This window comes from Schistocerca piceifrons, chromosome 4 (assembly GCF_021461385.2).
Source record: "Schistocerca piceifrons isolate TAMUIC-IGC-003096 chromosome 4, iqSchPice1.1, whole genome shotgun sequence".
Taxonomy (NCBI): domain Eukaryota; kingdom Metazoa; phylum Arthropoda; class Insecta; order Orthoptera; family Acrididae; genus Schistocerca; species Schistocerca piceifrons.
This window is the reverse complement of record NC_060141.1, coordinates 480434144-481010859: the sequence shown is the minus strand read 5'-3', so window position 1 is coordinate 481010859 and position 576716 is coordinate 480434144. Positions and strand designations below refer to the sequence as shown.

The following is a 576716-nucleotide window of genomic DNA, read 5'->3' as shown; positions in this document are numbered from 1 at the left end:
TGCAGTTATCGCTGGCGATGGCGATTTTTCCCAGAACCACTTTGGCTGGCAGACGTGAAAAAACCGAAACACCTGCACCTTGTATCTTGTATACCCGAATGTTCTATCACTGCAGCATCAGTGCAAACTCCAGTCCCATTCACCGTAGCAGTAGAAGTACCTCTAATTCTGTTATCATCCACGAGTGTATGAAATACACTAAACACACATACAGTTTTAACTATATTTTGTATTTTGATGACGCTGGGTTTCGTTGATGGACGCAGCAGCAGGTGCTACCCGATATTGGGCGGCAACAATTCAACAATATCTTTTCATTGTGGCGTTAATAAAAAGAAGGTGCTATCAGGGTTTCTTTTCAGTTTATACCTTGACTGATGCATTATACCGACATGGAAGTGGGGAAGTGGAAGATTGGACAGATGGGCCAGGATTCACAATGGGCTTTTTGACTCTCCTATTCACTCACTGGGGAAATACTGAACGGTTTCATAAATGTAAGTTAGCAGTATTTACTGAGGCAAGTAAAACAAAACGAGAACGAAATATCACTGAAATGAATAAAGCTTCATCCTCTCTCTCTCTCTCTTTCTCCGCGTGGGATAGCCGCGTGGTCTAGGGCGTCTTGTCACAGTCCGCGCGGCTCTCCCGTCGGAGGTTCGAGTCCTCCCTCGGGCATAGGTGTATGTGTCGTCCTTAGTGTAAGTTAGTTTAAGTTACATTAAGCAGTATGTAAGCTTATGGACTGATGACCTCAGTAGTTTGGACCCATAAGACCTTACCACAAATTTCCAAAAAATTCTCTCTCTCTCTCTCTCACTCACTCCATTTTTGTGTCGTTCTTCTTGTATGCAAGTGATAACTCACTGTCTAGTCACTTGCCAGATTTCCTTGGTATTCATTAGTATTATGGGTGAGTGGAGGGAGAGAAAGAGAAAGATAGGAATAGTTTCCGGAACAACAACCTACTGTTAGGGATGACAAGTTGCGTGCAGAGTACTGCAACAAAAACTATACACACACAATTCCCTTTCATGTCCAGTTAGTGACAAAGTACGTGCCACTTGTTCCCTGGTGCATCTGGGCTATGTTTACGCAGGCGCCTGCTTGCGTGCCCCAGACTGCACGCGTCAGCTTTTGCCGCGAACTGCGTGCAGCGTGCTCCGGCGCCAGAGTGCCAGCTTGCGTGACACAGGCTACTAGACGCGGCGGCTGCCACTGTAATTTGCCAGCAGGTTGGCGCCGAAGGCAAAGCCGCTGTACTTGGCAGCGGTTGACGTCATTTGGCCTTTCCGAGGAATCGGAAGTGTCTCCCTTTGGAGTGGAAACCTCTACAGGTAGCTTGTACCTAAAACTACATTCAGTCAGGTACAGACACTTACATTTCGTAGCGGATATGATCCATTGTAATAACCTTCAGTCTTATTGCTTGCGGAGGAAAAATGCTCCTATCGTAGTACAGAAAAGGTGAGTATGCTCCTGTTTCAAAGACTCTGAATGCAAAGTGGGGTACCGGCTGCCTCATTCTATCTTCCTCAGCACTGTTAAAATTTTCCCCAGAAATTCTGGCGTGCAACTTACCTGTCACTCCCAAAAACTCCTTTAACCGTAATTTGCTCAAACTCACTAGTCCATCACTGTAAATCGCTGATACCCATCCGCTCCTACTTACTCATATTCACTCTCTCATTCAGCCTATCTCGTCGTCATTATGTTTTTGTATCTCTCTATCATTGTCTCCTGCCTCACAGTCACTATCGTCTTCGTTCTGCCCAACTACTACATTCTCCTCTCACTACCACTTCTTGCTTTCTTTTACTACTTCTGTCTCAGTCATTGTTTCTTACTGCTGCTGTCTCTTCTCACTGCCACTATATCTCTCTTCCACCTTGTCATTGACGTACACTCTGTCTCTCATTGTCAGTAACTCTCACCCATTTCCACTTTCTTCTTCACTTTATTCCTCTCCCACACGCACTGTCTCCTAGCACTGTTCTCTCACGGTCCACTACGTTTCACAGCCACAGTCCCTCTCTCCTTGTCTGCCATGACCTCCTTCGCCCATTATCAAAACCACTACCAGCTAGTATTTATTACTTTCTCACCCCTTTCTCACTGCCATTGTTTCCTTCTTTCTTTGTACAAAGAAAGCGCATGCCAACATTATTGGGAAATTTTTTAAAGGTGCTCAGGAAGGTAAAATGCAGCTTGTACCCCACCTTGCATTCAGAGTCTTTTAAAAGGAGCGTATCCGTCTTTTCCGCTGGTTCCCTTCTTTTCCCTGCCACAGCAGGATATGTCACGTATGTCAAAAACTTTTTGGGTCATTTAATATTTTGTTAGTTTACTTAGGTGAATCTGAAATAACGTAGAAATCATTTTACACCTCAGACCGGATTTCACGTGCACAAAAAATTAGCATGTGCTTCAGTACTACAACATAGTGTACCCAGAATCCTTTTGATGATAACATAGACACTTTACAGTATAATTCTGTGCGTTTTTGTGTGTCCTTGTTAAGGTAGCTTTGGACCTCTGTTCAGTCAAAGATATTACTAAGATTTTCAAGGATGTTCAAGATGGGGATCTTATGAATGTAATATACAAATTTCAGCCATTTGCAGTGCTTATCCCTCTTGGATTCCTTGGCTCAATTTTGGTACGAAACAAATAGCAAAATAAATTTGGAGGCGTTTTCTAAGGAATCGCTGATGAACTAACAGTGCCTCCATGAGCCCCTTAAGGTCCACTGTAGACTGTATCAAATGCCCATTTGCCTAAGCAGAAGGAAGTGTGTATGATTCATAATTTGGATATTCACTGCAGGATAGTGCCACTAAGAAGATCCTTCTGTTGGGTATGCAAATGACCCCGAGTCCTCAGATATCCAAAACACTTGACCCTACATTTCTATCACCAACAGAAGCAGAGACTGAGCATCAGAAGAATCTCGAGTTCAAGAGCGGCGTTTGGGAGCAGTTAGGTAACACATACAGTCTCACAGCAGTACATTCTCAGATGCCTAGTTAATTTGGTAGTGTGTTTTACGAACATTAATTGTGTGGCCAACAGCCACTGTAGTAAGAGTGAATTTTTCCCATCATTGGAAATTGTGTAACTTGTTTGGTAGACCTCTCTGTGAGGTCCAGCATATTCTTCCATGGAGGAGGTCTAGGTGCTGGCATTGTTCTCCTATCCGAGAGTAGTTTAGTGTTCAGAAGTTGTTTTAAATATTCGCTGAGAGATCCTACTAAACTTTCTGGACTGCCATAGCTATTAGAAGGTTTCCCATAACATCTGCAAAAGCCTCACTGATCACAACAATGTAATATTACTTCTGACAGAAAGTCTTTCAGCGGGTCTGCGACCATGTTTGGCTCAAAAATGCACTCTTGCCTTGGTTGCTGTATTTTCTTTATTGTTGTTCCTGATACGATATAAATAATAGTAATCTGAAGCCTCACTCAAATGCAACACCAGCGTATTGCATTTAGCAGATGGAGGGCAGAATCATTGGCTTGGGTTGTTTGGGGAAGGAGACCAGGCAGAGAGGTCATCGGTCTCATCGGATTAGGGAAGGACGGAGAAGGAAGTCGGCCATGCCCTTTCAAAGGAACCATCCCGGCATTTGCCTGAAGGGATTTAGGCAAATCACGGAAAACCTAAATCAGGATGGCCGGACGCGGGATTGAACCGTCGTCCTCCCGAATGCGAGTCCAGTGTCTAAACACTCCGCCACCTTGCTCAGTCAGAATCACTGGCAATGTCTCCAACTGAAGCAAGACCCAATCAGTGTATTCATACTGATGACTGCTTGTAGGCTCTGTGCATTGAAGATACATGCTGGAAAAGCCAACCAGTCAAGATATACTGCTGATTATCCAGAACTTAGGATATCATGGAAGTTGGCTGTGGATTCTGTGGGGATATAACACTACCAGTACTATCCTGTCCTTGTTTATTGGACTCCGTGCCTTAAGTCCTCAATACCTACCAATATTACACCCTGCTTCTAAAATACTGCAGAACACTTCACATAGATGGCACTGATTTATTTATCCTGCACAGACTGCCATATGGAAAGTAATATATGTATAAGGTCTCTGGCACAAAGAGCATATTTTTCAAAAACTTCCACATTTAAAAACAAGATTTTAGTTTTGATGTATCTCCTAATTAATTATTTACCTATACACTTGATTGAAATTTTCATTTATTTAAAGATACACAAATTTTTTAAAAATTATTCCTTTATAATTTAAAACTAAACAATGGCTAATGCTTGGAATGAATTTGAATTTGATGGCAATATTTTTAATAAACCAAAAGATGAAAGTGTCAAATTTGAAATTAGCAAGAAAAGTTTTATTTAATTATAGAACATTTGTGAAGTGGAGAACATAATGAAGCTATTGATCGTTTAAAAGGACTTTATTCTGAAGAACATTGTGTTTGGACACTTTGTGATGATGAGAAAAATAGATGTAGATACTTTAGAATAATTTAAAAAATCTAATATTCTATTTTTTATAACTGTAAAAGAAACAGTCACTTATCATTATGAAAAATATAGATATTTTGAAAGAAATTAGAAAGTCAAACTCTGTTTTATTTATTACTGCAAGAAATAGAGCAGATTATTACTATTAAGAAACATATATAGAGGGGAGTTGTGAATTTTAGAAGTTACCAAAAGTATTATTTTAAAATATTTTTCAAGTGATAACCAAAATAAAAATATACTTCTTTTTAATTTTCAGTTAAAATTCTATGTTGTGGACCACACGTTAAATTTATTTTACCATGCATAATTATACATGCAAAGCTAACATTTGGTATACTTTCAATAAAAAACGCACAAAACTTCATTGTCGTGTTTTGAATGGTTAAAACTTTCATTTTCGAGACATGTTTACTACGTAAATAGGATAATTTCCATAAAATGAAATGGATTTACATTTACTCCATTGTTTAATGGTGTTACTCTTTTAAAAACCTCTAAAACTAGCACAAGCTTTTAAAAAATTGTTTCGTCGATTAATATTCCATATTTACTGAGAAAAATTTCGTTTCTTCGTTTTTCTACATAGATATCTTGTAATTTAACATGATCGAATAAAGAAGAATCGTTTAACTAGATATTTTTTTATTAAATTGGAAAAACCAAGAAAATAATGTAAGGTATTTCAAATACATCAGAGTTACAATCATCAATAATATCTAGCTCTAGATTTCTTTTTTGATTTAATCCAGAATTTTCAGTTGTTTGTAGTTCAAAAAAAGATTTTGGAATTCTTAGATTTTTCAATCTTTCCTGTTGTAATTCAAGTGAATATTCTGTTTCATATTTAACAACAGGGAACTAATTTCCATACTTTTTACAACAGTTTTACTGTCTTTTAGTGCTGGATTATAATCATTATTAATAGTCCATCAAAAAATAAAATTTACTTCACCTTTTCTTGAATTCCAATTGACAACTACTATTACATCTCGTTCCAAATTATTTCATTAAAAATCCACCAAATAATTCTTACGGGTAAAGTACTTCATTTTGTTTGTTTTTAATTTTGTCATTGGTAACAATAAAGTGTTCCATAGTTAATTCACTTGACAGAGATGAAGTTAATCAGATCAGAGTCGATGAAGAATTAAATGGATGATATACTGTTGATATAATATTGTTCCTTCTTTTAATTGTAATAACAGCAGACAATTATTATACATAATTATAGATTTGTTTAATACTTGATTTACCATCCTATGCTAAAAGATCTGTTCATTCAGTGAGAATAAAATCAAATGTTATATAAAGTTATGAATAATTTGCATGACTCCAACCCTCAACAATATTAATATCAATTTCTGTTTTGTTGTTAGGAAGACTTAAAATATTTTTTTGTTTGCTCATTAACAGTAAATGAGTATAACTGATAACTCTCGATTTTATTCATGACTTATTAATCAAAAATTTGTTAATTTATTTAAAAAATTTGTGTTAGACTGGCACAATTCAAGTCAATCATATTAACATTTTCATCAGTATTAGTAATTACTGAAATTTTGAATAGTATCTAAAATTGTGATATTTATAGGACAGTTTGGTTCATAAAGTATTGGTCCCACAAATTCAGCATTTGGTTCAACTGAAGAAATAATATTAGTTCCTCCATGAAACTGATCATTATGGTTAACAAACATTCTATCAGCTAACTTAAAATTAATATTTATTAATTCAAAAGGAATCATGTTAGGAACATTATTAGCAATTCTTTAATGAAAGACAATAATTTGATTATTAAATTCTAAAATTTTACCAATAAAATCTTTATTCATAAATAATGTAACATCAATTTCAATAACAGCTCTATATAAAATTTTATCTCTTTAATGAGTATATTAGGTTTTTTCTGAATGAATAAATTTTTCTATCTTTTGCAAACTATATTGACCAACAAAATTTCCATCGTTTCTTCGTCTGTTTATATTTTATTATTGTTTATGTAAGATTTGGAGTTAGAAAATTTCTTTAAAAACCAAGTAGTGAAACATTATTGTATGCTTCTCTTATTGGAAAAGTTAATCTTTTTTAAGAACAGATGAATTATCACCCAAATGAAATAATCTATTTATTTGAATTAGTAAAATTTCCATTAAATTATGACAGATTGGGAACCAAAAATAAGAATTACAGAAAATAAAATAAAAACTGAAACACTAAACTTTCACCAAATTCTATTTGATGGTTAATAATAGGATCAACAGGTTGTGGAAAAACTACACTGATAATTGGTATTTATATTCGGGAATGAGAATAGTTAAATTGTGCGTTAATTCTAAACATCTAGATCAGCCAAAATATTAACAACTCAAGTGTCAAAATTGAAGTTAAAATTAATGAAAAAATGGCCACTTTTATTGGAAAAAATTATGAAATTATTTTATTTGATGAATATGAAAATAATTCAGTTCGAGTTTCTAATGATATCATTCTTGAAAATCAAGTTACAGTGAAAGAATATTTTACTAAATGTAGACACAGAAGAACAAATTGTTTTTATTTAAGTCAATGATATTCAACATACCAAAGCAATTAGTTAGATACATTCCAAATTTTTAAGATATTTTCAGGCAGATGATATAAATTTAAATCATAATTATCATGAACTTAGAGAAATAAGTAGTAAATTTTGGAATAAATATGAATTTGGTTTTATAACAATATATATGTAAAGATAAATTAATAGCAGTATATATAGAGAAAAGATTAAGAACTTCTTAAATGTAGAATGTAAATGGTGAACATAAATGTTAAACATAAATGATGAACTTATTTGTTGTGTGTAAACATTGGAAATAAACAACATACACACAAACTGAACAACACAGCAAAAACATTAACGATAAATGTAAAAACAAATCGATAATTTCTCTTATCCTTAATAAATGCTTTCAATATATGACCTAGAGGTTGATAAAGAAGCTAAACGCAATAGAAAAGCAAAAGAAAGACCTAAAGAACAGTTTAAATTAAGGAAAAAACAACCATGTGCAGAATTTGAGAAATTTCGAAAAGAAGATCAACCAGTTACAGATGCAATGGAACATGTTAAACAAGGAATCGAAGACTTAGGTGATAATGTGTTAAAACCAATTGAAGAAACTAGAGAAGTTGGGAAATAAATGGTTCCTTGCGATTCATATTATTTAGATAAAGATAATAATAATAGAATAATTATACATCAAGTGAATCAGAATGTTAAAATTATGAATCATAGTTAAGACATTGTTATTGAATTAAGAACTGTTGGTGCTTTTAAATATATTAGTAAATTTTCATTTGAATTCAATAGGAGAAAAAGTATACGAAGGTACTAGTCTTTTAACTAAAAATCAGATTACAGTGAATGATATGGGACAAAAGTTCGATGATGTTAATTTATTAAATTAAGTTAGGCTTTTATTCAACTGTAATACTGTAGTATCTGATAATAATCCAAATAAAATAAAATCAAGTAAAGGAAATAAATATAGTAATCTAATAAAATCAATTGTTCAAAACTATTTTCCTAGTTTTTCAACAGGAAATCTTAACAAATCATCCCAAAACGTTTCTGACAGTTAAATTAAAAAATATACAGGACAAATAATGGAATATAATTGGATGAATGATGTTTGTGGTTTAATTGGCAGATTAAGAGGAATTAACTGGAAATAATATCATAATGGAAAATCTGGTATAATTCAAATGTTAACAAATAAATTTATTGAATTTATAGTTAATGATCTGAAGGAATTCTTTGTTTAATTAGATTTTTGAATAATTTGTCACATGTATTGACAAGTGGAAAATACACAAAAGGATTAGTTAATATATTCAATAATAGACTACCTTTCAAATTACATATTCCTGGCTAAAGCTATTGTTGTCCTGGAAGAAAACAACACGAATGTTTAGCTAGAGTTGATAAAAGAATTAATCCATTGGATGAAGTATGTGAAAAATGGAATATCCCTAACAGAGATGATAAAAATTATGAAAAAGGACATGAAGCAGATAAAGAACATCAAAAGAAAAAAATACATTCTAACAATACTTCAGTTGGTGAAAAATTAGCAGCAGAGGAACTTAGAGAAATAATGCATTGGAAGAGAAAACTAAGAATCAGTTTAAATGTTGATGATGGAGGATGGGATTTATAAAATAATTCTTTATTGATTTTTCATCTATAAAATGAAAAACTTTAGTACTGACTATACTAAACTTTCAAATGGTAAAATAAAACCAAAATATATTAAAGTTAAATAAAATAATGAAGAAATAAATATTATTCAAATGGTAAAATAAAACCAAAATCTATTAAAGTTAAATAGAATAATGAAGAAATAAATAGTATTTATTAAGTTTTCACTGATGCGCAAAATGTAAAAAAAGAACAAACTGCTAGATATTTACTTCTTACACCTCATTCATCTTTTGTACAACAAATTGGTGAATATTAATGAAAAAAGGATAAAACATGAAGCTGGATTTTTAACCATTTTACTTGTATCATTACACGCAACTGGTTCATTATCTGTTGATGTTGCAGCAATACCAAAATCAGTTCATGATAAACAAAAAAGATAAAAAATTAGAAGAACAAAAAAGACATAATCTAGTAATGGAAAATAAAGCAAAAATTTGAAAAAAAAGAAATTTCAAAGAAATCAGCTTGCCACAATTTCAAAAGAAATTACATTTTTTCATCAAAACTTTTTCTCATTGTTTTATGTAGTTAATTAACAGTTTCTTCACGAATATTTAATCCATTACACTTCTTTTAACAATGTTTTTTAGTTTTGCAAATTGAGCAAACAGCTACAATTCTCTGTTTTCCATTTTTAGTTGTTACTCCTTGAGGATTATTTGTTTCAATAAACATTTTACACTTCAAAGAGCAGACATGATTGAGTTTGTCCATTTACATAGATGAAAATAATTACTTTATAAAGTATTTCGCAAGCAGGTAATTCATCAATCATAGATATACCACAAAAGTATTTAATTTTTAATAGTTTAACAAATTCTTGTATGATAAAATTAGATAAAGGATTATGTGTAGAAGCAGAAAGTAGAATAAGGTGACGAAGTGGGTAATGTGAACTCAGTATTTCTCTGGTGTATTCATGGATAGCAGCAGCTCTCCATGCAGTTTCAGAGACTCAGCCATAAGTTATGAAGTTCAATGAATGGGATTTCCTGACTGATGGTTTAGCAGGTAGCAGTAACAATGTTATGTTTTGTTTATGTGTATTTGTAATTTCGGAATTCGCACTACAAGGAATTAGTTGTGTGTTGTAAGCCTTTTACACTCTTTCACAAAACCATGCTCAAAATGCAACTCATCATATAAAGATCAATGTATGGCATATTTAGTCAGCGATAAACTAGGGTAATAATAATCGAATTCAAAAAGTAAAGGGTGGCTTGGGATAAGATAACGAATGGCAGGTGGGTCACAATATGAAAAGTTTGCTAGTTCATCATCTTACCTGACACATTTTGGGGAATCCACTTGTTATTAATAGCCTTTGTCATTATTTAACAATTGAGTTTCAAACCGAATTTAAGATCCTTTTTTTTAATTTTATATCCTAATGTGTGGTGGTTCAACTGTTAATATTTCTGGAAAATTAAAAAGTATTTCAAAGATAAATAAAGGATATAGATATTTATTAAATGTTACAGACGTATACTTCAAATTTCCTTAAAGATAAAAAAATTTGCCTAATAATACAAGAAGGTAAAAATGTAGCTGATTTTTTGAAAAATTATTTGAGTTGAGAAAACCAAAAAATTACCAACAGATAATGGTAAAAATTTAATAATAAATAAATTCAGGAATTAATAAAAAAATTAATATTAATCATTATTCAACTATTAGTGAATTCACACCATCTATATTGAACAACTGAATAGAACATTACAACAAAAAGTGTGGAAAAATTTGATTTACAAGGAAATTGTACAGGTTATGATTTACATAAGAATCATGTTGATGAATACATTAACACCAAACATTCAACAATAAAACTGGGATCAAAGGATGAAAACAAAGAAAACAAAACAATCTTACTGGGAACTGTTTATGTAACAAATCTGTTAGATACTAATACTTCACATAAAATTAGTGACAAAGTAAGAATAAATGAACTAAAAGGAATGTTCGAGAAAGGATACACAGCAAATTGGTCAAACAGAAATTTTTTAAATTAAAGATGTTTATCATTCTACAATCACACATAAATTGAAAGATTGAAATGGAGAAAAGACGAAAGGAAATTCTTATGAATAAGAACTATTGAAAACGAATTTTCTAGATGTTTATCTTGCTGAAAAATGTTAAATAAGAACAGTAATAATGTATATGTTAAAAGTTTAGGATTGGATAATTTACATTATAGTTGGGTTTTTAACAATAAAATTGTTTCGTAAGATTTTTATGTATAAATGGGGAGTCTGAAAGCTACAGCAAAATGTGTAAGAATTCAATTTTTGCCAGTTACTTGTATTTAGTGAATGAAATTTATGGAAGTATAGTTGTTGATTGTATTAAAAAAGGACATCTGTTCTACTAATTAAAGAAAACATTTAATTTCAAGGTATTATAATATACTGGAAAAAATTATAAGAGAATTTTACTATAAATTAGATTCAGAATATATGCTAAGATGTCATGAAAGATCAAAATATTATTCGAGAATTTCCAGATACAGTATACTTGGAACATACACTGAAGCACCAAATAAACTGGTATAGGCATACGTATTCAAATATATACATATGTAAGCAGGTGGAGTAGGAGCTGTGGTGGAAAACAGTTATATGAGACAACAAGTGTCTGGTGCAGTTGTCAGATCAATTACTGCTGCTACAATGGCAGGTTATCAAGATTTAAGTGAATTTGAACGTGGTATTACGTTCACTGCACAAATGATGGTTGACACAATCTCCAAGCCAGCGATGAAGTGGGGATTTCCCTGTATGACCATTTCACAAGTGTACCATGAGTATAAAGAATCAAGTAAAACATCAAATCTCTGACATTGCTGTGGCTGGAAAAAGATCTTGTAAGAACGGGACCAATGACAACCGAAGAAATTTGTTCAATGTGGTAGAAGTTCACTCCTTCCACAAATGGCTGCAGATTTCAATGCTGGTCCATCGGCAAGTTTTGACATGCGAACCATTCGATTAAACATCATCCATATGGGCTCTCAGAGCCGAAGGATATGAGACAACCTCATGAATCCTTCGTCCCTGTGTGTCAGCAGGGTCTGTTGAAATTGGTGGAGGCTCAGTAATGGTGTGTGGCATGTGCAGTTGAAATGATATGGGGCCTCTGATACATCTATATACTCCTCTGACCAGTAACACCTCTGACCAGTGACATGTATGTAAGCACCCTGTATGTAAGCACCATTATCCATTCCATTGTGCATTCCAATGGACTTTGGTAGTTCCAGTGGGACAATGCGACAACCCACACATCCAGAGTCGCTACAGTGTGGTTCCAGAACACTCTTCTGTGTTTAAACACTCCTGCTGGCCACCAAACTCCCATGACATGAACGTTATTAAGCGTATCCCGGATCCCTTGTAAAGTGCTGTTCAGAAGAGATTTCCACCCCCTGGTACTCTTACGGATTTATGGACGGCTGTGCAGGATTCACGGTGTCAGTTCCATCCAGCACTACTTCAGACATTAGTCAAGTCCATGCCACATTGTGTTGTGGCACTTCCGCTTCCTTGCAGAGGCCCTACGCGATGTTAGGCAGGTTACCAGTTTCTTTGGCTCTTCAATGTATATCGTTATATCAGAAATAGTCTAAATATTTTCTGAGAGAATTTCAAGACAAAATCAATTAGCAAACCATTTCTACACTCCTGGAAATGGAAAAAAGAACACATTGACACCGGTGTGTCAGACCCACCATACTTGCTCCGGACACTGCGAGAGGGCTGTACAAGCAATGATCACACGCACGGCACAGCGGACACACCAGGAACCGCGGTGTTGGCCGTCGAATGGCGCTAGCTGCGCAGCATTTGTGCACCGCCGCCGTCAGTGTCAGCCAGTTTGCCGTGGCATACGGAGCTCCATCGCAGTCTTTAACACTGGTAGCATGCCGCGACAGCGTGGACGTGAACCGTATGTGCAGTTGACGGACTTTGAGTGAGGGCGTATAGTGGGCATGCGGGAGGCCGGGTGGACGTACCGCCGAATTGCTCAACACGTGGGGCGTGAGGTCTCCACAGTACATCGATGTTGTCGCCAGTGGTCGGCGGAAGGTGCACGTGCCCGTCGACCTGGGACCGGACCGCAGCGACGCACGGATGCACGCCAAGACCGTAGGTTCCTACGCAGTGCCGTAGGGGACCGCACCGCCACTTCCCAGCAAATTAGGGACACTGTTGCTCCTGGGGTATCGGCGAGGACCATTCGCAACCGTCTCCATGAAGCTGGGCTACGGTCCCGCACACCGTTAGGCCGTCTTCTGCTCACGCCCCAACATCGTGCAGCCCGCCTCCAGTGGTGTCGCGACAGGCGTGAATGGAGGGACGAATGGAGACGTGTCGTCTTCAGCGATGAGAGTCGCTTCTGCCTTGGTGCCAATGATGGTCGTATGCGTGTTTGGCGCCGTGCAGGTGAGCGCCACAATCAGGACTGCATACGACCGAGGCACACAGGACCAACACCCGGCATCATGGTGTGGGGAGCGATCTCCTACACTGACCGTACCCTACTGGTGATCGTCGAGGGGACACTGAATAGTGCACGGTACATCCAAACCGTCATCGAACCCATCGTTCTACCATTCCTAGACCGGCAAGGGAACTTGCTGTTCCAACAGGACAATGCACGTCCGCATGTATCCCGTGCCACCCAACTTGCTCTAGAAGGTGTAAGTCAACTACCCTGGCCAGCAAGATCTCCGGATCTGTCCCCCATTGAGCATGTTTGGGACTGGATGAAGCGTCGTCTCACGCGGTCTGCACGTCCAGCACGAACGCTGGTCCAACTGAGGCGCCAGGTGGAAATGGCATGGCAAGCCGTTCCACAGGACTACATCCAGCATCTCTACGATCGTCTCCATGGGAGAATAGCAGCCTGCATTGCTGCGAAAGGTGGATATACACTGTACTAGTGCCGACATTGTGCATGCTCTGTTGCCTGTGTCTATGTGCCTGTGGTTCTGTCAGTGTGATCATGTGATGTATCTGACCCCAGGAATGTGTCAATAAAGTTTCCCCTTCCCGGGACAATGAATTCACGGTGTTCTTATTTCAATTTCCAGGAGTGTATTTACCAAATATTTACTGAGGATTTTATAAGAGAATTTCAAGATAAAATAGATTGGACTATTACATCATAAGTGAAAAATTACCAGAAGATTTTGTTACAGAATTTCAAGACAAAATGGACTGGAAATGTGTACTAAGAAATCATGAAATACAAAAGTCGTTCAAAAAGTTTTGCACAGTCGTCTCTAATTTTTTAATTTTTTGCAGGAGGAGAATGAAATTTTTTTTAAACATACTTGGAACATTTAGCTATAAGTTGGTATATAAAAGTATTTTCTTTTATTTACAGATGAGCCATAATGGACCGCGAAGTAGATGTCAGGTTGCGACTGTGGTCAGTGATAGAGTTCCTCTTCAAGACCGGTGATGACTCTGCCCCTGTTTATGTGAAGGACACAATGAATCGCAGCAGTCTCCAGTGGTGGTTGCAGAGGTTTAAAGAAGGTGATTTCTGTGTACTCAACAATCCATCTTGCATTAGACCATCGATGGCAGTAAGTGATGCAAATAAGGAGACCATTGATCAAATGATCCAAAAGGACAGATGTGTGACGACCTGACAACTCACTGAAATGACTCATTTGTCATTGGGTAGTGTGGTATCACTAGTACAGTCAATCACAAAAAAATCTGTACACATTGGGTGCCTAGATTATTGACAAGAGAAATGAAAACGATAAGGAAGAATGTGTGCAAGGGTCTCATGAAGACCTTTACTGATGAGTGGAAACTGTGTTTTGATGGCGTCATTACCCAGGATGAAACATGGTTGCTTTTGTCCAAACCTAAGAGGAAAACTGAATCCATCGAGTGATGTCATCCAGATTCCACTCAGAAAAAGAAACCAAGATTTTCACGAACAGCAGTGTTGTTCTCATTGACTTTTTGGAACCTAGCTCCACAATTAACTGAGATCATAACTGTATGTCACTGGACAAGCTGTGACGGCTTACAGACCATATTTTCAGGGTCAGCTCATCAGACTACACCATGACAATGCCAAGCCCCATACAGCCGTTATGGCACAGGAGAAAATTAGGAAAATGGGTTGGAAAATTGTACCTCACCCTCCCTACAGTCAGGAGTTAGCTCCATCTGATTTTTACCTCTTTGGTCGTCTGAAAGCCCACCTGCTTGGTAAAACATTTGATAGTGGGAAAGACATTGTTTTCTGTGTCATGTGATGGTGTAGAAGTCAATAACCAGAATTTCACCAAAGTGCATTTACATCATGGGAAGAACGTTGGGCCAGATGTGTTACAGCTAATGGAGGCTACATTGAGTAGCTCAAATCTCTCTGAGCACTATGGGACTTAACATCTGTGGTCATCAGTCCCCTAGAACTTAGAACTAACTAAACCTAACTAACATAAGGACATCACACACATCAATGCCCGAGGCAGGATTCGAACCTGCAACCATAGCAGTCATGCGGTTCCAGACTGAGCGCCAAGAACCGCTAGACCACCGCAGCTGGGGACATTGAGTAGTCTCAACATATAGCTGATGTTCCAAGTACGTTCACAAAAAATTTCATCGTCCTCTTGCAAAAAATGAAAAACATTAGAGACGAGTGTGCAAAACATTTTTAACTCCCTTTGCATATGAAAATATTATTAAGGAATTTCAACATGAAATGGTTTGGGTGTTATATTATATAGTCAGAAATTATAAGAATGTTTTATTACATAATTTCAAGATAAATTAGATTGTGATGATATTTCAATTTTTCAAAAAATATCTTAACATTTTATTAGATAATATCAAGACAAAGTTGACTGGGGTGGAATATCACGAAATCAGAAGTTATCTGAATGTTTTATTAGAGAATTTAAAGATAAAATTAAATGGAAATACGTTCAAAAATGTCAAAATACACCGGAATCATTTTTACAAAAATTCTTTAAACTTTTTCAAACACTGCAAGAATCTAAAGGTAATGACTGTTCTATATGTTTGAGAAATTTGTGAAACCAAACAGTAATCATATTTTTCATAAAGAATGTGTTGATGAATCCTCAAAAGAAAAAATAACTTGTCCAAAGTATAAAAAATTGTTGAAAAATATATAATGAATTTTGATTAGGAAAAATATTTTTATATAAAATTTCTAAAATTCTAAACGCTATAGCAAAGTAACTAAGAAATAAAAGATATTCTAAATTTAGTAAATAAACTTACTGATCTTATTAGCAGTAAATGGAAATTTAAGTTTTGTACAATTCTTCTAAACTCAAATTTAGAACAATTGTATCAATTATATTTAAAATTCTGTACTATCATCGCTGACAATATTAGAAAGGAGAATGCAGTTTATGAAAAATATTGGAGAGATATATCAAAAAATCAAGAATGATCAGAAGATTATATAAGAGAATTTCAAGATAAAGCTAACTCTAAAATGTTTCAATATATCAGGAGTTGTCAGCGGATTTTATGACAGAATTTTAAGACGAAACAGATTGGGCCATTGCATCATATAGTCAAAAGTTATCCAAAACAGTTTTAAGAGAATTTCAAAGCAAAATCAATTGGGCTATTGTATTATATAGTCCAAAATATTCAGAAGATAATACTAGAGAATTTAAAGATAAATTAATTGGGGTGAAGTTCAATGTATCAAGAATCAACAAAAGGTTTTACTCATGAATTTCAAGGTAAAAGTAATTGGATCACTATATTCCATTTTCAAAAATTATCTGAGGGTTTTATGAGAGAATTTAAGGATAAAGTAGATCGATAAGAATGAAATTGCGTTATAAAATTAAAGTTATTGTATATAATATTTGTTATGCTAATTGTTTTATTAAAAAAGAACAAAATGAAAAAGATTTAATAATGGAATTACCTGCAAATTTTAAATTTTAATTAATGGAACCAATTGGTTTTAATGCATTTTGTTCATTAGCTCTGTATAAGAATCGTTATTAATGTTATTTTAAATTTGATCATGGAAACTGTACTTGTTATTTTCTAAGAAATGCTTGTTAGATTAATTAAATCAGCATACAATTGCTCTTGTGAATAATTATCCAAAATATTGAAATACTTTTGCTGACGAGGAATATTAAATGTTTCTTTCATTCTTTGATATATACTTCTGGAATTAACTGTTTCTTAAAAATATGAACTTCTATTTCTGAAAATGTTTTTAAAAATTTTTAAACTGTGTTTGAGTAACAAATAAACATAAATATAATTCATCATAAACCGAATCTTGATATTTTTCTGCGTGTTTCATTTTTGACTTCATAATAAGGAATACAAGCGTGGTTCATCTATAAAATTCTTATTTGAATATGGGGGTACGTTCAAGCTACACTTATTTTCTGTATATTTTTTCTGCATTTAACTTATAATATTATCTTTCAAAACATCTCTCAAATTAACATATTTCATAATATCACATGTATCTTTTGCCTCAAACCATGGATTATTTTCTTCATGAATAAATCTAAATACTAGTTTATCAATATTTATCTAAGTTTGCTATATTTAAGGTCTAAAAATGCATCCAATTATACGTAATATGATTTACTAACTTTTTACTTCTTGAATTCTAATGAATTTTTCTTTATAAATGGAAATTGAAAATAAAATGATTTGTCCATTATACAAACAATGAAGACAAATTCATAAGGGAAAAAAATTATAAATAAGAATATGACTTCAAAAATGGGTTCTATTAGTTGTACAAACAAGAAACAAAAAGAATATACAGAAAATAAATATGAATATATAAAACACCATATCAGTAAATGTAATAAAAAACCATTTACATATGAAAATTGTAAGAGAAGAATTAAAAATGCTTCTAAATGTATTCATTGATGAAGTGACTCAAAGAAACAGAAAAGCCTTTCGATTATCGATACATTGAATTTCTTAGTGGACGTGTTTGGAAAATATATATGAAAACATACCAAAAACTATAACATAAAAATATTAAAAACTGATGAGATCGATTTAATTTTTGTTTTTGAATATTTTTAATGTTTCAAACATCATTTATATACATTACACATTTTTGTATAATTTTAATATTTCAATTTTTATCTTTTAATTTTTTCAGTTTTTATATTTTATAGTTTTGAGTGTTTAGATTTAATCCCTTATTTTTATAAATTGCATTTGGTATAGTATAAATTCCAACTTGTAATATAATACAGTTATCATCAGCAGAACGTAAAACAATTAAATTACATTAACTGAATGTAATTCAAGTTTAAATGATCTATTTAAATTCATTTTTCTATAGTGTTTTATTTTGTCATTTAAACTTTTTTATAATCATCAAAATTAATTCCAGTTTTTCAGCAGATTTTTTAACTTCTTCAGATTTGTTATATTGTTCATTTTCTATTTTATAAGCATACATTTTCGATCTTAAGCTAACATGTTCTAACATACTTTTTCAGAATTTTCACCTTTCACTTTATCTAAAACTTTATCATCGCTTATGTCACATTCGTTCATCATGGACTTCACATCTATATAAAAATCTTCTGTTCCTGTATTGTAAATAACAGAATCAGTATCCAGGCAGCAGCAACCAGCTGTGACAGAAGCAGCAACAGAGAAGCAACTGATTTTGTGACTTACGAGGAGCAAATTGTAAAATTTTATCTGTTTGCCTTGATAGTTTAATTTTTGTGCTTTGAGTTAATTTAGTATCTAATAGATACATTTCTAGCGTTTTCTTTTGTGTTCGAAAGTAAACTGGTCTTGTGACATACTACACATTGGTAATTTGGGGCAATTTATTTACTCTCACCTGAGTGCTTCAATGGTTCCGTTTTGGAATCTATGTGTATTAATCAAATTAATTAGACACAGTTCTAGCCTTTTTGTCAGCATCTATAGTAGAGTTCTGCAGCTTGTGTTGACAGTCCGTTTGTCTGGGTAGTGTAGTGTTAAACGGACAGGAGCTGTCATTGTTGTGTGTGGATGTAACCCCAGTGGATGATACTTCGCTTGCAGCTCCAAGCTGTGAAGCCTTTGCTTGCACAGCAGTGGATGAGCACCACTGTTGTGTGCTGGCCATAGGGATCCAACAGATGACCAGCAAGTCCGAGTCCTCCGATCAGTTTGCACCAGTGGCCAGCCCAGTTACTGCTTGCACTGATGTTAATCCCCTACCAGTGGTCGAGTGGAAGGCGGACTCTAGGCGTGGCAGGCAGAGAAAGACTTCCCAGGGGGCCGCACATAAATCCTCTCCGTTTAGTTTGACAAACAGGTTCCAGGTGCTGTCTGTGGCTGACACCGTCTCACAGCCAGATGCAGTTGTCTGTCCTGTTTCAGAGGAAACCTCTCAGCCTCCACAGTCCAGACAATCACATAGGGTGGGACTATCAGTAGTAGGCAGCTTCAATATTAGGCATGTTACAGAGACCCTTAGGAACATCATTGTTAAGAAGGGGAAGAAAGCCAATCTGCAGTCTGTGAGCATACCTGGTGGAGCAACTCTAGATGTGGAACAGGTCCTTCTGGATGCCATGAAGGGCACTGGGTGCAGCCAACTGCACGTGGTGCCTTACATCAGTGCTAGTGATGTGTGTCACTTTGGATCAGAAGAGGTTCTCTCTTGTTTTGGGTGGCTAACAGAAGTGGTAATGACGGTTAGTCTTGCTTGCGAGATGAAAGCAGAGTTCACTATTTGCAGCATAGTCGACAGGACAGATTGTGCACCTCTGGTATAGAACTGAGTGTTGGGTCTAAATCAGAGGCTCAGGGAGTTCTGCAACAGTGTAGGCTGCAGATTCTCGACTTGCGCCATATGGTGGTTGGGTTTCAGGTTCTGCTGAATAGGTCAAGAGTCCATCACATGCAGGCAGCGGCTACATGGTGGCTTGCAGGGGCTGTGTGGCGTGGACTGCGCGGTTTTCTTTTTTTTAGAGGGTCTTGCGAAAACCCACAAAGGGTTACAGTCACAAAGGGTGCAGCCCAAACACAGGAAGAAAGTAGATCAAGGAACCATCAATATGACTGTTATGAATTGTGGTAGCTGTGTTGGGAAAGTATCACAGCGCCAAGTGCTAATGGCAAGCACTGATGCTCAAGTCTTTACAAGTACTGAAACATGGCTAAAGCTGGAGATAAGTTCAGCCAAAATTATTGTGAAGAACCTAACGGTATTCCAAAAGGATGGCCTAAACACAATGGTCATTGCCATGCTTGTTGCTGTTAGAAGTATTTTCGCCTGTCAGAAATTTGAAGTAGACAGTTCCTGTGAGCTAGTATGGGCAATCAAAATAAAACAGTAATGGGGTCTTTTTACCAGCATCCTAATTCATATGATACAATTGCGAAAGGTTTAAAGAAAACTTGAGTTTAATTTCAAAGATGTACACATCTCATACAATGATAGTAGGGGATGACTTTCATGTACTCTCAATATATTAGTGTAAATATAAGTTTAATACCAGAGGTATGCATAAAACATAATCCGAAACTGTACTAAATGCATTTTCTGAAAATTATTTCAAGCAGTTAGTTCATGACCTCATGCAAATAGTAAATGGTTCTGAAAACACACATGAACCCTTAGCAACAAATAATCCTGAACTAATAACAATTATTGAAACAGATACAGGGTTAGTGAACACAGAGTTGTAGTGAGATTGAATATTGTATCCCCTAAATCCTCCAAAAATGAACCCACTTAAATTTACAGAGTACCTGTGTAGATCTAGATGTACACAAATCACATAAATCAATATTTTCAGCATATTTTCATTTCATTGCGTTATAATGAAAATCTTACATTTTTTATTTTTAAAATATTTAAAATACCCATTCCAATGTTAATTGTTTTATTGAATTTTGCTATTGTTTCTCATAGGCCTGTAACCAGATTTTCGGAAAATTCAGTAGTGTATTCATAATTCGGTTTTGAAATATATTTTGCAAGTGTTTTTAACCTTTTATTATTTCAATACTTTTTCTATTTTAATATTTTCCATCATTTATACCAAAAACAATGCTATTCATTAGTTTTTAAACATCTTTTTCAAATTTGTTAGCTGCGTTTTTCTCATACCTGTTGTTAGAAAAATATATTTTTTCAACCAATATGATTGTTCAGGTGATGATATTCTATAAAATTTGAAACCAAGATTTAAACAGTGTTTGAGATTTTTATAGTTAAAACATTTTTTATTTTTATTAAATGTTGTTAATAATTTATTTCCTGCTTCTGGTGTTAACAGTAAGTCTATATGTAAATCATGTACATTTTTGATACTTTAGATTGACTTCCAACATATAATCATATTAATTATAATCTGGTATTTTCAGTTTTTTCAGAATTACAATATTTTTTAACTAACAATTCAAAATTATTAAATGCCCACCCTTAAAAAATTATCTGCAACTTAGTATTAAATACAATTGGATTCATTTCTGGTTCAAAATAGTTTGTATATTTATTATCATTTAATAACTTGTGATATTCCTTCTATAATTCCTATTCTAGAAATAAAACTGTATCATAATAGTTAATTACATCTAATTCAATTTTTGTTATCAAAAGATAAGCCAGGAGCAGTAAAATACCATGCTGGATCGAGTTTATACAATTTAATACATATATCACTAAAACTTTCAAACACTTCTGCTGGTATTAAAACATCAGATTTATTATATAATTTTGAACATTCTTATAAATTTTTAGTATTGAATTTTATCCAAACCAATTTTAGTTGATTATAATCTTCATATATTTGAATAAGCCAAATTTAGAATATAAATATTCTATGTTAAGTAACTTGTTTCTTTAAACATTCCTTCACAATACATATTTTCATCAGGATAAACTCCTTTTTTAACCACGAAATATAATTGTTCACCATTAAAATATGTTGATGTTTCTCTAAATTGTTCTTTTGTAAGGGTACAAGATATTTTATCAATACTTGGAGCCATAAATTTAAAGAGCCCGAAAACTATTAATGTTAATCCACCCTCAACCATTTTACTGAAATAAATATATTTCTGTTCATTAACTGGAATAGCATTTATATCGTGATTACTGTTTCCCAATTCCTTAACGAAAAATGAACAGCATAATTTGCTATATCATGAACAAAAACTGGAATTTATTTAGGATTTTGATAATTAAGATTAGAACCTTCATGTGGAGGTCCCTGTTAATTCTTGTTAATGACAGTAATCTCTTACTTTTTCTTATTTAGTAAACTGTTTTTCAGAAAGAAAATACATTATCAGAATTTTTCAAATTTATTTAATCTTCATTTGTCATTGGAATATGTCTATCATATGTTTCTTAAATTTCTCTAGATTCTTGTTTTATAGATTTCAGTTATGTTTTGCTGAATCTTTACAGATTTTTTTATGATCATCATCAGAATATTCAATGTAATAATTAAATGAAGATGGTAAATGTTTTTGATATTTATTAGTTTAAACTTTTTCAGGTTTGGTTTGACAAATGCTAAGAGCTTTTAAAAGAGAACTGAAGTCTGCAAAAGCTATTCGTAATGAATATCTATAATATTCAAATTTAATGTTTTCACCTTCCAGAGGCACATCTATTTTTATTTCTTTATGTGGAATCGCTTTTGTGATTGTCTAATTTTTATTGTGAATAAATAAATGATAAAGTATCTCTCACAAGGATAAATTTTTCCATTGTGTTTACTTTTTTGTGAGCTAATTTTTGTCCTTGAATAATGTGACTCACTTTCTTTTCGAATTAAAAGAAGATTTACATGTTTTTCTTTTTCTTTTCTGCATGGGAAAGATTATATACAATAGAATTTTCGCCGTTGGCTTAAGCATTAATAGAAATATTCGACTGCCTTTCAAATTTTGGAATACCTGTTAACTCAACAGCAAAAATAATTTTTTCTTCCTTCTCAAAAATTTCGTATATTTCTTTTCCATCATTTTTATATTTATTCTTTCCCTATCACACTCTATTAGAAGTAAAGCTGATATTATTGGAAAAAAAACATTTTTATCTATGTTTTTTACATTAATTACACCTTTTTTAACTTTAATTTCTTTTGGTAGATCGATATAAGAAGAACCAAAAATTGTTTTGAGTCTAAAAACACTCAGTTCTAAACTGTTTACATAATAGAACTACAACTAGATTTTTTCCTTTCTTTTCCTCCATTTCAGCTAATAGTTGGATGTTGATTTTTGGTTATAATCTTCAAAATTAATTGTTCTTAACAACACTTTGTTACTTATTTTAAAATTAAATTCCTTCATTTTGTCTTGATTTTTAAAATTACAACAAAATTTTGTGTTAGCTTTAATCTCTCTTTTTTGTAATAAAATATTCTTTGATTTGGTGATAGCAATGAACAATATTATCACTATTGATAATTTCTAAAGTCAGTATTCCTGATTTAAACGCAGGAGTTATTCTGTTAATGCATTAGTTGATTTAAAAAAATCACCACCTACAAAATTGTAACGTGACAAATTTTTCTGATAATTATTTTCTTTGATTTCTTGATATTTATCTACCAGGAGCTTTTGAAAATAATTCTCATTATTGATATTAATATTCCCCTCAGATGTATTGATAAGATCGATTGTTCTTTATTAAGTTTAAATTATTTTTTAATTTTTGCTTTTAAAGATTTTTTAGAGTTCTTCAAAGAATTTTGTATTCAATTCGTTATCACTATTACTTATGATGTTAATGGTATCTGGAATAAGATCCATTTATTTTTCTTAATTAGTTTTAAATAATTCTTTAAATTACTTGTTTTATTCTTTGATTGAAGTTATTTTCTATTTTTTATATTTTAGTCCTCTCTTCTTCATTTCTTTCATATTAAAATATTTAATAAATTCCAAGAGATCACGTCTAGCTTCATTTGAATAACGATTTTCTTTCCAATAATTTTTTGAATCTGTGATTCTTTATTATATTTTTTCTAAGTTTTCAAATAGCTCAGCTTTGAAGTACATTTTTTATTTTTATTTTCTAAAAAAAATGTTTTTAAAAATTTAAACTTTTGTGTATGAAATGAACCTTTGAGTTGTTAAATGAAAATTTCAGTTATTGCTATAGATAGATGAGATTTGGCAGAACTTATTTATACAGAGAAAATTTATTAGAATTTTTATTTCTTAAATAAATGAGAATTTCGTTTGTGGTTACAGGCAAAAACAATATGAAGAACTAGTCTATAAAGAAAAAAAAAAGTTTAAGATTTCTTTTATTTTTAAATGAATGAATATAGAATAGAGCAACCTATGTTATTTGACAACCTGTCGACACTTTCCTGCTGTAGCTGCAACCTTGCACTGCTCTCTTGTCACCTACTGCACAGTGTCTGTTTTGTGGTTCTGTTACCTGCTGCAACTTTCAAAGTATGTACGAAAAACACAATTTCACATTCATACATGATAATCTTCCAGACTTAATAAATAACACTTATATGGTGGATGCAGTTTAGTCCATTTGAGTCCTCCACAAGATGTGAAAGAATTAAACTGTTGAACTTTAGACTGTTCCATCTGAAATATACACACATGTAAAGTCAGGTGAACAAACTTGTATATTGGTTTATTGATGTGATTATGACGATTCCATGTAATTTGCGATCATCAGCACTGAGCTTATTTCAGCACTAGAAGCAAAGCTGGATGTATCAACCTTTACACGGCTTTCCTTGTAGTGCTGAAGGAAGTCTAGTGTTGATGAACAACGAAAAATACATTGAATAGTCACTATCACATCACTAAGACAAATACACATTTATATGCCTGACTTTACCCAGACTTATATTCCACACCAAACTGCCTAGAGTTCAACAGTTAAATTCTTTCAATACCTGTGGATATTCCACCAAGACTATGCAGTATCCAAGGTCCTATACGTCTTCACTGAGTCAATATTATTGTTAAAACTTTGATCTGAGCTTCGGCTTCTTCCTAAATTTTCTCGAGTTATCACTTTCACAATACCTTCCTCACTACCATTACAGAGGAGGAGATGAAATGAAACTTCACGGGTTGAGAGATTATGTGATGATCTTGATTGTATGAGCACACTGATCATTATGACATTGCACATCTGTGGTCAGAATTCATGCAATGATTCGGTTGCAAAGAGCGTCATAAAGCTATTGTATTATCTTCTGAGGCAAGTTAGCCCACAAATGTTGTAACCCATCCTTGATATCCTCGATACTGGCACTCTGACGGATTAGCCGTCCGAGCTGGTCCAACACATGTTCTATTGGAGACAGATATTGGGATTTTGCTGGTCATGCGATGCCTCAGTATCACACAGACAGTTCGCCCTACATGGCGAGCTCTGTTCAGTTGAAAAATGGCTCCATGATAAAATAGCATGTGTATCCAGGATGTGGCTACAAACCTTGACCTGAAGTCATACACGATGGCTCCCCACGTCATGATGCTAGGAGTAGCACTGACGTGGCTCTCCAAAATGTTGGACGGACTGGCCCTTTCCCCAAGTAGTGGTCATTCTCGCCGACGATGGTCATCCAGGATTATGCAGGAGCGTGATTCATCTCTGGATGCGCAGCAATTTATCAGCAGTCAATGCTTCAGTGCCATGACGTTACTCCAAACGCAACCCTATGCTTCGTTATGTTTACGGCAGTCTATGCAGCGGACGATGATTCCCTAGTCCAGCTTCTGATAGTCTCCGACCAATGGTATGGCATGAGACAGAATACTGGAGGGAATCCGTTACTTGTTCTTGGATGGCAGACACAGATGTAAAATGGTTACGATGCGCTTGATGCGCAATACGAAGTTCCTTTCTTGTGGTAGTCAGACTTTGTTGACCGATCCTTGCCCTCACATTCGCAGGAAGTCCAACTTTGGACCTAGAAAATATTTGGACAACCCATAAACCTCGATATGCACGATTAGATCAGCCAGCCGAATGCAGACTCACAATTAGACCCCTCTGTAACCCTGTCACTTTCTGTTTCGCCGCAACTCCGCGTCTTTACGCCTTTCACAATAATTACTCAATATCTGAAACTTTTCAAGCCCCTTATATATCCTACAAAATCCGGCAATAACACTAAACGAGAACGAATCCGCCTGTCACTGAGATTTTGCACCTTAAATAATTTACATTCTCGACGATGGTGCGTACGTATACGAAGTTACATTCACATCAGACCATGTCTTCTGGGTGCGTCGCTTTTTTTGTCAGACTATGTACATCACTTTAGTGTCTTATTATGACTACTCAGGCTTTCTCTGGCTTCAGAATTTCTAAATTATTAACTGGAGGTTTGCTATTTTATGTGGTAGCAAGGGAAGGTACAGAAAACAGTTAGTGGAGAATATGAGCTCTGTACTCAGAATGAGAGGGAAGAAACATTAATTGAGTTTGGCAATGAATTAGATCTAAGAATAGGGGAGACACTGTTCAAAATCATAACAGAACGAAGTATACCTGGAAAGCGACTGGAGACACAGGAAGGTTCCAGATAGATTACATCGGCCAGACAGATCATCCAGAAATCAGATATTAGAAAGCAAGGTATATCATGGAGCAGTAATGATATACTGAAGTATTGCCGAATGGTGAGAATTTTTTGAAGTTCTCTGTGGCAGCAAATACTGTGATAACTAAAATCATAGTAGGCTGCTCAGCCGAAGGGGAATGGGTATCTATAAAAAGAGCAATCACTTTTATTGGATAGAGAAAAATAGATATAAGGGAAGTAACTGCCACGAAACCATGGATAACGCCAGAAGTGAGTTGATAGGCGAAATGACAAGGAAGAAAATACGATGTAAGTACAGAAATTTTCAGAGAAATTTGTGAATCCGAAATATTCGTCTGGCCAACGAAATAAATAGAAAGTTCAGGAAAGCATAGTCGAAGTGGCTGCAGGAAAAATGTGGAGAACACAAAAAAGCAATGGCCATCAGAAGGGCTGATTCAGCGTAAAGAAAAGTCAAAACAACTTCCAGCGAAACAAAAAGCAAGGATGTCAACATTAAGAGTGAAGTGGAGATTACACTGTCAAATGCGACGGGAGACCGGATAGGTGGAAGGAATACACTGTAGGCCTGTACGAGGGTGAGGACGACGTGACACAAGAAATGGCAATCGACGCGGGAGAAATGTGGGATCTTGTATAACAGTCAGAATTTGGCAGGGCTCTGGGGTACTTGAGACCGAACACGGCAAAAGGGATACATAGCATTCCTTCGAAGACACTGAGGTCATTGCGGGAAGTGCATTCACAAAATCCCGGCGATGGTAGTCTAAGAGAATATAAGAACAACTGCCGCGAATTAGTTTAACAGTTCATACATCCAAGTATCTAATTTATAATATGAATAAGAATGAAAGAGACAACTGCGGATCTATTGGATGACATTCTGTTTGGCTTTTGGAAAGATAAGGAAACCAGAGCAGCGATAGGGGCTGCGACTGACTTAGAAAAATCAAGACGAATTCTTAGTACCGTGTGATAATAATTAAACTTTCCCTACGAGTACCAGACTTGGTAGCATTAATGTCAAGGAGATGGGAAACACAAATAATGCAGAATCAGTTCAATTGAAATACGTTTAATGTTCTCCTACGGTGTATCATACCGTTACATACCGGTACCGTAACTGCTACAACAGAGGCTCAATATGGCGCCCATCAGTGTCCAGGAGAGTCTGAAAGCATAGGACCGCATTCTCCACAGCACAGAACGAAGCATGTCCGTAGGTATGTTGGCTACCTGTCTAGATGTGCTGCGCTTCAGCACATGTGTGAATGTTCCACTGGTAAACCCTGTCGATTTGGTAGGCTCACAACCAAAAAACAAGGAGTTAGATCAGGAGATCGCACTGGCCAAGCATGTGGAAACGGTCGGCTCATAATTCGATCGTTTTCAAATGTGTTTCGGAGAAGCAGGTGAACTTCGCCAGCGATGTGCGGTGGGGCGCCATCTTCATGAAAACTGTTGAGTTCAATACGTATCTCTCCAATAGGGCTGGTATAACATGCTGGTGAAGCATATCGCAGTAACGCTGGCTGGTCAGGTGTGTGAGACTACGAATCACGATGACTGATCACGGCACCTGGTGGACATAGTTGGAACTGGGCGGTGGAAATCATGCACCTCATACTCTGAACATTGATGCCATCTAGTTAGGTAGTCGCACAGTAATTAGTTTCAGTGTTATAACGTGTTGAATAGGGAAAGTTTAATTATAACCATCCCATATTTGTCGACCTGGAAAAAGCATTTGAAACCGCAAAATAGTGCTAAATATTCGAAATTCTGAGAAAAATAGGAGTAAGCTAAATGGAAAGACACATTACATGCAGTAAGTACAAGCACCAAGAAGGACCAATAGGAATGGGACTGAGAACTACGTGCTCGGATTAAAAACGGTGTAAGAGGGGAATATAGTGTTTTGCCCCTACTGTTTTGTATGGAAGCCGCAGTGAGAGGTAAAAAGCAACGTTCAAGAGCAGGGTGAAAGATATCGGTGATAAAATTCGCCTTGGACTTTGTTATTCCCAGTGAAAGTGAAGAGAAATTACAACAATCGTTAAATGAGATGAACAGTCGAATGAGTACAGAATATGGTTTGAGAGTAAACCGAAATAAGACAAAACTAATGAGGGGTAGCAGAAATGAGATTAACGGTGAACGAACTGGGGATCACAAAGTGGTCGAAATGAAGAAATTCTGTACCTTGGAAGCAAAACAACAAGTGAAGAACAAGCAAGGATGACGTACAAAGCAGATTAGTACAGGCATTCTTGTCCTAGAGAAGTCTGCTGATACCGTACAGAGGCCTGCATTTGAGGAAGATGTTTCGGAGAATGTATTTTTGGAGCACAACATATCATACACTGCGGAAGAAAGAGAGAGGTAGAGAACTTAGGAGTTTGAGACATGACGCCATAGAGCGATTTACAAAATTAGATGGACTGATAAGACAACCAATGAGGACCATCTCTGGAGTCTCTGTGACGGAAGGAACATATGAAAAAACCGTGTCAAGTAGAAGGGACAGGAATGTGTGACATGGTTCAAATGGCTCCGAGCACTATGGGACTCAACATCCGTGGTCATCAGTCCCCTAGAACTTAGAACTACTTAAACCTAATTAACATAAGGACATCACATACATCCATGCCCGAGGCAGGATTCGAACCTGAGACCGTAGCAGTCGCGCGGTTCCGGACTGAGCGCCTAGAATCGCTAGACCACCGCGGCCGGCAATGTGTGACATGTTCAAGAAATCAGTGAATAGCTTCCATAGAACTAGAGAGAGCTGTAAAGGGTAAAAACTGTATGGGAAAATAGGATTTGGAATATATCTAACAAATAACTACGGGCGTAGGGTGTAAGTGCTACTGTGAGATGAAGCGGTTGGCACAAGATATATTCAGAAGTATGGTGATTCCAAGAAAAAAATAAATCCTATAGAGTACGGCAGGTACGAACAGGTTAGGTGAATCAAATAGATCGATTCCTCGCAGAATAGTTTCGCAGAAGTGTGGTGAGCTCTCTACGGAGTTTCGAGCCTCTTTATAGACAGCAGGTCACTGTCAGCCATGGATGAAAACTAACCATTCTGACATTTTGTTAAGGAAATACGCTTTACATATATACAATATGGCCATTAAAATTGCTACACCAAGAAGAAATGCAGATGATAAACGGGTATTCATTGCACAAATATATTACACTAGAACTGATATGTGATTACATTTTCACACAATTTGAATGCATAGATCCTGAGAAATCAGTACCCATAACAAGAACCTCTGGCCGTAATAACGGCCTTGATACGCCTGGGCATTGAGTCAAACAGAGCTTGGATGGCGTGTACAGGTATAGCTGCCTATGCAGCTTCAACACGATACCACAGTTCATCAAGAGTAGTGACTGGCGCATTGTGACGAGCCAGTTGCTCGGCCATCGTTGACCAGACGTTTTATATTGGTGAGAGATCTGGAGAATCTGCTGGCCAGGGCAGCAGTCGAACATTTTCTGTATCCAGAAAGACACGTACAGGACCTGCAACATGCGGTCGTGCATTATCCTGCTGAAACGTAGGGTTTCGCAGGGATCGAATGAAGGGTAGAGCCACGGGTCGTAACACATCTGAAATGTAACGTCCAATCTACATCTACATCTACATTTATACTCCGCAAGCCACCCAACGGTGTGTGGCGGAGGGCACTTTACGTGCCACGGTCATTACCTCCCTTTTCTGTTGCAGTCGCGTATGGTTCGCGGGAAGAACGACTGTCTGAAAGCCTCCGTACGCGCTCGAATCTCTCTAATTTTACATTCGTGATCTCCTCGGGAGGTTTAAGTAGGGGGAAGCAATATATTCGATACCTCATCCAGAAACGCACCCTCTCGAAACCTGGCGAGCAAGCTACACCGCGATGCAGAGCGCCTCTCTTGCAGAGTCTGCCACTTGAGTTTGCTAAACATCTCCGTAACGCTATCACGGTTACCAAATAACCCTGTGACGAAACGCGCCGCTCTTCTTTGGATCTTCTGTTCAAAGTGCCGTCAATGCGAACAAGAGGTGACCGAGACGTGTAACCAATGGCACCCCATACCATTACGCCGGGTGATACGCCAGTATGGCGATGACGAATACACGCTTGGAATGTGCGTTCACCGCGATGTCGCCAAACACCGATGCGACCATCATGATGCTGTAAACAGAACCTGGATTCATCCGACAAAATGACGTTTTGCCATTCGTGTACCCAGGTTCGTCGTTGAGTACACCATCGCAGGCCCTCCTGTCTGTGATGCGGCGTCAAGCGTAACCGCAGCCATGGTCTCCGAGCTGATAGTCCATGCTGTTGCAAACGTCGTCGAACTGTTCGTGCAGATGATTGTTGTCTTGCATACGTCCCCATCTGTTGACTCAGATCGAGACGTGGCTGTACGATCCGTTACAGTCATGCGAATAAGATGCCTGTCATCTCGACTGCTACTGATAGGAGGCCGTTGGGATCCAGTATGGCGTTCCGTGTTACGCTCCTGAACCCATCGATCCCATATTCTGCTAACAGTCATTGGATCTCGACCAACGCGAGCAGCAATGTCGCGATACAATAAACCGCAATGGTGATAGGCTACAATCCGACCTTTGTCAAAGTCGGAAACGTTATGGTACGCATTTCCTCTCCTTACACAAGGCAGCTCAACAATGTTTCACCAGGCATCGCCGGTCAACTGCTATTTGTGTATTAGAAATCGGTTGGAAACTTTCCTCATGTCAGCACGTTGTATGTGTCGGCACCGGCGCCAACCTTGTGTGAATGCTCTGAAAAGCTAATCAATTGCAAATCACAGCATCTTCTTCCTGTCGGTTAAATTTCGCGTCTGTAGCACGTCATCTTCGTGGTGTAGCAATTTTAATGACCAGTAGTGTATGTAAGTATTTCGCAAGCCACCGTACTGTGTTTGGCGCATGGTGCTTTGTGTACTGCCTGCTCCCCCTTTCCTTGTTCCAATCACGAATGGCAGGGAAGAACGATTGCTGGTGAGCCTTCGTGTGATCTCGAATCTCACTGATTTTATCTTCGTCGTTTTTTATCGAGGGATATACGTAGGATTAAGCGAAATATTGTTTGACTCGTCTACGAACCTAAGTTCTCGGCACAGTAACATCGGAACATACCATAATGCAGAACGACTCTCCTGCAGCGGCTGCCAATGGAGTTGGCTTAACATCTTCGTGATGCTTTCCCGGTCACTAAATGAACCTGTAACGAAACGTGCTGCACTTCTATGGATCTTATTTCCTCTACTTATCTACCCCACACTTACAATCAATATTGAAGTATTGGTTGAATGTTTTGTAACCTATCCCTTTCTTAATGGACTACGTTTCTTGTGGATTCCCCCACTTCAAACCGCTCCGTCCACATGCTGTTAGGTGTTCTAGGGACGTAACTGCAATCGTGTAATCCGTACAAGTTATAAGACTGAAAGTACCTATGTATGTGTTTATGTTCCATACCTCCTCCTAAACTACTGGACCGATTTGAATCAAACTTGGCACACATATTTCTTACTGTCTGGAAAGAATCACTGTGGGGATAAGAACCACCAACCTATTAGAGGGGGGGGGAGGGGAGAGGAGGAAAATAATGTAGCTGACGACCTGCACATAATAACGAAAGGGGAAAAGTTTATCGGTTATTACATTTTCGCTGTTCATACAATACAATTGCTACATGAAGCATGGGGTTTTAATTTGTTACTTATTTACTACTAATTGTTTTTGTTATATAGTTTGCAGACAATATTCACATGTACCACTGAATGCACAACAAAATGAAATCATTGTATGACTCTTCTTAGTTCATGAGATATTACGTCACAAACACCGAGTGCATCAAAAACAAGACGCTTCAATTTATTACTTTGTTGCTACTAACTCTGTTCTCAACACTTTTCGCCGACAGTATCCACACATGCTGATGCATGAGAAACTGCCGCATCATGTGTGGTGTTTTAATTACTTTTTTTACTACAAACTCTATTCACAACACTTTTCGGAGCAGTAGGTCCATACTGGGTGCATGGGAAAAGTAAAGAGACTGATAACACTGCGAGCGATGTGGCAAATCTGTGTTACTTACGTAGACCACAGTGTACACTTGACAGCAAAAAAAGTGGGTCACTGCCGAATACAACCAACATAACGTAGCTGTGTTGCAGGTCCTCTAAATACCAAAACCCCATGGGGTACAGTCGTTTGACTATACACAATGGGTACCGCAAGAGACTACTAGAGACTAAAGGTTTTATGGCAGTCAGTCTCAGCGTCAACTAACATCTTCATACAAAACATATTAGAAAACGCGTTCTTAGCGATGAGACACCCCATAACACTCATAAACTTACCTTAATTGCAACAAGTGACATTCAAAATGTTCTGAGAGAACGGATTATTTTACATATATTGTACAGTAATCCTTAGCAAAATTAAATACTTGAGACAATATATGGATTTACAAAGCTGTACGGCAATTGGAAAAATGTTTTTCGCTCTGGAAAAGGTTTTCCATCCACGTGCTGAACGTCGCTCAACGGTGAGTGGTTCTGGAAACCGGATATTGGACGAACCAGTAAAAAAACGTTATTAACGGCAACAAGCACTCTACAGAAATCTCAACATTAACAGCGAATCACCAGTAATATCATTGTTCTCGCAACACGTCAACAGCTACATGTACACAAATTTTAACTTTCAATGACTTGACCAACGTCGTCGTTCTGGACCTGGATTCAAACCCAGCACCTATAGTCATTGCTAACTAAGCTAAGCTTTGTTTGTGCCTTATTGAGGTCCGATCACTAGGCATAAAGAGACGTGATGTATAGACGTTTGAATCAGTATCAGTTATCAATTCAGATCTTGAAAATAAATGACGAAAATGTTTGTACTGAACTGGGAATCCTGTCATAACAGTTGCCTTCCTGGGAAATACCCCCAGCGACGTTTAATATGGTGTCATTCACAAGGAACAAGGTACGCTCATGTTTAAAATTGAAATGCCATCATGTGAAGCTTGGTACAGGAATGCGAATCCAGCACCTAATCGAATTGTTAAGGAAGTACGTAAAATCAGAAGTTAATTTAAAATGTTTTCACCACTAGCGAGATGTTGGAACCCAGCATCTAGCGCCGTCGTTTTCTAGCGAGGAACAGCCGATAAATAGCTATTGTTGGTTCACCAGTAGCGAAATGTGCGCATGTTTAGTTAGACATCAGGCGACGAAAAGTTTTGTGTTGAATGGAATTCAAACACCGCACACGTGGTCATGAGAACACTTTAACTAGCAAATTCTTTTCCAATAATAGCTAGGAGTGGCATGTTTATACTTTCAATGATGTGATGGAAAATACTCTGCTGGTTAGAAGTTGAACCCACAACATATTGTCGTTGGTGGTCACAACGAACACAACGTCAAACCCAAATCCGTTTTCACCAGTAGGATGGAGAGGAATGTTTGAACTTGAAAAGATGTAAGGAAACGTTTGATTTGGTAATGTTGTGATAAAAAGCTCATCATGTGGCTCAGTTCCAAATAAAGTAAGAGCCTTGTGAACTTACATGCCCATTGGTTCATTAAATGAAACACGTTTTCTAGTTTACGACGGCTTGCTGGTGACAGAGTCTCTGCCTTCCGGGGTTTCTCCATCTGTCACAGCTCAATCGAATGCCGCTCTGCCCCAATCCGCAGCGAAGGGATGTCATCTTTACTGCGGATATTGAACTACGGAGCTTACTGGCGTTCTGCACTTGGCGTTACTAGGGGGTGAAGGAGAGTTACTTGTGTGTGTTAAAAATCTACGCCCGACGTGAGATGTGAACCTACACGTTTTACACATCAATGCAAGATTAATCCATCAGACCACAGAACCCCCAGCCAAGCACATAATTATGAATTGCAGAGTATTCATTTAAATGTAGATGCAGATGTCAAGGGACGGGTAACAGGAAGGAGGGCGGGATCTGGGAATGGATAGAAGTGCAGAAGTGCAAAATATAAGCGTGAAATGCTTGCAAAGTATTGCTTACTTAGATGTGTGCCACAGTCGTTTTATCATAGGACCGAGCGATAAAGAAGGACTGTTTTCAGAACAAAGAATGGGTTGTAGGGAAGGGGAAATCAAAGAATACGGTTTCATGGGTGTTGAGAGGAATGATAGAGAGTAAAGACAGCAGCAATTAAAAGAGATAATGTAGCGTCAATGTAAACTGCTAGATTTGTTTATAAAGTTCTGGGGGAATAGAAGGGCAATTGTGGCGATAGTGTTAGAGAGAGAGAGAGAGAGAGAGAGAGAGAGAGAGAGAGAGAGAGAGAGAGAGAGAGAGAAAGAGAGAGAGAGAGAATAGAGGAGATATTAACAACGAGTAAACACAATATGAAATCGTTTGTGTATTGTGTGGAGGACGGATGGAGAGGAATAGAGAAATGTATTTGAAATAAAAACTACTGTGACCGAGTCCATCTACGGTGATTAGTTTGTAAGTATCTAGAGAGGGTATAAATGAAATCAAAATAGAATATTTAACAAACTGTATATTCAAAAGAAACCAACTTGAATTAAAAAGGCAACTCATAGGAAAACTAACGCATATCGTATCATTTCTGTTGCCACGCGATCTTCCACTTGCTCCCAGTGAGGAAAAATGACGGAAAAGAAGACATAACAAAACATTTTAAGGACTCTAATATTTTATGCAGAATCCTTCATTATTTTGTACTTCTACCATGCGTCTTGGCATAGAATGTATAAACCGTCGGACGTAACAGCCTGAAGAAGCAACTTCCTCCCAGGCTTCCAGGACGCAGTCCCAAAGAGCGTCCGCAGTAGTTGGTTGGCTTCGTGGCCAGTTCTCTCTTAATGTCCTGGCGACCTCAGCCCTCATTTTTTTCATGGGGTTCATACAGCCGCCCGTGGCGGCCAGTCCATGGCGTTGACGCCAATCGTGGAGAGCCGCTGCTGAACAAATGCAGACTTGTGAAGGGGAGAATGGTCCTCTTGCAATGTGACGTCCCCTTCTGCGTACAGCATTTGCACTGACGGAAGCATCACATTTTCCAATATATGGGCATACTGCACGTTGTCCAGAGTTCCTTGTATCCTGTGAAGAATTCCCGCCCCTGTCGCAGAAATCCAACCCCAGCAGGTAACAGATAGCCGGCCACTTCTTCTAATCGTGGTTACATATTCGCGTCGATGGCGAGTCTCTTGTGGCCTGTAAACGATTCGTGGACCGTCGTTACTGGTGGAAAACACGTAATCATCAGTGAAAATGACGTTGTCCCACGACGCCCTCAGATGGAGCTCCGCAAATGTTAGCCGGTATGAAACGTTGTCTTCGCTGAGATCTTGTTTCACGGTGGATCGTCGTGCATGCAGTCCAGCGTCCCTCAGCCTTCGACGAATCGTGTCACTGGAGCCGGGGAAGTTGGTCTCCCGCCGCAACTGCTTCGCGTTCAGAAAAGGATTTTCTCTGCTCCTAGACACTAGGTCCCTGTCTTCCTGCCGTGAGATCACTCTGTTCCTGCCTGAGCCAGGAGCCCTGTTGGTGGTGCCTCTTTCAAGGCAGATCCTCCACCATCTCGTCGCAGTGTTATGTGGTACGCCATACCGTCTGCCAGCTTCTCTGATGGAACATCCTCCTTCTTGAATGGGAGCGACGACTCTATCTCGAATAGACCTCTCCCAGTGAACCATTACGGAAGACAGCCTGATGTGTATTTCTGCTTGCCGCTCTTATATTGATGCCAGGAGAGGAAGTAAACATATTTACGTCAAACGGAGAGGCAGAGGCATGCGGCGCAGCCGTGCTGGCTCGTCCCGGGCTGTTGGCCTACCAACGCCACCGCCAGCTCGCTCACTTCCGTCTCGCCTCGGCCAGCCTGGCTGGCCCGTAGCTCGCGAGCCGCGGCTAGTACAGACTCGGGCCGCAAGGCCACGATCACCCCTTGAAGGATCAAAAATTACACCCAACCTACCCAAGTCTGTAGTATAAACTAATGCAGCTACAGCTATTATGCTGTAACATGTGCGGGCACACCTACAGTTGACGATTCATTCAAATATTTGACGAACAATACGTTCAAAAATACATTCATTTTAAACATAGCTACCACGAAATATTTCACCTAGCTAGCAATAGCATAACGCAGGAAACTATTCTTTCTTGTAAGCGCTCTGCATTAGATGTAGTCTTAAGAAAACGTGTATTCAATCACGACAACTAAGCGGAACGTAAAAGTAAACATGTTTGGCGGCAGCTTCTCCAAATAATAGTATATACTTAGTATATAATACACGTTTTGTGCACTTATAACAAGTACTCATTGTCTCTGAAACAATACGTGCTGCACGACGGAAATTACTTTCTGCTGAGGCACTTCATTTACATCTCAATGATACACGACTACTAGAGAACATTGATCTTTACGGCAGTCAATCCACTTGTAAATTAACACCATGATATCGCAGATATTAGGCAACACGTTACTAGGGATGAGAAAGCCCTTAAGGTTTGCAACTAAACATTCTACTCGTAGCTACTGCTGAATAAGAATTTGATTATTAACGTGTCTTCATAACCATTTGTGCTTATATCTATGTTCGCCTTCTTCTCTCCTTTGCTGTTTTTAAATGTCTTCTATTGTTTTGTTCTATGTCTTTCGGCTGAAGAGCAGCGCATATGCTGCTGCCAGCCCGCCCCGATGGGGAATTGAAATACAATAAAGAAAAAAAAAAGCCATTTGTGCGGCGTTCGACTCTCAGTATGCATAGGCGTTTTCGTCGCCTTATTTCTTGTTAAACGTGCGCACATCTCGCTAATGGTGGACCAACATTGGACATTTCTCGTCTGTTCCTGGTCAGACAACGACGGCGGTAGGCGCCGGGATCGAATCTCGTTCAGGAAATACAACTTCAGTCGTCATTTAAGGTTCCAGCCTCACTACTTGTGACAACCTGTTATATCTATATTCTGATTTTACGTACTTATTCAACATTCCGATTAGGTGCCGGGTTGGCATCCTTATCACCAGCAATACATGATGGCATTTCAATTTTAAACATGTGCATCATTTGTTCCTTGACAATGCAACAATATACAACGTCTTTCGAGGTTAATTACCAAGAAGGTAATTGTCATGTAAGGGTTCCTGGTTTCGTACAAATATTATCGTCATTTACGTTCAAACTGAGACTTGATAACTGATACTGGTGCAAACGTCAATATTTGACATCTCTTTGTGCCTAGTGATCGAGTCTCGATAAGGCACAAAGCTTTGCTTGGTTAACAATGGCTTTACGTTGTGAGGTTGCATCCGGATCCAGAACGAAGGCGTTGGTCATGTGATTTAAAGTACAACTTTGTGTACAAGTAACAGTTGATGAGTAAAGTGAACAATGATATTACTTGTGATTCGCTGTTAAAGTTGGGATTTCCGTAGAGTGCTTGCCGCCGATAATCACGTTTTCTCTTAACTGCTTAGTATTACAGAAAGTTGATGCGAAACCACTCGACGTTGAACGTTGAACGACGTTCAGCATGTGTTGGGTAAACCTTCTAGACAGCAAAGAGCTTGTTTCCAATTGCCACACACTTTATAAATTCATATACTGTCTCAAATATTTAATTGTGCCTAAGGACTGGTTCAAATGGCTCTGAGCACCATGGGACGTAACATCTGAGGTCATCAATCCCCTAGAACTTAGAACTACTTAAACCTAACTAACCTAAAGACATCACACACACCCATGTCCGAGGCAGGATTCGAACCTGCGACCGTAGCAGTCGCGCTGTTCCGGACTGAAGCGCCTAGAACCGCTCGGCCACCGCGGCCGGCGCCTAACGATTACTGAACGATTTATGTGACAAAATTAGTTGTTCCATAACGTTTGAAATGTCAGTTATTGTAATTAAGTTTAGTTTACAATCGTTAAGGACTGTCTGATCTCTTCTGTACTATCGTGGTGTTACTTTACATCTGTACAGACTGTCATAAAGACCGGTGTTCTCTAGTAGTCTCTAACGGTACCCATTGTGTATCTTACAACGACTGTACTGTGGAGGGTTGAAACGATGTGCAACACAGATATGCTATGTTGGTTGCATACATTCAGGTGCAGCTCTTTTTTCTTTTTTTTTTTTTTTTTTCATCAGTCTACTGACTGGTTTGATGCGGCCCGCCACGAATTCCTTTCCTGTGCTAACCTCTTCATCTCAGAGTAGCACTTGCAACCTACGTCCTCAATTATTTGCTTGACTTATTCAAATCTCTGTCTTTCTCTACAGTTTTTGCCCTCTACAGCTCCCTCTAGTACCATGGAAGTCATTCCCTCATGTCTTAGCCGATGTCCTATCATCCTGTCCCTTCTCCTTATCAGTGTTTTCCACATATTCCTTTCCTCTCCGATTCTGTGTAGAACCTCCTCATTCCTTACCTTATCAGTCCACCAATTTTCAACATTCGTCTATAGTACCACATCTCAAATGCTTCGATTCTCTTCTGTTCCGGTTTTCCCACAGTCCGTGTTTCACTACCATACAATGCTGTACTCCAGACGTACATCCTCAGCCTACACGTTGGAATTCAGGCGTGACCCACTTTTTTTGCTGTCGAGTGTACATTCTTTCCAGATGCTCAATCTGAGTGTTAGCTCTGTACAGCCATTACTTCATTTTTGAGAGCGCCATCAGTGCAGTTGTGTTTTTGTTGTGTATTACTAAAGCAGAACAATGGCCTTTACAACAACGTTATGCTGTCAAGATTTGTGTTAAACTTGGGCAGTCCGAGAATGTGACCTTTGAAAATCTGAAGCAAGCCTATGAGGAACAATCCTTATAAAGAGCACAAGGTTTCCACTGGCACAAAATGTTTTTGGAGGGGTAGGTGAACCTCGCTGGGGAGGGGGGGGGGGGGGGACCTGCAACTTCAAAAACCTACTAAAACATCGAACGTGTGCGTGCTCTTGTGAGATCAGACCGACGTTTACCAGTAAGGATAACGGGTAATATGTTAAACACTTTCACCGTACATCAAATTTTCACCAAAGTGTTGCACATGCGAAAGGTCTGTGCCAAAACGACGGCGAGAAACTTCACAAATGAGCAGAAAGAGAATAGAAGAAGGCGTGCGTTTATCTTGTTGAAAGGACTGTCAATGGCCAAGAATGTTTCAGTCTTTCGTCAAGTGATCACAGGAGATCAATCCTGGACTCTTAAGTACGGTAAAGTGAGTAATGTCACACTGAGACACCTCCAAGATCGAAAAAAGCTCTAATCAGCAAATCAAAGATAAGAAAAGCCGATTTGCTTTTTTGACAGTAAGGGTATGGTGGATAAAGAATTGCCAGCAAGCGTTTCATAAAGAGTGAATCGAGTGAGACCAGACATTGCAGACAAGTGGATGCTGCGTCGTGACAACGCCCCATGTCATACGGCCACTTCCATCACGGAATGTCTGATCTCGAAAGACATCCCTGTATTCCACAGCCCCCAAGTTCAACTCATATGAGTCCTGGTGACTTTTTATGTTTCCAGAAATTGAAAAATGTTTTAAAAGAGCGTCATTTTGGGACTCTGTAGAACATTCCAAAGAATATGACCGACACGTTAAAGGCACTAGCAGGTGAAGCTTCTCAGCGCTGCCAGCAAGACTGAGGTCAACTATTCCGCCGGTATACAGCTGCCTAAGGGAAGCATTTCAATGGGAAAACATTGTTGTTTGGAAAACATAAAAAACATTAAAAAATCAGTCTCATTACTTTTCTCACACACTCGTGTACCATTGAATGCATTTGAAGAAGTATAACATTCTACAGCACATAGTTCTGGAGAAACGACGTCATAAACACTGAGCTGTGTAAAAATGAAATTTCGTTGGACATACAAGTCAAATATGTGTAGAAATACCCGAGAAATATGTTAAATCTGGTTTACAGGTGCGTATGTGAGCAATGTCACTATTAAAAGGCTAATACTAAACCTCTGTAACTATTTCAGGCAAATTTGGTATATATGTTAGTTACTGTCTGGAAAGAAATACTGCAGGTGCAAGAACCACCAGCCTCCTACTGGGGCGAGTGTGATAACGTGGAGACAGAAGGTAAGACGAGGCGATGCACAGACAGCGAGGGGGAAGAAGGAGATAGCACTGATAGGAGGAGGAGGAGATGGGAAGCAGAAGGGAGAGGAGGAGGTGGACAGAGAGAGGAAAGAGGATGAGATGGAGAGAGGGAGAAAGAGACAGGGAGGAAGAAATGGGAGGACGAGATGAGCAGACAGAAGGGAAAGAGGGAATGGACAGCGAGAGGAGGAGGAGGAGATTCACAAAGAGAGGTGGAGGAGGAGATGAAATTATGGAGGGAGGAGGGGAAGGAAAGAAGGGTAAGAAGCAGGGTACTTCTGAGCTTTGCGCACTGAGTACAGAGTGTCTGTTTGTTTGTCAATTTTCTGTATCATTCACGGAGGACGAACAACGAAGAATCTGGAAAATCCAGTTCCACATACACAAATTTATAATGTTTCCCGACAGGGGACGGATTATACTGGACAGACTGTCCTGTCCTATTTGCAAACTGCCGCTAGATGGCCCTTGGTGTGGCAAGTGACTTACGGGAACATTTAACTGCGAGTACTCATGAACCTTTTGTCGTGGTTATTCAAAACACCTACATTTCTACCAAAGTATCTACAATCACTTTTCTTGCTGGTGTACAGTATTGTTACCTTTTCTCAACTGGGATGACATTTACACAAACTCAAGTCAGTGGTGGCTGGTAACCACTAAGTCGGAGACTTCTTTGGTTCTAGTATCGTGAACTTTCTACTGGAAACGTTTACGCCATTAATTCTGATATATCCTGTGTATTTGGAAAAGTAATAGCCGTGTGACATCCCCTTGAGGCACACTCCAAGTTACTTTTACGTCTGGAGGCTTCTCTCCATTCAGAATGACATGCCGTGTTCTGCTTGCTAGAAATTCTTCGATCCACTCACCCAGTCGGTCTCATATTACACATGCTCCTATTTTCTTCATTAGGCATCAGTGCGGTATCGAATGCCTTCCGGAATTCAAGGAACACGGTATCTACCTGGGCAACTGTATCTGCTGCCTGCTGGTTCCCGTCGACGAACAGAGCGAGCTGGCGGTCTCCAGAAATGTCGTAATATGCGAGCATAAAATACGTTCCAAAATTCTACAACATACCAAAGTTATAGATACTGGCATATAGGTTCGTGCACTTGTTCAGATATTGCTTGCCGGCTGGAGTGGCCGAGCGGATCTAGGCGCTACAGTTTGGAACCGCGCGACCACTACGGTCGCAGGTTCGAATCCTGCCTCAGGCATGGATGTGTGAGATGTCCTTAGGTTAGTTAGGTTTAAGTAGTTCTAAGTTCTATGGGATTCATGACCTCAAATGTTAAGTCCCATAGTGCTCAGAGCCATTTTATTTGAATATATTGCTTATTGGACATTAATATACATGCGAAAGAGTATTAAAGGATCATTTAATCGAAACCCGTAATTGCCTTTTATTGTGATACCAAGTTTTAAATCTGGGTAAAGGTGTTTTCAACTCTATGGTTTGGCAAAGCTTCAAACAGATACGTGTCGACACACGCGGAAAAGAGACTAGATCTCAAACGTTCATTTAAGATGTGCGGCGGGTTAAGATGTCACATTGGCACCAAATTTCGCTACAATTCTGCCCAGCGCCTCCGTGGACGTGTCACAGGTTGCAGGGGTCGTCGCACCCCTGTCTTAGCCACATTATACCCCTTCTTTTTACGCCTCTGTGATAGAGGTTGGAGCCGCAACGCTCACCACTGAAATCATCCGATTTTCTTACGGTTGCCGAGGAAAAGATTTCACACACGCTGCAGGTCACAATCGACACGAAAAGGCCTCAGGGGGTGGCATAAAGGACGCCAGGTTAACCACCCGTTTCCCTGTGGCGCTCATTCCCCAAATTCCGCGGTCGAAAATGACAGTTGCCAGATAAGCAGCAGCAAGGTGATCTTGTAAGCCTTTGTAACTGCTGACAACCTCGAATGTTTCTACTCCTCTCTAAGTCATTGTGCGCCTGCATCCTCTTTGAACGTGTTCATACACACTTTTGGCCACAATTTTTGCTCTAGTGTACAGGTTGGAACGACTAGGGACCCTTCAAAACCATTCGACGAAATTTGAACGTGACCCGAAGCATCAAAAAACATTTATGCTGTTTCAACCATCCTGTTTTCTGCTCTCCTGTAGCTAGATCATGCTGGAGAGTAAAATTGACATGTGCATGAACACAATGGCGAAGGTTTGTAATCTATCCCCTCCTTCCTACTTCCATGTATGGTCCACATTACACAAAGCCTTTTATGAAGATTTGAGAGGAAAGACGAGTACAATAAACTTTCTAGTTTACTTAGCTTCTCTATATGTTGAGTTAGCTTCAGTTCTTTTTGTCTAGGGCTCTGATTTTTGAAGCTGAAATATGTCACATCAAGCCCTCACCGTTGGTTTGAACTAAATAGTCGGCCAGTGTGGCCGAGCGGTTCTAGGCGCAACAGTCTGGAACCGAGCGACCGCTACGGTCACAGGTTCGAATCCTGCCTCGGGCATGGATGTGCGTGATGTCCTTAGGTTAGTTAGGTTTAAGTAATTCTAAGTTCTAGGGGACTGATGACCTCTGATGTTGAGTCCCATAGTGCTCAGAGCCATTTGAACTATTTTTTGAACTAAATATATCTCAAGATTGTTTTTGCAGAATTTTTATGTAAATATTTTGTCTCACATTCTAATATCTCATAAATTATTGTGATTTTTCAAATTAATAGAGCGGAAATTACATTGTTCGCACAAAAATACAAAAATACGTCCGATCACTTCAGAGGCATGCCTGTTAAGGAAATAACAATATTCCAAAGGGTTTACAATTTTTCTTAACAAATGAATTTATAATACTATTCGATACATTATTAATTTCGATTATCATTTCATAAATGAAACCAGAAATAAACATCGTGAACAGTATAGGATTGCGTAATTAATGACAGAAATTTCAAGTGTGCCAATAAGTCGTAATTTCAAATGTTTCTAAAAAAAATTGAACTGTTCATTGATGAACAGTGGTCGGCTCGCGTTAGTGCTGTTTTTCTTTTGGCCATTTTGTCACCATCGAGTGGCGTGTTATTCCTCCCTCAGTTACTATATGAACGAGCTACTCACTTGCCTCCGTCAGTGTCAGCAGCAGCGTTTATCGATACTCATACTGCTGTAACTTCTTTGGTGTGGCAGTTATATTTCCGTGTCATGGTGTGTGGAGCAGTTGGTCGGTTGCGACGGAGCAGCGAGGAAGTCTGTGCGGCGTATGACCAGGCTGGGGCCGCTGGCGACGTGCACGCGCTGTCGGAGTTGTGTGGCACTAGCTGCGAGAACTGCTAAGTTCGTCGCCCACCGCCACTCTAGAGTTGAGTAATCAGGGAGCCTGTCATGAAAGCACAACCGTTGTGACATCTCTTCGTTGATTGCTGGTTGTTGCATCCTGGGCTGTCCCCGCAAGCAGCAACGTGATGATGTGTTGGAGTCGGTAAATTTTGCAGCCGCCTCCCTGTGTGGTGTTTAATCTTTGAAATTATTATTATTTATTAGTGAAGTGCACCAGCGGTATCTTCTGCCTTGTGGCCGTTAACGTTCTGGTTACCTGCCCCGGTCGTTAGCGTAGTTCTGCGGCAGTGTGTTTTCCTCACCGTGTTGATGCTGTCCGGCACGGCGTGTAGTTCGACAGCTTGGTGTTGTTCTCTTTTTCTCTTTGAGTGTTTATTGTGCCTTGACTGTGTTTATACGCCAATTATTATTAAGACATAATCCTGCTGCGATCCTCGTCTTCACTGATACATTTGGTTGTCGTGCTGTTGGTCGGGTGGAAGGGAATTGATTAGGCGGTTGGTTGGTTCGTCAGCCGTCCGTAGGTCGTGCTGCAAGTTTAGTGTTACGCTGGGCTGCCAGTCTCACCCAAACTGTGGTTAGAGTTTCCTCCCCAGGCCAACCCTTGGAACACTTCTGAGCACCACTGTTTGTGGTTTGTGATTATCATTTTATTTGGTCGCAGGTACTGTGCCAGGCTTTCAACCACGTATTAATATTGTCTGTTTTATGTTTAGTATACGGCCTTTAGCCTAATTTCATAATAACTTTAAGTTTAGGCCTTCAGCCGTGTTTCGTTGAAAATTCTTGTTGCTCTGTATGTAGGTCTTCAGCCGTGTTTGGTTCAGAATCTGTGGCTTTAATATGTAAATCCTTGTCTGTATGGTTTCTCTAGAATTCTTGAAACGACCTTCAGCCGTCCTCTGTAAATGTTTGTCTTAAGGTTGTATTTAATTATTCTTGAGTAATTGTTTGGACCTTCAGCCGACAAGATACTTCAAGTTTTCTTAAGATGTTCTTCTGCTGTACTGTGTAAAAGCTTATCTTTAAAGTCTCTCTTTTCTTCTTCTTTCGTTTCACCCTCTTTGGGGTACGCTGGATCAATCATTTCTTTGTGCGTCGTTCTTTTCTTAGGGCCCAGTATTTCTTCATTCTTTCTGATCTTCTTCTCCTCTCTTCTTCCGAGATGAAGGATTTGGACTTTTGTGTGGATTTGTCTTGGAACCTTATGTTTTCATCTTTAGTAATTAATTTAGCAGTTCGATCAATAAGTGAATTTTCTGAAATATTTAATTCCACTAGGTCTTTCTCAGTTTCTTTAAACCAGTTGGGCTTCGTTTTTCGGTTACGGAAGAAGTCAAAGATTTGTGTAGTTAATCTGTTGGAATTCATTCTGAGATGATGACCATAAAAATTTATTCTCCTTTTTCGCATAGAATCTGAAAGTTTTTCAATTTTCTTGTAGAGAGTTTCGTTTTTTATGTATATAATCTTATTGTCTTGAAATTTTGGCCCAATAATTTTTCTTAAAATTTTTCTTTCCTTTACCTCAAGTTTCTCCATTTGGCCTTTGAAATTCATGTTAAGTGTTCCTGCTGCATACAGTGCTTCTGGCTTAATCACTGTCTTGTAATGTGTAATTTTGGACCCCAATGAAAGGGATTTTTTGTTGTATGTATTTTTTGTTAGTTGGAAGGCCAATTCAAGTTTATTTTTTCTGGATTCCATTGCTTTGCTTTCCCCAGCATTCCAAGTAATCCATTCTCCGAGGTATTTGAATTCTTTTACTATTTCAATCTCCTGTTCTTGAACTTTGAGGTATTTACATGAGTGCTTGATGTTTGTCAATATCTTAGTTTTTTCAGAGGAGATGTAAAGACCAATTTTAGCTGCTTGTTTCTGTAGTTCAAGGATTTGCTCCCGTCCTTCTTCCATTGTTTCAGCAAATAGGACAATATCATCTGCAAAAGCAATGCACTTTACTTTAAGGTTCTTCTTTTTGCAACCCAGTCTTATACCACTCTTAATATTTGTGTTACATTCTCTGACTACTTTCTCAAGCGCACAATTGAACAGCAACGGTGAGAGCCCATCGCCTTGTCGCACTCCCGTTTTTATTTCAAAGGGTTCCGATAGTTCGCCCATAAATTTAACTTTCGAAAATGTATTTGTAAGGGTCGCTTTTATAATATTAGTTGTTTTCTTATCCAAACCCATTTCTTCCAGGACTGATAACAGAGATTCTCTATCAATCGAATGATATGCTTTTTTGAAATCAATGAAGGAGATTACGTATGTCTTTGCCCTTGATTTTTGGTATGCCATAATGTTTTTGAGGTTTAGTATTTGTTCCGAGCATGATCTACCCTTTCTAAAACCTCCCTGGTATTCCCCGATTTGCGGATCCAATTGCGGCTCTGCCCTGTTCAAAAGTCTCTCTTTTATTATGAAAAGAAAATTTTTTTAATTGGGCTTTCAGCCGAAGTATTAACTTAAATTTTCCTTAATATGGCCTATAGCCGGAATTTGTAAATGCTTGGCTTTTAAAGAATTTCCTTAGCAGATCTGAAATACTGTAATTTTACTTAAGTAAGTCCTAAATCCTGGTGTTTTAAAAGCAATCATTTAAACTTATTGTGGAGAAGTTACTTGGGCCCTCAGCCGTGAATTGATCTTTGTTGTTTTAAAGAGAAAACTGTGCATTGGTTTGAGGAATAAAGTTGCATGTGTTCTTGTATAACTAACAATAATTGACCTTGACCTCATTCCACAACCTGATCCGCTCTGTCCTGCGAAACCAGATTTCAGTTCACAACTGGTATGTACCGAGTATATCATCGAAACTAAAATATTTTATGAAGTAATTCCATTTCATAAATTTTAGCTTGAAATGTAACATACTGTGTATAAAATAGCAATTCATATAATACTGATCTGTCCAAAACGAAAAATAATGCTGGTATTGGTGCCATCCGTGCAACAACTTGGTTGAGCACGTTACAAAAGCACCTTCAAAAATATTGACACAGCCTGGCTGTTGCTCTAACGCCTGAAGGCTATGCGACCACTTTGACACCGCTTTGGTGCGGTTTGCCTATCTTCAGACGTTTACCTTAATTTTGTAGCGCTGTTTAGTAGCGGAAATACACACTACTAGCCATTAAAATTCCTACACCACTAAGATGGCGTACTATAGACGCGAAATTTAACCGGCCGGAAGATGATGCTGTGATATTCAAATGATTAGCTTTTCAGAGCGTTCGCACAAGGTTGGCGCCGGTGGCGACAGCTACAACGTGCTGACATGAGGAACGTTTCCAACCGATTTCTCATACACAAACAGCAGTTGACCTGCGTTGCCCGGTGAAACGTTGTTGTGATGCCTCGTGTTAGGAGGAGAAATGCGTACCATCACTTTGATGAAGGTGGGATTGTAGCCTATCGCGATTGCGGTTTATCGTATCTTGACATAGCTGCTCGCGTTGGTCGAGATCCAATGACTGTTAGCAGAATGTGGAATCGATGGATTCAGGAGGGTAATACGGAACGCCGTGCTGGATTCCAACGGCCTCGTATCACTAGCAGTCGAGATGACAGGCATCTTATCCGCATGAATGTAACGGATCGTACAGCCACGTCTCGATCCCTGAGTCAACAGATGGGGACGTCTGCAAGACAACAACCATCTGCACGAACAGTTCGACGACGTTTGCAGCAGCATGGACTATCAGCTCGGAGACCATGGCTGCGATTACCCTTGACGCTGCATCAAAGACAGGAGCGCCTGCGATGGTGTGCTCAACGACGAATCTGAGTGCACGAATGGCAAAACGTCATTTTGTCGGATGAATTCCGGTTCTGTTTACAGCATCATGATGGTCGTATCCGTGTTTGGCGACATCGCGGTGAACGCACATTGGAAGCGTGAATTCGTCATCGCCATACTGGCGTACCACCCTGCGTGATGGTATGGGGTGCAATTGGTTACACGTCTCGGTCACCTCTTATTCACACTGACAGGCATTTTGAACAGTGGACGTTACATTTCAGATGTGTTACGACCCGTGGCTCTACCCTTCATTCGATCCCTGCGAAACCCTACATTTCAGCAGGATAATGCACGACTGCATGTCGCAGGTCCTGTACGGGCCATTCTGGACACAGAAAATGTTCGACTGCTGCCCTGGCCAGCGCATTCTCCAGATCTCTCACGATTTGAAAACGTCTGATCAATGGTGGCCGAGCAACTGGCTGGTCACAATACGCCAGTCACTACTCTTGATGAACTGTGGTATCGTGCTGAAGCTGCATGGGCAGCTGTACCTGTACACGCCAACCAAGCTCTGTTTGACTCAATGCCCAGGCGTATCAAGGCCGTTATTACGGTCAGAGGTTGTTGTTCTCGGTACTGATTTCTCAGGGTCTATGCACCCAAATTGTTTGAAAATGTAATCACATTTCAGTTCTAGTATAATATATTTGTCCAATGAATACCCGTTTATCATCTGCATTTCTTCTTGGTGTAGCAATTTTAATGGCAAGTGGTGTAGAAATGGACAAGGACATCACTGTAGTTGCAGAAATATAGGAATGGACCAGTGCTAGAGAGGGAAGTTTGGTAATTCAGTAATTTGCCTTTTTTTACACTGTGGAGTTTCAAGTGCTCGCGCTCGCAGAACTGCAAAGTGCAGTGACGCCGGCGCCGTCAGCAGGGCAACCCGCGGGCAGCGCAGAAAAGCCTCCGCGGGCGGAGCGGTGCTCGCCGGCTCCCCGTTCCCCAGGACCGCTAATGACGAGCGCTGCCTGCAGCCGCGCTAATTAACGCCTCTGGCGGCGCGTGTTATTGCTTAGCGGCCGAGCCGCGGCGGCCCCTCGCTAGGGCCCTCGTGCAGTGAGCACCCCGCCCGCCCCCCGGCGCCTGCTTGTTCTGCAAAGAAACAACGGGAGGGGCTCTCGGTTCGCACTGCGTCGTTGGCGGCATCTCGAGAGCGGCCCGACGTAATGCCTGAACTGACCAGCTGCGGGTAGCTCCTACACAGCGTATCTACCGGCTACATTTGAAACAGGAGTCACTGTGACTTGACGAAAAATTACAGTTTCTAGTTATAAGTTAGTAAACGCATCAAGACAAAGTATTTTATTTACAAGGAGCCCTTACGACAGTAGGATTTTTGTATATATTTATTTTGTATACAGGGTCTTACAAAAAGGTACGGCCAAACTTTCAGGAAACATTCCTCACACACAAATAAAGAAAAGATGTTATGTGGACATGTGTCCGGAAGCGCTTAATTTCCATGTTAGAGCTCATTTTAGTTTCGTCAGTATGCACTGTACTTCCCCGATTCACCGCCAGTTGGCCCAATTGAAGGAAGGTAATGTTGACTTCGGTGCTTGTGTTGACTTGCGACTCATTGCTCTACAGTACTAGCATCAAGTACATCAGTACGTAGCATCAACAGGTTAGTGTTCATCACGAACGTGTTTTGCAGTCAGTGCAATGTTTACAAATGCGGAATTGGCAGATGCCCATTTGATGTATGGATTAGCACGGGGCAACAACCGTGGCGCGGTACGCTTGTATCGAGACAGATTTCCAGAACGAAGGTGTCCCGACAGGAAGACGTTCGAAGCAATTGATCGGCGTCTTAGGGAGCACGGAACATTCCAGCCTATTACTCGAGACTGGGGAAGACCTAGAACGACGAGGACACGTGCAATGGACGAGGCAATTCTTCGTGCAGTTGACGATAACCCTAATGTCAGCGTCAGAGAAGTTGCTGCTGTTCAAGGTAACTTTGACCACGTCACTGTATGGAGAGTGCTACGGGAGAACCAGTTGTGCAGGCACTATCAGCAGCTGATTGGCCTTCACGGGTTCACTTCTGCGAATGCTTCATCCGACAATGTGTCAATCCTCATTTCAGTGTAAATGTTCTCTTTACGGAGGAGGCTTCATTCCAACGTGATCAAATTGTAAATTTTCTTAATCAACATTGTGGGCTGACGAGAATCCGCACGCAATTTTGCAATCACGTCATCAACACAGGTTTTCCGTGAACGTTTGGGCAGGCATTTTTGGTGATGTCTTGATTGGGCCCCATGTTCTTCCACCTACGCTCAATGGAGCACGTTATCATGATTTCATACGGGATACTCTACCTGTGATGCTAGAACATGTGCCTTCACAAGTACGACACAACATGTGGTTCATGCACGATGGAGCTCCTGTACGTTTCAGTCGAAGTGTTCGTACGCTTCTCCGCAACAGATTCGGTGACCGGTGGATTGGTAGAGGCGGACCAATTCCATGGCCTCCACGCTCTCCTGACCTCAAGCCTCTTGATCTTCATTTATGGGGGCATTTGAAAGCTCTTTTCTACGCAACCCCGGTACCAAATGTAGACTCTTCGTGCTCGTATTGTGGACGAATGTGATACAATGCTCCATTCTCCAGGGCTGCACCAGAGCATCAGGGATTCTATGCGACGGAGAGTGGATGCATGCTCGCTAACGGAGGACATTTTGAACATTTCCTGTAACAAAGTGTTTGAAGTCACGTCGGTACGTTCTGTTGCTGTGTTTGCATTCCATGATTAATGTGATTTGAAGAGAAGTAATGAAATGAGCTCTAACATGGAAAGCAAGCGTTTCCGGGCACATGTTCACATAACATATTTTCTTTCTTTGTGTGTGAGGTATGTTTCCTGAAAGTTTGGCCGTACGTTTTTGTAACACCCTGTGTATTTATGTTTGTGGTACTCGAAGTTCACAACTCAAATGTCAGTTAGCCAAAGCAGTGCAATGCAAAGTCAAACATTCTCGACAAAATCGACCTTGAAGTTTTATGAACGTCTAAAAATACTCGGCTCTAATGGCTAATAATGGACTGAGAGTAAACCGAAGAAAGATGGAAGTTGAGAAGTAGCAGAAATGAGTATACCGAGAAATTAATATAAGAATTATTTTTCATGAAGTAGATCCTTCCTAGACAACAAAATATTCCCTGACGGACGGTGCAAGCAGGTCATAAAAAGCAGACTAGCACTGAAACTTCCTGGCAGATTAAAACTGTGTGCCGGACCGAGACTCGAACTCGAGACCTTCGCCTTTCGCGGTCAAGTGCTCTACCATCTGAGTTACCCTATCACGACTCACGCCCCGTCCTCACAGCTCTACTTCTGCCATTACCTCGTCTCCTACCTTCCAAACTTTGCAGAAGCTCTCCTGAGAACCTTGCAGAACTAGCACTCCTGAAAGAAAGGATATTGCGGAGACATGGCTGAAGAAGGGGCGTGAGTCGTGCTTGGGTAGCTCAGATGGTAGAGCACTTGCCCGCGAAAGGCAAAGGTCCCGAGTTCTAGTCTCGGTCCGGCACACAGTTTTAATCTGCCACGAAGTTTCAAATGGTTGAAATGGTTCTGAGCACTATGGGACTTAACTTCTAGGTCATCGGTCCCCTAGAACTTAGAACTACTTAAACCTAACTAACCTTAGGACATCACACATGTCTATGCCCGAGGCAGGATTCGAATCTGCGACCGTAGTGGTCGCGCCGTTCCAGACTGTAGCGCCTAGAACGGCTCGGCCACCATGGCCGGCCAGGAAGTTTCATATCAGCGCACACTCCGCTGCAGAGTGAAAATTTCATTCCCGACTAGCACTGGCAGAAAGGGCATCCGTGACAAAGAGGAGTCTGCTAGTATCAAGTATAGCCATTAATTTGAGGAAGAAATGTCCTACAATATACGTTTGGAGCCCAGCAGTGTATGTCAGGAAACATGTACTGCGGGAAAACCGGAACAGAATGGAATCGAGGCTTTTGAAATGTGGTGTTACAAAAGAGTGTTCAAAAGGTAAGGAATGAGGAGATTCCGCACAGTATCGGAGAGAAAAGGAATGTATGGGAAAAACTTACAAGAAGGAGGGACAGGATAATAGATCTGCTAAGACATCAGACTTCCATGGTATTAGAGGGAGGTGTCTACGGTAAAAACTGTAGAAGAAGCAGAGATTCGAATAAATTTAGCAAATAACTGAGGACGTAGGTTGCAAGTGCTACTCTGATGATGAGGTGGCCACAGGAGAAGAATTCGTTGCGGGTGGCATCAAACGATTCAGAAGAATGATGACTCCCCGCCCCAAAACAAAAAAAGAAGTAGAAAAGAAAATAAAGAGAGCTCGATCTCGACGGGACGTTCACCCTCAATGTACTTCCTTTCCGTCTAAAAAAAGTGTTCTAAAGTCATGTAGTGCTTTCGGCAGGCTGCGTGACTCTGAGGTACAGTGCACGAGGCGTGGGCTCGCTTTCCGGCAACGGCAGATTCTTTAAAACAAGTGCACATTCCACGAACATTTCCGTGAAGCGTAAAATACGAAAGGACGAAAGAAGTTTAATTTGTAATGTTTTTAATTTAAACAGTCTTTACCAACAATATTTAAGAATTTATATTTGCATTGAGAACTGGAATTTTTGTGTGCGAGATGTGACTAGAAATAAGAGGACATTAATTTTTCATAAAAATGATTATTACATAACTGTTAACTAGCATATATTTGAAGAATTTAATATTTGAATGATGTAAGTATTCGAACTGCCCTTGACCTTGCAGCGGTGGTAACACCGGTTCCCATCAGCTCAGCTCATCAAAGTTAAGCGCTGTCGTTCTTGGCACATGAATGGGCAACGCCCGGGTCTAATCCAGCGTTCTTGGCAAGCGGGATGCACTTAGCCCTTATGATGCTAGTAGAGAAGCGGCGGCTCCGGTCGCGAAAGCTGACAACGATCGGGACAGTGGTGTGCTGACCACATGGGCCTCTCCATATCTGCATCCCGTAACGCCTATCGGCTGATAATTACATGGCGGTCGGTCAGTACCGTCGGACTTTCCCGACTTGTTCGGATGGACAGGGAGAGGTATTAGAGCTGAGTGGAAAAACAACAAAAAAAGTAATGACCGGAACTAGAAACTAACCTTCGATCTAGCGGTTACCAGTCTCAAGCGCTGCTGATGTTTTCAATCTTCGTCTTTTTTATTCGTCACGAAAATACTCATAGAAGCCACACCTTTGTTTAAACATTTACATCGGCTAGGTATCGAATCCAGGACCTCACAGGGAGACAACATTCAGCCACAGAGTCCCGCTGCCCGTCGAAAGCAAATTACCTTAATTCAGTGCAGGGGTTCCCAGATGGTGGTAAGCGTACTACATGCACTACTCGAAGACATTCCAGATAGTACGCGTACAAGTAAACCAGACACATTGTGACATAAGTAAAATAGTAAAATTACTCACTTTGCAGTTATGTAATAAAAATGATAGAAAAATCGATAAAATAGCATCTGTATAATGTTAAAGAAAATGAATGTACTGCAGAATGTTTCTTTCGGACCGTACGCGTACGTCGGATTGTACCGTCGCCGCCCCTCTCTTTATTAATCGTCGCTGTCTTGGTCAGAAACAATTGATCTTGTTTTGATGTTGACAGTAGCGTGTTGATGTCTTGTCGGTGGAGCCATCAGGGGTGGCCGAGCGGTTCTAGGCGCCTCAATCCGGAACCGCGCAACTGCTACTGCTACGGTCGCAGGTTCGAATCCTGCCTCGGGCATGGATGTGTGTGATGTCCTCAGGTTATATAGGTTTAAGTAGTTCTAAGTTCTAGGGGACTGATGAGCACAGGCGCTACCGCGAGAACTTCAGGAATGTCCTGCAGATTCCACTGCAGACAGCGATCGCCAGAGTCGTCCCCTGCCTGTGACCCTCAGCACCGCCACCAGCCACCTCACCACACTCACCACAAGAAGAACGTGTGCAGTGATAGTGGATAAGTGCAACACAAAAGATAAAGTGCTTTCTCCTCTCGCCTCAAATAGTGAAGTATAGTAGTACAAAGCGTTTCTTCTTAGTGAAATCAGTGTTACAAAGTGCTTCTCACCAAACATCTGTCACGCTCGCAGTCAAATCAGTGTCAAAAGTATGCCCAGTAGTACTACCAGCTTTTTTATTTTTTTTTTCATTATTGTACTATATTGTCTAGGATATAAGAATTAGTGGAAAGTGCCAACTACTCATAATTTGCTTTACTATGTGCCCTATAAAATTTATATTGTTTACTCACACTTTCCTCTCTGCTCCTTGTATATAATATGACATAATTTTTCTTTCTTCTTCAGTTTTATGTATAATCTGCAGTATGTGTAAAAACGTTTTCTTCCACTTCTCCATCTATCATGCTCATGTTTTCCCTCATACTGTCCCACCTAACAGTGCAAACTAGAGGAAGAGATCAAACCAGAATGCACAATGTGCCTGTGGCATCACAAGTGCATGACATACAGAAACTTGAACTCCAATGTGTCGATGCTACATATAAATTATTATGCCTGTCCTGCAATGTGTTAAAAAAAAAGGATGACAAATGCCCATCTAAAAGGGTTCAAGGAACAAAAAATAAGAGAAAAACGATAAAGGAAAGAATATAAAAACGAAAACCTATAAAATGACAGTAATGTTAAGCAACACTAGGAATGTAATAGGTTAATAGAATAAAATGTTTTTTGAATGTAGCGTTGTTAATATATTTAAATAAATATAGATGGTTACAAAAAAATGACCTCAGAAGTTAAGTCCCATAGTTCCCAGAGCCATTTGAATTTTTTCTTGTCGGTGATCATTCTAAACTTTTAGAGCCGCTGTGGAACTACTGCCGATTTATGTGGCGAACCAATGTGTAGCACTGACATTCTCATCATGCAGTGAACTATTTATTGTTTTTACTATCGGTTCGTTGGCCGTTACGCTAAGTAGCGTCATGATACGAAGAAATCTTGAGTATGGCACCAGAGTGCGCATATTACAAGGCGCATACTCTCCACTCCCTTCCCTAGCACGGGGATTTGTTACAAAATGATCACAATATAGAGGAACCCCAAAATTTCAGAAAAGTCAAGTGGTATGAAGTGAAAATAAGTCTGGGAAACCCTGTTTTAGGGCATTAAATAAGCTCATAGAACTTCTCGAGAATTTTGTAAAGTTGCATCAGTCTACTTTGGACGATTGATATTTGAATTCTGAACGTCATGTGATGTAAATATTTTTTAAAAAATCAAAAATGCGATTACCGTGTGGTTTCCTTATCAGACAGTAAATGTTAATGTCGTAAAACTGTGCTCAGAGGAAGACTTCAAAGGGGTTATTTAGCCTCCTGCTTGGAAAGATGTTCCTTTCTAGCAAACAACGGCACATTTCAGTCGCGATTAACTGTGAGTGTTCTGTCTCAAGTGTGTCTACAAATTCTGTCATATTGGTAATGGAACAGGCAACTATGGGTTAAAATACGAGATAATTATAAGTCTAGAGCCTGAACCGCCAACTTTCGTCACTGTTAACCGGCTTCGGTTATTTAATCATTATCAGGCATCAGAGTGCCGCCAGCATGGTTTGGAGGTGCCTCCTTCCAAGCAATGTGTACCTACCTAGGTACTAAAATACCTTCAAACCATTTTGGCAGCACACTAATGGTCTGATGATGGTTAAATAAACTAAACCTGTTACCAATGAATAAAATTGAAAATTGTGTCTCTAGACTTTTAAATACCTCCTATTAACTGTATGCGACCAGTGTACATTACTATGACGAGTTTGTTTGCAATTTAATGTCATATTTTCACAAGGCTTGACATGGTCAAGAATGTGGAAAGGGAATCTTCATTTTCAATCTAAACTTTATTTTTCTAAATCAAGATTTTATAAAACTATATGACAGCTTTTGATTGCGCTAGTAATTATCTTTATATCTAAAATAGACAGAAACCTATATTTATCATAAAAAGTTATTCCTGCTTACAATATTTACAATACAACAAAGAAACGAATGAGAGAGAACATCCTACAGACTATCGTTAAAGACTGCAACGCTTCACATTTTTTACCGTCAAGTACTGAGTCATTGAAAGTACTGTGCCTTCTGTGGTGCTCCTACCTCTACATCTACATCCATACTCCGCAAGCCACCTGACGGTGTGTGGCGGAGGGTACCTTGAATACCTCTATCGGTTCTCCCTTCTATTCCAGTCTCGTATTGTTCGTGGAAAGAAAGATTGTCGGTACGCCTCTGTGTGGGCTCTAATCTCTCTGATTTTATCCTCATGGTCTCTTCGCGAGATATACATTGGAGGGAGCAATATACTACTTGACTGCTTGGTAAAGGTATGTTCTCGAAACTTCAACAAAAGCCCGTACCGAGCTACTGAGCGTCTCTCCTGCAGAGTCTTCCACTGGAGTTTATTTATCATCTCCGTAACGCTTTCGCAATTACTAAATGATCCTGTAACGAAGCGCGCTGCTCTCCGTTGGATCTTCTCTATCTCTTCTATCAACCCCATATGGTACGGATCCCACACCGGTGAACAGTATTCAAGCAGTGGGCGAACAAGTGTACTGTAACCTACTTCCTTTGTTTTCGGACTGCATTTCCTTAGGATTCTTCCAATGAATCTCAGTCTGGCATCTGCTTTACCGACGATTAATTTTATACGGTCATTACATTTTAAATCACTCCTAATGCCTATTCCCAGATGATTTATGGAATTATCTGCTTCCAGTTGCTGATCTGCTATATTGTAGCTAAATGATAAAGGATCTTTCCTTCTGTGTATTCGAAGCACATCACACTTGTCTACATTGAGATTCAACTGTCATTCCCTGCGCCATGCGTCAATTCGTTGCAGCTCCTCCTGCATTTCAGTACAATTTTCCATTTTTACAACCTCTCGATATGCTACAGCATCATCCGCAAAAAGCCTCAGTGAACTTCTGATGTTATCCACAAGGTCATTTATATAACGGGTGATCAAAAAGTCAGTATAAATTTGAAAACTGAATAAATCACGGAATAATGAGGAGATAGAGAGGTACAAATTGACACACGCTTGGAATGACATGGAGTTTTGTTGGATCCAAAAAAATACAAAAGTTCAAAAAATATACGACAGATGGGGCTTCATCTGATAAGAATAGCAATAATTAGCATAACAAAGTAAAACAAAGCAACGATGATGTTCTTTACAGGAAATACTCAATATGTCCACCATCATTCCTCAGCAATAGCTGTAGTCGAGGAATAATGTTGTTAACAGCACTGTAAATCGAGTCCGGAGTTATGGTGAGGCATTGGCGTCGGATGTTGTCATTCAGCATCCCTAGAGATGTCAGTCGATCACGGTACACTTACGACTTCAGGTAACCCCAAAGCCAATAATCGCACAGGCTGAGGGCTGGGGACCTGGGAGACCAAGCATGACGAAAGTGGCGGCTGAGCACACGATCATCACCAAACGACGCGCGCAAGAGATCTTTCACGCGTCTAGCAATATGTGGTGGTCCTAATAAACCCCCATGTCATTCCAAGCACGTCTGTCAATTTTTACCTCTCTATCTACATTATTCCGTGGTTTATTAAGTTTTCAAATTTATACTGACTTTTTGATCAACAGATATATTGTGAATAGCTACGGTCCTACGACACTCCCCTGAGGCACTCCTGAATCACTCTTACTTCGGAAGACTTCTCTCCACTGAGAATGACATGCTGCGTTCTGTTATCTAGCAACTCTTCAATTCAGTCACACAATTGGTTTGATATTCCATATGCTCTTACTTTGTTCATTACAGGACTGTGGTGAACTGTATCAAACGCCTTGCGGAAGTCAAGATAAATGGCATGTACCTGGGAACCCGTGTCTATGACCCTCTGAATCTCGCGGAGTTAAAGGCGCTACAGTTTGGAACCGCGCGACCGCTACGGTCGCAGGTTCGAATCCTGCCTCGGGCATGGATGTGTGTGATGTCCTTAGGTTAGTTAGGTTTCAGTAGTTCTAAGTTCTAGGGGACTGATGACCTTCGAAGTTAAGTCCCATAGTGCTCAGAGCCATTTGAACCATTTTTAGTCTCGTGGACGAATAGCGCGAGCTGGATTTCACACGATCGTCTTTTTCGAAACCCATGCTGATTCCTACAGAGTAGATTTCTAGTCTCCAGAAAAGTCATTATGCACGAACACATTACGTGTTCCAAAACTCTACAACCGATCGACGTTAGAGATATAGGTCTATAGTTCTGCACATCTGTTCGACGTCCCTTCTTGAAAACGGGGATGACCTGTGCCCTTTTCTAATCTTTTGGAACGCTACGCTCTTCTAGAGACCTATGGTATACCGCTGCAAGAAAGGGGGCAAGTTCTTTAGTGTACTCTGTGTAAAATCGAACTGGTGTCCCATCAGGTCCAGCGGCCTTTCCTCTTTTGAGCGATTTTAATTGTTTTTCTATCCCTCTGTCATCTATTTCGATATCTACCATTTTGTCATCTGTGCAACAGTCTAGAGAAGGAACTACAGTGCAGTCTTCTTCTGTGAAACATCTTTGGAAAAGGCATTTAGTGTTCCTTTTAAGGTAAAGACAAATGTACATTTGTTAGAGAGCACCAGTGTAAGTGCATAACATAATCAAATTTATCATATTGAAGGTAAGCCAAACAGCATAACTAGAGAGGACTCTAGACTGAACTCCTTCTGAACAGGTCTTGAGAGCCCAACGCTACTGACCGACCACCGTGTCGTCCTCAGCCAATAGGCGTCACTGGGTGCGGATAGGAAGGGGCATGTGGTCAGCACGTCACCCTCCCGGTCGTTGTCAGTTTTCGTTACCGGATCCGCTGCTTCCCATTAAAGTAGCTCATCAACGGGCCTCACAAGGGCTGAGTGCACCCCGATTGCCAACGGCGCTCGGCGGACTGGACCGTCACCTGTCCAAGTACGATCCAAACCCGACAGCGCTTAAATTCTGTGATCTGACGGGAACCGGTGTTACGATGGCGGCAGGGCCGTTGACGTACACTAGAGAGAAGAAGTAAATTAATTATTTAGGTAGAAAGCTTCTTAGTATGACACATTTTAAAACGAACTACAAAGCATAACGTAATTTTTGCTAGGCCCCTACAGGTTCTTAATTCCATTCAGTTAGGCCTGAAAATTTGTACTTGTGAATTTTTAATACTTATGACAATACTCATAACATTTAAAACTGAAAACTTGGAGTGCATTCAATACTTAACTGATGCAGGGAGAGTTCATCTAACTCACTGACATTTTTACTGCACTGGTGGTTTGAACTGTTGTGATATTTTTCTCAACGACAGTTACTCTCTGCGCTCCTTACTATTATTGGTTGCATGATCCCCATAGTTTTGTTTTAAATTTTACAAGTATTGCCATAGCTGTAAAAAAATTCACCAGGGCCAGATTTTTAGGATTATCTGTATGGGGTTAAGGATCTTTGCAGGGCTACAAGAAATTATTGTATACTTTTTACTCCGTTGTAAATACGTATACAGGGGTGCCATGTGGAAGTAGCCTCTCTGTCTTCTCATCTTCATGGGAGGAAATAAGCGTTAGAATCAGTATTGTTTCTGGATATCATTTTAAAATCGGACGTCAAAGTATCAGATCAGTATAACACCGCTTCAAAAATATTAAAATACTAATTCTGAATGAAATCGTATTAAATAGAACGTGGAAGTACTACACACGACACTTAAAGAAAGATTGCTCGATGTACTAGAGGAAATTGAAACCTTTAAGCGAAAAGTGCTCTCCAGGCAAAATTTGAAATGAACAGCGCTCACAACCATGATTACCAGAATAATGAAGAAGCACAACATAAAAACCGTACTCCGAGCAATGGTTAAAATAAAGAGCATGCTTGGATCAGTCAGAGACCATCCTGACCTCTGCAGCATCAGTTGCGACTGTGGCACACAGCACAGTGGCTGGACACAGTGATACAGCATCTTGCAGCGCTGTTCAGAAAATGCGACGAGCGTTCACGTCTACCAAACGTACAAGCCTGCTGTGGCGCAGCAGTGAACCTCTCACTGAACAGAAAAAGCTGCTGTCCAACATCACTGGATTCAGGGGTACGATTAACTGGAACACGGGATGTTACGTTACCTAAAATACGTCAAGTACGCGGCAGAGGCACCAGATGGAACAGAATAGACTCTCACGACCAGGATGATGCCAGCCAGATCTTCCTTCCCCCTCCCTCCCCCACCCCCACCTACCGGAGAGCAGCTCTTCGCGTCGTCTTTTTCGGAGGCGTGTAACTGGCCCATTCATTGGGCTCTTGACAGAGGAGTCTGTGGCCCAGCGGCTATAAATAAATGAATTGCTTGTGAACCCGACACCTCACCTGAAGATGACGAGTAAGAAACTCGTCGAAACGTTGCTATAATGCAGTGCCATGACTCGGCTGAAAACCTGAGAAGATTTCATTAAAGAAGCAGAAAAGTCTACTAGCAAATGCGACAATTCCACAGAGGGAGGATCTGGCCTATCGAAAGTGTGGTTTATTGTCCCGCGGTATTACTGCTTGCTGTGATGGAGAGCCCATGACCATCATACAAATATTACACTGACGAGTTTAGGACTACAACGCCAAGCAGGATCTCTGCGGTGCCTTCCGAATAATGCCCGAGAAGACATACTGGTCGCTCGGCCGTCCAGGACCTGTGAAACGGGCTCCTTTGCAGCAAGACAATACCAACAAGGACAAAGCGACGACCTCTGGAACACAGTGACCATTGTGAGGCTTCCACTGATGCGGAAGTACAGAGAACCGTACCGACATTGTTGCACCCGCCATCAATACTGGACAAGGGGTTATAGAACATCATCTTTTTAGGTGTCACCGTTTTGAAAATAAGATTGCTGTTTAAGTATCTATATGTGGAGAATCCGTGGAGTGGTCCAGCAACTGGCATGATGGCTACTGTAAATCCATCGCTATCACATTCGACTCGCATAGCCAGTAATTAGTAGGCAGCCTGTATATTTTTGACGTATTAAAGTCGGTGGCTGACGTTATTATAGCAAGAAATGAAAGAACGCAAATTTTCGATGCTGTCCTGGCCTATTTCGATATGGAGAATGTTCGACACTTGGCCACGTCCAGATCTCGTTACTACTGAAAAAAGACGGCCATGGAATGCCAAGAGACTGGCGCGCCACCACACGCTAAGCATTGAAATTAATGAACATTGGCATAGAGCTGAAGCAGCATGGAATGATGTATCTGATGTACCTGATCGCTCACTCAAGTGCCGAGTGGCTATAATTAAACTGACAGTGTTATGAGTGATGTAGTGCGGGTTGTGTGCATCGCAGGATGCTGAAACCGTAGTTAGCATAGAATGATGTACCCGTATCAGTCACTCTTGTACCAGGTGGTTGAAATTAAACTGAAGGCGTTCCGAGTGATGTAGTGCGGCATGTATGCATCGCAGGAGGATGTAACATTGTAGGTGTGTTTATTAATCGGTGCCCTCTTGGAGTACGCTGAAAAAACAGTAGTTCTACTTTCTGCCACCAGGTCAAAACATGACGCTGTAAGCAGTCAGCATGTGATGTGTGTGTGTGTGTGTGTGTGTGTGTGTGTGTGTGTGTGTGTGTGTGTGTGTGCAGGAAAAGGGGAGGAACGTTGAAACACAAGATAACGGTGATTCTGGCGCGTTTATGGGGATATTGTAACGAGTTATAACATTTGTTCAGTATTATGTCCCCACTCAGTAAAATGCTGCATCCGTAATGTGGCATAGTAGACAGTTGCTCGCAGAATACCCGATGTAATCAGAGCGATACGTCGTTGTGTGCTGTACTTCAGACCATGAAGACCCCGGATACGTCTTTGACAGATACCTCTACAACCAGAAGGCACATGAAAGCAGGTCGGGGGATGTAGAAGGCCATACATCTTGAAATAGCCTAGAGATAATGCAGTAGTTAAAGAAGGTATCTTGAAGCAAAACTTTCACCTGGCAAGTGACAGTGTCCCTCTTGCGAAGCTGGAATCACGTGTTGCACAAGGAGGGCCTTACAACGTGCAGATGTGACTAAACACCTAACAAGCCCGCGAGGCTCCTCGAAGAGAAACGGACCAAGAATGAAGGTGCTTGTGAAACCGCGCTGTCACATAAGCTGACTGCAGTGGATATTCGTCGTGCAACACATGTGGTCTAGTAGAACCACATATACAATAGTTCTGTTCGTTCATGGCACCGTACAGAGTAAAATGTGCCTCGTTCATCCAACGAATATTCCGGCCGCATGTCATCCATTTCCATGCGTGCCGAAAAACTAAGGGCAGAGTTACGGCGTTGTAGAGTAGCTTGGGGCTTCATTTGTCATCAGCTGTCATTGGAATGGGCTGCCTCCCTCTCCCTGTTGCACCAGCTAATTCACCTGCGTCTTCATATTTCTTAATCATATTCTTTAGCCAATTTGACATGGGGGCCTCTTCGCATCTGCTGCTGACGGCAACATTCCCACAATGAAGCGCTGCTATTGTTCTCGTTCTGACGAAATAACTTTACCAACAGTGCATGGTCTTTCTTCCCAATACTCCGCAAGCCCACTGATTAAGGAACGACGTTTCAGTATCCTTTGATGTACACAGCCCGCACTGCAGCACTCGGAACACCGCACCAAATTTCGAACCTTTTACACCCCTAATAAATAACCTATGAATTACGAGTTGTTTCTCCATACTGTATGCACACAACAATTAAAATTTCGTTGTTTATTCCATCCTGGTGTTGCAGTTTTATTTTCTAGCAGTGTTCATGTAGCAGTAAATGTGGTGGGTCCAGCGTTTGTCGGGTCGTGTTCGTTGCAGTCATGCCTTAAGTCGGTGCTTTGCCACTCCGAAGGGGATTTGGCGTCCAAACCGTGTCTGTCGGTATGCTACTCGCAACAACCCTACCTATCAGGGTCAGCTGGATGTCCTGATTACTATTACAGCCACATGGGCCGCTGTACAATAGTCGATCAGTATAGATCACACCCATGGATTAAAAAGGCGCAGGTCATGCCACTCTCTGAGTGATCTTAGGACGTACACACAGATGTCTCTAGACATATCTCACTGATGTAAATTTTCTGTAGTCGTATGGTAAAAAAAAAAGTGCTGAAATTGTCCAGATATTTGTAAATAGCAGAACCATGGCTAATGTCTTGTTTCTTGGCTTCCGAAACTCCTGTGGCACAGTTGCGTAACGTTGCCTAGCAAACAAAACACTACCTCGCGATATATCAGTTAAGGTATGCTATAGGACTGAAGAATTCCTAGTAATATGCAGTTCGATGTTCTCATTAGGAAGTTATCTATAAAAGAGAAAGCAACATCCAGCATACCTCACTTAAATACGAAAGGCACACTAAGAACAAGTCATTAGAGAATTGTTACAAAATGTTTTAAGATATTCAGCGTCTTTGTCGCTAAGACTGCCAGCAAATACTTATAATAACGATAGAAAAGAAATGCGTGCAGAATGATTGCACAACAGGCAATCAGTCATTATCATCAATTAAAAATTGCGATGATTCACATCTAGGTGTAAGGCACCCCAAATAGACCGCTTACAGAACCCTCATTATGACTGGTTTTTCGTCTCGCACTTTGAACAAATTTGTCATGGTAGGTACTAATCATATTCTCTTTGAATCCATGTTTTTTATAATTAGGTTAATAACTTCTCATACATACCTGAACAACATATTTTCTCTAAAATTTCCATTAAATTATTTGTGTTTACCTGACACTCGAACCTTGTACGAGTAATAACACTCGCTCGTTTAACATTTACCGACCATTTGTCTTTACAAGTAGATGCACAACCACGATTTAAGAAGTATATAGCTCCCATATGACTGTCCAGCCAGTCAACTATGGAATACAGCGAGTTGTCTAAAGTGAAGCTGCGTAACTCTGAAGTCGATAGCACATTGAATATGCAAACATCAAAAATAAAGACAGCTCATTGGAGCGTGGAAAACATGTTATTAATTAACTCTATTTGGCAAAAAAGACCACGCCCACACAAGAAACCTTCACGGACGTATACGAGGCCTATTCAGAAAGCAAGGTCCGATCGGTCGCAAAATGGAAACCATTGTGAAAATCAAAAATTTCTTTATTTTCAACAGTTAGCTACACCTTCCAGTTACTTCTCTACACAGTCACCGCTCCGATTTAGACATTTGTCGTGGCGTTGTACCAACTTTCCAATAGCCCCATCATAGAAGGAAGCCGCTGCCAATTCTCTACACTGGTCTACATCTCGATGTCTGTGCCAGAACGTTGTCTTCATAGTTAGCGGTTCATGTGAACAGAGATGAAACTAAGGGAAAGTCAATTACGGGCTCTGTTGTGGATGATCAAACATTTCCCACCGAAAACGGTGCAGGTGCATTTTCATTGCCCCTTCAGTGTGCGGCCGAGAATTGTCACGCAGAAGGAAACGCGTGACAGTTATGTTATGGGGGCTGCAGGACATCAGGCTAAATCTCACACCTGCCCTCATTCTTGGTGGGAGACATTACTGTTCTAAGCACCTTTACGTGCTCACTCTTCGCTCAGAACTGAAAAGGGCGACTTGATGCTATCGAAGGGCATATTAGACACACTGCCCAACACATCTGTGCAAAGCTTCATCGAATTTTCTCTGTGGTTTCCTTTTCGCGACCCATCGGACCTTACTTTCCGGATAGCCCGCGTATATTTCTGCTATGTCACATTAAAGCAGTATTGATAGTGATGGACCCGCGTTTCCGAAAAACTCTCTATTTTGGTAACAAACTTGATTTTTAATGGTTTGAGCGCACACCCCTCGAAGTTTATTTCGAAGAATGATCCACTAGAACTTTTGGGCGAAAAGATATAGTTTCTTTTGTATGGGAGGCGGACACAAGTATGTGCGAAATTAATTTGGACCCTACTCTATTTCCACCGTTCATTTATTTTATTGATTCTTCGCAGTTCTAACGTTATTCTTCCGTATTCCATGAATTCTACATCTATGTTGTCCAAGCTTGCCATTTTCCTATCTCTCACTTACTTTAATGCTTCTTAGGCTTCAATAGCATTTTATCTGCTGTGTATAACGTATTACTACCACCATCAAAATTTATTGCAGTCTATATGTATTGATTGCTTTAATGTTCTATATTTCTGTAGACTAACTTCTTATTTTACAGTTTATAGTTCTTTGTTGGACTTTACCAGACTTCCTCATATATTGTAAATATCTGAGTGTCTCATTTACAAGTTCACACCAGTGGACCTAAGCAATGTGGCATCTCAAGCTGCCTAACGTTTCTTTTTCACGATTATGTTTTTAAGGCCACCTTCCTAAACTAATTCAATTTGACAGAAATGTGCTTATTACCTTCAGCACATTGGAGTAGATGAGCGAGATTCACAGTGAAATTTCTCAAATATACTAAAGTCCTGTGATTATACCCAGCCAAATCACGTCGAGAGAGTGGCCCATATCATCAAGAAGTCCTTCCTCAACATAAACGAGGGACAGAAGTGGTATTCTGGTTCAAATGGTTCAAATGGCTCTGAGCACTATGGGACTTAACATCCATGGTCATCAGTCCCCTAGAACTTAGAACTACTTAAACCTAACTAACCTAAGGACATCACACAACACCCAGTCATCACGAGGCAGAGAGAAAATCCCTGACCCCGCCGGGAATCGAACCCGGGAACCCGGGCGTGGGAAGCGAGAACGCTACCGCACGACCGTGGTATTCTATTGAGAAAACAAAAATGCAGTGGCCAACGAGACCCAGAAGACATCAACTGCGTCACGATGTGCCACCCATCGCATGCAATGAGGCGGAGAAACGTTTGTCAGAGGTGAGATGCTGCAGTGAGGTTTCAGTGGTTCCAACCTCCTTACAGGGATACTTTATTCCCAGATACAGAGGCGAAAAGCCATTAGTAAGCCTCTGGCCTCTGAAACGGAAGCTACCCTCTGTTGTGTGCATTCCATATTTGGCAAGGGTGCACCACTGTGTGGTGCCTGAAATACAGCAACGTTACTACACCAGATTTCTTAAGAGTTGTAGTTGTATACTAATACGTGGGGACTTGCATTTCCATTGTTGCTGACGAAACAAAATGTGTCGACTATACGTAAAATCTTTGCATGGTCTCCAGTGGCTATCAAAACGCTCTGGGAGGGGGAGGGGGGGAGGGGTGGTATGCCTCATAATTAATGCAAATGGAAGCTCTTTTCAAAATGTTATATATTTCTTGTATTCCTCTTTTTTGAAAGACTTAATAACTTGTCGATGCATTTCAGTTACCAAATGGCCAAGTTCGCCAACTGAAATAATGATGCTAACCAACTTCTATCATATATCCTTAACAAACATCGTAATAGAAAAGGTTTGAGGAACTACCAATAAGATAGCCCAAGCAAAATCTGATATTTCATGGGACATTTGTAAGAAACATATTTTTCTATGACAGTTTGTTGTTATCATAAACACAGCAACTCTCACAGTCTTGTTCACCAGCATTTCATTCTGCTCCAAGTCAGCAGTGTAAAAGACAAGTGATACATAGAGTTACATGCCTTTTGGTTCTTATTTTTTTTTTTTTTTAAAAGTAAGAAAAACAAAAAAATAAGGAAAAAATGTAAGAAGTTACGTATGTGGAACAGAAAAAAAACGTGAAAATCTTAGTCCCGAGATGATTATCAAATATCTCCATAGTTTTCCTGCTGTAGAAAAACTTCTGTTTACTAAGGTTTTACACTATTTGGAGACAGATTGTAAACTTCCGTGCAGGTAATCTCTCAGTATTACATTAATTCTGTAGCTATCTTATTTCAACGTGTCAGGTGATCGGGTTTGAGATCACATCAAAAGTTGGAATACTCTCCTCGTCAGGACACGAATGCAGGGCCTTTAGCCACAAAGTGAGAGTCGAGAAATAGTTGGGAAGATTCAGGTCTCGTCCGCTGAAAAGTACTGTAGATACTAGAATACTCACTCTGCAGCGGAGGTAGGAGACGAGGTACTGGCAGAAGTAAGGCTGTGAGGACGGGACGTGAGTCGTGCTTGGGTAGCTCAGTTGGTAGAACACTTGCCCGCAAAAGGCAAAGGTCTCGAGTCCCAGTCTCGGTCCGGCACACAGTTTTAATCTGCCAGGAAGTTTCACTGTAGATTCTAAGTTTAAAAGGAAATGATAGTAACCATAGCGTGGGACACAGATCCTACGAAACGTTTATGCTGCGCGCGCACTTTTGAAGTGTGATTCTACTTTCCCTATTCAACATAAAAAGAGCACCAACTGCTACAGTAATTTATTAAGGCAGGATCTCGAATTTCAGTCTACACTTTACGATATTTCACTTCGGTGCCTTCATGGTCAACGAGCATTTGAACTGATGACAGCCGAAAACTTTGCAGACGTTTTAACAGTTCGGTAGGTAAGAACTTCCTTTGAAACGCAACAAACTCTTTCCTCATAACACACTTCAGTTGATTATGTTCAGCTTTTGTTTTTGTATCCCCATTTGTGTTAGCAGTTTTATCACCAAAGTTTCCACTTGTTTCTAAGTTGCTGTTATTTTGCTGTCATGAAATTTTGTTTCAACGAATCATGTGACTATCTCTGCCATAACATCTGAAGTTGAAGGAACTCGCGTTGTTGCGTTTCGTAGGTATGACCTTGTCCCATTATATCAGGCTCCAGGAGTGGTCCACAAAATGCACACATGCTTCACCGTAAATATCGCAGTTCCAGACATCGACTGTCACACAGAAATGAAAATTGCGGATATAGAAATAAGTGAATGAGGAATTAAAAACTAGCTTAAATCGTTGGAAAGCGAAAGGCCTCGGGGATATATGGAGTGCTTGTCAGATTCTATACTGAATATGGTGAAGAACGTTTTCCACTTTCTAACAGTAGTTTATTGTAGGTCTCTTGAACAAGCATGCGTGTCAGTGCCTGAAATAAAGCCCAGGTTGTTCCCATCTACAAAAAGGGTTGCACAGGAGTGTAGACCTTTTCCTCTGATCTCAGTGTTTTATAGAATAATTACTTCATAACTGCCATAACTTTCAGGGGACAGGACAAATTCAGCGTAACATCGACCCTATGAAATTCAAATAATTGCAGTATCCTGTTGAACGTTGATTGGCAACACTCGCGCTGTACAGATAGGAGAGTAGATGCTCCTTTAATTTTGATTTTAAGCGATAAAAGCTGCTCTTGAAGTAACTGACAAATGTAAGTTTAATTTTAGCTTATTTTCTGCTGTAGAAACCTAAAAACCTGCGTGTTTCAAATAATTGTCAGACTAAGTTAACAAATGGCTCTGAGCACTATGGGACTTAACATCTGTGGTCATCAGTCCCCTAGAACTTAGAACTACTTAAACCTAACTAACCTAAGGACATCAAACACATTCATGCCCCATGCAGGATTCGAACCTGCGACCGTAGCCGTCACGCGGTTCCAGACTGAAGCGCCTAGAACCGCACGGCCACACCGGCCGGCACTAAGTTAACAAACATTGTTATCAAGGACAACTAAGCTGATTACTGTAGTACAGTAGTAACGATCGCCAGTATTTTTACAAAGAGTATTTACCAATATTTTATTTTATTTGTTTAGAGGATAAGTAATTGTTACTTCATTTTAGTTTCTGTTCTCTTTGTTTTTCCTTATCAAACGCAATGTCATGTAATTTCAGCTTCTGTTGTGGTACAAGTTAAATCAAGTACGGAAAAAATCATATTTTGCTGAAAATAACTTAGTAATTTAATATTTAGGTGTCTATGTGGGGTTCATAAACAACATACATGCATTTCTGTCATACATTAAATATCGTAATTTTTTGTCGAACTACTAACCCTTTGAAATTTGTTCAAGCATAGTAAATCTCGTTACAATGATCAAGTGGCAGAACTGTCACAGAGCACTGACAAATGGTGGCGAATGTGAAGGCTGCCAACCTTCTTTGTTCCATGCTGGATGCTGCGAAAAAATGTGTTTCGAAGGAGATGTGGCTGGTCTTTGGCACTGTAGTGGTTGTGCGTATCACTCCACGAGTATGGAGGAAAAGCAACTGAACTTAAAACGAAAGCTGATGAGGGAGCAGCATAGGCTGAAGAGCTGAAAGCTATTGGTACCAGCACTGATGTGTAACTTAGATGACTGGACTGCTCAGATACTTGCCAAATCTGACAAGACGGTCAGGAATCGCTGCAAGTCTGCTAGGTTTAATCCATACCTCAGCAGCCTGAGTGCTCTGCATACTGCCGGAAAAACGGCCGAAGGCGATTAGGAACCTTAAGAAGACAGCGGAAAATGCGTTTTATAATTTGTAAGAGTCAAAAGATTAGAAGTACTAAAACGTGCTTCTGCTAGGGAATAGTCATGGGAGAAGAATGTCAGGCCGGCCGGAGTGGCCGTGCGGTTCTAGGCGCTGCAGTCTGGAACCGAGCGACCGCTACGGTCGCAGGTTCGAATCCTGCCTCGGGCATGGATGTGTGTGCTGTCCTTAGGTTAGTTCGGTTTAATTAGTTCTAAGTTCTAGGCGACTGATGACCTCAGCAGTTAAGTCGCACAGTGCTCAGAGCCATTTTTTGAGAAGAATGTCAGAACTTGTGCATCACTCTCTTTGTAATGAATATCAAATAACTAGTATTTTTAAGTTGCCTGCAGAGAGCAACGTGAAATGAATCTGAGGAAATATATTGGTAAAGAATATCATGTAGTGGTTTTGTCAGTCCACATTATAGTGGTGCCGTCAGTCCACTTTGGCATAAATTGTGCAACAGATTAACTTCAGATTATGTGTAAGGAACAAATCAGAATTACTCCGTTATGAGAGCACCGTACCCAAGTCATGAAAGTGCCTGCACACTTTTGAAATTACAGCCATTTATATGAGGTACCACCGCATCTGTCGTTCTACTTCTGACAGAAGTAAAGAAGTGAGGGTGGATCGTCAGTCACGCTTGGCTAGCTCATTCGATAGAGCGACTGCTGGCGAAATGCAAAAGTCACAGGTTCGAGACCTGGCTTGCCAGAAAGTTTCAAATCAGCATACACACCGTTGCAACATTTCTTGTATGGAAGAATGTTTGTGTGAATAATAAAAGAGATAGCTCTGGGTTATTAATTGAAGCCTACATTATAACCAATAGAACCGTTCATCAAAATCAAATATTATATGTGAGAACGTTAACATCGCCCATTGCAGGATCGGATCATGGACTGATGACGTGTAAACTGAATCTGGAACACAGACCGAAAAACGAAAAAATTAAGAGGCTGACTGACGAAAGGATTAAAATTGTAGTCACAAAGGATGAGAGTACTAAGATGATGCATCAGAATAGACTGAAGGAGAAAATCCTTAGTAATCTATGTCTAGGCGAGCAAGAATTATTTATTCACGAGAAGAAACTTTTCTAAAATATACAGCCAGTCAACGTCAAGACGATTGTATGGAGTATCATTCGAAATAGAGTAACTCGGAAGTTCGAAAAATAAAGAGGGATTATTGGAAGCGATATACAAAAGTATGGCTTGAGTCCTTTATAGGTCACAAAAGAAAAGTATGGTGGATGCTTCGAAAGCAAAAGAAGGATATTAATTAATACATTCAGATACAGAATGTAATCATAATTCAGTGGGAAAATTATTTTAAATTGCAGTATAAGGACATAACAAATGAGGAAATTGAAATTAGATGCCAAAGCACAGAAAATGACAACAAAATAGACTTCTCAAGCAAGGAAATCTAAGCTGCAATAAAAAATTTCAAAACAGAAAATCTTCTAATTATGGAGAGCAAGTATTATATCAACAGCTTAGTACTTTATTTGACAGTGTTATGAAGGAAGTTAGAACAACAAGAGGATTCAAAGAATTACAATTCCGGAGCAAAACAAACTGGAATTACCCTGCTTGGTACCACCTTCAAACTTTTAATACCAGGAATTCGAGACAGAATACAGGATGACGTAGAAATAGCAGAAGAAGAGCAAGGATTCAGGAAAAAACAGGAAACCATACATGCTATTTTCGCTCTAAGGCAGATTATGGAGGAATCTATAGAGTTTAGTGAATCACTCTTTCTATGATTTGTCAGAAGCCTTTGATAGGCTTAGAAAAAAACTAGATATCTGGAACCTTAATCGACAAGAGAATTATAATGGACACAGTACAAATCACAGAAGACATGTATACTGGTAATAAAACGAGAACTAAAACACAGGAAGGATTAAAAGATGCAATTATAACAGATGAAGGAATTAGACAAGGAGACTCATTAAGCCTATTCCTCTGCAACTTAATGATGAACCAAGTCACTGACACAGTAAGAATGGAACGAGGGTATAAGTATATGGTGTAGTATTTGAAGAAGTGATGAGCTTTAAATATCTAAGGACTTTTATCATCAGCTATGAAGACTTATGCACGAAAACGAAAAACCAAATCGTGAATGTGTTACTGGTAGCCGTATGCTGCAAAATTCTGTATGAGGAAAAAAATTGTGACAACTCAGGGGAAAATAAAAGAAATATAAAGAATGGGTGTGTCCTATTATGACATATGTAGAAGACACTAAAGCGGAAACGAAAATGATAAAATAAAAGGTAACGACAAATGAGGGTACTAAGACAGATCCAAGGAGTAACCATGTTAGGCAAGGGAACAAATGTATCAATAAAAGATTTGTGTGCAATCGTTACAGCGCGGAATCACTGTAAAAAACATGTTTGAGAAGGCGCACGCTGAACTGCAGTTCGGGCGGGCCTTGGTGCTCATTTACTATTTGTGCTAGGAACAACGTGGTAAAATGTTTTTGGTTTAGCCCTGACCAGCGGCTATTAGTGTAGTCATTCGAACATGTGTCTCAGCGTAGCTACGTTACAGTAAATCAAGCAACGTTTGAAAGATGAACTGGTGTTGTTGCCCAGGCAAATTGTGCGAATCGATTAATTTCGTTTGAAAAATATGTTAGTTGGCTGAAATTAATGCTAAGCTAACAGCACCATTTGTAAGTGCACCGTTATGATTTTATGTGCATCCACGTGCATAAAAACACGTTTTTCTTCGAGGTTTTTGAAGCACACTAGTTCTATGTTCCAGACTTGTGCGAGTCGGTTCAAATTTCGTAAGAAGGTAGATAAATACATTTAATTAATGGTCGTCCTGTTTTTTTGTGAAAGCGTTATCCGTTGCCACGATATAAGCAACATGTTTCGAAAGACAATAAAATCATGTACCGGATCAGTAGTCGCCCGAGTTCCAGTTACCAACCTATGGCGGTCTACTGTCAAAATTATGGTAGAGTAAAAGGCGAATGTGTTCTGGACAGAGTAAGGGACTGAAAAGAAGGGAACTAGCTATTCGACTTATGTGGCAACTTCGAAGACATTTAAATCAAAACACCTTGACTTATTCGCACTTTTTTACGAGTTAACACTACTTCCACAGCGCAGTGAGCTCTCTTAGTTGCAAAGTGTTGATACACCTGCATCTAGCAATTTATAGGCTGCAGTCCCTCATCCTGTACTAAATCATTCGCGAGCCGTAGTAAACACTATATAATATCGCATGGCTGAAGAGCATATATGTAATAACTAAAAAAGTTTATATGTTGGGATGCAATCTCTGGGGATGGATTTGTTTCTGGGGGAGATGACGATGCACTATATTACATGACGTGGGTACTAATACTAACAGTAAAAAAGCGCAAATATGTCAAGATCTTTTGATTTGAATTTCCATCACATTTCCAGATAAGTTAGAAAGCTAGTTCCCTTCTTTTACATCCTTAACTCTTCCCAGGACATACTCGCCTTTCTTGTGCTACAACAGCATTTTTCATTCTGATACAAAATATAAATAAATGGATGAAGTGAGGGAAAAGAAACTGAGAGACTCCTGTAGGATGCATGAACTAGTTCACATTTGTAAAGGTGGACTACAGCAAGGGAAAAGCCAGAATGACCACCCAAGAGAATGGGACAGTACATCCACGGAATGGGGCCGACAAACAAAGGAAATCCTATCGTCAGCAGAAGAAGAAGACAATAACTTTAAGAAGTATGTCACATAATTATCTGGAAACGGGCGTACAGGCCTCATTTTTGGGCATACAACTAAACATTATTGATCTTATTGAGGTACAGCTGTCAGTACTTGTATACTGATATGTATCGCATCAAAATCAAGTAAATTTATGAAACATTAGAATAATTAATGCTCTACAGAATTCTTGAATAATAATCAATGAACTGCATTCCGTTTGTCCCGCTTCTGTGTAAAAATGCATGCTACATACTTTCATATAGTCTCATCCACCTATGTTTCCATGCAAGGCATAATTAGGATCTGGAAGGGGGAAGAGAGGAGAAAATAAAGCACACAATTTGTTATAACACTCAAAAGTGTTGAAAAAACTTTTATTAATAACCGAACACATTAAGGCTACCACATTGTTACCCACTACCTAAAATGTACGAGGGTCCCTCAATAAATAATGCCCCAAATTGAACACAGCTATTAATACACACGGAAACTAGATTCATTTACGTGGCACAAATTTGATGCTTCTTCTGCCCGTGCACAAACTTTCGAATCCAACAATTCCGACAGATGGCAGAGACGTAGATAACCATCAAAGTGGTGTCTACCCAAGCCGCAAGTTAGAAGCAAATGTGCTGTAATTGAATTCTTGGTTGCGAATAAAGAAACCGTGGTAAACACCCGCAAACGTTTGCGTGCAGCGTATGCTAATGATGTAGTTGATAGGAGTACTGTTGGGCGTTGGGTAAAGAAAGTTAAAGCGTCAGGAAGTGCAGAAACTGAACTCCATGATCGGTCACGTTTGGGACGTCCTACCACAGCCAAGGGCGCAGCTCCAATACGGTGAATCCCGCGGATGACATTGTTCGTGCAGAACAGCGCAGTGTTCTACAACTATCGGAAGTGCATGTGCAATGACAGACTCCTGCATACTCGAAAGTGTGGTCAAGAATGACTCCGTGAACACTCACAACAGACCACAGATTCAAAGAAAACCCATTTAATCTTTCCGGTTGCAGCGGTTTGAGGTCAATGGAGAGGCCTTTCTGTCACACTACTGGTGATGAAACTTGCTTGTGTCACTTTGAGACGGAAACAAAATGTAGTTACTGAAGTGACGTCACACACAATAACCAAAATACAAGAAATTTGATATAGCTTCCTCAACTGGCAAAGTCGTAATGACAGTCTTCTGCGATAGTGATGCTGTGATTCTCCTGGACCAGTTGTCAAAAGGGCCTAGCATCAATTCAGAGACGCACGTGAAACATCAAGGATGAAGAAACTTAAAAATAGTTTCTGTCATGTATCCGAAGGAAATCTTGCTCCACCACGTCATCGCTCGTCTGTACACGCCTCAGAAGGCGAGAACATCCCCAAAGGGGATGGATAGCACAGCTCCTTGGCTCTAAAGTAGTACATGTAGAAGAAATATTGTTTCATATTGTCACCAAATTTCAGTCACATCGTTAAATGAAGGCTCAATGCTTCTGGAAGCTTTAATAAACCAGAGCTTTTGTATTTTCACTTGCAAGGTGGCGGATGAAGAATTAGTGTTGGAATTTCACGACAAAGAGCTCTGAGCTCACTTGCTGCTGGGTTGTATGCATTACATCGACTAGCGTTCTTCAAACATGCTGAACCCATATATCTCTCTGCGCATAATTTCACCCCCATAAGGTGTCTGTTACATGGAGAAATTTGCCGGAACGACCGGTAAATTTCTTCACTTACCCCGAGTCGCATTTTCGACTGTGTCGGAGGGAAACTGGTGAAGTTAGGACTCTAAATTATTGATGGTGCGACGTGCAGCGCTGCAATTAAGAGCTGCGTCGCTTGGAGTGTTTGTTTCAATTATTTCAGAAGTTAGTTTCTAGAGTTTCCATTGCAGTGACGTAGCTCAAGAACTTCACAAGTCAACAGCACCAAAGTCTGTCTGTAAAATACGGTCACTAATCACAGAATTTATAGTGACCAATACATCTACACAGGTTACTTTGATGTGGGGGACAGTTTTGTCCCTTGGAGTATTGTTTAGTGATCTGCGTGTAGAACTGCATCTGTAACTGAAATTTTATGCATGTTCTCATACCAGTTTCAAATGATAGCATTCGCGTTTCGTGTGCAGCAACCTTAAATGACCAGATTTACTGCTTCAAATTAAGCTTATTTCTAGATGTGAAAAAATTTTCCAACTTACAACATGGTCATGTCCCTAGGAACAAAGATTGTACGGAAATTTAAAAGCGTTTCAGTTGAGAAAATCTTGTTTCACTGAGTTGTCAGTCTTTACATTATTACTGTAACACTCACCAGCAATCAATAATTCAAATCAAATTAAGTAGAAATACTATAGAAAACCACTCACAAGTTAAATATGTTATTCGCCAAACCAGATTTTAGGATGAACTAGTTTCGCCTGGGTCAAGTTCGTTCATCCTGTTGCTGATAAGATAAAATTGTTTAGCCTAGGTCGAATCGGTTTATCCTAGTTAGAATTTAATGCTTTAGGATAAACTGGTACGTCCTAGTCTGAACTAATTTCACCTAGATTGTATCTTCTATAAACTTTTCAAAGTAAACTGAATAAAGGAATAGAAATAAATAGTCAATAATCAGTAATTTCACTTCCATCACTAGATCAACTTACATATATCGATCCACAGAAATCACATTATCTGCAATTTACTTATATACTTATTTTTTCAAGATTTACTTTGGTGGCATTTAGAATTGCAGAGTATTTCGTTTTTCTAACAACTGCATTTCATTGTTGTACATTTTTCGTGCAACTGCATTTCAGAAGCCTTGCCGTGATCCAACAGAATGTTTTGTAGCTGCAGTCCTTAAAGGTATTTCAATATGCTGGTTCATATCTCACAAACCTAAAAGCTTTTGAATGCAGACGTCAAAATCAGTTATAAAAAAATAAAAAAAAGAAGTTAAAATAAATACTTTTTAATATTTTATTACAATAAATTATGGAAAATTTTCTTAAAATTATACCTGCAATAATTTTTTTGAAATATGCCCTATTTGATGCCAGCTTTGTAAAGGCCCTCATGAGTCTTTTGAAGTATTAATCCAATTAAGTTTCGAAGGTCATCTCTGCCTTTGCCTACATCGGTAATAGGTATTGCTACATTGGCAATTTTTATAGCATTTTGAATGTCGTTTGTGTTAATTTTCACAATGTTATCATCATCACTGTCTTCATACTGTTCAGTATTGATGTCATCTTCGATTGCCTTCTTTAGGTCATCTTCATCCTGAATATCATTTATGATTTCTTGAGCCAACGAGGAAGTGGAAAGTCCTACTCTAGGTTCGATTCCGAATAATGCTTTGCCAGGTCATTGTTTTATGCCAGAGTGGTAAGCTCGATTATTCATGAATTGGACGTACCTTAATCCTTCCGACGACTTCGTCGAATTGTTGTCCTTTAACCAAGAACTTAACTTATTTTCAATGTCTTGGTTGGCACGTTCAACAGGACCCTGACTTTGGCTGTGCCTTGGTTTTCCAAGCACAATTTTGAGTTCTGACCAAAATTTTGCGAGTTCACTTATAACATTATTGACAAAGTCTCTGCCATTATCAGATTGAAGAATGCACGGCACCCCTACAGTTAGGAATATGTCAATCAAATGATAGGCCACTTCTTTACCCCTCTTTGATGGTAACGCACGAAGGAGAACAAATTTTATGGGGTAGTCTTGGTAAACTAGAATTAATTTTAAATTCCCGTCTGGTTGTGTTTGGAAGTCAATCAAATCGACTCGGCATCTTCTATTAATTTCCGAATGGAGAATTGGCTTTGAAACTAGCCCCTCACGCAGGAGGATCGAGTCCACCCTCAGGCATGGATGTGTGTGTTGTTCTTAGGATAACTTACATAAGGTTAGTTTAAGTAGTCTGTAAGTCTAGAGACTGATAACCTCAGCAGTTTGGTCAATTAGGAATTTACACATATCTGAACATTTTTGACGTCCACCATGCCGCCATGTTAACTATCATTAACATTTGCTCCCAGGGGAAATGTTTCGACCGAAAATACCAGGTTGCGTCATTCACAGGAGCTTACTGCTCTTCCTGATTACTGTCTAATTCAATGGCATTTCAATCGCAGGTGGACTTGTTCAAGCAAAATTCGTTTGAAATGCATGCATTTTGATTGCAGCTTTACTTTTGGAGTAGTCGTTTTATTTATTTCGTCTTACATTTAAAATATTTATTAAAACAATGAGACTAGTAGGTCTTATGCAACCAAACAATTTAATTTAAAAAATGTTTACATAAAAGTAAAAAGCATGTGAAATAGCAAACACAGGATACGTGTGACATACCCCATCACACGAAAAAGTTTCGAGACTCGTTTAATAAAAAATAGAGGAACGTTAATATGGTAGTTTTAGTGCTTCATGTGTTCTACATAGTATCCCAACACTTGAGTACAAAGCACAAAACAGTCATACAACCACGGGAAACTGCCACAAAAGCTCTTCTTTGGGATGTTATTCGACTCCTGTGTTATTGCATTTCGATCAAGTCATGGCAGGCTCCCATGCGTCATTGTTTCTCTTTGAGAGTCAAGGTTTGCAGATCAAAGTTTACACACATTTTTCCTCCAAACAATCTGGGGAATATGATACTGAAGTGCCTGGGTTGTTAAGAACGATGCAATGTTTCTTTGGACATTCATCGTTTTTCTTAACAACACAGGCACTGCAGTATCTTATTTATCCTCAAACTAGTCTGCGAGTTTCAATTAAAATGCTCTCCCCTGAATGGGAATTACATAATGTCGACGAATGCAGGCTGTGACGTATGAACTAACACATATGGAAGTTTGGACTCATCGTGAGTCGTACACACATTGCCAAATCAGTTGCGGCGACCGCTCGCATAAAGTGGGAAACCTGGTTTCGAGCCCTGGTTCGACATTTACATATGATGGTTGCGCGAATTCATTACTGCGAATGCATTTCGTGTATTCGAGACAGTGTCTTAAACACCTGATTAAAGGATATTGCTGCACTTCGATTTGTGACACAAAAACGTTCATACGTTTCTGTCACATGGCTACTACTTAACAATACCTGCTCACAACCAACTGCTCAATTGCACATGTGTTGCTTGCAGGTGTTAGTTCAAGCCGACAACAGTTACAGGGTGAGAGTTCATTGGTTTGTTCAGAAGGAAAAAAAAATTTGAATTTTTGCCGCCGAAATAATTTCAATACTTTGGAAGAATATTCATGAGAACAACTGTATGAAGATATGAATAATCTAGCAATTTTGGCTATGACATAAAACTAAATTTCCAAGTACTTTTTTCACAATCAAAGTAACATTAATAAGAATTCTCTGTTCATCGAAACAACAAGTTTTTAAAAACATTTAAAAGCTTCAGATTACATTTTAAATCTTCAAATGATTCTGACATCAGACTGTTTTCGTTAACCATTACTTGACTATTAAAATAAAGTCAAATCTCAATTAATGAAACAATAAGCATAATAAAAAGTATATTTAATACAAAACATTTTTAAAGTTTAGTTGAATAACTCCATTTATATATAAAACTTGATATTAATATTATTAAAAATACAAATTCCTCCAATTCGAAGGTGTTGTAAAAAAGGTATAAAATTACATTACTTTTAGTTAGCCAACTAATGTGTGAATTATCACAATCTAACCATTTAACATAAACTTTATTACCTTTCTTATTTAAAACTTTTTCATGAAGATAAACATCTGGAAAATTCGTTAAATGATTCATGCTCTTAAAAATTTCCTTTTATTTGTCTGCCATTTAAATCTTTCAATTTATATGTGATAGGATCAGAATTAATGAAATCCTTAATTTCGAAAATTTTTGTTGTCCAATTTGCTGTATATCCTTCTTCAAAGTTCCTGTCAATGTACTTACTCATACTTCATCACCAATTTTGTACTTAGGTTAAGTATCGAACAAATTTGATCCATTAGCAGTTTTCAATTTGATTTTTTTTAGTATCTTTTTGGTCGCATTTTTATGGTTAATGTTTTGTGTGAAGAGCAAATTTCTTCCATATTTTTTCAATACTCTATTAAATCATTCTACAACAGTCACTCTTAATTCACTTTAAAGTTGAATAACGATCAATGTTATTTTTTATTAATTATTGAAATTATTTATTATAAAATTCTTTATCACTATCTGTTTGCAAATTGTTTTGTTATCCAGACTCGAATACTTTTTTGAGACAGCCAACTATATTTACACCAATTTATTTGAAATTGCACAAGCAAATTTTGAAAATACATCCATAACAATTAATAAATATTTATATCCATAATTTCCTTTCGAAGTTCTGTTTAACTTTTCCAGAATCTGTTTTCTCCAAATCGGATTGCTACAAACCATCAGTTCCAACTGAAATTACATTTTCCTTTTAAAAATTATTTGTAAAGAGTTTATGTAAATCTTTAACAATTTGTTCACAAAATTTTTAGGCGAACGTCTATAAAAATTTTTCGTAGAATTTCCTCTTTTTAGTTTTACATTTGAACAAATTCCCTCTATTTTTTGTTTTCTTTTTCTGGACCATTAATGTATTGGTAAAGGGTTACAATAAACTGTTTCTGTTTCAAGCCATAAATGTGATTATCATTCTTCATTTATAATGAGTAAATAGTAATTAAACTACTTCCCCAAATATAATTATCTTTACATGAACTGTAACAGTTTTAATAGAAACTTCTAATGTTGCATTTAGAAAATGAGATTTATGAACTATATTTGTTACTCAAATTTTAGAATTTGTTTCATAAAGTTTGTAAACAAAACCCACCAAAACATGAAAATCATTAAATGTTAAATCTTTGTTTATGTTTTCACCAATATCAAGAAGTAGTTTCCAGGCTGTACATATTTTATTGATCTCCAGTCATAAATTTAAATTTAATAATTTGATTATCATATAACTTATAAGGAATATTTCAATTCAGTTAAATATGGAGTAAATTCAATTCCAGAAAAAAATTGATTCCATTTTCGTAAAATATTAGTTAGTTCTTGTTGATTAATGAATTTATTCACCTGTGTTAAAATAGCTGTATATTGAGGTGTTGTAGCAACATTTCTGAAAACATTCTGCAAATATGTTTGTTAACTACATCTTTCACATCAATTCTATCATGTACATTCACAATTCTTCTATCTTTGAGAGCAATGTAACCTCTAGTCCCCGTAAATATCCATTTGACTCTTTTCTGTATTTATTTTAGTAATTAATTAATTTTTTTATATATTGAAGATAGAAAATTTTAGATTCATAAGTGATAATTTTTTTGTTCTAATGATTGAAAATATTTTACTTTTCTAAATCATTACTAAGTTTGTTTCCAAAACTGTACATTTCTTAAATTTCAAATACCATTAAACTTATATTTCATACATAGTAATGTCAAAACAAATAAAATAAATGACCACAAATTAATTAATCGAAATTTCGATTCTCTCGATTTTGTAATACAAATATTTTTTCCCAAATAGACAACTAGTTGTTTTGGAATATTTCCACCATATCCATCAAATACATATTGTAAATCTTCATTTTTATAATAAGAAATTCAGTGAGTACCAAAATGATCAGAAGTATCTAAATTTACTCCTCCACATTCTAAATTATTGGTTCCTCAGGCAATTCATCGATCATAAGAAAGCTACAAAAATGATAAATTTTTTGTTGTTTAACTAATTCTTCAATATCAAAATTAGGTTAAGGTTTTTGATTACCTCTTTGAAATTTTTTCACTCCTTTGTTTTTCTTTTCTATTTAAAAATTATGTCATTTCTGTTATTGTAACTCCTTATCCTCTTTCCTATTTATAACAGTATTTGTAATTACTGTAGTTATACTAGCAAGTTAACCAATTCTTGCTAAATAAGGTAATACAGCTGGTAAGTGTGGTAAAGGTCCTCCAACATGTTTTGTTTCTTTTCTGTGTGTTAAATATTCAACAACAATTTTTAAAACAGAAATAGTTAATGAAACAAGTAAATATCAACCAGTCTAATTCTCTTTCTTTCTGTTCTGAACATTATTCAAAAATGGTTCAATAATATTTAATAGATCATTACTGTGTTTAAGTGTAACTGGTTTTGGTTTATTTTGGCAACTAGGTAACAAAGTATGTTACAAAGTATGTTACAAAGTATGTTACAAAGTATGTTACAAAGTATGGTAAAGTTCATTCATATAGATCAAAAAATTGTTTATAAACCCTATCCATTTTTATCAAACCACAGGCATAAGTATGCTGCAGCTGGTTCAACATTTAAACTCATTCCTAATTTTCGATTAGAATAGATTATTCCTCTAATGGCAGTTGGAGCTACTTTTTCTCCTAATGAAACATCACTTGCATAATTTTTTCTTTCACAGCTAATTAAGTTATTTTTGGTTTTATGTCTTTTTCTGATTCTTTATTATCTCTATAAGAAATACCATGTTCTTTATATGCTTCATCTAGTGGATTAATTCCTTCATCTCATCTACCTAATCTATCTTCTAACCTGTTACCCAGATAACAGAATCAATAGCCTGGAAGATAGTTCTCAAACAGTAATTTGTTTATCAAAGTGATTCCTAATCCTTTTCCACATTTTCCACTTATCCAAAATGTGTGTGGTAAATTATTTAAAAATCTAATAAAATAAGTAATTCCTTTTGGATCATTAATAATAAAGTCACTAAATTTATTTCTTAACATTTGAGTAATTAAAACTTTTTCATTATGATTATTCTTATTCCTGGTATTTTCATCATGAATTACTATGAATCTATCAAATAAATCTCTAACATTATTCAAACAAACATATTCAATTCGATTTTCTGAATATATTTCAACTTCAACTTTGCCAACTGTTTAAAATGAATCACTGAGGTTACTCTCTGAAAAACTAGGGAGATATTGATTGAGATTTGTTTTACTCAAATTATTGTATTAATTTCCTCTATGTGGTTTTATTTTTTTGTATTACTTCCATTATATACAGCATTTGAGTCGAATAAAATTCTTGTATAATTTAGAAAATCAAGGGAATAAAATTCTGTTTCCATATCATCCACTATTATTTGTTCTCTAATTAAAAGTTTCATTAATCCATCTGTTAGTTCATATTCTTTTTCACCATTTTTAATTTATCACCACTGAATTGTACAGGTAACTTAACAACAAATTTAAATCGTCCAACAGGTCTACATTCAAAAATAATATCTGCACTATGATTAACAAATTCTGACATTCTTTCACTTATATTTAATTTTGCTGTCATTTTTTAAATTTTTGCATTTCATAAGTCTCTAACAAATTATTTATTTCTGATTCCCTTAATGTATAACCTCTTTCATCACTTTCGTAATACTTAATTGTTGGAATGTCAATAAATTTCCTCTAAATAATGTTGATTATAAGGAAATATTTGTTTTTCAACTTCTCTGTTTTTTCCAATTGCTTTAAAACATTTTCACCTAATCCTTCAAGTCTTTGGTTAACTTAATCAATTGTATCAGTATCTGGTTGATCATCTTTTTTAAATTTTTCATAGTCTATTCTGTTTTTTTACCCATGTCTCAAACTGTTATTTTTATTGTTTTTTATTTTTTAAATCGTTTAGTTTTTTTAATTTCTGAATTGTACTTTGCAAGTATTTATTAAGAATAAAACATAGTATAGTTATGTTTAATGTTTATGTTTATTGATTACATTCACTGTTTTCTGTTTAACATTTATATTAACACTTATGTTTAAGGTTTACATTTAACATTAATGTTAGATGTTTACTCTTAACTCTTTTATATAAATGTATTCATGTTCAAAAGCTTTATATAGTTAACATTTAAAAAATTTGTACATGAATATAAATGTAACCTTTGGGTACACCTCATTTCATTACGTTTTTTATGTTAAATGTTAAAAAAATTCTTTTCTCTTTATTTGCCTTTATTAATTGTCCTTGTCATATCTGTTGTTATAAAACCGAATATATCTATATTCCAAAATTTGCTACATAATTCTTTAAATACATAAATCTTTATATCAACATCAACAGTCATGATAAATATGATTTAAATTTGTTTCATCCAATCTTAAGATGATACAAAAATTAAAATGATCTAACTAATTTTGTTGCAAATTTTGGAAAATATTTCACTTAAATAGATACACTCTATTCTTCTATGTCTCCCAATAGTAAAATATTCTCTAGGTATAACTTTCTTTACAAGAATAAATTCATCAAAATCTACAAGTGAATTACTTTCTATTCATCTAATAGAATAATTTCATCATTATTTTCCAGGAAACTAACTATTTTTTATTAATTTCATTACGTTTGTTTTGATCTTTCATAAATTCATGATACATTGGTTGATCTAAACTTTCTGAATAAACATATAAATGATTAGTCTTTTCCAATTAAACCATCCAGTTGCTAAATCATAATTATTAATAATTAATGTTGTTTTTCCGCAACTACTTGCTCCTGTAACTGCACATCGAATTGAAATTGGTAACAATTTGCAATGTTTTTTAATTGCTTTTCTGGAATTCTTATTTTTTGTTCCCATTCCAGCGTATATTTTCATAATTTTTCTTAATATAAATAAGTTGATTATTTCAATTTAGTAATAATTTTTTTCATCTGAGAGAACAATGAACTGTTCAAATAAGAGAAAAGAATAGAACGTTTCACTAGTTGGTTTTTTCAACTTTTTTAACTCCAAATATTACATAAAATATGATAAATTTGATTTTGTTGTAGAAACTATAGAAATATTGTTTGAAAAATTAAAAAAATTTAATTCTATTGAAAAATCCAAATATTCATATAAAAGCAGATAAAATTTTGAATGGAATTGTTATCAAAAGTGATAAAAAATTATAGTTTTATAAAAGAATATGACAAGTTTTTTTATGATTTAATAATCAAATTACTGAACCTAAAAACTGTTGACAAAGATGTTCGTAAAATCATTTGATTTAATTAACTTAAATTTTAATTTGGCTAATGGAATATTTGTTAAACATAATGATGTTTTTCTTAGAGAAACTAATATTATTGCTTGATTTAAACCTAATGCTTAATTTTTAGACCAAAAATTTCTGCTACAGATCATCCTATAAATATTCCAATTTTTTATTCAAATCAAAATTTAGATATAACCATAACTGATGAAAATTATATTTTAATTGTGTAACAGTTGTTTTAGATATGATTTAATAAATTTATCCTTAATAAATCATGAAACAAAACCTTTCATATTAATGACAAAATAAAAAATAATTTAAATCTTCCTAACAAGGACACAGAAATTGATATTAATATTTGTGATGGTTGGATTCCTCCAAATTTTCACAATTGTATTTGGCTTTTTGTGTTACTCTCAGAGATGGAACTGATTTTTCTGTATATATATATATATATATATATATATATATATATATATATATCAAACATTAAATTAATTGATAATTATGTTTAAAATGATTTTATTATATCTGAAAAGGAAATAGAACAGCCAATTATTTCTTTTTCAATTCTTATTCGTATAACCGCTTCCGTTTCACATGTTGTGGGGTGGCGGGTCGAATAATTGTATAAATGTTCCTATTATTTATTTAATGCTGTTGTTTGCCCTTCTCAACACTGGCTCTCTAACTACAATATGGGCAACCAGAAAGTGATTAGCAAAAAGTGAAGCCTGTAATTAGAATTCCTAGTGCCCACTGCATCTGAGAAATACATTTATAGCTACAGCTTATAGCTCTGAGGAATTAGGAGATTGTCTGGGATTCATAATCAAAAACCATTCTCTCTAAAATGTTCACTATATTCTGAAAGTCACAGACCAAAAAGAATCCACACAATCCAACTACCAGAGCAGTTCAAGGTCTAAGCGCTGATGCAACTATAACTGTTCAAATTAAATGTTTAAGTGAATGCTCGCCATAATTTGATGATAATGTTCAGCAAACGCCACGCTAATAAAGGTAGAATGTCTGTCCTGCGGCGGCACGTGAAAATACGACATATGCAAACTAAAGATAGACCATTATAGTCATCCCAAAATTAACACTTCACTCGAAAACGATTTCATTGTTACACGTATCCCGAGTAACTTAATACTGCATCCGAGGCTGTTTATATCAATGATACCGATGTGACCCGACTCCCAGCACAGGTGGTGCACTAATCAGCGTCTGGAGAGAACTGGGATCTTTTTTCCTCACACAGCGTTCTTACATATAAAGCCTTAGTGTGGACGGCTAAGGGAATGCCTGATCAAATCTGCTCTCTCGACTAGCCCCTGGGCTAGTAATGCATCACTTTAAGTTATAGAATAAATCATTGCTTCCTTTGCTGATGGCCGATGAAGCTCTCAATTTAAATGTGCAATCAGCACACAGGTAAGTAACCATAATAAAAGTCTGACGTGGCTAAGTCAAATATTTTGGGCGAGATAATTAATTTAATTACACTACACACAGTAGACGAGCTCTGAACTTGCCCTTTGGAGATACGCTATCGCTATAGTTTTATAATTATTCAGTTGAAACTTCTCACATCTTTGTGATTATAGCGGATCTCCCTTCTACTTAAATTTAAACATCCTAGCTTTATTTATTCGCCTACTTAATCCATCTTGCTTCCTTAATTTCTAAGACAAAAACCAGAAAACCATGTATTTCAACTAAAATTTTAATTTGTGAGATCCAGAATATTGTTTCTACTAAATTATTATGCAAAAGGAATTTAAATATAATTTTTTAAGTTTCTAGCTCTTGTCTGTTGCACCAATGATTTTTACAGAAAAACATCCAAATTTCGAAAATGGTTAAAGTTATTGAACTGACATCCAACACATATTGATTTAGTATTACTCCTGACGTGCTAGAAACGTTTCAGGTTATTTACTTGACTTTTAAAGTACTGCGCAACATTTATGACGTCTGAGCTAGTTACAGCAGACTGGGCTGGCACACAATGGAAAGACTGATGTGAATTTTGTAAGGCATGAGTATGCTGCTTCCCTACATCACCCTCTACTTAATTTTTTTAAAGTAAATGAAAAAAAATTAATTACAAAAAGGGAAGCAAGAGTACAGCTTAACTCCCTACAAAAAATTAAAATTTAAACGTAAACATACAGAAATATTAAAAGAAAACTTATTACCTACTTCAATTATTGAAATTGCTGGCATATTCACTGCCTCTTAAGCAACATTATCACTCAAAATTGAAGCAAAATCAATGAAACACTTTGGCATACATATTGCCTTAGACAGACAAACACACAAAAATATGTAAAATTATGAAAATCTTAAATCCATTAAATTGTCTGTAAATATTTTTACACACACAAATTCAAAGAAAATAACACAGTTATTCATGATAGATAAACAGATAATTATATCTTAGTGGTCTTTTCTAAACCTGAAAGAAAGTTTCACAAATCATGACAATTTCATTTTTACACACGTGGTTGTAGCCGCTTTGGCTGGCGTTCTACACTTCCATTCACAAGGGCAGAGAAGGGGAAGTTGCTATGGTGTGTGTCCTTCACATTCACTCTAAATTGCATGGGGAAAGGGGAGAGATCACTGTGAGTTGTGTCGAAGTCACTCCACGCTTTCACGCAGCTACCAGGCTGCCATTATCTGGTTTGTCCTGTAGAACAAACAAAAAGAGTGCCTCAGACTCTGTTCACTTAATATCTAAGCGTGGGTCACAATGAAATGGGGATATATAATTTTATCTTTCAATATGTTACTGGAACAAAGTTACTCTCATGGTTACTTAACTGTCATAAAATCGGTAAACAAATGGCTCAAAACGCTGTTAGTCACGTACTAGAGAAAATTTATGCGCAAGGCATACAATCATAAATCCTATTTAATCTCTATTTATTATTTCTGGGCCGGAACACTGAACCAGTGCTCGGTACATTACTGACAAATCTGTATTTTATTTAGTTAACTGACTCATCTTCGATTACCTTATTCTTAGAGATAGTATGAGTATATTTAATTAGCAGTTGTCTTCTCAGCCTCTTTGCACATGTGAGTAATGTGGTAATAGTATAGTTCTGAGTGTTCAAAACACATTACGTTTAGTTGACTACTAAATCCACTTATTGGTCCTCTGCTGCTGTGTCAGTTCCACATCTGCAATTATGTACTTACTTCATCGAAGTGTATTTATCCTGAGCTATAAATAATGTTTCACGTCTGCCATTATGTTACTCAATTATATTGCTAGTGTATGTACTTATTTAACACTCACTCTATTAACGTTTAACCCATAGGATAGCACATTTATTTCACATCTATAGTGTATTGCAGCTGATCAGATTGCTCACGTTGCAATCCATTTCCACTTGATTGAATGCTGAAACCACAGGTAGCCTCTCTCGACCTACCACTAAAGTGCATTAAGAAATTATGGCCGAGCGTAACGCTAAATTCCTTAAACCTATAGGACAACATGAGCTGCTCTGTCTCATCTAACATAAGGGTACCTATGGTCACATTCACGCCTTCAACTCATAACCTCAATACGTGTAGGTGTGTCCTGTCACACACTACACCAAATAACGGCCAGCTCCAACCCTATAGATACTTCAGGGACGTGTACTTCACGTTTCAACCACAAACACTACTCAATTCTATTGCACTGCCATTCCTTGCTACACAAGGTGAGTTCATTGCTACAAATTATCTATTTTTCACAACACTAAGCACTCTCTCTTACTATTTATTAGTTAGCTCTAATGCATACACTAGGTCTCAGTGCCACTTCAGATCCTGCTTATAAACGAACTTGTATATCTTTTTTCATTATTATTGTGAGACCATTTCCAATAAAACAACACTTTGTACTTATAATATTACCAGGGTTCTATACATACTTGTTACTCAAATACCTTTTTTATCTTAATTACATCATTCTTCTCTGTTGTTTATGTCACTGTTAGGTTTGCCACATTAGGTATTTTCTTCACTAATCGGTGGATAGAATGGTTACAGAACTCATGGCTTGATAGCCATGACGGAAAATTTTTGTATTGCAAAGAAGAAGTCGTAAATTTGGCGGATAAGAAAGATGAAGATAGAGTGAGACCTGAAATGGGAAAGAAGATCTCACACAGCTGGGACTGCACAGCTGCCACACTGTGTAGAGGTTACAAAACAACCTCCTCCCTACAGAATTCATTGGTTTCAGAAAATTTTTGTATTGGAAAGAAGGGGTCAAAATTTTAGGTGGATAGGAAAGCTGAAGTGAGAGTGAGACCTGAAAAGGAAAGAAGATCTCACACAGCTGGGACTGCACAGCTGCCACACTGTGTAGAGGTTACAGAACAACCAACTCCCTACAGAATTCTTACACTACCTATGAACTTCTTTTAGTCGATCACGTTCCTGAGACCTAATAGCTTTTTACTCTTAGGGTACTCTAGCCTATATGCATTGGCATGTGGTTTTCCTATGATCCTGAATGGTCCTTGGTATACGAACATGAATTTCATTGTTTCTGCATTTATTTTCTTTGATTTTTCCTTGGTTTTGACAAGGACTAACTGACCTATTTCAAAACTGGTGGGTACAGCTTTTGCGTCATGACGCTTCTTCCTTTCCAATGCTCTTTTTCTTATATTTGCCCTAGCCTTTAACTTCTTCTCATCTGTGGATATTTGCGTTAGAATAGGGAATTCTACCATATATGCAATCACATTGTGCGGTTCTTGGCCAAACATCAATTCGCAAGGCGCAGAACCAGTTGCATCATGCCTTAAGTTGTTAATTACATTCTCAAAATACTTCATGTGCTCTGCCCAACTTGAGTGTTTCCGAGCACAATAAGTCCTGCAAAGCCTATTCAGTTCTCTCATAATACGTTCACTCATATTTCCTTGGGGAAAATACCCAGATATTTTCAAATGTTTCACTCCGGCCTTATCCAGACATTCTTTAAATCTATCAGAAATATATTGAGGCCCATTGTCTGACAGCAAACTCTTCGGAAAGCCAACGTTCATGAAGAAATCTTTTTGCAACTTTTCTACCAACGTTTTTGCATTTGCTCTTTTAATTGGGTATAGCTTAACATATTTACTAAATCCATCCACAACAACAAAAACATGGGTGCACCCACCTCTCGAAGCAGGAAGAGAGCCAAACAAATCACAAGCCAGTAATTCTTGAGTTTCAGTTGGCTCTACTGAATGCATATACCCTTGTATTCTGGTGTTAGCAGCACGGACTTTCTGGCACACTACACAAGATGCTAGACACTTCGCAACACGGCGGTACATGTTGTCAAACACAACCTTCTCTTTTAATTTTGCAATGCACTTCTTTTCACCATAGTGCCCATACCTCAAGTGTACATAGTCGATTAGTAAGTCTACATGTTGTGAGGGAAAGCACAGCTTCCACTCTGAAACTCCTACATTTTTCCTTCTAAACAGAATACCTTTATGCAGACAATAGTATTGCGAAACCTTAGGGTAGTTCGCATTTCCTAAATAGCTCTTCACTAATTTCAGCTGGTCATCTGCATTCTGCTCACGACTCAAGTTCTTAATCACCCTCTTAAATGCACTTTCTTCATTTACTTCGTGCAACGCAAATATTCGTATTTCACTTAGGTCTGTTGCTGTAATTCCCGCGTCATCACAGAGCTCCGCACTTCTAGATAACCCATCAGCTACCAAATTATCTTTCCCTTGAATATATCTAACCTCGAGGTCAAACTGCTGGAGATACAATGACCATCTTACCAAACGAGAATTCCTCAACTTACAGGTCTTTAAAAAGGTCAACGCCTTATGGTCACTGTAAACAATTATCTTGTGACCTAATAGATACTGCTCAAATTTCTGTACCGCAAATACAATTGCCAATGCTTCCAGTTCTGAGATGCCATAATTTCTCTCTGCTGCCTGTAAAGATCGACTTGCGAAAGCTATAGTCTTGTGCACTTCTTGTTCGTTCTCTATTTCTACTTGGAATATCTACACAGCTATACCATAGCCACTAGCATCAACAGACATACAGAATGGTTTTTCAAAATCAGGATGATGTAAAATAGGACTATTAATTAAAGATTGTTTAAGCACCTCGAACGCCTGTTGGCATTCTGCTGTCCAAACCCAAGGGGTATTCTTTTTCAGCAGGAGGTGAAGACAGGGTGCATTAAAAGCCTGATCACTAACAAAACGCCTATAGAAGCCGAAAAGACCGAACATCGATCTCAACTACTTCTTGTTTCTGGGAGCCTCAAATTTTTCAATGACTGCTAGCTTGCCTGGGTCAGGCAGAATACCTTTTCCACTTATCATATATCCCAAGAAACCTATTTCCTCTTTAACGTACTCTGTCTTTTCAATCTTTAGTTTCATTAGTTTCATGCCATCTCTCTCAATAGCCTCTAACACTTCCTCTAATAAAATTATGCGTTCTTCCTAGGTAGGAGTTGCTATTAACAGATCATCTACGTAGACTGTTACTTTATTACTTAAGGCTGGTCCTAAAACATGGCACATCACACGTACGAAGGCACAAACAGAGATATTAAGTCCGAAAGGTACCACACGGTATTGGTAACAAACTCCATCGTACAAGAAAGCTGTGTACTTCCTTGAACTTTCCGCCAGTGGCAAGTTCCAATATCCACAGGTGATGTCCATAGAAGTTAAGAATTTTCTTCCCGGAACTTTTGCAATAACTCGTCCATGTTCTGCGGTCTATCACTTTCCCTAACCACTATTTCATTCAACCAACGAGCGTCCAAGACCAATCTGACACTCTCGTCTCTTTTTGGTACAACAACAAGAGGATTATTGTACTCACTGACCGCTTTTTCAATCACACCCCACTCTAGCATTCTCTGTATCTCCTTTCGAACCGCCTCCTTCCTAGCTACATGTATTTGGTATGGCTTCCTGAAAAACACTTGGTCAGGTTTCACTTTCAATTGACTTTCATAACCTTTGACCACGCCAGGTCGATTTGAAAATACCTTATGATGCCTTTTTAAAACCTGTCTCAGTTCTTCCTTCTGCTTAGCTTCTATCTTGTCCAAAATAATTGCTTCTTCTTCTGTGTTTAGCTTACTTTCACTAAGATTAACACCTTCGTCCCAATATCTCCTATTTTTCAGAACTCGTATAGGCAGCTCCCAAGTTTCATCATTAGTTACTACATGTTTATCAATAAAAGGTACCGTAATTACTCCGCTTATCGGCAAGACCATTTTTAACTGGCTTCTTTCGAAGTCAACAACACTCTGATATTTTGACAAGAAATCTATGCCAATTAAAACCTCAATACTGAGATTGTTTACATTCAAGCATGGATGATCAATTAAATTACCATTAATATCAAAGGGCAGTAAAGCTTCTTGCTTTACCGTTTCTGACACCTTACCAGTAGCACCAATTATTCTTAGTCCTGATACCCTCATTACGGAAAGCTTGTCTTTACCAAGTAATGCATCAAAGAAGGACTGAGATATCGAACTCACCTGACTTCCACTAAGAGACAACGTACATTGATACCCAACATATTCACTATTATTATAGGATGGCTTATTCTAGATTGTACAGGTGGTTCCTCAAACTCATCCAATAGTTCCTTTTGGATTTGTCTCCAACTAAAGTGATCGACATCTGTCTTCATTACATTCAGGTCAAAGTGTGAGGGGTTTCCTGATTTACATTTTCAGCTGCCTTTTCCAGTCGGTCTGTTAATTTTAAATCGAAACACCGCACGACTTCATTACATTTACTTTGCTGAACATGACCCAAATTACTGTAGTCTGAGCGATTCTTCACCTCCAGACCGGGCATAACACTAGTTACAGCTAAACCACTTTCACTATTATCGTCGGGTTCCTCCTCCAGTGACAACTGGTCACAGCTACTGGGTTCATCGACCACCAACAGCCTATCCTCTACATTCTCACTTACCTCCTGTCCCAGCTCTATTAGTACAGTATCAACATCCCGCACAGGCACTTTAGATAAGAGCACATCATCCTCATCGTAAATATAAGCACGAATTTCTTCTGCTTCTTCACCTGACAATTCAGTATTTTGTAGCTCTTCTCTACCGTTACACTGCTGCGACTTCTCTTTCTCTTCCCACTAAATATAAATTTTTAAGAATGAGATTTTCACTCTGCAGCGGAGTGTGAGCTGATATGAAACTTCCTGGCAGATTAAAACTTTGTGCCCGACCGAGACTCGATCTCAGGACCTTTGCCTTTCGCTCTACCATCTGAGCTACCCAAGCACGACTCACTGCCCGTCCTCACAGCTTCACTTCTGCCAGTATCTCGTCTCCTACCTTCCAGACTTTACAGAAGCTCTCCTGCGAACCTTGCAGAACTAGCACTCCTAAAAGAAAGGATATTGTGGAGACATGGGTTAGCCACAGCCTGGGGGAAGTTTCCAGAATAAGATTTTCGCTCTGCAGTTTCATATCAGCGCACACTCCGCTAGAATCATGGGATTTGTCAAGAATTGAGGTTTCACTGTACAAGTGAGAGAAAAAAATCAGGTATTGTTGAACTGCGATTATATCACATCAAAATATATATTTTTGCGAATTGAAACTATATTGCATTCATCATGCGTAAAAATTTGAATAGAAAAATATTCCTGCATCCAAACATAAAATCTAAACTATATTCATGTTTAGTAAGTAAACAAAAATTTTTATTAAATCTCCTCTGTGCACAAGCATAAACTGAACTGCCCAGCACACTTTCTTTTGTACGTTCAGGCTAGTCTCAGGAACTAATGTACAGATTTTGATATGGTCTTAGAATACTCAGAAGAGATATCTTGCGAGTATCGATATCGATAATAGAGCGAAAGGCAAAGGTCCCGAGTTCGAGTCTCGGTCGGGCACACAGTTTTAATCTCCCAGGAAGTTCCATAAATTTTTAAGTTTCTAGCTCTTTTCTGCTGCACCAATGATTTTTACAGAAAAACATCCAAATTTCGAAAATGGTTAAAGTTATTGAACTGACATCCAACACATATTGATTTAGTATTGCTCCTGACATGCTAGAAACGTTTCAGGTTATTTACTCGATTTTTAAAGTATTGCACAACATTTATGACGTCAGAGCTAGTTACAGCGGACTGGGCTGGCACACAATGGAAAGACTGATGTGAATTTTATAAGGCATGAGTATGCTGCTTCCCTACAATGTATTAAACATGGAAGTACATTTTCTTAAGAATGGAAGAAATAAAATAAAATAAAATGAAGTTGTTTATCTATTAGAATTATTTATTGGACTTTTTGAAGATTATGTGGAAAGTATGTTTGAAGGTGATTTAATAGTAATCTTTACTTCGAGTTCGAGAAAAGATGTAGAAGATTCTATTTGTCATCAGAGTACAAAAAATGATTATTCTACACATCCATATGGAGACAAAATCGTAATAGAAGGCGTGGAAATTCGTGTTCCTGTTGTTACATGTGAACCAGATTTTTTACTTGTGTTAGAACAAGAAAGACCTTAAAATCCAAAAATTCCAATTTCTTTTTTGAACTTCAAACAATGGCATTTGCTGTTTTATAGGGAAAGAGAAATTTCAGTTAGATATTACTAATTATTATAATTCTACAGAATTCTTTTTATTGTTTTCCAAAGTAATGAAAAAATAACCAATTACTTTATTCTTCTTTATTCGATCATAGTACATTACAAAATATCTATGATAAAAATGGAAGAATTATCGAATGTTAAACCACCAAATGACTTCTTAAAAGCTTATCATTCTTTTAGAGATTTTAAGAGAATAACTCAATTAAAAAACGATGTAAATATAAGTCCATTCAAGTTTATTCAAAATTATCAAATTAATGTAATTAATATGCCTAGAACAATGAAAGTTTTAACTACTCAAAAAACTGCAGTGAAATTATGTACATTTCTTAATGAAATATCTCAAATGATACAACTGCTTATGTTATTATGTACAGGAAAAAGATTTAAACTTATGATTCACAACATAGAATGCTAACTGAAAATTTCTAATTGTATAAATGAATGAAGAATTTGAAAAAAGTAAAGAACTTTTAACTTCATGTTTGCATTTCCTTTGAAATATTTTCAGAAAACTAAACAGTTAAAACTTTCTCCAAATGTTTTCCGAACATTAAAAACTTAAAACAACATAAATCTTATATTATTTCAAAAGCTGAAATTTTTTCAACTAAATTTGGTGATAAATTTTTATTACTTTTAGAAGAGAAATACAAAATTATTCATCCAGACTATTATGCTAAAATCCTTACAAATGATGATGAATTAGGTGAAATTGCAATTTGTTTATCATTGTAAAAAAATGGCTCTGAGCACTGTGGGCCTTAACATCTGAGGTCATCAGTCCCCTAGAACTTAGAACTATTTAAACCTAACTAACCTAAGGATATCACACACATCTATGCCCGAGGCAGGATTCGAACCTGCGACCGTAGCAGTCTCGCGGTTCCAGACTGAAGCGCCTAGAACCTCATGGCCACACCGGCCGGCCATTTCTAAGGCTTCAGTCTTCTTACGTCTACAGTTCCTCCAGCAGGAATTGTTGAGGAAAACATAGGAAAAGAGAATTTTTATTTTGTCACACACACTCCTTCTACCGAGTTCAGGAATGCTAGTACTAATAGACAAAGGCTGGTGCGCTGAGAGGAGTTTGCAACTGCACAGAAAAGAACGAGACAGCACTGCCGCTGAGCTGGCGGGAGTGACCTTTTTCTGCAGAAGGGACAGAGAGCTGTCTGCCCCCCTTCCACGTGACTAGCGCAGGAATTTCAAATATTTGTTGATTGCTGTATGTCGTTCGCTTCGCGTCGCAATAACGTCTGCCCCCCGTCGGCTACAGCCCGCCCGGGCCTGTGCCTCAGCCCGCCGCTACCTGACCTGAAGACGCCGCAGGCGGTGCGCTGTCGTTATCCTGAGAGCACGTAATAGAATTACTGCAGCGGGCGCGCGGTGCCCGCTCTGACACCGGGGCGCCCTGCCGCCGGCCAATGAGATGTGAAACTTAAGACGGCATAAACAGCTAATTTCGCTAATGGCCCGCCTCTTGCACCCCCATCCCGCTTTCCACCACTCAGGTTTCCCCACCTATCCACGGCAACCGTTGCCTCCCTGCCCCACGGACGCCGCATCGGGGTTAGCAGGAACTTCTCTGCCTGCTGAATACTCCAGCTTATTAAAAAGTACGTATAGCCAGACTTTCTAAAGTTACGAAGACACTCGTCTTTTGATACACTCGCAAGCAGCGAGTTCTTTTCTCGAAAAAAAATCTGTACCGCGATGAATGATGTCGGAACACAGTTAATTTCGACTTAAAAATCCCCTTCTAGACCTTTCATTGCCCCTTCCTCCTAACTTTTATAACACTGGGGAAAGAAGTAACTGGAAAACAGTTTCTTTACATCGCTAATTCCATTTAAATAATTCACTGTTCCCGAGCACCAGTTCCATCACTTAGACTGTCTGTTGCAGTTATGCGACTGATCAACGGTTTACTTACTCTTTTGCTTACTTGATTTTGAATGCAAGTAACTGTGACTGTAGAAACTCTATATAAATACCACATGCACTCACAAAATAACATTTCAATCCTTTCCATTTGAGATGCATATTTTCTTATAGAGTCAACATGTGTCTGTGGAAATCTTTTTTAATCTGGTGTCAACATACCACGTATACTAGAACAAAATTACGTTATTGCTACGAATAGTAGCATTAATTGCCACGATATTAGCATGAAGAAATTACATACATACAAAAAATAATGTAAATTGGATTTCAGCTACTTTGCATGTGAGATATTTGTCATTAAAGAAATGGACAGCCAACGAGCTGTACTTCGTAAAGATGCTAAGCATCACAGCGCGAGAGTAAAAAGATGAAATACTTTTTTGATGTGCACCTACACCAAAACGCGCATCCAGCGTTTAAATACTCTAAATAAACGCTATGATCCGCTGGGCGCAGATATTTAAAATCATTGCCGCAGCGCTTCATAACAAGAAGCTGCGAAACAGAAAAAACAACAATCTATCTTTTGTTAAGAAATATTCTAGAGACTTCATTATCCCTTGTACTTTTGGTCGCCGACATGTTAAGACATACTAAATAGCATTGCTACAAGTTGTATTTTTATTTTCTGTAAAAACTATGTGAAACGACGAACAAACATTTCGGTAATTCGGGTGTGGATACAAGGTACTTACGCACACGCAAGGACATTTAATTTTAAGAAGGAACGGACTGACAAAGCAGCGATTATTGGACTGCGCCATTTACAAAAGAAATATCAGATGTAAGTCACGCATTTATTGTGTATTTGTCAATGTGTAGAAGTTTAAAGCCAATATTCAAAATATATTAATATTTTACGATGCAGTAATTTTCTTCTTATTCCTTTCTTTCCCTAACCAGAAATGATGTTCAAATTGTATATGAGCTTTGTTATAGGTTCGCTCTTTGTCGCGGTGTCTTGATTGTATTTGGGAGACCACTAATGTATTCAACTTACGACCTGTTAATCTTTCTCTTACGAAATTCCACTAATTTTCTTTCATTTCCATTTTTATATTCAAATAGGTCCCTTAGGTATTTTCATCGAAGATTCTGATTGCGTGAAGGCAATCCGGGTCAAAAGGTCAATTATTCGCGTAATCAATCCGAACGTCTCTTGAACACAATTGAGAACCAGTTTTAGTGGAAAATCATAATTTGTTTGATTAATTATGCTATTTTCAAGACATTCCAGAAACCTTACAAATCCATCAGCTTCTGTACTCTGAGAAACTAGAACAAGGCACTTGCTTTTCTTCTGGTAACCGCTACATTGTTGAGTGTTAATTAAGTAAATAAATTAGTGAAATCAAAGTGAACTAAGAAAGTAGAATATAAATGGAAAACTTGGTTTAGTTTAGAGAGTTACATACTGGCATTCAGCGGGCAGAACAGAAGAAACAATGACCGTGGAGTCAGCGAGTTCCACATAAGCGGGCGCTGTCGATTCAGCCGTCAGGGCATCGCCCGACCGGCTCACGTGTTTCTAAGTTGTCGCATGAGCAAAGGCCCTCGCCTACATTCCAAGAGCCAATGACCGACGTTAAGAAGATTCTTCGAGAAGCCTTTCAACGTGACGGAAGAAGCAATGACCGGCTCACGTGTTTCTCAGTCGTCACATGCGATCAGAGGCCTCCGCCTACATTCCAAGAGCCAACGACCCAGGTCAAGAAGATTCTTCGAGAAGCTTTTCAACGTGACAGAAGAGGCAATGGCCGTGAAGTCGTTCACCCCCAGTGAACTGAAGTGAATAAATACGCGAGACGCGGTGGGCCCGACAGATGAAGACAGATGAAGACAGGCGGAGACGAAGACGAGAGACGAAGGAAGAAAAGAAGAGTAGCAGTAGTTTTCAGTCAGTTTCGGTGCTGAAGACCGTCATGCAAGAAGAGACTGCATCATGCACAGACGCACCAAGTCCGCCGCTGTAATGGAATAGCGAGCAGCAGCCGCGGCGCCAGAAGACAGAAGTTAAAAGGTATTGGAAGTCTGGTTTTTACATACCCGGGTGACTCGTGAGGACGGGAAGGAGACGGCCTCACATCAGTAGTTACCTGTGAGCTGGGATGAAGACCTGACAGCCGAAGACTGGCAAGCGGGAGTCCGTGGTTCGAGTTCGGGACACTGGCCTTGCCCCGCCGCGCCGCTCCGCTGGTCGACGCACAACACACGCGGCCGCTTAGAGAAGAGAAACACTGGGACGCCACATTCAAGGTATCACCATTGGATGCACGACGTCGCTCGCAATAATTAAACGGGCCACCTCGCGCTGCGCGTCTCCGGTCAGCTGGGCGAGACGGCGACACGAGATTCACACCGCTACGCGTAATCAGACGCCGCCGCCGCCGCCGCCGCCGCCGCTGTCGCAGCAGAAGGCTACGCAAACGACACGGCTGCCGCTCTCCGAACCAGAACGTCCTAGTAAGATACAGTTGTACGAAACTTTCAATAAAAGTTATCTTATGTAAAAATGATGTTTCATTCGACCTCATACCCGAGCCAAGGAAGAACCCACCCTGCCCACATGTTGTTAAGAGAGAAAAGTTAATTTATTTAATATTTTCACCCTGACAGAATGCTTTAGAATGCTCATCCTGACAATTGACAGCATCAAAAGAGAAAACACAGTTACATTGAGTGACAGAAGTGTCACATTTAGTAACACAATTGTTACATTTAGTGTCATAAGCCGTCATAGTTGTTACATTTGGTGTCAGAGAAAAAACCCTTGGCTCAATATGAGGTGTGAATGCCAGTCACTAAAGGTCCACAGTTAGTTTTTTTTAATGTGTGAAGGGATAGAGGTTTGCATAGCAGTCGTAATATTTTCTTTATTTAGAAGTGTACTTTCTCTCATAATTTTAAGGGTTTGTCGAAAATATTTAAACATCTTTTTTATTCAGTGTGGTAAGATTGTATAACTAACAGTTTGTAAAATGATGACACGAAATCGTACAAAGTCAGAGTCAGCACCACAAGCGGTTTCTACTGAGGAAGCTATTCAGAGCTTAGTTAATCAAATAGCTCAGCTTAAAAATGATAATACTGCATTATTTAAACAGTTGAGTGAGGTTAGGCAAACCAGTTCAATCCCTCCCACCCTAGATTCCTCAGCAGCAGCCTTAGTAAATCCTTTTTCAGGTAAACCTGGCGAGGACATAACAGCCTTTTTTGATGATTTAGTAGCAGCTGCAAAGTTAGGATCATGGTCAGATGAACAGCTCTTACAAATGACAAAGTTAAGATTGACAGGAGAGGCTAAAGCACACGTCTTATACCATGAAGAATTACGGAATGCTCCAACATTTGAGGAATTGAAGAAAGGATTACTTAAACGTTTTCAAAAACAGAACAGCTGTAGATTTTATAGGGAACAGTTAAACACTATCACTCAAAGGCAAAACGAGTCGTTAGAAAGCTTTGTAGATAGGATTAGAAAAGTTAATATTAACACCTATCAATTGACAACTAGTGATGAAGCAAATAAATTTATTTTACAAGAGGCAGAAAATAGAGCTCTGGATACATTTTTACGTGGGTTACCTCCTGAAACGTCCCGTCGTGTCAGGGCAGAGTTTCCTAAAAATTTAGCAGAAGCTGTATCTGTGGCGACAGCTTTTGAAGAAATTGACATTGCCGCCAGATACAAGGAGAAGCGAAATATATTTTCAGCAGGAGTACGATGTTTTAGGTGCGATCGACAGGGACATATAGCAAAAAATTGCAGACAACCTCAATGCACTAATTGTCAAAGAACAGGTCACACATTCAAGGAATGCAGGTCTAAGAAAGTTTTTGGAAATAGAAATCAGTTAAACTCAAACGGGAATGTCGGAGCCGCCGCCAGGCGTTCCCAATAAAATTTCATGCCATTAAGGCGAATGTGAAGGCGGAATGCTGGTTATCTGCTACCATACAGGATAAAGAGGCAAAGATACTGGTGGATACAGGCGCAAACGTATCAATAGTAAGTAATGAATGTATGGGAGAAAAGAAATATGACCCTCCAAGGTATAGATTGAGTGGAGTAGGAGGAGGTACAGTGAAGTCATTAGGATGTACATCATTGATTTTCTATATTCACGGTGTACAATTTCAGGAAGATGTAGAAGTGGTAACAAAGGTAACTGACGGGTACGACGCGATCCTAGGGTTGGATTTCCTGAATAAACATCACGCTAAAATCGACCTCAGACAGCAAACTGTAGAACTTAGCGGAATAGTGTTTCAGCTAGGTGACACCGCTGCAAAGGGCCCTCTGCCGCAAGATTTCCCTAACCGGAAGGCGAAATCAACTATACTGCGTGCAACGTCCTTGAAGGTTGATTCGCGGGATCAGATACCATCTGGCTCAGGAAAACTTCTCTGGATGACCGTTGACCACGAAGTACCTACAGATACAGTGTGTCTAATAGAGCCATTAGAGGAAAATGAGGAATTAGATGTATCACATTGTTTTGTACGTAGGAGTGTTGTACGGGTTCAAGACGTTGAGGGAGAAAGAAAAGTACCGGTACATATTGACAATTTCGGAGTGGAGGACAAAGAGTTGCATAAGGGAATATTAGTAGCTACAGTCAGTACTTTTGAAGAAGAAGATTTCATTTGGTCAGATATTAATGATGGTCAGAAACCAGACGCCTATAAAACCGCATTGCGCCAGAAGATTGAGCATTTGAAAGGAAAGGATAGAGACACGATAGAAGCAGTTTTAGTTGAGTTCCAAGATTTATTTAATGCAGAAGGTCCATTGCCAGCAACAGACATCACACAGCATAGGATCCCAACAGGAAATAGCCCCCCAGTTTATAGGAAGCCTTATAGAGTTGCGCATCACTTACAGCCAGTGCTGGATGAATTTATAGAACAGCATCTAAAAGATGGAATTATAGAATATTCTGATTCGCCTTATAATTCAAATATCGTAATTATTCCAAAGAAGTCTCCCGACGGTACGAAACGATATAGATTTTGTTGTGACTACAGACACCTTAACAAACAAACTATCTCAGATGTTTATCCTCTTCCGAACATTACAGATATCATTGACAGTTTGGGTAACAGTAAATACTTTTCAACAATCGATCTACGTAGCGGATATCATCAATTGGAAGTTGCACCTGAAGATAGGCATAAAACAGCATTTTCTACCCCTGGAGGCCACTGGCAATTTAAAAGAATGCCTTTCGGGTTGAAAAATGCACCAGCAACTTTTCAAAGACTACTCGATGGAGTATTGCGAGGACTCAAAACTCAGTAATGTTGTGTATATCTAGACGATATTATTGTATTCTCCAGAGACATTAATGAACATGCTGTGCGTCTTCGTAATGTTTTTCAGAGACTTAGAAAAGCTAAATTAACATTAAATATGGAAAAATGTACTTTTGCATTGACAGAGGTTACATACCTAGGGCATGTCATTAGTGAAAAAGGAATTAAAACAGATCCCCGATTAATTTCGGCAGTTAAGGACTTCCCAACACCACAACGCGTTAAGGAAGTACAAAGTTTCATTGGTCTCGCATCGTATTACCGAAAATATGTTCAAAATTTTGCTGAAATTGCCCGACCCTTAACCCAATTGTTGAAAAAGGGTGCAAAATTTCATTGGTCTGAAGATTGTGAATCTGCATTTCAAACCCTTAAAGATAAGTTAACACACAGTCCTGTATTAGCCTACCCAGATTACAATAAAGAATTTATTTTATCCTGTGACGCAAGTGGTCATTCAGTAGGAGTTGTTTTGAGTCAGAATATTAATGGCACGGAACACCCCATAGCCTATGCTTCGAGACAACTAACAACGGCAGAAAGAAATTATTCCACAACGGAGAAAGAATTGTTAAGTGTTATTTATGGTATCAAATACTTTAAATGCTACTTGTATGGTAGAAAATTCAAGGTCATTACAGACCACGCAGCTTTAAAATGGTTGCTTGGATTAAAGGATCCATCTAGTCGTCTTACCCGTTGGGCCCTATGTCTTTCCGAAATGGATTTCGAAGTTATCCATAAACCAGGCAAAAAACACACGAATGCAGATTGCTTAAGTCGGAAAATAGCACTTTTGGAAGCAACAGGCCGAGATACTGAGGACTGGAGAAAGGCACAAGATGAGGATACAGAATGTAAAAAATACGCAACTCAAAAACAATTTTGCTTTGAAGATGGTGTATTATGCCGTAAAACAAAACTTGGACCGCGAATTGTTGTTCCCCAACACCTTAGACAAGAAATAATGGCTGAGGCCCACGATCATATCCTTGCAGGACACGGTGGACAGCGGACAACCGAAAGACGTGTAGCAGAGCGATTTTGGTGGCAAACCAGAAAGCAGGATGTTGCGCAGTACGTTCGTAATTGCATTGCGTGCGCACAACGAGCTGAACTTTCTCGTTCAAAAATACCCTTACAGAGGCTCCCCGAGGCTTCATGTCCATTTCAAATCTGCGGAGTCGATCTCTACGGGCCATTTCATAAAACACCTGCTGGTAATAAGTATGTCCTTACAATTATAGATCACTTTTCACGCTATCTAGCTATGGTGAGTCTCCCAGATCAGCAAGCAAATACAGTTGCCCAAGCTTTAGTTAACAACTGGATACTTAAATTTGGAGTACCTGAAGCTATTATCACAGATCAGGGATCTAATTTTATGTCTGAATTAATGAAACAGCTATGCCACTTATTAAAAATACGCAAATTACGCACAACTCCGTTACACCCTCAGTGCAACGGGCGCACAGAAAGAGTTCATCGGACAATTGGCAAGATGCTTAGTTATTATATTAACGAACAACATTCTAATTGGGATACGTATTTACCAATAATCGTGTCGGTATACAACGCCAAAACGCATGAAGCAACTGGCATGTCACCTTATGAAGTGGTCTATGGGAAAAAAATGCCGTCCCCTTTTGATGTAATCAGGCAGAAAAACGGAAAAGTCGGAGAAACAGTAAGAGATTTCAGTCGAATGATGAAGGAGGTATGGAAAAAGGTTCAAAAATCTAATACAAAGGCTTTGGAACGACAGGAAAGATTAGGTAATACCCAAGCTAAATATCCAAATTACAAAATCGGTCAGTGGGTTATGCTTTCAACTCCTTACATAGCTAAAGGAAAAACGAAGAAATTTGTAACAAACTACAGAGGTCCTTATCAAATTATTGAGATCACGTCACCAGTCAACGTTAAATTGCAACTGCCCACCCGAACTACCATTGTCCATGCAAGTCGTTTAAAACCTTTTAAGGGCGCTCCAGATGTAATTCCTTCAACAATAGTGTCTGCTTTTCCGAAGGGTGGAGGAAGTTCCCGTAAAGGAAAAAGAGTGGCCACGCCAGCACAACATACAGACATGGCACCATACAATCTTCGTTCAAGGGTGCGAATGTCCTAGTTGAATCTTAGTAGACTGTAGTATACATATGTAAATAATTAATAAATTATAATGGTTTATTTAAAAAAAAAAGTTGAACATAGAAAAACGTAGATCTTGTAGTTAACAATGTATTCCTTCTGTTCTTTGTTTTTGTTTTTACTAGGTTTGTAGGTTCATAACCATGTTGTTTGCTTTTTTCAGAAAACGCCATGCAAGCATTTCCTACATAAAACCTATCCTACCTCAATGACTCCCTTGACAGTTCCCTTCTGAAGTCATAAACTCACAGCAAGGCAAAATTGATGCCAATGTTATGATGCAAAAGGTCTTAAAATTAAAAGGTGAACGCAAAACTAAAATTATAATGCTAGGAACGGGTATATCTGGAACCTTTGTGTTGGTGTTTCTGCTTTGTACCGTTTTCCTGTTATTTGAGACGAAAAAATAAGCCAAATAATAATATACCACTTCATCAAATCCCTGTTAACTGGATACCACACTCTTAACTGGTGTACTTCAGCAGTTACTTTTGAGCATTAGTGTATTAATTTTGTTTATTGTACTTCATTCTTTATTAAACAGTCTCTTGTTAAAATAAACAATACTGTAGAATAGATATTCTTGCATTAGTATAGGGTAGATTAAACAGCTGTTGCTATCTAATTTTCTAAGTGCAAAATCTGTTTTTAGTTTATTCATTGTCATCAAGATTTGTTACACTTATTACAACCATTTATGTAAGAACTATGTGATTCATGACCGTACAGTGCTTTTGTAAAGTGATAAAGTATTTTCCACGTACTTAATGTGAAGCGTGTGCAATCTTCTAAGTCGAGAGTTTTCAGTGCTTGTGCTTTTTCCGTGTGAAGAGTGGAGGAATATTGAGTGGTAAATTCGAGGGCGAATTTCTCCGAAGGGTGGAGGAATGTTGAGTGTTAATTAAGTAAATAAATTAGTGAAATCAAAGTGAACTAAGAAAGTAGAATATAAATGGAAAACTTGGTTTAGTTTAGAGAGTTACATACTGGCATTCAGCGGGCAGAACAGAAGAAACAATGACCGTGGAGTCAGCGAGTTCCACATAAGCGGGCGCTGTCGATTCAGCCGTCAGGGCATCGCCCGACCGGCTCACGTGTTTCTAAGTTGTCGCATGAGCAAAGGCCTCCGCCTACATTCCAAGAGCCAACGACCCAGGTCAAGAAGATTCTTCGAGAAGCTTTTCAACGTGACAGAAGAGGCAATGGCCGTGAAGTCGTTCACCCCCAGTGAACTGAAGTGAATAAATACGCGAGACGCGGTGGGCCCGACAGATGAAGACAGATGAAGACAGGCGGAGACGAAGACGAGAGACGAAGGAAGAAAAGAAGAGTAGCAGTAGTTTTCAGTCAGTTTCGGTGCTGAAGACCGTCATGCAAGAAGAGACTGCATCATGCACAGACGCACCAAGTCCGCCGCTGTAATGGAATAGCGAGCAGCAGCCGCGGCGCCAGAAGACAGAAGTTAAAAGGTATTGGAAGTCTGGTTTTTACATACCCGGGTGACTCGTGAGGACGGGAAGGAGACGGCCTCACATCAGTAGTTACCTGTGAGCTGGGATGAAGACCTGACAGCCGAAGACTGGCAAGCGGGAGTCCGTGGTTCGAGTTCGGGACACTGGCCTTGCCCCGCCGCGCCGCTCCGCTGGTCGACGCACAACACACGCGGCCGCTTAGAGAAGAGAAACACTGGGACGCCACATTCAAGGTATCACCATTGGATGCACGACGTCGCTCGCAATAATTAAACGGGCCACCTCGCGCTGCGCGTCTCCGGTCAGCTGGGCGAGACGGCGACACGAGATTCACACCGCTACGCGTAATCAGACGCCGCCGCCGCCGCCGCCGCCGCCGCTGTCGCAGCAGAAGGCTACGCAAACGACACGGCTGCCGCTCTCCGAACCAGAACGTCCTAGTAAGATACAGTTGTACGAAACTTTCAATAAAAGTTATCTTATGTAAAAATGATGTTTCATTCGACCTCATACCCGAGCCAAGGAAGAACCCACCCTGCCCACATGTTGTTAAGAGAGAAAAGTTAATTTATTTAATATTTTCACCCTGACAGAATGCTTTAGAATGCTCATCCTGACAATTTACAGCATCAAAAGAGAAAACACAGTTACATTGAGTGACAGAAGTGTCACATTTAGTAACACAATTGTTACATTTAGTGTCATAAGCCGTCATAGTTGTTACAACATGAACGTCTTTAATTGGAGAGACTTCATGTAACAACAGTACGTGTTTGCCAAATTCGCACTATAATATTATCTCCTAAACGACAGAAATGGAATCTGATATCCAATGCTCTGACTAGCAAGCTAAGCTAACCATTACTTCTCTGACCATGTTAAGTGTAGATCGACACACACCAATTGAATGTATGTCAGGCCAGCTGTCATCCTATGTATTTTCAGCCATGCATTAAATCGCTCCATAGTACTTTTCTTCCGTAGTCCATCAGTATTCAAACTGTTACCCATATCAGCTTCAATTATCGAACCCTAATTTTAACGAATTTTCTGTTCTCCATATTACATGACTGTGTTGTAGAAGTGATAGCGATGTCAAAATACCGAAGCGTCTGTCGCTGTAACGACGCATCTTGAGGCTGCAGCAAGAACTTACCTAGCTATCTGGAAGTTTTGTTTAAAAATATGAAAGTACCGCCACTGCAAAAGGCATTTTATTTTGTCTTTGCCTGAAATATAGTGAAAATGAAACGGAGTTCGAGGCCGTAGTGCTTAACTGAACATGTATAAAGATTTGAATCAATATCAGATGAGTGAGAAATAAGATTGTAAGAATCCCAGATTATTGAAAAAGAAACATACATTCCTCAGAAAATGAACACAAAGGCTCGTATTTCACATACAAGTGCCCTTTTCATGTTCTCACAAATACTGAAGACAAGAAGAACAGCACCGTACTTGAGTTAATGCTCATGATATTCGACGAATGGAAAAGCAATGACGTAATAAACTTACAAGCGGAGTGACTGAATACAAATTGAATATTGATTCCCACTTATTCTACCGGAACTGTGGACTCTGGTAAAGAAATAATATGGTCCGTGTTGAATATGACTGCAAGATATCTCGAATAAATACATCTCATGTTCCACGAAAAAACACTACGCATATGCAGCGCAGGCGAGCAACCATCTCACCATAATCCAGAAAGGAGTCTCTTCGAGGTGCCCATTTCTCTATCACATAACAAATCGTCTATACTAAACCGATCGGCATGTCATCGTAGCACCAACTGGAAGAACAGTGTTGCTTTGTCCACTGTCATGCTGCTTTTGCTAAGCGATTCCACTTGTCAAACATTTCTATTGACTGGCTCAACTCAGAGTTTAGGCGACTTGATTAATACATGAGTTGCAGTCCCCATCCAGAAACATGTTTAGCAGATGGATAAGTTAATAAGGTTTTATGAGATGCATTCTTTGAGATATACGAGTGCTCATCGCTGCCTAAATAAATTATGGCATGCAAGGTGTCTAAATACTGACAACTTCCAAGTTATATTACAGAATGTATTGTTTTTTCGTGTTCTGACCATGAGTAAGCATCTTTGACGTTAAATGACTTGCTTCTTCCATACCGACAAAATACATTTACTCGCTAATCATTCATGCATATGAAAGAAAAAAGTATCATAGTAGTACAAGGTGGTTATATTTAAACTTTCTCTGTTTAACAGGTTCTAACACGTAAACTAATTACCGTACGAATACCAAACTTTGTAGCATTAATGTCAATTACGTGGGGAAGAGAAATAATGCAGAATCAATTCAATTGAAACACTTTTAATGTGCTGCTGCGGTCCACCATACCATTGCATACCGGTAACATTACTGCTACAAAAGGGGCTCAATACGCCATCCGTCAGTGTCCAGAAGTGTCTGAAAGCGCAAGGTTGCGTTCTGCACACCAGAACAAAGCATATCCGTACGTGTGCTAGCTATCTACCTCTCTTGACATGATGAGCTTCAGGTCAGTACATGTGTAGCGTGATGCACCCCGTCCTTCAGATAGCCACTTCTCCAGAAATCACAGGGAGTGCGATCAGATGATCGTGCCGCTCAAGGATTTGGAAACGATCGGCTGATACATCGATCGTTTCCAAATGTGTTTCGGAGAAGCAGGTGAACTTGACGAGCGATGTGCGGTGGGGCCCCATCTTGCATGAAAACTATTGAATACAAGGCATCTCCCTCCTGTAGGCGGGTATGGCATGCTAGCGAAGCATATCGCAGTAATGCTGGCCAGTCACACTGCACATCTTTGGTCCTTGAGCGCCAACCTGTTCAAAAAAGAATGGACCAATGATGAACGTAGGTGTGAAGCCACACCATACCGTGACACGTTTACGATACAGACGAACTTCATGCACACTGACTGGAGGGGAAGATAGCCGCTCCCGGCAATTCTATATGTTCACATCACCAGTCGGAGAAAAATGAGCTTCGTCTGTCCATAGGATGGTCCAGGGCCAGACCTCGTCAACTTCAATCATTGTGAGAAAATGGAGATCGAAGTCAATACGTAGTTGTGCGTTCTGTGGTGCAAGCTGCTGTATGATATGGATCTTTTACGGGTACCATTTGAGATTGGTACTAAGCACCTTCCGTACTGTGGACCAGGGGATGTTCGACTATCGTGACGCAGCACGCGCACCGCCTGACGATCGGGAATTACACGGAGATTTGTCTGCCATAGCAACAGCGATTTCTTCAACCACCTGTGGTGCGACCGGTCGTCGGCCTCTTCCCGGAGCGACGCCCAGTTCTCCAGTTTGTTCCAACTTCTTCATCATGCCCCGTACAGCAGGTGGAGAAAGAGGACCCATACGTACTCCTTTCAGCCGGCGATATTCGCGAAGTTCAGCTGCAGCATTACTGTTGTTTTGTTAATAGAGCTTCACCAATAATGCCCTGCTCCTTTTGTCCAAGTTCATGTTGACACGTCAAGAAGTGCACTGCGACTGGTCCAGTGTGTGAGACTACGAATCACGATGACCGATCACGTCACCTGGTGGCCATAGTTGGAACTGAACGATGGCAGCGAGACGTATGAAAATCATGCACCTCATGCTCCGAACATGATTGCTATCAAGTTTGGTACTCGTTGGGAAATTAGTTCCCGCGATATAACGTGTTAAACAGGGAACGTTTAAATATAACCGCCCGGTATTTGGTGACAGTGAATATTACGGAGGAATTAATGTGTTATTCATGTCTCACTTTTTTGTCGTTTCCACACAGCTCCGATTTATGCAAGCATTCATATGACAATGGTAGGCGTGTATCTGTACAATGACACTCTTCTGAGCCGGCCGGTGTGGCCATGCGATTCTAGGCGCTTCAGTCTGGAACCGCTTGACCGCTACGGTCGCAGGTTCGAATCCTGCATGGATGTGTGTGATGTTAGTTAGGTTTAAGTAGTTCTAAGTTCTAGGGGACTGATGGCCTGAGATGTTAAGTCCCATAGTGCTCAGAGCCATTTGAACACTCTTCTGAAACGACGAGTTTAGTGATTCATTTAATACGCAGCTGGGGGAATGCTTTCACCATTGCATCACTAAAAAGGAGTGCACGAATTTAGGTGGCTTCCAGGTCCTGTGCAAAAGGTTTGTTGATAATTGCCCATTCGATCTAAGGCCCTTGCCAGTTTCACCCAGTTGATCAAACCGAACGAGGTGACACGAATGTAACACGCAGGACTGGGAAGATGGCGCAGTTCGGATTCCCATACAACCATCCATACTCAGGTTTTCCGTTATTTCCCGTAAACCTCTTAAGGTGATGGCATGACCGATTTCCCATCCTCCCCTGTCCCAGCTTGTGTTCCGTCTCTTACACTTCGTCGGTGACGGACTATAAATCCTTCTTCCTTCCTTATTAGCCGGTCGCTGTGGCCGAGCGGTTTTAGTCACTTCAGTCTGGAACCGCGCTGCTGCTACGATCGCAGGTCCGAATCATGTCTCGGGCATGGATGTGTGTGATGTCCTTAGGTTAGTTAGGTTTAAGTAGTTCTAAGTCTAGGGGACTGATGACCTCAGATGTTAAGTCCCGTAGTGCTTAGAGCCATGTGAACATGAACCTTCCTTATGTTATATTAAAATTGATTTCAACAATAGTTACTGTTCAATTCATGCTGTTTGCGGCAGTGAGTGTAATGAAATGGTTGAAAGAATGCCTAATCTCTCCATCTTGCTGCTTGTCGTCTTTTTCCATTTACAACCGTGCGGGAAAGGGTGTCCTCTTTTCGTCTCAAGAAAACGAGGTACAACATAAATTTTCCATCTGCTAATAATAGTTTTTGGTATCCCCAAGGCGGAGCCATACCATTAATGAATCATCATTTACCGATGATGATGAGCAAACTGTCACTCAGGCCAGTGTTCGATCTTCCTTTAAGCTGTTCATGCTGTTTGAAAGTTGCTCCGAGCGCAATGGTCATAAAATAGCTGAAGTGTACATCTGAGAAAACTGCTTCCGTCGTTAAGTGCTGATGCAAAAGAATGGACCTCAAAATGGAATGAGAAAACTCGATTTGCAGAGATGACGACCATACAGTCAGTCCTTCATAAATCTTGGCTTAAGGGTCTTTGATCAAAAATCAGGCTGCGGCTCGTCCTGTATGAACAAAGATTTGTTTCATAACGAGCACTGCACTTCCGCTTCACGACTGTGACCTAAGACAGATCCCAGACTTTCAGTATATATTAGCATAGTTAAAAATATTGCACAGGAAGTAGCTTAATTTTTTTCATGGAGCACCCCAGCGGGATAAAAGGAGTGAGTCGTGAGGAAATTCTTCAGTTTGGGCTTCAAAGTGAGAGGATTATTGTTATTTTAATTTCTTGTGGCAGCTTATTGAAAATGAACACAGCAGACTAATGCACGCCTTTCTGCAAAAGAGTGAAGGATGCCGATTAGATTTCTACCTAGTTTTAACTGAGTGAATGTTATTTCTTGGGAATAAGCTCACATTGTTAACAACAAACGGCTCTAAAGAAAATATCTTTTGAGAAGCCAATGTCAAAATTCTCAGACTCCTGAAGAGTGGATGACAAGAGGTTCATGAACTTACACCATATATTGCTCGAACTGTCCGTTTCTGAGCCAAAAGTACTCTTTGCGAATACGAAGAAAGTTATCCCAGAATATAATGCTCTGTGTCATAAGCGAATGGAAATGAGCAGAGGAGATTAAGTTTCGTTTTTTATTATCACCTATTGCAGATACTGTTCTAAAGGTAAACATGGCAGTATTCAATTTCTAAACAAGATCTTAAACATGGGCTCTCCATGACAGTTTATCGTCTATCTGAGCACATAGGAATTTGGATTGCTCAGACACACTAATCTTGTGTTTATTTAAATAGCAGAAAAGGTTAGTGCTTTGTCACTTGTCCACTGTTTATCCTAAGTGGATACTGTAGAAAACCATCATACCGCAGATACTCAGTGGCCCTCTCTCTCGTGTTTTTAGGGTTGCATACCTCAGTCAGTGAAAACGGACCACTTATAGGATGGCTTTATTGTCAGCTTCTCTCTCCGCCTGTTAACCCCTTTCCCGCAGGAACGGGTAGGCATGTGAAGTTGAAATTTATGTCACATATTAAGCTCTATGCTCACTTGGCGGCATAAATAATTTTATATTCCAAATTCATGTAATAAAAATATATGGCCATTTGCGTCACATTTTGATACTCCTAGCTATCACGTTTGTCTCACTAAATTTTATTTCGTGATCACCGTCTCTGAAAACGTGTTCCGCTAGAGCTGATTTGTCAATTTGTCCCAATCTACAGTTCCTTTTGTGTTCCGTTAGACGGGTATTAAGACTCCTCTTAGTTGTTCCAATATATTATTTTTTATTATAATTTATATTGGAACAAGTAAAAGGAGTGTTAATACCCGCCTAAAGGAATACAAAAGGAACTGTAGATTGGGACAAATTGACAAATCAGCTGTAGCGGAACACGTTTTCAGAGACGGTGATCACGAAATAAAATTTACTGAGACAAACGTGATAGCTAGGACCTCACATTATTATGTATAGATAAGCTATAGAGATCTACAAGCACGGAAATAATTTTAATAGAAAAGAAGAAGGATTAAAACTAGACAAGATATGGCGGTCGACTTTGTACCAACGAAGTGACAATCGATTACCTGTAATCGAGAGAGATGGCACTAGCCAGAGGTAGTTTTAAAGTCGAAAACGCGTGACAAGTGGTGACGCCATCTAAGCGCTCTATATAAGCGGGACCACCAGCGCCTAGCAGCCAGTCGCCGACTCACCTCAGAAGATGTTGCCCGCAATAAGCAACGAAACGTCAGGGAGGAGAAGAAGTTTTATATATGGACCACGGCAATTCAGCCCGGAAGTTTTAATTAATGAAGACGCCGGCCGTGAAAGCTTACATGTTATGATCATGTTAGAACGTGTAATGTTCTACTTGCTACACAATTCCTGTCGCACCATTCTGAAAAAGAATTCAGCTGTGTTGCGGCTCGCGTTGGTGCCATTGGTAGGTTGGCCTCGTGTAATAGGGATAGTGTCGTCTCGTTTTCTTCTACTGTTTACTGGCGCCACTACGTTTGCTAGCGTTGCCTGCCAGCGAGTGGCAGCAGCAGCGGTTATCGATATCTAGTTCGGTGGTACTCTCTTTTAAGGAACGTCAAGTGTTTTCCGGGAAGGGAGTGTGTTAGGGAGTTCGGTTGGGACGGAGCAGCAGTGAGGTCCGGCAGCACGGGGACATGGCAGGACCACTTGCAGCGTGTGGGCATGGCCGGATCGAGGGGCTGTAGTTGCGAGGCTACGACCTCATTGTCCACCGGACCCAGGTCGTTTGAGTTGAGTGAACATTAGCCCAGTAGTAAAACTCCACTATTTTGAGATCACGCCATTTTTTCACGCTTTGCTGCTCGCAGGGTCGCTGACACGAAGACAACTAGTGGAGTGTTTGGAGATGGCTAAATCAATTAACCCTCCTCCGCTTCTTATTATTAATCATTGAATTTCTTGTGTTTATTGCTGAAGTTCAACGAGCGGTATTTTTCTGCCTAGTAGCCCCTAACGCCCCAGTTACCTGCCCTGGATGTTAGCGTATTTTCGAGGCAGTGTACCTTTCCTCACCTTGCCGCTGCTGGCCGGAAAGGCGTGTAGTTGATTAGCCTCCTTGATTGTGGTCCGGATGTATTGTTTCTGTTGGACTGCTTTGGCCGTAGTGGTTCCTTCTGCTTCTGGATGTTCTAAACGCCAGATTCTGAAGACGCAGTACTGTCCGCCGGTTGGGCCTTGCCTGGTTTATTCCATCGCTGTATTGGTTATCAGACGATAGGTAGATTTTGTACGAGTGCTGGTCTGCGTTTAAACTGTCACTAGTTTGAGTTGCCATCCGGTTAAGTGAATACAACTCTTGGCTGCCTGGCTCATCGGTTACGAAGTTGAGCGACTTTACCAGGCTGATCCTTGTCATGATTGTTTAAAAAAAATATTTTAATTTTGAGTTATTACTATTGGGGTCTTCAGCAGACAAATAAGTTGAATTTCTGGTCAATAAGGCCCTCAGCCGTGAGTGCAACTTGCTTAAGAATTATTTTGTTGGACATTGTGTCTCAACAGTCAATTTTGATAACCGTTCCTTATTGTCAACCTTATTTGCAATTGGTTCCAAATAAAGTGTACGTGATTAAAAAAAAAACTGAACAACCATCGGTACCTGAGAAAGGACCCGTCCACACCAAATCCTGCCTTCCCTAAGTCTCGTGTTTCAAGAATGCTGTTCACTGCTTTCGTCACGTTTACGCTCAGAGGTGCCACGCGAGTTAATCGTTTTTATCCCTTTTGCATATGGCTACAGCAGAATCAGAGTAGTGAAACACATACAGGGTGAATCAGAAAGGTTCAAATGGCTCTGAGTACTATGGGACTTAACTTCTGAGGCTCAGTCCCCTAGAACTTAGAACTACTTAAACCTAACTAAACTGAGGACATCACACACATCCATGCCTGAGGCAGGATTCGAACCTGCGACCGTAGCGGTCGCGCGGTTCCAGACTGTAGCGACTAGAACCGCTCGGCCACCCCGGCCGGCCAGAACCAGAATCCCACTAAGAAATTTTCAGACGCTGTTCAGGGATACCGTCTGAGTATTTTGGTATAAGGCATCTACGGCCCCAACAGCTTGTTACAGAGTAATAATTATATAAATGCTTGCTGCATCGGGACGTCATGCGGAATCAGCGGCGACTAGTGAAATGTGTCCCGGACCGGGATTCAGACTCAGACGTATCCGAAAGAATAGACACCACGTATCTGTATAATTGATTCGCCTCGATGGACAATGAATCCAACACCTTCAGTGCGGATGCACAATTACGTTCGATCTCCTGCGAGAATCTCAAAGTAGCGGGCATGGAGTACATGAACGAGGACTGAAGATAGTGGCGCTGGGTGGAAGTGTGGATCGGTCGAGAGCGGTGCCGAGGTAGTCCTCGCAGTAGCGATAAGCACTGTGTCCGGATGGCGCTGTGGTTAATGCACTGCTTAATAAGCAGTAGTCCTCCGGTTCGAATCCCGGCCCGCCACTCATTTTCACTCGTCGCCGCTGATTCCGCGTGACGTCCCGATGCAGCTGACATCACACAGTTCCTTCTTTTTCTTTCTCACCCCTTCACCTTCAGTTTACATAAAATGTAATTATAATTTTGCTACCGCAATCACCCTTGTTTCCGTGAAAATGTCTTCACAGCAGCGAAGAGGCCTGTAATATGCAATAATCAAAACGTACAGCACACAACATAGATTAACCCAAAAATTCTCAAAAATAGTGTGATGTGATTACCACCTGTACGGAAACAGCTCAACTTTGCATCGTTGTGCCGGTCTTCCGTTGCATTCCATGTATCCTCTCACGAGGAACATTTAGGCGAATTCTTCGTCAGTAAATCTGTCCATAGTACTGTCGTGTATTACTGCTATCGCACGACTAATACTGCCGGAAAACAAAACCATAGACAAAAACGAGCATTACTACTGTGAAAAGCCAAAGAAACTGGTACACCTGCCAGATATCGTGGAGGGCCCCCGCGAGCACGCAGAAGTGCCGCAACACGACCTGGCATGGACTCGACTAATGTCTAAAGTAGCTGGAGGGAATTAACACTATGAATCCTGTAGGGCTATCCATAAATCCGTAAGAGTAAGAGGGGGTCGAGATTTCTTCTGATCAACACGTTGTGAGACTTCCCAGTTATGCTCAATAATGTTCATGCCTCGGGACTTTGCTCCTGGAGCCACTCTGTAGCAATTCTGGACGAATGGGGTGTCGCATTGTCCTGCTGCACTTACTAAGTCCCGTGGAATGCACAAAGGACATGAATAGATGCAGGTGGTCAGACAGCTTGCTTAGTACGCGTCACCGGTCAGAGTCGTATCTAGACGTCACGTCACGTTGAACTATTCTCTTCAGTCGTCGTTGGTCCCGTTCTTGCAGGATCTTTTCCCGGCCGCAGCGATGTCGGAGCTTTGATGTTTTACCGGATTCCTGACATTCACGGCACAGTCGTGAAATGTTCGTACCGGGAAATCCCCACTTCATCGCTACCTCGGAGATGCAGTGTCCCATCCCTCATGCGCCGACCACGTTCAAACTCAGTTAAATCTTGATAACCTGCCATTGTAGCAGCAGTAAGCGATCTAACAACTGCGCCAGACGCTTGTTAAGTTATATAGGCGCTGCCGACCGCAGCGCCGTATTCTGCTTTTTTACATATGTCTGTATTTCAATGCGCATGCCTATACCAGTTTCTTCGGCGCTTCATTGTAAAAGGAAACTTAAGAGCTGTGAGGTAATTAATGTGCCGATGGGAACAAGACACACAGCAAATACCTTCTACAGTTGAACTGTTGTGCACTAAGCTAACCGGGTAAAGAAACCAAACGAGGTGCAATAGCTCTATAATAAGCCGGAGAACGTTGGTCCCTTACACGAAAATACTCAGGACGTATCCCTCAGCAACCTCTGAAAGTGTTTCGGTGTCGGTGTATGGCTCGCTTCTAATATCATCGCTTTAAACGGCAATCTGCATAACAGTTCCACTAATCAGGTTTTTTTATTTAATTAAGTTGCTAGGTAGCTCACGTATCAGTTCACCTACAAGTATTCCCGTTTTATTCGATTCACAAATCCCGCTACTTACAACGTTATGAGTGAAATGTAGTATACTGTTGAATAACGAACTGAAAAGCTTTTCATTTGCCTAGTTACCGAAGAAACATCATAAATTCACTGAGCGTTTGTGCTGGACCCTTTCAGGTGAAAATATCGTCTCGTGTTTGAATATACATCTTTATTAAAGAGTTTACAGTGTAAGAAAATTATGCTTACAATAACTGTAGCTTTTGGTGTAGAAAAACCAACATAAATCTTCTGATTAATGAATATCACGAACTAGTGTCGCCAGAGTATTATGGTTCAAATGGATCTGAGCACTATGGGACTTAACATCTGAAGTCATCAGTCTCGTAGGCTTAGAACTACTTAAATCTAACTAATCTAAGGAAATCACACACATCCATGCCCGAGACAGGATTCGAACCTGGGACCGCAGCAGCAGCGCGGTTCCGGACTGAAGCGCCTAGAACCGCTCGGCCACAGCGGCCGGAAAGAATATTGTGCTGCCACTAATTTAATTCATGTTTTATTTTCTATACATCAAGAACTTCATGGCAACGATCCTCATAATCATCTCAAGTTACTCGTGTATTCATGGTCTCGTGATCAAAGCTAAATAAATGTGACATGTGAGTAAATAATGGGTCAAGCGCGAAAAAGGAAAATTTGAGTTACTGGTGAAATTCCGCTGTAAATTCCAAGACCTATAACATATTCTGATACAATGGCAGAAAAGCGGGAAACAGTGTTTACAGCTGTCCAAAAATGGTACTCCTGTCAAGACGAACACCGGTGTTTAAATAACTAGTCATGCGCCAACTCTCTGTAAGTATCCTGGCGTGCACTTGCCCAAATTGCTAACAGCCCTGTGGTTTGTTGGGAAGAATAGGGCACTGCTAAAGTAATTATTACATGCGAATAATAGATAATATTGCAAAATAGAAAGGAAAACTGTCCCAGAACGGAGGAAGAGAGGTGTAGGAAGTGCTCAAAATGAAAGTAAGGAACTAAGCAGCGAAAGAAAGGAATATACTTTAAAAAACAGTGTTGTGGTTCTAACTAAAGACGCTTCCAAGACCAGGTACACCTTAACTGTCATTTCTACAGGTATTAAAAGGATTGGCAGCAATGTAAATCATGTTTTTAATCCAGTATTGAAACGAATTTCGTATCGACAAAAATCGTCTTTCTGATTATGAAGTTATAGTTAACTACTAGCATACAATCATTTACTTACCTAATTGAAAAGACTTACTTTACGGAAGCTAAACAGAAGTTTTTTAGCGAAAGGACGCTCTATTATGTCTTGCGATCGTAATTTTTCTCATATTGAGAAACTATAGAAGCTAACTCTGTGTGAAGTACCGAAGGATTTACTTAGCCCCGTCAGTGAATCTACGCCCACAACACTATTCACGGTGACTGTTAGAGATTTTTATGATTTTAAGTCAGCTGCTGAAAAAAAATACGAATTTCACCACTATACATACTGCAGAAGCACAGAAGATCAGGCTGACTCCTGAACGGCTAGAGGTACTGAAAGTTCGGCCAACTCTTAACGCAATTAAAGAGTTCTCAGAACATTGTATCTTGAATAGGAACGTGAAACTTTCTGATGTTCAACAGGTGCAGCTGGACACACTACACTGTGAACCTAGGATGTCTGCAGAAAAGAGATGGGATTTAGCTAAGATGATGTAAAAGAGGAGAATGAGTAGTTTTAGAAGAACCTTGTGAAATGAGTTAAAATGGGTATGATGGCACCTGTATCGTTATTTATGTTAAAGCCATTGTATACAGAACTTTTCATTTTCTTCAGATTTTGTAACATTTTGTTCTTAAACATACTTACGTAGAACAAAAACACATTCATGGCGTGAAACCAGCATAGTTTTTATGTTTGTGTCAAAATCCCCAAATTTTTCACCGCTTTTGTATAACTGCTGTAGTACTTTGTTGACTATCTCTAAGTCAGATTTTTGGTGCTTGACCCAGTATTTACTTACATGCCACAATTCCAGATGAATCACTCTTAACGAATAAAAGTAGGTCACTTACACAATATGCAGCACTGGAACCCACACTGAACATCTGCATCCTTCATCAAATGCATATGGTGCAAACTAATAGGCGGCGTTGTTTTGTGCTCGTTTTGGACGGATGACCGTATGTAAATTTTCTAGAGTAAGTAATAACTATTATTTCAAAAGCCTAGAATTTTTTTGATTCTCGCAAGACGGCTGCCAAGAACTATACTCAAGAAGAGTACAAGAAGTATTAGATCGAAATTACAGTGGGTACTGCATCCGAAGTTAGAGTACAAATCTTATATCTAAAAAGAGTAAGAATCTTTAAAGAGAAAGTATTGTAATGTATGAGAACTCGCGAAAAATGTGTCAGAACGGATAAAAAAAGACTCAGGGACATTAACTAAGAAATACTATTCCTTTACAGGTTAAAGATTAATAAATGTATTGATGTTGAACGTTAAACATTCAGAATGTGTACTAGACCAATACCTGGTACTGTAAATTATGAATATTTATAAACAAATAGAAAAATGAAAATTTTAATGTACGTAATTTTTTTCTTGTGGAGCTCGAATATGAAGATAAAAATAAGGGTATATACACACATCAAAAAAAGTTTTGCATGACCCCGGTTCCCAGAACTCCTGAAGATAGATGTTGACTGTGGATATTGTATCACAGACACAGTCCATTTGACGGTTCAGATATGTCACTAAACCCACCCAAAGGTGCAAATAAGCATGCATGAGCAGCGCACATTAGACGGAGGGGGTCTGACAGCCGATCAGTTCTAGTCATTCCACCAGGAAGGAGGTACACGGCACGTGTTGTCTGTAGTTCACCAAGCCTTGACGGTCAATACCGCGGTTCGATCGCGTCAGCATTGTTACTTTGTCCCAGGAACCGCTCTCAACAAGAGAAGTGTCCAGGCGACTCGGAGTGAACCAAAGCGATGTCGTTGGGACATTGAGGAGATATAGAGAGACTGAAACTATCGATGACATGCCTCGCTCAGACGGCCCAATGGCTACTACGTCAATGGAAGACCGCTCCCTACGGATTATGGCTCAGAGGAACCCTGACAGCAGCGCCACCATGTCGAATAATGCTTTTTGTACAACCACAGGACGTCGTGTTACGACTAAAACTGTGCGAAATAGACTGCGTGATGCGCAACTTCACTCCCGACGTCCATGTGGAGGTCCATCTTTGCAACCACGACACCATGAACCGCAGTACAGATGGGCCCAACAACATGCCGAATGGACCGCTCTGGTTTAGCATCACGTTCTTTTCACCGATGAGTGTCACATATGCCTTCAACCAGACAATCGTCGGGGACGTGTTTGAAGGCAACCTGGTCAGGCGGAACGCCTTAGACACAGTGTTCAGCGAGTGCACCAAGGTGGAGGTTCCCTGCTGTTTTCGAGTGGCGATATGTGGGGCGGACGTACTCTGCTGGTGGTCATGGAAGGCTCCAGAACGGCTGTACGATAGGTGAATTCCATCCTCCGACCGAAAGTGCAACCATATCGGTAGCATATTGGCGAGGCATTCGTCTTCATGGACGAAAATTCGCGCCCCCATCGACACATATTGTGAATGACATCCTTCAGGATAACGACATCGCTCGACTAAAGTGGCCAACATGTTCTCCAGACATGAAACCTATCGAACATACCTGGAATTGATTGAAAGGGGCTGTTTATGTAGGACGTGACCCACCAACCACTCTGAGGGATCCACGCCGAATAGCCGTTGAGGAGTGGGACAATCCGGACCAACAGTGCTTTGACGAACTTGTGGATTTTATGCCACGGCGAATAAAGGCATGCATCAATGCACGAGGACGTGCTACTGGCATCAGAGGTACTGGTGTGTACAGAAATCTGGAGCACCACCTTTGAAGATCTTGCTGTATGGTGGTACAACACGCAATGTGTGGGTTTCGTGAGCAATAAAAACGGCGGAAATGATGTTTATGTTGATTTGTATTCTAGTTTTCTGTACAGGTTCCGGAACTCTCGGAACCGAGGTGATACAAAACATTTTTGATGTGTTTATTTTAACAAATCAAATACCATGTTCATCTCAAAGTGTATTGTGCTGTCCTGTAGACCCCTCTCTTTCAAGTGAATGTCATCTTCATCGATATGGGTTCTCGGAGCCAATGGCTCACTCGTCTACCCTTCGCATGGTACAAAGCTTTACTCGTCGCCTGGGCACGTCAACACCGACAATGGACTGTTGATGACTGGAAACGTGTTGTCTGTTCAGACGAGTCCATTTCAACTTGTAACAAGCGGACGGACGTGTACGGGTATGGAGACAACCTCATGAATTCATGAACCCTGCGTGTCAGCAGAGGACTGTTGAAGCTGGTGGAGGTTCTACATCGGTGCAGGATGTGTGCAGTTGGAGTGATGTGAGACCCCTCGTACCTCTAGATACGACTCTGACGGGTGTCACGTACTAATCATGCTGTCTGATCACCTGCATCCATTCATGTCCATTGTGCATTCCGACGGACTCGGTCAATTCCAGCAGAATAATGCGACACCCCACACGTCTAGAACTGCTACAGAGTGGCTCTTCTGAGTTTAAACACTTCCTCACTACAAAACTCCCCTGACATGAACATTATTGAGCATATCTGGGACGCATTGCAACGTGCTCTTCAGAAGAGATCTCCGCCCCCTTGTACTCTTACGGATTTATGGAGAACCCTGCAGGATTCATGGTGTCAGTTCCTTTCAGCACTACTTCAGACATTAGTCGAGTCCATGCCACGTCGTGTTGCAACACTTCTGCGTTCTCACTGGGGCCCTATACGATGTTAGGTAGGTGTACCATTTTCTTTGGTTCTTCAGTGTAGTTCCCCTTGTCATCCCACGCCAAGGCTATTCTGTTATGTTCCGAGTACCCGCAGACAATATTTTGCTTGGGTACGGAAATTAGTGCATAACAATGTGCGATTGAAATGAGGCGGCAATGGGAAACGTATTACAAAGATGAAGTGCGTAGGACAGTACGATTCTTGTGGACATAACATCAAAACACCCATATTCGCTGTGAAATACTGGCGGTACATGGACCAAATGCAACGCCGCTTCCATCCGCAGTGAAATGATGCTAACTGTGAATTTTAAAACTTCAGTGGCTCACTTGAGAACGACCAGCAGGAGCCCAGGTGAAATATCGTGGGATGCGTTGAACGACCACCGGCTGCCAGCCCGAAATTTGTTTGAATAATTATTTGACTAAAGCCGCACTGACGTAGTTGAAGCTGGTCGGAAATACAGTTATGACACCGTGCGGTTTCCATCTCTTCTACAGGCCGAAAGAACATCTGAGGAAAAGAGATTTCCCAACAGAAAGAACGTTCACACAGCGGTACTCGGGTGGCTCCGTGACCAACGAACGGATTTCTATAGTAGATTAATCGAGCGATTGGTAGAACGTTCCGAATGTTGTTTACAGTGACTTGGGGACTATGTTGAAAAACAGTTATATATTTGCGTCACTCCAAAGTGTAGTTTACCATTCCTTTAAAGTTAGTTGACCTGCCATAATGAAGTGCAACTTTCTTCTTGAAGTCCCCACGTAATCTATAACACCACCGCAGTTGCCGATAAGAAGTACTTTAGTTTCGACTACCGATTCGTTCATTGAATAACCTCATGTAAGATGTATGTAGTTCCTTGGGGAATTGTTAGACAGGAAAACAGTTTCAGTAGCATATCATTTTACGCCAAGACTGATGGGAGAATACTAACTAGTACACTATAACAATTGCTCTCGTGCCTAGTAGCACTGTGCGTCCAATTCAGTTATCAGCTACGGGCATGAAATACTGTTAACCACTTGCTTGTCGACATGAACGATGTAGATCTTGCTCATTTCGGCTTTCGTTTTTCTCCTGTGCTGCCACGGAGGTAGGGTCTTGCGTGAAGGTATTGATAGCTACGCTAGTATAATGCAAAAAGTGCACCAAATTATTCATCATACAGAACAACGTAGTCTCAAAACAGCCTTAAGCCTGTGATCAGTTGTGGGATATCCCGTTAAAATGAATTCCAAGGAGGCATGCAATAATTCAGCAGCACATAGTTTTGCTAGCTCATGTGTACCTCTTTCACTGATTACGGAACGTTACATACCGTTCCAGTAATTTGCAGTCCGCGTTACACGCTCAAGTTGCAGCGAAGCTGAATGTGGAAATCGTTCGTCCCCGGTAAACCAAAAATGGCTTTACATCGCCGAATCAATTCATCATGTTGTGAATCGCTGCTTTCCCCTCATCTTGCTTCACACTTGCCAACAGGTGTTTCAAATCTCCAGTTAAGTTCCCATACTGAATTGATGTATTTGGCTGAATAGCAACGTATTTTAGCTCTTTCTCAGAAGAGCATTAGCCTAAAATTGACGGAAACAGGAATACTGGGAATTTCAGAGACTTGACAATAGTTCCCTGTAGTACAGTAAACGTCCTCAAATAATGGGTCTGCAATGACGTTATTGGCGATTCAAGAAATAATCGATTTAGCTTGACTTTGTCTCATCAGAAACATTCAGTTTCTTTTAATTTGCGTTGAAACACTTATTTTATATTTTAATATCTGTCATGTTGCTGGCCTAGAGCACCAGTGACGACATTAAATTTAATTACAGGGGTTACCAATGTATGCATTCTCTCTTCTCTCTGCAGTTAAGTCTTGCATTACTGGAAAGGACCGCAGACGAACACTTTACCCTTCTTGTCCTTTAAAATATTGAGGAAGTGACTGTCGAGATCTTTCAGTATCCAAGGGTGACTCACTACAATGGTTTCTTTTCTTTCTCCCTCTTTCCATATTTCACCAGATAATAATATACATCACCTTCGCGTCAGACTACGCCACTTGACTAGCGAAGTATTTGGTGCATAACCCCATTTCTGTATTTCCCCGAAGAGCATGCCATTTCATACTGCGAGAGCTATTCGGAAAGTAAGGAACGACAGGTCGCGAAATAGAAACCACAGTGAAAATCAAAACTGTACTATTTGCAACAGTTAGCTACAACTTCCAGCTACTTATCTCCATACTCACCGAACCGACTTAGACGTTTGTCGTAGCTATGTACCAACTTTCAAATACCTTCGTTATAGAAGTCAGCCGCCAGTGATTTCCGCCAATTCTCTACGCTGGCCTATAGCACGTTGTCTGTGCCAAAATGTTGTCTTCATAGCCAGCGGTCATGTGAGCAGAGATGAAACTCAGTGGGAGACAATTACGGGCTGTATTGTGGGTAATCAAACATTTTCAGTTGAAATCGATACAGGAGTATCTTCATTGCCGCTGCAGAAGGCGGCGGAGAATTGTTTTGAAGAATAAAACGTACGCCCGCTATGTAACGTTGGCTGCATAGCTTCAGGCGAAATTTCTCACCTGGCCCTCATACTTGGCGGGAGACACTATTGTTCTAGGTATCTTTATGTGCTCCCTGTGTGCTCAGAACTAAAAAAACGACATAACGCGATCGACGGGCATACTAGAGACACTGCCCATCACGCCTGTGCAAAACTTCATCGGATTTTCACTGTGGTTTCCATTTCGCGACCGATCGTTCCTTACTTTGCGAATAACTCTCGTATTTGTGCGCATGTATTCTCGGCACATGAAATCATCGTGTCACTGTGCTTGACGACTGAGCATTGTGCAGTACAGAACGCGACCCATAACACTCATTTGTCGTTGCGGTCAAAAGAACGGCCCACAACAAAGTACGAACAGATTGAATTCGGGAACGGATCGAACGAACGTCAGAATCACTTGGCTGCCGAAGTTAATAACTTCCATTTAGTGAATATGACCACAGGAATGGGCGTTCGACCAAACAAAACAAAGCCGCATACAGGACTGTGGTCTCTTTAATTATAAGCGATACATTCATGTCAGGAAGACACCCAACATCCGTAAAATCCTCCGCCATGGTTTTACTTTCTTTTTCCATTGCAGCACATCAGGTATTACTATATCAAACTTTTTAAAGTTACGTTGCTTGTGGCGTTAAGACACTTTCATACGATTTGTCGACCTATAAAAATCGTTTGACAATATAAAGTTGTGGGACATGTTGAAAATTCACAGAAATTTAGTTTAACGTAACAGTGAAGCAAAGGAAAGACGCAGCACGCAGGAAAACCACGAGGGAACAGTAAGAGTGGAAGAACAACACGGAAGTGCTGGCATTTAATATTTAATTTAAGGATGAATCCTTCCTCCTCCAGTGTTCGTCCTATATGTACAAGAAGCACTGAAAGAAATAAAAGAACCAGAAGTTAGATTTAATTTCTTGGTGAACTGATACCTCTCACAAGATTCACTGTGGCGAATTTGAAAGTAAAAGTCTGTCTATCGACTTGACAGAAAATCCTAAAAGTTTCGGTCTTCTGTTAAATCAGTAAACGGATCGAAGCCCCTTGTGCAGACGCTGTGCGACCATAGTGGCGATGAAACGGAGGACAACACAGAAAAAGCCGAAATACTAAACATCTTTTTCCAAAACTATTTCAAAGAGGAAGAAAGCGCTGCAGTGACTCCTTGAAGTCGTCACACGAACGACGAAATGGTTGATATCGAAAACAGTGACCATGGGATAGACAAACAGGAGATGGAATGCTACTGGACATGACGCGCGCCAGTACTATTCTAGGCGGAGTATGTGAAAGAACTAGCCCCTCTTCTAGCAGCAGTATACTGCAGGTCTTCGTAAGAGCGAAGCTTCCCTCATGATTGCAGAAAAGCACAGGTTACTCACGTTTTCAATAAGCGTCGTTGCTCAGACGCTCAAAACTACTGGCCTATATCTCTGTGTGGGTCAGTTGCAGAAGTTTGTTTTATGTTCTCGTATTATGACATTTCTGAAGATCGAAAATCTGCTCTGCAGTAACCAACATGGCTTCCGAAAGTAATGATCGTGTGAAACCTAGCTCCTGATACCCAGGTCCCTCTGTTCGTGCATGAGACCCAGAAGGCGGTAGATACCGGCGCCCAGGTAGATGCCGTTTTCCTTGACTTCCGTAAGGCATTCGATAGGGTTCCAGGCTGCTGTCTAATGAACAAAATATGAGCGTTCGGAACATCAGACTAACTGTGTGACTGAAATGGAGAGTTTCTGGTTCAGGGAACAATATATTTCATTTTCAATCTTCAGATGCAAAAGAAGCTTCCGGCGTACCCCAAGAGAGAGCGTACCGCAGAATTATAGGTCCATTACTTTTCACAGTATGTGCGAGGTGTGATTGGAAAGTCTTAAGAATGGATCCGCTAATGCCTACTGGTTTGGCGGTCAGGTACACGAAGGGTGGGGAGTGAGTCATTGCCTTGTCCTTGAACGCCCTCTCACAGGAAACTGAGTTTACTAATTTCAGTTCGTTGTGGCAGCTGGTAGAGTGCGGGTCTGTTAGGGCTTATTGCTGGAGTCAGTCTGAGTGAAAATGGACGTAAAAATCGGAGGAAAGAGTTTGTATGAAATTTGGTTGTAAAACCGGGAAATCAGCTTCTAAGACTTACGAACTATTAAAAACAGCTTTTGGAGATAGTTATAAGAACCACTCAAATGTTTTTGTCTGGTTCAACAGATTTAAAAATGGCCGCGAATCATTTGAAGATGAAACACGAATGAAAATGTTGCGAAAGTTCGCGACTTAGTGTGTTCTGATCGTAGACTTACAATTAGGGAAATGGCTCAATGAACTTAATTTAAGTTTCTATGCAGATCAGTCAATTTTAACTGAAGATCTGAACATGTGTCGACTATCCGCAAAATTCATTCCAAAACTGTTGTCGAGCGAGCAGAGACAGTACCAACTTCAAGTGTGGCAAGAACTGATTTATCGGACTAAAAATGACCCAGATTCCTTACATAGGGTAATTACAGGTGACGAATCGTGGGTACATGGATGCGATCCTGAAACCTAAGTGCAGTCTTCGCAGTTGAAGACTCCAGGTTTACCACGACTGAAAAAAGCACGGAAAGTCGGTTGAAGGTGAAGACAATGTAGGTACCTTTTTCCATTCTAGCTGTATTGTGCATCATGAATTTACCCCTGGAGGACAGACAATTAACCAGGAATACTAAAAATGTGTCCTTGAGCGTTTGTGCGAAAAGGTGCCGAAGAAAGGGCCTGCATTGTGGTAAGACAGGAGTTGGGTGCTACACCATGAGAATGCTCCGGCTCATCGTGCCTTCTCCATCGTTGAATTTTTGACCAAATTCAAAATTCCTGCGCTTCGGCAATCGCCATTTCGTCCGCCCCCGGTAGCTGAGTGGTCAGCGCGACGGAATGTCAATCGTAAGGGACCGGGTTCGATTTCCGACTGGGTCGGTGATTTTCTAAGCTCAGGGTCTGGGTGTTGTGTTGTCCTAATCATCATCATTTCATCCCCATCGACAAGCAAGTCGGTGAAGTGGCGCCAGATCGAAAGAACTGCACCCGGCGAACGGTGTAACCAACGGGAGGTCCCAGTCACCGCCATATTCCCCTGATTTGGCCCATGCGGACTTCTATCTGTTCCCTAAACTGAAATTTTCACTGAAAGGGAAGCGATTTGACTCAATTGAAGACGTCCAGGCAAATACGGAGAACATCCTTAACACACTTCAGGAAAAAAAAATTCCAGCAATGTTTCCAAAAGTGGAAACATCTTTGGAGTCGGTGTGTTCTGTCAGAAGTGGACTATTTTGAAGGAGATGCATCACACTAGCATCTAAGTACCACCATTGTACAATTACAAGCCCATTCTTAAAACTTTCCAATCACACCTCGTATAAAAGACGTAGTGGGCTACGTCGTAACTTCCATGAGGTTTTTCCCAGAAGATGCTGTAGTGCACAGAGAAGCCGCAACGCTGTAAAACTGCAGCGAAATGCAGTAAGACCTCCAGAAGACCGACGCTTGTTACAAGCAGTGGCAATTGTCCCTGAACATAAATGGATGTAATGTATTGCGTATACATAGACAGAAAGTCCATTAGTATATGATTAAACAGTAGCAGAACAATTACTGGAAACAGTGATTTCCGTAAAATATCTGGGAGAATGCTTACGGGTCCATTAAAGTGGAAAGACCACATAGAACTAATCGCAGGAAAGTCTGACGCCAGTCTGAGATTCACTACAAGAATCCTCGGGAAATGTAGTCCGTCAGCAGAGGAGGTATGTTACAGAGCACTCGTTCGACCAGTACTTGAATGCTGCTTGTTAGTATGGCATCAGTACCAGACGGGACTGACAGTGGAAATAGAGAAGATCCAAAGAAATTACCGAGTCTCATTTAGTAACCTCGAAAGCGTCGCAGAGATGATCAACCAACTCCAGAAGCAGACGCTGCAAGGGAGGGGTTCTGCATCACGGTATGATTTAGTGTTAAACTTCCGAGAGCGTGTGGTCCAAGAAGAGTAAAAACTGGAACACTTCCTCCTACGTATATCTCGCGGAAAGGCCATGAAGACAAAATCAGAGAGATTCGAGCCTACAGGGAAGCTTATCGACAATCTTTCTTCTCGCAAACTACTCGCGACTGGGACAGGAAGGGGAAGTGAGAGTGGTACACAAACTATCCTCCGTTATACATTGCAAGGTGGCTTGCGGAGTATAGATATAGATGAACTATCCGCTTTTAAAACGAGGATTAATGACAGTTCTTCGTGAATAGAATGGCCGCTCTTGAGAGTAAACCAAAGAAAGGCGGAAGTGTTAAGCAGCAGCAGACGTGGTTACCAATAAAAATAAAATTGAAAATGGGGACTACGCACTAGATGAAGTGACGGGGCCACGTTACTTTCAAAGATAAAAATGTATCAAGAACGAAGCAATGCGGACGTAAGAAGCAGGTGAGTACTTGCTAAGATAACATTCCTCGCCAAAAGAAGCCTACTAGTATGAAACATAGGCCTTAATGTGAGAAACAAATATCTGAGAATCAACTTGTGGAGAAGTAAAGAATAGACTGCGGGAAAACCGGGAAAGAAGAGAATCGCAGCGTCTGAGATGTGGCGTTACCGAAGGATACTAATAATTAAGTGTATTGTTGAAATCAATAATGAAGTTTCCACAGAATCGGCGATGAGAGGAGCATGTGGAAAACACTATCTGGAGAATGTGACAGGATGATACGGCCTGAGTTAAGGCATCCGGTTTCAATGGAAGGAGCAAGGAAGGGTAAAAATTTTAGGAGAAGACAGAAACTGTAGTACATACAACAGATAATAGAGGACACTGGTGTAAGTGCTGCTCTGAGATTATGAGTTTAGCATGTAAGAGTGCATAGTAGCTGGCCGCACGGAAACAGAGGATTGGTGACATCCTCCCACATCGTCTCCTCCCTCTCCCGCAAAAAAAAAACAACCATCCCGTAATAAAATGAACAAATATCATAATGTATTGGCGGGTGGAGTTACCACCGGGTACTTCAAGAAGCCTTCATGAGATGGCGGCTGTTACGTTTAGTAATCTGTATTGTGTTAGGCATGACTTCACAATGCCATGTATTATCATGCTCAAAAGTATCCGAAAAACCTGAATTGCGTTTCGCCCGATTTTTGCTCTCTTTCCTGTACTGCCGTTTGACTATACAAAACTGTTACTGTAAGGGGCCAGAAGAGATAGCTGCTCTGCATGGCTTTCAATCCAGATATACCACGATATTGCAGATATCAGAAAACAGGGTATTTGAGATGACACAGCCATTACGCTATTACAGTAAATGACATCTCAAAAAGCACCTTTCAGTTTAAAATATTACGACGATAATTTTTGTACTGGACTCAGATCTGGGACTCCAATCACGCATGCTGTTAACTAACCACGGAAGATCTTAAGTATGGTCTCAATCACAAGCAAGAAAATGTGAGCACATTTTAACCTGAAATAAAATGGCATAAAACTTTTTGTTGGACGCAGATTCGAACGCTGTGCCTAGTCGGGTAGTTAACCAAACACAATCAAATTTCAGAAATCGTAATTTTTCACCAGTAGCGATATGATTGAATCAACCGAAAAGGGGAAATAGTTTTACTTTGCGGGGATTCGAACACAGAATCCATCGTCGTTGACTTCTAGTAATGAACACAGGTAAAAAAGTTTTATTTCACCAGCAACGAGATGTACACATACCTGAATTGGAAATGACACGACAAAAAGTTCTATGCTGACTGGAAGTCAGATCCTACACATATCATCGTTGTTGACTACACACGAAGGGACGTTGACAATCGAATTCTCTTTTACCATTTACTAGGAGTGGCATGTTTGGACCTGAAATGATATGACGAAACGTTCTGTGTCCGACTGGGAATCCAAACCAGTACCCATCGATATCGTTGAAAGCACACGAGAGGCGTCACGGATCTTAATTATTTGTCACCTGTTGTTTGGTGGGGTACGCTACAGCTTGAAACGACATGTTGGAAGCTTTTGTGCCAGACCAGGATTCGAAACCAGACATACGGCCTTCGTAGAGACTTTTACGACTTTGGAATCATGGGGAATCAATGAAAAGTTGGTAATGTATCATCTCAAAGAGGTCTAACTTTGCTGAAAGGGAGATTTGAGTCTGAATCCCAGTCCAGCCCCAATACTGTATTTTCCACATGTAAGACCCTTACAATGAGACATAAGTGCTCTGTGACCTCACGCGACGATTGGCTCATTAAAAGAAACTCTCGCGCAAGAAGCTTACTGGCGACATAGTTTCAGCCTTGCGTGATTTCCGCCTCTGTCATGGTCCACCATACACCGACACACCACCAGTAGTTAGCAAAGGGACGTCGTGCTTAATACAGATTGGGAGCAACGGTTCAACACTATATTGCTCAACTGACATTACCAGAGGTGCAGAGGCGTGTTAAAAATGGTTGCCTCATGCGAGACTTGTATCATACGTAGCTACAATCTTCCCAAGAGACCACCAACCTACACAGAACACTGGTACATGTTCATGTCGTGAAAAAGGGTGCTCTACTCTGCAAGACAATTCTCATTGCCTCGAGTTTGGTTACATCCTATCCGATACATTCATTTCCTTGTTTGTTCGTATCGATATTCGCTACCAGGCTTGGCTAACCAATGCGTGCTTTCGAACTGATTTTATAATGACTGAAATAAAATCATATATCAGCCAGCCGCACGAACTGGCAACACGGTAGGATGGGGAAATTTCTGCAGGAAGTGTTGCTTTCCACTCGCGATTCTGTGATGATGCATATAGTTATGGGCTACTCATAAATAAGACGGTGTAAACGTGGCATAAGTGCCAGATATCGACCACACTATGTATGATCCTTACATTCTTAAACGGCATTTCGTCTTTTATTATTACGTAGGTAAGGGCTTAGTGACATTTCCTCATGCAGCATATTATGTGAAGCACACTGATGTATGTAACCCACCAGGTTAAAGTTCACCTAAAACAACGACCAAGTGGAAGTAGGACTCGCTATTTAAGGATTACGTTAAAAATTAACTTATATTTACACATAATAATAATAATAATAATAATAATAATAACGGTAATGTTCGTCCAGATTGTTCCACTTCTCAAGGCCAATTCGGCGTAGATCCCTCAGAGTAATTGGTGGATCACCTCGTCCATAAACAGCCCTTTTCAATCTATCCCAGGTGTGTTTGATAGGGTTCATGTCTGGAGAACATGCTGGCCACTTTAGTCGAGCGATGTCTTTGTCATGAAGGAAGTTATTCACAAGACTTGCACAATGGTGGTGCGAATTGTCGTCCTTGACGACGAATGTCATGCCAATATGCTGTTGCTATGGTTGCACTATCGATCGGAGAATGGCATTCACGTACTGTATAGCCGTTAAGGTGCCTTCGATGACCACCAGCGGCGTACGTCAGACCCACATGATGCCACATTAGGGAACCTCCACCTTGCTACATTCGCTGGACAGTGTGACTAACACGTTCAGCTTGACTGGGTTGCCTCCAAACACGTCTCCGACGATTGTTTGGTTGAAGGCATATGTGACACTCATCGGTGAAGAGAGCGTGATACCAATCCCGAGCGGCCCATTGTGTTGTTGTGCCCATCCCGTACCGCGCTGCATGGTGTCGTTGTTGCAAAAATGGACCTCGCCTTGGACGTCGGGAGTGAAGTTGCGCATCATGCAGCCTATTATGCACAGTTAGAGTAGTAACACGACGTCCTGCGGCTGCACGAAAAGCATTATTCAACATGGTGGCGTTGCTGTCAGGATTCCTCCGAGCCATAATCCGTAGGTAGCGGTCATCCTCTGCAGTAGTAGCCCTTGGGCGACCTGAGCGAGGCATGCCATCGACAGCTCCTGTCTTTCTGTATCTCCTCCGCGTCCGAACAACATCGCTTTGGTTCGCTCCGAGACGCCTGGACACTTCCCTTATTGAGAGTCCTTCCTGGCACAAAGTAACAATGCGGACGCGATCGAACCGCGGTACTGACCGTCTAGGCATGGTTGATCTACAGGCAACATGAGCCCGTCTAATAGGCGCTGCTCATGCATGGTTGCTTATGTCTTTGGTCGGGTGTAGTGATATCTCTGAACAGTCAAAGGGACAGTTTCTGTGATACAATATCCACAGTCAACGTCTATCTTCGCGAGTTCTGGGAACCGAGGTGATGAAAAACTTTTCTTGTTGTGTGTATTTGATCCCATTAAGGTAATTCCGTGTAACTAATCTAACATTTGGCGTTACTAATTCTCTCTATTGATGAAGATTACCGTACTGAATGCGCAAGTCTCACAGCTCTGGCTTTGTAGTTAAGCGGTAACGTGACTTTTTCTCTACGTTCTAGTCTGGCTAGAGGTTTAAACATCTTGTCGGCTTTTTACTTCTTGTCTTGCCGAGCTGTAAGCTTCCAGATCGAAAACCATTAAGGAAATCTTAACTTCACCATCTTAAGTCTTATAGCAATTTCAATTTAGTGCCCTCTAGATACAAAGGTCAAAGATTTTAAATATTTTGACCTTGCACTCTTTGTTTAACTTATATTTCTTGCTTATACCGACTCTCATCTTAATTTTTTTCTACACAATTCAATTGATATTGAATACTTTGATAACTGGGCTATTTTTAAGTCTACTTTCATTGTGAATTTAAGCACATAGGACTTCATGAAGACATACAATAGGGTGTCAAAAGTGCGTAATATCTTGTTAATGCGTCATGTTTTGGACAGTCTCGTATTACAGATATTATTTGTTTCATTAAATTAGACTTTAGTCATAATGGTACCCTATGTAAGTTCTAATTCATTTGTTTATATAGAGAGCATGATTTTATGGCGTTTTTCGTTTGTTTATGGAATATAACAGAGAAACATAAAAGAGAAATTAGTCATCAACAATGTATGAACTCCCATCAACCAAAACAGTCTGACGATGGTCAGGCAGATTTTGTATTCCTCGCCTGTAGAGAAGTTAAATGAGCTAGGGATTGCTTTCCAGCGAAACTCCTGGATAGTTTCTTTCGTGAAATCAGCAGAGTGTATATGACCGTGCTCGTAAAATTGCAACGCTAACTATAGTTTCCTTGACGCTTTTCGTACGTTGCAACCACAAGGCGCCTCAGTTGTTGAAAACAGGTCACAACTGCGAGGGACACGTCCATGGGATGCAGTTTTCAACATCATATGCTTAAAGGAACATTTTGAGAACTCACACTAGCGTCTACTCCGGATACTTTTTGTTATGCCTAAACATTTCTTGTTTATGAAGTTAATGCATAGTGGTTCAAATTCTTTGAAATTACGGATTTCCCCCGTTTCAGTGTTTCCCCACGTGTATCTGTGTTCCGTTCCTGGATTACCACAATTTTTCTATCCTGTCCTTTCAGGATGTAGCATGCGCTGACCAAACTACAGTTGACAGATTATTACGATTGTAACGCCCCTCAACAATAAATGTACTGGTTTCCACTCCCAGTCAGACACAGAACGTTTCGTCACAACATTTCAGATTCAAACAAGCCACTTCTAGTTACTTGTGAAAATGAATTCGATGCCCAACGTCTCCTCATGTATAGTTAACAACGAGGACGTGTGCAGGGTTCAACTCCCAGTCAGCATAGAACTTTCTGTCACGTTATTTCCAGTTTATATTTCTGCGCAGCTCGCTACTGGTGACAGAAACCTATTTCTAACTCTTTTCGTGACTAGAAGTCAACGACGATAGGTGCTGGGCTCGAATCTGGGAAGGCAAAACGTTCCCATCTCATCGTCTGTAACAGTTGTCTCGTTACTGGTGAAGTATTACTATTTGTAGATTATGTCCTGGGATCAGTCTTCGTCAAACCCAAAACTCTACACCATGTCATTTTAAGTTAAAATGTGCACATACTTTGTTACTTGTGATGAAACTGTATTTAAGAACTTTCAGGGTTAGCTAACAGAGTGCTTGACTGCAGTTAAGATCCCAGTCCAGTATGAAAATGTTCGTCATATAATTTCAAGTTGAAAGTTACTTTTTGAAATTTCATTTATTATAATAAATTTGAGCTTACAAGCACAATGTCTGTGTCATATCTCATAATCTGTTAGCTCATTTTGCTTTATCGTGCTATTAATTTGCACCTGAAGAGATAGTCATACAGAGCAACTATTTTACGAAGCCTCTTGTAGTAAGCATTTTGTATAGTCAAACGACTGTACCGAAAAGAGAGCAGCAGACCTGCAAAACAGTTACGTTAAGTGGAATGCACACAAATCAGGCGAAATGTAATTCATGTATTTCGGACAATTTTGAGCATGATATTACATGGAATGCACCTACAGCATCAGGAGGTCTGAACTGTTTTCTTCTGCAAATCATAACTGAATATTAAAGTTTGAATAAAGACTACAACAAACTTTCCTAACTGTCACGGAAAAGCTATGTCAATGGAACTTAAAGCTTAGGGACTTCGTTGTAAGAAAGAGATTGACACACTACAATAAAATAGTTCTCACTACACTGTTACCTTTCAATAAACTCTCTACACCAAGATAAATATATATCATTTAAAGTAATTAATATAAGTAACAAAACCATTTTTTTGAATCATCAGTCTTCTGAAGGGGTTGATGCGGCCAGCCACAAACTCATCTCCTGTGCATAACTTTTCACCTCTGAGCAACACTTGCAACCTACGACCTCAATTACTTGCTGGATGTATCCTAATCTCTGTCTTTCTGTACCGTTTTCACTCTCTACAGCTCCCTCTAATACTATGGAAGTTATTCCCTGATGTCTTAACGGATGTGCTGTCCTTCTACAAAACCAATATTTAACTTTAAAACCGCCTCTTCCGCGTTATACAAACTGCCTCTGCCGCATTATATAACCGTAAAAGAATATTAATTAGTACTATCGTATCTCACGTAATTTTAGAATGTAGACATCACGAACATAGAACAGAAAGTAATTTACTTCCTTAAAAATCAAACATTTTCGAGGAATTAACACAAAGGCTTGCAGCTGAGCGCTAAGCACAAACTGCGTTATTATCATCTTATTGTATCACCCTTCCTCTTCAGAATGATGTGTCAAAGTCACACTCTCACACTAAAAAAAGGTCATTCAGCTGATTACACAACAGCCACTTAAAAACTTTTTAAGCTCGACAGTTGTTACGATAGAAATTTGACCAATAAAAGTAATGACACACGTCATTTCTAGAAATTATAAAAATTAAGTCATACCGAGGCACATGAAACTTCCATATTTAAGGATTTTATTTTCACACATCGTTACACACACTTGCAAGAAATTCATTTAGGCAGATTTCCTCAATTCTGTTTACTTACTGAGGACAACGTATAGGAAAGAATTGTTTCTCACTGTGTGATCCTTACTCCAATGTATGCTGTTTACGTTTGTCTTCATCAGCATGACATTATTGAGCAGTAAGGCAGGAATATATTCCCGGAAACTTATTTTAAACCTTCTTCCTATTTTCTCGACATAGACTGATGAACAGCTATAGTAGTTTAATTCACATTTTTTTATCTTCTAAGGACTTTAGTGTGCTATGGTGTTTCTACGTCGGTTTCATTTTGAGGAAAAGTCTATCAAAGATGACATGTTCGTAATCGTCAATATGGGACTGTGGTATAGTTTTACCGATTTCTTTGACGTAAAAATTGCTTTTGTTCATTCGGTGAAGCATAGTCTGTGATATTCGCTATTTTTGACTTTATTAAAACAGCAAATACGAGTAGTTAATACTTTCAGCCAGAAGGCAAATACTTGTTTATAAATAATGATTAATGTATAATAAGGCGTCGCATAGCGACGGTGGAATTTTCTAATGATGTAATTCGTCGTCTTTGGGCGGCAATAAAAACAGAAAAATATGGATAGATATGCGATCCTTCACTATTTTGTTCGAGGGAGAACAAATGAAGCCTTGAGCGCTAAGAAGACTTGTACTGTTTTTCTGAAGTAAGACGGACGCAGATTTGTGGCAGTCTGATCTAATTTTTACTAAATGTATAAAAACGTGTATGTCTGAGTTGAGTGAAGTGTAAAGAACTGTTATAACTTACCGTGACGACGCACGAGCGACTCAAAGAAGACAATGGCTATATAAAAGAGCGCTAAAGGACATGATACGGACATAAAAATCTACCGTCATTGTTGTATTAAGCTTAAGACACCAAGATCAGCAGTCTAATGTGCGTGTTACATTGATAAAAAGAAAACTGTTTTATCGTCTTCTTGCATCAGCTTTAATATTGAATTTCTCTTTTGTGTGATGTTACAGTTGTTTTTGTGCCCTTAAGAACTTTCTGGTCCCTTAGGAAATTGTTTTGTCATAACAATAACTTCACAACCGGATATGATCGTATCTACGATCATGAAGTAATTAGAAAGACGATAACGCAATTTCTTATTCAACAGCACGCTAGTTGTGACTGCCTCAAGCCACGCGAAACTGCAAGTAAAAACTATTCACATCTCATAATGCAATATTTTATGACAATGGTCAATCCATGATTCTTACGCCAATTGTGATTGATAAAACAGTTAGTTAAATCTCAATTTCCAACTTTCCATTGAATAGCAACATCACTTCTATTTTGTAACATCACACTTGGCGCCCGAACAGGGACTTGACCAAAAATTAGTTCAAATTCTTGGAAAATTTTCTATGTGCTTGTGTTAATGAATGTTCTGTCGTTTCATGTACACATCGTATCTCTGTGAGAATAACGGTCAATAACGCAGTTTAATTACCGAGAGAAAAGAAAAGAAAAGAAAAGAGACGTGAATTTGCTGAGACAACATAGCGGTATTCAAGCCATCAAAAAGTAAGTCAGAATTTTGCATACGCAGTGTAGTGCTTCAGTAGCAACGTTGCTTTTCCAAGTCGATCCACATCCTTTCTATCTCCTTCCCGCTATAGAAAATCTGCTTTATTTTATCTTTCAAAGTAAAATTCTTCGTAGTCTGATAATAGAAATTATTTCTCCCCATTGTTAGTATACCTGTATTGCATTTTCAACATGGTGGATAGTGTGCGCAATTTGCAGTGAAGAGCATCTTCATTCATTTGTCTGAAACGGTTAGGTTCCATCTTGTCTTCTTGCCAGATAGAATTTCATTTGTTGCTCACGCGAGAGTGGTGCTCTTAGCGGACTCACCACGTCACTGACAAACGACGAAAGCCTTACGTAGCACGTGATTTACTAACGAAAATGGCAGATAGTAAACAGAGACAGGTGACAACAGGAGACGGGAGTGAAGACGTTAATAGTATTCCATACCCTTTACGATCGCGAACGGTAGGTTCCCGTGTGGAAACTGAACTAACCATGTCTGTAACAGGGGAAAGTGACCCTAAAGTCCAAATTCTTCCCGCTGCAGCTACAAATGACCTCGGTGCGTTAATGGAAATGCTGAAACAACAGTTTGACGCAGTAAATGAGACTATAAAAACACAAAATGAGACTGTTAACGCCCGATTAGATGCTGTAAGCGAATCAGTAAAAACACAAAATGAGACTGTTAACGCCCGATTAGATGCTGTAAGCGAATCAGTAAAAACACAAAATGAGACTATAAAAACACAAAATGAGACTGTTAACGCCCGATTAGATGCTGTAAGCGAATCATTAAAAACAGAGCTAGGCACAATCAAAACAGATCTGCATAAAGAAATTACGGCTGAATTAAATACCCATTTGGGTGAGTTGCAAACTAAGATCAGTGATCAAATTCAGAAAATGCAGAAACAGGTGAAAAGTGAAATAGCTGAAGTATCTGGAACATTAAACACAAAAATTCAGGCAGCTACCAAAGAAATAAACTCAGTTAGAATTGCAGTATCTGACATTGAAGGTGTAGTGGAGGATCTGTCGAGGCAGATAGACTCAATCAATATTGAAGAACAGGTTAAGAGCACCGTGAAAGTACACACGGAGGCATTGTCGGAACACTACGGTGAATGGATAAAGGGTAAAGATATTTTTATCGAAAAGAAGGTCAGGGAGGAGCTTAGGGAGACTGTCAAGGATGTAACTTATGAAATCTTAGCTGCTCCTGGTAAGTCTGGAGACACAGTGGTTTCTGAATTGGGACAGATTCGGAGGACACTTACACGGGATCTTCCCGAGTGGAAGCAGCAAGTAGTGGACGAAGTCAGAATGCTGAGAAACTGTGTAGAAAATCCGCACACGCATACGCAAACTATAGGGAACAACTCTTTAGACGGTGACGAATGTCAGTCAACTCCTTATTGTTCACCGCCTGATTACATGCAAAACAACAGTCCTGTTGAGTCCCGAGTAGGGAAAATAAATGATCCGCCCACAATTGTGAGTTTAATGCAAGAGGAAAGTGTGATTAAGCATCGCACTTTTCCTGTTTTTCATCCGCAGAAGCGAGAAATACACCCCATCGTGTTCCTAAAGAATTTTTCCGGCATATTTCCCAGGAGCTGGACAGACAGACAGCGTATTCAGTTCGTCACTGGCTTTATTTCTGGTGATGCAGCATTATGGGGAACGGAAATGGTAGACACGTGTAGGAATTATGAAGAGTTTGAGAAAATGTTCTTGGCAAAATTTTGGAGTAATGGGGTACAGCAAAGATTAAGGAAGGAGGTGTATGGTGCGGAAATTTTCAATGAGAAGCATGGAAGTCTCCGGCGATACTTTGAGAAGTATCTAGCAAAAATTAAATTCTGGGATTCTCCGATTTCTTCCAAGGACGTAATTATGATTCTCAAAAGCAAACTCCCTGTGTCTATTAGAGAGAAATTAGTAAATGTGTCCGAAGAAGACACGGATGTATTCCTTTCTGTGCTGGATTCCTTAGATTTAATTAGCGAGGATGTGCGCTCCAAGGTTGGCAGCGGCAAATTCTTCCCTGGCAGCCAGCAGAATGCATCGCACGCGGACAACAATGCGCCCAAGGAGAGAGCGAGCTACTGCGACCGCTGTTGCCAACCTGCCAGCGGTTATCAAAACGCAAACGGCAATAACTTTAAACGGAAGCAGAAAACCAATTACAGTAATCAGCAGAGATACCACCCAATTTACAACCACCAGGTACAACATCAGTACGGAAACCCACCCTTTAATTCTGCGCCTGAGCAGCATGGAAATTCTCCACAAACTAGTGGTAATTTTTCAAATGGACCAGTGTACAATCAAAGTTATAGGTCGAAATATAGCAAGTGGCATGGGCAAGGCGGAGGCCACCCAGCACAACATAAGAACAACTATTCACAGGATAGAGGACCGCGGAACAATTTTCAAATGGCACCAAATGCGAACTTTCCTTCACAAGGAAATGGTTTTGCCGGCAACCAAAAGATCGGGCGACATCAGCCTTCTCAAGTATTCTATTCACAAGTGAATGCACCCAGTGGATTTTACCCCTTTACACCGGCATTTGTACCACATAACCAGCACCAATATGAAACGGAACAAACACTTAAGGCTATGAATGACAAACAGGTTAAACATCCTGCGGAAAATTAGAGGCAGCACCTTTCAGCCTCCTAGAGGTCGCTGCCGGTTCCAGTGGGGGTACTAACGAATACTCTGATTCTGAGTATGTTAATGCGATACGGTACGACCATGAGACCAACTTACGAGATGACCTTGCACCTGACCTAGAAGCTCAAGACATTAATGACATTTATGATGAACAGGTCCAGGCTTCGATTAAGATTTCTATTACTAACATTCCTGTCACAGCCATTGTTGATACAGGAGCAAACATCAATGTGATGTCATCATGTCTTTTCAGACAGGTGTCTTCTGTTTCAAAAGTTTTATCATTGCCGATTCAGGGCTGCTCCATATCGGGAGCGATTGGTCCATTGAAACAGAGAGTTAGTTTACAGACACAGCCTCAACTGCAGATAGAATCTGTTTTGGTTTCCTGCCTCTTGCGTACTGGAAATTTCCTTGTGTGAACTGTTAATGATAAGTATTGTGTTGAACAGCGCACTGACTACATGGTAACGGCTACTACATGTCATCTTTAAGTATTAAATGCTATGTATGGAAAAATTGTTTATAGTGATGGACATTGAACTGATATTTCTTCAACAAGCTGAAGCAGGAAACTGGGGTTGCACCAAGAATTTCAATTTAATTTTAAGTTAGTATTAAAAAAAAAAAAGTGCTTGCGAGGCGATTGCCCGGAGCTATATAAATATGTAAAGGTGAGAAATGGAGAAGGATGCGTAAATAAGCACTTCTCTCAAGGTACAAGAATATTTATAGATTTATTTTTAGTAATGTAAGTACTTGAAGTTCTGTAGTAAAAGCCCAAATTACCTGCTTAAAAAAAAAGGTACATGGTCAAACAGTCCAGACAGTGGACAGGAGTAGAAGAAATAGCTTAAAGTTCAGTTAAAGCGTGCTGTTAAATGGAAAAAAACAAGTGGTAACCCGCATGTGTTCACGCAAGGAGACAAAAAGCTGTAGTAAACTAAGTAAGGTGAAATACAGTACAAATGGAGGCAAACCATGAAGCATCAATAATGTAGCGTAAGTACTCCACGAGGCCATTAATTGCTATGAAAGTAAACTATTTCCCTGTGATCTGAGCCCAATGTAAAGAGTATATGAGGAATGTTAGCTGACGAATTGATTTCAGTAGAATCAAGTTACTAAATAACCACACAGCAAGCCCCCTGTATCATAAATAAGTCCAAGTAAAGATCTTCAGAAGATTTGTAGTGTAATCTAGCGACCATTCAATACCCTAATTGAAGGCTAATCTAAAGAACAAGCAATGCAGTGATATTTAAACTTAATATTGACTATAACGTGAGTAAGACGTAGAAGTAGCAAAGCATGCTGTAAGGAAGGAGGTTGAAGTTTATATATGTGCCTATGTTTATTAAGATAATTTTATTTACATGCAGATTTTATTGCAAAAATGTCTCCTAAGACACTCCTCTTATGAAATCCATTTTCCTTCTGCCCGTTCCTTTTGATCCTGGTTCATTAACCCAGACCAAGGGTCGACTTGTAAAAGGCACGTGTGCTTCGAAGCAAAGCAGTGCTTATGAGAAATGAGACACGTAGCGTGATGAACTTCGCTAGCTTTGGTAATGTTTGTTATGGACCGGTTGCGTAAACCCAGTGAACTGTCGGTAATTCCATTCATGCAAAAAAAAAAAAAAAAAATAGTAGACACGCGTTACCCTATTTTTTTTTAACAGAGAACGATTGCTGAGTACATGAAGCGAAGAGGGAGACCTATTGTTATCCAGTCTGCCCTCAAATATAAAAAAAAAAAAAAAAAAAAAAAAAAATTGGCAAGCACAAAAAAAAAAAAAAAAAAGATTCAGCGTTAAATGCGTACTCGTTATGTAGTAGATATGCTGCGTGGCAGTAAAAAATGATCTTGGGTGCACTAAAGAATAAATGCAACGAGTGTTGCGAAGCCTGTAGTTCTCATAATGAGGAGATGAGCCCTTAAGAGAAAGTTGAAAGAATATTTTTAGGTTCACTAGTGAAAGTAAACCTTGAGATATAAAGAGTCCATTCATAAAGCAGTTGTTCACTGGACTTAACAAAAGGAGTGACCATTAATTGTAAATATTAGCTCGTAAGTGATCTTTTGTAAATAGTAGAATATAAGTCTTTCTGTACCAATGGAGGAAACCTGCAAAATTAATTGTTTTGTAAATGAACTCCATCGGCGAAGGAACTAAGCACGAATGCTGTGTGAAGATGCACACTAAAGTGCGACGTGCATAATAAAAGTAACTGTTCACTGTATACTAGTGGTAGTGTTGTACTGCAAGTGTAAAAAAAGAAGTCAAGGCTACGACAACAGGTGCAACGCAAAGTTCAGTGTTGTTCTAAGTGCAGCGACAGCTAAAACATTCGTCGTCACTTACCTGTGAGCCTCATGGGAGGCAGTTGACAGAGAAGTATGGAGGCAGCTTCAGTGTCCGGCTCCTCCGATGGAAAACGCGCGCGAGGTGTGTGTATCGATGCACTCGCGTGTTACTAAGTTCACAAAAAAAAAGGAGCAATCGACGACCAGCAGCTCTGTTACAGCCTGAGCGCGAACGGATACTGAGTATTGGAGCTCACGCAACACTGTGCAGCCGCTGTGAGTGGCTGACGTGTGGGTGACGAAACAATCCAAACTTTAAACTGCTAACCGCCATGACTTCCATCGTACATACTGGAGGAAAGACATTTGTACACTTGTGTGACTACATCTTCATACGTAAATTAAGCAATTTTCTTGAGCTGAAGTTAAGATGAGTAAGAAGTAGATTGTTAGATTACTCAGACCTTAAAGCCATTAATACCGGCACTCCTGAACACTGCTAAAATGAATTATAATCCTGTCTCTTGATGGACAAAGAAAATGAATGTGCACTATAGGAAGACCCTAAACTCCAGACCAGTCCCGATCCTTAATAAATGTATCCAGTAGCTTGTAAGTCATACTAATAATTTTCCACTTCTTCTGTTTCATATTGTAAATAAAAACCCGGGAAGCCACTTGAATTCCTGGCACCACAGTGGAAAGGACAGATGTACTGCATGATGAACGCCGTAGACAGCTAACACAGAAAGTGAAAGCATCACGAAGTGTAGTGCTACGTTATTAAACTGTAATTGAACCACAAGGAGTCAACAGATGCTCGAACATTGTCCACTCTAGTTTAGTGAAAATAAGCACTCACTGTACTCATGTATTAGTTGTTAAGCTCAAGAGAAAGTAATTCCTGAATTCTATCCCCTGAAGTGCGAAATGAACGTTCACTTATTGTTATAAGCAAATATGGACCAAACTTAAATATGCACATAAATGTTAGTCTTGGTATTATGGAATGAAGTGACTGATGAACAAAGAATGAAAAACTTTATTTTGAAAAATGATAAATATCTGATATATGTTTATAAATGTAATTTCAATTTAAGTACATAGTACGCCAGTAACATTATGTAAATGTCACACAAAAAATCACGAATATCTCATGAGGACATGAGGATCGAGGTAATCCTTCGGCATTCCCTCTCTCCTCATGGGAGGCAATGTGATATTCGCTATTTTTGACTTTATTAAAACAGCAAATACGAGTAGTTAATACTTTCAGCCAGAAGGCAAATACTTGTTTATAAATAATGATTAATGTATAATAAGGCGTCGCATAGCGACGGTGGAATTTTCTAATGATGTAATTCGTCGTCTTTGGGCGGCAATAAAAACAGAAAAATATGGATAGATATGCGATCCTTCACTATTTTGTTCGAGGGAGAACAAATGAAGCCTTGAGCGCTAAGAAGACTTGTACTGTTTTTCTGAAGTAAGACGGACGCAGATTTGTGGCAGTCTGATCTAATTTTTACTAAATGTATAAAAACGTGTATGTCTGAGTTGAGTGAAGTGTAAAGAACTGTTATAACTTACCGTGACGACGCACGAGCGACTCAAAGAAGACAATGGCTATATAAAAGAGCGCTAAATGGACATGATACGGACATAAAAATCTACCGTCATTGTTGTATTAAGCTTAAGACACCAAGATCAGCAGTCTAATGTGCGTGTTACATTGATAAAAAGAAAACTGTTTTATCGTCTTCTTGCATCAGCTTTAATATTGAATTTCTCTTTTGTGTGATGTTACAGTTGTTTTTGTGCCCTTAAGAACTTTCTGGTCCCTTAGGAAATTGTTTTGTCATAACAATAACTTCACAACCGGATATGATCGTATCTACGATCATGAAGTAATTAGAAAGACGATAACGCAATTTCTTATTCAACAGCACGCTAGTTGTGACTGCCTCAAGCCACGCGAAACTGCAAGTAAAAACTATTCACATCTCATAATGCAATATTTTATGACAATGGTCAATCCATGATTCTTACGCCAATTGTGATTGATAAAACAGTTAGTTAAATCTCAATTTCCAACTTTCCATTGAATAGCAACATCACTTCTATTTTGTAACATCACAAGTCCCATATAAACTTACGTTGTTAAAGCTCATTCGACGTTACTAATATTATGAATGACTATTAATTTCATCAATTACCATACTAGTATTCTCCTCCGATGTAAGACAGTGAACAAAACTTTAACTGAACAAATTCCTTTTTTCCCGATTACTAACATCGATGAGAATGATCGATCAGCCACGATCATCTAAATGAACAATAAATTGTCACACACCAAAAAGGAGAGGGATTCTTAATTTACATAACAATTTTGCCATGTTGAATGAATCGTATAGATTTTATTTCAACATCGGATACGAAATAAACATTTATTATAACTGCTGAAATACCTAACCAGGATACATAACGCAATAACAGACGGATAGTACACATACTACTGTGAGAAATTCCGCCCGGTGCGAAGCGTAAGAAGTGTTCTGTTGAGGGATCCACAGGTTTATTTTCCTACCGCAGCGATACGATCTTATGTTTTCACCTGAGAAAGCCATAATATATTCACCGGTCGATGATCGCTATTCGCATCGACGACTGCTTGACACGCTCTGTTTCTCACGTAAATTACGCGACAATAAAATACCAGGGCTGCTACTTACGAACTGGAAAAATATTCACAGTTCACTACTCTATCGTGTCCCTGTAACCAACCGGAGTTAACTACTAGAGTACTCCCGTAAAGAAAATCCCTGTGGTTTTTATATCTGAAGAAGAAAGAGTAGAAGGCTGCTGATAGAGAGCCGAAGAGTTCAAACCCCACTCAAGTCATCCCAGCTTTTGCGCTTTTAGCCACATATTCCTGCGAAGCAGTTGTTTCACTTGTAGCTTTAGAAACCAGCTAAAATACTGAGGTTCGGAAAGTTAGTTGGCACTAACACGAGTGCCTTTTCCATAGAAGTAAATATTAAACAATGTCAATATGGAAATTATTACTTTTTAGTGTGATATCTAGGGGAAAACGTATTAGGTGTAAAACGAGTTAGGTGTAAAACTCCGATAAAAAAGGAAAACACCATACCCAGAGATAACAGAATTGAAAACCCACCTATCATGTTTGCATGTAATGTGACTATCCTCTTCTTCCTAAACTAACTCTGAAAGGGACTATCTACACGGGTGGTCGCCAGGAGTTTCTTTGACTAGTAAACGCCCTTAGTCGCACGTTTGAATCCAGCCATTGTTTAAATTTAGAACAAAAATAATCATCAATGGTGGCCGAAAATTTCCATTATAAGGAGTCACACTCGTTCTGTCCACGGCCTTGTCAAAGTCGGCGAAGGAACGAACAGTGTTTCAGGGCAACCAGTTGCGCTTGGGCGGGAAACTGTCCCTAAAAGGCAGGAGAATCAGAAACGATCGATGGCAAGGGGATGCAGAAGGTAAAGGAAGCCACTGCATGAAGAAATACACTAGAACCTCCTTACTTTAACGTCGGATGGTAACTTTCCTCGCTTAGTTCCACCAACCCATTTCTACTGCTTGTTTACCCACAGGCGCCGTGGCTACAGTCAAGACTGGACTTGTCGATAATCATAGTCTGCGATATGGATTAATAGACATTTGGCCGTTGCTAGGGGAGGTAGTTCAATAACTTTAAGTACGAAATAACTTGCTTTTAATTCAATTTACTTTGAAGCGACAAGGAATCTGGTATAGGCGTGCGTATTTATATACAGCGATATGTAAACGCCTACATAAAACATCAAGTGTCTGGCGCAGTTGTTAGATCGGTTACCACCTCTACAATGGCAGGTTATCAAGATTTAAGTGAGTTTCAACGTGGCGTTATAGTGGGCGCGTTAGCCATGGAACACAGCATCTCCGAGGTAGCCATGAAGTGGCCATTTTCCCGTACGACCATTTCCCGAGTGTACCGTGAATATCAGGAATCTGGTAAAACATCAAATCTCAGACATCACTACGGCCGGAAAAAGATCCTGCAAGAACAGGACCAACGCTTACTGAAGAGAAACGTTCACACGCCAAGAGTGCAATGCTTCCGCAGACTGCTGCAGATTTCAGTGCTGGGCCATCAATAAGTGTCAGCATGCGAACCATTCAACGAAACATCATTGATATGGGCTTTCGGAGCCGAAGGCTCACTCGTGTACCCTTGATGACTGGACGACACAAAGCTTTACACCTCACCTGGATCCGTCAACACTGACACTAGACTGTCGATTACTGGGAACGTGTTGCCAAGTCGGACGAGTCTCGTGTCAAATTGTATCGACCGGATGGATGTGTAAAGGTGTGGCGACAACCGCTTGAATCCATGGACACTGCATGTCAGCAGGGGACTGTTCAAGCTGGTGGACGCTCTGTAATGGTGTGGGGAGGGTGCAGTTGGAGTGATATGGGAGCCCTGATACGTCTAGGTACGACTCTGACAGACGAAACGTACGTAAGCAACCTGTCTGATAACCTGCATCCATTCATGTCCACTGTGCATTCCGACGGACTTGGGCAATCCCAGCAGGACAATGCGACACCCCACACGTCCAGAATTGCTACAAAGTGACTCCAGGAACACTCTTATGAGTTTAAACACTTCCACTGGTCACCAAACTCTCCAGACATGAACATTACTGAGCATATCTGGGATGCCTTGCAACGTGCTGTTCTCTCCACTCTTGTACTCTTACGGATTTATGGACAGCTCTGCAGGATTCACAGTGTAAATTCCATCCAGCACTACTTCAGGCATTAGTCGAGTCCATGCGATGTCACGTCGTGTTGCGGCACTTCTGCGTGCTCACGGGTGCCCTACTCGATATTAGGCAGGTGCACCAGTTTCTTTGGCTCCTCAGAATATAAGAGTTCTTGTGAAAGCTTGTGTTCTATAAACTGCTGACAGTGTGCTTCTTAGATATTAACGTGTGTAAAACTAAATTATGACACCACCTAAATTAAACACGTGACGCTCTCTTTACAACCTGACGTTGGGTCCAGTAAAGTAAATGAGTAGATCAGTACAGCTGACGTGGATTGCACAACGGGACTCAAACAGCTGACGAGAATGAGGAAGATGATGACAACAACGAAGACAATGAATCTAAGGCTCGAGTACCACACAAACGCTGAAAACGCATTTTCTGTAGCCTGTTCTAAAGATGGTATAGCAACGTAAGCACGAGAAACATCGTACAATCAGCTTAAAATCTCGTCCATCAATGATGTTGACAGGGATATGAATGGAATATGGTTCAAACAGATCTGAGCGCTATGGGACTCAGCTTCTGAGGTCATCGGTCCCCTAGAACTTAGAACTACTTAAACCTAACTAACCTAAGGACATCACACACATCCATGCCCGAGGCAGGATTCGAACCTGTGACCATAGCGGTAGCGTGCTTCCAGACTGTAGCGCCTAGAACCGCTCGGCCATCCCGGCCGGCAGAATGGAAGAGAAAATCTAGCATCTGTTAGATGACGATCAGTTGGGCTTTCGGGAAGATAAAGCCACCAGAGAGACAGGTCTTTTGTTGTACCTGATAATGGAAGCAAAACTTCAGAAAAATCAAGACAGACTCATACTACCGTATTTGCCGACCTATAAAAGCTTTCGACAATGTAAAGTGGTGCAAAATGTTCTAGACACTGATAAAAATAGAAGAAAACTATAGGCAAAGACTGATAATATTCAATATGTAAGTCATAAAGAAGGAACAATAAGAACGGACAACCAAGGACGAAGTGCCCATGTTAAAAAGCGTGTCGGATACGTGGGAGGGCCACGAGAAAAATCATACTATGAGTCGGAGCATGGATGACAGAACTTCGAATGTGGTAGTGTAACGTCCCACCGGTTAGTGAGTAGTTAAAAATGGTTTAAATGCCTGTGAATATCTTGCCTTCGGTGTCACTCTACGACTGTATACATGAGCTAAAATATGCTTGTTCAATAAATACAAGATGCCATAATGGATTTCACTGCAATAATGTAAGCCACAACTGAAGTAAAGTAAGTACATAGATTTATTCACTGCAAAACCACTATCTTATGAGCTCATGATCAATCTTCGGTGTAATAAGCCTCGGTGTTACTACTACAGCTAACTGATGGTAGCACATACTACACTGGCGATATTAATTAGTCCAGATGTAGTAATTTGATAGAAATGCATGTGTGTGATCCACTGCTTTGTTCAACACTAATATCAACAAAGTACGAATATAAAGTCACGTATCATTCTGCCTTTTGCGATATTAAATAAAACTGTTTAACACTCCGAAATAACGCCACTGCACTGTTCTAATGTGCTGTTTTAGACAATGTCCAACACACGAGTTGCTCTATTATAAATCCAAACCTGAATCATGCACCAAGAACGTATCTCAAGTGTACGCACAGGTCTGCCCTCTAGTGTGTCCAACACTCATCTGCCCTAACAATATTCGACGCCAAGTGTTTGTACTCTTCCTTCAATGTACTACTGGCTATAATCATGCAAAACATAATTTATAATATGAAATAGTTTAACACTCTATAATATTCCCTACTTCGCTGACATTTTCTAAACACATAAAAACATATTATTATTGAAATTACAGAAACAAGCATTCTAACAATGCTAAACGATCAATTATGTTAATTAGGATCGAAATTTATTTCCTAGCATTTACAGACGATGAGAACGAAATATATTATTCTTTTATCTAAACATTTTGCATATATTAATTTCCTGAATCTGATTTTGATTGTTTATGGTTCAAAGGGTATTGTAACTACTATTTTTTGGTATTGTTATTATTCTTCTAAAAGCCTTTATCCTATTATCGTAAAGTAATTGAATTTAATTGTAGCTACAGATATGAGTTTTGATCTAGTAATACATAATGCAGGGGTGGTAACCGTAAGCATGGACTGTACTAAACAGTACAATGGTTTCAAAAATATATTGTAAAAATTATCAGCTACCGATCAGATACAACAGCCGATGTTATTCTGCCTAATGAACATTATAGGTTGAGAGTAATACGTTCCTATACTGAGAGTGTTTTCGTTTTGAATCAAATTTTGGAAGAACAGGAGGGAATAAAATTTGTAAATTCGCATTGTGTTCATAGTTCCGAAAATGTTTTTTACTGTATAAATAGTTAAAAGTTACGGAGTATAATGATGCTTTTCATCAGAACTGTCAGACGCCTGCCCGAAATACAAAACACCAAGTAAAATCAGAGATGTACCAATCCCAGATCCTAAAAACAAATCGAGACCTGTACCTATATCTACACTACTACGTAAAGACAAGTCGTTGTTGAACAATGTTCGGAAACTTTTTGACCGATTTACTTCAAAATTTTATGCGATAGTCTCACAAAGATTCAGACACACATAGGCTATATTTTTTAACAACAATTTAAAAGCCGAATGCGAGAAAGAAAATGTCTGTTGTACTGTGGGAATGTGCTGTTTCGTTTTCTTTGTCGCAGTTAGTTTTAACTGTGGTAGCAAGGCATTTAAACTATTAGACAAATCGCATCTCTCATAACTATATAGTCTCTCCTTACATATAGTTTTACACAAAAACTGTATACGCAACAGTTTGCCGTTTTATTTTCTTCCTCGCAGTCGCTTTTACCAGAAGATTAAAGCTGTCTAAAATACTTCCATAGAAGCTACTATCCTCAAAGATCCAGCAGCTGGGGTAATCTCTCTCAAAATTCGTATACCAACGATCGCAATCGATTTACTCATTCATTTTAAGTGACTTCAGGTTCCGATAAAGGTTTCCTTTGCAACAACAACAAGCTCAGAGAGGGGGGGGGGGGGCTGGGGGAGGGATGGGGGAGAGAAGATGGACAGGAAGAGGGATGGAGTATAGGAAATGGGCATAGAGAGGGGAAGGAGGATAGGGGTAGTGGGGACGAGGTGATGGATAGAGAGAGAAGGAAAGAGCAGATTAGGACGTGTAACCAATGCCCATACCTATTTACAAAGTGTGGAGCATTGTTGAGTTCACTACGTATTTTTTACGCAGGAACATTATTTAAAGAATGGAGTGATAAAGTAAAGAAGGGCACGAAACTCAATCGAAATATTTGTACTAAAGCTGCATTGTTTGCTAAAGATCACACTTTTATTTATGAAAGTGAATACGACCTTCATCGAGTGTATAAGATGAAAATACCAAATTTAAAGACGAAAAGTTTGATTTATAAATGACGGCATGCTATCAGATCCAAGATAATCATTGATCATTAATCAGCTGACCAGATGTGATCTTTCAACTTCCTAGGATACCACATAAGCACCACGAAGCTTTTACATAAATATTAGGGAGGGAGACAAATAATCTAATACGATCAGTATGGCATCCTACACTTGTAAATTTTCTGCATTTAATTTTGTCTGGAAAGTATTGAAGAGCTGAGTCTATAACACGGTATAGGAGAGTATCAGTTTTACAGAAAACAGGAATGCATAACCTTACGAACGTGACTGGGATGTCCTGCCTCAGCCAGTTGGCTGCAGTACAGGCCGCTCATCGGCATACGCGTGCAATTTCCGTGCTGTGCCGCTCTGCCTGCGATGCGCTTTAGGACCGATATTGGCACCTTCCTCTACGCCACTGCAGGCACTCGCGTGGAGCACTGGGTGTAGTGCCGACCCTGAGTCATGGTCCTCTCAGTGCAGTACTATCCAGTGTTGGTGTGACGATACGGGTTTGTCACCTGTCGCTAAGTGACAATATATACAATAATCAATTTATTCTTGTAAACTTTCTGAATGGAATAACAGGGCCGGTGAATTCTGGAATTTTAGCTCGTGTTTTTCCCAGTTGTTGGACTGTGACGAGACATGCCACCTGCAAGTTTTAGGCGTTGGGTAGACAATGGTGGAAATCCAGAAGGTATCCCACCAGTGGCTCCTACAGTCATTGGTATCCCAAGTAACCCCTTTGGGTATCTCTTAAGACAGAGTACTTCAAAAGCGCGTTTCAAAATACTGTGAGCCACGAGAACACCCACGAGATTTCAACGAAAGCATACAGGTTGTCCTAAAAGAGGAGGCAGAGAACAGAAGCAATTCTATGTCATCGTAAACAGTGTGTGAAGTGAGCTGCATTTACACATACAGGCATTGTTCTGCCAATCCTAAGACAAGAGCCAGTACACTGTCGACTTTTAGTCTGTTGCCAGACAAACAGTAAGTGCTGGAGGAGAAAATTCTGCAGCCTTTCAGTGTATGCACCAAGAGAGTGGTAGATTTTCAGTCCTCAATATGGCAAAATTTCCAACTTCCTGCCCACATGCGGTAAATTTAAGAAGTGTGTGAGTACGGTGGGTAGCCGATTTTGGGGCGAACACAAGGCCGCGGTTCATGTCTCGTCATTGGAGAGTCGCTGTTCAGTGCTCTGCGTCCGCCTGGAGGTCCTTAAGCTGCTTTGGAGTGTCCAAAAATAAATAAATAAAAAAGTTCAAATTTGTGTGAAATCCTATGGGGTTTAACTTCTAAGGTCATCAGTCCCTAAGCTTACACACTACTTAACCTAAATTATCCTAAGGACAAACACACACCCATGCCCGAGGGAGGACTTGAACCTCCGCCGGGACCAGCCGCACAGTCCGTGACTGCAGCGCCTTAGACCGTTGGAGTGTCACATTTAGCATTTGCATTGTCTATCAAATGCATAGCTCACAGTTCGTGGGTCCGTTTCGCAATTCGTGATTGTTTTTTATCAGTATTTCTCTATCCTGCTGGAATCAAAAGTGGCAGGCAGCTTGCAGACATGACTACTGAACCCCGGTCGACTCGCACATGGTACAAGGACAACAAGACACGCAAACATTTCACTGTGAGCATCTCGTGCACTGTTTCCTCTGCAGCGTTCAGTCGCTGTGTAATTCCAGCTAGCACCGAATACCCAGATACTAGCCAAGTATTGTACTGGGTGTTCAAAAAGTCAGTATAAATTTGAAAACTGAATAAATTACGGAATAATGTAGATAGAGAGGTGCAAATTGACACACATGCTTGGAATGACTTGGGGTTTTACTAGAACCAAAAAATAAAAACATTCAAAAAATGTCCGACAGATGGCGCTTCATCTGATCGGAATAGCAATAATTAGCATAACAAAGTAAGATGATGTTCTTTACAGGAAATACTCAATATGTCCACCATCATTCCTCAACAATAGCTGTAGTCGAGGAATAATGTTGTGAACAGCACTGTAAAGCATGTCCGGAGTTATGGTCAGGCATTGGCGTCGGATGTTGCCTTTCAGCATCCCTAGAGACGTCGGTCGATCACGATACACTAGCGGCTTCAGGTAACCCCAAAGCCAATAATCGCACGGACTGAGGTCTGGGGACCTGGGAGGCCAAGCATGACGAAAGCGGTGGCTGAGCACACGATCATCACCAAACGACGCGCACAAGAGATCTTTCACGCGTCTAGCAATATGGGGCGGAGCGCCATCCTGCACAAACATCGTACGTTCCAGCAGGTGTTTATCAGCCAGGCTGGGGATGATGCGATTCTGTAACATATCAGCGTACCTCTCACCCGTCACGGTAGCAGTGTCTGTCGGACATTTTGTGAACCTTTTTTTTTTTTGGTTCTAATAAAACCCCATGTCTTTCCAAGCATGTGTGTCAATTTTTACCTCTCTATCTACATTATTCTGTGGTTTATTGTTTCAAATTTATACTGACTTTTTGATCACCCGGTATTTTTGAAGCGGTATCAATTCCTCTGAATCGACGGATCGAGAAGAAGCATCTAGACTGGCACCTCTATCGTGAAACAACTTTATCTGTTCTCTTCGCTTAGGAGGTTCAGTTCAAGAGAAAGTATTATTCCCCGAACTATAGGTCATCTGATAATTTTCGGCACTTTCAGAAAGTGACTTTCGGCCGCAGATAAGCAACGTTTCATCACTATCACAGTTCCTTCGTTGCCAAGTGCAAGTGACAGACTGACTCGAGCAATACCGTTGGGTCGCATATATGATATATCCTCCAGTCTGGCGCCGGAAAAATCCCAAAAATGTGTTTACTGTCCTTGTTGCTATTCAAAATAATCTCCAGAAATTTTTTCCTCAAATTGAGGCCGATGTTTGAAAATAGCAGGCTTCCTTTGGCAGTAATACCTTCAAGCCAGTGCTAATCTGTTCTTTCTTAAGTCCTCCTTGACTCGTCCATCATACCAGGGCTGCAGAATTTCTTCACTTCGTGAACTCCAATTATGATGATAAGTTTCTCACTAACGTAATTTTTGCTGCTCTTCATTTCTTTCGCCTTTCTTAGGTTTACTCTCAAACCATACTCTCCGCACATTAGACAGTTCATTCCATTCAGTATAAGTTTCATAACTTTCGCTCAGTAGACCAGTGCCATCAGCGAAGTTTCGTGAAACTTGCTGGCAAAGGTTAAAGGGAGCTGCCTTTGGACGAAAATGAGCAGCGCGGATGTTCGATAATACTAGTAATCATCATGTAGGTGTATGACTGTGCCAATCAAGGTTTTCACAGCTGTATTCAGATGAATGTTAACTTTCTCATCAAGGTCGTTGAGGAGCCAAACTGGCGCGTTATATTCAGCAGCCTAGTACACCAACGCAAGAGACTCCGCGAAGAACTGGTGTATTTTCTCTCCGTATAATGCCTACCACCTTTCTCACGGGGTTGACTCGTGTTTGTACCTTCATAGCTGAGCCGAGCCAGGACTATCAATAGCCGTGTCACGCCTTAAATGACATCTCTTCTTAAGGGAAGTTGAAATGGTCTGAGGTATGGGGCAGAGGCGGTGGCTCTCAATTGGTTCTTAGCGGGCTTGGAGGAGTTCAGAGGCAGATCAGGGTACGGCGTGTCTACTGAGTTGGCTGTGCGGAGCCGGCAGATGCGCCTCCGGAGTCTGTTACTGAGTCGAGACGTGAGTGCCGCGCCTTGGGTACCCGAGGAAGGCCACCTCCATCGGGATCGGATTACTCGCACTTTCCCAGTGGAGTTTTCAGCAGTCTTCCGCCATGGCTTCTTGCTGTTAACTGTGCCTTACTAGCGCCTGTGTCCGTTACTGCCTTTGCATGGTTCTGCCCAGACTTGAGTGTCTGAGCATCGTCACAGCCTCTGATTATTTGGTGAGTGCATTTTAACACACTGCTTGATGACGTGCAAGCTGCTTAACCTTCTCAAAATTTTGGGGAGCACGGGATATTAGTCTGTCCGTCAATCTACTGCCGTTTCGAGTGGTTTTAATGCCGGGTTATATTGTCCACCTTTACTCGATATTATCTTGTGTTGTCTTGAAGCTATCGAAGCCTGGCATTCGGCTCAGCCTCTCGATTGAAAAGCCTGCGTAGTATGGTCTTGAGGGGCGTTTAAACAGTAAACGGTACTTATGTTCATAAGTTTTCCTCTTTGATTAAGTTGGATCTGGTAATTTCTGAATTGTTTTCTCTCAATGGGACTCAGTTGACATTTTGCCCCAATATGTTATGTTCATTAACGATATCTGATATACTACTTCCCCTGTGTGTTGTGGATCGAAAGGCCATTGTCATTTGGGGGCAAAGTGTTTGGTTCTTTAGGCCAAAAGTTAAGCAAATTTTAAAAGGTCTATTGTCTTGTGCCACCTATCTTAAGCTGTAGTCGTGTAGTTTAAACGAGTCAACCTCGTGAGGAAGCTGGTAGGTAGCATACGGCGAACAAATACATCAATTTCTCGTTGAGTCCCTTGCGTTGGTATACTATGCAGCTGACAGTTTGCAGTTCAACACTCTTGGGAACTAAAGAAGTCGTATGCGCTTGTAATCAATGAGCTTTGTATTTCTTACAGTTCCTTTGGCCTTTTGTATTAAGGTGCAAGTGCTTCAAAGGATATTTTGCTGTGTGTTCTAGAAGAGGGGGTTTCCAGTTCCTCCAGGTTGCCCGTGTCGTATGGCGTATAGAAATTTTCCAGACTCGTCAGAGTGGTACCTCCAGTCCAGAGCATTTCCTTATTTGTAACATTAACCTCTTATTTTGGCGCTGTGATTCAACCTGTCATGTTTATTCTAAATTTTGTGGTGAATTAATTTCATCACGTCGACTGATATTTCGAAAGGTTGCAAAATTTCTGTTTAATTGCAGAATTTTAAAAGGTTACGAAATTTCTGTTTAATTGGTGGGATTTTTAAAAACTTACGATATTTCTGTTTGACTTGACTTTATTTTACTTTTTTTTAAGAGGAGAAAAAAAGGGCACAAAGGAAGCTAGTCACTTGCTTCGGCTTTAAACTGCTTTCTTAACTGGTTAATATTAATATTCCGACTTTGCTTAATCATTTTCTTAATTGAATCAACTATAAGGTAATAAGAAAATTGTGATGCTATTAGTATATATTTGTATATGTAATTGTTACTAATGATGTTTAATTCCTTAGGGCCCGATCCTTCCATGCAAATTAACCAAAACCCAAGAAACGCCTTACGGTAACTATATCGGGGAGGTTTTAACGTCTTGCCAGCGTTTTGTCTAATGTGATTTCAAGATATTATATGTGACTATGCCACGAGTGCCAAACCATGGGTTGCTCTTTGCTGATGCTAGACGATTAGAAAAGTAGAAAAGACGTAGTTCTGTTTTAGAAACATTATATCTAAGTAGTCATGCCTTTAAATATTCATAAAGTTGAGTTAGGATGTTTGTTATCTATTCTTCACATACGGGAAGATCTCCACTCTGATATGGAACTGCAAGGTCAAAGTTCAGCAGGGTCCGCTGCGTAGAGATCCAATAGCACTGGTGCCAGAACAGAGATTTGAGGCAAGCCACCATTGAGTACGCACTATTTACTCTTCTTTACTCAACTTCTTTCTTAATAGGTTACCTACAAGGCACTGTTTTCAAAATTTTCAGTATTAGGCCGTCGCACCACATCGTGTCAGAAGCTGCTGAAAAGTCAACGAAGACTAATCTAGTCTTGAGATTCTTTTGATTGTCTGTTTCTATGTGAATACAATTACATCTACATCTTCCCTGTACTCCGAAAGCATGGTGCATGGCGAAGGGTATCCTGTGCCACTATCAGTCATTTGCTTTCCTGTTCAACTCACAAATAGAGCGAGGAAAAAACGAGTACCTTTATGCCTCCGTATGAGCCCCAATCTCTCGTTCCTTATCTTCATAGTTCTTAACCACAGTGTATGTTGGCGGCAATAGAATCGTTCGGCAATCAGCTTCACATACCGGTTCTCTAAACTTTCTCAATAGTTTTCCTCGAAAAGGACGTCTCCTTCTCTCCAGGAATTCCCATTTGCGTTCCCAGAGCATCTCTGTAATACTTACGTGTTGTTCGAACCTACCGGTAACAAATATAGCAGCCCGCCTGGGAATTATGTCGATTTCTTCCTTCATTCGGTCTTGGTACAGATCCCAAATACTCGAGTAATACTCAAGAATTGATCGCGTCAGCGTCCTATACGTAGTCTTCTTTACAAGTGAACCATTCTTTCCTAAAATCCTCCCAATAAACCGAAGTTCACGATTCTCCAGACCTACCACAGTTCTCACCTGCTCGTTCCATGTCATATCGCTTTGCAGCGTTATGCCCAGGTATTTAAATGACGTGACTTTGTTAAGCAGGACACTAGTAATACTGTATCCGAACATCACAGGTTTGATCTTAGTACTCATCTGCATCAATTCGTAAGCTGGCACAATAAATGAAGGGCAATTTCGCACCTTACGTAGGAGTTTTATACATTGTAACAGAAAGGTGAATATGACACGTAACTTACTTCAGCGGTAATGAGCAGATTTGCCTATAAGTATGTAATGCAAAAGGGATGAAACTCAATCGATGGTACTAACACACCACTCCTATATAACGCATGTCAATGAGCAGAAGGTGAAACAATCAGCGAGAGGAAACGTTTTGTGTGGAAGCAGGCGCGGGCAGAAGCAGAGGCCGCACCTCTCCAGCGACAGGAGACAGTGACCATACTGGTGAAGCATAGTGGAGAGCAAGTGATGGGACACCACAAGTAGGACAGAAAGAAGCTTTAGAAAACCGCGTTTCGTAATTTCTGAATGGATACGAACGAAACCAGTGATGAAGTTGATCAATTGAACAGTGAGTGGTACGTTTGTGGTGTACGCATGTAACTTTTAGGCATCTGGGGTGGGCCCCAAACGTCCGAATGGCGGAAACGTACTTTGAAGGAGTAAAGTGCCGAGATTTCGACGCTGTTTAATGGTAGGGCCCTTGCGATTGGCAGAAAGAGTTTCCACAAAATAAGAGGAACGCTCCTATTGGTCAAAAAGAAGCTGTGATGTGGAGAAGGAAAGGACCCAAGTGGAGACACAGTTCTGCAACGAAAAACACAAGAGCGAAATTTTCGGGGACTCTTCTCTGAACTGGGGTCAAGTTCAGAATGGGGTGCATAGCGCTCTGTATGACGCAGAGGAGAAATTTGTGTGAACACTGCGTTCTCTGCGGCTGACATTCAGCTAGATATTAGCTGTAGCGTCGTTGAGCTCCAACTGTGGAGAAACAAAGCAGCCAGTCAGTTAACTGTTCTTGCAAGGACTGAGAGGGCATTTTAATATGCATGCTACTCCAGCCATATGCGTGCATATCGCCATATTCCAAGACTGGGGACTAGTACATGATTTCTCGCATAATGAGAAACATAGGGAGAATTTCTACTGGAAAAATCAGCAAAGGCTTAATTAGTTTTTATGGGAATTTCAGAGGATTAGAGCAGCTATACTGACGACAGATCATCGCAGCTAAGGTAAATACAGCGAGCAGTGGTGTAAACTTGTTGGTTCACCAGCTTGCGTCCACCCTAAACTCGAGCGACCTTGGATAACCTTTTGCTCAACTTGTCACAAAACTAACCATCCTCCATAGACTTGATTGTCATCCTAAATAGTACCGAACTTTGAATTGGAATCGGATGATTTATTGTAGTACTGGCCAACATCAGGACGTAGTCGTAAGAATACTTTTGTAAAGAAACTTCTAGTTAAAATTTACCATTGTTGTGTTTAGGATTCTTTCACTTTCTGAGGACAAGATGCATGCGTTTGACAACTGTCATAACATTGTAATATTGTAAACTGTGTAAATGTATGTATTTCTGTGATTAGATTGCAGCATTAAACCAAAAATATTTACAGCCTACACAGTTGTTGTTCTGTCCTCAAAACCTTACAGAATGGCGACCCTGCTATGATGGCAATCGGTCTGCCGGGATGGCAATTAGTCAAATTAAAAAGGGAAATTAAAATTTTTGAATTGAAAAAAAAAATCTTTTTTGTTTTGTTGTTTTTGTGACGAGGTTACCCAATGTATGTGTAAGTGTAGTGGTCAGAATATAGTAAATGTGTGATCGAAAGTGTAGAAAAGTTGCATTAATAAATAAGATAATGTTTATGTTGGTGTGAAAGAAGCTTGTGCATGACCTTGATGGCACGCGCGAAGTTATTCATGACGTTTTTGAGTTGGTTTGAAATTCTACAAACAGTGAACTGCGTTGCTAATGATGTGTACATAGTCTCAGAAAGTGTCATGATATTTTGGAAACGTGTAAGATCATATAACTTGATGTTGACTAGAGCTCAGGCTCGCGCACTTCGAGAATGACAGAGGTTAGTTAGAGAATCTGAGACGGCAGAAGAACGGAAATTATCGCTGATATGTCAAACTGAAGATTTTACCAGGATGGAGATAGATGTACAACAAACAGTATCGAGTACGAGTCACGGAACTGAACATAGTGATAGTGCAGAGGCAATGGGGTTAGTTATGCGATTGGTATCAGTCTGAGAATGCACAAAAACAAACAAATGACAGATCTAGTGGGTCAGAAGTAGAATCAGAGGACGAGCAACTTCAGTACGTTGAACCAAATACAGTAATTCTCAATCATACGGGACGGTTTCTAACAGAAAGAATGTGTGTAAGTGCGTCCGCACTATGTACAGAAGTCGGTGAGACGCAACGTGAAAGGCTCTAACGGCAAGATTTACATCAAATAGTGACAGGTGACGATGGCGAAGGGTCAGAAAGTGTGTTCGCTATATTGTAGCAACTCACTACTGTCGCAAAGCAGACAAATGCAGGGTTAGCAGACTTAAAACTTGAAACAAATGCGGGGTTAGCAGATTTTAAAACTGAAACAAATACAAGTTTAGCAGATTTAAAAACAGACAGATGCTGGCTTAAATAGTCTCAAATTTGAAACCTATCCTGGATTCAAAAAAGTCTGCGAAGATCACCAAAAACTACGGACGGAAGTTAATGAACAGTTTACGGAGAGAGGCGAGAGACTGGCACGAGCTTATACAATCGTTAATGGCTGTCCAGAAAAAGGTGCGTTCTGACGTTGACCAGGTGCAGGATGCAGTGTCTAATGCTAATCAAAGAGTTGATATTTTAGCACGTAAGACGTCTGGTAAGGCGCAACAATTCGCGGAAGAACTCAATGTCAGAAAACGTGTCACGAGCAGCATTAAAAAGATTCGACACGCGCATTGAAAACATAGTCTCGAAAACTCAGAAAGAGTAAGACCACCTTCGTACAGAATTGAAGCAGTGTATCGAGAATCGTACAGAAAGTAGTAGTGAGGCAACGGAATCGGTAGTATCACCCGACATAGTGATGGACAGAAATCCAGAAGTAAACAAGTCAGTTGGTTCAAATGGCTCTGAGCACTATGGGACTTAACTTCTGAGGTCATCAGTCCCCTAGAACTTACAACTACTTAAACCTAACTAACCAAAAGACATCACACACATCCATGGCCGAGGCAGGATTCGAACCTGCGACCTATCGGTTGTGCGGTTACAGACTGTAGCGCCTAGAACCGCTCGGCCAAAACAAGTCAGTTGTGCAATCTTCCGTACCAGTAGCGGAAACACAAAAAATGTCATGAGATTCCAGTTGTACATCAACAAGAGGCTGCGTCAGTGATTACACAAAGTAAACAGAAGCAAATGGGAAAAGAACGGTTAACACAGGTGAGCGAAGCAGGTAATGTGCGGTCACAACAGACAATGGAACGAGAAATGGTAAACCGGCGCATTCCAACAGAGCGGCAGCCGACCCTCCGAACGTGCGTGAGTGAGGCGAGAACAGAGCAAGTTGCGACGATACGTGTACCAATTTCTCAATTTCTACGTTACAGGACAACAGGTTATAGACCGCAAATCACTATGAATTAAATGGGAAGACAAAACACTGATCCAGTAACGGGGAATTTAAACGAATCTTTCAGTCCGATACATGAGGAATGGTATGGTTTAGGTAACTCCACATCACTACGTAGATACGATGCTAGATGGGACGTAAATCTGTCATCTCAGGACCCAAATACGGTAGAACGAATACAAGAAAACATGAGACAGTTGAAGGGAACAGATAATGTTGTGAAAACACAAACGCCGTATAGTGGAATAGAAAAGTTTGACAATGATCACTTTTTGACCGTCAAAAAATTCCAACATTACAAACAAATCGAGAACGGCTTACACCTACGCACGTTCGTAAATCAATTCCAGATCGGTTTACCGGAGCATTGGCAACTTAGACATAAACTTGACTTCATTTGAGGGCACATGGACGGCGCAATAGCGGAAACCATGCAAAGAGTAGCTGCAAACTGTCAGTCGTATGAGCAATTTAAATCCGCATCCTTGGAGCGATACTGGCCCACGGAAACCCAAAATAGAATAAAGTATGAATTGTTACAGTAAGCGTTATTCGAAAATTCAGGAGAAAAGAAACCAGTTAGATTTTTTGAAGAAATGACAAAAAAGAATCAGTGTTTAGGTAATCCATACAGTGATGAGGAATTGATACGTAGTTGCACAATGAAGTTACCGTTACGTTTTCAGCAGTCATTGGTTGGTAGTGCAGGAGTTAATATACAAGCATCCAAAGGGATGTTAAGAGAACTTGAATTCATCTTCAGTGAAGATGACGCGAAGAAACAACGTACATTGAGAGAAAACAGTGGTAGGGGGGATAATAGCAACCGATTAGGCTCTACTAATAATTATAATATCAATAATAACGTAGGAAAATCTAATTGTTTTGAAAAGATTGGTAATCGCCCAGCGGATGACAATAATAACTATGGTTTTGGAAACTCACAGAGGTCGAATAATAAATATGGTTTTGGTGGGCCACGGAATTACAATAGTGGATTTTGTCCTAGAAATTGCAATGGTATCTACGATCCGAGATATAATCACCGTGCAAATGAGGCAGGAAGGTTTAGAGGTTTTAAACAACAAAATTCAAGTTACTCAGGTGTAAATGGGATGGCCAGAACGCAGAAAGGTTGGGAAAATCAAGCTTTAGCAGGACGAAACACGCGAAATGAACTGGTACAGGAAATCGAGTTGCGGCCACTAAACCCAGGTAAAAGACAGAATTGACGAGATGAACAGTACGAAGACCAGTCACAAATGATTCAATCGCAGAATGAAGTTAATTATATAATTAAACATGTAAATAGACTTAGTTGACTTAGTTTTGATCAGCAAGATTCTGAAATAGGTTTAGGGGGTAACCGGATACAAACACCAGCATGCTAGGATTCAGTTGACTGGGAATCGACCGATGATGAGGAACAGGAGTTATTAATGGTGAATGTAGACGGTAGTATAAAAACTGATGATAACCAAATTGTAAAAGATGTAGCACATTTATACGAAACCGCGTATAGTGTGCCAAGAGGATAAAATACCATTGATAACACCAATAGTGATACCTAAGGCAGATGACATATAGAGGACAGGAAAATCATTGGTTTTGCACCATGTGAATCATTTGAAATTGTGTAAAGGGTAAACAAAAGAAAAAAGTGTAACTCCACACGAGAATTTAGTTGTAATATATTTCCAGAAATCAGAGTATGACAGATAACATATTGCACATAGATAAAACTTTTAACTTGTACTTATCTCAGTTAAATAAATAAAAAAATTTCGTAGGAAGGTAAAAGGATATTATGAAGAAAAGACAAGAAAGTAATAACTAAATTAACTCTTCTGCAAACGAAATGTGCTCTGGAGAAAGAGTAGAAAGCAAGGAGAAAGAGAGAGATCAGCATGTGGATAGTTGGACGAAATAGTAGTAGGTCCTCTCTTAAAGAGGTTTGTAAAGGAGAACTAAGTTGATTTGTGTGGACGAGAGGAAGTAAAGAAGTAGGAAGGAAATAAAGAGTGAGCTAAGAAGCAGATAGTCGAGGACGGTGAACAAATAATTGAGGAGATATTTTGGGAAAATACGTGAAGCATAGATTATTTGTGGAAGGTATCACAAACTGATACTGAAATAAAGATATGAGGGAAATAAATTTAAGAAGTAGTTAGGAGGTAATAAGTAGGAAAGAGAATTGAATTATTAAGCTAAGCAAGAAACATGTTATTTCGTGGAAGGAGGTAAACAGTAGGAAGTAAGATTAACCCAGAAAATATTTCAACAAGGAAGAGTATGATGGGGAAAGGAAGGAACATAAATGTTTACTATCGAGAAGGAGAAAGGGATATTTGCTACTGATAAAACAAATTTTTAGGCTTTAAAACAATGAACTAGAACAATAGAGAACATTTTTGAAAAGGAAAGGAAGAGAGGAGAGATGTATTATATATTCTGAAGTTCTGTTACAGCCAACGCCAAAAATAAGAGATTGCAGAGAAAAGACGTGGGAGTCGGAGGCAAGGTGCGAAGTTTTCAAAAATAATATGAAGTACTTGTAGTCGGAATAATAAAATGAGGCGGTGGAAGGAATTCCTAACTTACTAACCGTCATCACCATCAATTTCACTCTTACTATCCATCGTGATGAAGATGAGGAAACTATGGCCTGTATATTATGAAAATCAAGTAGAATGGGGAGAAGAGATGAATAAATAAAAACAGTGATAAGAAAAGCATTTTTATAGAGTAAATTATAACTATTGTAAAGTTTATTAAAATTTTTAATGTTTGTAAAGTTGTAGCGTAATTTAAGGGTGTGGGATTTATAATACAATAGGTAATGATAGCATGTGAAATAGAGAATAGGTGAGGATGTAAGAGAAGTAAGATAATCAAATCAAGGACAGACATTTTATTAGATATGACGTCAGCAGACAAGGTGCAGCATCATTGCGGTCATATCGACGGCAGGACTGAGGAGAGCGGTTAGGCGTGGGTGGAAGGGACACTGAGTGTGAGTGACTAGTACGTCACCTTACGAGATGACGGAAGAAGAGGCCTTGTTGGAAGCAACGGCCCGTTGAGGGTAACACCTCTGGGGAAAAATCTGGAGTGGTACAACGCATCCTGTATGCACTCAACATGTATCCTGACGTGAGCTTTATTCATACGAAAGCCACATGCAAAAGCGTTATAACAATGGTTTTGCGAAAGTGTTAGATACTTGGCACTTCTATCGAGAACTGTTTAAAGCAGCATATACAGAGATGATGGATGTCCAGCGAACCGGAACAGAGGCGGACATATTACAGCAAGGAGAAGTGGGTGTTTAAATTCACCACAGGAAGACGAAGAGACGCGTTTCTGCAACTCAACCTGCGGAGTAGCTGCACCTGTTATCAGACCGTATGAAATTCAACAACTGCGAAACAACCCCCGAATACTCATGGGACGAAGCAAGAAAACGATGGAAGGCTGTCCAATCTATCTAGATGAACAACCGAATACAATAAAAGAATACACGAAAATTTCAACGAAGACGTCATAAGAACAGATTAAGCGATAAGGAGATTAAGCTGGTCTTCAGTACCAATTCCCAGTCCAGAGAAGAACGAAGACAAGTGAGAAGACAGCGGGATACACCAAGAACAGAAGATGCCACATAGAAGATTTGGAAGAAGGAAGAGCCTGGACCAGAAGAGATCAAGAAACCTTTTTCAAATCTCTTCCCATACAAGACCATTATCGCATTTAACTAACAACTAGAATCCATTTTAATTGTTCTAGCAGTACAAATATCCGATATTCCTATGGCAAATTGCAACATCTCATATGTCAGACCAAGAAATGGCAGATGACTACTCTTATGAATACCTAGAGACGAATAGACCAACGGTGAACCGACATCAAGATTCGACGAATAAAGAAGAAAAGTTTTATGCCGCCCAAAACGGATCACCAATACAACGTCACCATGAGCACATGAAAAATGGAACAAAGGCAACCACGCATTCACAACACGCTCAGACCATCAGCAACCTTTCTCTCTGCCGACAGTCATTCCATGCACAGCAGAAACGAGGCGAGGTGCATGCCAATCGCCATTCCATCCTCAACGGAGACACAGCGAAGCACAAGGCCTACCGTCATTCCATGTTCGACAGAGGCACTTGCAAACACATGAAAAAAGGGACGATTTCAATGAATCATGTTAAACACGTAGGAGAAAGAGCTGCCTGTAACAGACTACTATCCGAAAAAAAGGGATAATTTTTATGACTGTGTTAAAAAATTGAATTTGAAGACTTTTACGTGTTAGCAATGGATATTTATTAACAATGTTTTTAAAAATTTAATCTTGACATATCAATACTATTTCCTTGTATTTCATATTTTTCAACAGGTTTAAATTAAGAAAACCTAATATTAACATTTCTTGGGAGGTTAAGTTTCAAATGTGTGATATGTTTATCAAAAATAGAGGCTATATAAATATGAATTTGTTTAGGTGTTCCATGATGTCAGTCTAAATTTTGTAAAGTAACTAGTAGGATTAAAAATTTAATATGTTTGTAAAAGTCAAATTTGAAAATTTTTGTAAAGTTATAATGCATAGATTTAAGATTTTTGGGGAATACAAACATGTTTATGAATAGGATTATGCCTGTAAAGGCATGAGAATGATTCGGTTCAGCTTGATATATATCATAAAGCTTTATTTTAAGAAATGAAACTTTCTTAGATTATTATTAATATGAAAGCTGGAGACGAAGTAAAAAATATTGAAAAAGGAGAGGATAATGTTAAATGAAGGTTTCCTCGACTTCAATACATATCCATCACCATTTAACATAAATTAGTCAATCAAGAAACAGATCAGTCTCAAAGATAAAATTTTTAGGATGATACAAATTTATTGATAAGCTCAAATTGTTTGAATTAAAATAAAAATAAAAATGTAGATAACTATATTGAAAGAAAAGGACCTTAGATTAATTAAATTTTGAAATAAAAAATAACGTAACTTAAGAGTTCAAATCCGTAAACATGAAATCAAGTACAATATAAAATAGAACAAAGACTAGATCGAACTACTGTTTAAGGTATAGAAAAAATTATAATAGGAGATTGCTCACTAGATATTTCAATTGCTACAGTCAGCAGTTGCAAACAATTTTGCACTGACTTCAATCAATTTCTCAACCACTGATTGACCCAGCATAAAATTCAACATGGAAGGAGGAGGATATGTAAAGTGGCTGAATAAATGCAGGTAAATTTCGCACCTTACATAAGAGCTTTATACATTGTAATGGGTAGGTGAATATGACACCTAATTTACTTTGGTGGAAATGAGCAGATTCGCCCATAAGTATGTAATGCAAAAGGGATGGCACTCAATCAACAGTATTAACACACTTTACAATGCATGTCAATGAGCAGAAGGTGAAACAAGCAGCAAGAGGAAACATTTTGTGTGGAAGCAGGCACGGGCTGAAGCAGAGGCCGCAGCATGGGAGAGACCATGAAAACCTCTTAGGGGGCGCCCTGTGGCAGGAGTCGGTGACTGGAGAGGTGACGCATACTGGAGAGCAAGTAATGGGCCACCAGAAGTAGGACAGAAAGAATCTTTAGAAAACTGTGTTTCGAAATCCCAAACAGATACAAAGAAAATCAGTGATGCATTGATCACGTGTCCAGTGAGTGGAACACATGTGATGTATGCATGTATCTTTTAGGCATCTGGAGCGGGCACAAAACGTCCGATTGCCGGAAACGAACTACGAAGGAATAACGTGCAGAGATTTCGATGCAGTTTAATGGTAGGGCCCTTGCCATTGGCAGAGAGAGTTTCCGTAAAGTAAGAGGAACGCTCATTTTGGTCGGAGAAAAAGCTGTGACGTGGAGAACAAAAAAAACCCAGGTGGGGAGACAGTTCAGCTACGAGAAAGACAAGAGCAAAATTTTCGGGGACTGTTCTCTGAACTGGCGTCAAGCGCAGACTGGGGCGCATAACGCTCTGTAAGACTCAGAGGAGAAATTTGTGTGAACGCTGCGTTCACTGCGGCTGACATTCAGGTAGATATGAACTGTAGCGTCGTTGTGCTCCAACTGTGGAGAAACGAACCAGTCAGTTAGTTAATTGTTCTTGCAAGGACTGAGAGGGCATTTTAATATGCACACTGCTCCAGCCATGCACGTGCTTATCACCATATTCCAAGACTAGGGATGAGTACATGTTTTCTTGCAAAACGAGAAACATAGGGAGTGTTTCTGCTTGAAAAATCAGAAAAGGCTTAATTAGCTTTTATAGGAATTTCAGAGGACGAGAGCAGCCATGCAGATGACAGCTCATCGCAACTAAGGTAAATACCACGAGCAGAGGTGTAAAGTTGTTGGTTCACCAGCTTGCGTCCACTGTAAACTCGAGTGATCTTGGGTAATCTTTTGCTCAACTTGTCACAAAACTAACCATCCTCCGTAGACTACTGAACTTTGAACCAGAATCGGAAGATTTATCATAGTACTGGCCAACATCAGGACGTAGACATAAGAACAATGTTGTCTAGTTGAAATTTACCATTGTTGTGTTTAGGATTACTTCACTTTCTGAGGACGAGATACGTTCGTCTGACAACTGTCGTAACATTGTCACATTGTAAATTGTGTAAATGCGTATATTTCTGTGATAAGATTGCAACATTAAACTAAACAATATTTACAGCGTACACAGTTGCTGTTCTGTGTCGAAACCTTACAAACTTACATTTCTCCATGTTTAGAGATATCTTTCATTCATCACACCAACTCGAAAGTTTATCTAAGTCATCTTGTATCTTCCTACAGTCACTCAACTTCGGTACCTTACCCTTACCGTGCACCACAGCATTTTCAGCAAACTACCACAGATTGCTGCCCAGCCTGTCCGCCAAATCACATATACACTCCTGGAAATTGAAATAAGAACACCGTGAATTCATTGTCCCAGGAAGGGGAAACTTTATTGACACATTCCTGGGGTCAGATACATCACATGATCACACTGACAGAACCACAGGCACATAGACACAGGCAACAGAGCATGCACAATGTCGGCACTAGTACAGTGTATATCCACCTTTCGCAGCAATGCAGGCTGCTATTCTCCCATGGAGACGATCGTAGAGATGCTGGATGTAGTCCTGTGGAACGGCTTGCCATGCCATTTCCAACTGGCGCCTCAGTTGGACCAGCGTTCGTGCTGGACGTGCAGACCGTGTGAGACGACGCTTCATCCAGTCCCAAACATGCTCAATGGGGGACAGATCCGGAGATCTTGCTGGCCAGGGTAGTTGACTTACACCTTCTAGAGCACGTTGGGTGGCACGGGATACATGCGGACGTGCATTGTCCTGTTGGAACAGCAAGTTCCCTTGCCGGTCTAGGAATGGTAGAACGATGGGTTCGATGACGGTTTGGATGTACCGTGCACTATTCAGTGTCCCCTCGACGATCACCAGTGGTGTACGGCCAGTGTAGGAGATCGCTCCCCACACCATGATGCCGGGTGTTGGCCCTGTGTGCCTCGGTCGTATGCAGTACTGATTGTGGCGCTCACTTGCACGGCGCCAAACACGCATACGACCATCATTGGCACCAAGGCAGAAGCGACTCTCATCGCTGAAGACGACACGTCTCCATTCGTCCCTCCATTCACGCCTGTCGCTACACCACTGGAGGCGGGCTGCACGATGTTGGGACGTGAGCGGAAGACGGCCTAACGGTGTGCGGGACCGTAGCCCAGCTTCATGGAGACGGTTGCGAATGGTCCTCGCCGATACCCCAGGAGCAACAGTGTCCCTAATTTGCTGGGAAGTGGCGGTGCGGTCCCCTACGGCACTGCGTAGGATCCTGCGGTCTTGGCGTGCATCCGTGCGTCGCTGCGGTCCGGTCCCAGGTCGACGGGCACGTGCACCTTCCGCCGACCACTGGCGACAACATCGATGTACTGTGGAGACCTCACGCCCCACGTGTTGAGCAATTCGGCGGTACGTCCACCCGGCCTCCCGCATGCCCACTATACGCCCTCGCTCAAAGTCCGTCAACTGCACATACGGTTCACGTCCACGCTGTCGCGGCATGCTACCAGTGTTAAAGACTGCGATGGAGCTCCGTATGCCACGGCAAACTGGCTGACACTGACGGCGGCGGTGCACAAATGCTGCGCAGCTAGCGCCATTCGACGGCCAACACCGCGGTTCCTGGTGTGTCCGCTGTGCCGTGCGTGTGATCATTGCTTGTACAGCCCTCTCGCAGTGTCCGGAGCAAGTATGGTGGGTCTGACACACCGGTGTCAATGTGTTCTTTTTTCCATTTCCAGGAGTGTATATGTATAGAGAGAGAGAGAGAGAGAGAGAGAGAGAGAGAGAGAGAGAGAACAACAGCGGTCCTATCACACTTGCCTCTAGCACACCTGATGATATCCTTGTCTCTGATGAACACTCGCCGTCGAAGACAACATACTGAGTTCTATTATTTAAGAAGTCTTCGAGCCACTCGCATATCTATGAATATATGCTCGTACCCCGTTAACAGCCTGCAATGGGGCCCGTGTCAAATGCTTTCCAGAAACCTAGAAGTATGGAATCAGCCTGTTGCCCTCTTTTGTGGCGGTGTTCGTAGCGACAAACAATTCGCGGTAGAATCGGCTTACGAAGTCACCGCCACACTTTTAATAGCGGGCCGACCGGTCCACTGGAACAGTGAACAGAAAGATGAAAACCCAAACACTCTGATTAAATAGAAGTCGGTACTTATCTTTATTTACGAAGATACAGATAGTAGGGAACTCCGTGTCTACAGAATCTGTCTAGTTCGAGTCGGAGCGGCTAGGTCAGCGTCGGCAGACAACAAACAACAACTCTGCTGCGATGAACACACAACTGACTAGCAAGTACACAATTCGGTGGCGAGTATACAACTGAGTGGCGAATACAGAACTGTCCTAGCGCTCGCGACTCCAGCGCTTAAGAAGCCAGAAGCCAGCGGTGGCGCGCGCAGACTTGCGGCGATTTCCTGTCTCGCTGGCGCTGCTTATGCGGACGGCGTCCGGACTTTGATGCTGCCAACCTTTTGGCAGCGGGCTCGGTTGGCGTTACTGGCTAGGATATAACACCCTCCATTAATAGTTCGCAGTATATCATGTGAGAAAAGGGCAAGCTTAGTTTCACATGAGCGATGCTTTCTAAAACCGTAATGATCCGTGGACATAAGCTTCTCAGTCTCAAGGAAGTTTATTTCATTCGAACTGAGAATATGTTCAAGGATTTTGCAGTAAAAAGAAGTTAAGGATATTGATGTATAATTTTGCGGATCCGTTCTCTTGCCCTCTTTGTATACTGGAGTCACCTGCGCTTTTTCCCAGTCGCTTGGGACTTTGTGCTGGGCGAGAGATACATGATAAATACAAGTTAGGTAAGGGTCCAAAGCTGTAAAGCACTTCTCGTAAAATCTAACTGGGATTCCATCCGGACTTGTTGATTTACTTACTTTCAAATATTTCAGCTGTTTCTCTACGCCAGGGATGCTTATTATTATGTCGTCCATACGGGAGTCTCTCCGATGATCAAATGACTGTATGTTTGTACGATTCCCCGGTGTGAACGATTTCTTGAACGTGAAATTTAAAACCTCGGCTTTCGTGTTGCTATCTTCAACTACCACACCAGACTGTTCAACAAGGGACTGAATAGAAGCCTTAGACCCGCTTATCGATTTTGCATAAGACCAGAATTTTCTCGGGTTCTCTGCCAGATCTTTTGCTAAGGTGTGACGTTGGTAGTTGTTGTATGCTTCGCGCATAGATCTTTTTACAGATGCGCAAATCCCTGCTAACCTTCGCTTGTCGTCATTTGTGCGTTCCCTTTTGAACTGAGAGTGCAACAGCCTCTGCTTCCTCAGCATCCTCAGATTTTCGTTATTAAACGGTGGTGAGTGTTTATCCACTTATTAGGTTCATAACAGGCCCGGATAGCACTTGCCACAGAAGCTTCTGCGGGGTTTAAATCCTGCTTCTTCAGGCGGTATCACAGAATCAATTATGACAGTGAACTTCTGGTTGTGTATCGGCAATTTACTCCGTAACTGCAACAAATGATCCGAAAATAGGCAGCTGGCCCGAGACCAGTTTTCTGAAAATAAAAGCTATTTTCAGACCGAAATTATACATTTTTGTGCGAATAAATACCGCTGACACTACCTACTAACGAACACGTCTAGGTATGCTCTTGTATTCGGTCTAACATCATTCTTTCCTAGAGTATGTAAGCATAGCAGACAAGAAACGTTGGACGAAAGTGTTCCGGAGCTGCTCCTTCTTTCCACTCCTTTTTGACGGCAATAAATTTAAGCTTTCCTTTAAGAGAAACCTCCCCAAAATCTTGGTCAGAACCGGGGAACTTTAGATTCTTCTGGCAGCATTCGTTTTTGTAGATGGGCTGCAGTACTACCTAGTCTCTGAAGCTGCTTTTTGATCGGAAACAACCTCTTCCACAAGTATTTTATTTAGTATTAGGGGTGTCATACGATCATAGAAGAATTCACAGCGAACATGCACCATTCTGAGCAGTACGGTGGCTCTGTAGCTATTTGGTATGTTATGTGGTTTACATGATTAAATTATGACGACTATTTTAGCTTTCTTGAGGAAATGAAGAATGTTTACAGATGACATCATTAATAATCAGTGAGAGGGAGAGAGAGAGACATTTATGGGCCATTGATGGAGTGTATTTCCATGTAGGGAAAGGCTTTTATTGTCTGGACAGAAACGTAGCCGACCTGTTTTACTTAAAATTATGTACGGATAAATATACACAAAACACATAAAGGACTACGATGAATCCGCAGGATAATAACGGGACGGAAACGAACCCCACAAGGCTTAGTAATGCGCCTCATGAAAAATTAATGAGCTATTTTGCAGCTGATTCGTACAGAAAATTATTATTAGCAGCGAAAGCAAGCAATTACCGATGGAGAGTAAAATTACAAAGCAAAATGAGAGTGTGTGCTGTTATGTCAAAAAGACAGGTCATTTACGAAAAACTGTAATAGGCTGTCATCTGATGCTGACGTCAGAGGATGGCGGAACTGATCGTAGCTTGTTCTTCTGCAACTTCTGTCTTATCGTGGGAAGATACGCTAATGGTGGGTGATAACCTATTAAAGATTTAGAGGCTATTGTAATTATAATTCCTTAGCCGAGTGCTCTTGCTGTAACTAAGTAACCAGTTGCCATAAGGCGACGTAGGTCGAGAGTTCCGTCAGTCATCTGAATTATCTAAAACATCCGTGCATATTTTCGTCATTCGTGGTGTAAGCGTGGAAGAGGCCCGAAATTTTCCTAGAAAATGGTGTAAAACCGTCTAAGGACGTCGCTAGACTAACGGCAGTAATATTGGGACTCGGGTTCAGTACTGATACGCTTCAGCCCACAGTCTCGCATGGCTACTCTAGCAGGACCATGGCAATGATTAGAGAGATCTACATACCTTACCGGTCTGTTTACTGACTACTTATTACAGCATACCGATGCTGAGTTAGGCAGCGTATCAGAAAAGGCAACGCCCGTTTCACACTTTTAAATGTATAAAAATAGCGACTATTGAAAAGAAAACTGAAACGTTACCAAGAGATAACTGTAGGAAACGTCTGGAGTAAGATGGCAGAGAACGCTATGAAAATCGTGGAACGGATTATATATAGTACCGATAGTTGAAGTTACTTTCCTTGAATCGCGTTCATAAACATCAAAATAGACATAAAAATGTCTGGCTTCGGCCCTATACACAGGCAGATATTTCAAAGAAATTTTGTATAACCAAGATCGCGATCTAAATTATTTTTTATTGATCAGTTTCGACAGGGAAGACTGTATTTTTCAGCTCTTTAATTTTTTTTCTTTTTTTTTTTTTGTACTTCTTGTTGCAGTTTGTATTCAATACTCATGCCTTGTTAACATTTTAGTCAAGAGTATACTACACAATGCACACATGACTGCCAAAAATAAAATTACAAACAAGTTTGTCACAAGTAAAAATATGCACAATTAAAATGCAACTTGTGAAGCTTGACACGTCTAGATGTGCAGCAGTTCTTTGATACTTTTCAGTTCAATATGTGGTCAAAGCGTACATTTATCCCAGTGTTTACATTTACAGGACATTTGAACTACATCTTAGACGTAAATGTAAACGTAGGCTTCCGCGGCCGTTGTCACAGTCAACAAATTTCTTGTGGGTTTGACGACGCAGTGTCAACTATAAAATTCTGACGTTTCGGCGAGTGTTGCAAGACGCCTTTTCAGGGTGTACTGTTAACTGCTCTTAGTCCTTTCTTACTCGAAATACACTGAGGCGATATAAGTCACGAAATAACGGTATGCACATTTACAGAGGTCGGTGGTAACAAGTGCACACTGTATAAAGGGCAGTGCGTTGGCAGAACTGTACTCGGGTCATTCATGTGAAAAGGTATCTGACGTGATTAAATCCGCACGACGGGAATTAACAGATTTCGAAAACAGATGCTAGTTAGAGCCAGACGCATGGGACATATTATTTCAGAAATAGTTAGGGAATTCCGTATTCCGAGATCCACAACGCCAAGAGTATGCCGAGAATACCAAATTTCAGGCATTACCTCTCACGGGCAACGCAGTGGCCGAAGGCCTTCACTTAACGAGGGAGAGCAGCAGTGGTTGCGTTGTGTCGTCACAATTAATAGACTGCAACACTGCCTGAAGTAACTCCAGACATCAATGTAATACATACGACGATCGTACCCATTAGGACAGTACGGCGAAATGTGGCGTTAATAGACTGTGGCAGCAGGCGACCGACGCGACTGCCTTTGCTAACAGCACGACATCGCCCGCAGCGCCTTTCCTGGGTTCGTTACATCATCAGTTGGACCTTACACAGTTGGAAAGCCGCGGCCTGACCAGGTGAGTCGCGATTTCAGTTGATAAGAGTGAAAGTTAACCCAGCATGGGATGCCACAATGAAAGTTAACACATGATGCTGACTATATAAAATGATTGAGAATTTGTAAAATTTACTAACAACATTTATTTTTTATAAGAAAAACAGACGTAGATTCTAGTTATTGAGTAAATACAGTAAACAACTAATAGTTGGGTTAGAAGAACGATGGACAAGGATCACGGGTGGCAGAAGTGGGTCAAGCACTATGGCCCTAAAAATGTGGATAACGAAATCTGAATTGATCTGATGCTGAGCCGATTTTGACTGATAATCTACAGAAGTCTACATAGGTGCAGCTGAGAGCAAGTGATGACTAAGATCTGTACGCCCTGGCAAGGCTGGAGCAGCAATACGTTACCCTGTTTGATTCGTGCAGCGATGTAACTTGCAACTGGCGAGATGTGTGCGGCAGAGGCGAGGCGAAAGGCAGCATCTGTGAATCGATCGCGGCCACGAAATAAATGCAAAAATCTCACGGTCTAGCGATGAGGCAGACGGACCGCAATTCACTCTCTACCAGAGCCCTGACATTACGGTAGATTTCCGTGTGTGACACATCCGTTCGCTTGTCGTACGAAGGACCGATTTGGCTCATTTATACGAGAGAGCTCACAAGGTTACCAAACGTAAAGACTGATAAACCAAAAGCGAATAAGTGTGCCCTCCGAAAACGAGTAGTCTGAGATGTTTGAAGTCACATTCTCAGTACAGTAGAAACTTCACCACAGGCTCTCCAGTCTAACTACTTGCAAGTGAAGTCAGTCTCAGGACAGGTCCGAAGCACAAACCACACATGCCATAGCTTCACCAGAAGATGCTTACGCACCAGAGTCCAGAACCCGAGTGACTCGCACCTCCCCAGATAAAAAAAAAAATCCATTATTTCGCAAAGTGCACTATCGACACTGCCTTCACCCCCTCTTGACCCAATCACAGGGCTTTAGAGGCGCTAAATCTCCCCTCCTATGCAACAGTACAAATTCTCTGAAAAAAAAAAGGAACCGCCAATAACTGGCTTTTTTAAGTTTTCGCTGAGGGAGAAGATGCTTTTCTCCGAAGTCACATCGCTTCCCACGGCAACGAATGAACATATATAATCTTAAAGATCTTTATCTAAATCGCCTGTGCTTGGAGCAATTTAGTCCTAGCCCAAGATTATATTTCTAAACGTTTCTCAGATGCTGGAGTTTCTTATACAACCGACGCGGCCAATGGAAGTGAGTCACAGGCCTATTTGCAATATCGGCGAACACGAAAACTTGTGAATTTTTGTTACACGTGGCTGTGCACACAATGCCCAGTTGACGACTCCACTGTGTAGATGCGTCCCTGCAGCCCGTTTCCCAAGCCCAGCCTTCAGCTGGCGCGAATGCACGTGTAGCGGCATTGTCCTGTCTCGACTAGGGGCTGCTCTGTCTGCCCTGTACGGCTGTAGGTCTGTCCGGCAAGATGAGTGATGGGCTCACCGCCAATTGCTTTCAACTTCTAACATGCCGATTCTACAAACTAAGAACCATAAAAATACCTCATACTTTTAGCGCCCTACCAGGCTCCATCAATTCTGCTGAGGCCATTGACTTTGTAGAGTCTAGCTCAAGGTGCGTAAGGATGTAATAAAATCTTGAATAATTTTCGGTATATGAAAAACAGGTGATAGAGTAACTTGCCCACTCTCAAGAGCTCTGGAAGACATAAAATCATACGAGGCAGAAGGAATAGATACCAACCCATCGGAACTTCTAAAATTATTGGTGAAAGTGGAAAAAATTTTTGTTCACATTGGTGTCTGAATGTATGTGACCGGCGATATACTATCTGACATTCTGGAAAACATCATCCACACGTTTCCCAAGATTGCAAGAGCCGACAAGTGTAACAATTATAGCACAATCAGCTGAACAGTTCTTGCATCCAAGTTGATGACAAGAATAATATACTGAAGAATGGAAAATAAAATTGAGGAAGTGTTAGATGACGATCAGTGTAGCTTTAGGAAAGATAAAGGCACTGGAGAAGCAACTCTAATCTTGGGATCGGTAATGGAAGAAAAATCAAGACACATTCATAACACTTGTTGATGTGAAGAAAGTGTTCGACAGCGTAAAATGGGGAAGATGTTCGAAATCCTGAGAAAAATGAGGGTCATATACAATGTGTACAAGAACCAAGAGGGGACAATAAAAGTGGAAAACCAAGAATGAAGCGCTCGGATTAAAAAGGATGTAAGAAAGGTATGTAGTCTTTCCACCTGGTTCTTCAATACCCAGTTCTTCAATACATACGATGAAGAAGCAAGACGGGAATAAAAGAAAGTTTTAAGGGTGGAACTGAAAATCTAGGTGAAAGGAAATCAGTATTAAGATTGGCTGATGACATTGTTATACTCGGTGAAAGTTAAGAAGAATTACAGAATCTGTTGAATGAAATGAATTGTCTAATGAGTACAAAAGACGGATTGAGAGTAAATCAAAGGAAGACGAAAGCAATTAGAAGAAGCAGAAATGACAACAGCGAGAAACTTAACACCATAATTGGTATCAGGAAGTAGATGAAGTTAAGGAATTCTGGTACCTAGGTAGCAAAATAACACTTGACGAACGGAGCAAGGAGGACAAAAAAAGTAGACTAATACTGGGAAAAAGGGCATTCTTGGCCAAGAGAAGTCTAGTAATTTCAAACATAGCTCTTAATTTGAGGAAGTAATTTCCGAGCATGCACGTTACGCTCACAGTATTGTGTGTGAGTCATAGACGATGTGAAAACCAGGACAGAAGAGAATAGATGAGGAGATACGGAAGAATATTGAAAATTATGTTGACTGATAAGATAAGGAATGAAGAGGTTCTCCAAAAAATCGTCGAGGGAAGGAATAAGCGGCAAACACTGCAAAGAAAGAGGGACACGGCGACAGGACAAGTGTTAGGACATTGGAGAGACAAGAGGGAGCTGTAGAGGGCAAAAACTGTAGAGGAAGACAGAGACTGGAAAACATCCAGCAAATAATTGAGGACATAGGTTGCAAGTACTACACTCAGAGGAGAGGTTGGCACAGGAGAGTAATTCGGGGTGGGCCGTGTCAAAGCATTCAGAAGACTAATGACTGAAAGAAAGAAAAAGTTGGTGATAGTGTTGTCGTGTGGCGCAGATCAATGAAGCAATGAACCCAAGTTGTCAACAAGACACTGTGCAATCTGTTTAGCTCTCCATAATGGTGTGGGCTGTGTTTACATGCAGCAGGTTGGGTCCTCCAGTCCAAATGATCCGATCAGTAACTGGAAATGTTTATGTTCTCGATAATTCAAGCTAATGATATGGCCACCCATATCACCCTGTCGAACATCTATGGGATATAATCAAGAGGTCAGTTAGCGCACAAAATCCTGAACCAGTAACACTTTCTCAATCGTGGAAGGCTATGGAGGCAGTATGGCTTAATGTTTCTGCCAGGGACTTCGAACGATTTGTTGAGTGCACGCCACGTCGAGATGATGCAATACGTCGGGAAAAGGAGATACGACACGATATTAGTAGGTATCCCATGAAGTCTACTGCCTTAGTGTACATAGTACACAGCCAGACAGTTTTGATGCTGAGCGGTAGTTGGTCAATTTATGAAGGCGAACACGACTGACGAGTGGAACGCGTAGAATAAAGAAAAGTTGAATTCGATTTGTGGCTACTAAACAATTTCATATTAAGCTTTGCCTATTTGTTTCCTGTTCACTGTTAGTATAAGGTAAATTTTTAGGGGTTAGGATGCAACATAATTACCGAAATGAAAAGATTATCGGTAAAGTGGCAGGACTGTCGAAATGTGTCAAACCGAAGTTAAGGGTGATAAACGTTACGACAGCAGAACTTGGTTCAAATGGCTCTGAGCACTATGGGACTTAACAGCTGTGGTCATCAGTCCCCTAGAACTTAGAACTACTTAAACTTAACTAACCTAAGGACATCACACACATCCATGCCCGAGGCACGATTCGAACCTGCGACCGTAGCAGTCGCGCGGATCCGGACTGCGCGCCTAGAACCGCGAGACCATCGCGGCCGGCGACAGCAGAACTCTTTTTAATTCTTGCATCACTGTATAAGTGACATATCTGCGTCAGTTTTGTGTCCATAAACCTCTGTTTACCTTTACAGTTCCACTGTGAAATAAAATTAAGTATTTTTTCAATTATTTATTGATCTGTTTTTATGAGTACTCTGCACTATTAAATTATGTGGAGATCAAATTTCATTTTATGTTCGTAAATGAAGGCTAAACATCGCAACTTAACTGAGTAAATTTGTAGCAACTATTGAACATATTGTGCCATTTAAAACGAGTTTTAGTCTTGCTACACCCTGGACGGCTGGTAACCTTTTTGCATACTGAAGAGACTAGCCATAGAAGTGCAGAATGACTTAGATATTACGTCCAATTGTGTCCCGAATAACAGCTCCTTTTATATACGCCGATGAGACAAAACATTATGACTACTATCCACAGCGAGATACAATGACGAGAAAAAACTACAACACTACAACACCAAAAAACGATTAATGTAGAGTAACGAAATAACTGGACTCTATTTGTCTAGGTGAAATAATTATGTGAGAGTGAGACAAGCCATTCCAAATGTGAAATGCTGGTTCATTAGTAACCAGTGTAGCTGCCAGAATATTTAATGCAAGCATTCAAATATCCATGCATTGTGTCGTACAGGTGCCAGATATAAGTTTGTGGGATGTAGTTTCATGCCTATTGCGCTTTGTCGGTCAATACAAGGATGATTATTGCTGGTTCGGAAGAGCCGCGCCCGGCACGTGTTGATGCCGTTTGTTCTTTGGCATTTTTGTTGCAGTCGAGAGGCATCTTATTTCTCCCTGAGTTACTACCATAACAAGTTGCTGACTTGCCCCCATCAGTGGCAGCAGCAGCAGCGCTTATTGATACTAGTACGGCTGTACCAACTTTGGTTTTACCGCTATATTTCCGTGTTGTGATGTGTGTGGCAGTCAGTCGGTTGGGACAGAGCAGCAAGGAATCCTCCACGGCGTGAAGTCTGGTTGGGACTGCTGGCAGCATGCACACACCGTCAGATTGTGAGGCACTAGCTGCGAGAACTACAAAGTTCATTGCCCACCAAACCTGGACACTGAAGTTGAGTGATCAGTGAACCTGTTATAAAACCTCAACTGTTGTGACATCTCTTCGTTCACTGCTGACTGTTGTTTCCTTCGCCGTTCTGGCTAGCAGCAACATATGGTGTGTTGGAGTCGGAGAAATTTTGCAGCCATCTTCCTGTATGGTCTTTAACTATTAAATTGGTTGTTACTAATCAGTGAGGTGCACCAGCGGTATTTTCTGCCTAGTGGCCATTAACGCCCCAGTTACCTGCCCTGGTCGTTAGCATACTTTTCCAGCAGTATGTTTTCCTCCCTGTGTTGATGCTGTCCGGCACGGCAATTAGTTCGACAGCCATTTAGTTGTTTGTTCATTTTTTTTAGAGTGGTTACTGAGCCTTGGCTGTTCTTGGACGCCAATTTGGAAGATGTAATGCTGTTGGTATCTTCGTCCTCGGCTCATATTTTCCGTTGTCATACCGTTGGTCGGGCAGAAGGGAATTGATTAGGTTGTTGGTCAGTACTTCAGCCGTCCCTGGGTTTGGTTGCCATCCGATTATTTAACCTTACTCTTGGCTGCCTGTCTCACCCCACCTTACGTTTGAGCTACCTCCTCAGGCCGACTCTTGGAACACTTCTGAGCACCGCTGTTCTGTTGGTTTTAGATTGTGATTTTCATTTTAGTCTGATGTACTGTGCGTGGCCTTCAGCCGTCTATTAATTTAGTTTATTTTAATTTTAAATAAGGCCTTCAACCGACTTAAATTAAAAATTTCAAGATTGAATTGTTTAATAACTAAAATTTTGAAAGTTTGTTCTATCTGAAATTCTTGTTATCAAGGCTCTAAGCCCTGAACAATTCAGTGTCTAGTGTGTGGCCTTCAGCCAAGCTTTTATGTGAAATATTTTTAAGATAAGGCCTTCAGCCATCTGAAACTAAAATTTTGAAAATTAATTTACTTAAAACTATTTTTTTAAAAATTTGATCCATGTGAAAATCTTGTTATCCAGGCCCTAAGACCTGAGGTGTTCAATGGCTTGTGTGTGGCCTTCATCCGAGTATTTATGTGAAGTATTTTTTTTTTAATAAGGCCTTCACCTACGTGTATTCTTTAAAGCAATTTTTTGTATCTTGGATTCAGGCCTTCAGCCGTTCTTGTTTTTGGTAATTAAGTGGAAAATAAAAGTTTGTGTGTTCTGTGCAACTAAATGTAACTGATTATGGCCCCCTCCACAACCATAACCTGATCCGCTCTATTCTGCAAAACCAGATTTCATGGGGATTACTCTGGAGTTGTCGTCCGATAATATCCTTTACGTGCTCCATAGGAGACAGATCTGGTGATCGAGCAGGCCAAGGCAACATGTCGAAATTCTGTAGTGTGTTGGGTTGCAATGGCGGTATATAGGCGAACGTTACCCTGTTTGAAAACGTCCCCTGCAATGTTGTTCATGAATGATAGCATAACTGGTCGAATCACCAAACTGACATACAGTTTGGCACTCAGGGCACGTGGGATAGCCAAGAGGGTGCTCCTGCTGTCATACGAAATCGCACCCCAGATAATAACTCCAGGTGTAGTTCCACTGGTGGCAGACAGGTTGGTGGCTGCCACTCATCTGGGCACCCTGTAACCAACACATGGCCTCTACTGACACCGAGACAGAACCGGCTTTCATGAGCAAACTGAACTGACCTCAGTGCGTCCTCCAATGAACTCTCACTTGACACCACTGAAGTCGCAAATGGCGGTGGTTTGGGCTGTCTGCTTTCGACCGCACCTTCTCGTGACCACCGCTGCCAGCAATCTTATTCAGCGGCTAAATTCCTACCAAGTCTTTCTACAATACTATGGAAAGTACATCCAGCTTCTCGTAGTCCTAATACACGACCTGATTTAGACTCAGTGAACTGTTGGTAATGGTGTCTTCATCGTGTCAAAGGCGTTGGTGATTAACGTCATCTCAGTGCGTCCATTGTAAGAGGTTAGTAACCTTCACAACCGTTACAGCGTGTATTTAAAGCAAACCCGATTTGCATCTTCATAGCCGCGCTACTAGCGCCATCCTTACGCGACTGGCACGAAATTTGATTAGACGCCATGTTGCAGATGTAGAGACACGCGAACCAACATTCGTTTATGTCGCACAGCTCCATCTTGTTGATGTTTTTTTCCATCGATGTAAAACGTCATCTTGTGGTGTTTCGGACACGTGACGAGGTAAAGAAAAATCATAAGCTCACCAGAGACGAGCAAGAAGTCATTCTAGAAACGACAAGGCCGTAAATGGTGAAAATCACTGACAAACGACTTTGGCAATGACAATATTTTTAAGACCTGGCGCCTGAGGACGAGTATCTCGGAAACGGGGAATTTGTCGGCTGTGGCGCTTATCTTGAAAGTTATCAAAGGATGACGGAACCCCGAGTAGGCGACAAAATGTTGGAGGTCCACACCTTATCACAGACCATGGAGGTCGGAAGCTTACCGCTCTGTCAAGCAGGATTGGCAGCGATCTACGATAGGTATGACGACAGGCTACAATGCTAATAGAGGCCCAAGGGCTTGGGGGTTCACCGTCCAGTACACATTGTTGAGCATGGGACTCACCAACAGAGGACTCCAACGTGGTGGTTTGCTGACCCTACGGAGCAGTGAATTACGTTTGGTCCGTGGAGCAATAGAACGTGTCGCATATACAGAGTGTTCGGAAATTCCCTTTACAAACTTCTAGGACTTCTAAAGGGTGTATTTTGAATAAGAGCCTATGTCCGGAAATGTACTGTTTCTGTGCTACAGCCGTTTGAAAACATGTTTGTTAGGTAGGTATACAAGAGGGTAGTCATGGTGGAGGATGGTTAAGTCGGATCGACCGATGTCATCTGACGTCTATCCTATCTCTCCGGCCTAGTTCGAGCCTCAATCACGTGTCTGTGAGTGTTAAGGCAACATGGTTGAGTACACATTTGTAGAATACACCGACATGAGCTTTCAGACTGGCGAAGCTCACGGTAATGGAAGAGCTGCTCGTCTCCTTTATCAAGATGGTTATCGACAACGTCCGACTCTAAAGCGTACCCTCTTCGCCACAGTTAAGCAACGGCCACACCGCCAGCAGGCTTGGCTGTGGTGCCACAAAGAGACGCCGCACAGCCGAAATGGGAGAGGCCGTACTGCATCACACTGAAGAGAACCCGTCAAAGACTACAGGGATAATTTCTTTCGCTGTTAATAAGTGGAATTGTAAAAGAAGTGATGTACTGGTTCACGCCTAACCAATTACTCCTAAAATTGGCCGCGTTACTAGCATGTTTTCAAACGTTTGTAGCACGGAAAAGGCGTTCCTGGACATAGGTACCAGTTCAAAATCCTTTACAACTCATGGAAATTTGCAATAGGAATTTCCAAGCATCCTGTATATTGGATAGACATAATGTGGGGTACGGGTATTATTTCAACAGCTTCATAATTTATTTAACAGTACCATGGAGGAAGGCAGAATACCAAAGAATGGAAAGAAACCATTACAGTTCCAATGTACAAAAAAGGAGAAAAAGAAGTATTAGATTATTGGCAGCGAATTTCCCTGCTTCATATCATCTTAAAACTGTTGACATCAGTAATTATAGGCAAATGCAAAATTATGTAGAAATAGTAGAACAGATTTTGGAGAAATCCATAGAGCTTAATAATCCAGCCTACCTGCATTTCGTTGAGTTGTCAAATGCCTTTTTAGAATTAGAAAAAAAGGGTATAATTCAGACCATAATCGACAAGAGAGTACCAACGGGTTTAGCGAAAAGTCGCAGAAGATATACATACAAGTAATAAAATGAGAATTAAAACACACGAAGGATTCACAGATGAAATTATACTAGGTGAAGGAATTAGGCAAGTAGGTTCATTAATTTTCCCGCCCCCTTTACAATTTCATAATGGACAGCATCACTGACAACATAAGAAAGAATCCGGTTACAAAATGTCACATAGGGTGATAAATATTTTATATGATGCTGACGATGCTGCACTGATAGTAAATAATGAGGGTGATTTGCCAAGAATTTAATGAACTGTGGGCGAAGCCCAATCAACAAGGACTTACATGCATTGAGAATGGCTAGCTTCTAGCCGAAATCTAGATCTGCATAATACAATTTAAAAAGGACGACTGATTGCTGCAATCTATAATTTACAAGTCAATATAACAGTCGCTGAGTGCAACCGCTTTTCGAATGGAAGGTAACCTCCAGAATGAGATTTTCACTCTGCAGCGGAGTGTGCGCTGATATGAAATTTCCTGGAAGATTAAAACTGTGTGCCCGACCGAGACTCGAACTCGGGACCTTTGCCTTTCGCGGGCAAGTGCTCTACCATCTTTTTTTTCCCACCATCAGCAGCATTTTTTTTTTTTTTGGGAACACAAGAGAAAGAAAACAAATAGGGTGCAGATAGAGAGCTACGTGTGAAAAGGATAAACATGTGTAAGGAGAAAAAAAACTTAGAAGAGGAGGAGAAAAGAGAACTGAAATAAAATAGGAATACTTTCCGCGCCATACTCCACTTTGGCGCGCCACCATCTGAGCTACCGAAGCACGACTCACGCCCGGTCCTCACAGCTTTACTTCTGCCAGTATCTCGTCTCCTACCTTCCAAACTTTACAGAAGCTCTCCTGCGGACCTTGCAGAACTAACACTCCTGAAAGAAAGGATACTGCGGAGACATGGCTTAGCCACAGCCTGGGGGATGTTTCCAGAATGAGATTTTCACTCTGCAGCGGAGTGTGCGCTGATATGAAACTTCCTGGCAGATTAAAACTGTGTCCCGAGTTCGAGTCTCGGTCGGGCACACAGTTTTAATCTGCCAGGAAGGTAACCTGATAATTTGCAAAGGCCACTTCACGAGTTTAATAAAACAGCTGATAAACATAATAAGGAAATCTCATCTAAAAAATCTAAGAGTATGGTAATATCAAAAGCACTTGTACAACGTAAATTATAAGTAAATCGTGTTTCAATTGAACAAGTGATGAGCTTTAATTATTTGGGGAATGCTATCATCAGCTTTGAAGACTTAACAATGGAAGTGAAAACTCAAGGGACGGAGGTAGCAAGGGTAGCCGATTGCTGCAGAATATTGGGTATGGGGAAACTACTTTATGACACCTGGGAGACAATAAAAATACATAAAACAATTGTGCGTTCTGTCTCGCAGCAGAAACTAGATCAGAAACGAAAAACATCAAAGAAAAGTTAATAGCAGTGGAAATGAAGCTACTAAGACAGATCCAAAGAACACCCACGTTCCATAAAAAAAATATGAAAGTGTCGATAAGGGCACAGTGTAGAATGCGGGATATAAATAAATGGAGTAGCACACTGGACTCGCATTCGGGAGGACGACGGTTCAATCCCGCGTCCGGCCATCCTGATTTAGGTTTTCCGTGATTTCCCTAAATCGCACCAGGCAAATGCTGGGATGGTTCCTTTGAAAGGGCACGGTCGACTTCCTTCCTCATCCTTCCCTAATCCGATGAGACCGATGACCTCGATGTTTGGTCTCTTTCCCCAAACAATCCAAATCCAATCCAAATAAATGGATGAAGACAAGAGAAAAAAATTTGAGGGATCAAATGGTTCAAATGGCTGTGAGCACTATGGGACATCTGAGGTCATCAGTCCCCTAGAACTTAGAACTACTTAAACCTAACTAACCTAAGGACATCACACATATCCATGTCCGAGGCAGGATTCGAACCCGTGACCGTAGCGGTCGCGCGGATCCAGACTGAAGCACCTACAACCGCTCGGCCATATCGGCCGGCCATTTGAGAGATCATGTGGGAAAGATGGACCTCACAAGACTAGCTACAATATGTAAACATGGACGACAGCAAGGGAAACGATTATCCAGACGACCACACAAGAGGTGGGATAGCTGATGGGCCAGTACATCCATAGAACGAGGTAGACACACAGGGGCAACCTTAGGCAGCAGAAAAAGCAGCTCGGTTGGATGAATCATGTTCCCTACTGCACCAGCACATTTGTCGTGTCTGGATTCGCGGTCAGCCAAACGGTTGCTCGAAAAATGCACCGCTCCACGGACGCTGTACGGCAGTTTTATGCTATGGGAGACTTCACAATGGCTTCCATGAATCTGTGGTACTAATTGAAGTTACCATGAAACAGTTATCATGGTATCTATGATTAACACCACAGATATGGCCGAAGTGAACATTACTGCACACCACCTGCATGTCTTGATGTTTTTTTTTCCGACGGCGATGGAATGTTCATGCAGTTAACTGTTCCTGTCACAAGACAACATTCGTGCTGCAGTTTTTTGAAGAGCGTGACAGTGAATTCACGTTGATGGCTTGGCCACCAAATTCATCAAATCAAAACTCGATGAAAAACATTTGGGACGTTGTCGTGCTCCAGTTCTGCTCTCGCGAATCACTCACCCGCTGTTTACGGGAATTGCGTGACTGTGCGTAGACATACGGTGTCGAATGCCTCCAGAAGCCTATCAAACACTTGTTTCATCCATGTCAGGCAAAATCACTGCTGTATCAAAATGTTAACCTAAATGGTATTAATCAGGTGGTCGCAAAGGTTTGGTTGATCAGTGTGTGTGTGTGTGTGTGTGTGTGTGTGTGTGTGTGTGTGTGTGTGTGGGTACAAATGGAAATATAGAGAATTCTACCCTTTCCTATAAATTACAAGGAGTAAGGCAAAGAAGGGACTCTTAATTTGACGCACACCTGAAACAAGGCTGCAGAAGGCGTGAAGGTGTTAGATACTTTCTGGGGAGTGACTGGGTGGTGGGGAAGTGGGGTGAGGTGGGGGGGGGGGTGAGAGACTGCAGCACAATCTAAAGGAAATCGCAGTCAAGACGCCAACGCGATTATATCTAGAGTATTTTTCCAGCTTTTGGTGTTCCTTTAGTGTGGCTGCGTGTCTCAGTGTGTTTCCACACACCTTCAGGTTCTAGGATTCAGCCCTCGATCTAGAATTTTTTTCTGTTACTTGTCGCTTCTTTCACATCTCACAATTATTTTCAGTGGAAATATGACGTGTTGCAATGTGATTTATAGTTCATGTTAACAATTACCTCCCCCCCCCCCCCCCATAATCGACTGGATAAGGCAGTTCAAAGGCCAAGGGAAGGCAAGAGCATACCGTCTTCAACAGATACATGGCAACTTGGTATTCATATCAGCCTTCAGACTGAGAAAAGCTTTATATTTTAGATTCCGTATAAAACTTCGTGATTGCAAACGTCTTTTGCTTTTACTCACATTTCGCTCCATTATCAAATTGGTTACTCCTTGCTCCTTGATGCCTAAGGACGTATCCAGTCACCTTCTTTTAATCAAATTGCGCCATAAATTTCTTTCCTCTCTGATTCAGTACCTCATATTAGGCATCTGAACTATCCACCTAATCCTTAACATTCCCCTTAGCAACACTTTTGAAGTCCTTCTATTTTCCCCTGTTCTAAGTTGTCTTTTGCCCACGTTTCTTTACCATACAACGCTATACTCTAGACAAATACTTCCAGAAAACACTGAAGCATAGCGTCTTATTTCGCGCCTATTTAAGTCGGGCGGTAGCTTCATACATCGGTCGTCGTTCTAGATGCAGCAGTTTCTAGTAGTTACGGCTGTGGACGAAAGGTGTCAGCATCTTATGGACTACAAATCATACGTAGTCAAAACAGCATATTTTGGAAACAAATATGTTTCATTACTAGTGTGAATGAGGGTGTGAGTACAAAGTAATATAATAAATGAATACTGTCAAGTCTATTAACTATGTATAAGTTACTGTGAGAACTGTATGTAAACAGCATGTGTGAGTCACATGCACAGGGGATATTTGTAAAGTGCAACAAGAGCGTTTATGGGACTGGGGAAACAAGAAACATTTCACGATAATTCAGTTATTTAAAGAACGAATTATTTTGATATCTGTGCGTTTTAGAAATTTATTGTTTTAATAAGTTGCTCATAAAAGCTATTATGCTGTGATTGGTTCTTAGTACAAGACGTATGACGGGGTGTAATGTTCCTCAGTTAGTGAGGCGGGGGAACTTCCGCACGTGTTTTGTAGGCTAAGGTATTGCTTCGTATAGTCTATAGGCAGTTCGGAACTCAGCCTTCATCATATCCGGACGCATGTAATAGGAGCTGTGAATAGTTATAACAATTTTGTGGAATAATGATTCAAACTTGACCGTGGAGCGCCGCAGAGTGAGAAAGATGGACTCGTGAAATTCTGGTTTTTATTTGTAATCTGTGACTTTATGCAAGTCGGGACCAAGAACTGATCACTCAAAGGGATCGAGTACTAGGGTATTTGAGCAATCATTCTGTCAGAGACAGTCCGTTTTGTTATGTTCTCTGTAATGGATTTGGTTCAGTACCATAAGGTGTCTATTACGAGTGAGTGTGATTGCGTGTGAATGGCGAAACTGTAACTCCCGATTAACACGGACTTTTTCGTGTTTTGTATAAAAGGAGTAACAATTTGTCGAAGTTTTTACTCAAAAGCTATTTATCCTCCAATAGCTCAGTTAACCTGATACTAGAATGCGTTTGATGCAACCTGTAAAAAAGTGGTAGTGTGGCTAGTTTTCGCTACAGCTTTTTCCAGCCGACGAACATTACTCGTTTTGTAAAAGGAAAGGTGTCTGGACTGGACTGCAGAAGAAGAAACCACCGCAAGGTGAGTGGAACTGTTTTCTGTAGCAGCAACAAAATAACCGCGCCGTCGCAACGGTTTCTAAAATATACGTTTATATTCGATGTTAACAAATTATCCCATATATGCTTTTCTTGCTTTTGCCGGTCTTGTTTTTATCTTTTTTGCTTAGGCCATTTTCAGTTACTTAGCTGCCCTAATAGCTAACGTCATGTACAGTTTTTAGTGTCTCGTTTCCTAATCTAATTCCCTCAGTAGAATCTAACTGATTTCTGCTACAGTCCTTTATCATTGTCAGATTTTTGTTGATGTTCATGATTACCTGTTTTCAAAACGCTGTCCATTTACTTCAACTGATCTCTCAAGTCTCTTACCGTTTCTGATAAAATTACAATATTATCGCAAGGTTTTTAATCTCTTCTTCCTGAACAGTAAATTCCCTTTCAAAATTTCTCCTTGGTTTCATTCACAGATGGTTCAGTGCGCAGATTACGTAACATCTGGGACAGACCGTCTCAATCGTTTCTCAACTACCAGTTCACATTCATCTCCTACGTCTCGTACCGTAATCTGGCTCCTATACAGGTTGTGGATAACTTACCGCTCTGTGTTTTATCCTTCCTACCCTCGGTATTTCAAAGAGCTGTTTCAGTCGAAGTTGTCAAACGCGCTTTCTAACTCTACAAATTATGTAAATTTATGTTTGACTTTCCTCCACCTTTCTTTCAAGAGAAGTCGTAGGGTGTTCCTGTATTGCTCCGGAGCGCTAACTTATCTTCCCTGAGCTTATATCAGAATTTTCATTCTTTTATAAATAATGCATAACATTGTTTCGCAACTGTGATTTACGAGGGGCGTTCAATAACTGATGCACGACATTTTTTCTAGGTTGAAGAAATGCGGAATTTGTTGTAGGACATTGTGGAATATTCACGTGTCAGTCCGTATAGTTTCATGATCTTCCGATAGGTGGCTGTACTATATGTAGACTTCAAAATGAAGTCTGCAACGGAGAGTAGAGAATTGTCTCTGAGTTTCTTTTGGCGGAAAACTAGAGCATCGCAGATATTCGTAGGCACTTCCAGAATGTCTGCGGAGATCTGGCAGTGAACAAAAGCATGGTGAGTCGTTGGGCGAGGCGCCTGTAATCACTGCAACAACGTCGCGCAGACCTGCCCGATCTACCGCGTTCCGTCCAGTTGAACATAGCCATGGCTCCTGTAATATTGGAACGTACGGACACTCTCATTCGAGGTGATCGCATCACAAAAACCTCGCTGCTCAATTGGACGTCTCTGTTGGTAGTGCTGACAGACTCGTCCACGAGTTGGGGTACTCAAGGGTGTATTCTCGCTGGTTTCCCCGACGCCTGACACAAGTTTGACAATATGGAGGATTCACTACTGAGGAAACAGTAAGTGGATGATGGGGAGGTTATTGATGCAGCAAGACGCTGGCTGTGACGTTGACCAGTAGAGTGGTACCATGCGGGCATATAGCACCTCCCAATAAGGTGGCATAAGGCAGATTAAGTTGAGAAATAAGGTTTTGTAGTCAAAAGAGAGAGGAATAATAAGGTGCATTGGAATTCTTAACAAAACCGACCAGGTTTCCGAAAAAAGAAATTTATTACTTATTGATCGTCCCTCGTTTTAAACTGGTGGTGCGATAATATTTTCACCTGTCTGCACCTAGCTTCTTTGGAAATACTGCTCTGTAGTGCTAAATTGGTGAAATTTTTTTCGATTTTTCTTTGCTAATTTTCCTTACGTTTCCCTGTTCCTCCCACTAATTCTCCACTGGAGCGCTGTTTTCTTTATCATACACAGTGCACACACCGACACGGCAGCTAACCGCCAAGTTGGGGCGTCAGCCGTCCATCGTGGGAACTCTGCAGCGACTGTGCCTTTGGCGCATTGTTCTGGCGCCATACGTGGTGATGTATGATCTCAACCGAAAGCGCAATAATTCAAACTCGGCGCCGGATGCTCGTCCGCGCATCGTGCTATATTTAACCAGGACGTTAATGATCTGCCGGGATGAACGCGCTGTCCAGTGGGTCACGGCAGCCGGTCGATTAATAACTCTGCGGAAAGAATGTCGGAAGGTACTGGGAACTGGCCGAGATTACGCGGTGCGCACGCTCTGCCTCGCAGCGTGCAGCAACGGGAAACCAGACAGCAGTCTCATTTTTCTTTCAGACTCTGAGAAACCGCTCATGTTTTTCCTCTATAAGAGAAGCATTCCTAGAGTATCTTTGTATAGTGAGTTCAGGTAACTTTCAAAGACAGCATCACAATTGCATAATTGCCACTTGCTAAGAATTTCCTTACAAGATAAAGAAAAAAGTAAGAAATTAGAATAATTACACGATTTGCCAATTAGGAAAACCGCGTCTAATATGGGCCACTTTCGCGAATATTGGTATAAAACTTTTGTTGATGGCTGGAACTGGGTTATAAATGCATTAAATATTAATGAGATTTGTTTTGGTGTATTAAGTTGATGCGTGACGTTTTTGTAACCTTTTTTGTTTCCCATGTTGGTATTCCGGTTGCTACGGGTTTATTGATCGATTGTCATTTTTTCTGTTTAGTTCACTGTTGTTATTTGAATTTACATATTGTTATTTTTTCATTTGGAGATGGTTAATGGAGCTGTGTAAACTAGAAAATGTAGCCCCAAGTGCAGAAGTCGCATCATTTTTGACGTATTCTTCTGTTTCAGTTCAATAGAGAGGCGACATCCGTGGAGAGAGCCAGAAACATTTGCGCCGCGTATAGAGATAACGCCACTGAACAGAGCACGGCAAGGAAATCGTTTTTTCGTTTTAAGGAGAATGTTTTTGACTTTAGTGACTTCCACGTTCAGGAAGACCTTTGGGGTTTGATGAAGATAGTTTAAACGCATTAATCTACAATGATCCACCTCAGTGTACTCGAAAATTGACATGTGGGGTGAACTCTGATCATTCCACCATCGTGTAACATTTGCTTGCAATGGGAACCTGCAAAAATCGAGAGTGTGGTGACCGTAAAAATTAGCGCGTGGCCATACGAGCATCTCTGCTTGCTGATCATCAATTGGCTCGAGAACAACGCTGACCATTCCTGTCCTGAAACTTCCTGGCAGATTAAAACTGTGTGCCGGTCCGAGACTCGAAATCGGGAGACGAGGTACTGGCAGAAGTAAAGCTGTGAGGACTAGCCGTGAGTCGTGCTTGGGTAGCTCAATTGGTAGAGCACTTGTCCGCCAAAGGCAATGGTCCCGAGTTCGAGTCTCGGTCCGGCACACAATTTTAATCTTACAGGAAGTATCGTATCAGCGCACACTCCGCTGCAGAGTGAAAATCTCGTTCTGGAAACATTCCTATCCTGTATCGCTACTGGTGACGACAAATTGTGTATTTATACTAACATAAGGAAAAGGAAGGTATGGCGGAGCCCAAACAAAGTACCAACTCCCCATACAAAGACCTGCCCGCGTCCACAAAAGATGATGTTATGCATTTAGCGGAACAGCGAGAGTGTGGTTTACTAGGAACTGCTTCCCCGAGGTGTGACCGTTACTGCTGACATTCACTGTCAACAACTGAAACGTCTTGCAGACGCTGTCCAAGAACAACGACCAGGAAGACTGCGTGAAGTGATGATACTCCACAGTAACGCCCGGCTGCCTTCTCCTAAATAGCCAAGAACCATGTACAAGAGTTGGGTTTTGGAGTCACCCTGCACCCATCTTATTAATTTGGTCTTTTACCCTCAGACTTTCATTTTTCCGCTCTCTGTCAAACAAGCTTCATGGAACTTCCTTTGTTCGCAGCTCGTGGTCGTGCGGTAGCGTTCTCGCTTCCCGCTCCCGGGTTCCTGGGTTCGATTCCCGGCGGGGTCAGGGATTTTCTCTGCCTCGTGATGATTGTCTGTTGTGTGATCTACTTAGGTTAGTTAGGTTTAAGTAGTTCTAAGTTCTAGGGGACTGATGACCGTAGCTGTTAAGTCCCGTAGTGCTCAGAGCCATTTTTTGAACTTGAAAATGCGCTCCCAACATGGCTCTACGAATTTTCGAACCCACGCGATTTCTACAGTTTCGGAATCGATAAGTTACCCCAGCGTTGACAGACTGTTGCAAATATTGAAGGAAAATATATTACTGACCACTAAAGTCTCTGTTAGGAGTATCTGTTTCGTTTATTAAACTTGTGGAAAGACGGTAAACAGAAAGAAATGACGATAATACATCCATGTCAGGCATTTCCCATCACGTTATATAACAGATTGCAGAATATCAATCTCAGATTCCACAAGACCACCCAACACATTAAATTCAAGGGGGCCTGTAAAATAAACAATGTAATTCCGAGTTATATTAATGTAAAGGTCAGAAACAACTCTTTGGTAGCACAATGAACGAAATCATTTGCAGAAACGAGTTGGTTAAAAAACAAAATCAAATTGCTTTATACTAAAAAATTCATACTTAATGGGATGTTATCAGCATTTATTAACAACCCAAAATGATGATCAACGTAATATAAAAAACTGAACAAATCAGAAGAATAACACTGCAACATATACCGAACAAACCCAAATAAAAATCAGAACACTCACTAACTAAAACAACCAGGAAGAAAACCGAAAAAAAAATGTTTAAATGTGTGTGAAATCTTATGGGACTTTACTGCTAAGGTCATCAGTCCCTAAGCTTACACACTACTTAACCTAAATTATCCTAAGAACAAACACACATTCACACCCATGCCCGAGGGAGGACTCGAACTTCCGCCGAGACCAGCCGCACAGTCCATGACTGCAGCGCCTAGACCGCTCAGCTAATCCCGCGTGGCAAGAAAAACCATGACAAAGTGCAAAACACTCAGCACCACAAATGTCACCCAAAATTAATAAATCTCACAGATACAGAAATAACAGAGAAAGAAAAACAGCTGTTAGAGAAAGGGCTCACACACGACATCAGTGCAGAAATAGATTACCACTAAATAGATAACTTGATTGTAGAAACAGAAAACATGCTAACAGAGGAAGAGAAACAAAAAAATAACACTATAAATATTGGGCTAACACGAGAACTACTGAAGAAATAAATAAATAATATATTCATCATGTCAAAGAAAGAGCAAAACGGTAAACTTCAAACAGAAGAAACACCACTAAGAAATTAAAAGAAAAACTACAAGCTGACAACATAACAATCGCAAGGGGAACAGCATAGTACTAATTAATAAACAACAATATATAGAAGAACCTAAACATTTCATCCCCTCTATCACAAAACTGAAGCCGGCCAGAGTGATCGAACGGTTCTAGGCGCTACAGTCTGGAACCGCGCGACTGCTACGGTCGCAGGTTCGAATCCTGCCTCGGGCATGGATGTGTGCGACGTCCTTAGATTAGTTAAGTTTAAGTAGTTCTAAGTTCTAGGGGACTGATGACTTCAGATGTTAAGTTCCATAGTGCTCAGAGCCATTTGAACCATTTTGAACAAAACTGAAATCTGATCCAACACGACGCTTCCTGACACACAAAAAACAACCTCTAAGAAGGTTGGGTTGATTTGTTTGGGGGAGGAGACCAGACAATGAGGTCATCGGTCTCATCGGGTTAGGGAAGGACGAAGAAGGAAGTCGGCCGTGCCCTTTCAAAGGAACCACCCCGGAATTTACCTGGAGCGATTTAGGAAAATCACGAAAAACCTAAATCGGTATGGCCGGACGCGGGATTGAACCGTCGTCCTCCCGAATGCAAGTCCATTGTGCTAGCCACAGCGCCAACTCGCTCGATCAAGCTCTAAGACCTTTGACACAAACTCACAGATACACAAAAGCAAAACATCACACAGAAGAACCCAAAGGACCAACGCTCAGAAGCTAACCCAAGGTACACAAACCCCACACTCCACTGTGGCCCATTATTAATTTCGGGAATACACCATCATACCATGTGGCAAAACACATGAACAAAATTATAACGAAACATTATGAAATGAAAAACACAAATGAACTCATAACACAAATAAAAGTTTTACACATCCCACAAACAGCATCACTCATCTCTTTCGACATAGAGAGCATGTACACCTCAATACCCATTGCAAACACAATAAAACTAATTGAAGAAATCTTAATGACAGACAACAAACCACCTGCAGACAATATTAATGGAAAAATTTTAAACATGGCTGAAGCCGCACTGTTGAAAATCTTCACGGTAAATGATAGCAGGCAAACTGTTGCAGAATAAAGAGTTATTGAAATCCTTGACCACGGTTCGGTATATCTAAATATACCTTCATCAGAAGCGAAAATACAGCTGAACAGAAAAACACCTTCATTAACTTAGCAACATAACTGAGATAAAAAAATTTAAAAAAGAACACTTATAGCTTTAAGTAACCATGAAAGTTACCAAAGTATTACAAGCACAAAAACTTTTAGTCACGTACTAAAATCACATCCTGCAATGGAGATGCATAAAACAATCGTGCCAAAGGCGTCGTCAGTAGTTACAACTAAAATATCACCTCCATCTATATACCATAATTACAATGCGATGGTCTATGCGAACACGGCATACTATCGGTACTTAGCCTGTGAACTAGCGTGAAGAGGGTGTGGAAACACTAGGGCAGACAATATCGCCGAGAGAGTGCACTTGTCGTATGCTCGAGACACTCGCGCACATTAAAACACCGGGATATATACTCATGAGCATCAAAATTTTAAAGGTTGTTCTCTTTTGAACCGTCTATCATAATAAATAAAACACATCAGAACCAGTTAAAACATCGGCATACAATAGAAAATATGAACACCAATTTGCCTGTGTCCTAGTGTCAAACAGATGAAGGTTACGCTAAGGAACATATCCCACGAGAGAGGGCACAAGTGTGTTATACGCAGAATCTCGCGCAAATTAAAGGCTAGGATACATACTAGCAAAAACGAACAAAATGTAGTAAAAGGAGACCATCTGTCTTCATGAATAAAAAAACATAACAGAATCATTTAAACCACACACACACACACACACACACATCGTAAACCGCGAACAACAATCTTCAAAAATGCCGGCCCTGTGACATGTTACACAGATTAAATAACATCCCACCCACCAAAGAAAAACCCCCCCTCCAGGACACCCCTTGCAATATGCCGATGACAACGCATTCCTCGCCCTCACTCCTACCCTCCAACAGTCCCAACGCCTTCTCCAGAATCACCTTGACCTTCTTGCCGCATGATGTAACCAGTGGCTCCTGACAATCAATCCTTCCAAGACCCAGGCAATCATCGTAGGTCGTACCACTCGCTCCTTCTGGCTCCTGGTTTTCTCCCTTACCATCTGCGCCCGTCCTGTCCGCCTATCCCCCACTCTCACCTACCTCGGCCTCACCATTGACCGTCACCTCACCTGGATCCTTCATCTCTGGTCCATCCAATCCAAAGCCCACAACTGCCTCCGACTCCTCAAACTCCTCTCTGGCTGGACATGGGGGTTGCACCCCTCTACCGTCCTCCACACCTACAAATCCTTAATCCGTCCCATCCTCTGTCATGCCAGTCCTGCCTGGATATCTGCCCCCCCCCCCAAATTCTGTAAGTCCCTCCAGATCCTTGAGTGTCATGCACTCCTCTTTGCCTTCTGTATATGCCTCCTGTCCCCCATGCGGACCCTCTATGACCTCATGCCTTTCCCCCATCTGCTTTTATTCCTCGAACATATCCGCATACTCTACACCTCCCGCTGCCTTGATCCCTCTCACCCCCTGGTTGCTCCTCTCCTCTCCCGTCCCCACCCCCTGCCTGGCCATCACTGTTGCGTCCCCCCTACCTTCCATCTCTACACCCTTCATCGCCTTTCCCAAGGTGGCTTTCATCAACTCCCCCTCCTGGATGATGCCCTCTCTCCCTACATCTATTAACTCTGATCCTCACCCCCCCCTCCTTTCCTCCGTCCTTTCCTCCGTCCTTTCCTCTGTCCTTTCCTCCGTCCTTTCCCTGGGCTCCCTCTTCCTCCCCTTCCATCCTGTTTTCTCCCCGCCAAACCTCTCCCTACCTCCTATCTCCCCCCCCCCAAGTCCTTTTGTATTCCCCTCCTCTGCCTTCCCCACGCCCTGTCATGTCTGCCCAGCACCCCCCAACCCATCTTATGGGTCTTCATCCTCCATCGGCTCCTTTCGCCCCTCCCACCCTTCGGTTTTCTTCTCCTTTCCCCCATTTTTTTTTACTTTTCCATCATTTGTCCAGTTTCCCCCCCCCCCACCTGCTCTCTGCTGTGGTATGTCACATTAGCCAACTTTTTAGTGCAGTGTTCCAGTGGATGTTCAGTGTTGTTCGTCTTTCTAGTGTTGTGAACAGAAACCATGCTGTCGCTGGGTGTGACTTTTGTCTTTTGCGAACAGAAACCAGACTGTCGCGGTGTTTTTTTTTTAATTGTCTGTCTATTATTTTACCTGTCTGCTTCGTATATATTTTATTAACTTCATCACCCCTTTGTTCTATGTTTTAAGTTCCACAATTTTTTATCCCTTTTACTATTTAAGTCTCCTTTTTTATCCCCTGTTTTTATTATTTATTTTCTTCATCTTATTCAAACAAAGTCTGTAGGCTGCAGAGAGCCATACTAAGCTGCTGACAGCCCGCCCCCTTCGTGGGGAATCGAAATTCAATAAAAGAAAAAAGAAACAAAGAAAACTATGAAAAAGAGTTACAAACAATACAACTCATAGCCACAAACAATAGTTAAACACCCATATAGTACAAAAACTCAACCAAAAAATTAAAACACGTAAAACAAGTAAAGCAGAGAACACAAACACCGAAGAACGACACAGACACCTCCAGACACTTCATCACACACGGAAACACAAAAGAATAACACTCAGAACAGACAAAAAATGGTGCACTCATACTTACAAACACACAAAATAGCAAATATACTAAAGAAACAGGGGTAACCCGTAGCTTACAGACCAAGAAACACACTCCAATCACATTTACAAACAGACAAACCAGATAAATAGACACAAACACAAACACACACACGCCATATCCACTCACGCACACACACACACACACACACACACACATACACACACACACCTTCCTAAAGAAACCACTTGCTTCATTGCAGTCTCAGACCACTCCAAACGCCCAACCGACACTCACTGGGAGACTTCTTCTTAAACATTCGTACCATGCCCTAAAAACAAAAGTAAGATTTACTTATATGGCACACACCACCCGACATTGGTATGGAAACCGGATTGAAACTTCCTGTGTCGGACCGAGACTCAACTCGGGACCTTTGCCTTCAAAAATGGTTCAAATGGCTCTGAGCACTATAGGACTCAACTGCTGTGGTCATTAGTCCCCTAGAACTTAGAACTACTTAAACCTAACTAACCTAAGGACATCACACACACCCATGCCCGAGGCAGGATTCGAACCTGCGACCGTAGCAGCAGCGCGGCTCCGGACTGGAGCGCCTAGAACCGCACGGCCACCCCGGCTGGCAACCTTTGCCTTCCGCAGACAATGTCGACTCTAGTGCCGTGGCCAGCTACGCTAGGTTTCTCGCTTGAGGATCTGTGGTGCGAACGTCAAGATCGAGGTGGTCCATGGATTCTTGACTGGGTTTAAATCCAGGGAGTTTGGTGGCCAGGGGAGGAAGGTAAACTCGTCTTGATGCTCGTCGAACCAAACACGTAAACGGCGAGCTGTATGACATGTTGCATTGTCCTGTTGGTAGAAGCGATTGTACAGAGCATGTAGGGGTGGACATGGTCCCCAAGGACATATGCACACTCTTATTGATTCATTGTGCTTTCCACATTTTCCGCACTACTGACGATGGATGATGTCTGTACAAGATGTTGATTCATACATCTATCATTTTAGTGATGATTATTTTATATTACAACTAATTCTTACAAGAACTTATTGTACTGGATATTTTCATTTGTAGCGTTTTTTGTGCAATGGTTTCCTGTCTATTCCCGATTAAGGTACTACGTATGTATTGCCCTCTATAACACATGCAGTGCTTCAGTTTTACCGTATCACTGTCCATTAATTTTACTATTTTAATAGGTTTCATTCTATTAGCGACAATTCTGGCTTTGTTGATGCAATTGTGGCGATGGCCATCACGATGTTGTGACAATTACCTTGTAAGACGTCATGGTCTCCTGACCTTCATTGCTTACATATTCCGCCCTCACAGTCATATTTCGCACATCAAGACGCTTCATTCGAACCCAAACTCGATAAGTTAAAGTCAATGTTGTACGAATTCATGTAAACCATATGCAAATAACTAATAAATCGCAAATGCGCACCGAGGTTGAAATACTCAAGGCTGGCGTACACACACACATTCAAGACACGACGGTCGCAGGGGCTTTTAGTTCGGTAGACACCAATCACATGCCAGGGGGCCGGTCCCTTCTGAGGACGACTCAGCCTATCTACGTCGGCCGGTGACCGCCCATAGAGCAGACAGTGTTTGCCCGAGTGAAAGGAAGAATGACCCCGTGTTCGGCTTAAAAGCAAATTCCGCTACATTGTGTGGGAGCGCCCAGCCTACGCATTCTTTACAAATATAGTACACAGTTTCAGAGATTTTCACAGGGAGACAGCAAACGCCAAACGCCGAAGCTACAGATTTCCGGATTGGTCACCTTAAACGAAACGTCATTCTCCCGTTTTAGAAGAGCAATGCTGATTGGCAGACGATATTCCTGACGCCTTGAGCTGAAGGAGTAATGGAAGAGACCAAAAGATATACCCCTTCACGTCTGGCGTGGAGAGGGTCCATTCCGTTGTCGCTCTTGGAGCGAGAACACGTAACGAGAACGTGCACGCTTGTACGTGTACTCAAAGAGCGAAGAACAAGTCTCTCTTCAGTACTTCACTGGGAGAGCATCTCTGTCTAGAGCGAATCAGAGTGCGACTCTATATTGAGTCCTTGCGATTAAGTGTTGTTCACTGTGTTGGCCGCCACACTTATTGTGCGATGTGTACCGGTGTACCATGCCAATAGTTAGATTAGAGGCGAATAGGAGTCCTTGACTTCATCAAGGCGTAGGGAGAGTTTGATTGGCGAAGGTCAATCCAGATAGAACGACAGTTATCTTATTTGTCAGCAGCGAGCGGCGCAGACAGCAGGCATCGCAGCTTACGATATTGTGTGCTACAGCTCTTGCGAGCCCCATATTTCCTCCACAACAGTACACTTCACTGCATTTCACATGTGACAGCCTCAACCATACCTAGCAACATTCTAACGGATAATTATTCAAGTTGAGTAGGCGCGGCTCTCAGCCATTCTGCCAAGTCAATAACAATCTTAAACTTTGTATAGAAATTTCATTAGCGAATCCTATCCTTAAGAGGTAACTTCACATTCCGAAAAGAACCCGGAATAACTTGTTCAGTTCATAACTAAAAGTGCCATTGTGATTTCTCAGAATTTTTGCAAAATAAATAGTAATTTTCGTTAGTTTCATGTTTTTCTTACACTAACTACCACTACTCCAGTACCCAAGTATCCCACGAGTTACGTGAGGAATTTTGTGAAATTCCTTACAGCGAACGACTGCAGAAGATATTTATTGCTGAAAGTTTTTTAGGCATTTCTCTTTAGAACGTTAGGAGCGTCTGTCTGACTTCTGTAGTAGTGTGGGTGTGGAAATTGCATCTCGCAGGAGCCACAGGTTAAAGGGTAAATCTCGGATTAGTCCGTTGCGCAGAATGACAGAATAGCACCCATACGCTCACAACCTTTCATTTTTATATAGTATTTTCATTAAGATGGTTCTTGACCATGACGTATAGTTCTCTGGTTCATGCCAGAAAACTCATAATATCGAATAATTGTTTGTAGTAGTATAGCGGAATTTAAATTTATATAATTCGACGCCATGATTACTTTTATTTATTTACTTCACTTTTATTTATTTATGTGCCATAGTAGGGCAGTAACATCTATTGCCAACTGCCAGGTGTTTTTTCATGTTTTACTTAGCTCCTCAATGAATCTAGTGATACTGGTTGCATGCCGTCAGTGTGTTACTTTGTTTATACATTTTCGATAACCTCTTCTGGCCTGTATGAGCTATTTGATAATGATAATTGTCTACTAAATTTCAGATAACAGATCCTCTTTTCTCTCTCTCGCTATTAACTAGTATATTAACTGAGGGTGTTAGTTTGCTAAAGTAATACGCTTTGGCATTTACACGCGCTACAACACAAGTATGTGTAGTGTGGGCATATTAATGGTGATACGTAACCAATAGTGAATACTGTAATATTCACCTTCGAATAATTTTTCTTATGTGTGACGGTTCCTGATTGAGTGCTTCTTGCGGATGCGATTATATACGTCATTCCTTCTTGTAACCCAACCTTGTCTGAACGTCTTCTTCGTTAGCCCTCCTTCGCTTAACATAACTTCCAAACATAACCGCATTGTGGCTCCACTAACACGGGACAGTGTCTATAGACAATGTTCCTTCGTACTACCGCAATTTTACTGGTGATTATTTTACATTACGACTGATCCTTAAGAGAACTTCTTATATTCGACATTTTCTTTGGGTATTATTTATGTAATGTGTTCCCTCTTGTTCACAAGTAAGTACTCTGTATACGTTGTCCTCTACAACAGATACGTAGTTTCCATTTCATCTTACCGTAGTCCATTAAGTTTGCAACTGTAAGACAGTCTGATCCCGTTACCGACATTTTGGGAGTCACGGTAGTTGTGGCGATAACAACAGTATTTGACTCAGTCTGGAAATCCCTTTGGTACTAGGTTATTTTAACAGCCATCATACACTGTGGGTCTGCATAAATGGCAATGCAATGGGAAAGTACCAGCGGATGTACCAGAATCGGCAAACGCTATAGAACTAAATGATGATTCACCAACGCGAATAGTCCGGTCAAATGAAGTCCCGACGGCAGCACAGTAAAGCCTAGCATCTCCTGCACAGTCTACCGGCACAACATGGAAAGTGATACCGGATACTTCAGTTACGAATCACTTGCCAGTTCAAATTTTAATACAAGCACAATCTAGGGAGAAATAGATAAGAAAAAGCAGGAGACATGTCCACGACATCCATTGTCTGAATTTGAACCCTGTTGTTCAAGGGTGACACAATGGCAAGAGTTTTCTGCATAAAAAAGACAGCAATGCGTCCTCTGCTTTTACTTAGAGCTTTCTCTATTGAATAGAGGAGTGCCAGAACACCTCGAAAATTGTGGAATGTTAAGGACGTCACTCGTACTGATTACTACCTTTTATTCCGGACATGGATGGCATGCAGTCGACTAAAAATGCGAGTGGAGGATTTATGTCACAAAGGGGGGGGGGGGGGGGGGCGCTATACTGAAGAAGACTGTGGTGAATCGGTAAGCCCAGTCGTCTCTTGGTGCGCAACATCTTGATAGTATACTGTGAAATCTTTTTCCTGAAAATGACCCTGGCCGTTCAGGCAGCCGAATATTACAAATTAAACATCGTTGTCCGTAAGTGTAATTTCTTGTGCTATGTTTTCCATCTTTGTTCAGTACTTGGGTAATTATGTAAAAAAGTTATCAATTTTACGTCAATATTCGCATTGTGAGCTTTCTCACAACAGCAGCATAAATAGTACTAATTGGTATTCTGATTTTGTGACAGGTCTCACCATTGGCTGTTTTCCATATTTTGTGCGACTTTCGAGAGTAAATTTTTCAGCTGTCATATGAGACGTAATTGTAACAGCTAAAGTGGGTGAGAGAGCAAGGGGAAGTGTATTGCCTGACGTACAGAGGTCATTTCCATCCGCAAGCATGATGTAGATCGGAATGCAAACAGATGGAACGAACTTCTCCTCTGGAGCCACGACAGTATCTACAAGCACGCGTAGCGGTTACGTGCACCGTACTTGTTACAATCTGTCGTAGGTGAAAATATCTATCAGCTATGAGTACTGGCAATTCCTATGCAAAAAGCTCTCTTAATTTTTAAAATTAATTGGTTTACTAACTGCGGACTGAAATAATAACACGCTATTTGCACAAATTAGTGACCTAAGGCTGCCTAACGCTTCAGGAAGGTATTATTTCTTAACGTGTGTGTTTCGTAGAGCTGTAGATTATCTTGTATCACGTTGCATTCAGTAATAGAGATGTGATCGATTTTATACTATTTTTACAACTGCACGTTAGAAAGTGAGTTTCTCAATAGAAGGAATGTGATTTTATTTTTTTGTGTTTCAGGTCTACGAATGCTGACGGGGATACTTGACCCGCATATAGTACTATTTAAAGGCGGCTTCAGGAATTGATCCTCACACATTTTTTGTTTCTGAACGTGCTAGGTTACGTCCCTGCTGAGGTTCAATGTGGCTTCCAGACAGAGGATTACGCAATATTTAAAATGTATCCCATCCTTCAGCTGTAAGTTATGAGTGTCTGTTTTACTTCTGGAGGACACCTGTGGAGCGATATGCGTTACGTCTCAAGGACAGTTTTATGTACAGAATAATGTGAGTAAACTGAGAAAATCAGGGGCTGCCTGTAAACTTCCTTGATATTTCAAATAACCTTCCTTGGCATGATGAGCAGAAAACAAAGGGTTTGTAAAGGTTTTCAAATATAGCTATCAGTCACACATTTTGCTGCCAAGTAAATTATTTATTTAGCGACATGTTCCGAGGTGATACCTCATTATCAGGCTATTAGCATTACAAAAACATTTAACTCGTTTTTATACAGATACCGAAGTTTCTTTATATTACTGCGATCATCCTGTGGAGAGAGATAAGGATAACTTAGGAAGAGGCTATGTCACTTTGTGTTTGGTCTTATGTTGATATGAAAATTTTATAATGCAATCACTCACTTCGTTCTTGTGGCGTGATACTTTTCTTGTGATATGTTGAGGAATCGCTATTTCCACCCCGCTTTTGGACATCCTCACCATTGTTCACAGACTTCACAACGTTGACTTTGAAGCACGATATACAAAAAGAATCAGTAGTGTAGAAAACCAGATGGCAATCAAAACAAGGCAAGTTTAGATTTGACTATCGATATGTCGATCCTGGTGTTGTCAGCAACAATATTTTCTGTATGTCTTGCTGTTGTATCACTGATGTTGGTTGGCGTAATATATTACAAAATGAGCGTCTCTGACAGTTTCAAAATGCAAACGACGGTATAAATACGTATTAGTTTCAGAATGTCCGCCGCTCGTGGTCTTGCGGTAGCGTTCTCGCTTCCCGCGCAGGGGGTTCCGGGTTCGATTCCCGGCGGGGTCAGGGATTTTTCTCTGCCTCGAGAAAACTGGGTGTTGTGTGTATTTCATCATCATTTCACTCTCATTTACTCGCAAGTCGCCTTAGTGGCGTTAAAGAACTTGTGGAGCGGCGGCCGCACCGCCCCGTGAGGGGTCTCTCGGCCACCAATGCCATATGCTCATTATTATTATTATTTTCAGAATTACAAAGATATTCTGGGATATATACATATTAATGTCACGTACTACTTAATGTTTTAAGAGTACTGGGATGAAATTCGTAAATGGTGACGAAATCCAAAAGAGCCGTGGAAATAGCAATGCCTCAACACACCACAAAAAAACTGCCGCATCACAAGAACAAAGTGAGTGATTGTTTTATAAAATTTACATGTAAACAGAAGACCAATACACCAAACGACATCACCTCTTACTACGTTATCCTTCTCTTTCTACACGGGATAGACCAATACACCAAACGACATCACCTCTTACTACGTTATCCTTCTCTTTCTACACGGGATGATCACACCAGTCTATAAAGAGGCTTTAATATCTGTATAAACAATTGTTAAATGTTTTTGTAATGCCAATATAGCCTGGATGATATGTCACCTCGAAACATGTTCCTAAATAAATAACGTAGTTGTAACAACTTTTGTGACTGGTTGCGGTATTTGAAAACCTTTTCATGTTTGGGAAACAGTCACGGTCGATTAATAGTTAATATGGCTTCAAATTAAGAAAAGTTTTACTAGTGCACGTGTTGTCGAAGATGGACTCCGTAGTCTACCACTCAGAAAAAAGTTTGGTGGAACTATAATGAGTTTCATTTTGTGTGATTATCTACCAAAGTCAATTCCAGTAAAACAATGATGGCTTTTAAGTCGAAATAAATGACTATTTCCTGGATAGAAACTACTGTGACAGACGGAGAACCAAAGTCCGATCTGAATTTCATACAGTTTCAAACAATGAAGCACAAATCTTAACAAGCGAAATTACATTCGCTATTAAAAAATCTCTTCATTATTTTTACCAATAGCGATTAGATGCTTGACGCTGAAACAGTTTCACAAAAATACTGCTAAGTTCATTTACAGAAATGAACGTCTGTTCGCCCAAAAAGAAAAATAGAGACACCTAAATAAGAAAACTAACTTAATAAAAACAGTCGCAGACACTATCAACAGGTATATGGTAAGTGCAAACCATAGAGTCGGGACAAGCGTTAGTGCTACCTTCGGCTGGAAGTGAAATTAATGAAATTGTAAAGTTTCAGACCGATTGGATAAATGTCAGTATTTCAAAATCAGTATTTGTTAGAAACATGACGACGCAATTGCCGCTTGTGATGTTTCATGTGTTTCACTTCGTTTGACTGGTACATTACAGGCCGAGTTCTTTCGAAGTTCCTCATGTGCCAATACATTTTGTTGATGATTCACGTTGTGTGTCTTCCAACCACTGATTTATTAGAAAGATCGCTTTTGGCCCTTCTTATGGAAAGGCCGTATTCATTACTTCATCTGCAATTTGCTGTTAACGGTTTGCGCCTTTTCCCTACGTAGAGACGTTCCACAACACTGATAGCTACCGTTAGCAAGTACAATAGCGTATGGCTCTGAGCACTATGGGACTTAACATCTAAGGTCATCAGTCACAATAACGTATGGTTCAGTACTTGGCACAAACTTTGTCGACCAGATGCCATTTGGCAACACGTGTACCGGCTAGTTTATTCACTGATTTTCGCCAAGAACGGTAGTAGCACTTTCAGGCTAACTCACAACCAAAATTCTGTGGCAGTTATCAGGAAGGAAACCCAGGACTTACGATTCAGTAACGGATTACGACGTTACATAACGTATCCAACGTATCTACCAGTTTGTGGTTACCATTGTGGCCTAACGTGCAATCACGCATTTTAATGTTTCGTACTGGACGAACAGTCTACATAGCAACGGCGGTGCCATTATAGTCGGCTTTTCTAGGCTACTCTAAAATGCTGGCACTGTCAATGCAGCAAACGTATCCAGATAAGCGTAATGCACTTTTTTTATGTTTTGCTACAGTCTCAAGAAATACCGCTTTATCATGTTGTCAGAAACATTCATCTTGCTCTGCAGTTCCTTTAAGCGTTCTCCAACGCCGTAATTCATTCAGCACGTTGACAACGTCATCAGTCAACAACTGCCTCACGTTCGATCCACAATCGACGAAATTTTATTTTGGATCAAGCCTATAGTCAGAACAGTCGAAAAATGCTCTCCTATTCGAGAAACATGTACTCTTTTCTTGTAGCGTTCTCTAGTCTCGGGTATAATTACGTGCAGTTCCATTAATAAAAGCTACTAGTTGTTTGTTTATGTAAATATCAGCAATATGGGCCTCGTTTCGTATTCTTTTGTCGATAGTAATCTTCTTGTTTTATCTGCAATATACGACTATAGGAGGAACCGTGGCGGAAAGGGATACTTAAAGGTTAAACAATTTTCGTAAAATGCAGGAGCAGCAAAAAAGAAACACTCCTTAAAGATATAAAAACCGCTTTATAGTATAAGCTAAAGTACCACACTTGAAGGCCACTGAAGACTGTGTGTTACGTATTTCTTTTTTACATTTATTCAAAGAAAGGCTTGTTCCCCGTTTGCCCCGCTCAAGGGGAAGAAAGGGTTAAGGCAATTTTCTGTGAAATTATTCCGTAAACTTTGTAATTATTAGGAGTATCATCTTACAACTAAGACAAAGTTGGTTAATGAGCGATTTATACTAATGAATACAGGACCATCAAAAAGGGTTAACAATAAGAAAATATTTGCATTTATTTTTAATACTTAATATAACGTTGCTGTTAGGGTCACTTTATTGAATCCCACTGCTCGTGCAAAACCTGCATTTTCTAGCTCGCGGATAGACAACATAGAATGTTTGGTAATAAATCCCATTTAAAGCGCATCTTTCCACGTCTGTGACAGTAACAAGTTTTCGTTATTGATTTTAGTTGTAATCTGTCCACTACTTGTATGTCATGTCCCATATTTTGCTGCAGATTTGAAGATCGTCGTTGCTGACCGAAACTGGTGATCATTGACGTAAATAAAAAGAATTTATCCTACACTTCCTGGATCACTGTTTTCATCAGCGACCACAACTTCTGAAATCCTGTATAAATCAGTCTTCGTCAAATATTTCGGGTAAGCCATTTCTTTCTGTTATCTGACAGGTTAATGAGGTGACAATGAGATTTTTCATCGCTGGACTAAAAAGCCTACTTTCCACTGACTTCAGCTACACTACCATCTAGTGTTTGTGACCTTCAGTGAATACATTTTTAAATTTGCCATCTGATTTGCTGTTTCGATTGATTTAATATCCAACTGCTGTCTATCAGTCTCTCTAGTGTAAGTTCACACCATCTGATAAAGCAAGAGAAATATGGTTTGAAACGCAGTTGCATCAAAATGTGACCAGGCAGAACTGGACACTATCCCATTCTGCCCCGTCCCGTTCCGCCCCAAGAGCACATTTCTGGTTAACAACTTTTGTGGAGCGTAACGTTTGATGGATTTAACCGTATTGTGTAACTAACGTATAGCGAATGGCAATCTCTTTAAGACTACCTGTCATATAAGAGCGCACAATTAAGAAATCACAGCTTATCTTGCTTTACATTCATCAAAAGTTATAAAAACACAACTGAAAACGTGAAGGATGATTGTTAACTTGTAAGTCGCTCTGCAAACCAAGTCAAAATAGCTGTCGCGTCTTCCATTTCGTTCAGAGATATAATTACATGTGGCTAAAATGGGTTGTAGCACTCTTCAGACTAGAAGACAGTCAATGCTGCTCTCCTCCGCTATCCCATTCTGCCCCGAGATCCTCTCCGAGGTTATCAAATTACGCCACATCTCGATAAAACACTTAAAATATCGAACAAAATTACTAATATCATCAGTGCTTCGTTGCACCTACTTCTTTATTTCGTACCACAGGTAAAAGTACATGATTCACCAAAACCTGAACACAGAGAAGTCTCTCTTCTTTTTGGGAAACTAACATTTCTGGTAACATTTTGAACGGATCATTGTTAGCCAATATCAGTACCGGGTTTATAACACTGAGAGGTTACCACCACATTGCTAGCTATGGCATAACCACCTATGGCGAGCTAACATACACTCACAAGCGACAACATCGGCAAGCCCCTGCACATTAGCAACGTTGACTGGATATGCCAGCTGCTTTCACAGACGACCAACAGGCTACTGCAGGGAAGCCGCAAGCTGGCACACTAACGCACAAACAAACCACCAACGCTACTCTGCAATGTGAATTCGATATACGAGCTATCGGACACTAACTGATGAACCCAACTCTTACAGGTATTTTTGTGCTTTCAACATTGCAGTCCAGTCAGCAATCGTGGTAATTTAATATATAAGAAACTATCAGCCTCAACTGCGGTAATGAAACCAACCTTTACCTAGGTTTCAGCCAAAATAATTGAGCATTCCTCAGAAGATATGCCTGAATCTATAATTTGTCTAAGAGGGCATGGCCTAGAAATAAAACTAAAACAGCCTCAATTATTTTGGTTGAAACCTAGATAAAGGTTGGTTTCATTACCGCAATCGAGGCTGATAGTTTCTTATATCTTACAGGTGTGCTGATTCGGGCCAAGAAGTCAACGCCGGTACCCAGACGCAACCACCGAGTAATAACGCCGCACAACGTCAAAGGTATCTGACTAACAAAACCTACCGTTGCATGACCTGTCGCAGGTAGCAAGCAATCCGCTACTGCTCTTATCCAACTATCGCAGAGTTTCTTTTTTTTTTCACTGGCTCTTGCCTTAGCACTTTTTTTTCCTCTGTCCTTCAAATCCCTACCCTTCGTTCAACTTTCGACCAAATCTGCCTCCAGGTGAGCACGTCTTAATGGTTAATCATAACCAACCGTACGCAAACATCGCAGTACTCACATCTAGCGAGATCTCACTTAGTGAAAACCAACCAATAGGTAGAGCTGGCAGTGGACCTTTTGTGTTGGCCCTCAAGCCGGTGTGAGTGTCGAGGGGCTACAACCTAAGTTAAAAAATAAATAAAAATTAAAAAATTAAAAAAAAATCCATAGCCGCATTCTCTGAAGGATTCAGCAGTTCGAATTTACCTTGAAGAAACGTGATAAAGTAGACAGTCGTATGGAAACATGATGAAAGGTGGCTACACTGAGTCACAGCGCCAGAGATTGTGCCAAAGAGTATTATTCAGCCGCTTCCACTGGGGCAGTAGTAGTTCAGAGGTTGCCGTGGGCAGTACTTGTTGAGAGGATGTCGATAGCAGTACAAGTTGAGGGCATGTCGTGTGCAGTTGTTCTGTTGGGCGAGACAGCAGATGCTGTTCGATTGGGGATGTTGCAATGATCACAGTGTATTTTTCGTCAATATATATGAAGGTAATAAAAAAATTTTTATTTCAAATTTCCTAAATAACAATGCCTCTTGGTCACAGGTTCAGTCGACAAAACATCTGGCTTGTGTTCATGCATTAGACTGAAATCTGGTTTCTATGTGTAATTATAGTATTTCTGGTTTTTTAATTACTTCATTGTAAATGGTGTTTAACATATCTTGTCGTATTGAGGAAGAACCGTGCCAGATATGCGTACATTGAATCACACTTCCACGCACAGAGCAGTTACACTTGTGCTTTGTTGTTTCGTAGCTTTTATAGTTGCTGAGGACTTAATTAATCAATTGTGTTAACGGAATTTCCTTTCATTCTTCATTGTTATTCTATGCAGTCAGATTGCGTACTAGTACTACTCAGGGACCAACCGGTTACGGGACTTCGTAACCGGATATACAGCTACTAAAATTAATGCATTATATTTAAGCCCCCACCCACGTGCCGATTGCTGCTTCGGATCGTCCCTTGGAATTCTTTTGATAGTAAAAATAGCAGACAGTAGTATTGTTGTAGTATAAGGGTTTGACAATTTTGTGCAATTGTGAAGGCTTTAATTGTTCGTTAATCGTTCTTGTCGGGAAGCATTTCGTGTGGATAGTATTGGTGGTGATAAAGTGTTATATTGTGTGTAATTTTCGTATAGTGACGAGTTTTGTATGTTTTGTAAATGATTACGTGATCGATGAAAAAGGCAAAAATGATGGATAGTCAGAATGACGAAATTGTTAACATGGCGAACTCGCCAACACAGGAGAACAGTGTGATGAATAATGAAGTAGAAAACAATTTAATAAGCCGGGAAAACAGTCCGGAACCAGTTCAAAATTTTTCACAATAAAAAAATTTTCAGAATACGAGATAAACGACAGAACATTCTGGAATAGTATCGAACACAGATAGCTTTACAGCTATGACGAAGGAAGTTAGTTTTACGGGAAATGTTAGGAGCGAAAAGAATTTCGATCCAGTTAATATGGAGCAGTTGATGAGTGCAATATTAAATTTGGGATCACAGTTAGGATCTGAATTAAAAACAGAGATGGGAACTTTGGCAACACGGTTAGACTCACAAATAGGAACAATTAAAACTGATATGGGAACAATGGAAACACGATTAGACTCACGAAAAACATGAAAGATGAATTAAAGAAAGAAATTAGAGAAGAAGTACAACTGATTTTGAATTCTCACAATAATAGATTAATTTCAATAGAAATTAGACAAAAGGAACAGGATAGAGAACAGGAAGAAAGAGATCGCGTGATAGTACAAAAATTTTCAGAAATTTACAACGTGCACACGGTAAGAAAGAAATATTTGAAACAATTGAGGAATCCATACCAAATGAAAGAATAAACAACCTAACACAACAATATGAACAGTTAACTAATAAATGTGTCAATACTGAAACCCGAGTCGCGACACTTACGGAAGACGTAAATAAACAGAAAGAACAAATAGGTGACTTATCGGAAAGAGTTGAGGAGATTTCAGATAAATTGACAAATCTTAGTTTAAATGGGGACAGAGATTCAGATGATACAGCTCCATTGTCATTTGCAGAAACAGAAGAGTACCAGAATATAAATAAACATGTAGAAAATCAGGGAAAATTTAATGAACGCGTTAAAAGGGAATTTGAGGAGTTATGAAAGCAAGTAAAACAAATTGAAAGCGAAATCGTAAGAATAGACAGGAGAAGAAATTTGGAATCACCGATAGCAGCGGGTTTTGAAGAAAATAATTTATTTCATTTACGAGATGCAACAAGAGAGCGCCAGGCACGCGAACTTGGCAATAATCGACATTCGGACTGGGACAGATGCGGTAGGTCTTTGTCGCCACGAGGCAAAAACTTTGACCATAAACACTTTTTAACTGTTCGGAAATTTAAGATCTTTCGCAATTCTAAGAATGACATACATCCATGTTCATGGTTGGATCAATTTATGTACTCACTTCCACCAAATTGGCCACTAAGTCACATACTGGAATTTATGTGCGGCTATTTAAGTCCTCAGGGGATTCGCTACACTAAGTAAGTATGTGCCGTAGCGTGCACAGGGCCCCGAGCTGTGGTGGTGCTATTTCCCTTTTAGTTTTCTGCACCGCTGCCTACTGTTTTACTGTTCTTTGAATCTATCAAAACAACTCTTCAACTATCAATCTATCTAGAGAGTCGGTAAAGAATAACCGGATATGACTATTTTACCCAAAAGTGATTTCGGAAATTACCGTTTGGACTTACCGTGTCTTCAGCAGCATTCATTCGTAGTTTAAACGAAATTTTACCTGTTTATCTTCGTAACAATATTACTTCATATGTTGACGATATTCTTACTGCTAAACGTTCTTGGAGTGAGTATAACAAAATTTTGGATTCATTATTACGTATTTTTGCAAGAGTTGGCATTACAGTGAACTTGGAAAAATCTGAATTTGGTCGTTCTCAGGTGAAATTTCTTGGTCATATTATTTCTACAGAAGGTATTCTTCCTGATCCAGAGAAACTAGACGCTATTCGTAATTATGCTGTTCCTACTACAAAACGTGATGTTCGTAGTTTCCTTGGTGTCTGTAATTTTCTTAGACGTTTTGTTAGATTGGACAATTTGGCCACACCTCGTTTATGTGAACTATCTGGAAAGAATTCTAATTGGTGTTGGGATGAGGAAGCTCAATCAGAATTTGAACAACTTCGTGATGCTTTAGTTGCTGCTCCACTTCTTTCACATCCGGATTTATCTAAAGATTTTTGTTTGGCGATGGACTCATCATACAAAGGCGTAGGTGCACAGTTATTTCAAGAGACAGAAGAAAACGGCGTTATATTACAGAAAACTATTGCATTTGGAAGTCGTGTTCTCTCTAAATCAGAAAAGAATTATTCGATTACGGAACTTGAAGCCTTGGCTGTTGTTTGGGCTTTCACAAAATTTCGCATATTTTTGTATGGCAGACATACTAAGGTTTACACCGATCATCGAACTCTGCAATTTCTTATGTCAACAAAATTAACACATGGAAGATTGTCACGATGGGCGCTGTATCTACAGGAATTTGATTTTAGTATTGTTCACATACAGGGTTCTTCAAATATTATTGCTGATGCTGTATCACGTGCACCTATGGGTTTGAAACAAAGTGCTGAGGAGGACTGCAAAGAAAACAATTATTGTTTGATGTATATTAAAGGTGTTGCGTTTGAAAATTTTATTTCATCTTCGCTCCAGGACATCGCTAAGGAGCCAAACAATGATCCAATCTGGAAGAACATTAAGGAGAAGTGAAGGAGAAAGGAAAGCGTAGCGATTAGACAGTGTTATTTAGTTCGCAATGATATTCTTTTTAAACGAAAATCGGTCGACAACTCTGTTTGGTTAGTTTGTATTCCTGATGAGTGGGTCAATAAATTGATTTGGTACACACATTTCAGTTATACACACTTTGGTCCCAGAAAATGCTTTCATAAATTACGAGAAAATTGCTACTTCAGTAATATGGAAAAACGTATTCGATCTGTTCTTGCCAAATGCAAATTATGTCAAAAGACTAAGCCGCCAGCTATTTCTCACAGAGTACCGTTGTTTCCTGTCATTCCAGCAAAATTAAAGGAGATGGCTGCAGTCGTCGATTTGTTCGGTCCAGTGGTTCGTTCTACTAACGGTTTTGCGTACATTTTAGTAGCAGTGGAATTGACATCAAAATATGTGTGTTTTACACCTTTACGCAAAGCAACAGCTCGTTCAGTATCTAACGCTTTCATCAAACATTTTCTTAAAGAAGTGGGTCATGTTGATAAGGTTATATCAGATAATGGATCACAGTTTCACTCTAAAATTTGGCTTCATACTCTACGGCGTCGTAAGATTAAACCAATTTTCATTTCACTTTTTCACCTTCAATCTAACGCTTCAGAGAGACAGATGAAGGAAATCAATAAATTGTGTCGACTTTATTGTCATCAGAATCACAGAACGTGGGATCAGTATCTTCATATTTTTAAAAACATTCTGAATGAACTCCTTAATGATTCAACTTCTTTACCGCCTATATTGATATTAAAAAATACAGCACCGACAAATCGCATTTCTGAAATCGTTCCTTTTCCGCCTTCACGGAAACTGCGGCATTCTGAAGTTGTCAACCTGGCTCTACAAAATATTGCATCTGCGGCTGCTAGAAGTGAGAAATCATCTAAACGTCCTGGTCGTTTAAAAACCTTGTCAGTTGGTCAAAAGGTGTTAATTAAGTCTCACCGTTTGTCTCCCAAAGGAAAAGACTTGTGTCGCAAATTTTTTCTGCTTTATAACGGTCCATATAGAGTTCGCAAAATTATTCATGATAACACTGTCGAAGTAGAAACTCTTAAATCTCGGCGCCCTAAGGGAATACATCATATATCGAACGTTAAAATTTTTATGGAATGACATACTTTTGAGAAACTAACAGTTATACGTAAACACGCAGAGAATACAAGGATACCGCGCCGTGCTCTGGCGGCGGCACATAATGCAACAGTCAAGTCTGCGCGCCGCACAAGGCAGCCGTGGATCGTAAACAATTACTTCCTACGTCACGCGTAGCTGCAGCTGATCGAGCGCTCAGTGCGAATGCACTGACAGCCGTAAACAAATACACAGTCTAATTTCTCTGATTAAATTCAGTATAAAGTTATAGTGACTTGATAAATTATATTATTAACGTTCAGTTTTTTTCAGGATAAAGTTGTATAAAATATTTAAGAACTTCAGGTAAATTCTGTGTGTGTCCGACGTTAAGAGGACTTGCTATCGAGAAAATTTCAGGAAGAATGTAATTTCAAAGAAGAAAGTAGTAAACTAAGAAGGTAACTACACTCCTGGAAATGGAAAAAAGAACACATTGACACCGGTGTGTCAGACCCACCATACTTGCTCCGGACACTGCGAGAGTTCTGTACAAGCAATGATCACACGCACGGCACAGCGGACACACCAGGAACCGCGGTGTTGGCCGTCGAATGGCGCTAGCTGCGCAGCATTTGTGCACCGCCGCCGTCAGTCTCAGCCAGTTTGCCATGGCATACGGAGCTCCATCGCAGTCTTTAACACTGGTAGCATGCCGCGACAGCGTGGACGTGAACCGTATGTGCAGTTGACGGACTTTGAGCGAGGGCGTATAGTGGGAATGCGGGAGGCCGGGTGGACGTACCGCCGAATTGCTCAACACGTGGGGCGTGAGGTCTCCACAGTACATCGATGTTGTCGCCAGTGGTCGGCGGACGGTGCACGTGCCCGTCGACCTGGGACCGGACCGCAGCGATGCACGGATGCACGCCAAGACCGTAGGATCCTACGCAGTGCCGTAGGGGACCGCACCGCCACTTCCAGCAAATTAGGGACACTGTTGCTCCTGGGGTATCGGCGAGGACCATTCGCAACTGTCTCCATGAAGCTGGGCTACCGTCCCGCACACCGTTAGGCCGTCTTCCGCTCACGCCCCAACATCGTGCAGCCCGCCTCCAGTGGTGTCGCGACAGGCGTGAATGGAGGGACGAATGGAGACGTGTCGTCTTCAGCGATGAGAGTCGCTTCTGCCTTGGTGCCAATGATGGTCGTATGCGTGTTTGGCGCCGTGCAGGTGAGCGCCACAATCAGGACTGCATACGACCGAGGCACACAGGGCCAACACCCGGCATCATGGTGTGTGGAGCGATCTCCTACACTGGTCGTACTTCACTGGTGATCGTCGAGGGGACACTGAATAGTGCACGGTACATCCAAACCGTCATCGAACCCATCGTTCTACCATTCCTAGACCGGCAAAGGAACTTGCTGTTCCAACAGGACAATGCACGTCCGCATGTATCCCGTGCCACCCAACGTGCTCTAGAAGGTGTAAGTCAACTACCCTGGCTAGCAAGATCTCCGGATCTGTCCCCCATTGAGCATGTTTGGGACTGGATGAAGCGTCGTCTCACGCGGTCTGCACGTCCAGCACGAACGCTGGTCCAACTGAGGCGCCAGTTGGAAATGGCATGGCAAGCCGTTCCACAGGACTACATCCAGCATCTCTACGATCGTCTCCATGGGAGAACAGCAGCCTGCATTGCTGCGAAAGGTGGATATACACTGTACTAGTGCCGACATTGTGCATGCTCTGTTGCCTGTGTCTATGTGCCTGTGGTTCTGTCAGTGTGATCATGTGATGTATCTGACCCCAGGAATGTGTCAATAAAGTTTCCCCTTCCTGGGACAATGAATTCACGGTGTTCTTATTTCAATTTCCAGGAGTGTATTAATTGAGTTTATTTTTCAGGTAACATAATTCCACTTAGGTACGTACTTTAGACGTAATTTGCTGCTCGTGATTACGTGATTTATACTTTGTGTTAATTGATTTTGACGATGAATGATTAATGAACAGGGTTGTTACTGATGTGAATTATGCATCGCTTGGCTGCACTGCTTTTTCACTGATGTCACTTTTTTTTTCTTTAAATTATGTGCCTGTTGTGCTTATTTATTTAAATTATAGTTGTCACCTGATCAGTTGTGCTGATATGGTTATGTATGTAAGTTATACTTTTTAATTTATCTGCTTGCGCCTTCATGTTTACTTATTAATATTACATGTGAACATTTATTTGCTTATGCTGATATGATGCTAATGATCTGTTTATTATGTAAGATATACATTTGCTGCTTTGCGTATGGATTGCATATTTACACATTTCTGTTTTATTGTCATAACTACTCTTTAATTTGGTATATAGAAATGCTGAGATACGGTGTACGGAGATGGAGTTTAGGTCACACTACGGTATTAATTATAGATTGTTTGCTTGGCAGAGCCTCGTTATAGGGATTGTGCTACATCCACTTGTTAACATTCTGTTCTCTACTGGTATATTTACTCGCTACTGCATGTTTTGCTTACGCTCAGTGCCTTATATTTTAAGATAAGAAAATGAACTGCTATAATTCTACGAACGACATTGGTACAAGAAATTTCATTGAAGTCACATGAGCTGGAGGTTTTATGGAAGCTGTATAAATTTATGCTAATTGGAAGGAAGCTAACAACATGACATACCAACACTAGGTTTAGACCATTGACAGTTATTACACTGCATTCTTCGTCAGCAATTGAAATAGCAAGTGACACTTGACACAAGAAATACTCCACATGTTTGCTTCTGTTTTGCCATGATTCCTGAAGTGGTGTACACACTGTGAAATATTACGGTCATTCACACTCCATACTCGTACTTACTTACTGAAAGTTATTCAAACTAAAGGCTGTTAGAGGTCATGTATGCATTTCTTTTATTTAATGATGGACAAGGTAACCAAAATGTATTTTATTATTCATAATGAGTAGAAGATTTGGGTCAGATGGATTACACAGAGGTTATGTGTGGACATTGTCTCTTCGGATTGTATGGGATGATGAATTGAAGTTTGCACTAGGATTTTATCTGTACTTGTTCGAGGAGACTGACTAGAGGAAAGAGTTGTTATGGAAGTGAAATGATATTGGCGATAAGGTTTATATATATCGACGTATTGAAGAGGTATTATAGAGGTATTGAGATTGTGTGAAGTTGATGATTATTGGAGCTTTGGTGGATGAGAGATATGATAAGGTTTATATGTATCGATGTAAGAGGTATTATTGAAGTATTAAGATTATGTGATGCTGATGATTATTGGAGTTTTGGTGGATAAAAGGTAAAGTAAGTGAGGAGCATATTTTTTTTTTTTTTTGTTGGTTTATATCTCACAAGAAAGATGAAGATGGCAGACTAGACACTCAAGTGGAAGGAAGATTGTCTACACACACACACTTTGTTAAGTCAATAAGCAGTATATACTTTTTTCTTTTGGAGAGAGGAAGTATTTGCAAATCTTGGCGCACTGACAGTTGTTCAGCAATCGTACATTTGATTTGGCTTGGCAAACATTGGTCCTGACATGATATCTATGACGTTGACTAACTATTATTGACTGTTATACACTGCTGCCACTACTACTTGATACACATGTTGAACATCAAATTTTTGACAGAATTGCATTTACACAGTTAACACTATTCAATTAGAAAGATAAGTGAGTGTGTTTTGTGTGTTTTCCTCTCCTAATCCCAAATAATTGGTACCGACCTACCTCCTAAATATTATTTTACTTGTTTGTTGTGACTTGCACTGACACCCATAAATATTATAGGTTTACTGATATTTGTGTATTTTTAATAGTTAATATGACAATAAACTGATATCATTTGCGTGTTTATTATAATTTGTATGTTTAGTGTAAGAGCATTGATAATAATTTTGTAAAACCAATTGTGTGGGCATGCAAACTGTTGTTCGTGCTTGCACCTACCATCATTGATGGGTGCCACTTGGAAATGTTTAATTTCTGCTGATAAACTCTGATGAACTGTCTGATTAGTGATAGTCAATATTATGGACTGTTACCTGCACCTGTTCAACATTAATGGGTGCCATTGATGGAACTGCTTCTACTGAAACAATGCCACTTGTTGCTGTCTGCACCTGTTCAACATTGCTGGGTGCCACTGATGGAACTGCTTCTACTGAGATAATGTCACTTGTTGCTGTCTGCACCTGTTCAACATTGCTGGGTGCCACTGATGGAACTGCTTCTACTGAAATGATGTCACTTGTTGTTGTCTGCACCTGTTCAACGTTGCTGGGTGCCACTGATGGAACTCCTTCCACTGAGATAATGTCACTTGTTGCTGTCTGCACGTGTTCAACATTGCTGGGTGCCACTAATGGAACTGCTTCTACTGAGATAATGTCACTTGTTGCTGTCTGCACCTGTTCAACATTGCTGGGTGCCACAGATGGAAATGCTTCTACTGAGATAATGTCACTTGTTGCTGTCTGCACCTGTTCAACATTGCTGGGTGCCACTGATGGAACTGCTACTACGGATGATGTCACTTGTTGCTGTCTGCACCTGTTCAACATTGCTGGGTGCCACTGATGGAACTGCTTCTACTGAAATAATGTCACTTGTTGCTGTCTGCACCTGTTCAACATTGCTGGGTGCCACTGATGGAACTGCTTCCACTGAGATAATGTCACTTGTTGTGTCTGCACCTGTTCAACATTGCTGGGTGCCACTGATGGAACTGCTTCTACTGAGATAATGTCACTTGTTGCTGTCTGCACCTGTTCAACATTGCTGGGTGCCACAGATGGAACTGCTTCTACTGATGATGTCACTTGTTGGTGTCTGCATCTGTTCAACATTGCTGGGTGCCATTGGTGGAACTGCTTCTATTGAAATGATGTTGCTTGTTGCTGTCTGCACCTGTTCAACATTGCTGGGTGCCACTGATGGAACTGCTTCTACTGAGATGATGTCACTTGTTAGTGTCTGCAACTGTTCAACATTGTTGGGTGCCATTGATAGAACTGCTGCTACTGAGATTAAGTCACTTGTTGGTGTCTGCGCCTGCTCTCCATTTCTGGGTGCCTCTGTTGGAGCTGTTAAAATACTGCTGATGAAATGTTATGAGACTGCTATTTCCGCCTGTTGACCATTGCTGGGCGCTACTGTTGGAACTGTCAACTACTCTGAGGAGCGTTACCTGTTTATTGAACTATTGAAAAGATTTTAATGTAATATTTGTATAAAATGATTTTTTGTGTATTTGCTGTTTATGAAATGTTATGAGACTCTTACTACACCTATTCGTCATTGCTGGAGCCATTGATTGAATGATACTTGTGTAACAAATTATGTAAAATCACATGTATGCAAGCATGTGTATTCCTTACTGTATTTTATATGTTAGGTTATTGAAGGGTCAGTGCAAAGCCAAAATTTATTTAGTTATGTCATATTTACTTATTAATATTATCTTTTATTTTTGTCTGTATCTTTTTGGACGAATTTGGTGGTATTTTGACCACCAATGCTGGCAAAAACACCATCAAATTCTAGCCTGTGGAGGAGGGGCATATGAAAGGTGGCTACACTGAGTCACAGCGCCAGTGATTGCTCCAAAGAGTATTATTCCGCCGCCTCCACTGGGGCAGTAGTAGTTGAGAGGTTGTTGAGAGGATGTCGATAGCAGTAATAGTTGAGGGCATGTCGTGTGCAGTTGTTCTGTTGGGTGAGACAGCAGATGCTGTTCGATTGGGGATGTTGCAATGATCACAGTGTATTTTACGACAATATATATGAAGGTAACAAAAAAAATTTTTATTTAAAATTTCCTAAATAACAATGCCTCTTGGTCACAGGTTCAGTCGACAAAGCATCTGGCTTGTGTTCATGTATTAGACTGTAATTCTGGTTTCTGTGTGCAATTATAGTATTTCTGGTTTTTTAATTACTTCATTGTAAATGGTGTTTAAAATATCTTGTCGTATTGAGGAAGAACCGTGCCAGATACGTGTACGTTGAATCACACTTCCACACATAGAACAGTTACACTTGTGCTTTGTTGTTTCGTAGCTTTTATAATTGCTGGGGACTTAATTAATCAATTGTATTAACGGAAATTTCCTTTCATTCTTTATTGTTATTCTATGCAGTCAGATTGCGTACTAAAACTACTCAGGGCCAACCGGTTACGAGACTTCGTTACCGGATATACAGCTTCTTAAAAGTAATGCATTATAATTAAGCCCCTATGCAATGATTAAAAAAGTCCTGGCAGTCCGTTCATCACAACGTTCCACAAGCAATATGGGCTCTGTTCATACAGCTCTGATGAACGATCTTGCCAATATAAAAATTGAACAACACTTGATATAAAAGTCAATCACTGAAACTTAATTAATTAGTTAGGCAATCAAAATATCCACGGGTGTGCTGCCGGTCTATAGTGTCCAACGGGCACAATATTTCGGCGATCATACATGTCGCCATCATCAGGTGAACTGACGGACTGAGCTCCTGTGAACGTGCCGGCACGGAGATCCGTACGCTTTGGCTGCTCAGAGGGAACTGGGTTCGGTCGCGGCGGCGGCAGATTTAAATACCCTCCGCCCGCGGCGCGCTCCCTCCGCCGTCCGAGCCCCGCGCCACGGTCGCGCGGTGGAACAGATTGCGACGGCGTCTGAGATGACGTCGGTGTGATGGCTCTGTCCGCCGTGGTCGTCACAACTATACGTTTGCTCGATTTACTCTTGATTAACCCGAACGCTGGTTCCCAAGCCTTGCCAAGATTATAGCCACAGTCACGGTTTATGAGGTCGTCATTGGTGCGAATTTCGATGGCCTCTCTAACAACGCTGTCCCAGTATCTCGACGTCTGTACCAGAATCCTCGTGCGGTCATACTCCATGGCGTGATTTTCCGACAAACAATGTTTAGCGACCGCCGACTTGCTCGGATACATCAGTCGAGTGTGCCTCTGGTGTTCACGGCATCGATCCTTGACGGTACGCATCGTCTGACCAATATACGACTTGCCACATTGACACGGAATCCGGTACACGCCGGCCTTCCTCAAACCGAGGTCATCTTTGGCGCTCCTCACCAGTGCACGAGTTTTATTTGGAGGACAAAACACAGCTCCGACCCGGTGTTTCTTCAGAATGCGGGCGATTTTCCCCGAGAGTGCACCTGTGTATGGAATAAATGCAGTGCCTACCTCCTCCCTCGTGACTTCATACATCTCAACAGGTTGTGCTGCAGTGGTTGGGCGGAGAGCACGTTGAATCTGCCACTCTGAGTACCCATTTTTTCGAAATACAGTTCTCAGATGTTCCAATTCCTAGGGTAGACTCTCTGCGTAAGAGATAATGCGCGCCCTATGTACTAGAGTTTTAAGTACCCCATTCCTCTGTGAAGGGTGGTGGCAGCTGTCTGCGTGCAAATACAGATCAGTGTGCGTAGTCTTCCGATACACCCCATGACCTAGGGTGCCGTCAGCCCTTCTCTTGACCAAGACGTCAAGGAAAGGTAATTTATCCTCCGTTTCAGTCCCCATAGTGAATTTGATGTTGGGGTGTATGGAGTTTAGATGTGTAAGGAAGTCAAGGAGTTTATCCATACCATGTGGCAAGATGACGAACGTGTCGTCCACGTAACGGAAAAAGCAAGTAGGTTTGCATACGGATGACGACAGGGCTTCCTCCTCGAAGTTCTCCATGTACAAATTCGCTACCACCGGTGAGAGTGGGCTACCCATGGCGACTCCCTCCGTTTGTTCGTAGTACTCTCCTTTGAAAAGAAAATACGTGGAAGTCAAGACATGCCTAAGAAGTTCAGTGGTCTTCTCGTCAAACTTCTGACTAATCAATTCTAGTGACTCTCGCAGGGGTACCCTCGTAAACAAGGAAACGACGTCAAAACTCACCATGATATCTGACTCATCCAACCTGAAGCTATCAAGGCGTTTAACAAAATCCACGCAATTACGGATGTGATGAGGGCATTTACCCACATAAGGACTTAATATTCCCGTCAGGTATTTGGCCAACAAATACGTAGGTGCCCTGATGTTGCTGACAATGTCGTGCGTTGACGAAATCCAAGCCGATGAAGTCAAATATCAGCAGTAAAGAGAGGGCAGCCATTCGTGATCTGAGGGAGCGCTCTGAAATTGTTAACTTACCGGCTGACAAAGGCAATGCTACAGTTGTTGTCTCCCATAAGGACTACACTGATAAGATGCAGAGCCTGCTAAATGACGATTCCAACCGGAAGATCAGCGTTGACCCTACAATGAAGGTGGAGAACAAGACGAGGGCGCTTCTCAAGGACGCAGATTTACCGGAGGGTGACGCTAAGAAATTGTTACCCCAAGGTCCGGTACCGCCTAGACTATATATGGACTCCCGAAGGTTCACAAAGAGGGGCTATCATTACGCCCCATTGTCAGCAACATCAGGGCACCTATATATTTGTTGGCCAAATACCTGACGGGAATATTAAGTCCTTATGTGTGTAAATACCCTCATCACATCCGTAATTCCGTGGATTTTGTTATACGCCTTGATAGCTTCAGGTTGGATGAGTCAGATATCATGGTGAGTTTTGACGTCGTTTCCTTGTTTACGAGGGTACCCCTGCGAGAGTCATTAGAATTGATTAGTCAGAAGTTTGACGAGAAGACCACTGAACTTCTTAGGCATGTCTTGACTTCCACGTATTTTCTTTTCAAAGGAGAGTACTACGAACAAACGGAGGGAGTCGCCATGGGTAGCCCACTCTCACCGGTGGTAGCGAATTTGTACATGGAGAACTTCGAGGAGGAAGCCCTGTCGTCATCCGTATGCAAACCTACTTGCTTTTTCCGTTACGTGGACGACACGTTCGTCATCTTGCCACATGGTATGGATAAACTCCTTGACTTCCTTACACATCTAAACTCCATACACCCCAACATCAAATTCACTATGGGGACTGAAACGGAGGATAAATTACCTTTCCTTGACGTCTTGGTCAAGAGAAGGGCTGACGGCACCCTAGGTCATGGGGTGTATCGGAAGACTACGCACACTGATCTGTATTTGCACGCAGACAGCTGCCACCACCCTTCACAGAGGAATGGGGTACTTAAAACTCTAGTTCATAGGGCGCGCACTATCTCTTACGCAGAGAGTCTACCCCAGGAATTGGAACATCTGAGAACTGTATTTCGAAAAAATGGCTACTCAGAGTGGTAGATTCAACGTGCTCTCCGCCCAACCACTGCAGCACAACCTGTTGAGATGGATGAAGTCACGAGGGAGGAGGTAGGCACTGCATTTATTCCATACATAGGCGCACTCTCGGGGAAAATCGCCCGCATTCTGAAGAAACACCGGGTCGGAACTGTGTTTTGTCCTCCAAATAAAACTCGTGCACTGGTGGGGAGCGCCAAAGATGACCTCGGTTTGAGGAAGGCCGGCGTGTACCAGATTCCGTGTCAATGTGGCAAGTCGTATATTGGTCAGACGATGCGTACCGTCGAGGATCGATGCCGTGAACACCAGAGGCACACTCGACTGATGTATCCGAGCAAGTCGGCGGTCGCTGAACATTGTTTGTCGGAAAATCACGCCATGGAGTATGACCGCACGAGGATTCTGGTACAGACGTCGAGATACTGGGACAGCGTTGTTAGAGAGGTCATCGAAATTCGCACCAATGACGACCTCATAAACCGTGACTGTGGCTATAATCTTGGCAAGGCTTGGGAACCAGCGTTCGGGTTAATCAAGAATAAATCGAGCAAACGTATAGTTGTGACGACCACGGCGGACAGCGCCATCATATCGACGTCATCTCAGACGCCGTCGCAATCTGTTCCACCGCGCGACCGTGGCGCGGGGCTCGGACGGCGGAGGGAGCGCGCCGCGGGCGGAGGGTATTTAAATCTGCCACCGCCGCGACCGAACCCAGTTCCCTCTGAGCAGCCATAGCGTAGCGATCTCCGTGCCGGCACGTTCACAGGAGCTCAGTCCGTCAGTTCACCTGATGATGGCGACATGTATGATCGCCGAAATATTGTGCCCGTTGGACACTATAGACCGGCAGCACACCCGTGGATATTTTGATTATCAAATACTCCGGGAGAAACTCAAGAATCACAATTAGTTAGGCATTTTTTATGATAAGAAAAAAAGAAAGAGCAGTTGAACGGAATGGACAGTCTCATGAGCAGAGGATAAGAGAGGAACATTAAAAACAAAAACAACAGTAATCAAATTTGCTATAATGAAATCAAGCAACGCTGAGGGAATTGGGAAAGGAAACGATACCCTGAAAGTGGTAAATGAGTTTTGCTATTTGGGCAATAATATAATTTATCGTGGCCGAAATACAGAGGATATAAAATGTAGATTCGCAGTAGCAAGAAAAGCGTTTCTGAAGAAGAGAGAATTGTTAAAGTCGACTTTTTTTATGTTTTAAGAACATTTTCTGAAGGTACTTGTCTGGAGTGTAGACTCGTATGGAAGTGAAAGGTGGACGATAAACAGCTCAGACAAGAAGGTAATAGATGCTTTTGAAATGTGGTGCTACAGAAGAATGCTGAAGATTTGATGGGTACACCATTCAACCAATCATGAGCTACAGCATAGAACTGAGGAGAAAAGACAGAAAGAAGGGATCGGTTGATAGCTCACGTAGTTAGAGATCAAGGGATCAGCAGTTTAGTACTGGAGGCATGTGAGTGGGCGAGGTGGGAGCTAAGGAGAGCTGTATAGGGAGGGGGGGGGGGCGATTAAAATTCTAGAGTGAGACGAATAGATGAATATAGTAAGCAGGTTCGATGGGACGTAAGCTGCAGTAGTTATTCGGAAATGAAGGGATAGTGTAGCGTGGAGAACTGCTGAAAACCATTTGTAATACCGAAAATGCAGATAAAATACCTTCAGCACTATACAAAATTTTTCGCCGTTTAATATCCGTTGATAACTTGTAATATATTGCTAATTTTGAATTAGTAAGCTTTACTACAAAAACTATTTTTAATACGTAGTGGATGTAATAATGTATTTACTTGCGAACATACATAATTGATTGTAATTATAATGCAAATATTGTAAATTGCTGCATAATCGCCAAGGGAATTTTGTTTAAATGATTTGATAGCAACGACGAAATGGCAGTAGCTGTGCCGTTGGTTATCATTGATTATGGAGAATCTATGTCCCCCTGCGAGCATAGACGAGACAGCAGTCTCAGTCTTGAAAGAGTGCGGAAGGTTTTGCTGAGCGATCCCGCAGACGCGGTGCGCAGTTGTGATCACGCCATTGTCGGCGCGCCTACTTTATTAACCATTGAGAGCACGGTCGGAATGGACAGGTGGAGGAAGTTGCAATTCTAACTGTTGCCTGTTCCGTAAGATTCCGTGGCTCTGGAGATGACTCACGGTTCTCAACCAGCAGCAGCAGCAGCAGCAGCTCAACATTGTCGTCAGCTACATTCTTCATCATCCGCTCAGCTATAACATTGTAGGACTATTAACTGACAGAGTATAACAAATATTGTACACGCATTACCCAGTGGCATTCCTTTGACAAATTTAAATGATTAACTTTCTTGAATAACAACCTGCAATAGTTAACTCGTAAGGCACCTGCGTTATCATTGTGCTGAGACATTATTACCGAACCGGGACCTTTCCTTTCCATGCAATCACGAGGTGCCATAAAAATTAGAAAATTGATTAACTATTTACTGCCAGTTTTGTTTGATGGCTAGTGACAAATTTCAGCATAGATTGTGCTGCTTCAGTAATTGTTCATTCTTGTACTGCATAACAGAGGCTTAAGTAATTTGCAGTTTTGAGTATTAACTTCATTCACTTAAAGTAATGTTAAATTTCACTGACAAAACTAATAACTACAGATACAGGACAAATTAAGGTGCATAGTTTCATTTGTTCTGTACTTAGCTTAGCTAGTGACTTCTGCTGGCTTGGTACGTATTTTAGTATTCTTATGTTAAAAGTAAATCAATTGCTCATTTGATTAAGGTAAATTCAATTCAGTCTTCCAATGATTGAAAGTAAATTGCTCGTCTTTTTCCAAATTTTGCATTAAGTTACGCTGAGGTCACTGAAAGTCATTTTTTACATAATGAAGTTTCAGTTACTGTCAATCATTTATTTAACCAGCAACTTCATTTAACTTTGCTTTCAAAATTTGGTATTTTCGAGTAAGTAACAGCGAACTCAATGCTTTCTGATTCATTTATTTTATCGTGAACTGATGTGTTGTGGAAAAGGATGACAACTATTTCTTGTCGCGCCACTGGTTACTTGTTTAAATTTTTTGCCATTACCTCCCTTAGGATTCTGGATATTCGTTGCCCTAGTGCGCTGGCGACCGTTCAATTATCCCCTTTTTTTGCTAATCAGTATTTTTTGCATTAAATATTGCGTGGTACACTTTTCCTCGTGTGTGTGGTTTGTGAACGGTTACACCATATTCCACCCATTTCAAAATTATCATCAGTACTTAGATTAGGTTTAGAACAGATTATTCCTTCAGAAGGGTCTGTTGTACACTTAACGATAGCCTTACTCATTGTAAAATTTCTTTATGCATACACGATCACTTTCACTCATATCGCAGTCCTATAGGCCGTTGCGATGCTAGTGACAGGACAGTATCAATTTGGTATTGTTCTTGGCACGAATTTTGCATTGTGCAGATTCGTAGCGAATTAAATCCTTTGCTACGAATAAATTCGCTCACACCCAGCAGTAGTAAGTGGTGGAAATAAGTCACAAAATTTTTAGCTTTGCATTAATCAGTAAAACAGGCAGCATGAGGAACATAAATAAAACTAATAATTCGATTATACTTAACGGGGAGCAATCGACAGAACAAAAGGGAACGCTGACAGCAAAACCCATTGTCGACGAACCGGCGGCTAGCATTACACACGCTACCGCTGGAACACACCAACTGACAAAAATGGAATTCCTGACATTTTTAGATGCTACGGAACCCGGAAGAAAATCAAAACCGGATCGACTGACGATGGATACGGGAAACCATCAAGACAGAACCAGAGTTAGTCAAAACCAGTAATATGTGGAAATATAAACGATTTGTTGAGCATGTTGATCAGTAAAATTAATGCTAAATCCGAATCAATTAACCGTAAAGTGTATGCATAGTTAAATAAAATAGATGATCAGAAGAAAGCAATCAAAATTGTTAACAATAATGTTGGAATTGTTGACACGAAAGTAGATGCAATCAAGAAAGAAATAATTGTAAGGAATACAGAAATGGGTCATCTTATACAGGCTGTGATAGAATACAATCAAAAATAGGAAGCATAAATAGTCGTTTTGAGACGGAAGTACAGAAGATCAAAGTGGAGGAGCGTTTCGATCCCTTCAAAAATCAGTGTGGCTAGCACGCTGCTGCTGCCGACTTCATTAAACATTGCGAAAGGGTGTTGCCTGAATCGTGGACGGATAAGAAGAAAATTAACGCTGTAATCGACATGCTAGCCTGCGAGATTAAGCGAAGTTGAGAGCTTGAGCTATCAAGAATAAAAGAATGCGTTCTTGAAAGAATATTGGTCAGAGCAGAAAAAGGAATGTGTATGGCGATATTTCTTATTGACAAAGTCCTAAGATGTAAACTCGCGCTGCTCAACGAAAGAATTTTGCGAAAATAGGATCCGCAAGTTAGAATATTTGCGTGATCGACGGACTGAATCGGAGATTGTCTGGGAACTGTGGAAGCTTCCAGGTGAATAAAATAGAAATACAGGAAGTATTACAGAGCAATTACCACATTCTTATAAAAGGTCGAGGATGAAGATAATTGGGAATAACCGCGAAAATTTTAAAACCCGTGGTAGTAGCAACAATTACAACAACAGCAAAACCACCTACATCTACATCTACATCTACATGGATACTCTGCAAGTCACATTTAAGTGCCTGGCAGAAGGTTCATCGAACCACCTTCACAATTCTCTATTATTCCAATCTCGTACAGCGAGCGGAAAGAATGAACACCTATATCTTTCCGTACGAGCTTTTATTTCCCTTATTTTATCGTGGTGATCGTTTCTCCTTATGTAGGTCGGTGTCAACAAAATACTTTCGCTTTCGAAGGAGAGAGTTCGTAATTGGAATTTCGTGAGAAGATTCCGTCGCAACGAAAAACGCCTTTCTGTTAATGTTGTCCAGCCCAAATCCTGTATCATTTCAGTGACACTCTCTCCCATTTTTCGCGATAATACAAAACTTGATGCCCTTCTTTGAACTTTTTCGATGTACTCCGTCAGTCCTAGCTGGTAAGAATCCGACTCCACGCAACAGTATTCTAAAAGAGGACGGACAAGCGTAGTGTAGGCAGTCTCCTTAGTAGATCTGTTACATTTTGTAAGTGCCCTGCCAAAAACCGCAGTCATTGGTTAGCCTTCCCACAACATTTTCTATGTGTTCCTTCAATTTAATTTGTTCGTGATTGTAATTCCTAGGTATTTAGTTCAATTTACGGGCTTTATGTTTGATTTATCGTGTAATCGACATTTAACGGATTCCTTTTAGCACTCATTGGATGATCTGAGACTTTTCGTTATTTAGGGTCAACTGCCATTTTTCACACCATTCAGATATCTTTTCTAAATCGTTTTGCAATTTGTTTTGATCTTCTGACGACTTTATTCGTCGATAAACGACAGCGTCATCTGCAAACAACCTAAGACGGCAGCTCAGATTGTCTCCCAAATCGGTTATATAGATAAGGAACAGCAAAGGTCCTATAACACAACGTTGGGAAACGCCAGAAATCACTTCTGCTTTACTCGATGACTTTTCGTCAGTTACTACGAATTGTGACCTATCTGACAGGATGTCACAAATCCAGTCATATAACTGTGACAACATTCCAAAGAACGCAATTTCACTATAGGCTGCTTGTGTGGTACAGTGTCAAATGCCTTCTGGAAATACAGAAAGACGGAATCGATCTGAAATCCCTTTTCAATAGCACTCAACACTTCATGCGAATGACGAGCTAGTTGTGTTTCACAAGAACGATGTTTTCTAAACCCATGTTGACTGTGTGTCAATAGACTGTTTTCTTCGAGGTATTTCATAATGTTCGAACACAATATATGTTCGAGAAACCTGCTGCATATCGACGTCAATGATATTGGCCCCTAATGAAGTGGATTACTCCTACTGCCTTTCTTGAGTATTGGTGTGACGTGTGCAACCTTCCAGTCTTTGGGTACGGATCTTTCCTCGAGCGAACGGTTGCATATGATTGTTAAGTATGGAGCTAATACATCAGCATACTCTGAAAGGAACCTAATTGATAAACAGTTTGGACCAGAAGACTTGCTTTTATTAAGTGATTTAAATTGCTTCACTACTCCGGGGATATTTACTTCAACGTTACTCATGGAAGATGTTCTTGATTCGAATTCTAGAATATTTACTTCGTCTTCTTTTGTGAAGGCATTTCGGAAGGCTGTGTTTAGTAACTCTGGTTTGGCAGCACTGTCTTCGATAGTATCTCCACTACTACTGCGCAGAGAAGGCATTGGTTGTTTCTTGCCGCTAACATTCTTCACATACGACCAGAATCTCTTTGGATTTTCTGCAAGGTTTCGAGCCAAGTTTCGTTGTGGAAACTGTTATAAGCATCTCAAATTGAAGTCCGCGCTAAATTTCGAACTTCTGTAAAAGATCGCCAACCTTGGGAATTTTGCATCTGTTTAAATTTGGCATGTTTGTTTCGTTGTTCCTGCAACAGTGTTCTGACCCGTTTTGTGTACCAAGGAGGATCAGCTCCGTCGTTTGTTAATTTATTTGGTACAAATCTCTCAATTGCTGCCGATACTATTTCTCTGAATTCAAGCCACATATGTTCTACACTCATATCATTAATTTGGAAGGAGCGGAGATCGTCTCTTAGGAAGGCGTCAAGTGAATTTTTATCTGCTTATTTGAAAATGTACATCGTTCGTTTATTTTTGGAGGATTTGGGGCTTACAATAATCAATCTCGCTACGACAACCCTGTGTTCGCCAATCCTTGTATCCGTTTTGATGCTCGTTATTAACTCAGGGTTATTTGTTGCTAAGAGGTCAAGTGTGTTTTCACAACCGTTTACTATTCGTGTAGACTCATGAACTAACTGCGCGAAGCAATTTTCAGTCACCACTAACTATAATCGTGTGAGTCGGGTAGGTGTTAGAAATGAGACTCAAGTTTTCTTTGAGCCTTTCAGCAACTGTATCATCTGAATTGGGAGATCGGTAAAATGATCCAATTATTATTTTACTCCGGTTGCCAACAATGACCTCTGCCCATACTAACTCACAGGAACTATCTACTTCAATTTCGCGACCAGATAAACTACTTCTAACGGCAACAAACAAGCCACCGCCAACCGTGTTTAGCCTATCCTTTCGGGACATGGTTAGGTTCTTTGCAAAAATTTCGGTTGAACTTATCCCCGGGTTTAGCCAGCTTTCAGTGCCTATACCGATTTCAGCATCAGTGCTTCCTATTAGCGCTTGGAGCTCTGGTACTTACCCAACACAGCTACGACAATTTACAACTGTTACACGGATGGTTCCTATACCTACGTTCTTCCTGTGTTCGGCTTGCACCCTTTGTGGCTGAAGCCCTTCTTGTGTTTTCCCGAGACCCTCGAACCTAATAAACAGCCCAGTCCACGCTACACAGCCCCCCCCCCCCTACCCCGTGTAGCCGCCTTCTGCTTATAGTGGACACCTGATCTATTCTGCAGAACCCGAAACCCAAGCACCCTTTTGGCACAAGTTGAGGAATCTGCAGCCTACAAGGTCGCAGAACCGTCTGACTCTCTGATTCAGACCCTGCACTCACCAATGTCTTCCCACGCACGGTGGGCTCCGTGGTAACCATCACCATGGTAATAATTCGCAGAACTGTAAGTCATAGTGGGAACAACAATAGTAGAAATGAAAGAGGCCAGTATCATGTGAATATGGTACGTGTTTCGCAGCGGAATGTTAATAGACAGGAGCAAAATCAGCAACTGCGACAGCCTGATAGAAGTGGGCCTGTCGTACTTAGTCAGGGAAACGAATAGCCGCGCCTGTTTGGGGCCCACCGTAAGTGGGAAGACATTGGCGACCCAGGGGGAAGCCTAGGCAATGTCGCTGTGACAGATCCGAAAGGATAAATTGGCGTTGGGAGAATGTGCAAGAACACGGAGCAAGTAACGCAACCATGTTAACAATAACTGAAGCGGTTGCAAAGCGACCACCGTCGGTAATAACGAAGAAACCGGAGCACCGGTCATTAGGTGAGAGACGGCCGCTGTAAGAGCAACATCCTTGACGCAGGCTCCAATACAGTGTAATTAGACGGTGGAATTAAAGAAGCCGATATCGCATAAAACTTCCGCTACCGCGCGGGGCAACGGGGAACGCGAGGAGATGTGGCTAGGTCAGTTCTGTCGGTTATACGACGAACAATAGAATTATAGAGGATTTATGGGAGGTGTGCTATTTGGGAGAGTGGACAGTATTTGACGCTTTTCCTCTCGCATTTAATTAGCGTTTACGAAAAAACTGAAAGCTCTGTACCGAAGAGGCAGGCTTGTGCAAATGTTTAGTTATTGAAGTAGCCAACCGCACCGACGCTAGTCCTAAAGAAAACCGAGGCGAAATTTCTGAAGAAAGACGAGTTTGCCTATAATCTCGTAATACGGCTGATCGAAAGCCACGAGAGTGGCGTGGGTTGCGTGAACACGGAGGAAGAATTATAAGCAGAGGCAGAGCTCAGTCCTCCAAGCACTTTCGAAGATGACAGCCATCTTTCCGGAGAAAATTTACCTGACTTGACACTTAGCAAATTGTTGGTAAGGTAAGGTTCGTTAATCGAAGAAGTTGATAAAAAATTTACAGTGCTGTGGTCAAAACGGCTTTAACAATCGCAGGAGAGGCAGACATAAATTAAGTATATCTAAGAACAGAAAGTTAAGAAAACGAAACACAATTTAAACGGCAATCGGCATCAGAGCTGGAATGATTTTTCTGGAATTACCTTGACCTGGATGACGACGTGTTATGGGAAAACTAAGACCTAGACACAGATAAGTGTGGACAAATAAATAGTGCCTGTCGACATGCACGTTTTAATTGATACCAGGTAGAGCTAAGTGCCACGTCAGGGAAACTTTTTGATTTGTTAAAAACAAAGACCAAGAGTAGTAGTAATGCTCGTAATGGGGGTGAAAATAATCAGAGCTACCGGAAAGAGTAGCAAGCCTACAACTCATTAAATATTTGTCTGTTTCCAAATTCTAGGGCAACAGAATTTGGAAATCAGTGGTAAGTTCCTATGGGACCAAAGTGCTGAGGTCATCGGTCCCTAGGCATTGACACTAATTAATCCACCTTAAACTAACTTACGCAAAGGACAAGACACACACCCATGCCCAAGGGAGGACTCAGGACTCAAGCCTCCGGAGGAAGACAGGGGAGGGGTGGGGAGGGGGGGGGAGAGCCGCGTGAACTGGCGAACTGGCAAGGCGCCCTAGACCGCGCAGTTACCCCGCGCGGCTCTAGGGGAACAATTATAACATGAAATCATCGACGTGTGCACTGAAATAATAATTCGCTTAGTCTGGTTATTTAAATACCACGCAGTAATTTACTACTACAGTAACACCATGATAAGACTAAAATTAGTGTGAGTTTTAATAAAACAGGTGACGATGTGAGTAGTCAGTACCAACTTGTTGTAACGTCCCCTTAGAAAAATTATACATGACTGTGTTTAAACTGACATACAATATTTTTTTAGCGCAACGCAATCTGACTTGAATAATCCCTACAAAAGAATGGCCCTCACTAACATTAACCTATACCTTTCACAAATCACTTACCTCAAAAAAATCTTCGTTACTCGAACTACTGCAATACAGCGAGCGCTACTACTGCCAGCTAAATAAAAGATTCAAACTACAGAAGGCACTAACCACTGATAGGCATAGTTAGCAAATGAAAGATTTTAATAGAGAACAAACAATGTATTTACCTTAATAGTCATAATATATATAGCAGTTCATGACATCCATTCTTACAAATGTACTGCTTCTGATGGACACACCTCGAGATTATCCATTCTCAAAAATCGGCCATCTCACTTCCCCACATCCACCACTGCTGGGGGCTCGCCTCCAACTGCGCAACGCTACGCGCTGTTAACATCCAGCTGCCCAACTCTACAATGGCCAACAACAAAGCAAACTAGCCACAGACTGCACACAGCACAGCCAGTGATTTTCATACAGAGCGCTACGTGGTGTTACCAATACAAAAACCTAAACAGCCTACTTACATAGCCCCCATGCTGCCCACAAAAAATTTTACAAATTGTTTTGGGCAGTGGCCAATACAGATTTGAAAAAAATTTTCATTATTACAATGAAAAAGAAATCAAATGCACACACTTATTGATACAGTGTTGGCCAAAAGCTAAAATTTTCTCACAGTCCATACAGTCCTGATCATTCATCATAATAGTAATTACAGCTTTTTTTCACAAAGTCTCATTAGTAAAAGAGATTGCACACAGAGGTAGTGGATTTCCATGCACACTTGAAGAAGTAGTGTTGTCCTTCCAATGGAAAGACAGTGCTGACTCTTGACATGCAGACAGGTAATGGGCCACAACAGAGCAAACCCACAGCAGAGTCAGTCGAAGTTTTGAAGAATATTGGTAGGTAGGTCATCACAGAGCAGACCCACTGTAGTCCTGGTAAAGAGTGTGGTAGCGGCGGGCCACCAGAGGTGCAGACCCACTGCAGTCCTTGTAGAGACGGCCAGCAGCCATCTGTCGCTACTGTGCAGGTGCACAATCACCATTGAAGAGTCTTGCGGACAATATAGCAAGTCCATAAACCACCACTTGTGCACTCACAAAGTTTTTGGAATTGTCCTTAGAACCATCAATGCTGTTAACCAGTCCCTTGCTGAATTATTAACACACGTGCAAGCACTAACAGTTCTCTTTTATTTACATATTGTGCATATACTATGATCAACAGAAATGTGTGCTGTGAAATGAATGCTTACAAGTTACTTAATTTAATAAACTGGTGCCTATAAAATTATAAATTTACAACATAAGAATACAATTACAAAGATACAAAATACATCATTAAAAACATAATAATACAGATAACATTTGTAGTAATACAGGCTTTACAAAAAAATAGAATTAAACATGTACATCAGTGTTACAGGAATTATGACATAAGTAAATATATAAAATAATGAGAATGGTTTTCGAAACATTAATTTCACACATGAGCATTGAAACAGAACAGAATTAATAATGTGTAAAAATCTTTACAAAGAAAATGACATATTATAAATGCAAATTATATTTGAGGATAACAGTATTCCTCATCATAGTGAATGTAGCTTAGTACTAGAAAAATTCTACAACATAAATCTTATTAACTAAACACATAAAGACAGGAAAAAGACAAATACACAAGGATACATAAACACATAGCGGAATAAAACAAAAGGAAAGACAGAGTTCGTTTTCAGGGTAACATTTGGTACTGCAGTCCAACCCAAAACTTCATTCCATAGATCTTTCGTCTTATATCAACATCTATTTCCACCAAAAAAATCCAATCCAAGCTTGCTTTCTGTATTTGTGTGTTCACATATTTCCTACCTCATTATTTACTTTCCATGAAAATCCTACCTAAACCTGTTGTCCCTAAATCCTACTTTTTTATTCATATTCTTTTTCAGAATCCGTTTTTGGACAAAGCATTTTCTTATAGTTTCTCAATCCATTTCATCCAATTCATCACAACTCGTTCTCTTATATAGCCTACCCCATCTTAAGATAACTTAAATCTACTGAGCTCAGATGCTAAACTAAGGGACGAGGCAATGCAGCTGCACAAAACTATTAATACAAACAGCAATGACAAAAAAATTCAAATTGGCAAAGCAAGCAGCAGTAAAATAAATTAACAGAGCAATTACAATATGACAACTAATATAAGGAAATGTGCAGCAAACAATAAAAATAAATAAGTAGTAAAACTGGCTTAACAGAGTAATACAAAGTGAAATTTAGTAGCACTATGCCTGGCAAACAGCAGCAGCAAAGGCAATAACTAATATCTAAACATGACAAAGCTCAAGCAGAAAAATAGTACACTAAAGACAACAATGCAGATAAGGGAATGTCTATTCACATCTTAATGTCTATGTAATTAAAGTGGTGCACCACAACTTATTCTACGAAAAATACACTCCTGGAAATGGAAAAAAGAACACATTGACACCGGTGTGTCAGACCCACCATACTTGCTCCAGACACTGCGAGAGGGCTGTACAAGCAATGATCACACGCACGGCACAGCGGACACGCCAGGAACCGCGGTGTTGGCCGTCGAATGGCGCTAGCTGCGCAGCATTTGTGCACCGCCGCCGTCAGTGTCAGCCAGTTTGCCGTGGCATACGGAGCTCCATCGCAGTCTTTACACTGGTAGCATGCCGCGACAGCGTGGACGTGAACCGTATGTGCAGTTGACGGACTTTGAGCGAGGGCGTATAGTGGGCATGCAGGAGGCCGGGTGGACGTACCGCCGAATTGCTCAACACGTGGGGCGTGAGGTCTCCACAGAACATCGATGTTGTCGCCAGTGGTCGGCGGAAGGTGCACGTGCCCGTCGACCTGGGACCGGACCGCAGCGACGCACGGATGCACGCCAAGACCGTAGGATCCTACGCAGTGCCGTAGGGGACCGCACCGCCACTTCCAGCAAATTAGGGACACTGTTGCTCCTGGGGTATCGGCGAGGACCATTCGCAACCGTCTCCATGAAGCTGGGCTACGGTCCCGCACACCGTTAGGCCGTCTTCCGCTCACGCCCCAACATCGTGCAGCCCGCCTCCAGTGGTGCCGCGACAGGCATGAATGGAGGGACGAATGGAGACGTGTCGTCTTCAGCGATGAGAGTCGCTTCTGCCTTGGTGCCAATGATGGTCGTATGCGTGTTTGGCGCCGTGCAGGTGAGCGCCACAATCAGGACTGCATACGACCGAGGCACACAGGGCCAACACCCGGCATCATGGTGTGGGGAGCGATCTCCTACACTGGCCGTACACCACTGGTGATCGTCGAGGGGACACTGAATAGTGCACGGTACATCCAAACCGTCATCGAACCCATCGTTCTACCATTCCTAGACCGGCAAGGGAACTTACTGTTCCAACAGGACAATGCACGTCCGCATGTATCCCGTGCCACCCAACGTGCTCTAGAAGGTGTAAGTCAACTACCCTGGCCAGCAAGATCTCCGAATCTGTCCCCCATTGAGCATGTTTGGGACTGGATGAAGCATCGTCTCACGCGGTCTGCATGTCCAGCACGAACGCTGGTCCAACTGAGGCGCCAGGTGGAAATGGCATGGCAAGCCGTTCCACAGGACTACATCCAGCATCTCTACGATCGTCTCCATGGGAGAATAGCAGCCTGCATTGCTGCGAAAGGTGGATATACACTGTACTAGTGCCGACATTGTGCATGCTCTGTTGCCTGTGTCTATGTGCCTGTGGTTCTGTCATTGTGATCATGTGATGTATCTGACCCCAGGAATGTGTCAATAAAGTTTCCCCTTCCTGGGACAATGAATTCACGGTGTTCTTATTTCAATTTCCAGGAGTGTATTACCAAGTAGTTAAAAAGAAAATTACGTTTACAAGTCCTGTGAAGGGAAATATCTTTTTTAGCTCCTTCGTTTTTTTTAAGTAGATCATAAAGTTATTATTTACTGGATCAGTAGGCATAAAATATCTATATTAGTACATCTAGAAACTAGATATTAAACAAAATAGGCAAAGCAAGGTGTGAAACGTCATTCACTAGCCATATGGCATTTCTCTCAACTAGCAAGACAATAGCCGTGAAATGTTTCTCATCGTTTCATTAGGCATTTTAGTAAATATCATAAATAAAGAGCTCCACTGTGTAATCATATGTTTTCAAGTTTGAGCGTGTCGTATTTGCGATGCTTTCTACAAAGACATGTCAATAGCGAGCATAATGCTCTCCTTTTTTTCTCCACCTGTGCCTCTGAAAGGCACACACTAATGGCTTTTTTCCAGGTGACTGTTGCGCAGGTGGGTGCCCACGAAGCATTATGTGAAAGTGGTGACTTAACTTTCTTACCGACATATTTAGGACAGCAGTTTGCACTACAGTGACAGTCTCATATAAAAAAAAATTCACAGGTCGAGAATTTGCGTTAAAAAGGTGTAGAAACAAAATCCTATAAATATAACAGTGTCCAAAAATTTTTTGCCGGCATTGTGATACATTCACACATGTACATATATTTCATTACTCTTAAAGTACGATTCTTGACTTCCAACAAGCTCTTCCACAAACCAGTGTCCATAACCACTACTCATTATTCCTTACCTTATTACACATATACATATTCGTCAACACTTCTTCAATATTTCATCATAATAAATATGTAGCATAATCAAATTCCTCATATAGCATCAGCTTATTGATACCTCAAGAGCAAAATACACATGGTCATCGTAATAATAACATCATAACACCTCAGTCAAATCTCAAAATCGTCGTAGCTTCCTCCAATAATATCAAAACCTAAAGAAAATTCTCTGCTCATTTAATAGTGTCATCTACCTCAAACGTACTTCAAAAATCACGAGCCCATACCAAATACATCATTCAAAGCTCTCATAGTATCACAATGGTTCCGAAAAAATATGAACAGTTCACAAAGTACAGACAAAATACAGTTTCATAAGTGTGAAGTTATCCAACTGTGTAATTGTGTAAACATATGTCACTGATGTAGTAAAAAAAATGTTTATCTCTCAGTTAAATGATCAGATAGCTGTGTAATTTATGTGTTAGAGAAATATGGTACCGATGTGTAAAGTTGTATAAGCAGATACCATATTAGCTAGGGCTCCTTGTGCTTGCCAAACACATGGTACACAAAGTAAGTGTGTACCCCCCTGAGGATTAATGTAATTATACCCTCAGGTGTTACAGATTACAGCAATGGAATGAAATGTATCACAGAAAACTTTCTCTGTAATTCAAAAATCTTTAAAAATAAATGTTTTAAGTACAAAATTAATCACTCAAATGCATGTCCTGTAGCACTAAATGTGCGTCTTACTGTAAGATAATTCTGTGGAAGTGTCGTAGTTATCATCCTCCGAAATCTAAGTTCTGCAGAAGTCAATGTACTTACCTCATCATAAACGAATCTGAAATACTATGCGTATAGATATCGTAGTTATTACATACATTAGGCGTGATCAAGAAAGTACTACACTGAAACGCATTGTTGTGCTACAAAAAAGGCTGTCTCATTGTAGCTATACCACAAAAGTTACTACTAAAACATGTCTTCCTTTCCAGAAGAATTCAGAAAAACTGTACAGATATAAAACAGATACAGCATAAAAGCAACAATGTAAATTGTGTCACACATTAGTAGCGTCGTGATATAATTGTGTAGTTATCAAAGAAACCAAATGCTAAGTCATCTTTAATCTCACCAAATGTACTTCAAATAAAGAGGATCTTTTCAAGTACCAAAATGTTGCATTAAAATCTCATTAGCAGTATATGTTCTAAGTATGTAAGCCTGATAGTCGTTACATAATAGTACAACTAACAAGCAAGAATGTACAAATAACAACACTGTGTCTCTGTTAACTATAACAATGCATTCGTAATTTCTGTGAAATAAGTTCTCTTGGTTCTTGACTGGATATTTAACTTCAAACATTGTTGCATGGTAATAGTTTCTTTAGTCTGACAAAGCATACTAGAAATGTGAAGTGACAAGTTTTATGGCAAAGACAAAGTTAAAAAGCAGATTATCTTTCAATAAACGGTTTTACATGTGAAATGTGGTGCAAGCCTTTACTCTTCCTGCTATGCAGAGCTCCAGCTTCGACGGAATTATCAGGTGGTATATGGTACATCGGTAAAGAATGCTCAAATTTTTCTCGAGGTTAGCGTCTATGTTATTTTTCTCTGAGCCAGCCGGCGCACGTGGCTGCCTGCGGTGCGAGTCATTGCCTATTGTCTCTTTGAGGCGCGCGTCGTTATTGGGATTTTGAGACCCAACTTCTACAAATTCACATTGACGAGAAGGCCCTGCCCTGTTTGAATCTCGCCAGTTCTGATGAAATTCAGGTCTGTCATTATGATTATATCGTCTATCGTCATGTCGGTAGATTCCATAATTTCTTTCTTGTCGGTCACATGGTGGAGAATTTCTCCGTGAATCGTAACTGCACGCTGAACTGTTGCATCTGAAGTTATTCTGTCTCCCTTGATAATAATTACTTTGGTTCCCATATTGTCTGTTTCTCTGATTGTCTCTGAGATAGTCACTACCACGGAGAGGTGATCTTTCCCTGTAATTATTACTACTCTGTCAACAGTTGTCATACGGGTGGTGTCTGTTTTGATCACGCTTTGTGTTGTGAGAATAGCCTTGTCGTGTCCAGTTATTATTTCTTTCATCGCGGAATTGCGACGGATGTGACCTGTAATTGTTGTGTTCCTGTTTTCTCGTTCTGTGATTGTCAATGTCAATTTCTAATTCTTGTAAGAGTCCCTGAAAAGCTTCAATGTCGTCTTTGCAACGTCCTGCCAAAATAATATGTCGTAAATGTTCAAGTAATTTGATTAAGCAAATGCGGATGAGTTCTGAGGGGCTGTATGGGTTTGACAGGTACTGATTCTTGTGCAACATGTCTTCAAAATATTTCACAAGACTGGAGAATTGAGATTGTTCGAAATGTTTCATCATTATGATGCTATGTTTTACTCGGTCTTGTGTAGCTTGAGACCAGTATGCTGAGAGGAAGGCATGATAAAATTCTCCTTCACTGTGAAAATCGTGAATGACCGATCGCATTCTTACAGCTGGTTCATTCTCTAAATAGCCACACATAAATTCTAATCTGTGCTCCAATAACCAGTTGGGAGAAAAACAATGAGGGAATTGAGGAAGCCACGCTTGTGGATGAATGTCGTTGCCAGAATTCTTAAATGTTTTGAATTTACGTGTAGTAATGAACAGCTTATAGTCAAAATCATCGTGTCGGCGAGTCTCACATTGCTCATTGTTACTTCGTTTCGGCGGTTCCATCTCAAACTTCAATGCGCCTTGCCAATTTATTTCATAATTTCCGAAGTGTTGTGTGTTATTATTTTGTGGTTTTCCGTATTTCTATGTCCCTCTTCCCGTATTGGAGCGCGAGTGTCCTCTGAAATATGCAATTCTTGTATTACTTTTGCCAACTGATCTCGTACTTCCCGGATTTCTCTTTTGTACAGTGTATTGATTTGATTTTGATTTTGTTTGAATTTTCTAATTTGTTCATACTCTTCAGTGTCAGTGAAGGCTACAGGTCTTGTCTCATTCAGATCATCATCTACCTTTGTAGATAAGTTAGTGAACTGATCTGAAAGTTCGGCTACTTTATCCGATAGTGAAATTATTTCCTCTGTGTGTTTTTCTGAACCAGGTTTCAGAGTGTCCATTTGTGTTGAAATCGTATCTATGTCCTTTAAGTTTTCCTGAGTTTTTGCAAGTTGCGTAACCGAATCGATAGATGCAACTGAGTCAATTTTAGCTTGCAAGGTGTCGTGATTTTCATGAACAATAGTTCGTAGTTCTTTTATGGTTGCTTCGTGATTCTGTAATGCATTTTCATGACGCGAAAAAATAGATTGGAAATGCTCACAAATTTGTGTTTTTACTTCATTACAGACTTTTTGACATTTCGATTCGATTTGATGTAACTCAGTAGTTAAATCTTCACGTGTTTGTTCAAGCGTATGTTCCACTGAGTCTTACTTTTGAAGCTTTTGTTCCAATGCGTCTAACTTTTGAAGATTTTGTCCCATTTGTTTCTGATTTTGTTCAAGCGTTGTGTCTAACTTTTGTAGCCTTTGTCCCATTTGTTGCATTAACTGTAATAACAATGCACTGGTGTCTGAAACATGTTCCTCAGTGCTATTCGGCAGTGCATTTGAACTGGCAATATTCGCATTTTGAAAAGCAGAAAATGTGTCTTGATTTATTTGAGGAAACGGTGAGGACGCAAAACCTGAATATACAGTATTTGCAAGATTGTGTCCTGTCATTTCGGATTCCTGAGGCGAGCTGTTGCCAACCGATTGATCGATAATGCTTCCCTGTTCACTAATTGTTTCACTGTCTACACCACTATTTGCAGCCCACTCCATTTCCCTACGCACAATTACCAAATTACTACTTTGAACATTAGTTAATTCATTACACGGTGGCGCTAACACACTGCTTTCGTCTTCACTGTCATTTCTCAGTTTACTTTGGAGCCTAGTGTTACGTTTTTCACACGCCATTATTGTCACAATATTTCACACGATAACACAGAAAACCACAATTTGAAGAGCAAAAATAAGAGAACACATTAACATAGCACTGAAAATAATATCTAGTTAATTGCAAGCACAGCTGCGAAATACTTCGTGCAAATCTACATGCATGCCACAACTGTTTTACTGTACAACAATGAAAGTCTGCAACTACAGAGGAGATTCTCTCTACAATTCGCGCTAGCAGTAAACAAAAGCTACACTAATTACACAAACTACAAGAAAAAATCAGAAGATTCCAGTAAGGTATCCTCGGATAAGGGTCGACATATGTAACATCCCCTTAGAAAAATTAATGAATTACTGTGTTTAAACTGACACACAATATTTTTTTTAGCGCAACGCAATCTGACTTGAATAATCCCTACAAGAGAATGGCCTTGACTAAATTAACCTATACCTTTCACAAATCACTTACCTCAAAAAAATCTTCGTTACTCGAACTACTGCAATACAGCGAGCGCTACTACTGCCAGCTAAATAAAAGATTCAAACTACAGAAGGCACTAACTACTGATAGGCATAGTTAGCAAATGAAAGATTTTAATAGAGAACAAACAATGTATTTACCTTAATAGTCATAATATATATAGCAGCTCATGACATCCATTCTTACAAATGTACTGTTTCTGATAGACACACCTCGAGATTATCCATTCTCAAAAATCGGCCATCTCACTTCCCCACATCCACCACTGCTGTTGGCTCGCCTCCAACTGCGCAACGCTACGCGCTGTTAACATCCAGCTGCCCAACACTACAATGGCCAACAACAATGCAAACTAGCCACAGACTGCACACAGCACAGCCAGTGATTTTCATACAGAGCGCTACGTCGCGTTATCAATATAAAAACCTAAACAGCCTACGTACACTGTTTACATTGTTACTTGGCCTGATGAGATTGGTTTAGGCAGAAACATGGAAAGTAATGGGGTTGAAATGATATACATCTCTGCCTATTGCCAAGCTGGAAATCCAGTGGAACGATACGTGCTTGAGTTGGGATGACTTTGCAGAACGTATTGTCACCTCAATCACGGGGGGGTGGGGAAAATGTACAAATGGTTTTGAAAAGATTACGAATGCTTTGACGCCCGAATCTACAGGACTCACTACGGAGGAAATACTATTACACTACAAGTCTAAGAGTTTGATGGAAGAGATAACAGGTTTCCCTCCTCGAGATGGTACAGACTGAGGTGAAGAAAGAACGTTTACGAGAGGTAATGGAAAATAAAGCCGAGGCGCGAATACGGCGTCTTGACGAAGAAAACGCTATTCGCTAAATTTGCAACTGGTGATCTCTTTCTCGTTAAAGCGAACGAGAAATCGAGCAGGACTGATAATGAGATTTCAAAATTTAAATTAATTTATAATGGACCGCTTAAGACCGTCAGTATATCTCACACTAACGGGTTACTGTTTAGCTTTACCTAATTCCGGCAAGCTATTAGGAGTAAATAAAATTGAATTGAAATTGTATCAATCAAGAACGATTAATCCGAAAAAATAATTTCCAGTAAAAACGAAAAAACTGTTATTGTAATTTTCAAAATTTATTCCAAATTTATTTCTTGGACCTGACAGTCACCACCGAATTTGCAAAAAGTACAACGAGTAATTTAGCTTACAGAGTAAATGTTCTGAAAGTAACTGAAATCGAAGAAAAACCCAAGCCATGACAACGGTGTATAAACGTCACTCAGGTATATGTATCATTTGCAATAGGTCTAAGTAATATGTTGTAAAAAATTCTTTTATACATAAGTGAATAAAAGAAATAACAACTATCCTCTGACTGACAACCCAACACACCTACTTTCAGTTCGAAAATGAATATCACCTACAAAGTGATGGACAGTCCATGGGATCTTAGCAAACATTTTCAGTCAGATAGAAAATCAGATATTTGAATAACCATTAATGAAAGTTTTAAAACCATATATTGGCACAGGTAAACGGATGACATTATTTGTCTGTCAGATGACGCAAATAAAAAAATAGATGAACTCCACTCAGAAATCAACAAAGCATATCGGATCATAAAATTCACACTTCAAAAAGAAAAAGAAAATTAAATAAATTTTCTTGATATAACAATAGAAAAAGAAAATGGCAAACATACATGTAACATCTTTAGAAAACCAACAGCCACAGGCAACCCCCACAACCATAAGCTTGCAGCACTAAGACATATGTTACATAGATTAAACAGGATCCCACTCAAAAAGAGAAACTATGAAAAAGAAATGAGTAGAATCATACAAATAGCTAGAAACAATAGGTACGACACACCTGTAGTACACAGGCTCAAACAAAAAATAAAAACACAAGTACAAAAGAAACACAACACTTCCAAAATACAAGATAAGTCACAAGCTGAAAACTTACAAACTCACTCAACACACACAATGACAACATCAGGCAGAAAAGAAGCAGATGGTACACTATGACATACACACAAAAATTAACACACAGAGTTGCAAACATACTAAAGAGACAGGACTTCCAAATAGCGTATAAGACTTGGCAAACCCTCCAATCACAGCTAACCCAACCAATTACCAAGAGGGATAAATTCAAGGCATCAGGAATATATAAACCTGAATGTTAAAGTTGTCATGTAGTCTACATAGGCATGACATGCAGGAACTTTAAAATGCGGTACAAAGAACGTGTCAGGTGTTGCAAGTACGAAACAAGCCATTCCACATTTGCAGAACGTTTAAAACATAATAACCGCCATCCTACCAATATGGAACAAGAAATGAAAATAATGCGAATAAACAACCATCACAAATACCTTATACAGGGGTTGGAACTTTAATATTGGAAACTATTTATTTACAGCTCGTACAAAATACATAAGTGTTTGAAAGTTTTACTGACTTGCAAAGTAGCCAGCAGCATTATATAGAACCCGTTCCCAGCGATGTGGAATTCGTAGGATACTCTTAGCAGTGAAAGTTGTGTTGACAGTTCGAGCGCAGCGGTCTGTTGCCCGACGAATTCGTAGCAGCTCCGAAGCGAATGTCGCGAAGTGTTTACTTCAGTTTAGACTTTAGATGGTTCAAATGGCTCTGAGCACTATGGGACTTAACATCTGAGGTCATTAGTCTCCTAGAACTTAGAACTACTTAAACCTAACTAACCTAAGGGCATCACACACATTCATGCCCGAGGCAGGATTCGAACCTGCGACCGTAGCGGTCGCGCGGTTCCAAAATGAAGCGCATAGAACCGCTCGGCCACAGCGGCCGGCTTCAGTTTAGAAATCGAGTTGAACATACGAGGCCTTAAGTCAGGGGAGTACAGTAGGTGGTATAGCACTTAGCCGCCCCATCAGTCAAACAAATCAGTAACAGCTTTCACGGTACGTACTTGAGCATTGTCCTGCAAAATGATAGACAGGTCCTGCACAAAGTGTCATCACTTCTGTCTGTGTGCTGTTCATTTTTGGAACACAACCTACAAGCAGCTTAGAGACAGACAAGCAGACACAAACAGTAATGTTTGTTGCGTGCTGTCGAGACAGTATAAACAGCGAGAAACGTGAGTGACTATTTTATACAGGCTCTTATTTCGGCCGTTCAGGAAAGAAAAGCTATCTGGGAGCAGAGGCATGTTGAATACGTTAACTGCTTCAAACTGGATAAACTGTGGAAAGAAGTTGCAATAAAATGTGAAACATGTAAGCTTTATTTGAATATTATTTCTTGAGAGAATATATCCTTCATTAAAGCAACATTGAAACAGATTGCTTTTTCTGATAGCCTCAGTAGAAGCTGCTTTTTTCCTTCTTGATATGTGAACTCGAGGAAGTATGTCTCTGTACTCTATAACAATATTATACGAAACGCTAACAGCTTTTACAACCACTTCTGCTGGCTCACCTTCTTTTCGCTGGGTTTTGTTTAAGATTTGCCACTTTTTTTGCTGCAATTCCAAATGCATTTTCGAAGCTTTTCTGGCTCCTGAAAGTGCTACGTTGACTTTTTCTTTCAAGTGATCAAGACTTTCCGTGACATAAGGGTTCATCAGGTGTATGGCTCTGAGCACTATGGTTCAAATGGCTCTGAGCACTATGGGACTCAACTGCTGTGGTCGTAAGTCCCCTAGAACTTAGAACTACTTAAACCTAACTAACCTAAGGACATCACACACATCCATGCCCGAGGCAGGATTCGAACCTGCGACCGTCGCGGTCGTGCGGTTCCAGACTGTAGCGCCTTTAACCGCTCGGCCACTTCGGCCGGCTCGTCAGGTGTATGAGCAGGGGGTAAGTTCCATCTCCTCTCAAGACAAATGGGACTTTGATAGCATTACTTGGGATGTAATCGTCCTCAGGAATGTGAAATATATCTTCTACTGTTTCTACGTTAAACACAGGCATTCAAAAAGTTGGTTTTCCGTATGCTACAACGTCAGTAAAAGTGAATATACAGTTTGCACCACACACAGGCCAGTCCATTCGTCGAATATTCTCTCGTTCCAAAGTACGTCCACTGTGCAGTTCGATGCGGTCGCGTATTGTCATCCATTAAAATGAAGTCATTGGCGAATGCACCCCTGCGCTGAAACGGCCCATATCGGGAAGGCGTACGGTGTGACAACAACATTGTCCAGTGAGTGTACCGTGTTCAAAGCTACGGAGGTCAGTGCGCCTATGCAACATCGTGCTTCTCAACATCATAACACTTGGACTACCAAAACGATCATGTACGTCAGTGTTTCCGAGTGCATTAATTGTTCCCACCTCAATCCATGCGAAGGGTACGTTGCCGGCCGGGGTGGCCGAGCGGTTCTAGGCGCTACAGTTTGGAACCACGCGACCGCTACGGTCGCAGGTTCGAATCCTGCCTCGGGCATGGATGTGTACGATGTCGTTAGGTTAGTTAGGTTTTAGTAGTTCTAAGTTCTAGGGGACTGATGACCTTAGAAGTTATGTCCCATAGTGCTCAGAACCATTTGAACCATTTTTTGGGTACGTTTGTGAGGTTCCATGCCCTCTTTGGCATGTCGCCTCTCATTTTCATCAATTTTATTTTCTATGTCATTGCACGGTGGTAATAGATCGAATAAGGTTATTGTAATGAAAGTATTTGTACTGAGAGCTCAAAAATAATCATTTGAGAAAATCAGTCAATCACTTGTAGGTATAAAGGTTTATTAACAACCCTTGACCATGGTTTCAACAAGTATAGAAATTACTTTCTGCAGAAGTACCTGTAACTACTGAGGAATTTTTTTACATTATAGTTAAAAAGAATTATCAAGACGTAAAGGACATACAAAACTACTAGATAAAAACATAACAAACAAAAATTACTTGACGTAAAATTACGTACTGGCGGCGACAAATTTCAGAGCAAAGACGGTCATGTCAAGTAACATGGTATTTGCGACCATCAGTAAAACCAAACGGCTTCCATCAAAAATTAAGCAGGAGATCCAGGGTTCGAGTCCTGGTCGGGGCAGTCATTTTCAACTGTCCGCGTTGACTTATATCAATGCCTGTGTGCAGCTAGAGGTATTCATTTCATTGTAAAAACTCTTTCCCACTAGAGCTGGGATAAGCGTAAAATACTTTACATTAAAATACACATGGAATTAAAAAGCTGTGAAACGGCCGGTATGTGGTTGGTGCCATGGGACAAAGTTGCAGCAGTGTACGAAATAGGACACATTTGTAGGCGACGTACCTGCGTGAAAACATATGCGCATAGCAAGCAGATAAACTGTACACCGTCCCATTGTATCCAATAGCGACTGAGAAAATGTTTAGGTAGAAAAATGGGAGAAGACAGGAAGGTAGGCGAGGAGGAGGGGAAGCTTTAAAAAACGGATTATAAGGGTAAAAAGAAGGAAACATAGAAAGAAACAAAATATTTTACGAGAAAAATATAAATTTGATGAGAATGAATGACAGTTGGAGGGCACCAACGAACTGTAATTACATTACCCGTCTGAACTACCAGCTTAAAATTTCAAAAAAATGGATTCGCAAGTCGCAGCTGATTATTTGACATGTTACCATACCTATTTAATAATTTCCAGTTCTTCACATGTCTTATTTCTGCACTTTAACCTCCTCCTCACACAAAATTACGGTTTCTCCCAGGTCTTTAGGGGAATGATTAATAACGAGTAAATGTTCTTTCCTAGTGACTGTTATTTACATCTTACTTTGATCGCCCTCCCTGGTCGACCTATATAGTAACAGGGGCAAGTATTAAAAATCACTTCACAAACACCAGAATTAGAAAAGGGATCATTGATATTCTTAACTGTATGCACAATCTTTTTCTTTGAGCTGTTGTCAGTGGGGAAGGTTGTATTACATTTGCAATTATTCGCTAGTAAGCGTTTTAACCTGTATGATACGTTTCCTAAGAAAGGAAGAGAAATTCGTTTTCCTATTTTCGGCTTTGCTCGCACCGGGTGTATTTTTCTGTAACGTGGAAAACTTGTTAAAGGTTTCCTTATCGATCATACGACGAACTAAATTTTGATCATATCATTGTTAACGGCAATAGATTTTAGAACAGCAGTTTCACTCTGTAAATCGGGGAAAGGGGCTTTGATAAGGCGCAGTCAATAGCGGAATGAAGGAATGCAACCTAGGGTGCATGAGGATTTGTATTAAAATTTTAAAAATATTTGAATGTTTGTTGCGATATTGCGATATTCGTAACTGTCTCAAAAAGCACTCTGGGCACTTTTTTTAAAAAAGAAAAAAAAAGAAAGCGCTGGTAAAGGTATCCGTAATGGAGACGTTCTGCTTTCATAGTATGCACTCCATACCTCCTCTTCTTTCTCCTTGCCCAGAACCACAGGCGATGCGGGGAGCATGTTTTACGTTTGACACCACTGCAAGTAATGCCGTTTGCTAGCGACGTGAAGAGCTGCAGGGTAAATACTTCTAGCGAACAGAGACAAGCGTTTTGCCAGCAGCAAGACGGGAGCTGTATGTAACAAGGCTGCCGGAGAATAGCGATGTGCGAGCAGCGAAGTGAAGTGCCAGCAGCCCGGCTGTGGGAGGGGGGGGGGGTTCACATATCCTTATCCAGGTGATCTACGACATTAACTGCTCCTGAAGATTAGAAGCTTTTCCCCGTTTAGCGTATCCGCTCTTCGTCGATCCTTTTCAGATCCATTAATTTGGTGCTGCAGTGTTCTTTCCCGGTGACGGCGAGCGGAATACACACATTCATCAGGCATTAATCTGCCACGTGACGCCAAATTCACACCTGGCTCCCCTTGCACGGAAAGAAATGTAATTACTCCAGCGCTGCTCCGTGCCGTGTATCCTAATTCGGCGGCGCTCCTGGCATCTAGAGGCGGAACGAGAAACTACGTCAGCGTCGGTGGGCAGTATTTTAGCTCTGAGCGCCCAGTTACGGAGTCGTTCCTGTGTCGTTCCTGTGTCCGACGAAGCAACAGAATTTATGCCGAACGTTTAAATTGCCAGTGAGCAGTGATCTACAATCACGCTTCGAAGGAAATTAAACGTTCATCATATCTCTTGCACATTTATTCTGTTACGGGCAGGTCCAGTTTCTGTGTAGCGCTGAATTTATCGGTAGAGAATTTATACTGTTTTCAATCGTTGTTTAAAATAGAATAGCTGTGTTACCTATATCACGTTAGAATCGTCTCCTGCGCTCTTCTTCTGCTGAGGAAGTCTACAACAGGTGGCGTCTGTAGACTGAATTATAATATTCCGAAATCGGTCAGTCTGCAATAAATTTGCACCAAGGGGAAAGAATTTTGTTGGTATATGAAACAGTTTGTAATTGCAACCTTAGCTCCTCTTCAGTTGCTGATGGAAGGTATAAGGCTGGTTCATAGATTTCCTCCAACGATACAGTAGTAAGCAGCATCTGAACACAATATTTGAGGTAGAAAACAAGACGTGTAGTGAACCCGTTAACGGAAACGCATGAAGGAATATGAAATATTGTCTTTAATGTAATACTCTTTGTCCATTTGTGTTCGATTAATAAATCATCAACAACATACTTTCCCATGGTTTGCTAAAAGGTTCCTGAGGTTTATTCGATACACACCCTCCCACTCAGACTGATGTACTTGCTACATTGTTGTTGTATATTTCATAGTTCATTCTAAAACACTCGTAAGTAGTTCATTCAAAAATTAAGCGTGTAATAGATGCCCAAAGCATCTCTCAGCAATAAGTTTGATGTGTGGTGTCATCAAACCTTCAAATGTTACCTAAGGTTAAGATACAGGGATAGTCATAAGGTACAAGACCACAACTTGGGACGTGTGCGAAGATGTGTTGTTCTGTAACGAAATGAATCTTTTGTACACATCCCATAGCGTTTCATCTTAACTGCCTCTCCAGCTGGTCAAGAGGTTAGCGTAATACTCTGCGGTCATATTGCAGCCGAGAGGTAATAGTCCATCAACAGAACAGCTTCTTCGTCCCAGAAAATGATCGCCATGACTTTTTTATACTACTTCCGGAACTGTAACTTATTCCGGCAATCATTCTAGAAAAACAGAACAATGGCGTTCGAGCCCCAGTCTGGGGCTGGAGGTAGTTATTTCCTTCTTATTTCTTTCTCAACCTTTTCAAAAAAATGTTTCAAATGGCTCTGAGCACTATGGGACTTAACAACTCAGGTCATCAGTCCCCTAGACTTAGAAGTACTTAAACCTAACTAACCTAAGGACAGCACACACATCCATGCCCAAGAAGGATTCGAACATGCGACTGTAGCAGCAGCGCGGTGCGGGACTGAAGCGCCTAGAAACGCTCGGCCACGCAACCGTTTCCTTTACTTGCCTTTCCTTCCTGTCAGTTCGTGAAAAGCACCACGAACAATGAGTCAGCTGTAAAGGGTAATATATTTATACAGATATAAGAACATCCCCCCCACGAACCATGGACCTTGCCGTTGGTAGGAAGGCTTGCTTGCCTCAGCGATACAGATAGCTGTACCGTAGGTGCAAACACAACGGAGGAGTATCTGTTGAGAGGCAGACAAACGTGTGGTTCCTGAAGAGGAGCAGCAGCCTTTTCAGTAGTTGCAGGCGCGACAGTCTGGATGATTGACTGATCTGGCCTTGTAACGGCCTTGCTGTGCTGGTACTGCGAACGGCTGAAAGCAAGGGGAAACTACGGCCGTAATTTTTCCCGAGGGCAAGCAGCTTTACTGTATGGTTAAATGATGATGGCGTCCTCTTGGGTAAAATATTTCGGAGGTAAAATAGTCCCCCATTCTCATCTCCGGGCGCGGACTACTCACGAGGACGTCGTTATCTGGAGATCGAAAACTGGCGTTCTACGTATCGGAGCGTGGAATGTCACATCCCTTAATCGGGAAAGTAGGTTAGAAAATATAAGAAGAGAAATTGATAAGTTTAAGTTATAGAGGGAATTAGCGAAGTTCGGTGGCAAGAGGAACAAGACTTCTGGTCTGGTGAATACAGAGCTATAAATACGAAATCAAATAGGGGTAATGCAGGAGTAGGTTTAATAATGAATAAAAAAATAGGAGTGCAGGTAAGCTACTACGAATAGAATAGTGAACGCTCTACACGAAGCCCACGCCTACCACAGTAGTACAAGTTTATATGCCAACTAGCTCCGCAGAAGACGAAGAGATGTACGGTGAGATAAAAGAAATTATGCAGATAGTGAAGGGAGACGAATATCTAATAGTCACGGGTGACTGGAATTCGATAGTAGGAAAAGAAAGAGAAGAAAAAGTAGTAGGTGAATATGGAATGAGGGTAAGGAATGAAAGAGGAAGCCGTCTGTTAGACTTTTGCACAGAGCATAACTTAATCATAGCTAACACTTGGCTCAAGAATCGTGAAAGAAGGTTGTATACATGGAAGAGGCCTGGAGACACTGGAGGAATTCAGATAGATTGTATAATAGTAAGACAGATGTTTAGGAATCAGTTTTTAAATTGTAAGACATTTCCAGGAGCAGATGTGGACTCTGACCAAAATCTGTTGGTTATGAACTGCAGATTAAAACTGAAGAAACTGCAAAAAGGTGGGAATTTAAGGAGGGGAGACCTCGATAAACCGAAAGAACCAGAGATTGAACAGAGTTTCAGGCAGAGCAGTAGGGAAATATTGACAAGAACGGAGGAAGGAAATACGGTAGAAGAAGAATGGGTAGCTTTGAGAGACGAAATAGTGAAGGCAGCAGAGGATCAAGTAGGTAAAAAGACGAGGGCTTGTAGAAATCCTTGGGTAACAGAAGAAATATTGAATTTAATTGATGAAAAGAGAAAATATAAAAATGCAGTAAATGAAGCAGGCAAAAAGGAATACAAACGTCTCAAAAATGAGATCGACAGAAAGTGCAAAATGGCTAAGCAGGGATGGCTAGAGGAAAACTGTGAGGATGTAGAGGCATATATCACTAGGGGTAAGATAGACACTGTCACTGGAAAATTAAAGAGACCTTTGGAGAAAAGAGAACCACTTGTATGAATATCAAGAGCTCAGATGGGAACCCACTTCTGAGCAAAGAAGGGAAAGTAGGAAGGTGGAAGGAGCATATAGAGGGCCTATACAAGGGCGATGTACTTGAGGACAATATTATGGAAATGAAAGAGGACGTAGATAAAGATGAAATGCGAGATACGATACTGCGTCGAGAGTTTGACAGAGCACACGTACTGCTGTGGGCCTGGAACTGGGTGAGATATTCGAGTCATTCCTCTTCTTTTTCATCGAAGTGCCGAAAAGGTGGAATTTTGTTTGGTGGCACTTGTTGATCGGCTAGTTGGTCGGCTGGGCAGCCGACGCAGCTTGTGCGGAAGGCAATGCTACACAATAGACGGCAATGTGGCGATTTGCTGGGTCTGAAACTGAAAAATCTGATTTAGTTCCAGAGCTGGTCTGCGGCTTAGGAGCAGGGGCAGGGGGTGGAGGGGGTGGAGTAGATATTCTAACTCGAAACAATTACAGCAAAATATGAAAAGACAAATAGAAGAGCAGTGTGCAAAGAGAAATAGTTCTGCAGCTCCCCTCCTGTAATACACGCAACAACAAGAACAGATGAGGAAATTGAACCACTGTAGCGGCAGCTCACCTGCAGCAACCTAGAACCCATGAAAAGCAAACAAAACTTGTTGATCAGACTCGTCACCAGTTGTTGCGGCCGTGCCCTCTTGTGATGTTTTGTGGTTCCTGGCTGGATGAGGAGAGCGTGGTGTGGTAGGGAGTGGCCGGTTTCCTCTCACTACAACACAAAATGCTCAAGAGGTTAAAATACACTTTATTACATGAACCAAATGAGTATTTAGCTTCAGTGAAGCAATGAAGTCCAATATGAAGTTCTGTGGTTAAAGGCAAACAATAACATGTACTAATTCTTGAATATTGTCCATGCCAATATCACAACTACATACAGACACTAATGTTCCCTCACTGTGCTCTAGTCTTCCACAGTGCACAGTGATATTCGTCGCCCAAGGTGCGAGGCGACGAATATCACTGTGGAAGACTAGAGCGCAGTGCGACGTATTGAGGTGCAGTGCGAACTGAGCCCCGATGCGGCGTACTTAGGTACTGAGATTAAGGTTAACGCAGCTCGGACGGCGGCGGCGGCCTATATGCATGCTGCCCAGGAGCCGATATCGGCGAGTAGCCTGGGGCCGGCCGTAGTGACCGAGCGGTTCTAGGCGCTTCAGTCCGGAACCGCGCGACCGCTACGGTCGCAGGTTCGAATCCTCCCTCGGGCATGGATGTGTGTGATGTCCTTAGGCTAGTTACGTTTAAGTAGTTCTAAGCTCTAGGGGACTGATGACCTGAGATGTTTAGTCCCATAGTGCTCAGAGCCATTTCTGAGCGTAGCCTGGGTGTGTGTCTTGGCCTTCTCTTGTCCTAGGCGCTCCTACTTCAGCGCCTGCTATACAATGTTTCCTAGTGGCGACTAGTGTGCTGGCAAAGGCATGCGCCATCACAGCGCTGAATCGAATTGGGGAAAAAAGAAATTTGTTACCATTGGACTAAAAAGAGCGATCAGTTTATGGGACACATACTGAGCTGTCGAGGAATTATCATTTTGGTAGCGAAAGGAAGTATGGGAGGGGGGGGTAGCTAAAAGTCGTATAAGGGTACAGTAAGTCGATAAAAATGTATGTTGCGGTAGTTATGCAGAGATGTACAGTGTAGAAAGCTGCATCGAACTGGTCTTCGGACTGGCGACTACAACACAGCAATACATACATCGCGTGACATTATCATCGAAGAACATTAGGCGTAACGTGGGAATTCAGATTTTAACTGAAACTTTCTGGCTGATTAAAACTGTGTGCTGGACCGAGACACGAACTCGGTAACTGGCGGAAGTAAAGCTGTGAGGAAGCGGCCCGAATCGTGCTTGGGTAACTCGATCGGTAGAGCACTTCCCTGCGAAAAGCAAAGGTTCCGAGTTCGAGTCTCTGTCTGACACGCAGTTTTAATCTACCAGGATGTTTCATATCAGGGCCCTCTCAGCTGCAGAGTGAATATTTCATTCCAGATTTTAATTATTAAGAAAATATAGCCACGTGAAGATGTCAATGGACAGACAAACGGATCCACAAAAGAAAAATTGCTGAAAACTATTCATAATGCAAATTGGTAAGACGCTATGGATATCTGGCTTATATCTAATACAATAAAACATGCGTAACTCAGAAACTTCTGTATGAAAGACCTCTTACAGAGAGAAAATCGGTATTGTATTTGCAGTGTTCAACAGCTGTGACGTAGGGCTTAAGGAACAATACACATTTATATCTCCCTCCCATGTAACTCTAATAACATATGTGTAACGTAAAATCCCGTGTAATGTTAATTGATTGTACCTCTGTCCTTGCAACTGATTTACGGGAAACACGCAAGACGTCCTAGTTACTCCAAACAATCACCAAAGTATAGATATCGATAAACTCTGATTTGTAAGTTCAATACGCTATGTATTTAGCAGCAGTTGCCACGACAACGTCGTAAATTTAAACTTTCTGATGGTTATAAACATCACTAGGAGCAGTTTTACCGTAGTGCTATAAAAAGATAAACGAAAAAGAACAAAAAGAAACGTCAGCCCGCCAGTATAACCACCTAAGGAGTTAGAACTACACTATATGCAAAATTTTGTTTCGCTAGGCTGCGTCACAGTCCACATACATCAGAGGACACGTTAACGTTATTGTAGCACTTATTCCTTTGTGAGGTCATTTTTCGTGAATTAAATTGTTAAAAAATAGCATAAACACTCTTTAGTACAAATTAAATCAGTGACAGGGCAAACAAATGTTTAAATTTCTCAAACTCGTAGGAGGAATATACACTCCTGGAAATGGAAAAAAGAACACATTGACACCGGTGTGTCAGACCCACCATACTTGCTCCGGACACTGCGAGAGGGCTGTACAAGCAATGATCACACGCACGGCACAGCGGACACACCAGCAACCGCGGTGTTGGCCGTCGAATGGCGCTAGCTGCGCAGCATTTGTGCACCGCCGCCGTCAGTGTCAGCCAGTTTGCCGTGGCATACGGAGCTCCATCGCAGTCTTTAACACTGGTAGCATGCCGCGACAGCGTGGACGTGAACCGTATGTGCAGTTGACGGACTTTGAGCGAGGGCGTATAGTGGGCATGCGGGAGGCCGGGTGGACGCACCGCCGAATTGCTCAACACGTGGGGCGTGAGGTCTCCACAGTACATCGATGTTGTCGCCAGTGGTCGGCGGAAGGTGCACGTGCCCGTCGACCTGGGACCGGACCGCAGCGACGCACGGATGCACGCCAAGACCGTAGGATCCTACGCAGTGCCGTAGGGGACCGCACCGTCACTTCCCAGCAAATTAGGGACACTGTTGCTCCTGGGGTATCGGCGAGGACCATTCGCAACCGTCTCCATGAAGCTGGGCTACGGTCCCGCACACCGTTAGGCCGTCTTCCGCTCACGCCCCAACATAGTGCAGCCCGCCTCCAGTGGTGTCGCGACAGGCATGAATGGAGGGACGAATGGAGACGTGTCGTCTTCAGCGATGAGAGTCGCTTCTGCCTTGGTGCCAATGATGGTCGTATGCGTGTTTGGCGACGTGCAGGTGAGCGCCACAATCAGGACTGCATACGACCGAGGCACACAGGGCCAACACCCGGCATCATGGTGTGGGGAGCGATCTCCTACACTGGCCGTACACCACTGGTGATCGTCGAGGGGACACTGAATAGTGCACGGTACATCCAAACCGTCATCGAACCCATCGTTCTACCATTCCTAGACCGGCAAGGGAACTTGCTGTTCCAACAGGACAATGCACGTCCGCATGTATCCCGTGCCACCCAACGTGCTCTAGAAGGTGTAGGTCAACTACCCTGGCCAGCAAGATCTCCGGATCTGTCCCCCATTGAGCATGTTTGGGACTGGATGAAGCGTCGTCTCACGCGGTCTGCACGTCCAGCACGAACGCTGGTCCAACTGAGGCGCCAGGTGGAAATGGCATGGCAAGCCGTTCCACAGGACTACATCCAGCATCTCTACGATCGTCTCCATGGGAGAATAGCAGCCTGCATTGCTGCGAAAGGTGGATATACACTGTACTAGTGCCGACATTGTGCATGCTCTGTTGCCTGTGTCTATGTGCCTGTGGTTCTGTCAGTGTGATCATGTGATGTATCTGACCCCAGGAATGTGTCAATAAAGTTTCCCCTTCCTGGGACAATGAATTCGCGGTGTTCTTATTTCAATTTCCAGGAGTGTATTTTGTTCAATATCCGAATGGCTGCGAAAGTAAAACCACAGTGAAAATCCGATGAAGCTTTGCTAAGATGTGTTGGACACTGTCCTTAGTGTACCCGTCGATCGCGTCACGTCACACTTTTGAGTTCTGAGCACACTGCGAGCGAATAAAGATGCGGAGCACAACAGTGTCTCCCGCCAAGCGTGAAGTGCGTGCTACCATTCGGTTTCTTCACGCTGAGGGGTTCCACCTGATGTCATGCAGCTCACATAACGTAACCGTCATGCGTGACAGAAAGGTGTGGAAGGAAGTCACTGCAGCTCCAACAGAAGACGCTACTGCTGCGTTTTCGTTGGGAAGTGTTTGATCAGTCACCATACAGCCCAGACATGGCTCCCTGCACTTTTCGTCTTTTTGCTAACATGAACCACTGGCTGTGAGGACAGCGTTTTGGTACAGACGGCGAGTTACAGACCAGATCACAGTAGGCCAACTAGCTTCAAAACCTGGGGAGAACAGAAGAAAAAAGGCGCGCGTTCCGACTTTACTCCCGCGAAATCTTGTGTAGATTGTACTGGTGCATATTTTCCCAGTACTGCTATGTCATTCCAGTCTCAAGTGGATATGATACGTGTCGTGACTGTTGACTGTAAACAGTGAATCGGACAACGACTTATTTTTTAAATGTTGGCTGCGCGAAGTGGCCGCGCTGTTTGGGGCGCCATGTTACGAATTGCGCAGCCCCTCCCACGGGAGGTTCGAGTCCTCCCTCGGGCATGCGTGTGTGTGCGTTGTCCTTAGCGTAAGTTAGTTTATGACAGATTGAACCGATTTAATGACGCTTGTCGACTTAAAATTAAACTACTACCGATCCGAAATCGTTGGCTACAAAATTACCTCTGTGTGGCTCCACTTTTGTAAATGGTTCTCCTACTGCCTGAATAGTAAAGTTAACGAATTGAAATGTATTTGCGTACACATATTTGCCCTTTTCTAGTGGATGATTGTTTTACTATCGTGCGGCAGTGTCTCAGTGTAAAAAAGGGTCTTTCATTATCGCAATTATAGACTATTATTCTACACTTGTGCCACAAAAAAATTAGTCATTAGGGTTTTCTGAAGAATTTTTGGGGAAACTATTCAGAATTGTGATCAAAACTCTTCTTCGCACGTTGGCAAATAATTTTATTGCAAGATTAAAATTTCGCGCATTAATATCGTTTCCTCTTTCTTTGCGAATTGCTCCAGAACTATTCGAATTTTGTACAATGACGTCCGGTGCTAAAACACTTCTATCAAGAACTCTGCAAAAATGTATGTATGTTCCTGGAACGTCAGGTGCCAGATTTACTGAACTCATAATATTCTGCAATAATACCAGATGCCGCCACCACTCCACATAGTTTTGAGGCAGAGATATGTCGTAATCGAAGCTGCTCCGTTGCCGGATGGTCAGCTATCTAAAGACGCTCAAAGCTCGGAATGTGGATACCAGGAGTTAACGGGAAGAGTTTACTCGCAAATATGCACCCGAGTTAACGAAGCATGCATTTTCCATCGTCTTCTGGCATTTTGTGATACATCCATCTCGAGCTTCCAGGAAATGAAAATTGAAGAAGATGAACAGAAAAGCCACGCGGAGTGGCCATGTGGTTTGAGGCGCCATGTCACGGACTGCGCGGCACCTCCCGCCGAAGGTCCGAGTCCTCCCTCGGCCATAGGCGTGTGTGTTGTTCTTAGTATAAGTTAGTTTAAGTAGTGTGTAAGTCAAGGGACTGATGACCTCAGAAGTTTGGTCCATGAGGAATTCACACACTTTTGAATATTAAACAGAAGCCACCTGAGATGAAAGATTTGCTTTTTGAACTGTCTCCCAGTGGACTACTTGACAGCGACCCTTCTGAATGCAGTGAGACAAGCGAAGAATGAGTATAATTTCGTTTGAAAAATGTGAAACATCGAATAAAACTTTTCAGTATGATAACTTCGAACTTCTAATTCGTTACCAGCGACCTCACAGTACTTTTATGCTCGAAGTTGTATTCGAATACACTGTATTTATCATTTTTGATGCGTCTATTTGCATACACCGATTTGGGTTTTGTAATCCCGACATTGGATTCCTAATCAACGACACAAAGAGTCTAAAAAGAAGGTTTTATAGGATTTTATACCTACTTTTCTATTATGTCTAGGTTTTGAAGCGAACTGGCCCACTGAACAGCGTAGAGAATCGGTGGAAATCACAGGTGGTTGGCCTCTATGACGAGCGTACTGGAAAGTTGGTACGATACTGTGACGAATGTTCAAGTCGGAGCGATGACTGTGTATGAAAATAATTGGCAATTGTGCCAGCGGCATTGCTGCACTGGTAATATCGGTTCCCGTCCCCCCGTCCCGTCAAATCACCGAAGTTAAGAGCTGTGGGCTTGGCTATCACTTACATGCATGGCCGTCCAGGAATGCCAAGCGCTGTTGGCGAGGTGCACTCGGCTCTTGTGAGGCCAGGTCACGAAAACTGACAACGGCCGGGAGAGCGGTGTGCTGGCCGCATGCCTAACATACCAGCATCGAGCGACGCCTGTCAGCCGGGGAGGCCTTTTCCGAATGAGTTTAGTTTTGATCAGGAACGTGTAGCTAAATGGCTCTGAGCACTATGGGACTTAACATCGGAGGTCGTCAGTCCCCTAGAACTCAGGACTACTTAAACCTAACTAACCTAAGGACATCACACACATCCATGCCCGAGGCAGGATTCGAACCTGCGACCGTAGCAGTCACGCAGTTCCGGACTGAAGCGCCTAGAACCGCTCGGCCACCGCGGCCGGCCGTGTAGCTAAATGTTGTAGATAAATCATTTTTGGTTTTCACTACGGTTCCCATTATAAAAAAATCTACCCTCGTAGAAACGTTGGGAACTGACTACATTAAAATGTGTTATCAACACACATGAACTCTAAGAGTTCCAGATCAGTACCCTTTTCTATCCCTTCCCTACATCTACATCTACATACATACTCCGCAATCCACCATACGGTGCGTGGAGGAGGGTATGTCGTACCACAACTAGCATCTTCTCTCCCTGTTTCACTCCCAAACAGAACGAGGGTAAAATGACTGCCTATATGCCTCTGTACGAGCCCTAATGTTTCTTATCTTATCTTTGTGGTCTTTCCGCGAAATGTAAGTTGGCGGCAGTAAAACTGTACTGCAGTCAGCCTCAAATGCTGGTTCTCTAAATTTCCTCAGTAACGATTCACGAAAAGAACGCCTCCTTTCCTCTAGAGACTCCCACCCGAGTTCCTGAAGCATTTCCGTAACACTCGAGTGATGATCAAACCTACCAGTAACAAATCGAGCAGCCCGCCACTGAATTCCTTCTATGTCCTCCCTCAATCCGACCTGATAGGGATCCCAAACGCTCGAGCAGTACTCAAGAATGGGTCGTATTAGTGTTTTATAAGCGGTCTCCTTTACAGATGAACCACATCTTCCCAAAATTCTACCAATGAACCGAAGACGACTATCCGCCTGCCCCACAACTGTCATTACTTGCTTGTCCCACTTCATATCGCTCTGCAATGTTACGCCCAAATATTTAATTGACGTGACTGTGTCAAGCACTACACTACTAGTGGTGTATTCAAACATTAAGGGATTCTTTTTCCTATTCATCTGCATTATTTACATTTATCTATATTTAGAGTTAGCTGCCATTCTTTACACCAATCACAAATCTTGTCCAAGTCATCTTGTATCCTCCTACAGTCACCCAACGACGATACCTTCCCGTACACCACAGCATCATCAGCAAACAGCCGCACATTGCTATCCATCCTATTCAAAAGATCATTTATGTAGATAGAAAACAACAGCGGACCTACCACGCTTCCCTGGGGCACTCCTGATGATACCCTCACCTCCGATGAACACACACCATCGAGAACAACGTACTGGGTTCTATTACTTAAGAAGTCTTTGAGCAATCACATACTTGAGAACCAATCCCATATGCTCGTACCTTAGTTAGGAGTCTGCAGTGGGGCACCGAGTCAAGCGCTTTCCAGAAGTCAAGGAATATGGCATCCGTCTGATACCCTTTATCCACGGTTCGCAAGATATAATGTGAAAAAAGGGCGAGTTGCTTTTCGCAGGAGCGATGCTTTCTAAAACCATGATGCATGGACAGAAACTTCTCTGTTTCAAGGAAATTCATTATATTCGAACTGAGAATATGTTCGAGAATCCTGCAACAAACCGATGTTAAGGACTACGGTTGCTGTCAGACGGTCCATAAGTGAAAATTATCAATATACCGTAGTATTACGCGCAACTGTGGAGGACAGGACCACAAAAGTTGAAGATGTCGATGTTAAGGATATTGGTCTGTAATTTTGAGGATCCGTCCTTCTACCCTTCTTATATATAGGCGTCACCCGCGCTTTTTTCCAGTCGATCGGGACTTTACGTTGGGCAAGAGATTCGCGATAAATGCAAGCTACGTAAGGAGCCAACGCAGTAGAGTACTCTCTGTAAAACCGAACTGGAATCCCATCGGGACCTGGCGATTTATTTATTTTCAACCCACTCAGCTGCTTCACAACCCCAGGGATGTCTATCACTATGTCCTCCATACGGGAATCTGTACGAGACTCAAACGGAGGTATGTTTGTACGATACTCCTGCGTGAAAGATTTCTCAAATTCTAAATTCAAAATTTCAGCTTTCGTTTTGCTGTCTTCCGTTGCCAGGCCAGAATGATCAGTGAGTGACTGGATGGAAGCCTTCGACCCGCTTACCCCTGTGTACTACACCTATAATGTTCCGATAGTGACACAGATAATATTTCAAATCTTTCCTCTTTCTACGTTTTGCTTTCTTCTATAATTGTATCTTAATGTCATTAGGTTTCTTTAAAGCTTATGCTGTATTTTTATGTACCTCTTGCTTGTTTTGAAGAGTCTCTGGAAACATTCTCTCGACAATGTTAACTGCCTTCCCGTTGGAGTCGTTAACCACAATACACATGGAATTTTTTTATAATTTTTGCTAATAACCCTCGGATTCATACTCGAAGAATGAAAGAGGGCGGGATGCTATGTATTCATTTCAGTCTCGGTGGAGTTGTAACCTCGCTCTCTCAAAAGGACCGCAGCTCGAAGAACCCCTCCTCTACCCCATTAACTTCGCGCCAGGGCTCATTTGCAAACGAAAGCAGTAATGCGGAACTTAGCACCAAACTTACCTGATGAGAAAGTATGGACTCCTCGCTGCAAAGTACGTATAAGAGCATTAGTCACCCGCACCCGCGGGCGGGCCGACGCCACAAACAAACTCGGGAAGTCTCCGCTCTGTTACCTACTGCGTGCCGATGCCGGCAACACTCCTGTGTATACGCCTTACCTAGAGCTGCCTCAAGTTGCCACCAGAGTCAACTGATAATCGCACGATATTATATGGATGAAGATTCGACAGTGAACGGAAATATATCATCACAATAATTGTAACCGTTTGGATATATTTGTTTAAAGAAAAGTCTAGCCACCGAGTGATTCAAAATGGTAACAGTTCCGCTGCTGCGGCATGGATTTTTGGATTTTCATCTCTTGGAAATCTGCGTATCCATTAGGGCAAACATCGTCGATAACACAGTCTGTGGCTAGGGTATAATCTCCACCTTTATTAATCCTTCGTCACCCCAATTTATAAATATCTAAAATTTCAATTATTACCATCACAAAGTAATGTTACATACCAAAAAGTTTTTGTTTGTTCACAGTAACATGTGCTCCTGCAGTGATGGTACACACTCTTGTGGCACTACCTTAGTATGTAGGCCTGGTGATAAAACAAGGCTGGCCGTAATGGACGAGCGGTTCTAGGCGCTTCAGTCTGGGACCGCGCGACCGCTACGGTCGCTGTTTCGAATCCTGCCTTGGGCGTGGATGTGTGTGATGTCCTTAGGTTAGTTAGGTTTAAGTAGTTTTAAGTTCTAGGGGACTGATGACATTAGATTTTAAGTTCCATTTTGATAAGACAACGATATGTAGATACATCGATACATCGGTATTTTGTACCGGAAACGTACAGATCCATAGCGGCGGCATTTTTTTTATCGATACATGTATATTTTCGATGATGAAACGGCAATATCGAGTGTCAATATTTTTATTTTCGTACTTTTGGGTAGACATTTGGAACTGTTCTAGAACATAATTTCACTGAGTGAAGGAATCTTACTACTCTTTGAGGTTTCATCACATCCAATCATTCTCTTTGACGATGTGAAACAAGTGTAGGTGGCAAGTATATGTGCACTTGTGGGGGGGGGGGGAGGGGTGACAGTGTGAATAAAAGACTTCCTTTGTGAAGGAATAGCACGCCAGTTACCTTAAAAAACTATTTTTAGCGCAACTGGTATGCTACTTCTTCACATCGTCATTCTTCAAAAACAGTTGCCGAAAATAATGAACCAGAATCTGAATGACAAATTCGTCTTTGCGGTGGACGGAGACGTGTAAGGGGGTATTGCTCACGTGATCGGCGCTCGCCGCTACCGTCAGAAACTACCAACGTTTAACTACACCACGCAATTTTGACACTTCAAATTCTAGTTTGCTGGCGTTTGCAGAAATAAAAGAACGGGAAAGTCGACATGAAGTGTTCCAGACGAATCCGACAAGTGATGAAACCGAACGACGGACCCATCGGACGCCTCGCATTGTGCCACTTATATGCAGTTGCCATTGTTAGCAAAGTGGTTATCGCCAAGCGTGAACGTGCATCGTTTTCCTTTCAAGGAAACAGTTCGCCTCTTTACCTCGGAGGATGTCTCCCGCAGTCGGAGACGAAACGTCAGGTGAGAGTTTTATACATCGATCACGACGTATCAGCCCAGAAGTTTTAAGTGAAGACAATAACAGCGGTGAAAGCCTACATTGTATGCCAAACTGGTCAGTGAACGGGCACAGTGCACGATCGTATGACAGAGTTGGTGAGGCGCAAGTCTGAATAACAAAGAACTAAACATCCAATCTTCTCTTTGGAAAAACTCAAGAGAAGTGGAGTCGCCACGACCGGGGTAGAAAAATAGAGGAAAAAAGTGAAAGTCAGTCATGTGTCAATCTAAAATATATTGCACGACTTCTGATAAAGACAAAAGTCCAACCGGTGAGGTTTCACAACTGCCGACACCAGTTCAAAAATCCCACCGAGGAAATAACTCAACTGTGTCTCGCCAATCCATATTACTCCTTCGGTGACTGATCATCATGGACAAGTGTTGGGTGTTTCACTTTGATCCTAGGACTAAGGAGCAAAAGGAGCAGTGGAAACACATGGATTCCAACACCGCGGAAAAAGCGATGACTCATCGTCAGGGAAGGTGATATTGTTTTTTGGGATTTTCATAGTACGTGTAACACATCATTATGACTCAGTGCCAAAGATTTAATTTTACCTGTAATGTCAAAAGTTCATCTCTGATGAAAATTCTACTATCAATCCGAATTTCGCTCTTCCGTTGTCTTAAAAAGTGAAAACGATGTACAACTCTGTTGTTTTATGTATCTCTTGTCTTGACACACTTTTTTTTCAAGCTTCCACGTGAGAAAGATCTGCATATTTTGCTGGCCTAATCTTTCACTGAAATAACGACAAGAGTCTCAGATTGCACTGAGTTTAATTAGCAGTGGAAAATACTCCACTAATATAAACGCTTTTACGTATTTTACTTTCTGTTAAATTGGTTGGAAGTGATCGGTTTTTGTGACACAGCGATGGTGTGCCATTAGTACGCCGTCGTAAAAAAATTATTACGTACATCATTAGAGCCTGCAGTCTATATTTTTTTAAAAAGTCTGCTTATCATTGTTATTTTTATGCAAAGCTATCTTTTTGCACTAACGATAAAAATTACACGGTCTGGCATCACGAATCTTAGTATTTTCCAACTATGATCTTTGGCTATAAAAATCTCAACACTTCAATGAGAAAAGGTATGATGGCACCATAGATATACTTGACGTATATCATTAAATTTACCGGGGACCAAACAACGTGAAATAATAATCTTGAATCTAGGATACATCCTTATATTTACATTTCCATGTGTCCAAAAACGTTGTATTTCGTTCTGAATGTTTGTCCTGGAGTGTACGACGGGCAGAGATCAAGGTCAGTAGTCCCGAATGTTCGAATGTGTGTGAAATCTTATGGGACTTAACTGCTAAGATCATCAGTCCCTAAGCTTACACACTACTTAACCTAAATTATCCTAAAGACAAACATACACACCCATGATCGAGGGAGGACTCGAACCTCCGCCGGGACCAGCCGCACAGGCCATGACTGCAGCGCCTTAGACCGTTCGGCTAATCCCGCGCGGCTCAGTAGTCCCACATAACCGATAGCTTTAACTCGACAAACATTTTCAGTTACAGTAAGAACGTTACACCTTAGTAGCAATAAGGAAATCACAATTCAAGGCGACAGTCGCAAATACGTTTGTCATTTGGCAAAGTGTATTCGATTAGACAAGCCAACTTGTACGACGGGTACTGATAATGGACTACCGCAGTGGTCACGGCTATTATCTGTGACAATGCGTATGTGTAATAAGACAACATGTAAAGGGAGGCTCTTATTCGTTACATTAAGTTAGCTTCGTAAAATATAAGTATGGAACTGGGCATCCATGATACCCTTTGGCCTACGATAGTTTTGTCTCTTTCAACTTAAAATTATGCACAAATAATAACTTTTAACGCAAAATCGGTATGCAATATCAGAAGTCGGCTGAAAAACCGGTCTAACGATACGTCGTTCATCCCCTTACGATGAGTACGTGTTGGGAAAAAGGGATACTGACTTGAGAAATAACATATATGATTTTTCTTTTCTTGTCCGCCATGTAACGCTTCTATCTTGCTTCACAGCTTTTTTTTTTTCTTTTACCAAATTTGTAGCGTTATATGAAGCGAACACGGCGTCATTGGTTAAAAGTAGTCTATTAATATCAAACACCGGCCTTATTTTGAGGATAATGTTCTCAGAATTGATAATTTTTATTTTGGCTGGAGCGACAGCCATGATAAATTTTTTGAATGATGCTCACGCCATTTCACTGTAATAACTTTTATTTTATTATTATACGATCCAGATTTCTGTCTTAGGCCATTTTCAAGTACAAAAACTTATTTGTATGTCAAAAGACATCAGACTGGTATGAAATAGAAGCCCAGATACGCTTTTTCGACAAGGACTTTTGTTTCATACCATTCTGATATTTTCTGATATGCAAATACCTCTGTGTACTTGAAAATGACCTGAGACCGAAATCTGGATCATATAACATTAAAATAAAAATTATTACAGATTACATCAAATGGTGGCGGCATCATTCAAAAAGAATGTCTCTCAGAATGTATGTTTGATGCGTAGCTTTGTACGGAAGTAAATCGTAAACTGTGGGAAAGTCGGAAATGAAGAGAATCGAAATGTTTCAGATTTAATGCTATACAGGGATGTTGAGAACTAGATGGGCTGGTAAGAAATTAGGTTCTCTTCAGAATCGGCAAGGAGGGGAACATGTGGAAAACAGTGACAAGAAGAAAGGTTATAAGGTATCTGTTTAGAATTCATGGTTTACTTCCATTGTACTTGAGGGATCCGTAGACGATAAGACAGAGACTGAAGTACACCCGACAAATAACTGGGGACGTTAGGTGCAAGGGCTACTCTGAGAAGAAGAATGAGCAAAGTCATGGCGGGTCACGTAAGACCAAGCAGAGTACTCATGAAAAAAAAGTGAAATAAAAAAACTATGGCGGTAGCAGATTAAGTTCACAAGAGGCAGACCGTAATATGAGCATACTACCGACATCTTCTGAGGTGAGGGTTGTCAAGACAAAGCATGTATGGAAGCTGTCCAACGGAGTGAAATGTGTGCGTGTGGCATATTTTGAACGAGCATTCACTTCCGGGAAATTCGGTCGCCTGGTACAAGTCTATAGATTTGACACCGCATTGGCGACTTCCGCGTCGATGATTATTAAAATGACGATGCCAACACACCCAGCACACACAGTCCCGAGCGGAGAAAATCCCCGACGCGGCCGGGAATCGAACCCACGGTCATGTGAAGGGCTTATTTCAATAGTGTTACAAGTCCATAACCTCCACTTTTCTGTCTATGATGCTTCTGACATTAATGGTTCAAGCAAACGGTGGAAAGAAATGTTCATCTCCAGCAAGAAAACATATGCTTGAATATTTCTGGTATCTCAACTGCAGAGTTTTCAGCGCTCTTTTAACTTATAGGACTCTGTATCTCAGAATGAACAAAAGTGGTCTTGTACCATTATTGAAATAAGCCCTTCATGTGATCCTAAGTGAGCAACACTAACCACAAGACCACGAGCTGGAGACTTCAAGAGTGTGCCTCTAGCCCATGACAACATCCAGACCGTTCTCTATAGGACACCCACATGCTACTTCTTTAGACTGTCAAACCTTTCTTCACTCCCTTGTTCTCCTAACACAGGGTGTCTCGCCGACCGGTGTGGCCGAGCTGTTCTAGGCGCTTCAGTCTGGAACTGCGCGACCGCTACGGTCGCAGGTTCGAAAGCTGCCTCGGGCACGGATGTGTGTGATGTCCTTAGGTTAGTTAGGTTTAAGTGGTTCTAAGTTCTAGGGGACTGATGACCTCAGATGTTAAGTCCCATAGTGCTCAGAGCCATTTTGAACCACAGGGTGTCTTGTACCTTTTGGGTGAAATTTTAACAAGTGGGTAGTGCGCCCACAACCGACTATATTGAGATAGAGAACGAATGGTCAGAAATGCATATTTATGTGTACTGGACATACACAGCGTACACCGCATAAAAACAACGTAGTAAGCATTCAAAGCAACGACCGCCTGCCAATCCTTGTGTTGCTACGGCGCAACCAGTTGTGCCACACCCTCGCAAAGATCCCGGGTGTCTGTTGCGCACTGGAACAGGCAGCAGGTGATAACAGCGTACACCCTGATCAGCAAACAGACATACTGTACACGACTTAGCTCATGCCACGTGTGTCATGTGACGACCGCATACCACACACAGGCGCATTAACCACTATTCCTACTGTCAGACGTCCATTATATCACACAGCTTGTGATGTGTCGATGGTGAGGTGTGTTACTGTGTGCAGTACATGACACGTAGTCAAAGACTACGTCGCGAGAGGTGACAGACATTCATTTAATGTACGTTGCGGCATGATGCAGTGCCCTTAAAGCAGTGCGAATGTACGGTGAATGCTTTCCCAACAGGCGTCATTCTAACTGGAAGAAGTTTATCTCCATGGATACCAACCTACCGAGAGACAGGGTCGCTCGCACCATAGAGAGCCGGCCAAGGTTCCCGCCAAAGGCATTTCCGAACACCAGACTTGAAAGAGAGGTGTTGGATAGCGTGGCCGACCAACCAGCAATAAGCACCCGTCAACTTGCTCGTGAAGGCTACGGTTTGGAGAGTACTGCTGGAACAGGTACTACCCACCTGTCTTGAAGAACGTGTGCTACCACTGGGACCAACGGATTTTGAACCCTTTTACTTTGGGATAAAATAAAAGAAAATCATAGCAACAGATAGTACTTCATTAGTTAATTAGTCATCTGGAACCCAGTAGGTCAAAATTTCAGCCGCATGAATGTACCCCTAGACGCAAGAACTGGAGCCAACAACAAGAGAAAATGAAGATAAGTAAAAAAAGTTTTTCTTTTGTATGTCTTACGCCTCTAGAAGCTTTCAAAACTTGTGCAGAGACAGAGAATTTGGTAGTGATGTGTGGGAGGGTAGGATTACAGTCTTCTACTATGAAAAGTGAGATATATGCAAATGAACTGAGTTACTTTCGTGTTTTAACAGCTTTCCCTGTTGTGAAATAGTAACTTGTGTTAACTGCCAACAGCTCTTGTCTCAAAACCTCTTTAGCTCGTAACTGGTTTTGATAATATTTCGGCTTAATTTGATATCGCTTACCGATTATTGGTGTAGAGTAATAATTTGAAACATACAGGGGCTGGACAAGAATATGGAAACACCGCGAGAAATACACGTCTGGTCGAGCTTTGCAAATACCATTATCCTACATCGACGGAAAAAAATCATAGCATCAAGGATGAGTTTTGAGACGTAACCGAAAGCTAGTGGGCGTGTTCTAACATCTACAAGATGTTGATTAGTCAAATATCGCACCAGTCGCATGGAAGTGGCGGTATTTTAACCGCTATGAGGATGCAAGTCAGGTTTACTTTAAAGGCGCGATCTAACGGTCGTGAGCGTTAGTAACCTTTGAGATTGGACGTGGTGAGTTTATGTTAGTAAAAAATGCCCTTAAGGCAACAAAGACGCCATTATCAGCACCTCACTGAGATTGAGCGAGGTCGTGTAACAGAGCTAGGAGAAGCTGGACATTCCTCCCTCCACAGGGATGTAGCCACTGAACATGATTGCTGGTAGCGGTGGTCGAAAGAATGTAGAGTTGCAAGAAGACCGTGCTTTGGGATACCGTAGGACAATACCGAGAAGTAAGACCATCGTGTTTGGCATATGGCTCCGGCTCATTTGCAGCAGCAAATCTGAGTAGCAGTTGGTGCCATAATGACACAACAAAGTGTTACAAATTGGGAACTTCAAAGTGTTATTTGCGACTTCAGTGGTGTCAAGCGAGAGGGCAGGGTGTTGGTTTGCTGTGTTTTCTGGTGAAAGGTGGTTCTCCACCGTGCCATCGATGGCCGTGTCTTGGTTAGCAGGAGGCCAGTTGACAGCCATCAACCAACCTGCCTCTGCGGGAGATACACTGGACCTACATTTATTAGAATGGTCTGGGGTACGATTTCATATGGCAGCAGGACTATCGTGGTTATCCTATACACCCTGACTCCAAAACTGCACGGAATTCTGGTGATTTGAACTGTTGTGTTGCCATTCATTCATCAGCAGCACTCCAAAGGATGTTCCCCAACAGGCTAACGCTCGCCCACTTTTTTTTCTGACTGGTTTGATGTGGCCCGCACGAATTCCTTTCCTGTGCCAGCCTCTTCACCTCAGGATAGCACTTGCAACCTAGATCCTCAATTATTTGTTGGATGTATTCGAATCTCTGTTTTCCTCTACAGTTTTTACCCTCTACAGCTCCCTCTGGTTCTATAGAAGTTATTCCACGATGTCTTAACGTACATCCTACCATCGTATCCCTTCTTCTTGTCTGTGTTTTCCATGTATTTCTCTCCTCGCCGACTCTCCCGAGAGCTTCTTCAATCCTTACCATATCAATCCATCTAATTTTCAACATTTTCTATAGCACCACATCTCAAATGCTACGATACTCTTCTTTCTCGGTTTTCCCACAGTTCATGTTTCGCTACTATACAATACTGAACTCCAAGCGTACATTCTCAGAAATTTCCTCCTCAAATTGAGGCCAATGTTTAACATTAGCAGACTTATCTTTACGAGGAACACCCTTTTCGCCAGTGCTAGTCTGCTTTTTATGTCCTCCTTGCTCCGTCCGTGGTCTGCTTTGGAGAGAAGGCTGGGTGATCACCGTCCAGTTTGTAATGTTATTGCGTTTCGTATGCTCTGTATATAAAATATTTGTCATAATAGAGAAGAACAGCCATCGAGCTGTAGTTGGTAAAAGGTTACGCATCACAGCGCAAATGTTAGGAAAAGAAATATTTTTGTAATGTGCGTCCCCACAAAGACTCGAGTCCAGCATTAACTGCTTAAAATAAACACAATGACCCGCCGAGCGCAGATATGCAAACAATTGCCGCATCACTCGATCCTAATAAGATACGAAACAATTGAATCATAAAAATTTTGTCTTTTGTTATGAATAGTTCTAGAGACTAGGTTACCTTTTACTGTTTGGATGCTGATGTGTTATGAAGTGCAATGTAGCATCGCTACAAGTTTTATATGATATTTGTGTACCAGTAATGTAAATTTTCGAACGAACGCTTCGATAAACATTGTGACACTATGAAACATTCACGTCCACGCAAGGAGAAATAATTTTGAGAATATATTGGACATACAAGAAAGGACACTGTCGTAGCACGGATTGTGCGTAAGAAGTGCAAAATGTATGTTTTATATTCCATGGTTATTTGTTCATGCTAAGTGGTATGGATTATTTCACAATATACTGATGTGTTATAATGAAATCCCTTTTTTATTCTTTTCTTTGAGTAACCTCAGCGTTTTTCCGTTGTATGCAAACTATGTTACAGGGCAGCTCTTTACACGGATATCTTGGTTTTTTTCGGGAGGCTACTAATATATTCAATCGCAGATTTGATAACCATTACCATAACCCACTTTCCTTCATCCATTTCCCTTTCAATATTCAGTTAGGTCCCTTAGGCATTTGTAGCGAAAAATCAGATTGCGTGAAAGTAATCCGGGTTAAATGTCAGGTTCAAACCACCTTCACGTAATCAAACACTATTCCACCCGGACACAATCGAGAACCAACGCAACGCAGTTCACAAAATCTGCTCTCTGTCTCCAACCTGCACCAAAATCGGTAAAGAAATTACCGTGAGTGCAAGTCATACCACATTACATACAACTTATATATACAGGGTGTTACAAAAAGGTACGGCCAAACTTTCAGGAAACATTCCTCACACACAAATAAAGAAAAGATGTTTTGTGGACATGTGTCCGGAAACACTTAATTTCCATGTTAGAGCTCATTTTAGTTTCGTCAGTATGTACTGTACTTCCTCGATTCACCGCCAGTTGGCCCAATTGAAGGAAGGTAATGTTGACTTCGGTGCTTGTGTTGACATGCGACCCATTGCTCTACAGTACTGGCATCAAGCACAGCAGTACGTAGCATCAACAGGTTAGTGTTCATCACGAACGTGGTTTTCCAGTCAGTGCAATGTTTACAAATGCGGATTTGGCAGATGCCCATTTGATGTATGGATTAGCACGGGGCAATAGCCGTGGCGCCGTACGTTGATATCGAGACAGATTTCCAGAACGAAGGTGTCCCGACAGGAAGACGTTCGAAGCAATTGATCGGCGTCTTAGGGATCACGGAACATTCCAGCCTATGACTAGCGACTGGGAAGACCAAGAACGACGAAGACACCTGCAATGGACGAGGCAATTCTTCGTGCAGTTGACGATAACCCTAATGTCAGCGTCAGAGAAGTTGCTGCTGTACAAGGTAACGTTGACCACATCACTGTATGGAGAGTGCTACGGGAGAACCAGTTGTTTCCGTACCATGTACAGAGTGTGCAGGCACTACAGCAGCTGATTGGCCTCCACTGGCACACTTCTGCGAATGCTTCATCCAACAATGTGTCAATCCTCATTTCAGTGCAAATGTTCTCTTTACGGATGAGGCTTCATTCCAACGTGATCAAATTGTAAATTTTCACAATCAACACGTGTGGGCTGACGAGAACCCGCACGCAATTGTGCAATCACGTCATCAACACAGATTTTCTGTGAACGTTTGGGCAGGCATTGTTGGTGATGTCTTGATTGGGCCCCATGTTGTTCCACCTACGCTCAATGAAGCAAGTTATCATGATTTTATACGGGATACTCTACCTGTGCTGCTAGAACATGTGCCTTTACAAGTACGACACAACATGTGATTCATGCGCGATGGAGCTCCTGCACATCTCAGTCGAAGTGTTCGTACGCTTCTCAACAACAGATTCGGTGACCGATGGATTGGTAGAGGCGGACCAATTCCACGGCCTCCACGCTCTCCTGACCTCAACCCTCTTGACTTTCATCTATGGGGGCATTTGAAAGCTCTTGTCTACGCAACCCCGGTACCAAATGTAGAGACTCTTCGTGCTCGTATTGTGGACGGCTGTGATACAATACACCATTCTCCAGGGCTGCATCAGCGCATCAAGGATTCCATGCGACGGAGGGTGGATGCTTGTATCCTCGCTAACGGAGGACATTTTGAATGTTTCAAATGTTTCAAATGGCTCTGAGCACTATGGGACTTAACATCTATGGTCATCAGTCCCCTAGAACTTAGAACTACTTAAACCTAACTAACCTAAGGACAGCACACAACACCCAGCCATCACGAGGCAGAGAAAATCCCTGACCCCGCCGGGAATCGAACCCGGGAACCCGGGCGTGGAAAGCGAGAACGCTACCGCACGACCACGAGATGCGGGCGGACATTTTGAACATTTCCTGTAACAAAGTGTTTGAAGTCACGCTGGTACGTTCTGTTGCTGTGTGTTTCCATTCCATGGTTAATGTGATTTGAAGAGAAGTAATAAAATGAGCTCTAACATTGAAAGTAAGCGTTTCCGGACACATGTCCACGTAACATATTTTCTTTCTTTGTGTGTGAGGAATGTTTCCTGGAAGTTTGGCCGTACCTTTTTGTAACACCATGTATATATACAATACTAGAAGTTCCACCATAGTTACATGATCTTACACCTGTTTGGCAGAAGAAAGGTATAAGATTCCATTGAAAATGACGGAGGGCCATCCATCCCGAGACGACTGGAAGCTGTTTTGAATGTCAAGGCTTTCATACACCGTATTAGGCTTGGTAATGTGTTTTTGGTGTTTCTATATTTTGTCCAACCCCTACAGATTATTAAATACAGAATTCCCGATAGCACTTTCATATTGAAGAGAATATTTGTTCCTTCACACATAACCATGTTGTACCTGGGAAGAATTTTCATATCTAGAAAAACTTTTCTTTTCCAAAGTAATTTTTTTAATTTCAGAAAATTACTACCGTACACATGAGGTGAATGCTATGAATGAGAGAATAATATACTTTTTATTGCATTTTGATGTGATAGCATTCACATGAAAATGGAATAAAAAGGTATATTACTCTTTCATTACAGGACTGGCTAGAGGCGAATGCTTGGAAAGTGTTCCAACTCTCTCTCCAACACCTCTGCATAATAATTCTAAATAGAAAAGAAAACGCACTCACAATGCTCAGTATCTTGTGCGTGAATGAAAACTGTTAGTTACTGACGAGAGAATCCCTGTTCACAAAGGCAAGGTATTGGCAGCATGGGGCGTCTCAGCTTGAGAACGGTTACATTGAAGCTTCTTCTGGTAGTGTCTGGTACCCTAATTTCCAACCATAATCGTAACATTGGCTGACAATCAGCCATAAGTGTAATGCAAACTACTTGTCATCAATGTCAAAAAGTGTCCTTCCATCACCTGCGGAATTCTTAATGTGTGGAGCAGGACGTTAAAATATTAATTTTTCAAGCCAGAATTCAGTTCGAAAATCCACATTTTGGTTACTGAGGGGCTTCAAAGTTGATAACGGTCTGGGTATGGTAACGGGTCAGTATTCCAAATTTCGAAAGAAACATACCGATCAATACAAAAAACTAAAAAAAAAAATTACACTCCGTCCGAACAGGCCTTGGAAGACCCCACGGTACCGACCGGCCGCCGTGTCATCCTCAGACCAAAGGCGTCACTGGATGCGGATGTGGAGGGGCATGGGGTCAGCACACAGGACTTCAAAAGCACGACCTCTGACATGATCACAGTGTGTAACAACGTCTCTGTAGAGATTGATGAAACTAAGTGTGTCTCTGAAGTTCCGTACTTCAGTCTCAGTGGGGAGTCGTGTAAGGAGTAGAATATGCCACAGCCTTCGTAGGAGCTTTCCATCAGCGTATACGCTAGTAGAGCCTACATTCACATATACTTTCACAATGCTGTCGCCAGTGAAGGATGTTCCTCGACAGATAAAACCAAATTCGGGAAAAGTGACGAGTAAGTAGCGCCGAAAATACCGCTGTGCAGTCTGTACTTGTCATGGGCAGTCCTCCGCTAATATTGCAGATTCCACAGATGAACCTTTTATTCATAGACAACTCTCCACACGTTAACAAAAGATGTGATCAATTATTGCGTCTCTTAGCAAGCGTTGTTATACGTTAGATATTCATAGTGTTCCAAAACATTCTTTTCGAAGACAACCGTCAGAACCAAGCTAGAACAACTGCTACACCAAATACTAAATGGAAAATGCAGAATAATTGATACACTATTACAAAACCTGCGGTACATAAAGTTTATCAGTGGCACATAGTACTACTATACTTAAGGAAAATGTAAAAAACACAAAAAGTCGTTTTCTACAAGAACACGTCAAAATTTCCGAAAACGTCCTGATGTAAAACACGGTGTCTACACGCACTACTTCGACGACTTGCGTGTCCGTATTTCACCTCCCTTATCCACCTGGGGAAAGTGGTCCTGCGGAATAACGTGGAGCCGGTCGGTGTGGCCTAGTGGCTCTAGGGGTTTGAGTCTGGAACCGCTTGAACGTTACGGCCGCAGGTTCGAATCCTGCCTCGGGCACGGATGTGTGTGATGTCCTTAGGTTAGTTAGGTTTAAGTAGTTCTAAGTTCTAGGGCACTGATGACCTCAGATGTTAAGTCCCATAGTGCTCAGAGCCATTTGAACCATTTGAATGACGTGGAATCCTGGCGGATCCTCACATCGCTGGGGGGGCGAATGAAAATGTCTATGGTCAGGCGGGGATTCGATCTCGTGACCTTTCGGGTTCCAGGCACGCATTTTGCGACTAGACCAGCAGACCCGATAATACACATATGAAAAGTGAGACCTAAGGTAAGGATCCGCATAGTAGGTCAACACGCTGCATGATTAGATATTAAACATTGGCAAGAGACTAGAAGTGGAGGAACAAATATGCTCAAAAGAAATATGCAAGAAAGTTATAAGAGTAAGGACTGCACGAAGCAAGAAGGCTTCGTATGAAAAGAAACAGTTGCTAATATCCAAAAAATAACGTGATGTGCTGAAAAAGATTCATGAGAAACTACTTTGGAGCATAGCTCTGTGTGGGTGCAAAACTGTAGAAGCCTTTGGAATTTGGAGTTCGTAGAAAATCGGATGAACTGTTCGAGTAAGGAACAGAGATGTTTTGAAATAAGTCAGTGAGAAAAAAATCCTAGTAAAGAGCACAATGATTCAAAGAAATGCAATGGTTGCGTACACACTATGCCGTTTGTGAAAACTGTTGCACTTAGAAGTTGATTGGTTGGTTGATTTAGGGTAGGGGCCAAACAGCGTGGTCACTGGTCCCATCGGATTAAGGAAGGATGGGGAAGGAAGACGGTCGTGCCCTTTCAAAGGAACCACCCCGGCATTGCCTGAAGCGATTTAGGGAAATCACGGAAACATAAATCAGGATGGCCGGACTCGGGTTTGAACCTTCGTCTTCCCGAATGCGAGTCTAGTGTGCTAACCACTGCGCCACCTCTCTCGGTCACCCAGAGGTAACTTTCTGACTCAGTCCAAAATGGGTGTGTGATCACTGGAACCATAATAAGTGATTAAGATTGGCGATAGATGGCGAGCACGTATGCCCGGCGCCGTTTTCTTTCTTGTTCCCGGACAGGCCAGTGTTACGCCACGTCCAATTGGTGCAAAGCTGTCAAAGTGAAAATGTTTAAGTGAGTGCCGATATGTCATATGTCTCATCGATATCAAAGACTGCCATATCAGATTGCGAGTGATTAGTATTGGAGCAGAATGATTCATCTCTGGGAAACAGGTCTATCGTACAGTGACATTGCGGCTCGTACAAGCCGCACTACTACGACAGTGGAGCGTGTGTTGAACGAGAGGGTAGAAGAGAGTGGTACACAGTGACGAACGAGTATTTGGACTATACAATGTGATCACACCACGGGATGACCGCCTGCTTGGCCGCATGGTCATAACCGACAGAACAGCTTTGTCAAGAGTGTGGGCTTGATGTTAGAGTACTGCAAGGGGTGTAGACATGTCTACGTGACGGTTCGAACCCACCTACTGAGGCCCTGACCGTTGGACCGAGCGAGGTGGCGCAGTGGTTAGCACACTGGACTCGCATTCGGGAGGACGACGGTTCAATTCCGCGTCCGGCCATCCTGATTTAGGTTTTCCGTAATTTCCCTAAATCGCTCCACGTAAATGCCGGGATGGTTCCTTTGAAAGGGCACGGCCGACCTCCTTCCCTATCCATCCCTAAACCGACGAGACCGATGACCTCGCAGTTTGGTCTCTTCCCCCAAAACAACCAACCAACCCTGACCGTTGGAACCCAAGCAATTGTTTTGCTTTCCGCTGACCGGAAACTACCATTGCCTCCGACCACAATGGGCACATGAACGCCATCACTGTCATTCTAAGTGGCGATTGTTGTGTGGCTTCATCTTGTTCTGCACTTATGGCTGCTTACGTATTAAATGCTAGCCTGGTGAACGCAGGGACGGAGACAAGTGCTGAGGGGCTTGGCGGACAAAGTCCTAGTTTGTTGATTATGGGCGGCCGTTTGCAATAAAAAGTAATCTTTCATCCTAAGTATTCGCTCAATTTGGTACAGCAACCACTTCTTCTGGGCAGTTTTAGAACCTGAGGCACTGTCCCTCCTTCAGGAAACTCGACAGGATTACATTAGAACAAAGCCTGGTCACTTGTGGTGACGAATGTGCAAGTCTTCTTCAAAGAATGACGTGTATCACTGCCCGCGGGACTGCTACGGTCGCGGGTTCGAATCCTGCCTCGGGCATGGGTGTTGTGTGATGTCCTTAGGTTAGTTAGGTTTAAGTAGTTCTAAGTTCTAGGGGACTTATGACCTAAGATGTTGAGTCCCATAGTGCTCAGAGCCATTTGAACCATTTTTTTGTATCACTGCTTCCCGAACTGGCACGTTCGCCTAACAAACGGGCCATCAAACGTGTCTGTGATATCGTCATTCATCATTCAGCAATTCATTGCCGCTATCATTGTCGATGTTTTACGGACGCGCCCGCAAACCACATGGCAGTGTAATCCCCAACATCACATCCAGGCGTTCCTTGATTCCATCCTACGCCATCTGGAGGCTCTGATTACAGAACGTGGCAGATTCACACCAAACTAAATTCTGATAGCCAAAGTTCATAAACAGTGCTGTAAGTCTAATAATATATGTACTGTCATACCCCTAATCTGCGGAGTAAATTTCCTCTCAGGTGTCGCAATTGTCAGGAACAGAAGTTTACTATAAAGACAGTCGTCGCTGAAAGCTGTTTTGAGGGAATAGACTCGCAGGGACTGGAATACATCTAAAGCAGAACGTCGATGACGTAGGACGCAGTAGTTATGCTAAAGTACATGAGACAGCAGGCCAGAGAAAAGGATCGAGAACTGCACCACATCAACTTTAAGGTTTGTGATGGGAACAATAGAGTTCTTTTGATGATATTCCTAACCTATTCTCGGATCATTCATCTTCAGCAAGCCGTATTTATAGACAACGGGAATATTTAATCTCTTACCAATTTTAAGCAAGTTGTTATTCTTCTTTCTTCGTTATTGTCATAACGCATACGTTCACCGTTAAACCACATTCTAAATCAATCATCTTATTAGTTCTGTTCATTTGTTATTGCTAGTCTTTCTTACTTTCACCTAAAATCATCATCCTAAATGCAAATCTAATCAGTTGTACACTGATAACTTGTTGTAGTTCAACAACTGCTTCCTACGGATCTGAGTTACAGAACAATACCAATAAGATGAAACATAGTCATACTACCTTCTTCGCATCATCAATTCTTTCCGCTTTTATGATCCCTACCTCATTTCCATACATATTGTAGATCTTTCGTTTGTCTTTTCTCTATTTCCATACACTTTCTAAAATCTAAAAATACAGAATCCATCATTCAGCTGTGCCAATGAAACACTGAATGGAAACTGTGTTGCGAAGATTATTGAGCCGTGGCGGGCCGGCCAGTAGCATCTCTGATACGAGTACGATCGACTTCCTAGTACAGAGGCTTGTCTTGGGGCTTGAGCCGGCTCGGGATATAAGCGAGTGCCGACCGCGAGTAAGGGAAACAACGCTTTGTGAACGGAAGGCGGCGGTGGGCGAGTCGGCAATTGGCAGAAGCGAGGACGGCGTGCCTGAGGCCGGGCGGCGGTTGTCACGTGGTTATACTGGAGGCGGCGGGAGTTGGCCGGCGCTGTGCATTCTCCGGCGACCTCGTGAGCTGTGGATGTGCCTGCTTCCTTGGAAGGACACGCTATTAAGGTCTTGCGAAGTGATGGTTTGACATCTTCGCAATATCGCGTGCATCAAGATACCTAGTTACAATCAACTGTGATTGTGATCGCTCTTGGTATAGTAAGTCGTTGCCGGACGCGTGATTTTATGTGTGTTTGATTTCATGTAATGCCTCTTACTAAGCTTCTGCTCTGCTTCCGCGTAATATTGATGTATTGCAGAATGTTACTTCATTAGCTGTTATTAGCAAGTGATAATTTGCTTACGATATCGGTTAATCTATGTCAATATGTCCTCAGCGGGCAATCTGAATTTTTATTTCTAAAGGTTACCGTGTTAAGCTTTGCAGGGCCACTTAAGGTGGCCAATATGTGTGTCATTAAGTCCTAATGAGTGTCGGTTCTCGTGAGCCAGTTCATGTCCCATTCTTAGCGTTTGTTTTACAGGTATTGTTTCACTTAAATCAAGGACTTGAAATTAGTTTTTGTTTAGCCTTGATTTTATAGTGTTAATTTACTGGTCAATCTTGGATGCTTAAGTTAAAAAAAGTTTTTTTTGCCTCCTTTTGTCGGGTGTGGTCTGTGTTTCAGTGATCTGAGGCAGCGGGTAACCGAAGCGCAGAGCTTCCCTTTACATTACAAGTTTGGCTTACGGGCGGTGGACTTCGCCTGTGCTCGTGTGTTCTTCCTCTTTGGTAGCGTTTGCTGGGTTCACATTTCGGTGGCCTGCTCGATGTGGGATTGCAAACGTAGCCACGTCTTGGTTCGAAGTTAAGAATTACTTCCCTCAGTCGGCTCCAGCGTTCGTGGTTAAACTTCTACCTTACAAGCTTGCGCCTTACTTCTGTTGTTACACGTTTATGATTGTACAAAGCTGTAACTTTCTATGCCCTAAAAGCCCACCTTACAAGCCAATGGGCATTTGGATAATTTCGTGGTTCGCTCTACAAGGTTCTCTAGTCTAGTAATTTGCAAGATTGCCCAATAAATATGTCCTAAGTTTCCGTGTTAAAACTGATGTTGAGTGTCCATGTAATGTTAAAGTATTGAAATTGAAAAGGTCTTAAATAACGTGTTTTATCTAGAGTTGTTTTGTTAAAGCTATGGTTAAATTCACCTTAGTGGCGTTTCTCAATGTTTATTGGAGATCGTTAACTAATGATTTATAAACTTGCTTATGATTTTACGTAATGAATGTTTTGTAAATAATCTTGCCTGAGTGGTGTCTCTCAATTTTTATTTAAGATTGTTTTTTGGTAGTTGATAAACACATTGGAATTGAGATGTTCACTTTTTGGGTCAGCCTTTAGATTTAAATGTTAAACAAAGCAGGTGTTAAGTATTAACGTTCCAATTATGTTTTACGTCTCATGCACACCAGAGTTACCTATGGCGAATTTCCATTGCCATAAAATGGCATCAGTACACATAGGCAGAATTAGGAGTCCTCATAAGAGTACACAGAAGTATACAAAATATGACTTGGAAATGTATTCCTAAGCTCTCAATATGCAGTTTTACCTGTGACTCCCTGTTTAACAACTGAAAACTGGTGTGCAGTTAAAAGCATCCTGCACTCCACTTCCATGTTATGCACGGGATATGTCATCGCTTCCATATCCGCACGCATTCGTGAAGACTTACACGAAGCCCTAATGCTGACACGCAACAATTTCAACTACTAATTTCTATATCCTACACACTCGATCAAGTGATGCAACACAAACAGCATGTAATTGGCTAAATGGCTGTACACAATTTAGGCCAACTGAGCCGTGTCTACCTTCGGTGCTCTTGGCAGGGTAGTTTCTCTGCAGAAGTTACGCGCTTTGCGGCGTCCTGGTTGGCTAGCGCCCTCTGTTGAGGACAGCCACGGCTCGCAAGAGGAGGCTCGGTCGGGACAGTGACGGAGACTCGGTTGGCGACAGTGGCAGAGGGAAGACAGCGCACGGAGCGTCGCGAGTAGTCAGTCGGCGCTTGGTGTACTGCCAGGACGCACGATGTTGACATTCCGGCGCCTGGCTGTGGCGGCGAGCGGAATTGGATTGCGGAGGCAGTCGTCGGTCAATATAGGTTCTGTTTGAGAGTCGTGTCCATCTCAAATCCTGAGGAGAGCGCTGGAGTTCACGGTGTGCATGTTAACGGCGAGCTCCTGGACTAACTTTACATTGTGAAACATTTTGTGGTGAAACTTTTCTGATTGCTCCGTGTAGCCACTTTGATTTTCGCTGGTCATACCTTAAACCACTTGGACGTAGGTCCAGGATCCTTGGTATAGCAAGTCCATGTAACAGCGCTGTGCCCTGCTTCCGTTGCATTACAAGTCTGACCGATATTCGGCGGCTCCTTTTTTTATTATTATTGTTAATATGTTAAGTGGTCAGTTTTATTCTCTGTATAAAACTTCAGGCGCCAATTTAAATTGGAATTGCCTACTTCCTTTTGATTGACAACTACAATAGTAACAATTTTGCGCCGTCAACCGGGCTTTGGCATTTAGGGTTGTGTGCGGATTGTCTCGTCATTATCACCTTGAACTGGTTGTGGTTCACAAGTTTATCAAGTGAAATTTCACGTCATTGGAGATTGTGTAATGAACTATTGCTTTAGTATTAACTGCGGTTGTCACACTATAACATTTAACATCGCTTCCTGCTTTTCGCGCTTCCCAGTGCTTGGCTGTTGGCTTTAGTGTTTTGGTGAACTGTGTATTAATACTGAGTTTGTGTGTTCTAGAAGCCGTTATTGCTGTGCGCAGGCCCTCCTGCCTGTTGTTGTCGCTTGAGCTCTCCAGCAAGGAATTCAGACGCGCGGCCGATGTGAACGCCAAACGTCGAGGATGTGCTGATTGCTGTGTAGATCCTTCAGGCTATCGAAACATCATATTGCCGAATGTTTTCCGTAATTCACGTATTTATTTGATTTTGCTCTTTGTTATTTTTCATATTCACGAGATCTGATAATTGACTAGTAAGCTCAGATCTGCAGTTATGTTACAGTTATATTTGTATAAAGTAATTTTTTTATTAATTTAAAGTTGGGGACTTAAGGCTGTTTTTCTTTTAATGTTTTTAAATATTCTCATTGCTTTTATAGAATTGAATAATCGGTGTAGATCACTGCCATCTGCAAATTCTAATTAATCATTGTGTTGTTACCAGTGCTCAAATGGAGTCAGCATTCCACTCCAGCTGCCTACTTACCAATCCCAGAACTTACCACCAATAATGTGCACAAATTCTTTATTGTAATTCCGTCACAGTTGCGTTTTATTAAGCTGGAGACTAGTTTCAAACTAAAATATTCGTTTTTAAGCAAGGCCTACTAAAGCTGCACTAACTGTGCTTGGTAAGGCGACAATCAATATACACTGTGAAATTTATCTGACACTATATGTGACTATGCATTATGTGTGCCCATAGACACGGGTTCCCAGGTAGATACCGTGTTTCTTGACTTCCGCAAGGCGTTCGGTACAGTTCCCCACGTTCGTTTAATGAACAAAGTAAGAGCATATGGACTATCAGACCAATTGTGTGATTGGATTAAAGAGTTCCTAGGTAACAAAACGCAGCATGTCATTCTCAATGGAGAGAAGTCTTCCGAAGTAAGAGTGATTTCAGGTGTGCCGCAGGGGAGTGTCGTAAGGCCGTTGCTATTCACAATATACATAAATGACCTTGTGGATAGCATCAGAAGTTCACTGAGGCTTTTTGCGGATGATGCTGTGGTATATCGAGAGCTTGTAACAATGGAAAATTGTACTGAAATGCACGAGGATCTGCAACGAATTGACGCATGGTGCAGAGAATGGCAATGTAGACAAGTGTAATGTGCTGCGAATACATAGAAAGAAAGATCCCTTATCATTTAGCTACAGTATAGCAGGGCAGAAACTGGAAGCAGTTAATTCCATAAATTACCTGTGAGTAGGCATAAGGATTGATTTAAAATGGAATGACCATATAAAATTAATCGTCGGTAAAGCAGATGCCAGACTGACATTCATTGGAAGAATCCTAAGGAAATGCAATCCGAAAACAAAGAGAGTAGGTCTCAGTACACTTGTTCGCCCACTGCTTGAACATTCCTCACTAGTGTGGGATCCGTACCAGATAGGGTTGATAGAAGAGACAGAGAGGATCCAACGGAGAGCAGCGCGCTTCGTTACAGGATCATTTAGTAATCGCGAAAGCGTTACGGAGATGATAGATAAACTCCAGTGGAAGCCTCTGCAGGAGAGACACTCAGTAGCTCGCTACGGGCTTTTGTTGAAGTTTCGAGAACATACCTTCACCGAGGAGTCAAGCAGTATATTCCCCCCTCCTACGTATATCTCGCGAAGAGACCATGAGGATAAAATCAGAGAGATTAGAGCCCACGCAGAGGCATACCGACAATCTTTCTTTCCACGAACAATACGAGACTGGAATAGAGGGGAGAACCGACAGAGGTACTCTAGATACCCTCCGCCACACACCGTCAGGTGGCTTGCGGAGTATGGATGTAGATGTAGATGTAGACATATTACCTATGTGTGACTGTGGTCTAACAAAGCACTGTTAATGCAACTTTAACAGTTATAGTTCGAAACGCCAGAACAATAAAACGCAGTTTGTTGCGATGAGTACAAATTAAATGTATTACGACTTATTCAGCGGGAAAGGCAGCTAGGCGTAAGCTACTGGACGGAAGCAGTGCTACAGTATTTGTCGACGAGACGGGCCAGCACCGACGAAACGGCGCCAGGAGACAAATATCGTTTCGTGGCTAGCTGGACACTGTAGCCGAACGCATAACAGGGATCAAAGTAGCTTTCTCACATCACATGATGATGGAAATATACAAAGTACGTGCTCAGCCTCCAGGGAGAAGGTATAGAACATTCTAGAAGCTTTCCGTGATGCATCAAGGTTGTATAAATAGAGGCTCAGGAGGACCTTACAGTCAGTCGAGATCTGCTGAGCATACCGACACGAAACCTGTGTCGTTCTACGGCAGACGTGGGGGACTTAGTACGATTCGCTAGCGTCGGCGCGGCAACAACCAGGGAGATAGATTCCAGAGTAAGAAATTCAACTGACAGAAAGTAGTGCAAGATAGTGCCAGTAGGGATTCTCAGTTGTCAAACTATAAGGGATCTTATGAATTCTACCCTGCAACAGTAACCACTCTTCACCGAGTTCCGTATCCTGCACCTTAGCATTAGCTTGCTCCTTCTAGCTGTCAGAGTTGCAGAAGCTGCCCGCGCCAACTTTTACTCTTTGAGAAGATCGAACGAGGTAAGACCCATGGATCAATCTCACTCCCTCTCGGGACACGATACGTTCTGACGGAATTACAATAAAGACTTTATGTTACCCAAGTTGCTGGTCCTATCTTGACTTGTGTTGGAAATATGTTCCTTACTCTAGGATTTTTATGTTAATTGTTATTGAACCGATTACTATATTCTGTTGTATGAATGAGTTCCTTATACACTGTCCAGTCACATTAATGTGACGCCCTGTCAAAAGCCTGAATACTCACCTAGTGCAGCGTAGACCGCTTTGAGACGTGCAGGAATAGTCAGCCAATGGACGACACAGACAGTGACGTGGAGCCATGCCAACTCCATTCCGGTTGCCAGCTGCGCTAAATTTCTATGCTGAAGATCTCTGGCGTGAACAGCCCGATTAAGGGGGTCCCACAGATTATAGTCTGGTTTTATACTCGGGAGTCTGGTGGGCAGGGAAGCGCTGTAAATTCATCCTGGTGCTCTTCGAACCACGCACGTACCCAGCGAGCTGTGTGACACGTTGCACTGCCTTGCTGGTAGAAGCCATTCTCCCGAGGATAAAAAAGCTATTTTTGGATGTTTAAATGGTCTCCAACGGTAAATGCAACACGTGTTGATCCACAGTGCCTTCCAGAACGAAGAGATCACCCAGCGAATGCCAGTAAAACATTCCCGAGGCCATAATGCTGCCTCCTCCACCCTGGACCCTTCCCATGATTATTTTCTTCAGGCGTTTCACCAACTGCCGTCTGTTCGATGGAGCATAACACGTGTTATATCTTAAGGGGGGACGTTGATGAAAAACACACATTATTTCAAAAATGCACCAAATCCACAGTTTTGGAGATATGTCAATGAAATTTTGTACCACGCTTTACATGGAAGTAACATTTACCTATAAAATCCTTTGATTATATATATATTCAACTTTTTTGAATGAAATTTTGAAGTTTTATATTCAAAAAGTAATGTATGCTCCTTTTTCTCAGAAAGTATTCAAGAGATTTCTACAATTTTTTTTTCTGTTTCATCTCTTTATATGTTGTAAGCTTCTCTCATGAGGTTTTTGGAATAGTCAAATAGGAGAATTTTCATAATTTTTTGATTATAATTCCACAAGTACAATTTTAAATTCATGCAAAATTCCAAGCACTTTACCCCATATCTCAGCTTGCAATCAGAATTTCAAAATTTTCTCTTGAGACAACGTTTATTAAGTTTACAGAAATATGTGTACAAAATTTCATAATTCTAGCATTCATAGAATCTGAGGAAAAGGTACATAAACTTTTCAGGAAACGCAATTTAAAGTTCAACCTAACTTTTTTCCTTATGTCACTTCTTCAGAAGGCACGACATTTGTACTCGGGTCGTCTTTCGCTTCAAGGCTTCTCTTCTGGTTTCTTGTTGTCTGTCTTCTATCCTTTACCAGGTCTTCAACTGACTTTTCAGCTGCAGAAACGCGCTGTAAATCTATTTTTCTCAGGATGTCGTGAGTAAAATTGCCTATCTGGAAGCCCGTTCTTCCTAATACCTTCATCCTCCCGACGTCCCCATCATCAAATACAATAACTGCATCATAAGTTGCAATTCTGACAACTGTGTTTTAGGGCATCGTTTCCATATGAGTGAATTTAGAGACTCATTTGGATTTTGGGTTTTGCCATGAACACATATTTTGAGAAGTGCAGGATCGGCCAGAAACCTGTAAGTGGACTTGACAAGATCCAGGATACAATTTGGAAGCCTCTCCTTGTGAATGTAGGGGTTGTTATCCCTCTGAGCTTGGCGTGGCAGGGAGGTCGCGTCACACTTTTAATTAATTTTCAGTCACTTCGGATGCGATTTCAACATTGAAACTTTGGGAACTTATTGTCCATGAGTTGATGAGTTGTAGTAACAAATAAAAAATAAATCAAAAGTTGACATTTATGGTCAATTTCAACAACGTCCCCCCTTAAAAGTCTACTTGTACCCGCTCAGTGGGCGTCCATTTGCGTTCCGGTATTGGGGCGCAAATTCCAGCCTTCTTCGACGATGAACAGCAGTCAGCATGGATACATGAAAAAGGCACCTGTTGCAGAGGCCCATACGTAGCAACTTTCGCTGAACGGTCGTTGAGGGTACACTGCTGGTACCCGCTTGGTTCATCTGGGCGGTCAGTTGCTCAGTAGTTGCACACCTATTCGCCCGAACACATCTCCGCAGCCTCGTTCATCCCTGTCTTCTATGGTCTGTGGTGCATCAAAGCTGCCTTGGTGTTGGTTTTGGATTGTACCATTCTGCCATCCACGTATACTTTAAGCAAGGCGACACGTGAACAGCTTACGCACTTAACCGTCTTGCAAATGCTTCTGCCCTTGACCCAAAAGCCAATGATCGTGGACTTTCGGACATTAGATAAATCACTCCCTTTCCATAAAACGAAAATGATTGCATTTTTTTCCGCGTCCGCCCGAACACCCTTTATACAGGGTGTAAATTTTAAGTTGACAAACCAGAACAACTCGAAAAATAACCTTCACACGATAAAATGTGTAGGATCCAAAGTTTATTATTTTCGAGGGGGACATCTGCTGGTGCTAAAATTAGCCCTCCAACTTTAAAATTTCAAATAAGAACCCCCATTTTTTATTGCAGAATCAGATTCTACATAAAAAACTACGTACATTTTGCCTTAAACATTTGTTTTGATTCTTGATAGTTGGCACTGCCATTCAAGAAAATCCATGTTCTCATTTTTGCGTGTAAAATGGGGGTTCCCATTTGAAATTTTAATGTTGACTCCCACCCCATCCCCAGGGGGCTAATTTTAGCACCAGCAGATGTCCCCCTCGAAAATAATCAACTTTGGATCCTACACATTTTTTTGTGTGAAGCTTATTTTTAGAGTTATTCTGGTTTGTCAACTTAAAATTTACACCGTGTATATCCACTGAGCCATGCGTCGAGTTCAATAGCCCGCGCCCATCGAGTTGAAGACGCTCATTCCCGGTTAGAAGGTCTTTGGTTTTCTGTCTGCTAAAAAGAGGAAGTGGGCTGTGCGGAAAAGCAGGGTGGTAGTCGGGAACAGGCGGTTATGATGTATGGTGTGTCCCATGGAGCGTAGGGCTTTCTGGAGAGAAATTGGTCACCACTGTTGGCGGACAGTTTTTCTGGTGTGAGCGTTGTGGTCGGCGTTTTCCCTGCAGGGAAGTGCGGCTGTTGACATGCAGCACTTGACCAATTTAGTCCTTCCGTGGCTGCACTTGTTCGCATAGTACCCGGGTTGCTCCCGGAGAATCGGGCGCGATTCCGCGAAGCCCACCGGTCATGTCTCCTTCTGCACTAGACGATCGGAAAGCCTATACCATAGCAAATTCCCGGCCACCGGGTCAACCCCATTTTCGGGTTTTCTGGTCGAGGAAAGAGCCCCATTCCTCTTCTTTATGTTTATGTACACAACGTATCCTCTCTCAGCTTGTTGTCGCCTGGGTGGCTGGTTCCACGCCTGCGTTACGTTGTGTCGTCTGCGGGTTTGTAACACAAGCTGACGTGGGGCCGCTCTATTGCTCTGTTGCAATTTTCAGTTTATGGTGTGCCTCGGCATGACTTTCATTGTAAATTATTAATAAAGTTAAATTCTTCTGGGGTGTTAGGCCGCGTCATATTTCCTCTAAAATAATCAACGTTTCGACCCCTCTGCTGGGATCTTCTTCAGAATCTTGCGGCGTCCACTATTGCTAGAACACTGTCAGAGACCAGTATCGCGTTCTCCTATAAAGGGGAGTTTTCCAGCGTTTGTGCTGGAAAAGTGGGAGTATCGGTTAACATTCTTGTGGCTACCATTGGTGGGTCATCGTCATAGGCTAATATCCCCGCGCTGATGCAGAAAAAGGGGTGTTCTTGGCTACACTCTTGTGTATACTACTGGTGGCCCATCGTCATTAGATAGAAAGGCACTATTCTGTACTTACGCTGGAGAAGGGTTATTGGTAGAAATTCCTCCTACTGCTATTGGTTGGCTGTCATAATTGGCTAGATGCTAAACAGACAGAGCAAGAGAGGGGGAATGTTCACCCAAAATATTATTGTCCGCCGAGGTGACTTGCAGCGCGTTGTTTATGCCGCTCACACACCGCGGCCGCATATTCACTTCCTTGATGGCGGGTAGCCACGATGCCGGGAGCCTATAGCCGTCTTCTCTATTGGAATTACATGCATTCTTGGAAATTTCAATCGCTTCTCGGACCTTTCTTCTGTAAAAGTTTGTTTCCTTAGCCATCAAATGTACGTTATTAAAATCGATGTCAGAGCCACAGTTCTCATGATGTTCTGCTACTGCTAGTTTTACACTTTGGTTTAGTCGCGTGTGCCGTTCGTGTTCCTTAATGTGTTCTTTAACAGTTCCCGTTTCGCCTATGTACACTTTGCCGCAGCCACATGTCACCTGGATACCCTTTTTTTTTTTTTTTTTTTTTTTTTTTTAATTCTGCCAAAGCGGTCAGTGACACCAGAAAAGAATGGTAATCTGATAGAATGAGAAGGCGGTTCCTCGTCATTGTTATTAGCGTGATTAATATTCCTCCTAAGAGCCCTGTCGACTGAACAACTATCATAGCCATTTGCCTTCAATGTCCTCTTTAAAAAATTCACCTTCAATTCCAAGTTGTCGTCACTGTTGTAAGGAAGACACATGAACACAGCGTGTTGAGCACTGCTTGCTTCTGTGCTGGGTGGTGGTGCGAAGTGGCATGTAGTCCATACATACTGGGTGAGACAGGTATTCGAGGTGTTAGATTCTTTGTAATAGAACAGAATCGTTCGGAAAGTGAAAAACCTGCAGGTGTCTATCAAGTGACATGTGGCTACGGCAAAGTGTACATAGGCGAAACGAGAAGAACCCTTAAAGAACACATTAAGGAACACGAACGGCACACGCGGCTGCGGCAAAGTGTACATAGGCGAAACGAGAAGAACTCTTAAAGAACGCATTAAGGAACACGAACGGCACACGCGGCTAAAACAAAGTGTAAAACTGGCAGTAGCGGAACATCATGGGAACTGTGGATTTGACATCGACTTTAATAACGTACATTTTCTGGCTAAGGAAACAAACATTTATAGAAGAAAGGTCCGAGACGCGGTTTAAATATCCAAGAATGCCTGTCATTTCAATAGAGAGCAACAACGCACTGCAAGTCACCTCCGTAGACAATAATATTTTGGGTAAACATTCCCCCTCTCTTGCTCTGTCCGTTTCGCATCTAGCAAATGATGACGGCCAACCAATAGCAGTAGGAGGAATTTCAACCAATAACCATTCTCCAACGTAAGTGTAGAATAGTGCCTTTCTATCTAATGACGATGGGCCATCAATAGTATCCACAAGAGTTTAGCCAATCTTCTGCATCAGCGCGGGAATATTAACCTATGGCGATGGCCCACCAATGGTACCCACAAGAATTTTAACCATACTCCCACTTCTCCAGCATAAACGCGGGAAAACACCCCATTATAAGAGAACTCGACACTGGTCTCTGACAGTGTTCTGGCATTAGTGGACACCGGGAGATCCTGAAGAAGATTCCAGGAAAGGGGTCGAAACGTCGATTATTTTAGAGGAAATATGAGGCGGCCTAACATGCCGGAAGATTTTAACGTTAATGACAACAGCCACGAAATCCTGCAGACTTACATTAATTATTAATATTTTATGAGCTGTAATTTAAAAGAAAAAGACTAAAGGATATCTAAACTCTTTCCCTTGTGAAATTTCACATTCAATCCTTTTCTCAAGTGTAAAAGCTCAATTTAATCTTCAATTGTTTTTCAGTGAAGTCTTATATCTCGTTTCTGTTGAGGAAAAAAAGTATTGTTGGTTAGTAAACTGTTTTAAAGAGCACTTGGTAAAAAATGATGCTGAATAGTTTTCCACAGCCCTTCCTCTAGGGGCTGTTTGATGGTGTCCTCCTAAGACACAAGCACAAGTTTGTCGCCTGTAGCACCCTACACTGCCAGTGCTGCTATCTGCCGTCTGTCAAAAGTTATTTCACGTTGTCATTGAACACAGACAGTGGTCACATTAATGTGGCTAGATCGTGTATAAGGTGTATAGGTGGTGTACTGATCGGTTAGACGTGGGTGGTTGAGTACTATATCGGTAGGTGAAAATTATCTGGTACAAAAAGGTACTGCTGAAGAACTATTGAACGGCGAAGGCCGTATATTTTAAAGTGTTGTGTCTTTAATTGGGTTTCCCTTATGGAACCAGACTGAGTTGTTTTGTATTAATTATAATTTCAAGAAGATTTTTGTGTTATTCAAGCTCTGTTCAAGTTTATTCGGACCGAAAATAAGCTTTGGTTTTTAAAAAGTGTTTTCCATCTCGTTAAATTGGGTTCCTGTATGGTAAATAAGGTATTCATAAAAACATTGAGCCCCATGTCTGTACAGTTGTCGCCCGCACCCTGCTCCAGCTACAGATGGACGGCTGAGGCACTTGCGTACCATCGTAATGATGACGCATCGACGGAACTGTGTGCAAGATGTTATGGACAGATTTATTCAAATATAATCTGGGAAAACCAATGCCCAAACATCAAATTCAGCAGGTACTTGAGGAATTAAGTTCAATACAATATGAACATACTTCTCTGACTTAGCGTTGTGGTTTCCAAAATGCCATGGAACTATTTCTTTTACATATCGCAAAATTGTTCACAATTGTTCTCTCGATACTCGGTAAAAGTAGCAAAAAAAGGGTAGAGAAGAGATGTAGTATTATCTTTTCAGTATATTTTATACAATAAATAATACAAAGTTATAAATATATCACCATAAATACTATTTAAAATATGTGACTTAGTTCCTTTATACACAAATATATGTACAAAGAAGTATTTACATTCTCTAAATAGACTTAATTTGTATTGACTTATTTGAGATGATGTTAATGGTAACAGGATGTATTCAAATTATCACTATTAAATCTGAAATGAGTCGCAACAGAATCATTGCAATAATAAACCATTTTTCACAAAACACCTAATGTATTTCTACTGTTTCTACACACTCTTGCTATAGATCTCAATACGGCTGTTATTTTCAAGATGAGTAAAAGCTTTTCTTCACTTGACCTATCATCGATTTCCTTGAAATGCATGACTTCGGATTACTGGAACAGCCTATACCTTCGTAACTCACAAATGTTAATCAAGAGGGGAGAACTTCTAGAATACATTATTCAAGAATGCTACATATGTGAACGAAAATTGTGTGTAAATAACAATTCGACTTTTCGTTAATAGGTGTACTGGCGAGCTGAATAAGTGCGTATCATGCAGTCCAGGCAGTGTGCCAATGGTACTAGCGATATGACTGTACATCCACAATAATTTTTCTGATACGTGTGATGAGAGTTTACGCCATCATTCATAAGCGTTTCCTGTAGAAAGCGAACGCACTGAATCTATAATGTTCACGCATTTAAACTGCAGTGTTCTCCTGTTTCTATGACTTTCTAACTTTACACTCCTCGCACACGCATTCTTCTGTGATTTTACCGTTTAAGCACCCTTAACGACTGAACTTTTTTCCTGCTTGCTCTCTGCGGACTACAGTCTTTCTCTCAGACTTTACAGCGTCCAACCTGCTGTTTTGTGTTGCTAGTCATTACGTATGCAAGTTGACATGCGTGCCACGGTTTCTGTGGTATCATAAAAGTGTAGAACAGCTGTAGGTCGTCGCCTGCAATGAGCTCTCGAGACACTAACGGCTGTGCAGTCACAACACAGACTGTGTTTTTTATTTCAGCGGCATGACGATGAGCTTCCATGTTTACGGCACAATTAAGGCTGTCAGGCCCGGGCGACAGGTTGTGTAACACGCACTTGTTCTCTGGCCCGCTCCTCCGCACGTCGCGACCTTCCCTCTAAACTGCCGGTCACTTCTGGGACAGATTCCACCAGCTGCAGACGACGCGTCTAAACGACGACGGCGAAAACATCAGAGGAAATGTGATCCACTCGAGTCCGGAGCAAGGACAATTAACTTACTGCAGCCGCGCTTCGCCCACTGTCGGAGATTGCGGCGAGAGCTTGCTGGCCCTTGACCGACGTGTGTCAGATTCATCAAGCGGTCCTGGATGTTGCCTCCAGCAAACGTGTTGTTCAAGAGATAATCACGCCAAGGCGGAACGTCTTAGGAAATCAACTGTTTACTGGAGAAACCACTTTGCCGTTTATAGACATTAAGCATCAGTATGATCCTCTTTTTTTAGTAGCTACGAAATACCAGGCACTCGACTCTCAGTAAAAATATCCTTCGTGGTCGGGAATATACGTAACGTACAAGAGAAGGTTGTCACATGTGGTGGAAGTTAGGGTCTGACCGTGATTCGTTCACTGATAGCCGAACCTGTTAAGGCCGGGTTCAGGTCCCGGTAGGGCACAAATTTTTCATTATCGTCATTCTTATATACAGTAGATGGTGATTCATCTTCGCAACTGCAAATGCATTTCCTTTATGTGTTAGGAGCACTTGCTTTCGAAATTAACATTACTTATACATGTAACTGTCTTGAGGAATATCTGACTGATAGAACCCAACACGTAGTACTTGACGGGGCATGTTCCGCAAAAAGGGATGTATTATAGGATGTGACCCAAGGAAGCCTGATGTTTTCAATATACGTAAACGATTTATCAGGGACGAACAGCAGCACTGTAAAATTTTTCGCTATTGTATACATGAAAGGAGCTCCGATAGACGATCAGAAGGAACTGCAGAAAGACTTGGACAAACTGTGAAGTAGGCGTGGCAGCAGGCACAGAACTAATTCAGAGCCGCGCGGGATTAGCCGAGCGGTCTAAGGCGCTGCAGTCGTGGACTGTGCGGCTGGTCCCGGCGGAGGTTCGAGTCCTCCCTCGGGCATGGGTGTGTTTGTTTGTCCTTAGGATAATTTAGGTTATGTAGTGCGTAAACTTAGGGACTGATGACCTTAGCAGTTTAGTCCCATAAGATTTCACACACATTTGAACATTTGAATTTGAACTAATTCAGATATGCGTTGCTATTTTCGCAACAAGGCAGTAGCCCATACGTTGGTGTAATAGAAATGCTCGGGAAACTTGTAGTTCTTGGAGGACGAAGCAGTTCGCGGGAAACCCTGTTAATTAAATTTAGAGAGCCTGTATTTGAAGAGAACAGGGCTACTGTTATGCAATACTACGGTAATATCTGGTGAGGATCATAAGACGGTTTAGTGCGTAAAGAGATACACAGAATGTTCCCGTTAGAGCGTGCAAGAATGTAACAGGACATAGAGAATGCTCCATTGAACAATTTGAGGTAGGGAACCTGGGGTAACAGAATCCAACTGAAGGAGATATGGAAGTAAACTTGTCTGACGCTTTGTTTAGTATTCCAGTTTTTTACTTATATTTAACATACGTACAAGTTTACACGTACTGTACTTTTTATTTACATGTATATTCTTTATTTCCTGCAAAGAAACAAGGAGCACGAACCGGATTACTAGGACGACATGATGCCATCTGAATATCCGCCCGTACTTGAGTTGCGTGCAAAGAGTTCTACGTAAGTTGTTGGAGAACGTACCCTTGGTTGTTAGTGAGAGGTTGTCGATACAATATGACGGCGCACCGCCTGACTTCAGTGTGGGTGGCCGCAACTATCTCAGTCCTGTATCTCCTGTTCGTTGGGTTGAAAGGGGAGGTCTTATTCTATGGCCTGCGAGGTCACCTGACCCGAATCCCCTTCATTATTTCCTATGGGGATATCTAAAGTCACTTGTGTATGAGACATTTTGTAAGATGCATTACAAATGGTACGTTCAATGTGAAAATGATGATATTTGCAGTTAACTGTAACTAATGTATATACATAAGTACACGATATTGTGATTTTATTCTTGTTATCTGCTTAAGCTCGTTTTTCCGACCCCAAGTTCCCTACCTCAAATTGTTTACTGGAGCATCCTCATTTTCCATAGAAAGAGAATGAAGTTGGAATGAAAATCTGCAATACTGACGCGATACACTCTTCGTGATACGCTGTACCCTGTCTTGGAAAGTATATAAGTAGATGTAGATTTCTAAGAATCCATAGCATACGTGGAAGAGTCACGTAATTTCATGGTATGTACCCCGCGACCACCCTCAAAAGTACTGCAGGAACCAGCTCCGGGTGTGAAAAAACCTTCGCTTTTTTTTTACATGTGCATTTCGAAAACTTTTATCGTTTTGTTGATATCATTTCATGTATAAGGAGCCGTTTACATTTTAACAAGAGTATTTTGTCGTGTTCATAGACCCGCCTCAGATATTACAGAGTGACATATTGCCGATTTCTTCGAAAAACTTCATACTGATTCAAAACTGCACGTGATGAAATGCACAATACAACACTTAAGCTAATATTAATTAGAAGCTTTTAGCCAGTCTTATATAGCAATACGCTCTTTCGCAGGAGGAGGCGAAATACATTTTCGTCTTAGCGCTGGTAAATAAAACACAGGAAGTAGACAGCCACTCGCATGGCTTCGTTCTTCTTTTGACAAGTCTGAAGTACTGGCACGGCAATTTAGTAACATGTTTGGAAATGTTGAAATTTAAAAGCCATGATTTCGCCAACCTGTCAACTTCTGGAAAACCTTAGAGACCATTGTCAAGTGATTGGCGGCCACCTGAGATAGTGTGAAAAACCAGTTTAGTGGCTGCGATGATGACAGTGACTAGAGAGAGAGAGTGAGAGAGAGAGAAAGAAGAAGAAGAAGAAGAGAGAGCGAAGGTGACATTAAGCGCACTTAGTGATCTATTCAACATTGCATTTTTTATAATTATTTATAATTTTGACAGGAAACGTGTATGCAAAGATCTGCTCTAATCTCGAGAATCACCGACTTCTTTCGATGAACAGGACAATTACGTTTTCAACATCGATTGTATCCTGTAAAAACGATTTAGAAAAATAACTAGAAATGCTGGACAGGAACAAATCCTTTCACTACTTTTTGTGGTATTTGTTCGATGGGGCTGTGACACGACGTACGACAGGTGTGTGTCACGTCCTTGTGCCAGGTGACCCCTGTTACTGAAGTGAAGTGTTATTCAGCTCGCTTTCGACCAAGACCATAAACGGTGTGATGCAAAATGTGCCTGGTTCCAGCGTGTCTGTAATTAGTGCAGTTAAATAGCTATACAGTTATCTTCCTTATTTCTATTCACGATGCTTGATATCCGCATCAATTTCATCCTGACAACGAAAAAGGAACGTGACGAAATTAAATTCTAAACGATTTCTGTAAAACGTGCATTGCGATGACGTAGTAGTAAACAGCCACATTACAGTTCGTCGATGGAGTAAGGAGACTGCCTCGACTGCAGTTCTCCAGCCTGTGCCTCGTTTGCAGTAAATCGGTCGGCCACGGTGAGGTGCGTCGCCAGCGGTGGCAGTGGTCGGTGGGAGATTTGAGAGCGGGGGCGGCGGCGGGGGCGGCCGGTCACCAGGAGAAGAAGCGGCGCGTGCAGGCGGCGACGCCGGCGCACGGCCGCGCCTCGGACAGCGCCGGACACGGCCGAGCGCCCGTCCTCAGCACGGCGCGGCTCCTGCGCGACTCGCCGGCTCCGCAAGAGGCGCTGCAGTCGGACCAGTCGCTCCACTCGCCGACCACGCAGCGCGATGCCGCCAGCCGCCTCACGCCGTGCTGTCCACCTGCGGCAGATACACGCTCTTATAACACGCTGTACTGGCAGCAGGATTTACACTACTGGCCATTGAAATTGTTACACCAAGAAGAAATGCAGATGATAAACGGGTATTCATTGGACAAATAATATACTAGTACTGACACGTGATTACATTTGCACGCAATTTTGGTGCATAGATCCTGAGAAATCAGTACTCAGAACAACCACCTATGGTCGTAATAACGGTCTTGATACGCCTGGGCATTGAGTCAAACAGAGCTTGGATAGCGTGTACAGGTACAGCTGCCTATGCAGCTTCAACACGATACCACAGTTCATTAAGAGTAGTGACTGGCGTATTGCGACGAACCAGTTGCTAGGCCACCATTTACCAGACGTTTTCAGTTGGTGAGAGATCTGGAGAATGTGCTGGCCAGGGCAGCAGTCGAACATTTTCTGTAGCCAGAAAGGCCCGTACAGAACCTGCAACATGCGGTCGTTGCATTATCTTGCTGAAATGTAGGGTTTCGCAGGGATAGAATGAAGGGTAGAGCCACGGGTCGTAACACATCTGAAATGTAACGTCCACTGTTCAAAGTGCTGCCAATGCCAACAAGAGGTGACCGAGACGTGTAACCAATGGCACCCCATACCATCACGCCGAGTGATACGCCAGTATGGCGATGACGAATACACACCTCCAATGTACGTTCACCGCAATGTCGCTAAACACACATGCGACCATCATGATGCTGTAAACATAACCTGGATTCATCCGAAAAAATGACGTTTTGCCATTCGTGGACTCAGGTTCGTCGTTGAGTACGCCATCGCAGGCGCTCCTGTCTGTGATGCAGCGTCAAGGGCAACCGCAACCACGGTCTCCGAGCTGATAGTCCATGCTGCTGCAACCGTCGTCGAACTGTTCGTGCAGATGGTTGATGTCTTGCAAACGTCTCTATCTGTTGACTCAGGGATCGAGACGTGGCTGCACGATCCGTTACAGCCATGCGGATAAGATGCATCTCCGTTGGGATCCAGCACGGCTTTCCGTATTACCCTCTTGAACCCACCGATTCCATATTCTGTTAACAGTTATTGTATCTCGACCAACGCGAGCAGCGATGTTGCGATACGATAAATCGCAATCGCGTTAGGCTACAATCCGACTTTACGAAAGTTGGAAACGTGATGGTACGCATTTCTTCTCCTTACACGAGGCATCACAACAACGTTTCACCAGGCAACGCCGGTCAACTGCTGTTTGTGTATGAGAAATCGCTTGGAAGCTTTCCTCATGTCAACACGTTCTAGGTGTCGCCACCGGCGCCAACCTTGTGTGAATGATCTGAAAAGCTAATCATTTGCATATCACACCATCTTCTTCCTGTCTGTTAAATTTCACGTCTGTGGTACGTCATCTTCGTGGTGTAGCAATTTTAAGGCCAGTAGTGTAAGATCAAATAAGGCTAAAGGAACCGATAATATTCCTTCAGAATTTCTAAATCATTGGGGGACCTGTGTAGAATGTATGAGTCTGGCGATGTACCATCTGACTTTCAAAAAAATATCACCCACACAATTCTGAACGCTGCAAGAGCTGACAAGTGCGAGAATTATCGAATAATTAGCTTAACAGCTCATGCAGCCAAATTGGTAACAAGACTAATATACAGAAGGACGCAAAAGAAAATTGAGTATGTGTGAGATGACGATTAGTTTGGCTTTAGGAAAGTTAAAGCCACTAGAGAGGCAATTATGACGTTGCGGTTGATGGTGGAAGCAAGACTAAAGAAAGATGAAGACACGTTCATAGGATTTGTCGACCTGGAAAATGCGTTCGACAATGTAAAATGATGCAACATGTTCGAAATTTTGAGAAAAATACGGGCAAGCTTTAGAGAAGATGGGTACTATACAATATGTGCAAGAGTCAAAACGGAATAACAAAAGGGTATAAGACAGGTATATAGTCTTTCGCCCGTACTGTTCAATATGTAGCCGGCCGGAGTGGCCGAGCGGTTCTAGGCGCTACAGTCTGGAATCGCGTGACCGCTACGGTCGCAGGTTCGAATCCTGCCTCGGGCATGGGTGCGTGTGATGTCCTTAGGTTAGTTAGGTTTAAGTAATTCTAAGTTCTAGGGGACTGGTGACCTCAGAAGTTAAGTCCCGTAGTGCTTAGAGCCATTTTTTGGTTCAATATGTACATCGAAGAAGCAACGACGAAAATAAAAGTTCAAGAACGGGATTAAAAATCTAGGTGGAAATCTGTCAATCATACGATTCGCTGATGACATTGCTATCCTCAGCGAAACTGAAGAAGAATTACATGATCTGCTGAATGGAACGAACAAAAGAAAGTGGATTCAGAGTAAATCGAAGAAAGGATTGTTGGTCACGAAGTAGATGAAGTTAAGGAATTCTGCACATAGGCAGTAAAATAGCCAATGACGGACGGAGCAAAGAGGACATCAAAAGCGGACCAGCACTGACAGAAAGGGCATTTCTGGCCATCAGAAGTCCACTACCATCAAAGATAGGCTTTAATTTGAGGAAGAAATTTCTGAGAATCTACGTTTGGAGCACAGAATTGTACGGTAGCGAAACATGGACTGTGTGACAACCGGAGAAGAACAGAATCTAAGCATTTGTGACGTGGTACTACAGACAAATGTTGAAAATTAGGTGGACTGATAAGATAAGGAATGAGGAGGTTTTTCTGCACAGAATCGGGGAGGAAAGGAAGATGTGGAAAACGCTGACAAGATATCAGGGAATGACTTCCATTGTACTACAGGAGGCTGTAGAAGACAAAATCTGTCGAGGAATACAGAGATAGGAATAGATCTACCAAATAATTGAGGACGTAGGTTGCAAGTGATATTCCTAGATGAATTGGTCGCCGTGGCGGGCAACATCAAACCAGGTAGAAGATTGATGAATGATGAAAATAACGAAAAATGTTGGCAGGTGAGAATACAGGTTGATGGGGTGGGGGGTGATCATGATATTCCCAAGTACCTATAACTTCTGTTGTCCTGTCACCTTCAAAAATAATCCTCAGCCGCGTGTGATATAAGGTGGATACTTGTCACGTGAGGTACGTCAATGTGCAGCTGAATGAAACCAATTTTATCATGCAATATGCAATTAGAATGGAGAAATAACACAGCCAATGGGTTGCAAGTAATTTCTTAGTAGTCTGACCTAGGTTTCGATATCTCTAAGGATGTCTTCTTCAGAACGAAATTTTAACAACTCTACAAGGTAATGCATAGAAAAACGTTTGACAGAAACATAGAAAGGTTACTTACGTAAAGTTATATTGCGAGAAAGCAGTCGTCAAGTTTTCGAGTAGACATGCTCGAGTCAAAAATAAAAAATAAAAAATGTTCCAGCATTTGGTACGTATACCTTGCAATGAACAACATCAGACTGATCGGTGCAATGGCTTACATTACTGCTGCGAAAATAGAACACTACTTGCGCCGCCTATCGGGGGTGGACGGTGACTTATGCCCATTTGCGACATTATAACAAAAACAATCGAATTACACAACAGTTAATTACAAAAAATATCAAAGGCTGAGAACTTAATGTATTTTTGAAAGTACAAAGTAGTCAAGAAAATGAACTACAACTAATAGTCGGCTATTAGGCTTTATTTTTTGAAAATCATCATCTGTGGGCTGCAATATATATGTATTTATGTGTATGGTATTTTCTTTTACGTATTAGAAACTGTACTTCCAGGTTAGAGACACTTTTGGCACTTTCTAGTTTAATGTAACATAATAATACTTCAAACGCATGATTACAAGTTCCTCGTTGCTGCTCTCTTTTGGTTTTAAAGCAGTATATATGCTTTCAAATTATCACTAGCATAGCACTGACAAAATGGACGCACACTTCCTTCATTTCTTTTTCAAAGTTTCTTAGTAACTATTGAATGTTATTGCCAACTCTTGAATGTCATAGTCAATTCTTGAATGTCTGAAATGTATGGTCTGTGTCTGAGTGTGTGTGTGCGTGTGCGTGTGTGTGTGTGTGTGTGTGTGTGTGTGTGTTTGTGTGATCCTTTGTCTGTGTATATGTGTGCAAGTGCACATGTGTGTTTTAGGTGTCAGTTGATATATCTTTCTGTTTTATTGGGTCTGTACTTGTATATCTGAATTTTTTTCAAATTTTTCATTTTATATACATACAGGTGTTAGGGGTGTAAGTGCCGATATTTCTATTTGTGACTAAGGACAGTGTAGTAAACAACATTACGCCATTATTCACTTCATTTAACAGGCTAGTACAGCTATTACGAGTAGTATGTCTTTGGGTTGGTTGATACCTCCAAAAAATGTGGCACAAGCGAGCCATTACCATATAATTTCCCCAGGGCAGCAGGCCAGGTATTGAAGTATGGACGCATGGACGCGACATAATAGTATGTACTGACAGCATAGTTCACTTCGCGGTGCAGTTGCAAGTGTGCAGAAAACAGAAGGTAGTAAACTATTTGCTGTGTTTGCAGGAAGACTATCAAAGACGCAGAGAAAAAGCAAGTAACACACTAAAGTAGGTACATATTAAGCTACCAATCATATCTGTACCTATACTCCTAGCACCATGTATATTTCTATACTGTATTTTGCTTTCGTTTATCATATGCTGCTTTCTTGCAACAGCTTTCCGGATGTGGTAGTTTCCTTGCATTGGAATACGACATTCATTATGGTTATTTATCCAGATACATACAAACATAAACTCTCTGCTAAATATGATAACAGATATGCAATAGTTTAAAAAAGCAACATAGAGGGTCACATATATCCAGAGAACTATTGCGAAAAACGAACAGGTGATAAACGAGAGCAAAATACAAAAAAGCTTAAAATACTAATATCAAGTGAAAAATTTTAAAAAAATTGCAGCTACACATATAAACAATTAAATTTACAGAAACATATACCAAATAACACATACACCCACACATACACACACACGCTACAGTTGGCAATAACATTCAATAGTTGGTAACAGCATTCAAAAGAAAACATGAAGGAAACGTTTATTCGTATTATCTGTGCTATGCTAGTATCTGAACTGCAATTTCTTGGAAGTCACACTGAAGCAATGTGCTGAGCACTGATGGAAACAAATGATATAAAATGTTTTAATATAATAATAATAATGCATTGTTATTTTTGATGAATATTAGTTACTTGTGGCTCGTTACAAGTGACGAGGACGGCAATGACAAGATATATTAGGAGGAGGTGTAGCAGTAACATATGTGACAACCCTCTCCTTCTCCCCCCCCCCCTCCTCCTCCTTCTTTAGAACCGCACCTGTGATCATGATTTCGATTTCGCTGTCTAAAAAGTAAAGGAGCTTGCAAGGGATGGTCATAATACTCGTAGTTAAACTACCACCTGGGAGAAATTAAGCAATTTTTATTTCATTTGCAAGTACACACCTGCTACATAGCGAAATCCCCGAGTCACATTTCAGTAGTACGTTCTCCTCCTTTTTTTTTCCTTCCTTTTTTTTCCTTCCTCTCTTGTGCCAACCTCTTCCCTCTTCATCTCAGATAGCACTTGCAGCCTACGTCCTCAGTTATTTGCCGGATGTATTACAGTCTCTGTCTTCCTCTACAGCTTTTGCCTTTTACAGTTCGCTCTAGTACTATGGAAGTCATTCCCTGATGTCTCATCAGATGTCCTATTATCCTGCTCGTTCTCCTTGTCAGTGTTGTTCACATATTCCTTCCGATTGTGCAAGAACCTCCTCATTCCTTGCCTTAACAGTCCACATAATTTTCAACATTCGTCTATAGCATCACATCTCAAGTGCTTCAATTCTCTTCTATTCCCTAGTTCTACAGAAGCCAAAACGAAATGGCATGCCCCACTGATGAACTGGGGTATCGTGTTGTAGTTCGTTCTCTACCTCAGAAGAAGAACAAGGGTGCAACAATTCATGTGCAATTGGTGGAAATTATGGTGACAATTCCCCATCATGTCACAGTTGTTGGGTCGTACAAAAACTTCCCGTCTTCTCAAAGAAATCTGAATGGCAAAGAACGAATGGCAGACCATTTCTACTCGAAGAACCGGGAATCGGAAGACATTTGGAGCCCCTAGTTATCGAACACCAGTGTATCACAATCGATACGAAAACCAGTCATGGATCAGTATATCAAAATCATGCAAAAAATGAAGAAGCTTACACGAGATACCTTAGCGTGGAGAGCTGCTTCAAACCACAATAAAAGCAACATTTTTTTTAAATAACGTACCTCATTTAGCCAGTAAACGCAAGCCTTCCGTGTAGAAAAAAAAATTTGTAGCAGACTGTCGGTCAACATTATGTGGTTCAGAGACAAGTCCAATCCATTCAAATTCTCTGCAGTTTTTTTGACTTTCTTACGTAGTAGCCGAAAAGTACGGAGTAAGATTTTAGAACTTTCTAAGGGTATGGAGCACAGCATGCTCACCCATTCGCAAGTGTTAGAGAGCAGTGCTCAGTGGTTTTGTGTAAGATAGATTTCGTTATGACAAAACTAATTTAAGCTTGTACAAATTTTATTGTCATTGATATCAGCTGTTCAAGCAAGTGAAAAATAGCCACTCACACAATCAACAAAATATACTTTAATGTATTCATGGTTTACAGCGAAAAAACTCAAAACCTGTACTTCTACCAGAGACAACGAACGCAAAGATTTAAAAGATAAGTATATCAACGATCGCCGAGGATTTGTCTATCAACGTATGTACTACTCAACCACGATGGTATTGCACTTGGCCGTTATCGGGAACACGCCGCGACGTTACAGCAAACAGGTACAGTGATGACTAAGGAAAGTGCATTGCACTGCCAATACTTTCACCCCAGTTGTGCATACACTGTCAATCCGGGTTACACGCTCACTCTCAATAAGCTGATCAAGTACCCTGTATCCTAGGTGCAATAATATTCTGGTCGATTATTATGTGGACAAAATAAAATTGGGACCTCAAAGTCAGTACCACAATGTACACCTTAGCGACCTACCCAACGTCCATCTCACCACTCTGGCGTGATCAAGGCAACAGAAGCTTGATTACCGTTAGGAGTTCTCTGCTCATTATTTAACTCACTGAATTCCAAGTGATGTAGGCACATTTTCATTCCAGTGTGTCAGAAATGCCAAGTAATGTGCCACAACTACAACATCTCAGATCATATTGCTGTCTTCATTCACTGATATTACAGTGACAGAGATGTAGAAAAGGTTTGTCAGTCGTTAATAGCTCTTTGGGAAAAATAAAGTAGAAGATCAATTACTATATCCATTTATGAGTTCTACATCGTGTCGTACAAAAAAGTGCACTTCACGCAGATTCTTGATATTACTAACTGTAATACTCATGGACGACTATTTTCCTTCCACGTTTTATGGTTGAAGAAAATTGACATTTTTGTTAAATCAGTTTGCTTAAACTCGTTTTTTGTTAATTCCCAAGTTGGGCCCAGTTGGGATCTCACTTTTTTTTTCCTGTACGGTACACATGTGAAGTGGTAGTGTGTTGGAAGCACTGCGTCTCCTTGCATGTTATGCTGTTTAACAGAAAGTAACTGCAACTTCAGCATAACGGAAAAGCGAGCGGTCTCGAGAATTCACATCTTTAATTATTACCAAGCGTCCTCTGTAATCCCCGTGCGTGCATTATAGGAAACGCTGAACATCCTCTACAGCACAGCTGAAGCAGCGAAACACGTAGTTAATCGAGAGGGTCTCTGACTGCTGTCGTAATGACAGCTATGTTTACAAATACCTATAAAAAAAATCAGGAAGCATGTTTCCACCGCATGTCTGTAAACAAATGAGTGTTTCAGAAACAGTGCTGTGTTTGTTTATGATCGTCAACGAAAGCTCTACGTGTAAACGGGAACTGGAAACGCTCATGCTCCCATCTGGTGGCCACGTTTATTGAGCGGGTGGACGGATATTACCGTAAACAATACCCGCGGGATGACCTTGACGCTTCTGAAAGCTGGCTTGGCGACGACGCAGAATCGCAGATAGCGTTCAGTGGTAGCTCACCAACTTCGCCACGGAGTTTACGGTAACGGCTATTTTATTGTGCGCTGAAGAAACTCGTTCGTTAACGACCACGTGGATGAATTTAGTATTTTTGGTTAGACACTGAAGTGATGGTTTTCAGAAACTGTGAATTCATAATTTATTTCGCTTGAGAAGAGTGATGTCACTGTAATTATTTAACAGAACAAGTCATAATTACATTTTATATCGATGATAAATCTTTGACTCTGTGTTATTTCTTCAATTTTAGACAGGGTACAACAAAAGAGCATGGACACACTTCCAGGACACATTCCTCATATAGAAGAAGAAAATATGTTATATGGTGATGCGTTCGGGAAAAGCTAATTTCCATGTCAGAACTCGTTTTCTGTAACTCTTTATAGTCCTTCCATTATGCGGAACAGGTAGGAACATAGGAACAGGAAGCAACTATCCCACATGAATCTCTGTCTTGCACGAAATGTTCAAAATACCCTCCGTTAGCTATACACTGTATCCCGAATGTGCTGGGTCATCGTTAGAGTATTTCATATAGTTTTGTAGGCTTCCACATCATATCAACAATTTATTAATAAAATACAAAGTTGTTCAAAAAGATGAACCGGACACATATAATTTTTATTTAACGATATATCATTTGGATATCAGTAACACACATCCATGGAAAGAAAAGGATCTAGAATTTCGAGTACCATGGCTAGAGCGCTGATAGTTGAGTAAACAACCGCTGGAGTATCCGCGCCAATGAGCAATCAATTGTAAGACGCCTCGCCGGCAACACAAGGTTTTCTGCTTTCTTGAGTTCGGTCGAAGTAAGTCGGCAAATTCGATGCAGACGGAATTTTGTCTAAGATTCGATGCGGAAAACGATAAACACTTACAACAAACTGGATGTCCAATTCCCCACTTTCAGCTAGCACTTAGATGTTTGTCGTGCAGCAGGAGCAGAACATATCGAACGTTTATGACCTGCGTTCATAAACTTTAAAACCTTTCTGTTTGCATACGTGTACAGATTATTCGTATTCAATTTATGTTTAAAGATTTTAAAATTATTTTTATTGGGACCGTCTTTACGAATACCTCTGAGTTGGACGTTTGTCCAATGCGATTGGATGTAAGAATATGAGATTCTAACAAATAAATGTCATGAGTTTTTGGCCAAAAGTTGACATCTTTGTTGATGATTTGCTCTGGAGCGCTGACAGTTGAGTAAACAACCACTGGAGAACCCGCCCCAATGATTGTGAAACTGTATTAATATTCCATGGAGAGGCCTGGAAAACGAGTATCAAAATAAAAAGTTAACAAACTCATGTTGACCTACTTCTAAGAGCAGAAATTCTTTAAGGAAAATGTCAGCACCACTTGTACTTTAATTTCCATTTTAAATTACGACCAGTTTCAGTCCCTAAGGCCATTATCTAATAGTATCTACATGATATCATAAAACAAAATACAACAGAATTAGTCAGATGGTGTAGAATGTTGCAGTAAACATCATCAGCAAGAAATCAAATATATAAATGTTCAAAACAACTCGTCGACACACGTCATAAAGGTAACAAATTAAAAAGTCATGTAGTGTGAACCGGTCTACTATTAAATGGATACATACAACTAAATAATGTTTAAAAACATTTTAACAAACATCATGAAAACACCATAATGACATAGACATAGTATGTCGTCGCTTGCAATCTAGGCAATCGACATATGTCTCCTGTACTTACAAGTCCGGCATCCTGAGAGGGCACAGGCTTACTGCTGAGGTGTGCCAGCAGAGGCACTTAAGGGGGAAAACCACATTATTGGGTTCAAAAACTGTGATTTTTTTCATTGCATAAACCGTTAGCTTAGCTATCTCAAAATTTCAAAGCGAAATTCTCATTCGTTGAGATTTTAGATAGTGTACAAGACATGACAAAAGCAATAATGGCGACATACTATCACATGACTTCCACGGATGAAAATCCTCGACACGAGTATTGCCCAGAGGGAGAAGACAGCTGGTGCGAGTGGCAGAAACGAACAGCTCTTGGAATGGAACATGAATCTCACCCTACTCCATTGCACCCCGACCTATAGAAGTAAATTCTTCCAATATATGAAGATTTATCAAGGGGTGAATTACTGGAGAGATTTTTAGGTGGCCACACGCAAAATTCGAATGGAAGTTTTAATTGCACTATTTGGCGATTAGCTCCTAAATATTTGCACTCCGGACTAAAAGTCGTTGAGTTGGTATCGTATTTAGCAGCGGGCTTATTCAATGAAGGAAATTCGTCCCCGCTGATGGTAATGAACGAGGCAGGAATTGTAGTAGGCACGCAAAGCTTCAGTTATACCGAACAAATGGATAACCAGCGGGTGAGCCGGCAGAATCGACGTAGTTCATTGGAATCGAAGGAAGGTCGGAAAGCCCGGAAAGCGCTGCTGCAAGCGCACAACGAAGCCTATGAGGAAGAAAATGGATTACTATATGGTGCTGGAATCGCAGATTAATCGGTAAGCATTTTACATTATTTTTAACTTCCTAGAACTTCTAGTTTCCAAGAATTTATTTGTCAAACGCGTTCACCTCGAAGTGACTTTTTCAACATTTGCGTACGGTCTAATTTAAAAAGTATAGAATCGATCATTATGAAAATTGATAGCATGATTCTTTATAAAATTACGAATTATATGAACCAACATGTGAGATGATATCATGATTTTAAAGACACTTTTATTTGCATAATCAGAGAAAAAAATCCTGAAAATCGAAATAAATTGTTCCAACGCCTGCAAAATTTTTTATTTCTATTTTTTTTAACATGTATTGAGGTTCATATTCTTAGAAAATAAGTTATTAATGTAAAATCAAATAATCAAATCCTTTTTGATTTCAGGTGAAAGTCGGAATGGCTACACTGCACGCAATTGGTGAACTGTATTCACAACCTTCAGCGGACATCACAGCGTAACTTCGTTATTTTTGGCTGAAATTATCCAAAAACTGTTACAAAAACTGGTCGAAATATGAATGAAATAATTTAAAAATTTGATTAAATTCTAATTAATTCTTTCTACAAAAAAAATCCCAAAAAATGTGTGTCAAACAGACTCCTAATGTGGCTTCCCCCCTTAAATAGGAGGCAGGCAAGTTACAAGTAGGGTCTGTAGGGGGCACGAAGGTTAGCAGGAAGAGGCATGTCAGAGTACTGTCAAGGACGCGTATTAAAAATATTTACAAAAAGTAATATTAGTAAAGAGAGAGCACAGCTAACGACGCTAAGAGACCCTTTTTTTGTTTTTATGAGTCATCAGATTGGCTTTGTGCGGTCCACCACGAATTCCTCTCCTGTGCCAACATTTCATCTCAGAGTAGCACTTGCAAACTACGTCCTCACTCATTTGCTGGATGTATTCCAATATCTGTCTTCCTCAATAATTTTTACCCTCCACCGCGCCCTCTAGTACCATGGAAGATATTCCCAGATATCTTAACAGATGTCCTGTCATCCTGTCCCTTCTTCTTGTTAGTATTTTCCATACATTCCTTTTCTCTCCGATTTTGCGGAGAACCTCCTCATTCTTTACCTTGTCAGTCCACGTAATTTTCAACATTCGTCTGTAGCACCACATCTCAAATGCATCGATTCTCTTCTGTTCCTTTTCTCCCGCAGTCTATGTTTCACTACCATACAACGCTGAACGCATATTCTCAGAAATTTCTTCCTCAAATTGAAGACAATGTTTTATTCTAGCACACTTCTCTTGACCAGGAATGCCATTTTTCTCAGTACTATTCTACTTTTTAGGTTCTCCTTGCTCCGCCCGTCATTAACTATTTTGCTGCCTAGGTAGCACGATTCCTGAACTTCATCTACTTCATAACCATCAATCCTGGCTTTAAGTTTCTCGCTGTTCTCATTTCTGCTACTTCTCATTACTTTCGTATTTCTTCGATTTACTCTCTATTCAGAATATGAACGCATTAGACTGTTCATTCCATTCAGCAGACCATGATATTCTTCTTCATTTACACTAAGGATAGCAACGTCATCAGCTAATCTTATCGTTGACTTCTTTTCGTCTTGAATTTCGGTTTCACTCTTGAATCTTTCTTTTATTTCCACCGTTGCTTCTTTGATGTACAGATTGAACAGAAGGGGGAAAGACTATATCCCTGTTTTGCAGCCTTTTACATGCTGTAAATGTAGCTCACCCCTGTTTTCCTCAGAATTTCGAAAATCTTGCACCATTCGGCATTGTCAAATGCATTTTCCAGGTCGAAAAATCCTATGAAAGTGTCTTAATTTTTCTTTAGTCTTGCTTCCATTCTCAACCGTAACGCCGGCCGGAGTGGCCGTGCGGTTCTAGGCGCTACAGTCTGGAGCCGCGTGACCGCTACTGTTGCAGGTTCGAATCCTGCCTCGGGCATGGATGTGTGTGTATTCCTTAGGTTAGTTAGGTTTAAGTAGTTCTAAGTTCTAGGGGACTGATGACTATAGCAGTTAAGTCCCATAGTGCTCAGAGCTATTCAACCGCAACGTCAGAACTGCCACTCTGGTCCATTTAACCTTTCTAAAGCCAAACTGGTCGTCATCTAACACATCCTTAATTTTCTTTTCTATTATGCTGAATATTATTCTTGTCAGAAACTTGGATGCATGAGCTGTTAATCTGACTGTGCAATAATTCTCGCACTTATCAGTGGATGACATTCTTTCGAAAGTCAGATGGTATATCGACAGACTCAAACATTCTACAAACCAACATAAATAATCGTTTTGTTGCCACTTCCCTAATCATTTTAGAAATTGCGATAGGATGTTATCCATCCCTTCTGCCTTGTTTGATCTTAAGTCTTCGTTATCTCTTTTAAATCCTGGTTTTAATACCGGATTTCCTGTATCTTCTATGTCGACTCCTGTTTCTTCTTCCATCACACCAGACGAATCTCCCCCCTCACAGAGATCTTCAGTGTACTCTTTCCAACTATCTGATCTCTTGTCTGCATTTAACAGTATACACTTCCCATTGCACTCTAAATGTTACCACCCATGCTTTAATTTCACCGAAGGTTGTTCTGATTTTCCTTCTCTCATCGACCAAATGAAGTATTTTTTCCCGTACACCTGGTTTCTTCGCAGTTATCTTCTCTGTGATTATCCTTTTCAGAGATGGCCATTCCTTTTCAAACGAACTGCCAACTGAGCTATTAAACTATTATTTATGGCAGTATCTACAGCCTCAAAGAGGCGCATCGTACTTCATGGGGCACTGATCCTTCCTGACTAGTCTCTTAAACTTAACCCTACTCTCCATCCTTACTAAATTGTAATTTGAGTCTATATCTGCTCTTGGGTATCTCTTACAATCGAGTGTCTGATTTCGGAATCTCTGTCTCACCATGATGTAATCTAACTGAAATCTTTCCACATCACCCGGCCTTTTCCAAGTATGCCTCCTCCTCTTCTGATTCTTGAATAGAGTACTCGCTATTACTAGCTGAAATATATTACAGAATTCGATTAGTCTTTCCCCTCTGTCATTCCTTGTCTCAAGCCCATATTCTCCTGTAACCTTTTCTTCTACACATTCTCCTACAACTGCATTCCAGTCCTTCATGACTACTAGATTTTCGTCTCCCTCTATGTACTGTATTAACCTTCAATATCCTCATATACTTTCCATATCTGTTCTTCTTCAGCTTGCGATGTCGACATATATACCTGAACTATCGTAGCCGGTGTTGGTTTGCCGTCGATTCCGATGAGAACAAGCCTGTCACTGAACTCTTCACAGTAACACAATTCCTGCCATACCTTCCTATTCATAGCGAATCCGACTCGCGTTCTACCATTTTCTGCTGCTCTTGATACTACCCTATACTCAACTGTCCAAAAAGCCATGCCCTCTTTCCATTCCACTTCACTTACGCACACTATATCTAGATTGAGCGATTGGCTTTCCCTTTTCAGATTTTCTAGCTTCCCTACCACATTCAGACTTCTGATATTCCTCGCCCCGACTCGTAGAATGTTATCCTTTCGTTGGTTATTCAAGCTTTCTCTAATGGGCACCTCCCCTTTGGCAGTCCCCTCCCGGAGATCCGAATGGGGGACTATTGTGGAATCTTTTGCCAATAGAGAGATCGTCATGACACTTTTTCAATTCCAGGATACATGTCCTGTGGATACACATTATGTGCCCTTAATTCGGTGGTTTGCATTGCCTTCTGCAACCTAATGCCGTTGATCATTTGGATTCTTCCGCCTTTAGGATCAATTTCCCACCCCAAGGGCAAGAGAGAGCCCTAAACCTCTGTCTGACCCCCCCCCCCCCCCTCCCGACTTTGACAAGGCCGTTGGCAGAGTGAGGGTGACTTCTTCTGCAGGAAGTCTTTGGCCACCAACACTGATAATTTTATTCAAAATTTAAGCGGTGACGTGGTTACAACCCGGGACCGAGGACGTTCTGATTACTAATCGAAAACGCTACCCCCTGTTTTCCCTATTTTGTTCGTGATTGTTAGTTGCATTTTGTGAGGGCTGACGTCACTTGACACCCGTTCAAGTTCATTGTTGAACACCTTACTCAGGGTTTTATTTTATTTTATTTATTTTTTTCAGAGGGCAGTCAGCCCTCTGAACACGATAAGCTACCGTGGCGGGTATCTTTAGAGCACGTGTGCTACTCAGAGACCCTACGAGGAACGAAAAGGCTGTTCGGAAACCAACGATAGTAAACGAAGGGAAGCACCAAAGGATATCAGTGCATACAATTGCGTCTCCATCATTGTTACGTAGCTCTGTCTAAAATGTTCAAGGATCACCAATGTCAAAAGGAATTTAGCTAACATGAAAGTTTTTTAGGTATTGTACACCGTCATACGGTAAAAAACTGTCACTGATGAAACCAACGTTCCGGCCACCCTTGAAACGGCCTCCTTCTGGATCTACTGACCCAAGAAACTCTCCACTGACTCCGGCCGCGGAAACTTATGTAGTTACATCAGACGGAACTGTTCCCAGAGCCACAGTAATCTTTTAGTACAGGCTACATGAAGCGCGTGCACGAAGAACCATTAACGCACATGCGGTAAAGCGATTACCGAGCACATTTTATGGACCATTCAGTTAGTCAGCAAAACCAAGTAAGTGGTGTGTGTAAGAGTATGTAGCTGCCGTGTAACTTCCAGGCGGCCTTCGCACCAGTGGTTACAAATTTGTTACGTTGTAGAGAAAATCGTTGTGGTCAGGCAGGTAGGAAGAAGAAACCGCATTAATCTTCAGTTTCCTACACTAATGAGAAATGCCAGTGAGCGGTATAGAAAATTAGACAGAAAAACCAATGAACTTGGAATAATTACCCATAGTATCTTTTGTGATTTTCTAGACACAAATAGCCGCCGTGATATCTCTGGAATCATAAAGTGTCAGGATGGGTGGCAGGTGTTTGCTACTAATGTAACGATATCAAAAACCTTTCAGACACCAGGTGTACTACACCAGCATTCGTAATTTTGAGAACGTTTCTAACACAGTTTGAAATAAAGCTTACGACAGCTATTGACAGCAAGACACTGATTCAACATTTTTAAGGAACAATGCATAAATCAGCGGAGCAGCTTGAAGTAGACTTCATCAGAATAGTGTGAAATTCAGAACCCGGGATTTCTTTAGAAGAGTGGAAATGAGGGAGAAGGGAGGGAGAGAATATCAGTCTTCTTACAGGTTTGAAGCGACCTGCCACAAATTCGTCTCATGTACCTACATCCTCGTCTCAGCGTAGCACTTGGCCACAATGTCCTCAATTCTTTAATGGATATTTCTAATCCCTACTGTACTATCTCCAGCTTCCTTGAGTATTGCGGCAGTTACTGCCTCTTGACATATATTCCATCAACATGCCCCTCCTTCCTGTCAGTGTTTTCCAAACATTCCTTTCCTCGCCGACTCTGCACAGAACCTTCTCATTCGCTATTAGTTTATCATTTTTTCAACATCCTTCTATGCAGCCATAAAAACATTTGGCCATCTATCTTATGATGTAAAAATGCTGACAAATAATAATTTAAAAACGAATTGAAGTTATTTCTTCTACTCCAAAGATGGTTGTGTTTCATTCATGATATTTTATTGTAGATTGATTAAAATAAAAATTCAGTTCTGTAAAAGGTCAGTATGTTGCCACAATTTACACAGAGAAAATGTTTCTTATTTGTAAAAAATGGTTCAAATGGCTCTGAGCACTATGGGACTCATCTGCTGAGGTCATTAGTCCCCTAGAACTTAGAACTAGTTTAACCTAACTAACCTAAGGACATCACAAACATCCATGCCCGAGGCAGGATTCGAACCTGCGACCGTAGCGGTCTTGCGGTTTCAGACTGCAGCGCCTTTAACCGCACGGCCACTTCGGCCGGCCTCTTATATGTAACGATATGATCCATGGAAGAGGCAAAAAGTCAAGTAAACTGACAGATATCTCGGGATGAGATACATCTAGTAATGAGTACCAAACATTGAAAACAGTACTGTGTGATAACTGAAGTTGACACTGGCTTCGACGGAAAGCAGTAGCGGCCCAGAGTCTTTCGATTTCCGTCTACTTCTAGCGAATGAGATCCCAGGAGATAAGGAGTCGAGAAAAGTGGAACTCAGTAGGCATGCTACCGTCTAATCACTGAAAAATTCAAAACAGGAGACTCAGAAGTTATATCAAACAAGATGACGGATTGGTTAAGATAAAGCGGAGAGTGATTCAAATCATCGTCTAGTTGCAGTGGCATTCCTGTAACAAGTTGATGGGCGATTATTTCTTGCATTCTTGTGTAACAACCTCGAGCTCATTCTCGAGTCACCTCGACGTCGAAATGAAGCCAAAATCTCACATTTCTTCACACTTTCCAATGTTTGAATGAGCGTCACATCTGTGCGACTGTGAACACTTGTTTGCTGAAAGATAAGACAAGTTAGCCGGCCGGAGTTGTCGAACGGTTATAGGCGCTTCAGTCTGGAACCGCACGACCGCTACGGTCGCAGGTTCGAATCCTGCCTCGGGCATGGATGTGTGTGGTGTCCTTAGGTTAGTTAAGTTTAATTAGTTCTAAGTTCTAGGCGACTGATGACCTCAGAAGTTAAGTCGCATAGTGCTCAGAGCCATTTTTTGATAAGGCAAGTTACACTTCATGTCAGCAACTGTCTGATACTTGACTCCTTTTACAGCATCTTTACAGAAATCTAGTTAACATTAGAAATTAAGGGAGTTACTTGCAAACATCTTAACGCTGTGAAGAAAGTACGGATTCAAAGTACTACGACTTGTAATTGATTAGGCATTAGGACGCAGTCGCGGCATGATTCCGGCCGTCCGAATGGTCTTTAGCCATCGTTCATTTGTTGCAGTTCGCTTACATGTTACTGTTTAACATAAACGGTGAAGGAGCTACCATAGTGTGTCATCGATCTGGAAGGGTGTCATACAACTGAGTTGCGGAAATGTAAACGGAGGTGAATGACCAACATTTCTGCCTGCGGCTTGCCGTATCGTGAAATAACAGTCAACGTGGCGCGTAATGCTGCTGGCATGTGTGGGAGAAATGCGCCATAGAGAGTGGAATGAGTCATAAACTCGATGTGTACCGCGTGATGTGTGACATGGGCAGCGGGTGACGGACAGCTTATGCCCAAGGCAGTGACGTAGAACAGGCCCTCGTTACGAGTGAAAGCTCACAGCGATGGGATACCTCTGCGTTGCAGCTGCGTGAATGTAGTCTTTTGTACAGAATAGCTCTCTCTTATGTCAAGCCAACGACACCTCTGACTGTAATGGATTGCACCGTATCATCAAGCAAGGAACTGATGATGGATCTTAGCCAGTAGTAGCTGAGTTCGCTGACATCGTACAAATAACACTGGGCACTACAGTACTGACAGATATACGAATTGGCAGTCATTTTTAAAGTGTCCAACCTCAATTGAGATCACAATGATTGAGCAGTTTGTTTGAAAATCACGGGGGTTATTAATTCATACAAAACGACTGCCTAGCTCGGCACCCGCCTCCGTGACCAGTGTCGTACACGCACGCTTGAACGATGACGCCTAGGTCGGAGGCAGCCAGTTCGAACCTGGGATGTGAAAGAAATGTTCATCGTCAGCATTAAGTCAGGAATGGAAGAATGGGCGTACAACTATTTCAGCATGTCAATATCTTTGGTTAAATTCGAAGCCTCACAGCTATGTCTCGTGGAGTAGGAACTTATGATATTTTTATTGTCGCGTGTGTATATTAATTTCGTCTCCCATTTGGTGCTATTCGAATGAAGCAGCCTGTGTGCGGCACCGAGTTTCAAATTCCAGTTACTCATCGTCAGCACCTACACATGACACTACACACACACTTCTCGAGTAACTGCCGCCATACTCGGTGGTGGTGGTGGTTAGTGTTTAACGTCCCGTCGACAACGAGGTCATTAGAGACGGAGCGCAAGCTCGGGTTAGGGAAGGATTGGGAAGGAAATCGGCCGTGCCCTTTCAGAGGAACCATCCCGGCATTTGCCTGAAACGATTTAGGGAAATCACGGAAAACCTAAATCAGGATGGCTGGAGACGGGATTGAACCGTCGTCCTCCCGAATGCGAGTCCAGTGTGCTAACCACTGCGCCACCTCGCTCGGTGCCATACTCGGGAAATAGTAGAGCGACACTAAATTTGTAGCCGGACAGGACAAATAATTTTAATTTTTAAGACTTTCTCTCTGATTCATACACACTGTTGCAAACCTAGCCTGTCCATCTAACTGAAAATCATATTTAAATAAATTTGGAGTCTTACAGGTGATCGATTCGTTCTTGACGTTCGACCTACAGTTAATATTTCTGGACATGAAGTAAACACTCGTTTTGGACTACATTTTAGGAGCTAATCCAATTTCCACAACCGGTATTGAAAATAGCCAGTCGGATGGATAAAATATGCCTCCACACCTTGAATACGAACCTTACTCTTTCACGACAGAGATCTGGGTTGGAGCAACGGTATGTTAACTTGTGAAATTTGCAGTTTACCAGTGTAACTGTAGATGAAGAAAACAGTCATTCAGGTGCATCGTAATAGTGATTTTTATACTATCCTTGATAATACTATTCACTGAAGCGTAGAATCGCCGTTGTAGACATGAAACACTCCAATCCCCACTAGAGAACCCCACGCAGGTCGGCAGAAGGGCGAGGTAGCTTCCCAAGTCATTTGACATGTTTCAGGTTTTCCCAGAGTATCTCATCTAAAGCCTTTGTGGGCCACTCCACACACACAATTGCAACCAGAGGGGATCTTTCGCGCTACAGAGAAATGTGAGCTATTTAGAAACTTCTTTACCCATGATATCAGTTTACCCTGTCGCGGCTCTCGGCTGGAGTCTGTGTTTTTGCGGGCGACGTCCTTACTGCAGAGCTATCCAGACACTATTCAGGACTCGCTTTCACAACTTCACTTCTCGCACCTCTTATCCCACTTTCTGCTTACGTTGTGAGACTAGCCGCCCCAGGACAGAGTATTTTGCGGAGATATGGCTCAGCTACAGCTTAGATCGTTTCGAGGATGAATCTGCAGGTAGCAGAATTCCTTCACTTCCCCTTCTTCGTGGTCATCATTCTTGACGATAACTCCCTCACTCATCACATTTGTGCTCTCATTACTTTCGTCTTTCTTCGGTTTACTCTCAGTCCATATTCAGTTATCATTAGATTGTCGTTCCAATTGGTACGTCCTGTAATTCTTCCTCATTGTCACTGAGGATGCCAATGTCAAAAACGAATCTTATCGTTGATATTCTTTAATCCTGAATTTCGATCTTACTACTAAACCTATATTTTATAACCTGTTTTTTATAACATATATTTTATAACTTCGATGTACAGATTGAACAGCAGGGGAGAAAGATTGCATCGCTTTCTTACACTGTTTGTAATACTAGAACTTCTTTTTCGGTTTTCCATCCTTCATAAAGCACAACGTCAGGACTGCCGCTCTGGGGCCTTTACCTTTCCTAAAGCCCAACTACTCATCACTAAGGGATTCTCAGTTCTCCTGGATGTTATTCTTGCCAGCAACTTGGATGCACGACCTATTTGTCTCAGAGTGTTTCCAAAACTGTTTGGATGATATTATTCCGAAATTCTTATGAAATCTTTACAGTCTCATAGATTCTACACATCGGCTCGAATAATGTTTGGTTTGTCACTTCCACCAATGACTTTATAAATTAGGAATGAATGTTATCTATGCCTTCTGTCTCATTTGGTCGCTTTTAATTTCCCCGAAGATTGATTTGTCTTTTCAGTATGCTGAATCTATCTTCACAACCGCCGTTGTTTTCGATGTAGTCGTATTCTTGCTGTTTCTCCTGCAGTTACTTCGCCTTAGTCAACATGCACTTCCTATTTATTTCACAAAGAATTTATTTATCGTTTCCTGAACGCTTTTGAAATTTCTTCTTTCGTGAATAAACTGGCATACACTGTCTGACATAATAAGTTAAGCACTTAGAAGGGGAGGAGGAAATGAAATGAAACTTCACATGTTGAAAGGATATCTGACGTTATTCCAATGATCAAATAATCGAGTCAAATTTACTTACAAGTTGGCAGTATGACTACACTTACCAGTATGTCGTTGCACTGCCACGCGCTCGGATGCAAGCAGTGATTCTGTTGGGAAGGGTGTCATATAGCAGTTGTATCCTCTAATGAGGCAATATGGCCCACAGCTGTTGTAACTGATGCTTGGTATCTTGGACTGGGACAGACTTCAGGGCTGGTCCCACACATGTTCTATAGGTGACATTTCTGGGGACCTTGGTGGCTGAGGGAGTACCTCAACATCACACATACACTATGTCATCAAATCTATCCGGACACCCCCCAAAACATACGTTTTTCATATCAGGTGCATTGTGCTGCCACCTACTGCCAGGCACTCCATGTCAGCTACCTCAGTAGTCATCAGACATCGTGAGAGAGCAGAATGGGGCGCTTCGCGGAACTCACGGACTTCGAACGTGATCAGGTGACGGGAGTCACTTGTGTCATACGTCTGTACGCGAAATTTCGACACTGCTAAACATCCCCAGGTCCACTGTTTCCGATGTGATAGTGAAGTGGAAACGTGAAGGGACACGTACAGCACAAAAGCGTACAGGCCGATCTCGCCTGTTGACTGACAGAGACCGCTGACAGTTGAAGAGGGTCGTAATGTGTAATAGGCAGAAATCTATGCAATCGTCGCTCAGGAATTTCAAACTGCATCAGGATCCACTTCAAGTACTATGACAGTTAGTGGGAGGTGAGAAAACTTGGATTTCTTGGTCGAGCAGCTGTTTATAAACCACACATCACGCCGGTAACTGCCAAACGACGCCTCACTTGGTTTAATGAGCGTAAACATTGGAAGATTGGATAGTGTTGTGTGGAGTGACAAATCACAGAACGCAATGTGGGGATCCGATGGCAGGGTGTGGGTATGGCGTATGCTCGGTGAACGTCTTCTGCCAGCATGTGTAGTGCCAACAGTAAAACTCGGAGGTGGCGGTGTTGTGGTGTGGACGTGTATTTCATTGAGGGGGCTTGCACTCCTTATTGTTTTGCATGGCACTATCACAGCACAGGCCTAAGTTGATGTTTCAAGAACCTTCTTGTTTCCTACTGTTGAAGAGCAAGTCAGGGATGGCGATTGCATACTTCAACACTATCGAGTACCAGTTCATAATGCACGGCCTGTGGCGGAGGGGCTACACGACAATAACATCACTGTAATGGACTGGCCTGCACAGAGTCCTGACCTGAATCCTATAAGACACTTTGGGATGTTTTGGAACGCCGACTTCGTGCCAGGCCTCACCAACCGACATCGATATCTCTCCTCATTACAGCATTCCGTGAAGAATGGGCTGCCATTCCCCAAGAAACCTTCCAGAACCTGACTGAACGTATACCTGCGAGAATGGAAGCTGACATCAAAGCTAAGGGTGGACCAACACCGTATTGAATTACGGCATTACCGATGGAGGGCGCCACGAACTTGTAAGTCATTTTCAGCCAAGTGTCCGGATACTTTTGATCACATAGTGTATATCGTAGATATACGTGCCATGCATGAGCCACCACTAATATGTTGAAAAGTGGCACCACAATAATGTCGTGTGAGAAGTATCGCATGAGGACGCAATATGGCTATGGTACATCGTTGTGGCATCGGGTTACCTCAAGCAGCAACAGCCGTGACCTGAAGCCATACCCGAGGGCTACCAATGCCATGACGCCAGGAGTAATACTGCTGTGTCTCTCCGGAAACTGGAAGAATGGAGACTCTCACCAGAAAGCCGCCACAATCACAGAGGCTAGTCATCTAGGATAATGCATAACTATGATTCATCGCGGGGCAATGTAACGCCAGCAGTCCGTAGTCACGGCACCACTGGAAGCGCAGCCGTTTGTGCTACGGCGTTGACGGCAGCCTGCATGTGGAACGGTAATTTCCTCTTCCGACTGCTGTTAAGCTCTGACAAACGGTGTGGGAGTTCATTACTTGTTCTGAGAAGGCAGGTGCAGACGAGAAAGGGCTACGATGTGCTTAGTGCACAGTATAGTCAACCTACCTTGTGGCGGTAGACGTGGTAAAAGGAACCTTGACGATGAGTATGCATGTCATCTCGTTCCCATGTACTCCAACAGTGGGCCACTGTCACGTCCGAATGTCCCACAAGCAAGCATAATGCACGACTGCAACAACTGGCTAAATGAAGACCCACAATGAGGCCCCTTTAAAACCTTGTCTGGTGCTAGTGACACTGTTTTACACCAGTACGCCGCATCTGTCTTTCACAAAGATCACTCAACAAGTGACGCTGCTGTTGCCCCTTATATATCCTACCAGGCCTGTTAACAACGTTAAACACTAACAATACTAATGCACTCTGACGACCGAACTAGCTGTCACATATAATTCCAGATCTAATATTTACATACCCGCCGATGGTGTATTCGTCTACGAAATTACGTTGACATCTGACCATGTCTTGTGGGCGTTTCGCCTTTTTGTCAGCCAGCGTATTTCTTCCATTACCCAAGATTTCTTTGGTATTGTCCGGCCCCGTTAGCTGAGTGGTCTGCGCGGCGGAATGCCACGCCAAGGGGCCCGGGTACGATTCCCGGCTGGGGCAGGAGATTTTCTCCGCTCAGGGACTGGGTGTTGTGTCGTCCTCATCATCATTTCATCCCCATCTCCGACACGAAAGTCCTCCAACGTAGGGTGAAATGCAATAAGTACTCGAAGGCTTTTGATTGCGTGAATCATGAAATTCTTCTAGATAAGCTTAAGTATTGTGGTATGAGATGGACAGTGCACAAATGGTTTAATTCATACTTAACTGGAATAATGCAGAAGGTTGAAATTTACAGTACAGATAGTCTGCAAAAACCAGCAGAGTCTTCTAACTGGGGAGGTATAAAGAATGGTGTCCCACATAGTTCAGTCTTGAGTCCCTTATTGTTCTTAATATATACTGACGACTTACGACTTGCCGCTCTGTATTCATGAAGATGCAAAGCTAGTTCTTTTTGCTGATGATACAAGTATAGTAATCACACCCAACAATCAAGAATCATCCGAGGAAAATGGAAATAATGTCTTTCAGAAAACTATTAAGTGGTTCTCTGCAAATGGACTCTCACTAAATTTTGAGAAAACACAATTTATACAGTTCTGTACAGTAAATGGCATAACACCGTTGATAAATATAGACTGTGACAGAAATCTGTTGCTAACGCAGAATACTCAAAATTTCTGGGTGTGTGCATTGATGAGAAATTGAATTGGAAGAAACATCAACGATCTGCTGAAACGTTTAGGTTCCGCTGCTTATGCTATTATGGTTATTGCAAATTTTGATGATAATTAGCCTACTATGCCTATTTTCACTCAGTGCTTTCATATAGCATCATTTTTTGGGGCAATTTGTCTTTAAGAGAGTATTCATTGGGGAGTATTCATTGCACAAAAGTGCGTAATCAGAATAATAGCTGGAGATCACCTAAGATCACCTTGAAAACATTCATTTAAGGAACTCGGGATATTCACAGTACCCATCCCAATTCAAAGATAGCAGCGAAGTACATAGCTACAACACTAGAAGAAAGGATGATCTTCACTATTCTGGATTAAATCTCACTTTGGCACAGAAAGGGGTGAATTATGCTGCCACAAAATTCTTTGCTCATTTGCTATCAGGATTAAAAGTCTGAGAGATAGGCAACCAACATTTAAAAGCATATTAAAAGAATTTCTAAATGACAACTCCATCTCAATAGATGAATTCTGAGATATGAAGTAGTAACTGTAAAAAAATATTAATTATTTTGTGTAAAGAAAACGTATGTTAAAGTGGCACGTTCTACATCATTACGAAATGTCATATTCATGATCTCTGGAACAAGTTAATGTATGTATGTATGTATGTATGTACGGGGAACAGCATGACGTAACCAAGAAAAAAATCTGAACAAGGTATGTCCCCTTAACGCATATTCCTACTTCGTTTTCCCATTTTAAGAATCTGTAAGCTGACGTTAGGGCTGTTGAGAATAATTTTGCTGATATAGAATCTTCTTAAGTGATTACTCTTTGAGTACTCAATTTTTCGCTGTCTTGATAAAGTTTATTTGAAGTAGGAAGATTTTTGTATGTTTTCTTGAGCAGCTAACGCAGAAGCAGTGGTTCGTTTCTGAAGTACTGTTAGTACGGCTTATTTTGAAACTGAGTCTAAATCTTACTCAAAGTCTATGAATGCTTGCTGAAGTGGTAAAACTGATATAGTGTTGTCCATAACTGCAGTCTTCAGTTGTGCCGCAACAACTTCTAAATACAGTTTGTTCCTTTGTTCGACTAAGATCTAATTGTCTTTTCCCAGTGAATTTGATTATACTTTCAGTGAATATCTTGTATTTCATTGAGACCAGATGAGTGCATGGGAAAATTCAGATGCAAATGCGTGGCGTTTGTATACACTTCTGGCCATTAAAATTGCGAATCAGCAAGGAAAGCAAATAACGAAATTATACTACTTGTGCACATACACTGAGGTGAGAAAAAACATAGGGGATACCTCCTAACATCGTGTCGGACCACCTTTTGTCCGGCGTAGTGCTGCAACTCGACGTGGCATGGACTCAGCAAGCCGTTGGAAGCCCCATGCAGAAATATTGAGCCATACTGTCTCTACAGTTGTCCATAACTGCCAAGGTGTTGCCGATGCAGGATTTTGTGCATGAACTCACATCTCGATTGTGTCCCATTACTGTTTGATGAGATTCATCCTGGGCGATCTGGGTGGCCGAATCTTCCGCTCGACTTGTCCAGAATGTTCTTCAAACGAATCACAAACAACTGTGACCCAGTGACATGGCGCTTTGTCATCTATAAAAGTTCCATCATTTTTTGGGAACATGAATGACCGTAAATGATCTCCAAGTAGCCGAACACACTCAGTACGCAGTCTATTCCATGTAAACCCACCTACACCGTTATGGAGACAACACCATCTTGCCCCTTGCCTTGTTGACATCTTGGGTGCATGGCTTCATGGGGTCTGCGCCACACTGTAACCCTATTGTCAGCTGAAATCTGGACTCATCTGACCAGGCCTCAATTCTACATTCGTCTAGGCTCAAACTGATAACGTGTCTTTCTCAGGAGATGTCCCGCAGTCGACGTCGTGCTCTTAGCAAAAGCATCGGTGATCTGCTGCCATGGCCCATTAACGCCATATTTCGCCGCTCTGTCCTTACGGATACGTTCGTCACACGTCCCACATTGATTTCTACGGTCATTTCACGCATTGTTGCTTGTCTATTAGCACTGACAACTCTGAGCAAACGCCACTACTCTCGGTCGTTAAGTGAAGGCAGTCGGCCACTGCGTTGTCCGTGGTGAGATGTAACGCCCGAAATTTAGTATTCTCGGCATACTGTTGACACTATGGGTCCCGGAATATTGAATTGCCTAACGATTTCCGAAATGTAACGTCCCATGCGTCTTGCTCCAATCACCATTCCTCGTTCAGTGTCTGTTAATTAGCGTCGCGCGGCCAAAATCAGGTCGGAAACCGATTCCCGTGAACCTGAGTACAAATGACAGCTCCTACAATGCACTGCACTTTTATACCTTGTGTGCAGGATACTACCGCTATCTGTATATGTGCACAACCCGCAATCCCATTAATTTTACCACCCCAGTGTATGGTATACTAGGATACATGTTAAAATTTGTAGCTGATATGGAGGTTTACAAGGTTGCAAAATTCAGTACACAGAGCTGTCACAGGCTCGTGTGGCCCAGCGGTTCTAGGCGCTTCAGTCTCGAACCGCGAGACCTCTACGGTCGCAGGTTCGAATCCTGCCTCGGGCATGGATGTGTGTGATGTCCTTAGGTTAGTTACGTTTAAGTAGTTCTAAGTTCTAGGGGACTGATGACCTCAGATGTTAAGTCCCATAGTGCTCAGAGCCATTTGAACCATTTTGAGTAGAGCTGCCACCTCTGGCAGCAACATAAGGTTGGGCATAGTCGAACTGAGCTTGGATGGCAGTTTCGGATGTGTCTTTGCATGCTGGTTCAGTTAGAAGATAGGGCACAGCCACAGTCCATGTTGTTGTTGTTGTTGTTGTTGTTGTTGTTGTGGTCTTCAGTCCTGAGACTGGTTTGATGCAGCTCTCATCCTACTCTATCCTGTGCAATCATCTTCATCTCCCAGTACCTACTGCAGCCTACATCCTTCTGAATCTGCTTAGTGTATTCATCTCTAGGTCTCCCTCTGCGATTTTTACCCTCCACGCTGCCCTCCAATACTAAATTGGTGATCCCTTGATGCCTCAGAACATTTCCTACCAACAGATCCCTTCTTCTACTCAAGTTGTGCCACAAGCTCCTCTTCTCCCCAATTCTATTCAATACCTCCTCCTTACTTATGTGATCTACCCATCTAATCTTCAGCATTTTTCTGTAGCACCACATTTCGAAAGCTTATATTCTCTTCTTGTCCAAACTGGTTATCGTCCATGTTTCACTTCCATACATGGCTACACTCCATACAAATACTTTCAGAAACGACTTCCTGACATTTAAATCTATATTCGATGTTAAGAAATTTTTCTTCTTCAGAAACGCTTTCCTTGCCATTGCCAGTCTACATTTTATATCCTCTCTACTTCGACCATCGTCACTTATTTTGCTCCTCAAATAGCAAAACTCCTTTTCTACTTTCAGTGTCTCATTTCCTAATCTAATCCCCTCAGCATCACCCGACTTAATTCGACTACATTCCATTATCCTCGTTTTGCTTTTGTTGATGTTCAGCTTATACCTTCTTTTCAAGACACTGTCCGTTCCATTCAACTGCTCTTCCAAGTCCTTTGGTGTCTCTGACAGAATTACAATGTCATCGGCGAACCTCAACTTTTTTATTTCTTCTCCATGGATTTTAATTCCTACTCCGAACTTTTCTTTTGTTTCCTTTATTGCTTGCTCAATATACAGTTTGAATAACATCGGGGATAGGCTACAACCCTGTCTCACTCCCTTTCCAACCAGTGCTTCCCTTTCATACCCCTCGACTCTTATAACTGCCATCTGCTTTCTGTACAAATTGTAAATAGCCTTTCGCTGGCTGTATTTTACCCCTGCCACCTGTAGTAACATGTGAGAAATGTACAGCCTGCTGTCCACATTAACAGTTATGTGTGTAACGGCACAAAACATTGTCAGTTATGAATAGTTATTTCTATTTCTCAAACACAAAGTAATACACATTTATTATCCACTGTGTATTTTTTATGAAGCTCACTGTAATCAAAAATCCCATATCTATAATGTTAACATGCAGCTATTGTAATCCCTGGGATACCATGGAACAAAGTGGGTTTGATGGTTGGGGCTGATACGTCTTCGTAACAAGGACTTCGAAACTATGTGAGCGCGGGAGTGGACGCTGGTCGCAGAAGAAGAAATTCGGCTGCTGTGGGCTTCATTAGCAGACGTCGCAGCTGCGAGGCGGGCTGATAAATGAAGCGCTGCGCTCACGTGCATCTGCGAGGTGGGACTTATCTGCAGGCAATTCTTCGCAAGCCTGACACTCATGGGTTTGCAGTGGACAAAGAAGACAACTCTGACAACAGTTTGTGCTACTGCTTCATATTAATGAGTAGTCGCAAACTTCGGATGTGGAGCAATTCTGCACTAACCTCTCCAGAAGATTATGAAGTTCGATGACACCAGCCTCACGAGACCGCGTGATTGAAGCCTAGTGTGAACAGTTATTTGAATTGTAAATCCCAGTAATTTTTTTCAAAACAGTAATTTTCATATAATATAGTATTGGGTGCGTATGGCGGACTACATTATTGACTTACGTCATCATTAACTGGGACAGGTTCATGATTCCTAGACTCCTATTGCTGTCACCGAGTATCATAAATATGTAACAGAAGTTAATAGGTTTGTATAAAATTTTATCCCTTTGAAAAATGCATGAGTAGATCCAGATTAACTAACAGCCAGTTTGCATAATTACAGGCCTCCAGACTGTTAGTTTTTTATTCGAAAGTAATTATTTCATCCTATTTAATTGGAATGTTGGCACTGAAGAAATAATGAAACAAATTTGCATGCATTTTTGTGCTATTATTGTGTGTTGATCGCTTGGTATGCAGTATTGCAATGTTGTTTCCACAGTTGATATTTTATAATGAGCTTCAGTAGCTTCAGAATTTTATCTTTCTGATCTGATTAACCCATGTAAAAAGAAATTTGTAAACGTATGTGACAGCGTGCTGTGATGTTTGCGTATTGTCCTGTTTCAGATCATTTCAGTGTTACGATAATCACAGAACGTTTGATCGTATTAAATATGTATTGTCGCAATTATTGAACAGAGTTATTCAGATACAGAATGTTCAGTAATCATGGTTATATTTACATCGGTAGACATGATATGAAATTAAGTAATCGAACTGTACTTGCAGTCGCAGATTACGTACGCCACTTCCTTAAGTCTTCGATTTTGAAGTCGTTTGTCGACTGTCGAACGTATTGCTTCAAAACTATCAATGTTCATTTCAAACAATTAAATTTTTCAGCTAGTGTAACCACTTCTTTCCGTGAAAAATCAGTATAAATTTTAATCCTTTTATTCGTTAGCAAATTTTTTTTTTGTCATCAGTCTACTGACTGGTTTGTTGCGGCCCGCCACGAATTCCTTTCCTGTGCTAACCTCTTCATCTCAGAGTAGCACTCGCAACCTACGTCCTCAATTATTTGCTTGACGTATTCCAATCTCTGTCTTCCTCTACAGTTTTTGCCCTCTACAGCTCCCTCTAGTACCATGGAAGTCATTCCCTCATGTCTTAGCAGATGTCCTATCATCCTGTCCCTTCCCCTTATCAGTGTTTTCCACATATTTCTTTCCTCTCCTATTCTGCATAGAACCTCCCCATTCCTTACCTTATCAGTCCACCTAATTTTCAACATTCGTCTATAGCACCACATCTCAAATGCTTCGATTCTCTTCTGTTCCGGTTTTCCCACAGTCCATGTTTCACTACCATACAATGCTGTACTCCAGACGTATATCCGTTTTCCCACAGTCCATGTTTCACTACCATACAATGCTGTACTCCAGACGTACATCCTCAGAAATTTCTTCCTCAAATTAAGGCCGGTATTTGATATTAGTAGACTTCTCTTGGCCATAAATGCCTTTTTTGCCATAGCGAGTCTGCTTTTGATGTCCTCCTTGCTCCGTCCGTCATTGGTTATTTTACTGCCAAGGTAGCAGGATTCCTTAACTTCATTGACTTCGTGACCATCAATCCTGATGTTAAGTTTCTCGCTGTTCTCATTTCTACTACTTCTCATTACCTTCGTCTTTCTCCGATTTACTCTCAAACCATACTGTGTACTCATTAGACTGTTCATTCCGTTCAGCGTATCATTTAATTCTTCTTCACTTTCACTCAGGATACCAATGTCGTCAGCGAATCGTAGCATTGATATCCTTTCACCTTGTATTTTAACTCCACTCCTTAACCTTTCTTTTATTTCCATCATTGCTTCCTCGATGTACAGATTGAAGAGTAGGGGTGAAAGGCTACAGCCTTGTCTTACACCCTTCTTAATACGAGCACTTTGTTCTTGATCGTCCACTCTTATTATTCCCTCTTGGTTGTTGTACATATTGTATATGACCTGTCTCTCCTTATAGCTTACCCCTACTTTTTTCAGAATCTCGAACAGTTTGCACCATTTTATATTGTCGAACGCTTTTTCCAGGTCGACAAATCCTATGAAAGTGTCTTGATTTTTCTATAGCCTTGCTTCCATTATTAGCCGTAACGTCAGAATTGCCTCTCTCGTCCCTTTACTTTTCCTAAAGCCAAACTGATCATCACCTAGCGCATTCTCAATTTTCTTTTCCATTCGCTCTCTCCTCTGCATTTAACAGTGGAATTCCCGTTGCACTCTTAATGTTACCACCGTTGCTTTTAATGCACCAAAGGTTGTTTTGACTTTCCTGTATGCTGAGCCTGTGCTTCCTCAACAGAAACCGAAACAATGTTCACTTTGCTTCAGACATTGCCACAGTGTCCGTGTGGGCAGATGTCTTGCTGCAAACAAGCACACAACCTGACACAAGTCCTGTATGTCCATGTACAGCCAAGCGTCATATTCTCCAGCGCTGGTCACATAGAACAGTTGAGGACGTCCCGGGCACGGAGTGTGGCCATCTTGAGCCCATCGCTGCCATATTCGCACGACAATCGTGGTATCCCGACCAGCGACACACATATTCTGTCTCAGGGGGTTATAGAGTGGCAACTGGAAGGGCATCCGGTCACCCCTTAAATTAAGCTTGTCTTGGCGTTAATAGACATGCCGACCCTGCTCCGATGCAGTACAAAGGCACAAGAAAATGAAAAAAATTTGAAAGTTGTTTGTTTGTTAAAAGATCGGGATACCAACGACAGTAGCAGTATTGATGAATGATGAACTGCATTCTCGAGAGGCCACGTGCACGTTGCTGTCAAATTATGACAGTTGCTGGTAGGCATTTCTCCTTCCTACACGAGGCATAACACGATCTTCTAACAAACAAACAATATTCAAGAAACTTCCTGGCAGATTAAAACTGTCTGCCGGACCGAGACTCGAACTCGAGACCTTTGCCTTTCGCGGACATGTGCTCTACCACCTGAGCTACCCAAGCACGACTCACGCCCTGTCCTCACAGCTTCACTACTGCCAGTACCTTGTCTCCCACTTTCCAAATTTCACAGAAGGTCCCGAGTTCGAGTCTCGGTCCGGCACACAGTTTTAATCTGCCAGGAAGTTTCATATCAGCGCACACTAAGCTGCAGAGTGAAAATTTCTTTCTGGAAACCACGTTCAATTTTTTTTTTCGTTTTCTTGCGCCTTTGTCTTGCATCGGAGCAGAGTCGGCATGTCTATTAACGCCAAGACAAGGTTAGTTTAGCGGGTTCCCGGATGCCCTTCCAGTTGCCACTCAATTACCCCCTGGAACGGAATATGTGTGTACAGCAGATAACTTTCTGTAGCTGTCACAAAGGCGCAGCGGAAACGACTGCCACCCTGTGCAGCCCTTCTGACACACAGACACCGTCATACCGACATACATTTTATTTTCTGACAGTAGATTTAAACTATATGCAAATTTACGAATACTTTGATATATCACAAAGATCGATTCGACTATTATTCAGAAAACCTATGAAATTAATCGTCAACTGAACCACATCAAGCTACTTTTCCCTGCCAACCAGATATCGCCGCAGGCTTCCCTAACCACAGGATTGTTGGCTATTGAGGAGAGGAGTAATTTTCCGAGCTTTGACTTAAATATTTCTAGTAGTTTACGATGTGGCGAACAGCCATGAAGGCTGTTCGAGATGTTATTTTGAATTTCAGACCACGGCTTCTTCGTAGCAGATGGAAATCAGTCTGTCCCTCCCGTTTCAACAAGTTGCCGCCATTCCAGGGAAACCAGCTTCGGAACCGCGAGACCAGGTCTTGCAGGCCAGGACAAAACTTAACCGCCACTCTGGTCAAGTTGGCTACCGGACCGTTTTTCTGCAGGCGGACGCTTACTGGGTTGCTATATTCTTGGTAACAAAACTGATAGGACAGGCCTTCTCATCCTCAATTACTTGTTGTGGTTGTTTGGAGCAGGTACGTGGAGTTCAGAAGTTGCTGCCATCTGTGTGTATTTGTGCTTGTATACTATTCTCAAAAAAAAAAAAAAAGCCATGGACCTTACAACTGTAACGTTTTGCGTATCAACCGGTAGCCACGACAAAGCTAACCATGCTTGCTCGATAGTACTATGTATGCACCTGCCTGGGCCTCAGTTTATTATTCCTCGTGAATGATAATAATCATTACATTTCTTCTCCCAGTATACACCCTCTCTCTCTCTCATCAACGGCTGGACGAGTTGACACAACGCTCATTTCTGCTGCAGATAGTTCTCTTTGTCTTGTCCTGTCGCACGTGGTTTTTATGTATCAGGTTCGTGCTATTCCTGTGTGTGTAGTATCCGATATTTTAACTGTAAGAGACTACCTCGCATTTTCATGTGTGTGTGTGTGTGTGTGTGTGTGTGTGTGTGTGTGTGTGTGTGTGTGTGTGTGTGTGTGTGTGAATGTGTGTTTGTGGACATATACGAAAGATTTCAACACATCTTTCGGCCTACTGGTCTTTGGAATTCCCCTGTTTCTCTCAACCCCTTCATTAATAATCAGAAACACCTACCAGAGGAGATGAGATTCCGATACTGGCCAGAGAGAAGACAGCAGAAAATCAGCAGGCAAGGTCAAATGTACCTGTTAATTGGTAATCTGAAGTCAGACAGCCATTTTCATCTCTACCACCCATATAGCGTCATTCGTTCTTTTAAAAGAAAACCAACAGAATCTGCAACATCTATAGATGTAGTGTAATTCGTGTGAAAGTGAGCGAAAGTGTTCTCTGTTTGCGAATCGTGTAACTAAGACGTGACTTGGGCACCAGCACAGTGGGAAACCGCCTAATAACCACATAGAATCTGGCCAGCACACCGATCCTCGTCGCCAATCCGCCGGGAGGATTTGACCCATGGCCAGCGCAGCTTCCCGTCCCAGAAGCGGCGCCTTAACACACACATATGTCAAGGAGGTTCAAAATAAAGCACATACAAATGCTATTTCTTAATGAGAAACGCGATGTGTACCCTTTCCTTTCAAAGTGTGACTCCGTGATGATGTCACAAACTTTCATAAATGGTGCAGGAGGTAAATGTATCAATCTGAAGTAAGGGACCCTGGCGCGGAAACGATCGAGTCGAAAGTTATTAGCGAAATTCGTTCTGATACCTGTGGCGGTAGAATACATGTAGCGGTACTGTTGTTGCTAAGGTTGTAGGGTTTGCAACTTCCACAGGCGGTAGTGTAGACCAAAACAAGGAAAAAAATTCTTCGTAAATATGGGCTCTAAAACGTATACTTCGAGAGCTCTGAGCACTTGTCCATCTTAGATACTGTGAAACACATCTCTTCCAATCCAAGCTCTTTGATTTCCATATTTTTCAAGTAGATATTTGGTTCCCATATTTTCCAAGTAGGTAGTGTTGACCCCCAAAAAAAAAGAAATAAAAACAGGGAATGACAGTAAACATCAGCTCTAAAACGCATACTGTAAATGTTACGGGCACTTGTTCAGTAGAAGACATGCGTTTAACAGTATCGAAGCTATCAAAGTACACACTTTAGAGCCCATGTTACCTAGACATTCATTTCTTGTTTTTGCATATACTACCGTCTCTGAAAGTTGTCTACCCTAAAATCTTAGTAACAGCAGTACCGCTACATGGCCACTGTCAACGCCATCGGAACCATTTTGGCTTATAGCTTTCGATTCGATCGTTTCCTGTATGGGGACTGTTACCTCAAATTCGTACATTGACCGTTGTCCCTCACCGGAGAAAATTTGTAACATCATCACGGAAGCACCCTGTGTATAGAATGCGGGGAGCGATACTCCTACATACTTCGTGCGGTTTGGTCAAAAGCTAATTACACAGGTGTCCAAAATTAAAACAACAAACGGAATTTTTGTTAGGTTGCGTTTATTTTGCCACAAAATAGTATAAATAGGTGATAGTAAAGTAGAAACAACCTAAAGAATACAGAACGTGAACAGCTGTAACATGCGTAACGGTAGACAAAAATGTTCTTCGTTCTTTGCACACACATCCCGACAGCTGATTAATGTGCTCAGCATGAGGTGTGACCACCTCTGGCAGCAACACAGGCCTGACAACGACGGGATAGGCGGGAAATGAGGATGTCAAATTAAACACTATTCAGCAGTCAATTTTCAAACTTATTTTATTAGGCAACCAATTTCGGATCTTTATTATGCCATCTTCAGGCCCCTGCCCGAAGTGTAGGAATAATCTACCTTGCTTAGAGCCATTTTCACCATGGCGTAGTAAAGCGCCGTAACTGGTTGCATAATAAAATAAGGTTGAAAATTGACGGCTAGGAGGCGTTTAATTTGGCATCCTCAATCGAACTGCCGAGTCCCGCGATCATCGCTAAAAAGATGGACATACAGAGACTTACAGTGAATTATGTCATCAATTTCATGTTGAGGGAATGAAGCTCATTCTTCCTGCAGAGCTACTCGCAACTCTTGCGAAGTGATTGGTTGATGCTGACGTGATACAACCCGTCTCCGCAGTGCATCCCAGACATGCTCTATGGGATTCAAATCGGAAGATCGAGCAGGCCACGCCATGCGTGCAATATCTTCCATTTCTAAGAAAACATCAACCACCCGTGCTCTAAAAGGCCAAGCATTGTTGTCCATCAGTACAAGGTCAGGGCCCGCAGCACCTCGCAACAACCGCACATGGGGTCCCAAGATCTCGTCACGATACCTGGCAGCAGTTAAACTTTACCAATTCACCCGTACCGATTCGCCCGTGCAACTCCATGAAGAGCTGTTCGAGTGGTCACCATAATCCCTGCGCACATCTTTATGGATCTTTCTCAATATCGGTCTCTGTCCACAATGTTAGGGTCCCGAAATCGTTTCAACGTTCCCTCCAGATGCGAATCCGTCGAGAATCACTCTTCAGACCAAATCCAGACTCATCTGTGAGAAGAACACTGGACCACTGTTCGACTGTCCAGATGGCATGTTGACGACTCCGCTCTAGAAGTTCCATTCTGTGAAGTCGCGTCAGAGGTACAAATACAACAAAACTCCGACAGTAAAGGCCACTCTGCGGAAGGCTTCTGCACAGCGTTTGCCTCGTCACAACACTTCCAATGGACACTCCGAGATCAGATGCCCGTTGCCGTGTAGTATTAACGCGGTACCGTTGTACCCCTAGGGTCAAATACGGGCTTCTCAGTCTGATCTCACACATGCTCGGCCCTGCCCTTCTCTTTGGGATACAGTTTCGGTCTCTATAAACTCTCTCCGAGAATCAACAGAACGATTCACCTTAAGCCATCGGGCCAGTTTGTAACTGCTCTGCTTTCATTCTTCCCAAGCGTCTCCACTGCAGAGTTTGGCGGGCGTCTTCTCCGTGCCACACTGCACCGTCTGTGAGTGTGTACACAGCAATTGTGGATATGAGATTACCCGACAAATCTGGTGGGTGCCCTGACGTCATCGCTGGCATGGTTCCCCATTGATCGGAATGCCATATTGGTGCAGAACACGATCGGAAGGACATACACTGAAATGATTTGCATGATTATATCGTGAACTGCACACAAGAAGGGGAATAAGCGATTTGTTGCTTTAATTTTGGACGCCAGTGTATTTTCATATCGAAGCTTGTAGCACTTTTCATGGCAATTTGACATTTGTCGTGCGCCGCATTCGTGGTTTTGTAATTTTAATTGCCAACATTGTTAAGAGGAGAGGTGTAAGAGAGAGAGCTCACACTGTCTCGGTACGGACCGGCAGCGGTGCCCTTGTGCAGCCTGCGGCGGCGGCGCCGGAAGCGCCGCGTGTGGACGGCGACGGCGGCGGACACCACCTCGTTGCTGACGTCACGGCCGAGAGGCAGCGTCACGCTCGGCACCTCTTCGGGCTGCGCTTGCGGCTGATGCTGCGGCTGCGGTTGTTGCTGCTGCACGACGGGGCGCCTTCTCGCGACCGAGCCCATCTGCCTGTACACCCGCTCCTGCGCAGAACATCAACACAAGAGGGTACAACACTAGCTGGCAGCTACTTACAGTTTCTAGTGACATCTGTAACTCTGCAGAAACAAATGAGCAATTAAGTTTCAAGTTCGAAGACTCTCACGCTTCTATAACATCGTGACACTTAAATACACTACTGGCCATTAAAACTGCTACACCAAGAAGAAACGCAGATGATAAACAGGTATTCACTGGGCAAATATATTATACTAGAACTGAATTGTGACTACATTTTCACGCAATTTGGGTGCATAGATCCCGAGAAATCAGTACCCAGAACAACCACCTCTGGCCGTAATAACGGCCTTAATACGCCTGGGCATTGAGTCAAACAGAGCTTGGATGGCGTGTACAGGTATAGCTGCCCATGCAGCATCAACACGATACCGCAGTTCATCAAGAGTAGGGACTGGCATATTGTGACGAGCCAGTTGCTTGGCCACCATTGACCAGATGTTTTCAATTGGTGAGAAATCTGGAGAATGTGCTGGCCACGGCAGCTGTCGAACATTTTCTGTATCCAGAAAGGCCCGTACAGGACCTGCAACATGCGGAGGTGCATTATCCTGCTGAAATGTAGGGTTTCGCAGGGATCGAATGAAGGGTAGAGCCACGGGTCGTAACACATCTGAAATGTAACGTCCACTGTTCAGAGTGCCGTCAATACGAACAAGACGTGACCGAGACGTGTAACCAATGGCACACCATACCATCACGCCGGGTAATACGCCAGTATGGCGATGACGAATACACGCTTCCAATGTGCGTTCACCGCGATGTCGCAAAACACGGATGCGACCATCATTATGCTGTAAACAGAACCTGGATTCATCGGAAAAATTTCGTTTTTCCATTCGTGCACCCAGGTTCGTCGTTGTGTACACCATCGCAGGCGCTCCCGTCTGTAATGCAGCGTCAAGGGTAACCAAAGCCATGGTCTCCAAGCTGATAGTCCATGCTGCTGCATTGGTCGTCGTACTGTTCGTGCAGATGGTTGTTGTCTTGCAAACGTCCCCTTCTGCTGACTCAGAGATCGAGACGTGGCTGCACGATCCGTTACAGCCATGCGGATAGGATGCCTGTCATCTCGACTGCTAGTGATACGAGGCCGTTGAGATCCAGCACGGCGTTCCGTATTACCCTCCTGAACCCACCGATTCCATATTCTGCTAAAAGTCATTGGAGCTCGACCAATGCGAGCAGCAATGTCGCGATACGATAAACCGTAATCGTGATGCCGATAGGCTACAATCCGACCTTTATCAAAGTCGGAAACGTGATGGTACGCATTTCTCCTCCTTACACGAAGCATCGCAACAACGTTTCACCAGGCAACGCCGGTCAACTGCTGTTTGTGTATGAGAAATCGGTTGGAAACTTTCCTCATGTCAGCACGTTGTAGGTGTCGCCACCGGCGCCAAACTTGTGTGAATGCTCTGAAAAGCTAATGATTTGCATATCACAGCATCTTCTTCCCGTCGGTTAAATTTCGCGTCTGTAGCACGTCATCTTCGTGGTGTAGCAATTTTAATGGCCAGTAGTGTACTTCTTGAAATTGTGGAAGATCTATACCAGATGGAGGTGGGGACTGACAGGGGTTTTATCAACGAACAATTATGATACTGGTGGGTCATGTACACTCCTGGAAATGGAAAAAAGAACACATTGACACCGGTGTGTCAGACCCACCATACTTGCTCCGGACACTGCGAGAGGGCTGTACAAGCAATGATCACACGCACGGCACAGTGGACACACCAGGAACCGCGGTGTTGGCCGTCGAATGGCGCTAGCTGCGCAGCATTTGTGCACCGCCGCCGTCAGTGTCAGCCAGTTTGCCGTGGCATACGGAGCTCCATCGCAGTCTTTAACACTGGTAGGATACCGCGACAGCGTGGACGTGAACCGTATGTGCAGTTGACGGACTTTGAGCGAGGGCGTATAGTGGGAATGCGGGAGGCCGGGTGGGCGTACCGCCGAATTGGTCAACACGTGGGGCGTGAGGTCTCCACAGTACATCGATGTTGTCGCCAGTGGTCGGCGGAAGGTGCACGTGTCCGTCGACCTGGGAACGGACCGCAACGACGCACGGATGCACGCCAAGACCGTAGGATCCTACGCAGTGCCGTAGGGGACCGCACCGCCACTTCCCAGCAAATTAGGGACACTGTTGCTCCTGGGGTATCGGCGAGGACCATTCGCAACCGTCTCCAGGAAGCTGGGCTACGGTCCCGCACACCGTTAGGCCGTCTTCCGCTCACGCCCCAACATCGTGCAGCCCGCCTCCATTGGTGTCGCGACAGGCGTGAATGGAGGGACGAATGGAGACGTGTCGTCTTCAGCGATGAGAGTCGCTTCTGCCTTGGTGCCAATGATGGTTGTATGCGTGTTTGGCGCCGTGCAGGTGAGCGCCACAATCAGGACTGCATACGACCGAGGCACACAGGGCCAACACCCGGCATCATGGTGTGGGGAGCGATCTCCTACACTGGCCGTACACCACTGGTGATCGTCGAGGGGACACTGAATAGTGCATGGTACATCCAAACCGTCATCGAACCCATCGTTCTATCATTCCTAGACCGGCAAGGGAACTTGCTGTTCCAACAGGACAATGCACGTCCGCACGTATCCCGTGCCACCCAACGTGCTCTAGAAGGTGTAAGTCAACTACCCTGGCCAGCAAGATCTCCGGATCTGTCCCCCATTGAGCATGTTTGGGACTGGATGAAGCGTCGTCTCACGCGGTCTGCACGTCCAGCACGAACGCTGGTCCAACTGAGGCGCCAGGTGGAAATGGCATGGCAAGCCGTTCCACAGGACTACATCCAGCATCTCTACGATCGTCTCCATGGGAGAATAGCAGCCTGCATTGCTGCGAAAGGTGGATATACACTGTACTAGTGCCGACATTGTGCATGCTCTGTTGCCTGTGTCTATGTGCCTGTGGTTCTGTCAGTGTGATCATGTGATGTATCTGACGCCAGGAATGTGTCAATAAAGTTTCCCCTTCCTGGGACAATGAATTCACGGTGTTCTTATTTCAATTTCCAGGAGTGTATATATTGAGGAAACCCGAAAGACCACCACAATAAGAGTGGAGTTCTCTTGTCTTTGAGTATTATGAGGACAGACCTCATTTTGGGTCACCAGTGTACTCACTGCTTTTATGTGCCCCGCCAACTTCTTCATCTAAGAGTAGGCTTGAACCTACGTGCTCTGTTATACAGGGTGTCCCACGAGAAATGATCAGTATTCAGGAATACGACAGAAACGACCATTCGAAGCAAAAAAAAAGTCTGATAAAGATTGGCTCTAAAATTCACACCTTAAAAGCTATGATCATTTGTTCGTCTTTGAAACACATCCCTTGCACTGCACAATTGCTCAAAGCTCTTGAGGTATGCATCTTAGAGCCTATGTTTTTCCTTGTTCTGGTCCAAACTACCTCTCCCCAAAATCTGGAAATCAAAGAGCTTTGTTTCAGAGTATAGTAGATGAAGAAGTGCTCATAGCCATTAAGGTATGCAGTTTAGACCCCATCTTTACTAGACTCTTTAGCTTCGAATGGTCGATCCTATCATATCCCTGAATGTTGACCGTGAATATTGACCACTTCTATTGGGACACCCTATGTACTGATTGTATTCCAATCTCTCTTCCTTCAGGATCTATGCTCTACAGGTTTCTCTGGTACTATGGAAGATATTCCCCGATTTCTTAACGTATGCTCTGTCATCCTGCTCCTTCTTGTTGTATTTATTATATATTTCTCTCAGCACCGATTATGCAGAGAATCTCCTCATTCCTTATTTTATCAGTCCACCTAATTTTTAATTTCCTCCTATGGCACCACGCCTCAAACGTTTCAGTTATCTCATTTTAGAATTTTCCCACAGTCCATGATTGCATTTCATGCAAAGCTGTGCTTCAAACCTACATCCTCACAAATTTCTTTCTCAAATTAAATCCTATGTTTGATACTAGTAAACTTCTCTTGGCCAGGAATGCCTTTTTTTCTATTGCTACTCTGCTTTTTATCTCTTCCTTGCTCCGTTTATCAAGGGTTCTTTGGCTGTTCGTTAACGTCGTTGCATTTAAGCATTGCTTGAAACCGTGGAAGATCTAAATCAGAGAGGAGTGGGGGCTGACAGGTATTTTTAACGTACTATTTAAGACTATGGTGGATCAAGGACACACTGAGAAAGCCCGAAATACGACCACAGAATGAGTGGAATTTTCGTGACTTCGAGGAATATCTTCTCTCCTTCTCCTTCTCTCTCTCCCTCTCCCTCTCTCTCTCCCTCCTTCTCTCTCTCTCTCTCTCTCTCTCTCTCTCTCTATCTCTCTCTCTCCCTCTCTCTCTCTCTCTCCCTCTCTCTCTCTTCATTTCAGAGTAGCTCCTATATCTTACGTCCTCAATTATACAATATACTGAATGTATTCCCCTGGCTTGTCTACAGTGTTTACCCTCAACAGCTCCCTCTAATAGCATGTTAACTATTCCGTAATGTCTCAACACATTTCCTATTCATCCTGTTCCCTTTTGTTGCGTTTTTCATATATTTCTCTCATCGCCGATTATACAGACAAAATGCTCATTTCTTATTCCTTCATGTGATACTTTGCTTCCAAGGAAGCAGAATTCCCTAACTTCGTCAATTTCGTGGACAACAATTTTGTCATTACGTCTGTCGCTAGTCTTATTTCTGCTGCACCTCATTACTTTCATGTTTCTTCGGCTTACTCACAAACCACATTCTGTTCTCGTTAGACTATTAATTCCACTCAGCGGATCCCATATTCCTCCTTCATTTTTCGCTTAGGACAGCTACAGCGTAAGCCAATCTTTATAGCTTACGTCTATTTTGCTCAGAATTTCTAACATCTGGCTCAGCGTCTAATCCATGAATATTGTCACATGGGTTTCTCTCTTATCTTTTACGTCCTGCTCAAGATACGACGAGTTTTGAAGGTGTAGTCACTGTTCCCACCTTACTCTGACGCCTAATGGATTGCACAACTGACTGGAATTAGAAACGAAATCCGAAGAAAATTTGACAGTATAGTTCTTAGACTTCGGAACGCCGCAGCTTCCAAACTGGGAGCTATTTCTCGGAAATTGGTTCGTTTGTCATCCTACACAACACATTGTGTGCGTTCTCGGTTTTTTTTCTGTACATCCTGCACGATTAGAACTGAAAAACAAGTAAATAAATAAACACTGCAGTCTTAGGATTTAGGCGTTAGTTCTTGTGATTTAATGCAGGACTACACTATGCTAAAATTTTGTAAACGTCGGTAAAAACAGTCAACCGACGAGGAGTACGTATAGAAACTTGCTTTTTTGTCGTTCTGTGGTTCTATGTGGAGCAAGACAAGCCACCTACTGAAACGACGCAAGATCAAACCGATATTCGGCTACTGACGAAAATCCGTCAATTACTGAGATCAGTTACGTATCAGGTCTCAAAATGTCTGCAAGATCCTTGCGCGGGCACCAGAAACGTCACAGCCGTCAGCTAGTGTATACAAGGGCCGTACCAGCAGTCCACTGGCAGTCACACCACTTGACAGTGGCCAAGGAGTGGTTGGCCGAAAGCTCGTGTAATTTTAATCACTTGATTTATTCGGTGTTATCGCTTCGGAATTGTGCGTTATTACAACAGTTTTAATTGTTTTAAAGTAATCAGGATATTTAAGAAAACTTGTATTGTGATCTCAGGACAAACTGGAATATTTCAAGAACAACTGCTGCTACCTATGCAAATGAAGCCTCAAAAAGAGCGTCTTTTCCAGGCGTAGATATCTTGGGCATAGTTAGTTACATTGGTGTGATATGTAGTTCCATGGGTGTGATATCTAGCTGTCATAAAGACTTCCCTAATCAAGTACTAAACTTATGACATTTAGGGAACAGAATATTCTATGAAAGGAAAGGAGGTACCAATCAGGTCATGCTTTCTAATGTTGATGATGAGAGGTGCGAGGAGCATAGGGAACGATGCGGGAGACCCGCACCGCCGATTAGGCAAGGTCCTAGCGGAGGTAGTTTGCCATTGCCTTCCTAATGAAGACGACACAACAATACATAGTCATCGAACCCGGGAATCGAACCCGGGACCCCGTGCGCTGGAAGCGAGAACGCTACCGCAAGACCACGAGCTGCGGACTTACTTTCTAAAGAAAAATTGAAAATTAAAAAAAAATTAAAAATGCGAAAAAAATTGGTTCAAATGTTGTGTGAAGTGATCAGTGTAAAAGCAAGGGTTGAAATAGATAAGCGAAACATGTTACGCACTTATCTTTCTATACATGCGTATCGAGGCCGTCACCCTATTTTATTTCTTACTTTTAGACAAAGCATTTCACAAAACATTTGACCAATTGTCTATTTGAAGGGGTTGAAAAATCAGCCAACCAATTGCAAACAAATTGATCTGAGTTTCAATATTTCTAAAACTATCTTCGTAAGAAGGACTGGGCCTTGTTAAATCACATGATGGTTCATTAGATTATATGAAGCCGAGCGGCTCTTCTCGTATACAAAATTGACAAAACAAGAATTATCCCAAGCCATGGCTCTAGAAAACAGCCAGATTACATATATCGTGCTTCAGAATGAATGCTCACTAGTAAGTAAATGCCCACAGGTAGAGGCTCTCGTCAACATAAAATTGTTGTAGGAGTCACAGGACGAAACGTTTGTGTGACAAGAGCCCCTACCTGTGTGCATTTATTAGTGACCATTCATTCTGAAGTACGATATGTGTAATCTGGCTGCTATCTAAAGCCATGGCTTGGGATAATTGTTGTTTTGTCAATTTTATAAATGACAAGATCTGCTCGGCTCCATCTAATCTAATGTACCATCATGTGATGTAACAAGGCCCACTCCTTCTGAAGAAAATATTTTCAGAAATATCGAAACCTAAGTCAAGGGCTAATAAACCTTTGTTTTGAAACTGAGTGGCTGATTTTTCAACCGCATCAGATTTACACAGTGCTGTTTCGCAGCCATGTTTAAGATGGTTCAAATGGCTCTGAGCACTATGCGACTTAACTTCTGAGGTCATCAGTCGCCTAGAACTTAGAACTAATTAAACCTAACTAACCTAAGGACATCACACACATCTATGCCCGAGGCAGGATTCGAACCTGCGACCGTAGCGGTCACGCGGTTCCAGACTGAAGCGCCTTTAACCGCACGGCCACACCGGCCGGCCCCATGTTTAAGCTTTTGATTTTCCTTTTCTTCTTGTCATTACGATGATTTTTGTGGCTGAAACTGGTAGACATTAAACAGTTTTTTTTTTTTTCAAACAACAATTTTGTATGATCAAGACCTCTTTTTATAATATTTACGAGCTATGTCCGCCCCTATAGCTGAGTGGTCAGCGGGGCGGTCTGTCACGCCAAAGGGCCCGGATTCGACTCCCGGGTGGGTCGGAGATTTTTCTCCTCTCAAAGACTGGGTGTTGTGTTGTCCTCATTATCATTTCACCGTCATCGGCGGAAGGCAACGGGAAACCACCAGTGGAATCACTTCCCTAGACGCTCATGTGGTGGACCTCTCTGACGAGGCTTTCCCCGTGACAAGACCTGCCGTAAGGCACAACACAAAGTTCTTACGAGCTACGAAGCACGATGTTCATGAAATCTATTGGTAATAAAGGTATGATGAGGCGAGAACTGCGATCAGATGCTGCCTTGCAAGCGGTGACTTACCCTGCGGAGATGCAGTGTTGCGATGGCGGGCAGCTGGTCGAGGTGAGGGTAGTGGAAGGAGGCGCCGGGGTGCGACGGCTCCCGGGACGTGATGCGAGATACGGGGTGGGCCGGGTCGCTCGGCCAGTTGGGCGCCGTAAACGTCATCCCGTCGTCCGTGCCGGCGTCCAGCAGCGGCAGCTGCAACCCACACAACGCTGCACTGCGTGGTCCGCGGTACCTACGAGGGCTGCTGAAAAGGTTTGATCATCATCTCCAAAAAACAAGCTCTTTTTACGCAGCAGGTACATGTCTGCCGTCCTATTAGGCATTGAAATCCCCGCGACACAATACCGGAGCACACCGTTAGAAGAGCCAAAACAAAATGGTGTAGCCCACAGAAAAAAAATGAGTCTTGTCAAATAATTGGTTTACTGCTTTTGAATGGGAGCAACGCTGCAGCAATTAATGCTAACCTCATGAGAGTGTACAGCAACAATACACCATCACATGACCCAGTGGTTAGGTGGAGTAGACGATTTCTTTTCGGTGAAATATGTCTTAATGATAAAGGACGAACTGACAGGCAGCCTCTATGTGAAGAAGCCGTAAACACAAGGGCAGTGGAGCTGCTGGTTCTTGACTGTTGGCTCATCGTAATCGAGGCGATACTGGAGAATGTGCAAATCACTTCCGACTTACTTTTCAGCTTCTAGTACGACACTTTGAACACGATAAAGTTCGCAGCCCACTAGGATTTGCGACAGTTCGCATCCAAACAAAAATCCTGCCGAACTCTAGAAGTGGTGGAAATGCTGTAGCTGTGTTAGGCCGATCCACATGAGTTCTTCAGCCATCTAATCATCATGTTCTGTGTGTATCATTATTACCCTGAGACGAAAAAGGAATGGAGGCAGTGTGTTCACGGCAGCCGAAAAAGAAGACGCAACAATCAACAGGCAAGTTAATGCTGAGTTTTTCTAGAATTCTTGGTCTGGTGATAATAGATTATGCTCATAAGGACCAGACAGGCGCAAGAGCCTACTACCACGATGTTCTAACGAAGTTACGAGAGCCTGTCAAATGAGGTGTAGAAGGGTGCTGCTCAAAGGGTCGGTTTTTCTCCACAACAACGATGGCAAAGGGACTTTCCAACAGGAAAATCCAGATTGGTACAGCCAAGATCACGGCCAACTCAAGCATCATTTTAAAAATTGAGTGGCATTGAAGGGTGAACAGATAGAGAAGGGTTAATACCATCACTAAGTTTCCCTTTTTCGAGATAATAATTAAATCCTTTCTTACAGTCCCTCTTACTGTGAAGAAAAGAAATCTCTATTCTCCTTGGATGAAACAGTATACTAAGTTACATAATGAAAACCAGTTCTCCAGTCGACGATTCCTTCAGTAATCCTTGTATTCAAGAACTATCATATTAACTGCTACAGTAAATCGAAAAGATAAATGGCAATACTTAGGACAATTAATGCAATCCAGTGGATTGGGTAAAGGAGTAATCAAAGGAAAAGCCACAAGTAATATATCTCAATTGTAAACTAACACAGAACAGGTACATGAATCGAGCGAAATGTACAAGACCAACGTGAGGTACTACAATTCAGTTATAAAACCAGGAATCTATGATTCGGAGTATTACATTTTAAATAAAAATTGACAGTTGGAAGAACTTGAAAAAAGGGTAAGAACGATTCGCAGGAAAATTCTGGGATCCCAGAGGACTACTGATGGAACTTGGAAGAACAATAAAAACAAGCTCTACATATACACCGAAAAGATCAAGGACTTAATGCGGAAACGACGTTTTAAATTTTATGGACACCTGGAAGAATGGACAAAAACCAACCGAGCGAAAATATCTTCCATTTCGCCACATCAATCAAATAAAAGTCTACATAGATACAAGACGTCAAAAGACGTGCTCAACGAACACTAGAGACGTTCCGAAACAGAGAAGAGTTCAAAACAAATTCAACAGCATGAAACCATTTGAAGAGAAACTACTGAAAAGGAGATCTATGGGCTACGTTTCGTCGGAAGAGAGAAAGAAAAAAGTAAAATAATGCTGCGATTCTGGAAACAGGGGGACAGAATGGCTAAGAATCTCTAAGATTCTTTAAGATACTGATCTTAAATTGAATTATATTGTAATATTGTTAAGCAGTAAAGCTAATTCTAGTACAAGATGCAATTCTCGTTAGTGCGTACACGTTCAACTGCGAGTTAACAGGTCTAGAAACGCATTTTGCCTGCCAGGTTGAGCGAACGGACGGGTTCAGGCCTACCTTCGTGACGTAGGCGCCGCGACCTGTCTTTCTCGTGGGCCTCAGCTGATGTTAAACTCAACTTTTAACCACAGGAACGTCCCGCAGCACATGCGTGGAAGGTCTTTCTGCGGTTACCGGCAGAGGGCACTACGAGCGTCTGGCCGCATCGCGTATTGCTGTTGCTGACATGTTAAATTTCGACTTCGCCGCGCGATTATCTATCTTGGTCTAACTCTCGACTGGAAACTAACATGGAAACTTCACATATTAACCATCCAACAGAAATCCCACAGTAAATTAAAACTACTAACAGGCCGAACTTGGGGATTACACCCCTCCACTATTCTCCACACCTGCAACACCCTGATCCGATCCATTCTCTGCTATGCAAATGTTGCATGGATCTCCGCCCCAGCAAAGTTCTATAAGTACCTCTAAACCTTCGAACGCCATGTACTCCGGCTCGCTTTCGGAATCCGTTTACTTTTCTCCATATGGATCCTTTCCGAGGTCGTAAAATTCCCACCGCTCCTCAACCACATAGAACACCTCTATATATCCTGTAATGTCCTCAAACTGGATTTCAATAACCTCATTGTCTCCCATCTGATACTTCCCTAGTGTGCTGCTGCACCTATACAAACACATTCCCGTATCAGGGCTCCTCTGTTCTTTTTCTTCTCCATCCATCCCCATCCCTTTTCTCATGTAACCACTACACTATCAACACACCACACTACTCCTCACCCTCTGTCTTTCCCACCTTCTATATTTTACACTATCCACCTCTCATCTCTATGGGACATATTCTCTCCTCCCACAACACTTCTCATCCAGTGTAGGTCCTTCTGATTTTAAAAGAAACTGTAGTGGTGCAGTGTTTTCTATCAGAAGAATTTCATTATTCTGCAGTGTGTTTTTAAAATGCATATATATTTTCGTTTTTAATCGCCTTCTTATTGATTTTTAATTTAAAATAGAAAAACAACCCTAATGTTTGTTTCTCATTATGTTATGCATTTTTTTTTAATTTGCTTGGCTGAAGAGCGGAATATTGTACCGCTAACAGCAGCCCCCTCCCTGCTCATATGAGACGAGGGATCGAAACAATAATAAAGTAAAAGAAAAATCGCGAGTATCATCAGGCTCGTCTTTCAGCACTAAAAACAGCAACTGCCACCGTCTGAAGATGTCAAACAGTTACATAGACGAAGTACTGTAGGATCTGTACAATATGATCCGGCGGCAAACCCGAAAGGGGCATTTGAAAGAAACGATTTGGAAAAAAGTTTTCCCCAAATGGTCAGCATGTTTGCAACACAGTGAAGTACCAAAGTCAAATGTGTAATTAAATTTATCACGTATGTCACTGAAGTATCTTCAAATCGATTAGAAGTGATCAGGCGTTCTTGTTCTTTTTCTTGTACGTGGATTAGGCTACGAGCCTGTTCCATCAAAACAAATTATCGTTTCATAAGTGTTTAATTTTCTTATTTCGCTTATCCCATTTTATTTATAATTTAAGACCTGTTTCGACAAATTTTTGGAAAACCTTGTGTTGCCCATCATTTGCACTTGTTCAGCCAACATGTTGAGGTAAATTTTCTTTTCCTTTCAGTTACTTACATTTTAAGTACTAGTTTATTTTTGCTTCTTATGTGATCTACTCTATGGTATTTCATCTCCGAATTTTTCCCAGTATACGCGTGTTTTCATACATGCAGCTAATTCCGTCAAGACAGCGTATCATGCATCCTGGAAGAATAATTTATATTTTATATGAAAATGAAAACGTACCTTTCACTCCAGCCACGAAACGTCTTTTAATATCATCAGCGTTCAGTGCTCAGCTGACACTTCTGTGCTTCCTCTTCAGAACCTATTATGCTAGCGTTCACTTGCACCAAAAGTACGCAAATACCAGTAGTAAATGAAAAACGATGCAGGGAATAACGGTAGAAATCAACAAAATGTTGCTAGTTACATTAGTCAGTAAATTAAATTAAAAAATACTCATTTCCAGATGGAGAGCACTAGTATTCATTCCGTAAAATGATACAGACATGTCACCCACGTAATAAGCTGAGTATACAAAGGTCGTTCACTTACGTCTATTGAGAGCGAGTCAATCCATTTGCCATGCTTGCAGAGTGGAAGGCTGTCCAGTCCAACAAACCAGTCTGGTGACGGAATGAGGCGAACCACCACGGACAGCTGCAAAGGAAAATTAACATTATCAGCACTAATGTCACTTCCGTAATATGTAATGTTTCTAAGCAAGAAAATCCAATTATTTTTGTAGCAGAAGTGCCAGAAATGAGATAATATTCGACTATACAATGATTACAGTAGATAGACTCATTTATTGTGCCTACTTCATATTCACCTCATTATGTAAAATCTCCTGTAGTGTGAGCCTCACGGAAATCTTTATTCCTAGCATCCTCCACTGACCACCAAGTATTTGTAGACTCCTGGTAATAGCTTAAGATGATAAATAATTTATGTATAGATTTGACTGAAATAAATTCTCTGCCAATAACATGGCAAAGATGAACTGCCGGATTGTTCATCTAGGCACCATCTAGCAACGAAATACCGATGACATGGAGCACTATCCCAATGGTACATGGCATCTTCATGAGGATATACTAATGCCAGAAAGGAAGTAACGTCATGAATGCCCATATAACGTACACTTGTCGTTGATCCCTTCAGCCGGACAGTACAGCCTAACTGCCATTATGTCAACACGATCCAAACCATAACTGAGCCCCCTGTCGGAAACAACGTTGTTCACACGCAACATCCGTAGCTTCGCGGTTGTTGTTGTTGTGGTCTTCAGTCCTGAGACTGGTTTGATGCAGCTCTCCATGCTACTCTATCCTGTGCAAGCTTCTTCATCTCCCAGTACCAACTGCAACCTACATCCTTCTGAATCTGCTTGGTTTATTCATCTCTTGGTCTCCCTCTACGATTTTTACCCTCCACGCTGCCCTCCAATACTAAATTGGTGATCCCTTGATGCCTCAGAACATCTCCTACCAACCGATCCCTTCTTCTAGTCAAGTTGTGCCACAAACTTCTCTTCTCCCCAATCCTATTCAATACCTCCTCATTAGTTACGTGATCTACCCGTCTAATCTTCAGCATTCTTCTGTAGCACCACATTTCGAAAGCTTCTATTCTCTTCTTGTCCAAACTGGTTATCGTCCATGTTTCACTTCCATACATGGCTACACTCCATACAAATACTTTCAGAAACGACTTCCTGACACTTAAATCTATACTCGATGTTAACAAATTTCTCTTCTTCAGAAACGATTTCCTTGCCATTGCCATCTACATTATATATCCTCTCTACTTCGACCATCATCAATTATTTTACTCCCTAAATAGCAAAACTCCTTTACTACTTTAAGTGTCTCATTTCCTAATCTAATTCCCTCAGCATCGCCCGATTTAATTTGACTAGATTCCATTATCCTCGTTTTGCTTTCGTTGATGTTCATCTTATATCCTCCTTTCAAGACACTGTCCATTCCGTTCAACTGCTCTTCCAAGTCCTTTGCTGTCTCTGACAGAATTACAATGTCATCGGCGAACCTCAAAGTTTTTACTTCTTCTCCACGAATTTTAATACCTACTCCGAATTTTTCTTTTGTTTCCTTTACTGCTTGCTCAATATACACATTGAATAACATCGGGGAGAGGCTACAACCCTGTCTCACTCCTTTCCCAACCACTGCTTCCCTTTCATGCCCCTCGACTCTTATAACTGCCATCTGGTTTCTGTACAAATTGTAAATAGCCTTTCGCTCCCTGTATTTTACCCCTGCCACATTCAGAATTTGAAAGAGATTATTCCAGTTAACGTTGTCAAAAGCTTTCTCTAAGTCTACAAATGCTAGAAACGTAGGTTTGCCTTTTCTTAATCTTTCTTCTAAGATAAGTCGTAAGGTTAGTATTGCCTCACGTGTTCCAACATTTCTACGGAATCCAAACTGATCTTCCCCGATGTCCGCTTCTACCAGTTTTTCCATTCGTCTGTAAAGAATTCGCGTTAGTATTTTGCAGCTGTGACTTATTAAACTGATAGTTCGGTAATTTTCACATCTGTTAACACCTGCTTTCTTTGGGATTGGAATTATTATATTCTTCTTGAAGTCTGTGGGTATTTCGACTGTCTCATACATCTTGCTCACCAGATGGTAGAGTGTTGTCATGACTGGCTCTCCCAAGGCCATCAGTAGTTCTAATGGAATGTTGTCTAGTCCCGGGGCCTCGTTTCGACTCAGGTCTTTCAGTGCTCTGTCAAACTCTTCACGCAGTATCTTATCTCCCATTTCATCTTCATCTACATCCTCTTCCATTTCCATAATATTGTCCTCAAGTACATCGCCCTTGCATAAACCCTCTATGTACTCCTTCCACCTTTCTGCCTTCCCTTCTTTGCTTAGAACTGAGCTCCTGATATTCATACAAGTGGTTCTCTTCTCTCCAAAGGTCTCTTTAATTTTCCTGTAGGCTGTATCTATCTTACCCCTAGTGAGACAAGCCTCTACATCCTTACATTTGTCCTCTAGCCATCCCTGCTTAGCCCTTTTGCACTTCCTGTCGATCTCATTTTTGAGACGTTTGTATTCCTTTTTACCTGCTTCATTTACTGCAATTTTATATTTTCTCCTTTCATCAATTAAATTCAATATTTCTTCTGTTACCCAAGGATTTCTATTAGCCCTCGCCTTTTTACCTACTTGATCGTCTGCTGCCTTCACTACTTCATCCCTCAGAGCTACCCATTCTTCTTCTACTGTATTTCTCTCCCCCATTCCTGTCAATTGTTCCCTTATGCTCTCCCTGAAACACTCTACAACCTCTGGTTCTTTCAGTTTATCCAGGTCCCATCTCCTTAAATTTCCACCTTTTTGCAGTTTCTTCAGTTTCAATCTGCAGTTCATAACCAATAGATTGTGGTCAGAATCCACATCTGCCCCTGGAAATGTCTTACAATTTAAAACCTGATTCCTAAAACTCTGTCTTACCATTATATAATCTATCTCCAGTCAAATTCAAGGACCCATGTCCTCGATACAACTGAAGGCGGGACTCATCGGTCCATGCTACATGCTGCCACTGTTCCATGGTCCAGAATCGGTACTGACAGACCCATACCAGTCGTTGAGTTCTGAGACTAGATGTTTGCAAAAGGGGCAAAAGTATGAAATATTTTGTATAAGCGGCGTTGGACGGTGTTCGTTTAAGTTAAGAACTGCAATACTTAATACACAGTCGTACTTGTTATTTTTATTTTTGACTGCCAGTTTCGGTCAAATTATCAACATCCTCGGGTCATCTGCATTAAAGGAGAACAGAAAACATGTATTCAACTGTGCATGCCACAATTGCAGTAGTTAATCTTTCTCGAGTCATTCGTAGGCTGCTGATGCCGATGCGTTCAGTCTTGGCAGAAATGCGCTCCTGACACCCCAATTCAGATCGGCGGCGATCTAACTTGGCAGACCGTCCTTTGCCATGTACGGTTCTGTGGAGGCGACGTGATGTCCGTTCTTCAAACACTTCTGATCACCTTTTAAGGTGATTTACGATTGTAGAAACATAGTTCCTGCGATACTGAAGAACCAATTAGGCACTGGTGATCTCAGAAATTCGAATAATTTGCATCATGTGTCGTTCACCGTTTATCATTCAATGTTAAAAGTCGGATAACTCCATATCCACTATGCACCTCTCTACAACAGACTACATTCGCACCATAAGCCGCATTTAATTGTATGACTATGGAGTTCTATAACGTATGTCTCCATTTCGGACTTTTGGGGCCAATCAATTTAGATATACTAAACAAAACAAAAAACAAAAATAAGTATATTCCCTAGTAATGCGTCAACGTTGGTAAGCTCGCTGCACGAAATATTAATAAAGGAGCGCAATAGTCACTTTGAAAGGCTGATGTAAGTCATGCCACTGAAGTGGTGTGTAAATCCTAATTGGTTGTATGGAATCAGCGACGTAACACATGACGACTTAGAGACGACACAGAATGGCCGAAAGAGGCGTCGTATTAAGATGTTATCATTACTACACGAAAGAGGAGTATGGTGGACAACGAAAGTGTTTAAACTCAGAAGAGAGTTCCTAGAGCCACTCTGTAGCTATTCTGAACGTGTGATGTGTCGCATTGTCCTGCTGGAATTGCCCAAGTCCGTCGGACATAAATGGATGCAGGTGACCAGACAGGATATTTACGTACGGGTCACCTATCAGAGTCATATCTAGTCGTACTAGGGCCCCCGTATCACTCCAACTGCACACACCCCACACAATTAAAGAGCCGCCACCAGCTTGAACTGTCCCCTGCTAGCATGCAGGGTCCATTGATTCATGAGGTTGGCTCCATACCCCTCGATGCAATTTGTAACGGCACTCGTCCGACCAAGCAACATGTTTCCAGTCATCAACAGTCCAATGTCGGTATTGACGGGCCCAGGTAAAGAGCAAAGCTTTGCGTCGTGCAGTCATCAAGGGTACACGAGTGGGCCTTCGGCTCCGAAATCCCATACCGATGATGTTCGTACGCTGACACTTGTTGATGGCCCTGCATTGAAATCTGCAGCAGTTTGCGGAAGGGTTGAACCTCTGTCACGCTGAACGATTCTCTTCAGACGTTGTTGGTCCCGTTCTTAGACAATCTTTTTCCGGCCGCAGCGATGTCGGAAATTTGATCTTTTATTGGATTCCATATATTCACGGTACAGTCGTGAAATGGTCGTACGGGGAAACCCCCACTTCATCGCTACCTCGGAGATGCTGTGACCCACCGCTCGTGCACCAACTATAACATCACGTTCGAACTCACTTAAATCTTGATAACCTACTATTGTAGCAGCAGTAACCGATCTAACAACTGCGCCAGACACTTATATTACATAGTTGTTGCCGACCGCAGCGCCGTATTCTTCCTGTTTACGTATCTCTTTATTTGAATACGCAATCCTATCCCAGTTTCTTTGACGCTTCAGTGGACATTGTGAATGAATTGATTCGATTTGTTTACGTATCAACGCAGATTGCCCAACGTGTAGCAGTCGCAGCGATGTAACATGACGCAGAAACTGTGTTCGAAAAAAAATCCTACTGAAAGGGTCCGGAGACGTATCTTGACAGTGTAAGCTTTCCATATTAGCAACGCTGACAGCCACCATTCTGACAGAATAAAACTGTGTGCCGGACTGGGACTCGAATGAGGGATCTTTGCCTTTCATGGGCAAGCGGTCCACCAATTGAGATATCCAAGTACGATCCATGATCCGCCATCACAGCTTTACTTTCGCCAGTACCTCACCTCGTAAATTCCAGATTTCACATAAGTTTGGCGATATTTGTTCATGTTGGATGTTAATAGTTTCAGATTATTTCAGCTGTAGGCACGCTGGTAATTAGATATTTTACGTCAAAGCTAATCAATAGATCCGTAGCAAGTACTTCGTGTTCCTATATGAGCTGGATCAAATCTGTGGTATCCTTAACATAAGACGTTGTGTGCCCAACCAGGCGACGTAACTTGTGGATCAGGTATTTCTTCAGATAATATCATACGGACAAACCGATCCCATTGACGACTGGTCTTAGTGAACCTTGGGTACCTGATACATATATTTGGCACTGGAGTGTTCGATGTCAGCCACTTGGCTGTGTTGGCATCGGTTCTACAACTTTTGTTTAAGGCTTGCGACTATCTCACATTCTTTGCTTTGGGGTCACTTACAGTCCTTTGTACACTCATGTTCAGAAAAAACAGACTAAAGGACGTTCATGCTCCCATCAGCATTTCAGTCACCTCGGTTCTTTAATCGTGTCCTGTTGTCTAGCAAGCACATGGTTCGCCATGGACCCTAATAACTTGTTCCAGGTGTGATGACATCGACGACATGAAAGGCTCGAACGGCGTCCTGTGGATAGCCATCCAGGCTGCATGCACCTAGTTCCAAAGTTCATCGTTGATAACCTCGCCGTTGAGTGCCTGTAAGCACCACCTCCAAAGTTCATCGATGGTGACTAGCGTTGGGCCATAGTGCTGAACCAGCCGTTTCACCATGGCTCACACATTTTCGAATGGCTACAGGTCTGGTGATGTGGCGGGCCAGAGTAAAAGGCTGATCATCTGTGACACAAATAACTCTCGTGTTCGTGCAGCAACATGTGGCCGTGCATTATCTTGCTTAAAAATATCGTCTGTGGTGTTGTGCAGATAGCCGGCCGGGGTGGCCGAGCGGTTCTAGGCGCTACAGTCTGGAACCGCGCGACCGCCACGATCGCAGGTTCGAATCCTGCCTCGGGCATGGATGTGTGTGATGTCCTTAGGTTAGTTAGGTTTAAGTAGTTCTAAGTTCTAGGGGACTGATGACCTCAGCAGTTAAGTTCCGTAGCGCTCAGAGCCATTTTTTTTGAGCGAGTGCAGTCACCATGATGCTACTCCTTCTGTCTGCGGCGAACCAAAATGCGGCCATAATTTTCAAAAAAACAGATCCTGGATTCGTCCGAAAACGTTATATGATACCATTCCTGTTCCCTGTGACACCATTCCCCTACACCATTATCGTCTAGCATGTTTCTACACACTCGTGAAAGGTAGGTGGAGGTGGTGGTGGTGGTTAGTGTTTAACGTCCCGCCGACAAGGAGGTCATTACAGACGGAGCGCAAGCTCGGGTTAGGGAAGGATTGGGAAGGAAATCGGCCGTGCCCTTTCAAAGGAACCATCCCGGCATTTGCCTGAAACGATTTAGGGAAATCGCGGAAAACCTAAATCAGGATGGCTTGAGACGGGATTGAACCGTCGTCCTCCCGAATGCGAGTCCAGTGTGCGAAAGGTAGGTGGAGAAGTGGACGACGAGCACATAACCTGTGCCGTAATAAACGGCGAGAGGCTGTCATCTCTGATAGTGTACGATGTGTTCCACTATTGCGCCAGAGCCTAGCATGATGCAGCTCTGTCCTGCAATGCCATTCGGATGAGATGTAGATCTTCCCGGGGGGTGGTCTGGGTGCTGCTATATGACTCATCTCGTCGTATTCTAGGAACCGTTGCACTACCGAAACACTTCGTCCCACAGTAGCAGTAATTTCCCGGAATGCATCACATTCTCTCATGCCAATAACGCGCCCTCTTACAAACGCACTGATTTGACGGTTCTGTTCGCCCATATGTCTGCGAGCCTTTCTGCACTTCTGCTCACGTCACACTGATACATTCAGTTTATAGTTGAAACCTAGTTGATACGTAGGTACGCATAGAGCGCACAGGATAAGGTTACGATTGTGGATGGAGCCGTGAATAGTTAACTGCGAGTTGCACAATCAGAAACACAACTTTATTTTTCTAAGAACCACTAATTTACACATGTTTTTAAAAGATCACAACTAAACAATATAGCTGAAGGCCTAGTTAAAGAACTTGAGATGCTTTCTGGGCTGAAGGCCCAAAACCGCACCAAAAATAAGAACTTAGAAATCAAAAGTAATTAAAAATATAAGGTAAAAATTAAAAAAAAGGCAACTGAAAACAATTAGCGGTTGAAGGCCTACACTACATGTCTGAAGGCCAACTATAATTAAAACACATTAATAAACAATTTTTCCAACCGAGAAATTTCCTTTTAATCTTACAACAGAACAGCAGAAATCCTAATTAAAGAAATATTAACTTAATGCACCGCTGAAGGCCACAAACAAATTTGAAACAAAGGCTGAAGGCTTGAACAACAGGTCAGACAAACAATTTAAAATAAACCCCTTCCTTCTTATAAAAAATTTTCCTTTAAGAATACACACGGCTGAGGACCTTATTAAAAGGGGTTCACGTAAATCCTCGGTTGAAGGCCACACATAACACATCGAAAAACTAACGGCTTAGGGCCTGGATTATAAACAATTTCGGATAGAACCAATTTTAAGGAAAAATATTTCTTTTTTCTTTTTTAAAATAAATTCAGTCTTCAAAATTTTAATTTAAAACTGCTGAAGGCCTTTACGTAAAATTTAAAAAGAACAGAATTAATACATGGCCGAAGGCCTCGCACAATACTTCAAACTAAAATGAAAATCACAATCTAAAACAAACAAAACAAGTGGTGTTCAGAAGTGTTCCACGGATCGGGCGGAGGAGGCAGCTCAAACGTAAGGTGAGGTGAGTCAGGCAGCCAAGAGTTGAAGTTAGATAATCGGATGGCAGCCCAAACTAGGGACGGCCCAAGGACCTATCAACAATTTAACCAATTCCCTTCCGTTCAACCAACGGCACAGCAATGCAAAACATCGGCCAAGGACGAGGATACGAACAGCACTACGTCTTCAGAAATTGGTGTTTAAAAAAAACAGCCAAGGGAACAACAACCACTCTAAGCAAATATGAACCAAACAACTTAGAAGGCTGTCGAACTACACGCTGCACCGGACAGCATCAACACAACGAGGAAAGGCACACTGCTGGAAAACAACGCTGACGACCTGGGCAGGTAACTTGGGTGTTAACGGCCACAGGGCAGAAAATACCGCTGCTGCTCTTCACTGGTAAATAACAGTCAATTTAACAATTAATCACAATATAGGAAGATGGCTGCAAGATTTCACCGACCCCAACACTTCATCACTTCATACATTGCTGCTAGCCCGAACGGCCCAGTGAGCAACAATCTGCAAGTGAACGAAGAGATTTCACAATAGTTGAGGCTTCATAACAGGTTAACTGATCACTCAACTTCAGCGTCCAGGTTCGGTGGGCAACGAACTTTGTCGTTCTCGCAGCTAGCGCCTCATGATCCGACAGCACGTGCACGCCGCCAGCGGTCCCGGCCTGGCCTCGCGCCACGTAGAGTTCCTCACTGCTTCATCCTAACCGACTGGCTAGCACACACACCAGCACCACCCGGGATATACTAGCTGTCACACCAAAGATAGTACGACAGATAAGCGCTGCTGCTGCCACTCAAGGAAGCAAGCCGGTAACTTTGTTACGCCAGCAAGTAAGGAAGAAACAAGATAGCACTCGATGTGAAAAAATGCCAAAGAACAAACGGCAAGAACGCGAGGCGCACATTGCTCAATAGTGACAACGAGAGCCACAGCCAAATTTTACCGGTGGCTGGTGGTACTGCGCCGCAATATCGATGCTGACGTTTAACACGCGGGCCGACATGTTTCAAATGTTTATCACTTCTGCAGAACATATTGATTTATATGTCCTGTGAATATGAACGGCCTATCTCTAGTTGCTCAAGGTGTCCTGTTTCTTTTTCTGAAGATTAGTTTATGTTGGAGCAACTCGCTGACTTTGGCTTCATACATTCTAGTGTCCATTATTCCTTCGTCCACCTGCAAAATTACAATATATTGTGTTCCTCGGTCCACATAGGGTTACGCTTTCTTCAGATGATGCATTCTGCTGCAGAGGCTTTGCATGCTGCACGACTCGGATTCTTGCCGTACCTTCTCTACTGTCACTAAGAGCAGTTTTCGGGGCGGCACTTCAAGGGTTTGCACAACGTCTTCTGCTGGTGTGTAATGGGGTTTCAGAGAAAAACTTAAATCCTTAGACTATACATATGAAATTTGTGGTGTCACCGTCAGACACCACATTTGCTAGGTGGTAGCCTTTAAATCGGCAGCGGTCCGTTAGTATAAGTCGGACCCGCGTGTCGCCACTATCAGTGATTGCAGACCGAGAGCCGCCACACGGCAGGTCTAGACTAGAGAGACTCCCTAGCACTCGCCCCAGTTGTACAGCCGACTTTGCTGGCGATGGTTCACTGTCTACATACGCTCTCATTTGCAGAGACGACAGTTTAGCATAGCCTTCAGCTACGTCATTTGCTACGACCTAGCAAGGCGCCATATTCAGTTACTATAAGAAATATCTTCAAGAATGTATGCTGAGCAGATAATATTCTGAATCATGTACCGTCAAGAGCGACGTTCATCATTAATGGATTAAAGTTAAGTATCAAACTAATTACGTCCGCTTTCTGAATTCTAATTCCTTGTCAAGTTCCAGACCTCACGTCAGTATAGTTCTTCCCTCCTCAACGCCAGCCTGCGTGGGCAAAAACGCCTGCATTTCGGCCTCCTCTACTAACAAGGTGTTGGCTCTTCTGCCAACACAACAAAATTTCCTTCCTGATGGTACGCGAACTTACAAGTTACCGGGAAACCTGTAGAGCAGTACGTGGCGCAATTTGTCTTCCGCACCGCATATTTCAAAGAGTGGGCCTCTGTTAAGTGGGAATTTGCACAACGCTGCAGTTGCTCCAAAGCACGGAGGAAAGGAACGCTCCAGTGTGCACTCACAATGAAGACAAAATGGCTCTGAGCACTATGGGATTTAACATCTGAGGTCATCAGTACCCTAGACTTAGAGCTACTTAATCCTAAGTACAGCATCCACATCCATGCCCGAGGCAGGATTCGAACCTGCGACCATAGGGACAGCGCGGTTCCAGACTGAAGCGCCTAGAACCGCTCAGCCACAACTGCTGGCTCATTGGAGACGTAGTACTGTATCAGAAAGCTACCGGGACTCACCAGAGTGTGGTTGCCGTCGACGAAGCAGGAGGCTGCGGTGTCGCCCTGGCCGCTGGCCACGGCCGGCGCGTCGAAGGCGTCCAGCACGCCGCTGCCCGCGGGCAGGCCGTCCCAGCGGCCCGTCTCGGCGAACACCTGCAGGCCGGCGCTGGCCGGCTCGCCTTCGCGGAACAGCCTGAAGTCGCGGCTGTGCGTGCGACCTGCGGTCAAAGGCTCTACTTAACCATCTAACTCGTTAGCGTCATTCAGGTTTTACCAATAAAAGTGTATGAAATGCCACAATGTACATTTCTATGACTGGTTTTTGGTCAAAACTTGGCTGTCTTCAGTGGTGACGGAATCTGGTCGTTAATACGAGAAACCACCGACATCATGCCTCGGAGATTAGCCGTTGAAGCCGAATGATCTCCATGACAACGCCATACATAAACCCACAAGATAACTGTCCACAAATTACGAAGAATTTTCTTTACGTCATCACGAAATACGAGGGGGAGGCCAAAAATAAACGGAATTTCTTTCTAGAAAGCATATACTTCATTGTTTTCAAATACAACCTTAATCTCCTTCGAAGTACTCTCCATTAGCATTAATACACTTGTCCAAACGTTCATTCTAGTGTTCGAAAAACCTTTTGAATTCGTCCTCTTTGATACCTGCCAGCACTTCCATGACATTGCGTTTTACGTCTTCCACATCCGCAAAACGCTTCCCCCTCAAGTCTTTCTTCATCCTCGGGAATAGGAAGAAGTCTGAGGGTGCTAAATCCGGCGAATAGGGCGCGTGCGTCGAGGTAGTCGTCTTCGTTGAGGCCAAAAACTGGCGAACGCTGAGAGCCGTGTGCGTGGGTGCGTTGTCGTGATGCAGGAACCACACGCCAGAATCCCACAAAGCTGGACGTTTTCGCGATAAACTTCTGCGAAGCCGTCTCATAACCTCCAAATAGAATTGTTGGTTTACTGTCTAGTTTTGACGGACAAATTCAGAATGTACGATCCCTTTGATGTCAAAAAAATAGATCAACATCGTTTTCACATTCGATTTCACCTGTCGAGCTTTTTTTGGTCGAGGTGAGCCAGGTGACTTCCATTGTGATGACTGTTGTTTACTTCCTGGATGGTACCGATAGCACCATGACCTGTAATGATTTAGTTGAAAAAATGTTGATCATCTTTGAATGCGTTCTTCATTTCGAGACAGGCTTGAACGCGACGATCCCTTTGATCTCTGGTAAGAAGCTTTGGCACGAATTTTGCTGCCGCTCTTCGCATCCCCAAATCGACGGTCAAGATGCGCTGTATTGAGCTCCAGGACAACTCGGACAAGTTCTCGAGTTGGTTGATTAACCTGCGTCGATCTTCACTGATGAGATCACGTATTTTGTCGATGTTGTCTTCGCTTCGAGCAGTTGAAGGTCGACCGGAACGAGGCTGATCTTCAACCACCATTTCTCCCTTTTTAAACCGAGAAAACCACTCGTACACTTGTGTTTTACTAAGAGCATCGTCTTTGTAGGCTGTCTGAATCATCGCAACAGTTTCTGCTGCGTTCTTGCCGAGCAAGAAACAAAACTTCACTGCCCACGTTGTTCGTAAGAACTAGCCATTTCCTCGTGTCACGTCTGCACTGTACGCACGCTCAAAGAACTACCAAAGAAGCCACAACCTGCTACTACAAGTACACGACGTGCAGCATTACGATTCTGGTTACTTTTGGGTCCCTCTTCGTACATTACTATAAAGAGGGAAGAGGTGTTGTTCTTTTGATATAGTAGAAAGTATGGTTTGAACAAGAGAGCGTCAGTCTTATAAAGGAGTTCTGTGGTAAAGCATATCAACCCCCTCTCCACCTCTCCCTCCCTTCTTCCCTTCTCCCCCATCTCCTAGCCCCTGGAAGATCATGTGTTGTTCATCGTCTTCAGCGTGTTACGTCAATGTTGTGTTTGGTGTTGTTCTCCTGTGCGTACAGAGCTGTGATTTTAATTGTGTACTGGACTTGTACATAGTGTTACTGTCAGTGATCGTTATGTGCTACGCCGTCCATTGCTACTTTTATGCTCCAGCCATACTTCGCCTTGTGTTCTTTTAATTCTCCCAGCGTGAGGTTTTTGTGCTCAATACTTTTTTAAGGTTTTTATCTCCATTTTACAGTCGCCCCCTTTTTGTCTGTTCTCATTCACTATGTTCCCCCATTTTCATATTTCTGTCCGCCATATTTTCTCCTTTGTAATTTTAAATGTCTTCTGTTGTATAATTAATGTCTTTCGGCTGCTGCCAGCCTGCCCCAGATGAGGCAATGAAGTACAACAAAGGGAAAAACATCATATCAGAGACAGAACGCGTTGTTTATTTCGTATTAGTGCGGGTAGCGTGTAAGTAATATGTGTAGTTTTACGTTATTACGATTTCGATCCTCTATTGAATAAAAACTATTGAAGAAAAGAAACTGTGCACCAAGTAAAATCTTACTTAAACAAAGAAAAGAAAGAGTAAAATTTTAATATCCAGCTCTGAAGCTTTAAATGCAAACTGTTCATTAATTCATTGAAGTTAGTTGCTCGTAATAAAGATAGTCTGCGGTAAGAACACTCCAAATATTATAGCTAAACCAGATTCATTCATTCAAAACTACGTAACCAGCTAATGAACTAGACATCAGATGTGTAATTTTCAGGCTGAATGGATTAAGTTTTTTATTTACTTATATATATTTTTTTAAATTTCGTTAGGTACAGAAAGATAACGGGGGGCTTGTGTGAAAGAGTAACAACAAAAGCGTAGCGACATAAAAATATTGTTGTTAGTAGACGCATACACTTACGAAGTAAATTTCATCAGGTGAGTTAACGAAGAACTATTCAGCAGCGCATATGGTACATCTTAACATTGGTTAATGCTCCTGACATTTTTCTGTCACGTTAATGAGAAATAACAACACGGTAATATCGTGTTAGTACATCAGGCAGTCATTTACCACCTGGTTTCACGGAGCTCACTGAGCGTGTTGGGCTTAAGCTGCGCACAGATAAAAGTAACAAATTAAATAGGGAATCCAACAATATTCAGTTACCTAACTAACTCTAAGCAGTGACCAGCACACAAAATTACCGCTACGCCAGACAAGTCGTCAGGACGTAAACAAAATAGTGCTTCCTGTGTGAAGCCGAGGTGGGTCTCTGGTTAAACCTAAATGCAGACTGGCCGTGATCGTTATGAATAACAACATGAAAATACAAATTACTGCCTAACCAACAACATTTATCGTTCCGCACCTACGCTTTTTGAGGACTCTATCTCCATTATCAAGTGGATTTATTATAACGTTTTCAGTTTAGAATTTCTAAAAACAGACAGGACATAGCAGCAACGATATTACATGTAAGAGGACCTGATGATGGCAATATGATGAAATGGGCTCATCGTGAGTGATTTATAAAACAAAAAGAATTTAAAGAGTAGTGCAGCTGGCTGATATTCATAATAATCATGTTATGAGACAGCATAACGTGCCCCAAAGAATAAAAGGAAAAAATTTTAGTTACAGGAAGTGTATGTGAGTAAAACCTACATGCGGGAAAAAGAGTCCGTGACTACTGCAGGACAGCGAAACGTTATCCACAGAAAAGTAGCACATGCGTCTTTTTAACGGAAATAAATCAAGCTGATGATTGTGGTGTAATCCTCCAAAACACCTATTAGGAAGAAAAGCAAAAGAAGAATATTATTACTATGTCTTAAGGGTTACTATGTCACTGGAAGGCGATTCAGGCCAACATTACGCGATGCACCTGAGATGTACAAATGGCGCGAACCCACGCATGAGTACTGGACGGCAATAACACTCGAAACTCAAAGGTCAATCCCTGATTCCTTGTAAAGTCGTTCTTTCGAATTAAAAAATTCTGAGAGGTCAAGGTTCTTATTTATTAAATGCTTGCCATTCTCTTACGAAGATGTAATTGGATTATGTGATTATTGTACTGTTCGTTTTATATGACACTTCGTTGCACAAGCATGTTTTTATCAAAACATACATTTATGCAAGTAGAGGACGCATTTGGAGTCATTGGTCTGACATTATCTATAATCCTTAGAGTAAGACGACGAAAAGCCAGACAGTGTTTGATTCGACCCTGGCTGGGAATAATGGACGAAGCCCGGGACGTATTGATTCCTTATTAATGGAGGAATTGAGACTCGAAGATCCACATGAATTTCTGAACTTCGTGAGAAGGATGTGACTTGTTTTGACGAACTGCCGTCGATGACACAGGAAGGAATTCGCTGAAGCGTCACAGTAAGGTAGGAGGTAATTCCTAGTTCCTTGTCGGAACTAGGGATTAAACCTTTCTTTTATTCATTTGATCGGGTTCTCTCGCTACTGCCAGGTTCTCCTTCCCGGCTTGGTTAAATAAAGAAAAAAACGCAATCAAATGCGAACATTCGTCGATCATGGCGCTACGTATGCAAATCGAAAGTTACGAATGTAAGGTTATATGAATATTTGCTCAGAAAAAAACGACTGGCGAGGTACTCATTACGATATAAAGTTGGCAGGCATGGGCAATCTTTGGTGACCCGCAGGTGTGATTCACATATTTACATGAGCTAGCGGGCAGCGTCGTCACTTGACGCGACAGGAGCGTTCCTAGCGGATAAAGTCAAAACTATAGCGTCCGCGACATTAGCGTATGTTGTAGCATTACGTTATGAATAGCACCCTTTTCTCGATATGCCACGCCAGCAAATTACACCTCAAAACACGCGTTTTTGTAAGTACATTCATTTTACGTTCACCCCATCTTCAGCTGTTTACGTTTATTTGCGCGTCGTGAAAATTGTTTCTTTTTCATGAAGGCAAAGAGTATCTTTCAGATTTCAAAAAAAACTAGCTATGGAGTGCCCCAGGGTTCCGTGTTAGGCCATCTGTTGTTCTTGGTGTACATAAACGATTTGCCAAACCATCTGCCAGTTGCGGAAACGGTGATGTTTGCTGATGACACTAGCATTTTTATAAAAGGATATACTGAGGATGATCTACAGCAGAGTGTCTCTAGGACAATAAATGAGACAGGAAAATGGTTTACTGATAATGCTTTGATCATAAACAAGGATAAAACGGTATTGATGAATTTCAGTAATATTAAAAGTAAAGCTAGAAGAAGAGTAAAAGCTGAGTTAGGGAACTATGTTATTGCACAAGCTCCGTACACAAAATTCCTCGGTATATGGGTGGATGAGCATTTGAGGTGGGAAAAGCATCTAGAAGTTTTGAGTAAAAAATTAAGTAAATGCTGCTATGTGCTAAGAATGCTTCACGAATGTTGCAACACTGAACCATTACTTTGTGCCTATTATGCTTAATAGAACAGTTTGCTTAGATATGGTGTGATCTGGGAAAATACAGGTACGGCAAAACAAGCTTTCAAACTACAAAAAAAGGGCAATTAGAATAATGAAAGGGGTTCCCTGCAGAGTGTCATGCAGGGAAATATTTAAAGAATTTAAAATAATGACTCTTCCTAGCTCATACATCGATGAATGTGTATGCTTTCTGAAAACTCTCCAGGAATTTTCAACATTAAATAATCAGGTTCATAACCATGAAACAAGGAACAGGGATGATTTTCACACAGACACCCACAAAGGAGCACTCTACCAAAAAAGTGTAAACTACCAGCCCAAAATACTTTTTAGTGCATTTCCTTCTACAATAAAGAAAATTAAAGAATTTCATAAATTGAAGGTAGATTTTAAAAAATTTTTACTAACACATAGTTTTTATAGCACTGAAGAATATCTGAATATGGAAAATTAATATTATTTATATATACTGATATAAAACATTTGTATTTATTATCTAAGTTTTTGAAACAAATTAAAGAAAAAAAACTATATTGTATTTGACTACATTCATACAATGTATATTGTCAACGGATGAATAAAGAGATTGATTGATTGATTGATTGACTGATTGATTTAATTACGACGTTTTGCGGTAACTGTCTTCTGGCCTTCAAACTTTCCATTGCAAAATATTCCAACGCCTTTAGTAAAGAAACGATATTCAAAATACGTAAATAAATGTAAACATCTGAAGATGGGATGCCAGGCATCTTGAAATGTCATCAAGCAAAAATAAAGGCATATTAAAACAAGAAATAGCAGTTAATTCACTGTGCATTACTCTCAGTTTCAACAGTTGCAGTGTTCTTATACGTCCACAGAAGACAAGAATTATTTACTGATATTGATACAAGAAAGAAAAGAAAAACGAATACGGTTATGGGATAAGCTGACCCATTCGAAAAGCAATGAGGAGTAAGGTTGCGAATTTCGGTCACAGGCCGGTTATTTGAGTGTTTCCAATTTATTATGTTAATATCCAAAAAACACTATAAATCAGCAGTTTTTAAACATTTGCAAAGAATGCTTTTCATGACCGGTCGCAGAGGCATAGGTAGTCTCTCTAACATTAAATAAATGAAGCCATCATTTCTTTGTCATTTTAAAAACTTTGTCTGAGTCGCCTGAAGTTAACATATATCGGCTGCGTTATACAGAAGCCATACCGGAAAAAAACGTGAACAACAGGAATGTCGAATTCTTAAATCGATAACAATCGCACTCACTCTCATTATGTATGGCATTACTGGGAATATTTTGTGAAGTTTGGAAGATAGGAGACGAGGTACTGGCGGTTCAAATGGTTCAAATGGCTCTGAGCACTCTGCGACTTAACTTCTGAGGTAATCAGTCGCCTAGAACTTAGAACTACTTAAACCTAACTAACCTAAGGACGTCACACACACCCATGCCCGAGGCAGGATTCGAACCTGCGACCGTAGCGGTCACGCGGTTCCAGACTGAAGCGCATAGAACCGCACGGCCACAACGGCTGGCCGGTACTGGCGGAATTAAGGCTATGAGGATGGGTCGTAAGTTGTGCGTGGGCAACTCAGATAGTACAGTACTTGCCCGCGAAAGACAAAGGCCCCGAGTTCGAGTCTCGGTTCGGCACACAGTTTTAATGTGGCAGGAAGTTCCAGCATATTCGTCATTACTCCTAGCACTGACAATAAGACAATATTTGCCCTCAGATGGTCGTTATACTGAGTTATTGATAATAACTTTGAAGGTGTGAGGGCCAATTATCTCGCTAGCTCTCCGTCTACTTCCTTCTGCGCCTCGGATCGAAACCAGTCGTGGGCCAGACCCGCCCGTGATATACAGGATCGTGAGGATCCTCACTATACGCCTGGATTAGGACGCTTAATACTTATTTTATCCATTCGACTTCTACAACACAAAGTAATCACTACAAAGAATGTTTTCCACACACAGATTTTAGAAAAGAAAGTCTGCCGGCCAAACATTTTGCTTTTGTTTAATTACTTGTTCAAATGTTCAAATGTGTGTGAAATCTTATGGGACTTAACTGCTAAGGTCATCAGTCCCTAAGTTTACACACTACTTAACCTAAATTATCCTAAGGACAAACACACACACGCATGCCTGAGGGAAGACTCGAACCTCCGCCCCGGCCAGTGTGGCCGAGCGCTTCTAGGCGTTTCAGTCTGGAACCGCGCCACCGCTACGGTCGCAGGTTCGAATCCCGCCTCGGGCATGGATGTGTGTGATGTCTTTAGGTTAGTTAGGTTTAAGTAGTTCTAAGTTCTAGGGGCTGATGACCTCAGATGTGAAGTCCCTTAGTGTTCAGAGCCATTTGAACCATTTTTTTGAACCTCCGCCAGGACGAACCGCACAGTCCATGACTGCAGCCCCTGAGACAGCTCGGCTAATCCCACACGGCGTTTAATTACACACACACACACACACACACACACACACACACACACGCACACACACACGCACGAAACAAAGAGAATCACCCACATCTAACAAAAAATAAAAGAGTTTATGTTTTTGTAGGTCTACTCTCTCTCTCTCTCTGACACACACACACACACACACACACACACACACACACACACACACACACGCACTCACAAAATTGTTCAAATGGCTCTGAGCACTATGGGACTAACATCTGAGGTCATCAGTCCCCTAGACTTAGAACTACTTAAACCTAACTAACCTAAGGACATAACACACATCCATGCCCGAGGTAGGATTCGAACCTCCGACCGTAGCAGCAGCGCGGTTTCGGACTGAACCGCCTAGAACCACTCGGCCACACACACACACACACACACACACACACACACACACACACACTCACAGAAAAACTACAAAAACACAACCACAGCGATAGCAGACGCTCCCACGACTACAGAAACAAAGAAGTGACAAAAGCATCCAGCAATAGCAAAACAAGACACAAGAAATGCCGGGATGCCAATAGTTCTTGGAATTTTTGGAAATTTGTGGTAAGTTCCAATGGGACCCAACTGCTGAAGTGATCGACCTCACAGTAGTTCTTCACAGCACAGAAACGTGAATGTATTTAGTGCAGTGAAAGTGCTATGGGCCAAAATCTAACACGTCCATATAGAAGAACGGGAAGAATAATGTAAACAACAATGTTAAGAGTTAACACTGTTTATAGATGCAGTTATAGTGTAACTGTTCACAGTGTAGCGAATCAAATTTAAGAGAAAAAAAAATATTGTTACAGTGACCACTGAAGGTGTTCTAGAATAAAGCGTAACGCGTTTGGTCGAAATAAGACTTTCATTACAGTTGCAAAAGACAGTACTTAACCTACAGAACTTTAACAGTAAACCATAAACAAGAACTACCAGAAAGCACACTCGCAATATCCTCCTCTGCGCATGCCGGCACTACTGCCGTCGAGGGCGCATGCGCGAATTCACGGGCACTTACAAGAGAACCTCCCCATCGCACCCCCCTCAGATTTAGTTATAAGTTGGCTCGGTGGATAGGCCTTGAAAAACTGAAGACAGAACAATTGAGAAAACAGGAAGAAGCAGTGTGGAACTATGAAAAAAATAAGCAAAATATACAAACTGATAGTCCATACCGAAGATAGGCAACTTGAAAGATAGGTTTTCCTCACGCGCGCCGTGGTCCTGTGGTTTGCGTGAGCAGCTGCGGATGGAGAGGTCCTTGGTTCAAGGCTGCCCTCGAGTGAAAAATTTAATTTTCTGGGAGTGATTTTCACATCCACAAGAAAACCTAAACCGGGCAAGGCAGAAGAATGTTTTTACCCATTCGCCAAGTGTACAAGTTAGGTGGGTCGACAACATATTCCTGTCATGTGACGCACATGCTGTCACCAGTGTCGTATAGAATATATCAGACGTGTTTTCCTGTGGAGGAAGCGGTTGACCTATGACCTTGCGACCAAATGTTTTCGATTCCCATTGGAGAGGCACGTCCTTTCGTCTACTAATCGCACGGTTTTGCAGTGCGGTCGCAAAACACAGACACTAAACTTATAACAATGAACAGAGACGTCAATGAACGAACGGACAGATCATAACTTTGCGAAAATAAAGAAACTAAAACTTTCACTCGAAGGAAGACTTGAACCAAGCACTTCTCGTTTCGCCGCTGCTCACGCTAACCACGAGACCACGGCGCACCTGCGCTTGAATTGTCCTTGATGTTGCCTATCTTGCCGATGGACTACTCAGTTTGTATATTTTGCTTATTTTTTTCATAGTTCCACACAACTTCTTCCTGTTTTCTCAATTGATCTGTGTTCAGTTTTTTCAAGGCCTATCCACTGTGCCAACTTTTAACTAAATCTGAGGGTGGTGCGATGGGGAGGTTCCCTTGTTAGAACCGCTGTCTATTTTCACGCGTGGATAATGCGCCTTTGCGCTCGTGCCGGATCGTCGTGTAATACCACTTTTAGGCACACGCGAACGTGACGCTAAGGACGTGACTTCCGGATAGGCATCTGGAGAGGGTAAACGGGGAGAACCGGTTGGCGGGCGCCGCATGGGCCGCTGTTCTCTTCCCCAGGGGCACGACCCGGCGGCCGGCAGGCTATTTCCGAGCCGCGATCCGGTTTGCGGCGGCACTTGAGTCGCTTGTCAGTGATGTATCGCCGCGCAGGTTCCCAGCTCCCCCCCCCCCTCCCCCCTCCAGCTTCCTCTCCCCGCACCCTCCCCAACCCCTTTGCCATATTCGGCAACCCGCTCACCGCTATTGACGCCGTCGGCATCTAAGATTCCATTTTGGGTAATGGTGTGTCAGCTGCGAGTAAAGTGCTTTGATGCCGAAATATGTTATGGCTATTACCTTTAAAATATTCAGGGGCTCGCGTCTTTCCCGAAGAGCTACTACTAGATACTGCGGCAATGAATGTGAAGTACTCGTTTCACACTGCCGGGAACCGGTTAACGACCAGTTGCAAACAACTTTGTAGCGCTGTTATCGTTGCTGTTTCCTCCCAGATGTTGGAGTTCTGTTTTAATTACTTCATTTAAAAACTAGAGCGGTCATTAACTCTGAGGGTGGCCTCCACATCACATTGCTTCATTCCGCAATGTTTTATATGACGTGATGTCAACCTTCACTGGACCTGTGAACTAATCCATCTAATCAGTTGCTATTCGATGTGATATGTGAATCATGATGCAATTTACAATTCTCTAAACACACGTCGTTGGAATACTTGTGTGGAGTGACACGTATGTGTAGAGACATTTCTGCAGAGTTTCGGTGGGATAAGCTGCTTTCTTGAGTAGCATACGGCACACTTACGAGTCCTGCTTGTGATGGCAGGTCGATACGCAGCTTTGCCCCAGGTCTAAATAGCGTCGGAAGGTGACTGACTGCGGTTTTGTGAAGTCAACAACTGTGAAAGTAAAGAACGTGGTTGTCGTGACAGACTGATAAGTAGCTTAGCTGGAGGTCTAGGTTAGATTTGAATATGTTTGGTTGTCAGTTGGCGAAGCTAACAAATGTGAAAGCAAGAAACCACCTGAAGTGCCTTAGACTCCTCAGAAATGTCTACACATTCCGTTTCCGTACAAGTGTCATAAAACTCAACTACACATCATCAAGCCAAGCGTAACAGTAAGTATAGGATCAAATCCGCCCCTACTGGCGGGTAAAATCACGATCTTGGTTACTAATATGAAACGTACCCAGTGCTATTCAGAATAACACCAACTTCCGTTATAAATTTAGTTTAGAGGTCAGTATAAACTGCTTCATGTATGTAGTCAGCCCAGTCTCATTAAATTCAATTACAACACAGCGTTACAGTTAAGTGGTAGACCGAAAGGGGTAGCGCAGTGGTTAGCACATTGGATTCGAATACGGGAGGACGACGGTTCAAACCCGCAGCAGGCAATCCAGATTTAGATTTTCATGTTAACAGAATCTCCCGTCGGTTCTTGATAGAACAACAATATAATAAATGAAAAGCACCAGTTTGCTTTTGTTCTACAATATTACTTTTGTTGTTAAATGGTTTCCGGCTTACAAGGCCATCTTCAGACATTTACTGAGTATTATCACCAAAGAAGTTACAATGTTTGCAAAAAACATTGCAAGAGAAGTAACACGTCTAGGCTAAAGTAGAAACATACAGTAAGTGACATCTTTGAGAGTGTGGTGGTAATGCAATGAAAAAGTAAAAATTGAGCAGTAAATAATAACAATAGAGTAGACAGGAAACCTTTAACACAAAATAAGAATAGCATGCCTACATAGCAGTTTCTATTAATAAACAAAATTAATAAAATAAAATAAAATTAGTACTAGACAAAGCTACATCAGGAGGTATGACACATGGAGAGTGATAAACAAACCAATTAAAAGAAGAGACAATTATCAATGTAACTACAGAATAAATAAGGAACTTAAGCAATATCAATAAGATAAACAGAAATAAATAAATGCAGGAAAATGGAGGCGTTTGAGGGAACCTACAGTAAATGCAATATTTGAGAGTGTGGTGGTACTGCATTTTAAAATTATAATCAAAACAGTGGCTGTGTGACAGTTTGCATTAAATAAATGAACAAAGTAAAATATGAACAATATTTGATTACTTTCCGTCTCAGAGTAGTAATGCAACCTACGTACTCAATTATTTTCTGAATATATATCAATATCTGTTTTTTCTTTACAGTTTTTGCCCTCTACAGCTCCCTCTAGTACCACGTAAGTTAATCCCTAATATCGTAACACATATTCTATTATGCTGTCCCTCCTTCTTGGCAGTGTTTGCCATAGATTCCTTTCCTTGCCGATTCTACAGAGAACCTCTTCACTCCCTACCTTATCACTCCACCTAATTTTCAACAATCTTCCGTAGTACCACATCTAAAATGATTCGAGTCTCCTCTGTTCCGGTTTTCCCACAGTCCATGTTTTGCTACCATTCAATGTTGTGCTCCTGACGTATATTCTCAGAAATTTCTTCCTCAAATTCGGGCCTATGTTTGAGACTAGTAGACTTCCCCGGACCAGGAATGGCTATGGCTCTGAGCACTATAGGACTTAACTTCTGAGGTCATCAGTCCCCTAGAACTTGGAATTACTTAAACCTAACTAACCTAAGGACATCACACACATTCATGCCCGAGGCAGGATTCGAACCTGCGACCGTAGCTGTCGTACAGTTCCAGACTGAAGCGCCTAGAACCACTGGGCCACACCGGCCGGCGGGGCCAGGAATGTCATTATTGTCAGAGCTAATCTGCATTTTATCTCCTTGCCCCGTCCACCGTGGATTATTTTGCTGCCAACATAGCAGAATTCCTTAACTTCACTTTCTTTGTGATCCTAAATTTTGATGTCAAATTTCAAGCTGTTGTCATTTCTGATACTTCTCATTACTTTCGTCTTCCATCGATTTACTCTAAGTCCGTTCTCTGTACTCATTAGAGTGTTCATTACCTTCAAAACATCCTGTAATTGGTTCAAATGTCTCTGAGCACTATGGGACTTAACATCTGAGGTCATCAGTCCCCTAGAACTTAGAACTACTTAAAACTAAACTAACCTAAGGACGTCACACACATCCATGGCCGAGGCAGGACTCGAACCTGCGACCGTAGCGGTCGCACGGTTCCAGACTGTAGCGCCTAGAACCGCTCGGTCACCGCGGGCCGGCCATCCTGTAACTCTTCCTCCACATTATTGCCAACCATTCTGGGGCCATTTCGGTTGATCGGGTCCATCTCATGGTACAATGTTTGCTCCCCAATGTGATACTATGTGCAAAGACGACAGGGATCCTTTACACACAGCGCGCATAATCGAAGATTCATTTTCTGGGCACGAGTATAAGCTATCGCCACTTTCGTCGCCACCACAGCACCAGATCTCAAAATATTATTATGTTACCTGAACTTACCACTATTTCGCAGGAAGTATGTTCTAAAATTCCTGTGAAAGACGTACAGGACCCGTATTTAACCCTGGACTGGAAGCTGCTTTGAATCCTAACGAGTTTTCTACACCGAAGTAAGCATGGTAATCCGTTCTGTTTTTAGTGTTTCCATATTTTTGGACAAACTGTGTAACTGACTAAATTATTGCAGGAATTGAACCACACGGCTAGAAAGAATTGTGTACTACCACTGATTTTTCTCTCCAACTAAGCTTGTTTCATGATAGAGTCGATAACGCAGGTTTCAGACATTTTGCACCACTGAACCTTGTGGCTGCGATTAAATGAACTGTCGGCGATACCTCACAGCACTTTGAATGTTGTTTTACATATACAGGTATCTTTTGCTCTGTCTTCGACAGACGCATATTAAGTTCAGTAACCACTTTCAGGACATTGGTACTTTAGTCAGAGATGAAATTTTCGTCAATTTCTGCGTGGGTCGATCGATGAGGCTAGTTTTTCTTACCACATTAGGTTTGACAGACAAAATTTTGTCACGTACCCTGTGTGCTGTCATGCCACTAGTACAGTACCTCTGGTCAGCAAAGGAAGAATCGCACTGTAAGAGTTCCACAAGGGTCAAAGATGAACAGAAACGATCCATGATCAAGCATCTCAGCAAATACTCTGTTGGCGGTATTAGTCATTTGAAGCGCGAAAGGCACAGGGAGAAAATGAATTACAGAACACTAAGTCCACGTTATTGAAAAGTATAAAAAGTTTAGCTTGCCAATAAGAGTAACATGTCACACAACAGAGTCAAAAAGCCAGTATTATCGCTCTGGATATTAAGACATGAACATATTGTACGACGGTATAGCAAAATAAAATACAGAACAGTCTGCTTGTGATAATTCTTATTGCTAGTCTCTGAAACAGGAGCCGACGTTATGATTAATAATGTGTATTTCAACAGCAGTTTTCACAGAATGTATTAGCGCCTAATTACACTGTGTGGTATACCACATTCAGCGAACATTTTATTAGTAATTAATAGGATTGTACGTAGCGGTTTAGACTGACAGGGGATGTAATGACAAATCCTTCACAGAAGACTGAGGGTCAGTGAGACAGATTCTCCTGCTAGGTACTTCTAGCACACTTTCTTTTGGATCAATTGATGTATCGCCATAAGTTTGAAGCATCAGATAGATAGGAGTGCTTTTTTCTCGTTTTTGTCAATTTTGCAGTTGCGGCTGTGATGTAGCAACAAGTTGAAATCAATTTCCTTTTGTCGGGAAATATTACAGGCGATGAGCGTTATGTTAGGTATGTGACCTCAACATCATATAGCAATGCAGCACGACAGATGAGAACCAATGTAAAAATTCTTTATTTTTCAAAATGATAGTGGTAGCCAACTATAAATTCGTTTCCTAAAGTACCACAGTTAACCAGCATCGTTATCTCAAAGTATTAAAATGTTAGTGCCAGTCTTTGTAGAAAATTGCCTAAAAGTAACTATCCATTCGCACAGCGTTCAGGGCCAGGGGGTTTCTTGCTCTCTCTCTCTCTCTCTCTCTCTCTCTCTCTCTCACCGGAAAGAATATCTAGTCAATCTTGCCCCCCCCCCCCTCTCACCTATTCCCCTGCTGTTAAATAAACAACAGCACACCGCTGAGCATATGTTTTGCCGACTAATGTCATAATTGCTGATGTTCGATGAGAATTACATCTAATTGTAAACCTCATTTCATACGAAATTTAGTCTATGATTACCACGTATCTACTCCTGTATTTCTTTTGTGCTCTTCGCTGCAGAAACACAACAAGAACAGCTGTGTTTCCTCGAAGCATACTGCACTTGCTGTTCGTAACACAAACCAAGAACTGTTTACACTCTTAGGCAAACAGTCTAAAGACAAACTAGCTTATATTTGCACTGCAATAAAGGGAGTCAGAAAGATAAGCTAGTTTCCCCTGCACACTGCCGGTCGGACTTACGCTTCCCGTCCTAGCTGCTTATACGAGCTATATACCCAAAACTTTGTAACTGATTAATATCATACACGTATCTAATATGCGTGACTCTCGCTAGCAGGGAGACTAAGGAATTTGGAGGACTTTCATTACAATTAGGCGTGATATATCGGTAGTAGCTTGTACATTTCAGAGAAACTTGCCATAACTCACATGGATGATGGCCGATACGGAACGAGCGAATGGAGTAGCACAATGGTTAAGCAACTAAATTCATAATAGCCTTGAGTGGGACTCATATTGTCTCAATTTTTCCATTGATCCCGTGTGTCACTGATGATGTTCATTCAGATCATTATCATGACACTTCTCCAAATGTAATATTTTGTTGCTAATGATGCCGACTTCGACTAACATTGAATATTATATTCTATGCATTAAACAAATCGGCAAAACAAAACAATGAGAAACGAATATAAACTTGCGAAATAAGCCAGGAAGAAATATTTTGTGTAGATGGCGCTGAACAACTTTCAGGAAGGTTAAAAATTTCATTATAAAATACACAACTGTACCATTTTTCGCCATCGAAAATTCTTCTACGAAAAATTATGGTAAAACCGTGTATTCTATAATGGAAGTTAGAAAGACTTATGGTCATCTGTTAATTCGTTGAGCTGTACGCAAACGCCCAACTGTGTCTGTTATCCGTGAAAGGGATTCTGAAACTCATCAGGTAACATAGCGATAACATAACATAAAATGATATTTTAATGTTTGTCACTGTATACATAGCGATAATAGGAAGAAAGAAGGTCAACTAGAGAAAAATCTGGTTTGCGATAAATGCCCTGTTTCGTTCTTGTTATAATGCGCGTTATCGGTGCTTGCGAGTAGTATCCACGTAATATTGTTAGGAAGCAGATGGATGCCCCTTTGAAGGTGTTTGCTTTAGATGTATAAAAACCGAAACCTTCAAAACTGATGAACAGTTTGCTCTGCAGTCGCAGGAGGAAGTCATCATTCCCTTCTGCAAACGAATAACCTTGACCTAACTTCGTTATACTGACGATACATTTGTGATCTGCCACATGGGATCTAAGGTCTTGTGCTGTTTGTTGATGATAGGAACAGTGTGAAGACTAATACCAAGTTCACTGTTGAGATGGAGAGAGTAAGAAAATTACCAGTTCCAGATGTTTTGCCGGTTTACCGGAAGCTAACACATACAGACCTATTTCTCACTGTGCATATCTTTCATTATTCAGTCGAAAAGAGAACCGTTTTAAACAAGGTGATGCGTAGAGCTAAAATGGTTTCTGGCAAAGGCTTCCTGGATTTCAAGCCCAGATATCTGAAAAAAAATGCGTTCTGGAAGAATGGATACAGTAAACGAGATGTTCAAGTAGCCATTTCTAAGAAAATGAAGCACAGAGTGACGCAGTCAGCACAAGATGATAAGCCTATGTACTCCCTCCTTACAACAAATAAAACAGAGTACTGGGCAGACATGATATTCAAGCCATTTTCGAACCAACAAAGAAAATTAAGAAATTCGGCACCTGGTAAAAGACAGCCTTGGCGTCAATCTTGCTGGAAGTTATTATAAAATTATTCGTGGTAGCAATGACATTGTGAGCCGATACGGACGACTTCACAACTCTGTACAAAGCACCGGCGTCACTTTAAATATCGCAATTTTGACGAATCTGTTGTTCCCGAACAGAATATTGTAAACACATATCCGATTATGTTCCATAAAATTATAATATACTATTGGCCATTAAAATTGCTACACCACGAAGATGATGTGCTACAGACGCGAAATTTAACCGTCAGGAAGAAGATGCTGTGATATGCAAATCATTAGCTTCTCAGAGCATTCACACAAAGTTGGCGCCGGTGGTGACACCTACAACGTGCTGACATGAGGAAAGTTTCCAAGCGATTTCTCATACACAAACAGCAGTTGACCGGCGTTGCCTGGTGAAACGTTGTTGTGATGCCTCGTGTAAGCAGGAGAAATGCGTACCATCACGTTTCCGACTTTAATAAAGGTCGGATTGTGGCCTATCGCGATTGCGGTTTATCGTATCGCGACATTGCTGCTAGCGTTGGTCGAGATCTAATGACCGTTAGCAGAATATGGAATCGGTGGGTTCAGGAGGGTAATACGGAACGCCATACGATCCCAACGGCCTCGTATCACTAGCAGTCGAGATGACAGCCATCTTATCCGCATGGCTGTAACGGATCGTGCAGCCACGTCTCGATCCCTTAGTCAAGCGATGGGGACGTTTGCAAGACAACAACCATCTGCACGAACAGTTCGACGACCAATGCAGCAGCATGGACTATCAGCTCGAGACCATGGCTGCGGTTACCCTTGACGCTGCATCACAGACAGGAGCGCCTGCGATGGTGTACTCAACGGCGAACCTGGGTGCACGAATGGCAAAACGTCATTTTTTCGGATGAATTCAGGTTCTGTTTACAGCATCGTGATGGTCGCATCCGTGTTTTGCGACATCGCGGTGAACACACATTGGAAGCGTGTATTCGTCATCGCCATATTGGCGTATCACCCGGCGTGATGGTATGGGGTGCCATTGGTTACACGTCTCGGTCACCTCTTGTTCGCATTGACGGCACTTTGAACAGTGGACGTTACATTTCAGATGAGTTACGACCCGTTGCACTATCCTTCATTCGATCCTTGCGAAACCCTACATTTCAGCAGGATAATGAACGACCGCATGTTGCAGGTCCTGTACGGGCCTTTCTGGATACAGAAAATGTTCGACTGCTGCCCTGGCCAGCACATTCTCCAGATCTCTCACCAACTGAAAACGTCTAGTAAATGGTGGCCTAGCAACTGGCTCGTCACAATACGCCAGTCACTACTCTTGATGAACTGTGGTATCGTGTTGAAGCTGCATGGGCAGCTGTACCTGTACACGCCATCCAAGTTCTGTTTGACTCAATGCCCAGGCGTGTCAAGGCCGTTATTATGGCCAGAGGTGGTTGTTCTGGGTACTGATTACTCAGGATCTATGCACCCAAATTGCGTGAAAATGTAATCACATGTCAGTTCTGGTATATATATTTGTCCAATTAATACCGGTTTATCATCTGCATTTCTTCTTGGTGTAGCAGTTTTAATGGCCAGTAGTGTATTATCTTATTCACCTAGGTGCTATGAAACTATCATCAGACAGGCCATCGTGGTCAGTATGTGCAACATCAGCTTTAATGGATGCAGCGGCTGCAGTCTTGCTGCTGCGTGGGGAACGGCTATTGATGCTGAAGGGCTACAGATAAATTAACTGAGCTATTCACCGTCTAACGAAATAAGCACCGCTAGTAATATACCTCCATCACAGAATCGGTATGATTCTGATGATACATCGAAGTTCCGTGGCTTCGGAGGACCAAATAAAGTACGATACGGTCTAGACGTAACTCTGGACGATGGCGACTGACGAAATTATAAAGCTTGAGATTACATAAAATCTGCCGCAGCGAAAAGTTAGTGGAACATTCATCGAATTCTGTTTTTTTTTTAATTTATTTATTTTTATTTCAGACGAGACGCATCTTATGTACAAGTTGTCACACGTAATGGCCAAAACGATCAACATTCTTGTCCGTAGACGACACTATTTGCCTTATTGCAAACATCAGAACACGCCCCAAAAATGGTCGCAGCGAGCTAGTCGAAATGTCAGGTTTGTTCAGACAGTAAAAGAAAGTGACGAAGTGCAGTTACCAAGAAGATTTCTTTGACAACGGCAAAGCTGCAGAGTTCCAGACATACGTCGCATGATTCTCACGGATGTGTACCACAATAAGGCGTCCACGAGCTACGACAACAGATGCCAGAAGAACTGTTGGAATTCACAGTAGCATTCTCAAAGTTTTTTCGCTGTTTATGGTGCGATCTGTGTTATTCTAGCAATGACTGCGGCCTGTGACGCAGCGCTTTCGTATCTGAGACATCCTTACGCCTCTTGTTGAACTGTCGCCGTGCTGCTCGTTTCGAATAGAAAGGCGATGACGTCAGCATCGCGTCGCGTAGCCCACGGGCAACGTTATGGCGAGTCTAAATGTAACTCTGATGAGGTCTCCAACAGACGTCAACTGTCACCAGTCGCGACAATTGCCACCCCTTAAATCTGACCTCATCTCGTTCCGTGAACTGACGGACGCAGAAGGCTATTTCAAATATATGATGTAATCTTCAGCACCCGCGTTGTGATGGCCAGACCTCGTCACTGAAAACAACGTTTTAGACATCACGTAACATCACACCATTAACTGTCAATAAACGCTTAGTATAAGAAACTTTTATTTTAAATAGCCATGTGATCTCTTCATACACGTTTTGTGCAGTTGGTCAGTTAGTCTCAGTAGAATCAGTGCTTTTTCCTCTTTCACGATGGATTGTTCTTTCGTCGAGTAATCTTTAAGAAAATCTAAACATTGATATAATAACGTAGGCCTCCGCGGCCGGTGTCATAGTGATTAAAATTCTTCTGGGTATTATGCCACGTCATTACTAAAAACTAACAACAATAATAAACTGAAACCGACGTTTCGGCCGAATTGCAATGGCCTTCCTGAGGGCACGACTGGTATTGCATGGGGATAGGTGCTTCTATTTATTACAGACTATCGATGTCTGACGTCACTGTTGTAAAACTTTTTTGACCCTCTAATATGATTGGCTAGTCATGACGTAAGGGAAGATGGAAGGAAAGAGGCTATTCGTGGATGTCCATGTCGTCAACGATTGGAGGCTGTCCGCCAATCATCGTTCGGCTTCTGGTCGACAAGTTTTCCTCCTGGTGTTCGCTGAAGTGGACTGACAGTTGCTCTACAGCTGTTTGTGCAAATACGTCCGTGTCCCGTGTAGCTTCTACCCCGCGACCGCTCCTGGCGCGTTGGACTGGGATGGCCGGCAGCCAGGACCCCGGGAGTTTGTAGCCATCTTCACTGTTGATGTTGTCAGGCTGCTTAAAAATTTCGATCGCCTCCCGTATTTTACGTTCTCGCATCCACGATTCTTTCGCCAGTACTCGGGTTTCCTGGAACTTGATAGGTTGTCCACAGTCACAGTGGTGTTCCGCTATCGCCGATTTATTATGTTGTTGTAATCGTACATAGCGTTCGTGTTCTGCTACTCGTAAGCTGACAGGTCTCCCTGTTTCTCCTATGTAGGCAGCTCCGCACTCACACCGTAAGTCGTAAACACCTGCAGTGTTAAGATTGTTGACTACATCCTTGGTGGAATCTATCATTTCGCGGATCCTGTGACTGCTTCGAAAAATTGGTCTGAAACCTCGTCGGCGGAGGACGTTTCCTAGCCGTTCACTGACGCCTTTTACATTTGGTAAGTGCGCCAGTGGAAGCTTCTCTTCTTTCCCTTCTTCTCGTGTTCTGCTCCCTTTGGTTTTAGCTACCTTTCTTACGATGTTGTCATCATAGCCGTTGGCATGAAACGTGTGTTGTAGCTCCTTTAATTCTTCTTTGATGTTATTTTCATCGCTTATCCGGTAGGCTCGGACAGTTAACGTATGCAGAACAGAATACTTTTGAGCTGGGTGGTGGTGGTTCTCCCGAGCACTATAAATCTAAACATTCTTCATTGGGATGTGCGTGAAAAAAAATTCAGGGCAACAACAAATTACATCAATAGAGATTCTTGTGGGAGTACCAAAACAGGGTAATCTGAATGGAGAGTGGACAGGCTGAAGTTGCACTTAGCTGGAATTACTGGCGCGAAATAGAAAGAGAATCATGACTTACGCTCATTCGCCTAAGAGTTAACAACTATTATATTAACAGATGGTGTAACACGTCTTGAGTTTGATAGGAACAGGAAAGTGAGTAACAGATTGTGTTACTGAAAGCTGTCCGCAGCTCGTGGTCGTGCGGTAGCATTCTCGCTTCCCGCGCCCGGGTTCCCGGGTTCGATTCCCGGCGGGGTCAGGGATTTTCTCTGCCTCGTGATGACTTGGTGTTGTGTGCTGTCCTGAGGTTGGTTAGGTTTAAGTAGTTCTAAGTTCTAGGGGACTGATGACCATAGATGTTAAGTCCCGTAGTGCTCGGAGCCATTTGAACCATTTATTTTACTGAAAGCTGGTCAGTGAACCAACACTGCTCCTCAGCAGCGAACGCATATTAGAAAGCAGCACATCTCGACATTGCAAACTAGAAAGTCTTAATGAACGAATGAGGAACTGGACACATTCATAATACAGAAGAAGGTAGGGTTGTGACTATTGATAGGCTTTGGCGACTAGAACGCCACATTAAGAGAGAGGTAGTTAGAGAAAGCCAGTGGAGCAAACGGAGACGAGAAAGAGTTTTAAATGGTTGCGGTATGTTTCGAATGATTTCACCAATCAGCATCCTCCAAAAACCGAAATTCCAGGAGGAATACTTGTCTTTACATTTTTTTTTTTGTTCTTAGTCGTCAGTTTGTCAAGCAGTTGCTATCCAGTATATTTTCCTACCTTGCGATTATATTCTCCTCTGTACGTGTCAACATCCTGTACTATGTGTTTCGCATATTCTAGTCTTTGTCCGCTCCGAAAACTTTTCACTCTGCTGCGGCTTCCTGCGATGTGCTTGTACAGCGTAACGCCCAGCGCCTTAGCTTGCTTGCTAGACCGGAAGGTGAACCAGACACGCATCGAATTTGGGCGATGGGTTAACGACCCTGGCTGATGCCAGACGATTTCCCACAATCGTTTATGCAAAAGCCTCAGACTACGACCACACACAGAACACAGTTACACAACCCACTGACAGGTAAAGCACACGGCTTGCCTGCCTTACGTAAGAGACGATTCTTGTGGGAGGACGGTTATCCGGACACCAAGTTAAATAAACGTAAATTCGCCATGTCCTTAGTAGAGCGGACCCCGTGCTACACGGAAAATGCCAACGAAACGAAAAAGACTCTTGCGTTGAGCGTGTAGGCATAAATTGCCAGACACACGAGCAGATGTCGTACTAACGTTCCCCTTCTTCTGCTAAGAGACTTCCACTGGTTGTTTTTCCTACTTATTCCTTTAATTACGGCTTGGTTTTTTTTCACTTATTTTTTTCAACCTTCTTCGATGGCACAACGTTTCTCCCTCTCCATGTTTCCGATGGTTAACATTTCATTTCTGTACAATGTTCTGTTTCAGACGCGCAGTTAAGGTGTTTCTTCCTTTTTTCCCTGTACATTTATCTGAGACCAGTAAAACTCTGTTACTGAAAAAAGGTTTCTCCACCTGCACCGGTCACTTCTTACATCTCTCTTGCTTTCACCAGTCACTCTACTTACTTCTCATGAAAAGAAAAAGAAAAATAGTTTCTTGCGATACTGGGTCGTTTATAATCTTTATGCCCAGCCACTCGTTAGTCTTATTTCTAGAACTCAACAAATTCGTCTTTGTTTTATCTGGCATACTGCTGACCATTCTTTTCAACAGGTTTAGGTCTTCCTCGCTTTCGAGCACTAGGGCTACGTCGTCTGTGAATTATACCAGTGCCATTTGTTCACCACGCAGTTTTACTCGTCTTCCAAAACTTTTATTTTCCATTTCATTAAATTCATTTCGGCGCACTAGTTGCACAACAATAACAGTAAGTTGAAACTTGGCCTCACATCCTTCTTAAAACAAACCTGTTTTTCCTATGTTCCACATTCACTACACACATCTGGAAGATTAATTACACTACCGGCCATTAAAATTACTACACCAACAAGAAATACAGATGATAAACGGGTATTCATTGGACAAATATAAATACTAGAACTGACATCTGATTAAATTTTCACGCAATTTGGGTGCATAGATCCTGAGAAATCAGTACCCAGAACAACCACCTCTGGCTGTAATAACGACCTTGATACGCCTGGGCATTGAGTCAGACAGATCTTGGATGGCGTGTACAGGTACAGCTGCCCATGCAGCTTCAACACGATGCTACAGTTCATCAAGAGTAGTCACTGGTGTATTGTGACGAGCCAGTTGCTCGGCCACCATTGATCAGACCTTTTCCATTGGTGAGAGGTCTGGAGAATGTGCTGGCCAGGGCAGCAGTCGACCATTTTCTGTATCCAGAAAGGCCCGTACAGGACGTGCAACATTCGGTCGTGCATTATTCTGCTGAAATGTAGGGTTTCGCATGGGTCGAATGAAGGGTAGAACCACGGGTCGTAACACATCTGAAATGTAACGTCCACTGTTCAAAGTGCCGTCAATGCGAACAAGAGGAGACCGAGACGTGTAACCAGTGGCACTCCATACCATCACGCCGGGTGATACGCCAGTGTGGCGATGACGAATACACGCTTCCAATGTGCGTTCACCGCGATGTCGCCAAACACGGATGCGACCATCATGATGCTGTAAATAGAACCTGGATTCATCCTAAAAAATGACATTTTGCCATTCGTGCACCCAGGTTCGTCGTAGAGTACACCATCGCAGACGTGATGCAGCGTCAACGGTAACCGCAGCCATGATCTCCGAGCTGATACTCTATGCTGCTGCAAACGTTGTCGCCGGCAGTAGTGGCCGAGCGGTTCTAGGCGCTACAGTCTGGAACCGCGCGACCGCTACGGTCGCAGGTTCGAATCCTGCCTAGGGCATAGATGTGTGTGATGTCCTTAGGCTAGTTAGGTTTAAGTAGTTCTAAGTTCTAGGGGACTGATGACCTCAGATGTTAAGTCCCATAGTGCTCAGAGCCATTTGAACCATTTCATAGGCTACAATCCGACCTTTTTTCAAAGTCGGAAACGCGATGGTACGGATTTCTCCTCCTTTAACGAGGCATCACAACAACATTTCACCAGGCAATGCCGTTCAACTGCTGTTTGTGTATGAGAAATCTGTTGGAAACTTTCCTCATGTCAGCATGTTGTAGGTGTCACCACCGGCGCCAACCTTGTATGAATGCTCTGAATAGCTAAACATTTGCGTATCACAGCATCTTCTTCCTGTCGGTTAAATTTCGCATCTGTAGCACGTCTTCTTCGTGGTGTAGGAATTTTAATGGCCAGTAGTGTAAAAGAACAGCATCGTGGTTAAATAATTATGTAGAAACCCAATACTGCTGTCCAAAATACAGTGCCCCACAGAAGAAACTACGCAGAACGGGAGGAAATACGCAATGAGTACTCACGTGTTGAGATAGTATGTGATGTTAATGCAGTGATTACAAAATAGTGTCAAATCTACGAAGAGCTTCACTGCAAAAGATTTCTTATCAGTATGACGCTGCACCTGTCTGGCCTGGACGCATGCACCGATTTGTTTGGGAAGGCTGTCATAAAGCTTTTGCATCCTCTACTGAGGCAAGCTGCCGCGGAACTACTGTCCTTAATATCCTTAATATCCTGAAGACCGGCACTGGGACGAAGTTGACGTTCCAGCGCACATATGTGTGGTTATTGTTGGCCGCGGGAGAACCTGACCATGACGTAAACAGTTCAAATGGTTCAAATGGCTCTGAGCACTATGGGACTTAACTGCTGAGTTCATCAGTACCCTAGAACTTAGAACTACTTAAACCTAACTAACCGAAGAACATCACACACATCCATGCCCGAGGCAGGATTCGAACCTGCGACCGTAGCGGTCTCGCGGTTCCAGACTGTAGCGCCTAAAACCGCTCGGCCACTCCGGCCGGCTAAACAGTTCATAGAGACAAATGCCATGTGTAGACGAGCATTTTACTGTTGAAAAGTGGCACAACGAAACTCTCGCATGAGTGGTAACACTTGAGAAAACAGGACGAGATTTACAGTTGTGCCGTCATAGTCCTCTTAATCAGAACCTGTCCTGGCCTGATGTCATACACGATGGTTTTCCACACTATGACGCCAGGAGTAACAAACACCGCTGTGCCTCTCCAAAACATTTGAAGATAGTGGCGTGTCGCCAGGTTACTGCTATACTCGCCGTCGACGGCAGTCCATGGCGGTGAAGATCCGCAATACATCGCTGAACGCAATATGACACCGTTCATCAGCAGTCCATGCTTCCCGGTTACATCACTCGAAAGGCAGCTTTCTTTTTTGCGGTGTCATCGGCAGCCTAAGCATGGGCTGTATTTCTAGACCAGCTCCTGCTAGACTCCGACCAGTGGTGCGGTGTTGTTGTTGTTGTTGTTGTGGTCTTCAGTCCTGAGACTGGTTTGATGCAGCTCTCCATGCTACTCTATCCTGTGCGAGCTTCTTCATCTCCCAGTACCTACTGCAAACTACATCCTTCTGAATCTGTTTAGTGTATTCATCTCTTTGTCTCCCTCTACGATTTTTACCCTCCACGCTGCCCACCAATACCAAACTGGCGATCCCTTGATGCCTCAGAATATGCCCCACCAACCGATCCGTTCTTATAGTCAAGTTGTGCCACAAATGTCTCTTCAATTCTATTCAATACCTCGTCATTAGTTACGTGATCCACCCATCTAACTTTCAGCATTCTCCTGTAGCACTACATTTAGAAAACTTCTATTCTCTTCTTCCCTAAACTATTTATCGACCACGTTTCACTTCCATACATGGCTACACTCCATACAAATACTTTCAGAAACGACTTCCTGACACTTAAATCCGTACTCGATGTTAACAAATTTCTCTTCTTCAAAAACGCTTTCCGTGCTATTGCCAGTCTACATTTTATATCCTCTCTACTTCGACCATCATCAGTTATTTCGCTCCCCAAATAGCAAAACTCCTTTACTACTTTAATCGTCTCATTTCCTAATCTAATTCATGCAGCATCACCCAATTTAATTCGACTATATTCCATTATCCTCGTTTTGCTTTCGTTGATGTTCATCTTATATCCTCCTTTCAAGACACTGTCCATTCCGTTCAACTGCTCTTCCAGGTCCTTTGCTGTCTCTGACAGAATTACAATGTCATCGGCGAACCTCATAGTTTTATTTCTTCTCCATGGATTTTAATACCTACTCCGAATTTTTCTTTTGTTTCCTTTACTGCTTGCTCAATGTACAGACTGAAGAACGTCGGGGATAAGCTACAACCCTGTCTCACTCCCTTCCCAACCACTGTTTCCCTTTCATGCCTCTCGACTCTTATAACTGCTATCTGGTTTCTGCGCAAATTGTAAATAGCTCTTTACTCCCTGTATTTTACTCCTGCCACCTTCAGAATTTGAAAGAGAGTATTCCAGTCAACATTGCCGAAAGCTTTCTGTAAGTCTACAAATGCTAGAAACGTAGGTTTACCTTTCCTTAATCTATGTTCTAAGATAAGGCGTACGGTCGGTATTGCCTCACGTGTTCTAACATTTCTACGGAATCCAAACTGATCTTCCCCGAGGTCGGCTTCTACCAATTTTTCCATTCGTCTGTAAAGAATTTGTGTTAGTATTTTGCAGCCATGGCTTATTAAACTGATAGCTCGGTAGTTTTCACATCTGTCAACACCTGCTTTCTTTGGGAATGGAATTATTATATTCTTCTTGAAGTCTGAGGGTATATCGCCTGTCTCATACATCTTGCTCACCAGATGGTAGAGTTTTTTTAGGCCTGGCTCTCCCAAGCCTTTCAGTAGTTGTAATGGAATGTTGTCTACACCCGGGGCCTTGTTTCGACTTACGTCTTTCAGTGCTCTGTCAAACTCTTCATGCAGTATCATATCTCCTATTTCATCTTCATCTACATTCTCTTCCATTTCCATAATGTTGTCCTCAAGAACATCGCGCTTGTATAGATCCTCTATATGGTGCGGTATGTCATAGAAAATTTCTGGGTTTCATTACTCCTTACCTCCTTGCTCTGTGGTGGCAGGGACAGATGTGAAAGAGTTATGACGTGCTTGGTGCACAGTACAGCGATACTCCCTTGTGACGGTCATATGTGGTAGACAGGAATCTTGACAATTATGCCTGCCCTCTCGCGCCCATGCAGTCCAACATCGGACTACTGTCACATCCTGTTGCCGCCCAAAGCTGGATATTGCACGATTCATCCAGTGGGCCAGACGGAAATCGAAAATCAGTTCCCTTTCAGACTCAATCAGCTGCTGATAACATTGCCATATATCGGTACAGGTGATCTTCGTGTTCTTCACACTGCTCACTCAACACGTAATACTGTTCGCCGGCCGGAGTGGCCGTGTGTTTCTAGGCGCTACAGTCGGGAACCGAGCGACCGCTACGGTCGCAGGTTCGAATCCTGCCTCGGGCATGGATGTGTGTGATGTCCTTAGGTTAGTTAGGTTTAATTAGTTCTAAGTTCTAGGTGACTGATGACCTCAGAAGATAAGTCGCATAGTGCTCAGAGCCATTTGAACCATTTTTGTAATTCTGTTCGCTCCTCTTACATACCCTACATTCCTGGTAACAACACTAAACATCAACAACACCAGTGCGCTGTGGTGGCTGTTCTACCCGTCACAGATAATTGCACCTTTATTCATTTACACACTCGCTGATGGGGTGTACCTGTGCGATGTCTTTTGGGGCTTCACTTTTGTTGTCAGGCAATGTAAATTTTAGAAAGCATCCTGTAATTGGAGCACAGTGATCGATATAAAATGCTAAAAATTAATAAAAACCGTTTCGATCGCTTTTTCAGATTTTTTTATTTATTAGCAACCTGTTTCGGCACTTTCCTCAGACCATCTTCAGGCTTTTCCCCATCATTATGGCTGCTGGTGGCTGCAGACGGAGTGAGATACGTAGAAGTAACAGTACCAGTGGCAACCTTGCTTCTACTGCTCTCGCTCCGTCTGCAGCCACTAGGAGCCATAATGACGGGGAAAGACTGTAGATGGTCTGAGGAAAGGGTAGAAACCAGTTGCTAACAAATAAAAAATCTGAAAACACGATCGACATTGTTTATATTTGATTCTTAGTGTATATTCAGATTGTATCGAACCAATGATGAACCGTAGGCTTAAACTCAAAAGAATGAGGAAATAATGAGGAGATATTGGGCACTACATGATTTTCTTTTGTGCAGTACAGTACTACACCAGAAACGTTTAGATGCTGATAAACTTTCAGCTCCCTTCTTACATCGCCCCACTACTCTCAGGGTAAGATGTGCGGGGTGTGTGTTTATGCTTGCACTCATTATCGGTACTACCTTCCTACAACTAAGATTTTCCGAGGTTGGATAATAGGATATTCTGTATGAAAGTACTTAATGTTGATTCCTGTAGTACAAGAAACTTCCGACGCTTTCCGAATAAGCTATCCGAACATAGCTGCCAGCCGGTGTGGCCGAGCGGTTCTAGGCGCTTCAGTCTGGAACCGCGTGACCACTACGGTCGCAGGTTCGAATCCTGCATCGGGCATGGATGTGTGTGATGTCCTTAGGTTAGTTAGGTTTAAGTAGTTCTAAGTTCTAGGGGACTGATGACCTCCGATGTTAAGTCCCATAGTGCTCAGAGCCATTTGAACCATTCATGTAGCTCCACACACACATAACTGTCATACATTTCCTTCTTCATGCCAGTTCTCGACCGCAACCTGCAGAGGCAATGAGGACACCCCTGCTACTGTTTCGATGGGAATTGTTTGATCACCCACATACAGTCCGGACTTGTCTCTCTGTAACGTTCGTCGCTGCTCACATGAACCGCTGGCTATGAAGACAACATTTTGACATAGGAAACGAACTGCGGACCAGCGCAGAGAAGTGGCAGAAAGCACAGGCGGCTGCCTACTACGACCAGGATGTTGCAGAGTTAGCACACTACGATAAATGTCTGAGTCGGAGCGGCGACTATTTACAGAAGTAGCTGGGAAGTGTAGCTGACTGTTTAAAAAAATATATTTTTTGGTTTTCAGTGTGGTTTCCACTTCCAGATCGAGCGGACCTTACTTTCCAAATAGCCCTCGTACATCTGCAGGTTTTAGACATTATTTTTTGGCAACGAATTTACTTCTTCACTGCAGACAATTATTAATTCAGGATATTTGGTTCGTGATATTTATTTGCTAACATATGCTTTTCATTCCTTACTGAAATAGACGTAGATCTTTTGACAACATCTTATTACATCTTCGGTACCCAGCCGCTTCCAGTGATCTCGATGTCGACTACGCGTCAAACTTTAAACTTCCTTCAATACTAATTTTCAATGCTCAAACAGAATTTCAAGTAACATGAAGCGAATAATTTGCTATTAAAGATTAGCCAACGTTGTGTTTAAGGAAGAAAGTTTTTCTGCTCTCAATACGGTTTAGAAAGTTAGCTATAAAGTCCTACTGTTTTTACAATGTCGTGTTTTATTCACCAGATTAAAGCTCGAATACAGTGTCATCTTCAGTGTTTGAGTTGTGTATCGAATGACGTTCATCTAATGTGAATGCGACTGACTTCTGTTGTATCTAACATCGCACTAGAAAATCTTCCACTTTTATTTACCATCGTATAAAGCATATACACAGTTTTGAAAGACGACACTGAAAGCTGAAATCAGCAAAATACACAGATACATCTTTCTGTTGCGTTAACATTGCAGCGTAGGTTCTCTGATGCCCAACTGATAACCTGAAAATGAAGATATACTTCGAAATTTACACTGGCGAATACAATACGCTATTGAATAAATAGTAGATGGCTTTTTCTTATTTTGAAATTTTCCATTCATTTCATTGTCTTCATTTTAGTAAGAATAACCACTATTGATGCCAATAGAAGTTTAGAAAATTATATCAATCTTCGTCTATGCAATAAATCTCGTTTACGAGTATTTCTACGAAGATCATTTTCCAGTATCTACCTAGCTGTGCTCTTGGAAAACTTTTAGGCATGTTCTAGGTCTGCGTACACATTTAAATTTTGCACTTACTTCGGCTCATAACCCTTAAATTTGTTTCTGAAAACAAAATTATGCAGATGGTTTAGATTCTGGTTGCTTTGTGGAGTATTTATTTCGTATTCAGTGATGCAAACGAAGCTTAGTAGTTGATGAAATTACTACATCACAAATATGAACTATACGAGTGTAAACCGTGGAAAATGATCGCACAGAAGACATTCAAGCCGACGTAACAGCACGGGACGAAGCATCATGATTTTCGAGTTCAAATGTCTTTTCTCCAAATAAAGAAGTAAAAGCGTCTCATCAAGAATGGTTTGCTACACTGTAAGTACTCGATGTGTTTTTGCGTTGTAATCGCTTGCCGCAGTGGGTATCTTCACGCAATTCACCCAATGACGGAAACAGCAAGCACACTTACGTTAATGTCCTCAGTCGATAACTTTGTTTTTTGTCGTCCAGTTTCTATCACCAGTGACATTTGTCCTGTCGCCCGAGATTGTCTCAAATAGGCCAAAGTTCGTGACCCACTTCCTTTTGCGAAGAGTACTGGCCTTGAAACTTGGTCGTACAGGGTCCACAACTTCTGCGTAACAGTTCGATTCAAAGCACATAAATCAATCACCAGCCACAGTGACCTTTATAGCAGCTATCAGCATGTTGCAGTCACGAAATTGTTCCGCACGTAAAACTCGCTTTTGAGCGAAGCACGCCACCCCTTCTATAAAGCGCCAAGCCATCTCTATTTTGCTCTTTAAGCCTTATTTTTCCAAAGGAAACATTTCTAAACAAAACTTTTGTGTGTTTCTGAATTAGGGTCGAACAACTGAACAATACGTACCGCAAATTGCATTAAATGATGGTTTACACCACTATCAAACTATGTCATCGTATATTAATATTTATTTTCACGAAATGCACTATTTTTATGAATTGGTGTTCTATAGGATGAAATGCATCACATTAAAACGAATACTTAGAAGTATATGCAAAAATCTCGTGTACATACGTGTATTTCACCTGTTTGATGGAATATTTATTCCATGACAACATCTGATTCTAATTATAAAGAGCAGCAAGAGAACATTTTTTACGTTGACAATTACAGCACGAGAAGTAAGAGAGCTCTACACTCTCGCCTTGTCACTCTATCTTTGACTTAGAAAGAAATGAACTGTACAACTGTAATAGTCTTCTGTAGTTGAACGTGTGGTGAACAGTGACAGATGAGTTCCTGAAAACGTAATAACTGGTTGTTTACGTTCCTGCAAATGGCTAGCATATATTATTGTCTCTTTATGCACAAGTGAGGAATGTGAATGGACCCGAATATGGTAAGGGAGTCCTATCTTATTCGCTCAAATTTCACCTATTACATTCTTCTACCCAAGTGTTATTAGGTCTTACGTTTAGATTTACCATAAATCGGTGTTTTGATTTTTGAGTGTAGTACTGCCATACTTAACACCCCCACTGTATCCTATTTTCTGAAGGTCTCCATCAGTAAAAAGTTGTCATTTATTTTTATCTTACATGGAGGGTGTATGAAATCTTCATTTCAAACACGTAGACATTGAATTTCAGTCGCCATTTATCCTAAACTGTCGGAAATGGTGTCAGAATGTTGGGATGATTAATAATATTTTGTTGCTACCCCTATTTCGACTGTGCAGATTCTAGTCACTCAACAGGGTACTTCTAGATTAAAATGTAGCTTTTTCTTAATTTTACTTTCAGGATATTAACCTTCTGGCTGCGCCTCTTCCAAGTAATTCTATATATCCTTTATAATTCTCTGTTTATTAGCTTCACGGTAGAGGATTGGATGATTTTTTTCAGCTATTTAAGTTAAGTTCCTGAACTTCCTTGCCGAATCGACTTGTTGCAAGATACCCATCGACGTATCTTGGAGATAGTATCATCTACTGAGTTTTTACGAACTTCATTCAGTTATTTATGGGTGTAGATCGCTTCTTTTCTGTATAAACACATATCTACAACGGCATGAGCCTTCCCTTTAACGTTTAGAATTATTAACCGTACCTATAGGTTTGGTATTGCTGTGGTACAATTTTTCAGTTGCGGAGCAGTTCCGAGAAAGCACTCATATTTCATGGAGGAAAATAGCGGTTTCCCCTTTCATCATTCTATCTAACCTTTCTGAGATTTACTTAAATTTCGACATTGTCGTCAGTATCTTTCGAACAAAAGTTCAGCGTACTCTACTTCTGATTCACATCAAACCGAGTTTTGACTGTCATCGCTCTCTTTATATCATCAGACAGTAGACCTACTTGTCCTGCAAACCCGTATAAATTAAATTATCGCACGTTGTTTCATATTGTATGCTCTAAATTTTATGTGGCATAAGTAACGTTTTTCCTTTCTTTTTCGAGACGACGTCTTGGATTGTGCTTGTAGCTCTTCACATGTGTTTAATTCGCTATGTATGGTCCTCGCTGTAGGTGTCCTTGCTACAGAATAATTTATGCTGGTTTATTTATTTCTCCATTCCTATACTTGTCGTCCTGCCTCCTTTATCCTTCACAGAAGTACAATGGAACCAGTCCGTGACCACCAACATTCGTTCTCTGCCAGATGCCCCTACACGCCGAGTTCTTTAATACCCAAAAATAACATGAGCTCTATATCATCTTTCCTGTCCTCCCGCAGCTACCGACTTGTTTATCGACAAACACAGCAGTAATATTTCGTGGAAGTTGAATAGGCATTCATCGATGTTTGTCGTAGACAATACAGCGCACCGGAAGGCAACTCGACAGTATCAATACTAAAAAGATGACTTGGGTAGTGGTGTAGACAGTTCAGTGATAAGAACTGTATTTTATAGTCGACATTGTGAATTTAGACCCATTTCTCTTTTCCTAAAGTGAACTGTTTGATTTTCATGAGAGATCCTTCGCTGATTAGGAGACTGTTTCATTAGCAACGCCATTATACTTCTACGGGCCTGTTATTCAGTGCCACCGCTGCCGACGCAATATTCGATCCTATGGAAAGTGCAGTGATAATTGGAAACGAAATTTCATCGAACTCAGTAATTATGTCTACACAAATCAGTGTAGATCATTACAAAGAAAATCCTTCATTCGACAATATTTGTTAACTATAATTACACTGATTTTTAAAAAGAGAGTTTACAGATTATATACACATTCCTTGGATATTAGTTGTTGAATTAACTTACGGTGCTGCGGAACGCGATGTTACGAGTGTCACTTGCAATAATTTACTCACAGCTGATAATCATTACGAACACAAAAAAAGCACCTGAAGTGTACACAAGAGGAAATTATCTCTTGAGACTACTCTTCGGCAAGCACACTACAACCAAAAAAATGGCTCTGAGCACTATGGGACTTAACTTCTGAGGTCATCAGTCCCCTAGAACTTAGAACTACTTAAACCTAATTAACCTAAGGACATCACACACATCCACGGCAGGATTCGAACCTGCGATCGTAGCAGCCGCGCGGTTCCAGACTGTAGCACCTAGAACCGCTCGGCCACCCCGGCCGGCCTCTATAATCATAAATGACTAGTGTCTTCAGCTAATTGTTTCGATTAAAGCAAAATGCCAGGCAGCTCGTCTATATACGAGGGGCGTTAAATAAGTAATGCAACACATTTTTCTGAAAGCATGTTGGTTTTATTCAGGATTTCAGTACAAGATATTATTCCCCACACTTCTGACTACAGAACTCAATTTTTCAACACAATGTCCGTTCATTGCAACGGCCTTTTTCAACTCCGCTCGAACAGGCCATGAAATCCCAACAGCACCGACCGACCGCCGTGTCACCCTCAGACTACAGGCGTCACTGAATGCGGATATGCCTGTGGTCAGCACACCGCTCTCCCGGCCGTATGTCAGTTTATGAGACCGGAGCCGCAACTCCTCAGTCAAGTAGCTCCTCAGTTTGCCTCACAAGTGCTGAGTGTACCCCACTTGCCAGCAGCGCTCGGCAAACCGGATGGTCACCCATCCACGTGTGAGACGGCCTTACGACACCTTAATAGGACGGCCTGCACGCCATCTTAGTACCATTCTAATGGTCGATGTCGGAGCCAACATCTTACTGAAACATTAACCTTTCCATCATCCACGTACTGCTTCCCTTGGCGTGCATCATCCACTGACCAAACAGGTGGAAGTAGAAGGTGCGAGACCCGGGCTGTAGGATGGATGAAGTTTTGTCAGCTCCTGTCGCGTGTGAAGACTTGTGTGAGGCATTGCGTCGTCATGGAGAAGGAGAAGTTCGTTTGCACTTTTGTGGGGGAAATAGTTTCTCCAATTTCCTGAGGATAGCACAATACATTTCGGAGTAGATGGTTGCACCATGAGAGAGGACATCAAACAGCATAAGCCCTTCAGAATCGCAGAAGACTGTCGCCATGACTTGACAGGCTGAGGGTGCGGCTTGGAACCTTTTTCTCTGGAAGATACACTACGGGCCATTAAAATTGCTACACCACGAAGATGTGCTACAGACGCGAAATTCAACCGACAGGAAGAAGATGCTGTGATATGCAAATCATTAGCTATTCAGAGCATTCACATAAGGCTGGCGCCGGTGGCGACACCTACAACGTGCTGTCATGAGGAAAGTTTCCAACCGATTTCTCGTACCCAAACAGCGGTTGACCGGCGTTGCCTGGTGAAACGTTGTGCGTACCATCACGTTTCCGACTTCGATAAAAGTCGGATTGCAGCCTATCGCGATTGCGGTTTATCGTATCGCGACACTGCTGCTCGCGTTGGTCAAGATCCAATGATCGTTAGCAGAATATGGAATCGGTAGGTTCAGGAGGGTAACACGGAACGCTGTGCTGGATCCCAACGGCCTTGTATCACTAGCAGTCGAGATGACGGGCATCTTATCCGCAGGGTTGTAACGGATCGTGCAGCCACGTCGCGATCCCTGAGTCAACAGATGGGGACGTTTGCAAGACAACAACCATCTGCACGAACAATTCGACGACGTTTGCAGCAGCATGGACAATCAGCTCGGAGACCGTGGCTGCGGTTACATTTGACGCTGCATCACAGACAGGAGCGCCTGCGATGGTGTACTCGACGACGAACCTGGGTACACGAATGGCAAAACGTCGTTTTTTCGGGTGAATCCAGGTTCTGTTTACAGTATCATGATGGTCGCATCCGTGTTTGGTGACATCGCGGTAAGCGGATATTGGAAGCGTGTATTCGTCACCCGGTGTGATGGTAAGGGGTGCCATAGGTTACACGCCTCGGTCACCTCTTGTTCGCATTGACGGCACTTTGAACAGTGGACGTTACATTCCAGATGTGTTACGATCCGTGTTTCTACCCTTCATTCGACCCCTGCGAAACCCTACATGTCAACAAGATAATGCACGGCCGCATGTTACAGGTCCTGTACGGGCGTTTCTGGATACAGAAGATGTTCGACTGCTGCCCTGGCCAGCACATTCTCAAATCTCTCACCAACTGAAAACGTCTGGTCAATGGTGGCCTAGCAACTGGCTCGTCACAATACGCCAGTCACTACTCTTGATGAACTGTGGTATCGCGTTGAAGCTGCATGGGCAGCTGTACCTGTACACGCCATCCAAGCTCTGTTTGACTCAATGCCCAGGCGTATCAAGGCCGTTCTTATGGCCAGAGGTGGTTGTTCTGGGTACTGATTTCACAGGATCTATGCACCCAAATAGCGTGAAAATGTAATCACATGTCAGTTCTAGTATTTATATTTGTCCAATGAATACCCGTTTATCATCTGCAATTTTTCTTGGTGTAGCAATTTTAATGGCCAGTAGTGTAGATGGTGTGGCGCCACTCCATGGATTGCCGTTTTGTTTCCGGTTCGAAGTGATGAACTCATGTTTCATCGCCTGTGACGGTGTTAGACAAAAAACGCACAGATGGCCCTTCGTCACCTCGAATGAAAGTGTCCTCACGTTACAACGTTGCAGAAATCACTGCTGCGTGCAGCCTGCCGGTACGTGGGATATAGGACGGTTTGCGCGATATTTTTGCTTTGATGACGGACACCTCTCCCGACCCACCGAGCTTCTGTACACTGACACGTCTCCGTAGACATTCTGCAAGCGCCTATGAATATCTGTGAAGTTCTGGTCTTCCTTCAAAAGAAACCCAATTACAGTTCTCTGCTTGAAATGCACCTCCGTTACAGACGCCATTTTGAAGGCTAAGTATGGTGGCTCCACCTAACGGAACCTCATGAAACTATATGAGCTGAAGCACAGATGGCCCCACAGTAAAGTTCCCCACTAGGATAACCACTTGCTCACAAACAGCCATTGATAATATCTTTATAGAAAAGTCAAATGAACAAAATTATATTACAAAACCAATAGTCAATGGCCTCTCAGACCATGACATGCAGTTCCTTCTGTTAAATGTTAATACTGAACAGGATATAAAATCTGTTAAATCTGAGCTCAAGAGGGTAATCAGTAAGCCAAAAATTGATTATTTTAGGACACTCCTCAGAGACATTCACTGGACTGATGTTTACAGTGCTCATGGCATGAATGAAAAATATAACATTTTTGCTAATAAAGTGCTTACCTTATTTGAACACTGCTTTCCCCCAAAACTTACCAAGGTTAGAGCAACGTCTACAAAGAAGCCATGGATTACTCGAGGAATAGGGGTATCTTGTAAAACAAAAAGAAAACTGTATCTGTCAATCCGAAACATTTCCAATGTTGATGCTATAGCACATTATAAGAAATACTGCAAAATATTAAAGACTGTAATACGGATGTCAAAGCAAATATATTACAAGGAAAAGATAGTCATATCAGATAACAAAATAAAGACAATATGGGATATAGTGAAGGAGGAGACCGGTAGAACCAGACATGAAGAGGAACAAATAGCATTAAGAGTAAATGATGCATTGGTGACAGATGTGTATAGTGTTGCAGAACTTTTTAACAAACATTTTATAACTGTTACTGAAAAGATGGGGTTGTCAGGTTCGGTAGATGCTGCTATGGATTACCTTAGACCAGACATTTCAAGTAACTTCCATAATATGAATTTGACCCTCACTACCCCAACAGAAATAACGTCCATCATAAAATCTTTAAAATCAAAAACATCTAGTGGGTATGATGAAATATCAACAAAGTTAATTAAAGAATGTGATTCTGAGCTAAGTAACATATTAAGCTATCTGTGTAACCAGTCGTTTATCAATGGAATATTTCCCGAATGGCTGAAATATGCTGAAGTTAAGCCACTGTTTAAGAAGGGAGATAAAGAAATAGCATCAAATTTCCGTCCAATTTCACTGTTGCCAGCATTCTCAAAAATTTTCGAAAAAGTAATGTACAGTCGTCTTTATAACCATCTTATCTCAAATAACATACTGTCAAAGTCACAGTTTGGATTTCTAAAAGGTTCTGATATTGAGAAGGCTATCTACACTTACAGTGAAAATGTACTTAATTCATTAGACAAAAAATTGCAGGCAACTGGTATATTTTGTGATCTGTCAAAGGCATTTGACTGTGTAAATCACAATATCCTTTTAAGTAAACTAGAATATTATAGTGTAACAGGAAATGCTGCAAAATGGTTCAAATCTTATATCTCTGGCAGGAAACAAAGGGTGTTATTAGGAAAGAGACATGTATCAAGCTATCAGGCATCATCCAACTGGGAACTAATTACATGTGGGGTCCCACAAGGTTCCATTTTGGGGCCCTTACTTTTTCTTGTGTATATCAATGACCTTTCATCAGTAACATTACCAGATGCCAAGTTTGTTTTGTTTGCTGATGATACAAACATTGCAATAAATAGCAAATCAAGTGTAGTCTTAGAAAGATCAGCCAATAAAATATTTGTGGACATTAATCACTGGTTCCTAGCCAATTCTTTGTCACTAAACTTTGAAAAAACACACTACATGCAGTTCAGAACTTGTAAGGGGTGTCCCAAGAGTATATGTCTAACATATGATGACAAGAAGATAGAAGAAGTGGACGGTGTTAAATTCTTGGGATTACAGCTTGATAATAAATTCAACTGGGAGGAGCACACCACAGAACTGCTGAAGCGTCTTAACAAATCTCTGTTTGCAATGCGAATTTTGTCAGACATAGGGGATATAAAAATGAAAAAGCTGGCATACTATGCTTACTTTCATTCCATAATGTCATATGGGATTATTTTCTGGGGTAATTCATCAAGCCATGCTAAAGTTTTCCGGGCACAAAAACGTGCAGTAAGAATTATATGTGGTGTGAACTCAAGAACATCCTGCAGAAGCCTGTTTAGGGAACTAGGGATACTAACTACAGCTTCCCAATATATTTATTCCTTAATGAAATTTGTCATTAAAAATATTTTTAGACCGAAAGTGGCTGAGCAAAAAATGTGCTGCATTGCTTATTGAATGCCCCTCGCCTCTACCATGCCAGTATAACTCTGGTGTTTAACTTCTTCTTAGTCGCAGCTGCGTGGTTGACATTACCGGCAAAAAAGGTCTCGTATTGTAGCTTATGACCAGGTAAACGATATTAATAGTAGCTTCGAAATTTTCACGTATGGTGCAGTAATCTAGACTGACGTATTGCTGGAAAAAAAGAGCTGCAGAAATATTCGGTCGGATCTTGAATTCAAAGTGATGCAAAGATTGGCAGCTCGCTGCAAATGTTAATAAATGAAAAACTGCGCGTTTTTCAAAACGAAAGAACTTAGTGTCCTGAAACTACAACATTAATGAGTCATTTGTAAAGGTTTCTTGAGACAGTCACGGTCGAAAAACAGTCAAAATGGCTTCAAATTAATGAATCACAATTAGAATCAACTAATTCATACAAGTAACTGGACATCAAAAATTGTAGGGATATAAAATGACCACTTAGGCTTAGTCTCGGGTAATGTAGACGAGACACATCCATTCATTCGTAAGAACAGAGAAAAATACAACCAACCAACAAAGGAGACTGCTTACCAAACACTTTGTGTCTCATCCTGAAATGTTGCTCTAATGTATGGGACCCATTGTATTGTATTAAACCGGGGATCTAGAAACGACGGAGAAGTTTCGTCCTGCCGTAGCCCTCGGTGGTTCACAACCCCACAACAGGCCACAGCAGTCCACCCACCCCACCGCCGCCCCACACCGAACCCAGGGTTACTGTGCGGTTCGGCCCCCTGTGGAGCCCCAGGGACGTCTCATACCAGCCAAGCGTAACACAAAATGTTTGCGTGGTAGAGTAATTAATGATGTACGTGTACGTGTAAACGGTGTTTGCGCAGCAGTAGCCGAGACAGTGTAGCTGAGGATGAGTAAGGGGAACCAGCCCGCATTTGCCGAGGTAGATGGAAAACCGCCTTAAAAACCATCCACAAGCTGGCCGGCACACAGGACTTCGACAATAATCCGCCTGGGGGATTCGTGCAGGGGACCGGCACGCCATCCTGCTCGGGAAGCAGCGCATTAGACCGCACGGCCTGCCGGGTGGGCATGGGTCCCATACTAAATAGGACTATTATTTGATGTTGCTGGTATACGAGAGGCAGCACATATGATCACAGGTTAGTTTTGAGCATGGAAGAGAGCCACGGAGATGCTAAAAAAAGAAACTTTCAGACTCTTGAAGTCAGACACAAACTATCCACTGAAAGCCCACTTGTTATAGAAAGTTTCTATTGGGTTGGTGCATAAATTGGTAGCGTTTTCGTTTTGTATGTTGATATTCCGGTTGCTATGGGTATATTTATCGATTGACATGTTTTATTTGTGGTTCACTGTTGCTATTTAAGTTTACATAATATCCTTTTCTCATTTACAGACAGTGAATGGGGCTGTGGATGCTAAGTGGAGAAATCGGAACCTTTCCGACATAATCTTCTATTTGAGTTCAGTAGAGGACAGCAGCGGAGGCAGCCAGAAACGTTTGCGTCGTGTATGGGGATGATGCCAATGGACAGAGCATGGCGGGAAAATAGTTTTCTCCTTTTAGGTAGGATCTTTATGACATCAGTGACTCTACACGTTCAGGAAGATCTTCGGAGTTTGATGAAGATCGTTTAAACGCATTAATCCACAATGATCCAAGTCATTGTACTCGAGAAATGAAGACAGACACACAAAGAAAGTTTCAATTACGCGGCGTGCGTAATAACAGAAAACAGTGGGAGAAATGATGAGAAGATTAGTGAAAAGAGAAAGCGGGTATGAACGTGGATTCCTGCAGAGTCAGCAGCGACAATACTGCACCAAAAATGTGCTTAATTTAAGCAAATTGTGTACTGAGTACTGTGTACTGAGGGAAATTTCCAGCACCTCCCCCTCCTGAATGTCGAACTTCGCCATGACATCTACCCTTCCTTCCAACTGTAAACTGGCGTTGTTATCTCCCCCCCTCCCCAGGGCCACCCTTTTCCTCTCCCCTCCTTCTCCCTGAGCGGATTTTCCTCCTCTCCCCCCCCCCCCCCCCCACGAGTCCCAGCACCCTCGCCTCACCTATTTCCCTCCCACGTCCTTCACTCCCCACCCCTTTTCGGCGCGCTCCCCACCCATCTTCCTCCTCTCCTCCCCTCCCTCCCTTCTACCCTTCCTTTCTCTTCTCTCCTGTTTGCTCATCGTCATCAGCGTGCCACATCAGTGTTGTGTTTGGTGCTGTTGTCCTGTGCGCCAAGAGCTGTGCTTTTAATTGTGTGCTTGGCTTGTATGTAGTGTTACTGTCAGTGATGGTTATGTGCTATGGCATCCGTCGATACTTTTATGCTCCGATCATACTTCTCCTTGTGCTCTGTAATTGTCCCAGTGTGTGGTTTTTTTGTGTGTGCTACCTTTTACGGTTTTTATCTCCATTTTACAGTCGTCACATTTTTGTCTGTTCTCTACCGTACTGTTCCCCCTTTTTATATCTATGCATACCATCTTTTCTCCTTTCTGTTATTTTAAATGTCTTCTATTGTATAATTACTGTCTTTTGGCTGAAGAGCGGCGCATATGCTGCTGCCAGCCCGCCCCAGATGGGGCATTGAAATACAATAAAGGGAAAAAAAAGTATTCATCACAAATGCAGGTGAGGATACAAGCTTGCACAGTGAAATTTTGAGAAAACATTATAAGACTAACCAGAATGGATAGATTAAGGAATGGATCATGAAAAAAATAATGAAAGAGAAGCAGAGACAAGAGATTATAGAAAACACAATACTGAAGGGTGTTAACATGTGAAAAGAAGATACCAAGAGAGGCCCGTGAAATGACAATGGGAGGCAAGAGACTAAGAGAAATACTGAGAGACAAATGGATTGCCAGAATGATATAACAGAGTGGAGAGGGAAACATACAGGGTGTCTCATAACTTTTGGGCCAAATTGAAACAGGTGATAACGAAAGAGGAGGAGATTAGTGTTAACGTGCCGTCGGCAACAAAGCCATTAGAGCCAGAGCACAAGCTTGGATTAGGGAAGGAAATCGACTGTGCCCTCTCAAAGGAACCATCCTGGCACTTGACTGAAGCGATTTAGGGAAATCATGGGAAACCTAAATCAGGACGTCCGGCTGCAGGTTTGAATCGTCGTCTTCTTGAATGCGGAGTCCAGTGTAGGTGACAGTAGGTACACAAACAATTATATTGAGACAGGGAAATGCATATTTACTGGGTTACCGACATACACAGTATACACCACATAATGACAACGTAGCTCATTATAACTGTTCGAAGCGACGATCGCTATTCTCAATGCATGTATTGCAGTGGTCCACATGGTTCTGGTGCACTCTCACAAACTCTGAGGTAACGATGCTGGATCATGTGGCCGGTCACCCAGAAATAAGAACCATCAACCCACTCGTGAAATGCACACTTCAGAGGCTACAGTGTGGAGAGTTCTGGTGGAACAGATATTACACCCCTATTATAAAGAACTTTGCAAGCACTGGGACCAATGGATTTTCAGCCTTGTGTTCACTTCTGTGCTGTAGTGCCAAACTTCATACAATTTGTATTGTTCACGGATGAGGCCTCATTTACCTGTGATAGTGGTTTTCAACTGTGCAACTGCCATGTCTGGTGCGAGAACAATTCGCAAACCACCCATATCGGTGGCCACCACCAATGATCCTCTTCAACATATGGGTGGGTACTGTCTAAGATCACCTCATAGGACCTTATTTACTCCCTGTCCATTCGACCGTCCACGTTATCTGGATGTTCCAGCGAGATGTGCTGCCATACTTCTTGGAGAAGTAGTCCAAGAACGGATGTGGTTTCAACAGGACAGTGCACCAGGTCACTTCAATGTTACGTCCACGAGCACCTGAACAGCGCGTACCCTCATCATTGGATTGGAAGACCCACGGCCAGCGCGATCGCTGGATCGTACACTTCTGAAAGTTGGTGTATGCACCCTCTGTTGCAACAGATGAAGACCCTCTTGCTAGGGTCCAAGTTATCTGTCTCCTGGTACAACAGACACCCAGGATCCTAGCGAGAATGCGGCAGAACTTGCATGCGCCCTTGCAAAACGTGCACTGAGAAGGGCGGTCGTTGCATTCAACAGTTTCTATGAGCTACTTTGTTGTTATGCGGTGTATCTTGTTTATGTCCATAATATAATAAATACGCATTTCCGACCATTTCTTCCCCGTCTCAACATAATCGATTGTAGACCCACTATCACCTGTTTCAATTTGACCCAAAATTTTTGCGACGCCGTGTAACAGGAGGACAGTAAATGATGGGGAGGATTTTCTTTGAAGCTGATCTAATCAGAGGCTAGGAACTGCAGATGACGATGATGATGATGAGTGAAATCTCATTCCACAGGACAGAACGGAACAGGTTGTGGAAAGGGGCCAAGGTCAATTACTGTTAGTTATACAAGAACACACACAACTATATTGCTCAAACCAATGCACAGTTTTCTTTTTAAAACAACAAAGATCAATTCACGGCTGAGGGCCCTAAGTAACTTCTCCAGAATAAATTTAAATGAATGCTTCTAAAACGCCAGGATTCAGAGTAATGGCTGAAGACCTTACTTAACTAAAATTGCAATATCTTGTCGGGACCGATGACCGTTGCAGTCTGGTCCCTTTAATCCCACAAACCAACCAACCAATATCTTGTCGGCTAAAGGTCGAAATAACATTTCAGATCATCCAAGGAAATTCTTTAAAAGCCAAGCATTTACAAATTTCGGCTAAACGCCATATTAAGGAAAATTCAAATTAATTCTTTGGCTGAAAACGCAGTAAAATTTTTTTCACATAAAAAAGAGAGGCTTCAAAGATAAGCTTTTATACAGTACAAAAGAAAAACATCTTAAGAGAACTTGAAGTATCTTGTCGGCTGAAGGACCAAACAATTACTCAAGAAAAAACAAAGACGACCTTAAGATAAACATTTACAGAACACGGCTGAAGGCAATTTCAAGAATTGGTTCAAATGGCTCTGAGCGCTATGGGACATAACTTCTGAGGTCATCAGTCCCCTAGAACTCAGAACTACTTAAACCTAACTAACCTAAGGACATCACACACATCTATGCCCGAGGCAGGATTCGAACTTGCGACCGTAGCGGTCACGCGGTTCCAGACTGAAGCGCCTAGAACCACACGGCCACTACGGCCGGCATTTCAAGAATTCAAGATAATTAAAGAGAAATCTTACAGGCACAGATTTACATATTTAAGCCACAGATTCTGAAACAAGCGCAGCTGAAGGCCTAAATACAGAGCAACAAGAATTTTAAATGAAACACGGCTGAAGGCCTAATCTTAAAATAGTTTCATGAAGTTGAAGGCCATATAGTAAACATAAACCAGTCAATATTAATACACGGCTGAAGGCCTGGCACAGTACCTGCTACCAAATAAAATGACAATCACAAAAAACAAACAGTGGTGCTCAGAAGTGTTCCAAGTGTTGGCCTGGAGAGAAAACTCTAACGAGGTGAGACAGGCAGCCAAGCATTACACTACATATAATTGCGTAGGCTTCCGCGGCCAGAGTCAGTCGACATAAAAGTTTTCTGAAGGCCGCTGCAATCGTGGCCGAAACGTTGGTTTTTCTCCAGCAGCAGTAGTTTTTACATTATGACGCGGTACCATACCCAGAAAACTTTTATGTCAAATAACACTAAATAGCAACACGACCTAGGAACGGCTGAGGAACCCACTAACAACCTAATCAATTCCCTATGTCGCAACCGACCAACTGCCTACTCCAGAGCGTAGACAGCTTGCATCTGCTCTGTGAAAATCACAGAAGCTACCCACAGTTCCACGTAAACACACTTGCACAAGAACTCGAACAATCGTAAAGGCAACCACTGTCGAACAACAAGGACGAATCAATTCGACACACAGAGAGTTTCCACAAGCGGTCGGCGACCAAATACACGTCGTCCGATGAGACGACCGACCGAACGATCAACCCAGTTCGTTCCCACTCAAGTCACGTGTGTCGGCGACGGTGGGGCGAGTCTTGGCTGTCCGAAGCTGACTGCAGCTCCAACCTGACTCAACTCCATGTCCATTTCGAACGCGGAGACATTGCGACCCGGGCGCCCTGGCTCGGACCCATCCATGCAGGGGTAACACTTTCCCATTGGCCATGACATCTCTGCACAAGGAAGGAACCGACTCACGTCCGGCAAGATGACCAAGTGACGAGTCCCCGGAGAAGGTCAAAAGACCAAATACATGTCGCCCGATGAGACGACCAACCGAACGACAGACCAACGGTCCATTATAATTATCCGGGCTGTTATGCCGTGGTCGGTTGATGAATTCTGAGGTGATTCCCATCTCACCCGTTAACGTTTCGTCTCCGACTGCGGGAGACATCTTCAAGGGGGTCCGTAGCTTGATGGAAGGTCCAACACACACACTGGCTCGCTACTGACAGTAGCGAGTAGTACGGCATGAGCGCGAGCTGCGCCAACACCGGCTCAAAGGAAGGCCTCGGCGCTTGTTGGTGACGTCACGTCAGCTAGGCACGGCGAACGCCAGGTCTGTTGTAGGCAGAAACGCCTCTTATTTTTGGACAAAATGTTTGGTATTGTTTCGGATTCTGCAGTTTTATTTAGATGAAAGATTTTCTTACTATCGTAAAGCTACAAATGAAGATCATAGTTCTGTATTACTGAATCCTGTCGAAACAAACGTAGATCAATATGAGAAGATGCTTTGCCTCATTGCAAGCTTCGGAAATTTTACATTGAAGTAACTATATTTACTTGATCTATTTCGTTATCGAAACTTACCCCAACCCCCTTACAATTAACTGGTTTCTTTTATTTATTGTTTTATTTTCGTCTGACATCGTCACTGGAAATGTGAACTAGTTTACATGTGTAAATGTCCAACTGTTGCCAGTCATTAGATTACAGTCGTTTTCAACGAAAGGAATTCTAAGCAGGAAACAAAATAGCGTCATACATCGAAAATACTGCTGAGCTTAAACTTTTTTAAACATGCACATTAGAAAAGATAAATATTCCCCTCATGCAACTGAAAGGAGAATCTTTATAAAAAAAATTTTATTTGATAAAACAAGTATCTCTCTTTTGCCTCTTATTCTGTCCCCAACCCATTCCCCCAACGTCTACAATCGCAAGATGTTTGATTAACATTCAGTGCTCCTCACCCCATAGTCGACCAAGATACCTAAAGAAGACCACCAATATGTTCACATTTTCTTGTTAAAGCAACCCAGTACAAACGTAACTTCCCCAGATTTACGAATAAGGTAAAGAAGCACGAATTCTGTTGCTGCTGGACAATGAAGTTGTTTTTGTATGTCAATCCTTAAAACAGGTGGAAATTTAAGTTCAGGCGTACACTATTTGTTAAGAAGTGTAATGAATTGCACAATTAATTGATTGCATAAATCTCTCAGAACAATGTGTGTTGGTCAACTACCGCCAATAGTTTCACATTTTCCTGTGTCAGAGAGGGAGACACCACTATTATGAGTATGCCAGCAACAGACCTGGCGTTCGTCGTGCCTAGCTGACGTGACGTCACGAACAAGCGCCAAGGCCTTCCCTTGAGTCGGTGTTGGCTGCGCACGGCTCCGTGAGATATACAGGGACCACTCGTACGGTTATACGAAAATGGTTAACTTCCAAGTCCACTAAATGCGATCAGAGATTTTGTGAATGGAACAGTACAATCGGTTATTGTGGTGTTGTCAGGTGGTTTATGGCTGGTGCAGCAGCCAAATGCATAGCCGTTGGTCTCCTCCAGTAAAGCTATGAGCCCAGCCACCCGCTGGCGTCCCGCACCTGCAGCCCAACTCCGTGACGTCATCGGAGAGGGACGCGACGGCCGCGGACGCGAGATACGGCCGCCGTAAACAGTGGCGTCGGGTTATTAATGGTCGGCAGGGCGACGCCGGCAGATCCCGGCCCGCCAGAGCGGCGGCTGTCGCAAGCGCGGCGAGGCTGCTCGGCGCTTTCTCTTCTTTTATGAAAAAGCTCGCCTCCTGCGGTGCCGAGAAATCTGCCGTGAAACGCGCATAAAAACGCCGCGCCCACGAAGCGCCCCGTCGACAGCGCAGCTGCTAGCTCACTTCACTGCCGCGCCGTACGGTCGCCATTGGCTTTGCCTTTGTACGCTGAAGGACGAGCCGCGGACTGAGTCGTTACTGCTTCTTCCTCTGCACTCAAGGCAATCACGTGTGAAGAACAATATTTGCCTACACTCGCCACCGTAGCCGAGGTCGCTACCCTTCAGATGAGCAGCGGTTCTCGACTCTAAGGTGTAGTGCGCGCAAAATGTGGCCGTTAACGCGCAGTCGGCTGGTGAAGATTGGGGGGAGCGGAAGTGGTGTGGGGGTCGCTTAGAGCGCTGTAGTCTTACTTTACCTCATATAATCTCGGGGCCAGCTGAACTAGATGCAATAGCACAAAGCTACCTACGTTGTTGTTGTTGTTGTTGTTGTTGTTGTTGTTGTCTTCAGTCCTGAGACTGGTTTGATGCAGCTCTTCATGCTACTCTATCCTGTGCAAGCTTCTTCATCTCCCAGTACTTGCTGCAACCTACATCCTTCTGAATCTGCTTAGTGTATTCATCTCTTGGTCTCCCACTACGATTTTTACCCTCCACGCTGCCCTCCAATGCTAAATTTGTGATCCCTTGATGCCTCAGAACATGTCCTACCAACCGGTCCCTTCTTCTTGTCAAGTTGTGCCACAAACTCCTCTTCTCCCCAGTTCTATTCAATACCTCCTCATTAGTTATGTGATCTACCCATCTAATCTTCAGCATTCTTCTGTAGCACCACATTTCGAAAGCTTCTATTCTCTTCTTGTCCAAACTATTTATCGTCCATGTTTCACTTCCATACATGGCTACACTCCATACAAATACTTCCAGAAACGACTTCCTGACACTTAAATCCATACTCGATGTTAACAAATTTCTCTTCTTCAGAAACGCTTTCCTTGCCATTTCCAGTCTACATTTTATATCCTCTCTACTTCGACCATCATCAGTTATTTTGCTCCCCAAATAGCAAAACTCCTTTACTACTTTAAGTGTCTCATTTCCTAATCTAATTCCCTCAGCATCACCCGACTTAATTCGACTACATTCCATTATCCTCGTTTTGCTTTTGTTGATGTTCATCTTATATCCTCCTTTCAAGACACTGTCCATTCCGTTCGACTGCTCTTCCAGGTCCTTTGCTGTCTCTGACAGAATTACAATGTCATCGGCGAACCTCAAAGTTTTATTTCTACTCCATGGATTTTAATACCTACTCCGAATTTTTCTTTCGTTTCCTTTATTGCTTGCTCAATATACAGATTGAATAACACCGGGGACAGGCTACAACTCTGTCTCACTCCCTTCCCAACCGCTGCTTCCCTTTCATGCCGCTCGACTCTTATAACTGCTATCTGGTTTCTGTACAAATTGAAAATAGCCTTTGGCTCCCTGTATTTTACCCCTGCCACCTTTAGTATTTGAAAGAGAGTATTCCAGTCAACATTGTCAAGAGCTTTCTCTAAGTCTACAAATGCTAGAAATGTAGGTTTTCCTTTCCTTAATCTATTTTCTAAGATAAGTCTTAGGTTCAGTATTGCCTCGCGTGTTCCAACATTTCTGGGGAATCCAAACTGATCTTCCCCGAGGTCGGCTTCTACCAGTTTTTCCATTCGTCTGTAAAGAATTCGCGTTACTATTTTGCAGCTGTGCTTATTAAACTGATAGTTCGGTAATTTTCACATCTGTCAACACCTGCTTTCTTTGGTATCTGTCACAACTGGAACTCAGGTAATTTTCAGGCATTATATATTTGTACATGTGGGAGAAGTTACTTTAATACATATTCTTGGGTATTGCATCTGGTTCTCTGTCAACAGCTCTATTAATGACAGAAACTTTCTACATGCCATGCATTATTGCATTAAAACAATTGTACTAATCACAATCCTCCTTGCACTGTTGATATTCCTTTGAAATGTTCTGTATCATTCTGAATCTCCAGTTATTATGAACACTCATCATATATGTTTAGTTTCTTTCTTGAGACTGTCACAACTGGAACTCAGGTAATTTTCAGGCACTATATATTTGTACATGTGTGAAAAGTTACTGTCTCAGACATACCATGCTAACTCTATTTACATTTAATATAGTATTACACATTACCTCAGATTAGTATTTGTAATGGCATTTTGATATCCTCAGATGGTTTAATGCAGATGTTTTGTAGGACAGAAACTTAACGTCCATTGGGTCCAATGAACAGGAGTTTGTGGAATCTCTGTATTTTTTTAACTTGTATTCTTTTTATCTTCTATATTGTGGATGTTGCTCCACACTTGTTAGATACGTACATTACTGGCTGGGTTTTGTTCCTTGAAAGTACAAATTCCTTTTGAAAACTATCCTGCTCATTACAGAGTAACTATTGCTAACACAGTATCACATTTTGCAGTTTTCACCACATGGCGTGGCGGAAGTGGTGTGGGGGTCGCTTAGAGCGCTGTAGGGGAAATGTCGATAGCTGGAGGAGGAGTGCCGTTCTAAACTGAAGCCTACACTCACATTTTTGATAAATATTAAGCAGGGCCTCCCCACGCTCACATTTGCATGGTAACCATTGAAAAACATGCGCCACCTCTTCTTCGGGTAGTATCTAAACAGAATTCCGCCGCAAATGCACCGATTTATTTTCACTTGATTTGTTAACCATTTGTAACTTTCATAGACGAGTCACGAGTGGAGAATTTTGAGTAAAACCTACACAATGTTCTTGTTGCCGTGTTAAAATTTGCTCCTTTTGCCAAAACTCAACGGAGCTTACGTAAACTAAGCGGAGTTACATAGTCTCAACATGTACAAATGAAATTGCGAGAGAATTCTGAACAGTGGTTTATTAAGTGAGGAACTGAGGAAAACTAAGGTCAGCATCTTATGGAAAATCACATCACAACAAACGTGTAAGGACTTCATTTATGTTGTTCCAAAACCCATAGCGTTTCTCGTTTCACCAGCTATCGATGGCTCTTAAAAATTACATTCTTTTATCAGAGAAGTCTGTGGTTAGTGGAATAACACGGTAGATAATGAAGTTTTACATAATAACCATACGGCAAAATACTCTCATCTTTGTGTGCTATCATTTGCCAAAATCTCATTTGGATATCTCAAACCATTTATAAAACATGAGGAATGTCGTACATATTTCACTTTGACTTTATCGCTGGAGCGGTGCGATCGCAAATTAATGCGTTCCGTCAGATCAATTTTCTCAAGATTGGTGACAGATAGAGACCTCCACCCGCGTCTAAAGAAAAATTCAATATTTTTGCTAAATTTCTTCAGCAGCGACATATTATATAATATGCACCAGACGTAAATCATAGCGACCCCTATTTTTCATTGCAGACTTTTTCGAATTTCGCGCAGTGTCTTACTTCCACGTAAATATCTCAATAAATACGACCATTAACGAAATGATGGGCACATCATAATAAACCTGACATATAGAGCTACAAATAAAGCAAAAATGATTTTTTTTACACTATAGTTTCTGTAAAACCGTTTGAGAAAGATTGCAGGGCATGCGCGTCGATTTTGTCATCGCCGACCGCTGAAAGGTTGCAAACGCTTGTCAGCCTCCCCTTCTGAACAAACGAATGAACTCGCCCAGCTCTTTGGACAAAACCTCGTCACTGCGCATCGGCCACTGTATCCTGTGCGACCTATAAGAGGGTTGGAATCGTGGCAGTGGACCACGTTTTCACTGCGGGTATTTGGGCAGCAGTGGGAAGGGAGGTGGTGGCGAGAAGTTCCAGATCACCTGTCTTTGAGCAAGTAACCTGGATTAAATTCCAAACCTCTCTGTAGTGTCTCATGAAGTGAGGGTATTGACACTGTTGATGGTGATCCACCTGTAGGACAGGGGAGGTTAAGCTTGGTGGCGCATTTGGTGCTATTTGGGAGGAGTAGGCTGTGTCCGGGCAGTGGGTTTTTACCCTCTGCCTCCTTCTCCTCCTTCTCCTCCTCCTCTTCCTCATTATCGTCACCAACATGAGTGTTCACAGACTATACAGTGAATACAGCAAAAGTCGTACCTAAATAAGTTATTCGATGAGAGAGAGAGAGAAAGAGAGAAAGAGAGAGAAAGAGATACAGAGAGGGGGGCTGGGAGAGTGGGGGAGGGGAGAGTGAGAGAGAGGGAACTATGTACCATAGAGGAAATACGAGTACAGACATAAAACTACATGCATCCTTACACTCACCTATACACTACAACTCTACCATACCAGCACGGAAATGGGACAGAAAGAACTTTTCCGACAGGCCGTTGAATTCTCCCATTTGAATATCCCAGCCAAAAATGTCATACGACTTTTTTTCCTGTCTCAGTGGGCCTTCACAGAATAAAAAATTCTAATCTACGGATGGTTCATGTCAAACCGACGTAGGTCAGTTTAAAAACTAACTCCAAACTACATGGACAGTAAAAAATATGAAATAAATGTGTGTTGTGGCATGCAAGTACTCACAAAAATTATATATGTGTATTCATAGGATATACAGTGAATACAGTCAGACGCGTACCTACGAGGACCTGTTAAAAAGTAATGCCTCCGAACGTTGTATGTGAAGACTCTTAAAGCTCCTTAAGTGAAACAGACGTTATTAACTTTCTACATGTTTATTCTTCATGTCTACGTATTTATTTCTTAACATACTCACCCAGCCGACGAACACATTTCTCTCAACGGGAGACCAGTTTGTTGATACCGTCAACGCAAAATGATTGACATTGTTTGACGGAGCCACAACCTCACCTCTGTCCTCGAAGGTGTTTAAACAGATGAAAATCGGAAGGGCCAAGTCGGAACTATAAGGAAGATGATCGATGACAGTGAACCCGACGCACGTGTGTAGTCTGGCTCTGTCACGTCGAAGGAGAGGGTGATCCATATGTGGACGGTTTGAAACTCAATTACAGCATAGTATCTTCACGCACTGAAACATTTACATTACACACCGCTATGTTCTACGCTACAATTCGGATCCCTCTACCGGCAGGCAGTTGCAACTTGCGTCACTGAAGTGGGAAAGTCGACCCAGTGATAAGCATGAGGTGTAACACCTCCACCGATATTGAGAAAAGAATAAAAGAATGGAGACATTATTATCCGCGTAAATTTAGCCGTGGTAATCTAGCGGCTAGATCCCTACACTCCAGCTCTGAGGGACCGGCTGCATCTCCGTGTAGATGTTCCGGTTCCACCAAGACGGCCCCAGATCCACTAACCCTGCTACTAAATGAGTACCTGTGACTTATCCAGGAGGTAAAAAGGCGGATGGGGAAATGGGCCTGCCACCCTCCCCCTCCTAGAGACGCTACTCAGTTAAGCCAAAAGCCCGGTCACGGTCTTGTGCCACAGGCTTTTGCTTCTTTACCTTATCTCACAGAATGAGACGAAACACTAATAATAAAACGTAATAACGAAGGCAGAGTTAATATTGCTACACCAGATTACACTGCAAAAGTATTGAGCCATCCGCCTCTACAGCCATTCCTAACAGTAAAAGTGTTGCCAGTGCAAAATTCTGCTCACGAATGGGCCTCTCGATTATGTCCGACAAATGTTCGATGGGATTCATGTTGGACAATTTGGGTAGCCAGGAATAGTCCAGATATTCTTCAAACCAATCGCGAACAATTGTGACCCAGTGACATGGTGTACTGTCAGCCATAAATATTCCACGGTTGTTTGGGAACATAAAGTCCATGAATGGTTGACTATGGTCCCCAGGTAGCCGAAAATAACCATTTCAAGTGAATGGTCGGTTCAACTGAACCAGAGGTCACTGTCCGTCCCATGTAAACACAGTCCACATCATTATGGAGCCATCAGCTGCTTGCACAGTGCCTTGTTCACAACTTGGTACAGTAGCTTCGTGGGGTCTACGCCGCACTCGAAACCTACCATCAGCTCTTACCAACTGAAATCTGGACTTCTTTGACCAGGCGATTGTTTTCCGGTCCTCTAGGGTCCAACCGATATGGCCACGAGCCCAGGAGGGGCGCTGGAGGCGATGTGCTGCTGGCGAAGGCACTCGCGTCGGTCGTCCGCTGTCACAGCCTATTAACGCTAAATTTCGCCGCTCTGTCCTACCGGATACGTTTCTCGTACGTCCCCTGTTGATTTCTGCAGTCATTTCACGCAGTGTGCTTGTATGTTAGCACTGACAAGTCTATGCAAACGTCGCTGTTCTCTGTCGTTAAGAAGGCCGTCGGCCACTGCGTTGTCCGTCGTGAGAGATGATGCCTAAACTTCGGTATTTTCGGCGCACTCTTGACACTGTGGACCTCGAAATTCTGAATTCTCTAACGATTTCTGAAACAGAATTTTCCATGCGTCTAGCTCCAACTACCATCAAAGCTTGTTAATTCCCGTCTCGCGGCCATAATCACGTAGGAAACGTTTTCACACGAATCACAAGAATACAATCGACAGCTGCGCCAATGCACCGCCCTTTTATACCTACTGTACGCGATACCGTCGCCATCTGTATGTGTTCATATCGCTAGCCCATCACTTTTGTTACCTCAGTGTACTATCCCCAGTTGTTCTATCTCAAATTAAAAGGAAATTGGAGGTTAGAGTAAAGCCTCCACCAGCAACAAGTTCATCGGCGACGGAACACTAGGTCGGATTTGGGAGTGTAACGGACCGTGTGCTTTTCAGTGGAATTCAATCTCTACCATGCACTTCACGGTGTCGTGGTAGTATGGATGTGAATAACGAAAGTGGACAGAAAAATGGGAAATGCAAAACTGGTTGTGAGTTTTATTCCGGTTCTCTCGAATGCAGCTCCAGTATCTTAACCAAAGCGCCATCTCACTTAATCGAAACCGGCCCTCAGGCTGTTTGGTTTCGACAACGTGCACCGAACGAATAGGAATATGTAGAATACGCTTGAAGACCACGCGTCCTATACGCTAACGACACGACGCTCGTTAATTCTGCTTAATTTCCGCGACTAAATGGTATTTTGTCTGTATGATATCACAGTTCCCTGAATAGTCGTCCTTTCTTGCTGTTTTGTAAATACTATATTCTTTTCACTATTTAATTTAGAACTTGTTCTTAATACTCCTTCCTCAGTCATGAGGTTACACGCTAAAATGAAACGTTTTTGTGACAAACAGGATGAGCCTACCTTCGACCTCGTTAACGGCATCCCTGGATGCTTCTAAGGTATTAATATACACTCTCCTCCCATTTTCCGTCAATTTCCAGGATTTTTAAAATTTATCTTTTGTTCTTCGAAGTATCTCAGAGGGCCTGCCACATCACGCACACTAAGAAAATGTGTTGACTCACGCTGCCATCCCCTGTGGAGGAATGAATTCGCTACCCAACATGCCAATAGCAATTCAGACTGTCTCAGAATTTTTTTGTTGTGACTCGTGGTGAAATGCGTGGTCAGTCACAATTCCGATAACGTCGAATGGACGTGGAAGTGCGCCTGAAACGAAGGGTGTAACTGATCCCAGTTTTGATGCAGTGTAGCATCTGCACATGTGCGTAGCATGTCACCCGCAACTGCACTCGCACCACCAGTATGCTATAGTGCTACATCTGTTACAGTCACCGGTAGCATCGTCATCATTTCCGTCTCCGATGCAGTCGAGACAGAGCTTTTTGTACATCAATACGAACACTAATTTACCGTGTATCGTAGGTTACTATAACTGGAGATGTCAATGTAGTGATGAATGCAGTTAGTTTATAACTCACAAGGGATGTAGATTCTAGAAAAAAAAATGATAATACACTCCATTTACAGATGAGAGCCTGGACGTTATTCCCAGACATAGAATCAGCAGATTACTAATCAGTTTTAAAGTAAACAATTGCCAATTTCTTGAAATTTATTTAATTGTTATTATTGCTGTTTCATTTAATCAATATATAGCGGTTTGCTTTACCAAAACATTTTTTGCTTTTCTGTGTTTTATTCTATTCTCAATAATAAAAGATCATATAGTAGTGACGGAATTTCAAGCAAATTTCTCAAGAGTTGTTCTAACAATAAGGAATATTTTTAGTGATGTGCGTAATGTATCACTGGCCCAGTAAATTTTTCCAGGCTAATTAAAATCTGCCATTACTAAACCTCTTTAGAAAAAAGGGACAAAAAAGTCAAGTACCTACCGTTCAGTTTCCTTACTGATGTTTTCTTCCAAAATATTCGAAAAAGTAATGTATTCTAGAGTAGTCGCAATTTTATTAGAAACAATTTACTTAACACATCACAGTACGGGTTACTAGCCTTAAATAATAAAGTATCGTCAGTTGGTATTTTTGTGACCTGTCCAAGACGTTTGATAGTGTAGATCATGTTATATCCTAGAAAAATACAAGTTTTATGGAATTCATGGCTTCACAAACTGCGGATTTGAATCACGAATAGCAAATAAAATGCAAAAACTTATGCTGAATAATTCAAACAATGTTGGAAAGAGAGAAAATTTTAATGATTGTGGAGAAATCAAGGAGAGAGTCACAGAGGGTTTAATTCTGGTTCAACTCTTAATTGCCTACACATGAGAGTGACATTCCACTTAACATTCATCAGTCAGAACTGATATGTTTTTCAGATGATACCGTTGTTATAATAAATCGCATTAGAGAGAAAGTAAAAGAGGAAACTATTAATGATATTTTCCAAAGAAGTATGAAGCGACTCTCTGAAAATGGACTTAATTTTGAGAAACGACTTAATTTTGAGAAAACATACTGTATTTGGTTTTTTATAACAGTTGATGCAGCACATAAACAAGAGTCAGTAAACAAGGCAAGAATACTCCAATACTTTAGGTGTACATATTGACGAACACTTGTAGTTGAAGAAAAGTATTATTGAGCTGCTCAATAAGTATCGACAAAACTTTTTGATGATTTGCCCAATAACATGTCTGACAGGCAGCAAATCAAGTTTAAAATATAACCCAAAATCATATCTTCTCGAGAATTCCTACTCTATAAACGATGTTTTGCTTGAAAATGATAGCGTGCCATGAAAGTACTTACTTTTAACTATTGATGCACGAATAGGACTGAAATATATTTGTTCCTTAATATTTAAACGAATCATGTTGAAACTAATCACGTGTACATCTCTTGCAAACTCACTCACTCCATGTCTTCTGATAAAAAAATAAAAAAAAAGCGTTCAAATGGCCTATGAACAATGTAACTAACTGATTAGCTATTTTTATAGATGTAGAATATTCAGTATTTGTCATTGATCATGTGTTATTCAGTTGATACTTACTCTAAATGACACACACTATAGTTTAAAGGCTGTATCTGCGCTATTACGGACGCTACAAAAATTACGTGGAAGTCACATGTTGTGAAGTGACTACTTTCTTTAATTACTCTTTTAGATTTATATATCATAATCAGATTAATCTGGGTTTAGGTGAATGCTTCACACATAGATATGAAGTCATCTGTCTTACCCATAAGACAATGTAGTGATTCTTGCAATGTCTTATGGGTAAGACCGATTACTCCATACTTCTGTATGACGTGTTCACTCAAATCTTGATTAATCTGATGATGATGTATAAATTGAAACGCGTAAATGAAGAAAGTATTCACTAAGCAACCTGTGACTTCCGTGTAATCCTTATAGCGTCCGTAATAGCACTGATATAACCTTCAAATTACGTAAAAATGGGCGCATACCTCCTACGTTACTTCACATCACTCTTGTTAACACTGAAGTTCACTGCAATAAACTAAACAGCGAATCAAAGCCAATTTCAACGAATCATAAAAATAGAACGCTCAACTTCTTCATTAAACCGTGTAATAATTCGCTCTTACAGTTCATTGCTTTAAGACATTCCCAGCACGGATATCAGTAACGAAGGGAACTGAGAGAGGACGTAGGGGTAAACTCGAGGTCTTCTTAGTGCTTTCCTCAGAAGACCATAGGGGAAGGGATTCTTCGCACGGCACGATCATACGGAATACATAGAACGGCATTCTACCTTGCCATCTTGACCAGTGGGATCTGGACTTCTGGCAGTGGGGAACAGTGCACTTGCAAGCTAGTACGAAGTGTGCAACACTTTCTCTCAAGAAGTGTTACAAGAATCTTCAGAAATTGGCAGTCTCGAGGCTCTCAGGCCTGTCAAGTAATATTTTTGCATTTCACTGAAGACCTTTGTGGTCTACCATGATCCCTGAAATAATCGTACTGGTACTTTGTCTGGTGGCTGCTAATCTCAAACTCAGCATCCCACTGTCAAATATGCCTTACACACAGTTACCAACTAATTCAAATACTTGAAACCCGCCATCTTCTGCCCACTGCCCCATGCTACATCCCCGTCTCAATATAATCTAGTTATAATCCTTTGACTCTCTAGCACGTTCTGCAAGTGTGAGACAAGGTCTCCTGTCAATATATCCTAGCAAACTCCTTATGTCCTGTTCTCCGCCACTGAAAATTGATCCCAAAAAATCCTTCACCAAATCACACTTGCTTCCCGTTCCACATTTCGTCTCAATGCCACCGCCGCGTTTTCCCGGAGCCATCCACCCTCATCTCACTTTGTCTCGGCTAGATATCCATACCATTACGACACTACCGCGAGCAGCACCTCCTATCCTACAATATCCAGTTCCCACTACAAGGACAATCAGATTGTGTTCAAAACAGATTGTGTTCACGTCAACTCTAGAATAAAACTTGACAAATTCCACTTTCCAGTCTTAAGCACCATCTTGAGTACGTACCGTCGTATGTGATCCTTACCAGGCCGAGTTAGTAGAGATGACACAGATTATTCGAAGGAAATGATTTCATTTCTTAACAAGTTCGTTCAATAAGCACGAAGTTGTCAAGCAGATATTTCATCATATTCCAGTGGCACACGCTACTAATGAAGTGTTGTGCATTGTACAGAAGTTTATTGTTAAAATTCCGAAAAGATCGCTCAGAGAAGTCAGGAGTCCGATTAGTTGCTCCCACATGTATCTTTAAAGATTCTAATTCGCACTGAAGCTTAGCTACAGTCTTTTCAGGACACAATTCGTGGATGGAACAAGACAACAGGGACAAAAGATGTGGTATGAAAAGTATCCTCGCCATACAAAGTATATGTAGATTTAAGTGACGAGGACACAGTTGATGTGGCTCTCGTATTGTACAAATTTAGTGGCTACGAATGCGATTCATCTTAAAGAGAACTGGCACCGCGTAGCAGTTACTTGGAACAATAAAATTATTTCAACAAATACAATCTTGAACGCATTGACCCGTTTACATCTCTTACAGGACCTTCATCAGGCCATTTTACTTGTTGGTGACGGTAAGAGGCGGTGAGGTGGAACAGGCCGCTCTGGAGAGGCGTGAAGAATACTGCAGTGCTATCAGTACTGATTTTATTGAAATAATTTTGTTATAGTTTTATCGATCACTGTTTTTTTCCGCGGACAATCTTTCAAAAAGTTCTTGCTTGGAATGGTTCAGTTTCTGTTTCTTCCTAAGCAGTGATAGTCATTATATGTCAAGGGACAGAGCTTATTTTGACAAACGACGAGGTAGGCGGACAGATTTTACAATTATCCTCGTAGTTCAAGTTGGATGTTATCTTTCTATCTCGATGGCCACTCTCATCATCATGTTGGTATCAGCTGACTGTCTATAAGACGAACATGTCTTTATTTCACGATCCTATCACCCTTCATTTGATTTATAGCCTCCGAAGGTCAAAAAACAGAAATAAAATAATTAGCATTTTGAAATCTTTTTGCATTTGGCTAGCCGGCGGGTGTGGCCGTGCGGTTCTGGGCGCTTCAGTCTGGAACCGCGTGACCGCTACGGTCACAGGTTCGAATCCTGCTTCGGGCATGGTTGTGTGAGATGTCCTTAGGTTAGTTAGGTTTAATTAGTTCTAAGTTCTAGGCGACTGATGACCTCAGAAGTTAAGTCGCATAGTGCTCAGAGCCATTTGAACCACTTTGCATTTGGCTAATTCAAGTCAATAGACAGGAAGTCAAAAGTAAAATGGATAATATTATCATACGAGGGTAAAGTTGAGCTTCCGACATACAGGGGTGGCTCTAGAAAACGTGACACATCGGTTTTGTACCTTAAAAAACATAACGAACCAGGTGATTATCTAACTACGAAGTGAAGCAGTGGTCCACATTGATCCATGTTTATTACACCAATTCCCTGGTGACGTACATCAATAATGAGTTACTACAGGGTCAGTTCGACACAATAAATGCAGAGTATGAGGAAATTAACAATTCTTGGCGTGAAACAGCACTGAATGTCCAGGCAAAGATTGGTCAGCTTAGGATTATTAGATAAGAGCGTAATTTACACGTGAATTGTGAAAAGGTGAATAGAGGGTGGTCACACACTGATTGCCTGAATTCTCCATAAGGATGGAAAACTGCATATGTAACTAACATTGTTGACTGAGTCATGTATGGGTCTTCAGTCGCTCGAGAGAAGAACTGAATTCGAGAATGCTAACAATACACCTCCAAATACTTGGTAATTCCCACACCTTTCTCACCCGAGTTCACCCCCTTCTCACCCGAGTTCACCATGTTCTGCACTCAGTTGTGTGGTGTATGGTGAGTGCCATGATCTGCTGCAGACTGCAATACATCAGTACTTTATCAGACCTCCAGATGAAATCTCTCGAACAAGTGTCCTATTCACGTTCCCCGGGCGAAGTCTCCTCCACCGTGTCCCAAGCTGAAGTGCGTTCTCGTCCGATCTCTCTAAAATTTAGCACAATTCCCAAGTGCCAATGAAAAGGCGCTCTTAATAGTCCTAGCCAATCATATTTTTGTTAGCAGTTTTCTCTCCTCGTAACGAAAGCTTTAGAACACTAACCAATCCTTATGCGCCAAACACACAGATTTTAAACAATTCTAAATCACTCTCCACTCCTCAGCTATGCTTGCTGCTTCAATCAATGCCCTCATTGCATTTCTCGGAAACTGGCATCCTGACTTCTCCTGTTCCGCTATTTTGCTATTTTTTTAGATTTGCCAATGACGATATCTCTTAAACTTTAGGCAAGAGGTTATTAACAAGGGGTTTTTAACCCCATGAAAAATGGTGCCGAGAAGTCGGAAATTTTGGAAGTTTGTGGTAAGGTCATATGGGTCGCTGAGCTTACGCACTACTTAATCTAACTCAAACTAACTTACGCTAAGAACAAGACACACACCCATGTCCGAGGGAGGACTCGAACCTCCGACGGGAGGGGGGATCCACGCGGTCCGTGACAAGGCGTCCAAAACCACGCGGCTACCCCGCACTGCAGGAAGTCGGCTCATCGCATTACAAAGCCAGAAGAATCTCTGGTCGCAGTGCAGGTCTCTCGCTTCTCAGGAAATACCGAGATCTTTATCTATCTGACTTCTCCTCGGCCAGTTTTCTCGGAAGGCGACTCGCCAGCGCAAAACAAGATTTCTTTGAAGCGTGTTTTGGCCAGACGGCACTGCTTGTAAAAACTGAGACTCTCCACGAGTGCATGTGCTTGTCACGCTACGTTATACGATTTCTGCGAATGCAGTCCTGGATCCCACATCACACATGGCGCGTTATATGAAGAACAGAATGAAAGTGACTCGTAGACACCCGCACTGACAATGGCCGTCAGCGGTTAACTCTTCTCATCCACTAGCGATTTCCTCGGAAAGACGAGGTGGGTTGGTCCAGAATACCAAATCACCGTTCTTGGCCATTGCGCTCAGCATGGCTCGCCACACAACGAACTAAAATACACAGAAATTTACATACAAAACAGCCACCAGGAAAGAGAAGGAATTAACAGAACGCAATCACTGACGACATTACTTACAGTCGTTAACTATTTTAGTAAAGTCGGAATGGAATTCAGATAAAATTGTTTTAAATCAACACATGAGACGTGCCATTCCGGCAATGAACAGATGCATATCAAACAAGTAATTCAATAATACTGATACATAAGTACCTTCGAAAAAGTTACTGTTATACTTTCGAGCTTGCCCTTTGATTCCAGAAGCCGGATACGTTTTGACGGTAAAGATGGTGCAGATTTTCGGACATTCGAGTTTTTATTCTAACATAACGACACTTGGACACAGGGGGGTCCTAAGGGACCGCAAGGAAGTTTCTAGTGTCATAATATAGCTACCTTGGGTAAATTAAAAATGCTCCCCGTTTCATTTGAAGAAAGTAACGAAACTAATATTTACCTTAAACCACAGCTCGTAAAAGCCAACGGCCTTGCCGCAGTAGTAGCACCAGTTCCCGTCAGATCACCGAAGTTAAGCGCTGTCGTGCTGGGCTAGCACTTGGATGGGTGACCATCCGGTCTGCCGAGCGCTGTTGGCAAGTGGGGTGCACTCAGACCTTGTGAGGCGAACTGAGGAGCTACTTTGTTGAAAAGCAGCGGCTCCGGTCTCGGAAACTGACATACGGCCGGGAGAGCGGTGTGCTGACCACATGCCCCTCCATATCCGCATCCAGTGACGCCTGTGGGCTGAGGATGACACGGCCGCCAGTCGGTACCTTTGGGCCTTCATGGCCTGTGCGGGAGGAGTTAAGTTTTTTAGTTTTACAGGATGTAAAGCTAAGCCTCCTTGATGACTTCGTAAACAGTGACATTGCTTCAGTGCACTGACTGTACGAAGGCCTTCGAGCCTATTGTATGTAAATAAGAGGTAGTAAAATTTGAATGTTGCATGTGTGAAGAAGTTTGTTCATTCTGGCTATATGAATTACACTCACTGACAGATTCGATATGTGAATTTCAGTTCTCGACAGATAACTATTATTTCCAAAGCGAGTACTACGAAAAAATACTACAAAGAGTTATCCATATATTACAAATAGTAGCCTATTTTATACGTATTTCTCTGTGCTTCTTTTGCTCTTAAGGTTGAACGTTGATAGTTTTACTGACATTGCTTCACTTCCCTTGAATAAAAAGTCCCGTGGGTCGAGTTCTCATTAAGACGAGGCCTAAGCGAGACCGTGACTGACAGATTTATGATGGCCAGTTACGTACGACACTTAGCGATGTAAATTCAGCGTTGGCGCCACGTTAAGTCCGGTTTATGAAACGAGTTTGACAGAAATTGCTACTGGGTTTGTTTTAATAAATGACGCACGTTGCTCGTAAATAGGCTAACGGACATGGAATGCGTGCACGTTTGGATGCAGCGTTTTTGTAAGCCTCTCTGATAGATAGGGCTAATGTGAGACGTAAGCTCTTTTTTTTCACGTTTTATCATTTTGAATTTTCATAAGTGATTCTACGAGAAAGAATTCGAGACTAAAGACATAATTAACATTTGGCCAGGATCTTAATAAAGTGTCACAAAGTTTTCTTTTTCTCCTTGCATTAAATTTACACAAAAAATCGAGCCGAGGAAAGTCAGGTCCCGCTTTTCCAGATCATCAACCTAAAAATTTCTTAGTCAACATACGCTTGACCACAGAGTAAAAGCCGGCCGAAGTGGTCGTGCGGTTAAAGGCGCTGCAGTCTGGAATCGCAAGATCGCTACGGTCGCAGGTTCGAATCCTGCCTCGGGCATGGATGTTTGTGATGTCCTTAGGTTAGTTAGGTTTAACTAGTTCTAAGTTCTAGGGGACTAATGACCACAGCAGTTGAGTCCCATAGTGCTCAGAGCCATTTGAACCATTTTGAACAGAGTAAAAACAAATGAGCTGCCAGTACGATGGTCAAATCATGTAAATAAATTCTTTTGTGGTAATGCCTCAACAACATTTTTTTTAATGTAAGAGCGCTAGATTTTACTTGGAAACTGAAAAGGTTACCAAGAACAGAAATCTTGAGAACTCATTATATTACAAAACAAAAAGTCAGAAACATTCAGAACGTGAGTGATTACATCATCGAATCCACACAAAATGCCGTAGGACATTCTCGACAATAATATGATCATTTGTGATACCTGTCTTGAAAGTTCAAAATAGAATCACGTTCCAATCTGACATTTTGAAATTCGTTTCCGTCATTTTCCAATAAATATCAGGCCATGTGATGTTCAGTAATTAATTTCTCCGTAATGTTTTCCCTGAAATGAATATTTTGAAAACTCCATTTTCGCCAAGAATGGACTAGCATGCATAAGTCTGTGATCACCGGACTCCAGCCACATTTCTACATTCATCACAAAAGCAGATCACTATCAAACAAAGTATACAGTGTTATTTCGCATAATGTATCGCCCATGGGGATTTTTGGTGAATGGTCCCTTCTCATTTGGTGCCGGATATCATCTACATCTAAATCAATACCATACCTTAGCCTTTGTGACGGAGGGCTCTTCCGCTACCATTACCAGCCCCCCCCCCCCCCCCCCCCGCCAGCCACCTCAATGCTTCATTTGCAAATGTTTTTAATGGTTGTCATCTCGCCAGACGTGAGAGGGAGGAAGCAGTATGTTGCCCGACTCTTCTTGGAAGGTACGCTCCGCTTCCAAGAAGCACTTCTGGAGGTACAACATATCTCTTGCAGAATTTGCCAATATTCTCCCCAAAGCTCGCTCTTGCTAAACGAACCCATCACGAAAGGTGACACTCTTTCCTAGATTTTCTCCGCCATTTATATTAACCCCAAGTGTTAATGGTTCCAGAGTGGCGCTGTTCACTCTCGGCTCGATGGTGATGGGTGTCCCAGTCGAGGTGACGTGGAATGGCGTCCGTCGATCACGACAAAGCCAATCTGTAACTATTAGAAAAAAAAAACTCCTCGCGTGGTTTGGTTACTTTCAGATACTGTATCTCGAAAATGATATCACTGTCTCTGTGGAGCAGCACGTCGGAGTGTGTGCGCCGCCCTTGCTTGTAATGAAAGCAGTGGTGTTCGTTGTCTGTCGATTTTCTTCACTCATAAATGTAGTGACTATACCACTCGATAACGCGACGCCTCCATTGACCTGAAATAACCAAAAGTCCCTTACGTGTTCGCGACAGACCCTTCAGTTTACGCGAACTTGCTGACTATAGTTCTTATGCCCTGTTTGAGAATGGTTAATCAAACGTTAACAAATGGTGTCTTGAATCATCATTCCATCACCCAAGCCGAGGTCACATTATGAATTAAGTTGTTAATTATTATTCCGTCGTGAAGTCGTCACTACGTCTCGTATTCAACAACTGCACGACGCAACTCCAAAGATAACATACCCTTGAGCAATGTTCAGAATGCGTCGTAATTTTGGTGTAAAGTTATTGCTGTTCACATTTAAATTATCACTAATTCACTTGGAACTTTTGTGTTATCAGAATAATCACTTAATTTCACGAATACACTTGAAACGTCCATGAAATGATGCAGGCGGCACGAAGAATTAAAGTTGAATTAAGGTTTATTATTCTTCGTAATTATTGTCTGTCCCTACGCCGAGCACACGCACCGATATCTCATTTAGGGAATTATGTCTGTTAACTTCAGAAATCCTGACTTTGACGATAACTTCTGACAATACGGCGAAATTGTAATCTCTTCGGGAATGCGTTTAATTGTGGCCTACTCAAATCTAATAATCGAGTTGATTCCGGCGATCAGTCTGTGTCCTTTGATGTTCGTGACTATTACGTACCACGAAGGCTAAGTCCCATCACAAATCAGTGATCACACGATTCACTTTTCTGTCACATACATCAAAATCTAACGGTAAAGATGATCCTACTTTAGTCCGACTTCTGACTAATATTTCCAGGCTATATCGTAAAACTTTAAACTTCAAGTCAGCTTTAAAACAATCTAGCAGCGCTTAACATGCGTACTACTGTTGCAGAATACAAGAGAGAAGTGAACATCTCCATTGCCGAGTTACATTGTAGTCACAGCGAACTTACAGCTTAATGCGGCCACAACTCTCTTCTAGGATAAATGTTATCTTTGGTCGATTTATGGTCTGGGGTTTACCCTTCGTAAATAATAATTTTTGAATTCTTTATCTAAAGTTTATGTTTTGCATCATATGGTATTCTTTCATTCAGTCCTTTCTTTATGTTAATCATTAGCATTTATATAACATCCCTGTTAATCAAACTGACAAGAGCGTAAATTTTGTCGTCAGTAGCTGCCGTCACTGTCAGGATAACTAATTTTGCTATTACTTTTGCAACAAAAGGGTGGTAATTATGGGTTCTATTTTTGGGGTGTTACAATGGTCAATGCTCAAGGATTGGTCAGACAAGTGTTTCGCATGTCATCCTATTTCGTAAATTAATTGTATTCCTTCTAGTAAGCCTCAGCTTTTCATCTTCTTTTCCTAAGATTAGTTTTATGCCGTCATGCTACTTCAGGTAGGTGGGGATGACTACTCCTAAATACACTCACCACAAAGGAATTATCGGAGAGAGACGGAAAACGATAGATGCGATGTACATCTACGGATAATCAAATAATTACAATTTCATAAAAATTGGATGATTTATTGAAGAGAAATAGCTTCTCCACAAATTGAGCAAGTCAATAACGATTTGCTCCACCTCTGGCCTTTATACAAGCAGTTATTCGGGTTGTTATTTACTGATACAGTGAGGATGTCGCCTTGAAGGATATCGTGCCAAATCCTGTCCATTTGGCGCATTAGATCGTCAAAATCCCGAGCTGCTCCAAACGTTCTCAGTTGGTGAGAGATCCGGTGACCCTGCTGGCCAAGATAGGGTTTGACAAGCACGAAGACAAGCAATAGAAGCTCTCTTCGTGCGCGGACAGGCATTGTCTTGCTGAAAAGTTTGCCCAGGATGGATTGCCATAAAGGGCAACAATACGGGTCGTAGGATGTTGTCGACGTACCGCTGTGCTGTAAGGTTGCCGCGTATTAAAACCAGAGGGGTCCTGCTATGGACCCCAGAACATCACTATGGTTCTCGGGCCGTATGGCAGACATCCCAACAACTGACGAGTGGAAATGAAAAACGTTCTAAGTGCCATTTTTTCCAAAAGAGAACCATTTTCGGTGCTACTGAGTTCTTCGTACTCAATTTCATGTCCCTAGACTTTCTTAGACTTTTTCCAAGTGTCAAGTCATGGAGAAAATGTTTCAAACATTCATTACAAAAAGGTGCATGGTCTTTGTGCTGAGCGTTTCTTTCCCCAGGAGTTCCCTCAATAAGGCTATGAACCCATTCCATATACTTCCAATGCATAGAACACACTTCTTTTATTTTAAAGATGCCACTGAAACATTATTGTTACTGCAGTAACACCAAAGTGTCTCATACTTATCCATCGCAAATACCTATCCAACATTGGAGAAATATCAATGTTTTCAAAAGAAGAAAGACCATGGAAGACTTATGCCCCGCCGCACTTCATTTGAAATACTACTCATTTTCATAAGTTGCAAGACAGAGAAACCTGTTGATGATGTTGTCATTTCTCCCTCATCAGCAGAGGGATTTTGCTTTGCAACACCTGATTACAAGAATGGAGTTGTCTAAGAAACAGAAGTTAACACTGAAAGATTTTTTTAAAATTTAATACTGTTATTCTATTGCAATAATTTAAAAAGTTTGAGAAATGGTTTTGTTGGCTGCACTTCTAATTGTTAAAACATTACTGGCGTAAAATTACTGGATATTTGGTCCACCGGATATGCGAAGCACTGTTTTTTGATGTGACCCAAATATATTTCATCATCTCTCTGCCATCATCAATGGCCCTCCTTTATTGAAATCTGCGGAATTTGAACACCTTTTAACTGTTATATATCTTTGACATAGTGTCAGCTGCTGGAGGCTATCTGTTATATTATTCTGAAATATCAGATATACCAAGATCGCTTGTAAAATGTTTTATTGATTACTGGTTTTGACAGACCGGCGCTCTCATCATCGGATTTTGTAACACATAAAAGAAGTTCATGATCTTTACGAAGTCACATAGTGATACTGTTTTACAATAACACATAGCCAAGAACATGATGTATGTTTTACATATGTGGTATTTTATGTTTGACGTGCTGATGTTCATTGGTACCTATTATTATAAAACGACGCAACATGCTGTGTGACTTGCCCAAATTTGTAAAGATCATGAACTTCTGTCAATGTCTTACAAGACCCGATGAAGACAGCACACATCTGTCGAAACCGGTAATCAATAAAAAGATTTACAGCCGGCCGGAGTGGCCGTGCGGTTCTAGGCGCTACAGTCTGGAACCGAGCGACCGCTACGGCCGCAGGTTCGAATCCTGCCCCGGGCATGGATGTGTGTGATGTCCTTAGGTTAGTTAGGTTTAATTAGTTCTAAGTTCTAGGCGACTAATGACCTCAGAAGTTAAGTCGCATAGTGCTCAGAGCCATTTGAACCATTTTTTTGAAAAATATTTACAAGCGATCTTGGCGTACCTGATATTTCAGAATCATATAATATTTTAAGTGGTAACCACACTACGAAAACTAGATAAGAGCAGTTTTTGTTTGTTTCTGTCACTAACTTAACTTTATATTATACGCTTGTGTAGGGCCATTTGTACATTATCATCTACTGGTAGCTTGTCATCTGAATCCAGCTAAAAGTACATGATAATGTGTAAATGTTCCTACATAAGCCTATAATGTAAAATAAAGTTAATGACAAAAACAAACAGAAACTATTGTTACGCCTGATTTCCGTAGGTTAGTTATCACTTAAAATATGTTTACGTTTCACAGATTTTAATAAAGGAAACCCATTGATGATGGCGCAGAGGTGCTGAAACACGTTTGGGTCACATCTACATCTACATTTATACTCCGCAAGCCACCCAACGGTGTGTGGCGGAAGGCACTTTACGTGCCACTGTCATTACCTCCCTTTCCTATTCCAGTCGCGTATGGTTCACGGGAAGAACGACTGCCGGAAGCCTCCGTGCGCGCTCGAATCTCTCTCTAATTTTACATTCGTGATCTCCTTGGGAGGTATAAGTAGGGGGAAGCAATATATTCGATACCTCATCCAGAAACGCACCTTCTCGAAACCTGGACAGCAAGCTACACCGCGATGCAGAGTGTCTCTCTTGCAGTCTGCCACTTGAGTTTGCTAAACATCTCCGTAACGCTATCACGCTTACCAAATAACCCTGTGACGAAACGCGCCGCTGTTCTTTGGATCTTCTCTATCTCCTCTGTCAACCCGACCTGGTACGGATCCCACACTAATGAGCAATACTCAAGTACAGGACGAACGAGTGTTTTGTAAGCTACCTCCCTTGTTGATGGACTACATTTTCTAAGGACTCTCCCAATGAATCTCAACCAGGCACCCGACTTACCGACATTTAATTTTATATGATCATTCAACTTCAAATCGTTGAATGAGAGAACAGTTATTTGCATAACAGGCGGACGTTATATCCAGTAATTTTAACTCGAAATACTGAAACAGAAGAGCAGCAAGTCCAAATGATGAATATTACTGCTTTGTTTCTGTACGTATATTACCACAAATAAAACGTCGTGCCTCTGTATTAATGGCACTTGGAGTAAAAATTGTCTTATTCCCACTTAGTCTCTGTCGGTTTCCTAGTATGGCTCTTAGAAGATTTTTAATGAATAATTTACTTTCTAAGTTGTCTTTTTATATGTTGCAATCATAAGGTGTGCAGCATAATTCTGTGGTGTCGGAATACCTTCTCAAACTTTTGGATACAAATAAGTTATGGAGAAAAAGAGGTACAATGTTTTTGGTTCTCCTGGCAAATGTGAAATTTCGCGCTTTTCCATTTCTACTCTACAGTTTCGGGAGACTGAAATCACTACTTCGGCTTTCGGTTTTTCATCATCCCTTTCAAAATTCAAATGTCTCTAAGCACTATGGGACTTAATATCTGAGGTCATCAGTCCCCTAGACTTAGAACTACTTAAACCTAAGGAGATCACACACATCCATGCCCGAGGCAGGATTCGAACCTGCGACCGTAGCGCGGTTCCGGACTAAAGCGCCTAGAACCGCTCGGCCACAGCGATCGGCGCAGTATAATCACTAACACCCAAACCTCCAGATGCCAGACACGCAGATCAGTACTAAACATTGTCTCTCGTTATAGTATGAACCACAACACCAATTTGGTTCGTGCTGTGTGTTTTCGTGCAATAGAACATGCGTAAACGGTAACTGAAAGCAACACCAGAACTACAGACATTGGGGAAAGCGTACGTGTTACATCGAGTTCTGCAGATTGTTCGTAGGTGAATTGGTATGGCGTCAAATCGTTGTACCTAAGGTCCGAAGTTCTAAACCCCATAAAACTGTTTAGGCGTGAAATTGTTACATGGGAGAACATTTTTCTGAAGTGTAAAAGGATGTTTCAGAGATTGCAGCAATGTTCTTTCGGCAGTCAGCTTTCTCTTCGTTAGTACCATACGTCTGATACTTTCGACTAACGAAGTGAAAGCAGAGTGTCAAAAGAATATTGCTACAAACTCCGAAACGTCCTTTCATATAGAAAAATGTTCTCTCATAAAACAGTTTCAGGAGTAAACAGTTAAAAAAAATCACCACTAGTGGGTTTCAGACTCAGGACCATCGATACAACGATCTGACGCTCTACCAATTCACCTATCTGCAATCTTCGTAACTTGATGTAACAGATACGGTTTCCCGATTCTCTGTAGTTCATGTTCTACTGCATGGCAGCACACAACACGAACTAAATCGGTTCAAAACTGGTCCAAATGACTCTGAGCACTATGGGACTTAACATCTATGGTCATCAGTCCCCTAGGACTTAGAACTAATTAAACCTAACTAACCTAAGGACATCACACAACACCCAGTCATCAAGAGGCAGAGAAAAATCCCTGACCCCGCCGGGAATCGAACCCGGGAACCCGGGCGTGGGAAGCGAGAACGCTACCGCACGACCACGAGCTGCGGACACTAAATCGGTCTTTTGGTTGATACGGTGATGACACACAACGTTTGATACCGATCTGAATGTCTCACGTCTGGAGGTATGAATGTAAGTGATTGAATATACGATTTTCATCCGTTTACTGAGTTTCTGCGAGAGCAAAACTTCCGCATTCCCTGTGCTGTCTTTCAGTGTCGGAGTGGGCGGTGGAGCGGTGGTACGTCAGCACCCGGAACAGCGCGCCGTGTTGATAGGCCACCGGGCGCCGCGGCCGCCGCCGCTTTCGCGAGGGGCGCCCGCCTGGCGCCGAGAGAGCAAAGCCTGCCGACAGGGGTCGTCGGCGGCTCATCACGCCGCGTCGCATCACACCACCGCCGCGCCGTCACGCCCGCTCTTGACGGAGGTCAGCGAACGCGGTGCTCCGCGCGTATTTTTAACCACACCAGTGCACCCGCCACTCAGGCCTGGGCCATTCTTCACTCCTGTGAAGCCTCCATAACGTATGCCGCAGCCAGAAGTTAGCTCCCGTGAACGAACTCTTACCCTTGCCAGTGCCAGCTAATCAGTCGCACATACACTACTGGCCATTAAAATTGCTACACCATGAAGAAATGCAGATGATAAACGGGTAGTCATTGCACAAATATATTATACTAGAACAGACATGTGACTACATTTTCACGCAATTTCGGCGCGTAGATCCTGAGAAATCAGTACCCCTCTGCCCTCTGCCCGTAATAACGGCCTTGATACGCCAAGGCATTGACTCAAACAGAGCTTGGATGGCGTGTACAGGTACAGCTGCCCATGCAGCTTCAACACGATACAACAGTTCATCAAGAGTAGTGACTGGTGTATTGTGACGAGCCAGTTGCTCGGCCACCATTGATCACACGTTTTCCATTGGTGAGAAGTCTGGAGAATATGCTGCAAGGGCAGCAGTCGAACATTTTCTGTATCCAGAAAGGCCCGTACAGGACGTGCAACATTCGGTCGTGCATTATCCTGCTGAAATGTAGGGTTTCGCATGGGTCGAATGAAGGGTAGAACCACGAGTCGTAACACATCTGAAATGTAACGTCCACTGTTCAAAGTGCCGTCAATGCGAACAAGAGGAGACCGAGACGTGTAACCAGTGGCACTCCATACCATCACGCCGGGTGATACGCCAGTATGGCGATGACGAATACACGCTTCCAATGTGCGTTCACCGCGATGTCGCCAAACACGGATGCGACCATCATGATGCTGTAAACAGAACCTGGATTCATCCTAAAAAATGACATTTTGCCATTCGTGCACCCAGGTTCGTCGTTGAGTACACCATCGCAGGCGCTCCTATCTGTGATGCAGCGTCAAGGGTAACCAAAGCCACGATCTCCGAGCTGATAGTCCATGCTGCTGCAAACGTTGTCGAACTGTTCGTGCAGATGGTCGTTGTCTTGCAAACGTCCCCGTCTGTTGACTCAGGGATCGAGACGTGGCTGCATGATCCGTTACAGCCATGCGGATAAGATGGCTGTCATCTCGACTGCTAGTGATACGAGGCCGTTGGGATCCAGCACGGCGTTCCGTATTACCCTCCTGAACCCACCGATTTCATATTCTGCTAACAGTCATTGTATCTCGACCAACGCGAGCAGCAATGTCGCGAAACAGTAAACCCCAATCGTTATAGGCTACAATCCGACCTTTATCAAAGTCGTAAATGTGATGGTACACATTTCTCCTCCTTACATGAGGCATCACAACAACGTTTCACCAGGCAGCGCAGGTCAACTGCTGTTTGTGTATGAGAAATCGGTTGGAAACTTTCCTCGTGTCAGCACGTTGTAGGTGTCGCCACCGGCGCCAACCTAGTGTGAATGCTCTGAAAAGCTAATCATTTGCGTATCACAGCATGTGATATGCGTCTGTAGCACGTCGTCTTCGTGGTGTAGCAATTGTAATGGCCAGTAGTGTATACAATGCTGGTCGTTGAAATTGCGTCACCGGTAATAAGAATAAATAAGGAAATTTTACGTATTCTGCGTATACAATACACACTGAAGCACCAAAGAAAACTGGTATAGGTATGCGTATTAAAATACAAAGTTATGTAAACAGGCAAAATACGCAGCTGCGTCTTCAACGTCTACATCAGACAAGTGTCTGGCGCAGTTGTTAGATCGGTTACTGCTGCTATAATGACAGATTATCAAGATTTAAGTAGGTTTGAATGTGGTGTTATAAACGGCGCACTAGCGATGGGACTCAGCATTTCCTAGGCAGCGATGAAGTGGGGATTTTCCCCTACAACTACTTCATTAGTGTACCGTGAATATCGGGGATCCGGTAAAACATCAAATCTCCGACTTTGCTACGTCCGGAAAACGGTCCTGCAAGAACGAGACCAACGTCGACAAGAAGAGACTCGTTCAACATGACAGAAGTGTAACCCCTCCGCAAAATTGCTGCAGATTTCAGTGCTGGACCATCAATAAGTGTCAGCGTGCGAACCATTCAACGAAACATCATTGATATGGGCTTTCGGAGCCGAAGGCTCACTCATCTACCCTTCATGACTGCATGACATAAAGCTTTACACCTCTCTTGGGCCCATCAACAGCGACATTGGTCTGTTGATGACTGGAAGCATGTTGTCTGGTCTGATGAGTCTCATTTCAAATTGTATCGAGTGGATGGACCTCTACAGATGTGGGGACAACCTCATGAATCCATGGACCCTGCGTGTCAGCAGAGGACTGTTGAAGTTGGTGGAGGCTCTGTAATAGTATGGGGCGTGTGCAGTTGGAGTGATACGGGACTCCTGATACGTCTAGATACGACTCTGACAGGTGACACGTACCTAAGTATCCTGTCTCATCACCTACATCCATTGAAGGCCGGTGTGGCCGAGCGGTTCTAGGCGCTTCAGGCTGGAACCGCGCGACCGCTACGGTCGCAGGTACGAATCCTGCCTCGGGCATGGATGTGTGTGATATCCTTAGGTTCATTAGGTTTAAGTAGTCCTAAGTTCTAGGGGACTGATGACGTCAGATGTTAAGCCCCATAGTGCTCAGAGCCATTTGAACCAACCTGCATCCACTCATATCCATTGTGCACTCCGACGAACTTGGGCAATTCCAGCAGGACAATGTGATACCCCACATGTCCAAAATTGCTACAGAGTGACTCCAGCAACACTCTTCTGAGTTTAAACGCTTCCGCTGTCCACCAAACTCTCCAGACATCAACATTATTGAACATATCTGCGGTGCCTTGCAACGTGCTGTTTAGAAGAGACCTCCACACCATCGTACTCTTACGGCTTTAGGCACAGGTCGGCAGGATTCATAGTGTCAGTTACCTCGAGCACTACTTCAAACGTTAGTCGAATCCATGCCACGTCGTGTTGCGGCACTTCTGCTTGCTCGCGGGGACCCTATACGATGTTGGGGAAGTGTACCAGTTTCTTTGGCTTGTAGTGTAGTAAAAGAAGCTGCTATTAAGTTTCTATTTGATTTGGAGGGTATATAGAGTGCAAAATCTGGCATACAGAGCTTTTACTTCTGTCAGTATTATGATTAGACGAAACCACAAATGTGCAGCCGCAACTTTGGGTTCTTTCCTTGCTCTGGGAAGGTGGCTCACTGGAACTACAACATACGAAATACCAGTTCACTTTATTACGTTGATGAAATTCTTTGTCACAGGGATTGCTTGATAATTTACGCTGAGGTGACAAAAGTCATAAGATACCTCCTAACATCGTGTCAGATCTCCTTTGACCCGGCGTAGCGGAGGAATTCGGCGTGGCATGGACTCGAGTTAGGTCAGGACAACACCGCCAGTATGTGGACTTCCGTTGTCTTGTTGGAATGTAACGCCACGGCGACATCAATCATACAGCACAACTACCAGCCTTTGTAACGAATGCAGTCCAAATTATCGGCTATCGGAACCAGATGAGGTAGTATTGTGTTCCCAATGACACGTCATACCAAACGGCTAGGTGCTGGGCCCATGTGACGATGACGAACGCTAGCTGGTAACTTACGCTCTTTCGGAGCCTTCACACGTGGATAAATTCATCGTGATGCTGTAAGAAGAACCGTGGCTGAAAATACGACTTCTGCTACTCCTGTATTAGGCGCACCACTGTCTGCTGTCGCGTTAAAGAAAGCCGCAGCAATAGTCGCCGAGCTGACTGCCAATGGTTCTCCAGATTTTCCACTGTCTGTGTGAGGTCCTTGTCTTTCTGCGAATTCCTGACATTAGGTGAGGAACTGACTGTACAAACCCGCATGGTGAGCATAAAACTTCTCTGACCTCTCGGGCTATAGTCGCGTGGGGCCAGTGAGATCCAACAAAGCGTTGAGGATGGCCCTCCTGAAACCATCGACTCTATATTCGCTTGACTGTCGTAGGCTCGAGACGAACACAAGAAACACTATCAGGAGGTGATAAACCTCATCGTTTATGAGCGACGATCCCTCCTACAAGATCTTCTGACAAACAACCTACATTCAAATGCTGTTTCTGAACGAGAAAACCGCTGCATAATAATTCCTTGCATACAGAATGCCAATACCGTTACTCTTATCTAGTTTGTACGATTACCTTGAAATGCTAGTCATTTGCATATCCAGTCATGCAGCATATGTCAATTTACCGTTTGCTGCATGCAGCTTTTAATGGCCAGCAGTGTATTTTTATGTGCATAATAGGTGTCATAGCAAGGTCGTCTCATTTACATGTATATTTCTCGGTGCTGCAGTTTTTACAAACGTTAGTCTGTTTACGCAGGGAAAAAGCACTCTAACATGTTATAGAGAAAGAGAGAGCCGGAGGTCGGAAATAGATAACACAACAAAGAATATTAAATTTGGAAGGACACAAAGAAAGCAAGTTCAAATTAGATGTTACTGGAGTGAAACTTATAGCATGGAACTGTAAGATAATTTTGAACAGTTATCACAGATTCGGGATCGGACTATCATGTGCATGCAGACGTACGACAAAAGGATAAATACGGGAAATATTGTTTGGGTATTTCCTTATTCGGACTTCTAGAAGGCGGAAGGACTGTGGACACTTCGTCCATAGCCTGAAGCGAAGCTGTCAGCTTTAGACATCTATACTATGAAAGTTACCCGTTATATTTGTCAGCTTCCTATTTCTCTTACTTTTCTTCTTTTTTTGTGGAGGGGAGGGGGGGGGGGGGGGGGGTCATCAGTCTTCTGACTGGTCTGATGCTGCCCGCCACAAAGTTCTTTCCTGTGCCAACCTTTTCATCTCAAAGTAGCACTTGCAACCTACATCCTCCATTAGATGCTGGAAGTATTCCAATCTCTGTCTTCCTCTACAGGTTTTGCCCTCTACAGCTCCCTCTAGTACCGTGGAAGTCATTCCCTCATGTCTTAACAAATGACATATCATCCTGTCCCTATCCTTATTAGTATTTTCCACAGATTCCTTTCTTCTTCGATTCTGCGCAGAACTTCCTCAATCCTTACCTTATCAGTCCACCTTACTTTCAACATTCTTCTATAGCACCAGATCTCAAATTATTCGATTCTCTTCTGTTCCGGTTTTCTCACAGTCCATGTTTCACTACCGTATAATGCTGAATTCAAGACATACATTCTCAGAAACTTCTTCCTCAAATTAAGGCCTATGTTTGATACTATTAGACTTCTTTTGGCCAGGGATGCCCTTTTCGCCATTACTAGTTTGCTTTTGATGTCCTCCTTGTTTCGTCCGTCATTGGTTATTTTGCCGCCTAGATAGCATAATTCCTTAACTTCATCTACTTCATTACCAGCAATCCTGATGTTAAGTTTCTCGCTGCTCTCATTTCTGCTACTTCTCATTACTTTCGCCTTTCTTCGATTTAGCCGATTTACATCAGCAGATCATGTAATTCTTCTTCACTTTCACTCAGGATAGCAATGTCATTAACGAATCGCATCATTGATATCCTTCCACCTTGAACTTTAATTCCACTCCTGTACCTTTCTTTTATTTCCATTATACCTTCTTCGATGTACAGATTGAACAGCTGGGGAGGAGGGGGGGGGGGGGGAGAAACTACATCATCCCTGTCTTACACCCTTTTTAATCCGAGCGCTTCGTTCTTGGTTTTCCATTCCTATCACTCCTTCTTGGCTCTTGTACGTGTTGTATATTACCTGACTCTCCCTATAGCTTACTCCTATTGTTCCCAGAATTTCGAACATCTTGCACAATTTTACATTGTCGAACGCTTTTTCCAGGTCGACAAATCCTATGAACGTGTCTTAACTTTTCTGTAGTCATGCTTTCGTTATCAACCGCAACGTCAGAATTGCCTCTCTGGTGTCTTTACCTTTCCTAAACCCAAACTGCTGGCACGTCCTCAATTTTGTTTTCTATTCTTCTGTATATTATTCTTGTCAGCAATTTGGATGCATAAGCTGTTAAGCTGATTGTGCGATAGTTCTCACACTTGTCAGCTCTTCCCGTCTTCGGAACTGTGTCGATGATATTTTTCCGAAAGCCAGATGGTATGTCGCCATACTGATACATTTCTACACACCAACGTGATTAGTCGCTTCGTTGCCATTTAGCCCAGTGATTTTAGAAATTCTGATGGAATATTATCTATCCCTTGTGCCTTATTTGATGTTAAGTCCTCCATAGCTCTTTTAATTTCTGATTCTAATATTGGATCTCCTATCTCTTCTAAATCGACTCCTGTTTCTTCTTCTACCACATCAGACAAATCTTTTTATGTTATGTGTCTCCTAACTCGAGAGCAATTTTGCTGTGATAGTCTGTGCCTACTAGTCGGTATGTGTGGTGCAGTCAACTGTTGCTCAGTTGTGGTAGTGTGCCTTATCGATGCTTTTTGGTGAGCAGTAAGGCTCTGCCAATAGGAATTCATCGTGACCAGGGAGGGAGTAGCGTGATTGGTGTTTGAATGCGGAATGCAAGCCTGTTCTGTGGTGTGTTCTACACAAGGTGGAAGTGTGGCTGCTCCGGGGTAATCTCGAGAGAGAGAGAAATTGTTTGGTGGTTGCAACTGGGGGTTGTATGTGAAATATTATAATGAGAACTGCGATCTCCATTCTCTAGTCAAGAGCAACAAGTAATAAGATTAAATAATCTGCAATGCGCTGCTTGGCGTTCTATACGGGAGGAAGATGTTTACGTCTATAGTGAGCCATTCTGAGTAATATTGTGGGACATACAGTTTAATGTAGGCCAGTATTCGTTTTATGTGTGTTGTACATTTGATTCACAGGCGAACTATACAGATCCGTTCTTCAGTCAAGCAACGGTTCCTTCTACTTTTGTCGGTTTCATGACTGCTTTGTGAACGATGCCTTTGTCTTGGAGTGGTACAGATGCCACGTGGTTCACGTAACTTTAACTAAGTTTTTCAAGTAAAATGATTTATTCTTTGGGATGCAATAATTAACAACTGGCGCAAAAGTTTCCACATTTTTCCTTATTTTCTATATTTTTTTCCTTTCCGTCTTTAAACTGAGAGCATTTAAATAGACTTTCTTTTCAAGAAACCATGTGGTGTGGTAGACTTATATATTATTCAGTAATGAGGATCCTATTGTGATCATTTCCCTTCAGAAAAAATATCTATTCGGTGAGAATTGTTTTGCATGTGGTGCACGTGTTTAGTCAGCATAAGATTACCAGTAGCATTTTTCGTACAACTCTTTCAGGTTCCATAAAGTAAGTTTTCATCGAGACTTTGGAGCAGCAAATCAATATAAATTATAAAAATTGATGTACATATATAAGCCAATAGCCTTGCCGCAGTTGTTACACCGGTTTACGTCAGATCACCGAAGTTAGATGTTGTCAGGCTCGGCTATCACTTGGATGGGTCACCATCCGGGTCTGCCGAGTGCTGTTGACAAATGGGATGCACTCAGCCCTTGTGAGGCCAATTGAGGAGCTACTTGATTGAGGCATAGCAGCACCGGTCACCCTACTTATTCGCATCTGGTGACACCTAAGGGCTGAGGATGATTTGGAGGCCAGTTGGTACGATTGGTTCTTCAAGACCTGTTTGTTTTGATTGCTTTTATGTATGTATGTGTATATGTAGGTATGTATGTTCCGCATCGTCTTCTAAACCAATTGATCGATTTCAATCAAACTTGCTACACATACCATTTACTATCTGGAAATAATCACTGTGGGGGATACAACCACCCACCTATCAAAGGGTTGGGGAAGGGAGTGAAAAAGCTGTGTAGCCCACGACACTATAATACCCATACTTCACTCATCCAATGTTTGAGAATGACGACACTTAGATACTTGCAACAAACTTTACTCATAATTTCAAGCCTTAAAGAAACTTTTTCTCGATGGCGGCCCCCAAAATGGTGAAAAGGAAGAAGTTCGTCGCTTACTACATTCTCGATGTTCAAGCAGTAAAACTGCCACATGAAACACGACGATGTAATTTATTACCGGTACTTCTTCACTACTAACTGTATTCGTGACACATTTTTCAGACAGTAATCTTATGTACCACTGAATGTAACAGAAAAATTACTCCACTTTACGACACTTATTTCAGAAGATACGACATCATTAACAATAAATGCATAAGAAACTACCGCATCATGCAACACGTTTAAATTTATTACCCCATTGCTTCTTATTCTACATGTAAATTGATGGGGATCACCGCTGTTAGCTGAATCGGGGCATCAAGCGGACTCAGCGGCGACAAGCTACACTTTTCGCACACAGTATCCATATTTGCGCTGAACGCACCTACAAAAATACATCATTGTACAACACATAGTTCAGGAGATAAGACGTAAATTCGAGAAACTGCCGCATCATGTACGACATTTTAATTTATTACTTCTTTACTACTATCTCTATTTAAAACACGTTTCGCAGACAGTAGGCACATGTACTACTGCTTGTACCTGCAAAATTATATCATTCTACAGCACATATATCAGGAGATACGACGTCATAAACATTAAGCTGCGTGAAAATGAATCTGCTGAGTGAAATTCGATGCACATACAGGTGAAGTATGTATTCAAATACGAGTGAAATATTTACGAAATACATTTGACACGTGTGTATGCTCATATTAAACCCCTGGAACTACTTCAATCAAATTTGGTATACATATTCGTTACTGTATGGGTAAGGACCTCCTATAGGGATGTGTGTGATAACCTGGAGAGAGAAGGAAGGACGAAGAGATCGACAAACAGTGAGGGGGAAGGAGGATTGGTTCAAATGGCTCTGAGCACTATGGGACTTAACATCTGTGGTCATCAGTCCCACAGAACTTAGAACTACTTAAACCTAACTAACCTAAGAACATCACACACATCCATACCCGAAGCAGGATTCGAACCGGAGACCGTAGCAGCCGCGCGGCTCCGGACTGAGCGCCTAGAACCGCTAGACCACCGCGGCCGGCGGGAAGGAGGAGATAGGCACTGATAGAAGGAAGAGGTCATAGACATAGAAGAATGGGAAATAGACGGGAGAGAAGGAGGTGCACAGAGAAAAGAAAGAGGATGAAATTGAACGGGGGAGGGAAGAGACAGACAGAGATGGAGGAGGCAATGGACAGAAATATGGGAGGAGAAAACGGACAAAAAGAGGGGAGACACAGACATGGAAAGGAAAGAGGAGGAGATGGACAGAGAGAGGGGCAGGAGGAAATAGACAGGCAGTGGGGGATGGTGGTGGTGGCTAGAGAGAGGGAGAAGTGAAGGTGATGGAGAGGGGGGATGGATAGAGAGAGACGGGATGAAAGGTGGATAAAGAGAGAGGGGATGGTTAGAGGAAGGGGGTAGGTGGATAGAGAGAGATGGACAGAGAGAAGAGGCAAGAAGAGATGGACAGAGGGGAAAGGAAGGTATAGACATAGAGAGGAGGGAAGAAAGGAGATGGACTGATAGATGACTGGAATAAATAAATACCCGGGAAATTCTGAGTGTTTCAGCTAGTGGTATACAAAGTTTCATACAACGTTTTCGTATTACTCAATAGTTTCAGTACGTTTGTAGAAAAGAGTTAAATTATGAGCTAATCGTATTCAAGACACATGTAATCCTACAAGGCGAAGTGTATTAAGCTTTTCTTAAGTCAAATAATAATTCTGTTGTTAGGAAACCCGACTATTAAGATGAATTTAAACATTCTTTAAGCCCAGATTAACCATTACACAAAGTAAGTGGTATTTGTGTTAACTTGCTGTTTAAATGAGGCCATATCGCGCTATAGCAATACTTTAATGGGTTAGTATTCAGAGGCAAGAAAGGGAATTTAGTCAGAGTTTTAACCAATCACATGCCGCGTACATCTATAAGGTAAAGCAAAACTTCCCAGCAAAATGGTTCAAATGGCTCTGAGCACTATGGGACTTAACATCTTAGGTCATCAGTCACCTAGAACTTAGAACTACGTAAACCTAACTAACCTAAGGACATCACACACATCCATGCCCGAGGCAGGATTCGAACCTGGGACCGTAGCGGTCGCGCAGTTCCAGACTGAAGCGCCTAGAACCGCTCGGCCACCGGCGGCCGGCACTTCCCAGCATATTAAAACAGTGTCCCAGAACTTGGCCTCTCATGAAACACTATCGAATCACTTAACTTACTCCAATACCTTTCTGCTGCTATCCAAACCACTTTACGAGACTATCACTGCTAGAAGAAGTGATATAGTCCGTGAAAGGCAAAGATTCGGACTTCGAGACGCAGTCTGGCATACAGTTTTAATCTGGCAGTTAGGTCAACGCTCAGTCTGCTGCAGAATGAATATTCATTCTGCCTGCATTACAATTTGCACTTCATCAGCTCCACAAGCAAGCCATCAGGCAAAACTGGTAACAAGAGCCTTATCAAGGGACTGGCGAGGACACAGAAGGAGCGCAGAAAACTGACTGGAAGAAAATAGATGTTTCTTTTTCTTCAAGAGTGAACGTAAAAATATAGTATATTACTTGTCCCACTGTGGAGCTGTCACTATATCAGTACTTCTTAAAAATATGCTATTGACCGAAGGCGCCCCTTTTTTTTCTTTTTTGTGCTGACTGAAGTGAAAATGTCGAAAGTAAACGAAAAAGTGGAGGGGACGTGTGATTTACCTGCAGCACTGGCCGGTGCTTCTGCGTTTCACAAATTTCAGTTGATGTGATCCACTGTGTAAATAAAAAATAATTCAAGATCGTCCCTCCGGTCTCTTACTTAACAATGTTGCAGGATTTGTGGCTACAGACAGCTCTACTCTACTTATATACCAATAAGCTGAACCCATGTGTAAACAATCGTATTCTCTGCCTTTCGTAATCATCCGCATCGCTCACTCATCTGGTTCTGTGAGACCACTGGAAGTAGCTCTTACTTATGTACGAACTTTTTATATTCTATTTCCCACTGGGAAAACGTACACTAAAGCATTGAAAGTTTTTAGTTTCTTTGCTAACCACTGTGCTACATTTTTACCCCATTTAGATCTTGCCTCAAATCTCACTGGGCAATCGTTTTCGCTGTGCCTCCAATTCGTGCCCATGTGGACGTGTCACTCGTACGCTCGTATTTGAGTGTGGAATAAACTACAATAAGGTAGTACTCCCCCCCAAGAACCATGGACTTGGCCGTTGGTGCGGAGGCTTGCGTGCCTCAGCGATACAGATAGCCGTACCGTAGGAACAGCCACAACGTATGGGTATCTGTTGAGAGGCCAGACAAACGTGTGGTTCCTGAAGAGGGGCAGCAGCCTTTTGAGCATTTGCAGGGGCAACAGTCTGGATAATTAACTGATCTGTCCTTGTAACACTAACCAAAACGGCCTTTCTGTGCTGGTACTGCGAACGGCTGAAAGCAAGGGGAAACTACAGCCGTAATTTTTCCCGAGGGCATGCAGCTTTACTGTATGGTTAAATGATGATAGCGTCCTCTTGGGTAAAATATTCCGGAGGTAAAATAGTCCCCCATTCGGATCTCCGGGCGGGGACTACTCAGGAGGACGTCGTTATAAGCAGTAAGAAAACTGGCGTTCTACGGATCGGAGCGTGGAATGTCAGATCCCTTAATCGAGCAGGTAGGTTAGAAAATTTAAAAAGGGAAATGGATAGGTTAAAGTTAGATATAGTAGGAATTAGTGAAGTTCGGTGGCAGGGGGAACAAGACTTTTGGTCAGGCGAATCCAGGGTTATAAATACAAAATCAAATAGGGGTAATGCAGGAGTCGGTTTAATAATGAATAAAGAAATAGGAGTGCGGGTAAGCTACTACAAACCATAGTGAACGCCTTATTGTGGCCAAGATAGACACGAATCCCACGCCTACTACAGTAGTATAAGTTTATACGTCAACTAGCTCTGCAGATGACGAAGAAATTGCAGAAATGTATGATGAAATAAAATAAATTATTCAGATAGTGAAGGGAGACGAAAATTTAATAGTCATGGGTGACTGGAATTCGGTAGTAGGAAAAGGGAGAGAAGGAAACGTAGTAGGTGCATATGGATTGGGGCTAAGAAATGAAAGAGGAAGCCGCCTGGTGGAATTCTGCACAGAGCATAACTTAATCATAGCTAACACTTGATTCAAGAATCATAAAAGAAGGTTGTATACATGGAAGAAGCCTGGAGATACTGACAGGTTTCAGATAGATTATATAATACTAAGACAGAGATTTAGGAACCAGGTTTTAAATTGTAGGACATTTCCAGAGCAGATGTGGCAATTTAAGGAGGACTTATCTTAGAAGCTAACTGACTAAACCAGAGGTTGTACAGAGATTCAGGGAGAGCATAAGGGAACAATTGACAAGAATGGGGGAAAGAAATACAGTAGAAGAAGAATGGGTAGCTATGAGGGATGAAGTAGTGAAGGCAGCAGAGGATCAAGTAGGTAAAAAGACGAGGGCTAGTAGAAACCCTTTAGTAACAGAAGAAATACTGAATTTAATTGATGAAAGGAGAGAATATAAAAATGCAGTAAATGAAGCAGGCAAAAATGAATACAAACGTTTCAAAAATGAGATCGACAGGAAGTGCAAAATGGCTAAGCAGGTATGGCTAGAGGACAAATGTAAGGATTTAAAGGGTTATCTCACTAGGGGAAGGTAGATCCTGTCTACAGGAAAATTAAAGAGACCTTCGGAGAAAAGAGAAGCACTTGTATGAATATCAAGAGCTTAGATGGAAACCCAGTTCTAAGCAAAGAAGGGAAAGCGGAAAGGTGGAAGCAGTATATAGAGGGTCTATACAAGGGCGATGTACTTGAGGGCAATGTTATAGAAATGGAAGAGGATGTAGATGAAGATGAAATGGGAGATACGATACTGCGTGAAGAGTTTGATAGAGCACTGAAAGACCTAAGTCGAAACAAGGCCCCGGAGTAGACAACATTCCATTAGAAATAATGACAGCCTTGGGAGAGCCAGTCCTGACAAAACCCTACCATCTGGTGAGCAAAATGTATGAGACAGGCGAAATACCCTCAGACTTCAAGAAGAATATAGTAATTCCAATCCCAAAGAAAGCAGGTGCTGACAGATGTGAAAATTACCGAACAATCAATTTAATAAGTGACGGATGCAAAATACTAACGCGAATTCATTACAGACGAATGGAAAAACTGGTAGAAGCCGACCTGGGGGAAGATCAGTTTGGATTCCGTAGAAATATTGGAACACGTGAGGCAATACTGACCCTACGACTTATCTTAGAAGCTAGATTAAGGAAAGACAAACCTATGTTTCTAGCATTTGTAGACTTAGAGAAAGCTTTTGACAGTGTTGACTGACACTCTTTCAAATTCTGAAGGCGTCAGGGGTAAAATACAGGGAGCAAAAGGCTTTTTACAATTTGTACAGAAACCAGATGGCAGTTATAAGAGTCGAGGGGCATGAAAGGGAAGCAGTGGTTGGGAAGGGAGTGAGACAGGGTTGTAGCCTCTCCCCGATGTCATTCAATCTCTATATTGAGCAAGCAGTAAAGGAAACAAAAGAAAAATCCGCAGTAGGTATTAAAACCCACGGAGAAGAAATAAAAACTTTGAGGTTCGCCGATGACATTTTAATTCTGTCAGAGACAGCAAAGGACGTGGAAGAGCAGTTGAACGGAATGGACAATGTCTTGAAAGGCGGATATAAAATGAACATCAACAAAATCAAAACGAGGATAATGGAATGTAGTCGAATTAAGTCGGGTGATGCTGAGGGAATTAGATTAGGAAATGAGACAGTTGAAGTAGTAAAGGAGTTTTGCTATTTGGGGAGCAAAATAACTGATGATGGTCGAAGTACAGAGGATATAAAATGTAGACTGGCAATGGCAAGGAAAGCGTTTCTGAAGAAGAAAAATTTGTTAACATCGAGTATTGATTTAAGTGTGAGGTAGTCGTTTCTGAAAGTATTTGTATGGAGTGTAGCCATGTATTGAAGTCAAACGTGGACGATAAGTAGTTTGGACAAGAAGAGAATAGAAGCTTTAGAAATGTGGCGCTACAGAAGAATGCTGAAGATTAGATGGGTAGATCACATAACTAATGAGGAGGTATTGAACAGAATTGGGGAGAAGAGGAGTTTGTGGCACAACTAGACAAGAAGAAGGCACGGGTTGGTAGGACATGTTCTGAGGCATCAAGGGGTCACAAATTTAGCATTGGAGGGCAGCGTGGAGGGTAAAAATCGTAGAGGACGACCAAGAGATGAATACACTGAACAGATACAGAAGGATGTAGGTCGCAGTAGGTACTGGGAGATGAATAAGCTTGCACAGGATAGAGTAGCATGGAGAGCTGTATCAAACCAGTCTCAGGACTGAAGACTACAACAACAACAAGGTGGTATTACTGGAGTGAGGGGGGGGGGGGGGGGGGGAGGGTGGACTGGAGGGGGGAATTTTGGCAGTGCCATCAGGGGTGCAGGCTCTGAATACGGACACGGCTTCTGGCGCTGAGAGCCGGCGCTCAGCGGTGCGGGTCCTGCGCCTTGCCGCGGCCGGCCGAGCGGCGTCCACGACCTACACCAAGGCGAGAGCGCGGGCGGCCCCGGCCTCTGGCGCAAGGCCGCGCCAGCGCTGAGCAAAACGACGCCGGCCGACGAACTCCGGCTGCGGCCGGCCGGCCCACAGATAGCACGGCCCACGCGATCTGACCCGCTCTGCTGCTCCGCTGTGCGCTAGATTTAATTTGGTTCTCTTAAAAACTTGCACAGCTTCCGATAGGTTAAACTGGTGACACGGTCCCATTTCTCGTAGGGTTCGTGACTCAGAGCTAACTATTACGAGGGGCGATCAAAGAGATTCCGTTTGAGGGCGTTGCTGCAGTGTATAAGCAACGTAGCGTGACTTCGGTGTTGGTATACAAGTCCCGACTTGTGGGATAGGGATTAGTTTGACACTCGTGTCTTTCCCGACGTGCTTGCTGTAAGTGCGGAAACGTTAACTATGGCGACATTACTGCCAAATACGTCCGAACGGACCGACGAGCTGTTATTATTTTCTGTGCTACCGAAGTACAAACACTAGTAGACATCCCTCGAAGAATGAAGAACGCTTATTGAGAATGGTGTGACAAAAGGTGCTGTTGCTTCGTGATAACACACGAACCCAGTATCGCAAATGTAACGCAGAAGTGGGAGACACTCGAGTGCCTTCCTATAGTCCTGATTTCTCCGTATGCGATTATCACGGCTCCAGTCCCTTAAGAATTGCCCTGAAGGGTCGACAATTCCCGTCCGACGAGGATGTCTTCATGCAGCGGGCATGGTCTTTTATCAAACTCGGTGCGTCGGTGATTTTCTTTGAATGGCATGCCGATTCCGGACTGCATTGAGATCATCTATGTGAACATCTACCTCATACTCCGCAAGTCACGTAACGGTGAATCGCGGAGAGTACTTCTGTTAGCACTAACTGATCCCGCCCTACCCTGCTCCACTCGCTAATGGCGTGTGGGAAAAATGATTCTCGGAAAGCCTCTGTATTAGCTCTAATTTCGCGAGATGTGTCTGAGGGGAAGTAAAATATTGCCTGACTCCTTCTGGAAAGTGCTCTGTCGAAATTTCAGCAGTAAATCTCTCGGTGATGTACAGCACCTCTCTTCTTACGTCTGTCACTGCAGTTTGTTGAGCAAATCTGTTACGCTCCCGCGCCGACCAAACGATCCCCATCTTCATTGGATATCGAACAGAAACTTTTTGATCTCTCCTTATATGTCTACATGTACGAATATCCGCACAATCGGCAAGCCACCTTACGATGTTCTTCGGAATATACTTGTGCCACCATTACGATATTCCCACTCTTCTGTTCAATACGCTAGTGGTGGGAGGGAATAGAATAACTGTCGGTGGCCGCATGAGATGGAATTTCACAAATTATCCTGCTAAAGTCATTTTAAGAAATGTATGAGGTAGAAGATTATATGTTGCCTGGATTTTATTGGAACATACACTTTACATCCTCTGATCAAAAGTACAGTAACTGGAAACCCATGCGGAATCGACCACTACATCTCACGAAACTTGGATCTGCCTGTAAAAGAGGAGGCGGCGAGTGTGGTCAGTAGAGACAGAAACAGTAGATTAGGTGCGTCACGAGAGCTCGGTAGACAAGTCATTGGATGTCAACAGTTCTAAAGATACCCAAGTCCACTGTTGGTGATGTGACTGTGTGGTGCAAACGCGAAGGGACAACCAGAGCTAAACCAAGAGCGCATTATGTTCATATACTGACGGGCAGTAACCGGCGAGCATTGCGGAAGCTGGTAGTGAAATCAGCGGAATGAATCAACCGTGCCTTCCAAAGTGCTGCCAGAATTCCAGCAAGCAAATGACTGCGTAGTGAGTGGTGAATTCAAAGATTTCTACCTGGCATGATAATGCAATGCAACAGATTGGCCAGCCCGTGATCTCCTTCTTGCGAATCAAATTATTTTACAAATCTTTCATAGCTGTTACGTACCACCAACACTTCTCATGACAGAAATACCACACACAAGCACCACGTAAGTTATTCCTAGAAAGCATTCCCTCTCTCGCCAAGGCGCGTGTCGTCAATTAAATGTTGACACCCCGTATCCTGTGGGTGGGTCCATCTATCATCTGCCTTGAAAAGCGCCTTTACATTAGCAAATGTCTACAATGTTAGTTTGAGCCCGCGACTGCTCCGATACCTTTTCGGACATACAATAGCAGCTGGGTGAACGCCCTATGGCGACCCTCGACTTGCAAGTCGAAGTTGCGTAGGTGTTTGCCGGCCGCGTTGCCACACTATTGTATTTGGGTGCCAGGTGAAGCGTCTCGTCTGGCCGATAGATTACAACTTTCACTTTGTGGAGGGCATACATCTCTTATCCGACGCACTCAAAAACAAATTACAAAATTTAACATGTAACCAGCGAAGAGCGCACAGCTTTCCTTGAGATGTAGAAATGAGGAAATAGATGTGAACAGGCAACACAGAGGTTGTGTTAGTAGCCAGAGACGACCAATATAGAAATAGAGAATGACGTCAGAGGCACGCTGCTAGATTTGTTGGCGGTAGTTACGATCAACACGCGAGTATTTCAAAGAAGTTTCGTGAACTCAAAAGAGAATTTCAGGAGAGAAGACAATGTTATTTTCGCAAAACAGCACTGAGAAAATTTTGAGAACCTGCATTGGCGGCTGGCTGCAGAACGATTCTACTGCCGTCTACGTTCATTTCGCGTAAGGTCCTCGAAGTCAAGAGAAATCAGAGCTCGCACAAAAGCGATACACAGTCGTTTCTCCCACGATCTACACTCCTGGAAATTGAAATAAGAACACCGTGAATTCATTGTCCCAGGAAGGGTAAACTTTATTAACACATTCCTGGGGTCAGATACATCACATGATCACACTGACAGACATAGACACAGGCAACAGAGCATGCACACTGTCGGCACTAGTACAGTGTATATCCATCTTTCGCAGCAATGCAGGCTGGTATTCTCCCATGGAGACGATCGTAGAGATGCTGGATGTAGTCCTGTGGAACGGCTTGCCATGCCATTTCCACCTGGCGCCTCAGTTGGACCAGCGTTCGTGCTGGACGTGCAGACCGCGTGAGACGACGCTTCATCCAGTCCCAAACATGCTCAATGGGGGACAGATCCAGAGATCTTGCTGGCCAGGGTAGTTGACTTACACCTTCTAGAGCACGTTGGGTGGTACGGGATACATGCGGACGTGCATTGTCCTGTTGGAACAGCAAGTTCCCTTGCCGGTCTAGGAATGGTAGAACGATGGGTTCGATAACGGTTTGGATGTACCGTGCACTATTCAGTGTCCCCTCGACGATCACCAGTGGTGTACGGCCGGTGTAGGAGATCGCTCCCCACACCATGATGCCGGATGTTGGCCCTGTGTGTCTCGGTCGTATGCAGTCCTGATTGTGGCGCTCACCTGCACGGCGCCAAACACGCATACGACCATCATTGGCACCAAGGCAGAAGCGACTCTCATCGCTGAAGACGACACGTCTCCATTCGTCCCTCCATTCACGCCTGTCGCGACACCAATGGAGGCGGGCTGCACGATGTTGGGGCGTGAGCGGAAGACGGCCTAACGGTGTGCGGGACCGTAGCCCAGCTTCATGGAGACGGTTGCGAATGGTCCTCGCCGATACCCCAGGAGCAACAGTGTCCCTAATTTGCTGGGAAGTGGCGGTGCGGTCCCCTACGGCACTGCGTAGGATCCTACGGTTTTGGCGTGCATCCGTGCGTCGCTGCGGTCCGGTCCCAGGTCGACGGGCACGTGCACCTTCCGCCGACCACTGGCGACAACATCGATGTACTGTGGAGACCTCACGCCCCACGTGTTGAGCAATTCGGCGGTACGTCCACCCGTCCTCCCGCATGCCCACTATACGCCCCCGCCAAAGTCCGTCAACTGCACATACGGTTCACGTCCACGCTGTCGCGGCATGCTACCAGTGTTAAAGACTGCGATGGAGCTCCGTATGCCACGGCAAACTGGCTGACACTGACGGCGGCGGTGCACAAATGCTGCGCAGCTAGCGCCATTCGACGGCCAACACCGCGGTTCCTGGTGTGTCCGCTGTGCCGTGCGTGTGATCATTGCTTGTACAGCCCTCTCGCAGTGTCCGGAGCAAGTATGGTGGGTCTGACACACCGGTGTCAATGTGTTCTTTTATCCATTTCCAGGAGTGTATTTGCGAATGGAATGGCTATCAGTATTACAGGGCACCTTCTGCCACCCACAGTATGTTGGCTTGACGAGTATGTATGTGGATCTAAAGGACGCTTCGCTGCAGAATGAAGCTCAAAGTCGGCTGAACTAATAATCACAGTATTGTACGGTAGTGACAAACGAAACGTTGTAAACTCACACGGAGCAGTCAAATCGGCATCAAAGGGAAGGAGGAACGCTGGATTTTATTCTGACGAGGACATCTATAACCAGATGTTCTACTGGATTCACCAAGCCCAGCGAAAGAGAGGACTATCACTGCCCACGTAGAAGTTAACGCTAGTGAAATATATAAAGGGTAGTGGCAAGACAGAAACATATCTAGGTCGTGCAAAACATTGATCCCGATGTAAAGAAACTCTAGCTGTCTTATGTTGCACTCGATAATAAAAAGAAAGGTTAATGATATACATGCGAATCGTAATACAGGGCAAGTGAGTGAATATTTAATTCTGTAAACCGTAAATTGTAGTTTTCTGTACAAAACTATATACTGTGGAATAGTAGAGTTAGCTCTGTTGGTGTTGGTCTAAATGCATTAATAGACTTTCTTTTTGATTTTTTTTTTTTTTTTACGAGATGCTGTGGTTTGTGAGTTCATTACAGCACGCCCAGCTATTTCAAGCAGTTTCTACATGCGGTCATGAGCTACGCGGTTCGTCATTGATGTAGGTCGTGATCCGCTCTATAATCTCCAGACAAGCACACAGCATACACTTATCATTTAATTACTTCGTTACTAGTGTGAAATGTTTGTGTTATTAATGTGTCCTAAAACACAGAAACAAAAAAATTACCCAGGGAACAAAGTGAGCTTAAAATATCTCGGAACTTTTTTTTTTTTTTTCGATGTACTGTGTATGTTTCCAAGAATATCGCGTAAGTCATCGCTTACGTGGGTAGTTCTATGAACTCTCGGCACTTCCTTGACCCAAGGGTTTTCATCTACAGTTGTTTAGAGTAAGACGTGTTTACCTAAAGCACAGAGCAGTGTTACTCAGTATCATTTTCCTGGCGAGTAATGCTAAGAGAAAGGACCCTTTTGGCAGAGGTCAGGATCTGCATGTAAAGGAGATTAACTTCATCACAGTTTACCCGGCTTTATAATGAACCAGCTGATGCTGACCGTCCTCGCTCAATGTATTTTCTTTTACTCTATCCTTTTGTGGAGATAAAATTATCATTTTATTATTATTATCATTAATTATTTCGTCTCTCAGACCAGTTAAAACAACTCTGCGCCAAAAATACAAAATTTGTACAAAAAAATCAGTTTCATGAGATTCCTTCTCTCTCTCTCTCTCTCTCTCTCTCTCTCTCTCTCTCTCTGTCTTCCTATGTGTCTGTGTGTGTGTGTGTGTGTGTGTGTGTGTGTGTGTGTGTGCATTTATTGCTTGTGTGTACTTTTAGCTGATCTGTTTACTGGTTATGTGGACATGGAATACTGTATTAACTAATTACATTGATTTAAATAACAGACTCGAAACGACCTGTTATAAGAACAGAACTCATTTCCGAGTTACGTAACCTTTTTGGGAAACAATGGAAAATCAACCGCACCAGCGCCAGGTCACAAAAATTTACAAGTGTCTCGTCTGGAGCGGTATATGTAATAAAGTGAAATGCAGGCAGCAGCAGTATACGCGCTCAAAGAGAACACCCTTGACCGGAAACGGATAGCAACATGGATACATAATTATTCAGGTATTTAAATAATAAAACTGCTACCATCAGCGGGGGTCAGTATGATGTTCTGTTACTTCCGCGACGTTAGGACGGTCCACAAGATTTGCCTTCGGAAGATTAAAGGAGAAATTAGTGGATCAAAAAAAAAAAAAAAATCACGGTCGTCGAGTGATTCCAGCATTTGGTGACTTCAACGCTGAACATTTTAGCCTTTTAGCTAATCAGAAATTACAACGCATTGTCTGACTAAAGCGTATTTCCATAAATTCTGCCGCTAATTCTATGTGATGCTGATTCCTGTCAACATACATTTCATTCACGTATTACACCCAATTACACCGATATCATCCTATGAAACATTACTTAACTGATACGACAGCGTTCGAAACTAACCCAAAATCCAAACAACTCGGTCTCGAGATGAATGCTGATGAAGGAGATTCTCTAAGGGTGCTGACATCGACAGTAATGTCAGCATAGTCGAATAATACCCTTCGGCATGTTCCTGGTTTCCAGCACTTTCTATACTGTTTGAGCCAACAAACTCTGCAACATTGTCTTGATGTTGGTAATGTCAAAGTCGCCGCAGTTGTATTCTGTCCATGATACCATGAAGAGCTGATTGCGTGTCGCGATTGCATGCATATTCGTTTGCTATAGCTACGCCATTCTCAAAACTATTTACGAATTCTGAAACAGTAATCCCGTCACTTTCGATTCTTTAAAGAATCGAACTCTCGTTTATAAACTAGCATGTTTAAGATTTGTTGGATGTTCTTAAGTGCTCTCATTACCAAATACTGGATGAGTATAGTCCGGCTAATTTGCGCTCCTTTTTAAGAAAAAGTTGGTTTTTCACGCATCTCTGTGTTTATGATGGCCTACCTCCCGAACTATGTCACGTACAGCAATAAAACTTTACAGCGCATTCAGTGGTATATGTGGAAACTGTCTGAAAAATGTGTTGCAAATAGAGATAGTCGTAAAGAAGTAATAAATTAAAACATCGCGCCTAATTCTGGAGTGTTATTGCGTAAACAGCCATTTATTATGAAACCATATACCCATTTGGCATCTAGACGTCCATTACAAAAATGGTTCAAATCCCCTCTAACTTTGCGGTGCATGAAGAATGTGAGGAAAAGAGCGTCTGGGATGTAACGTGTGAAGGGGCCAGGTTACCAATACACGCCTCACCGGTTCAGCATTGAGGGTGTGAGCTACGTTTCGGCCGAACAGACGTCGAACGTCTCACATAGCTATCGATGGAAATTTGAGGTATGTGCAGTACCAGTACAGGTATCTTCAACCCTACAGTCATCCTTTCGGCCAAAGGTTCGTACTTCACACATTGGATAACCTCTGGTTGCCAGGGAGGATCCAAGCATGATACAATCCACAAGACTAAGCAACACCTACTGAGTGTTACCGAGCAGCAGATTTCGGATTCAGGAGATGTGCAAAGATGTAAACTTACTACCATACTGAATTTATTTTGGTTACTGTTTTGCTTTCACTTCCAGAAAAGCTCGTACTTTTTATTTGTTTGTTTTAGTTTCACATGGCTCACATTAAGTGTAAGGCCACACACGCTCGCGGACAAACATGTGCCGCACAATATTCCTGAGTAGTTAACGTGTACACCTAAATGAACATTTTAATTGAAACACTGATATCCTCACCAGCACATCGGCCCCAGGAACTTGCAGACATACCAGAGGCGACAGCAGGCCGTCGTTAGAGAGTGAAATTAACTTCATGCTCCCATACTTCATACTTTCAAACGTTCGTATCTCAGGACGACAGTACACGAGCGCAACGTGCACACTTCGTTATCGCAGAAATCAATCGAATGCACTGTACTGTGGTATCAGCTTGCGGGTCATACCACACTCGACGACGCCCCCCCCCCCCCTCCCTCACAGTTGTGGGAAGATGATTTCCTGTTGCAGCGTGAATACTTTTCCTAAAGGAAGCATGGAAAGACACACAGGAATCGCATAAAGATTCCCACGGGAATGACTCAACCACTCAGAGAGACTTAGTGCCTACCAAACGGGATACATACCGGCTATGTCTACCCTGCACACTTTGCGCTGTCGTCGACAGGTTGTTATCTCGGTATTTATACCACTGGTACACTGTGTGATCAAAAGTATCCAGATACCCCCCAAAACATACGTTTTTCATATTAGGTGCATTGTGCTGCCACCTACTGCCAGGTACTCCATATCAGCGACCTCAGTAGTCATTAGACATAGTGAAAGAGCAGAATGGGGCACTCCGCGGAACTCACGGACTTCGAATGTGGTCAGGTGATTGGGTGTCACTTGTTTCATACGTCTGTACGCGAGATTTCCACACTCCTAAACTTCCCTAGGCCCACTGTTTCCGATGTGATAGTGAAGTGGAAACGTGAAGGGACACGTACACCACAAAAGCGTACAGGTCGACCTCGTCTGTTGACTGATAGAGAACGCCGACAGTTGAAGATGGTAGTAATGTGTAATAGGCAGACATCTATCCAGACCATCTCACAGGAATTCCAAACTGCATCAGGGTCCACCGCAAGTACTGTGACAGTTAGGTGGGAGGTGAGAAAACTTAGGTTTCATGGTCGAGCGTCTGCTCATAAGCCAAACATCACGCCGGTAAATGGCAAACAACGCCTCGCTTGGTGTAAGGAGCGTAGACATTGGACGATTGAACTGTGGAAAAACATTGTGTGGAGTGACGAATCACGATGTACAATGTGCTGATCCGACGGCAGGGTGTGCGTATGGCGGATGGTTCAAATGGCTCTGAGCACTATGGGATTTAACTTCTGAGGCCATCAGTCCCCTAGAACTTAGAACTACTTAAACCTAACTAACCTAAGGACATCACACACAACCATGCCCGAGGCAGGGTTCGAACCTGCGACCGTAGCAGTCGCGCGGTTCCAGACTGTAGCGCGTAGAACCGCTCGGCCACTCCGGCCGGCTATGATGGATGCCCGGTGTACGTCTTCTGCCAGCGTTGTGTAGTGCCAACAGTAAAATTCGGAGGCAATGGTATTATGGTGTGGTCGTGTTTTTCATGGAGGGGGCTTGCACCCCTTGTTGTTTTGCGTGGCACTATCACAGCACAGGCGTCCCATTGTGGAAGAGCAATTCGGGAATGGCGATTGCATCTTTTAACACAGTCGAGCACCTGTTCATAATTCATGGCCTGTGGTGGAGTGGTTACACGACAGTAACATCCCTGTAAAGGACTAGTCTGCACAGAGTCTTGACCTGAATCCTGTAAAACACCTTTGGGATGTTTTGGAACGCTGACTTCGCGTCAGGCGTCACCGACCGACATCGATACCTCTCCTGAGTGCAGCACTCCGTGAAGAATGGGCTGCCATTCCCCAAGAAACCTTCCAGCACCTGATTGAACGTATGCCTGCAAGAGTGGAAGCTGTCATCAAGGCTAAGGGTGGGCCAACACCATACTGAATTACGGCATTATCGATGGAGGGCGCCACGAACTTGTAAGTAATTTTCAGCTAGGAGCTCGGATACTTTTGATCACATAGTGTATATACCGGATTTTACCGACTATAATAGGCTCTTTTTTTCTTTGAAGAATTGCCTCAAAATTTCAGGTCCGTCTTATACTCTAAATGGTCCAGTGTTCGATTTAAAATTCCCGCCAGTCTTAAAAATGGCCATATATTTGATGCTGCGGGAAACCTACCAGTGTCTGACAACATTGGATTTGAAACTTCCTGGCAGATTAAAACTGTGTGCCCGACCGAGACTCGAACTCGGGACCTTTGCCTTTCGCGGGCAAGTGCTCTACCATCTGAGCTACCGAAGCACGACTCACGCCCGGTCCTCACAGCTTTACTTCTGCTTTTTCCAGGTCGACAAATCCTATGAAAGTGTCTTGATTTTTCTTTAGCCTTGCTTCCATTATTAGCCGTAACGTCAGAATTGCCTCTCTCGTCCCTTTACTGTTCCTAAAGCCAAACTGATCGTCACCTAGCGCATTCTCAATTTTCTTTTCCATTCTTCTGTATATCATTCTTGTAAGCAGCTTCGATGCATGAGCTGTTAAGCTGATTGTGCGATAATTCTCGCACTTGTCAGCTCTTGCCGTCTTCGGAATTGTGTGGATGATGCTTTTCCGAAAGTCAGATGGTATATCGCCAGACTCATGTATGCTACACACCAACGTGAATAGTCGTTTTGTTGCCACTTCCCCCAATGATTTTAGAAATTCTGATGGAATGTTATCTATCCCTTCTGCCTTATTTGATCGTAAGTCCTCCAAGGCTCTTTTAAATTCCGATTCTAATACTGGATCCCCTATCTCTTCTAAAACGACTCCTGTTTCTTCTTCTATCACATCAGAAAAATCTTCACCATCATAGAGGCTTTCAATGTATTCTTTCCACCTATCTGCTCTCTCCTCTGCATTTAACAGTGGAATTCCCGTTGCACTATTAATGTTACCACCGTTGCTTCTAATGTCACCAAAGGTTGTTTTGACTTTCCTGTATGCTGAGTCTGTCCTTCCGACAATCATATCTTTTTCGATGTCTTCACATTTTTCCTGCAGCCATTTCGTCTTACCTTCCCTGCACTTCCTATTTATTTCATTCCTCAGCGACTTGTATTTCTGTATTCCTGATTTCCCGGTACTTGTTTTTACTTCCTCCTTTCATCAATCAACTTAAGTATTTCTTCTGTTACCCATGGTTTCTTCGCAGCTACCTTCTTTGTACCTATGTTTTCCTTCCCAACTTCTGTGATGGCCCTTTTTAGAGATGTCCATTCCTCTTCAACTGTACTGCCTACTGCGCTAATCCTTATTGCTGTATCTATAGCGTTAGAGAACTTCAAACGTATCTCGTCATTCCTTAGTACTTCCATATCCCACTTCTTTGCGTATTGATTCTTCCTGACTAATGTCTTGAACTTCAGCCTACTCTTCATCACTACTATATTGTGATCTGAGTCTATATCTGCTCCTGGGTACGCCTTACAATCCAGTATCTGTTTTCGGAATCTCTGTCTGGCCATGATGTAATCTAATTGACATCTTCCCGTATCTCCCGGCCTTTTCCAAGTATACCTCTTCCTCTTGTGATTCTTGAACAGGGTATTCGCTATTACTAGCTGAAACTCGTTACAAAACTCAATTAGTCTTTCTCCTCTTTCATTCCTTGTCCCAAGCCCACATTCTCCTGTAACCTTTTCTTCTACTCCTTCCCCTACAACTGCATTCCAGTCGCCCATGACTATTAGATTTTTGTCCCCCTTTACATACTGCATTACCCTTTCAATATCCTCATACACTTTCTCTACCTGTTCATCTTCAGCTTGCGACGTCGGCATGTATACCTGAACTATCGTTGTCGGTGTTGGTCTGCTGTCGATTCTGATTAGAACAACCCGGTCACTGAACTGTTCACAGTAACACACCCTCTGCCCTACCTTCCTATTCATAACGAATCCTACACCTGTTATACCATTTTCTGCTGCTGTTGATATTACCCAATACTCATCTGACCAGAAATCCTTGTCTTCCTTCCACTTCACTTCACTGACCCCTACTATATCTAGATTGAGCCTTTGCATTTCCCTTTTAAGATTTTCTAGTTTTCCTACCACGGTCAAGCTTCTGACATTCCACAAATGGTTCAAATGGCTCTGAGCACTATGGGACTTAACATCTATGTTCATCAGTCCCCTAGAACTTAGAACTACTTAAACCTAACTAACCTAAAGACTTCACACACATCCATGCCCGAGGCAGGATTCGAACCTGCGACCGTAGCAGCCGCGCGGCTCCGGACTGAGCGCCTAGAACCGCTGACATTCCACGCCCCGACTCGTAGAACGTTATCCTTTCGTTGATTATTCAATCTTTTTCTCATGGTAACCTCCCTCTTGGCAGTCCCCTCCCGGAGATCCGAATGGGGGACTATTCCGGAATCTTTTGCCAATAGAGAGATCATCATGACACTTCATCAATTACAGGCCACATGTCCTGTGGATACACTTTACGTGTCTTTAATGCAGTGGTTTCCATTGCCTTCTGCATCCTCATGTCGTTGATCATTGCTGATTCTTCCGCCTTTAGGGGCAATTTCCCACCCCTAGGACAAGAGAGTGCCCTGAACCTCTATCCGCTCCTCCGCCCTCTTTGACAAGGCCGTTGGCAGAATGAGGCTGACTTCTTATGCCGGAAGTCTTCGGCCGCCAATGCTGATTATTTATCAAAATTTAGGCAGCGGCGGGGATCGAACCCGGGACCGAAGACGTTTTGATTATGAATCAAAGACACTACCCCTAGACCACAGCTAGACTCGCCCCCCCCCCCACCTAGAACTTAGAACTACTTAAACCTAACTAACCTAAGGACATCACACACATCCATGCCCGAGGCAGGATTCGAACCTGCGACCGTAGCGGTCGCACGTTTCCAGACTGCAGCGCCTAGAACCGCTCGGCCACAGCGACCGGCAAACAAATAAGAATAAGAAATAATTATTTAGTGGAAAGAGTAGCCAGTTGAACGTACCACTCTATATGTGACAACTGACACAAAGAACATGTTAAACGTCGTATAGATTTTTTTATACATTGCAACGTCCATACAATTATTTTCGTTACAGTCAGTTACCGCCAGCAGAGATTTGGCTATGAAAAGAAAGAATCAAGTCACGCATGTTTGCTTTCAGTTAAAGGCGCATAATACGATTATTCAAAATAGTAAAATATTTGTAATGAAACATTCCAAGCAAGCTGCACTTGAAGTCGAAAGTAAAAATTTAAGTAGTACAGGGTTTGGCGCATAAATCCGGACAAATTTCAGTTTGAATTTCCAGCGTATTGTAGTTCCGCGTGAGGTCGCGACTGGCGTTCTTGAGAGCTACAGGCACGTAGTAAACAGTCAGAACCGCAAAACGGCAGAGATGTTACAGACAAGTGCGGGGTGCAACCGACGAGCGGCGATTATCGAAAGTCCTTGTGCTAAGCGATCGTCCACTGAAATAGTTCGATTCTTTGTGTATTCGACATCAACTTTTTACGATATTGTGCCCAAGTATAATCGAAAAGGTTCAGGCGCCGATTTCGGGAGACCCGGCGCAATCGCTGAGGAAATTGCCATCAGTATTGAATGTCACGAGCGAACAATGCGTCGGATGGCAGGTGAGGACGCCATACGAGCTATTTAGTCCAAAACTGCCCCTCGGATAACGTTGACGTGTTCTGGTCAAAGGAGTCCTGCCCCCCCCCCCCCTCCCGAATGGTCCGGATTTGAACCCCCTCGACTACTTTGTTTGGAGCGCAGTTGAAAGAGGTGCCAATAAGACGAGGCTCCCTAATGTCGCATCTCTACGACCTCTATTGATGCAGCAATATGGATAACGCTATCTTAAAGAGTGCCTGCGATTGCTTCAGGACAAGATTGGAGGCGGTCGTTGCGGCTGATCGGGGTTACATCGAGTAATGATACTATTGAAAGGAATTATTACGTATGTGTAAAAGGATTTTCATTTTCATTTGTACACTCCTGGAAATTGAAATAAGAACACCGTGAATTCATTGTCCCAGGAAGGGGAAACTTTATTGACACATTCCTGGGGTCAGATACATCACATGATCACACTGACAGAACCACAGGCACATAGACACAGGCAACAGAGCATGCACAATGTCGGCACTAGTACAGTGTATATCCACCTTTCGCAGCAATGCAGGCTGCTATTCTCCCATGGAGACGATCGTAGAGATGCTGGATGTAGTCCTGTGGAACGGCTTGCCATGCCATTTCCACCTGGCGCCTCAGTTGGACCAGCGTTCGTGCTGGACGTGCAGACCGCGTGAGACGACGCTTCATCCAGTCCCAAACATGCTCAATGGGGGACAGATCCGGAGATCTTGCTGGCCAGGGTAGTTGACTTACACCTTCTAGAGCACGTTGGGTGGCACGGGATACATGCGGACGTGCATTGTCCTGTTGGAACAGCAAGTTCCCTTGCCGGTCTAGGAATGGTAGAACGATGGGTTCGATGACGGTTTGGATGTACGGTGCACTATTCAGTGTCCCCTCGACGATCACGGCCAGTGTAGGAGATCACTCCCCACACCATGATGCCGGGTGTTGGCCCTGTGTGCCTCGGTCGTATGCAGTCCTGACTGTGGCGCTCACCTGCACGGCGCCAAACACGCATACGACCATCATTGGCACCAAGGCAGAAGCGACTCTCATCGCTGAAGACGACACGTCTCCATTCGTCCCTCCATTCACGCCTGTCGCGACACCACTGGAGGCGGGCTGCACGATGTTGGGGCGTGAGCGGAAGACGGCCTAACGGTGTGCGGGACCGTAGCCCAGCTTCATGGAGACGGTTGCGAATGGTCCTCGCCGATACCCCAGGAGCAACAGTGTCCCTAATTTGCTGGGAAGTGGCGGTGCGGTCCCCTACGGCACTGCGTAGGATCCTACGGTCTTGGCGTCATCCGTGCGTCGCTGCGGTCCGGTCCCAGGTCGACGGGCACGTGCACCTTCCGCCGACCACTGGCGACAACATCGATGTACTGTGGAGACCTCACGCCCCACGTGTTGAGCAATTCGGCGGTACGTCCACCCGGCCTCCCGCATGCCCACTATACGCCCTCGCTCAAAGTCCGTCAACTGCACATACGGTTCACGTCCACGCTGTCGCGGCATGCTACCAGTGTTAAAGACTGCGATGGAGCTCCGTATGCCACGGCAAACTGGCTGACACTGACGGCGGCGGTGCACAAATGCTGCGCAGCTAGCGCCATTCGACGGCCAACACCGCGGTTCCTGGTGTGTCCGCTGTGCCGTGCGTGTGATCATTGCTTGTACAGCCCTCTCGCAGTGTCCGGAGCAAGTATGGTGGGTCTGACACACCGGTGTCAATGTGTTCTTTTTTCCATTTCCAGGAGTGTATTTTGTTTTAAAAAAATTACAAGCGGTCTAGGGCGCTGCAGGCATGTTTGAATTTTAAAAAAAAATTTATTTTCGAAAGAAAGTTTTATTTGTCCGGATTTAGGGGCCACACCCTGTGTACAACATCGTCACATTGGATAACTTGTCCAAGCAGTTAAGATATGTGGACACTGGGCGAAACTAACCTTCATGTACTCATAGTTACACAAACATTGACCGTTGCGTTTACATGAAACTGGAAATGAAGGTAGTAGGCATTTTGGTAAATAAGCGATAGGTATGAGAAAATATTTTCCGTTTCTGTCTTTTTTAAGACAGAAAGTAACTAAATTAAAATTACTTTAATGCGTATTGCGAAGGATAAAAAATATTAAACTACATTACAACGTTTACTACTTAACAAGATTATAAATGTCGTGTGACGATAATAGACGAAGCAAACAAGTGCTGTAATTTGTTACACGACTTATTTCATCGTCATTCATTAGCAAAACCACATAAATTAATAAATTTATTCGCCGGTGCAGAACATGTAACAATTAATTACGTATATTTGAAATTAAATGCAACTAATGAGGACGACGCGGCACCACGTGGGACGTGACAGCAGGCAGAGCCGTTGTTTTTAAAAATTTTATAATTTTACATCTGATTCTCTGCTATTCTGAGACTGTCAGATATATGCACAATTGAAAAATACGTACTTAAAGATTTTTAAGGATTACACGTACCTTAGAGGAACTTACAGTTTACTGAACGGTATTAGAAAAAGAAAGAAAGTAAAATTCAAAACAACATACTGTCAGCGATTAATTTAAATACTTCCCTCAATGACTGTTAGGTTAGGGACGCAATTTTTTTTCTGTGTGAAGACAACTTACGGTAGGGAATTTTCAGCTTATTACAGTGGAGTTCAGCTTCTACATCTACGTCTACATAGCCGGCCGTGGTGGTCTAGCGGTTCTAGGCGCTCAGTCCGGAACCGCGCGACTGCTACGGTCGCAGGTTCGAATCCTGCCTCGGGCATGGATGTGTGTGATGTCCTTAGGTTAGTTAGGTTTAAGTAGTTCTAAGTTCTAGGGGACCGATGACCACAGATGTTAAGTCCCATAGTGCTCAGAGCCATTTGCACCATTTACGTCTACATCTACATCTACATCGATACTCCGCAAGTGGGGTTGCCATATCTAGTCGGGACGCCCTGAGATGGGTGTGTGGAAATGAAGCAAAAATATTTGTTTAACAGAATTAATTTTTATTTTGAACACAAGTGCATGGAACACATTGCGGCAGAGGTAGGTGATACACCATATTTTTCGGAAGATTCACCTTTTTCAGCAAGCATTTTTTCCCTTTTACGTATTTATAAAACTCCATGAATATGAGCTTGTAGTTAAAGTGGCACTGTAACATTGATTCCACGGCTCCTGATAGTAAACGATTTATTTCAACAGTCCACTGGGCCGTCACCAGCGAACATACTCTTTCCATAGTGACGTTGTGTACGGGAACAGAAAACAAATATTCGCATAAGTTTAGCAGATGTCATTTGCGCTCAGGATTTTCGGTTTCCATAAGAAAGTAAATCCACCTTTCTTCCACAGAGTGTTTAGACTCCCATTCTCCCGAGTCACTCTTAGTTTCTAAAAGTCTCTTCAGATACATGTATTCCTGAAAGCAACTGGCGCCTAAAGTCTTCACACAATTTTTAGTCGGATATATAATAGTGCTTTCAATCATCGCTCAACCTGGGAAATCGAATCAAATACTTCATATTTAATAAAATAAATAGCCCATTTCTCTAAGTAATCGAATGCTATGGTATGGAATGCCATTGTGTCTTCCTCAAATTTCGAAATCAAATTATTTCTTGGTTAGGGTTTTCATTACATATTTTTTTCAAATTTATCTTGGTTTGCATGCCAATAAAATTGACAATCTTCCTTTCAGTCAGACATCTTTGAGTGTCATTAATATATTTCTTATTTCAATTTATTGTTCTACACACTTTTTATATTTTTTCCGAGCAGAGCCAAGTTTGAATGTAGAAACATGAAGTAAATTTCAGTGTTCGAACTACTGCAAAAAATCTGAAATTGTTTTAGGTGGCGTGTCTTCGGCGCCTGAAAACAGTTTTAATGAATTGCAAAGCTCAAGAATTCTCTCAACTGCGCTCATTACAGACAGCCATCTTTTTCTTGAGTGAGACAGAAGAGTCTGATGATTGACGTCAACGTACAAGCAGAACTCTTTCAGCTTCTCCGTCCTTACCGTGTACATTGAAAAATAATGAAATATTTCGTGAGGATTATTTCAATGTCGACAGTTAAGACTCCAGCAGCTATTGATATAGTATTGTAGAGAAGATGGGCAGGCCATCGAATTCCTTCTACATGTTTTCCTAGTTCTTCTTTAATTTGGTGAAACACGTTCCGCTGGTTGCGCCGATGAAGCTCTCATAAACTGGTACTGGTACTGTCTCCACAAAAAGAGTTTAATATATCTAATGGAATCTGCGGTTGTCTTAAAGTATTTAGACAAAACTTTGCAGTTGTCTCCGGTGCTTTATTAGTCAACAAATCAAAATTCAACACCTTCTTTGTTCAATGCGTCGGTGTTCAATGCGTCGGTGCCCATGCCGTAAAATGAAACTTCTTGCAATTGTGTCATGCATTCGAACACTGAGTGTGGCGAGAGAATATTTTTAACAACCGCTGTAGCTATGGTCCTTGCTGTAGACGGCTTTATGGCGATTTCGGAGTGAGGATACATTGTGGCATTCAGTTTTACGGTACAGTCTAGAGAACTGAATGATTTACGACGCTTGGCAACTTTATAAGCTGTTGTTAGTTCCGCAGAAGCAACGAGCAGTTCTGCCCAGGTATCTTCTTTATTCATGTATGTAGAAATAGGCTTTGATGTCGATATTACCGTGAGTCTGTTTCTATGTTTCTTCGTAGAAATGTGATTTCTTTCATCTGCCTTCCCTCCGTGACTTACTGAGATGAAAAAGTTACAAATCTCACACAAAGCTTCCTGATCCGTACGTCCTTTCTTGACAAAAGACCACACTTTTGTGTAATCATCGGGAAAGTGACACTTTGCATCATTAGGCATTTTCGTACACTATGATAAGATACTTATCGAAATACTCTATGTGATCAAAAGTATCCTGACACCCCCAAAAACATACGTTTCTCAATTAGGTACACTGTGCTGCCACCTACTGTCAGGTACTCCATATCAGCGACCTCAGTAGTATGGCTCTGAGCACTATGGGACTTAACTTCTGTGTTCATCAGTCCCCTAGAGCTTAGAACTACTTAAACCTAACTAACCTAAGGACATCACACACATCCATGCCCGAGGCAGGATTCGAACCTGCGACCGTACCGGTCACGCGGTTCCAGGCTGAAGCGCCTTTAACCGCACGGCCACACCGGCCGGCCCTCAGTAGTCATTAGACATCGTGAGAGAGCGGAATGGAGCGCTCTGCGCAACTCTCGGACTTCGAAAGTGGTCAGGTGATTGGGTGTCACCTGTATCATAAGTCTGTACGTGGGATTTCCACATTCCTAGGTCCACTGTTTCCGTTGTGAGAGTGAAGCGGAAACGTGAAGGGACACGTACAGCACAAAAGCGTATAGGTCGACCTCGTCTGTTGACTGACAGAGACCGCCGACAGTTGAAGAGGGTCGTAATGTGTGATAGGCAGCTATCTATCCAGACCATCACACAGGAATTCCAAACTGCATCAGGATCCATTGCAAGTATTATAACAGTTAGGCTTGGATTTCACGGTCGAGCAGCTGCTCATAAGCCACATATCACGCAGGTAAATGCCAAACGATGCCTCACTTGGTGTAAGGAGCGTAAACAATGGACGATTGCACAGTGGAAAAACGTTGTGTGGATTGCCGAGTCACGGAACACAATATGGCGATCCGATGGCAGGGTGTGGGTACGGCGAATGCCCGGGGAAAGTCATCTGCCAACGTTTGTAATGCCAACAGTAAAATTCGGAGGCGTTGATGTTATGGTGTGCTCGTGTTGTTGTTTTGCGTGGCACTATCACAGCACAGGCCTACATTCATGTTTTAAGCACCTTCGTGCTTCCCACTGTTGAAGAGCAAATCGGGGATGGCGATTGCATCTTTCATCACGATCGAGCACCTGTTCATAATGCACGGTCTGTGGCGGAGTGGTTACACGACAATAACATCCCTGTAAGGAGGTGGCCTGCACAGAAGCCTAACCTGAACCCTATAGAACACCTCTGGGATGTTTTGGAACGCTGACTTCAATGCCAGTCCTATCCGACCGACTTCTGTACCTCTCCTCAGTGCAGCGCTCCGTGAAGAATGGGCTGCCATTCCCCAAGAAACCTTCCAGCACCTGATTGAACGTTTGCCTGCGGCAGTGGAAGCTGTCATCAGGGCTGAGGGTAGGCCAACACCCCTCCCGAATAGTCCGGATTTGAACCCCCTCGACTACTTTGTTTGGAGCGCATTGGAAAGAGGTGCCAATAAGACGAGGCTCCCTAATGTCGCATCTCTACGACCTCTATTGATGCAACAATATGGACAGCGCTATATTAAAGAGTGCCTGCGATTGCTTCAGGACAAGATTGGAGGCGGTCGTTGCGGCTGATCGGGGTTACATCGAGTAATGTTACTATTGAAAGACATTATTACGTATGTGTAAAAGGATTTTCATTTTCATTTGTATTTTGTTTTAAAAAATTTGCGAGCGGTCTCGGGCGCTGCAGTCATGGACCGTGCGGCTGGTCCCGGCGGAGGTTCGAGTCCTCCCTCGGGCATGGGTGTATGTGTTTGTCCTTAGGATAATTTAGGTTAAGTAGTGTGTTAGCTTAGGGATTGATGACCTTAGCAGTTAAGTCTCATAAGATTTCACACACATTTGAACATTTGAATTCGCAATCCGCCTGCTGCCTTTCATCCATAGTTCGCAGGATATCATTTGAGAAAAGGTCAAGCTGAGTTACGCACGAGCGATGCTTTCTAAAACGGTGCTGATTTGTGGACAGAAGCTTTTCCCTCTCAAGGAAATTTATTATATTTAAACTCGGAATATGTAAAAGGATTCTGCAGCAAACCGATTGTGTATTCCGATACTTCCATGACAGCTCTACGTGTCGAATTCCAGAGACGTCGAAAGCGTAAGGGCGGCTCACATGGTTCATTCGACAGGATATCAATGAAGCTGCCCGATGTAGCTGGCAAGGTCCTTACGACAGTTTCAAGACGGATGGCCTTCCTCTTCCTTAAACGGCCACCCTGTAGGCGCGGAGAGCCGTCGCTTTTGTCGGCGCTTAATTATCACTGGACGACTATCGGCAGTGCGCGCGCGGCGTGTTGACCTCTGAGCTGACGAGGCTGCTGTCAATCATTGCGTTTGCTAAGTGTGTCTAAATAACGTCTACGCGCCTTTTACTCGGCTCTTAACTTTCGACCGCTCGGAGGTCGTTAGATACTTACACGTTTAATTCATGGGTCGTAAATAATACTGTACGTTGCCCAGCCACCTTCGACAGTGTACTTATTACGTTCTTAATCAGGCTGATGCCTATTCTACTCATACTTTTTCGTACAGTGACCACTGGGGTCCACACCACCAACGTCCGAAATACGAGATTTATTTCTACTACGATTTTAATTGCATCTTGTCCAGCATTCATTTGCACAAACCTCATAACACAGTCTTAATTCTGCTGTTAGCTGAGTATGACTTCGGTAATGAGGATAATGTGTCACAGGATGGCTGCGAATGGCGAATGGAGTGACTTTCGAGCATTCATCGTTAGCTTTTGTGGCTTCACCTAAATGCGGTAATCTGAACGACCCAATCGTTATGCATGATTCATTCTACTTCGCAGTTTCGCATGTCGATAATGTGACGTCGTAGCCGTCCTGAATGACCATTAACTGGTTCTTACGTAACCCCATCTTGAGTTCTTCAACTGCAGTGAGAGGAAAATGACTGAACTGAATAATAGATTCTTGAAGAATAAGAGTTTCGCCAAAAGACTGCTGGAATACCTTCGGATGTGCGTCGCGAACAATCTGAACGCGTACAAAAGTTTTTGGACAACATTAGTGTAGGTGTGAAAAGTTAACAGTGCATATTCTGTAATTTAAGAAAAAATGTTCTTTCAGCGCGCCTCTCGATAAAGAATAAAACCTGACATCGCAGTAAACTGTTAGTTGTAGTGCGCTGTAATGGAAGGTTGTCTGTTCCCAGTTGCATATCGCAGAATAAGCTTAAATTTTTATGCGCGGCGTAAATGACATAAAATTGTAAAAGCAAAATTTAGGCAATTTGGGACATTGCCAGATTTATTTTTGTGAAGACTTCAGTCGCGTACATTAACTTCCAACTGACAATTTTCAAAATGACAGTTTTTAAACTGATGAATACAGGCTATTCGTAATTCTTGTTCTCCTTCGCTCACATAAGTGACGTTATAAGAAAATGATAAATCCACAGATTTTCTTCAATAAATACGTACTCGCAGCAGACACTGATCTTCAAAAGAACGCTTCCCTCGTCCATTAGGACTGGAAATTTGTACTGACATTGTCTAAGTAGGCTGTTTAGGGTTTTATGTTGGTAATGCCACGTAGTGCTCTGTATGAAAATCACTGACCGCCTTGTGCAGTCTGCGGCTGGTTGGCATTGTTGGAATATTCGCTTGTGTAGTGTTGGACAGTTGAATGTGAACAGCGCTTAGCGTTGGGCAGTTGGAGGTGAGCCGCCAGCAGTGGTGGATGTGGAGAGAGAGATGCCAGAGTTTTGAGAGGTTGCCATAAGCGGACGATCTGGACGTGTGTCCGCCAGAAAAAGGAAATTTGTAAAGATGGATGTCATGAATTGATATATATTATATTATATATATATATATATATTATTAAGGTAAATACATTGTTTGTTCTCTATCAATATCTTTCATTTGCTAACTATGCCTATCAGTAGTTAGTGCCTTCAGTAGTTAGCATCTTTTATTTAGCTGGTAGTATTGGTGCTCGCTGTATTGCAGTAGTTCGAGCAACGAAGATTTTTGTGAGGTAAGTTATTCATGAAAGGTATAGGTTATTGTTAGTCAGTACCATTCTTTCGTAGGGATTATTGAAAGTCAGATTGCGTTGCGCTAAATATATTGTGTGTCAGTTTAGTGATGAGCAGAATAAGTAAAGAGAAAACTGTCTGAGTACGTTTAGTTTTGCTCAGCTGTTTGAAAATCAAATAACGTAGGAGTTTACCAGCACAGTCATTCATAATTTTTCAAAGGGGAAGTTTCAACATATGAGCTCATGTAGAGTCCGTAAAATCGAAAATTATAGGTCCAAAATGCGCGTACGCATTTCGTCACATTTGGCCATCACATATGTCTGGCCATCACGTATGTTCTAGCAATGTCGGCAACCTTCCCTCTTCAGAACGAGATCACGATATCAGCACTACGTCTATTTTTAGCCGATTTTTTTATGTCTGAAATTATTTCGCATTAACTGTTATTTGATGAGAATGGTTTAGCCAACATTTGCACTTCTAAGGACAACTGTACAAATGTGTTGCACAGATTGTTGAGTTTTTATGCTTAGGACGGATGAAGATATCGACTGGATGGGTAACAAAGGAAATAAAAGCAAGAGTGAATAAGATTTAGTGTCCCTTTTCTAAAATAAACAGCAGTGAAGAAACGATGGTTCCAATGTGTGTGGAACGTAATGTTTATAACCAGTACATTACTATTTTCGTTTGACCATTCAAAAACTGAGGGTGAAAAGCGAGCAATGGAGAGATGGGTGCTGACGATGAGGATTGGTGAGCCGGTCACCCTGGATGTGGTTCTTAGGCGTTTTTCCACATCCAGCTATGTAAATGCTGACGCAAACGCTTAGGAAACGTTAGCTGACAGATGGGGTACACAGACTCCTTCCCAGAGGACTGACAGTTTAAGGCTTGGGATCCGGCCATCAACTGCCACAAACATTGCAAAAACGGACACAGCAGTGCCAATCCCGTAGTGAAACTGGAACGAGTAAAGAACAAGAATAAGACAGAAAAACCAGTTACTGGGTCAGGGAACGGACTGGAGTGAGAGAAGGAATTATGTCTTCAGATGGGACTGACGGATGACATCGAAAAGAACAAAGAATGGCAGCTCGTTTTGTATTATCGTGAAGTAGGGGACATAGTGCCACAGACATGATACGTGAATTGGAGTGGCAACCATTAAAACATGGGCGTTTTTCGTTGCGACGGGATCTTCTCATGAAATTTCAATCACCAGTTTTCTCCTCCGAGCCAGCCGGAGTCGTCGCGTGGTTCTAGGCGCTACAGTCTGGAACCGCGCGACCGCTACGGTCGCAGGTTCGAATCCTGCTTCGGGCATGGATGTGTGTGATGTCCTTAGGTTAGTTAGGTTTAAGTAGTTCTAAGTTCAAGGGGACTGATGACCACAGCAGTCCCATAGTGCTCAGAAACATTTGAACCATTTTTTTTCTCCTCCGATTGCGAAAACATTCTGTTGGCACCTACCTACATAGGGAGAAATGATCATCACCATAAAATAAGAGAAATCAGGGCTCGCACAGAAAAGTTTAAGCGCTCGTCTTTCCCGCACAACGTTCGAGAGTGGAACGGTGGAGAAATGGTTCAAATGGCTCTGAGCACTATGGGACTTAACATCTGAGGTCACCAGTCCCCTAGAACTTAGAACTACTTAAACCTAACTAATCTAAGGGCATCACACACATCCATGCCCGAGGCAGGACTGGAACCTGCGACCGTAGCGGTCGCGCGGTTCTAGACTTAAGCGCCTAGAACCGCTCGGCCACACCTGCTGGCGGTACTGTAGAGAGACAGCTTGTAGGTAGTTCATTGACCCCTCTGCCAGGCACTACATTGTGAATAGCAGAGTAATCACGTAGATGTAGAAGTCTTAATTGCGGTGGGCGGCACATATATTAGGCAAATAAATGCCGGATGGATTCCATTAGATAAAAAACCGAGCGGGCGACCTAATGTTGGAGCATAAATTGTATTCAAAAAAACATGCAAAAACAACACGACCGTTCTATTGATACAGCACTCCTGTGCAGCTATTAAAGTAAAAAAGTTCGGCACTTGAATTTTCTCCGTGGGATCTGCTGTGCTGGGCACGGCGGGAGGAAAGATGGACTAACGGTGCCATTTTCAGATCAAAGACACCGCAGATTTTCGGAAATGACCACCATGAAGGCCAGAAAACTGGCGCAGGTGGGTTTCCGCGAGCAGTAGTAACCCCTGCCGGTCCTCCCGATGGGTGGCCAGCAAAGGCTGCGCCACAAGTACTGTCTCAGCATATGACAGAAGAAAGATTATTAGAGAAATACAACAGAAATTAAAACAAACGTTACAAGAGAGAAACAGAGCTTGCGACAGAGACTGAGACAAGAAAAATTAAATAACAGCAAATATTAAAAAGTAGTAACAAAAGTAGGCTAAGTTGAGAACGAGGGGAGGATATCCGCCCAGTGATTGGCTGGCGCATCTTAAGAAGTGCTGATATGCTCATGATTAGCAGACAATACACAGGCAACTGCCAGCGACGGGCCACGGATATTTCCGACGGATTCTGCAAAGCTCACGTTACTGCAGGCACGACCTACAGTTCCGCGAAACCTGCAGTTCTTGGAACCGATGATCCCGCCTCTCCAGCTGGTCAGACAAGAGCGGATTTCTGTTACGAGCCACGTTCATGTGACAGTGAGTTTTAGATGTTTAAGGTATGGGGAAGGAGTGAACGATGACTACATCCAAAAAAATTTATAATTGTACCGCGGAATACCTTGTTTGTGGCAGTTGACTCCGAAACATTACAGGGACGAGAATTAAAAAAACAATGCGTCTGAAGAATTGGTTGAAGCATCTGTAGACGGCGTTCCAACTGTCGATCAAAGTATACTAATAACTAGGCCATAAAATTTTGAATCAGTTTTGAGAAAAGGAGCGGAAAGCGGGAGGGTGAACTGTAAAAACCAACACTATGGTGAGCACCAGTAAAAACCATTTTATATTATTCTTGAAGAATCAAGTTTGCCAAAAAACGCTAGTAATTCCTTTTATTATTATCACCAACTCCGACACATTTTCACTGTTGTAATCGGATCTTCTAACATTATTAGATGTACATGCTTTTTACAACACATGTAATCTAATAGTGTTACACGATCCGATGATAACAGCTTACGGCTGTCTAAATATGTGGCAGTAATAAAACAATTATTAGCTATCTTGGCAAATATTATTCTTCAATAATAATATAACATTCAGATCGCCCCCAACGATTCGCGCAATGTCAGATACATATAAAAACCATTTTGTGCAATTTTTCTTCCGAGAACTATGACTACATAGCGTAAAAACCGCCGGTGACTGCCACAATTTTCTTCCTGGTCTTGTCCGTACTAACTTCCTCCCGTCGATATAAACGTATTTGAAAATCCAAAAATTTGCGCAGAAAAATTATACCTAGAAACGTCGCATTGTACAAAGTATTTACCACGAGACACAGTCGCGACTACAGAAATCTGTCGCCAGGGGCCTTTCGCCCGTCGAGTATGTACCACAATCCTGCGCCCGCGGATAAATCACGAAAATCTGCCGATTTACGCCACACACGAATAGCTGGGAAGATCTGGAAGACTAGACCAGATGGGCGAGGTCTGCATGTTGGGGGAAAGCGCCGGCCGTTAGATCGGCAGGCCTGATCCGTTAACATATCCACAGAACTAGCCCACGGCAGAAATCGGCTCACGTGTGGCCAGCTATTTTCTCTCATTTCGTTAGGAGACGTGGTAAAGTTCACAGCTAGAGTCAATTTAGTGGCCTTGGCTTCTTGTGGAGACTTGTTGAATCAAAGAAGGCGAAGAGGTATTCCGTCTTGGTAACTGGTACCGGCAATGGAAGCCATTTCCGTGATTTTTAATGTAATTGTGATATGGTCAGTCAACTTCCTGTCGCTGCATGTCGGCCGTTCCGTACAAGGGGCAACCTAGGTATAAGTAAATGTACTGAGGCTTTTCTTACTCAAGTCACGTACTTTTCTACATCTACATCTACATCTACATTTATACTCCGCAAGCAACCCAACGGTGTGTGGCGGAGGGCACTTTACGTGCCACTGTCATTACCTCCCTTTCCTGTTCCAGTCGCGTAAGGTTCGCGGGAAGAACGGCTGCCGGAAAGCCTCCGTGCGCGCTCGAATCTCTCTAATTTTATATTCGTGATCTCCTCGGGAGCTATAAGTAGGGAGAAGCAATATATTCGATACCTCATCCAGAAACGCACCCTCTCGAAACCTGGACAGCAAGCTACACCGCGATGCAGAGCGCCTCTCTTGAAGAGTCTGCCACTTGAGTTTGCTAAACATCTCCGTAACGCTATCACGCTTACCAAATAACCCTGTGACGAAACGCGCCGCTCTGCTTTGGATCTTCTCTATCTCCTCTGTCAACCCGACCTGGTACGGATCCCACACTGATGAGCAATACTCAAGTATAGGCCGAACGAGTGTTTTGTAAGCCACCTCCTTTGTTGACGGACTACATTTTCTAAGGACTCTCCCAATGAATCTCAACCTGGCACCCGCCTTACCGCCATTTAATTTTATATGATCATTCCACTTCAAATCGTTCCGTAGGCATAGTCCCAGATATTTTACAGAAGTAACTGCTACCAGTGTTTGTTCCGCTATCTTATAATCATACAATAAAGGATCTTTCTTTATATTTATTCGCAATACATTACATTTGTCTGTGTTAAGGGTCAGTTGCCACTCCCTGCACCAAGTGCCTATCCGCTGCAGATCTTCCTGCATTTCGCTGCAATGTTCTAATGCTGCAACTTCTCTGTATGCTACAGCATCATCCGCGAAAAGCCGCATGGAACTTCCGACACTATCTACTAGGTCATTTATATGTATTGTGAAAAGCAATGGTCCCATAACACTCCCCTGTGGTACGCCAGAGGTTACTTTAACGTCTGTATACATCTCTCCATTGAGAACAACACCCTGTGTTCTGTTTGCTAAAAACTCTTCAATCCAGCCACACAGCTGGTCTGATATTCCGTAGGCTCTTACTTTGTTTATCAGGCGACAGTGCGGAACTGTATCGAACGTCTTCCGGAAGTCAAGGAAAATGGCATCTACCTGGGAGCCTGTATCTAATATTTTCTGGGTCTCATGAACAAATAATGCGACTTTTATAGTGGTTATTGCTGAAGAAAGTAACACATAGAGAAGACTGGAGGTGGTTGTCAACCAGGAAATAATGTCAAATGATTATGATGATGATGAAGAGGAGGGGGAGAAGGACATTTTGTCTTTCACTATACTGGACTATACTATACATTCGGTTAAATAATATGGTAACAGAATTGTCTTTCGAAGATAGGCTTCACTCCGCGGTTGTAGTCTACCACACTCATTTCAAACACCACGAACTATCGTACTTCCACCGTCCAACCCTTTTTAACATATTTTTAAATATACCTTTTCCCGTTTGTCGGGTGTAAATATTTCACAACCACACTTTATATTCCTTTTGTGTTGGGTAGTAGCACGAGATATTATTCTTTCCCTATTGCTGCTCGTCATATCAATGGCTACTCAATATTGAATCAGATATGAAGTTTGCAATACTAGGACGGTGATGTTTAGCGTTACTAACGACATTTAACTGTTCTTTTGTCATCCAGTGTCCTGCAAAGAATCACAAAAGGTACAGTGGACTGTGCTCCACGAGGTAACATAAAAACTTTTCACACTGAAATTCTAGATCACGTCTCTATTCTCAACGCGGATACGTGACTTTATTTTTGCAGTCTGGTTTTCTCAAGCTGTATTCAGGTTTTAACAGAATCATGGTTGCACAACTTTTTCACAACTTCACAATTCACAACAAAATTTCGCGAATGCGGGCTGCTCTCGTTCTCCATAGCCCATTGTCGTGGTGAGCAACTCCATTGCTGGCGTTCAACGGTATATTTTTCTTATTCTTTCAACAGCTAGATATTACTTGATCTGCTATCACGTACTTTCCACCAATAGTATGCAATACTTCAAATGAAAGAATAATAAATACACAAAATAATAATACACAGAAATAATCCATGTAAGGGTACAAGATCCTTGAACAAACATGTCTCCGCGATCTTGTAGTTTGACCACATTTGGTGATTTCAATATACCTTCCTACGTTAAAAAATCTAGACCACCTGGGAAAAGTTGCATATCTACGTCAATAAGTAATCAGCGAAACCCGTATGAAAGCCTTATGACACAGGTCAAATAGGTAGTTTTCAGCGAATTGTGAGCAATGCGATGTTATTATTAAAAAAAATTATAGCATTAATACATTGCACCACTATTTTACGGAGAATGAATGAATATTTCAGAGAAGCAAAAATCTCTCTCTTTTCCTACACTAGTGTTCGACCTGTATTCCGCTTCTTCGCTTCTTGTTGGTAATATAACATCTAATATTCCAAATTCACCCTTTCTGCTATAGAACTTTGATGTGGAGGATAACGCTAGGCAGGTAGAAAAACATATTCATGAAAATGCTGCAACAATGATTTCATTTCGACGCAATTCTTCCAGGAATCTTTCACTGTTGGATACTTCTTATTGTGTGTTTCCCTGCAAGATTTTAACTTCTATCTTGATTTAAATGATATTGTATTCTACGTCTGATGTACTTTTGCTGTATATTTCTACTTTCAGATGGTTGTATTTTTTCATTTATAGCTAATATCAAACTAAAGATACTTTACACTAAAATAAATTGTTTCTTTTGTGGAGCTTAAGGGGTTGCCATTGGTGGCTGTAATGGTCGCTGTCTTTCTGCGCGAATTAGGCGACTCTTGATCTCAGTTAGTGACGCATTTACTTATTTATGCGAGTCTCCCTTTTCTCATGAGTGAAGGTATTCTTTCCCGCTGCGATCGACGTATGTATTTATCATGATGCTTCTTAGTTGTAAGATATACTGTAGTATCCAGCTATTTCTTGTATTTTCCTCCTCCTCGTATATTCATCGTATTTTTCTGTCTGTTGGTGAGTAATGTTCTTGCCTGTCGATGCGTTTAATCGACAGCGACGGGAATTAGTCGCATGACAAGTGGTTTTAAAAAGGCTTTTTTGTCACTGCATTCATTTACAGTTACGTACATCATTTCTAGTTTGTCTATTGCGATTACAGCTCTTTTGGTCGCCATATATTTCGTGAAAATATATGTGTCCAGTACTTTATCTTTGAAGATATTTTACTCTTCCAACTGCTTTACCACTACATAAACTTTTTTTAACATCTTCTTCTCTTTTTTCTTTTCTTCCTAGGCTAAAGCCTATTTCGTTCAGTACCTCACAGTCTTTCCTGAGATTGTTACTCTGTCTTTTGTTTGAACGGCCTATATATCTTTTACCGTCTGGTGATTTATTTCGTACGATTTTCACAATCATTCGTTCATCCATCCTCTTGATGTATTCGTTTCATTCACGCTTTCGCTTGTGTATCCGCTAATTAATGGTGTCTACTTTACATCCTTTCCTATTAAGTTCGCTCATATCACTATCTCTCGGTGACTTGCCTACAATCCTGTGTGGTGTCACCGCCAGACACCACACTTGCTAGGTGGTAGTTTAAATCGGCCGCGGTCCATGTAGTACATGTCGGACCCGCGTGTCGCCACTGTGATCGCAGACCTAGCGCCACCACCAAGGCAGGTCTCGTGATACGAGAGTGGACTCGACCCCAGTTGTACGAGAACCAAGCTACCGCCCAGTTGTACGCGAACCTAGCTATCGCCCAGTTGTACGAAGCCTTTCTCTCTCATTAGCCGAGAGACAGAATAGCCATCAGAAGTTAAGGGCTACGAACTAGCAAGGAGCCATTTGTATCAGTGCCTATAGCTTACGAGTAATCAAGAGAGATGTATTCCAAGGAATTATTAAAAGTTAAGTAAAAAGCATCTACATACTTTTCTTCTTATTCATTCATAAGTTTTTATGTTCCAGACTTCACGCCCGTATGCTTATTGCCGTGCGTGCACTATCGGCTACAGCTTTAGTCTAGCATTCCTTTTCAGAAATCCACATCACGGTGTCGGTCCAGCTACCGACACTACATCCTGCGCAGCATTTCCGTGTTTTGCAGAAGTCTTCTACTCTTTGATGTTTCAGATCTTGTCTCAGATGTGTATGTCAGAATTGGTCTCACAACTGTTTTGCATATTCTTGCCTTCGCATCTTTCCCGTTATGTTCGTTTTTTCTAATTGTATCGTTTAAACACTAAAGACTTTGTACGCTTTTGGTACTTGCTCCGTAAGCTCTTTTTCGACATTCCCCCAGTTGCATAATTTAATACAAAGGTACTGTCATTACCTAGCGAGTAATTTTCCATCTACTGCCAGTTTGTGTCAAATTGGTTTCGGAGGTATGGTCATAAGTTTGGTTTTTTAAGTGGACGCGGCCACATTTAGGTTCGGCTGTCACGTCAAACACAAGTAAAAGTTTCTGCAAGTTATCTTCACTGATTGCAATGAGAGGTGTATTTTCAGCATAACAAATTATTTTAATTTCTTTGTCCCCTATTCCATAACTAATATCAACCATTACTTTCTTTATCACCTTGTCCATGACTGTACTGAAAAGTAGCGGGATCAAAGAGTCACCTTGTCTAATAGCGCTATTAACTGGTTTACTAGTTAACGTGGAACCCATTATCGCCTGGATGTAGTTGTTTGGAAAAATTAGTTTTTGCTAGGTTGGAAAGAATGCTCGTTAAGTGAATCCTATTGAAAGCCTTCTATAAGTGAATAAAACAAACATAAGCTGGTCTGTTACATTCAATGAACTTCTCTACAGCCTGTGCAACAGTGAAACACTGCATCTGTATATGAGATACCAGATTTATAATCACACTACTCCATTGTAATGCTTGTAATGTTTTTCAAATGGTTCAAATGGCTCTGAGCACTATGGGACTTAACTTCTGAGGTCATCAGTACCCAGAACTTAGAACTACTTAAACCTAACTAACCTAAGGACATCACACACATCCATCCCCGAGGCAGGATTCGAACCTACGGCCGCAGCGGTCGCGCGGCTCTAGACTGTAGCGCCTAGAACCGCTCGGCCACTCTGGCCGGCCTGGAATGTTTCTATTTTATTTCTTATTTTTAATTTGAGTTTAAGAACCGAAGGCAGTAGATTTATCACTCTGAATTGCATGTGTATTTATTTTCTTTTTTTTTTTTGTACATGATAGTAATACTAGTGCTCCATTCATTTGGACTTTTATTGCGATTTTTAAAATTGTTGACTAAATTCATGAATAGTTCAATTGGTAGTATCCTCCATATTTCAGTATATCATTGTTTTAGTATTATCCCTACCACTGACGCACACGTCTAGTTTGCAACAGTAGCACTCCCAGATATTCTGGAGCGTACCGACGCGAGAAGCTTCAGTACCAGACCACTTGCCCCTCAGAGGCTCACGCGGATGCCCTCACCGAACAACAAGGCCTTGCTTTATGGCCCACGTAATTAGCGAAGGAGAACAAAGAGCGCTGTGCGACAGGCAGCCGCCATTGTCTGTCGTGTTGAGCACGGGGGCAGCGCAGCGCGGCGCGGCGCGGCGCAGTGCCAGAGGTCCCGACCGCTCGAGGTCGACCCTCGGTGCCGCCACCTTGAGCTATAGCGGCTGGGGACCTTGCGTCCGCTGGATTAGCTGGCCAGCTGCCGGCCGGTCCACTGCCCCAAAACGTCCATGCGTGGAACTGCCGCCGAAGAGTAGGAAACCATCCTCCAGCCATCCAAGTCCAATCTGTCTACAGGGTTTTTAACTTTTTGGTTATGTGATAACCAACAGCCGTTACGTAATTTAAAAAAGCATTTTAACCATCATCTGTTTATTTTAAAACCTATACGTCTACCGCTATTTTGTCTAAAAATGACATGGTGAGACCGTGGCTGTGTACAGTTAATGTAGGTTAATTCCTACAAAGAAGAAAACAGCAACCAGACACTATTAATACTGCTATTTATTTAGGTAAATAGCGCCGTTACCGGTTTCGAACTGGCAAGTTCATCATCAGACGGCTGTTCACATGTTTTTCAAGATACACTTTTCATTATCTTCCGTTTTCGACTTTTATTATTCCACTGTGGCGAAGAATTTTTGGTGTGTTGTTGCCCTACGGTACAAAAAGTGTTAGAAGCGTCCTATGTGAAAATAACTAACCTCCAAACAATGAAATACAGCGTAAATAAGTGGTTATGGTATTTACGTCGAGAACTTCGCTCGATTTTTTGCGAACTTGCAGGATTGTATTTTTGGAATCTTCCTAAATATATCCAGCACTTTCGTAATTTTAACATCACCATCTTGTGCAAGTACCACAAACACACACACACACACACACACTCACCAAAAAGAATTTCCCACGTGTGAAGTTATCACGGAGATTGCAGATTTACAAACCCAACAGTGTCTGACACGTTCTCTCTCAGAGACATCACAATATACAGGTTGCTTTGATTTCACAGAATGACTGTTTTTAAAGAAGAAAATAACTTAATGAAAATTAAAACACAAAGATAAACCTTACATTATGAGCGTATAATATTACAAATGAAGTTGACAGATGTAGTAACCAGCTTGTGTGAATGCTACTTATATGGTATTATGTAAATACTGCGCTATATACAAGGAGCAACATAGAGGTGAGATAAAATGAATAATATGACAGTAACAATTGTATTGACATCTATCTATGGTGCACTGAAATTTTGAATCAAGTATAGTAGCAGTAATTTTTTTTTCTGCAACTTTGCAACAAAACCGCGCGGAATTTTCTACGTAAGTACCATAACCACTTAACCTCACATATTCATTTACGCTGTATTTCATCGTTTGGAGGTTAGTTATTTTCACATAGGGCGCTTCTAACACTGTTTTTCTACCGTAGGGCAACAACACACCAAAAATACTTCGCCACCGTGGAATAATAAAAATCGAAAACGGATGATAATGTAAAGTGTATGTTGAAAATCATGTGAACAGCCGTCTGATGATGAACTTGCCAGTTCGAAACCGGTAACGGCGCTATTTAACTAAATAAATAGCAGTATTAATAGTGGATGGTTGCTGTTTTCTTCTTTATAAGAATTAACCTACATTATACGTCTACCATTTTCAATAATGGACCAGTTTCACAGTACGTAAGGTGGAGAGAGATCGTGTAACATGAAATACGCTTTTACCTGGTCTGTTTTGATCTTACGTCCGGTAAAGAGGGTCCATGACCGAAACTAGTAGACATATAGGTTTCGAAATGTGATGCTTTTTTTTTTTCAAAATATCAGAGTATGTTTCAGTATATTACTGATAAAGTTTGAGAAATGATAAGTCACACAATGAGGATCATTTTCTTATATGCGTCCTTTAGGTTGTAATAATGAATAAGTAGAATTGTAGAAAATTTGTCATATCTTATTATTATGTATTTTCTGACAGTAATTTACATGAATGGTTCAGACTGCCCTCCGGCTCAATACTTGCTGCACACCATCATATTAATGCCCATCCAACTCTAGAGAGCGTCAGAATTCTGTCAGATTTTGTGGAGTGCATCAGTGATTCGGCCTGTCAGCTCAGTTCTAGTGGCAACTGGCATAAAGTATACCGTACTCTTGACATGTCCCCAAAGAAAGTAATCAATGGATACCAAGCCAGGCGAACATGCTTGCCATGCAACAGGTCCTCCTCGTACTATCCACTGTTCCCCAAAATCGAGTTAGCTGTGAAGTGTGTTTGCTGTTCCATCATGCTGGTACCAGAATCCTCTGCGCACACCAAGCGGTAGATTGTCCAGCGGTTCCGGAAGCGTGGTCTGCAGGAATTGTAAGTTACGAGGGTCACTCCAAAAGAAATGCAAACTATTTTTTTAAATCCATATTTTATTCTACATGTTTGAACGTTTTACTGTGTGTAGATACATCCTTTACCAACAATATTTTCATTTCTCCACATAATATCCATCCCTCTCAACTGCCTTACGCCATCTTGGAACCGGCGCCTGATACCCACACGGTAAAATACTGGACCAACCTGTTGGAGCCACTGTTTGGCATCGTGCACAAGGGAGTCATCATCTTCAAACCTTGTTCCACGAAGAGTCTTTCAGTTTTCCAAAGAGATGATAGTCACATGGAGCCAGGTCAGGACTGTAAGGCGGGTGTTTCAGTGTGGTCCATCCGAGTTTTGTGATCGTTTCCATGGTTTTTTGACTGACATGTGGCCGTGCATTGTCGTGCAACAGCAAAACATCCTGCTTTTGCCGATGTGGTCGACCACGACTCAGTCGAGTTTGAAGTTTCTTCAGTGTCGTCATATATGCATCAGAATTTATGGTGGTTCCACTTGGCATGATGTCCACAAGCAAGAGTCCTTCGGAATCGAAAAACACCATAGCCATAACTTTTCCAGCAGAAGGTGTGGTTTTGAATTTGTTTTTCTTGGGTGAATTTGCATGATGCCACTCCATTGATTGCCTCTTCGTCTCTGGTGAAAAATGATGGTGCCATGTTTCATCACCTGTCACAATTCTTCCAAGAAATTCATCTCCACCATTCTCGTACTGTTCCAAAAGTTCTCTGCATACTGTTTTTCTTGTTTCTTTGTGAGCCACTGTCAACATCCTGGGAACCCACCTGGCACAAACCTTTTTTAACGCCAACACTTTCAGTATTCTGCAAACACTTCATTTCCCTATCCCAACGTAGCGTGACAATTTGTTCACTGTGATGCGTCTGTCAGCAGTCACCAATTCGTTAACTCTCTGCACATTGTCTGGAGTGTGTTCAGTTCGAGGCCTGCCGCTGCGAGGACAATCCTCAATATTGCCGTGCCCGCTTTCATCACGTAAACTGCTTGCCCACCGACTAACTGCACTGTGATCGGCAGCAGCATCTCCATACATCTTTTTCAACCTCTTGTGGATGTTTCCCCGCGTTTTCTCAGCACAGGAATTCTATGACAGCACGATACTTCTGACGAACGTCAAGTGTAGCAGCCATCTTGAAGACATGCTGTAACGGCGTCACTCAATGGAACAGGTTGAACTAAGTTTGAAAACAAGCGGAAAGGATGTATCTACACACTGTAAAACTTTCACACATGCAGAATGAAAGCTGTATTTTCACAAAAATAGCGTGCATTTCTTTTGGAATGACCCTCGTAGGTGCTCTTTTTAACATAGGCTGCAGCACTACAGGCCCTATAAGATGATTATCCACAAATCTCGTCAGCGTGTTAGCGGAGAACCTTTGTTGCGGTGATCTACAACAACCGCATGCGGGTTCTCATAGTCACAAATGTGGCTGTTCCTGCTGTTAAAATGCCCGTCACATGTAAGGCCTCATCTGTAAATGAAACCTGTGTGTGGAATGCAACATACTCACTTTTGGGTGTATGAATCACTGCACAAACTGCATAAGATGTGGGTAATCAGCTCGTCCTGGAACCTGCACCCGTTGAAAATTGTACGCGTGTAGGTTTTACTACGGCAGTATTCTCCAAGGAAATCCGTCAGCTTTTCTCATAGCATGGGATATGGCACGCATGCTGCTTGAAGGTTCATTGATAAATCTACGGATCATATCACCTTCAAAATCTGTTGTAGTTACGTCATGTCTACCACCACTAACATGCTGAGGTCGCAAACTCCCTGTTTCTCAAAAATGGCTCTGAGCACTATGGGACTTAACATCTGTGGTCATCAGTCCCCTAGAACTTAGAACTACTTAAACCTAACTAACCTAAGGACATCACACACATCCATGCCCGAGGCAGGATTCGAACCTGCGACCGTAGCAGTCGCGCGGTTCCGGACTGAGCGCCTAGAACCGCTAGACCACCGCGGCCGGCTCCCTGTTTCTCGTGAGAACTCATAAACTGCAACAAAGGTACTGTGGTGTATTAACTAGACGATTTTCGTAGGTATGAAGAGCTTTCCCTCCGTTACCCTTCGCCTCATCGTGATGCATAATCATGTCAATGACCTCATCAGATCCATACTCCATGTTTCATTGAGCACTAGCAACAAGAGAACCTGAATTGATGCACAACACCAAAGATACGGTATTACAGCAACACAAGCTGAATGCAGCACTGGCAAGATGTATGTCATTGAAGTACAATGTTTCAATAACACAAGCTGAGTGACAGGGCTGGTATAACTCCAGAGAATAACACTCGCTCAGAGCCGCGCAGTAGGTTTGTAGGTGCACTAAAACTTATATGTTCCTCAACAAAGATAATCCTCTTTGTGTGACCTACCATCCCTCAAAGTTTGTCGGTGAGATCCTGAAACACCCTGTGTACCGGGTGTACCCCTTAATAGTTGTTAGGCAGGTTTTCTCTGATATTTTGTGAGGATGTTTGCATTGTGTCTTTGCAATGTGAAGCCGGAGTCAGCTCAAATAAACACTGATTATCAGGCCTTCATGTAACGCCCATTGTTGACAGAAAGCGTCGGTTTGTTTGTTACCAGCGTGGAAGCTGCTAGCAGAGCACACACTGCTATCCGTGGTGATCACACTCCCTACTAACAACCATGTCCCACCTTCTGTAATGTCCAGGAAACCATCACAAATTTCGATGTCTTCAGTGTAATGATTGTTTTTGAGTGAGTCATTTCTGTTAGTTTCACTGAGTTACTTTCTGTGCTATAGTGTGGCATTTCTTTCTAAGTACGGTCGAAGATTCATTGAGTTACGATACTTGGTAGTAACACATCATTCAGAAGTTACTTTCGTCCTTAAGTTTTACACCCAGTATAGTAACAAGGTAACAGCATCACAGCCCACTGCTCCGCCGTCAGGAGAGGTGATGAAATACTGAACCAAATGTAATCAAACACGCAATTCAGTTACGAATAGTGTGGTATATAGGAGAAAGGGTGGGGGCAGGAGGGGGAGCTAAGGAGGTGTGAATGGCAGTTCGTGACGTCTCTTTCACCACAGGAAGATAATTTGCTGGATATAAATATAAACGTACAGGGAGCGGCAGTTGTAATAACATGAACATTAGGTGATAATGAAGAAGGCTACTTCTATTGATTTACGTTCAGCTGAAAGCTACTAAAGAATAAATTTTAAAAATCCAGTTTACCGATGACCTGTAGAACACCCTTGATTCGAAAGTTTTTAATATACTTTGTTTTTATTTATCTTCATTACTTTGACAACGTTCTGAATTCATAGCTGTTGCTCATAATGGCAACTCCCAGCTTCTCCATTCTATGTGTTGTCGTACGAGTTTCGATCACCCCCACTCATTCTAAAAGATCGTATTCAGTCTCGATATACGTCCAGTGCTGCAGACTTCCTGCATGACTGTAGGAGCAGAAATCAAATGGAATTGGGTGATCGAGGTTGAAGCGAAACATGCCTCCTCTTCCTACACATTTTTCGGGGGAGATGCGACGCACGTGTTCTCCAGCAACAGATGGTAAATAAGCTGGAGTCCATAATTTCGTAACCACAAACGCCCACGGAGATAGTGCACGCACCTTCCCACAATGTGGGTTGCATGTCACTCCGCTAAGAGGAGAGGAAATGGATATGAACTTATTCATCAATTATTATGTCCTTCTACAAGATGCAGTTTTGTGTCGATGGCTCAACAGTGTTCTAGCGTGACGATTGTCAACGGCTCATACATAAGTATTGTGAATGTTGAGCATTCATTGTGAGGAAAGTACATACACTCAAAAATGTAGCACGAGTGTATAGTTGTGCAGTCTTTCTTTTTTTTTTTTTCACCGGGGGAAGTATCTCCAAGGTCAGTGAGATGTCATCTGGGGCACCACTGGCTGTAATCAGGACGACCATAGCTTCAGTTTTGTTGACGTAGCAATAGAAAGAGGTACTCCGACTGCACTGCGTCCAGTGATAGCACTGGACATAACAGTGGTATCATGCTTTCTAAGTTCTGCATACAACATCCTTAAGGTTGAATCAAAGTGGAGACTCTGATGGTAATTAACGTTACCAGATGCCATTCTTCATCTTCAAGCAGGCTCAGCACCTGGCATGATGGAACGGTGTACCATTGGATACACAACATGATCGCTTTGGTCTGAACAGCCTGCAATTTGGTCAGCAGCAGTTACATTTCCGACGCGTTAAGGTCCACGGCCGTGCCCCATCATCAACGTCTCCATGACACTAATTTTCAACAAGATAACAGTAGACCAGATTTGCTAGTGCTGTCTGACTTACCTCGATGCAGAAGGTGTTAGAGCGTTGCGTTGACCACCACGTTCTCCATAACTCGCCCATTTAACCATCTGAGTGCTGAAAACCTAGCACGTCACCACACACCAGCCACTGTAATTGATGAAATCTGGCGTAGTGCTGAGGCAGCATAGAATGACGTATCAGTATGTGTCATCCAAGCTCAGTTCAATTCGATACCCAGCCGAGCTGGTGCCAAAGGTGGAAGCTCTGTGTGCTAAATTTCGCACTCCATACATCCCCAAATCACCTACACATTTAATCATGTATTCTACCTAATACAACGTTCGAAAAAGTCAAGCAGCCAGAAGACATGGTCGGATATAAATGTAATTTGTACAAATACACGCCATCGACGGATATGGGAGTGATTGAAGTGTCAACTCTCTGTCGTCACCAGAGTCTATTAGAGCGTTTGTGTTTTGTGTTGTAACCAAGCCTAGTAGATACATAAAGAGCGAGCCTAGCGTCAGACGTTGGATGATCGCTCTGAAGAACACGGAGATGCCATGTACTATTATGAGGCAGCGTTATCAGCACTTGGTAGAGTCGAAAGGAGCGTCATTGTCCAGCTGGTCGAATCGTGAAACAACATAGATTTTTTTGCGGCCTTTGAGTATGACAGTGGCCCGATGTTAGACTGCATGGAAGCGTGTCGACAAGATTATTTATCGTCAAGGTTCTCCACGATCACCTCTGCCCACCACTACGCTTCACACGTGCACTTGCCGTTTGAGAACAAATAATGGTCTCAGTGCAACATTCTGTGTCATCCTTCATCACTGATCGGAGGCGAGATGCCATTAACACCACAAACAGCTGCGTTTGGCATGGTGCAGTGACCGGAAAGCATGAACTGCTGATGAATGGCATCGGAACGTGTTCAGCAATGATTCACGATTGTATACTACCCCAGACGACCATTTTCGGCGAATATGGGGGAGGGGGGGACCTGTGGAGAGATCCCATCCTTCCAATGTTTTGGAGAGGTACAGCGGTGTGATTCCTTGTGTCTTGGTGTGGAGATCCATTGGGCATGATTCCAGGTTCAAAAAAATGTTCAAATGTGTGTGAAATCTTATGGGACTTAACTGCTAAGGTCATCAGTCCCTAAGCTTACACACTACTTAACCTAAATTATCCTAAGGACAAAGACACACACCCGTGCCCGAGGGAGGATTCGAACCTCCGCCGGGACCAGCCACACTGTCCATGACTGCAGCGCCCGAGACCGCTCGGCTAATCCCGCGCGGCTGATTTCAGGTCAGAGCTGTTAGTGTACGAGCGAGTGACGGCACAACAATAAATTCACGGTCGTCCTGCATGCTGTGTCCTCAACTGTTACCTCCCATTCGGCAGTATTGTGCTTCCATTTTCCAAAAGGACAATTCTCGTCCTAAAATGGCACGGGAATCTGTGAACTGTCCAGCAAGATCTCCAGACTCGTCCCTGATAGCACACTGACAGGAAAAAAATCCCAGCACCAAGAAATAACCGGTGTAGAGTAATGAAGTTTTAGGAATACATTTACCTAGGTAACATATTTACGTGATTCACATTGAAGATCACAGGTTATTGCAAGTTCCAGAAAAGTCATAGCACATATGAAATCTGGTACATTAATAGCCGACGTAAACATCAGAATGTTGAATGCAAGTACAAATATGCAAGCACTGTGTCGGGGATGGTGTTCCATGCCTGTTGCAAAAGTTTAATACTTGTTATGGTTGATGCTGGAGTTGTCGTCCGATGGTGTTGTACATATGCTCGATTGGAGACAGATCTTGTTATTGAGCAGGCCAAGACGCCATATCGACACTCCTTACAGCATGTTGTTTTACAACAGCGGCAGCTAGGCGAGCGTTATCCTGTTGGAAAACACTCCCTGGAATGCTGTTTATGAATGGCAGCACAACAGACTAAATTATCAGAATTACGTACAAATTTGCAGTCAGACTGCGTGAGACAACCACAAGTGTGCTTCTGCTGTCGTACGAAACCGCACCCCAGACCATAACACCTGGCGTATGTACAGTGCGTCTAGGCCGCAAACAGGCTGGCTGCAGACGCTCACCTAGCCTCCGTCTAATCAAGACTGGCACCGAGGCAGAACCAGCTTTCATCAAAAAACACAACGGACCTCATTCCTACAATGCGCAGTCGCTTGACACCATTGAAGTCACAAACGGCAGTGGTTTGGGGTCAGTGGAGTGAACGTTACAGGGCGTCTGGATCGGATCTACCTTCCAAGTAATCGATTTGTAACAGTTCGTTGTGTCACTGTGGTGCCAATTGCTGCTCAAATTGCTGCTGCGCCTGCAGTAAGATGGCACAGAGCCATTCTCAGAACACGACGGTCTTACCTCCCAGTTGTGCCATGTGGCCGTCCGGAGCCCGGTCTTCTTGCGGCCGTACTTCCTCGTGACCGCCGCTGTCAGCTACCATGTACAGTATCACGAAACGAATATCGAGCTTCTCATTACACAACCTCGTCCAAACACAGTGAGCTTTTGACAGTGGCATCTTCATGGTAAACTCACCACGTCCAGTTTCAAAGGTAACAAAAGCTCACGACAATTACAGAGCGTATTTAAAGGAAAACTGATTCGCATCTCGTAGTGACGAAGAGGGAAGTTTGGGGAAGGGGGGGGGGGTAGACATCGTAGAGGGAGACCAAGAGATGAATAAGCAAGCAGATGCAGCAGGATGTAAGTTGCATTAGTTATTAGGAGATGAAGAGTAGCATGAATAGCTACATTAAGTCTTCAGACTTCATAACAGTAACAACTCGCATGAATATCAAGAACTCAGATGGAAACCAAGTTCTAAGCAAAAAGAAGGGAAAGCAGAAAGGTGGAAGGAGGATATAGAGGGTCTATACAAGGGTGATGTTCTTAAGGACAATATTATAGAAATGGAAGAGAATGTAGATGAAGATGAAATGGGAGATATGATACTGCGTGAAGAGTTTGACAGAGCACTGAAAGACGTAAGCCGAAACAAGGCCCCGGGAGTAGACAACATTCCATTAGAACTACTGACAGCCTTCGGAGAGCCAGTCCTGACAAAACTCTACCATACGGTCAGCAAGATGTATGAGGCAGGCGAAATACCCCCAGACTTCAAGAAGAATATAATAATTCCAATCCCAAAGAAAGCGGGTGTTGACAGATGTGAAAATTACCGAACTATCAGTTTAATAAGCCACTGCTACAAAATGCTAATACGAACTCTTTACAGACGAATGGAAAATCTGGTAGAAGCCGAGCTCGGGGAAGATCAGTTTGGATTCCGTAGAAATGTTGGAACACGTGAGGCAAGACTGACTCTACGACTTATCTTAGAAAATACACTCCTGGAAATTGAAATAAGAACACCGTGAATTCATTGTCCCAGGAAGGGGAAACTTTATTGACACATTCCTGGGGTCAGATACATCACATGATCACACTGACAGAACCACAGGCACATAGACACAGGCAACAGAGCATGCACAATGTCGGCACTAGTACAGTGTATATCCACCTTTCGCAGCAATGCAGGCTGCTATTCTCCCATGGAGACGATCGTAGAGATGCTGGATGTAGTCCTGTGGAACGGCTTGCCATGCCATTTCCACCTGGCGCCTCAGTTGGACCAGCGTCCGTGCTGGACGTGCAGACCGCGTGAGACGACGCTTCATCCAGTCCCAAACATGCTCAATGGGGGACAGATCCGGAGATCTTGCTGGCCAGGGTAGTTGACTTACACCTTCTAGAGCACGTTGGGTGGCACGGGATACATGCGGACGTGCATTGTCCTGTTGGAACATCAAGTTCCCTTGCCGGTCTAGGAATGGTAGAACGATGGGTTCCATGACGGTTTGGATGTACCGTGCACTATTCAGTGTCCCCTCGACGATCACCAGTGGTGTACGGCCAGTGTAGGAGATCGCTCCCCACACCATGATGCCGGGTGTTGGCCCTGTGTGCCTCGGTCGTATGCGGTCCTGATTGTGGTGCTCACCTGCACGGCGCCAAACACGCATACGACCATCATTGGCACCAAGGCAGAAGCGACTCTCATCGCTGAAGACGACACGTCTCCATTCGTCCCTCCATTCACGCCTGTCGCGACACCACTGGAGGCGGGCTGCACGATGTTGGGGCGTGAGCGGAAGACGGCCTCACGGTGTGCGGGACCGTAGCCCAGCTTCATGGAGACGGTTGCGAATGGTCCTCGCCGATACGCCAGGAGCAACAGTGTCCTTAATTTGCTGGGAAGTGGCGGTGCGGTCCCCTACGGCACTGCGTAGGATCCTACGGTCTTGGCGTGCATCCGTGCGTCGCTGCGGTCCGGTCCCAGGTCGACGGGCACGTGCACCTTCCGTCGACCACTGGCGACAACATCGATGTACTGTGGAGACCTCACGCCCCACGTGTTGAGCAATTCGGCGGTACGTCCACCCGGCCTCCCGCATGCCCACTATACGCCCCCGCTCAAAGTCCGTCAACTGCACATACGGTTCACGTCCACGCTGTCGCGGCATGCTACCAGTGTTAAAGACTGCGATGGAGCTCCGTATGCCACGGCAAACTGGCTGACACTGACGGCGGCGGTGCACAAATGCTGCGCAGCTAGCGCCATTCGACGGCCAACACCGCGGTTCCTGGTGTGTCCGCTGTGCCGTGCGTGTGATCATTGCTTGTACAGCCCCCTCGCAGTGTCCGGAGCAAGTATGGTGGGTCTGACACACCGATGTCAATGTGTTCTTTTTTCCATTTCCAGGAGTGTAGATTAAGGAAAGGCAAACCTACGTTTCTAGCATTTGTAGACTTAGAGAAAGCTTTTAACAATGTTGACTACAATACTCTCTTTCAAATTCTGAAGGTGGTAGGCGTAAAATACAGGGAGCTAAAGGCTACTTACAATTTGTACAGAAACCAGATGGCAGTTATAAGAGTCGAGGGACACGAAAGGGAAGCAGTAGTTGGGAAGGGAGTGAGACAGAGTTGTAGCCTCTCCCCGATGTTATTCAATCTGTATACTGAGCAAGCAGTAAAGGAAACGAAAGAAAAATTTGGAGCAGGAATTAAAATCCACGGAGAAGAAATAAAAACTTTGAGGTTCGCCGATGACATTGTAATTCTGTCAGAGACAGCAAAGGACTTGGAAGAGCAGTTGAACGGAATGGACAGTGTCTTGAAAGGAGGATATAAGATGAACATCAACTAAAGCAAAAGGAGGATAATGGAATGTAGTCAAATTAAGTCGGTTGATGTTGAGGGAATTAGATTAGGAAATGAGACACTTAAAGTAGTAAAAGAGTTTTGCTATTTGCAGAGCAAAATAACTGATGATGGTTGAAGTAGAGAGGATATAAAATGTAGACTGGTAATGGCAAGGAAAGCGTTTCTGAAGAAGAGAACTTTGTTCAAAAATGGTTCAAATGGCTCTGAGCACTATGGGACTTAACTTCTGAAGTCATCAGTCCCCTAGAACTTAGAACTACTTAAACCTAACTAACCTAAGGACATCACACACATCCATGCCGGAGGAAGAATTCGACCCTGTGACCGTAGCGGCGCGCGGTTCCAGACTGTAACGCCTAGAACCGCACGGCCACGCCGACCGGCAGAACTTTGTTAACATCGAGTATAGATTTAAGTGTCAGGAAGTCGTTTCTGAAAGTATTTGTATGGAGTGTAGCCTTGTATGGAAGTGAAACATGGACGATAAATAGTTTGGACAGGAAGAGAATAGAAGCTATCGAAATGTGGTGCTACAGAAGAATGCTGAAGATTAGATGGGTAGATTACATAACTAATGAGGAGGTATTGAACAGAATTGGGGAGAAGAGAAATTTGTGGCACAACTTGACTAGAAGAAGGGATCGGTTGGTAGGGCATATTCTGAGGCATCAAGGGATCACCAATTTAGTATTGGAGGGCAGCGTGGAGGGAGGGAGACCAAGAGATGAATACACTAAACAGATTCAGAAGGATGTAGGGTGCAATAAGTACTGAGAGATGAAGAACCTTGCACAGGATTGAGTAGCATGGAGAACTGCATCAAACCAGTCTCTGGACTGAAGACCACAACAACAACAATAGTAACAACACGCTTATGCGACTGGCACGAAATTTGAGTAGATGTCATCTTACAGATGTAGAAGTTTCGTTTACCTCGCACACCTCCTTCTTGGTGGTGGGATTTTTTTCCAATTAGTGTATATGTGGCATCAACTCTGGCGTCAACTGCATGCTAGTGCCTGTATATGGGACATCATGGTCCCATTACAACAGCTGTCCGCCAACTTGCCTTAGGAGAGGATACAACCTCTCTGTGGCACCCTTTCCAACCAAATAATACATCATGGCCAGAGAGGGTGCTACGTTATACTGATAAACAGGTTCATATAGCCAAATTCCTTGTTTGACTCCATTTCGTTGTCACTGAAATAACATCCCATGTCATCTCAACTCGAAGTCTCGTTCCCTCCTCCCATTTCGGGCACTTCACTTATTATATTTTTGTCAGGCAGTGCATACTGTTACGCACAACAAGTAAGACTTAGTTCTTTGTTTTCCTTCATGGTGTCGTAGTTTTAACGGCGAGCAGTGTAGCAGTAAATGTCACTGCAGCTGTTAGTTTCGCAGTCTGCGCGACGGCTCTGGCGAAAGACTCCCTGAGACCTTTGCGAATTGTGGCAGCGACGGCACGGAGCAGTAAGTGGTGTCCCTGAGTAGGAGTTGCGAATTCGTCTCCCCACTTTGGACGGCATCGCGGCGGGCCCACAGCGGACAGCCTTGGTACGGTAACGTAACCCAGTAGTTAGCGGCTGAATGAGAGGCTGCCCGGAAGCGCAGTGTGCGGTCAGACGGCGCGCCGGCCTCGCCAGCTGATTCACACGAGGAGTGGCCGCTGCGAGGTCCACCAGGCGTCAATGGGCGACGCCGAACCAGCCGGGCTGAATGGCACGCCAGCCTTGGACCGCCGCAGACCCGCTGGCTGCAGCTGCAGCCGGACCGCTAGGGAGCACGGCCAGTAGTAGCCCTGGACAACCTTTCCTGGAAGCCGTCCGCCACGAAAGTTTAATGCCGCGCAACTGTAACAACCTCCGGGCCATTCACAAAGGCCACCGCCAACTGTACCAACAGAAACTTCAGACGATCGTCTTCGGAAATCTATAATGAAAAATCTACCACAGTCTGACTTCGACGTGGAAAATTTGGCCTCCTCTTTCAGAGGTTCTAGTCACACAGATTTCGGCTATAGCTGGCCGCTGTGACCGAACGGCTCTAGGCGCTTCAGTCCGGAACCGCGCTGCTGCTACGGTCGCAGGTTCGAATCCCGCTTCGGGCATGGATGTATGTGATGTCCTTAGGTTAGTTAGGCTTGCGTAGTTCTAAGTCTAGGGGACTGATGACCTCAGATGTTAAGTCCCATAGTGCTTAGAGCCATTTCGCCTATATTTTACTTCTGACATTGTTTTAATCACACTCAAGCGTCTCTGTCGCTATTTTTTCCTGCTTTCCTGAACATACATATCGGAGAGCTATACCAATGTGGAAGACTGGATCGCTGGAAAGGTTCCTGTGAGAAGAGGCGTCAGGTAAGGAGACACAAGTTATTCACATTGGTTCTGGAGGATATGTTCAAATGGTTCCAATGGTTCTGAGCACTACGGGACTTAAAATTTCAGGTCAACAGTCCCCTATAACTTAGAACTACTTAAACCTAACTAACCTAAGGACATCACACACATCCATGCCCGATGCAGGATTCGAACCTGCGACCGTAGCGGTCGCGCGGCTCGAGACTGAAGCGCCTAGAACCGCTCGGCCACTCTGGCCAGCGGATGTGTTCAAGGATCTGTCCTGAGCACATGGCGGCGTCAGCATAGATGGAAATTGTCTCAACCGTCTTCACTTTGTGTTTGGTATCATCCTCTTTAGCAACGATGTGAACGAACTGTCAACAATGGTCCGAGAATTCAAAGATGTTTCCCAAGCTGTAGGCCCCGAAATCAACCTTCAAAAGACGAGGCTATGAGCCCTGCCAGTATCACTGTCTCCAACGGAAACTGTTGGGTTGGCAGAAGAGCCAACACCTTGTTACTAGAGGAGGCCGAAATACATGCGTTTTAGCTCACGCAGGCTGGCGTGAGGAGGGAAGAACTACACTGCCGTGAGGTCTGGAACATGACAAGGAAATTAGAATTCAGAAAGCGGACGTAGCTGGTTTGATACTTAACTTTAATCCATTAATGATGAACGTCGCTCTTGAGGGTACATGATTCACAGTATCAATATCAATAGTAACTGAATACGGCGCCTTACTAGGTCGTAGCAAATGACGTAGCTGAAGGCTATGCTAAACTTTCGTCTCTGCAAATGAGAGCGTATGTAGTCAGTGAACCATCGCTAGCAAAGTCGGTTCTACAACTGTGGCGAGTGCTAGGGAGTCTCTCTAGACTGGACCTGCCGTGTGGCGGCGCTCGGTCTGCAATCACTGATAGTGGCGTCACGCGGGTCCGACGTATACTAACGGACCGCGGCCAATTTAAAGGCTACCACCTAGCAAGTGTGGTGCCTGGCGGAGACATCACAGAAACCATTCTCTGGAACTACAAAACGAAGACGCTTGTCTGGGACATAGTATCTAACTTGTAAAAGATAACCAGACAGCAGAGATCACCAGGTCTCATCTCTATGGTATTAGGACACGTTCATTAATTGCGTAAGGGTTTTTATTTGGAATTACGACCCCACCTCTTCCCCTGGTGAGATTTGGTGGCATGTGGTGCCCCCTTCCTCCCCCTCACGTTAGGTTTACCCTGTAGTAGAGTGTGGTATACACCACTTCTAACAAACACCGAACAACGCGCTCCAGTACGCGGCCGCCAATTACATCGCTGGCCGCACTTCTCTGGGCGGCCCGCTGCTTCCATCGCTCGCCGTCTTCACACGCACGCTCCCTGACGTGGCCGAGAAATACATCGCTGGCCGCACTTCTCCGGGCGGCTCGCGGCTACAATCGCTGGCCGCCTTCGCGCGCGCGCACACAGCAACTGGCTGCGCCAGGAAACATTGCGATTGGTTTCCCTGGAAAACAGCGACCCCAGCCGACGGCTCCATTAACTAGCAAGCCTTGTATAAACCCTGCCGCCGCCGCAAACGACAGTTCTCATCGGGAAGTGCAGTACGCCGTGTTCCAGCTGCTTGTGGATGACTCCCCGCACCACTCGAGGTTACCTGGCTGCTCGGCGGAAATCTAGCGACTTCACTTGGAGAGACTGAACTTCACTGGACTTGGGAATAATTACGGGACGTACACCCCGCTATGCACATTTGGACATTGGTATAACCAAACTTAATTATGCATTACTTCTGAGTGTGAGCCTGGGTAGACGCTTGGCTAACATAATTGTTAAAAAGTGATTTGTGATTTAATAAACCAGACTGACGAGGTTATTGTGTTATTCCTGGTTATAACATAGAGTAAAAATAAAAATGATTTTTTTGTTTCAAACATTGATTAAAACACTTTAATAAAACCATATTTTGTTTATAAAGTGTATTAAACATTGTTTTTAATATTTAATTAAAACACTTTATTTTTAAGTGTGTCAACCCAATATAGTATTCAGACGACAGAGAGACAGGTACAGAGGAACAAACAGGCTCCACGAAAACAGTATAAAACGTTTTGACAGATCCCAAAAAATTACTTTTTATTCGTATACTGTAATAATAATGTCGTGTGACGAGGGAGCCGCGCGAACCATGACAAGACGAGTCATACAGCACGGCCACCCCGCGCGGCACCTACGATGTCAATCCGACCACAACCACCAGAAGTTCTCAGTGCTCAGTACGTAAACATTACATTGCTGGTTCAACATATCTGAATGGTGTGCGCTGATGTCACTTCATATCATTTCGTCTTCACTGGCTGTGTGCCTTCCAATTTATTCATTGCATTTCAGTGCGTTTAATTTACTCGCTGTATCTATAGAGTATAAACAACTGTCATATTTGCGTGTAGAGATTCATTGTCGTGTTTGTGATGTTGATGACAATGTGAGAGTAAAGGCAAGCTGAAACCCTGTGCCAATACCCAGCATTCTCTTCTCTAATAGCACCAATAGCGCTTAACCTAACGTTTCGACCCAACGAAATGCTCACCATTAACAGGGTCACATGCCTTCGCACCAAGAGACACTGCGGAAATATCAGGAATTTAATCCACGTCATGGAACCAAAGCCTGATTGTATACAGGTACCACTACACTTTCTCCCCTTGGCAACCTAATATTGACAGTGAAATTTCTGTCCTCAACAAGACTCGAACCGACTACGTCAGAGTCGAGCGCCACCGCCAATGTGTTCCTTAACGACCTGACTTGCGAGGCACTGCTGACTCTACGACTTGTCTTAGTAGATAAACTGAAGTAAGTCAGCATCTGTTTACAGCATTTGTAGAGAATGTTTCTGACCAATTTGGATTTAGAGCACTTTCTGAAAGTCTGAAGATAGCAGGGAAGAGAGCTAGAAGTTATCTACAACACGTAAACAAACCAGTCTCTAGTTATAAGAGTCGAGGGACATGAAAGAGAAGCGGTTGTTGAGAAAAGAACGGTGCATGGATTCATTAATAGGAGTTTCATAAGTCCACAGTATTAGAAAGGCGGTTTGTCTGAGAGTCTTCACGATAATTAGCGCCACAGGGTATAACGATCACTCACATATTTCCCCTAAAAATTAAGCACGTCAGACCACGGAAGTGAAGCGGTGTCGGGCTTGGCTAGCATTTGGATGGGTGATCATCCGATGTGCCGAGCGCTGTTGGCAGTAGGGGTCCACTCAGTCCTTGTGTGGCCAATTGAGGAGCTGCTTGAACGAGAAGTAGCGGCTGCGGTCACGAAAACTGGCAGGGCCGGAAGAGCGGTGTGCTGACCACGTGTCGTTCCATATCCGCAGCCAGTGACGTCTATCGGCTGAGGATGACACGGTGGTCATTCAATGAAGTTGGGCCTTCCGAGACCTGTTCGGACCTGGTTTATTAAATTTCATTCTTTTTGTTGTGGTCTTCTGTCCTGAGACTGGTTTGATGCAGCTCTCCATGCTACTCTATCCTGTGCAAGCTGCTTCATCTCCCAGTACCTACTGCAGCCTACATCCTTCTGAATCTGCTTAGTGTATTCATCTCTTGATATTCCTCTACGATTTTTACCCTCCACGGTGCCCTCCAATACTAAATTGATGATCCCTTGATGCCTCATAACATGTCCTACTAACCGATCCCTTCCTCTAGTCAAGTTGTGCCACAAACTCCTCGTCTCCCTAATTCTATTCAATACCTCCTCATTAGTTATGTGATCTACCCATCTAATCTCCAGCATTCTTCTGTAGCACCACATTTCGATAGCTTCTATTCTCTTCTTGGCCGAACTATTTATCATCCATGTTTCACTTCCATACAAGGCTACACTCCATACAAATACTCTCAGAAACGACTTCCTGACACTAAATCTATACTCGATGTTAACAAATTTCTCTTTATCAGAAACGCTTTCCTTGCCATTGCCAGTCTGCATTTTATATCCTCTCTACTTCGACCATCATCAGTTATTTTGCTCGCCGAATAGCAAAACTCCTTTACTAGTTTAAGTGTCTCATTCCATAAATTAATTCCCTCAGCATCACCCGAGTTAACTCGACTGCATTCCATTATCCTCGTTTTGCTTTTGTTGATGTTCATCTTATACCCTCCTTTCAAGACCCTGTCCATTCCGTTCAACTGCTCTTCCAAGTCCTTTGCTGTCTCTGACAGTATTACAATGTCAGTTTCATTCTTAGAAACTTAAATTAGTATCTGTTCTGTTTCATGAAAGATATCTGGTATTCCACTCATTTTTGTTGCCGTATTGCAAGGCTCTATTCCTTCGTGCATGTAATTCCAGACAGATAATTTACTTCCTCGAAGGGATGAGAGCAACATTTGAAAGTGGGAAGCTGAGTGTATGAAATGTATGAGAGTGAGGCGTAGTCAACTTATAAAAAAGGGAAATATCAAGACCGTAAAAAAATAGTACACCCCTTTAGAGGTTTGTAATTCACTTAAGATTTGTTGTTGTAACAGTGCATATGGACTAGGCCTACATGAAATGATTACATTTACAGGTCAAAAGCACAAGCTGTTCTGTAGTACCAGGTATCAAACCACGCTAAAGCACTTACGTCAGTACGTGGAGTAGCCTCCAAGGGCGGCAATGCAGTCGCTGGCTCTGGCATCCAGGGCTGTCGTACAAATGGTGGCTACCGTTCTGTGATACTTTATTCCACGCCTGCTCGACCTGTTCACGTAGTTCGCTAATAGTTGTTGGTTGACGAGTTGCACGAGTCACTTTTCATCCCGTCATATCCCACAAGTTCTCGACTGGCGGCAAGTTCGGAGGACGTGGTGGCCAGGGAAGTTGCTGCACGTCTTGCAGAGACCGTTGAGTTTCATAGATAGTGTGTGGGCATTTCTCGTTTCAATAGTACATCGCCTTGCTGTTGCAAGAACGGCAAACGAACGGATCTGACATCATTCTGCACGTACCGAGAGCTGGTTTGCGTACCGTCAAGAATGTCCAAAGGTGGAGGAGAGTTGTAGCTTGTCGAGGGCGAGACCGTAAAACTTGGGGTGGAGCCAGTGTGTCTTGGACGAATGCACTCCACTAGACAGCGCTCACCAGGTCTACGCCGTACGCGTAAACCACCATCGCTTCCGTGCAGGCACAATCTGGTTTCACCGCTGAAGACCATGGCGCGCCATTCCATCCTCCAAGTGATCCTCTGACGGCACCAGTTGAACCGTGCAGGTCGTGCTATGACGAGAGTGGAAGACGGGCTAGAACGTGTGCATGCCCATAGTCCCACTCCTAATAACAGTTCGTTTTGACATGTATGGGCTCAAAAGCCCTCGCTTCTGTACTGTGGTAGATGTACGACCTGCCACCACTGCCCTTGCAGTACGACGTACGTGGCGGGCGTCTGTACTCTGTGGACGTCCAGAACCACCTCTACGTGTGTGAGAATGTTCACGTGACCACTGATACCAGCATCGTTGCACAACTGACGCAGCCCGTCCAACTTGTGTGGCAATTTTCCGAAAGGACCGTCCCGCCTCTCGGAAGGCCACAATTTGATCCCTGCCAGGCTCTCTCAGTTGGCTGTAGGAAGCGCGAGTGGGTTTCCGTGGCATTGTCACCCGCTTCCTTCACATGTGTGCACCACACTGAGCCTTCCTTCTACGAGCATTTCCTGTTAACGGGTAGACACAGATGGCACTCTGGTAGCTATCCCGCTATGATGTCTGTTGGCAGACGACGTTGAAACCATTATCAGAACATCTCCCATGCCCCAGGTTGCATATGCGATGATCGGATCAAAATTGACGTCTTCTTTCCAGGTGTACTAACGTTTTTCTGGCAGTGTATACCGACATAAGAAGAGAATATAAAATCGTATATTCCCGAATACTCTAAAATTCGACTCGGAGCTTGGTGAACATATTTATACCTGTCACTTTTGGATGAAGAGCATATTCGTGAAGCGTAGTGTAAGGAAGTATGTTGTTCAGATCGCTGTACCAGGTGATCAAAAAGTCAGTATAAATTTGAAAACTGAATAAAACACGGAATAATGTAGATAGAGAAGTACAAATTGACACACATGCTTGGAATGACATGGGTCTTTATTAGAACCAAAAAAATACAAACGTTCAAAAAATGTTCGATAGATGGCGCTTCATATGATCAGAATAGCAATAATTAGCATAACAAAGTAAGACAAAGCAAAGATGATGCTCAATATGTCCACCATCATTCCTCAACAAAAGCTGTAGTCGAGGAGTAATGTTGTGAACAGCACTGTAAAGCATGTCCGGAGTTACGGTGAGGCATTGGCGTCGGATGTTGTCTTTCAGCATCCCTAGAGATGTCGGTCAATCACGATACACTTGCGACTTCAGGTAACCCCAAAGCCAATAATCGCACGGACTGAGGTCGGGGGACCTGGGAGGCCAAGCATTACGAAAGTGGCGGCTGAGCACACGATCATCACCAAACGACGCGCGCAAGAGATCTTTCATGCTTCTAACAATACTTTGTATTTTTTTTTTTGTTCTAATAAAACCCCATGTCATTCCAAGCATGTGTGTCAATTTTTACCTCTCTATCTACATTATTCCGTGGTTTACTAAGTTTTCAAATTTATACTGACTTTTTGATCTCCCGGTATAATATAGACTGATAGCCAGATCAGCAAAACAGGCCCGTTTGCTACCGGATTCACTATGAAGGGATGAGTTTAGGTCTCAAAATGTGCACTGAAGTGTGTGCATTACAATGCTCAGCCTTCGTCCGTAATACACATGAGCCACATGACTGAAACACATTGAAAGTGCTAAATAACTGCGCGTATGCTTCGTAGGCTGTGTGTTGTATGTACGAAATGGTATGGAAAATTCAAGAACCTTAGGAAGCAATTAAGAAACCATTACTTGTAAGCTTATCTCTGTGACTACACAGTTATTAAGAACTTCCCAGTAACAGCTGGGAAACTTTCATCAGATTAACAAACAAATCATAAGCTGAATCAGTTGACCAAAATAACATCTAAGAGCGATTTGTTTTAACAAGCGTATGCTATCTGAGTGTCATCGTCCGCATTCTGAGAAAACACTGATGCTTGTAAAAAACAAATACTTAAAACAGAAGTAGTTTTCGTAAGTAAACATCGTCGGACGATTTTCAATGGGTCACCGCTACTGTGAAATTTTTTTCACAAATAATTACGGAATTCTGCACAATGTTTACTCTCATTAGTTGTGTAAAGGCGAGTGGCAGAAGAAAACAGCTGTGTTATATCTCATACACACATTAGTCTTCAAATAATCTGTATTACGTCACTTGTCACTTCTCAGTGCAAAACGGCTTATGTTGCGCCTCTTCCATTGCCTCGCTGAACACAAACGTGATTTCCAGTCTCATCTAAACAACAATATTTATTTCTACCGAGCGAACTGCCACAGTGGTTAATACAATGGAATCGTATTCTGGACGGTGGTAGTTAAAATACTGTGCGGATATCTTGATTTACGTTTCCCATATGCTAAGTCGGTTCATTCCAAAAAGACATGGTCGATTTCTCTCCACATTATTCTGCGTCCAAAGTCCTCGCCGTAGACGATAAACCATATTCTACCTTCCTGCCTTCAATCCTTCCTTCCTTTTCTTTGTTGGTTCTCTCCTATCTCAGTAATACTTCATTGTTTCCAAAACATCGTCGCTTGCCTCCTTTGAAATACCACAACCTAACCCAACAGTGGCGCACACACACCCACACATTATTCCAATTAAACTCCAGCGTTTTATTGCACCGGAGCTAACGTCATTGTTGAGAGACTTCCCTGTTTTCGAGACGAAGTCCGAAGGGGAAGGCTTAAAAAAAAATTTTTCTCGCCATTATCTTCAGATCTGTTCCATTCTGGTACTTGGTAGTGAATGTTACGACGTCGTAACCACCACACACTTTCTTCAGGCTTACAGTCATTCAGTATTTCAGTTTCATTTCTGACTGCTGTAAGAATAAGATAAGAAAAAATCTCATGTGTTATAGCTTCTCCACGTCATTTTCTGTCATCTGCCTGCATACTTCTAGACAGAACTTCTTTTTCTTCCTAGAGTTTTCCATCGACATTTTCTCTTGACCAGTCATAGAAAGCTGAAATTGTTTCACGAGTAGAAAGCTCGGCTTTCGAACGTGTACGATAGACAGCCGGTTCAGAAACAATCTTGTGGACTTTTAGGAGCTTTAATGGATGGTGGATGGATAACAACACCGGTACGATTATTTACACTGACGAACCAAAACATTATGAGCAACTGCCTAATAGTATAATGGTCCACTCTTGGAACACAATACAGGTACGACCCTTTGTAGCATTAATTCCACGGGTATCTACGCACAAGTCAGGCAGTTCCCGTAAATTATTGGCTGGTAGTTTACTGGTGCAGAGCTGGCACCCAGTAGCGCCCCAAGCACGGCCCATCGGGTTCAGCATGATTGTGCCCTTATGACACGAACGGTTATCGTGCTGGAGGATGCCATCGTCGGAGGGAAAGATTAAGCATGAAAGAAAGTGTCAAGGTATTTTGACAACCCGTTCATGAGAGGGTCAGCGAATTTGGACACATCTATCGACATGGTATAACTAGAAATGTGATTCATCTGACTAGGTAATATGTTTCCCCTGAGCCATTTAAGGGTACACATATTGATCATTCAGGCGAAGGGAAGAATCTGCCCTTACGTTTCTTTGCTGCGGCGCGGCAGCATCGCTGACGGAAATGCCCGATAGTTCTAGAATGGAGAGACTGGCGCCTGGAGATATTTGGGGCGATTAGTGAGTCAGTCGAGCCTGAGTAACAATGCACGGCAGATTTCGGGTGTCCGCATTTCCTGCGATCTCACATACAAATTATTTGTGTGGAAAGATTATACAGAGTCGAACCAGAGCCATCACGCAAGTAGGTTGCATATGTGTGTGAACAAAGTCAGAATTTTGAATCCCGGGATTAATTAGGGGATCAGGGAAGCTGTTATACATAGTGATTCAGCTGCCCCTACCACTGGCTTTTATGCAATCCGCAACACCTTCAAATACCACGTGGAACCTATTCCTAATCACTTTCTCGCTATTCACAAACTGTTGTCCTACAGAAAATGAACAGTACCTTTTTGTAGGAAATTTAATTATGTTAAATTGCATTTTCACCAGAAGCCATAGTTTTAGAATTATTCAAACCGTGCAAAACTGGCGTTCAAACGAGTTTTTTCTGAATAACCCCAAACTGTGGCCTCCAGCCTCCAGTGCAAAACTTTAAGTACATTAAATTTTCTACGAAAAGATCCCGTTCATTTTTTCTCTAGGACTAATAGTTTGCATGAAGCGAGCGAGAGAATAGGAAAATCTTGCGAGTGGTATTTGAAGGCGTTGTGGGCTGCCTAAAACCAGTAGTAGGGGTAGCTAAATCACTACGTATAATGAAAAGGCGATCATACTGTAAGGAATTGGGAATGGTAAACTCATATAAGCCAGTGATAGATGAGTGGCTGTAATTGTAGTGTGAATGAAATCTGAACACGCAGGGACATGTAACGTTAATATAAAGTGGAATAAAATAATTGAGTCAGACAAAAGTGTACACATATCACAATCTCTTCATTTTGATTAAAGTATTTTGGACAAGTGTAAATGATGATGTCGTTGGGTAATCTTGGGAACTCTTAGGGGTCGTCTACTGCGGACCCTCATGTTCAACAATGTGCAGTGAACGATTTGCTGTGGAACACCTGAGCCTGCACCAGTACTGTACTCTACATATCTCAAATATCGCCACCTATCCTGCTTAACAGAGGGGTTAAATCTTCGACCTGCACATTCTGTGATGAGCCGTGGACGTCCAACACCTTATTGCCTTCTCCTAGTTTCACTTTCATTCAGTCAGTTTCCACGACAGCAGCACGCGAACAATAGACCAGCTTCGCTGTTTCCAAGATGCTCGTTTCCAGGTGCCACGCCATAACAACTTGCCCCCTTGCCAAATTCGATTACGTCTGTGGAATTCTCCATATGCGTACCCTATTGTCGCTAGAACGATCCCCAATTCGTCTCTACTCCACTTACGGGTTTCCTTTACCGCATCACATGCTTGCAAAGCCTGCAAGTGACATTCATTCTTGCGGTGTGCAATGTCTTTAATGGTTGCCTCACCAGTGTAACTGGTTGCAAATGTACCAAATTCGTAATTACCAAAGGATAAGTGTTGCCCTAGGGGGACCGGGATATGACTTGTCTATGGACGTGGATTCCTATATATATCACGATTTACCAGACCCCTATTCCCTTCCCAAAAAAAAAAGTTTATGAGGAATTTATCTACCCGTAGTTTCTGCAATCATGGATCTAAAGATGACAACTGAACTGGTTGAAAATGGTTACTCATGTAACAAAACTTACGATCTATGCAATAAAGTGTTCCAAAAGGGTACTAGACTCTCAGGTATAGAAGACCACCACCTGCTTCCACTGACGATGTCACAATCATAATTTCGTAGAAACTGTTACAGATTATTTTTAAATTTTCTACAAACAGTTGATTTTTCAGTCATGAGCACTTGTTTTAGTATCAAGATCATTCGGTGTGTGTGTCTGTCCATTGTAATGAAATGCTCTCGTTTAGAACACAGTCATTTTACACGATACCTCTACTTCGAAAATATGTGAACAGCTCAAAATCGATGAGCTCAAAACTTTTGTTTCATAAGCATATCAAAAGTCTTCCAGAAAAATACAACCATTTGATATTTGCTGCGATCATCTCAATCACCACGTAGTCATCGTTTTCATGATGTTCATAGTTTCTTATAAAACTGATCAGTCACGCACTGCTACACTTTTGATATATAGCATTACCCTTCCCATATTTCCAACACTGTTAATGATACGTGAGGTTCACTGCTCCACTAAGAAGGAAGCCTGTTGAGAAATTGAGCTGAAAAAAAATGTTGCACTGTATCGTTGCCTGGGATTTAGTATCAAAACTGTGTAAGAGAAAACCATGCAGTGATTTATCACTCTGTTTTCAGTCGACATTAAAATTTCTGTAAAAGTAACTGATACTTGGAGCTGCGCAACAAGAAGTCAAGGATTGAACTGCACTTGAGTCTACTGGTCAGTTAAAACCCGCACAAAATACGAACGGGTCACACGTATACATTCCCCAGCAGCCTGCCGAACCACGTAACAGGGATATTTCGACGCTCCGTCGTTACCCGAACGATGGAACGTCCGGCAGATGGGCTGAACTGCCAGCAACGGCCTCCTCGTGGATCGCATTGTGGCGAATGGCCGATGGAACGACGCCATAAGAGGCCACTGGCCTGGAGCGAATGGAATGGGCCACTGCTAACTGTCACGATGCAAGGGCTGTCCGAGCTGATATCAGAAAAATCAAAATTTATGACATCTGTGTATCTGTAGATAACCCAGTAAATAACATTACTTCGCAGGATGAGAGTACACATGACGAGTTGTAAATAGCATTGACATTATAGTATCAGTCCTTATCTTCTTAGCATCTGACAGCCGAGTACCTCACAGCTCATAACATTTTTCCCAATGGCAGATCAAAAATATTCTACAACAATTATCTCGACATTTTTACGAGATTGTACAAGTTCCTTATGTGTATCGGAGAGGAGCTTCACGTCGTATACACTACAGAGTTGCAACTCATAATTCTACATTGCATTAAATCAAGTTCAAAACTGTATACGCAGAACACAAAAGAAGTTGAAAGTATGAAAACAGCCATTCTACCTTTGACTGGCTCTTAATAAAGCATGGGCATGAACTATTTAACATGGAATATTATTAGAATAAAGTACCTCAACAGAAACATATTAACATTCAAAGAGCCTTAGTACTGAACAAGAAAGTAACAAATGACCGAATTAATGTAGGTAGCAACTCACTGATCGTTTTAACCACTAAAACAATAACAAAACGAAATGTACAACATAACCAGATTAAATAACTTAATCCATCTCTCCTTCATTGACATTTCCTAAAAATAACGATTCCCTCCACTCAGATTCTCACTTTTGCATAGAGCTTTTCCACACCACACCACACCACACCACACCACACCACACCACACCACACCACACCACACCACACACACACACACACAAACACACAAAACATTCATCTACACAACAAACAAACGAATATCACACTGCATACAGACACCAGAGTACAAACAAAAGATGACCGAGGGACACACAGTGACAGTTGACAACCACGGCATAAAAACAAGCAGTCTTTTATCTAGTTACGTAGACGGATCATATCTCTAACGAGATGATGATGATGATGATGATCATAATAATAATAATAATAATAATAATAATAATAAACGAAGTGCCTTGAGAAAGGAAGTCAATAGCTTGGTTTCTATCCATTTAATTTTCATAATATGCTCACATACATGAATTTCTAGGTTTATTCAAAGTCTCTGTTTCTCCCTATGGCATTTTCCCTAGCTGGAGGGCCCATTTCCGTCCACATATTACAGTCGTACAACGTCCACATTTTGTTACGCCAAATTTTATAAGGTTGAATTTAACGAACTAAATGGAAGACTCACTTTATCACACTTTTTGAGCTCATCGAACTACTTTTATAATCAAGAAAACCGCATTCAAGAAACGTGGCTCGCACTATACGTAGCAAGCGAGGTGTTGCACTGGTTGAGGCACTCGACTCGCGTTCACCAGAACGACAGTTCGAAAGCCCGTACGGCTATTTCCTAAACCACAAAGCAAATGTCGATGTGCTTCTTTTGAACAGAATAAGGCCGAATTTTGCCCCCACTTTTGCCATTGTGATTTTATGTTCCGTCTCTAAATACGTCGTCGATGATGAAACCTTAATCTATAATTTCCTTCCTTTGGTACTATATGTGATCAGGCGGTGTATCTAAATCGAAGTGTTTTTCGAGATGGAACTTTTACGAGCCGGCCTGAGTGGCCGTGCAGTTCTAGGCGCTACCGTCTGGAACCGGGCGACAGCTACGGTCGCGGGTTCGAATCCTGCCTCGGGCATGGATATGTGTGATGTCCTTAGGTTAGTTAGGTTTAATTAATTCTAAGTTCTAGGCGCCTGATGACCTCAGAAGTTAAGTCGCATAGCGCTCAGAGCCATTTGAACTTTTACGTGGTTACTTTCAAGAAACCCTTTAAAGCGGAGAAAAATGTAAATGTCGTATGGCATTGCTGGCTAGGATATCACACGGTGTGAGTTCAGCCGCCTGTCGGGAACAGTATTCTTCCTCTGGGTCTCCTCGCATAGGGAAGCTGACTGAAAGACAAGAGAGATTAGGGTGTGTACCAAGTCATAAAGACAGTAACTCTTTGCTGAAACGACACAAGAATAAACACGACCGAAAGGGGCTATTGCAGTTAACCAGAAAGAGATTCCTCTAGTGCCAACTTCATAAACTTCAATAGTGATGCATTCGATACCAGGTTTTGTTACTGAATATGTATCACAAATACAGTTTAAACTTTTGTCATTTGTTCTGTGTTGTTACAAGTCTGTAAGAAAGGATACATTATTCAATGTTTCTCTAGAAACAATGTCATACAGAAGCAATGTTCCAAAAATGCCACAACGTAGCTGCTGTCTTGCAATATATTTCGTTATGTAAGAAAAAGCTAATCAGCCTGAAATATACAACTCCTATTTGAGATCTAACCAACATGAAGTATTTCTAAATCCGTCACTATCATGAAATCGGGTATTTTCTGAAATTAATTGTTTAGAAGCATATCAACAACCAATTTTTCTCAAAAATTTCATAGTGTCAATTATTTTTAGTCATTTGATGCTGCCTGTGTTCGAAGTTTTGCATGACCATAAATTTTAATTGTAAGTTTATGTCATAACTGCTATAACTGGATTTCACAGGTCATCAGCACTCGCCAATGCAGCTGACTTTTGGAGTCGAATTTAGTGTCGACAGAGTGATGAAAAAATGTTGAAAATGACTAGAATACAAGTTATTCCTTGCAAAATTACATATCATGTGCGTATATTGCGAAAATTTTGTTTGCAAGGAGATTTTTTTTAATTATTTAGTGGAGTTCATCAGCAAAATCCCACACCCATGAATATCCGTGTTAACTTTCTGTAGCGAACAACTGTAGTCACACACTTGGCAATCACGAGATAAATATATACAGAATAATTATCTGCTACAACTTAGCTGATGTTTGTAACATGCTTCAGAAAACTGTAGAAACAAACTTCGAATTGTTGAACCCAATTTCATATCGTGGTACAATCTGTAGCGGATTGTTTGTATTGTTAATGATACGAAGTACCATCCACCTTGCATTGTACCGTACTTTTCGCAATATGTAAGGAGGTCACAATCTACAATAATGCTTTTTCTCTTCATCAGTGAAAGAGCATAATGATGCATGGAATACCCATCCTTTCAAGACATCCTTTTTCGTTAAACATGTACAGAGTGGATGAAAACAAATCAGATAATGAGGTCAGGTCAGTGGAGGGGATGCTGAATAGAGTTATATTTTTACATATAATCATAGGTTGTGCAACTACCGCTATAGAACGACAGCCGATCAGCGAAGAGCCTGTGCAGGTTTGTCTGGCAAGCGGACGTACGAGGGTTGCGCTGGAAGTAATGCACCGCATTTTTTTTCTCAGCCGAAAACAATGTTACGAATGCGAAACGTTACGCATGTATTATTTCAAGTCTCGTGAGTGAGCGCGACAAGTATCCATTTCTTCCGACAGATAGCGTAGCTGCAGAACAGTTTCAAAATGGCGTCTGTAGGTGGTGTACGTTTCAAGCAAAGGGCCGTCATTGAATTTCTCACTGCAGAGACAGAAACTGTGGCGAATATTCACAAATGCTTGCGCGAAGTCTATGGAGCATCTGCTGTCGACAGAAGTACAGTCAGTTGCTGGACACGGAGGGTGATGTCATCAGAAGGTGGTTCGGCGGAGCTCTACGATTTGCAGCGGTAGGGGAGACCATCCACGGCTGTCACACCTGACATGTTGCAGCGAGATGAGTTGTCGTTCGCGAGGAAAGACGAATTACGACTCGGCAGTTGGCGCTGCATCTGTCAATCAGCGAACTGCACTCTTGGATATTCAACAGTGAGTACAAGACGGGTTCCGTGGCGTCTAATGATGGACCACAAATCGCACAGAAAAAAACATTTGTCTTCATTTGTTACAACGTTTCGAATCTGAGGGGGAGGCCTTCTTGTCCCGGATTCTGACAGGCGATGAAACCTTGGTACACCCATTTTGAGCCCGCAACAAAACGACAGTCGGTGGAATGGCGCCATTCCTACTCCCCACAGAAGAAAAAATTCGAAGAAACTGCTTCAGCCGGCAAGGCCATGATCACCCTGTTCTGGGATTGTGAAGGTGTGATGACAAGAGGCGGTACCATTAACTCAGAAACATATGTCAACACATTAACAAAACTCAAGACGTGCTTCCGGCGACAGCAATCCAGGAGATGTTTGCCTGCAACACGATAACGCTCGGCCCCACACATGTCTGAGGACTGCTGAACACATCGCAAAACAGGGTTGGACACTGTTACCCCATCCACCCTACAGCCCTGACACACACCCGTCGGACTTCCACTTGCTTGTGCCATTAAAGGATGCCTGTACTTCCTTTCAGCCCCATCGACTGGACGAGATTCTCCTCACTCGGCTTCGAATAGGTCACAGCCCTATGACGCACGGCTTCCTGCTCCGGCGAGAGGACCCTCCAATTTGTGGTGCTTGCGGCGTCCAGGTCACTGTGCGCCACGTTTTATTGGATTGCGTTTTATTTTCTGACCAGCGGGTTGCGGCTGACTTGCCAGCGGACCTGCCATCTCTTTTAGGCAACACTCGGACGAATGTGGTTAAAGTTTTAAAGTTCTGTGCACTGTCAAATGTTTTTACAAAGATTTTAGGGGGAGGATTTTAATTTGCTCACTGTGTGACAAGCTCGCCCATATTTTATGCAAGTGGCCAGCCAATAACAATTTCCTGTGACATTCTTGTTGCTGTTTCCCCTTTCCTTGTAGCATTTTCCTTCTTTTCCTGCTTTCTTTGAGTGTGTGCTTTAGTTTTCTTAGGTCTGTCCACATTCTTTCCTTTTAACGTGTGTCAGGGCGCTGATGACCTCGATGTTGAGCGCCCATAAGCCCCAACACACCACCACACCACACACCACTTAAAGGATGCCATTCGTGGAAGTCATTTTGAGGACGAATGAGGGGGTGATTCACACAGTGAAGCACTCGCCCCGCCACCAGGAAAAAGACTGGTACCAACAGGGCAATACATGCCCTTGTTTTGAGCTGGAGGAAGGGCATAAAACGGGGTGGAGATTACTTGGAAAAATAGGATGGGTAGACAAAACACCATTCTTTCGTGTGTGTAATTCTCATTATGTTCAATAAAGAACAGTTGAAGAAAAAAATGCGGAGCATTACTTTCTGGGCAACCCTCGTATTTGGGAGTGCCTACCAGTGTGATTTTGTCCAACTAAGCTGCTCCTGTATCATGCTGTGCTTATTCTCCCCCACTGCATATAATTGCCATTTCGAGCATTCGTTGTAAACAAAAAAAATTAAATTTAAATTTGTTGTCTGTCTCATCATTATCTTAGTTCGCATTTACTGAGCTAGTGTATTTTGTTCATGCTCTCTGTATATTATAAAAAAATTAAAACACGGGCCACTATATTTCATTATTAATAACAATGCGCCTCACAGTACGGAATGTCGATTTTCTTAGAGCAGTGTTCTTTCTGCAGAGTAGCTTGAGATCTTAAGACATTTCAGTGTCAGAAAGCAGTACGACACTCAGGGAATGAGCATAGAGGAGCAAGTGCAGGAATCTTGAAACGCCGCTCTTATCAAGGTCCTAGTGGAAGTGGTCTGACGTTGCCTTCTTCCGACCAGTTACGACGTATCTAGCATGTATCTGTGTCGTGTGGATGTGATGACGGCTTCTACAGAGTAGGAGTAGTGTTTGTGTAGTCATGTATGAAGGGCATGGAGTGGGTGAAACCCCATGCTGTCACATAGACTACTGCTCTCGAATAGCACCTAAGGGAGCGCCGAGCTTAATGGTAGACGGATCACCATCAATAGTGTCACATACCCTCACTTCAAAAACACTGCGAGACATTTGGTATTCAATCCAGGACATTGCCACAAAGACTGGTAATCAGGACCTTCACGCCACCACCTCTCCTCCCTTGTCGACCAAATACCGGCAGTGAAAATTTTACTCCAACCAGTTCCCCTCCGAACCAAGCGTCATCCCAAAGGCTGCGTTAGCGAACACAAATGCAGTGGCAGGTACTTTCTGGGTCGTTGTTTTAATAGCCAATCATTATTCGAGAAACATCACAGAAAAGTAGGTCTAACGCAATTAGTCGTAGGTAGGAATTTACAGTTCGCCTATCTCTCATTGTTCAACTGAAACCGTTGTCTGCACCAACGGAAAAATGCTCTTGCCAGAGCACAAAAGAGATGGTTATGCTCTTGTTTAAAAGTTTCTGACCGAAAAGTGGAGTACCAGCTGCCTCATTCTACCTTCGTCAGGACCCCTACACACCTTCCCTAACATTTTGGCATGCGAAAATATTCACGCTAATCCATCACAGTATGGTGCTCACCCCGTCCACTCGCACTTACTCATTCTCACTCACTCATTCAACCCAACTCATTGTCATTATATCTATGTTTCTACACACAACAAAAAATGATTTGCATCGCCCCGGTTTCCAGAAATCCTGAAGATAGACGTTGATTGTGAATATTGTATCACAGCACATTGTCCATTTGTTCAGAGATGATCCCGGCGGAGGTTCGAGTCCTCCATCGGGCATGGGTGTGTGTGTTTGTCCTTAGGATAATTTGGGTTAAGTAGTGTGTAAGCTTAGGGACCGATGACCTTAGCAGTTAAGTCCCATGAGATTTCACACACATCTGAACATTGTTTTGTTCAGAGGTGTCACTAAACCCGCCCAAAGATGTAAACAACCATGCATGAGCAGTGCCTATTAGACGTAGGGAGTCCGATAACCGATCAGTTCCAGTCATTCCACCAACGAAGGTACACGGCTCATGTTGTCTGTAGTTCAACCATGCCTAGACGGTCAATACCGCGGTTCGATCGCGTCCACATTGTTACTTTGTGCCAGGAAGGGATCTCAACAAGGGAAGTGTCCAGGCGTCTCGGAGTGAATCAAAGCGATGTTGTTCGGGCATGGAGGAGATACAGAAAGACAGGAACTGTCGATGACATGCCTCGCTCAGGCCGCCCAAGGACCACTACTGCGGTGGATGACCGCTACCTACGGATTGTGGCTCGGAGGAACCCTGACACCAGCGCCACCATGTTGAATAATGTGTTTCGTGCAGCCACAGGACGTCGTGATAGGACTCAAACTGTGCGCAATAGGCTGCATGATGCGCAACTTCACTCCCGACGTCCATGGCGTGGTCCATTTTTGCAACCACGACACCAGGCAGCGCGGTACAGATGGGCCCAACTACATGCCGAATGGACCGCTCGCGATTGGCATCACGTTCTCTTCACCGATGAGTGTCGCATATGCCTTCAACCAGACAATCGTCGGAGACGTGTTTGGAGGCAACCTGGCCAGGGTGAACGCCTTAGACACACTGTTCAGTGAGTGCAGCAAGGTGGAGGTTCCCTGCTGTTTTGGGGTGGCATTATGTAGGGCCGACGTACGCTGCTGGTGGTCATGGAAGGCGCCGTAATGGCTGAACGATACGTGAATGCCATCCTCCGACCGATAGTGCAACAATATCGGCAGCATATTGGCGGGGCATTTCTTCTTCATGGACGACAATTCGCTCCCCCATCGTGCACATCTTGTGAATGACCCTTCAGAATAACGACATCGCTCGACTAGAGTGGCCAGCATGTTCCTCAGACATGAACCCTATAGAACATGCCTGGGATAGATTGAGAATGGTTGTTTATGGACGACGTGACCCACCAACCACTCTGAGGGATCTACGCCGAACCGCCGTTGAGGAGTGTGACAATCTGGACCAACAGTACCTTGATGAACTTGTGAATAGTATACCACGACGAATACAGGCATGAATCGATGCAAGAGGACGTACTACCGGCTATTTGAGGTATCGGCGTGTACAGTAATCTGGACCACCACCTCGAATGTCTCGCTGTATGGCGGTACAACATGCAATAAAATGGGTGGAAATGAAGTTTATGTTGATCTCTATTCAATTTTCTGCACAGGTTCCGGAACTATCGGAACCGAGGTGATGCAAGACGTTTTTTTTTTATGTGTGTATGATTGTCAATCTCTCCTGTCTCAAATTGCCTTTATCTCTTTATAAATGTCTATCTCCTGTCTCAGAGTTACAGTCTCCTTCCCACTACCCTACTACCACTGTCTCGTCCCAATGTCACTGTTTCCCACTGGCTCTCTCTTATTGCTAACATCTCATTACTCCCTTCTCACTGTCAATGTCTCTCTCTCTCTCTCTCTCTCTCTCTCTCTCTCTCACTCTCTCTCTCTCTCTTCCTTGTTGTCATCGTCATAGACTCTGTCATTATCGCTGGCTCCCGCCTACTTCCACTTTCTCCGTGTCTTTATTCCTCTCGCTCTCGCACTGCCTCCTTCACTCTTTTCCTAGTACTGTTCTATTACTGTCAACCATGTTCCACTGTCACTGTGTCCATCTCTTTCTCTCACACTGCCATCGGCTTCATTGCTCTTTCTACACCAATTCCACTGGCTACTGTCTTCCCGTCTTTATCACTTTTCCGTCATTTCCCCACTGTCACTGTCTCCTTGTCTCTCAGAATACAAAAAGGGCGAATATGTTCGCATGTCAAAATTTTTGGGAAGATTTTTAAAGGTTCTGAGGAGGGTAGAACGAGGCATCTGCTACCCTGCTTTTCAGTCAGTCTTTCAAACAGGAGCATGTTCTCCTTTTTTGTGGTCCAACAGTATCATTCTTCCGCTGGTTCACGTCGTTTCCCTGCCGCCGCCGGAAGGAGTTTAATTCATATGAAGAAAACTTAATGGGTCAATAAAATTAAGATAGTTTACTTAACCGGGAAATTGAAATAACGCAAAACAAATTTCACACCTGAGACCGGATTTTACGTACACAAAAATATTGGATGTGCTTCAGTACCACAACATGGGATTTCCAGAAACCTTCTTATGATGATGGAGACATTTTAGAGCATATTTCTCCATGCTAAGTCACTTTATAAACCACATCTTCGCCCCACATCGGATTTCACTTGCGTATTTTACCTGCACGTGTAGGGTATCTCGGACGCTGTTAGAGAATGAGGTCTTAGGAACATATCCTATAAATTCAGGCATTTTCTTGTATAGTCATTTTTGAATTAGCGGCTCGGTTTTGGTATCCAAAACCTATGTTTTTGGGCTGTTTCTCGATATGTGAAAAGATTTTTGAAAAGAGGAAGATGTCGCCATTAGATAAGGGTCTAGAGAATATAACGTTAAAATCTGAGCAGTTTGATGTGTTTAGATTCGACCTCACACCGAATTTTACGTGCATATTTTACGTGTACATTTCAGGTAACTTTGAACCTCTGTATACCTCTGAAACGGATAAAAATATCAATAAAATCTTAGGTTGTTCGAGGTTGGGAACTTAGGAATAGCCCCGTAAGAATCCTTTTCTACGAGCGGCGTTCTGGAACGTGTTAGGTAGCGCATACTGTCGCGTGTGTTCCGATTACTAAAATCCAATTGCAGCCTAAGGGAACAAAATTTGGATTTTTAATATTTCGCATAATTATTGAAAACTTTGTAATGCTGTGATAATCTATCTATAAGATATACGCTGAGGTGACAAAAGTCATGGGATGGCTCCTAAAATCGTGTCGAACCTCTTTTTGCCCTGCATAGTGCAGCAGCTCGACGTGGCGTGGACTCACCAATCGTTGGAAGTCTGCAGAAATACTGAGTCATGCTGCCTCTATAACTGTGAATATGTTGCCGATGTAGAACGTTGTGCACGAATTGACCTCTCGATTGTGTCCCATAAATGTCCAAAGGGATTCACGTCGGGCGATCTAGATTGGCCAAATTATTCACTAGAATTGTCCAGAACGTTCTTCAGACCAATAGCGAACAATTGTCACGCAGTGACTTGATGTGGTTGTTTGAGAACATGAAGTCCATGAATGGCTGCACATGGCCTCCAAGAAACCATCAGCTTGAGAGCTTGGGTCCGTGGCTTCGCGGTGTCTGCACCACACTCGAACCCTACCGTCAGCCCTTACCAAAAGAAACCGGGGTCTTCTGACTCACCTGACAAGGCCACTGTCACCCAGTCTTCTAGGATGCAAACGTTATGTTCACGAACTCCGGAGAGACGCTGCAGGCGATGTTGTGCTGTTAGCAAAGACACTGGCCTCCGTCGTTTGCTGTCATAGCCATTAACTCCAATTTCGCCGCACTGTCCTAACGGACACGTTCATCATACGCCCCACATTGATTTCTGCGGTTGTTTGACGCAGAGCTGCTTGTCTGTTAGCACCGACAACTCTACGCAAACGCCGCTGCTCTAGGTCGTTAAGTGAAGGCAGTCGGCCACTGCCTTGCCCGTGGTTGGGAGGTAATGCCTGGAATCTCATATTGTAGGCACACTCCTGACACTGTAGATCTCGGAATATTGAATTCCCTAACGATTTACAAAATGAAATGTCCCATGCGTCTAGCTCCAAAGACCATTTCGCTATCAAAGTGCGATAATTCCCAACGTGCAGCCATAAACTTGAGTACGAATGACAGCGCCGCCAATGCATTACCGTTTTATATCTCGTGTACGCGATACTACTGTCATCTGTATACGTACATATCGCTATCACATGACACTTGTTATTCAGTGTATAATCTTACGTTAAAAGTTTTACCCAATAAGACAATTATCGCAGTCAGAAACTGTGTGTTGTCTTGAGACAGTAGCTGCCGGTGCTCAAATGCAAGGACGCTATTCATCCGGTATTTGAGAATGAGAGCACTGAACGACTTCCAATAAATTTTACACATAATTGCTGCGCGGAGTAGCCGCGTGGTCTTAGACGCCTTGCCACGGTTAGCGCGGCTTCCCCCGTCGGAGATTGGAGTCCTCCCTCGGGCATGGGTGTGTGTGCTATCCTTAGCGTAAGTTGGTTTACGTAGTGTGTAAGCCTAGGGACCGATGACCTCAGCAGTTTGGTCCCATAGGAACTTACGCCAAAATTACACATAATTTCAAACCACTGGAAACTTTTCTCGCTGAATCCCACTACAAAAAGATGAAAAGAAGAATGTTTATCCCTTATTACATTTCCAGTGTTCATGCAGTCGAACTTCAGCATCACGCATGACGTTTTAGATTACTTTTTTACTACTTACTCTATTCACAACACACTTTACACCTCCAAAATTATATCTTTGTACGACACATAGTTAAGGAGATATGACGTCATTAGCAAGCTTTTGCTTAAAATGCAGCGCAAATTATCCAGTTTTATGCATCCAGTGTTTCATAATGAGAGCACTTAGCTATTTCCAACAAACATAATTTTAAGTCTTTTCTAACTGACAAACAAAAAGGTAAATATTTTACACATTAGCTCATTTGCGAAGTCGACTTGGAAGCTATTTGATACACGGAAGCTCAATTCTTTAAAGAATCGGAGGATTACTGGTTTCCAGCTAATTGAATTTGTAACTGCGCTCTTTAGCATAACAGGTATTAGCTGGGGCAAGTTAGTTTGAATACAGACATTTCCGCTTGTTCTTCAGTGTTCGGCTATGGTTTTGAGGCGTCAATTCCACGTCGTCGCACGATATGTGGCAGTTAGGAAAATTTTACATGATACAACGGCCCTTACGTTAGCGTTACCTTCCTATCAGTCTGCTTTTCTCCACACTGTATACTTGTTACTCATACTTTAAATCGTATCCACGCAGTACCGCAGAACAGCGTCACGTCGAACTCTTTAAATCGTATCGACGAAATACCATAGAAGAGCGTTACAGCAAACTTTTTCTTTTTTTTTTTTTTTTTTGCAAAATGGCTAATTAAGCAAATACAGTAAAGGATTAAGTTGTATGACGTAGGTAGGAGCGGAAGAAGTACTGGCAAGAACTTGCCCTTCTTAATGATCAGACTGGTGTATTACCATCAGCAAACTCATGGGAGTCTAAAAGCTGATTTATACACACGAAGTAGCAGTGACTGTGTTATTAAGAAGTACAATGCAATGCCTCCTTCGGTCATGCATGCGTGTCACATAGGCAATATCAGGTAACTTCCTGGATAGCAATATACGTAAAGTACGAATGCAGGTTGTGACGACGGCATATGGAAGTTTGGGTCTGGCCGTGATTTGTGCACGGATAGCCGAAGCGCTTAAGGCGACCATGCAAAGCAGGAAATCAGGGTTCGAGACCCGGTCCAGCACAAATTTTCATTGTCGTCATTCCAGTAAGTAGCCGATGGTGGTTCATATTCGCAGTTGTGGATGCATTTCCCGGATTCGCAGATAGTCCATTAGATCACCAGAAAATGTGCGTCATAACTTCTTTTCCACTTGACAAAACACAGAAATGAAAATTTTTCACCATGGTAACTCGGACACCTTACCTCAGGATAAGCACCAACTGCTCTGCCACGTTTATCCATCTAACGGAAGAAATGAAATTTTTCACCAGGAGAATTCGAACACTATACCTCAAGTCAAGAACTATTTCGTCTGCAGTGTTAATCGATCAGCGTCACTGAGACCCGTTAACGCAGTCCTGTTCACCTTTCTGGTGCAGGCGACACGGTGATTCGACGAGAGACGTCATTTGTCAACAGCGGCGTCGTCGGACCACGGGGCTTCCTGTGTTCCTTGCATCACCTCCACGTGATAAGCCAGCTCTCGAGCACGAGCTACAAGCAGCGTGTAGCAAATGGCAGCGTTATGAATGGTATCGTTGTCGGCGGAGGCGAACAATCGTATCAAGCACGCTTTGTCTCGAGACTCATTTGCGGCCGAGAAAGCCGCGGATGGAGTCAGCTTCGTGTACACGTGTAGCACAAAGCGGGCGTTCCCCATTATCCACGTCGTCTTGCATTTGTTCCCTTAACGACCTTGTCTACTACTGAATAGGCATTGCTACCAGAGCAATTTCAGCTACACGAGAGAACTACGTGCCACCTCAAGGGCATCAAAATTTGGTAACGGCATATTCTCAGAGGAAAATCAATAACATTTCAACTAACAGCTCAGAGATGTAGCTAGAAATTACAGGACTTGAACAGCGTGCACGCGCTGTTCCAGTGTGCTATGGGGAAACGGCGGGGAGGAGCAGGCGTCGTGATTTCCCAAAGAAATAATAGCAGTAAAAGCTTTTATATTTTTATGAAAATTAGTTTCCAAATTTCTCAGCTGATTTTCTGAGAATAAATTAACATGAAATCTTCGACTCAGTAAAATGCCAAAGATACTGAAAAATTTCAAGCTCTCTTGAGTACAGATTTCTTTTCAGTTGCTAGCCCACGTGGATTAGTTTGTCGGCCAAGCGGCTACTGAGAACGCTCAAGTCAGCTGAAAATGCCAAGTGCCAATTTACAGGTCAAGCATAACTCGCGCTAACACCAAATCCGACATTATTTTTTTACACGTATATCACACAATTTATTGTTATTATTATTACAGTCTGTGGCGCGTTAAAAGTAAGGAAAGCTATAGTGGGTTGGTGGGAGACTGTAAAAAACCGTGAACTCCTCCCACTTCCCGGGACAGAACCCTGGATTCGCGAGTAAAAGGCCGTGTTGATCAACAATGACCTAATAGCAATTTGTAAAAATGTACTAGTTTGACACAAACTTGAAACACACGCAATCTAACCGGCGGTACTTCTGCAATTTTGTTTGTACTTACGAATGTACAGACTGTGATCTTCAGTTTGAAAGTAATGTGACGGAATTGTTGTGTGATAGTTTTCTTATAATTTATCTAATTTCTTTAATCGTCAGTATTAGTATTTTTCAGCGCCGACGGAAATGTTAAGCGTTACACGATGAAGCGCCATTCCGTTATTTACCAATCTTTGAGGAATTCTTCACATCACGACGGGCATTAAATGATTAAATTTCTATTCGATTAAGAACTGCTGTCCCTTATCAACATCAGTAGGTGTGACCCTAGTGGACCCTATGGGCTTGTATTCTCTGTGGCACAGAAGCAAAGAGCCTCCTACGTCTGTGTGAACCTCTGTAGCAGGCGTTCTCAGACAGTGGTACACGTACCTCAGGCGGGTACCCAAACGCATTTCAGGTGGTGAGCTTACAACTAAAAGCACCTGATTGTCGAAGCTCATTGTATAATACTTCTAAGGATATGCCCCAAATGCTTCATACTGATTTGACAGACGCTGTAAATGTTTTAAATTTCTTCGTGGCAAGGGCTCTAAACTCATGGCTATTCATGCTATATGGGAGGTAAGTTTAAAAACGTGCTTCTTGATACTGAAGTAAGATGACTCTCTCGCGGCAGCATTTTGAACTGAATATTTGAACTGAGATCCGACTTTTTTATGTTTCTCAGTGTCAAAAACAATAATATGAAGAATTTTTTCGGATGATCAGTGGTTATCAAAATTGGCGTATTTAGCTGACACTGTTGACGGGATTCAGATTTCGAATGTGAGCCTGCAAGGATGAGGCACAATAGTTTTCTTAGCAGACAATAGAAATCGTCTTCCAAAAGGAAGTCGACTCTTTTTAATTCACAAATACTGAACAATTTCTTTTTCTCATTCCCTACGCCTCATCATTTTTGGAATACAACCAACCAGCTCCCGTGAAATGCTTAGTTCGAGACATTATTACACTTTTAGAGGTCATTCAAAACAGTTTTGAAAAGTACTTTCCCGAAGATAACACAAAATATGGATGCATAAGAAAACTATTTTCACGATAATTACTGGAAGAAGTAATCTCGAAAGAAACTTTCGTCGACATGATTAGTGACTGTTCAGTTGAGTTTGCTTTCAAACAGGAATCTCTTCTTCGAAATTAGAATTATATTAATACCTTCAGCTGCTAACGGGCGTTGATATATATCAACGGGAACAGATGAAAATGTGTGCCCCGACCGGGACTCGAACACGGGATCTCCTGCTTACGTCGCAGACGCTCTATCCTTTTTTTTTATCTCACCTTGTTCGTATTCGTTCGTTGTATCTGCTCGGGGCGGACGTCGAAAGACATCCGTTTCAGTTGGTTGTTGATCCATTAACTCACTTCTTTTATTACAGAGGGCAGATAGCCCTTTGACCGAACACGCTGAGTTACCGTGCCAGCATCCATCTGAGCCACCGAAGGCACAGAGGATAGCGCGACTGCAAAAAAAATGGTTCAAATGGCTCTGAGCACTATGCGACTTAACTTCCGAGGTCATCAGTCGCCTAGAACTTAGAACTAATTAAACCTAACTAACCTAAGGACATCACACACATCCATGCCCGAGGCAGGATTCGAACCTGCGACCGTAGCGGTCACGCGGTTCCAGACTGAAGCGCCTTTAACCGCACGGCCACACCGGCTGGCCTAGCGCGACTGCAGGTACTATCTCGCGCACGCCTCCCGCTAGACCCACATTCTCATCTTGTGTGGCCACACACTACATTCGTAGTGTCCCACCCCAACACTCTCATTACTCATGGAAGACATTCTTACCAAGTCCCGTAAGAGTTCGGGGAATATGTGTGCATTCGCACAGAAGGAGGAGGTCATGGCCGGTGTTGCCAGAACTATATAATTATAGGGATATGGTGTCTGTTCTTTCGGACATGTCCGACGTCTTGGTCGAGAGAAGGGCTGACGGCACCCTAGGTCATGGGGTGTATCGGAAGACAACGCACACTGATCTGTATTTGCACGCAGACAGCTGCCACCACCCTTCACAGAGGAATGGGGTACTTAAAACTCTAGTACATAGGGCGCGCACTATCTCTGACGCAGAGAATCTACCCCAGGAATTGGAACATCTGAGAACTGTATTTCGAAAAAATGGATACAGAGAGTGGCAGATTCAACGTGCTCTTCGCCCAACCACTACAGCACAACCTGTGGAGATGGATGAAATCACGAGGGAGGAGGTAGGCACTGCGTTTATTCCATATACAGGCGCAATCTCGGGGAAAATCGCCCGCATTTTGAAGAAACACCGGGTCGGAACTGTGTTTTGACCTCAGAATAAAACTCAAGCACTGGTGGGGAGCGCCAAAGATGACCTCGGTTTGAGGAAGGCAGGCGTGTACCACATTCCGTGTCAATGTGGCAAGTCGTATATTCGTCAGACGATGCGTACCGTCGAGGATCGATGCCGTGAACACCAGAGGCACACTCGCCTGATGTATCCGAGCAAGTCGGCGGTCGCTGAACATTGTTTGTCGGAAAATCACGCTATGGAGTATGAACGCACGAGGATTCTGGTACAGTCGTCGAGATACTGGGACAGCGTTGTTAGAGAGGCCATCGAAATTCGCACCAATGACGACCTCATAAACCGTGACTGTGGCTATAATCTTAGCAAGGCTTGGGAACCAGCGATTGGGTTAATCAAGAATAAATCGAGCAAACGTATAGCTGTGACGACCACGGCGGACAGAGCCATCACTCCGACATCATCTCAGACGCCGTCGAAATCTGTTCCACAGCGCGACCGTGGCGCGGGGCGCGGACAGCGGAGGGAGCGCGCCGAGGGCGTAGGGTATTTAAATCGGCCTCCGCCGCGACCGAATCCAGTTCCCTCTGAGCAGCCTTAGCGTACGGATCTCCGTGCCGGCACGTTCACAGGGGCTCAGTCCGTCAGTTCACCTGATGATGGTGACATGTATGATCGCCGAAATAAAAAAAAAAGTGCCCGTTGGACACTGTAGACCGGCAGTACACCCGTGGATATTTTGATTAATTTCGTTAGTTCTTCTTCCATCCCTAGATATTTCTCTCCCTAAATAAGAGAAACTTTCTACCACTTTGAGGGGTTCTCCATTCAAGGTAATATTTCCGTTGATCCCCTTCTCTCTTCCCAATTCCATTACTTCACTCTTATCTTTGTTTATTTTTAATCCATTTTCATTATTTCCCTCCACGCATCAAGCTGTAACTGTACATCTACGTTGGACTATGTAAAAATTGGGACCTTTTGCGGGCGCAGATGACCGCGCAGGCGAGCGCCCCATAAACCAAACATCTTCATCATCATTATCGTCGTTTCCGCGAGGATAGTAAGTAGCGAGGTGGGAATAGTGTGGTTGCAGCAGCGGCGGCAGCTAGCGCGGCGCGGTATTTCCGGCGGCTTGCGTGGGCTGTGGAGGTGTCACCGCGGCAGGTTTGGCGAGTCAGGTGGGAGGGAAGGCCTGCAGCACAGCGGCTGCCGCGGTGGACACACAGCGGAGGGCGTAGGACCGCATTCCAGCGGCCGCCCGCCGCTCCGCTCACACACCGGCCCCACAGAGACTCCGCAAAATCACCGCAAAAGAAATGTATTCACTCGTCTACACCACTATTATCCTCTTCAAAGCTCTCCCCGTTAGATACACTACTGGCCATTAAAATTGCTACACCAGAAGATGACGTGCTACAGACGCGAAATTTAACCGAAAGGAAGAAGACGCTCTGATATGCAAATGATTAGCTTTTACGAGCATTCACACAAGGTTGGCGCCGGGGGTGACACCTACATCGTGCTGACATGAGGAAAGTTTCCAACCGATTTCTCATACACAGGCGTTGCCTGGTGAAACGTTGTTGTGATGCCTCGAGTAAGGAGGAGAAATGCGTTCCATCACGTTTCCGACTTTGATAAAGGTCGGATTGTAGCCTATCGCGATTGCGGTTTATCGTATCGCGACATTGCTGTTCGCGTTGGTCGAGGTCCAATGACTGTTAGCAGAATATGGAATCGGTGGGTTCAGGAGTGTAATACGGAACGCCGTGCTGGATCCCAACGGCCTCTTATCACTAGCAGTCGAGATGACAGGCATCTTATCCGCATGGCTGTAACGGATCGTGCAGCCACGTCTCGATCACTGAGTCAACAGATGGCGACGTTTGCAAGACAACAACCATCTGCACGAACAGTTCGACGACGTTTGCAGCAGCATGGACTATCAGCTCGGAGAACGTGGCTGCGGTTACCCTTGACGCTGCATCACAGACAGGAGCGCGTGCGATGGTGTACTCAACGACGAACCTGGGTGCACGAATGGCAAAACGTCATTTTTTCGGATGAATCCAGGTTCTGTGTACTGCATCATGATGGTCGCATCCGTGTTTGGCGACATCTCGGTGAATGTACATTGGAAGCGTGTATTCGTCATCGCCATACTGGCGTGATGGTATGGGGTGCCATTGGTTACACGTCTTGGTCACCTCTTGTTCGAAGTGACGGCACGTTGAACAGTGGATGTTACATTTCAGATGTGTTACGACCCGTGTCTCTACCCTTCAAAAATGGTTCAAATGGCTCTGAGCACTATGCGACTTAACTTCTGAGGACATCAGTCCCCTAGAACTTGGAACTACTTAAACCTAACGAACCTAAGGACATCACACACATCCATGCCCGTGGCAGGATTCGAACCTGCGACCGTAGCGGTCGCGCGGTTCCAGACTGTAGCGCCTAGAACCGCTCGGCCACTGCGGCCGGCTTGGACATATGGCTTCGTGGATTTGCACTACACTCGAACCCTGCCATGTGCTCTTACCAACAGTAATCATGGTTTTGCAGTCGACTGGGACCCAACCGATATGGCCACGAGCCCAGAAGTGGCGCTATAGGTGATGTGCTTTTAGAGAAGGCACTCGCGTAGATCGTCTGCTTCCATAGCCCATTATCGCCAAATTTCGCCGCACTGTGCTAACAGAAACGTTCGCCGTACATCCCACACTGATTTCTTCGGTTATTTCACGCAGTGTTGCTTGTCCGTCAGCACTTACAACTGAACGCAAACGCCACCGCTCTCGGTTGGCAAGTGAAGAGCGTCGGCCACTGCGTTGTCCATGATGAGAGGTAACGTCTGAAATTTGGTACTCTCGGCGCACGCTTGAAACTGTGGATCTCGGAATACTGAATTCTTTAATGATTTCCGAATTGAAATGTATCATGCGTCTAGCACCAATTACCGTTCTGCGCTCAAAGTCTGTTAATTGCCGTGCCGCCATATTCACGTCGGAATCGCTTACGGTCTATCCGATGACATATGCGGTTGGATAAAAAATTTTCTAACAGACAGGGAGCAGTATGTCGTCCTGAACGGGGTGACTTCAACAGAAACAAGCGTAACGTCAGGTGTGCCCCAGAGCAGCGTAATAGGTCCTCTGTTTTTTACGATTTATATAAACGATCTGGTTGATGATATTGACAGCGGCATTAGACTGTTTGCCGATGATGCTGTAGTCGACAGGAAAGTAGTATCACACGAAAGTTGTGAACAAATCAATGAGGATTTGAATAAAATTAATGCGTGGTTTAATGACTGGCAGTTATCTCTCAATATTAGTAAGTGTAACCTACTGCGTATAACAAGGCGAAAATCCCCATTAATGTACGAGTACAAAATAAATGCCCAGTCTTTGGAAGTGGAAACATCCGTCAAGTATCTGGGTGTGACTGTTCGAAATGATCTCAAGTGGAATGATAAGGTTACACAAGTAACGGGCAAGGCGAACTCTAGACTGCGGTTTATTGGTAGAATCCTGAAGCGATGCAGTCCTTCAACGAAGGAAATAGCTTACAATACGTTAGGTCTTCTGTATGGGACCCTTACAAGTTGAGTCTGATTCAAGAGATTGAGAAGGTCCAAAGAAGAGCGGAAAGATTAGTGACTGGTACATTTACCCATCGCGAGAGCGTTAAAAATCTCATAGAAAGTTTGAAGTGAGACACACTTTCAGGTAGACGGCGCGCTAAACGGAAGGGGCTGCTCACTAAATTCCGAAATCCGATCTTCACTAAGGATGTAGAGCATATATTATTACCACCAACTTCCAAATCTCGCAATGATCAGCATTCAAAGATAAGGGAAATAAGAGCTCGTACTGAGGCGTTCAGACAGTCGTTTTTCCCTCGCGCGATACGCGAGTGGAACAGGGTGGGGGTGGGGGGGGGGGGGTGCGGGGAATATGACTTTGGCTCCAACTGTGCCCCTCCGCCACACACCGCTTGGTGGCTAGCGCAGTATATATGTAGATGTGGATGGAAACTTTTTCACATGAATCACCTGAGTATGAGTGACAGCCCCGCCAGTGCGCTGCACTTTTATACCTTTTGTGCGCGGTACTACCGTCATCTGCACATGTGGATATCGCTATCTTAGGTCTTCTGTCACCTCATTGTACGTCAGATAGCATGTCAACAGGAACGTAGCTGTCTTTGAAAGCAGCGTAGCCTTCGAGGTAAGTATTTTCCGCTGTGAATACGAGCTGCCATGTAAACATAAACAGGAATTGACAGCATAAAAAAGCGGCGGTGCTATTATCGTATTGCAATTGTTTGCTGACTGCAGCAGCAAGCATGTAACTTCTCCTAGAGACGCCTGGTGTAAATTTCTGCAGTGTTTACGAATGACGCCGGCCACGCTAGTCCTTCGCCAAGTAAGAGTAAAAAACAGCGTAAACTTGGTTCGCAGTTTACACTTACGAAGATTATGTGGGGCACGACCTAGGCTGGGAAGCACTATTGTTGACTGCTGGTTTGAATAACTGCCCTTCACGTGCAAATGTACGGACAGATAAAAAGTAATATCAGAAACTGAGTCCGCCTTGATGCAAAAATACCTTATTATTCCTTTATTTCTTTATTCTCCCAAACAAGTTTAGGCGACAAATATCACCATCATCAGTGGTTTTTAAAAAAAATCTAAAACATGCAGAAAATAGCATGGTTATACAAACACAGTATCACATTATTACATTATTACTATTCGTTTTTCGAAATATAGTTTTCTATGGATACTTTCATACTACCTTATTTATTGTATGTTATAGCATGTTTTAAGAATTATTGTCGCTGTTTGCGACATATCTTCTGTGCGCTTTTTTTCTGTTGCCGTTTTTTACTCAGCGAACATCATGTCATCTGCAACCGTGTGAGCGGCTGTTAGTAAACAAAATACTAAAAGGTGAACTTCGCATGTGAGCAATATATACTTGGGGTTGTGGTAGTGTTGTGGAAACCAGTTATTTGGTGTGTACGGAGCTGTTACTTAGCTATTCGTGAACTCACCTTCGTTGGATGGTACGTAGCTGCTTTTATACACAGAAAAACAAAACTTTCGCACTTTGTTTCTGATCAAGAATACTACGTCATCCTTCTGTTCGCGTGTGTCACGAGAGGTGTATCGCAGGTGGCGAGGAAAGCTATGAAAACTGAAGCCCGAATTAGGACGACTTCTGTTCCTTGTTTATGTGTGCTTTCTGTGTTTTCTATGCAAATACGTACCAAATGGAAGAGTTCCAAGATAAAATTATTATACATGCAGATAACTGCTGAAAAATGTTTTTGGCATCTTGTGGTAGTTTTCTGTTGTAACAAATAAATAAATTAGATACATCAGACATGTTGCTAGCTAGGCACACGTGCCAATGGCTGGAACGTGTTTTACTTTTTTTCCCCCTTGAGCATATCTGCTCTTAATTCTGACCACTGCTTTCTCGCAGTGTAATTTTACGGTTTCCCAAAGTTTCATTCTGATGAAGACATCAGTAATGGTGTAGAAATCTGTGACAGTTTACCAAACATTTATTTGCAGCCGGTTGTCTGTATAATTGCATGTTTCAGTAAAGTATCTGAATCGTTCGTTGTGTATTCCACTACTGAATGACGTAATCACATACACTCCTGGAAATGGAAAAAAGAACACATTGACACCGGTGTGTCAGACCCACCATACTTGCTCCGGACACTGCGAGAGGGCTGTACAAGCAATGATCACACGCACGGCACAGCGGACACACCAGGAACCGCGGTGTTGGCCGTCGAATGGCGCTAGCTGCGCAGCATTTGTGCACCGCCGCCGTCAGTGTCAGCCAGTTTGCCGTGGCATACGGAGCTCCATCGCAGTCTTTAACACTGGTAGCATGCCGCGACAGCGTGGACGTTAACTGTATGTGCAGTTGACGGACTTTGAGCGAGGGCGTATAGTGGGCATGCGGGAGGCCGGGTGGACGTACCGCCGAATTGCTCAACACGTGGGGCGTGAGGTCTCCACAGTACATCGATGTTGTCGCCAGTGGTCGGCGGAAGGTGCACGTGCCCGTCGACCTGGGACCGGACCGCAGCGACGCACGGATGCACGCCAAGACCGTAGGATCCTACGCAGTGCCGTAGGGGACCGCACCGCCACTTCCCAGCAAATTAGGGACACTGTTGCTCCTGGGGTATCGGCGAGGACCATTCGCAACCGTCTCCATGAAGCTGGGCTACGGTCCCGCACACCGTTAGCCCGTCTTCCGCTCACGCCCCAACATCGTGCAGCCCGCCTCCAGTGGTGTCGCGACAGGCATGAATGGAGGGACGAATGGAGACGCGTCGTCTTCAGCGATGAGAGTCGGTTCTGGCTTGGTGCCAATGATGGTCGTATGCGTGTTTCGCGCCGTGCAGGTGAGCGCCACAATCATGACTGCATACGACCGAGGCACACAGGGCCAACACCCGGCATCATGGTGTGGGGAGCGATCTCCCACACTGGCCGTACACCACTGGTGATCGTCGAGGGGACACTGAATAGTGCACGGTACATCCAAACCGTCATCAAACCCATTGTTCTACCATTCCTAGACCGGCAAGGGAACTTGCTGTTCCAACAGGACAAAGCACGTCCGCATGTATCCCGTGCCACCCAACGTGCTCTAGAAGGTGTAAGTCAACTACCCTGGCCAGCAAGATCTCCGGATCTGTCCCCCATTGAGCATGTTTGGGACTGGATGAAGCGTCGTCTCACGCGGTCTGCACGTCCAGCACGAACGCTGGTCCAACTGAGGCGCCAGGTGGAAATAGCATGGCAAGCCGTTCCACAGGACTACATCCAGCATCTCTACGATCGTCTCCATGGGAGAATAGCAGCCTGCATTGCTGCGAAAGGTGGATATACACTGTACTAGTGCCGACATTGTGCATGCTCTGTTGCCTGTGTCTATGTGCCTGTGGTTCTGTCAGTGTGATCATGTGATGTATCTGACCCCAGGAATGTGTCAATAAAGTTTCCCCTTCCTGGGACAATGAATTCATGGTGTTCTTATTTCAATTTCCAGGAGTGTATTTGCAGCAACTCTGTAGATACGGTAAACTGTATCCTCTTTTCCAGAGATACTACTTCCACGTCATGACAGAAGAAGAGCTTTCCCTTACGGAAGAAATAGCGGGAAACTGAACTCTTGGTGGACTCAGAAGTGTGTAGGCATAGCACTATAGACAAGGGTTCTTGTAGAGGAAGGCAGCTGTAGTCCAATTGCTTCCCTAGCGCTGTAAATGGGGTATTATCTGCGAAATATTTTTTATGGGGAACTAATTTTATAGGCCGTCTAATTGCATATTCTCACAAACTTGAGACTAGTTTCTGATTCATCAAACCGTCTTTAGATCTGAGTATGTTGACAACTCATATTCTATAAGCAAATTTACTAGCTGTGTCATAAAACATCATATTGCAATCTCATCTCCGTCCGAACAGGCCTCGGAACTCCCTAACGGTATAGAGCTATCGCCGTGACATCCTCAGCCAATGGAAATGCGAATATGGAGGGGCATAGGGCCAGCACACGACTCTCCCGGCCGTTGACAGCTTTATTCAACATGAAGCCGCTACTTCTCAATCAAGCGGCTCCCAATGGGCCTCACATGGGCTAAGTGCACCCAGCTTGCCAACAGCGCTCGGCAGCTTCTGACGGTCTCCCATCAAGTGTTGGTCAAGCCGGACAGCTCTTGACACCGGTGATCTCACGGGAACCGGTGTTACCACTGCGGTAAGGCCGTTGGCATATGGAAGTCTAGACGGACAACAAAATTTATTGTACAGTATTCATTGCGCGTGTTTTCGGAAAAGGACAGTATGTCAATTTTCGCAAATTTTCCTCCACTCATCTGTGACCCTAGAGAATGCTGGAATACATTGACAGGGTATACTTGCGGTGGTGTATCACAGCGACAATGATAAAGTGCTTGAAGACGAAGCCGTAACTGCTTTGATATTAGTTGCAAATAGATTAAAAGTATAAACTTAGCTTAGTGGAAGAAAAGTTGTATGATAACAGCCTTCGTTCTCCACAACGAATACACACCTATCCTAGCAAGGTTTCTCGCAGCCTGTAGCAACTTACTTACAGTACAAAAGTTGTCCGAGTGGGTACAACTGCAAATGGGATGGTAACATTCCCGAGTTCTTGCTGGGGCCACTGCATTTAATATCCGTTGTGATTTTAAGGCCTTGTCGAAGTTGTTCAGGTAAATAAAGTTACCCTGACGGAATGGAAGCGGTTGCACTTGAGTACTATGACCAAACGCTGCGAAACTGATAAAAGTCGTATTGTAGATCAAAACGTCATGCGAGCCCATTTTCATCACTTACAGCACAGAGAGAGGCAACTCCTGCAGATGAAGAATGGTATCAGTACATGAGGGCTACTGAATGTGTTCGACGCTACTGCGGCTCCTCTGGTGGGTGTCACAACACAGTTTGACTAGAAAACTCGCACGAGCAGCTTGTCACCGTCTTTCGAACTTCGGGAGACGTCCAATCATTGGCATAAGGGATACGGGAGCATCAACCGACAGATACAACACTCTTGGCTGTGGTGCGTTGACTATAGAGCGAGTGGTGACGAATAGGCACAGATACTTTCAGGACGACAAACAAACAAAAACTCATCTGATGTTTGATTGGCTTTCACGAGCAGACGGATGAGAATAGCTGAAACATGAGCAGAGTTTGCAGGAAATGTGTCGCCATGAAGCATCGGGAACATATTAGCTGGGAGTTGGGTGATCTCAAGTTACCATGCGTCTTTTATCACTGACGCCGTATCGTAGACACTATTGATTTGCAGGGTGTAGACGGAGAGTCAACTGGCACATTGAGTGGTATTCAACGAGTGGTCTAGCTTTTGTTCCAGGTGGTCAGGTCGACGCCAACGTGTCTGCAGACGACATGGTGAAACGACACAGGAAGCTGCCATTCTCAAGACCCATTCACAAGTGTCTATTGCGTAGGTAGTCTACATAACTCCATCAACATGCATGTACCCACAAACTCATTTTCTGGCTACCCGACCATACCTGCGGTACCATTCTTCCAAAACACCTGACGAAAACAACTGAATTTACTGTCTCTTTCGCTGGGGAGGATTTGAAACTGCGTATCAAATGGCAGATTCCAGCAGGATAATCCCATACTGAATTTCACAGTAGCGTATTCTAATATTATTCAAATATGTCACTTGAAGCAGTTAGCTGATAGCAAAGATTACACTGCCTCGAAAATGGTGCTGCGGCTCATTTGTCATAGAGCAGTCATTACAAGAAGTCGAGTACTATCTTGCAACTCAACAGATGACTGTCGAGGCAACTTCGCAAGTTCAAACGGAAAACGGCATGGCTGCAATGCTTGAAACAATCATTACTGCAAAACGGTGAAATCCAGAAATAATATATTTCGTAAGATCGCTGGTAGAATATGAGGTATTCGAAACAAACCGTGGGAACAATTGCACTAGCAACATGTTGCAGTGCTGCAGAGTAGCCTGTGCTTGCCCAGTCTGGTACAAATCCACCCACTAAAACATAGGTGAACACGGCGCTAAACGGAAGGTGTGCCATTGTTACATGTTGTCCAGTTCGTAGGCATAGTGGCACGAGACATTCGTCGTGAAGTAGCTGCCAAGGGAAATAAATGTTCCAGCAGCTCGAAGTATTTTCCCCAAGAGTACTTCAACTTTACAAACAGCAGCTACAGCAAGGAAACAGTTGTGGATTTCTCAACTTGACTAAAACTCGGAAACCCCCCAAAGAATTGGATCCTGTGGATGTCTGTTAGCTGTCTTATCTCTGGTATTTGTCACTTCGCTGTGGATACCACTGACTATAAATGCGGAGTAGGACAGAGCACGGAACACCTACCTGATTGCCAATTATGACCTGTATCTTGCACGGGTCTTCTACGTGCCACTTAGAACGCAATAAATTGCAAGATTTTAGCCAACAGTTGTCTAACATCGTAATTATTTCTTTAATTTGCTTTTAATGATGTTTTATTTTGGACTCAGATAAAAAGTGTCCAAAACTATTAGCGGACCGATAATGGACAGTTCTGATGTACCTTCGCAGGAAGTAGCTTTAGAAGTCTATCATCTAAATCCTCGAAGCGGCTACTTCGGCTTACACTTCACACTACAAACATCTTGAGGAATTTACTGGCGCTGCCTGTCCTGTCCTGTCTCCTGGTTTATCATCCAGAAACTATGTCTGAAAAGAAAACAGAGGACGTATACTTTAAAACCAGCCTGCAGCCAGCAATCTTCAGTGTGTGTTTCAGGCATAAAAGAAATTCGTGAGTATGAAATTAGGAGACTGAGTTGACTGACACCGCAACGAATACAAGATTTTGTCTGAAATTTCCTGGCAGATTAAAACTGTGTGTCGTACCGAGACTCGAACTAGGGATCTTTACTTTTCGCAGGCAAGAGCTCTACCGACTGAGTTATCCATCTCGACCTTGAGTGCTAGGTTTGCGAGTCTCTCAGGATGGCTTTTGTGAATTTCAGAAAGTAGGTGACAAGTCAGTGGCGGAAGTAAAGTTGTGAGGTGTTTCGAGTCGTGCTTGGGTAGTTCAGTCAGTAGCGCATTTGTCCGCTAAATGCAAGAGTTCCGAGTTCGAGCCTCGATCCGGCATACAGTTTTAATCTAAGAGGAAGTTTCATATCAACGCACACTCACTGCAGAGCGAAAATTTCTTTCGGGCGAGATTTTGTTCGTTCCCGTATGTGACATAACTCTCACCCATTCTGATGATGGACATCAATTCGTAATGGAATAATCAATATTTGTCATAGGTTCCACTACGTTGTAGTGGGTGGCGAATCATACTTAGTAACGATAATACCGTTAGCGTATTTCAACCTGTTTCGGAGTTACAATGCACCGTCTCAGGTCCCTTTACGAGTGTCGGTGATCAACACTGAGATGAAGTGCCGCCGTCATACGGACCAGAGGCGATGGCGTTTTGCAGACGTCGATGTTTCTTGGACCTTCCACAAAAAGTGTGACAATGATTCCCGAAAACCAAAGCGGTCACCTAGAGGCGCTCAGGTGCCTGACGATGTATTGTAACACCGAAACCGGTTTTGTATAAATAAACGTAGTAAACACAACTACGAGAGCGTGCCGAAAAATAATGTCACCGATTTTATGTCAAAATTCTTAAAGCTTTCTGAATAAAACAAACGATATTAACATTCTACATCTTTATTTTTAGTGTCTACATATTTATTTCGCAACATAGTCATCCTGGCGACGAACATATTTCTCCCAACGAGCGACCAGTTTGTCAATATCGTAATTGTAGAAAGTTTGACATCGTTGAGGGAGGCACAATGTCACCTCTGCTTGCGCCGCTTCATCACTATCAAAGTAAAGTCTTCGCAGGTGTTCTTTAAGTTTTGGAAAAAGGTGGAAATGGGATGGGAGCACGTTGGGGGTGCATCGAGGATGATCGATTACAGTGAACTTACGGCGACGAATTGTTGCAAATGTTGCAGTGCTCGAGTGTCGTCTGGCATAGTCATGCCGAAGGAGTTCCATGTGTGGATGAACTCTTCGAATTGGAAACTACTGCAACACGCTTCTTCCCACTCACCAACATAGTTAGGTTACACACCGCCGTGTTACACACTACAATTCGTAGCCCTGCAGCTGTAGAGGGCCTCAAATATGTAGGCATGAAGAATAAAGATGTAGAATGTTAATAACTTTTGTTTCATTTAAAAATATTTAAGAGTTCTCACATAAAAAATTCGGAGTCATACTTTTCAGCACATCCTCCTACATAAGATTCAATAAAACCTGTTGTCCTAGCGTCCACCAGAAGATGGAGGTATGGAGATTTGATGGCAGGTTTTCAGCATGTATATGTACATGGATATTCTCAAAATCACACTTAAGTACCTGGCACAGGATTAATCGAACCACTTTCATAATAATTCTCTATTATTCCACTCTCGAACAGCGCGCGGAAAGAACGAACACCTATTATCTTTCGGTGCGAGCTCTGGTCTCCCTTATTAAGATGACCGTTTCTCCGTATGTTGGTCGGCGCCAAAAAATATTTTCGCATTCGAGGTAGAAAGTTTGTGATTGAAATTTCGTGAGAAGATCCTGTCGCAACGATGTACGCCTTTGTTTTAAAGATGTACATTCCAAATCCTGTATCATGTCCATGACACTCTCGCCCGTGTTTCTCAGTAATACAAAATGTGTTGTCCTTCTTTGACCTATCTCGACGTACTCCGATAGTCCTATCTAGTAAGGATCCCAGAGCGAGCAGCTCACTCCGAAAGAGTAGGCACTCTCTTTAGTACACGAGGATCTGTTCCCTCTTCTAAGTGTTCATCCAATAAAGTGCAGTCTTTGGTTCATCTTCCCCACAACATTTTATGCGTGTTCTTTCTGATTTAAGGTGTTCTTAATTGTAATTCCTAGGTATTTAGTTGTGGCAACGGCCTTGCCGCAGTGGCTACACCGGTTCCGGTGAGACCATCGAAGTTAAGCGCTGTCTGGCGTGGTCGGCACTTGGATGGGTGACCATCCAGGCCGCCATGCGCTGCTGCCATTTTTCTGGGTGCACTCAGTCTCGTGATGCCATTTGAGGAGCTACGCGACCGAATAGTAGCGGCTTCGGTCAACAATACCATCATAACGACCGGGAGAGCGGTGTCCTGAACCCACGCCCCTCCTATCCGCATCCTCCACTGAGGATAACACGGCGGTCGAATGGTCCCGGTAGGCCACTCGTGGCCTGAAGACGGAGTGCTATTAGATATTTAGTTAAATTTACGGACTTAAGATTTGCTTGATTTATCGTGTAAGCAAAGATTAACAGATCTTTTAGTACTCGTGTGGATGACATCAGAATCTTCATTATTTAGGGTCAGTTGGCAACTTCCACATCATACAGATATCTTTGCTAAATCGTTCTGTAATTTGTTTTGATCTTCTGATGACTTTACTAGACGATACATGACAGCAGCATATGCAAGCAACCTACGACGGTTGCTCAGATTGTCTCCTAAATCGCTTATGTAGATGAGGAACAGCCTGTAACGTTACCTTGGAGAACGCAAGAAGTCACTCCTGTTTTTAGTATATGGGAGTCCAATTTCATAATAAAATTTTCTATATTAAGGCAGTTTCTCAGCCGGCCGGGGTGGTCGAGCGGTTCTAGGCGCTTCAGTCTGGAACCACGCGACCGCTACGGTCGCAGGTTCGAATCCTGCCTCGGGCATGGATGTGTGTGATGTCCTTAGGTTAGTTACGTTTAAGTAGTTCTAAGTTCTAAGGGACTGATGACCTCAGCTGTTAAGTCCCATAGTGCTCAGAGCCCAAGGCAGTTTCGCCAGATAATAATTGAGAGTGACTGTGACCATGGTGTACAGTTGGTGTGACAATTTCAGGGTGTATACTACTAGGTTTAACAATCTGTAGCACAAAACTGAAATATAGGAAGATGGCAAAATTTTGTACACGGCTGCACGTTCAGAGACCGTAAATAGTTACAATTGAAAGAGAAACAGCCCTCGGTCACTATTTTTGACAAATTAACATGGTTTCAACATCGCTAGTAGTATCTTCTTCAGAATTTAAAACAAAGAGTGGTCTCTATTCTATAACATGCTCCCAGAATAATGACTAAAAACATATGATAGGGTATAAGTTTTGCAACCTGCACCACACAAGTAACGAGCAGCCCTTAGTGGCTCGCTATCACAGTTTTCTTTATCTTAAATATCTTTGGGGCTAATGCCCCTTTGGCATATTTATTATTTTATTGTTGTTGTGGTTGTTGTCGTCTTCAGTCATGAGACTGGTTTGATGCAGCTCTCCATGCTACTCTATCCTGTGCAAGCTTCTTCTTCTCCCAGTGCCTACTGCAATCTGCATCCTTCTGAATCTGCTTAGTGTATTCATCTCTTGGTCTCACTCTACGATTATTGCCCACCACGCTGCCCTCCAATACTAAATTGGTGATCCCTTGATGCCTCAGAACATGTCCTACCAACCGATCCCTTCTTCTAGTCAAGATGTGCCACAAACTTCTCTTCTCCCCAATCCTATTCAATACTTCTTCATTAGTTATGTGATGTACCCATCTAATCTTCAGCATTGTTCTGTAGCATCACATTTCGAAAGCTTCTATTCTCTTCTTGTCCAAACTATTTATCGTCCATGTTTCACTTCCATACATGGCTGCACTACATACAAATACTTTCAGAAACGACTTCCCGACACTTCAACTGCTCTTCCCAGTCCTTTGCTGTCTCTGACAGAATTACAATTTCATCGGCAAACCTCAAAGTTTTTATTTCTTCTCGATGGATTTTAATACCTACTCCAAATTTTTCTTTTGTTTCCTTCACTGTTTGCTCAGTATAGAGATTGAATAACATCGGAGAGAGGCTACAACCCCGTCTCACTCCCTTCCCAACCGCTGCTTCCCTTTCATGTGCCTCGACTCTGATAACTGCCATCTGGTTTCTGTGCAAATTGTAAATTTGAAAGAGAGTATTCCAGTCAACAATGTCAAAAGCTTTCTCTAAGTCTACGAGTGCTTGAAATGTAGGTTTGCCTTTCCTTAATCTAGTTTCTAAGATAAGTCTTAGGGTCAGTATTGCCCCACGTGTTCCAATATTTCTACGGAATCCAAACTGATCTTCCCCGAGGTCGGCTTCTACTAGTTTTTCCATTCGTCTGTAAAGAATCTGCGTTAGTATTTTGCAGCCGTGGCTTATTAAACTGATAGTTCGGTAATTTTCACATCTGTGAACACCCGCTTTTTTATAAATGACATAAGTACTGTCAGTCTTTTACGATGATTCCGTACTTATACACAATCATACGTTTTTAGTGATCATTCTGTGACCATGTTATAGAATATAGACCATTCTTTGTTTTAATTTCTGAAGAAGACACTCCTAGCTGTGTTGAAACCAGGTTGATTTGTTAAAAATAGTGACCGAGGGCTGTTTTTCTTTCAATTGTAGGAAGATGGCACGTGTGGCACGTGCCGTGTTCGCCGGTTACCTCGCTTCTCGCGATACGAGGACTGTGACAGAGAACGGCGAGCGACTTACCGACGAGGGGTGAGAACTGCGCGGGAGGGCGCCACTCGGGGTAGTGCCTGGGGAAGCGCGCCCGCGTCCAGTGCGTGTGCAGCACCAGCCGGTAGACTGCCAGCCGGCCGGCCAGGCAGCGCTCGTGGGCCGGCACGGCGCTGGCCGCCGCGGTACCGGTCGCCAGCACCGCCACCACCAGCGCGAGCAGCACCAGGGGCTGCGGAAGCGGCAGCTGCGGAGGGCGCGTCATGTCTGCAGCGGCGTCGCGGGAGGACTGAGGCGGCACGGCGCGGCACGCAGCCGGCTGCAGCACGCCGCACGCGTCAGCACGGACGCCCCTCCTACCCCGCCACAGCGCGGCCGCGTCCTCCAGCCAGCTCTCGGCCTGCCCTGCCGTGCTCGACCGCCGCTCCTGCCTGCCTGCCTGCCGAGGCGCACCTTCCCAGAACGGAAGTGCCAGCTCTGCGGTTCCCTCCGGCTCTCCAAATGAAATACGGTTATCAGTTTCGGCAACAGACAGGGCAGAAGCGGCCGCCTGATAGAAGACGATGCTCTCGCACTTAGTAATACAGCGTGAAAGTATCTAACCAAAATTGTTACCTTTTTCTTCTGAAAGTACACTACTGGGCATTAAAATTGCTACATCAAGAAGAAATGCATATGATAAATGGGTACTCATTGAACAAATATATCATTCTACAACTGACATGTGATTACATTTTAATGCGATTTGGGTGCATAGGTCCTGAGAAATCAGTACCCAGAACAACCACCTCTGGCCGTAATAACGGCCTTGATACGCCTGGGCATTGAGTCAAACAGAGCTTGGATGGCGCGTACAGGTACAGCTGCCCATGCAGCTTCAACACGATACCACAGTTCATCAACAGTAGTGACTGGCGTATTGTGACGAGCCAGTTGCTAGGCCACCATACACCAGACGTTTTCAGTTCGTGAGAGATCTGGAGAATGTGCTGGCCAGGGCAGCAGTCGAACATTTTCTGTGCCCAGAAACGCCCGTACAGGACCTGCAACATGCGGTCGTGCATTAACCTGCTGAAATGTAGGGTTTCGCAGCGATCGAATGAAGGGTAGAGCCACTGGTCGTAACACATCTGAAATGTAACGTCCACTGTTCAAAGTGCCGTCAGTGCGAACAATAGGTGATCGAGACGTGTAGCCAGTGGCACCCCATACCATCACGCCAGTATGGCGATGACGAATACACGCTTCCAACTTGCGTTCACCGCGATGTCGCCAAACACGGATGCGATCATCATGATGCTGTAAGCGGAACCTGGATTCATCCGACAAAATGACGTTTTGCCATTTGTGCACCCAGGTTCGTCGTTGAGTACACCATCGCAGGCACTCCTGTCTTTGATGCAGCGTCAAGGGTAACCGCAGCCATCGTCTCCGAGCTGATAGTCCATGCTGCTGCAAACGTTGTCGAACTGTTCGTGCAGATGGTTGTTGTCTTGCAGACGTCCCCATCTGTTGACTCAGGGATCGAGACGTGGCTGCACGATCCGTTACAGGCATGCGGATAAGATGCCTGTCATCTCGACTGCTAGTGATACGAGGCCGTTGGGATCGTATGGCGTTCCGTATTACCCTCCTGAACCCACCGATTCCATATTCTGCCAACGGTCATTGGATCTCGAACAACTCGAGCAGCAATGTCGTGATACGTGAAACCGCAATCGCGATAGGCTACAATCTGACCTTTATCAAAGTCGGAAACGTGATGGTAAGCATTTCTCCTTACACGAGGCAGCACAACAACGTTTCGCCAGGCAACGCCGGTCAACTGCTGTTTGTGTATGAGAAATCGCTTGGAAACTTTCCTCATGTCAGCACGTTGTAGGTGTCACCACCGGCGCCAGCGTTGTGTCAATGCTCTGAAAAGCTAATCATTTCCATATCACAGCATCTTCTTCCTGTCGCTTAAATTTCGCGTCTGTAGCACGTCATCTTCGTGGTGTAGCAATTTTAATGGCCAGTAGTGTATCATTGATAAGATTGTTCTAAATTAATTTTTCAACAAACCTGCATCTGACTGCGTCTGTGAACGTGTTTCATACACTCCTCCATTTTGCCAGGAATGTAGCATGTATTTCACTCAGCAATCAAGTTTAAGAGAATAATGCCGTTTTTTGCAACGGCATTAAGATGGTACAGAAAAATTAACTTTTGGCCCTAATGTTTACTTAAGGAAATTATATCTTGACTTGAATAACGCCAGTTCTGAAATGTCATAAAATTAGTTATTTGAATTAACTTTGCTCTGATAACGTCAGTTCGACCAAAATCGATTTCAAACCATGAATTGCACATATACTGGGTGATCAAAAAGTCAGTATAAATTTGAAAACTTAATAAACCACGGAATAATGTAGATAGAGAGGTAAAAATTGACACACATGCTTGGAATGACATGGGGTTTTATTAGAACAGAAAAAAAACAAAGTTCACAAAATGTCCGACTGATGGCGCTGGACAGCAAAACGCCAGTGACTGCGCATGAGAATCGTGTATAAAAGGATCTGTAATAGAGAGAATCAGATGCACCAGCAATCACAGCATGTTAACGTTACCTGAAAAGGCGCTTTTAGTGAAGCTGTATTATCAGAATGGTCTTCAAATGGCTCTGAGCACTATGGGACTCAACATCTGTGGTCGTAAGTCCCCTAGAACTTAGAACTACTTAAACCTAACTAACCTAAGGACATCACACACATCCAAGCCCGTGGCAGGATTCGAACCTGCGACCGTAGCAGTCGCGCGGTTCCTGACTGAGCGCCTAGAACCGCTAGACCACCGCGGCCGGCTATCAGAATGGGGAATGTGCTAGTTCAGCGTTACGATCCTATCGCCATAGGAAGGGGATTCGAACGGGGAAAGGTCCGTTGACAAATGCAGCTGTGGCGGGAATGATTTTGATGTTCGAACCCACGGGTTGTTTACACGATAGACCCCGTAGTGGCAGACCGAGCACAATTCGTAATGCTGCTGAGACAGTTCAGGAAGAATGGAGACTGTAGCGAATTCATCTATGCACGGGGAAGTCAGCGCTCGTGCAGTCACACGTCGCACTGGCATACCATACACTACTGTTTGGTTGGCACTTACCCGTACCCTCCGATGCTATCCGTACAAAATCCATCGGCATCATCAACTGTTACCTGGCGATTTAGTGAAGCGGAGGGCATTTGCGGTATGGGCGTTTCAAAAGATGGCGGAAGATGACGATTGGTGCAGTAATGTGTTGTGGACTGACGAAGCTCATTTCACGCTCTGAGGGTCTGTCAACGCCCACAACTGCAGAATTCAGGCTACCGAAAATCCTAGAACTGTCGTGGAAAATCGATTGCACGACGAGAAAGTCACGGTTTGATTTACCACATTTACCGTTATCGGGCCTTTTTTCTTCGAGGAAATGCGTGATTCTGGTTTTGTAACTGCTACCGTGACGGGTGAGAGGTACGCCGATATGTTACAGAATCGCATCATCCCCAGCCTGGCTGATAAACACCTGATGGAACGCACGGTGTTTATGCAGGATGGTACTCCACCCCATATTGCTAGACGCGTGAAAGATCTCTTGCGCGCGTCGTTTGGTGATGATCGTGTTCTCAGCCGCCACTTTCGTCATGCTTGGCCTCCCAGGTCCCCCGACCTCAGTCCGTGCTATTATTGGCTTTGGGGTTACCTGAAGTCGCAAGTGTATCGTGATCGACCGACATCTCTAGGGATGCTGAAAGACAACATCCGACGCCAATGCCTCACCATAACTCCGGACATGCTTTACAGTGCTGCTCACATTATTCCTCAACTACAGCTATTGTTGAGGAATGATGGTGGACATAGTGAGCATTTCCTGTAAAGAACATCATCTTTGCTTTGTCTTACTTTGTGATGCTAATTATTGCTATTCTGATCATATGAAGCGCCATCTGTCGAACATTTTTTGAACTTTTGTATTTTTTTTGTTTCTAATAAAACCCCATGTCATTCCAAGCAGGTGTGTCTATTTGCGCCTCTCTATCTACATTATTCCGTGATTTATTCAGTTTTCAAATTTATACTGATTTTTTGATCACCCAGTATATTGCATAGAGGCCTCATTTTCTTTACATTCTTTCATTGGTGGGTAACTTTACTTTACTACTCATTTTCATATTCAATACAAGCAAAGGATGTGGATTATGATTCAGGCTGTTATATTTAAACACGATGTTGATCTCAATATGTATATTATTAAAATTTTAAGTCATACACAAAACCTACCATTTCAAACATTTTTGTAGCACGAACCACTCTTACAAAAAATTTTACAAAACGCTTACTGCGTCAAACGTTGGACATACGAATCCTAACTCTGAACATTATCTAACAAAAACCAATTTGAAATGATTATATATCTTCTCTAATTTACGTGCTAAAGTTTGGTCAGGGGCAGCGACCTACCTTAAAGCTGTCTGCGCACGTCTGCTTCCTCCGGGCACCTAGCTGCGACTGCTCGGATTTTTACTGCGCGCTCGGCTCTCTTACCTATCAAAGATGATCCTACTCAAAGATATTATACTCGTTCCACCTTTCGGTTGGAACTACCAACTTTATTTTCTGGGGCTACCCTGATCCGACCTTAGCACATACCTTTCAAGCGCAGTGCTCAGGCGCTGGAAATCCGAAAATTCTGCAAAGAACAGTTTCCTAAAAGCATTCATATTTTTACAAGCAGCGTTCCATACTACTGTACGATTTATTTTTCCCATCATTCGTGGTGCACTATTCGACTCATCATCACAGTTGCAAGTATACAGTCGCAGGCGCATTATCTTTGGTGTTCCGCCAGATATTTGTAATTTTGTTTTTGCAACATGTGGCTTGAGGTTGTGTCAGACGACGATCAGTTTGGCACAAGAGAGGCTATTCTAACGTTGCCTTTCATAATGGAAGGAAGACTACAGAAAAATCAAGACACGTTCATAGGATATGTCGACCTGAAAAACGTGTTCGACAGTGTAAAATGGTGCAAAATGTTTGAAATTCTAAGAGAAATAGGGGTAAGCTACAGGAAAAGATGGGTAATATGCAACATGTACAAGAGCCGAGAGGGAATAAATGGCTCTGAGCACTATGGGACTTAACATCTGAGGTCATCAGTCCCCTGGAACTTAGAACTACTTAAACCTAACTAACCTAAGGACATCACACACATCCAAGCCCGCGGCAGGATTCGAACCTGCGACTGTAGCGGTCGCGCGGTTCCAGGCTGAAGCGCCTAGAACCGCTCGGCCTCTCCGGCCGGCCCGAGAGCAAATGATGAGAGTGTACGACCAAGAACGAAAAAAAACTTCTCCCGGACAGGCCATGAAGACCCAACGATACCGACCGGTCGCCGTGTCATCCTAGGCCCATAGGCATCACTGGATGCGGATACGGAGGCGCTTGAGTTCAGCACACCGCTCTCCCGGCCGTATGGCAGTTTCCGAGACCGAAGCCGCTACTTCTCTAACAAGTATTTCCTCAGTTTGCCTCACAAGGGTTGAGTGCACCCCGCTTGCCAACAGCGCTCGGCAGACCGAATGGTCATCCATCCAGTTCTAGCCCAGCCTGCTTCGGTGATCCGCTGTTACCACTGCGGCAAGGCCGTTGGCCACCAAGAACGGAGTGCTCGGATTAAAAAGTGTGTAAGATAGTGGTGTAGTCTTTCGCCCTTACAGTTCGATCTGTACATCGAAGAAACAATGACAGAAAAAAAGAAAAGTTCAGGAGTGGAATTAAAATTCAAGGTGAAAGGGTATGAACGATACGATTCGATGATGACATTGCTATCTTGAATGAAAGTGAAGACGATCTGCTGATTGGAATGGACAGTCTAATGAGTACAGAATATGGATTGAGAACAAATCGAAGACAAACGAAAGTAATAAGAAGCAGCAGCAATGAGAACTGCGAGAAACTTATCAGGATTGATGGTCACGAACTAGAGAAGTAATTCTATTACATAGGCAGCAAAATAACCAATCACGGACGGAGCAAGGTGGGCATCATAAACAGACTAGCAGTGGCATTCCTGGCCAAGAGAAGTCTACTAGTATCAAACATAGGCCTTAATTTGAGCAACAAATTTCTGAGAATATGCGTTTGGAGCACAGTATTCTGTAGTAGTGAAACATAGACTGTGGGGAAACCGGAACAGAAGATAATCGAGCCCCCGTCAGAGGTTCGAGTCCTCCCTCGGGCATTGGTGTTGTGTTGTCCTTAGCGTAAGTTAGTATAAGTTAGTTTAAGTAGTGTGTAAGACTAGGAACCGATCACCATAGCAGTTTGGTCCCTTAGCCATTCACACAAACACACACACACACACACACACACAGAAGAGAATCGAAGCATTTGAGATGTGGTGCTACGGATGAATATTGAATATTAGGTAAACTGATAAGTTAAGGAACGAGATTTGGGCAGAATCGTAGAGGAAAGGAATATGTGGAAAACACTGACAAGGCGAAGGAATATGATGATCTGATATCTGTTAAAAATCAGAGAATGACTTCCATGGCATTGGAGGGATCTGCAGAGAGTACAAACTGTAGAGGAAGACAAAGATTGGAATACATCCAGCAAATATTTGAGGACGTTGATTGCAAATGCTAGTCTGAGATGAGGAGACTGACTCAGGAGAGGAATTCGTGGCGGGCCTTCATCAAACCAATCAGAAGACTGATAACCCCAAAAAAAAGAACGGTCCTTGATTCAGCGCAACGTCTGCTCACCACGTTTTTCATGCAACGCTCAGTGTCTATGGAAAGCGTCGCTTTGTTTCCCGTTACAAACAAAATGATTTTTAAAGTTACATGCCCATTCAGTTGAGCGGTCCAATATTAGTCTAGTCCGATATTTGTTTATTGATACTTATTAAGAGGGACAAAACAATAAAACATGAAGAGTAAACAGCAAACAGTGACTGAGTAGCGCTGCATGCTTGGCGGCAACAGTCAGCGCAGGCTAGGCTAAACTAATTTGAGACAGCTCTACCGAATGAGCACATAACATTCCACTTTAAAAATCATTGTGGTTGTAACCGGAAACAAAGCGACGCTTTCCATAGACACTGGGCGTCGCATGATGAGCAGTATCTGTCGCTCTGACTCCAGCTGCATGTTGTAAAAATAGAATTGCAAGTATCTGCGGAGTCACCAGAGAAAATGCGCCTGCCGACTCTTACAGGAGAGTCACCCTATATACGTAATGTGTTGGCTAGATCCGATATGATTATGTAGTAAAAGGTTAATTACAAAATTGATACACTATAAAATTATATTTCTAGAATTAAGAAGATAAAACACATCATATGTGTACAGTCTGAACTCACGTTAACTTGCTACTAATTATTGTTACAAAAAGCATAAAAACAAGCTTAAGAAAGAAGGACGACATGAGGTTTGCAGAAGGCCTAGCTTTTGCCCTTGTCGTTTCCATTTACTGAACACCTTTCCCACACAGGAAAAAGTAGGCAGACGCGGCGAACAGTGTTGAGACAGGGGTAACGGATGGCCTTGTCGCGTTCCGTTTTTGGAACAACTTTTACATGGAAAAAGCTCACCGCACGCAGACTGAGCAGTGAAAAGTAGCCGGACAGGAATGACGGTGTTCAGGAAGACGTTTATTACTACTTACGTATTAAAAAGTACTCTCTGGTAATTATTCGCCGTTACTGCAAGAATTACCAGCCTCAGTCATGGGTCTGCAGCAGTTTCCCAGCTTTGCTCCAAACGCGCTGAACACAGTATGTGTAGTCTTGACGACGTCGTTGTCATATCGTTTTAGCCTGAGACGTGAAGAAACTGCAGAAATGTTTTCGGAAACTCATACTCAGCTGCAATGGACGTAACAAGAAAAGCTGAAATGAGGTTCCAGGTACTACAAATACACCGTATTCTCCTTTTTATCTTTTGTACTCCCTCTTCGAACCACTTTTCTGGAGTCCGTCGTTCCTGCCGCAGAACAGCTGCTCACACTTCCTGGAAGTCTGCGAGATTATGTCTGCGCAGAGGTTTCTTTATCACAGTAGGTGGAAATCAGAAGGGACCAAGTCAGGAAACGGTTCATGTGGCAGTACCTGGAACCCCATTTCAGCGATGGCAGCCACGGTTTCTAACTCGTATGAGGATAATGGTTGTTGTGTTGCAAGAGCACTTTTCATGACGGTGCACACTCTCCACATACTGTCACCAATCGCCTGGGGCAAATATCCGCTGTATTTACACGACCCTGCACAGAAACTACGTTTTTCAGTGCTTTTCCTGATAATCACAGTCCATGTTGTCCGCTGATGTAACAACAGTGGCTGGGAAAATTGGCTGTGCTGTGCAGGGAATACATGTCTGGAAGTTGCCCTGCTAGCTACGGTTAGACGAAAGTACTACATACTTGCAACGTAAATGAGGAGTCAAATGGCGCACCATGGATGATGGCAAAGGTCGGAGTGTAATTCAAAATGGAACGGCCCTCCTACAAGCAACATTTTTCAGCTTTCTCAGCTGACTTTCAGAAAGAAGTAGCATCAAAACTTCGAGCCTCTAAAAAGGTACGTATTCTAAAAAATTGCATGCTGTGTTGAACATATCGTCTGTCTGTAAACTTGTACCGTTACGCCTCGCTTGTCCATCGCTTCCGCTAACAAATAGCACCCAATGAAGGTCATCTCATACTTTGTGGCCTCGAAAGTACCTGACTCGATCCTACTTGCAGCAATGAATCAAGCAATCACTTTGGATACTGGTTAATCGAAGCTAATCATGGGGACATAGGTGAACAGCAAGGGCAGTACCGCATTCATAACAACGGGAAGGGTCCAAATTCTACTCCTAAATTGCAACATGTTCTCCATCCAAGATCTGCAACAGAAACCGAAAATTAAGCAACAAAGTAGGAAGAGTGTACTAGTGTTCAGTATGAAGTTCACATGTTATCAAGTTATAAATACAATAAAGTTAGAAAATGCAAATAAAGAAAAGGTAGAAAATGCAAATAAAGAAAAGTTAGAAAATGCAAATAAAGAAAAGTTAGAAAATGCAAATAAAGAAAAGTTAGAAAATGCAAATAAAGAAAAGTTAGAAAATGCAAATAAAGAAAAGTTAGAAAATGCAAATAAAGAAAAGTTAGAAAACGCAAATAAAGAAAAGTTAGAAAACGCAAATAAAGAAAAGTTAGAAAATGCAAATAAAGAAAAGTTAGAAAATGCAAATAAAGAAAAGTTAGAAAACGCAAATAAAGAAAAGTTAGAAAACGCAAATAAAGAAAAGTTAGAAAATGCAAATAAAGAAAAGTTAGAAAATGCAAATAAAGAAAAGTTAGAAAATGCAATAATGAACTATGAGGGTAGAGACGTTTGGGAAAGAGAAATGCTAGCAATGAGGAGTAACAGTGGAACATGAGCGCTTGCTACTAGAGTTCTAAGGCAATCATATGTTACCGTAGACTATCATAAATAAGCGTAGACTACGGAAGTTTTCCTAACAGCCTTTGGCAGTTATGATCAGAACTGCGTTACCTATAAATTAGGTGTGTTGCACACCTATTGAGCGTTACCTCATTTCACTTTGTTTGCATATGCGATCAGTGTCTTACTAGAATCCCCTAAAAACTGGAAGCAGTGAGCCATCTAGAAACTGAGTAAGTATATATACAAATAAAACAGTTTCTGTGTCAGTCACTTGATTATTTTGCCACTATATGTTTCGATGGTTCACATCATCATCTTCGGGTGGAGGTTTATTTACATTGCTGGCGTTGATGAAGAGTACAGTTGTCTTTTCACAGTTGCAGACCAAAGGCACTGTAGTTTATTTTGCGACTTTTGCAACAAACTGTTTCAAAAGCTTTGACAAAATACTTAAGCATTCTCATAATTTACAGTTTCAATGCACAGCAATTAACGTAACAACTCCCATTCATCCCTCAATGAGCTGAATATACAATATATATGCTTGATATGTCGTAATATTTTAATCTTTTCATCTATAAGAAGTTACTGTACTAATTTAAGTGGGCACATATCTGTATTCACGTGCTACCCATTCACCTTGTTTTTAAACAAAAGGAAAACATATTTATGTACATAACCATTTAATCATTATTTTTGTATCCAATGCTGCAGTACAGTCACATTTTTTAAAAAAATGTATCTAGAACCACCTAATATAGTAACTGAGTTGAGCACATGTCAATGTTCTGGTCGAGCCTACCCATAGTTTTAAAAAGAAAAAAAAAATGTAGAAACTATTTATTCTACCTCTGCATGCAGTGTAAACAAACATATCTGTAACATGTACAATATCTTTGAGGCGACAGTGCAAATGTAATATGCAGCGGAGATTACATACATCAAGCAACACTGTGCAAACTTTTTACAACTCTACCGTCCCTATAAGAGCAATTCACTGGTCGAAATTCATTACTTTAAACTACAAAGTGCCTTTTCTAAATAAACAATTTTTATCATTGGCAAAAACGCAAAGTAACCTACATTTCCATGGTCTGCAACTGTGAAAATACGAATGTTCTCTTCACCAACACCACCTACGTAACCATCGGAACGCGTAGTGGCAAAATAAACAAGTGACTGACGCTGCAACTGTTTTATTTGTATTTATCAACAGTCGCAGCCCTCATAATGTCGTCGTTACAGACGAAATTTTTATGGCTAAGGATGTACAAAGGGCTGCGTAATCTTAAGAAACAGTTTGTTCTACACAGTAATCCTCATGTACTTCTGTTACTTAAAAATAAACGGTATTATAGCAAAAATATGTATGATGAAATAAAAGAAATTATTCAGATTGTGAAGGGAGACGAAAATTTAATAGTCATGGGTGACTGGAATTCGAGTGTAGGAAAAGGGAGAGAAGGAAACATAGCAGGTGAATATGGATTGGGGCTATGAGATGAAAGAGGAGGCCGCCTGGTAGAATTTTGCACAGAGCACAGCATAATCATAGCTAACACTTGGTTTAAGAATCATGAAAGAAGGCTGTATACATGGAAGAAGCCTGGAGATACTAAAAGGTATCAGATAGATTATATAATGGTAAGACAAAGATTTAGGAACCAGGTTTTAAATTGTAAGACATTTCCAGGGGCAGATGTGGACTCTGACCACAATCTATTGGTTATGACCTGTAGATTAAAACTGAAGAAACTGCAAAAAGGTGGGAATTTAAGGAGATGGGACCTGGATGAACTCAAAGAACCAGAGGTTGTACAGAGTTTCAGGGAGAGCATAAGGGAACAATTGACAGGGATGGGGGAAAGAAATACAGTAGAAGAAGAATGGGTAGCTTTGAGGGATGAAGTAGCGAAGGTAGCAGGGGATCAAGTAGGTAAAAAGACGAGGGCTAGTAGAAATCCTTGGGTAACAGGAGAAATATTGAATTTAATTGATGAAAGGAGAAAATATAAAAATGCAGTAAATGAAGCCGGCAAAAAGGAATACAAACGTCTCAAAAATGAGATCGACAGGAAGTGCAAAATGGCTAAGCAGGGATGGCTAGAGGACAAATTTAAGGATTTAGAGGCCTATCTCACTAGGGGTAAGATAGATACTGCCTACAGGAAAATTAAAGAGACCTTTGGAGAAAGGAGAAACACTTGTATGAATATCAAGAGCTCAGATGGAAACCCAGCTCTAAGCAAAGAAGGGAGACCAGAAAGTTGGAAGGAGTATATAGAGCGTCTATACAAGGGCGATGTACTTGAGGACAATATTATGGAAATGGAAGAGGATGTAGATGAAGATTAAATGGGAGATATGATACTGCGTGAAGAGTTTGACAGAGCACTGAAAGACCTGAGTCGAAACAAGGCCCCTGGAGTAGACAACATTCCATTGGAACTACTGACGGCCTTGGGAGAGCCAGTCCTGAAAAAACTCTACCATCTGGTGAGCAAGATGTATGAAACAGGCGAAATACCCTCAGACTTCAAGAAGAATATAATAATTCCAATCCCAAAGAAAGCAGGTGTTGACAGATGTGAAAATTACCGAACTATCAGTTTAATAAGTCACAGCTGCAAAATACTAACACGAATTCTTTACAGACGAATGGAAAAACTAGTAGAAGCCAACCTCGGGGAAGATCAGTTTGGATTCCGTAGAAACACTGGAACACGTGAGGCAATACTCACCTTACGACTATTCTTAGAAGAAAGATTAAGGAAAGACAAATTTACGTTTCTAGCATTTGTAGACTTAGAGAAAGCTTTTGACAATGTTGACGGGAATACTCTCTTTCAAATTCTAAAAGTTGGCAGGGGTAAAATACAGGGAGCTAAAGGCTATTTACAATTTGTACAGAAACCAGATGGCAGTTATAAGAGTCGAGGGACACGAAAGGGAAGCAGTGGTTGGGAAGGGAGTAAGACAGGGTTGTAGCCTCTCCCCGATGTTGTTCAATCTGTATATTGAGCAAGCAGTAAAGGAAACAAAAGAAAAATTCGGAGTAGGTATTAAAATTCATGGAGAAGAAATAAAAACTTTGAGGTTCGCCGATGACATTGTAATTCTGTCAGAGACAGCAAAGGATTTGGAAGAGCAGTTGAATGGAATGGACAGTGTCTTGAAAGGAGGATATAAGATGAACATCAACAAAAGCAATACAAGGATAATGGAATGTAGTCTAATTAAGTCGGGTGATGCTGAGGGAATTAGATTAGGAAATGAGACACTTAAAGTAGTAAAGGAGTTTTGCTATTTGGGGAGCAAAATAACTGATGATGGTCGAAGTAGAGAGGATATGAAATGTAGACTGGCAATGGCAAGGAAAGCGTTTCTGAAGAAGAGAAATTTGTTAACATCCTGTATTGATTTAAGTGTCAGGAAGTCGTTTCTGAAAGTATTCGTGTGGAGTGTAGCCATGTATGGAAGTGAAACATGGACGATAAATAGTTTGGACAAGAAGAGAATAAAAGCTTTCGAAATGTGGTGCTACAGAAGAATGCTGAAGATTAGATGGGTAGATCACATAACTAATGAGGAAGTATTGAATAGGATTGGGGAGAAGAGAAGTTTGTGGCACAGCTTGACCAGAAGAAGGGATCGGTTGGTAGGACATGTTCTGAGGCATCAAGGGATCACCAATTTAGTATTGGAGGGCAGCGTGGAGGGTAAAAATCGTAGAGGGAGACCAAGAGATGAATACACTAAGCAGATTCAGAAGGATGTAGGTTGCAGTAGCTACTGGGAGATGAAAAAGCTTGCACAGGATAGAGTAGCATGGAGAGCTGCATCAAACCAGTCTCAGGACTGAAGACCACAACAACAACAACATCGCAAAATTGAAATTGTTAGAGTTTAACTCAAGCTTTATTCGATAATTGTAGATATGTAACGTGGGATGTTGTAGTAAAACTAAGAAACTAAGTCATCATATAGCACTATAAAACGCAGAAAATGTGAAAAAAGATAAAAAAAAGCTCAAAACAAAAACATATCAAATATCGCTTAAAAACGCCGTCGAGCTTATATAAAATATGTTTCAGTTATTCATAAACAACTTTCGACTTATCAGGAACAATAGGAAGCTCTTGCCTTTGGTCATGACGAAGAACATTCTGTTGAGTACAAAATAACAATAATAATTATGTAGATTTTTTATGCTTTTGCACGTAAACTTTACTTGCATCAAAAGTAATTGCTCTGGTTACATAAAAGCACCGAAGTTTTTATTACCTACAAAATGCAATATACTGTATATTTTGTAATGATACACGATACACAATTGACTAACACTGAACGATTTGCTGTTCTAGTTATGTGCAAAACAAATCAACAAAAAACAAAGAGCAGTCTTCGGCTCCCAGTTTCTCTCACACACTTTCATTTACTCATTTTCCCTAACAGTGCTGTCAGTACTACTGGCAATCCTACCATTTACTACGTCATTTACGTATGGACCAAAACTATCTCACCGTACCTAGTGACGGACACCGACACTACGAGTTCACTCCAGGACACCGAAAACAGTGAGGCTAAGCGACCCTTTTGGGTCTCATTTAAAAATTCTGTCAGAGCAAGAACGCAGCAGTGTCAAGATAGCCTCTATTTTCTGTTGCCTCCCTAAATGGACGTTTCCTGAAAAAAGCTATATCTGCCTTATAAGAAAGTTCTGTAGGAACTCACCACGTCTGTTGGGTTGCCATTATCTGATTAGTCTTAACTGCCAGCTACTTCGCAGGAATGTATCCCTGCGGTCTTACCGTACTTCTTCAAACCAAAGAGCTTTTCCAACGGTCACCGCTATCTTCAAGACGTCCATTAATTACAGTTTGAATGGCGTCGCCTTAAAATTGACCTAGCAGAAAATTACTCCTGTACAGAGGGAATGATGTTACTAATTTTCGTCTCTCGTCACGGGGACACAAAAATGGAGGCGTGATTTTCACTTACTTTAATTTATAGCTTATTTCCCTAGTAAAATAAATGTAGTACTATAAATTGAGTAGATGAGGAGACAACAGATGAGTCCGCACTCTCACCCGAACTACACTCCTGGAAATTGAAATAAGAACACCGTGAATTCATTGTCTCAGGAAGGGGAAACTTTATTGACACATTCCTGGGGTCAGATACATCACATGATCACACTGACAGAACCACAGGCACATAGACACAGGCAACAGAGCATGCACAATGTCGGCACTAGTACAGTGTATATCCACCTTTCGCAGCAATGCAGGCTGCTATTCTCCCATGGAGACGATCGTACAGATGCTGGATGTAGTCCTGTGGAACGGCTTGCCATGCCATTTCCACCTGGCGCCTCAGTTGGACCAGCGTTCGTGCTGGACGTGCAGACCGCGTGAGACGACGCTTCATCCAGTCCCAAACATGCTCAATGGGGGACAGATCCGGAGATCTTGCTGGCCAGGGTAGTTGACTTACACCTTCTAGAGCACGTTGGGTGGCACGGGATACATGCGGACGTGCATTGTCCTGTTGGAACAGCAAGTTCCCTTGCCGGTCTAGGAATGGTAGAACGATGGGTTCGATGACGGTTTGGATGTACCGTGCACTATTCAGTGTCCCCTCGACGATCACCAGTGGTGTACGGCCAGTGTAGGAGATCGCTCCCCACACCATGATGCCGGGTGTTGGCCCTGTGTGCCTCGGTCGTATGCAGTCCTGATTGTGGCGCTCACCTGCACAGCGCCAAACACGCATACGACCATCATTGGCACCAAGGCAGAAGCGACTCTCATCGCTGAAGACGACACGTCTCCATTCGTCCCTCCATTCACGCCTGTCGCGACACCACTGGAGGCGGGCTGCACGATGTTGGGGCGTGAGCGGAAGACGGCCTAACGGTGTGCAGGACCGTAGCCCAGCCCCATGGAGACGGTTGCGAATGGTCCTCGCCGATACCCCAGGAGCAAGTGTCCCTAATTTGCTGGGAAGTGGCGGTGCGGTCTCCTACGGCACTGCGTAGGATCCTACGGTCTTGGCGTGCATCCGTGCGTCGCTGCGGTCCGGTCCCAGGTCGACGGGCACGTGCACCTTCCGCCGACCACTGGCGACAACATCGATGTACTGTGGAGACCTCACGCCCCACGTGTTGAGCAATTCGGCGGTACGTCCACCCGGCCTCCCGCATGCCCACTATACGCCCTCGCTCAAAGTCCGTCAGCTGCACATACGGTTCACGTCCACGCTGTCGCGGCATGCTACCAGTGTTAAAGACTGCGATGGAGTTCCGTATGCCACGGCAAACTGGCTGACACTGACGGCGGCGGTGCACAAATGCTGCGCAGCTAGCGCCATTCGACGGCCAACACCGCGGTTCCTGGTGTGTCCGCTGTGCCGTGCGTGTGATCATTGCTTGTACAGCCCTCTCGCAGTGTCCGGAGCAAGTATGGTGGGTCTGACACACCGGTGTCAATGTGTTCTTTTTTCCATTTCCAGGAGTGTATATTCCAAGGAACAGCTACGCACTGTTTCATAAGATTATACTGACCATTCTGCAGCGCGCCTCTTAAACCACTGACGACGCAGCACTCCGAAACACTGGGAGCTTGCGCTTTCCTCCAAATTTAATAACAATACACGGAAAACACATATTAATAACTGAAACAACTAATGCAAGAAACGCACGTCCACAGCTTCTACGTTAGTCTCCTCACGCTGCACTGCACTACTAGACGGGAAACTGTTTCTAAGTGTGCTTGTATGACAGGTAAGGCTTTCTTCCGGGAAACACCACTTCGACCACCACAAAGGCTGCGTTTTCCTCTGTTTATAAATCAAATGTGGTGTGGCATTTTGGTCCCATCCCAGATGTTCCGCTGCCTGGTGCAAGTATTTTTATTTGACGATACTTCGGCGACTTGCCGTCGATAGAGATGAATGACGACGAGGACAACAAATACACACCCAGTTCCGATGGGAGAAAATTCACGACCAGTTCTGGAATCGAGCATGGGGCTCGTGACTGAGATCAGCCACATGAGCTCTAAGAACACGGGCTGCTGACCTCAGCTTACATACTACACGATGGTAATAAACGCTTACAATGGTGAGTGAAGAATGAGACTTTCCCCCATGTTACTTATCACGTCGCTGAGGTTGACAGTGTGTTACTATTACAGTTCTTATATCAATTGCAGGACACATGTACTTTTCTAATTCTCGGACAAAAGCTTTCATAACCATGTATTTTTACTGAATTAAAATTTCTTGTAAGTTAAGCTAAAACGATTTACTAACCACTAATGTGAACAACCTCCCCTCCCCTGAACCATGGACTTTGCCGTTGGTGGGGAGGCTTGCCTGCCTCAACGATACAGATAGCCGTAACGTAGGTGCAACCACAACGGAGGGGTATCTGTTGAGAGGTCAGACAAACGTGTGGTTCCTGAAGAGTTTTTTCAGTAGTTGCAGGGGCAACAGTCTGGGTGATTGACTGATCTGGCCTTGTAACACTAACCAAAACGGCGTTCCTGTGCTGGTACTGCGAACGGCTGAAAGCAAGGGGAAACTACAGCCGTAATTTTTCCCGAGGGCATGCAGCTTTACTATATGGTTAAATGATGATGGCGTCCTCTTGGGTAAAATATTCCGGAGGTAAAATAGTCCCCCATTCGGATCTCCGGGCGGGGATTACTCAGGAGGACGTCGTTATCAGGGAAAGAAAACTGGTGTTCTACGGATCGGAGCATGGAATGTCAGATCCCTTAATCGGGCAGGTAGGTAAGAAAATTTAAAAAGGGAAATGGATAGTTTAAAGTTAGATATAGTGGAAATCAGCAAAGTTAGGTGGCAGGAGGAACACGACTTCTGGTCAGGTGAATACAGGGTTATAAATACAAAATCAAATAGGGGTAATACAGGAGTAGGTTTAATAATGAATAGGAAAATAGGAGTGCGGGTAAGTTACTACAAACAGCATAGTGAACGCATTATTGTGGGCAAGATAGACACGAAGCCCACACCTACCACAGTAGTACAAGTTTATATGCCAACTAGCTGTGCAGATGACGATGAAATTGAAGAAATGTATGATGAGATAAAAGAAATTATTCAGATAGTGAAGGGAGACGAAAATTTAATAGTCATTAGCGACTGGAAACCGGTAGTAGGAAAAGGAAGAGAAGGAAACGTAGGTGAATATGGAATGGGAGTAAGAAATGAAAGAGGAAGCCGCCTGGTAGAATTTTGCATGGAGCATAACTTAATCATAGCTAACACTTGGTTCAAGAATCATGAACGAAGATTGTATACATGGAAGAAGCCTGGAGGTACTGGAAGGTCTCAGATAGATTATATAATGGTAAGACAAAGATTTAGAAACCAGGTTTTAAAATATAAGACATTTCCAGGGGCAGATGTGGCCCATTAGAACTACTGAGGCCATCAGTCCCCTAGGACTTAGAACTACTTAAACCTAACTAACCTACGGACATCACACACACACATGCCCGAGGCAGAATTTGAACCTGCGGCCGTAATGGTCGCGAGGCTCCAGACTGTCAATCTATTGGTTATGAACTGTATATTAAAACTGAAGAAATTGCAAAATGGTGGGAATATGAGGAGATGGGTCCTGGATAAACTGAAAGAAGCAGAAGTTGTAGAGAGCTTCAAGGAGAGCATTAGGAAACGAGTGACAAAATGGAGGAAAGTAATACAGTAGAAGAAGAATGGGTGGCTTTGAGAGATGAAATAGTGAAGGTAGCAGAGGATCAAGTAGGTAAAAAGACGGAGGCTAATAGAAATCCTTGGGTAACAGAAGAGATACTGAATTTAATTGATGAAAGGAGAAAATATAAGAATGCGGTAAATGAAGAAGGCAAAAAGGAATACAAACGTCTCAAAAATGAGATCAACAAGAAGTGCAAAATGGCTAAGCAGGGATGGCAATAGGATGAATGTAAGTATGTAAAGGCGCATATTACTAGAGGTAAGATAGATACTGCCTACAGGAAAATTAAAGAGACCTTTCGAGAAAAGGGAACCACTTGCATGAATATCAAGAGCTCAGAAGGAAACTCGTTCTAAGCAAAGAAGGGAAAGCAGAAAGGTGGAGGGAGTATATAGAGGGTCTATACAAGGGTGATGTTCTTGAGGACAATGTTATAGAAATGGAAGAGAATATAGATGAAGATGAAATAGGAGATATGATACTGCGTGAAGAGTTTGACAGAGCACTGAAAGACCTAAGTCGAAACAAGGCCCAGGGAGTAGACAACATTCCATTAGAACTACTTACAGCCTTGGGAGAGCCAGGCCAAACTAAACTCTACCAACTAGTAAGCAAGATGTATGAGACAAGCGAAATACCCTCAGACGTCATGAAGAATATAATAATTCCAATCCCAAAGAAAGCAGGTGTTGACAGATTACCGAAGTATCAGGTTAATAAGTCACGGCTGCAAAGTGCTAACACGAATTCTTTACAGACGAATGGAAAAACTGGTAGAAGCCGACCTCGGGGAAGATCAGTTTGGATTCTGTAGAATGGTTGGAACACGTGAGGCAATACTGAACCTACGACTTATCTTAGAAGATAGATTAAGGAAGGGTAAAGCTACGTTTCTAACATTTGTAGACTTAGAGGAAGCTTTTGACAACGTTGACTGGAATATTCTCTTTCAAATTCTGAAGGTGGCAGGGGTAAAATACAGGGAGCGAAAGGCTATTCACAAGTTGTACAGAAACCAGATGGCAGTTACAGGAGTCGACGGACACAAAAGGGAAGCAGTGGTTGGGAAGGAAGTGAGACAGGGTTGTAGCCTATCCCCGATGTTATTCAATCTGTATGTTGAGCAAGCAGTACAGGAATCAAAAGAAAAATTAGGAGTAGGAATTTAAATCCATGGAGAAGAAATAAAAACTTTTAGGTTCGTCGATGACATTGTAATGCTGTCAGAGACAGCAAAGGACCTGGAAGAGGAGCTGAACTAAATGGACAGTGTCTTGAAAGTTGGATATAAGATGAACATCAACAAAAGGAAAACGAGGATAATGGAATGTAGTCGAATTAAATCGGGTGATGCTGCGGGTATTAGATTAGGAAATGAGACGCTTAAAGTAGTAAATGAGTTTTGCTATTTGGGGAGCAAAATAAATTATGATGGTCGAAGTAGAGAGGATATAAAATGTAGACTGGCAATAGCAAGGAAAGCGTTTCTGGAGAAGAGAAATTTGTTAACATCGAGTATTGATTTAAGTGTCAGGAAGTTGTTTCTGAAAGTATTTGTATGGAGTGTAGCCATGTATGGAAGTGAAACATGGACGATAAATAGTTTGGAGAAGAAGAGAATAGAAGCTTTCGAAATGTGGTGCTACAGAAGAATGCTGAAGATTAGATGGGTAGTTCACATAACTAATGAGGAGGTATTGAATAGAACTGAATAGAAGAGAAATTTGGGCACAACTTGACTAGAAAAAGGTATCGGTTGGTAGGGCATATTCTGAGGCATCAAGGGATCACCAATTTAGCATTGGAGGGCAGCGTGGAGCATAAAATTCGTACAGGTAGACCAAGAGATGAATACACTAAATAGATTCAGAAGGATGTAGGTTGCAGTAGATACTGGGAGATGAAGAAGCTTGCACAGGATAGAGTAGCATGGAGAGCTGCATCAAACCAGTCTCTGGACTGAAGACCACAAGAACAATGTGAAGAAATTAATATTATCATCGAAACATATCGTACGTTCTGTTGCTGTTATTACGATCAAAATCTAGGCGCATGCTTTACGATATAAGTTGTGATCACATGAAATTACATTTGGCGGGGTGTGGGTGGGGAAAGAAGAATGTAATAAACTATGACTCTCCCTACCATCTACAGTCCAACCAGCACCCATGCATCTTTCATAATCCTTCTTTCTCTCATTGTAAGTAATTTCGGAGATCTGTTCGCAGGGGACATCGAACATAAAAGTATTCGCCAACGCACTTCAGACGGCGTCATTGACGCAAACCGTCAACGGAATGGAACGGGACGGGACGGAACATCACCTTCAAGAATGCTCGAAAATAAAGCTTTACTTTGACGTTCGTGGGAGGAGACTGGCGTCTTCCATAATCGTCTTAAGATAATATATTCATTGTGTATTCACTCGTGTTACGGTAGTGGATTTGGTATTTCTGTGTCTTCTTATTCTTTGTTTTAATGTTTGCTTTGCTCTCGTGACAGATTGTGAATATTCAGTAACGGATATTTTTCGTATGTCTTCTTCCATAAGAGACCATATATCAGAAATCGAAAAAGGTTTAGATTTACAACATCTGGGCGAAGAGCGAAACCTACTCTATATACAAACAAAAAGATAATCAGACGAAGCAATTTTCATAAAAAAACCTTCTTTTAACAGTAAAATATTCAGTTGCATTGAAGGAGAAAAATATAGGTTTTGTATCTTATTTGTGACATAGAATGAAAACAGAACGTCAAGAATAAAATTAGAAGTTTTTTTTTGTCATCTGTCTTGAGTGGTTCGATGCGGCCCACTACGATTTTCTCTCCTGTGTCAACCTCTTCATCTCAGAGTAGTTCCTGCACCCTATGTCGTCAATTATTTGAATTCCAATTACTGTCTTTCCCTGAAGTTTTTATCCTCCACACTTCCCTCTATTACTATCGACGTTATTCACTGACGTCTTAAAACTCGGCCTGTCATTTTGGTCCTTCTTCTTGTCAATGTTTTCAACATGTTCCTACCTTCGCCGATTCTCCGGAGAAACCTCTCAATCCTTTTGTTATCAGTCCACCTTATTTTCAACATCATTTTGTAGCATCACGTCTCATACGATTCTATTCTATTCTCTTCTTTTCCCGTTTACTCACAGTCCATGATTTACCACCGTACAATGTTGTAATCCAAAGGTGCATTCTCAGAAATTTCTATCTACTATTAAAGTGAATATTTGATACTAGCAGACTTCTCTTGGCCAGGATGCTCTCCTTGTCATTGCTAATTGATTTTTTACGTCCTCCTTGCTTCGTTCGTCACTTACTATTTTGCGTCCAAGGTAGATAAATTACGTAACTTCGTCGTCCCCAATTTTGATGTTAAGTTTATGGCTAACTTCATTACTTTCTACTTTCTTCTCTCAATCCACGTTCTATACTTATTAAACTGTTTCTTCCACTCAACGCGTCCTGTAATTCTTCTTCACTTTCACTAAAGGTAGCACTGTTATCTACGAATATTATCGCTGATATCCTTCCATTCTTGAACCTTCCTTTTATTTCCTTCATTGCTTTTTTCTATGCATAAACTGGATAGTAGAGACGAAAGACTGCACCTCTGTCTCAAACACTTTCTAATCCAAGCATTTCTTTCTTGGTTTTCCACTGTTGTTGTCTCTTGGTGCTTTACAGAATTTCGAACATACAGCAGCATATTACATTGCTGAACGCATTTTCCAGGTCGATAAATCTTATGATTGTGTCTTGATTTTTCTTAGATCTTGCAACCATTAACAATCGCAACATATGAACTACCTCTCTGGTGTCCTTAACTATCTGAAAGCCGAATTGACTGCCATTCTGCTGTGTATTATTCTTGCCACCAACTTGCAGGAATCAGCCGTCAAGCTGATTGTGCTATACCTCTCGCATGTATCTGCTCTTACTGTCTTCAGAGGGGGTGTATGATAATTTTTCGAAGGACTCGTAGATTATACACACCAACTTCAATAGACACTTGGTTGGCACTTCTCCCAATGATTTCAAAAATTCCGAACGAATGCTTGATTTCATCGAAAGTCCCCCAAAGCTCTGTTAAATTCCCCTATGTCTTCCATATAGGCTAGAATTTGCTACTCACTCATGTCATCTGACGAGTTCTTCCATTTGTAGAGGCTATACCTATTCACCCTCTCCTCTGGACTCAGCAGTTGAACTCCAGTTGCACTCTCTTAATGTTGACTCCCGTGCTTTAAATTTCATCGAAGTTGTTTTCACTTTTCTATATGCATTTCTTCCGATGACCACTTCTTTTTCGATTTTTTCATATGTTTCCTTCAGCAATGCGCCTTGGTTTCCCTGTGTTTCCTATTTATTTCATTCTTAGTGAAATATATACCTGTATGTTGGAATTTCCCCTGAACATTTCTGTATTTCCTTCTTTCGTCGATCTGTTTAAGTACTTTTTCTGTTGTCCAAGGTTTCTTTGCAGTTACCTTTCTGAAGCCTATATTTGCCTGTGCAGCTTCTCTGATTGCCCTTTTTAGAGATTTTCAACCCTTTTCAGTTAAAGTGCCTGAAGTTGTATTCATTATAGCACTGTCTATAAACTCAGAGAACTTCCAACTGTTCTCATGCTTCCTCCCTACTTCAATATCCAATTTCTTTCAATACTGACTGATCGGCACGGGTCTCTTTTCTATTAATAGCTGAAATTTGTCGCAGTACTCAATAAGACGTTCTATTCTCTCATTTCTACTCTTTTTTTGGGCGCGGGGGGGGGGGAGGTGCCTTATATCTCATCTGATTGGTTTGATGCCGGTCGCCACGAATTCCTCTCCTGTGTCAACCCCTTGTACGTCCTCAATTATTTGCTGGATGTTTTCCAACCTCTGTCCAGTTTTTGCTCTCTACAGGTCTCTCTAGTACCATGGAAGTTATTCCGTGATGTCTTAACAGATGCCCTACCAACGTGCCCCTTCTTGTCAGTGTTTTCCACACACTCCCTTCCTCGCCGATTCTACGGAGAACTTCCTCATCCCTTACTTATTAGTCCACCTCATTTTCAACACTCTTCTGTAGCAGTACGTCTGAAACGCTTCGATTCTTTTCCGCTCTGGCTTTCCCGCAGTCCACGTTTCAGTCCCATACCATGCTGTGCTCCAGACGTACGCTCTCACAAATTTCTTCCTCAAATTAAGGTCTGTGTGTGATACTAATATGCTTCTCTTGGCTGGGATTGCCCTTTTTACCAGTGCTAGTCTTCCTTTGATTCGCTGCTTATTCCGTCCATCATGGGTAATTTTGCACTATACCTTAACTTCATCTACTTCGTGATACCAATCCTGATGTTAAGTTTCTCGAAGTTCTCATTTCTGCTACTTGTTATTACTTTGGTCTTTCTTCGATTTACTCTCAACCCATATTATGTACTCATTCCATTCGGCAGATCCAATAATTCTTGTTCAGTTTCACTTAGGGTAGCAACATCATCAGCGCAACTTATCACTTTCACCTTGAATTTTAATTCCACTCTTGAACCTTATTTTTATTTCCGTCAGTGTTTCTTCAATGTATAGATTGAACAGCAGGACTAAAAGACTATATCCTTGTCTTACACTGTTTTTTATCCGAGCGCTTAGTCCTTGATCTTCCACTCTCATTGTTCCCTCTGGTTCCTGTGCATATTGCAACTTGTAACGCCGGAAATGCATAACCTATTTCCATCTATTGCACTGCAATTTTTTTCCTTATTTTGTTACCTGAAGATATGACATTTCTGTGTCTTTATATAATGTAGTTGTTTTACTGTTTTTGTGTGTGTATATATATATATATATATGTTGGTTTGTTTTGTGAATATTATTTGTATTTATACGCTGGGTCTGGCCTAGGGAAAACTATGCTATCGAACGAATACATCGAATGGTCGTGTGGAGAACAAAAGTGTTTAGGATCTTTGGTAGTGTTAACTCTCTCGCGTGGAGCGCGGGCAGAGAGTCTGGCGGGGGTAGTGCAGTGGAGCAGGTGTGTTGTGTGACGCTCCCGCGAGTTGCCGCGCTTTCGGGGTTGGGCAGCATGTAATTGCCCTTGACTTGCTATGATAGTTTGTGACACGGTGTCGCGGACGGGAAGCATTAGCTGGCGCACATCAAGAGCCCGTTCCGCCTGGTGACCGTGTCGAGAAGAAGGCGCGAACATCCAGCTTCTGCAACAGCGACGGCCGAAAATGAGTGACCGTCGCCAACTCCTCGATCGACAGCTTCAAACCTTCAATGAACCAACAAGGAAGACTGGAAGCACGTAAAGTTTTAGAACTGTATGGCAGACCTCAGCTTTTCAAACTGTTCAAATCACAAAATTACAGCAACGTAGCATGAACGTTTGTTGCTCATTGTCCCAATTGCATTACCAAGCAGGGTCCCTTCCTGTTCCGGAATGAACCCGAGTGTCGTTGAAATTCAAACGCCAGCACCATTCGATTTCACTGCTTTAATTTCAAAGTTCAGTTAAGGTATTCATAGCTGGCTACAATATTTAGATTACACAAGCACAAATTAAGAGTGCGAGTTTTGTTACCATATTTTGGCTTACCTGTGACTGCAGCTCAGCTTGGTACGTACTAAATTTTACTATTGTTAATTGTTCAGAATCATTTAATTCAAGTTCAAAGTTAAATCTCTTATTTCTAAATTGCGTAGATTCAAGCAGCTTTTGAAATGACTGTTGAGGTAGTCCAAGACTAACCATATCTTACTGATTTTCGATGTGCTTCAGAAACAAAGCTCACTATTAATTTCGGTCACTAAATTAACTTTCATTTTTCCGGTTTTATTAATTCTTCTGCTAAATTAAGTCAGAGTGTAGCGAAATTTATTACTTCTGACAAACTTTCAGTTTTCACACTACACGTGTCAACCTTCAGTTGCCACGCTTCTAGTGCTAATTATGTGTGTAATAACCTCTCTCTTTCAGTTGCTATAGTAATTGTCCTTAGGACTGGCGACCGTAATTTCCCCCAAATCTCAAATATCTAATTAGCGCCAATTAATTGTTAACGTGACGACCGCACATTTACTTTCTTTATTAACTTTACCGCGTTTCAAAATTAATTTCCACCAGTTTCATTTGCATTTTTCCTTTCATTTAGATGTAACCCTTTCCTCCCTCTTTACCGACAGATTAACTTCGGTGACGATTGCTTTTTCCAAATTTCCATTAGGTACACGCGGTTTAGTTTTTCACTGTCATTAAGGTCGATGAGTGAGGGGGAGGTTACAAACTTACCCGTCTTTCCCTATAGCTTCCCTATTCTTCCTGACTAATCTCTTAAGCTCCAGCGTACTCTTCATCACTACTAAATTGTAATCTGAATTTTTACCTGTTCCTGGGTACACCTTACAACCCAATATCTAATTTCGGAATCTTTTCTCGACCGTAATGTAATCTAACTGAAATATTCCCGTACCTCCCGGCCTTTTCCAAGTATAGCTTCTCCTCTTGTGATTCTTGAACAGAATATTCGCTATTATTAGCATAATTTTTTTTTGCAGGACGTAATTAGTTCAAATGGTTCAAATGGCTCTGAGCACTATGGGACTTAACATCTTAGGTCATCAGTCCCCTAGAACTTAGAACTACTTTAACCTAACTAACCTAAGGACAACACACACCTGCATGCCCGAGGCAGGATTCGAACCTGTGACCGTAGCAGTCCCGCGGTTCCGGACTGCAGCGCCTAGAACCGCACGGCCACCGCGGCCGGAAGGCAATTAGTTTTTCTCTTTACTCATACGTAGTATCAATCCCATTTCGTAAATTACACGATCAGTATCGCCATATACTCTCCATCTCTCTTCATCATTGGTTGTGACGTCGGCCTAGTTTTGCTGGCGTTGGTTGGAGTTGATGCTGATGAGGGCAGCGCTATCATTGAACTCTTCGCAATAATTCTCTCTCTGCGCTACCTTCAAATTCATATCGAGTGTTAGAGCCGTTATATCATTTTCTGCTGCGGTTGACATTATCAGAAATCTTTCTTTCCATTTCACCTCACTGGCTCCCATTATATCTAGAGCGAGACATTTAATTTTCATTTTCAGAATCTTTAGCTTTCCCACCATGTTGAAACTTCGGGCATTCCATGTCTCACTCGTAGTGTAATTCCGTTTCGCTGGTTATTCAGTCTTTTTCACATGATGACAACCTCTTGGCAGACCCCTGGCGGAGATGCGAATGAAGGACTAACTCGTAATTTTTTGGCGCTGAAGGATTCACAATGACACGTTTCAATTATAGCCCATATATTTTATGAATACACACTGTGTTTTTAATCTTGTAGTTTCCACTGACTTTTGCATCCTCGTGCATTTGATCACTGCTGATTATTCCTCCTTTTAGAGGCAGTTTCCCACCCCAAGGCCATGATGACCGGAAAGTCTGTCCGCTCCTCCGTCCAAGACTGTTGGCAGAATCAGGCTGGCTCCTAATACATCTGCATCTACCTCTAAGTGGCTATTATACAATCCACAATTAACTGCCTGCCAGACAGAGTCTTTCGTCGCCATTGTCGATGATTTTGCACCATATTTAAGAAGTGACTGGGTTTGAACCCCGAGCCCAAGTCGTTTTGATTTCTAGTCACAGACGGCACCGCTCCTTCTTCTGCTTAAGTATTTTTTCGTTGTTTTTCTTCAGCAGGTCTGTGCAGATGTCGCACGACGTTCCTCAAATTCCATCGATGAAGTCTTCACTTAGCTTTTTTCTATTTCTTCTTTTTTGTTTTAATTACAGAGGGCGGCCACTCTCTTGATCGAGCACGCTGAATTAGTGTGTCTGCACAAGTCTATTGCGGCTTTCTCTCTGATTTTGTATCTACATATTTTCTTGATCAAATAAATGTTGATTTTTTTTTAAAATATTTGTATGACAAATTTATTCTTTTACTTCTGAGCATCATGGAAAATTCACCGTACTGTCTTTGACAATAACATCCTTCATTAATTTTGCTGTGGCTGTTAATTAATATTGATATCATTATCAGGTCCTTTAGCAATTTCCGTGGCGATTAATTTACGCACTTTACCTCTCCAGTTATGTATATTCTGACTTTTTGTAACTTGGGTCGCATATCGTAATCTCTGAGCTACTCAATATGATTTTGACGTTCCACTATTGCTTTTGTTCCTTCACGTTCTGTTGACATTCAATGTGAAACGAACTTACGACAGCAGGTCTGCTACAGCTCGCATATTACCCATCTCTTTATCTGTTTGAAGGATTTCCAATACTTTTTCAACAAACTTGCTTGTATTCGCAAATATATTCGGATATCATAGTAAGTAGCTGTTCATCTTGCAGGCAGCTTCGCTGGCGCTCTATTGAAGGGCGCCGGGTTCGATTCCCGGCGTGGTTGGGGATTTTCTTCGTCCGAAACTGGATGTATTCCAAAATCACAATTCGCACATTTCTTTTCTGATAGCATTGTCCGTCGGATAACTTTACCTGTGATAAATATTGTATCTAACAGGGAGAGTTATTAAGTGCAGGGGAGTGCACTGCAATGAGTAAATATGGTGTTAAGCCAGTTCTTCACAATATTCTTCCTTCCGGGAGTGCTAATGATGCCAGGTGTGCAGGGAAGTTCGGTGAAGATTGGACGGTAAAAGAGGAGTATTTCGGAAGTAAAGCCGTAAATGTCTTCCTGCGAAAAGACACAGCTCCCGGGTTCGAGTACCGTACCGTCACAATTTTTAATCCGCAAGGAACACCATGTATAAATGATCTGGTGCGTAACGTTGAAAGTTCCATGACACTTTTCGAGGATAGTGCTGTTGTGTACAGAGAATCGCAACGCTAGAAAATTGTAGCGAAATGTAGGAAGATCTTCAGAGGATCGACGATTGATGCAGAGATTGCAGTATAACATAAAATCACGCATTGTGCATAAATAGCCAGAAAAACTTGTATGATTACACGATTGCAGAACAATCACATGAGTCATAAAACACACGGTTCAAAAGAATTAGCGGAACACGTTTATCGAATGTATTTTGATACAGGCGGTCTTATTGCATGGCTTCAGATCTTCGCTTTCATTGTAGGTAACGATCAAATAATTCGCCGTCTACTGACTGTGCTGTGCACTACAGTGTGAAGTGAACCCTCAGAAGGACGTAAACGCCGGTGTACCAGTGTTTTCTAGTTAGGTACACAGATGGCAGTTGACATTTTTGGGCCCTGTATTCAACGAAGCACGTGCAATGTGATACCTTAATGCAGTGCAAGATGCAAAGGCGGTTGGTTTGATCCAAAGTGGATGAATTTACGGTTGCGTTGCTGCAGATGCCAATGCCTCTCCAGGTGTCATCCATAGGTAGTGAACACGCTAATGGGACAAATGTCAGAACACAAGTCGAGTTGGACAAGGTTACCGATGTATTACAACCCCACGTGAAGACCGGTATCTGGCCATCTCTGCGTTGCGGTGTCATACGGATACCATTAGAGCACTGCAAAACGATCTCAGAAAGGCCATTGGAGCGACTGTGTCCGAGCCTACCGTAATGAACAGGTTGCGACAAAGGACCACAAGACCCAACGTCCTGTTCGAGTACCCCGCCTCAAGCAACATCCTGGAGCACGCCTACATTTCTGTTGACCCCTTCTCAAATGGCAGCCTCGTCATTGACGAAATGTGTTATCCACAGACGAGTCCAGACATCCTTTGACGCAAGATGATGGCCATGTTCGTGTGCATAGACCCGTGGTGAGCTGTACCTGCCAGATGTTGTCAAGGACATCGACAGCGGGAAGGCTTCAGTTTTCACAGCCACACAGATCCATGGTTGCTTTAAGCCAGCCAGTACATCTAGCAGAGCCTGTTGGACCATGTGGTGGCTGTTGCATACGGTGGTGGCCTGTATTCCTACTAATGCCAGGGCCTACGTGGCGGCCGTCAGTAGGGATGTTTTGCGAAGCATGGACATTGAAGTAATGGAATGTTGGGCGGCAAGGCCCGGCCCAAACCTCGTTGTGTATATGTGAATCGCACTTGACAGACATGTTCGCGGTCGCCATACACGTTATTGAAGCTCTAAGTCCAATGAAAAGCACCCAGGAGGACGAGATGAACGATTTTTTCCACTTTGTTTTCTACACCTACCGGACATTTCAGTTCTTTTTATGTAAACAGCTGAGGATGTTATGATGACTTACGTACTTTATTTGTGAAAAATAAAGGTATAGTTTGGTTACCTACCTAGTCCTCAAATAATCGTCAGTGGAATATGGAGTCATGTTCCCGTAATCAATATGTCAAAAATCCGCCTCAGTTGCGAAATGTTACTGGTCTTTGCCCAGGTTTCGGCTAGAGTACTGTAGCCTTCTTCAGAAGCATAAAATAAACTAATACATGCCAGAATAAGGCACGACCAAACATAAAAAGCTAAAGTACCGTGGTACCATTTCAAGCTACGTTACTTAGCTGAGGAACAGCCCCGGCTAGCCGACTGCTTTCCACGAAGTACGGCCGGGGCTGTTCCTCAGCTAAGTAACGTAGCTTGACATATTTATAAATTTTTCGGCGTTTTCTGGAATGTTCTATCTTCCATTAATTTCGATATTGGCACGTAGGGTCCTTGATTTGTTATTGTGAACACCTGCAACCTGTTCATATCCTGTCACTCGTGTTTCATAAGCGAAATAGCAATTTGTTCTAACCCTCTGCAAACATCCAGAAGTGGGGTGAGTGATATCTGTTGAATTTTCTTAACAAAGTTTAGAGCTTAAGTATCACTTTCACGTTCAATTTGCGTATTAAATAAGCCGCACACTGTGTTTAAACATCGTATATACTGTAACCTCCCCGTAGAAATAAAAGTCAATGATGATAAAAAAAATGAGCCAAATGTTAACTCCCCACAAAATTAAGGAATAATAATACTCCAAATGTAAACTCCCCACAAAAATTAAGGAATGAAAATTGACCATAAACCAACAACTACATTACTTAAATAGTGAACCAAGACCCAAATGGAACCTCTCAGCAGAAATAATATCTGGTAAATTTTATAAGGACAGCAGCGCTGACCTACGGCCCTGTGAAATAATTAAACCAAAATTCTTACCTCAGTAAAACTGCATCTATATCTGCTCTTATTTTTCGGCATAGCTTCGTGCAACGCTGGCTTATATTTAATTTTGATTCTTTGAGGGAATGCATAGGAAATATTATTTGGCTTGAAATGAATCTTTTTCTTTAAATGAATTACTTTATAAAAAGTTATTATTGGGGCATCATTTTGAACAAATTAATTACAATTAACATACGTTATTAGCTGTGCGCAATGCTGCTTCATTACCTTCTACAATAATATACATATCGTCCACCACATTCCTGACCAGACTCGTGGGCAGAGCACACCGCGGACGCATGCCGACCCGCTACACACTAGCACTGACTGAGTACAACTATCCAACTGTCTACTCCCTCTGCCGACTCGCCACACACTCGCACTGTCGTCTCGCGCGGTGAAGCGCAGACTAGCCACGATAAATAACTCTCTGGTCAGAGATTCTGTCATGCCTCGCCATCGCTGGTAATGAATACATATGAAACGTACGCGTTTCATAACCCTCCACGGAGGGGGGGGGGGGGGGGGCAAAAATTTGGCAGCGATGGTGAGTCATTGGACTTGCCATGAGCAACAAATTTTTTTTAACTAATTAACTTTGCAATTACAGAATATATATAGGTGTAGAACATGAAGTAAATATAGTGCACATGCACTGAGTACAGAACATATCAGGCAAAGACAAAATATATACAATGAGTACAAAACATATTCACAAATGGCAAAAGTGCACACGCACAGTAGTACAGAACATATCAGCAAATCACAAAAAATGTATATGCAATGAGTAGAAAACATGTTAACAAAATGACAAAAGTGCACATGCGCTGTAGTTCAGAACATATCAGCAAATCACAAAATGTATAGGCCATGAATACAAATCATGATAACAAAATGATTTTTAATATGTTACAAGAATTAGGATAGGAAAGGGAAGGATTGCGTCATGGTTGTAGCACTTTAGGTTGCACGCAGCTGCACTGGAAGTCCATATCTTTCTACAGAAGCTCAACACCAAGTGAGGCAATCTAAAGTTCTTTTCCCAGAAGTATTAATCAGCGTAGCCAAGACACTGAAATGCTGTAGTAATATTCCATGTTATCCTTTTGGTAGTACATTAGGTACACCAAACAGTGGGACCATAATAGCATCTCATCGCTCATTGTGGTGCACAGCATGTCGTGTCAACACCACATTCTAGTCTGTTACAGCAACGTAGAATTAGTGCAAAAACCAAATATAGTGCTCCATGATCATGAGGATATACAGGACAAACGGATATTGCAGTAATTCCAGGTAATTAGGTTAGACGGTGAAGGACATTAAGTCACATACTAGTCTTCATTGAGAATTACACTAGTAATGGGTGGCACTCATTGCCCAGTCATTGAACATTTCTGTACCATGTACGTAGTATTACAGAATAACGTTCATGAGTAACTTTACAGAGAACATTGGCACTCATTGCCTAATTACAAACCATCAGAAGTCATTTACAGAGAACATTGGCACTCATTGCCTAATTACAAACCATCAGAAGTGACTTACAGAGAACATTGGCACTCATTGACTAATTACAAACCATCAGAAGTCATTTACAGAGAACATTGGCATTCATTGCCTAATTACAAACCATCAGAAGTCATCATTGAAAATGAGTTAATAAATGGCATAATTAATCTAATTATAGTAAACATTGTCCTCATAGTTCATCTTATTACATTAATCAGTGGCATTCATTTGCCAGTTACAAAGCATTTTTTTGTGCTAGCAATGCATTGCGTTGGGATCGATAATTAATAACAATATTTGCTTTTGAGTTATTGCTGCAAATGAAGATGTGTAACATCATTCGTCATGAATCAGCTGTATCAAGATCATGAAACAAGTAGAGTATATGTAATCACATTCATAAATGACATGGTTTTAATGAACAACTGCTTATAGTACATTAATTTCATGAATAATTTCTCCTGCAAAATATACAAAAATGGATTATTAGACTGAAAGAAGAAACGCATTTTATGCTGAAAAGTAGTGAACTTCGAATTAACAGGTAGTGAAATGTGTATAAAATGTGTTCACTAGCTGTCCTTTCCAAAACCTTCAGTCATCATACTATGCAATACAACACACTGTCAAAACGAACTGCAACAAATACTTAAATAATTACATAGCATAAATACATAACTTCAACAATATCCTCATCTGTAAAGAAAAAACTTCATTATCCATCACTTCATTATCATAACTCCATTATTATCATCACCTGTAAAGAAAAACTTCATTATTCATAACTGCATATTCTTCATCATTATTCATCACCATTCATTATCATCTGCAAAAAAAAAAAAATCACTTCATTATTCATTACACAACTATTCCTTATTTCTAGCATATTTCCTCACTAAAACTAAGATGTGAAGTTCTGTCTGACAGCCTGCATCAATCGCTTCGTATTCTGAAAGAAAAAATTAGTTAAGACTGCTATTCTACGATGTGTATAGTATATTCTTGTTAATGCTTGTTAATTCTGATCCATTTACTCTTCCTCTTAAGGTTTTTGCATCTTCTTTCGTTTATTCCGTAGGTGAAATTCCCATTTCTGTTTAATTTCCCTTACACGTTATTTCTTTCTGAAAATGAACAAAGATTAATGTCTTGCATTTAACTCATATACCCATTAGATAAAAACTGGTTTATAGTAACATAGTTGAGCATACAGCATAGCATGACAGAAAACGTATTATATCAGAAAATATAGACAGTGATGAGAGGCAAAAATGTACCCAGTGTATCACAATGTAGCAGCAAAAAAAAAAAGTAAAGTAGTCACGATGTTGAGATATCATAAGGCAAAAATGTCGAAGTCAACTGGTGTTTGCTATATCTTAACTATTTCATAGTGCATACAAACAAAACAGGAAAACAATCATACATACATAAAAAATGGAAAATGTGCACGGTCTGATGTGTAACGACAAGAAAAGCGACCTGCTAACCTTACCTTGCCGGGCACTTGCCAAGTAAAATACGACAATCATCAGTAAGTATTCATGTGAATGTAATTGCATAAGTGGTCACAAAAATTAGCAAATGGCATTACAGCATGTTAAATCATAAAGTATCTTCATTCAATAAAAGGTTTGATATTCGATATGTGGTGGTTTCCTTTGGTTTTTCTGGTTCTCAAAGTTTCGACGTGTACAACGTTGGGGTGAGGAATGCTGCGAATCCGATATGGACCTGCGTATAGAAGTTCAAATTTACTGCACCTACCTTTTATTTTGTTGGATAGATAGTGTGTACGTACTAATATCTTCTGTCCAACGTGAAAGTCACGGCGTATACAAACCTGTTTTTGCTGTCTTCTCCGGCGCTCTGCGGCACGTTTGATGTTGTTCAGCGCAATGTCAATTATTTCATGGTATCGTAGTCGACGAGATGTAGGGAAGTTTACTAATTCTTTAATTTTGTTATGTGGTTCAACATTTTTCAGTATAACAGACGGAGATAGCATAGTGGATTGATTTGGTATGGAATTAATTACATCCTGGAATGAGAGTATGTGTGTGTCCCAATCAATATGTCTTTTATGGCAGTATATTCTACACAGTTTACCAATTTCTTTCATTAATCGTTCACAAGGGTTCGAAGAAGCATGGTACCTGGATATATAGATCGAAGAAATGTTTCTAGCTCGTAACATACGTGTCCACATAGCAGATCGAAACTGTGATCCATTGTCAGAAATTACTTTCAACACATGCCCTACATGAAATAGAAAATGTTTTACAAATGCTTTCGAAACAGTTTTAGCAGTAGCTTTGCGTAACGGAGTGAAGGTAACAAATTTTGAAGTGAGTTCAACAGCGACAAAGATGTAGCAAAAACCTCTATTAGTTCTGGGAATCGGACCAAAAATGTCTACAGCGGAGAGATGTCTCAATTTAACAGGTACAATGGGATGTAATGGAGGAATATGTGAAGTCGTATCTGATTTAGCTTTCTGGCAGATTTTACATGACGCTAAAACTCGTCGAATACGTTTCTCCATGTTGGTAAAATAACAGTTCTGTCTCAGTATAAGAAAACATTTTGTAGCTCCGTAATGTGCGTAACTTAAATGAGTATACCAGATTAATTTGTTAACAAGTTCATCAGGAATGCATAATAACCAATTATTGCTGTCACGATGAGAACGGCGAAACAGAATATTATTGCGTACAGTGTAATGGTTTCTAATCGTAACATTATTCCTATCTTGCCAAAGGTGTTTAATCTCTTTGCATACGTTGTCTTTATTTTGCTCTTGTGCTATGTCCTGCAATGACGACGAAATAAAATTTTCAAATGCAACTTGTTAAATGTATATGACGCTGAAATTTGCTTTGCAGAAGTTGATTGCGATGTCTTGGTGATTGTTGCCGAGAGAACGAGATAGTGCGTCTGCTACAACATTTTGTGTGCCGGGAATGTGAACAATTGTAAAATTAAATTCGTGCAAATAAAGTTTCCACCTACTTAATCTGTCGTGTGTAAATTTAGCCGAAAGTAAAAAATTGTATCGCTCTGTAGTCTGTGTAAACGGTAGTATGTCTTCCATAAAGAAAATGCCGAAATCTCGTAAAAGCCCAAACAACACATAATGTTTCAATTTCAGCAGGTGACAAAATGCGACTTGCAAATGCGATGTTTTTAATTACTGTAGAGCCATCTTCTTCAATTTCCTGAAAAATATGTATGCCTAAAGCGGTGTTAGAACTGTCGGTAGCAATGGAAAAATTTCTAGTAAGATCTGGGTGCGATAAAAGTGATGCATTCAACAAAGCATGTTTCAGGTTCATAAATTCAGAATGTGCTTGCTTATCCCAGGACCAAATAGTGTTTTTACCTGTCAATTGACATAATCTGGGGGTGTCTAAAGCAGAGTAATGAATAAATTTACGAAAAAAGTTAATTAAACCCAAAAAGCTGCGTAGTTGTTTCTTCGTCGTAGGAACAGTAATGTCACGTAAAGCTTGAAGTTTTTCCGGGTCAAGCGCAATGCCTTCTGCTGAAATTACATGTCCACGAAATTTTATAGAAGTTTTGCCAAAGTGCGATTTATTGAGATTAACTGTGAGTCCTTGTGCATGAAAAGTTTGCGACAGTCGTTCGAGAATCAGATTGTGTTCAGTCCAGTTAGCTTCTGCAATAAGAATGTCGTCTACGTACGTTGTGATTCTGTCTAAGTTCTGTCGGAAGTATTGTGTTCAAACCGCGAATAAAAGCTGCTGAATAAATAGTTAAACCGAATGGTAATTTACAAAATTGATAACAGTCGCCAAAACAGAGGAATGCCGTGTACTTCCTGCAGTTCGGATGGAGCTGAATTTGCCAAAATCCCGATTTCAGATCTAATGTAGAATAAATAGCAGTACCGTGAAATTTCTGTAGTAGTTCCTCTAGTGTCTGTGGTCGATCTGTTTCATTAATAATTATGTCATTGATGTGACGTGAATCAAGCACGAGGCGAAGTGACCCATCCTTTTTCTTAACAATATGGAGCGGGTTTATGTACGAACTAACTGCCGATTCAATAATTCCTTGGTCAAGCATAGCTTGCAATTCTTTCTTAACTTGTTCTCTATGAATATATGGAATGGGATAATGCTTGGCTTTAAATGTGTCGTGCTGTTTAACTTCAATTCATACATAAAACCGGACATAGTACCAGGAATGTTGTCAAAAACTGGAGCTTGCTGTAAAAGAATTTTGTGTAGTTGCGTACGTTCGTTGTCTGTATTTGCACTGCTCTGTTTAACTTTATCAGAAATCGTCTGTATTACGTCATAGTCGGCTTCGTCTGGAGTATTATAGTTGTGTACGTACGTATCTGTGAACAATGTGGAATTACAGTCTATGCTACGTGATACGGAAATGACCTCTGTACAATTAATTGTTTGTTCTTCCGCAGATAAAGAGTGCTGAAATTCTAAAGCCAGTTGTACATTTTCATCCTTTAACATTAAATAGGAATTTTGAAAATCAATAATTGCGTCGTGTTGTACCAGAAAATTCGTACCTAAAATAACGTCTGTTGTCAATAAAGGAACAATCCATAAATTTGAGTGAAATGTGTGACCTGCAATGCAAAATGATAAATGTGTGTGTAATTTAACGTCGACTCCTTTACTCGATACTGCTCCTTTCACTTTCGTTTTGCCTAATCGTAATGTAGGATAGGTATTCTCTTTGTTACACTCATTGAAAGTTTCTTCATTTATTACTGACATAGGTGATCCGGAATCGATTACTGCTGAAAATTTCGATGAACCAATTTTAATTTCTATGACAGGATGTGAAATGGTTTTTTGAACAATTGGTCTTTCCTGCAAAAGAGTGTGTCTGATGTCGTCAAAAGTAATCTCTAGTAGCTGTAGATGTAGAAAGTATGCAGCAGACTATAAAATAAATAAAAAAATATATTGTTATTTAAATATTAATTATTCTATCTGTATGATGGTGATTGTGATTTCAATTGTATTTGCTTATCTGGAACGTGGACGTTTAATTATTCGGTATCAGACGCTTGACAATGGCTTTTTCGTAAAGGCAATGTTACTCATAGTTGACCGTGAAATAAAACTGAATAATCGGACTTCGTAATTAAATCGTTTCCAAAGACTGCTGCGGTAGGTGCGGACTCATAATCTAAATCTCAATATTACAATAATTTGCCAGCCATGCCAATACGTCGTACAGAGGTGATTGTCCACTAAACATAAAAAAGTTACACAGTTAGTTAAATCAGATATATTCAATGAATAAACCTACAGTTCATAATCCTACTTACTTTTATAAATATAAATTCTTTACAGAATCGAGTGCCTAGTGTGGTTGCAACTCGCAGTATTCCTCTATAACATGAAATATGGCGGTGTGCCAGACAATAAAATAAAATACGTGCTTCTCGCACCACTTCAACCAGAGCTCTCTCTTTCTTAATCAAACATAAGAGTAACGTAATTGTGCTTTTGTTTTATCAGCGACACAGCGCTACAGTTGTGTGCCATAGGCTTTATTTATTTGTCACTGGTCATTTATTTAATTAGTATTTCGCGTTTCCGCGGAAACTCACGCTCGGCATGCAAATGTGCCTTTATATTGCCCCCTGAATTGCGAGGCGAAAGGACACACCTGCAGGCGAGCAATTCACCTAAAGGCACAAGAAAATCTAAGTTATCTACAACTATTTACATGACTTACATTACACATTATACACATTATATACAAAATTTGAATGACGCGGGTGCGCCGTAAAAGTTCTTATGTTGGCAGATAGAGTGCACGCATGCGCAGAAGCGTCTGTGTAACTGCGGCACTGCCGTTATATCGTACAGTTAGATCACGCGGCACAGTATTGCAGATCATATTGTTCGTGTGCGCGCGTTTTTCAGTCGTTGCACAAAGAAAATATTCAACCAAGATTACATATGAAGACTACATTCTATGACATACATTCTATGACAGGTAACTTAGTTTTAAATTTACAATATTTGTTATAACACAATACAACTTAGATTGTTGAATGTTCTTAGTTACATAGTATTGTTTTGAAATACTTCAAAGAAAAATGTCCGTACTTTTCAGGTGCGTTGACCTATACACATCGTGTCGTTATTACAGTTCATATTCCTCCGCTGCACAATAATTTTTTACAGGTTAGTATCGTCGTGGTAAAGTTTTTTGATCACAGTAACATCATTGTATAACAACGTGATTAATACATAAGCGTGTCCATTTCCCATTTCCATTATAGTCGTAGTGATGCAGTTGGTTGTGACTAAAAGCATTGCTTATTACAGATCAGACGTGACCCGTCGAGTAATTGGTCCACGTGTAGTTCGTTTTTTACATTCCGTGGAAGCTTGGTTGCAGAACCTCGGACGGCACATAGCTGGCGTCGATCCTTGGACAGTCCAGGTAAGAGTGTCCGTCACATTTCGAGAACATTTCATTCCCTGAAGTTCCAACCAAAATTCTTCCACCCGTCGTGTTGTTTTCTGGACAGGCACTTTGTGTCCATTTAATCCAGTTAATATCTTGAAGTTAGGTACTGTAGTAATGTCACTAGACGATGCACGAATTATGCACTTCACATTTTCAGTTTTTTTGCTGAATATAGCTCACCTAAATGTTCATAGTTATTAATCAAAGAAATCGTTCATCGCGTTTACATAGGTACGATGCATAATGAGTGGCATTAACCGTTTCCTTCACATAGGTTTCTGCGTAGTTGCAGAGTTAGTAATGTTCGTTAATGTCCGTGAACAGAGGTTCAATATGCAATGTCTTTTTGGCACTCGTTTTGTTCAAATTTTTACATAATAACAGTTACATGCAACCCAATCATGAAATTCTTTATTAATATTTTGGAAATGAGCTGTGGCATCTGATTGTAAGATGTCAGTCAGGTGTTGTTCAACATTGTCAAATTTATTCTGTACGTCAGTAATTCGTTTTTCAAGGTTGTCATGTACTGAAGGATATGTTTGAATTTGTTCAGTAAGAACTTCACACGTGACATTAAGGTTTTTTACTTGTGTCTGTAAAAGTGCTACGTCAGTTGTAGTCTTTTCTTGTCTCGTATTAAGCTGGGAAAATTTAGTACTGAGTTCAGTCATCTGTTTGGTCAGTGTGGCGTCTATAAGTTCCACACGTTTACACAAAGTGTCATTACCTATCTTGATTGCTATGAGATCAGATTTGATTTCGTCATTTTGTGTTTTTAACTGTTCATTTTGTGTCTCTAATTGTGCCTTTAAGGTTGCCATGTTTTCGGCGTTCTGTTTCCTTATGGTTGCCATATTTTCTGCGTTTTGTTTCATTAGCATTTGTAACATGTCGGCAATGTTTACCGTTTGCAAGGTCTCTGCCCCCGCCGCGTCATTAGACGTGACGTCATGCATTAACATGGGCTCTGATTGAGATTTTGAAATTTTTGTAGTGGACGGCCTATTGTCAAAATTTTCGTCAACACTTGCGTCAATGTTTGATGAATCGTCACTACCGGTTGCTGTCGTAAAGTCATTTTCTAACACTTGTCTCACGTCCGAGTCGGATTGCGTCTGAATAGTACGTCCTTGCTGTTCCATTTTTGCGTATTGTTTTCTAGTTATTACCATGCCACACGTGATATATGTTTCAAGAAAATTTTTGACACTGATTTTAAAATAAAATGTAGTTGAGCATGAATCGCTCGTAGCAACAATGGCTGTCTGTTAATTTAAAAATATAAACTGAATTTGAGATTATTGATAATGGCTGCTGGCCATGTTACATGATATCGTACAGAAGTCGGCCATATTGTACACTCGTGTATTGGTATTGTTGCATACGTTATTGTTTAGGGAAAAGTACTGAGAATGAAATTTATCACTGAAACTGTTATGCGGAAAAGAAACACTACAGAATTTACTGAAAAGCTAATACACTGAATTATACGTCTGGTCAAGCCTGCTAATGCAAAGATGCTGCATCTTACCTTATTTTGCTGGAAGCTTCTTTGCGTCTTCCGGCAAAATTTCAGAATTGGAAAATATCTTCAGATTTTGTTATCTCTCATACATTGACGTCCAGGTCCAGAAAGTTGTTTTTTTACATGAAACAAAGAGAACAATGTAACAAATGACAAAATAACAAGTCCTGTCACGGTCGCCAATATAAAATAAATAAAATAAATAAAAATTATATTGTTATTTAAATATTAATTATTCTATCTGTATGATGGTGATTGTGATTTCAATTGTATTTGCTTATCTGGAACGTGGACGTTTAATTATTCGGTATCAGACGCTTGACAATGGCTTTTTCGTAAAGGCAATGTTACTCGTAGTTGACCGTGAAATAAAACTGAATAATCGGACTTCGTAATTAAATCGTTTCCAAAGACTGGTGCGGTAGGTGCGGACTCATAATCTAAATCTCAATATTACAATAATTTGCCAGTCATGCCAATACGTCGTACAGAGGTGATTGTCTACTAAACATAAAAAAGTTACACAGTTAGTTAAATCAGATATATTCAATGAATAAACCTACAGTTCATAATCCTACTTACTTTTATAAATATAAATTCTTTACAGAATCGAGTGCCTAGTGTGGTTGCAACTCTCAGTATTCCTCTATAACATGAAATATGGCGGTGTGCCAGACAATAAAATAAAATACGTGCTTCTCGCACCACTTCAACCAGAGCTCTCTCTTTCTTAATCAAACATAAGAGTAACGTAATTGTGCTTTTGTTTTATCAGCGACACAGCGCTGCAGTTGTGTGCCATAGGCTTTATTTATTTGTCACTGGTCATTTATTTAATTAGTATTTCGCGTTTCCGCGGAAACTCACGCTCGGCATGCAAATGTGCCTTTATAAGACCTCAGCAGTTACTGTGGCTAGGACAGTTGCAAAGTCTAAGAGAAAGAAGAAGGTTCTGCTGTTAGGTAGTTCTCATGGTAGAGGTGTAGGCCAGCAGTTGCAGGAAGTTTTGGGGAGTGAGTACCAGGTCACCAGCATTGTGAAGCCTAATGCAGCATTGGCTCAGGTGACTTAACATAGGGGGGTTATGTAGGGATTTTACTAAAGAGGATCAGGTAGTGATTGTGGGTGGGGCTGGTAATAGTATTGATAGGGATGGGGAGTATGACACAGATGGTGATCTGGAAAAGATATCCACTCAGACTGGCAACACGAATGTGCATTTCATGGAACTGTTTCAGCGTCACGATCGGCCTCATCTTAATACAGCCGTCAGGCGTAATAACATGAGACTTGGGGGTGCGCTGATGACAGAAGGCATGAGTCACATTTCAGTGGTGTCGGTGGAGTCTATCAGTAGGACGGGTTTCACTAGACATGGCCTGCACCTCAACAGGTATGGGAAAGGGAGGTTGGCAAAACTTATAGGTGACAGCATAGGTGGGGGTGGTGGGATCACTCATGGGAAAATTCCGGTAGTTGTGGGTGTTAGAGCTGTACCTTTTTTAGATTGAAGTCCGCTGATAGGTATTCCTGCTTAAGGGAAGTCTCTCTAACAAAGAAACCACTTTCTACAAAGCTTGGGTATCCGATTAATGAGGGAATTAGTATATTTCATCAAAATATACAAGGTATTAGAGATAAAGTTAGTGAACTGCTTATAGATGTTGACTCTGAAATTATTGGTATATCTGAACACTTCTTAAATAAGGAGATAATTCAGAGGCTTCCTTTACCAGGATACAGGTTGGCTGACAGCTTTTCTAGGAGCTCTTTGCGGTGTGGGGGAGTAGCCATGTATGTGAAAAACGGTATCCCATTTGAGTCGATGTTTCAAAGTACTGCACTGAAAAGGTGTTTGAATGTTGTGCAGGTGTGGTTAAATTTAACGGAGCTAAACTTCTTACTCTTGTTATTTATAGATCCCCAGACTCCGATTTCACAACATTTTTGCTAAAGCTAGAGGAGGTTCTTGGTTCACTTTATAGGAAATACAAAAAGTTAGTTATATGTGGTTACTTCAATATTAATTGTATAAGTGGTTGTGCAAGGAAAAGAATGCTGGTAGACCTCCTTAATTCATATAATCTTATGCAAACCGTATTCTTTCCAACGAGAGTGCAAGGGAACAGTAGAACAACCATAGACAATATTTTAGTTCATTTGTCATTATTAGAAGGGCATTCTGTTAGCAAAAAGGTGAATGGCCTTTCAGATCATGATGCACAAATTTTAAGTCTAAAAGATTTTTGTGCTGCAACACATGTTAAAATAGTTACCAACTTTTTAGGAAAGCTGATCCAGTTGCTGTACAGACTTTTGTAAACCTTATCAAGGAACAAGAGTGGCAAGATGTTTATAGCACTGATACAGTAGACGATAAATATAATGCTTTCCTCAAGACTTTTCTCGTGCTCTTTGAAAGTTGCTTTCCGTTAGAACGTTCAAAACAGGGTACTAGCACAAACAGGCAGCCTGGGTGGCTGACTAAAGGGATAAGAATATCTTGTAGAACAAAGTGGCAATTATATCAAAACGTTAGAAACAGTCAAAATCTAAATGCAGCAGCCCATTACAAACAGTATTGTAAGGTGCTTAAAAAAGTTATTAGGAAGGCAAAAAGTATGTGGTATGCAGATAGAATAGCTAAGTCGCAGGATAAAATTAAAACCATATGGTCAGTCGTAAAGGAAGTGGCTGGTCTGCAGAGACAGGTCGAGAATATAGAATCAGTGCGTAGTGGGGATGTCCGTGTTACTGATAAGTCGCATAGATGTACAGTACTTAATAATCACTTTCTGAATATAGCAGGTGAACTAAATAGAAACCTAGTCCCAACAGGGAATCATATAGCGCTCTTAGAAAAAAGTGTTCCGAGACTGTTACCTGAAATGCTCCTCCATGATACTGACAAGAGGGAGATTGAGTTAATAATTAAATCACTAAAGACCAAGAACTCTCATGGATATGACGGGGTATCTAGCAGAATACTGAAGTATTGTTCCACGTATGTTAGCTCAGTACTTAGCCATATCTGTAACTTTTCCTTTAGGAGTGGTCGGTTTCCTGACCAATTAAAGTACTCGGTAATGAAGCCACTTTATAAAAAGGGAGACAGGGATAATGTTGACAATTATAGACCTATTTCTATGCCATCGGTGTTTGCTAAAGTTATCGAGAGGGTTGTATACACAAGGTTACTGCAGCATTTAAATTCACATAATTTGCTGTCAAATGTACAGTTTGGTTTTAGAAATGGCTTAACAACTGAAAATGCTATAGTCTCTTTTCTCTGTGAGGTTTTGGACGTATTAAATAAAAGGTTGCGAACGTTAGGTCTTTTCTTTGATTTAACGAAGGCCTTTGACTGTGTTGACCACAAAATATTACTGCAGAAGTTGGAACATTATGGAGTAAGGGGAGTAGCTTACAATTGGTTCGCCTCCTACTTTAAGAACAGAAAGCAGAAGGTAATCCTCCGCAATATTGAGAGTGGTAATGATGTTCAGTCCCAATGGGGCACTGTTAAATGGGGCGTTCCCCAAGGGTCGGTGCTGGGGCCACTGCTGTTTCTTATTTATGTAAATGATATGCCTTCTAGTATTACAGGTGATTCAAAAATATTTCTGTTTGCTGATGACACAACCTTGGTAGTGAAGGATCTTGTGTGTAATATTGAAACATTATCAAATAATGTAGTTCATGATATAAGTTCGTGGCTTGTGGAAAATAACTTGATGCTAAATCACAGTAAGACTCGGTTTTTACAGTTTCTAACCCACAATTCAACAAGAACTGACATTTTAATCAGACAGAATGGGCATGTTATAAGCGAGACGGAACAGTTCAAGTTCCTAGGCGTACGGATAGATAGTAAGCTGTTGTGGAAAGCCCATGTTCAGGATCTTGTTCAGAAACTAAATGCCGCTTTATTTACCATTAGAGCAGTATCTGAAATAAGTGACATTTCAACACGAAAAGTAGTCTACTTCGCATATTTTCATACGCTTATGTCATATGGTATTATTTTTTGGGGTAATTCTTCTGATTCAAAAAGGGTATTTTTGGCTCAAAAACGGGCTGTTCGAGCTATGTATGGTGTAAGTTCGAAAACCTCTTGTCGACCCCTATTCAATAGTCTGGGAATTTTGACATTGCCCTCACAGTATGTATTTTCTTTAATGTCGTTTGTTGTTAGCAATATTAGCTTATTCGCAAGAGTTAGCAGCTTTCACTCAGTTAATACTAGGCAGAAATCAAATCTGCATGTGGAATGCACTTCCTTGACTCTTGTGCAGAAAGGAGTGCAGTATTCTGCTGCATCCATTTTCAATAAGCTACCACAAGAACTCAAAAATCTTAGCAGTAGCCCAAACACTTTTAAGTCTAAACTGAAGAGTTTCCTCATGGCTCACTCCTATTCTGTCGAGGAGCTCCTGGAAGAGCTAAAAAATTAAGCAAATTACAGTGTTACTTTCTTGATTTTCTTTATTTAAACTAACGACTTGTGGCCTGAATATGTTTCTTATATTTCATTTTATCTGTTTCTACAATCGTGTTATAATTTCATGTACTGACTCGTTCCATGACCATGGAGACTTCTCCTAATTGTGGTCCCACAGAACAATAAACAAATAAATAAAAATAATAACATTTTCGTGAACAACATTCTGCGTGTCAAAGGTAGTGCTTGTGTTACTGGAAGATGCGACCTGTAAATTATCTAGTCAAATTCTATCTGACGTGTTATTTTCTGGAGGATACTGTGGCATTTTGACTATTTGAACTATTCTGTTATTTCTTCCAGACGTATTACGGTCTGGATGATACCTACTGTCTGGTTCATTCATGAGAATATGTTGTTGCTGATCATTTTGCTGCTGGTAAGACCGACTGTTATTAAACGTATGTTGATAATTGTGCTCATTGTTTTTACGTCTGTCGTGATAGTCATTTCTATACAGCGCATTGCGATAGGAATTGAAGTACTGTGTTTTCTGCACGTAGTTATTTCCTTGCTGGCGTGCGTTACTATTTGTTGTAGCTGGGACTATACGTGCATGCGGCGAAACATTAAAGTTTGGTTGACCTTGTAGGCTGCATTGTTGGTTATGTATGCTAACCGGCTGGCTTTCATGCTGTTGCGGTGAAAAACGTCTATTGTTACCAAAATGGGGTTCCTGTTGCTGATAATTTTGACGATACTGATAATTAAAATTTTGCCTGTTATTAAAGTTCCGGTTGTTGTCGTTCCTAAAGCGTCTATTACCTTTGCTATTGAAATTGCATGGCTGATCGTAATTACTGTATGTTTGTTGACCTTGGTTATTATATGAAAAACTTTTGTTCACAAAGGAATAATCCGATTGCTGTACTTCTAAAAGTTGTAACAGATCTCTGAATGCCGAAATATTTTCCTTCTGTTGACCCGTTAAAAGTGACAATGACCATGGTAATTTAGAAATGCATAATTGTATAAGTGCAGATTCAGTGTATGGTTCACTTAAGTACTGATTTTGTTGGACCATGTGCTCAAAAAATTGCGTGACATTGGGAAAATTTGAGTTCTCATAATTCGGTAAACTAATTAGTTGATCCTTAATTCCGCGCTGTGTCGTCTTCGACCAATATGCTGACAGAAAAGCATTCTGAAACTCTTCTACTGAATAGCATTGCCTCGCGATTGGTCTCATACGAATTGCCGGTTCGCCTTCCAAAAAACTGCAAATAAATTCAAGTTTATGTGTTACAGGCCAAGTCGGTGGAAAAGCAAAGCTAAATTGTTGTATCCAATCCAGTGGGTGAATCTGTGTTCTGTCATTTTTAAATACTTTAAATTTTCTCACTGATAGAAAATGCTTATAATCAAAATTATCGTCTCTGCATGACTGAACAGGTTCAGGATTGTATGGGAATCTATTTGACTGTGACTGTTTGGAATCTAACTCACGTACTCTCTGTTGATTACCTAAATTATACTGGCTGTGTGAGTGTGAGAAATGTTCGGAATTCGCTGTATGCTGTGACGTGTTATTAACTGAAATATTTTTTATCTCTGTTATCTCTTGTTGTAAACTTGACAATTTTCTATGTAATGCATTATTAGACGAATCTATCTCACTGATTGTCTGCTGTAGATTTTGGAATTCAGGTGTTTGGTTAAACGAAACCGGTGAAGTATCGTCTGGTTTGCTATCATTATTATTTTCAATAACATCAATACGACTGGCCAATTCATCACATTTTTCAGTCAGTATTTTTACCTGATCGTCGTTTTTAGTGTCAGAAGCATTAATTTGTTCTTGTATTTTACGTGTGGTTTCGCTCAATTTTTTAACGTCAGCTTTGATGACATCGGAATCTTGTGTTAGTTCTAATTGTTCGAATCTGTCTGTCACTGTCTGAATATCTGCTGTGTGTGTATCTGTTTTTGATTTAAGATCAGAAATTTCATCATGCAACTCGGTGTTCAACTGTTTGATGGTATTAATTTCGTCGGACACTGTAGCAATATTGTTGTCTACGTATGTTTTTGCTTTCGCAAACAATTTACGTTTATCTTCCTGCCTCTGTGCGGTGATTGTTTCCATGACTTGTTTTACTTTATTCTGATCCTGTATAAATTTACGGAAACGCGTATCACTGTTTTGTAGGTGAAGATTAAAACGTTCGTCAATTTGAGTGTTCTGTTGGTCGAATTTCGCGTCTATCTTTGCATCCATTGTGCTCGAAAGTTCTGCTGTCATTAGCTTAAACTCGTCGCGTAATTGTGTTGCCTTCTCAGAGCATTGTTTACTGACTGCACTAATTTCGTCTCTAAGTGATTCTGTTGCGGCTGTTTGCATATCCCTTAATTCTTGAGCAACAGATCTAATTTCTTCACTACTTTTCCTAGCACAAGCCTCAATTTCCTCACGTAATTGTTCTTTAGTATCATGACATTATGCGGCAACGGCCGTAATCTGTTCACTATGCTGTCTGGAATTGTCTAATTTTTCATTCAACTGTTTGGAAGTGTTGTCTAGTTTTTCATTAATTTGTTTGTTGTTTTCATTAAGGTTGTCTTGTTTTTCATTAAGTTGTTTCAAACTTTCCCTAAGTTGTTTGTTATCTTCACTCTGTTGTTTGGAATTTTCACTAAATTGTTGTTTGAGATTCTCGTTTTGTTTTTCATTCTGTTGTTTGAAATTTTCATTAAGTTGTTGTAGCAATATTGCCATAATTTGATCCAATCCAAAATTAGCATTTCTATTCTCTGTGCTGTTTGATGGTGTACCTGCAATTGTCACGTTTTGTGTATCCATTTGGATATTCTGTGATTCTTGAAAAGGTTTCCCAATCGGATGTGCACTGTTAGTCACTAAATCGGAATTAAATAAATCCGACGCATTATGATTACACTGTTCATTTTCATTAGACAAATTTGTCTGTTCATTACGTAAATTTTGCAAACCGGTCGTGTTGAGCTGGGCAGCGCTCATTGCAACAGAACGCCCCGCATCATCAATTGTCGTCAAATTAACAGAGGACCCAACTAAGTTCGTCTGCTCATCACTATGATCAAAATCAACATTAGTGGTCAGTACACACTGATTGTCCGTAAATGGAGGATTGTCGTTACACTGCGTGTCGCAAGTACTATCGGTCAAGTTGTTCAATTCGGTTATTTCACTCACTATACCTCGCGATGCACTATTAACAGTTTTTCGCGGCATTTTAACACTAATCACAATTATTCACAAATGAAACAAAGACAATGCAAAATCCAACAAATACTATTACGACAAAGAGCAACAAATTGCCGATGATCTGTGGAAGAAAGTGACAAAGTTAGTAAAAGCGTTGCGCCAAGTGCTAATTACATTTAAGTAAATAAGAGCAGATATCTGACTACTTCTCAAAAGATTCTCAAAGAAATACGATCCTGGTCCGGATGTCGCCAAGTGTAACCTCCCCGCAGAAATAAAAGTCAATGATAATAAAGAAATGAGCCAAATGTTAACTCCCCACAAAAATTAAGGAATGAAAATTGACCATAAACCAACAACTACATTACTTAAATAGTGAACCAAGACCCAAATGGAACCTCTCAGAAGAAATAATAATATCTGGTAAATTTTATAAGGACAGCAGCGCTGAACCACGTCCCTGTGAAATAATTAAACCAAAATTCTTACCTCAGTAAAACTGCATCTATATCTGCTCTTATTTTTCGGCATAGCTTCGTGCAATGCTGGCTTATATTTAATTTTGATTCTTGGAGGGAATGCATAGGAAATATTATTTGGCTTGAAATGAATCTTTTTCTTTAGATGAGTTACTTTTATAAAAAGTTATTATTGGGGCATCATTTTGAACAAATTAATTACAATTAACATACGTTATTAGCTGTGCGCAATGCTGCTTCATTACCTTCTACAATAATATACATATCGTCCACCACATTCCTGACCATACTCGTGGGCAGAGCACACCGCGGACGCATGCCGACCCGCTACACACTAGCACTGACTGAGTACAACTATCCAACTGTCTACTCCCTCTGCCGACTCGCCACACACTAGCACTGTCGTCTCGCGCGGTGAAGCGCAGACTAGCCACGATAAATAACTCTCTGGTCAGAGATTCTGTCATGCTCCGCCATCGCTGGTAATGAATACATATGAAACGTACGCGTTTCAATACACTCACAAAATTACTGTTATTTAAAGTGTTTCTTGAGTAAAATGTTTGAAGTTACAAGGATGTACCGCTTTTGTCTAGCAGATTTTCTAAAAGTTTTGTTGGTTTAAATACCCCATGTGCCTGAAGATTTTTGCTAACCGAATAGCAGAGGTTATAGCTGATGTTGGTGCAATATGATTTTCGCACTCTTCTGTTTTTGACAATGTGCCATAAGAGTATTGCAAAGTTCAAATAAATAATGTATTGATGCTCGTTTCTTGCAAAAGAAATATATTGTCCCGCTTAAGAGAAACAACATGTGGGGATGTTATGTTAAGATATAAACATGTTGAGCCCTATTTTAAAACAAATTTGGTTTTCTTTGCTGTAATTTGCTTCCAATCACTGCGGCTCAAATCCTAACGAAATGATCACTGAACAAAAACATACATAAGCAGTATTAATAGTCTTTCGATAAAAATTCTGAAGGGACAGGCACAAATCTGCTTAACGGAAGCAATTCTAAAAGGCTAAATGAAAACATAGAAAGACTTTATAAACAATAAAAATAACTTGGATGTCGTCATGACTTAAAGAGCAGGAACGAGAAAGGAAGAAGTGAGAAAGTTTTCAGGGGACCGACGTTATCCCGTCCAGTTAGGCATCAGTTAAAAGACTTTCATGTTTCCAGAATGAGATTTTCACTCTGCAGCGGAGTGTGCGCTGATATGAAACTTCCTGACAGATTAAAACTGTGTACCGGCCCGAGTCTGGAACTCAGGACCTTTGTCTTTCGCTGCAAGTGTCCTACCTTTTTTTTTCGATACAGTTCGTTGCATTTGGTCGGGGCGGACGTCACAAGACATCCGTTCAAATTGATCGTTGGTTCCTTGACTCAGTTTTTTTTATTACAGAGAGCACGCAGCCCTCTGACCGAACACGCTAAACTACCGTGCCGGCATAAAAACTGTGTGCCGGACCGTAATGTGTGGCCCGACCGGGACACGAACCCTCCATCTGAGCTACTCAAGCACGATTCACGACCCCTCGTCACAGCTTCAGGGGTCGTAAGTAGTGGTTGGGTAGCTCAGAGGGTAGAGCACTTGCCGCGAAAGGCAAGGTCCCGAGTTCCGGCACACAGTTTTAATCTGTCAGGAAGTTTGACTTTCATGTTTTTGTAGCATGATATTCTACCAGCCTCTTTTTCAATTTTAAAACGATTCGTTGTACCATCCTCTAGTTTTCGGCCACTGCAGGTTCGTCTTCAGATGGTGACACAGGAACATAATTTTCTGTGCCATGAGCATGTAGAGGTTAGGGTCGTGGTGACTGCTTTGCGGCTTGTTGCCTATGACAAACTCATTCCGGTAATGTACATTTTATCCAGCTTATACATGCACGCAGTATTTAGGTGGACTTGGTATTACAGTAAACAAACATTGAATATTATTGTAACGTTTCCAGCTGATACTGATCTTGCGGTGGCTAGAAACTAGTTAATGGTACAGAAAATAAATCCCATCAGAAATTCAAAAAGCGACTAGTTGCATATCATACGTACACAAACAGCCAATTTAAAAACTCACTTCAGAATTTACAGCTGCATACAGCAATCAACAAGAAGCGTTATTTACGCGTTACTTCACAATATATGCTATATTTAGAATTCTATTAATAATTTTGAATAGGTATCAGATATACGTAAAATGGGCAAGAGAAATGACATTCCTTAGGACACAATGAAATTTTTACACATTAGGGGTGGCAAAAAGAAAAGGAGAAAGACTGAAAGGCTGTTCTCGTCTTAGACAAGAAGTTCACGATTCGGTATGAACTTCAAAGCGATGCAGTAGACTATTCTGCGCGCCGGATGGCTATTTAGAGCTCAGCGGGTGGGAGTATTCATGTGTTTCAGTCCGCTGCCTTGATGATTGACAGGCCACTGATCACTGGCGTTAGGCCGAAGGATAACAAACACGGCTCCGGCTGCGTAGCGGAAGTTGTCGTTTCGAAGAATTCGATGACAGAGTTCTAAAGTTACTGCCGCCAAAGGTAAACCAGGACTATCCATCATCGGTTTGTTAACAATTTTAGACTGACAGTTGCGTCATGCAGTACAGCGCTGCCATTTTTCGTTTGAAATTGATCTTTCTTTGGCACACATCTGTACAGGTTCCATGAAGGCATTATATCTTTTATATTAGGTGGACCATAACAATACTATAACAAATAAAACATTTAATCCTACTCAATAATCTTATCGAAATCCTACATCTGAGCGGGTAAATCAATAAGATGAAAAACATCTAAGTAGAATCGAATAGTTTTTTCTGTGTCCTAATTGCATAGTGTGCTTCCGATTAGCATCTTTCATCATACACTTCCACGAAGTTCTTAAGTTCTCTGTTTTTATTGGTAGTAGTTGTACTATATACTCACTCGATCAGTTACCTAGTAAAATCTGCCGATCTGTACACAATTCAAAATTTATTCTTTTCGCAAATCGTTTGACTACCTTTACCAAAAAAGTATTTAATTTATTTGTTTAATTTCTTTGTTTTGTTTTTGTCTGCGTCACTCTTAATACCATTCAGTGCATTAGTTCTATGGTACCCTGCTATACTGAATTTTTTGCTAACAAGACACACTTGCTATGATCTCGGTTGAACAAGTTTTCTGATTAAAATCAGCCCCTTACAAATCTGCAAAATTATCTACATTCCTACAGAAACACCAAACCAGGGTTACTTTTAAATATCTGCAGTGAAGTCTTGAAAGACTTCTTATTAAATCTCCCTACCGACATTTATTTTATGCATATCCTGTATCGCCCACATCGTGTTTCGTCGTTGTATTAATTACATTAGTGTTTTTAGTGGCCTGTTGTGTTCCAAAAGTCTGTATTATTTGACATCGATCATATTTTACAGAGCATAATGCTAGAACTGGACGTTCCGTGCTACGGACGTATCTCTCTGGAATAAGTAACCAAAGATGTATATTTGAGGACTCTGTGTGAAGCGATTACAGAGATCGGACGTGTTTTATGTTGGAGAAATTTTGCTATTGTTGTGAGACGCTATTAAGCTCCATTGTGAATGTTTAGTTAGCCGATGGTACAATAAACAAATTCGAGAAAATAATACGCATTCAGGGTGTGTATTTATCAATTTATAAAAGATTTGACAAACATTCTTCAGATACCACATGACGTAGATCTATCGCAGGTGCAGTGTGGAATGATAGTGCGACCCTGCATCTTTTCATGGCCAATATTCTTCGAAAGAATATCTCAGCAGCAATAAATTTTTCGTTGATAAAAAAGTTGGACACATCGATCCATACGCATCATACAACATAGCACCTAGCTATGCCGAACGATCTTCGTAGCGAAATAAACATTTTGGAGTTTTCAGGTGGAACAGTTCCAACGAGGAGTATCAGCGAGATCGACGCTGCGGGACATATATCTAGCTCTCCTGTGGCATCTAAAGCCAAAGAATTATATTCTTTATCTTTTAAAATACTGAATCTAGAACCTAAATAAAACCACTGGAAATCATAACTAAAAATACCAAAAATAAATAAAAAGTAGAGAACTTTCTTAACCAAAACTTCTTAAATAAATAAATTAATTAATTAAAATATAATAAAATGGCGTCCCAGTAAAGGATTATTTCCGTATTTTCTTCAGCACTAGTCATAGACACTTATTTGGTGCATTCTTTTCAGTTTTCAGGAGGGATTTTTATATGAGATAGTGTAATTAAGTGTGTACAAACATATAGGTATTTTGTTTTTTCAAATTTTGTTATGGTAAAAACTAGATCACAATTTTAATTGTTGATTGACCCATATATATATTGTGCATGTACTAATCCATATATTGTGCGCGTGTTTCATGTATAATTGGTGGAATCCGGACGTGTGAGCTGAGCAGTCCCGATCCCCACCGCAGAACTTCACGTCGCTGCAATCTGGGTAAGGCAAGCACACACAGCTATCAGCAATCTCACTTCAATTTGGTCTTTTAAGCTGAATAGTCTCAATCTGTACAGTGTAATATAGTTCAATATTTTCACTCCATTTCCCTATTTTCTTCAGCACTAGTCATACACACTTATTTGGTGCATTCTTTTCAGGAGGGATTTTTACATGAGATAGTGTAATTAAGTGTGTACAAACATACAGGTATTTTGTGTTTTCTAATTTTGTTATGGTAAAAACTAGGTCGCAATTTCAAATGGATAAAGTGTCAGATGTTCAGGAAATTGGTGAAAATACGAGTGTAGAGGAAACAGCAGCTTCGTTTCAACAGGAGACAAATCCTATG

The 576716-nt window shown here is 42.0% G+C and overlaps 1 protein-coding gene and 1 pseudogene across 1 annotated transcript; one reads left to right on the top strand and one right to left on the bottom strand.

Moving 5' to 3' along the window:
• Positions 1-291560: 291560 nt before the first annotated feature.
• Positions 291561-551325, bottom strand: LOC124795929 (spondin-2-like). The gene is made up of 9 exons (XM_047260010.1): positions 551291-551325; positions 538410-538422; positions 523884-524004; positions 351053-351252; positions 340564-340668; positions 336191-336370; positions 328218-328443; positions 291921-292086; positions 291561-291627 (listed from the first exon to the last, which is right to left on the bottom strand). The coding sequence occupies exons 1-9, from the start codon at positions 551323-551325 to the stop codon at positions 291561-291563; spliced, it is 1113 nt and encodes a 370-aa protein (XP_047115966.1).
• On the top strand, positions 411940-412057 carry LOC124796494 (annotated as a pseudogene).
• Positions 551326-576716: the final 25391 nt, after the last annotated feature.

Excerpts from the sequence above, each read along its gene's own strand:
- LOC124795929 (XM_047260010.1), bottom strand. The coding sequence starts at position 551,325 with ATGGGTAATATGCGAGCTGTAGCAGACCTGCTGTC. Across the intron at positions 328,444-336,190 it reads CAACACTGCATCTCCGCAGG|GAGCGGGTGTACAGGCAGAT; the intron begins GTAAGTCACCGC and ends TGTTCTGCGCAG. Across the intron at positions 291,628-291,920 it reads GCGCTGTCCGAGGCGCGGCC|GATGAAATTGATGCGGATAT; the intron begins GTGCGCCGGCGT and ends TTTCGTTGTCAG.